Raw genomic sequence first — 576,716 nt, 5'->3', positions numbered from 1 at the left:
TGGAAATACTTCTGAAGATAACCGTGTCCTGCCAGCAATAATGATAATTATACTAGGTAACATAGCATGTCCCCAATTTTCTGAGCTCCCTATTAGATGATCTTACTGAAAGGTCAGAATAAACAATTACTTTATAATCTCAACATGCTATAATGACTTACACTGGTCTGACATCAACAGCTACAATTATTTTCGTAGCAGGAGAGGACTTCGCCTTCTGCGTTTGCCTTCTAGCCTCTCAGAATTATCATTTTAAATACCCAAATGTATGTTTGTGGTTCTGAGTTTCCAGGGCAGATAGCATGACCGAGCTCAAGATTTATCTGTTTGGGATTGTGTGTTGCACTGCTTACTCAGACATGAGCTTAGTGGGGCTTATTTCCTTCTAAGCCTGCCACTTAGGACTGAAGCCTTTCATGTTGCAAAATCTTAAATATTAAAAACCTAGGTCATTATTTGGATCTAAACTAAGCTAGGGAACTTGACTCCTATTTAAATCAATGGGACCAAGGAGCCACCCTGGTTTCAATGGGACCCAGGTTCAATCTTCAAATAGCATCTGGCTATTAAAATACCCAAGCGCTGGTTTTCATTTTGGTCAGAAGTTGCCTCCTTTGGTCAAAGCTGCAAATAGACCTATCTGAACTCTCCTCCACACTTTTCTATGCTTCCCAGTACATCATCTTATAAAACACTTAGGCTAGTAAATGCTGCATAACTTATAAAAACACAATGTAACTATCTTTAATGAAATAAGAACTAAGCCTGGGAGCGGGTTAAAACAGATTGTTTTGCAGCCATGGTTTAATTTCCTTATCAGTACATTGTGGTACAGGAGACATGCAATATATTTGGGGAATCATCTGGAAATATTAATCTGGAAGTGGGAGTGAGAGGCTAATGTGCAACTCCAATAAACCCAATGGCTCATCATTCATCAATTCTGTTATGTACTGAGTTGAATAGGATCCAAAATGCAGCAGTCTGATTGGTCCTAGAAAAATAGGATTCAGAATGCAGCAGTCTGATTGGTCCTAGAACAATGCAGCAGTATGATTGGTCTGCAGGAGCCACCCAATCCAGCTACAGATGGAAGTGAATCCACAACCTGATTGGCCTACAGGAGAATTCTGGAATTAGCCAATCACGTGCAGCTCATTGTGTAAATAATGTATATATAGCAGATACTTTGGAGGAACTTTCATTCCTCCTCACCACTATGAGCTGAATAAAGAGCATGAAATCCACTCTCGACTCCGAGTATATTTCAAATTCTCTATGCAGATTGCCATCAAATACTCTAAAAGTAACAAGTCGAGGGTTTGGGAAATGTGTGCATTGTGTGCTGCATATTGTTATAAGAAAAACTGTTCCCTTTTCCTTATGGGATATTCCAGAGTCCGTATAGAGTCCTTAAGTGGGTTCCCTATTGGTAGGAGAAAATAACAGAGGCCAACCAGAGTACACTGAGAAGCAAAGCGGCTAGTAAGCCTGATCTTTATTCAAGGAACTGTTGCAACAGGGTCCCCAATCACCACAGGCAGGAGGGAGGAGAACCCCGAACAATGGTGCACAAGCCCCTATATAGACTTTTGAAATTGCCCACCCTGTAGCCCAAGACCACATCCCCCCAAAAACATCATACATTCATCACAGAAGGAGGTGGTCTCCAGCAGAAATTCGAGTGTTGCTTCTCTCATGTCTGCCAGGATACCTGATAATGCCTTATTTGGTTGCTCAGCTTAACAGATACTTGCCAGACTGTATTTGAAAAGGGAGGTGTAAGCTCTTACAGTCAAAAGACAATTTGAAAGCTTTTCCCATTTCCTTCCTCCTTGCAGAGAAATATTTGAGGTCAATTTGGGAGAGTCAAAATGGCTTCAGGATTGCTCTCCTATACTATTTCAGACACGCGGTTGTATGTGTTTGCCTTGTACATTTATTTTATATTTGAGACCTTAGAATTCTTATAACAATATAAAATATAAGCATTCTTGGTAGGGATTTATTCAAAATGCATGTTTATGCTTTTTTGAGTAACCTTCAGTTTAAATTCCTTTTCTGTTTCCTGATGCAGAAATGCAGACCTTACAGTATGACCTTCCATCTATTTGATCCTTGCCCTTCTTGGCTTATAGCAGCTTGCTGAGGCGCCATGACTACCAGGAGGTAGCAAACGCCTCATTAAAAGAGGCCATGTCTTGAAAGGTGTGCGAAACTAAAGAAACCTCCCATAATGTATCATCTGGACACAAATACTTGCTTTTGGAGGAAGAGCTCTTCTTTTCTAAGCAGCTGGTGGTGCCTCATATCAGCATATTCCTGGGCGATAGGTTGTGGTGAAAAGTGAACGTAATTTTTTTAAAAGGGTAAACTAATTTTACCAGCTGCCCTGGGCTCCTCTTGGAGGAAGGGTGAGATACAAATGGAAAGAATAACAATAAGAATCACAATGATTCCATTATCTTATTGTTGACTGAATATTATTTCCTTGTACAGTGGTACCTCGGGTTAAGTACTTAATTCGTTCCGGAGGTCCGTACTTAACCTGAAACTGTTCTTAACCTGAAGCACCACTTTAGCTAATGGGGCCTCCTGCTGCCGCCGTGCCGCCGGAGCACGATTTCTGTTCTTATCCTGAAGCAAAGTTCTTAACCTGAAGCACTATTTCTGGGTTAGCAGAGTCTGGAACCTGAAGCGTATGTAACCGGAAGCGTATGTAACCCAAGGTACCACTGTAGATAAATTTGTGTGACCCAATGTGACCCCCAAATCCCACGCCCTCTAATACTATTAGTCACAAGGCTCTCCAATGTGGTGCCCGTGGGGGAACATGCGCTCTCAGACGTCTTTCCTGGCACCCTCAGGGCACCCTCGCCACCCAAACCCATTCACCACTGAAATTAGGCTTGAAAGCTGCAATAGAATAGGTTGTGGAGTATGCTTGGTTGCAGTGTGTGTGTGTGTGTGTGTGTGTGTGTGTGTGTATTTTGCCCATAACGGTTTCTCTGTTTTGCAAATGTGCCCATGGGCTTAAATCCTACTAATTCAAAGCTAAACTAGACAACTGTTAGATTTCCCCATGTCCTTTTCCTTTTCAAATAACTAGGCACAATCCTCCCAATTTGAATGTGGGACACAGCACAGGAATAGGAGACAGTAACAAAATAATGAGTGGAAGAATCATTGACAGTGGGGAATTCTGTCGTAATAGTAAGTGGAGTCAAGAGTGTAGGAAAGGTGGAAAGAGTTGGCTGAGAAGGAGGCTTAGAAGGTTAGATAATTGGAGAAAATTAGACTTTAATCTTAACTCCACTTGCCTGGAAGTTTACCGGATCACGCTGTCATGTCAGAGAGGAGACTTGAAAGGAAAGAACAAGAGGAATCAAAGAGAATGAGGATGGAAATAAGAAGCAGGGAATTAGGATAGCTATTAAAGAAGGCAGTTAGGTATGCTGAGGCTGGATGCCAAAATTATTATTTGTTCTTCTTTCCAAATGCTCTAGTTATTTTCCATTAACTATGCATGTGCACTGGTTTTTAAATCCAAAATTGTGTTCTGGTCCGAGGGGGTTGTAGGTTAGCAGGATTCCTCCCCGTGTGCTGGCTTTGAATTGCACAGCAAAATAAATAAGATGAGGGTTCTACCGCTCTCTGTATATCAGTAAAGGTAAAGGGACCCCTGACCATTAGGTTCAGTCGTGGCCGACTCTGGGGTTGTGGCGCTCATCTTGCTTTATTGGCCGAGGGAGCCGGCGTACAGCTTCCGGATCATGTGGCGAGCATGACTAAGCAGCTTCTGGCGAACCAGAGCAGCGCATGGAAACGCTGTTTACCTTACCGCAGGAGTGGTACCTATTTATCTACTTGCACTTTGACGTGCTTTCGAACTGCTAGGTTGGCAGGAGCAGGGACTGAGCAACGGGAGCTCACCCTGTCGCGGGGATTCGAATCGCCAACCTTCTGATCGGCAAGTCCTAAGCTCTGTGGTTTAACCCACAGCACCACCCCTGTATATCAGTAGGTGGTGGCAACAAACAGCAGGTTATTTTATTGAATAGTAAAGACTCAGTGCTAGTGGATAAGCTGAATGACTTTCCAAATGACCTCTAGGGGCTAAGGCCTAGTAAGGAGACCTTGGGGACATCACAGGGCGGTTTTAACATTTTGCCACAATTCCCCAATGCAAATTGTATCCCTGAAGCTTCTCTTGGTATGGATGGGAGACCCAAAGGTGCTTGTGTTGTTTTCTTCCCCCAAGTTGTTTCTTTAACAGATGTGAAGCTATGGGGGAAGAAGGTGAAACCATGCCTTCTTCTTCTCTTCTCTTTCCAAGTCCTGGTGTGTGCAAGCACACCTTTCCGATGTGCTCTGGGGTAACTCAAGTGTCCTATATTTTATAGTAGGTAGAAGGGGGGGGGGACAGAGAAGCCATGTGCTGCATCCTCTTTTTGCATCTGAAAAGCTAATACAGAAACAGATGCAATCTCTGAGTTGTGTCCTGGCAAACTCTATCCACATCTCTAATCAAGTAAAATTTATAACTTCTGGCAAAGTCCTAAGTTATACATCTCTGAAAAGTAAGCAGCCCTAGCAGGTTAAAATCAAAACCAAGAGTTGGAATAGCCAAAACAAATTTGAATCCTTCTTTTCCTTTTCTCTTCACAGCTGCTTTTTTATGTTAACGGGGCTTCTGAAACGTGGACTGCTGTTAAATGCATCTTTTATCTTCTAACTTTTACATTTATTGGAACCATGCATTCACCTTTGATGATGTTTGGCCAGCTATTGGCTCCACTCTCCTAAGATTTTTCAAAAGTTTAATTAGTGCTTCAGTTATATGTTTTATTTGACTTTTCGTGTCAAGCTTCTGAAAAAATAAAAAAACAGCCATAGAGTGAATAAAAATACTCCTTCACAAATTCTTCCACCTATTAATGGAAGATGTTTTTAAACGTTTCATATAGCAAAATGTAAATACTAGCCATGCTTCGTGGTCCTTTGTTTTCCTTTCTGTGGTTTAATCAGTTTGAACTGCAGTTCTATGAACCTGGAAATAAATCCAACTAAACTTATGGAACTTACTTCTGAATAGACACGAATAGGATTACATTGTGAATTCGACTTGCCCACCCATCTGTATGGGCAACTAGCTGCCATTTAATCTATAATGGTTGAAAAAGAGCAGTCACTTTCCATATAATTCAGTCTGGTCATTTTGTGTACATACTGTTTTCCCCAGACTACAGTGGCAGTCAACATGAGCACCATGTGAAATATTGTCTCCTTGGTTCATTTTCGTCCACTGTTGGCGAATGGCGTCATGTTCCTTAGAGTGCATTAGTAAGCGCATAAGATTCTTCTTTGACATTGAAGGAATCCATTCTACCAGCTCTTGCCAATTTCCCATTTCTTCCTCTACTAACCAGTACAGCAATTTATAATTTGCTTGTAAGTCATTCCTCTTGAACAACTGGGATGGAGTGGGAGTTAACTCTCAGTATACACACATTTGATTGGGTTGCAGATATTTGGGCGTCCTGTTTGTGACTTTTCTGTAATCTATTTTATTACAGGAATTACTAAGGCTGAACACTCCATTTAAAAGTATTTAAGGTAAATGAAACAGCACTCACAATTAAAAAGCATTCAAAATGTGTTTTAATGACCACCAAAATGAAAATGAGCACAGAGACAGCACTGAACAGATGTGTTCAAATAATTAACGTAATATTGAGATTGATGTGGTATCCTTAAGTCATGTGTTAAAGTGTAACCTGCAATCCATGTGATGTGGGCAGATAATGAAGTAGTCCAATAGCCTTAGAAATCTTACAAAACTCATTTGAAGAATGAATTCTTGATTGATTGGCTTCTGCGCTAGAAGTGGTGACCAGACTCAAAGTTATTCTTAAAGAAGTAAATGTACCCCCATTCATACTACCTCCTTTCATTCTAATAAGGGAAAAAGCTTTTCCAGGGTTACATTGTATCACAGGGTCCTTCATTATAAATTACTTTTCTTATTATACAGATTCCAACAAGGCATTATTCAAAAAAACCTGCAGACATGAATAATGTGCATTGTGAAGATTTATACTGAACAACACGCGTGTTTCTGCACAATTCCTTACTGATACAAACTATTTCCATATATTAGAGCTTTTATGTGGATTACACGACAGAAAATATTTATTTAGAGAATAGATCGTATTGTTTCAGTTCAATTATATTGAAACAATGCTTAATAAGTAATATTGACAGATTTCTGAAATCTAGCTAAGGCTAATCAGATTGCTGAAGTGTGGTATAAAATTTGAATGGTGTTTTTTATTTTTAAAAGTTGTGTGTGCAATTAGTTCTCAAATAAATACATTTGGGGGGGGCAGGGGTAGCCACATGCAAATTCTGTAACAGGCTCAGTGGTGTCTCTGGCCAGAAAGTAGATCACAAGTAACAAAACAACTAGCAAATAATATATTATGATTTTGTACTGTGATATTACCCATTACATGGGGACTGGGCTGACTTGTTTCAAAGTGGTTTGTTTTTAAAAATACTATGCATACTATGAATGCTTCCCCCAAAAAAATGTTAACTTACAGCTACTTTCCCTTGAAAAATAAGAGAGGTCTATCAGGTTTGCAGAAGTACAAGAAATGAAACATAAATAAAACTCCAGATCTCAGCGTGCAGAATCTCTTGGGTGGAACTCTGAACAGGTGCTCGCTAGGATAGAGGAGACACTGCAACAGATTGTTTCAGTTCCCATTTGTCTTAATCTACTTGCCATGGTGTTCATACCTAAACGAGTTGTTGGTGTGAAATTGATTTCATCTTGTATAAAATTGTACATGAACAAATACAGGCAGATATTCAGGAAATGTCAGATCCTGGTGGGATTCTAACAGCAGGGTTACGAGGATAAACAGAATCTCGGTATTAACATAAGGCAGATATAGCCTGTTATCAATGGGACTGGGTGCTGCAAAGGCAGCTGCGGAATCGATGTCTATCCTCTATTAATTCACTTCAGAAAATATTTCAGCTATGCCATTAAACTGTTGGAGTAAATTCAGCCGCATGATTTACCTGATTGTTTTCTTGTTTCTTTCAGCAAATATCCTTGGCAGTGTTGCTGTGATGCTGTAGCACAAAACACTACTGCCATTTTTGGTGATGATGACTGCTATGTTCTTTCCAAGACTTGGGTAAGCAATAGTGTATTTATACTTAGATGAAGAAAATGGTATCAGGTGTCTGAAACACCACAGTTCCGTGATGGTAAACTCAAAGGTTCAAAAGAAGAGGTCTTTAAAGGACAGGAGTTTTAAAGAAGAAAGGCTGGAGTAACAGAGTTGTGTTACACATACAGAAAAGGTAATCAAGTCTCTAATCTGATAAAGAACTACTTGGGAGTAAGTCTCCTTGAATTTAATGAGACTTCCTTCTGAGTACAGAACTGAACTGTAACTGAGGGATCGTTGGCCATTTTGAAATATTTCCTAAGTTGCAAAGCAGAATAAATCATATTATAACATTTTTCCATGTAAGGAAGCACAAGAAGCAGCAATGTGTTCGGAGGAGTGCAGAGGAGCATAGATTTCAGTTAAAACATTAAGAAAGGTTTTAGCAAGGAAACAAGCTGCCAGTCTCATTCACTGGAAGGAAAAAGGCAAATTGGACAAGCATTTATTGGGAATGCTTCAGGAAAAGTAATCTAGGTTTAGGATCAAAAGTGGGACTAGATTATTCCTTTAATAGCTGCAATACTGCAGTGCAGTAGTCAACTAATCATTTTCATAGGCTTTGTTTTTATTGAGCTATGTGAATTGCCAAAATCTTTCTTTGTAATTCAGGTTGTTTCCATGCATACAGTTTAGCCTGAAACTATATTTTGTTCCCCCAGTTTATATGATGAAGCTACGTAAATGACATAATTGTGAGCCCGTTACATTACATTGTTTTGTGTGTGGATATCTCTCTCTGACACTGTGAAGCACAAAAGGTTCCCTGGTTTTCCAGGGAACTCCAAGTTGCATGTGGAGGTCCCCAAGCCACCCCTCAAAATAATTCACAAATCGCACGTAATTTTAGTTTAAGGTTTTTGGCACTATTTTGGCCACAACTTTATTAAAACACAAAATCTGTGAGTGGTTGCTTAGACATTGGTTATGACTATCTGTCCCCCCGCCTGGGACAGAAATGACTTTCCAAACTCCATCGGAAGCCAGTGAAGGGAAAACAATGTTGGGGATCAGTTGAGCTGAGCGTCAGTCCCTTACCACTCACCCAACCAGCTCCCCAAGGCTTGCCGGCCCTGGTCCCATTTCAGGGATTGGACGAAATCGTGGCAAGCCCCAGGATTCCTTTAACGGAATTCCCTTCCAGCACCATTGGAGGGGCAGGCACAGCCTATCCTGACCCCTCCACCACCAGTTTTTATAACCAATGCCTAACCGCAACCTTACAAGTTGTGACGAATTGCTAAGTAGTAGGCAAAAGCCAAGTGGCACCAGCCAATCAGCCAAATGCCAAAACTCCTACTAAGCCCCTGCCCCAAGGCAGACGACCCCATGACAGGCAAAGCAAGGTCAACCGGAACACAGGGCGGGCGATCCGATGCACTCTGCGAAAGAGAAAGCAAAAGCAGTGTGCCCCAATAGTTAAAGCCTATGGTCCCATCCACCCAATTTGCTACATGCAATTTGCCCCAGCAACCCGGTCAGCCAATCGTTGCGCCAGGCAATAACTATTAACCTGCCTGGCAACAGAGGGCTGGCCTGGCGACCCACACCGCAACACGTGCTCTCATTTTAGGGAGAACACACTCTATGAAGCAGGTTGCATAAAGGCTAGAGTATGAGTGGGGTGAGGCTTGATATGAAGTTCATAAGACATGATCTGCAGCACATAGACATGCCTCTTGTGTGGTGGTGAAGGCATCAAAATTTGTTGACTTTGCTGCCTCCATTACATCCTTGAGTAGCTGGCAAGCAGAGCTATCCCATGTGGTTGAGAGAAGTGTTGACACGTGTCTCAGTCTGGGACATAGTGCTGGAGACCTGCTGTAACAAGTTTGCCAGGAAATTTGAAGATAAAACAACTCATCTCCATGTTGAGTTGGATGCTTCTGTTACTACAGAGCCAGGTGAGGTTTCCGACACATCTTGCCCTAACTTTTAGATTGGTTTCACTTGATGAGGCCTAAGGAAGTGGATTAGGTGCTTGCAGTGGTTCAGTCCACAGCATGCTCTCCTGACTTTTATAGCTTCTTCAAGCTAGCTTATAGCTTCTTCAAGCTAGCCAAGGGGGAGTGGCCGGATTGGGTCCAGGGAGTGGATAATGAATATTTATAGTTAAAGCTATGGTTTTCCCAGTAGTGATGTATGAAAGTGAGAGCTGGACCATAAAGGTGCCTGATCGCCGAAGAATTAATGCTTTTGAATTATGGTGCTGGAGGAGACTCTTGAGAGTCCCATGGACTGCATGAAGATCAAACCTATCCATTTTGAAGGAAATCAGCCCTGGAAGGTCAGATCCTGAAGTTGAGGCTCCAATACTTTGGCCACCTCTTGAGAAGAGAAGACTCGCTAGAAAAGGCCCTGATGTTGGGAAAGATTAAGGGCACAAGGAGAAGGGGACGACAGAGGACGAGATGGTTGGACAGTGTTCTCAAAGCTACCAACATGAGTTTGACCAAACTGCGGGAAGCAGTGGAAGACAGGAGTGCCTGGTGTGCTCTGCTCCATGGAGTCACGAAGAGTTGGACACGGCTAAACGACTAAACAACAAAGGGATTCTCGGCACTCAGAAGGAAATGGTAGTTCAGCCATTCCTAAAGAAGTCCTTGGACCCTGAGGTACTTGACGGCTACTATCTGGTCACAAAAACCCCCCTCTGAAGGCAGCCCTGTTCAGGGAAGTTTTTAGTGTTTGGTGCTGTATTGTGGGAAATAACAGTTAGGGAAACACCAGTCAAATGGAATAAACTGTTGTGTGACTGCAGCCTGATCCATGCAAAGACAAACATGTAATAATAAATGTGCAGTAAAGCTATCCAACTTCTGCAAACAGCTTTATTGAAAGTGCTCTAATTCTTATATATGTTCTCTGCTTGCTAATAAAGAAGTTATTCTCTTTTACCAGGACAGGTCTCTGTTTGCAGTAGAGCACACTGAGGACACTCTTGATAATTGATCAGATAGCCACTCTCTCTAACTGGGATGAATTTGGTAGAGCAAGCGCAAGGCTGATCTCTTCGGAGTTTCTCTTGATGTGCCAGTTCCAAAATTACCATTCATCTTCATCTGAAAAAGAAGCACCTTCAACAAAATTATGTTGTTAAATTTCTTAATTGAATCTAGATTAAAACTTTCCAAAATCTCGAATCTTTAGGATTAATTCAAGTAAGCTAGCCAGGTTCAACCAGGGTCAATACATATGTCATTATCTCTGAAAAGATACTCATTAACGTTGATTTAGCTCACCAGAGGAAACTCAGCAAGCATCCATTGCAGAATGCTATAATACTTGAGGCTTGGAGCTTGAAGCATGAATTAAGGCTATTAGCCTTTATGCCTCACAATGGGCAAAATCCATTTGCCCTGGAGAACAGTACCGATGCATGAAAGATGGTGATTAGATTCCATAGGGTTCTGGTTTTACAACCTTCTCTGCCCATGTGTGTCTATGGGCATATTGGCAGACCATAAAGCCAGATGCTAGGAGAAATGGGAGGTCAGCATGTATCAACGGATTGTGCCAAGAGAAATTAAAACATATTGATCTCTGCGTTCAAGGCAGTGATTGATGCTTTTAAGCTTCCATTGCATCATCAGAAAATCCTGGGGTTCATAGTTTTTTTTCTTCCTGGCTGGTTGTTGGTGTGGGGCTTTTGTGGGTGGGTGTATGCGCTTCAGAACTGTTATTTTTACCCCTATACAAATGTACAATGATTTAATCAATGAGGCTACAATCCTAAATCAATTTATCTGAGTAACCTCCATAATGTATCCTACTTATTTCTGACTACACATGTATAGTATTACATTGTTAGCTAACCTACCGAAACAAAATTTTCTTTAATACAACCATACAAAATGTATTTTTTTCTCTAGAACCCCTTATTACTGTCATTATATTGTGATAGATATATAATAATGACTTTATGGTCTGGAAATTGACTTATTTGTCTTATAATGGATTTTGCGTGTTCTGCTAAATTCAACTGATTCTAATATGTAATCTCATCATTAGGCAACAGTCTAAATTGCTGTATTAATGAAAAGAGGTCACAAAAGCCAACAGACCAAAATATGTATCTCAGTTAGAATAATACACATTAGAATATGGATATTTATCAATTTTAAGGGGGGGGGGAAGCTTCTAAAATGAGGACTTTGGGTCCAAGGTAATCCCAAAAAAACATAGATCCAACTCAAGATAGAATATTAAGACATTAAACAAAAAATAATTGCTCATTCCTAGAATTAAATCTAGACTAGAAAGTATAGCCTTACACATGAAAGTATTAAAAACAGCATTAGCACATAGTTATATGAATTAATGTATGTAACAAAAAGACCTAGTATTTTTGTACACAGAGACATTGAGTACAAATGACATAAACTGAATCTCAAAGTCAAACTTTATGAGATTTTGGAGATCTCAGGTCATGTCTCCTGTCTCTTTAAGGCTGTAGTCGTATTACCTATTGAACCCAACAGGACTTACTTTTTAATAGTCAGGTATAGAACTGTGCTGTGTCAGTGTATGTGCGTGAATTGCATCAGGACCAGTGTGCTGGGAGAGTACCAAAGAGGCACTTAAAAATGAGGTGGGAAGAAAGGATGGAGAAAGGATTCAATCATCCTTGCACCACACTCTGTTTTTTATTATTAAATTTCCCTTTCATTTAATTTGGCCATCATGTCTGGTCAGCAGCAGCACCCCAAGAGAGTTTTTCCTGTGAGAAAGAAAGGTCTAATCTGTAACAGAGTAAAAGGATATGGTCTTTTTGCAGTCTGTTGGAATGGAAAACATACAAATTCTTTACAATCCATAGTATTGTCCTGTCATTCATGTGCTCTGGTACGCATATGGAAAAAATCTGGATAGGCAAACTAGAGGAAACTTAAAATACACCTTTGCTGAAGCCATTTTTGTAGTAAATACAAAGTCCTAATAGCTTCCTAAATTAGGCACTGAATCTGAATTTTATTAGATGTTCTGCAGCGCATTTAGACAGCTTGCTTGCATTAAAAGCAGGCTCTATGGATTTTTGAAACTGAATATATTAACACCCAGAGGGATTAAAAAATGGGATGCAACCTGTTTAAAATGAACAGGGCACTTAATTCACCATCTGTGGTTCTTGTTGTGCTCTATATTTATCTGTGACCAAATGTGGATATGTCTAAACCTGTACTGGATGGTGAATCCAGAGTGTTGGCATTTCCTAAATGCATTTTTTACACTGTGTATTTTGTCAGAAGCAAAATATTCCCCCTGACAACACATGTGTAATATTTACATCTCTGCAAAAAAAAAGATGCTTCATGAACTATGATTTTATATTGTTTTTGTTTTAATTTGTATGCAACTTTTGATGGGATCTGAAGGCAAAGGATGCAGTTAATCACTGTGCAAATATGTGCCAAATGTGGTTCTAGGGGATTCCAGCTTAAATGAAACAGACTATTTAATGCAATGTCGCAAAATATAGAAGTAGAAATGTTATACTATAGAGCTCTCGTTAGTTTCTAATATCAGATTATTTAAAGTCTCACTACAATGCGCTTTCCAAGATTTTAACAATTAATAAAATCCCACACCTCAGTGTTCAATGAGGCTTACTCCAAGTAACCACAGAGTGGCCACATTACTGGTTTTCCTCAACCTTTCCATCTCTGTTTCTGTGTGATGAGCTGTTTCAAATTCATGTTGAGGAGGATGACTGCAGAACTTGAGAATGGCAGTTATTATGTAAATTATTTGAGCCAGTAGGCGTTTGAGGATTTCCATCGCAGCAGTAATAGGTCTGCACTGGTATAAAGGCAGATTCTGTGCAACAGATAAATGACCCCAGAAGGGAAATGAGAGTGTCATCGTCACTTACCTTTGATCTCCAAATGCTCATGGCCCCCAAAACCAAGGGGAGCCCATCCTGCTTTCCTCTACCTTGTTTATTCTCTTCTTCCTTTCCATCCTTCCTTCAAGTATCAGCCACCATTTTCCTCTATCTCTACGGCCATGTACACACTCTCTTTTACACTGCAACCAGTTCTCTCCCACCACTGATCTGAGGAGCACGCAATGTGAGCCACACACCATCCATATCTATCGCGTTCTTAGGAAATTCTGTGTTTTTATGCATTTCCTCCTAAAACCAGCTTTGAATTGAATTGAGAAAAAGAATGGATCTAGCTATGTTTTAAACTGGTAATGTGTATACAGCATATTCAGATATACATTCTCTCCCCCCCTCCCCCGCCGCCATTCAAAGCTTGACAAGAACCCTGCTATCACTTCTACGGAAACAGCTCTGTTCTAAAAACTATAAAAAGGCTGGTGGAAAGAGATGCACAAAGTTGGGATCCAAGTGGAAGACAGGAGGGGGAGCATTAAGATTGCTAGCCATAGGAGCCAACTCCTAGGGGCTGAGGTCCCTTCAGGCCCCCAATAAAATATTTGTAACCCCCCCCCCCGTTGATGGGCATTGCCATTCAAATGCTGTGTATGCACCGTGTCTTGTGATCAGTTATATAGGATGGGGCTTACCTGGGTCCCTTCAGTATTTTATTCAAGTTAGCACCCCTGCTGCCAGCCTTCACTCACTGCCAGGGCTCCTACGTTTTTAATAGGTGCATGAAGTTCAACAGGTAAAGCAGTGGAGCTGAGTTCCTGCAGTTAGAAGATCTAGAAACCTTTCTACACAAAGGCAGTGGCCCTGCTTAGTGAGGAAAGAGAGGGTGGGGGAAAAATCCCCCACATCCATTCTCAGCAGCGGGTGGTAGCAACATCAAGTAATAACTTGCGCATCAACTTTCACGTGTAGCGGGGCTTTTCAATGGAAGGGGCATTTCAACATTTGGAGCGATGAGCACACACAGCGAGGTTTTAAGACGGGCAGCTGCCTTTGTCAGAGCTCACAGCAGGGGTGCCAACTGGAAATATTGACGGGGGTGGGGGCCGATAAGCCCCGCCCTGCCCCCCTCAAATGTTTCGGGGGGCCCCGAAAAGACCGCACCCCCGAGGGGTGGGCTCCTATAATGGTATACCCACAAAGAAAAGGGTTAGAAAAGAAGCAAACACCCAGTGTGACGGCGTGAAACGGAACGAGTTCGTGGCTTGTGTCCGCAGAGCGAGGTCCAGAGGGGAGTCCCAGACGGCCGGGCTGGGCGCCAAAGCGACGGACGGGCTGCCTTCGACGGGAGAGCAAGGGGGCGCGCAGGGAGAGCGAGGGGGCGGGGTTATGGCTAATTCTAGAGGAGCGCGAAGGAAAAGCTTGGAGAGCGGCAAGCGGGGAAGCAGAAGCGCGCGGAGCGTCTGCAAGCGAGGCGTCCCGAGCGGGAACTCAGGGGAAAGGAGCGCGAGGACAGGCGAAAGAGGCTGGCAACTTGGCGCGCTTGACCGACGGCAACCGTGCTGGAGAAAGAGGCGCCACCCCTCTCGCAGCTCCTCTCTGACTGCCTCCAGAAGGAAAAAGTGAGCGGGAAAGGAGCGCGTCGGAAAGGCGGGAAAGCTGAGAGAGCGCGAGCGGGAAGCGTCGCCATGCACTTCGGAGAAGGTGCCGGCGGTTCCCCCGCCTGGGGAGCGCCGTCGTCCGCCTGGAACGCGAGTGAGGCGGAGGAACCGGGCGGCAGCGCAGAGCCTCCCCGGTCCGGCGGCGGCGGCGCCAACGGGAGCAGCAGCAACCGCTACGGGCGGGACGAGGAGCTGGCCAAGCTGGAGGTGGCCGTGCTGGCCTTGACGTTCGCCTTGGCGGTGCTGGGCAACTCCTTCGTGCTGCTGGCGCTGCACCGGACCCCTCGCCAGAAGGCGTCGCGCATGCACCTCTTCATCCGCCACCTGAGCCTGGCCGACCTGGCGGTGGCTTTCTTCCAGATCCTGCCGCAGCTGTGCTGGGACGTGACGCACCGCTTCCACGGGCCCGACGGGCTGTGCCGCGTGGTGAAGCACCTGCAGGTCTTCGGCATGTTCGCGTCCGCTTACATGCTGGTGGTGATGACGGCCGACCGCTACATCGCCGTGTGCCACCCGCTCAAGACGCTGCAGCAGCCCAGCAAGCGCTCCCGCTGCATGATCGCGGCCGCCTGGGCGCTCAGCTTCGTGCTCAGCCTGCCGCAGTACTTCATCTTCTCGCTGCGCGAGGTGGAGAGCGGCTCGCAGGTCTACGACTGCTGGGCGCAGTTCGTCATGCCCTGGGGGCCGCGCGCCTACATCACCTGGATCACGGGCAGCATCTTCGTGGCGCCCGTCGTCATCCTGGTCACCTGCTACGGCTTCATCTGCTACCACATCTGGAGCAACGTCCGCGACAAGACCCGACGGCGACAGAGGCGGGAGGCGGCTCCTCCGCGAGGGGGCGCCCTGCGCAAGGGGCTGCTCCTCACGCCCTGTGTCAGCAGCATCAAGAACGTCTCCCGCGCCAAGATCCGCACGGTCAAAATGACCTTCGTGATCGTCTCGGCTTACATCGTCTGCTGGGCGCCTTTCTTCACCGTCCAGATGCGCTCCGTCTGGGAAGACCACTCCAACTGGCATGGTAGGTACTACCTGCTGCGCTGAGTCTCTCTCTCTCTCTCTCTCTCTCTCTCTCTCTCTCTCTCTCTCTCTCCCTCCCTCCCCAACCTTGCCCCGGGAGTCTTCCTCCTCTATTAGGAATTCCAGAGTGACTCCGGGTTTCCACTCTACTAGCGCTGCTGCTGGCTTCTTGGCACACAACCTGTTGCTTTCACTAAGCGATCAGAGTTGAATTTTGCTTTGGCAGCAAGCTCTGAACCCGTTTCTCAACTTTGCACCCCAAGCCCTAAGGCCACATATTTCAATTATTTGGAAGTAAGTGTGTGGCATATGTTTCACTGGAGCTCACTCCAGAGCAAGCAGGCAATTTAATTCAGGCATACTTTCTTGGAAAACATGCAGTCTAAAGATGCCTGCTTAAGAGCGTCTCGTCTCTGAATGGAGTTTACTTCTTAAGGCAGTATGCTTAGAATTGCAACTTAATGTTTAGAACACAGTAATGTGCTCTGGTCCATGGGGTCATGAAGAGTCGGACACGACTAAACGACTAAACAACAATGTTAATCTCCCATGTTAGTTTCAGGCTTACTAAGGAGGAAATGGATTTAGGCTAAAGTTGGTCACAACTGGACCTAATGGTCAGGGGTCCCTTTACCTTTACCTATCAAATATTTAAAACTGAAAATTCACCATTGGACTGCGGTGGACAAGGGCACTGATGTTCTGCCAGAAATATTCTTGCATGAACTGAGCTCCTCTGCCTTCTCCTTGCATTTGGGTTATAGATGCTGGTTTGAGTAAAATTCCTATCGGCAGGGCAACCCTGCACATGTTTGCTTCAGCCCAAGACACAACAATGCCTCCCTTCCTCCGTCCCTCACCTAAGCCTTGGTACAAATTTTCATTTGGAAGTGTTTGGTATTCTAGCAACTGAAAGGAGAATAACGGGTTGTTGGAAGGAATATAAGCTTTCTGCATTTCAAAGTCAGGATTGCAGTCTATATTTCAGTATCAACAGGTTGAATTTAACTCGCTCACACGCAATCTCACCCTTTTACGGACAGCACAAGTTATATATTTCTACTCAGAAGTAAGTTAATTTGAGCAAACTCTCATGTAAATGGATGTACGATTCAGCCTCTATCTGTATGAATTTGGTAGCCCCTGGTGGTAGTATATACAAATAGGGGGCATATATACTGAAAGAGCAGCAAAAATACACATTCTCATACAGTAATTGTAAATAAAATTCATAGGTACCTATAATGGGTGTCATTTTAGTAAGCACCCTGAGTCTCTAGGCATGAAAACAAATACATTTATTCTAAAGGCATCTCTGAAGGTCCACCAAAGTAAATTATTACTATTTTTAAAAATCATTCTAAGGTGCTCACTGCAGGTTATGCCCCCCTCCCCCAAGTCACCGTGAGGTAGTTTAGACTTACAGAGAACAATCAGTCTAGTGAGCTTAATGGCTGAGTGATGATTAATTAGATCGTATCATGTGATTATTGAGCTTATTCTGTTGGTAAGACCTGACATAGCTATAACAATTCATTTACTTGTGTCAACTGTTCCACACAGGACTTCCTATCAATCATAGGCTTGAAGAGGTTATTTAAAACATTGGATATGTGATTTGGTCTTACCTGCCTTTATTTTCTTTCGTGCAGCTGTGAGGAGCTGATGACGGTTTGTCTGCTACATTACAAAAAAAAAATGTTTAAAAGAGTCTGAAGTAAACACAAATAACGTCCGGTTCTAGTGGAAAGTACAGAACGTAAAATATTTAGGGGGAAATCTTTCTTGCAATGTAATTTTAAAATCACATAATTATGTAAATAATAATTTGATACATTCATGATCTCTAAGCCCCGCAGCTTTCTCTATTTTTTTTTTAAGGCTCTGTGATAGCTAGAGTTGTTTGCAGTTAATTGGTCTGATGAACAACAGACAACGCAAGCCAAACTTTGCACTTAACTTCACAAGGGACTCAAAATGTATCTGCAGAGTTTTGTTTCCTTTTGCAGAAGTTAAATATCAAAGTATAGCACCAGACAGTTATAATGGATGAATTTGTAATCATACCTCTAGAAGCTGTCTGAAAGGTTCTCCTAAGCCATGTTTGCCATTGCATACATATTGAAAAGAATAATACATAAAATTTAAGCCTTATCCATTAGAACCACGATAAGGCAATTAACTTGTCAGATTGTGTGAGACACTCATGACCAAGAAGAGTTTTTTTTAACAAGCTTGCAAAATGTTTATTTTGAAATGTAGAAAAATGAAAACTCAATAAAAATATTTTTTTAAAAGAAGAGTATTTTTTTTTTTTTACCAACCTCCTATTTTGATATTCGTTTCAGGTTAACAATACATACAAACCTATACTTACATACACAAATAGCTGTTATGGGAACAATACTTTGCTTTCTGCTCATTGGACATTGCAGTGCCCCAATGAGCCATATTAACCTAGGTTTGCCATATTCCAAAAAGTAAAAAACCAGGACACCCCAAAATTGTTGACCTTTTTTTTCAATTGACTTGCCTAAGATGCAGGACAAAGCGACGCCTTTTGGAAATTCCACCTTTGAAATCCCAGTAATGGCAACCCTAGATTAACCAAAATGTCTATTGATCGGTAGTGTGTAAGCAGTAGATAGAATATTTCAGCACAGGTAAGCAAAGCGTGTTTAAATCCAGTGACAGGTATGTGTGACAGATAGATGTGTGTGTGTGTTTATGACTGTTAAATCAGATCACCTGAAATTCAAAACATAAAAGAATACAGATTTCAGATTTCCTTTGGCAATTTTCTTTCCTCACTTCTTGGTTGAGAAGTACCAAGTAGAGCTTTTTAAAAACAACAACACCACCACCCATAATCTGAAGTCCTTTGATTCAGGCTGTTGCAAACAGTTCAATATGGCTTCTGCCATATGTAATATGGGATCCTGAACAGCCTCAGCTCCGTAATTTTATTTTTGTGCAATATCAGGACAATGGGTGAGGGTGATGAGAGGCTGCTGGAGGCAGGGCTTGTCAGAAAACCACTGAAGATGATTTTCTGAGAGGTTTCCATTGCCTGTGCTAATAAAGGTTGATTTGAAATCACAGGAAAGTCAAGTAGCCTACTTGACACCATTTCAACAGAATCAGAGGCAAATGAAATTTTAGTGGCTTCAGGGAGGGAAGAAGCAGCCTGATTATAATGAACAAACTTGCTTCCAGATTAAACGAAGGAAATGTATGCATGCATATCAAATAAGACCACTTGCTTAGTCCTGCTGGCTCCTAAAATAGATCGTTGCCCTTTTAAAACGGCAGTTGCTATGTCCGAACATACTTTATATAGCAAAGTACACCGCAAGGTTGATTTTAATTTTAAACTGTGTTGAGAATTTATACCTCATTTACCTGCAGTGACGCTTAAGGAAACATTTGCATAATCGCAATGTACCAAGACAATACAATAAACAAGAAAAATCTATCATAAAACCAGATCTTATGAAAACCAATAAATTATAAAAGAAAAGACTTGTCATAATATAAAATTAAAATTGCATCACAGATATGCCAAACCATATTAACATTAAGGAGATCAAGCACTAAAATAAGTTACATTTTTTAAATGTAATGCATCTAGGTGGGTTGTAATGAATCAAAGGGGTTGTATTATTTGCATATCTCAAAGCTAGCCAACAGAATGACCTGTAGTTGTAGGACTACAGCTCCTATTAGTTCCAGCCAGTATGTCCAAAGGTCAGGGATGATGGGATATATAGTCAGAGAACCTCTGCAGGGCATCTCATCAGCTACTCCAGGTGTAAATATTATACTGCTGAATTTCTCCTTAATTTGGGGATTTTTGAATTATTGGAATTTTTTTAATAGGAGCCACACTGATTAAATGCTGGAGTGGGTCTACCAGATATATATTCTGAACTTCTGCTGGTGCATAAAGGCGAACCAAGTTTATAAAAAATTATAAGAAGAAAATGCACAGTGAGGAAAGGACGATTGCACATGCACAAAATCTGTTACCGGTATCATGAAATTATCTTTTATCTGAAGGCATAATTCGGTTTGGGAAGATGCAATAGCTGATGGAGTCCTGTGTCTTTAATAGTTGGGTAGAAGAGGAATTTCAGTAGGTAATAGCTTGCTGGGCGTCACCACTGGGGGGGGTGACAAAATGCCAGGTAGCACTCACTGTGGGGCCTGCAGCATGCCCAAGTCACGCGTCTCTCCTCGGAGAAACGCAGTGGCTTAGGGTCTTGCAGGCTGCACGCTGCCCAAACACTCTGTAGGGCGGCTGAGTGGGAGGAGGCAGGCAGACTCCAGAGGCCCCGTGGTGCACCCTGCCCCTATGGGTGGCTTGCCCCGCCCCTGGGTGCAGGCGTCTGTTCTCTTTTACACCTGGCCTCTGTAGGGCAATTGGAGTGGGCTCCATGAAATTGGTAAAATAATAGCAGAGTGAGACTAGGAGGATATCCCTGTTCTTTTCAAAAATGTTGGGACCCACCAGTTAACTGACTCTGCGCCAAGTCCTTACCAAGTTTATATCTGTGTCACAGTGGCAGACACGCTCTTTTGGGGACAGGTGCATGATTAGTTATTTGTAGAAAAAGACAAAATACATCCCTTGAACAAAATTTCTCTTAATGTCCACAGCCTAAGCCTAGAGATGGCATTACAAGGAATTAATGAGCTGTCTGTTCATTCCACTGAACAGTTGTGCAGAATGTTTGAGGTTGTTTGTACCAGAGTATAACTAAAGCAGAATTGAGTTTACAAGTAGCTGTCTGGATTAAGTAGAGACAGAGAATATACCGTACAAACAAGATTTTAAGAGGCATTTAACAAAGCACCAGAGCCTCTGTTCCAGCAAGTAAGTTTTCAGGCTGGTGTGTAATAATGGTTGTGTTAGTAAAAACATTGCCAACCTGTGGGACCGAACTGGTGTTGAGGGTGAACTGGGAACACCTTACTGGTGAAGCAGGCTGGGTTGCCTCTGCAACATCATGAGCCGCCAGCAGCGTTAGATGTAGTTAACCAGCATCTCACGTTTGCATGAGAGAGATGGGGGCATAATACTAATACTTTCCTGGCAGGAGAGATACCATGATCACACACCTTCAATTTTGAAGGGGTTGCATTCTAGATAATTTTACATTCCTTTATTTTAAGCATGTCTAATACTTTTTATTGTTATGCAGTGCCTAGTCTGCTTTAGCAAGCTAATCCTGGGACTTGGCTACATTAGTCAAAAAGCAGTGTTTTGAATGCATTATAAAAATGAACACCAGATGGTGCTGGAGAACAAAACAAATTTTATTTAGGATTTTCTATAGTGCTTTCCCCCCTTAAGTTATAACAATTTTATTTTTTACTTATTTATATCAGTCCCCCCCCCCGTGTGTAGATCCACACCTGGATTTAAATTGCATTGATGGCAAACTGCCTTGTACATTTTTAATTGTAGGGCTGTGTGTGTGTTTTTATATGTTCTATAATCAGGGGGGAAATCCTTTTAACAATAGGAGCTTGTGAAAGGTAACAACAAGAGCATTCTTGTTGTTTAATATTATTTATATAACTCCCTAAATTACACAAACTTCACAGTATCTCAAAAGAGCCTCAGATAGGCATCATGCATGTCAAAAATTAATTATATTTGTAAGAATAATTATTACAATAAATCAGAGCAGCCTAATCCTATAGTATCTATGCAGGATATATCTTATGAAACAGAATAAATGCATAAACAAAGAGCTACAGTTGAGGAACATAATGTGGATTCATCTGCTATGGTGATCATCTTCATATCCAGTCTTATTTAGTGATTTTCTCTGTTAATGAAATGGTTAATCACTGAATCAACTAGTCTTGGTATGGTGTATGAAATATGAAATGGAAGTTTTCTGTTTCATTTGAAGGAATAAAAGAAGGCAATGCATCGGCCTCGTGTCATTATCTACATATAAAAATATTAAGCTTTTTGTAAAAAAAATATATCACAGAAGCAATGGGTTAATGGCACAGATATTTGTTAAGTAATTCTCTGCTTTGTATTGACAGAGTCAGAAGACATTTTAATTACTGTCACTGCCCTTTTGGCCTGCTTGAACAGTTGCTGCAACCCATGGATCTACATGTTCTTTAGTGGGCACCTGCTGCACGACTTCATACGGAGCCTCCTGTGCTGTCAGAAAACTGGACAGAGGCTGAATAAAGAAGATTCCGAGAGCATCAGCAGAAGACATACTACTTTCACCAACAACAGAAGCCCGACAAACAGTTTGGACATGTGCAGAAAATCTCCAGATTTAGCACAGTCCATTAGGTCCATCCCCATTACATCCTGAAGCATATATTTAAAAACTGGCATCCCACTGAGTTCCAGAAGAGCACTTTTAGCACTTTAGCCATTCGTTACCGTGTGACCCATGAACTAACAAGATGAGAGTAACTTTTTTGAAAAAAACAACAACCCAAATATGATAGTTTTGCATCAATGTAAATAAAGTTTGTAAATAAATCTATTAAAAAGTATAGGAATATATGTGTTCAATGAAAAAGAGGGGAAACAGTAATGCGTGTAAATATTTTTCTACAAAGCTGCAGTATTAACTTCACGCTTGTTTGATTGATTGTTTTTTGTTTGTTTGTTCTCAGACTCAATTACGTATAAATTAAATGCAGTGTAACTGTAAATGCAGTTGGTACTTCAAAACAGTCAAAATAATTGCCCAGATCCTCAGCTGGAATGCAGTCCTGGGCACCGTTTACATGTAGCTCTCAGAGAAAAACAAGTGAGCCTGACATATGTAACCTGAGCACAGGACTGCAATGTTGGTGCATTAGGTATAGCTTCATGGTTGGCACCGTTGAATGGTAGCATTTGCAAAACAATGCAAGTGAAGTCCTGAACTGGGAATCTGTAGACAAAATTAATAGTTCTTGGTTGAGGAACATCCTGATACTATACCAATGTAGCCCCACAAAATTAAGGACATTTGACCAAGTGTAGACTAAATCTATGGCTGCCTTTTTACCCAAATCCTGTGGGAAACAATGAGATCTAAGTGAATTGGAATTTTCTAGGTGATACAATCGGATGCACATGGAACCTCCAACTAATACACGCTTTCTCATTTAGTGAAGTGTCAGGGGAAACACTTTGTAGTAATGAGAGGGGGAAAGAGTGGTAATACAGGGTGTGTACTGGGAAACGGTTGCATGTATTGTATCCACTGTGAGCATCAGAATTCCTTCTCTTTCAAGAAGCCTATAGGTGCGCTCTCTCTCTCTCTCTCTCTCTCTCTCTCTCTCTCTCTCTCTCTGTGTGTGTGTGTGTGTGTGTGTAGGATTCAATCCTTGCTTATAATGGGCTTTGGAAATGTTCTTAAAGAACTCAAAATGGCAACAGGGTCCACAAAAAGTTTCAAGTCAACGTTGCTAATGCTGATTTGCTTCTTGCACCCCTGAACAGACTATACACAGATAGTCCATTCAGAGGGCCTGGTAAAAGGCAGGATCATGTGGTTGGCTTGAAGGCACTCATAAAATGGCGGTGCCCTCTGATCTCTTTTTTAGATTTTGGTGTGGAACACAGTTTTATTTATGAAAGCAGCTGAGGCCTGGATGATTGAATTAATATCAGGTGGGGCTGTTCAACTAAGTTTGACTCTGGGTAGACGTGTTGAAATCAATAGACAACATAGTCACATTCATTCATTTCAGTGGCTCTGTTCTGGTTTAGTTGAATGCCATCCTTGGATTTCATAATGATCCTGTAGAAAATGACCATAATCCACCCAGTGTACCATATGTCACAAGCCATCTTTATATCAAGTGATTTTTGTTAATTTGTTGTTTATTGGTTCTCGCCACATCTTCTGTTTGTAAGAGCAGAAAAGCAATATGCCCTGCCTTTGCGACAAAATCACTCTGCTGGCTTATATTTAGTTAGTGGATCACAAAACAAACCCCAGGCTTTTCTCAGCAATACCACTGCCTATGTAATTATCTCACTGTGCATTTCTTTTCATTTAATTTTATTATCTATGGTAGCACCATATGTTGTCTTCCCCAAAATTACTTCTTGTTGGTTTCAAAACATAATATCTCAGCAATGACTTTGTACAAATTTCCAAGCATGCACCATTCTAAGAATGCTTGCTCTGCGGCACAAGGTTGAAAATAATTTACAGAAAGAAAAATAAAATGAAGTTTTCAAGGAACGGTGCAAAAGTCTCTGACTTTTGTGGTATTTTCTCACATTACTAAGCTGCTATGGAATGTAGTCGAGCTGCGTCATTTTTCTAGTGATATACGTGAACACTCAAATGAAAAGGATGTTTTCATTTTATTTCCGTTTCCCTGTCCTGACTTGGAGCATATCAGATTATCACCCTAGCAGAGACTCTCCTACTATGAATTATAGACATATATGCAACAATCAGCAATGCTTTTTCTCTCTTCTAGCTTGATTGAGCTGTTAAACTTTGTTTGGCCTTAATGTACAGCTTCTGACATCCATGCTTGTGTCTTGCTACTTCTGTTGTCCTTTTGCATTGCTTGTAATTTCTTTGAAATAACTAACCAGAGAGGTTTTTGGTTTTTTTTTTAAAAGGTACCTCTGGGACATATATATTAAATTGCCTATATCCCAGATTTGGGTATATTCCAGGATCTTCATTTTATTTGTTTTTTAGAGTATTCCTTCTATATTCAGAGGTTCCATCTATATCTAATTGTTTCTATCTTCTATCTATCTATCTATCTATCTATCTATCTATCTATCTCTATCTATCTATCTATCTATCTATCTATCATCTATCTATCTATCTATCTATCTATCTATCTATCTATCTATATCATCTATTCATATATTCCTTCAAGGAATTACTACTATGACCTCAGCATTTGGATTTATAGTTTTTTTTCTGACTGAATGTCATATTGCCATGTAAAACAGATGGGAGTTAAAATGTAGGAACAAAGAGGGGAGTTTCCATTTTCAGAAGAGTCAGTAATACAATTTGATACCATTGTGGGCTGCAGGGATGTGATGCAACAGCAAGGAAAGGCTGTTTAAAGTAGCCATGAGTGGTATGCAGCAAAATAGCTCCACTAGCACAGGGACCACAGTGGGACTTCCGCTCCCTCTCCTCTCCCCACGTATCCCCCTAAATCTGTTCTGGGAATCCTTTCAGGATTCAAATCCAAGGCAACTTACAAGTAACATTGAAATACATTGAGAAAATTACAGTACTATAAACAATATAAAAACAGAAGAAGTTATCAGTTGGTGGTAGATGGCCCTGTCAGTGTGCATGTGTGTGTGAAAGCCACAGCTGGAAGAGGCGCTGAGGTATTTTCACAGGGTTGTTGTGGGAGAGGCTTCTGTTCTTTCTATCCTGTCCTTTCTTTAATTGTATGCTACCTCAGCAAAGGAGCCGTCTTAGGCACCTGCTTCTCCCATCCTCTGAAGCCATCGTCATTCCAAAAGGTAGGGGGGGCGCATTGCATTCTGGGACAAGAAGGGTGTCTGCCACGGACAATGGCATCCCCCTCCAAAATGCCCTGAAATGATACAGCACTCTGTGGGTGAAAAATGGCAACTCCTAGCTGTTGATCTCTTAAGAGAAGTTCTGCCTTGTTCTATTGGCGGAAGGGAGGAGGAAAAGAAGGAAGATCCATTGTGCAATGCCCCTAAAATTTTAGAATAATTTTGACCCTAGTTTCAGGGAGACCTGAATTTCAGAACACATCTCACTATATTTGAACTGAAACTACTCATTATTTTTAGAAGAAAGGGTGTTCAGATTTATGGCAGCTATCGAGCTTTTCCCAACAGTCGTCAACCTGCCAAACAACTGAGGAGATTGGCAATGTGAAAGCATCTGAGGATTCAAGAGGCACTTAGACAATCATCTTTGTTGTTGTGGACTGGCTTCACATGCACAGTTATGCACACTTTTTTTAAAAAAAAGAAAGCCAGAGACTAATTATTTGTCTCTCAGAAGCTTTTTCTGGCTGGAGAGAGTGGTTTTTATTTTAAAAGGGGGGTTGTTCTTTGAATAAATGAATAAAACCCCTGAAAAGTATTGTGCTGGAGAGACTGTGCTTGAGGTGATTTGAGGTGATAAGTCTGTGGTGAAAGTTCTTTGTTGGCTGTTTTGCAAATACAACTTGTCACTTAAAAATGTGGCCACTGATTTCTGAACGTGATTTGCTGGTTTTACATTTTTTTATTTTATGCAGCTGGAAATGTATATGCTGTGGCTTATATTATTCACTAAACAGATGAAATTTTGATTTACTGTATTGTCTTGGATTCAGAAGAGATAGCACATCATTTAGTCAGGCTAATCCTAAAGGAAGGCTTTAAGTCTAATTTACGAAACACATCTCTTAGTACCTCTTTACTGAAAATAATCAAAACAATTCTGCAGCATTTTAACATATAATTTTATAGTGCTGCAATATATTTTTATGTGTATTCCTAATATTTCATCCCTGTCAGCATTTATGTCAATTCAATCCATTACTGCTTTTCCTATCTTCTACTGAAAATCTGTGTGAGGAGGACTGAGGCTGGAGGCAGAGAGTTTTGCCTTTCTGTGCAGAAAATAATGCTATGACTTTGGTGTCCTCCCTGGAAACCTGATGAGGCAGCAAGATCTGCTACAGATCTTCCATCTTACACTTAGACTGTATATATGTGTAAATAAAACAGCATATCCTAAGACTCCTTTGACCTTTATCCCTGATTGGTGTGTGCTCATCAGTAATGTACAATATTTATCTTTTAAACACATGTAGTTCTCTTAGACTTTCATCATATCGGCTGCCTTTAGAGCAATGTTTCTTATATTGAGAGAAAATATAGGATCCCAGGAAGGCAGAAACTGTTTTTCAGTGGAGGTTCAGCACTAACCAAAGTGCGGGTTTCCCCTAGGCCTAGGATCACCAAAAAGAGGGGAGTTGTGTGACCCTGCTTGCTGCTGGTCCAATCACTTCATGAGGTAATAGGTCACCTTTTTCTAACCTGGTGTCCCTTCAGTATACAGTGGTACCTCAGGTTAAGTACTTAATTCGTTCCGGAGGTCCGTTCTTAACCTGAAACTGTTCTTTAACCTTAAGCACTAATTTAGCTAATGAGGCCTCCTGCTGCCGCCACGCCGCCGGAGCACGATTTCTGTTCTTATCCTGAAGCAAAGTTATTAACCTGAAGCACTATTTCTGGGTTAGCGGAGTCTGTAACCTGAAGTGTATGTAACGTGAAGCATAGGTAACCTGAGGTACCACTGTATTTGGACCATCATCAGCTCCACAGATGTGCCACAGTTGTGGTCCCAAACATCTGGAGGGCACCAGGGTGAGAAAGGCAGCAAACAGCTCGCGCTGGATTATTTGGCTAACTAAATGGCTTTGAATGCTCTTCCACTTAAAGTCCTCTCACAAAACGAAGAAGTAAAATGTGAAGATGGGGAAGGGGAGACCTAACTTTTCTTTACAACCCACAGCTGGTGCTTTTTTTCAGAAGCAGCAATTCTTATCTCAGCAATCCTGAGAATGACAAGTGACTTCAAAAAATGCCTCAGTGGAGACCTTGCAAATAAAACAAAGCCAGAACAACTTAACATAATTTCCGGCAGAGTATTTCTGGTATTTATCTACTGCTCTCTGTTCTTTATCTGTTTTTTTATGTTCTTGTTCCTAATTTTTTTAAACATTTCAATGCTAGCATCATCATCATTTCAATGCTACCATCCTCAAGTGGAGAGGAAAACCTCATATTTGCTGAAATAAATAAATGTTGCTGACAGATTGCTTGTGTGCCTATCATTTGCTGTTTCCTCAGGCAGGTACCGCCAGTCTTTGCCGCAGAGTGGTGCCTTGTTCAAATGCAATGCGCTAATAGCTCTGAATCCAGCATATTATTTTTCTGCAGTGTTTCAACTTTCTCTTTCTGTGTTTCGATCCTGGCAAGCAGCAACTAGTCTGGTTCAGCAGCTAGCAAAACAAATGAGAGCTGCAAGCTGTGTATCTGCTCTTTCCTGCTTTAGGGTGAAGATGTCAGAATCTGACATGATGGAATTCTATAATTCTATCACATCTGGCCCAGTGAGAAGATGGGAGAGCATCTTCTCATTGAGTAGGCTACATTTACAGCATTCCCCCGATCTACCAAGCCTGTAGCACTATTAATAATAATAATAATAATAATAATAATAATAATAATAATAATTTTTTATTTATACCCCGCCCTCCCCAGCCAAGGCTGGGCTCAGAGCGGCTTACAAGCAATAATAAAACAAGATTAATGATTACAACTTAAAAACAAAAATAAAATACAACATTAAAATAATGGAACATTAAAATATTAAAATGTAGCCTCATCGCAGGAGGAGAAGGAAAGGAAAAAGAAAAAGAGCAAGGGAGGGAATCAAATTGGCTCCAAGCCAAAGGCCAAGCGGAACAACTCTGTCTTACAGGCCCTGCGGAAAGAAATCAGATCCTGCAGGGCCCTGGTCTCATGAGGCAGAGCGTTCCACCAGGCCGGAGCCAGAGTTGAAAAGGCCCTGGCTCTGGTTGAGGCCAATCTAACTTCCTTAGGGCCCGGGACCTCTAGGGTGTTGCTATTTATGGACCTTGAGGCTCTCCGTGGGGCATACCAGGAGAGGCGGTCCTGTAGGTACGAGGGTCCTAGGCCGTGAAGGGCTTTAAAGGTCAAAAGCAGCACCTTAAATCTGACCCTGTACTCCACCGGGAGCCAGTGCAGCTTGAAAAGCACTGGGTGAATATGCTCCCATGGCAGAGACCCCGTGAGGAGCCTCGCTGCAGCATTCTGTACCCGCTGGAGTTTCTGGGACAGCTTCAAGGGCAGCCTCGCGTAGAGCGAATTACAGTAGTCAAGCCTGGAGATGACCGTCGCATGAATCACTGTGGCCAGGTCGGGGCGGGAAAGGAAAAGAAAGAAATGAGATTCATCTTGCATGACTTCTTTTTGAGAAACGCATGCTGGGTCTTAATAGTGCTTCGTTTCCAATGAATGTGCAGCCCATAACTTCCTGCTGAAATCCTAGACCTTTTCATACCACAAATGTTCTGGGATTTTTGTCCCACTTTTGTGGCACTGTAGGCCCTACAGGCAGCAATAATGTTGTAGCACTGGAGAAGCCTCACAGAACTAATAAAGCAGAATACATCCACCACTAATGCACTGTTATTGTGTCAAGAACATTTTGCAGAATACTTTCGCAATAAAACACCAGCCTGGAAGGGGCCCTGGTCAGCTCCTTCAGTGCCCCCTTCTGGAATGGAGGGGGGAGAGAGATAGAGCTCCCCTCTTATGGCTGCTTCAGTCGTTGGAGGGGAAAGAGTTTAATGCCACCCAACTCCTTCTCTTATGGCCCTGCCCTGCCCCTTCTGCTCACAGAGAAGAATATGGACTCATTTATATGTGTTGTATTTGCAATATAACACTGTGCCACCAGATGGCATTGTGGAGTCCCGTTTTTCCCTACCGGATTTCCCTGTTTACATTTACAACGCATTTAGCTGGAACGCTTCTTTGATGTTTCTAGATCCAGCTTTGGAGCCATTTCATCCTTGGCAGTTCCTCAATACTGTTGAGGAGCTAAGAATTTGGCTGCATCCCTGGTGCCTAAGAACCCAGAGTGTGGCCTCCACTTGCCACATCAACAGGTACACCACAACCCCCCCTCAGCCCTTTCAGCTGCTGCCTTGGTTTCTCTGCCCTGTTCGCCCACCAACAAAGACTGTGCCAATGTGTCTGCTCCCTGTGACCTGTGGGAGTAGGAGCCAGATGGCCATATATCGTGTTTGATGGTTCCTCACAGTGATACTCTAAATCATAAGTGATCACTTCATGGACCTTTTTAAAGTGTCTATAGTCTTTTGCACTCATTTGTCACAAACCCTTTGTGAGATATATTGCCTCTGCCAAAACTGGCTTTGATAATATGTGACGTCTCATTACGTGACATGGCATTTCACTTATCCACTACTTGACAGATGAGCTCTTTTCTAAACCTTTTACCACAGCAGAGCAATGGAATTAATCTCCATACTGCAGCTTTCTCCTCAGGGTTCCAGGGCATTTCACAACACCTCATGCTCAGAAGCAGCGGTTTTCACATCATAACATCAGCTCGCTCATTTAATTGACTCTCATTATGGAGATATTTATGATTTAGTTAGTAGAAACATTTATATCCGGCCTTTCCACTCGAGTCAGATCCATAAGGTGGCTTTACAGCACTCTGAAAACAATACAATAAAGAAAATCATAAAACACTAGAGCATAAAAAAGAGCAGTAAAAATAAAAAAGCACAGCAAAGGCAGAAGGACAATAGAGGCAACTAAACTACTGAAACTAATCACCCTCTGAAATAACAGGGTGCAACCCTTTGCTTGAGGTACGTTGGCTGAGTGGTCTTGGGAAGCTGTTTAAGTGCTATTCCATCTGTGGAAAAGAGAGTTACACCAGGTCTTGCGCAACAGACCCACTTCTTGAAAAGATCAGACCTTTTGTGATAAGAAAAGTGATGAGAAAATGCACCGGAAAATGTGTGGTAATACTTACCGTACTTTTCCGTGGATAAGACTAGGTTTTTCTCCTTAAAAATAATGTCAAAAATTAGGGGGCATCTTATACTCTGGGCCATTTCCCCCCATTTTCTTAAATCTGAGCCTCCAAAAATAGGGGTCGTCTTATACATGGGGGCGTCTTACAGACGGAAAAATACGGCACTTTAATGCAACGTCATAGTCCATGCAGACAAATCATGATGAATGCTCATTAAATAGCCAGTGCTGTCTAACCTCCATGCAAACAAATTAGGATGAATGTTCAACAAAGAGGTTAGATGCGCTCCTTCTCTCATGGGTGTGAAGCCATTTTGACATATAAGTGATATAGAAGAGGAAGAAGGGATTGTTCTTCCCAACTTCTATCTCTATCTACTAATGAAGCTCACTAGCCTTTAGATTCAAAGTAGTTGTCCCTTTTCCTGAAGGCGGTCTCAAAAATAATCTCAACACTTCACATTCTTTCCAGTTAACATGTAATGTGGGATCATCTTCAGATCCCAGCCCAGATGTTACCTGATTTTAATTTTATATATAAAATGGCACAAGTTTTAACTATGTACGTTATCGCATAACCCAAAGGTACTTTGTGGTTCTCTATAGCCTAATCACCCAGAAATAGATTCCAAAAACTTATTTTTCTTGTTTGCAATGTCATCTGCAGTTGCAAGAAAAAGCGTCCCATATCAGTTAGGCAAAACTATCATGGTCTCTTGCAGTATAAGATGTTAGCTGAAAAGTTGAGAGGTTATGGATGATGAAGCATGAGACAAATCCTGTTGAATTAAATAAAGTAAAAAATACAGAGTACTGTACATAAGAGAGCATCTTGTATTTTTAGAACACACAGAATACCTCAAGGTGTTTGCTATGGAGCCTTTTGAAAACCAGTGAAAGGCAACACCTTACCTGTACGGTATTTTGTATTTCTTTTTTCCCTTTTTTAAATTTTCTTTTCTCTCCTTACAAATGTACTTATAACATACAGCTTACATAAACGTCTCTCCCTCCCCCCTTTTGGACTTCCCTCAACTTCCATTTCAGATTTATTAATCTCATTAGTATATTCTGCTGTTTTCTACAAATATCATATTTTCCCTTTTATTACAATATCTATTCCCTATCCAAAAAGTTGTGAGTGTTTATTTAAATCCTACCATCAGGTCAGTATTCTTTCTTTGTTTCTGCAAATATAATATAAAAAGGTTCCCACTCTTTTTCAAAATCCCTATTGTCGTTTTCCCAAAGTCTGTGTGTCAGCGTCGCCATCTCCGCATAGCTCATCAGTTTTTCTTTGGTATTTTGTATTTCTAACACACCTCTTAAGACTGTGCAGAGATGTTCCAAGATGATAACTTTAGTGTGGTGCAAATTTGCATTATCTTAAGAACTTCATTAGTGATACTAATCCTGAAGTGGCCACAAATTTTCTTTATCCACTGCTGCAATAATGTGGATAGCAGCAAACTGGAAGAAAACTGGCGTTACTGATTTTTGCATATGGGAGGATATGGAACACTGCAAGCTTATCTGAATTAAATATATAAACTGTGCGTGTGTGTACACACACCACACACACACATACGTTTACTTGCCAGCATATGGCTTTTAAGTGGTTACAGGAGGCTGATTAATGAACAACATATAATTGTGTTTGTTGTGTTTTATTTGCAGCATTTCTGAGCAGTAAATGGACAATATCTCTCTTTTCTTTGCTTTATTGTTTTCTCTCTCCCTCCCTTTCCTTTTGCCTGTCCCCCGTCCCCCCCCCTTGGGATTTAGCAGTGCATTAGTTTCTTCTGCATTTGACTGTGTCTATGTAGGTGTTTCTATGAGCGTACATACCATGTAGACAATATTGTTACAGTGGTACCTCGGGTTACGTATGCTTCAGGTTAAATACGCTTCAGGTTACAGACTCCCCTAACCCAGAAATATTACCTCAGGTTAAGAACTTTGCTTCAGGATGAGAACAGAAATCGTGCTCTGATGGCACGGAAGCAACAGGAGGCCCCATTAGCTAAAGTGGTGCTTCAGGTTAAGAACAGTTTCAGGTTAAGAATGGACCTCCGGAACGAATTAAGTACTTAACTCGAGGTACCACTGTATTATTATTATTGGTGGATCAATGTCGGATGTTGTTTCTAAAAAAGAAGAAGAGAAAGAACCCAAACCAGCAGTGGCGTAGCGTGGGGGGTGCAGGGGGGCCCGGCCGCACCGGGCGCAACATCTGGGGGTTAGGGTTAGGGGGCGCAACTCCACGGGTTAGGGGGCGCAAATTACTTGCCTTGCCCCGGGTGCTGACAACCCACGCTACGCCACTGCAAACCAGTAAATAAACAAATAGCACACTTGAATACACACCAGCCTGTCACTTTGTAAAAACAGTACTTATTCTAATTCTTAAAGTTCAACATGGAATAGATTGAAATCCCAAGAGGAATAAGCCCTGGAACTATTCTGCAGAGTGCTCAATCAGAAGCAGCGATTCCTGAGTTACAATGTGCAGGGTCCTGCAGGTAGCAATTAATTAGTCAAGCAGTAACAGTATAAGCACACACCAGGGCTGTGGTGTTCTCCTTTTACTGTGGAAGTATCTGTTCCTCTTCTGAACTTAATGATGTTTAATAAGCTATAATAAACTGTGAGTTAAAACTAGTATAGAATTAATGGCCCATCTTGCTCACCTTTGCTGTCTGAACCGTTGTCAGGTGCAAGGCGACATGTAACTAGGAAAAACCCTACAATCTCTTGAGTTTGGTGCATATGCATACAGTGTTTGTACAGTAACGTAAACATATGCTGTGCAGTGCTTATCGCAAAGTGTTTTCTCGATAAAGTGCTTAATAAAACAAAAACAAAAACCAGAAGGTCTGCATGCTATGGATAATGAAGGAGGGAGTCGTAATCATCCTACATGAACCACCTCTGTTTACCACTAAAATCTCCACACGTTTGAAGACAAAAATCTGATTTAGTGGGCTTGCATGCCTATAAAATCTCAAGCAGAATTTTACTCACGGTGTTTGTGAAAAGTGGGGTTTTTAATGCCAGTAATAGCACTGCTTTGAGCCGCAGGCATGATAAAGCACAGATGTCCCAGGACAACTTTAAAAATCCCTTATTCCATAAACACCAATTTAAACAGTTGGATAAGGAAAGGTTTTTTAAAAAAAACTAGCAGGCATGGATCGTAAACAAATGTCTCCGTAATGAAAGTGTGTATGAATATCGAGCTCGTCCTATAAAAAGAAAGGGACGCAGTGTACATTTTCAAAACTTTCACAAGGGAGAAATCTTGCTAACAATACTCATGGGACATGCCTGGACATGGGAAGTTTTATGCCACATTGAAAAAGAGAGAAAGAGAGAGAGAATATAGTTAGAAACATCTTTTATAAAGATTTTAAAACACACAGCTATCATCAAGCATCACCTTATATAAGCAAAACCATATTCTTGATTTTAGAGAGCAGAAGGGAAGCATTTCTAATCAACCACATTGATTTCAGCATGTCAGGAGTTAAATCCTGGCACTCTTCCTCAGCAACAGGATGGGAATCGATGTGATTCCCACATTGGAAAAAGAAAGGCAATAAGGGGACAGAGGTATCTGAGTAGCATTTGACTCAGCTGAATTAGCGTTGCCATATTTCAAAAAGTAGAATTCCTAACACCCGCAAAGTTGAGCTTCTTTTTAGGAAACCCACCAAAATTGTTAAGCTTTTTTGTGGGAAACCTAACCCCAAAATTGTGGTTTTTAAGTTTTTGAGCTGTTTCCAGTGCTTTTTCCATCGTGTTGCCATGCACCCAGGTTTCCCTTGACATTTTGCCAACTCGGCAAAATTCCCCCCTGACGCCATTTTTACACCTGAAAAACAGGACATGTCAGGAATTTCCCTGACGTATGGCATGCCTAAGCTGCCTGCACATTACAACACATGTAGACTGAACTTGCAATGATCCATGTGTCCTATACCCAACTCCCTCCAAATATGTCCAATTTGCCTTGGCCCACAGCTGAACCCAGTACTCAGTCCTAGATTTTACAATGCTTAAATTATCATTATCATTACTTTATTTATTGATGTGTTTGTCGCCCTCAGCTCTTTTGGGAGCAAGGGCAGGATACAAACTGAATGACTGTATGAATGTAGGGCCAAGCCCAGGTCACAGAAACTCCAACATAGTTTTACTCATGTCAAGTAATAAGGCCACTATTACTTGAAAATGTCAAAACTCAAAGTAGCTTCAGCCCCCATGGCTTGCATTTCTCTCTCTCTCATTTATGAGGTTAGCTGTTTACTGAACGCGAGACCTTCAATTTATCACTTGATCAGCTTTCCCTTCCTTAACTTTCTGCCTCGGTATATTCGTCGTAAAACAGCAACATTGCCTTATAGAGCCTCTTTTCGCAGGCATGCTCCAGAGATGCTGGACAACTTCAGCCTGGCTTTGTGCCCACCCTGCATTCACATGGGACGCTAAACAAGATGAGCAGCTGGTGAAATGGTAAGTTTTGTTTGGACATCTATATTAATGATAATATGGTGCTATACTTTCTGCCATAAATTCTAAGGGTGTGGTTAAGTTTTGGGGGTGGAGCTTATCAAGTGGTGATGCTTTCCTGCACTTATTACTTGCTAAAATGGCCATCATCTGTAATCGTAGTCTGTGATGCATGGCTGCATACACACCATACATTTAAAGCCCAACCCCTCTACAAAATAATAATAATATGGGGACTGTTGTTTACTCCTCACACAGCTATAATTCCCAGCACCCACTACAGTTCCCTGGATTCTTTGGGAGAGTTGCTTTAAATTGACCAATGTGTACACAGCCAAGTGAGCAGAGAAGGCACTGCCTTGAGCAATAGAGTCTCATGGTTAGAGTTGCGTTTCCGAAACATGGGAAGCCACAGTATTTTCCACACTGATTGGTAGCTGGTAGCAAAAGCCTTTAGCCTGGGTACCAGCAGTAAGCCAGAATTCACACCTTGGAAATGTGTGCATAATTGTACACACATCGAAACATGTGTGGATAATTTATAACAACACATACTTCTTCTCCAGAGCGATCTCAGCCCTGAATGGGAAGCCTGGACTTTGAAAGTCATCTAATCTTCCTTGCTGTACTATACTGTATTGTTTTAATTAGTGTTTTTATGGAGCAGTCGAGTAATTTCGTTGTCCCTGAGAGGGGGCAATGACAATAAAGATATTATTATTATATTATTATTATTATCATCACAGCCATCCCCCTCCTCCACTCCATGGTCAGCTATTGTCTCAGCAAGATGCAATATTGTTGAGAGAGCAGTAAAGAAGAATAGAGACGTGAATAATAATAATAATAATAATAATAATAATAATAATAATACTCTATGTGGCTTCAAGGGCTTAAAAGCAATGCAGTAGGGGATTTCAAATGTATAAAAGAAAGGCAAGGTTTTGGGGGTTTTTTTAAGCCAGAAATTTTCCTAAGGGAACAACTCCAAAAAGAAGGGTAAATGTTTTCATAACCTCTTGCAACAGCACCATTATAAGTACATATAATATTTAAAAAATGTGAGAGTGTAGTAACTATCTACTTCCCTAGATAAGGAATGCTTGAACCTGTCAATTTCATATTCTGTCAGTTTCTCATTTCCCCCCCAATCATAGCTTCAATTCTCCACATTTCTGCATAAGCTTGTGATTTATTTCTTTTTCATATAAAAGTTCTCATGAAAATTCGCCATCTTTTTGGTGCATCCCCCCTCCCCACGATATACACATTGTTGTATGCAAACTTGCCTAAATATACACATTACTGCAAATCGTATTGCCACCAACAGTTGTACCCCTTCTACTACAGAAGGCATTTTTTCAGGTTATTTTCACTAATATATTTGTATTTGTATTTGTGCACTTCACAAATGCACATGCCTTTTTGTACACATTATTTAGCTGGGGGAACTGCATTCCAAAATGTGTGAATATGTGAACGCCAAAGGATGGCTGAACTTTGGTTTGCATCAGAAAGTGCATCTATGGGAATCCAGATTGGGAAGGTTTGGAATAGGTAGGTTAATTTTGGGGAGGGTGGTCATTTTGGTCATGGCTATTTTGTCTGAGAGAGTGAGGTTGGTATTCTTCCGTCTCTTCAGGTCTTTGTTGATTTGTCACCACAAAGGGTTGTGGAGGTCTAATTTGTGGAGGAATAAATCTGGCTAACCTGATCCAAAAATAACACACTCACACCCCGCTCACAGACAAAAACAATTCTCACTACAGCCAACCAAAGGCAACCAACCACACCCTAAGCCACACCCAACCTCTTTCACCACCAAGAAAATACAACAAGTGAATAGTGAGAGAACCCATACAAGTAATGCTCACACAGGCCCTCTCACACACTAAGTTATGAACTTAATTCGTGCTGGAGGTCCGTTCTTAACCTGAAACCGTTCTTAACCTGAGGTACCACTTTAGCTAATGCGGCCTCCCGCTGCCGCTGTGCCGCCACCGCACAATTTCTGTTCTCATCCTGAGGCAAAGTTCTTAACCCGAGGTACTACTTCTGGGTTAGCGGAGTCTGTAACACAAAGTGTTTATAACCCGAGGTGTTTGTAACCCGAGGTACCACTGTAGAATAATAAAAGCATAACCACCCGACCCCACCCCACTTGCCACTCCCCCTCCCCTCTTCCCTTCTTTTTCTTCTTCTTCTTCTTCTTCTTCTTCTTCTTCTTCCTCCTCCTCCTCCTCCTCCTCCTCCTCCTATTTGTTTAAACCAATTCATAAACCAAGAATCTATACATTGATCACTAATAATGAAACATATGTTGTAGATATTTTTACACGTTTATTATGCTATTTTTGTGATATACAACTGACTTGAGAAAACATGGTATACTTATTAGTATAATATTATTCTTGTTTATAAAAGAAAAAGAAAGTGCAGTTACAATAAATTCACCTTTAAATGCAAACTAATTCAGTCCCTAGTCATGAGTCAGGATCCATTGCGCCAGGGGTCAGATGCCGTGAATGTGCGAGTTCAATGCCTGCGCACCTTAATGTTAGACTTTACTTATTTTTTTCTTATTTTCCTTTGGTGAATGCTTGCAATTACCTAGAAAACAAAACACTAGCACCGCCTTGTGGATAATATTGTTATAGATGGTTTTGGGGGGGTGGCCCTAAACCCTAGAAATTAATAAATTGTAGGATTTTGATTAATTGGGATAGGGGTGAAAGTATAAAATGCAGATCTGTGCCAGATACAGAATCCCTGGGCTGGTTTATGCAAAGCAGCCTGGCTGACCGAATGAAGAGCAGATCAGTTAACATGACAGGAATCCTTTGGCCTGGGATGACAGATGTTGCCAGCGTAACTGGGTGTGAGGTGACAGGGAATAAAGAACTTTTAGTCAGGTGTTCTGGGAAGAAGAATAAAGAAGAGAGACTGGAATCCATCTTGAGCAGGCTGGCTGCACAGCTGTGGGGGACAAGCCCCTCTTGAAAAGACCATGTTGTAAGATCTGGACTCCCTCCATGCAGACTGAAGGTGTAAGTAGGTGAAGAAACCATATTTCTTAAAGCTACAACAGTCTCCTTTGTGTCTATAGTCTCCAAAGGACCACAGACCCTGAATAAGTGCCTGGAGCGTCATAGACTCTTGCTTGGCAAGGAGTGGGGGAGGCACCCCACTTTTGTAACAATATTATTATGAAACTCCCCCCCCAAAAAAACCCACCCACAACTGTTGAGGCTATTATTAGAAGTACCTTGATTTAGGAAATAAGTCATATTACAGTCAATGGGACCAACTCTAGGAGAACATCTTTAATATGATATATGTTTTTCAGCCAGACACTTTACGAAGAGACTGCTAATATTTCTTCACAAAACCAAGCTCTTCCTTTTTTATGACCAGGGCCAGATGAAACATTAAGCAAAATAAGCACTTAGTTAGGGCATCGGGGGAAGGGGGGCCACCACAGAAATTTTCGATTACCGGATTTACCATGAACCATATGGTGCACCAGTAGTAGAATTTCCCCCCAAATATAAAGTGGAAGTATACAAAAATTAACATTATTTTCCAGGTTTTGTTTCATTCTGAATTTTTTAATTTTTATTTTATGGTTTATTATTGTTTATATTTTGAATTAGATATATATATGGGGGCACCAGAATCTTTTAAGTGCTTTGGATCTCTAAAAGGTCTTAATCCGGCCTTGTTTATGACATTCTGGGTTTTTTTTATAAAATATTTAAAAAGACATATAAAAAGAAAAGGATACATAAAAAAGAAAAAAAGAAAAAGAAAAATACAAAAAACGAATAGATAAAAAAGAATTAAAAACAAATGCATTTTTTGTTACTTTAAATTCATTAGCTTGTTTCCTTGACCTCCTCACACCTCCCCTTTTTGTATTCCCATTTAAATAATCAAATCAGCAAATCCTTACCCTCTTTCGTTTATCTTAACTCTATATCTTAACATATTATAACTCTATATTTTCATCCATTATCAATTAACTTTGTTGCTAATGCCACTTATTTTCAATCCAACATCATTTTAACATTCATTAATTTTACAGTGTTTCTGCAGATAGTCTTTAAATTTCTTCCAATCTTCTTCCACCAACTCTTCTCCCAGGTCTCGGATTCTGCCAGTCATTTCCGCCAATTCTATATAGTCCATCACCTTCATCTGCCACTCTTCCAGGGTGGGTAAATCTTGTGTCTTCCAATACTTTGCAATAAGTATTCTTGCTGCTGTTGTTGCATACATGAAGAAAGTTCTATCCTTCTTTAGCACCAATTGGCCGACTATGCCCAGGAGAAAGACCTCTGGTTTCTTCAGAAAGGTATATTTAAATACCTTTTTCATTTCATTATAGATCATCTCCCAGAAAGCCTTAATCTTTGGGCACGTCCACCAAAGGTGAAAGAATGTACCTTCATTTTCTTTACATTTCCAACATTTGTTATCGGGCAAATGATATATTTTTGCAAGCTTGACTGGTGTCATGTACCACCTGTAAATCATTTTCATAATATTCTCTCTTAATGCCTTGTTTATGACATTCTGTTTGGTCCTAATGAAAGTATGTAATTGTCCTACCGTGCCTTTTTATATGTCGCTATCCAGGTAGATAAGCTGATCTAAACAGGACTGAACAGGACTATATTCCTGAAGCAGCAAGCATGTAGTTTGGGCATACTCTTAGATCTAGCCTTGCCACTTGAGGCTTAAGTGCCATCAGTGGCTCAAAGTAACTTTGGCTGATCTGCCAGTTATGGCTGTTCCTGGACAGGGACAGCCTCCCCACTGGAACGCATGCTCTGGTAACTTCACAATTAGATCACTGTAAAGTGCTCTATATGGGGCTGTTGTCGAATCTGACACAGTGCACTAGGGTTAGGGTTAGGGCAGAACATGGGAGATACGCTGCTCAGCGGAACAGCTTGCAGCAGCCATATAACGCTGGTTTCAAAAGGAATTGCGCCGGCTGCCAATTTGTTGCTGATCCAGGTTTCAAGGGGCAAGTGATAACAAAAGCACCTCTCCTCTGTGTCTCCTTGCCTGAGCTTTGTGATTTGCTGCAAGAATCTTCTCCGTGTCTCCTGTTAGAAGCTACATATTGGGGCAAGGGTGTGTGTTGCTCACCTGTGGCCCTCCAGATGTCGCTCAGTGACATCACCCCTGACCACTGACTATGTTCATGGGGGCTGATGGGAGTTGGAGTCCAGCAACATCTGGAGGGTCACATGCTCCACATGGGTGCATTATGGGGAGATGTGGGAGAGCGTCATGGCTATGGAAAAGCCTCCCCTCTAAGTTCTCCCTGGTATCCACTCTGGACTCGTTTTAGTGATGGATTAAGAGCTTGTTTTTCACTCAACCATCTGCGTTCTGTTAAGCTGCCTGCCAAACATTGTGCTTTGCTTGGGTGGGTGTGCCTGTGTGTGTTTTAAAAAGTGCTGTTTGACATGATTAATTGCTTTAGATGAATTATGCACCCCACCTTGAGATAAAGCTAAATAAAGGGTTATAGATACATTAATAAATAAATGAAGACGACATTGCAATAAAATAAATAGTAAAATATCACCCAGATGAGGAGTGGGGGGTGGTCAGAGGTTGACAATTGCCATGCATTCCCCCCCCTTAATAACTTGTTAGTTAGTTATACTTACATTGTTTTCCTCAAAATGCAAAGCATACTTTCCGCAGCAGCAGATTTTTCTGTTGTCACTAGAGGTCAGTACAACCCAGTTTGTTCTTCCTTTTGCCAAGCAGACTCCTCAAAAGCAGGCAAGGGCAAGAGGTGAATCCCGGGGGCGGGGGACTTCTTATTTACTCGGTACTTCTTTTTTATTTGGTACTTACCCACCACTTTTCACAGCAAGAAAGTCTTCATGGAGCAGCTTACAATAAAATAAATGCAATTTGAAACTATAACAATTCAGCATAGCAAACAATGGCATGAAAAACCCCGGCCATTTGAAAACCAGGACCCGGTAAATGCTGGAACCAAGAGGATTTCACGCCCTCTGGTGGGAAATCGGGGATAACAGCTATGTTGGCAACCTGTTGCTTCTGTATTTAGATGCTTTGTTAAGGTTGTTGTTGGCCTCTATGCTTTTATTCTTGAGAGTCCCATGGACTGCAAGAAGATCAAACCTCTCCATTCTGAAGGAAATCAGCCCTGAGTGCTCACTGGAAGGACAGATCCTGAAGCTGAGGCTCCAGTACTTTGGCCACCTCATGAGAAGAGAAGACTCCCTGGAAAAGACCCTGATGTTGGGAAAGATGGAGGGCACAAGGAGAAGGGGACGACAGAGGACGAGATGGTTGGACAGTGTTCTCAAAGCTACCAACATGAGTTTGACCAAACTGCGGGAGGCAGTGGAAGACAGGAGTGCCTGGCGTGCTCTGGTCCATGGGGTCACAAAGAGTCGGACATGACTAAACGACTAAACAACAACAAATGTTTTTAGCAATGTGTTCTTCAAATTTCTTTTTTGCATCCCTTATTTTCTGCTTGCATTTCTTTTGCCACAGTTGGTGTTATTTTTTGTTCCCCTCATTGCCACAAGACTTCCCTTTTCTGAAGGAAGGCTTCTTGCTTCTAACCTCTTCCTTGACTCCATCGTCATGTCTGCTAAACACTCCCTTCCACTTTTCATTTACTGCTCATATGTATGGTAGATCCTGGCTTTTTGCTGCTCTATATTTCATACTTAACAAGCATGTTTAGACATCCTTAGATCCTCCAGACTTCTGCAGCTGTGCTGTCAAGGACCCATTTAAAGATGACATCGGTTCATTTATTATTTTAGTACTTCTAGATAAGTCAGAGCACCACTTCGTTTAGCCTTGTGCGTATGTTTTATGAAAAGTAACCCTCACAGTGGAGGATTCTCAAATGCCTGGATTTCATCTTTAATATGAGCAATATTCTGTATCAGTGTTCACTCTGTTGCTTGGAGACTGAATGCTCAGTTTTGGGCTAACGTAAGGAGCTTAGAACATCTGATGAGCACATCTCACATCTGCTTGACAAGTATTGCTCATTTTCATTATACTACTTGCACAGCTAAAGCCTAGCTTCTTCAAGAAGGATGTGTGTACTTTTGGAGAAATAAACCAGTTTAAGGAGTTCCAAGAATAAGCAGTTCTCTTTTCATCTTCTAAGAAGCAAACAGTAACCAATACTGACTTTAACATTAAAAGCGACTGTATTATGCAGTAAAGACCGTATCTTGTATTCCAGTGATTCCCAATTGATGGTCCACAGACCCCAGGGGATCCGTATAACCCACCCAGAGGGTCCATGGCACATACCTGTCAACTGTCCAGGACACCCAATTTTGGGGGGCTGTGCTCTCGCACAGGTTATGTGAGTCGTGCGGGAGCCCAGAAGGCACCAATTCCAGTTTTGTACTGGGATGTTGGAGGCTATAGTGACACCATTCACATAACAAAAACTATCACAGAGATATAAACATTTTCAAAAGTAGGGGGAGCGTGGCTTGGCTTTGGAAAAACTGCAGCACTTAGCTAACTAGGAACCACTGATCTATTCTATTTTAATGTGTTGTTGTTGTTTAGCCGTTTAGTCGTGTCCAACTCTTCGTGACCCCTTGGAACAGAGCACACCAGGCACTCCTGTCTTCCACTACCTCCCGCAGTTTGGTCAAACTCATGCTGGTAGCTTCGAGAACACTGTCGAACCATCTCATCCTCTGTCGTCCCCTTCTCCTTGTGCCCTCAATCTTTCCCAACATCAGGGTCTTTTCCAGGGTCTTTGAGGTGGCCACAGTATTGGAGCCTCAGCTTCAGGATCTGTCCTTCCAGTGAGCACTCAGGGCTGATTTCCTTCAGAATGGATAGGTTTGATCTTCTTGCAGTCCATGGGACTCTCAAGAGTCTCCTCCAGCACCATAATTCAAAAGCATCAATTCTTCGGCGATCAGCCTTCTTTATGGTCCAGCTCACACTTCCATACATCACTACTGGGAAAACCATAGCTTTTACTATATGGACCTTTGTTGGCAAGGTGATGTCTCTGCTTTTTAGGATGCTGTCTAGGTTTGTCATTGCCTATTTTAATGTATCTTCCATCAAAACACACAAAACACTGTATAAATCATCATATTTATTCTCCTGCGGAGTTTCAAGTGACTCAGTTATTAGAATCCCAATTGGTTGAAAACAGTGTACTGATTTTATAATGGAAAATAATAATAATAATATAATTATAATAATACTTTAAGGAGAGAATGAAAAATGTGTCTTCTCTGTTGTATCACCCTTGCTTATGGAATGCACTTCTCTCTGACCTGATTAACTTTTTGGCAAAGAGATACATTTTCTTCAGGTGTGAAAAAGTAAGCCATACATCACAGAGAAGAGCCTTCCATACACAAGGGTGCCACAACCACAAAGGCCCTTGTCCACATCACCACATGATGTATCTTCCCCCCACTGCTGCATACTAACTGACATTTGTTCAATCTATCCCAGCTGGAGATGACGCTCGGAAAAGGTTTTTTCCTAGCCCAGCTATACGAGAACCTTTAAGGTGAATAGCATGGGTGTCTGCAACCTTCAACAAAATATAAGGGTTGGAACTATAAACACAAACAAACCAATATTTTATTGTACATAAAACATTTGGAAAAGAGAATATTTAGAAAACAAAATATTCAAACTACTTCTTTCAACATAGTAAGATGAAATATTTGTTGCAAGACAAAGAGGGATATCGTAATTCAGGCAAGGAGGAATATAATAATCCATAATCAAGGCAAATAACAGTCTAAATTGCCACCTGTGTTTTGATCATTTGTGTCAGTGGTAACAGCAACTGGCTTTTAAAAATGGGGGGGGGTCAATTTTATATTTAAATCTGTCTTGCATTCCCCTCTTATAAACATGCTGTGGGTAGGGCTGCATATGATGATATTTCATCCAGTTTTTAAAGCAATTGTTCCCTTTCGAAACTATCTCTCTGCTCCAGCTGTTGCTTCTATTATTAGCTCTTCTGGGTTTTAATATACCATTGAAATCCTGTGTTTTCTAGTCATCGAGCATTTAAGAAAGTGCTCGTGTATCTCATCAATACATAAAAATAGCACTTAATTATAGTACCAACTCATTGCATTGTAATTATTATGCAAACAGTCTCACTCTTTGACATATACTGATAAAGAAAAGCACTCTTTTCTCTCTGCTGATTTTGTTTCAAGGGGAAAGGAGGAAGTTCAGTTTGGTTTTTTTAAATAAAAAATATTCCTAAAATAGTTTGAACCCATCTTTAAAATACATTATGGTTACATAGTACTTATTGGTCCTTTGATTACACACAGTTGGCGGAAGGAAATTTACGGTAAGTGAAATTTCTAAAAATATGCCTTAGACCAGAGTGGGGGACCTGTGGCTCTCTGGCTACTAATGGGATACATCTGCCATCATCTCCTGTCACCATGGCCAGTCAGGAATGATGGAAATTATAGCCCATAAAGACACCACAGTCTCCACTGTGCCTCATTTCCAAAGGAAACACAAACCATGGGTCAGCAGCTGGAACCCCTGGAATTTCGCACTGTTCAGAGAATGGTTGGAGTGTAACAATAGAAACCTTTCCATTTGTTCTGCTCAAGGATATGGGCAGTATTCTCAAAGAGGTGAGACCTGCCACTCATGCACTTATCCTTCTTGGCTTCTACATGCTGTCAGGCGTAGACTGCTTGCTGAGTGGATAATAGGAATGGTGGATATTCTTTTCAAGGAATTTAAAACAGTGGATTTTTTAAAACAAACAAATCATGTTCCACTTTATGGAATGATTTCTAGGCAATCTCAGGAACCGCTGTTACATCACACCCAAGCAGGCCAGAAGGATACTGTGTTTGATAGGACTAAAAGCCTCTGAGAGACTAAGAAGAAACAGCAAGGGGTGGATCTAGACAAAGGGGGAAAACATGCTATAAGTAAGTAAGTTAGAGCAAAAGAAAAAAAATCTCTATGGAAAATTGCGTTTTAAATTTCCTGCTCTCTGGTGCCATCTGGTGTTGCATTTTTATAGCACATCCAAATCGCTGTTTCTTTACTAATGTAGCTGAGTCCAAGGACACACTCATTACTGTCTACTTCCCAGCCTTGGTCATTCAACAGCCTAAGGAATCAATCGTTGAACAACTTGAAATCCATTTGGTCCAGAGAAACCTAAATCTCAGAGGCCACCACGACCACACACTCAAGCACATTGTCCATGAGCATAATGTAACAGTGGTTCCATTCCTTCCTGAAAGGTTGGTTGACTTTGTTTTCAGGTAGGAAAAAGAAGTGGAAAAGCTATGCTGTGGGAAAGTTAACAATATGACAGATGCATCTGTATATGAATAGCTGTTAGATACCTCGATGCACATTGGTACCTTAGTAGCAGAAAGTGTCCTCAGAAATACAGTGGTGCCTCGCAAGACGAAATTAATTCGTTCCACAAGTTTTTTCTTCTTGCGAGTTTTTCGTCTTGCGAAGCACGGTTTCCCATAGGAATGCATTGAAAATCAATTAATGCGTTCCTATGGAGACCGCTTGCCAGGCTGGCGGTGCGGAGAAGGGCTTTTCTCCCCACCGCAAGCCTTCAGGACAGGTACGGGAACAGAGGGGAAGGCGTGCAGCGCTTCTCCTCTGTTCCCGGGGCTTGCGGTGGGAGGAGGGTTTTTCCTCCCCACCGCCAACATTCAGAACAGCATTCTGAATGTTGGCGGTGGGAAGGAAAACCCTCCTCCCACCGCAAGTCTTCAGGACAGCCATCCGAAGGCTGGCGGCGGGAGGAGGTCTCTCCGCCCCACCGCCAGCCTTCGGAGGAGGTCCGAGGACAGTGGGGAAGACGCGCTGCGCTTCCCCGCTGTCCCGGAGATTTCCCTATGGGCTTTCGTCTTGCGAAGGAAGCCCATAGGGAAATTCATTTTGCAAAGCGCCTCCAAAACGGAAAACCCTTTCGTCTAGCGGGTTTCCCGTCTTGCGAGGCGTTCGTCTTGCGGGGCACCACTGTATCAAATCTTGATCCTTGAATTGGAATAATGTTTTTTATTACCTACACCATGCTAGCAAATATATCGTTTACTATATTTTATTTATTTCCAATCATTGGCATCCTGCTTTTCTGCTTCTACAACTAAGAAAGAGACATATTCACAATCAGTAACATATAAAATCAATAAAATGCAGGGCAGGAACAGAAAACAATACTACAGTATACTCAACAGAACTCAGAAGACAAGCACATCGTTATTGAAAGCAATATCTATGTTTATGGAAAGATGTCCACAAATTCCATGGAGTATATGTTTTCAAGCATTTTAATATCCCACTGAAAAGTGAAGAAAGATAAAGATAAATTGCTCCATGATAAATCTGCTTTGTTTTAGAAATCAGCAATTGAGGGCACACTCAGGAAATGTGTTTTCAGCTTCTGGGGGTGCAAACCCTACCGCCTTAGGGTTTATATAGACTACTGTACTGTGCTATATAAACCAGGCTTCGTTTGAGTCAGAGCTTGCCAGGTCCCCCCCACCCCCCAAATCCATCTTCATTTTGAAGGCTTAACCTTAGCAGAAACCCATGCAGCTGAATATGTGTGTAGTGTTCTCCATAAGTAATCGCAGACAGCTGCAACACACACCAGAACCAAGGACGTCACTTCCTGACAAGTATCACTTCAAATGCTTTTTATTTTTCAAATTAAGCATTGCGTGAGAGTACACAGCACACTTGACTCTCTTTTAAAACATATGTGCACATTTGTAAAAATGAGATCAGCTCCATCGGTGTGAGGCTTACTCTGTGCCAAGGGAGTCACGATGAGGCACGAAAGAAAGGTTTCACCTCTTTCAGAGCTAGTAGAAAATGCAATAATAAGAAAGCGGACATAGTGTTCTTTTTTCAGGAATCAAAACGTTAAAGGGTGGGATTAAGAGTGTATTATCTTGACGGAGGATTACAGAAAAAGCACTTAGACAGCTGCTGCCTTTTCTGCAACGAGGAGAGGCAAGCGTCCATAGAGCAACAGTGCTGTTTTACGTATTCTGAGGTAAAATCTTTGAGTTTTCCCTTTCCCTTCAGACCCCTGTTACTTATAAAACTGGTCTAAGGCAGGGTTGAGAAGATGTATGGGACACCAGTTCCCATCAGCCCCCACCAGCATGGTCAGTCTTCCAAGGTGATGGGAGTTGTAGTTCAGTACTATTAGGAGGTCCACATATTCCTAACTCCTTGTCTAAGGCAGCCTGTCCACCTTCATCTACCGATGCCCCGTTCTCATGAGACCCCTGGGCCAAGTCAGTGCTGATATATCAGAGATGGTTTTAGGGTAGCATGACTGGTTCTGCTGCACTGGGCGCCACACTGCACGGGGCGCCACAACAATGCTGTAGAATGGAGCACGAGAGGCGGGGGGAGGACCAAATTTTAGCAGGCACCACTGACTTTTGAGAGCCCAAGTCCAGCACTGGCTAGATGTTGCCGATTACAAGCACAATTTGAACCAAAGTGCCTGAGAGGTTATATACACATTTAGTAACTAAAAAAGTATTGATAACATGTATTCTGTGCAGCACAAACTTATGCATGCTTATTCATTATGTGATGAGACCTATCCCTTGGTAAGTACAGTATGTTTAGGATTGCTGCCTGTTTACTTGGAGGAAACTCACATTATGTTCAATGGGGCTTACTCCCAGGTAAGCGTCCATGGGACTGCAGCTTTAGACTTTGATTTAAAACATACATAAACGTTGCAACCTTTTGGAAACTTACCTGTGAGTACATTCCATTCAGTTCCATAGGATTTATTTCTAAGTAGACATGTGTAGGATTGTTCTGTAATGCTCTTCCATACAAATGCTGTTTAATTTCCTTAAACACTCACAAAGATTATGCAACTCTAATAAGGATTACTTCCTATTCACTGGATTTGCTGAAGGGCGCATGATATTGCAGCTTCTTTCTCATATACACTCTTATATTAATTTCAGTGCTTCATTTACTTGATATAGGCAGGGTTACCATTGGCTCTGCAAATACTGAACAGAGTTAAGATGGAAGTTGACAGTTCAAAAAGGAGATCTGAGCCAAATTTCTGCAGGACCTGAGTTTAAATATTTGGAAGATAAGTGTCACTATAAAACTGTGTGCATTTGCACCAGCCTGTACTAATGTATGAGGGCTGATTATTAACATTTTACATTTTACCAGTTTTCAGGACCCACCATAAATAATTTCAGAGTCTAAGAACCCATGAAAATATATTTGGAATGCGTGCAACATTTTTTCCTATAATATGCATTGAACCGTACATTTTGATTTTATGGCAGGCTAGATATAGGAATCACTCATTGGAGACATTACGAGACAGAAAGATTTACCATTTGATCTAGACTCTTTTCAAGGATGGAATACATAATAAAATATACCCGTCATATATTTTGATAACATAGTGCCTGATAATTTAAAAATAAAATGAAGTAGCCATTGAAGTAGCCCATGGTCAGGGTAATTGTATTTAATTTTCCCCACTGCTTTTTTCTTCTTCAAATGATGCTTCAGACCCTTTATAACCACTGAAATATAATATGTGTGGTCAATATCCATGACTTCCTTTTAGAGACAATATAATATGATAGAGTGGTACCTTGGTTTACAACCATAATCCGTTCCAGAGGTCCGTTTGTAAACCAAAACAGGTTGTAACCCAAGGAGCGCTTCGCCAATGGGGCCTCCAAATTTTTTTTGTTCGTAATCCAAAAAAAGGTTGCAAACCAGGACACGCACTTCCATGTTTGACGTGTTTGTAATCCAAACGTATGCAAACCAAGGTACCACTGTAAATGCTTATTGCTTGTAGCCATAGGCCATTGCAAACATAAATCATGAGAAAATATACTTCCTCTTTAAGATAAGAGCAAACTCTTGAAGCATTCTGGAGTTACACTTAATTTCAGCTTACTCAAATTAATGAATTGCCTTTACAGTCTAATGCCATATGATTCAAAGTACTTGTTCAGATTTTCTTGGCTACATTTTCAAATAGCACCACTTGGTAAAGTATCTACCCATATTCATCAGATAACAACAACAATAAAAATTTAAAAATCACCAGTGCTATTTTTCTAGAAAGAGAGGTGCCGGAACTCACAATGAATGCCTCCCTTGTTCTCTTACAATGGCAATGGCGCCCAGCTGAGAGGTGCTGGAACAAAGCCCTGAAAATCACTATATTCTGTATGGACCACTCATTACACAAAAACGGTTTACTTACAAAACTCTTCAAATGTTATTCTTGTGCTTTTCCATACAGCAGTCAGGAAAAGTTGCATAGGTGGTAAAACATTGTTTGCTTACAGGAAGGTAAAAGTTCCTAAACTACTGGTACACAAAAAGACTAGTTTCAGACTCCATTATTGTCTGAAACAAAAGAGGCTGGTTAAAGCCATGTGGCTGGAGGAAGCAGCTCAGACCTCCTCACATACCGAATTTACATGTGCTTAGTTGCTCATTTCCTCCCAAGATGAGGGCAAGTGATGTGAGCTTGAAAGGGTTAATCTCAATACTATCTGCACCTAAGCTAACTTCTGCTTTTGTGGTTAAGCAGCTAGCAAAAACCGCAATTGCAAGCTGTGAGCTACTTCCTCTTTGCAATTACTTGCGCTCTGCAAACCAGGAGCTGCGCTCTGCACATGCTCTTTGCTGCAGTAACGCAAGAGAGGAGCACACGAACAAGGGAAGGAGGTGGGCTTAGCTAGCCAGATAGCTATATACCATATAAGGAAATAAGCTTAACCTTGCTAGCTGATTGGAGAATTTGAAGAGGTGGGAAGAGATGGGCAGACTCTCAGGTATAAAGATGCTTGTTTATTTGTATCTATGGGCCAGTCTTTTGGGAACGATCCCACTGGCCACCTCTGTGCACAGATTTCAATAAAACTTTTTTCTCCAAAGAAGAATCTTTCCTGGTGCTTTTTGCTCTCTCTCTTCGGCCCTGGGGACGCAGGCAAACGATTCCCTGGCAAGGATAAGGCTTCAGCCTTCATTTTGGTGCGTTGGCCGGGAATCGCCCCACCCCAGGGGGCCGGGGAGGGCCAGGCCCGACCTCGGTGAACAGCCCCGGACCGGCGTTCGCGGCTCCAAGTGCGCACCCCTGCCTGTTCGTGGGGGGAGCCGGCCACACCGCTCCGGAGTGAGACACCTGGTCGAGGGAGAAAAGAGAACGGCCGAAGGAGGGGTCCGCAGCGGAACAGGTAACCCTAAGGGAAAGGGCGTGGTAGGAAGCCTGGACAGCTTCACCTGGCTGTGAGCAGTAGAGTGCCGCCAGAAAAGGGATAAAGGGTCTGGCTGTGAGCAGTAGAGTGCCGCCAGAAAAGGAACAAGGGAACTGGCCGTGGCAATAAGGTGCCGCCCCGCCAGACAGGGACGGGAAAAGGGAAAAGGGGAAACAGAGGTGGCAGTAGAGTGCCGCCAGTAAGGTTGGGGAAAGGGGAAACAGAGGGAAAATTATTTTGGTGTGTTTTGTGTGTTGCATGTTGGAATTATTTTGGTGTGTTTTGTGTGTTGCATGTTGGAATTATATTGAGGTGTGTTTTGTATGTTGCATGTCAGATACTCCAGTGGCTGAATTGTCAAGTGTGGGCCGGGGCTTAGCGTCCCCTTGGCCGAGCGATTGCAGGGCTGTGCATTTCTTAGCAACGCGAGTTCGCCAAGTCACAGTCTGTAGTGGTTGGTGTGTGAAAGGATCTTAAGCCCGGTTAGGAGCGGAGTATCTGAAAAAAAAAAAATGGGGTCTGGGGCAAGCTAACGTAGTCCTCTGAAATGCTTTTTAACCAACTGGAAAGCAGCTACGAAGCATGATGATTGGGTTCAAATTGAGAAGAGAGAGGATGAGGACATTATGTGAGGTTGATTGGCCCACCCAAGGAACTAATTGGCCCTTGGAGGGCAGATTTAATTTGCAACTAATCAACCCACTATATCAAAATATCTTGAACGTCCACCCAGACCAGATCCCTTATATTTCTACCTGGAAAATCAATGTAGAAAAGAATCCACCGTGGCTGAAAGCCTGCCGAGGCGACGCCCCACAAAATACAATGTGTGCAGTCCGACTGGCAGGGAAGTCAGAAAGGCCCCCCCCCCCCGGTGATACCAGAGCCAGAAGGAGAAGAGGGGGAAGTCATTAAACCGCCGCCACCCTATGCTCCACCAACTGCCCCTCTAGTGAATCCCCCAGGCCCAGGGCCCCAGGACCAGGGAGGAGCCGGCCCTCAGCCTGAACCCTCCAAGGTTGATGAATTAGAGAGCGAAGAGGAAGAGGATGATGAGGAGTTTATGAAGGGACTAATTGAGTTAGCAAAGAAAGGAAAAAATGTGGACACATTATCAGACATTGAGATTGCAACAGTATGTACAACCCTATGCGAAAGAAGTGGATGTTAGTTCCCATTTGTTGGCAGCAGCAGGATGTTCCCCAACACAAGGGAAGAAATGGCAGAAGGAATGGATAGAAGCAGCAACCAGGGCGTCCCTCCATAAGTCCCATAAGGCACAGAAAAAGGGTGGGACTGCAATGATGCCTCTACGCAGAGTGTATGACCCACCAGGCCCCCCAAGACAGGGTGGGGAAGCACCACCATGCACTTATACAGTCCAACATGTGCCTTTTTCAAGTGCTGATGTGTGCAATTGGAGAAATTAGAACCCTACCTTTGAGGAGAACCCAGATGATATTGCCATAAAGGCTGCCTTTGTAGCTCAGGCAGCGTCCGATATTCGCCAAAAGAAAAAAAATCCAGAAGCATAAGGGGTTCATCGGCCATGGGCTGGAATAGATGTTGGAAATAGCTCAAACCACTTGCAATCAGAGAGATGAGGAGGCCCAGAGAAAAAAGGAGAAGTATCAAACAAGGAAGTTGATGGCGTTATAGGCTACCACACCCACCCCTCAGGAAAGAGGAAGTGCCCGGGGAGGAGGGCGAAGCCGTCTTGGAAGGAATCAGTGCGCCATCTGCCGACAGGAAGGGCACTGGAAGAGAGAATGCCCTATTCTATTATTAGGAAGAGATTTGTTGGTAAAGTTGCAAGCCCAAATTACTTTTAAAGCCATCGGGAGAAGCCACAATGTCCATTATGTCACTTGGGGAACTGGTTGTGGAGGCACCCCTGAGGGAGTACTGGCGCCTCATGATGGTAAAAGAAGAGGAGGGACCCATCCCCGCCAGTATTCTGGAACAAGTGAACCCCGCAGTATGGGCTGAAGGCAACCCCCCAGGAATGGCAAAGAATGTCCCACCAATAATCGTGAAGCCCAAGCCATTTGTCAATCCTGTTGCAGTAAATAAGTATCCCATCCCACGAAGGGCGACTGAAGGGGTGTAGGTGCATCTAGAGCGACTGCTCCAACATAGGATCTTGAGGCAATGCCAATCACAGTGAAACACCCCTTGGTTACCAGTGAAGAAAGGAAGCAGGCTATTATCCTGATACCAGAGCCAAAGAACTGCAGAGAACTCTGTGGCTTTCTGGGGTCTGCAGGATTTTGTAGGATATGGATATTTAATTACAGCATCATTGCCAAGCCTCTACATGAGTCAACCAGAGGAACTGAGAGAGACCCCTTTGTTTGAGGCACAGAACAACAGCAAGCCTTCGTGGATTTGAAGAGGGCACTACAGCAAGCCCCAGCGCTTGGCATCCCAAACCCTGAGAAACCCTTTACTCTATTCGTGGATGAGGACCAAGGGACGGCGAAAGGGGTTTTGTGCCAAAATTGGGAAGCTGGCAACAGCCAGTGGCATACCTATCTGAGCGCCTGACGCCTACAGAACAAGGCTTACCGCCGTGCATGAGAGCAGTTGTGGCAGTAGCCACCCTACTGAACAAAGCAGACAAATTTACTTTTGGCCAAGACACTGTTTGTGTGACCCCGCATGCAGTCCCAGCTCTGCTTGACATGAAGGGTACCTATTTCCTCTCCCAAGCAAAGAGGAGAAGTGGCCAGAGGAAACCGACTAGCAGACAGAGTGGCCAAGGAAGCAGCCAGGGAACCAGCCCCAGCGTCAGTTATTGGAGCACTGGTCCCTGGAAGGATCTTGAACACCGCTGATAAGCCAATATACACTAAAAAGGAAAGGGACACTGCAGATGCTCAGGAGCTGACATTGTCCGAAGAAGGATGGTACCTTACTCATGATGACAGAATATGGATCCCAGAGTCCCTTTCTCGGCAGATTGCTCAGAGATACCATGAGTCCACCCACATGGGACCAGATGCCACAACCAGACAGCTGAAGCAGTGCTTCTACATAGCCCACCTTTATCAACTGGCAGCCCAGATTTCCAGGAAGTGCCCGCTATGTTAAAAGAATAATCCCAGAACCGGACCCTTGGCTCCCCCGGGGATTCAGCATAGTGGAACTGCACCCATGGAAGACCTTGTTGTGGATTTCACTGAATTGCCCCGCTGTGAACTATACCGCTACCTGTTCGTGGCGATCTGCACGTATACAGGATGGGTTGAAGCCTGGCCTACCAGAACTGAAAGGGCGTCCGAGGTAACCAGGTGCCTGCTTAGGGAGATCATTCCCCGCTATGGACTACCTAGGTCAATAGGATCTGACAATGGACCAGCCTTTGTCCACTCAGTTTTGCAATAACCCCCCATGCTAGTCAAAATGTGCAGTTTGATAATTATGTGCAGTAATTCTCCCGAGATTTTGTCTCTTTCTTAACAGGTGGACCCAGGCCCACTGCTGACCTCACCCCTTGGGTCCACCACACTTAAGTGAAGAAGGCTATTTTAGATTGGACAGTTACACCAAATCCTGATGATCCTCTGAAGCTAACCATCTCCAGAAGAGCGCCAGACAACCGCCCTGCTGGACAAGTGGATGGGAGGGACGCCCGCGGGCAGCGTCCCCAACGTAGAGACTTTTTTCCCAGCAAATTTTAAGGCACCGCCAGGACTTTTGATATTGGGGCCAGCCGTGTGTCAGGCCTCTGCAAGGGTGGATATATATTCCTGTGGGTATATGTTAATATATGTAGAGGGAGAAGCCCCTTTCGGATACAGTATGTTGGGAGGAAATCATGAGAGTATTAAGCATCCACAAGGACAGGTGGGAAAATTGGTTAAGATAATAGGCTCCTCCTTAGAGAGGTGGGACACAACCTCCCAAAAAGCAAGGCAGCTGATAGAGCACGAGTATCAGTGGGCCCTTCAGCAATAAAATAGATATGTCCCAGATAATAATGTCAGCATTTCAGCCACCATTGATCACATGGAAACAATGATAGCCAGGAACCCGCTAAAAACTACAGGAGGTGATCTATGGGGTTGGTTATATTTCTGGCTGCCTCATGGCAGTTGGCTCAGGCATATTGTGGTATTATTAGCAGGGCCGCTATTAATCCTTTTGCTTCTTTGCCTCTGTATACCCTGCTTGGTGCAATGCTTACAAGGTGTGATGCAAAAAAATAAAAATATAATGGCCCTTATTGTTCTCCCCCAGGATTATAAACCCAAGAGACCAGGACGAACCTAGGAGATAGGTTGTCCAAAAGAAGAGGAGGGAATTGAAAGGGTTAATCTCAACACTATCTGCACCTAAGCTAACTTCTGCTTTTGTGGTTAAGCAGCTAGCAAAAACCGCAATTGCAAGCTGTGAGCTACTTCCTCTTTGCAATTACTTGCGCTCTGCAAACCAGGAGCTGCGCTCTGCACATGCTCTTTGCTGCAGTAACGCAAGAGAGGAGCACACGAACAAGGGAAGGAGGTGGGCTTAGCTAGCCAGATAGCTATATACCATATAAGGAAATAAGCTTAACCTTGCTAGCTGATTGGAGAATTTGAAGAGGTGGGAAGAGATGGGCAGACTCTCAGGTATAAAGATGCTTGTTTATTTGTATCTATGGGCCAGTCTTTTGGGAACGATCCCACTGGCCACCTCTGTGCACAGATTTCAATAAAACTTTTTTCTCCAAAGAAGAATCTTTCCTGGTGCTTTTTGCTCTCTCTCTTCGGCCCTGGGGACGCAGGCAAACGATTCCCTGGCAAGGATAAGGCTTCAGCCTTCAAGCTAAGCCAAACAGGACAGCTTACTCTGTGGCATTAACCCCTGCATGCATTAACTAGACATGCATTGTGGCTATGTGAGGCTGGTTACCCTACATAAAACAATTAGGGGACACTAGAAGATATTTTTTAGCATGAGTCATTTACTTGAGAGAGCTGGGAAGACTGGGGTCCAGCTCCTCTTTTCCTGACATGGGGTACAGAAATATTGCATTTGGGCTGTGATCCCTTCCCAAACAGGTGACTGGTGTTAACACTGACCATCTGTTTGTTAGGTTAGGGCCATGCCATCACTGCATGTGTATCTCTGGTATCTTTGGGTTGCAACATTAGTTTTGTACTGTCCATGTTATGTATTGAAGTTCTCACCCTGGCCACCAGGAGTATCGTGTATATAGTTTTCACTCAGGTCCACGTCAGTTACTTTAGGCGGGAAAGCCTCTCCTCTTGCAAAGAGGGGAGGGGTTGTGGGCGGGACCCGATGTATGCCTCATGCAGGGGACGATGCTCCCTGCTCCCCCCACTCACCTGGCTGGCGCACCTCGCCCACAGGTAAGCCCCCAATCGGGTGGCTTGGAGGGGGCAGGGTTTGCAGCTCAACTTGCTGCTGCGCCAGCCATGCGGCCTTATTTTCCACCTTCCTGTCGCGAGTCACCCACCCTCCACTCCCTTAGAGCTCAGGGTTTTGGTTTTTTCTCTTGGCCTTGCTATGGACCTTAGGTTGGTCGCCCAGGTTGTCCAGGGGGCCTGGTAGGAATTTTTCCATTTGGCATTAGGCCTTGTGGTTTTTTCGCCTACCTCGTAACAATCGTCACAACTTTCTTGGTATTGGTGGGTAGGTTAGGCATTGGAATAATGTGTTTGTGGTGTGTGGAAGGGCTAGGTGTGGCCATCGCCTACGCCTTCAATTTTGGGTATTCCGTTAAAGGAATCCGGTGGTCGTGGATCCTGTCCGATGCCTGTGTGGTGGGGGGCCATGGCACGACCCTCAGTGACATCAGGGGAGAGCTTATAGTTGGATTAGCATCAACAGGCTCCACCTACTGGTGAATAAACCCCCTTTTTAGGCTCACCCCTCTTCGAGTGGGTGGAGCCAATTGTCGTGATCCAATGCCTAAGCCAATACCTTTTCACTTGCTGTAATCAATAAAGTTGTGGCCTTTTCTTGCCCATTAACCTTATATTACGTGTCCGTGTATCTTCATTTCACTAAGCGGGAATTGGGTCCTCGAATCATAAACCCTGGGTTGTTGTTGCTACAATGTTGACAGCCGGCTGCCTATAAAAGCAGGTGTTTGCTGTTCAGTTCTGTTCCAGCTTACAAATAAAGAGCTGCTTTGGAGAAATCGCTGCGTCGTCTCCTATGTCTACCCACTATTTAACAGTCCAAATGATAGGATGAGTTCAGAATCTATCCCTCTTATACAATCTTGTTTTTCACCCATGTTGTGATGACTGTGTGAAGTTAAACCAATTTTCTTTTCCTGCATGATATATTTTTATGGGCAAGCCATGTTCGGGGATTAATGCTCCACAGTAAAGTTTTATTCTTTAGCATTAAGCGTGCAAGAGTTCCCGGAGTGTCTATATAATAATAAAGGCAATGGTGAAGAAAGCAGAGGAGAGACGCATCTGAACTTTTGTTCTTTGGTGTCATAATGGACCATGATTCAAGGCATTAGGAAGCAGATTACAGAGTTTTTATTGCTTTCATAATCCCTACTGTAATGACAGTTGAAATGATAGCTGAGAAATACTTAATGCGACTATTGCTAAGATATGTCTATGTCACAGTACCTTCCTATCAAATTATTGTCCTTGTGTCAATAATAGCAGAACTCTAATGACTGCATATATATTTAAGATGGGCTATCATTGCTCTAAAATGCATTTCCCCAAAGATATAGCTGTCATACTTAAAGCAGTTTCCTGTTCACAATTAATGCTCTCCTTCCCACGATCAGCGAGTTTTACTCTTTTTTATGAGCGTGTTTTGTAGCTGAAACTGATTTAATTGGGAAATGAGCTGATGAGTCACACCTCCAGGGGAGCAGTTTCGTATGCATATTCAATATCCTGCAGGTAAAAAAGCTTTTTGATTGCCACCGTTTGTAATATGACGTCTCAGATGTAAACTGTGTGATGTGCCTACCTGGATGCCTCTCTAAAACCGCCAGAGGAATTGTTTTTGAAGAAGAACAGCCCTAAGTGGAGCAGCTCTGAAAAGACTTTATTTACCATTACTACAGGTAGTTTGGCAGGTGGCACTGTGGGTTAAACCACAGAGCCTAGGACTTGCCGATTGGAAGGTTGGCGGTTCGAATCCCCGCGACGGGTTGAGCTCCTGTTGCTCGGTCCCTGCTCCTGCCAACCTAGCAGTTCGAAAGCACGTCAAAGTGCAAGTAGATAAATAGGTACCGCTCTGGTGGGAAGGTAAACGGCGTTTCCATGCGCTGCTCTGGTTCGCCAGAAGCGGCTTAGTCATGCTGGCCACATGACCTGGAAGCTGTATGCCGGCTCCCTCAGCCAGAAAAACAAGATGAGCGCCGCAACCCCAGAGTTGTCCACGACTGGACTTAATGGTCCCTTTACCTTTACCTTAGTTTTGTGGTGTAGGTGCGGTTATCGGAAGGTATGTAGCTTAGTGCTCGGGTAAGGCTCAGCATCTCCAGGTACGACTGGGGATAAATCTGTGACTGAAAAACCTGGAGGCAGCTGCCAATCAGTTCAGACAATACTGAGCTGGATAGACAAGTGATTTGACTTGATGTGAGATAGCTTCCTGTGTAAATACTACCAGTGCTATTTTGCCTCTGAAACTAGGGCTCGGCACAAAGTTACCTAACAAAATTACATGATATTCTTGCAGAGAAACTGGTAACACACGGGCTGCATCACAAAATGCATGTAAGTGCAAGGTTTGATGGATGGCTGTAACTTGGTTCTCATATTGTTTTGGAAATTGCATTTGCCAATTTCCCCTTTAATTGAGACCTGAATCAAATTCCTCCCTAGCTACAGCAGATGCATATAGGAAGAAGACAATCGGGAGGTTTGAATGCGTATATATTCTGTACTACTGTTTGATGTGTTGTTTCTCAAATCAGCTTCTAGGTGATTGGACTCCTTAAGCAATTCCTAATGCAACAAGTGAGGAGCAATTAAAGAACCTTTTAATGAGGGTGAAAGAGGAGACTGCATAATATGGTGTGAAGCTCAACATCAAAAAAACTAAAATCATGGCCACTGGTCCCATCACCTCCTGGCAAAAAGAAGGGGAAGAAATGGAGGCAGTGAGATATTTTACTTTCTTGGGTTTCATGATCACTGCAGATGGTGACAGCAGTCACGAAATTAAAAGACACCTGCTTCTTGGGAGAAAAGCAATGACAAACCTAGACAGCATCTTAAAAAGCAGAGACATCACCTTGCCAACAAAGGTCCGTATAGTTAAAGTTATGGTTTTCCCAGTAGTGATGTATGGAAGTGAGAGCTGGACCATAAAGAAGGCTGGTCGCCAAAGAAGTGATGCTTTTGAATTATGGTGCTGGAGGAGACTCTTGAGAGTCCCATGGACTGCAAGAAGATCAAATCTATCCATTCTTAAGGAAATCAGCCCTGAGTGCTCACTGGAAGGACAGATTGTGAAGCTGAGGCCAGTGGCGTAGCGTGGGGGGTACGGGGGGGGGCGGTCGCACCGGGCGCAACATCTGGGGGTTAGGGTTAGGGTGCGCAAATCCACGGGTTAGGGGGCGCAAATTACTTGCCTTGCCCCGGGTGCTGACAACCCACGCTACGCCACTGGCTGAGGCTCCAGTGCTTTGGCCACCTCATGAGAAGAGAAGACTCCCTGGAAAAGACCCCGATGTTGGGGAAGATTGAGGGCACAAGGAGAAGGGGACGACAGAGGACGAGATGGTTGGACAGTGTTCTCAAAGCTACCAACATGAGTTTGACCAAACTGCAGGAGGCAGTGGAAGACAGGAGTGCCTGGCATGCTCTGGTCCATGGGGTCACGAAGAGTCGGACATGACTAAATGGCTAAACAACAACAAATGCAACTGTGCCCAAAAAGTGGCGTGGAGTAAAGACATCCCTGCCCTGTTCATGTCCTCTGGTGTGTACACAAGCAGAAACAAATTGAAATTATGCTGGTGTGAGCAACTGTGTGTAGTTTACTGAGTTTTTTGTATGCTGCCTTGATTATATGGGGAAAGGCGGGATATAAATATTTTAAATAAATAAGTATGCCTCTTCTTCTCCAGTCCCACTTCAAACTCTTGCTAAGATTGTGCTTCTCCATGAAAACTCTCAAATGCATGTCAGAGGTGAGAAGAAGAGAGGGTTAGTATTTGCATGCTTTCCAGTCCACATGCAGAAGCTTTTAAAAGCCAGAGCACATAAGAAGGATTTTGTCTGATGCCCAAAAGAAAGTAAACATTCAGCCCCTGACAGGCCTCTCTGGGAAGGGCATTCCATAACCAGGGCATTGTAGCAAAACTAAGAAACCAACAAACTACTTCAGTTCAGGCAGAGAAGGAGCATGAGGAAGGTCATCAGCAGATGACCTTAGGTCAGGAATGGGGAATATGTGGACTTCCAGATGTGGCTGGACTGCAGTTCTCACTCGCTAGGGCTGATGGGAGTTGGAGTCCAACAACATCTAGAAGGCCACAGGTGTCCCCTTCCCTCACTTTAGAGCCTTGGCAGGTGGACATTTAACTAATAGGCATTCTCCTAGGTGCTCCCGTACCACCAGTACTACGCAAATAGCACTATATATGTGCTACCACTTAAAACATCTGTGGTATTCACTCTAGAGGCCCACCATCCCTACTGAACAGTTCTGCTCATGAAGTGAATGAGCTGTTAGGTATAGTTAAATTTTAATTGGCATCCAAGTGCTATGAGAGAGGAATGAGAGAGAGAGAGAGAGAGATTACAGCCTATTATCAAATTACTGTCAGTTTTGATATTTCCCTTTCCGAGATAATTACATAAATGTTCTTGATGACAATAGTTGCCAGAGTCGAGAGAGCTTCCGCACAGAGTTTTTGCAGTTTTAATGACAGCTTCACAAAGAACCATCAGGACTCTTGTAATGACTTGTGCAATTGAACACATCTCAGGCAGAGCAATCGGAGCACTTACCAGACCTTGGGATGTCCCCAAAAGAAGAATTACAGCATCTGTGTAAAGATGCAAATGGCGTGAAACAGAAAAATGAAAGGGAATTGAAGACTGAAAAAAATTGGCTCCCTTGAAGTGCCTTATGCTAGATGTAGATGTAGTATTAAACATGGAAGCCATAGAAAGCAAATTTGAGATGAGGGGGCACTGATTTGTGGCAACGGAAATATGAATGTGAAAGAAGGGAAATGGAAGAGTCTTCAGACAAGAGTTTACTTGGACTTGATTATATTGCCATAATGGGCTAAACTTTAGTTCAGAGACAGGCTTTTAAGATTCAGAATAAGATCCAAATGCATAAGAAAAATCAGGCCATGGCTATAATTTGCATAGTGCAGTGATACTGTAGTTACCAATATTTAGACAGTGAAGCAATGATGGCCTCCTACAAAGTCTACACTGCCATGTCAGATTGTTATCAAACCCAAATCAGCGTAATATATTAGGCTTGCTGCCAGAGAGCAGCCACCGAGAACAATTATTTAGATGCCTTCACCATTTGCATGCCCAGGCACAGACCCCTCGTCCCCAGGATCCAGGCCCAGATAAATAAGACACAAACATCATAATTATGGGATTAAGAGAGACCACAACTTGGTTAACTTCAGATGTAGGAAACCTTGGCTTAGGCATTGGGCATAGAGAGCCAGTGTCATGTAGTGGTTAAGAGGGGTGGACTCATAATCTGGTGAACTGGGTTCGATTCCCTGCTCCTCCACATGCAGCTGTTGGGTGACCTTGGGCTAGTCACGCTTCTTTGAAGTCTCTCAGCCCCACTCACCTCCCAGAGTGTTTGTTGTGGGGGAGGAAGGGAAAGGAGAATGTTAGCCGCTTTAAGACTCCTTCGGGTAGTGATAAAGTGGGATATCAAATCCAAATCCTTCTTCTTCATCATCTATCCATCCCTCTCAGGCCCCAGCTGGGGTCTGAGGCTAAGCAGGGGCAGAGAGGAATTATGAGGGACACTGCAAAATGTGTGTTTACGCAACCTGCCCCCCACCCCTGCAGTTCTGGGAGTTTGACCATATACCGAGTGCTCATGGTCAGTGACTCCCCCTATAAACCCCTCTAACAGGGCCCTGCTAATGCCGCCGTGTGAGGGGTGCGTTACACGCTACCCCCCCATTCTGTTGATAGACTAAAGGATTCTGCCCAAGGACTGAATGGCCTGGGTTGCCGTAAGCCTCCTTACCCAGCCCCTGCTCCACCCCCAGGCCACAGCTGATTGACTGATTTGAATCAGGGCCAGGCGGGAGCCCTGCAGCCTCGGAAGCCAACCCAGGGGACAGAACAATGGCCAGCTGGCTATGGCGTGTCTCCGGAGGCCTGGGAAGCCTGTGCCAGGTTGCAAACGCCACCCATCATTGGGACTGGTGAGCGGTCATGGTACACACTTTGGGCACCTCCAGCCTGCCAGTAGACCAGTAGACTCCGCCAGTAGACCTCCTGCAACACTGACCAGATGGAAACTCAGTGGGTTTTATAATGAATACAGAAGAATTTGTGCATCTGATATCTTCAAGGGACACAGGGAATGTGCCAGCCTCCATTTTAACCAATGGCAAAGTCCAGAAAGCAGACTGGAGAATGGGATTTGTGGCATAGTACAAAGCAGGAAATCTGACACAAACACCCCATACTAGCTTGTATCTCTCTCTCTTATGGTACTATCTCTTTCCTAGGGAACTTTCCTGCCTCGCTTCCTGTTCATTATTATATTTCAGTAATACAGGGCTACAGCAGCCATGGACAAACCTGAACAAGCCCGTAGCTTGCCTATGGTGAAATAGCTAGGGGATCTTGAATGTGCTGCACTTCAAATATTGGATGTCTTCAAATGAGTTCTGATGCCTAGTGAGAATGTTTGAGCTCCTGATGGGAAGCAGCTGTTGGTAATAATGAGCCCAGCAATGAGAAGTGTGTTTTAAAAGAAAAGTTGAAAAGAAATTTGTTTGCTTTGTACTTGGTACATTTTTGTTTTTTGCCCAATCTCAAAGTTGTTCAGCAATGCCCTGAGGCATTACCAGAAGAGAACAGCGTAACCATGCAATTCCCTTTGCTCCAATATCTGGCTGTTCAGTGGGAGTGCTACAGAAATCTGTTCTGCAAAATAATGTTTGCTATTCCCAGTGAATTAGAAGTATGAACATTTTTTTTCAGTGTGGTGGGCAGGGGAATTAAACTTGTCATTCACCCAAACAAAGAATTGTCTTTCCTGCCACTTGTAACCTACGGCGAATGCTCAGGTTTTTTCTTCACTCTGGGCTACGTGGGTTTTCTAACTGTTCTCTCAAGTTTCTCCAAGGATATGGGGTATAACAAGGTACTGATAAGGTATAGCTTTTCCTGTAATTAAAAATAATACTACAGTAATATAAAGTTTCAGGTGAAAGTTCACTTGAAACACAGAACATTTTTCTGTCAGTCTTTTCACTTTCCCTTACATTTGTTTTCCATACTTCTAAGTCATTAAGACATCATCTTTATTCATATTTATCTAACTGCTAAGGCTGATTTTCATCTCTTTATAAACTATTTAGTATTCTGACTTCTAAAATAATGGTTTGGCAATTAATCTGTATCTGAATTCAGATACTGCACTGACACACTTTTTGTTTTGTTTTGTTTGATTTATATAGTGCCCTCAGTGTAGAATACAGAAAGCTTTCTTACACTGGTCCATCCAATGGTATTGTCTGTCTGAACCGACAGCTCTTCTTCTTCTCTGGAAAGTTGTCTACACATTTAATTCCTTGATCATATAATACATATGTGTGGTTTGATTAACTTTCTGAAGGTATATGCTCCAGAGACACCATCTTCTCTAGTTGACTGAGGGGGTCCAACATAACGTCCTGACATCATGTGTGTGAGGTCACGAGGAATCAGGGGGCGGAGCCAAACTCCCTCTGAACATTGAGGGGGTGTGGCTAAAACCGCCTTGGCCTCTAGGAGCTGGTGTCTATGATCTGCTCATAGTCCGGATGGAGGGAGGGAGGGAGGAGAGAGAGAGAGAGACACATCCCGCATTCCAGTTTTGGCAGTTGTAGGGTGGGTTGTGTTTGGATACCATGTGTATAGTAGTGACTAGTGGCAACGGACTTGTAGGCACATTCACCTTCCTCAACCTGGCACCCTCCAGATGTTTTGGTCTCCAATTCCCATCAGTCCCAGCCTCTAAGCCAGAGATGGTGTGAGTTGTAGTCCAACAACATCTGTTGAACATGGTTAGTCAAACATTTGAGCAACAGAAGCTGAAAATAACACACACAGGTTAGTTTGAAATCTTTGGAGTAAACTCAGATTTGGCCTATGCTAATGCTAGAGCATCCCCACAATGAATGGGAATAAGTCATATATTATGATAAATAAACAGGTGATATTCCTACCTATGTCTTTAAGCAATGTATTATTCCTGAATTATACTTGGGAGAAAGTGGTCTTTTAGAATTACCCCTTTGCCCATTTTAGAGAGCTTCTAGAAGAGTTTTCGGTTTTATATTTAAATTTATAGTGCCTGGTTCCTTCTGATTACATGTTCTGCAGCTGTTTTCTTGACAGACCCAAACAACAGGAAGCATCTTAACATTATATTCAACTTTTTATTAAGGAGACACACAAAACTTCCTGTTTCTTATATTCAGCCAGCTTTGCAGCTGATAAATACCAAACACAACAGGGAGTTCTCAATAATAATAATTCTGCTTGCATTTAATAATGATGTGTTACATAGTGGAGATTATAGTGGGAGAAAACGATCCCATATTTCCGGGGCAGAGTAGTTTAAAATAAATTGAAGCCATTATTTTATGTCCAATGGCAGGGTGAATTACACAGAATGTGCTCCTCAACAATCCCCCCCCCCCCCGTTTTGTTTTTACTTTAAAGAACGAAGTAATTTAAACGTATGACTGGGCAGGAATTATCAGACTTATTGGGCTATTTATAAACAAGGAATTTTACAGAGCTCTTATCTGTGGACTCTCCTCAGGCCATAGCATTAAGGCTGTTCCCCTATCATCTTTCGTCATTTTTTTTAACCTCACACGTCATATTATCTGGAACAAAAAAGCACCTTTTATGTACGTGCATGCTTTTGTTCCTACATGATTCACCCATGAAAATGGCAGGAAATAACTGTATGCCGCAATACCATCCCAAATGTTGTCACCTGGCATTATCCATAAAAAATGGCGGGGGGGGGGGAATTAAGGCACAAACTCCCACAATATTCAAAGTTAGAAGGGTTGCAAATATTGTTGTTGTTGTTGTTGTTGTTGTTTTCTGAAGTGGGTGCTAAACTTCTGGCAGAGTCTACGAGATTTCCAAAATTGGCCTTTATATCATGTGAATGGTCACATGAAACACAGAAATTATCAGTCAAGGAAATGTCGAGAAAATGGAACAAAATGCCATCTGTTTTCTGAGAACATAAGTAGTGGGGAGGGGACTCAATTCATGGCTGATGTATACCAAGGGCTGGGACAATAACTTGTGTAGGAGGCTCAAAATATGTTAAATAAATAAAAAATATTTTTTCTAAAGTGGAGGATTGGTTAGCTTCGTTGCTAAAAAAAGAACATCAGCCCTTCAACCCCATACTGTTGTTGTTGTTGTTGTTGTTACTATTACTATTATTATTATTAATTTGTGAGTTTTCAAAGAGCATGGTTTATCATTACTGCCCAGTATTTAGAATCAAGCCATCTTAATTACGCAGTCTGACACGGCTGTGACAAATGAAAAGTTTGTGCATTTACTGCATGAACCCATTGCTTGATGTTGGATTTCTACCAGATGTTGCTGACTCCATCGACTTCCATCGACAGCCCCAATCTGTATGGTCAATAGCATACCCTCCAACATTTCTCCAATGGAAATAGGGACGTCCCATTCCATAGTGATAATTCTACTATTTATACCCCACACATCTTACTGGGTTGCCCCAGCCACTCTGGGCAACTTCCAACATATATATAAACATAATAAAACATGAAACATTAGAAAAAACACTTCCCTATACAGGATTGCCTTCGGACGGCTTGGGGGTCGGATAACTCCATGCCCTCCAACATTTCTCCAATAAAAGTAAGGATATCCTAAGCAAAGTGGGGCATTCCGGGATTAAATCAGAAACCGGAATGGCTTATCTAAATCAGGGATGTCCCTGGAAAATAGGGACACTTGCAATAGTCAGATTTGATGGGTGTTGGATTCCAATAACAGGTAGAGAGCCACAGGTCCCACCCAGCCAGCCTTCTATTACTGTTTCTAGTATGTGAAATGCTGGTTGGCATTCTATATATGCATAAGTGGTGCCATCCCATCTAATCCCTTCCAAGTACACTTTTGTCATCCATTGGAATCCCTGGAATCTGCATCAAGCTTTTTTCATCACCTGAAATACAAAAATGCAGAACATATTACCGGAAAATATTAATGTGATGCACTCAGCTTGTCTAAGCCTTTTGGTAGCTAACAACAATATGCTTTTTAATGGAAACACATCATATTAAATGCATTTTTTAAAGAAACAAAGAAAATAGATATTGATGAGACAAATATTATGACTGGCAGAACAGGTATTTTGACAGTGTATGCAATAGCAATGAAAAGCCAATCTAGACTAAAATACCAACAGGGTCATTCTGCACTCTTTAATGCCCCTTTGCCTGCCTTTTCAAAATGTAATGCGACTGGGGAAAGGCTTTCTGAAATTCATTTCCTCAATATGCTCCCAAAGATAAGTTTGCTTTTTATAAAATTCACTGGGCAAGTTCTGTTTCCATAAATTGTCATCCTCCTACACAATAAGAAAAGGTCATGCTCGACTGACTGAACCGTCCATATGAGCAAAAAGGTGCAGTCAGGTTGGAAGGCAATTTCCACCTGCCTCTTCATCTTGTGAGCAGGTTCATACACGACCGCATTGTGGAATGAACAGGAAGTGCAAATGCGAAGCGAAGCCTCTCTCCATGCAAAAGATCAGGGCATTGACTCACTAATGCGAGCTGAGATTGCATATCCTCCAACATTCTCCAATGAAAACAGGGACCAAATCAGAAACCGGGATGGCTTTTGTAAATTCAGGATTGTTCCTGGAAAATAGAAACACTTGGAGGGTCTGAGAATGTCTTTAATGGTGGTTTGCACCATTTTGTGATTGATAGTTCTTGAGAGAGCATGTCACATTGTTGTTTAGTCGTTTAGTCGTGTCGGACTCTTCATGACCCCCATGGACCAGAGCATGCCAGGCACTCCTGTCTTCCACTGCCTCCCGCAGTTTGGTCAAAATCATGCTGGTAGCTTCGACAACACTGTCCAGCCATCTCATCCTCTGCCGTCCCCTTCTCCTTGTGCCCTCTATCTTTCCCAACATCAGGGTCTTTTCCAGGGAGTCTTCTCTTCTTATGAGGTGGCCAAAGTATTGGAGCTTCATGATCTGTTCTTCCAGTGAGCACGTCACATAGAGGAGCACAAATATTTCTTGTATCTCAAACAACAAGGCCTAGTTCAATTGCACCAGCATACTTTCTCTGTTCATATTTGACAATGGGTGGGGTGTATTTTTTGCCAGTGGGCAATGAGGTCTGGTTAGTCATCGTGCGCAATGGCATTGGGCATTGGGTTGCCGATGTGACTGGTTTGGCGGTGAGTTGGCAGAGAGGGGCTGACTTGCATGGTGGGTAAAGCATTGGGTTGGATCCTTATTCTAGGTCTAGGTGGTGGTGAGTCAGGAGACCCACCACCGCCAATCTAAGGAATCAGGCGATCCTGTTAAAGGGATCCAGGGGAGAAGTGTTTCTGTCTGGACACTCAAATGAGGGCTGATGGGCCATAGCACACCCCCAAATGGTGATCTTGCCACAATACGATATACTGTATGTTACAGAGCAATGCTGTCCAACTGGTCTATCACAATCTACCAGTCAATCGTAGGACGTTCCTGGTCAATCCTGGTTTGCCCACAAAAAAAGGCTCAACAACTTTAGGTCTTCCTCCACCCCATAAAGCTGAACAACTGGTCAATGCTCTTCCAAAAAGGCTCAACAACTTTGGTCAATACAAGGGTAGATCACTGCCAAAAAAAATTTAGTGGGAGTAGATCGCAGTCTCTTGGAAGTTGGACATGTCTGTTATAGAGTGATCCTTAACCTTGGTTAACCCTGCCAAATAATCTACCAGCAGATGGGTTGGTTGGTTCAGGATACACACACAATGTCTGCACCAAATCCTGCTGACATCTGTAATCAATAAAGTTCTGGCTTGTTTAAATCCCAAGTGCTTGTCCTGTGTTTATGGCAGCTTCCCCACGTCACTGCCCATGACTTTACCATGCCTGGACGTGCAGTGGGAGATTACAAGCAGAATTAGCAGATCTACTCATGTCATGAGTAATCTCCCGATAAAATTGGCAATGTACATCTAGACATCAGTGCATAGGAATCATTTAAAATACGTGGCATAGGAATTAGCAAATGAGATGCTGTGAACAGGTACCCACATACATCCCAACTCAATTCCAGCTAAAACCTAAACCAATTCAAGTACAAATATTATTGTTTCGGGGAACATGGCTTTCAAGCTCCTCTTAATTATAAACATTGTAAAAAGTCAATCTTGGTACACATCAATACCATGCAATTTATGTAATCTGAACTAAATGGTTTTGAGTTTTGAAAATTAGATTTTGAATGTGCTCCAGAAACTACTTATTATGGACTGCTGCATTAAAAAACACAAACATAAAAATTAGAAATAAATTCAATTAGCGTGCAGCCAGCTTGAAGCCACTCTGAAGAAAACAATAAAAAGAGAGTAAACACAACCTGTCAGGGAACTGCCATCTGAGGAGCAGGAGGTGAAAGGGCTCACAGAGGGTGAGAGAGACCATTCAGCTGAGGAGGGAACCAGCAGGGGGAGAAGTGGAGTTCCAAGGGAAAGTGAGTCGGAGGGAGGGCTCAGAGACACTTCAAGCGAGAACAGTGGGGAGGTTTCAGGACCTCCCATAGGGACACCTACTCCTCGCCGGAAACTGTCACGCCGAGAGTCCAGAAGACGCGTTTCCGTTAAGGAGCTTTTATGCTGGAAGAAGTTCCGTAAACGCCCACTGTCCGATTCTACGAGCGACTGATGGAGCCATGCTTAAGGAGCTCCGTCACAGACAGAGGTTTGTGGACTTAGCCAAACTCTGAGGGACTAGGATTTTACGCACAAGCAGCTCACCATCCCATCACACAACCTTTCAAATTATAACTGTTGTGAAGCACTATATATGTATCTGTTCAAGGAGCCAATAAATAAATAAATAACAATTGTCTTCATAAATTGGTTGCATGGAAACCAAAGCATATCACCAAATGTTGGCGTGCGTGCAAAATTACTTAAGGTATATGGAATATTTAATATACTTTGAGTTTTCTAATTTCCTGTGCGAGCAACTTTCTAGAAACATAAACACCAGGCTTAATTGGAACAGAGGTGTGCCACTACTGGGGATAATATGGATGGAGTATATATTCTTATTAGATATAAGTATATATTCTTATTAGACGCGGTAAATACTGTGATAAGGAGAGATTATTTTTTATTATATACTCCCACTTCTTATGACAACCTTTATAATATAAAGAGATCACCTCGTAGCTCTTCCTTTTAAAAGAGCTGCATCCTTGGCTGATATAGATCAGCACTATTCCAGCTATTTCTGTGAAACTAGTTTCATTTCAGAGGATTAAGCTCTGTTCCAAAACATTGGGAAAGGTGCCTCTGTGTAATTTAGATGGTGGGAGGGACACCTAGGGATAAGTACAAAAGAGCTTCTAGATTTATACATTTCATCCTAGTCTTTCATGGCACATAAACGATACAATTTAATGAAAAGTGATGTTTTATTCCATAAGGTTGTTTGGATGGCAGCTGGGATGATAAAGATTATGTGCTGGAAACTTTCCCATCACCCAAGCTTTAATTTGTACAATATGGGAGCTAATCAGATGTTATTTTCAAAGGTTGATAGCACAAAGCAAAGCAATGATAGGAAGTGTTTTACTGGCACATAGAGCATCTATATAAATATATGTTGGCAAGTCAAACAACCTATCATCTGCATTCATTTTTAGCCCATATTTGCTTACAAAATAATCCCTAATGGGCAGGTTATAGCGCTGTGTTGCCCTTTTGCAACAAATCATTTTAAAGGGCTTTTTGCTGATAGGAAAGTGACAGTGAAATACACTGGGAAGTGTGAGGAGGACAGTGTCGGGAAATTCAAGCCCTTCTCAGGAGAAGCTGGCAGCAGTCCCAGACACCCGGCTTGATTCCCTGTTGACCTCCCTGGCTGCATTCCCCAGCAAGCGCAGGCAAGGTCTCGATTGGCGATTCTTCTCAAACGTGAGAAGAACACACCCCTCTTTCCTGCCCCCCCCCCAAGCAGGGGAAAGAGAGAGACAGAAACGTATTTTCATGCCTTTATTTCTGTCTTTGCAGCATTACAAAAAACATGACTGCTCTCTCCATACTCCAGCAGTGTTGTGACAAACACTTCCTGTACATCCCGGACAGGAATAAACGGAAGAGCTCATATTTCACTCTGAGCTAATTCCGGTGCTTCGCACTGTGAATTGACTGTCCCTCTTTTTCCCACGGACAGTCCCAACATTCCCATCATGTTTACTTTTCAAGCTAGGACTTTGCAGCAGCATTGCTTCATTATCGTAACAGACAGATGATTAACGGGAAGACATAGAAACACAGTACAAATAAATCACAATGGATGCTCATTGTCATATAGCCTCCCCGTAAACAAATGAGAATGTCTCCAGTCTTCAGCATTCAATCTAACCTCTGCATCTAACCTATGCAAGCAAATCTCGACAAGTGCTCAATAAACAGGTCATCTATTTACTGAGCCCCTAGACTGGGAGAAGACTTTTGCTCCAGTATTGCTGCATGGGCAGAATGCTACTGCACTGGTGGAGCACAACTACTTTAAGGGTTCAAAAGCAGACAGAGACCAAGGAATGGAACTTATAAGGAATCTGTACTGTATGGAAGCACCATATAGGATCACCTCGCTCTGTCATCATTTCCATAGAGCCCACAACTGGTGATGTTAAGTTGTTGGGTGAACATATCAGACGACACAGTGATTCTTCAAACAGCTCTTGTTTATTCACAGGCCAGAACTGAACTGAACTGAACTGAAGGGTTCAGCCAGCCTGCTTATATAGAGCTCCACTACAACGCAACAGTAACAACTTTCTGTAACTATCCAATCACTGAATGTCACTTTCAATTCCTTATTTGCATATGTGGACCTGAGTGAAAACTATCTACAGTATACCCCTGCTGGCCTAGGGTGAGAACTTCAGTACATAACAGGTGAAAGGACACTTTATGCAAACAAGAAACAGCTAAGGCTCACAACAAACTGGGTGAGACCCATTGCTAACACTTGTCATCTCAGTACCAGAGGTGGGGAGAGCCAGGGGAACCATAGCCCCAAGTGCATGATTTTCAGGGGGTTGCAAGTCAGGCACCCCCATGCAGGGATCCCTGCCCTGCCTGCTACTGCGAGTCTCTGGGCCCCGGAGCCCGGCCTGGCCTTGCCGCCACACCCCTTGCCAGCTCACAGTAGAGAAGCAGAAGCAGAGGGGGAACGTGCACATTTTAAAAAAAGGAAAATGTTTTGCAGAAGTTAGCATTACCTAGGCTCTGATGAGTTCACAGCTGTGGGCAGTAGTTAATAAGCAATAGGATGCCAGTCATGTCCTCAGATATAAAATAAGTAAGTAAATAAAAGCCCTAGACCCTATTATTATTTTTTACAAAATCCTAGGAGTGCAGGAGAGAGATGCAAGGCAATGCAGTATGGCAATGCAGATCTGAATAATTGTAGGCATCATGCCATGGCCCTGTTCCCAGAAGAGCCTTTTTAAAAGCACCATTTGGAAAGGAGGGGGGAACCCTAAGATTGTCAGTGCAATTTAAAGGTATTTTATTGGTTTGGTTTTGCTGGCTTTTCTACTTGTGGGATGGCTAATCCCATGTATGTGACACAAGAAGACTCTGAACTCAAAACGATTTTTAAAAATGTTTTCTGCATAGTTTCACAAACTAGACATATATAGGCAAACAGAGTAATTTGCATGGGCAATGCAAATGGACAACTTTAATTTTTAACCACTTCTTATCATGAGAAATAACTTCAAGCAACGCCTACCTTATATAAAATATCAATATCTGGGAATAAAGAACATAAGAAGTGTTGGTTTTTGTGTTTATTAAAAGAAAAACATTTATGGTATAATAAAAGAATTCTTTAGATACCTAGATTCAGGTTTGGGGGCAAGTATGCTTTCGTGAGAGAATCCCAGCAGAGATTTTAAAATCACAAAATATGCAGCAAAGTGTGGAAATACAAGCAATTAGACCTTTAACCTATTCTTAGTTGCTTCCAAAGTTCCCCTTTTCCCTTAGCACAGAAAAAGCCTACAGTTGGTAAATAAAAAATGGTTTACTTACAAACTCTTCAAAGGTCAGATTCATGTGCTTTTCCCATACAGCATTCAGAATAACATATGCAGTGAAATGGTAAACGCTTCCACATTATTTGTATAGAAATACAGAGATGGCATTCAGGTTAGCCCTCCTTACTCATAAGGCTCATATGGTGGAATGAGAGAAGGGAAAGCTTGATAACCCTGCTAAGGTGAGGGGGAGTGACCTAGCTAAGCTTGGCAGGACAGCTTAGTCTATGGTGTTAACTCCTTCATGCATCAATTAGAGTTGTGTTGGTTATATGAGGCTCTTTATTCTGCAAGAAGAGCCTGCTGGATCAGGCCAATGGCCCATGTAGTTCAACATCCTGTCCTCACAGTGGCCAACTAGATGCCTGCAGGAAGTCCAAAAGCAGAACTTGAACACAAGAGCACTCTCCCTTCTTGTGTTTTCCAGCAACCAGTATGCATAAGCGTTACTGCCTCTACCCATGGAGGGAGAGCATAGCCATCATGCCTAGTAGTCACTGATAGCCTTCACCTCCATGAATTGTTACTTGGTGAAATGTAGTGTATTTGCTTAAGCCAGAAGACACAAACAGTCATGCTTTCAAATTTCAGATTCCTTCTTGAATTCTAAATAAATGTTTGGAAATGCTAATTGAGGGTATATGTTTTCCCTCCCAACAGCTGTTTTCAATATGCTCTTTTTAGGGCTACAAATTTCACATAGGTTTTTCTATAAATATGCAAACTGCAGCAGACAAATAAAAGATTTAAAAGCATGGTGAGGCAATCAACAACTTTTGCTACTGTTAAGCATACAAGATGCAGTTAATAGCTTTCTTGGCAGCAAAACCGACTGTCTTAGACTTTCAGGGCTGTCTAATTTTATTTCAGTATAGTCACAATATGCTCATCCGAAGTTCAGTCGCCCTTGTATTCGAAAGACGGCTATCTGTTTAATATAATAAAATGTACTCAACGTCTCCCTTACTGTATCTGTTTTCATGGCTAACCAGCTCCTAATGCTCTTTCCAGATACTTGTTCATTTCCTTCCTGCTCTGCTGTCTTTTTGCAGATACATGGCTGGTAACAGACAGTCAATGCTGATAGGGTTCAATAGATCGTGTTTCATTTATGGCGGCATTTCTTGAGACAGATCTCCCATGTTCCTGTTTTCAGTTAACTCTTTTCTTCTTCTTTTTGCATATTCAAAAATTTTTATTTCAAAACCAAAAAAGAAAAAATTACAGGCATCAAATTCAAAATCCATATTTGTTTTCTAACATAAGCCTATTACATAAAGGTAAACGTAAAGGGACCCCTGACCATTAGGTCCAGTTGTGACTGACTCTGGGGTTGCGGCGCTCATCTCACTTTATTGGCCGAGGGAGCCGGCGTACAGCTTCCGGGTCATGTGGCCAGCATGACTAAGCCACTTCTGGCAAACCAGAGCAGCACACGGAAACGCCGTTTACCTTCCCACCGGAGCGGTACCTGTTTATCTACTTGCACTTTGAGGTGCTTTTGAACTGCTAGGTTGGCAGGAGCAGGGACCGAGCAATGGGAGCTCACCCCGTCACGGGGATTCGAACCGCTGACCTTTTGATCAGCAAGTCCTAGGCTCTGTGGCTTAACCCACAGCGCCACCTGCGTCCCAAGCCTATTACATAGATTACCTAAATTAAAATATACATAATTACTCTAGGCTTCCCTTTGCTGTATGTAAATACAACGCAGTTAGGAAATTTATATTATAAATAATATTATAGATTCCCGCATGCCCCCCACTCCCCTTCACCCATGTGCGAACTCAATATTTTACTTCTACCACCTTGTTGTGTTGTTATAATATAATAATTATTCAATTGATTCTATTGTTATTTTCTTACTTACCCCTACATGTTTTTACGCATTATCTATTAATATTTCAGTTCCAGAACCATATTTTTCCATGTATTCCTTCACTCCATCCCACTCTTTGATTATTCTCTGATTTGAGTGGCCTCTAATAATTGCCTTCAATTTTGCCATTTCTACAAACTTGCAGTTTGTTTTGCCATTCTAATAATGATGGGCAGTTAACTCTTTTCTTCTCATGAATATGCTGGAGAATATTCCTTCCCTCACCTTAGATGGGTACCCCAGAATCTGGTCTAGTGTTGGGCATGTGGATATCTTATGAATGATCCCTGCTGCTCTCTATCCTTCACATGCTCTGCTCTCTTAATTTGTTATATGCTTCCCACTCCTGCAGCTGGTGAGAGCTAACATGACCAGTGCTATCCAGGTTTGGCTTCCTTTTAGAGGAGAGATCACTGGATACTTACTTAATAATATTTATTTACAAAGGGTTGTAGCCAGCCAAGTTGCCCCATTCAGTCAAGGACTCGTGCTTTCCTCTTCCATTTCCTTCTCCTCTTCCTGAGCATGCTGTGCCCCCCCCAAAAAAAATCTGCTCCAGAGGGTTTGTGGGGGGTAACCTAGAATAGATTGGGGGCTGCAGGGAAAGGAGAGCATAGGTAAAAGCAAACAGCAAGCTGCCCTCCTTGAATCCAGCAAACCTGCTATCCAACATCACATCAGATCTCCAGGGAGACACTTTTGCATTCTCAAGATAACTTTTTGCTGACAGCTCTCTATCTGTCTCTGCCTTTCTCTAGGTGCTTCGAGACAGTGATCTTACATCAGAAATGGGTCCTGAAGATTATGTTTTTCTGTGTGCATGTTAACTTCCAGACAATGATGGGAATGTATGCAAAACTTTCCAAAGGGCAGCATCCAGGATAGGTGGGTGGGTGTCTTGTACCTTAAGTTGGTGACATTTAAAGCATAATTTGTCAACAGTGGTAATCATGCATTTTAAATGAAGCAGAGGAAAGTTCTTGACTGAGTCCTAAAGTACCTGAAAATACAGGTGTGGGTTTAGTCTATAATATAGTCCGGGCATAGCTGTCTAGACTAGACCTGCTGATATGCTATAAATGGCTAATAGGTAGACTAATCCAGGGGAACAGAGTTCAGTCTACATATTGATTTATTATTTGTGTGAGTAGGCAAGCAGGTATTTCCACCTCCAGGGTGGCATTTTACATCTTAGTGTAATAATAATAATAATAATAATAATAATAATAATAATAATTTATTATTTATACCCCGCCCATCTGGCTGGGCTTCCCCAGCCACTCTGGGCGGCTTCCAACAAAATATTAAAATACAGTAATGCATCAAACATTAAAAGCTTCCCTAAACAGGGCTGCCTTCAGATGTCTTCTAAAAGTCTGGTAGTTGTTGTTCTCTTTGACATCTGGTGGGAGGGCATTCCACAGGGCGGGTGCCACTACCGAGAAGGCCCTCTGCCTGGTTCCCTGTAACTTGGCTTCTTGCAGTGAGGGAAGGTCCTCAGCTCTGGACCTCAGAGTCCGAGTAGAACGATGGGAGTGGAGACACTCCTTCAGATATACTGGACCGAGGCCGTTTCAATCAATGAGGCAGAGAAATATCAATAATCACAATGAGCATTGGCTTATTTTATCCCCAAAAGCAGGTTGCAACCACCACACACCATGTTTTAGAGCACGGGTGTCAAACACAAGGCCCGCGGGCCGAATCCGGCCCGCCAGACCTCGTCATGTGGCCCGTGTAGCCGCCGCCGGCCGCCAGCCTTCACCTTTTATTCTCGCTTTTTTTTTTGACACAAGAAAGCCGCCTCTTCGGCGCATGCGGGCAGCCTACAAGCCAGAGAACGTCTGCCCTCTAGCGGCGCCGGCCGTTCTACACAGGAAACCTCCACTTTACATGCATTCAGGAAACCTCCACTTGTTTTTATATTGAGCGCATGCCATCCTGTGATGTGACAGATCCAACGGCTGCCTGAACCCTTCTCTCCTGTACTGTAAGTCCTACAGATACAACCGGCCCTTTGAGGGTGACCAAACTGCTGGTGTGGCCCCCGATGAATTTGAGTTTGACACCCCTGTTTTAGAGACTTTAAATACATAGAATCATAGATTCCAACAATTGCAATGCAGGAATCTCAACTAAAGCATCCATGCCAGATGACCATCCTATCTCTGCTTAAAAACCTCCAATGAAGGAGAGTCTACCACCTTTTGAGGGAGTCGGTTCCACTGTCAAACAGCTCTTACCGCCAGAAAGTTATTGCTGCCATGCTCTTTACAAGCGCATCTGAATGTAACATAGGATACAATTTGCAAAATGGCAGCATATTACGGTAAGATAACGAAGGCTTTTACATGACTGGCATTTCTGAAAACTAATGGTTCATCACAAAACAACTATTCACAGTGTGCTGAATATAGACAGGCTGTCAGCTATAGAACAGCTTTTAAAATAATAATAATTGCCATTAATAATTACCATTAAGATGCATAAAATGCAAGCATCCTGAAATAATGTTTAAAATGAATCCAACTGTCAGGCTGGTGCACTGGGATTTAAACACATATCTTCTCTCGGCGCTGTTAAAAGTTAAGAAAATTTACAAAACCTCTCCTCCTTAAAGTAAGGCAAACTTTTATGTTGGATTTTTTTAAAAGTAAAGATTGCACTTTTTTCTTGCTTAATCATCATGTTAACAGCCTTAATGACTTTGTAACTTTGTACGGTTTGGCGGTTAGGCATTGGAGCCGTCAGTTGGAGGTGAGGGGAGCTAGTGGCCACTGCCTACCCCTCCTAATTCAAGGGTATTCCGTTAAAGGAATCTGAGGGGTGTGGCCCCGCCCAAAGCCCAGGTGGGGGCTAGTGCCATGGCATGACCCCTAGCAGTGACCCTGGGGGAGTTCCTAGTTGATGTGCATCAACAGGACTCCCCCTACTGGTGGTTAACCCTTACGAGACTTCCTGCAGACAGGCAGGAGTCAGATATAGTCGGTTAATTTCCAATGCCTAAGGCCCTAAGCCAATACCACTCACATTCTGTAACCAATAAAGTTGTGGCCTTTTTAGCCCATTAACCTAAAATACTGGTCTCATGTGTCTTTATTCCTTAAACTCTCGGGAGGGTTTGGGACCTCGCCACGGAAAACCTTTCATCCTTAAAGTAAGGCAAACTTTTATGTTGGATTTTTGAAAAGTAAAGATTGCACTTTTCTCTTGCTTAAGCATCATGTTGCCTTAATGATGAATGCAATTGAAATTTGTGTACATCACAAGGAACGTTATTCTGAATGAGTCTTTTCAACAGAACTACTGTCCACTCGGTATTGCAGATCTAAAGAATTAACAGCCACTTCATCAGCTTTAGCATGTTTGCCCATTATGTTTACATTCCTTTTTACCACGAAGAAAGTCAGTGAAACAGACACTTGCTTGTGTGAAATCAGACCAGGGGCAGGAAATGCATGGAACTGCTCAAGAAACATATAGCAAGGGGTGGGTTTTAATGAAGTTAACGCTCTAAAAGTCTACATGTTTGAGGAGCCTGATGTGCAAGACTAATTTTTTAGTGCAGAATGTGTGCAGTTTGAAGATCGAGCCTGCTTTGTTTGGCCTAATAAACCAAATGCAACCTATTTATTGTTTGGTACAAGCAATAAATACCTTATCTGAAGAGCACAATTGGGGGGAGCGCTACCGAAAGGTAAAAGGGGAGAGGTGAAGTGGCAGCAAGATTGTTGTGGTGCAAAGGGATCACAGGCAAGGATCATAGATCTTGTCTGTGACCCGTGCTATTTTTCCTAGAAAAATAGGTGCTGGAACTCACCTTGTTCTCTTAGAACAGCAATGGTACCCACCTGAGAGGTGCTGGAATTGAGTTCTGTTAAGTTCGGGCTGAAAAAAAAAGTCTAGTCTGTGCGTGTTATGTACTGAAGTTCTCACCCTGGGCCAGCAGGGGGATACTGTAGATAGTTATGCAAATAAGGGATCGAAAGTGACGTTCAGTGATTGGATAGTTTTAGAAAATTGTTACAGTTACGTTGTACTGGAGCTCTATATAAACAGGCTGACTGAACCCTTCACTTGAGTTCTGTTCTGGCCTGTGAATAAACAAGAGCTGTTTGAAGAATCGCTGTGTCGTCTGATATGTTCACCCACAACTTAACAGTGACAATAGGGATAAAGAAATTGATCCAGGTAATATTAAGTGAGGTTTCCCCCCACAATATATATATTAAGCGCTGGTTTGTGGTGGGTAGAATTCTAAGAGAAAAACTATGACCTACTTCAGCTTATTTTAACTTCATTTTGTACTGTTGCAATTTGCCATTTGATATGCGACTCCTGTCTTATGTTCTTCTAAGTACGGGCACTTATATCCTGCAATGAAGCATTTGTGCTGTCAGAGCACAGCAGTGAAAAAAGAAAAGAGAAACGATGTTGAGGGTGTGTAGGGGATAGAAGAAACAATATTTTGGCACTGTAGATTAATAGTATCAAGTGCTTAAGTACAGCCTTTTGAATGTCGTATTAGGCCTGTGAGAGTTGCCATTTAAGCTTTCAATAGTTGCTCTGAAATATGAACAGGGAGCCTTTCACAAGTAGCTTTATGAAAAAGATGATTCAGTTCAATTCGTCTTCCAGTTTTCTTTTGTTGCCTGGCTCCCAATCCGTATGGTTAAGTTGCCTTTAAAAACTTTCTGCCCTGTGACGTCATTACTGATAACTGTGTGGGCCTTCCTTTCTATTGTGGAGCATGTGGGTATTTTTCCATATTACAGGAAGAATTCAAACTTTTCCCCTTGCCCTGACTCGATCTTTTTCTCATCCCTAGCTAAATAGGGAGTTTTCTGGAATCCCCTGTGCATGTTTTTAAAGAAGTAAACCTCACTGTGGAAGGATAGCAGCTTCAGTTAATTTTGTTATACCCTAAAGAAATTTTCCCCAATATAAAGTATTTCTGTACACTAATGTCACCAATAGATACACATTTTGCTGTACTGTATGCATTTTTTACATGTTTTTGTTTAGGCAAGTCTATCCAGACACATAGATGTAGTGGTGTTTTAATCTCTTTTACTGTTAATTTTAATCATTTGTTTGATGTTTTGAAATGGTTTCTATTGATAATTTTAATGTTTCTTGTGAACTACTTAGAGGTTTTACTACACTCATGTAGTATATAAATTCCATGAAATAAATTTATTCAGCTAGAGAACTGCATTGCAAAATTCGGAGTGGTAGGAATTTCAAAGGACAGATATGTTTCGGTTCTCATTTTGTTTTGAAAAGTGTGAATTAGGTAGATTCAGCTTTAAATGCAAACTTACCTAATCAAGTCCCACCCACCCCCATCTGCACTATGAAGTGGTTTTAATATAGGGATAAAATTGTGATAGAGAACACAGAGTACATCAGAAGACTCATTGTCCAAGGCTGTGCACATGTTATGGCTTAAAATGCTGCTAGGACATTCTGTTTTCTCAATTTGGATCAAAACTGGTTTGTGAGAAAGTGACCAAAATGCAGTATATTCTCTGAAATGACAGGATAGATATGGATCTTGGCTATTATCGTACGTACATCACTTCCCAAACCAGCAGTAGGAGCACACTGGATACAGAATAAACAGAAGTGTGTATACAACCTGAGTCAGAAACCTCTTGAGATCAAGGAAACAGTCAGATACACAGGCTTAGTAACAGAACTCTGATATGAAAGGTAAAATCTAATGCTTGACTATGCAATTGAATGCAACAACACACAGCTAAGAGGAAAGATTCGGTACCTTGGTTTCTTACATTAATTACTGTGATGATATATAGTCTTGTCCAGTGATATCTAACAATTGTGTAATTGGCATTTTAATGCCTGAAATACTCTGAAAATGGGGAAGGGAAGTGAGCAGGAACTGGAGAAAACACTACCAAAGGAGTAGAAGTAGAAAACCAGGTATTAAGGGTGGATCCTTCGATCAGCATGCGTTCATAGAATATGCTGCCTCACTAGGTACTTTGCGATATTCGGTGCTTGGAATCAGTGGCGTAGCGTGGGGGGTGCCAGGGGTGCCGGCCGCACCGGGCGCAACATCTGGGGGGGGCGCGAGTCCAGAGGGCCCAGCCGCGTCGTGCCCTCGGCCCGCCCCTATTGTCAGAGCGGCCGGCCAGCCTCCGCCTGCTCCTACCTTGCCCACCCGAGGACTGCGGCAGCGCCCGCCCCCGTGGCCACCTACCCTCGCCTCGCCCATTGGCTTGCCTCCCTCGGCCCCGCCTCTCTCCGATGGCCGCGGGGGGTGTCCTGCTCGGCGCCGGCGCCTTTTTTCAGGAGGTAGGGAGGCTGGACGGGGAGGTGGGGTCGGAAGCGGGCAGAGAAGGAGGGGAGCTCGTAGCCAAAAGGGCTGCGCCAGCCGGCAAAGGGCCGGGGAAAGTTTGGAGAGGAGAAACGCACCGTCATGATTTCCCGGTGGAAGCGGCAGGATTAGGGATGGCGAAGCGTAATTACGCACGAATTTCGCTGGGTGAGAGCTTCGGGGATCGATCGGCGGAAATGGGAATCAATTGGAATATGAGAGAGAGAGAGGGACCATCATTCATAGGCATAGATTTGTAGGGTTAGGGGGCGCAAATCCACGGGTTAGGGGGCGCAAATTACTTGCCTTGCCCCGGGTGCTGACAACCCACGCTACGCCACTGCTTGGAATGAACTGCATTAGTTCAAAAATCTCTGAAAGTAGTTCTCACAATTGCTGAGGAAATAAAAAAATTAAGGTCTTATGTATATAATAAAGATTCATAAATGTACCAAGCAAACACGTACATAGATATATAGGCCACATGTCTGAAGCTGCACAGGACAGCAGCCATGGAGCCATTTTGACTCCCAGGCTGACCAGGTGTTTTCTCTGCAATGTCAAATGGAAGAACCTCCCCATTGTCTTTTCCTTAACAAATCCTGTCTTAAGGGTATGTCTGTGTATGAATAGGGTGAGCCTGTGACCTGGATCAGGAACTAAGTACTTATCATTACAAACGACTGGCCAGGCTCCCCAGGGTATCAATCCAGTAAACATTAACAGGTAACTTGCCAGACATGAGGTAAACAACCCACTCAGATTTCTGCTTTAGCCCGCTCTTGCTGTGATGTAGGTATGATGTATCTAGGGTGGTGGTCTTGAGCTACACCCCTTCTGTGATGTAGGTATGATGTTTCTGGGGGTGGTCTTTGACTCCAAAGTGGACAATTTGAAATGTCTATATAAGGGCGGACACACCTTGGTTCTGGGTCCTCCTCCTTTCCTGTGTGTGAGGGGAGCACCCTGTTGCAACAGTTCAATAAAGATCAGGCTACAAGCTGCTTTGCTTCTCAATATTCTCTGGTTGGCCTCTGTTTTTTCCTCCGACCAATAGAGAACCTACAAAGGACTCTATGACGGCTCTTGTGTCCCCCATAATGGAATAAGGGAAGATTTTCATTTATTACACCGAGAACGCTGAATGTGAATTAACTTTGTTTTGGGGTAGAATGTGTTGGCTGGGAAAAGAATGAAATAGATATGGTCAGGGCTTTTTTTCAGCTGGAACTCAATGGAACTCAGTTCTAGCACCTCTCAGGTGGGCACCATTGCCATTATAAGAAAACAAGGGAGGTGTTCATGGTGAGTTTTGGCACCTCTTTTTCTAGAAAAGTAGCACTGGATCTGGTAAATTTAAAAGGGGAAATCGCTGGATGCCTAGATCCAGGTTGGGGGCAAGTACTCTTTTGTGAGACAGCCCCAGCAGAGATTTAAAAACCACAAAATATGCAGCAAAGCGTGGAAATATATGAGCCTGAGTTCCAAGCTTGATCTCTAGATCAAACCCCTGCATATTCCAAGAACATATATATTATTAAGGTTGGAATATTAAATCATGAAATACTTCTGGGAAGTTTGGTTGGTAAATATTATTCTGCATAATTTACAGTTGCATAAACACAAGCAAGAGGAATTTAATTCAGCCTATCTCCTGTTTGCATAGCCAGTCTCCAAGCACTATGGCCATTAAAATGCAGTTATGGTTAGTTGATTGCCAGTGAAGTGGTACCAAATGCAAATTGGCAATGACAAGCTTTGATTGTTCTTGTTCTAAGAAGTTTGTAAATTTGTCCCAAACCCAAAGCAGTCAAATGCCAGCAGCTAGAAAATTCACAAAAGCTAATGAGTCCAGTGATGAAGTACAATGATCACTGAGTAAATGATCACAATTAGCCATAGTGTTTCCTAATATGCCCCTCAAAAGTTGGACTAAATGTTGTTAAAGGCTCTCACCTGGCTTTCTTTCTTTCTTTCTTTCTTTCTTTCTTTCTTTCTTTCTTTCAGACTACAGTGGTACCTTGGGTTACATACCCTTCAGGTTACATACGCTTCAGGTTACAGACTCCGCTAACCCATAAATAGTGCTTCAGGTTAAGAACTTTGCTTCAGGATGAGAACAGAAATTGTGCTCTGGCGGCGCGGCGGCAGCGGGAGGCCCCATTACCTAAAGTGGTGCTTCAGGTTAAGAACAGTTTCAGGTTAAGTACGGACCTCAGGAACGAATTAAGTACTTAACCTGAGGTACCTCTGTAGTTGCTAGAAAAGCAAAGGAGAAGGCCTGTGCCCCCTTCTCCCAACCAGCTGGGTTTTTTGCATTGCAAATTCAGAAAAAGTGTGAATTTCCAAGGGTGTCTCTGTTTTGGTTTGCATATTGCTTCAGAAAGTGACAGTTAGAAAGCTGCCATTTAAATCAAATTTCTGTCCTGTCCGTATCAAGGGGCCACTCTGTCTGGGTGCCTCAACTTTTCTTCCTGGACAAGATTCAGCCTAGAATATGCAAGTGCATCACTAGCAGCCACTAGCTGGTAGAACTCTGTGGCATTTTAGGGGCAATGATGAAACTGCGGTACTGAATCACCACTGTGCCAGCTCCCAATCTCTGCCCATCCAACTCTCTTGAAGTCAGCACTTGTCTTCTTAATAGCTTGGCTAAAACAGTAACATGGGGGGAAAGGAAAGGTAAATTAGGTTCTCTTCTATCTATCTATCATCTCTATCATCTACCTATCTATCTATCTATTAACAAAACATTTAGACCATTCTTCATTACCAAAGCATCACAGAGTGGTTTTAAAAATATTACATACTGGATTTTTTTGGGGGGTCGGCAGAGGCGTGTAGGCTGTATGTCTGAGTCACTTCTAATTTCTGCATCCAACAAGGATTCAATTGCTGGAATAGTCACGCAAGTTTCTTGGTAATGCCTCTCCTCAATGAATGGATTGTTAAAGTGTTAAATGAATGGATTGTTAAAGTAACAACAGAAGTGGCTCTGTGCCAGAGGGAAAATAGGTGGGGCTGTTAGAAAGACAAAGGCCAAAGTTGAGGTGTGTGAACTAGAAGCAGGCTGGGCAGCTGAGAGACAGAGGCATGCTTGGAATCCAAGACTGTGGTTATGGGAGAAGCAAGACATTATTATAGTGTTAATGCCCCTCCATCGTAGGCTCAGGTTGTATGAATGTGTAAATAAACCATATATATTAAAGACACCACAGTCTCTGCTGTCCCTCACTGCTTGGAGATTGGGGTGGCGTGCAACAATATTATACATAAAAGTGTTTAACATGTGTCAAACAATTATTTGCTAAACGAATACAGTAGATTTAAAAAAAAATAACTTCAATGGAAGGCTGGAGATCTTTTAATAATAATAATAATAAATTTTATTTATATCCCGCCCTCCCCAGCCGAAGCCGGGCTCAGGGCAGCTAACAACAATCAAATAATCAAACAATCAAATAACCCAACATTCTAAAAACATTTCATTATAAAAATTAATTAAAATCAAATTGATGGGAACCGTTAAGCAAAATTCTGTGCAGGTTGCCAGAGGAGGGAGTCAGGCTGCGCCCTGACCAAAGGCCTGGTGGAACAACTCTGTCTTGCAGGCCCTGCGGAAAGATGTCAGGTCCCGCAGAGCCCTAGTCTCTTGTGACAGAGTGTTCCACCAGATTGGAGCCGCAGCCGATAAAGCCCTGGCTCTAGTTGAGGCCAGCCTAACCTCTCTGTGGCCTGGGACCTTCAGGATGTTTTTATTTGCAGACCGTAGGTTCCTCTGTGGGGCATACCAGGAGAGGCGGTCCCGTAGGTAAGATTATGTTCTGTATTTATAGGACACTTTCCTTTGAAATTGGCACATAGTGGCATGACCTACTTTAAGATATGAGACAGGTTTAAAAAAGGCAAAGCAATATTTATTCTTGTTCTTTAGTAAAGAATACTGGGAGGTTTGGGCGAAACAAGGACCTGGAGCAGACTTAACAATTATCTATAATTCAATTTAGACTCTCTGTGACGGGTCTGAATGATATAGAAGAAGAGGCCATATAATAAATATTTTATATATTTTACATTAGCAGCATTAATCCAACAGAAGATATTGAATTGAATAAAACTCAGTACTGACAGAGTCATGCGGAATAGCAAGCTTGCTGGAGAAGGAAAAGATTATGCAGCAACATTTATCACTGACAATTTCAGATCTAACTAAATATTGTCTTGCAGCCATTTTAACAATGTTGTAACCCTGTTCAAGCATTCACCTGATAACATGGTGGCTTATTCTGGGCTGGGGGCCGACATGTGTGCACCACGAGTGCCAACCTGAATAAAATATTGTGGGGGCAGAGATAAGCCCTGCTCCACATAATCTAGGAATATATCCAGAATACCGCAGTCCTCAGTAGCGTCTTGGAGGAGACAGGGAACATGTCCCATGTTGGCAGTGCCGTTTTCCCATAAAAATAGCTCAAAAATGGCATTCTTTGTGATTCCCCCCCCCCCAAAAAAAACTAAACCTCAACAGCTTTGACAGAAAAATACCCAGATTCTTTTTTCACTGTTTGAAATATGGCAACCCTAGCATAATTGATCACATTGACACAGTGCACACACACCATCTGAATGGGAATGCCCATCAATTTTGTGGCGGCCAAAGCCCCCACAGCCCCCATGAATTGGTTTCTATGGTGTGCATGCAGGTTCCTCTTCAGGTAATGGTAAAGGGACCCCTGACCATTAAGTCCAGTCGTGGCCAACTCTGGGGTTGCGGCGCTCATCTCGCTTTCTTGGCCGAGGGAGCCGGCGTACAGCTTCCGGGTCATGTGGCCAGCATGACTAAGCCGCTTCTGGCGAACCAGAGCAGCGCACGGAAACGCCGTTTACCTTCCCGCAGGAGCGGTACCCTACTTGCACTTTGACGGGCTTTCAAACTGCTAGGTTGGCAGGAGCAGGGACCAAGCAACGGGAGCTCACTGTGTTGCGGGGATTCGAACTGCTGACCTTCTGATCGGCAAGTCCTAGGCTCTGTGGTTTAACCCACAGCGCCAGCCGCGTCCCTCTTCAGAGCTTTGCACAAAAGGGTTTCAAGGTGCATTCAGCTGAACGCATCGAGTCGTCTCCCTGCAATGGTGAGTCCTGCATGCAGCTGAATGCGAACAGAACCTCATTTCAGAACTCTGTAGAGAAACTTGTGAGTGTCAAGATATTTGGGTCAGGAGAACACTTGCGCTACTAGTAGAGAAGGGTGATCTGTCGGTTTGGTTTCTCATTCTTACATTCAGTTCTCTTCATTTTCATAGCAGTTGGCTATTTTCCCAAGCAACCTGCCCTCAGGGATCCAAACTAAGAAGCAGGCAGTAGCAGACGATGTGCTAAGCTTGTGGCACGCACCTGACCTCCATCCCATTGCGCCCCTGCTACCAGGAGGTTGGGGGTGGGTGAGAGGCAAGGTGAAGTGGCGACAAATTTGGCACAAATTTTATGCAAATCTATGTCCTCTTTAAATGGGACGCGTGTGGCGCTGTGGGTTAAACCACAGAGCCTAGGACTTGCTGATCAGAAGGTTGGCGGTTCAAATCCCCGCGACGGGGTGAGCTCCTGTTGCTCGGTCCCAGCTCCTGCCAACCTAGCAGTTCGAAAGCATGTCAAAGTGCAAGTAGATAAATAGGTACCGCTCCAGCGGGAAGGTAAACTACGTTTCCGTGTGTTGCTCTGGTTTGCCAGAAGCGGCTCAGTCATGCTGGCCACATGACCCGGAAGCTGTACGCCGACTCCCTCGGCCAATAAAGTGAGATGAGTGCCGCAACCCCAGAGTCGGCCACGACTGGACCTAATGGTCAGGGGTCCCTTTACCTTTTATGTTCTCTTTTGTTCTCCCTCCCCCAACGATGCACTCCCTCTCTTTTGGCGATTAAGAAGCCAATTGTCCCTTTTCTTCTTTACACGCATGCAGCAATCCTTATAAGAAAGCCCACAACTGAAGACAGCAGAATGGTCTGGGATTTAAATTATATGAAAGGGAATTCATAAAATAACAAAATAAATAATAATAAAGCAAGAAAATGACGATGACGAGGATGAGGATAAAAATAATCATTGTTCCAGGACTCAAATGGAACGCCTAGCTTATTGTGATGCTATCATTCTGCTATTTTGGTTTCAATATGCAGCAGAGGAAAAAAAATAGCTGTGCACTTTCTCCCCCCAGAACAGGTTTCATGCTCTATTTCAGCTTTTAATCATAGCCAGCTATGATTTAAAACCAATGGCAGCCAAAGGGCCTTCACTATATTCATAAATCCACATTGATTTACAGCACAAATCTAACCATGCCTTCTCAGAAATAAGCCCTAGTGACTTCTATGGGGCGTACTCCCAGATAAGTGGGGTTAGGATTGCAGCCTTATTTATTTCCTGGCATGGTAAGAGAACGGCTGTTTTTAGGAATTTTAAGATAGTTGGCTAGATATTAATTTTGCTTTGAGTTGCAGTTTTCATTTTTGTAAACCAATCAGTGCTTTAAACAAATGCTTTTCGTAAAAGCGTAGGAATGCTTTAGATAAATTAAGCAAGCCAGGAAGGAGACTCTGGCCGCAATCACATTTAAAGCACTATGATGCCACTTTAAACAGTGAGAACTTCCCCCAAAGAATTCTGGGAGCTGTAGTTTGATGAGAGTTCTGAGTGTTGTTAGGCAATCCCTATTCCCCTAAGATCCCTCATTATTGGGAACTCTGAGAAATGTAGCATAGTGGGACTAGGGGCTCCTAACAACTCTCAGTCCCAGAATTCTTTGAGGGAAGCCATGACTGTTTAAAGGTGTATCAAAGTACTTTTAATATACAGTATGGTGTGGATGTGGCCAAGGATGGGGAAGGAGATGGAGCTAGAACGGAGAAGAGAGAAAAAGCGAACTACAGTGGTACCTCGGGTTAAGAACTTAATTCCTTCTGGAGGTCCGTTCTTAACCTGAAACTGTTCTTAACCTGAGGTACCACTTTAGCTAATGGGGCCTCCCACTGCTGCCGCGCGATTTCTATTCTCATCCTGAAGCAAAGTTCTTAACCCGAGGTACTATTTCTGGGTTAGCGGAGTCTCTAACCTGAAGTGTCTGTAACCTGAAGTGTCTGTAACCCGAGGTACCACTGTATCTTCTTCTGTCTGAATAACCTGGATGGATTGGGAGGTTACTTTTTAGGCAATCTTAGGCAATGGGGTTTTGCCCTGAGTTGTCACAACCCTGGGTTTGTGCATGCGTCTTACCCACATTGAAGTAAGTCAAACATTGAGCAAGCGTCTGCTGTTGTTCTTTTTTTTTAAAAAAAACGGAAGATCCAAGAGCCAGAGGCGGCTATTTGATTGCCTTGCTATGGCTCTAGAATTACACAACAAAGACAGTTCAAAACAGACCAATTTTTTCTCTATCCCATAATTAGCAGATTTCCCCCCTCTCTCTTCCTGCATAGAAGAGCAAATGGAGAGGAAAGCTTTAAAAATAACACTGGGGAATCAATATGGTCTTGTTTACAGCACCAGAAAATATAGAACTGACCGTGCTACCAGTGCTCTTTTCTTACTGCAGTTTGTGGCATCTTTTTGATGACTAAAAATATTTGGCTTGGGCTTCTGGAATCAGAAATGAAAGGCTTAATATCAGAATTCCCTATATTCAACATGTTTCGTAATATGGTTAGTGTCAGGGAACTGCCATCGGAACTAGGGGAGGAGGCAAGGCTCCACAGCGATGCTGGAGAGGGGCCAAGCAGGGAGAGAGGCAGGTCTCCGGCTGGGGAAGAAAATCAGCGCAACACCAGGGATAGAGGGGGGCCGATGGGGGAAGCAGAGAGGAGGCTCCAGGACTCTTCGCAGGAGACCAGCGAGGAGAGCACAGGTCCTCCGCTGCCCACACCCACCCTGCACAGAAGACTTCCGCGCAGGGAAAGTAGGCGGCGACTTGGCGTCAAAGAACTTCTTTGCTGGAAGAGGTTCAAGAAATGCCCACTGACGGATTCTGCCAGCAACTAAACAGTCACGGAGTAGATGGCTGTCCAGAGAGAAACGGTTTAACCAGGCAACCTAGCCCAGAGCGGCGGTAACTTACGCACAAGCAACCCCTAAAGCCATTACAGTTAGTGTTAGCCCATATGTTTTTGGGGAACCCTTTCATACACAATCTAATAATAATAATAATACGGCTTTGCAACAGTATTTATTCTGTGACCCAAAAAACCCCTCTCCTGTGACAGACCTAATGGAGAGGCTGCTTGTAAATTTTGCCATCTGATGAATATATGACTGCAAAATTCAGGCGTGGTAGATGAAAAATGTCCCTCAGCTTATTCACGGCCCTTTCTTTTTTGCAGAGTTGTTTGTATTTATAGAAGAGAACAGACAACATATCCTCAAGCTGCTGCATGCCAGATCTCATAAAACAATTCACAGCGATTCTGTCCTGGCTGCGCTTACAAGGGTAATGCAATACTATAATAAATACAACTCACTGTGCTGCTAGGGAGAATTGTGTCCTTGGAAATTCTTCCATCTTCAAAAATCATGCGCTCAGTGTGCCCCATGGCACTGGAACTCATGGGTTAGAGGCACCCTAGAGGCAGACACTGAACAGAGGTGTTTGTAGGCCATCTGAGGTAAAGGCCTTTTTAAACAGATACAGTACTACTTTTCTAAAAGCAAAGCATCCATGTCTGGCCCTGAGATTCAGAAAATATATAACAGGCATGTGCAACAGGTAGATCGTGATCTACCGATAGATCACTGGATATCTGTGGTAGATCACTGTTAGCTCATTGGGTCTCCCCAAAGAAGCTGAACAACTGTGGCCCCCCTAAAAAAAAGCTCAACGTTTTACTTCCTCCCTGAAAAAACTCAACAGCTTTGACCCAACCCCCCCCAAAACGGGCCTTCCTCCTTCCTAAAGAAAGCGCAACAACTTTGACCTGAAGCCCAAAAAAGGGGGTAGATCACTGCCAGTTTTTAACTCTATGCTTAGATCGCAGTCTCTTGGGAGTTTGCCACCCCTATATATAACATGTGCATGCACCTCTATCATGATGACTCTCCATGCTCCATGCCCAACCCTACCCCAGTTGCCTCCTAGTGTACAGCTTTCCAAACAGTTTGGTGGAGCAGAGGTCCTTACCTGACCTCCTGACAGGTGAGCAGCTGCTGCTTACTGGGAGGGGGAGGGAGATAGCTGCAGGAAGGATAAAAGGTAAAGGGACCCCTGACCATTAGGTCCAGTCGTGACTGACTCTGGGGTTGCGGCGCTCATCTTGCTTTATTGGCCGAGGGAGCCAGCATACAGCTTCCGGGTCATGTGGCCAGCATGACTAAGCCACTTCTGGCGAACCAGAGCAGCGCACAGAAACACCGTTTACCTTCCCACCGGAGCGGTATCTATTTATCTACTTGCACTTTGACATACTTTCGAACTGCTAGGCTGGCAGGAGCAGGGACCGAGCAACGGGAGCTCACCCCATCGCGGGGATTCGAACCGCCGACCTTCTGATTGGCAAGTCCTAGGCTCTGTGGCTTAACCCAGTGCAAATGTACCACCGAGAGTGCTGGATCTGCTCAGCCAGTGAGTGAACTTGCTGCTATCTCACCCCAACCCCACCTGGTAAGCAGCAGTGACTCACCTGTTAGGAGGTCAGGTAAGTACCACTGCCTGACGAGGCTACTGGTCAAAAATGAAAACAGACCATTTCTCCCAAATGCTCCCTCCCAGATCCTTTTCAGATTTTGAAAATTGATCTTATCAGAATTATTGTACAAGGCTACTTGGCCAATCAGGAAAAGGACTGAAAATCTAGCCAATAATAGAAAAGTAGCCAAATAAGGTTTTCAGAACCCTTGCAGGTGCAGGGGAAATGCTGTTCTACAAGTATGTCTGCATTACATAATTCACATTCTGGTTTTCTTGTGTTAGACAGGCTTGCTAGATAAGAAACTGAGCATATACCCAAGCAATCAGGCTGCTTGAGACTGGGTTTTAGGACAGAGAAATATGGAACTGGTTAAATTAAGATGATTTAAGATTGGGAATCCAGCTTATTTCTGTCAAAGATACTATTTCTCTGTATGCCCCTAAACCAACAAACATAAGGAAATGAAAATACAGTGAAATCTTTGTACCTTGATAAAAACAAATGCAATAAAATGTTAATGCATTCAAAACATATTCTTTCACAAGGAATCTTTAAAAACTACTTGATTTACAAGACTTTTTACTACCCTTTAACCAGAAAAACCAGTCAGCTTGTGGCTCAGCGCCCAAGATCTGGCTGTGTTTAGAATAACCGCACAAAGGAAAAAGCTCCCTGATACCAAGATGAGGGATATACTGAAAATACAGATAGATAGACTTTAATTAGAAAATAATGAACTGTAGTGAAGTTGGCGGAAGTCCACAATTGGTGTGTTTCTTTTTTCATTTGATATGTGTTAATTTTTGAAGAATGAATTATATATGTATTTGTGTCTTTCCTCTCCTTTTTGTTTTCTTCTTTTTTTTCTTTTTTAAGGTTTAAATGAATTAATGAAATGTATATATTTATATTCTTTGTTCTTTTTTCCCTTTCGGTGCTTCTATCTTTATTTTTTCCTATTTTTTTTAAAAAAATATTATTATACTTTTGTATTTCTCTATTTTCTTTTAAGTGTGTGTATCTTGATTTGAATGTATATATGTGCAATATAAGCAAATAATTTTTTTAAAAAAATTAATAATATGACAAGATATTTATAACCCTGGAAAAAATAACCCCATGTAGATTGTTTGTTCTCTGTTTTGGCTTTCTTCCAAATCTACTAATCAGTATAAATGCTACAGTGAAAGTTTCCTAGGTAGAATTGTCCCTGACACACCTTAGTAACTTTTGTTTATATAGAAATTGTAACCCTGCCCTATGCACCATTTATCCACAAATTTCTCTTCTATGTTTTGACATAATTTGTTGTTGTTGTTGTTTAGTCGTTTAGTCGTGTCCAGCTCTTTGTGACCCCATGGATCAGAGCATGCCAGGCACTCCTGTCTTCCACGGCCTCCAGCAGTTTGGTCAAACTCATGTTAGTAGCCTCGGAAACACTGTTCAACCATCTCATCTTCTGTTGTCCCCTTTCCCCTGTGCTCTCAATCTTTCCCAACATCAGGGTCTTTTCCAGGGAGTCTTCTCTTCTCATGAGGTGACCAAAGTATTTGGAGCCTCAGCTTCAGGATCTGTCCTTCCAGTGAGCACTCAGGGCTGATTTCCTTCAGAATGGACAGGTTTGATCTTCTTGCAGTCCATGGGACTCTTGAGAGTCTCCTCCAGCACCAGAATTCAAAAGCATAAATTCTTCGGCGATCAGCCTTCTTTATGGTCCAGCTCTTACTTCCATATATCACTACTGGGAAAACCATAGATTTAACTATACGGACCTTTGTTGGCAAGGTGATGTCTCTGCTTTTTAAGATTCTGTCTAGGTTTGTCATCGCTCTTCTCCTTTTGTGACTGCTGTCATCATCTGCAGTGATCATGGAGCCCAAGAAAATAAAATCTCTCACTGCCTCCATTAGTCTCTATATTAAATTGGTAGAACCTTGAGAAGACCATCTATCTTCCATTTTTTTAAATTTACGTTTGTTTTCAAGACTTGTATCCACTGCCCTGCAGTAAAGCTTATAGGGTGGTTTACGAAAACAAGATAAAATAAATAAATGAAATATATAACAATAGTAAAATACATATTAAAGACTGAGAGAACAAAAACTTAAAGGATAGTAGTGCAGCAATAAAACTGCAAGTACATTTGCAGAGGGATGTGGGTGGTGCTGTGGGTTAAACCACAGAGCCTAGGACTCGCCGGTCAGAAGGTTGGTGGTTCGAATCCCCACGATGGGGTGAGCTCCCGTTGCTCGGTCCCTGCTCCTGCCAACCTAGCAGTTTGAAAGCACGTCAAAGTGCAAGTAGAGAAATAGGTACCGCTCCGGCGGGAAGGTAAACGGCGTTTCCGTGTGTTGCTCTGGTTCGCCAGAAGCAGCTTAGTCATGCTGGCCACATGAGCCAGAAGCTGTATGCCGGCTCCCTTGGCCAAGAAAGCGAGATGAGCGCCGCAACCCCAGAGTCGGTCACGACTGGACCTAATGGTCAGGGGTCCCTTTACCTTTACCTTACATTTGCAAAGCTAAGCAGGGTCTAGTATGGTTTCAAGTTGGATGGGAGACCACGTGTTGAGATTCCTCCACTGTAGGGGGTTGGACTAGAGGACCCTTAGGGTCCCTTACAATTCTAGGATCATATAATATTAATGTTGGTGCCCAGTAAAATTCCCTGGAGAGAATTCAACAAAGGAGGTGCTGCCATTGAGATGACTCTGCCTTATTTTCTTACTTTGGATGGTGAATGACTTGGATAAGAGTCAACTACAATTCCCGGAGGTCCCTGTAAAGAGGGATTGGATGTTAAATCACTCTGTGAATTCTAGGTCTGTGAGGATAATAGAGGTCTCCGAACTACTTTCAGCACCCTTAACAAACTATGACTCTAATAATTATTCAGGGGAATTCCATGCTTATAATAATAATACATAATCTTACATAGTCATATTCTGTAACTATGATAATAATTATTCTATGACTGCTCGAAGTCTTATATTACTTTAGATGTATGGTGTGAATATGGCGAAAGCGAGAAAGCACATTGTGTTCTACATATGTTGTCTTTTTTGTATGGAAGAACAGCTTGTTGTAGGAAGCTTGAAACCTGTCCCATTTGTTATGAGCAAGTGCCATATGAAACTCCTGTTTTGATATTTTTAAATATTTCCACCATGTTGCCTCTATGTTGTCTTTTTAGCATTCATATGTCTGCATGCAGCCTTCTGTCTTCTTTCATGGCGAGGTATGGTATGTTTGGGTGGGTGCACAACTGAGACATCAGATAGGTTAAAGCTATTAATATAAGGCACCTTTGCCCCTAATAAATACCTTCAGACTGCTCACCTCTATAGCCTGCAATCCCACCTGGGAGAAAGTCCAACTGAAATAGGTCTTACTTCTGAGTACGTAGGCTTTGCTCTGCTAACTCTTGCCTATTCTATTGAGGTTGAGGGCTTGCCCTCCATCCCAAAGCAGGGATATAAAACTATAAAACCAATAAAGCATAAGCTTTAGAGCCCCTAATCTTGGAGCGACCTCAAAAGGGACTCTGGTCCACATTGCTTTAATTTTTTGCATCTAGTAGACCCAGTTTGACTCATGCACACAACTCAAATTGTCTATTTTTGTGCGTGGATATATTTCAGCGATCCCAAAGTTGGAGAGCCAGTAGTACAGGCACAGATGTTGTAAAGGCGTTTTGAGCTGCCGTGGAACAACCCCACGGAAGGAAATGACAGCAGTCACTCTGACCTCACTGATGCTTGCCATGGGGCCCCCATAACAGCTCCAGCTTCAGGGCCCCCCAAAATGTAGGTCTGCCACCAGGGGTGCCAATTTGACTAAAATATGGGGGGACAGGGCTCAGGCAAGCACTGCCCCACATAATCAATCACATGACACGGCACCCCCCCCCATTTGAATGGCAATGCCCATGATCAGACCCTCCACATTTCCCCAAGATTTCCTGTACTAAAATTGAGACAAACAAATGATGACCTTATGTGCCATCATATAAAGGGCCTTGCTTTACTCTTTACTATGTATGCCATTGCACCACCAAATTTGAAAGATGGGTATCTTTAATTTGAAAGACGTGGGGGAAGGGGAGCCGGCCCATTCAAATATTTTAATGGGGGGGGGAGGCTCTTATCCCCCCCCCAAACTGTCCCGGAGCACCACCTCGTGGTGTTGTCGTCTGTACACCAGGGCGGGAGACCTCCTCGCCTGCTCCTCTGGTTCCCCGCCCCTTTCTCTTCCAGCGCGTTTTCCCCCGCTACGCCAACCCGCGCACGGGAAGAGGGCGCGCGAGAGGCGTCTCTGTTGCCGCAGGATCTTCGGGGCCGAGTCCCCCGCCTGCCTCTGCGTCTGCAGCTCACGGAGCAGGAAGTTCCCGCGTCGTCGGAGGCCAGCTTTATTATCGTCACGTGACTCGGCGCGGGCAGCAGCCGCTCGGGTCGAGTTCGGCAATCCGCGCTGAGGGAAAGAAGAGGAGGAAGAGGGAGAAGCCGGGACCCGCTCGACGCCCCCGCCATGAGGAGCGCTCCCCGGCGACGGCGCGGCGTCCAGCTCGGGGCTCTGTGGCTGCGCGCTGGCCCCTGAACACTGTGCTGAACCCCCGCTTTGCTCCATGCAGCGGCTCCTCCATTGCGGAAGCAGCAGCGCCTCTCCTGCAGGGACAGCGCTGGCCGCGTCGGCGGGAGCAGCAGCAGCAGCGGCGGCCGCCTCAGTCGCGTGATTCCCCCTCCGCCCCTCCGCCGCCGCTCCGCCACCGCCGCCCTGCGCGCCTGCCTGCCTGCCTCCCGGCGCGAGCTGGATGGTGCTTCCCCCGGCCCCGCCGGTGCGGCCGGCGGCAGGAGTACTATGCTGACTCGGGTGAAGTCTGCGGTGGCCAATTTCATGGGAGGCATCATGGCTGGCAGCTCGGATCACGGCAGCGGCGGTGGAGGAGGAGGAGGAGGAGGCGGCGGTAGTGGTGGAGGAGGCATGGACCTGCCGCTGCGCTTCCCTTACGGCAGACCCGAGTTCCTGGCTCTGTCTCCGGACGAGGTCGAGTGCTCCGCCGACCACATCGCCCGGCCTATCCTCATCCTCAACAAGGAGACCAAGCGCCTGCCCTGGACCACGGGATACGCCGAGTGAGTAGCCAGGCACAGACCCACCTTAAGCAGGAGGACGGCCGGCAGGGTCCCGTCCCCCCCTCGGCTGCCGGTGCGCCTTGGAGAGGAGGCGCGCCCACGTCCCCTCTCCAAGGGCGCTGCTGCAGCCGGGAAGGGGGGAGAGTCCGGGGTAGGATCACCTGCCTGAACCTCAGCGTCTGGAGCAAGCCCGCCACACTCTTTTTCCGAACCGGGGTTGGATGGATATAGCCTTAACTTCTCCCATCATCCTGGGAGAACCATACAAGCGTAGAGTTGGAAAGGGACCACTTGGGTCATCTAGCTCAACCCCCTGCAATGCGGGGGTCTTTTCGCCCAACGTGTGGGGCTCGAACCCACGACCCTGAGGGTTAAGAGTCTCATGCTCTACGGGCTGAGCTGTCGCGATTGACTCAGCCCTGGAAATGGGGGGCGTGGAGGCGAGGGGAAAGAGCTATTTCAGGTTTTCTGTTGGGAGGGAATGGTCAGTCACCCTGTGGGTAGATCCTGTCGCAGGTGGACTCATGTAGTGTGGCTGTGTGTATGTCATCTTCCCTGGGAAGCCTCCCCCCTCATTCCTCAATTCAAAATTTACTACTTGTGGTTATGGGAATGTGCTCTGTGCACACCTCCCATGCCCTTGCTCTTCAGGTGTTTGGGTTGGAACCTTGAGAAATGCTGCTTCGGGTTAAGTCCTCTTACGTTATGCGCTGGGTTGGTTCCGTCAAATACTCTCCCACAAGTGATTTGGGGCAGCTTTCACTTCTGCATTGTCTGTTCTGAGTGGGTGCAAAAAGTTATGTTGCTTTTAATCCCTGTTTACTTCAACTTACCTTATACGAAATCCAATCCTCTTGAATCCAGTAGGTTTTACTCCCAAGTGGGTGTGCATAGAGGTACAGCCTGACTCTGTGAATATTTACTTGGAAATAAATTCGGTTGACTTTAATGAGACTTACTCCTGGGTGCAAGCGTACATAATGCTGTAGCCATAAAGTGCTTATCTTTGACCGGGTCATGTGCATCATGCACCATCTGGTTTTGCAACTCCATGTGTCTCTTTGAGATTTTCTCATCTAGGTCTAGTAATTTTGATGGGGTTATTAAAAGGGAAGGGAAATGAAAAGCGGAAAGTTTGCCCTTTGAGTCTCTCTCTCCTCTCCCCCCCTCCCCCATGTGCAGATTTCACCCAAAGACTGTGTAGCATTTTTGTTCTGCCGTAGATCTGTGTACTGCAAGTCTCTGGATTGTTTATTTCTACTGATGCGGAAGGGGTTTAGGAAGTGTTGTGAATGTATGGGGAGAGGTGGGGGCAGAGAGAAAGAGATCTTGCTGTTTTGGTAATGGGAGACTGGCATTTAGCGCACACCCCCTTTTCCAGGCCTGTGCTGCGAAGATGATGGCTGGAGTGTGTGTCATTGATCTGTTCCATTCTCAAAATTTTCCATCCTCCCTGCACACGAATCACTCTCTTGCTGTGGAAGCAGGATTCAGGAAGGTGGAATGAAGGAGACTACAGTAGCTTTTTGTCCATATATCTTGCTCCGGATTCCAAACTTCTTCAGTTTTAAGTGTCACATTTTATTATTCTTGTGCTTATTGTGTGCTTTTAACATCTGTGTGGAAGGCTTACAATGAAGCAGTGATCTCCTAAAATAAAATGTGTGGATTTTGTTTTCAGGGGTGCATATTTTGATAAGATGGGAGGGAGCTGCAGCTTTTGAACTGGTAGCAGAAAGCTTCACCCTCCCCCCAGGAGGTGTTTTTGGGATGGATTATGTTACTGCAGCCCTGGAAAACAAATAAAAGTGAGCATTTACCTGTGATGAAGTTTGTGCAGGCAGATTAGGATGATCTCTGATCCTGACCCAACTCCTTATTAGGTCTAGGCTAGCTACGCTGCGTTGCATTCAGCAATAACCAAATTGAATCTTACTGCTGTGTTTTATTTGTTTCCATTCATAATGCTTATTTATAAATGGAAGGCTCTCTAATGGTTAAGCAAGGGAGCAAACTATAAAAAGATCTGTTGGCCAGTTCAGAAGAAACACATTGTCTAATGAAGTTAGTAGCCAATCTCTCAATATAATGCTGCAGGATTAATGGTTGAAGAACTTTCTGGTCAATTCAGTAGCTACTTGTGGTTCATGACTTCACTTTGTCATGTCACTGTTGTTTCCTTGAAAAGGGCTTAGTGATGGCCAGCAGCCAAAAGAATCATTTTTGGCATAATCCAGAGGTTAAGCAACCACTTAAGTCCTCATCTGAGTGGATACTTAAATATATGATTAAATTTCACTGGAATTTTACTTACAGTTTAACTTAGCACTGCACGATTAAATACGATGAGAGCAGTGATTGCATATCTCCCCTCATTGAGAAGAAATAGATAAATTAGAACTCAGAATAAGTCCCGCCGAGTTCACTGGGACTCGTGTGTGTGTTGGGATATTGCTGCCAGAAATGATAAATCATATATTTGCTATGTTCACCGGTGAACAGTGTTGCTTCACCCCAGTGAAGTTAGGGCTTTAGGTCTCACTTGCACAAATTCAGTGTAATGTGGGTGTCGTACGACTGTTTGCATTGCTATCAAGAGCACAAGGAGTCAGCCAATGTTTATATGTAGTCTGGATTAGGTTAATTTGGACTATGATGACTTTTTTCAGCAGAGCTGGGGAAGCTGTGGCACTCCAAATGTCCCCAGCCATTGGCCATGCTGGTTGGGGTTGATGGGAGATGGACTTCTATCCTCTGGAGGGCTGCAGGTTCCCTCTCTTCATTTTACAGGTTAATGGGAATTATCACAAGTACAGTGGTACCTCTGTTTAAGGACAGTTCTGTTTACAAACGATTCGGTTTACGAACTCCGCAAAACCAGAAGTAGTGTTCCGGTTTGCAAACTTTACCTCGGTCTACAAACGGAAACCGAACGGTGGAAGGGCAACGGCGGCGGGAGGCCTCATTAGGGAAAGCGCGCCTCGGTTTAAGAACGGATTCAGTTTAAGAACGGACTTCAGGAACGGATTAAGTTCGTAAACTGAGGTACCACTGTACTCTTAATATGTCATGTGATTATTTCCTTGCTTTTCATTGCAGGCTCTAGGATGGGGAATAAAGAGACTTATGCTTGTTAACTCGAAAGATAACCACATCGCTTGCAATGAAATTTAGACCTAAGAATTAGCCAGGTACCAGGTGTGTTTTGCAACTGGCACGGGTCCATTTGCGACCACATGGAGACTATGAATGCCAGGTTGGCAACTGGGGAAAGCAAAATGTCGCTTAGAGGAGAATCTGAAATATTTTCCTTGAAGCTTGAATTTGTTTTATTCTGGATTGCTTCATTTGATGTTTTAATGTGTTGTAAACTGCTTTGAGATTTGTTCTTTAAAATGCAAAGCGGTATAGGAATGAGATGATGAATACTAATACTAATAATAATAAGTTCCACTGCAAACAAAAAATGGCGCCTAGACATTCCATTGTGGTGACTGCAACCTAGGCTTAAGGTGCTATTTGGCGATTAGATTATATATCTTGAGTTTCTAATACTGCGTCAAATGGATTGTTGTGTGTATATATATGAAATGCCCTCCAATTTTTAGATACTGTACTTTGCTGAACTGCTCTTCTGTGTACTTTGTTGGGACTTGTAGCTATTACCTTCCATATTCTGTTTGTGATTGAAGTTGGTTTTCCATAGAAAACAAAATCTCACCCCAGGGACTTTTAAAAGACTGGCTCAGAAACCCCACTCTACCACTCTTGGTATGGGTTCTGCAGAAGAATCACAAATTCTTACTGTACATGTTAGTTCATTATACTGAAGACTTTGCCTGGGAGACCAACTTCTCTTGTAGTTGCTTTATCAGCCAGATGAATTGAGTTCTATTAAGCTTTGACAATCTGTCCGCCCCTTTCTGTATCCTGACAAGAGATGGTTATTCCTTACTGCTAGGCATTTGGTTTTATTCCTTGGGAACTTGTAATGATCATCCAGTTTTGTGTGGCAAAACAGAAAAGGCTTTGTTTCAAGTCTGCCCTGGGGGGGGGGGGGAGTCGTTTTAAGTATATGTGAGCATGTATTGTTGAAGTATTAGTAACTTTAAGAAGGTAATATGACCCTGCAGAATTTTTACTAAGGGCTTCCTTGTAACCAGATAATAAATTGGTGTTTTCTTTTTCTTTTGTTCTTTTCCTTCCTTTCTTTTATGTTAGACTGAAAAAAATGTTTATATTTTTACTCTGAATCTTAAGATAAACTGTAATGCCCCTAATGAGTCCCCCCCCCCCCTTTAAGACTGTTAGGCTCATCAGTGAATCCAATTAAAATTGGTGGCACTAACTTGAGAGACCGAATGCTTTTAAGATTATAATAGCTTTAGGACAAAGTGTTGACCTTGCTGAAGTAAATGCAGTTTTTGCTATTTACTTCAGTATCCCAAATTTGCACTGTTACTCTTCTGTGAGCATGGTTTCTACATTATTTTTGGAAAGACAGAAAGCTGGTGCCTAGACAGTACTTCTCTATACCACAGGCCTGCTGTGTGGTGATCTCCAGCCTTTAATGGATGTAGATGTAGCATTGCATAACTGTAAGCCTGTAAAACACAATGCTACTTGGCTGCAAGAATAATTTTGTGAAAATAGTGAGGAACCAGGAGACTTTTTTTCTTTCATTAGGTGCTTTGTGAAGACATGGCTTTTTGTGTTTTCTCATGTAGATGTTGTTGAGTAGATATTACATGGTGTATTATTTATTTACATAGCATATTATTCATTACATAGCATATTATTATTTTATTAAATTTCTATGGCACCCTTCATCTGAGGATCACAGGGTGGCTTACAATATACAACCACCAAAGTAAAATAAATAAATCAAGAATCACTTGGGGGGGGTGTCAGTCATAATTGACACTTTTCCTGGAATAATTCCAACTGTCTTGTCCTTTTTTTGTTTGTACCCTCACTAGAATAAACAGTTGGATTGTGCTACCCCCCCCCCCACAGTCAACTTTGTGATGTCTTGGCATCTTGCATCATTACGCCATGCCTTCCTATGTGCTACATGGAATCTGGCTGGGTTGAATCATATAATCTCATATTCAGGACACAGGAAACTGCTTTCTACTGAGCCAGGCCATTGGTCAATCTAGCTCAGTACAGTGGTACCTCGGGTTAAGTACTTAATTTGTTCCGGAGGTCCGTACTTAACCTGAAACTGTTCATAACCTGAAGCACCACTTTAGCTAATGGGGCCTCCTGCTGCTGCCGCGCCACCAGAGCACGATTTCTGTTCTTATCCTGAAGCAAAGTTGTTAACCTGAAGCACTATTTCTGGGTTAGCGAAGTGTGTAACCTGAAGCGTATGTAACCTGAAGCGTATGTAACCCGAGGTACCACTGTAGTGTTTACAATGACCGGCAGTGGCTCTCTAGGCTTTCAGATAGGGAGTCTTTTCCAGCCCTGCCTGAAGATGCTGGGGATTGAACCGGGGACCTCCTGCATGCAACGCAGATAACTCTACCACTGAGCTACAGCCCTTCCCTATTCATGCAAGATAATCTGACACCATGTGAACGAAAAGCATTGAAACGCATGGAGTATGATGGGAAGCGCTGCAGAAGAATAGTGACAATGGGATTTCAAACAAAAGTACCCATTGCCAAGCAATATTGAGCTTCCTGCGCTTTCCAGATATCATCTCTGTATGCTGAAGAAAGCCTGGAAGTGCAGTTCAGAAGTGGCACATCTGCTAGATGAAACACTCACTGGTGTTTTCTTTTTGTTATAGTTTTCAATAAGGGAGACAAGTGGAAATTTACTAATACTTTACCCTTCCATCATGAAACTTTAAGCAGATCCATTTACACTTAGGAGTCTAAAATCTGTACTTGTTCAACTGTCGTCCCCCGCAAATAATAAAGGTATTTACTCACATTTTAGTACACTAGTCGTTAACCATTTACCATTGATAGATCCTATATCTATCAAAGCTCAAAGTGGTTTCTTGTGATCCTTCACATTATCTAGCCGAACAACTTCCAATCTTTTTAATTTAGTAAAGAGCTGTACATTTCCACTGACTGACTCATAAAGATGATTTTGGCATCAGATAGAAATAAGCAGGCTCAACCCTATATTTTAATTGCTTTGTCTAACTGACAGATTCTGCTCCAGAGCTCTGGATTCCATTTAGGATTTTGTGTTTTTGGTCTCAAAGTCATGTGGTGTAGAAACACCCAAGTTTTATAGTGCATTAGTAGAGTTAAATGTATTAGTAGTCATTTTGATGGTGCTATCAGCAACAGAAAAATAAAGCAAGGAATCTAATCTCTATTGTTTGTATCCAATGTTAGGGTTTTCTGTGGCGATGAAAGTAAAAAGTTGAATAAGAATCATACCTCTCCCTACATGCAAATAGAAGGACTTGTCCAGTGTTTACTTTCATTTTTGAAGAAACCGGGCTTAGCATTATGTTTGAACCAGATACTGTGGCTTTAAGCAAACTGGTTAGTTAAACAAGCTAGTATCATAACTCACAAGTTTTTGGTGTTTTAACAATGCCTTGTTTGGACTGGCCTTCTCTTTATAGAATTTTATCTTGTAGCTATGTGAAATACTTACCTTTGCGGATGTGTTGATCTAGGTAAAGGCAACTATTTGCTTTGTGGTCTTATTATTGTTTAATGTAATAAGATATTCAGATATGCCCCAGAGTGCAGCTTTCCTCTCTCTTTCCCCCCTATAAAGACATAGTCGTTTCTATGAACAGACAGTCCAGCAATTCATTGAGGGGGACGAGGTACGTTGCCATCAACCCTGCTGAGTCACTTTCACACTTTGCACTGCAGTATGTGTTGCTCACACAAGGCTAGATCTTCCATCTGTCACATGGAGGAGGTTATGCAAGTGTGGTTGTTGAACTTGGTCCACTCGGAAAGGTCTTTAATTGAACGTTGTGTGTTTTTTTAAAAAATGCAGAGGATACCAATTTAATGCCACATCACTTAAGGATAGGACAAAAAGTAATCAATATGAATTGTGAGATGATAGCTTTAGCTTTCTTCAAAGTACTGTGTTTTAGGATTGGGCTATAAGAATGCTTAGCCACGTAATACAATATTTATATAAATTATCACTTTACAGGAGGCTATAGCTTGCCAAGAACTTGTTTGCTAAAACATCATAATGCTTAGTAACGGTTCTCCCTGGTTTTGCCAACTAACTTGTTTTGGCTTTAAAGGACACGTAGCTTTTAAGCAGCAGAGGATTTGTAATCTTATTTACAGTGCTCTCAATATTTGAATTTTCATTACCATGGAGAGGAATCAGTGATGTTCCGTGCCTGATGTTTTACACATAAAGCATCAGCTTTGTATTCCTAAGCTAATGTGTTTATTTACAGAATTTCTATGCCATTTTGCAACATAAGAGTTTTCTGGGTGGCTTCAATAAATAAGACAATTTAAATGTAAAATAAATCCTAAAACCAAGATCTACATAAATACAGCAATGGAAAACTCTCAGATGACTTTTGAACACTGGAAGGGCAAGATTTGTGCACACAGAAGCCTATATGGTTTCTGCATTCATAGGCGTTGTAAGTAGGGAGATGCAGAAAATAACAAAAGTGTGAAACTTTACCTCATCCATCTTTAGGAGTCCTCTGACAGTATTAGCAAGCTGTATAAACTGACATTGTTATATTATTGGCAAATTGTCAAAAGCTTTGTTGGAAATCCATACTTTCTCACCAAGAGCTCCTGTGTAAATTTAACATACCTTCTGTATCTGTTAAATGGCAGAAGAAAAGTCACACAATAAATTTTCTGTGGGAGACAAGGGAAGCAGCTGAGACTGAAGGATGGTATCAGTGCTATTAAACTTACTTTTTAAATGATTTGAAGTTGGAATGAGTAATGAAGTGGCCACATTATCAGATGGTCCCTGAATGGATTCAGAAGCAGATTGTCAAGAATGTTGGAATGGTATCTCCAAACCGAGTGAACGAAAGTGCACATTATATTTAATGCGAGTAAGTTCACTGGGACAGAAAGAAAAAAAACCTTCCCATGCTCTGAAGAGGTCTGAACTGGTTGTGAATATGAGAGAGAGAGAGAGAGGGAGAGAGAGAGATTGCTAGCACAGCTGTACAGGTGCAGGCAAATAGGAATTGGCATCCAAAACAATCAACAGTGTTTTGAATGTTGGGATAATTCACTGAAAGTGTCTACCCAGTGTACAATAGGGGTTGTAAAAGAAAGAAAATGACAGGTTAGGGATAAGGAAAGAATCTGTATGGGAATGACTGCATTGGAGCACGAAAGGCTCGAATGTTTGGGGCATTTTGGTTTATGAATTGGCATGTTTTACCAAAATGTATGTGAACAAGTGGTAGATAGCTAAGTAGGAATGCATTGGTTTGAAAAATGGGAGAGCACACGCTTTGACTCTGTTGCCATGATTGGAGCACTTCCCAGTGAGATTTAGACACGCAGTCTGCCATGGGGTGGTCAGCTTATTTGGATAACCCACCCCATAGGCTGATGGATTCCCGAGAGCCTTGGAGAGTTTACAATCAAAGCCCTTGTTCTGTGGGGAGAGGAGTTAGGCAGTTGACACAGCAGCTCCTAAATGCTCACTCCCACTGAACAGAGATTTTTTTGCTTTGCCAGGGAGTTGTGGGCAATGAAACAGGGAGGCGCCTCCAAAGCGAATCTGACTCAACATGAGAGCTCACTTCAGAGCCCATCGTGATGGCAGCAGTGGAGAAACTCAAGTTCACCAATGATGTTCATGCATTATAGTTTATGCGTTGGCATTCATTTACATGAAGTAAATACCGTGCCACCCAGTAGTAAAACTTATTCATGACACCATATCTCTCCAGCTCACAGTAGTTCTTTGAAACTGGTAATCGGCTGCCATATTATATTAACGTATTTGAGTCACAGTCAGAATATTTCATATATTCAAAACTGTGGTATTTCTAAGGTAAAAAGGTAAAGGACCCCTGGATGGTTAAGTCCAGTCAAAGGCAACTATGGGGTTGCAGTGCTCATCTCACTTTCAGGGTCATTTGGCCAGCATGACCAAACTGCTTCTGGCTCAGCATAACACCGCGATGGAAGCCAGGGTGCATGGAAATGCTATTTACCTTCCTGCCACAGTGGTACCTATTTATCTACTTGCACTGGTATTCTTTCAAACTGGCAGGAGCTGGGACAGAGCAACAGGAGCTCACTCTGTTGTGGGGATTCAAACCGCCAACTTTTTGATCAGCAAGCCCAAGAGGCTCAGTGGTTTAGACCACAGCGCAACCCACGTCCCACTTATATTTCTAAGACTGACTGAACTGGGACTCAAAACTGTCTCTTTGCACAGTGGTATGGGCTGAAAACTTCAAAATATTATGCACAGTTGTTTAAAAGATGGGGCCACATTTTACAAATGTGAAATAACCAGTGGAAGAACAATAAAATGTCTAGTTAAAATAATCACTTTATCATTGCAGACTGGAATATGTAAGTGATGGAAGTGGCTGATCTGTGTCATATTCCCTATGTGATATGTCTTATTTTTCAAATGATGGACTGACTGTGATTGATTCTCAGTTAAACAGATGACAACCTTGAGCTAGGTTCAGTATTTTAAGAACTTAAAGGAGAAAAGCCACTTTATGCAGGGACAGTCCCCATATCTATTGGCCTGTTCCTACCTCTTTTTCTTAGTGGTGACACAGACCATTCATAACGTAAGAATATTCTTTACAGCTATGAGCAGGGCAGTAGGGTGGGTGGGGTAAGTGAAGCTACAACAATTAGCTATAGTGTTGTTCATTGTTTCTGCTCAGGCTGCACAGAGAAAGCATTTTGGTTCCTGAAATTCATACTGACTGTGCAGATGACTGATAAAATTCTACAGGATGTGGTATTAGTGTGTGCAAACAGTCAAGATCCAATGATCCCCAGGCATGTACCTCCAGATGGTGGATATGTCATGTGCCGTCCTGACACCCAGGCATCTTCACTTGGTTGCGAGTGGCTGGTAGTTGAGTGCAAAATGCACTTGGCGCCTGACTAGGTACAGTATAGTTTCTCAGGTGAATAGCTATGTGCTAAGGAGTCGGGAAGAAGGGTGCCTCTGAGCACATGTTTAACCCAGTAACCTGTACTCACACTGGAACCAAGCTCACAAGTCCTTTCACAGAAAACAGACCCCTTGTTCTTCCTCCAAGTGTCTTTTTTCCAGCAGCTAATTTGGAAGGAGGAATGGACTTTTTGATTGTTGTTACTGTTGTTGTTACAGTTGAGAGTTAGAAACCCATGGAAATCTACTGCAAAATTATCCAGTAGATCCTGATCTGTCTTGCCTGATTCCCTGCTCTAGAGCAGGGGTGGCCAACTTCCAAGAGACTGCAATCTACTCACAGAGTTAAAAACTGGCAGTGATCTACCCCCTTTTGGGGGGTTCAGGTCAAAGTTGATGAGCATTTTTTAGGAAGGAGGAAGGCCCATTTTTTAGGGGTGCAGGCAAAGTTATTGAGCTTTTTTTAGGGGAGCCAAAGTTGTTGATCATTGTTGAGGGGAGCCAGTGATCTGCCACAGACGTCCAGTGATCTACCGGTAGATCACGATCTACCTGTTGGATATGTCTCAACAATGCAGCCTTTTCTGCATGTCCCACCGTCCCCATTAGAACTACATCAAGAGACTTGCATCTGTTTGTGGGATTTTGGATTGCCTATGATAAAATGCTGTTTGGATGGGATTTATTTCGAAACTCATTGTCGTCTTCGACTTTGAGTCATTGAAAAGGAGCTTGTGAGCAAGTGGACTGAAACAATTTGGACCCCCTTTCACACGTTTGTAACATTATGTCACAGTGAACTTGATCTTAATCTTGACACTGCATTTTCAAAGGAGTTGCAGGTGTTTCATAGCAGTTTAATTCTTCAAGCATTCTTGCAGGTGGAACAGGGGAGTGGCCTCCGTAAATGGCAGTATTAATGGGTGAGTTGTGCTGTGGAATCTGTTCCTGAGCGTGGAATGTTGCCTTCTGATAGTGTAACTCTTGATACTGGATTTGGGCTGGCACCTTACACAAGAACTCGAGAAGGGTACAGTGGTGCCTCTGGTTAAGAACTTAATTCGTTCCGGAGGTCCGTACTTAACCTGAAATTGTTCTTAACCTGAGGTACCACTTTAGCTAATGGGGCCTCCCACTGCCACCGCGCCGCCGCTGCGCGATTTCTGTTCTCATCCTGAAGTAAAGTTCTTAACCCGAGGTACTATTTCTGGGTTAGCGGAGTCTGTAACCTGAAGCATTTGTAACCCGGGGTACTACTGTACTTGTTTCCCAGCCTTCCTCAACTTGGCTGCCTTTAGGTCAGCCCTTCTCAACCTGTGGCTCCCCAGATGTTGTTGAACTACAACTCCCATCACACCTAGCTAGCAAGGCCAGAGTTCAGGAATGATGGGAGTTGTAGACCCACAACATCTGGGGACCCACAGGTTGAGAACCGCTGCTCTAGGTATTGTTGCATTCCCTTTTTTTAAAAAAAAGATATTTATTAAAGTTTTACAAAAAGAAGAAAGTTACAGAATAAAAAGAAAACAAAAAGAAAAAAAATACAAAAATACATAGAAAAAAAATACAAAATACAGAAAAAAATAAATAGAAAATAGTTAAAAACAAGTCAGTCTTTTCATATCTTAAATTTTGTTTGCTTATTTCCCCGACCTCCTCACACCTCCCTTTTTTGTATTCCCGTTCACATGGTTAATTCAGCAAATCCTTACCCTCTTTCTTTTATCTTAATTCTATATCTCAACATATTATAACTTTATATTTTCATCCGTTATCAATCCATTTTTACAAATTCTTATTAACCTTGTTGCTAAGGCCGCTTGATTTCAATCCAACATCATTTTAACATTCATTAATTTTACAATGTTTCTGCAAATAGTCTTTGAATTTCTTCCAATCTTCTTCTACCGACTCTTCTCCCTGGTCCCGGATTCTGCCAGTCATTTCCACCAGTTCCATATAGTCTATCACTTTCATCTGCCATTCTTCCAGGGTGGGTAAATCTTGTGTCTTCCAATACCTTGCGATGAGTATTCTTGCTGCTGTTGTAGCGTACATAAAGAAAGTTCTATCCTTCTTTGGCACCAATTGGCCGACCATGCCCAGGAGAAAGGCCTCTGGTTTCTTCAAGAAGGTATATTTAAATACCTTTTTCATTTCATTATATATCATCTCCCAGAAAGCCTTTATCCTTGGGCACGTCCTCCAAAGGTGAAAGAATGTACCTTCATTTTCTTTACATTTCCAACATTTATTATCGGGCAAATGATAGATTTTTGCAAGCTTGACTGGTGTCATGTACCACCTGTATATCATTTTCATAATATTCTCTCTTAAGGCATTACATGCTGTAAATTTCATACCTGTGGTCCACAACTGTTCCCAGTCAGCAAACATAATGTTATGTCCAACATCTTGTGCCCATTTAATCATAGCAGATTTAACCGTTTCATCCTGAGTATTCCATTTCAACAGCAAGTTATACATTCTTGAAAGTATCTTAGTTTTGGGATCTAACAGTTCTGTTTCCAATTTTGATTTTTCCACCTGGAAGCCATTTTTTTTGTCCAAATTGTAAGCCTCCCTTATTTGATAATAGTGAAGCCAGTCTCGCACTTTATCTTTTAATTTCTCAAAACTCTGCAATTTCAATTTGTCTCCTTCTTGTTCCAAAATCTCCCAATATTTCGGCCATTTGGCCTCCATACTGAGCTTTTTCTGAGCCTTCGCTTCCATTGGTGATAACCACCTTGGGGTTTTGTTTTCAAGTAAATCTTTATATCTTATCCAGACATTAAACAATGCTTTCCTGACATTTATGATTTTTAAATGCTTTGTGTGCTTTAACCTTGTCATACCACAGATATGCATGCCACCCAAAAACGTTATTAAAACCTTCTAAATCCAAAATGTCTGTGTTCTCAAGAAGCAGCCATTCTTTCAGCCAGCAAAATGCTGCTGATTCATAATAGAGTTTAAGGTCTGGCAGGGCAAATCCACCTCTTTCCTTTACATCAGTTAGTATTTTAAATTTTATTCTGGGCTTCTTGCCCTGCCAGACAAATCTAGAAATGTCTCTCTGCCACTTCTTGAAACAGTCCATTTTGTCCAAAATTTGCAATGATTGAAACAAAAATAACATTCTTGGCAATACATTCATCTTTATAACAGCAATTCGACCTAACAAGGAAAGCTTCAAATTTGACCATATTTCTAGATCCTTTTTCACTTCTGACCAACATTTCTCATAATTGTCTTTAAATAAGTTTAAGTTCTTAGCGGTCATATTAACCCCCAGGTATTTTACTTTCCTAACCAATGTTAAACCTGTCTCCTTCTGAAACCTCTCTTTCTCAATCGGTGTTAAGTTTTTCTCAAGAACCTTAGTTTTTAACTTGTTCAGCTTAAATCCTGCCACATGACCAAATTCTTGAATCAATTCTAATACTCTTTTAGTACTAGATTCTGGCTCCTGTAACGTCAGTACTAAGTCATCTGCAAAAGCTTTCAATTTGTACTGTTTAGCTCCGACCTGTATACCTTTAATCAAATGGTCCCTTCTGATCATATTTAGCAAAACCTCCAGGACCGAAATAAAGAGCAATGGGGAAATAGGTATTGTTGCATTCCCAACTCCCATAGTCAGTGGTAATTAATTATGGGAGTTGGGAGTCCAAAATATCTGGAAGGATCCAGATTGTAGAAGGCTTCTTTCAATGTGGTTTTGACCTTCAAGATTTTGAGAGTCACATTATCTTGACAGGCAGCCAGAGAGTGAATATTAGGAGAAAGCTTTTGTTTTGTATAATGAGTAGCTAGAAGAGTTGGCAACTCTCCCTCTCATCCTTCCTTTCTCTGTAGCTGTACTTGAAATTTCTTATTGTGTCTCCCTTGTAAGTAATATACTGCTTATGTGTCCCAGTTGTCATTACAGATTTATGACTGCTTCATATCAATTATTGCTACTTCATGTTATCTTCCTTGCTAAATGGCTGCCTTGTAATATTGTTTGTCAGGGCAAGCGAAATGAGACGTTATCCTCTGAGAATGGCAGCTCCGAAGAAAGAGAGTTTATAAAGTTGTTGTTAACACTTTGATTTGAAATGGCATGAGGAAGAAAGTTGGTTGCAGTCAGTAAGACGTCTGTGCCAGTAAACATAGTCGCAGTACTTCATTGATTATTGCTTTCCACATATCCATAGGATTGTTAGCTAGCAGCAAAATGTCAAAGATGGTACTGATGCAGGTGGATGTCTATATAAGCAGAAAGCCTGGTCTTCATGCAGCACTGCCAGCGGTACCTAGAATAGAGTGAGTGCCTGGAGGTGGTTGGAGGATGGATGGCGGCTAACAGATTGAGGATGAATCCTGACAAGACAGAAGTACTGTTTTGCGGGGACGGGATGGGTGGGTGTGGGGGACTCCCTGGTCCTGAATGGGGCAACTGTGCCCCTGAAGGAGCAGGTACGCAGTCATTTTGGACTCACAGCTGTCCATGGAGGCGCAGGTCAATACTGTGTCCAGGGCAGCTGTTTACCAGCTCCATCTGGTACGCAGGCGGAGACCCTACCTGCCCGCAGACTGTCTTGTCAGAGTGGTGCATGCTCCAGTTATCTCCCACTTGGACTACTGCAACACTCTCTACATGGGACTACCTTTGAAGGTGACCCAGAAACTGCAACTAATCCAGAATGAGGCAGCTAGACTGGTGAATGGGAGTGGCAGCCGAGACCATATGAGACCGGTCCTGAAAGACCTACGTTGGCTCCCAGTACGTTTCCGAGCACAATTCAAAGTGTTGGTGCTGACCTTTAAAGTCTCGGCCCAGTATACCTGAAGGAGCATCTCCACCCCCATCGTTCAGCCCAGACACTGAGGTCCAGTGCCGAGGGCCTTCTGGCAGTTCCCTCCCTGTGAGAAGTGAGGTTACAGAGAACCAGGCAGAGGGCCTTCTTGGTAGTGGCACCAGCCCTGTGGAATGCCCTCCCATTAGATGTCAAGGAAATAAACAACTATCCGACTTTTAGAAGACATCTGAAGGCAGCCCTGTTTAGGGAAGTTTTTAATGTTTGAAGTTTTATTCTGTTTTTAGTGTTCTGTTGAAAGCTGCCCAAAGTGGTTGGGGAACCTAGCCAGATGGGTGGGGTAGAAATAAATAATAATAATAATAATAATAATAATAATAATAATAATAATAATAATAATTATTATTATATTTTGGAAATATGCTAGCCTTATTAGTGGCTGTGAATATTTTTTTTAAAAAATTACTCCAAATGGGGTTATGACTGAGACACTAATTGATTGAAACTAGTGAAGCTGCACAGAAGCTAGAGATGTCTTTTCCCAGAACAGCTCCAGTGACAGCAGGGTTTTTTTTAAATAAAAAGAACCACACACATCAAAACCCAGCTGACATTCCTTATCAAGGTGCCATTGTCACAGAGATTATTAGTGTGATGCTTAGAGTGCCTTCTCTGACTTGCAAAGTAGAATCTCTGCTGCTCAAGAGAGAAACATCACACTTGCTTTTCAATCTTGACAGCTGGGGGAAAAATATCCCAAGGCATTTTTTTGCAGCTCAGAAATGGGTTACTATGGGTCTGAAGGATCAGTCTGCTCCCGGTGTCTACCTATCAGGTCTCCAGGATGTGATGTACCATAACTGTTTTCATGTAAACCAAAGTCATCTTCATGCTTGGCCTAGTTCGTACATCACAGTAAAAAATGGTTAATGGTTTATCTTCAGTGTCTGGGTAGCTTTGCCACACACATACACACACCTGTGTAGGAAACCTTGGCTACAATTTGTGGTTAGTTTGGAGCAAAACAAACTTCAAACCCTAGTTTGGACATAGCAGTAAGTCAGGAATCATGGTTTTTGTCCCTAGTGATGGGGCAGTTTAGAAAATTCTCTCTCTCTCTGTGTATATATATATATATGAGAGACCACGATTGTAGAAAAACCTCAAAGTGCTATCTATATTATACACACGTATATAAAAATATTTTAAAAGTTATAAACAGTTTTAAATATACAGTTCATAATAATCAACACCTATATTACATATAATACAAAAGTTTTAAAACATAAGTTACCTTATCTTCTCCGGTGAAACTAAAGCATAATACACATTTAACAATAGTAGCAGTAGTATAAAAAAAATGTGGGTGGTGGCAGTGGTAAACAAGGTACAAAATGCATATATGCTTTCTTCAGCAAAACTAGCTTCTAATCAGCAAGATGGCAGACCCTCCATCCAGCTCTCACCTAGGTGCTTTCCTTTCCTTTCCTAGTTTCTCATCCTGGGAGATCTCCACTTCCTTACCTCGCTGGTGTCCTTCTGCCATTTTATCAGTGAATTCCAGTGGAGTGCCAATCCCATCGTCAAATGGCCTCCTGGTGTGACCAAATGGGTGACAGGCCCCCTTTGATCTTAACCTGTTGCAAGGTGCTTGGTTTTATCTCTCCCCATCTCAAAACTCACCCTCAGGGCAGTTGGAGTTCAGCTGGCCTATGTCTGTTGCTGCCAATATGTTTCTTCAACTATGGGCAGGAGTAAAGCAGGCAATACTGACTTGCGCATGTTACCGCTGAATTATGAAGGCTCACCTTCTTTGACCAGCCATCTCTATAACCCATTTTCACCTCAGCACAATAGGAAGTTTCCCCTTCACTTGTCTCAGTTTTTGAGACATGTGTAACAAGTCACAGGGGGTCGGTGTGAGCTATTGAGGTGTGAAAAGAAAAGAAAAAGCGTTGACAGAACATCCGGGAATACTTCCAGATTAGAGGACAAATATATTTACTCCTTTTGCAGTATCTGTATTTTGCACATGCCTGCATATTATTATTACTATCATTTTAACATAAGAAACCACACATCTTGTTTAGAGAGCTTTCCCAGACATACAGCCATATGTTTTGCTGCTTTAGTGTTTGAATAAATATTTGAACTGTTTGCCTTTAGTAGCTGTTCGCCTCTCTTTTTTTTTTTTTGCTCTTGCAAAAGCAAAGAAAAATAGGCTGCTTACTTTCATACATGAAGGAAAGCTTCTGTATTCCATACCGTCCAACATTTATCCAACGAAAATAAGGACATCTTTTTTTAAAAAAAATAATAATAATACTCCACCCATCCAACTGGGTTGCCCCAGCCACTCTGGGCAGATTCCAACATATATAAAAACATAAACATTAAACATTAAAAAACCCTTCCCTATACAGGGCTGCCTTCAGATGTCTTCTAAAGGTTGTATAGTTACCGTATTGGCCAGAATATAAACCATACTTTTTTTTCCAAATTCTGACCGTGAAAAGTAAAGTGTGGCTTAAATTCGCGACCTTACAAAAATTGGCTTTTACGTTATCGGTGCTGAAACAGACATGTGGTAAAATGGAATGGGTGTGAGTGCTTACGGAATTTTAAGGGAGTGGCTTATATTTTGGTATTGTCTTTTTTCTCCCCCCTCCCCCCATGAATTTTAAAGGTGCGGCATATATTCGGGTGCGGCTTATATTTGGGCCAATACGGTATATCGGTGGTCGCATAACCTTACCCAACCCCTCCCTCTCTCCCTCATCAAGCACCACAGGACAAACTAACTTGGGCCCATCTTAGATTTGCAGTCTGGACCCCCTGAGCTCCATCACCCTCTTAATCAGAATCCCTCATTACCTTCATTCCTGTAGCTCAGCTACAGTTTTATAAGCGGGAAGACGAATATTTGCTTTGACATCCTGCTTTATGGTTCTCTTGCTTTACAGGAATCAAATCTATACATAGCTCTTGAGGATGGATTTTGGCTGCCTTCCTGTTAAGGTTTATAATTTCTGAAATCTTCATCTAATCCCCCCAAAACTGATAAAAAGTGGAGGAATACAGATTTATATCTGTACACTGATGCAATCAGAGTTAGATCTGCTGGCGGAGGAAATTCTCTGCATTTGAGAGTTAGCAATCATTTCTGAAATCCAGATTAATATCCTTAAAAAAGAAAAAGGCAGCTGAATGTTTATTCGAGCAAGAATGTTGATGGCACAGAGTCATCAAATGTGGTCAAAAGCCCTGATCTGTACCATCATGGAAATTACATTTGGTAAGAAATATATATATGCTGAATCCTATCTTGAAGTTCTACCAACTACGAATCCTTAATGCAGTCAAGGTCACTGGGTGGGTAAGACAATATATTTGTGGATTTTATTTGCATTTGCAGAATTCTGCCGGTTTGCAGCAAGGCTTTAAAAAAATTAAATGAAGTACACATTAATCAACTGAAAGTGAATCTGTTCCATCAGTTCACATAAATCAATCACAATCTGATGAGCAGCTCTCTTTTGAAAGCTCTATTACATGAGCTTTTAAAAAGAAAGAAACCCACCACCCATTTTTCTGCGGCATTTTTTTAAAATTGTAGGAAGGGAAGCATACTATTGAACGAGAAGGCACTGATCACACGTTAAAAATAAACACAGGCAAGCTTAATATTAGATGGAGCAAGCTGGTAGAGTTGGCAGTTCAGGGGAGATGTATGTTACTGTTGAAGTTCCTTCTGGAGTCAATTATTGCTGTTTGGCAATGTAAGCTTTAATGCTGCTTGCAGCATGTTAAATAATAAATTAGAGCAGGGGTGTCAGACACAAGGCCCGCGGGCCAAATCCGGCCCGCCAGACCTCGTCATGTGGCCCGTGTAGCCGCCACCGGCCACCAGCCTTCACCTTTTATTCTCGCTTGTGTTTTTTTTTTACACAATAAAGTTTACATGGTGCGGCTCCCTACTTGCCTCCCCCCGTCACTCTTAAGGACGTGGCTGCTGCTTCAAATGTCCCCGCGTCTCTCAACTTGCGCCTTCGTCGTGGGGGGGGGGGCTGAAGCGAGGCGGGCAGCTTGCTTCTCTCTCCCGCTCACTGCTCAAAAAGAGCAAGCGGAAGGTCAGGTCTCTCGCGCCGCGGAGGGAGAGTCTTTCTCCTCGGAGAAACTTTTTTATTCCAGCCTTAGATCTTCTCCGGGAATGCTGGATCCCGGCGTGCAAACTCGCCCTGCGAGAGGCGTCCTCTTCTCCTCCGCGCTGGATTTCACCAGCCTCTTCCTCTTCATTTCGCCTTCCTCTTCATTTCCCTTCCCTTCCTCTTCATTTCGCCTCCCTCTCCATCTTTGCACGGCCAGCCTTTCCAGGACCGACGATGCCCGTGTTCTTTGGGAATATGGGGTGGCTGGTGTGTGGGGGGGTGAGTGGGAGAGAGAGAGAGGCGCGCGCGCACACACACTCCAAACACCCTTAAAATAAATGTAAAGTGGGGGCGGCGATGATGATGGCCGTGATGGGAGGGGGCTGTGTTCCCTGGCACCCCCTCCACTCCCTGCACCCCACCGCCGCCTTCCTCCTCCTCCTCCTCCTTCTCTTGCAATTTCGCGGCAAGCCAAGCGAGGAAGGCGATCTGGCGCCCGGCTCTCTATCTCAGCTCCACAAGTTGGACTCCGCGCCCTCCCCGTCCGGCACATGTCAGTCCCGCTGGCACATTCCTGGGAGGAGATCGGACTGCGGCTCCTTGCAGCCCTTCCATCACTCGGTCACACAATTGGGCGGGCGGCTCGCTCTCCGCCCTGCCAGCAGCTCCGTCTTGATCTCTCCCTCCCGTCTCGGGGAAGGAAACGAAAAAGCCGGAGATCCAGTTGCAGGCAGCGCGCTCGCGCTCTTTCGCCTTTTGCACTATGCAATGGCACCCCGAGATGGGGGGGGGGAGAGGGGAATTAGCCAAGGAAAATGAGAGTGCACAAGGCATGTTGATGCTTTCCTGTCAGAGCTCTCTCTCTCTCTCTCTCTCTCTCTCTCTCTCTCTCTCTCTCCCACACACACATTTTATTTACAGCCCCATGCCGTGTATGTTTACTCAGAAGCCAGCCTCACTTTCTTCGACAGGAGTTTCAAGTAAATGCACATAGGATTGCAGCAATCATCTCATTAGGGCTCATTATTTGTAACAACTTTGTTTCCTAGTTCTGCTGGATCTCTCAGTGGCCTTTGATACAATCGACCATAACATCCTTCTGGACCGTCTACATTATTACAAAAAACAGTAATAATTGAATGCAGTGACAATAATTTATGATAATAAAGAGTGGACACATAGTCCTACAGATACAACCGGCCCTTTGAGGGTGACCAAACTGCTGATGCGGCCCCCGATGAATTTGAGTTTGACACCCCTGAATTAGAGCAACACTTTGTGGTAACATTTTAGGAACCGAATTGATCACACATTCCAACATGCTAAGAATACTTCCCTTGAAAACAGTTGAGTCATGGGCTGCAACCGTATTAGGCTGATCATATTGAAATAAGACAAAGGGATTTGGGCAGCTGTGGGCAGAGTTGAGTGAGTAACCCTATATATGTTTACCCAGAAATCAATTCCTATTGAAGTAATTGTGGATGGAATTGCAATATGAAGACTGTGTTGTCCTTCCCTTCATTTATTCTCATTTTAAAGAAGATGGAATGAAGCTAAGAAACCTTGCCAAGGGCACACCCAAGATGGAGGCTTAGCCAAGAGCTGAAACACAACCTCATCTTCAGACTTGGCAAGGAATACCAGCCCCTCCAAGTGTCCCTATTTTCCAGGGTCAGTCCTAGATTTACAGAAGCCGTTCAGGTTTCTGATTTCATCCCGGAATGTCCTGCTTTACCTTAGGATGTCCCTATTTTCTTTGGAGAAATGTTGGTGGGTATGCGGGTAGCAATCCAAGGAGCCTTTGCAACTGCACTCCAACAGCCGAGTGAATCTGACCCACAGCCAAGCACTTTGGGGTACCATTATACCTCTGAATCACAGCCTGGTACTTTAGTGTACCGTCTACCCCTCTCATTGTTTCCAGTGATGAGAAAGAGTGAGAGCCACCATTGATGCCAATCTGGTAAGTGCTACTGGTTTTTCAAAGGTTTCAAGGGTTTCCAAAGGTTTAGAGGGTGTTTACAGGCTTTTTAGATGGTGTTCTCCACCATACATGATTCCATGTACAGTAGACCCTCGGGTTACGTTACCTCCGGGTAACATAATCTTCAGGTTGCGAACCTGGCAAACCCAGAAGTGGGTTTGCTGCTCACGCGTCCTCCGGTTACGAAATCTTCAGGATATGGCCGGGCCTCCAGAACGGATCCCGTTCGTATCCAGAGGTACCACTGTATATGCATGGTCCTGGGAACATAACCCCTGGGTAAGTGGGGAGACCCCTGTATTTGTTCCCAAGTTACCACTAAGTTCCTAGAGAGGAATGAAGATTGGATGGGCGGTTTCTGGGTTCCTTTGCCTTCTACTAACGCTGCATCAACTGGCTCATGAAACCAAAAGCCTTGGCTCTTCCCCCTTGCCTTTCTGGCAATCTATCAGAAGTGGAAAAACCACGCCTCATGACAATCCAAGCTGTTATCTCTACAAGGGTTTTGAAATCCTGACTTGTTTGTTTTTAAGGTGCTGCTATGGCGTTTAAATGGTTGTCTTAGCTGTATAAGTTACCTTTTTAAATATCCTACTGCAGTTTTTAGTGGATTAAATAGTGAGGCCACAGTATTTGTGATACTTAGGGCTGGCTGTATGAGGCAGAGTCTAATATTTACAGGGCCTTTCTCTTCCTTTTGGAAAATAAAAAGCTTGCCATGCTTGCAACCTTAAAGGGCATTTGAATGTGATTTCTTTAAGTCTCTCATTTTTAGATGCCTCAAAACAATTTTGCATCCTTATTTCACATGTTAATATTTTTTTTTTGAGCTGCTGATAATGATATTGCAGGCAGATTGGGTTGGGTTGTTGCCCTTTCAAAATTTTGTTTGCCTCTCCTCTGCTGGAGATTGGCAGCTCTGGTTCCTGAAAGAGGATCTACTGCTCTATAATGCAGGAGCAGTTTTTTCTTTCTTTCCATCTGCTTTTATAGGCATCCAGATTTCTTTCCATCTGACGATGGGTGGCAAGCCAGTTCTTTGCATCTACAGAATCGGGAAGTCATTCTTCCCTCACCCTTCTCTGATGATAGCCATAGGATGTGTGTGGACACAGGCAGGGGGAGGTTTTTATATTATTATATATTTTTTAAAAACCCTCATGATTATGACTCAACTGAATTAACATAGGAAATGGGCCTGCAGAAGAGATTGTGCAGTAGGGCATTAGATTAACAAAGTAAAGTCTGAATATAAAGCTCAAACCCTCTGTTCTTATAAAGAATTTTCTTACCACGGCATATATATTTTTCACAGTTCAGTAGTTGCTCATCCCGTTTTTTTTAATCATCCCACGGCTACTGATGGCAAACCGTTTCTCATAAAGCAAAACTGCTACTGGCAATTCACAGAGGAGACGGGAACACAACTTCAAAGCATTTAGCGTAGAGCAGTAAAAATTAATTAATTACATGGAATTATGTAAATTGATTGTAGAAAGTAGCACATATGATTAGAGCTTAACTTCAGTTTAATATTTTTTTGTGCGTGCGTGCTGTAAATTCAAACACATGGCTAGGTGTATAAAGGCAATCTTTACAACTGGGTTTTACACATTTTTTTATTATAAAAAAACTACTCGTTTAGTTGGCAGTTTGAACTTGTTATCTCTGGTTGCAGAAGAACTGTTCTGTGCATTTAGATGTCGTTCCGAGTTCTCAAATTTTCCAACTTGACGAGGTCTAGGCAGTTGCCATATCCATGCTGCTACTGTGGAGAGGACTGTATTGATGTGAGTTTCTTTAACCAAATTGGGGTGGGAGGCTGCCTGAGAATCAAAGGTACATTACCTTGGAGTTTTTGATGGCAGAAAGGCTGGGTATAAATGTAAGAAAATAATAATAATAATAATAATAATAATAATAATAATAATAATAATAATAATAATAATTAATAAAGTTGTGCAAGCTCCAAACACAGTGGCTTAAAGCTGCTAACCTATGCACATTAAGAACAAACACAATTTAACTCCATGTTTCCCATGCCTGGCCAAATCTCATTAGCTCCATAGCATTGTGAGGTCATTAATTTTTATTGTACTATGCTTCATTGACTAGGACAGGGTTTCCCAATCAAAGGTCACCAGCCGTTTTTTGGACTACAATTCCCATCATCCCTGACCACTGGTCCTGCTATCTAGGAATGATGGGAGTTGTAGTTCAGAAACAGCTGGAGACCCAAGTCTGGGAAATCCTAGGCTAGGGAAGAACAAAGCCCAGGGATGGTGGTAGTGTCGCAAGAGTATTAGAGAGGGGTCAGAAGCACTGGAAATAGCAGTGAAGAAATACTACTGTGTCTTTCTGAGAAATTTCTCCAAACATGTTAAAGGGGTAAGCATTTGGCACAGTCCTGTTGTACATATAAGCAGTTATAGGGTCTAAGCCTTTGTAGGTTCATAGGCCTTTGCAGGGTTTCTAGTCATAAATAGCACTTTTCATTGTGGCTGGAAGGCTCTGACAATAGTAGGCTATCTCTCAACACGCTCCTAATAGACACCAACTCAACAATTGTGTTAGTGTAGCCTTAGTCTGTACCAAATTTAAATTTATCTAGGTTTTTACATTTCATTTTAAAAAGGTTGCAGCGTGAATCAGAAAAGCCTTAATCATTTCAGCCTTGCACATAAAAATTGAAAGTATTAAAATTAAGTTGAGTAAAACGTTAGAAGTTTAAGATCCTTTTGAACGGAGATAAGGAATGTACCCTCTTGACATCATTAAAATACTTCCCTCCCCCCGTTTTTCGTACAACTAACCCATTGCCCTCATTTTCAGGGCTCAACTACCTTGCTGTTCGCACAGCTGGGATCACACGCAAGCTTATATTTTCAGAACTGAAAAGAGCTACTGCTGTAGCAATCTGTCCACAGCTGAAAAAAACTGTTAGCTTCAAAAGCACTTAGGTTCTACCAGGTGGATTAGATAATGAAGCATTAAGGTCATTGGCCACACCTGTTTTCTCTGCAGTGTGGCTTTGTGTGTGTTATTCCTTTGACAGACTTGAGGTGAAGGAAGCAGCAAATATATGAATCTTTAAAATGCAAGTGTTTGAAGTGTATGTGTTTAAAAGGATAACCCTCTTCGGTTGCATCTGATGCAAGATGGAGGTAAGAAAGGTGAGATATGTGGATTTGGGAGCCCCAAAGACACACATATGATGGTGATCTATCGTGGAAGCCATTGTTGCTTGCTTTCTATGTTACTTGCATTTGCTTGAACCCTGTGCATGATCAGGTGGCTCTGCAGACCTTGTTGTTGTTTAGTTGTTTAGTCATGTCCGACTCTTCGTGACCCCATGGACCAGAGCACGCCAGGCACTCATGTCTTTCACTGCCTCCCACAGTTTGGTCAAACACATGCTGGTAGCTTCGAGAACACTGTCCAACCATCTTGTCCTCAGTCGTCCCCTTCTCCTTCTCCATCTTTCCCAACAGCAGGGTCTTTTCCAGGGAGTCTTCTCTTCTCATGAGGTGGCCAAGGTATTGGAGCCTCAGCTTCAGGATCTGTCCTTCCAGTGAGCACTCAGGGCTGATTTCCTTCAGAATGGATAGGTTTGATCTTCTTGCAGTCCATGGGACTCTCAAGAGTCTCCTCCAGCACCATAATTCAAAAGCATCAATTCTTCGGCGATCAGCCTTCTTTATGGTCCAGCTAACCCCTCCCTAAACATGGGGAAAGTTAGGGACAAGGTGGGCGGGACTGTGCACTTTGGGACTTTGTGGGGTGGGACTTGAGCACATACCCCCCCCATGCCCTTGTTCATAGATACAGCATCTGTGTAATCTTCAGAAATCTCTGTGTACAGAGTCTCATTCAGCCCACAGTGCTTTGTTTTGGCCACAATACACAGTAAAGGATGATGCAATGGCCAAAGAAGAAAGAAATCAATAAGGGCCTGGAGTCTGCTCCCAACAGTTCACTTTGGTGTGGTCAGGCAAACCATGATTAAGGGAGGATGCTGGGACTACATGCAACACCAAGCCATATTTAAAACAATCCAAGGTTCGAAAGCCCGCACCAAACCAAGGCTTCAGGTTGTAGTTCATTGGCAGTAAATAAATCATAATGAAACTATTAGGCGGGGTCACACTTGATAATAAGCCATGGCTTAATAAGCCATAAATCAATAAACCACCACCTGCCCCTCTTTCAAACATCTAGAAGACAATTTGATTATCTGGTCTAGAATTTATTTGTCTTTGTTTATTTTGTTCCATTTATCCACATTGGTTGAAGTATTGTTAGGTTTTTCTGAGGTCAATCCCGCTTTTTCCTTTCTGCTTTTGTGCATTTTGCAAAGTGCATATAATTAACTGCCTTGCTGGAGAGGCTCCTCTTGAGTTGAGGATTCCCCCCCCCCCATCCCTTTTCTTTAGGGATATGCTGAATTCTGCAGTGAGAGAGAAGATGTAACTTGTCAGCTCTATTTCCTGCCAGAACGGCTTATGTTCACCTACCTTTCAAACTGATGCTAGAGGAGAACAACCAGGCTTCTTCTAAAGTTCAGCTTCTCTTTTGTAGTAAGTCCAGAAGCTTTTAATAATGCTGTGTAAAAATCAGGGCTCAAAATTGACAATTGTTTTGTTCCTGGTGTCAAGTTGAAATTGTGTGCAGGTGATCAAGCAAGGAAACCTTTGTGAACTGGAAAAGTTCTGTGTGTTTTTCTCCCCAGTTTATATCAGTATTACAAATGAATACAGTAGGCATTTGGGCTAATAGCTTTTTGTGAAGCTTTGTGCTAGACTAAAAGACGCGGGTGGCGCTGTGGGTAAAAGCCTCAGCACCTAGGGCTTGCCGATCGAAAGGTCGGCGGTTCGAATCCCCGCGGCGGGGTGCGCTCCCGTTGCTCGGTCCCAGCGCCTGCCAACCTAGCAGTTCGAAAGCACCCCCAGGTGCAAGTAGATAAATAGGGACCGCTTACTGGCGGGAAGGGAAACGGCGTTTCCGTGTGCTGCACTGGCTCGCCAGATGCAGCTTTGTCACGCTGGCCACGTGACCCGGAAGTGTCTCCGGACAGCGCTGGCCCCCGGCCTCTTAAGTGAGATGGGCGCACAACCCCAGAGTCTGTCAAGACTGGCCCGTACGGGCAGGGGTACCTTTACCTTTAAAAGATATTAGCCTTCCTTTGCATTCATCTTGGACTCTTACTGCTTTTGAAGACGATTAACTAGGTGGAATGAAAAGTTGATTGCCTCTCAGTGCATGCATTTCTGGTGTCTTTCCTTAAAAAGGAACTGTTGGCAGGTGACATGGGAGAAGTAGAATGGAGCTTTGGTTTGCCGAATAATGATTCAATTTAGAAATCCCTGTTGTTTCACAGAGGTATTAGTTAACACGGTAATTTAAATATCTCTAGTCCGGCATTAACACCAAACAATTATACAAACAAGTCAAGAGCTTTGCAATAACTTTAATGTCTCAATTTTACTTCCAACAGTGTGCTAGTTCCTTAGAGCAAACTATCCCATCAGTGCACCTGGTTTCTAATCTGAAATGTTCACTGAAACAGAAAACATCCAGCTGAACTGTGTAGAACTTAATTTCCAAGTGAGCATCTTCAGGCCTATAGCCTTTGTATAGATAAGTACAGGAAGGTGGTTGGGGAAGTGATAGTTGAGTTTAGAGCATTCTAAACTTTGAGCAGGAGTCAAAACTTTTATTTAATGGGTACTTTATTAAAACTAATGAACCGTGTTGTTCATTACAAGCTTTTCTTGGGAAAATGTGTGCTTCTGAACGGTCCTGTCATCATGATTACTGTTGCCATCCTGTAAAACTCAGCAGGAAATTCTAGGCATGCTTATTTAACTATCAGGGCTTCTTAATTAGCTGTGAATATGTTTCTCTTTTTAGAAGGCCCAAGCTATTTCGTAATGCTGGAAATAACTGTTCCTTTTCCAGTGATAACTTCCTGTCAAAAAAAACAGTGCCTGAAACACTTGATTAATTGGAAAGGTAAATGATCGCCATGGTCCCATGTCAGAAGTGCTTATGGTACAGAAAATACATTAGGTATGACTCGTACCACCATTCATCATAGAAAGAATTTCAGAATCGCAGTTGCATTGAGAAATATAGGGAGAAGTGCACCCTTCTCAATTTTCTGCAGGAGTGCATGCATATGTATTGAAACGAGCAAAGGCAGGTGCAGGAGCATACAGTCAAGTGAAACTATTTTTTTAAATTATTTGTGACCATCTCTGGCTCACATAGAAGATAAATCTCTTTGATCTGCACTCTTCTTTCCAAGTAGTGTAGGATCCAGTACATATTTTCATGTGCTGAATAGTTCAGTGTTCAAAACTCCCATTTTGCGACAGGGAATTTCATTAGTATGAGCAGTTTCTGAGCTCTGGGTGCAGCGCCTAAGATTTCAGATTAAAACTGCAGAGTGGAAGGAAAGGAGGTCCTTTTTCTGCCTCCCCACTTCCAGCTACTCTCTGAAGACAGGAGAAGAAACCCTCTTAAGAATATTAGGGGGGCGGGCAGGGGAAGGACTAGACCATATGAAAAATGAAGCTGCAGCTCATTCATTTTCAACTTTGTATTCTTATGCAAAAGCATGCCTAGACATTTCATTGTTGCGCCCATAACCTAGGTTTAAGGTGCCATTTAGCTCCTAGAAACTAACACTGGAACATCTGTGCTATATCAACAAAGCCTTTTACTACGACCATATGCTGATTGCTAGATCAGGGTGAATATTTTTAAGATCACTGTCACATGTAGATGCAACAAGACACAGTTAAGAAAAAATAAGGTAAAAAAATAACGGGATATGAACCTGATAAATGAAGTAAGGTGAACGTATAACAATGTGCTCTTGGAAGCCCAGCTAATTTGCTGTCTCTCAACTGGGCAGCTACCCTGTTTTCTAGAGGTGCTTTTCCCCTTACAGAAACACACATTTTTCAACTTTGATAGCAAATTGTGAAACACACCCAAGCATGCAGAGTTAAAATTGACTTAGCAGTTTCTGAAAAATGTGAAGCAATCTGTTATGGTTATCAAATCAGGCCTTCAGTTCTGTCATCTTGAATCAAAGTGTGCATGTTCTGTAAAAGCTTTCAGAAAAGCACTTCAGGACCAGTTCTCCTTTAAAACATTGCAAAACAAATATCCATTACAGTTGCTGATTGTGCTTGCAATATACTTTGTGAGCTTTTAGCAAAACTAAAATAGGAAAACAAATTTTGGAGCTGCTAGCCCTCCCCAGAGAGAAAAATGTTTGTGTACAACACTATTCTGTTTTGAAATTAGAAGCTTAAGTTATTGCTACTGTTCATTTGGAAAATTAACCAGTTAACAAACTGAATCAAGTACAAGGGAATAATCAGAATGCACAGCACTGTAACATGTTGATTTGGGTTGCCCGTTAGCAACACGTCATTCAAGAAAAACTGTAAGTATAAATGACTTTGGACGAATGTTTATCTTACCAGAACAACATGGAAACTTTACTTGTTAAAAGGGTTTAGGTAACTGAGATCAGGGTGCTCTGGAATGGGAAGAAGCTACGCCCATCTCATGGGTGATGTGCTTGCTTTAGTGGTGCAGGATCCATCCACAACAGAGACATTCCATTGCACTGCTAAGCGTAACATGGGAATTGGCTCCTAAATGGCACGCCCATGTTCCACTGCCCCATATTGTAATTCTAAAGCCCTATATTGGGGTTCAAAATTGTGTTTTGATCCTACAAACTGATGTCTGCCTCTCCAGTACACCTAGGAGGTGTGCAGACTCAGGCAGGGAGATATCCGGTTTTCAGCATTGTGATACATCACCAACTAAACATTGCAGTATACTGATAAATCACAATGTCTGAAATAAGGATAGAGCTATGTAGAGGCATGGGCTGGCTTCGTGGTTTTTCCTGCATCGTGATTTTTGCTGACATCTACTCTTGTGATTTGCTGCTCCCTGCATGAGGCCAGGGAGAGCTGAGATGAGCTGGCAGAGTTAACGGGCTGTAGGAATCGAGAGAAGCATTGACTGGCGTAACGTTGTGATTTTTGCATAGTGCACACACTCACACACACTGATTCACAATATATTGCCAGTTCAGAAATTAAGAAACTGATATCACAGAATGGACTTCAAACAGGTTTTGGATTACCGTATTTTTCGCTCTATTGGACGCAGTTTTCCCCCTCCAAAAATTGAGGGGAAATGTGTGTGCGTCCTATGGAGTGAATGCAGGGAGAGCTGCACGGGGCTATGGCTTCTTTAGCTCCACGCAGCCTCTCCCGGCAGGGAGAGATTGCGCGGGGCTAAAGAGGAAGCCAAAGCAGCAAGTGGGATCCATCCCGCTGGCTGCCTTGGCTTGTGTCATAGCCGCGCGCAACCCCTCCGGGAGGGAGAGGTTGTGTGCAGCCTGTACGCTGCTCTTTGGGGCTGGGGGGGGGAAGATTTTTTTTATTGATTTCCCGTCTAAAAACTAGGTGCGCCCTATGGTGCGAAAAATACGGTATATATTGATATATCGCCCAGCCCTAGTGCAGACTGGGGCAATCAGTATATAACAGAGGGGGCAGACGCAGGAAGTGCAGACCTGCTCTTGCTCCTCATATGATTGTAATCAGGTAGTACATGCCAAATATGTATGCGCTGTTTCGATGGTTTTCTCAGTGGCAGGTGGAGGTGGCGAGAGAAGAGAAGAAGGGAAACCTAGGATTCTGTTAGCAGTAAAGGTAAAGGGACCCCTGACTGTTAAGTCCAGTCGCGGACGACTCTGGGGTTGTAGCACTCATCTCACTTTACTGGCTGAGGGAGCCGGTGTTTGTCCACAGACAGCTTCTGGGTCATGTGGCCAAGCATGACTAAGCTGCTTCTGGCAAACCAGAGCAGCGCAAGGAAACACCGTTTGCCTCCCCGCTAGAGCGGTACCTATTTATCTACTTGCACTTTGACGTACTTTTGAACTGCTAGGTTGGCAGGAGCAGGGACTGAGCAATGGGAGCTCACCCCATCATGGGGATTCGAACCGCTGACCTTCTGATCGGCAAGCCCTAGGCTCTGGTTTAGACCACAGCGCCACCCGTGTCCCACTATCAGCAGTAGCCTTTCCCAATTTAAGGACAAAGGAAAACTTTTGCTAACATTTACAGATACTCTCCAGATTAACAGTATGTGATTCATTGGAACATGGTTGAAAAAGAACACTATCTGATTGTTTCAGGTTTGATCCTATGGGCTGATATGGTCAAGATTGAGCCCAGGGCTGCCAATCCAGGACGGCACTGCATCATGTGGTTTTGCTTTGCTATCCTAGGTTATCCTAGGGCATAATGATCTTGTTCAAGATTGGCTCCCAAGGATGGCATCATTGGACATTTGCTAGTGCCCCAAGCCAACCTGAGGGCTGGCTGTCATAACAAAAGTGACCATTCTTACTTTGTAGGGAGTGCCCAAGAAGATTAGATTCAGCATAGGAGAAGTCTTGGCTTCCATGTCCTGTTCCTTTCAGGATAAGGAGGTCCATAGGGTGGTGGCTTACGCAAATTACGCGTTGCTCATGTTGCAGGATGCATGGATTGCTTTTGTTCCAAATGGAAGGAGAGAGAAAAAGGAAAAAGGAAGGGGGGGAAATCTCAAGATGTGGATTTGGTTTTATTTATAAACAAGCTTGCGTAAATTGACACATTCGGCTTGCTTATAAATAAAACCATATCCAGCATCTTGAGATTTTCCTCCTTCCCCCTTTTCTGATTTATTCTGGGTGCTGACTGTTTTCTTACTATTTATATAGATGGGGCTGACTGGCTTATGTGCCACAATGTGGATGTTGTCACTGTGACAGAGCCACTGCCTCTTGTAGCCACATGGTACAGGATTGCAACAACCAGCGAAGCAAGGAAATTTGCACTGTTTCTTTCTGTTACATACAGTTCATTATGGCTGTGCCATCACATCTTGGCATAGCTATAATGCACTGTATTGTGATTGGGAAAGCCCATTGAAAAAGTTTATGGATTTGTTAGCCGCTCTTAATGCACTTGGTTTTGTTTTGTTTTTAATTTGCCTCTAAATCAGTCTTCTGACAATATAACTAGGGCACGATGTATGCTACAGATCCATGAAGCATAAATATCTCAGGGATATAATTATCATGTTGTGGTGGTTTGAAAATGTTAATTGGAAGCTAACATTTGCCTTCCGAGCAGATTCCTTCTAAATATTTTATCATCCTCATGCTAGAACTTGTGGGGAGATTAGTGGCTAAATTGTAATAGCCGCTGTCTAGCATCTATAAATTGATGTAATAAGCATAGTGAAACCTAATTTGCCAAACTGTGTGATATCATTATTAGTAAGTGTAGTTCATCTCATGCTTGTGGGCATATAAAGATGTATATCTGACTGGAGGAAAGGGAAAAGTTATTGAACTTCAGTGACCTTAACAAAATATGCCTAGTCTCAATTCTCCAGTAGGGAGCTTTTGCTGGACCTGGGTGTTTGCCTGCATGCACGTAAATGCCAGCAGTGCTTTAATAGGAACTGGTGGTGTATGTAATAGATAGTTTGCAAAGAATTAACTCTTCTTCATTCCATCAGATTAGTGATCTCATGTTGGATTTATCCTGGATATTTTTGTCATGAAAGGAAAGTAAAACTGGCAGTTCTTCTCTGGCTCAGATTTTTACCTGAGCCAGATAAGTATTTGGGGCCTTGTAAAGTTTGCCTTTCCTTTTGAGAGAAACTTCACTGAGTCTCTGAAGTTCACTTCATTTGGGATGATTTTGATAGGATCCTCTACACGTGCAAGAAGAGCAAGAATCACAGCAAAAAGACATATGTGAGTTTTCTAGAGGATGACTCACAATGTGCTTTGGAGGAGTTACTGTATTTTTTGCCCCATAGGACGCACTTTTCCCCCTCCAAAAATGAAGGGGAAATGTGTGTGCATCCTATGGGGCGAATGCAGGCATTCGCTGAAGCCTGGAGAGCGAGAGGGGTCGGTGCGCACCGACCCCTCTCGCTCTCCAGGCTTCGCGCAGATCTCTGCAAGCCGTGGAAGCCCGCATCAGGCTCCCGTGGCTTGTGGAGAGTTGCCTTCATGCCGAAGGCTGGGCGCGCTGAGCTCAGCGCCCCCAGACTTTGCGCGGCTCTCTGCAAGGCGCGGGAGCCCAACGCTGGGCTCCCACGGCTTGCGGAGAGTTGCCTGTTCTGGGGGCTGGGGTCGGGGGAAGCTCGGGCTTCCCCCGCCCCAGCCCCGCGCCTGGGGGGAAAATAATTTCCCCCCCTTTATTTCCCCCCCAAAAGACTAGGTGCGCCTTATGGGACGGTGCGTCCTATAGGGCGAAAAATACGGTATATTGCTGAGTGAAAAGCCACGTTTTACTGTCTTTGTTTTTTATTATGTCTTTTGTGTTTTGATTTTTTGATATTATTATTATTATTATTATTATTATTATTATTATTATTATTATATATTTTGTGCTTTGTATACTGTAATTTTCTGTTGTGAATCATCCTGAGACTTATGGGTATAGGGCAGTACAGTGATACCTTGGCTTACATACACTTCAGGTTACAGACTCCTCTAACCCAGAAATAGTACCTCGGGTTAAGAACTTTGCTTCAGGATGAGAACAGAAATCACGTGGCAGTGGTGTGGCCGCAGCGGGAGGGCCCATTAGCTAAAGTGGTGCTTCAGGTTAAGAACAGTTTCAGGTTAAGAACGGACCTCCGGAACAAATTAAGTACGTAAACAGAGGTACCACTGTATACAGATTTAATTAATTAATTAATTAATTAATTAATATTATTATTAATATTTTCTTTTCCCTTATTGAGTGTAATGCACATAAGAAGAATCCCGCTGCTGAGAGCACATGTCTGTCTTGTAATAAGACAAAAGCTGCCCAATCTTAATTGCAAAAGCAAAAAATAGATTTCTTTTGCTAAAACTTCTCACCACAACTTCTCACCATTAGAATCGGGTTCCAAGCAAACATGCGTATGTAGGCGAGAACTTCACACAAAGTCTGATTTTGCCGCAGTAGTTTTCTGATAAACGGAAGACATTATTTCGTGCTATATGTATGTTGCAGGGAGAAAGGAACAAATCCTCTGTGGGCATATGTGAACTGGTTCCAGTCACGTGAATAGCTGTGTGCTAATTTAAGTTGACAGCTGTATCAAAATGGATTAGCGCCACCACTGCCAAACTCTCAGAGTTTAAACTTTCCACACATATTAAACGTGAAGGAGAATTTTAAAAGCTTGAAATAATTTTATATAAGCCATTTATCTTGTTTTCCTTGAACCCTGGGAGACCCCAAATATGCAGATTGCCACATTGCTATTATTATTATTAATTATTATTAATCCCCCTCCACCAGCAGGTCCCAAGGTGAGTTATAGCAATTTAATATTCAGCATTCAAAACAGCTAAAACAAATTACAGTCACAGAAATAGGGGGCCCTGAAAGCACATGGCACAAATGTTCCAGGCCAGGGTAAAGATGTGTGCCTTCAGCGCGATGTTATATTATTTTGATTTTTAGGTTGTGGTTGTATATGAACTACTTTGGGAGTAAGTATCATGGAAGTCAATAGAAACTATCACCAATATAGTTTTTTAAAATTAATATTAAATAATATAAGTATGATAAGTCCCAGGGAGCCGGGGAGACGTGGGTCTCTGATTGTGTATTGTAGATTAAGATATAAGGTTGATAGAATATAACATTTTGTGTTTGTGTGGGTGTGTTTCTTTTTTTCTATTCCTCTCTCTTTTCCTTTTTATTATTTTTCTCTCTTTAGATAATAGCTTTGCTTGGTTTCTTTATGGTATTGTATCTTGAAAATGTTTAATAAAATTGATTCAGAATAGAAACTGTCTCCAAGGAGACCTACATTCGATTTTTCTGTAAATATGGGGGGCAGTTTTAGAGAGGGGGGAGAATAAGGTAATAGGGCAGACTGAAGAATGTCTTATCATGTCTGCCTGGAGTAAAGGGGGAGCAGGAAGCTGCCTTTCATCCATGTCCCATCTGAAAGGCCTTACAGTGGTGCCCCGCAAGACGAACGCCTCGCAAGACGGAAAACCCGCTAGACGAAAGGGTTTTCCGTTTTGGAGGCGCTTCGCAAAACGAATTTCCCTATGGGGTTGCTTCGCAAGACGAAAAAATCTTGCGTCCCCCTGCGGGGTTTTTTCGCTTTTTTCGCCCTTTTCCTAAGCCGCTAAGCCGCTTATCAGCTGTTCCACTGATAAGCCGCTTAACAGCTGATCGCGAAAAGCCGCTTGACAGCTGTAGCGCTAATCCGCTAAGCTGTCAATGGGCTTGCTTCGCAAGACGAAAAAACCGCTAGACGAAGAGAATCGCGGAACGGATTCTTTTCGTCTAGCGAGGCACCACTGTATTTGGAAAACGTAAAAGAGAAAATTAATGAAAAAGTTAATGCTTCCTCTCATTTGTCTACTTGCATGTTTGCTGCATGTGCAGCCCCACACTTAAATATTTTGTTTGTTTGTAACATAACAGCCCAGTTTAGCTCGTCTCCACCCACTGGGTGTGAATTGGCACCTCCACATTCTAAGTAGGCACAAAGGTGTCACAATTTGCATGATTTTGATAGCTTGGGAAGAAAGGGTTGACTATCTGAATGACCGAAGCTAAAAGCAAGCATTTGGATGCACCAGGTTTTCTTATGATTAAGGGAGGTAATAAAACAGAACGGTCAGCCTGCCTGTCGCTGACTATTGAGACCCATTTGTCCCAAGGGCCTGCCCTGGGTGTCTGGACTGCATATAGTCTGGGGCCAGAATGCCTAAATCTCTCTTTCCCCTCCTGTGAACTTCACCTTGAGATCAGGTTGAGCAAGCTCCATGTTGTGTCCCACTGGTATCGGAGGTATGTTTGACATGTGGGAGAGAGCCTTTTTTGTAGCTACAGTCAGATGTGTAATGGTTTTTGGGTTCCTTTTTAAAAGACCTGTTTATTCTAGCTATAACTTCTTGAACTGATTTGAGTTTCTTTTGTGTTCTAGATGGGTAGTTGTTTTGGGCACCTTTGGGAGGAAAGCCAGGGTATAGGTTGATGATGGATAAATTTTTAGTTTCTTGCTCCTGGCACCTCACCACTCTCAGATACAGTTTTCATGATGTATTGAGATGGATGGATTATCCCCAGTATATGAGTGTTCCTCTTGTCTCCCTTTTCTTTATTTTACTGTTCTGTTTCATAACGCTTTCTCTCAGGTGTTTGCCACTGGCATTTACAGCACTGCAGAAACCTTTGTTTAAAATCTTGTCCAAAGCAGCTCTGCACAGATAGAGCCCCACCAAGCCAAATGCGGGTTGTTGCTTATCTACTGTGGTCTCCCTATTTCTGTTATCACAGGCAGGCAGCAAAAACAAGAGAGTTCTTCGTCTCTAGTGGGGTGAAATGCGAGGCAAGGGGGAGTATGTTCAGTTTGGCGGCTTATATGCTGTGTAGGCTTGATCTGAAGAAGCCTTTAACAACTTGGTGCCCACAAGACGTTTCAGAAGACAACTCCCAGCATCCCTGACTATTGTGTCTGGGGCTGTTGGGAGTTGTAGTTGAAGGTTGGGGGAAGGCTGATTTTTCAACATAGTCAAGAAAAACCTATCTCATTCAAAGCACGTCTGGAAATGTTGGTGCCACAAGGCCCGTTTTGCATGTTACATTATTGTAAAATAATTTAGCCGTTCTGAGATCTCAAAGTAACATCATCATGGCATTCAGAAACAGCATGACTATTTACTTTTCAGGCACCTCAGGAGATATAGATTGAAATAACTGCCATGGTGTCCAACATATGAATTATGACAGCATGAATGATTGAGATTTTTCCTCTGGCCATATATACTTGGATAACACAATCGAGGACCCATCCCTAGAAAACTTTATAAAAGCTGCAGCAGGCAATGTCTTTATTGGGACCAACCAAAATGTCACAAACAATGAGCCCAGGAAGTTCCTGATTTTGAAAGACTTCACCATGCCACCTTGGAGTTCCCTGGCAAGCCTTGCCCTATTGTATTCTGTGATGCCATTGCATGTCACAATGTGGGCAAAATGTTGGGAACAAGCCTTTTCCATATTGAGTCACATTGGACACAGGAAGGGGATGGATAAGAAATAATCTTGTACTGCAGTTGTAGCTGCCAGTAGCTGTTCTCATCACAGTTGATGGGTGTATGGCAGAAATCCCTGTAAATAAGTAGATTAGATGAATACATGAATAGGAATTTTGGGTTCTGCTAGCCATGGTAGCCAAAATGCAGCCTCAGTTTTCCGAGATAAACAGTCCTTATCTACCATATGTTCAGGATTAAAAGCAGGGAATGGGTTCCACCATTGTGTCCCCATTTAAGCATCCATGAAACAGATGTTGTTGATGGGCAGACTTCTGTGGTAGATGAACCATTAATTTTATCCGACATGGATTTTGTGCCCTGAGCTTCCTGTTCCTTCAGAAGTGTCCCAACAGTGTGATTCCCTCCAAGTCAAGAAATGATTGTGGAGAATTACAGAATCGTAGACTGCATTTTCTGGCTTTATTCCCAGCAGCCCTTGCTCAGGCCAGAGTAGACATCTGGCTTATTCCAAGTGAATTGAATCTGAATGTTGTATTTTTAAAATTTTGTTTGTATTCTTTTTCTGTGTGTATATTATTGAAGGGTGGTGTACAAATTCGTCAGATAAACACAAGCACATGTTTTTTAAAAAACAACTTCTTACGCTGCTTATTTATATTTTGTTTATTTATTAGGGTGATCAATGCGGGTAAAAGTACACACAATGAAGACCAGGCCAGTTGTGAAGTACTTTCAGTCAAGAAGAAAGCAGGAGGAACTAATTCCACACCAAACAAAAACTCCTCTACTAAACGGAGGTCTTCGTTGCCAAATGGGGAAGGACTGCAGCTGAAAGAGAATTCAGTAAGTTGCCGCTTCCTTCTTTAATCTGTCCACAGTGAGATGGTTGCTTCACTTGCAGAATCCTTGTGCAAGTAGTCTAAGCTGCAGTGTTCTCTCAGTAAAACACATGTGTGTAAGCATGGCAGTTGTGGATAGAATGGGCAATAGTTCCCATTCTTTCCAGCTTCTGATGCCGTCTTTTATCACCTCATCTTGTTTTGTACCCCTAAGAACAATTGTGTTGAAAATGTGGTTTGACTTATAAGCTCTAGGTTCAGCCCCTGAAATGCTTCCAATGATTGCTTCAGCTCACAATGGCCACCAACTTGGACGGCTTTAAAAGAGGATCAGACAAATCCAGGGAGGAGAAGACTATCGGCGGGACTTGCTATTGCACTCATTCCTATCTCTGAAGTCCACATCAGCCTCTGGTTCACCCCTGTGAGAACGGGATGTGGGGCTCAGATGAGCCTTTGGCAGAGCTCTTCTTATGTGCCAACCAGGCAACCTTGTCCTGTACTTACAGCTGCTCCAGAGCTATGTTTTGAAACTTAGTATGAAAAATAACAGTTAGGTGATTACAGCTGGTCATGGTGGCTGCTGTTTTCTTTGCAGAGGGTGAAGCTCTGCTTAGAATGCCCAGGTTGTAAGGCTCATTAGCTGGGAGCAGAAGCTGCTGTTCACCTCCATGTAGCATGTATGGAGCAGTGACATTCAAAATTACGTATGGTATCCAACTAAGTTAGACCCATTTAGTTTAATCGACATGCTCATTTAAGTCCATTGGTTTTAGAGCATCTACTCTTCAGGCTGAGCAAGTTGGCTACAGCTCTGCAGCTTCTGCTCCTGGCGCATGACTTGAGGTTCATCAAATAACAAGTGCAGCCAGAGACAGACGCAGTTTCTCCCTTTCCCCAAAAGATGCCAGTTGACCTGGGGCCAACAAGAGGGAGGAGACTCTGAGCTTGTCCCCCCGCCCCCCAAAAAAACTTTTGAGAAATGAAAGTCTCTAGCCCTTGTAGAATTAGAGATAATAAAGCAAAATGTGTGAAATGAATCCGGTCCAGCCTTTCAGTGCTTTTAGAAAATGAGAGTAAAGTCACAGCTGTGATTGCTGAGTGCTGTAGAGAAATTCTAGAATCGCAGGTGTGCCAGGAAAGATGAAAAAAATGGCCTTAACCAGGAAGTCCCTTCTCTAAACAACAAGGACTTGCTGATTCATTTTGAAGCTGATCTTTGTTTTTCTTTGGTAAATAAGTGGCTGTTGCCCAGAGAAAACAACCAAGGAATTCCAGATTTTAGTTTAGGTGTGCCCACCCAAAACCACAGGTTAACTGCAAACACAGGAGTTTGTGTGCTCTTTCTAACTGATTTAATTTCATTCAGAAATGTGATTTCCCCCTCTTTTGAGTATGCAAACATAAAAAGAATTACCACACACGTCCAGCCCATTTTAGTATATCCATATATCAGGGGGACATTGCAGCAGAGGGAGAGCATGGGCTATGTCACCCCTCCAAAATAGCCCAATTTTGTTATACAGTGGCAGGTGGATTGAGGGTGGGAGGACTGAGAGAGGAGTGTACGACAACCCTGAAGTGTAGTCTGGTGTTGCTATACTTTAGACTCTTGGCTTTTTTTTTAAAAGGAAAATGCAGTAAAAAACAACAACTGGCTTTGCATGATTTAGGGGTAGCACTGGTGCAGAGCAGGGCTCTTGTGCCTGAAAGTGCTTTGACAGGCAGAGATTCAACAGGTTAAGTCATTTCTAGTATAGAAATGCAGTTATGGAAAAGTTTTAATTTGCTGACCTCACTGTCAGACATCTTAGTACTTTTGTGTAGCCTCATTTCTTTTAGACCCTTTATCTCACTCGCTAATGAGAACACAATTTTGCCTAGAATACAAATCATATGCAAATCTGTGCCCTCTTCTGCTTTAAACCCAGAAAATCTTGCTCACACACCTGTTTCTATGCGTTGTGGATTTTTTGAAGGAACGTCTTGTCCTCAAATAAGATTCAATAGTCTAACTTAGGTAACTACCTTACAAATGTTATCTGTACCTTTGCTGTTCCATGGTTCATTTCCCAGTTCTCTGGGTGCCTCATTTGAAAACCGGTTAAGAATTTAATATATGTATAGATGATAACATGCTTTGAAATACATAGCCTGAGTTTATTGAGCTTCAGTGTTTCAGAAGAGATTAGCTTTAAAATATGATTGCTGCGAAACGCTTGCTGCTAGAGGGCAGTCTTGTTCCAGAAGCTAGCCCATTTCACTGGGCTGCCTTTTTAAAAGAATCTGAAGCTGGCCTTCTTTGTGTGCCACATTAATGTGGAGTAGCACAGGAGTGAGACATTTCATTCTGCGTTTCTTGCTGAGATATTGTTGCATCTCTCAAAACTTATTAAAGCAAATGGATAAAACCTGAGGGTTGCAAGCACTTAGGAGAAGTCTCCCAGCGTGACATCAACTAGCAGACAGCCTCGCAAAGATGTTTTTTGGGGGGAAATCTAGTAGCTTGGAAATGTACTGGTTTACTCCTTAAAGCAATTTTAAGTACTGTGACGTGCTTTTTTCTTAATTATGACACCCCCCCCCCTGTATTGTTAATTCTCTTCGTTCAGCCAAACTTCAAATTTTGGATTTTACTGTTTTTTTGTTGCTGCTAATAATGCAATGTTTATGCATAGTTATCAAATATCTGATTGATCTTGTTTTGTCTTGGGTTACTCCAATCTTGTTTCATAAAATGAGGCTTGTGTTTTTACTTTTGGTCATAACCTGCTTTGAGGGCCTTGGGTGGAAAAGCAGTGTATGAATCTAATTGTAAAATAAAATTGTGCAATGAATTGTCACAGGCCAGGGGATACTTGGTCAGATGCACGCAGTGAGTGTTTATCCATATATAGAACTATGCTCAGAAAATAAAACCCTGCATGCAGGGTGTGAGTCTTGTTGACCCAGTATGCACTGGGAGTGAGTCTCATTGACCTCATTGGGGTTTAGTTCTAAGTAGACCTGCCAGTTAGCAGGGATGCGGGTGGCGCTGTGGTCTAAACCACTGAGTCTCCTGGGCTTGCCGATCAGAAGGTTGGTGGTTTGATTCCGCACAATGGGGTGAGCTCCTGTCGCTCTGTCCCAGCTCCTGCCAGCCTAGCAGTTCGAAAGCACACCAGTGCAAGTAGATAAATAGATACCACTGTGGTGGGAAGGTAAACGGCATTTCTGTGTGCTCTGGCTTCCATCACGGTGTTCTGTTGCGCCAGTAGTGGTTTAGTCATGCTTGCCACATGACCCAGAAAGCTGTCTATGAACAAATGCTGGCTCCCTTGGCCTGAAAGTGAGTTGAGCGCTGCAACCCCATAGTCGCCTTTGACTAACACAAAGGTGTTGCTTAATTATTTTTTAAAACTACCTGGTATCAGATTTACAGGTTTTCTATCGGCAGAACCACAGTAAAACTGGTTAGTATTGCTCGGTGTCCTGTCTCGGATGAAATACAAAGGGAACTAAATGACTATAAATGACCAGCTTTTAAAACAGAACATGCTTTTCTGCTAACATACATGATTACGTATGTTAAAATATACATGATTATATATGTTAAAATATTATGTATGTTAGGGACGTGGGTGGCGCCGTGGGTTAAACCACAGAGCCTAGGACTTGCCGATCAGAAGGTTGGCGGTTCGAATCTCCACGACGGGGTGAGCTCCCGTTGCTCGGTCCCTGCTCCTGCCAACCTAGCAGTTCAAAAGCACGTCAAAGTGCAAGTAGATAAATAGGTACCGCTTTGGCGGGAAAGTAAACGGCGTTTCCGTGCGCTGCTCTGGTTCGCCAGAAGCGGTTTAGTCATGCTGGCCACATGACCCCTTTATTGGCTGTACGCCAGCTCCCTCGGCCAATAAAGTGAGATGAGCGCCGCAACCCCAGAGTTGGTCACGACTGGACCTGATGGTCAGGGGTCCCTTTACCTTTTATTATGTATGTTAAAATGTAGCTGAAGATTGGGATTTATTTTCCCTTTCACAATAGGGTATTTATAGGCAGCGTGGTGGTAATGAAAACGAGGCTAGCGGTTGCTAGTTATTTTCAACGAATCAAGGCTGAGTATCTAAAACCTGACCCTTTGGTATGCTTTCTGTAGTTGGCGGGTGGAGACATTGCAAATACCTCTCTTTCTCTCTCTCTGAAAATTTCATGATTTGAAATTAGGAAATGCATCTGTTTATCTATGATCGAGCCATCCTTGGGATTGGGAATTGGCATTGGGAAATGTGTTTGTTCATGACTGGAGCCACTCTTGAAACCCCATTCATTTATGGTTTGTTTTTGTTTTTTTAAATAATACTTACACAGGAATCGGACGGCGTATCTTTCCACTACTGGTCGTTATTTGATGGGCACGCTGGATCTGGGGCGGCTGTTGTAGCATCAAAGCTGCTTCAGCATCATATTGCAGAGCAGCTGCAGGAGATTGTGGACATCCTGAAGAACTCGGCCGTCCCTCCCCCGACCTGCCTGGGGGAGGAGCCAGAAAGCATGGCTGCTAACACCCGAACTCTAACCAGAGCAGCCTCCTTACGGGGGAGTGTTGGCGCCCCGGGATCACCCGGCACCCCTCCAACTCGCTTCTTTACGGAGAAGAAGATATCTCACGAGTGCCTCATTATGGGGGCTATTGAGACAGCTTTCAGGGAAATGGTAGGTGTCTCTTCTGCTGTGCTTAGTAGCCTAATGGTAGGATCCTTCTCTGTTGTTTTGGGTACAGCTGGGGGGGAGGGAGAATTGACATGCTGATGTCAGCACATTTAATAAGTTTGTCTGCTAAAGATAAATAAATGCCAGTCTTCTTAATGGTATTATTGGGCTTTTACTGGCAAAATGAATCTCCACTAGAAACCTGCGTAACGGTCCTAATATGAGTAATTGTGGGCACACAGTTTGTGCTGTAAGTGTCACCAGTGAGAGCTTCCAAGTTGCAGTCTAAAAGAGGGCACAGACCATAGGTTTAGAGTTAGGCGACCGTCATGATCCATGTGGCAACTATTGCAGTGGTGCACCCAAGAATCTGTGCCCTGACTCAGTTAACCTAGACCTGTTTTTTTTTTGCTGGGCCTATAGTAGACTTCACCGGAAGAGCCCCAAGTTGATGACAATATAACTAGAGTTTATAACCAGTATTTGATGCATTGCATCATCTTCCCCAGTGCAAATGTAACGCTGACTTCATAAAATCATGATTTGTACTCCAAAACTAGTTTTGTGAACTACTGTTCCTGTGCCTCATCTCTACTTTATAGAGCACTTTCCCCCCTTCCTATGTTAACCATGTTACATTGTGTACCATTGCAAACCATGGTTTCTCCATAAACCATGGTTTGGAGTAGATTTGCAACCCTGTTCCATCTTCCTCTCTTGCTCTCTCCCTCTCCCTCTCTCTGTTTTGTCTTGGAATGTATTTGTGTGAGAAGCTAGAAATTTTATTTTACACATGGAAGCTATGGAAGCTATGACAAAATGTTGCCATGTTCCCATCAGCCAACCATTCCCCTCTCTAGGACACTCCATTCTGTGCCATCTGATTTGTTGTTTCTATCTCCTCTGGCCCTAACAATCAGTTGGCATTCTGTAGCCACTGAGGATTCTCAGTCCTCATAAGACTGTTTTTGGGTGTCTTTCCAATAGGGTGGTTTTTTATTTTATTTTTAAATTTTTATTTCTGAAAACCTTCAGGTTTCCCCAAACCTGCTGTTAAATTCACAGTCACCCCTGAACTTTGGAAATATAGGGAATGAATTGAGGTCTGATTAAACGTGTTAACATTAATTTAGGAAGAATTATGGAGACTAATCAGATTCTGAGATTGCATTTGCAAGTCGCATTGATCACATTGTGTTATGGTGGAGAAAAAAACAGCCCTTTCTTTGTACTTACAGACTTTGCAGAATTTTTCCTCCTTTGTGTCCACTGGCTGCTAATAATTAAATTGTTCTCAGTAACTAAATCATTAAATTGCTTGATAATTACTGTTCTGATTATCTCCATAGGTTACATCTTTTGTGGTTTTCCCTTCTTTGATACTGCTTCAGAGGCCTTAGAGAGACCCTGTTGTTTAAAAATAATTGGGGTTGAAAAATAATTGAGGGCAGAAGCATGAATTAGCAAGATAAAATTAAAAGTTGTTTAAAACATTCATATTGATTGACAATTAAGCATGAAAACCAGAATATTACTGAACTATGTTAAAAAAAAAAAGATATTGGTTTCACCAGATGAATATAAAAAATAAGTTAATACTTGGAAGCCCCTTGGTAAAAATGCTAGCTTTACATTTTAGGTTTTCTTGCATTCACACCTACAGGAATTTGCAAAGCAGGCGCAAAATCTTGAGGATCTGATGCCCTTTTTAAAATGGGCAGTTTCCAGTCCATACAGTTGTATGTGAGAAATCCACAGGTTTGATCCAGAGGTGGCTTGCTTGAGTAGTTTGCAGTTTGTTTCACGGACTATTGACCTGTACACCACTACTATATTCTTCTGCTGCCACCAATTTTGTGGGGAAAAACCCAGGGCCCCCCAGTGAAGTACTGTGTCTCAATCAGGTAGAGTTATCAATGAAGATTAAAGTTTATTTCATACACAAACAAGTTTTAAAATATATTCGAAATGCTGTCACTCTATTCCCTCTCAGTCTTGGCTCGGTCTCTGACTCACTCTGACTCCTCTATCTCCCCCCCCCCCCAAAAAAGAACCAACTGAATTAACTGTCAAAACCTCTGGGCTGAGCCTCAAAATCAGGTAGGCTCCACCCCCGTGCTTTCTTATTGGTCAACCTATTAACCCTTTCTCTCCCCCAATACAAACGTATCCCCAAAGAATGGGCAAACGCCACAAGTAGAAAGGGACTTTCCCACCCATGCAAGTTGGCCCCATGATTGACATTGCCGCCTTCTGCACACATTGATGTGTGCGGTCTTCTGTCACTCTCCTTGCACTCCATGCTCAGAACTGGCATCTTGGAGGTCCCCAAGGGCTGCAGTTGAAGAGGAGGGATGTGGGAAAGCTTGTCTTACGAGCAGAGTTCTACCTGTGTTTCTTTGGGTCCAACCTGCCCTGACCCAACTAATGCGATTCTCTTGGGAAAGCCAGGCTCACACGTGTGTGAATTGGGCTGACACGCATCTCTTCCTTGCTGGATTGTTGACCGTAGTTCCAATCTCAGTCTGAAGCATTTGGTCTCATTGCTTTCCATTGGATGTGTGGTCCTGTGTGCATTTGGATGTGCTCTCATCCATGTTTTTTAGGCAGTTTGTCTTACGATCACATTTTGTTTATGCACAGATAGAGCTGGATTGGGATGCGGGTGGCGCTGTGGGTTAAACCACAGAGTCTAGGACTTGCCAATCAGAAGGTCGGCGGTTTAAATCCCCGCGATGGGGTGAGCTCACGTTGCTCGGTCCCTGCTCCTGCCAACCTAGCAGTTCGAAAGCACGTCAAAGTGCAAGTAGATAAATAGGTACCACTCCAGCGGGAAGGTAAACGGCGTTTCCGTGCGCTGCTCTGGTTCGCCGGAAGCGGCTTAGTCATGCTGGCCACATGACCCGGAAGCTGTACGCTGGCTCCCTCGGCCTGTAAAGCGAGATGAGCGTCGCAACCCCAGAGTCAGCCATGACTGGACTTAATGGTCAGTGGTCCTTTAGAGCTGGATTAGGGCCAGTACATGTAAAAAGCTCCATTATTTAGGGAGCTTCCTGACGACCCAGCACTCTGCCCCTGCTGCACTAATCTCCTACCTCCCATCCATTACACTGTCCCTCAAAGGGTAAACAAAACTTCACTTGGTCTCCTGAGTTCAGAATAAAGCATGCAGGATTTATAGGAACACAGGAAGCTGCCTTTATATACTGAGTCGGGCCATTGCCCATCTAGCTCAGTATTGTCTACCCAGACAGACAGCAGCTCCCCAGGGCTCTCACTCCCAGCCTTCTTGGAGATGTGTCTGTGGGGGGGGGGTTGAACCCGGGACCTTCTGCATCCAGAGCAAATGCTCTTCTACTGAGCTATGGTCCTTGCTTCGCAAATGGATGCTGTGTACTGATTTTAATCAGATTTGGATGTAGGAAGCTGCCTCTTTCTGAATAAGCATTGCCTACACCGACTGGAAGCAGCTCTCTAGGGTTTCAGACAGGGGTCTTTCGTGGCCCTACTTTGTAGGAGATGTCAAGGATTGGAACTGGCACCTCTTAGCATGCGACTGCACTGCCACGCCGAATTTCTTGATTTATTTTGCGTATCAATATGCAGGGGATTTGATCTTCACTAGAACCACCTCTTTATAGAAGTGCAGCAAATCCTATTTGCATCTTATTGTAACACGGGTGAGTTTTGAAGCAATTAGATGTAAATGCACATACAACTAGAAAAAATAATTATTATACTCAGTTTGCGTATTGCCATTTATCAGAGTTAACAACTTTTGATGACTTTAAGCATGCACAGGAACAAAACCGCATGCAGCAGTATTTCCTTGCAGGTCATGTTCAAATGTGTGTGCTTTTATTTATTTATTTTTAAAAGTATTAAAAATAAATTCGGCTAATAATAATAAACCATTTGACTCACCTCCAGAATGCTTCTCCACGCTGAATTCAACAAAATGTACAAAAAAAATATTAAAGCGGTGGGGAGATAAACTTGGTGCCTTTGTGATATGAACAACTCCACTAGCTTATGAGGGCTTTATGCTTTTATACCTCTGTGTTCATCAAACACTATGAATACTGCATAAATAGGTTGTCTGGAGGAGCCTGAAGTGCAGTTCACACTTGAACCAGTAGGTGGCCTCATTGGGCAGTTTACATCTTGCTCCAGCTTGTGCCTGTCACAAAACCATCACAGAAATTCGTAGAGCAAATGGGATTGAGCCCTCAGTGCTGAACTGCACAGAATCTTATTTGTGACAGATGCTATTAGCATCACAATCCATATACCCTGCTTCAGCCCACTTGGGGACTGCTTGCTTCCAAGTCCTGCCGAGCAGTCCTCTTAACTTTCGCACGTGCAAAATAACTTTCATATTGCTGTACTTAACCTGGTGCCTACTGGATCTGAAAGCATGATTGTGGGGCTTGGTTGTCAATATGAATTGTGTGTCTTATCGCTAGTTGTCATGGCTACTGTTTGTTACGGTGCGTTGCCCTCAATACATTTATTTTCCATAAGGGGAGTGGGGATGCCCTTCTGGGGCAAGACATGACCTGAAAGGGGAATATGTAGCTAAGGGCCAGGGGACAAACCACTAGCCAGTCTTTCCTCCTGTGAGAAGACTAGTCTTATAATTAATAACGTTAAATGGCAGGTGACTAATGGCAATTGCTAAACAAATTGGCTGTTTTTAATATGTGGAAAGCAAAGCTGTTGGTTTGTTTGTGCGCATTATGATCCAGTCTTGTGAATGCTCCAGGGATGTAGTCCACATTATAATGACAAACGGCCGACTTCAGGCCCTCCCTCCCAGGGTATGGAAAAACGAAATGAATAGATTCTACTGTATTTTGGGGGGGCTTGCAAAAAGGACTGCAAGTGCAATCTTCTTTGTGATGAAATGTATTTGTCTCCCGTTTGGCAATGTGCTATGTGTACACAACTCGACTCTTTTGGCAGCAGTCCAGTATTGATACTCCTGCTAATGTTATGCATTCTGTTCCCTCAGCTATCTTAACAAGATTTTTGTAAACACCCCCTATTTTGGGGGACTCAAAATTAAGAAAATACACTCAGCACTACCCGTGTATAAGACGACCCCAATTTTTAAACATTCTTTTCACGTAAAAAAACCCTAGTCTCATATACGGAAAAGTACGGTACGTTATACAAGTTTGTTAATGGGCAACATAGGTTCGCAACCTGGTGCCCTTCAGACACGGACTGTAATTCCAGTTATCTCTCACTGTTGGTCATTCTGACAGGAGACGATGGATATAATATATAATAACTTACGTCGCTTTGAGAACACCATGTTGGATGCTCTGCTCGGAAGTAGCTCAGAGCTGGTATTGACTTTTTAGCAAAATGAGAGGATAAAATTCAGAAGTGATTCCCTGCACGTGGCAGATTCTATTTTAAAGTGCCCCCTCACAGTTAAAAAAACCCCCAAGCAACTCCCTTCAGCGGTGGGAGTGGGGGTGGGGAATCAAGTATAAAAGGGACAAAGTTTGTAAACTCCTTCTGAAGTTTGGCTAGTCTGCTTTCCAGGAGGTTTTTTTTGCATAAGTAACATTTTAAAAAGTGATCCTCCGCCTGCAGCCTAAAATGGTACAGTCCATTTTGCCACTTCATTCCCAACCCTTTCTGCAGTGTGTGTAATGGTTGAAAACCATTTAAATGCACCTCTGGTTATGAAAGCTTAAGTTATGTTTTCCATTTGTATTATGTGTGACCATTTGTTGGTCAGCATTTGACCAATTGAGTTTGAAATTTTGTGTTTCAGGGTTTTTTTTATTAAAAAAAAATTCATTTATATGGCATTTGAATGTGTACATGCGTGTGTGTGTGTGTTTTGAGCTGCCCAGAGGGCTCCTCCTGTTATGGCGGAGCTATCTATATAAACGGAGTGAATAAGATAATAACAGCAAATCGTTGCCCTTGTGGTGAGGTGTGCCTTTCAGAAGTCCACCCATTGTGCAGTTAAATTTTTATTTCATACTTCATGGGGAATTATCGTTGTTTCTAAACTCAGGGTAGGAATGACTGGCTTTGGGGGCCAAACTAGATAGAAGGTGAATTTTAACTGTGTTGAAATACAGTTTTTATGATATAAACAGCAAGGTACTGTGGATAATTTGTCTGAAATGTAAAGAACAGCTGCTGAGAGATTCTTTTGGTTGGCAACATAGCAGGGTGAGAGGGTGCTCAGGCTCCCAACCAATGCCTTTTGTTATGTAAGCATTAATTGTGTTGCCTCCAGGCTGCCTCTTAATTGTGGATGACCCAACATCCACAGAGTACTTCATGCTCTAAAGACAATACCGTGGAAGTGGTTGGTATGTTGTGCAGAGATCTGAATATTTTAGTGACTTTCTTGAAGCAGTTGCTGGCTTAAATGTGGGGATGGTGGGAACTGTAGTCCAAAAACAGCCAGAGACCCAAGTTTAGGAAACCCTGTTCTAGAGTGTGAGAACGTGACTTGGCTTGAATGTGTGTGTTTCTTTCTCTTTCTTTTAGTATACCTTCCTATGTATAAGGTTGCAATCCTAAACTCACTTATCCGGGTGTAAGCCCCATTGAATTTATAGGACTTACTCCTGAGTTGGCATGCTTAGGCTTGCCGCTTTACCAAGTTTCAAAATGGTTCTTCTTGCTATTGGTTTTCCTGCTGTGGTTTCTTACTTGCCTAAAACAAATGTGTGTGGTTATACACATGGCTCCAGAATGAGGTAGTAGAATGGACCATACCACTTCCGTCTACAGGAAGAGGGAATTGCATTCTTAGATGTTTCCTAGTGTAGAAGTTGTAATAACAGAGCTGGGCTGTGTCCATGAGGCAAACTGAGGCAGCCGCCTCAGGCGGTGAAATCTAAGGGTTGCCTCTTTGTGTGCCCCCTCCATGCTGCCGTTGGAGGAGAAGTGAGGAGAAGCAGCCGCTTCCAGTGAGATCTCACAGGGTTCTTTCAAGATCTTGCCAGAACCCAGAAGCCCTGTGACCCCAATAAGTGAGACTTCAACAGGGGCAGCGGGGGTAGGCAGATGGCACATGTGGGTGGCCATCTTCCATTTTGCCTCAGGTGGCAAAACTGGACGGGCAGTCTCTAATAGTAGTAGTAGTAGTAGTAGTAGTAGTAGTAGTAGTAGTAATAATAATAATAATAATAATAATAATAATAATAATAATATAATCGTCCTCACTAGCGGAAGTCTATTACATCAAGGAGTGGGTTGGGAACTTAGGGTACTGATCTGCTATCTTTTTCCTTGCAAGGAATTATTTTTAACATGCCACTGAAAAATGACATCCCTGACCTGCACTCTGAATTAATGCAGCCCACTCCCCTGCTTCCATTCTGCTACACATGCAGACTGGGCTTTCCTTTTGTTCTGTCCATGAGGTAATTGCTGCTTAGCTCTGTATCTTTCTTGTACTCCTCCGCCTTTTCCCTGTCAGCTTCTCACTGCCTTCCTCAGTCTCTGGTCTCCTCTGCTATGTATCAAACATTTGTCATAACTTCATTGATTTTTCTGAAGTGCCTGAAATAGAAAACCCAGCATTGTCTGCTTTTCAGTATAACTGTGCTTCAGACGGCATTACCGCTCACTGGGAAAAGAAAGACAGTATGTGGTTCTATGTGTTAAATTCTGACAGGTTCTCTCTTTTATTCCTCAGGACTTGCAGATAGAGCGAGAAAGGGCTGTGTACAATATATCTGGCGGCTGTACGGCCCTCATTGTGGTGTGTTTGCTAGGAAAGCTCTATGTGGCAAACGCTGGCGATAGCAGGTAGGCACAATTCTTCACGTTTCTTGGTAAGTTAAGAACATGTAAGAAAAGAACGACAGGCCTATCTAGCCTGGCATCCTGTTCTCACAGTGGTCAACCAGATACCTATGGGAACACAGCAAGCAGCTCCTGAGCAGAACTGAGCTCTTCTCTCAGTAAGCAGCAGCTACCAACCTGCTGGAAGCTAGCATTATGACTCAGTCCTGTCTGGTGAATGTTAAAATATCTAACCCATCATCTGTCAAGTGCATTGGTGTCCAAACTATCAAAGTGCATTGGTGTCAGGAGTCCTGGAATACAGCAAATCTAGATGAGATTTTTCCTGCTGCAAGGGTGGAGAACAGGAAAGTTTTTCTCAAATGGAAAGCAAGTGTCCTGTTGTACAATCCAGGATACATTCCAAAAAACGAGGTGGCTTCTTTTGAACCTGATGAAGAGCTAATATGACCCTTTTTTATTCACACATTAGATGGTCATAGCTCATTCTTGGCTTTTGACATATAAAGGCAACTGGTTTATACGGTCACAATCTATACCTGAATCTTATCCAAAGTGTCTTACTGTGTCTTCTTGGCAAACGTCTCCTTTCCTGAGATGGGTGAAGGAGAGTACTTTCCAGTGTGTTCTTTTTCAAAGGGGTTGATATCAAGGTCAAAGCATGGATTTTCTGTCATTCGGAAATTGCATAAATTGCATAAAGAATTGCATAAAGAAATGCAGGCACCAACCTCAGGAATGTTCTCTCAGCCTTTCTTCCCCTACTGCAGCATTGCTGTTTACTGTTCTGTTAATGTTTCAGCAGTGCCTTACAGTGCTAGGTACAATGCACTGTACAGTGGTACCTCTGTTAAGAACTTAATTCGTTCCGGAGGTCCGTTCTTAACCTGAAAGTGTTCTTAACCTGAGGTACCACTTTAGCTAATGGGGCCTCCTGCTGCTGCTGCGCCACCGCTGCACGATTTCTGTTCTCATCCTGAGGTAAAGTTCTTAACCTGAGGTACTACTTCTGGGTTAGCGGAGTCTGTAACCTGAAGCGTCTGTAACCCGAGGTACCACTGTAATGCATGTGCATTATAAGCTCTAGACTAAACTCTTGCTGTTACAGTAAAGAATTTACAGCTCTGCTGTAATAGCTGTTACGCATCTGTAGCCAGAAATTTGTCATTTTGGATCAATACACAATTCTGCCCTTCTCACCTTTTTCTAATTAGCCACTTCTCCTTTGAATATTTTACTTGTCTGCCTCCTTGCACCATTATTTCCTCTTGCCGCAGCCTCGCATATTGGCCCAGTATGTGGATCTTTTCCTTCAATAGGCAGAATGTTTTTTGAGAATTCTGTGATGTCACAGCAGCTCACACGGTGATTGGAGAGGGGGCTTTCAGATCCACAGAACAATGGAGCAGGATCATGGAGGAATGCAGCTCTAGTACTTTTCACACAGCAGGAGCTATGATATGGTATCACTGCTTTTGCTTGGGCACTCTGTGTAACTTCCAAAACAAGGATGCTTGCTTGGTGAATGGATGTGTTTTAAGTGCCAGGGAAGATTGGCATCCGGGAATTCAGATGACACACAGCAAACACCGTCACTTCTTTACCTCCCACCATTGCAATGTATTCTAGGAGAATTTTGTTTGTAGAGTAAGCATAAAGGATCCCTTCACACCCCTAGACAACTGGGTAGCTGATTTGCAAGCTGCTCATGCTTGAATTCAGAACAAATTGATTTTCAGCATTGCTTACATTGCTTGACAGGTATGCCCTAGCCCAGCAAACTGTTTGCTGGCTTGCATACTCATTTGCTTATCTGGGCTTGTCTCTGTCCACTGCATCTTTTGAGGTATTGAAAGGGGGGGGGAATAAAAATAACTGGAGGCTACTATGATTAGACACTGGCTTCATTCCATCCCTCCTACCAATTCTGCCCTTGCTTTGCACCTGCCAACACTAAACTGTCCACTCTTCTGGTTTAGCACTCCAGTGAAGAAACAAAAGAATAATAATCTCCCATGAAGGTTTTCCCTAACAAACAGATGAAACAAAAAAGTTGTCCTTACTTATGACTGGTTCATACAAATAAACTCTGTTTATTTTAATATATGGTTATGCTATTGGACATGTAAATAAGCAGAGAAGCGCTCTCTCTCTCTCTCTCTCTCTCTCTCTGTGTGTGTGTGTGTGTGTGTGTGTGTGTGTATGTAGAGGAATTGGCCCCATCTATGGGGACTCCTATATCCATATTTCATGTGTGCACCTGCTCTTTCTCCAAGTTACCACAATTTAAGGAGATGCCTTCCATCATTCCCCTATGTGGTCATTTGGGTTCATGTGAGATCTTCTTCACGCAGCTGTGTGGTGCCGCCACACCTGGGGGCTGCCTGCTTGGACTTGACCCATGAGAGGGCCTTTTCATGCAAGGTTGTGGAATGCCCTCTCTGGCGATGTGTATCTGTCTCTCTTCTTATTGATGAGGGAATTAAAAAATGGCTGAAAGTGCTGGTTGAAAGAATGTCTGTCTGTCTGTCTGTCTATCTATATGTCTACCTATCTATCTATCTATCTATCTACTATTATAGATGTGTTTGCCATCCTGGCGTCCTTGAGAATTAAGGATAGGCTATAAATAGAATTATTATTATTATTATTATTAATAATAATAATAATAATAATAATAATAATGTAATCCAAGTGGAGAAAATAAACACAGATTCTTTGTTTGAACGGTGCCTCAGCCTCCATACTACTACATATCACAAGTAAGTAAGCCAGTGGTTTTTAAACCATTACTAGAAAACAGCAATGTAATTGTTTGTTTGTTTAAGGCAGTGGTTTTCAACCAGTGTGCCATGGCGGGCAGCACTGGCCTCTGTCCCTCTTTCCTTCCCTCCCTCCTCGGATGTCCTCTTGCGTCTCTGCCTCCCCAAGGCTTGCACAGCTGTTTATTACAGCAGCCCTGGCTATAAGCGCCGCAGGCTCTGGGTGGCTCTGGGAGGCACCTCTCTTTGGGGGCGGGGGCGGGGGCGGGGGGCAGCTCAGAGACCGGGGTGGCAGCAGCTGCTGCCCAGACGACTCCCAAGGAATAGGAGAGAGAAGGCTGAGGGAACACTCCACAATGGAGGGTGTTTGAAAAAAGGTGAGAGGCTGGTGGCTCTGCAGGCAAGTAGTAACTGGGTTCCTGAGCCCCGCACAGGTGCCGCAGAAAGAATGTAGTTGGTTAAAGGAGCTGTGGGCTCAAAAAGGTTGAAAACCTCTGATTTAAGAGATTTTATAAACATCTAAGTAAAATGATTATCGCCAATATACAGATAAAACCAGCAGACTTTTAAATAGCAAAATTATATGCCTGGATACGCTTGCTAAAATAAAATAAAAGTTTTTAGCTTATTTTCAGCTACTCCTTTATGTTCAATCAGTGGATGTAGCCCAGGCATGATTCTGTGTGCATGTTTAGCTGCCATTGTAAGCAAATGGCTGGGGGAGAGGGAATTTTTCTTTTAGCCTTCATTTTCCTCCGACTGCTTTGGTTGCTTTCTGACCCATATAATCAAAATCTACTTATATCGACATAATGTGGTCCCCTTGCCTTATTCTGTCCATCTGCTCAGTCGCCCACTTTCTTCTTCTTCTTTTGCAATTGACACATATTGGATTCTTCTTCAGAGATGCCAGGTGCTTCTGGCTCACCTGCATGTTCAACTGCCTGTTGACAAAATGAGCACAACCTCCCTGTGGCTCGGAATTCATAACACACTGTCAAACAGAGTTTTCCAAATGGTTTCTCTTTGTCACTTCTTGCCAGATTTTAGTATACCTTATAAAAATGTGCAGTTCAGTCTTCTGTTTCAAATCGTTTCTGGCTGAAAAGGTGTGCAATAGAATCAGGGCACGCTGTGAATACTCTTTTAACAGGGGGAGGAAAATTTCCTGTTGTTTTGATCATAGGAATACCAATAGGCCTAACTTTTGTCTTCCTTAAATTCATCAGTTCAGCTCAGTAGTCTTTTTTCTTTTTAAAGTTGTGAACCATAGCAAAAACAACAAAAAGGTGATGGGGGGGAACCATGGTTAGCACCAGTGTTATATTAGAGATGTGAGGATCCCATTAAGACTCAAATAATAAATGGATCAGCGATTATGAGTCAAATTTGTGAGCATCCCCACTGCAAAGAAGATTTAAATTTCAAAAAGTATACTGTTTGTTCCAGGATTTGAAACATATGAGGGTATATGGCTTGGCGGAACAATGGTTAGTCAGTGCAGATGCGGTGGTTTAAACTAAGAGGTAAGGCTGACAAAGAAATGAAAGGGAAAGTGCACATTTCTGAGACCGGCCCCTGATTTGCAGAGAGCTCTGGACCACATCCAAGTCAGCAATTTGAACATGGGTGGGACAGTCATAAGGTTTGAAATGCTGGAATTTATTTGGAATTTATTACTTGTATCCTGGTTTCTCATCCATTAACATTTTATTGCCATCATATCCCTATGATTGTCTCCACAAGCACAAAGTGGTATAAAAGCTCTTTTAAAAACAGCAACTGGAACTCAGGGCCGTCGTTACCTGGGGGTGCAAGCGGTGTGGGGCACCTGGGCACCAAATTCTGGGGGGCGCCAGGTGCCCGTCGCTGAAGCCGCTTAAGCTCTTAACCTGTTACGAAATAAATAATTTTGATCAAGCTAGAAAAACAAAATACATATATACCTAGGTATTACCAAAATGTATACCTACTGTTTCACTAAAGGACTTTCGACTTTGTGCACTCATTTACCAAAGACGTGCCGTGCCAGTGGCGGTGCCTGTCATTCACAACGGCGGCGCTTGTCAGACTTGGGGTCGCTGGGCTGATCTTTGCACTCCGTCAGCGCATATGCTAAAGACTCCCCTGCTGGAACTTGTACTTTCAGGTTTCCCTGCAGTAACTTTCTTGATGGGACTTGAGTATGAATCACACATCTTGTTTTCTTCTTAATGTAGACCAAGGATGTACCATATCACTCTATTTAATTGTTTGAAACAACATGTGTCTTTTTGTAATGTATTGTGCTAAAAATACTAACAAGACATTTAATCTGAAAGATGTATCTTTGGGCTGAAAGATGTTTTGTTCAAGATGGAGCACCTTATGTAGGGATATTTAATCACTGAGAGCCCTTTGGTTAATGCTGATGTTCTCATCTCACCAACATAAGTCAGCCTGCCTCATCTAGCAGTGGTACTACAGAATCTGACTGCATATTTGTAAAATACATGAATGTCAATACAGAGTATGACAGATTTGAGTCGCCTTGGCTATTAGAATCCAGTAGTTTTCATATCTAGATATTTCCTTCAAAAACATATTTAAGGGTTTTGAAGTGCACAGTTCTGTCAGTTCAATCCTGCCTTGAAATGAAATGATCAAATTTCTGCATTAATTTAGGACATAACGCTTCTAGTGGCCAGTTTGGTTGATTTAATCATTCTGCCAGACTCTAAATATATAAATGTTAATGAACGAAGAATGTTTTTGCAAATGCATTACCAGGTCTGGATCCCACCTCTGAAGGCCACAGAAAATTTATGAAGCCGGGTAGTGTTTCGTTAACGCTCTTAACTGCCCGATCTCTCAGTAGATTGTACTTTTCATTGAGTGCATTTTAAAGTAATTGTCAAAGTGCCTCTAAAGTGTGTTTGTGTGTGTGTTGAATTGATAGTCCGTGAATCAAAAAACATTTCTACAGAAAGGGTTTGTCGTCGTCAGCAGTAGAAGTGCTGCTGGCAGAGTCTGGATGAGACTGGACAGGCATCTGCTGAGACTGATTAGAGGCCAATTCAAATGTCATAACAACGACATAGCAGCTGCTGAATAGCACATAGCCACATGAGTCTGCCACATGGCCCACGCAGAGCCTTTAACAGGGTCTGTCCAGTGATCAAAGCTCTTAGTTGATGGTTATCTCCTCCTAATTCTAAATTTATTTAAGGCTTATTGAATTTCAGGTTTAACAGTTGCAGTAACAGCAACAAACTCCAGTCATCCCTCCTTCCCCTGCCCACAACTAAACATCAGCTTAACCCATGACGTTCAGTTTACTTGGAACTGCCAGGCAAAGAACCTCAAGTGTAACTGGTACACATGCAGTGATAGCCATAAACGTGGGCACAAAGGTGAAAGGCTTCTGGGACAACCTGTTGACCCAAGTTTGTGGAGTCCTGTCTTCAGGAGAACCAGAAGCATGCCCTTCAGCTTCAGCCTGAGAGATCAATACTTTATATCCAAATAATATGCTCTTTGAAGCCAGCATTCAACCTGACTCTGAATCCACACATGTACATTATCTGCCTACCAACCAACTGCATCATTCAAATCCCGCAAGCATTATGCATGAAACCACTCCTAAAAGTCCTACTTTACTTAATTCTTCTCTTTCCTTTTGCCTGTTTGTCCATCCTGTGGTCACTTCATGCCATTTTCACTTGACTGATACAGCTAGGATTTGCTCTTGTCTGCCTACGCACAGTATCAAAACTCTTACTATTTCTATCATAGACTCATGCAACATCCTCCTTGTTGCTCTCCCTGTCACTAAGCTTTCCATCTCCAGTGTTGCTGGCCATCATACATTTGGCATTTTCCCTACTTATCTCCTCCCCTCAGTGTGTGTGTATGATGTATAAAATATAATTTAAAAACAATTCAACATTACCTTTTTTATATGGCTGACTTCACTGGCTTCCTTGTCCTTCCTATTCAGCTTCACTTTAAGCTTACCATATTTTTAAAGTGTCTACAGAACTTCTTTATCTCTTGCTTTCTCTTTTCCCTTCTTTTTCTACGTTATGTTCCCTTCCCATTAAGAAATCCTCCTTGTGTTCCTCCTTGCTTGCTTTTCCCTACTGCAGAAATGCCCTTAGACTTGACATCTCACTCTCTTGGTCCATTAGTACATTTCAAGTGCCTCTTCAAAACACCTTATTTCCACTTTTCAACCAGCATTTTCTGGGTGATGTTCTTTTGCCTTCCTCCATCATGCCTTTGATCAGATTGTAAGCCTGAGGACATAGTCCATTTCACTTTTCATTTTTGTACTATGCCTAATGGTCTTAGGTGTTGCTGTTGTCGTGCTTGATAAAACAAATAGTTGTATTTCTGAGTATGGCTATTTTAAAAAATCTATATATTCCATTTTCTAAAATTCTATCTTCAGTTTTACTCTGGGCACAATCAATCAACCAGTTATACCCTTTGGATAACTCCTGTTTGTCTTACTGGGAGCCATTTAGAAGAAAGTCTTGATGGATATTCCTATGGTTAGCTTACAGTTTCAAGTTGGGTGGCATTTTCTGAAGCTTCATCACTGGGCTACCTTGTCCAAACAGGCCGCTCTCACTTCTTGGAACTGGCTTGTTCACAGGCAGTAATTGCATTCAGATAGATGGGCACAACAGCAACATATTTAATCACAAGTTGTACCTATGTTTTCCAGGAAAGAACCAAGAAAGATCTGGAGCTATGATATTTTTATTACAGAGCAAGAAGGTTTCATGGTGAATGGAAGGAGGTGATGGAAATGTAGTAGGGTAGTTCATGTATTTTGCTTAATGAGAGTGCCTGAGTTATAATAAATGGTTTAAAAACAAAAACACACAACACACATTTTTGCGTGTGATTATACAGCCTTCTCGAACCCTAGCGCCCACCATATATTTTGGATTACAGCTCCCATCAACATTGGCTGGTGCTGATGGGACTTATAGTCCAGAACACCTGCTAAGCACTAGGTTGGTGATGTGCAATCCAATATAATAATTAATTTCATTGAAAATTTAGGATCATTTTTAAAAATCCAGTATCTATAAAATATAAAATGTAGGCTGAGAAAAAATTAGGTTGACTCTCAAGGTATGGCAGGCATATCTACTCTCTTGTCCTTACAGTCTGTAAGCTCTTTGGTTCTTTTTTTTCTTTCTAAAATGATAAAACAGCTTTTCCCTCCAGGCTTTTAAAAAGAAAAATACCCTGGCCTGGATCCAAAGAACTGTGCAGTTTGTTCAGTGTGACTAGGAGGTATTTGAACATATGTTTTTCAAAACACCATGCCCACCCCAAATTCTGTATGGCAAACATCTGCTGAAATTAAGGGGCATTTTAAAATCAGTTTGAAGGCATGGCAAGGGGCGGAGGTGGTCTGCCATTGAAAGTAGAAAGTAAAAGCAAACAATCCTGTTGGGTATTAAAGCGCTCATTGGATCCAGCCACTAAGTGTCATTTTCAGAGATTTTGTTTGCCCTTCTTGACAGTGAAATACAGCTTTAGGTGCATTATGATTTCGTGCAAGTCTTGCGCATTTTAAATATTTGTGGAACATTTGAATCCAAGTGAAATACATTAGTACTCTACCTTTGCTTTAAACCATTATTTCAATGATTGTGCTTGCAGAGAAAAATTGAAAGTATAGAAAAGGGTGCATTGGACTTTTGTTGTGTTACTCAGTGTAGTATCACTCCTCCTGCTCTTCTGGTCATCTTGAGTCCATTTCGAAATTGATTTTATGGGTCCAAGAAGTAAAAACAAACAAACTGAAACAACCTTTGGGTATCCAGTCACACCTTTGTAAATAGAACCATTTCCCACTCACTCTTGAAAATAAACCTTTCTTTGGTCATTCCAGGTTACTTCCACAGTATTAACTTCTCCCAGATCCCAGCGCCCTACTTCTGTTTTGTTGTACTTTGTGTGATCATTTTCTTATGCATGAGAACTGCATAAGCATTTCTAGGCTCCTTATAGATAAAAGGTCTTCACTCAAGAGTAGACACACGGAAATTAATGACCATGACCCACTTAGGTCATTACTTACTTAGGACTCGTTATTGATTTCGATGGGTCTCTTCCCGTGTGTGTGTGTGTGTGTGTGTGTGTGTGTTAGTCAGTTGCTCTAGACTCTAGAGAACAAGAGACGAAACAGTCCTGTATAAATTGCTGGTGAGACGATTCCTCTGCTTCGCATACAACCATAATGCAATATTTCAAATGAATGAAAGACTTGATCTTACATCTGATCCACCTATTGTTGAATCAGATTGTTAGTTCAGACATAATGAGAACAAACCTAGGGAAGCCTTAAGTTTGTCCTCTCTCACCCTCCACCAGTGGGGCTGCGAATAGGAGATAAAATGCTCTCATTATAGATTAACTGCAGCTTGTTGTATCAGCTGAACCTAGATAAGCTGCTGTTCATCTTAACTATCATTAGTGGGGGGGGGGACGACTTAACATCAAACCATAATTAATTACACTTGCTTGTTTTCCTTATCTACTTAAAATCAACCACAGTTTAGTCACAGTTTAGCATGTTATCAAACTCTAAACTAAAACAGAAACAGAACCAACTGATAGGGGTTATATAGTAGGGTTGCTGTAGTTCAGAAAGTGAAAATCTGGCCACAAAAGTTGTCGCCCTACGCCCAGTTTTCCCCAGACATTTTGGCAGATTTTCGGAAATTCTGCCTGGATGCTATTTGCAAAAAAGACGAATCCTGGTTATGTCTGGGAAATTCCGGACGTATGGCAGCCCTAGGTTATAATCCAAAACTTGCTGAGAAAGGCAATGCTAAAGGTAAAGGGGCCCCTGACCGTTAGGTCCAGTCGCAGACGACTCTGGGGTTGCTGCGCTCATCTCACTTTACTGGCCAAGGGAGCCGGCATTTGTCCGCAGACAGCTTCTGGGTCATGTGGCCAGCATGACTAAGCCTCTTCTGGCGAACCAGAGCAGCACACGGAAACGGTGTTTACCTTCCCGCCGGAGCAGTACCTATTTATCTACTTGCACTTTGACGTGCTTTCAAACTGCTCAGTTGGCAGGAGCAGGGACCGAGCAACGGGAGCTCACCCTGTTGCGGGGGTTCGAACCGCCGACCTTCTGATCGGCAAGCCCAAGAGGCTCAGTGGTTTAGACCACAGCCCCACCCACGTCCTCCTCTCCTTCATAGCCCCTCCCTTTTCTTGCCATTTTCTGCTTTCCCTTTCTCTGAGCAAATATAGCAATGAGGCCAGACTACCCAAAGAGGTAAAACTTGTAAACATAAAGAAGAATGAACTTCCAACTATTAGGATTCAACAAACATCCTGACTGCACTATTGGGGCAGTTACCTTTCAAGGTCATATAAGATCAAATTATAGCTTTTTGTCTGATGTCTCCTTCATAAGGTTTTAGAGTGACAGTTATATCATGGAAATAACAGGAAAATGCCCATTGCTGGAGAGGATTTTCTTTTCCCATTGGTGTTTGCAGGTAGGCTTTTCTGAGATGAGAGGGAGAGAGACAGTTCAGTTATCAATCATCCCATTTCCTGTCTCCCTTGGCAGGTACCTAGTTAAATTTTTGTTTAGACAGGATTTCCTTTGCCATCTCCATTTGCTGCTAGAATGGTTATGTTCTGACATGACATACAACTGGAAAGCAACTTATATGAGTCATCTGAAGCCAGACGGTTTACAGACACCACAGAGACCACAGCATACAGTGGTTTGTCCTCTAATCTGTGCTATAAGGTCCCCTAGGCAAATAGGCTTTTCTTAATGTTTGGATTAAATACAATGGAAAAGTAGTGTGTCTGGTAATTTTAGTAATACACTGTTGGGTCTAGGCTTTTTATAATACGGACCCAAAGGGACTGCTCTCCTTCACTCCCTCACTGTGTGTGTTTTGTTTTTTTATATATATTGCAGGGCAATAATAATCAGAAATGGAGAAGTCGTTCCAATGTCTTCAGAATTCACTCCAGAAACAGAACGTCAACGTCTTCAGTATCTGGTAAGGGGCTAAAGATTTGGATTAGTGGGTGGTGGTGTACATTGAGCTATCACCTTCTCAGCCCTTATCTGAAATGAAACTCGTACTGCCCTTCTGGAACTATATTGTTATCCCACACTTCAGCCAAAAAAGGCTGAAGAAATGTGGGTGAAAATACCCTGCTGCCAGGCTTACAGGCTTACATCCAAAAGGAAAAGGAATTGGGATGGAGGAGGAAGGAAAAGCAAACTCGGTCACGATTTCTTAGTGACAGAGTTCTTGTAATGACTAGCCGTAATGGAAAGATTTTCAAGAAGAGGAGGAACTAAAAGTTACTGGTCTTTTAGCAAAGCTGATGGAGAGATGTGCTGCCCCATTCCCATCAGGCTGTAGGAAAGGGGATCTGCACTACATTTTGAGTTGGCAAGTAGGTATTAGGGCTGGTTGATAACTGATTTTCAATATTGCAATATATCACCAGCTGAACATCGTGATACATCGATATATCATGATACCTGAAATAAGGAAGGAACTACGCAGAGGCAAGCAGGACAATGTCCTGGCAATTGCTACTGCTTAAGGGTCTAAAACTGATAAATGATGGTCACTTTCAACAGCAGGCGAGCCAAAATGTATCCGAATGAGACTTCTGGTTTTGGGCTTGGCTTCCAAATGCTGGTATTCAGGACAGTCCAAAGTACGGTGATGAGTCATAGTGAATACAAATAATCTGAGACTGCCAGCAGGTCTGCTAGGAGGCAGATGCAGCAGTGGCAGAAACAGTTTGCCATGACCATGGTACGTTTCAGAAGTAGTGGGGACAACCTGCAAGGCCTTGTGGTGGTGATAGAGAGTGACGGCAGTAGCAGCAGTGGCCTGTGAGGACTCATGGCAGTCTGGCAGTCCCAGATAATTTGTATTTGACTCATCACCATACTTTGCATTGTCCTGATTACCACTATTTGGTAGCCAAGCCCCAAACCAAAAGTCCTGTTGTGATGCATTTTGGCTTGCCTGCTGGTGAAACCAAGTGTGTGATTATTGATAATGTTGTCATTTATCCGTTTTAGTCCCCTATGTACTAGCAGTTGCCAGGACATTGTCCTGTTCGCCTCTGTATAGTTCACATCCTTATTTCTGACATTGTGGTAGATTGCATTGTTTAGCTGGTGATATTGTTAGGTTTACCTGGTGACAACGTTGCAATGTTTAGCTGGTGAGTTATTGTGATGTTGGAAACCAGATACCGCCTAGCCCTTACACACATTGTCATTGGTGATATATTGCCAGCTCAAATATTATGAAACAATTATCACAATGTGAACTTTTAACCCATTTTGTATGATATATTGATATATCGCCCAGCCCTACTTGGTATCAATAATAGTGATACATTTAGGCTTGCTCTGAGAAAGTGTACTTTGGATCTTTCAGAACTGACAGCTCTCCAGAATTGGCAGATATTGGAAGGGTAACACGGCAATGGTCATCCTTGCCCTTTCAGCGGCTGTTGTGGGTATAAGAAAACACACACCCTAAAATCCCTTTTGTCAGGCTGTGGCATCTGGCCTGTGCCTTAAATTCCACCAGTGCAACTGGCACTTCAGCCAGATGCTCCAAACCAGCCTGTTTCTCCCCATCTCTGAAACTTGACTTTAAAACCAGCGTGTCGTCATTAGTGTCCTCTCCCACTGTGACCAGAAGCTGATGGGGACAAGCTTGTATAGGCCAGATGGCCTTTCCTTTCTCAGAAATGCTCGCTCTGAGTAGAACAATGCTTCGCTGGCTATAAATGCCGAAAGAAATGTGTGTGGTTGTAGTGATTGCGGGGAGGCGACTATATTCTTCTGTGCCCTGATTTTATTGCTGTTTACATTGCCAGAGTCTGAAACATTTCAGAGGGAAGAGCTACTTTTGGAGTCTCGTTTTTCACAGTGATGAATACAAAGCATCTGCAATAAATATTTATGCTGCCTGCATTTGCAAAAAAACCCCCCAACGTGTTTGTCTTTTAAATTAGCAGGGATCTGTAGCATCTTGAGAGTGGGGTTTCATTTGAAGAAAGCAGAGATAAAACATTGCCTGAGAGGGTCTTTCCCCCCTTCAGCCTCTTTTGATATTCATTCTGGTTAGATCTGAAAATAGCAGCTGGCTTGAAAAATATTTATGCTACTTCCCTTAACTCTTTTCTTTACCTTTGTTTACTGCATCTCCATATGTAGCAAATGCGCTTGGGTTATGGCTATCACGTTCAAAGGAAGTAGGTGGGAGATACCAGAAGTGTGAAACCACATTAGAGAGATCCTTTCAAATGCACTGGAAGTAACATGTAGAAGATAATTTTAGGACCATTGGTATTTCTGACCAGTTCTCACCTACTGCTGTTAGGTTTATGACTACTCTTGGTTTGTGGTCAGGGGTCTCAAGTACTCCTGCAATCGATGATTTCAAAAACAAATGTCAATACTTCTCCCAAGAGTATTCTCTACCACTTTTTAGATTTAGCATTTTTCACTCACGCACTTCTCCTTGCGGTTGTCTAAAATTGTTACAGCTTAATATTGACAGAACATTCTGCAAGGAAGAAATACATTTCAGAAGTCCTATCCTTACATTTGATTCTCTCCTCTCTCCATCCCTCCCCTTCCCTTCATATTTAATCTGATTTTGTGTTTTATAAGGAATTATTTGGGGTAAAAATCTGCTGCCCGAAATAAACAGAACTGCTTCTTTTCTTTGGCATCCTGTTAAAGCAAGGTGCATGTGACTTGTTTCATCATTTAATATTTCTTGCTAATCACCTTGAGGAAAGGCAGAGTATAAATATTTTAATAAATAAAAGTGATTTTGTGCCTATCAGTTTGTTAAAAAAAATTGCTACAGGGAAGTGCCTGAGTATGTTCCCTTCTCCTCTTCCATTTAGCAGTTCCTGAAGAAAGCACATAAGATGTTATTTGCAAATTATATATAAAAGCACTAAGCCTGCCCACAAATTGAAATAACTGTTTAGTTATTACAAGAAAAAGAGAATATTGTATTACTTAGGGTCTTGTCAACAAGCAAGAGGAATCTCAAATAAGCCATTGAACCTATATGGCTTGCATAAAAAAAGTTAGACCATAAATTTCTACTATTATACCAATCCCAGTTTTAGAAGTTGCTTTCTGTGTTCTAAGCTCTGAGCCATCTATGACTTTTTTCCTACAGTTCTTCCATCATGGATTTGCATATTGACTCTTGTTTCAAGGAGGTCTTGTGGTTTTTCCTCTTCCTTTTTTAAAAATTAAATTTGTTTCCCTGTTGGAAACCTTACCTAGCTTCCTCCAAATTTATTATGAGCTCCTATTGCAAACACTTGATAAATTAGCAAATTTTTTTTTTTTAAAAAAATTGATTTGATTCAAGTATCAAAACAAATGAAAGTTAACTGTCTCCATCCCCCCCACATATACCTACACACACAAGCAAACCTTTTTCCCAATAGTTGAGGGGTTTCAGCAGGATTGATTTTAAAAGAATACAGTTGTACCTTTGTTCTCAAATGGAATCAGGTCCGTTTGACTTCTGAAAACGAAGGCACAGCTTCCGATTGGCTGCAGGAGCCTCCTGCACTCAAATTGGAAGCCGTGTCGGACATTCAGTTTCCAAAGAAAGTTTGCAAACCGGAACACTCATTTCCAGGTTTGTGGCGTTCGGGAGCCAAAACGTTCGAGTCAGAAGGCGGTCGAAAACCAAGGTACAACTGTACTACAAAATAGCTCTTTAGGTTTGCTTTAAGCACAGCTTAAGCACAGTTTTTAAAGATCAGGAAATTTTTTAACTGCCTTGGTTGGCTTAGATGAAACTGGAACCATTCATGGAAATCTGAGGGTATCAAAACTCCTGATGACAACGCTGAACTAAGCAGGGTAATTTTGTTCTCTTTGCTTTATGCAAGCATGTACTGTCCATTTTTTCAGCGAATGTACTGATACCCTGACGAGTATGCAAATAGCTAGCATGCTTCCTTTAATTTGCTCATTTGTTTCTGCCGAGGACACTCAGGTTAAGCCAAGCTCAAACATCATGTGGGTGTTGTTCTGTATTTAGCGATACAGCAGTAAACCAGATGTTAATACCCACGTTTTATTCTGAATGGCACCACATCTCAGAATCCCCATGTAAAGCAGGTACTACATAAACAGGTGGGGGGTATACAGGAAAGTTTATATAAAAAACCACCTCAGTATCCAGAAGCCTGAGCTGTACATGCTGTGTTCCAGCCTAAACAGACCCATGTGCAGAACTGATGGCTGACCCCGTTTAATTTGATGAACTTTGATTGGACTGAATCCAGACATCCTTGTTCCCCTCCCTCCCAACAGTTGGTCAATAGGACCTAGAAAAGCCAACGGTGCTGACAGTACAAAAGGCTAGAGCATTGTGCATGGTAGTAGCAGTGATTTATTATATGGTTAAAAACCAGCATGCTGTATTAAATACAACAAACAAAGCAAATACCAATAGGGATGAAACAAAGTAAAATAGAATGGTAGGCAAGCAAAACTGAAGATGTAGCATTAAAAGAGAAACAGGAAGTCTGTGTAGACCCAGTAGGCGAGAACCACTGGCGTATCTTGTAGGCTGTTGTGCAAAATCCTGCAAGTGGACAATTCCAAGTTAGAACCTCTGGGCATTCCTTCAAATAACGGGGCAATTACCTTTATATCTTGGTAGCAGGGGCAGCGTAAGAGAACATGGCCTATGATCTCTACCTCTCCATCATTACAGGGGCAGAGCCTTTTGTCTAAAGAGATTTTTCTGTAGCGCCCATCTAAAATGGCAGTAGTGCATGCAGAACTCAAGGGCCAAAACTGGTGCCAAAGGTGATGGAAGAGCCACATTGCAATGCCTACCCTCAACCAAGTACAGTACCAGGTTTTATAGGCAAGTTGTCCTGAACTGCAAATAATTGGCAGAAGCACAAGTGGTGTAAGTTGAGGACAGAAGAGGTGACAAAATGTTTTTGCAGTAGTTCAGAGGTTTGAGGGTAGGGAGGGGGAGACTTATTATCCAGTGGAAGTTATTTAAGATTTTATAATAGTGGGCTTCTGAGATTTTTTTCATCATTTGTTTACAGTTACCACCTCTCCTTGAAAACAGAGAATAACAATGCAAGAGCTCCAATAATGATTGTCCTCTTTCATCTCCCCCTTTTTAATCTTGTAGGCATATATGCAGCCACACTTGCTGGGAAATGAGTTTACACACTTTGAGTTTCCAAGGAGGGTCCAGAGGAAGGAAGTTGGGAAAAGAATGCTCTACAGAGACTTCAATATGACTGGCTGGTAAGAACGCCTCCTGTTTTTCAGAGGGCAGCATCCACACAGCAGTTTGTTCCATTTCCCATGCATTTCCCTAACACAGGCATAGGCAAACTCGGCCCTCTGGATGTTTTGGGACTACAACTCCCATGATCCCTAGCTAACAGGACCAGTGGGCAGGGATGATGGGAATTGTAGTCTCAAAACATCTGGAGGGCCAAGGTTGCCTATGCCTAGTTAATTTCTGCATTATATTTGGGCTTTCATGCAGAAAGCCACTTCTGGAAAACTAATGGAACATAGTGCATGCTCAGCACTCATTTCCATGTTATTTGATTCCAGAAATAATCTGTTTGCAACCATCTTAACTTGGAAAAATGTGTGAGTAAAAGTGATGGAATTTGGAGCAGTGTACTGGTGTATAGTTCTTTGCTGCTGTTTTCCTGGGGGAATTGTGGAAGAACCGAAGCGCACACATATTTGGAAGGGGTGGGCAGGTAGCGACATTGTCCAATGGCATTTGTTGCTGTGTCACAGCACGTTCCATGATTTGAATGAAATTTAGTGTGACATGTTAGCAATATTGTTCAAAAAGCTGCAGTTCCCTAATGCTGCATCCCATGAGAAAATTTCAGGGGGGAAAAGACAAAACTGAAAAACTATTTTCCATATTGTACAATTTCAGATCTATGCTAGATGGGACCAATTTGAGGTGATGTTGGTTTCTTTGTAAACTTTCTCTTCTCCTGGGCTCTGGAACTTTTTCAGAGCAGTTGGCTGGCCAGCCTGTATAGATTTGCTGAAGGTGGTACTTAATGCCCAGGACTTGTATCATCCATTTAGTCATTGGGTTGGTTCAAGGCTGCTACTCTTAACTCTCTTCAAGCATCCCCTATCACTGTAGCTGGTGACTTTGTCAGGAATTAAACTTACTAGAGTACATAAATGGGAGATTAATGTTTATTAATGCTCTCACTTGTGGGGTGCCTCAGGGTTCTGTCCTCTCCCCCATGCTTTTCAACATTTACATGCAGCCGCTGGGAGAGATCATCAGGAGGTTTGGGCTGGGTGTTCATCAGTATGCGGATGATACCCAGCTCTACCTCTCTTTTAAATCAGAACCAGTGAAGGCGGTGAAGGTCCTGTGTGAGTGTCTGGAGGCGGTTGGAGGATGGATGGCGGCTAACAGATTGAGGTTGAATCCTTACAAGACAGAAGTACTGTTTTTGGGGGACAGGAGGCGGGCAGGTGTGGAGGATTCCCTGGTCCTGAATGGGGTAACTGTGCCCCTGAAGGACCAGGTGCGCAGCCTGGGAGTCATTTTGGACTCACAGCTGTCCATGGAGGCACAGGTCAAATCTGTGTCCAGGGCAGCTGTTTACCAGCTCCATCTGGTATGTAGGCTGAGACCCTATCTGCCTGTGGACTGTCTCGCCAGTGGTGCATGCTCTGGTTATCTCCCGCTTGGACTACTGCAATGCACTCTACGTGGGGCTACCTTTGAAGATGACTCGGAAACTACAACTAATCCAGAATGCGGCAGCTAGACTGGTGACTGTGGGCGGCCGCCGAGACCATATAACACTGGTCTTGAAAGACCTACATTGGCTCCCAGTACATTTCCGAGCACAATTCAAAGTGTTGGTGCTGACCTTTAAAGCCCTAAACGGCCTCGGTCCAGTATACCTGAAGGAGCGTCTCCACCCCCATCATTCTGCCCGGACGCTGAGGTCCAGCACCGAGGGCCTTCTGGCGGTTCCCTCATTGCGAGAAGCAAAGCTACAGGGAACCAGGCAGAGGGCCTTCTCGGTAGTGGCGCCCGCCCTGTGGAACGCCCTTCCAGCAGATGTCAAAGCGATAAACAACTACCTGACATTCAGAAGACATCTTAAGGCAGCCTTGTTCAGGGAAGTTTTTAACGTGTGATATTTTACTGTAGTTTTGGTTTCTATGGAAGCCGCCCAGAGTGGCTGGGGAGGCCCAGCCAGATGGGCGGGGTATAAATAATAAATTATTATTAATTATTACTATTATTATTATTATTATCCTCAGTGTCTACTTACTTGTGACACCTACTGTGGCTGGCATTGTAGTTGCGGAACACAGTTTCTTGCAGGACAAGAACCTGAGGTACCTCAGACTGAAATTTGCCATCTGGTCATATTTAATTACATTTTAAAGTCCAAGTATAATTTATGTCCTTGGGATTGAAAGCGGAAATAGGACATTCAGACAAAAGCCTGAATTACAGTTCTCGTGTGACTGTATTAAGTACTTTGAATGTTTCCCATGCCTTTTTTCTGTGGGCCAGCTTAAACCTTTTCAACCAGCAACATAGGAGCAGCCCGAAATGTTGAGGAGTAGACTCAAATCCTCAAAAGACTGTGCCACTTCAGCATGAAGATTCTCTCCCACATCAAATATTACTTGAACGTGGAAAGCTATAGATGGTTCTCCCTGAAGTTCTAGCTTTTTATGTTGAAGTGTAGTCCAAGCATACAATTCTCACAAGTAGAACGTACTTTTGTGCTCTTTCTGAACCTTTTGGTCGTGTTAATGTGGTTGTTTTTTTAAAGGAAACCAGACTTGTTTACAGGTTGCCCCATGAATATTTCCTTTTATATACTCACGTCATTTTCACATGGAACAGCAACAGGCTGCTACCAGTTGTGGCTGATGAAGCAGCTGCCGCAGCCGCTGGAGGATGATTAGAGAAGGAGAAAGTACTTTGAGCAACTTCTGTGGCTTGTGCACAGCTTTCATTTTCTGTACTCAGAGAATATTTTGTTGTGATACATACAGTCAAACCTCGGATCCCAAGCGCCTCTGTTTTGGAGTGTTTCAGCCCTCGAATGCTGAAAACCTGGAAGTGAACGCTCCGGTTTCCGAACGTTTTTCAGAAGCCAAACGTCTGACGCAGCTTCAACTTGAGTGCAGGAAACTCCTGCAACTAATCGGAAGCCCGCCTCAGTTGTGAAACATTTCGGAAGCCGAACAGGCTTCTGTAACGGATTACGTCCTACAACCAAGGTTTGCCTGTACTTGTTTTGTCTCAACTAGCCACCTGACTGCTCTTTAGGCCTTATAATATGGCTTATAAGTCTCACCCTCTTTTTTTTTTTTACTGAAATAAAATAAATGCCATGATCCCTAAGGGATCATCTTTGGAACGCAGAAATCTTCTGTGTCGTGTTCAGCTGCAGGCAAAGGGTTAATAGCCAAAGCCATGATACAGGTTGCCATATGTCCTCTTTTTCCAGGACACATCCTCTTTACATACACAATGGGTATGTAAAATGAGAGTCGTCATAGTGATCTATAGTTAAAAGTAGAAGTCTATAGTTAAAAGTAGAAGTCCTCTTTTTTTGCTCTCCAGAATATGGCGACCCTAAGTTGGTAGGAGTCAGGTGGATTAGCCTATGCCATTCATTTGTCCCCAGTGGCTTTGCTGCTTTGTTTCTGTAAGCTTTCCTTGCAGTTAGCGGGCAATGTCCATTGGGTATCTATTTATTTTGGTGTATCTCTCCCCCTCTCCTCCCTTGCATGCGTGCGTGCGTGCGCGCACACACACACTCATTCTGAGGCTGCAGTCCTAAGGGCAGGGGACCCTGCAATGTTTTCTGCTTTCATGGAATGATGCCTGTCAAATTGGCATTGTCCTTCCTGATAGAGCAGGTATTCAGGTCTCTTGAGTATTTGATTTTAACAAGCAGCTGCATTCTAATCTTGCTTCTTGTTTCTTTCTTTCTTTTATGCGCCTTTTCTAATTTCGTCTGGGGTTGACCTTTTTTGCTTTTCTCTTGCAACTAGCACCAAAGCTAGTCTGTTTTAATTCCAGTTGGCAAACAAACAAACAAAAAACATGGTCCCAGAGGAAGCCCGCTAAACACAGCAGCTCATGTGTGCTTTGCGTTGTGTAACTTGCATGTTGCGTTCAGCAAATGTTGTAGCTGTGGGCGCTTCTCTTCTTCTTTATTGCTCTGCTCTGTGGCACTTGACAGCCCAGCCAGGCAGTCTGGCAGAGCAGGGGATAAGTAGATTGAGAAATGCCACAGAATAGTTTATGAAGCCAACACCAGATCTGCACTGCCTCCTCCCCTCCTCTTTAATATAAATTGATTTATTGAATCAAGTGCAGAAGCCCTGGTTCCAAAACCTTAGGCGTTATCCTCCAGAGAGCCGCCTAATAAAAGAGGCCCAACTGACAGTCCTCATTAACTTTGCCACAGATCCCAAGGCAGTATTTAAAGTGGCAATGTCCCTTTCCCAGACCGGGATTTATCTGCCAGCCAATGCCGACGGGCCTAATTAGCTTGCTCTTATTAGTCTTATTCAGATAAGTGGTCTTCTCTAACAGTCTGACTCCAGGGTACAAAGAGCAATCCGCAGCCTGCCTGCCTTATGCTTCCACCTGCTCAGTTACACCTTGCTTTCTAATTCGTATAATTCTCATGAGCTCCCATGGAAAATGGTGTCTGTGTGTTTAGCTGGATTTTTTGTTTTGCTTTGTTTTTCCTAGTGAAACATTTCAACTTCCAGCAGTGATCATGATTTTGAGAAAGGGAACATATCTCAAGTGCGCAATTAAACAAGCCCTTTCCCCCCTCTAGTATGTGATCTATATTTCATCCAAGTAGCTTTTGTGGGTTTTTTTTATAAAATATAATGGTTATGGAGACAGCAGTCCTGTTTTAGGGAGCGGGGTGGTTAAAGAAAGATGACTGCTGTGTTAATCTGCAGCTACTGACAACAGAAGGAGACAGAAGATAGAAGCGGAATTAGATTTAGCAAAAGCCCTTTGCAAGGGTACTTTTGGGTTCCTGGCGTCATGCGCCCCAGAGAAACATAGCTCCCTGTATTCTGTTTGTAACACGTTTCTGGAATGATAAATGGCTGTTCACAACATGCATGTTCTGCATCTTTTCAAGATTTGCAGCTCTGGCTGCAGGAACAGCAGGGGAGGAGATCTGACCTGCTGTGTACAGCACATCTCCTGGCAATGACAAATGACTCTTCTTTCCCTAAGTGCACACATGCCAGAGGAACAGAGCCAGTGCTGTTGGAGCAGGGCCAGCTGGAGACAACAAACAAACCAGAGAAGCCCCATAGTCACCCCCTAACTGTGAGGGAAAGAATAGCAGAGCAAGATGTGTTTTGGTAGTCTGCTTCTTGTGATTTTTTTGCACTGCCTTATCAGTTTTGTTGTAATTTCCCAAGATATGTTTAGTGTGTCATTTCCCTCCACATTAACACAGGACGACCTTGGAAATAAGTACTTTTAATTGGTACCTGAATATTCCTAATTGATATTTATTTAATCTCGCAGCAATCTGGAGGCCAGTGTGGTGTCCTTACTAGAACATGCAAAAGGGCAACCAAAATGATAAAGCAACTCCTGGTTAGCCATTGTGAGAATAGGATGCTGGACTAGATGTTTCACTGCCCAAATCTAGCAGGCTCTTCTTATGTTCTTCTCTCTGTGTGCTTGCTTGAGAAAGTCAGGTCCATATTCCCATTCAGCTATGAAGCCAGCTGGGTGGTCTCGACCACTTTCAGCTTCACCTATCTCATTAAAGTAATGCATGATCTTGTGCAACTTATGCAATTTTCTATTTTCCTCTTCCTATAAATTGTTGTCACCCCTCCTCTTTCGTTACTGGAACCTTGCAAACATTTTAATGTTGCACCTATCTATCTACCTACACAAGTAATACAAACAGAAGCTAAAGTTTTGATCTCACAGTTGAGGTCTGCAGAATTCTGGTTGATCTTTTTACTTGTTAAGCTGAACAAGTGCGTTTTTGTGTGTGTGTGTGTGTGTGAGTGAGTGAGCGCACGCGCGCAAGTGAAAGAGAGAGAGAGAGAGAGAGAGCACACTTAGCTGCAGTTGCACAAATCCAGGCTTAAACAAGAAACCCAAAATCAACCCACAATCCTCCAATAAGGAAGTGCATGTGCAAATAATATTTGGTCCAGGACAATGACTAATAAAACTGAAATGGAAGTGTCACACAAGAATTTCAGCCCGGGTTCACTCTAGATTCCATTTCTTATGCTCTAACTAATATATATAATAATGCCTCTGTGTGAAATTCTTTTATCTGGAAGTTGTGTCTCTTGTACAGAGCTAGCCCATGCGATCGCATCACATGGACTTGAGAGGTGTGTTCTGGCCATCATTCTCTGTGACATTGCTAAGGATTTTGCACAATACACTCAGCTGTGTTGGCACATGGTAATAATAGACTAACCCTTGGATAGTTTGCATCGTTGGAACACTGCTGCCTTGGCCTGCTTGTTAAGTGTTACTGTCTTTGACAGCAACACAGCTGAAGCAAGAGTGAAGAAAATAGCTATTCCCAAATTGTGCATGTTGCTTAATGGGCTTGTCCTTAGCTTTGATTTCTCTTACTCTGCATATACAGCTAACTGAAGAATCCTGCCTAGCCAGGCTTTGAAATTCCAGAACCGAAGCCCCCTTTTTAACATAGAAAGTGTGTGTGTGTTTTATTGAATTTCAGTAAATACTATTATAAAATTACCCCCCCAACAAACAGTAACAAATTACCCTCCTCTTGAATTCTTATGAACTGGGATTAAGTCTCACAGTTCAAGAAAAGGGCACCAATGACATATCTGTGCAGCAAAATAAAAAAGAGATTGTTCCTGAAAGGATGTCTTGCTTCACATTTCCTGGAAAAGTGGCACACTCCAGCCTTAATCTTCTGATGCTAAATGAACCCCGTTTTAAAAGCATTTGCAAGGATGTAAAATACTGAAAATACTGATTTGCGCCGTCTTCCTGTAGGGATTTCTTTCTTTCTTTTTGGTACTGGATACTTCTAGTACCTGCAGTTTTACTTCATACTGTGTTCAGACTTCACTTGTTTTCTTATCACCACCTTCTTAGAATGCATTGCGTTGTACGAAAGCAACCAGAGTTCCTTCACGTCCACTCTTACCAAGCTCCAGTTGGATTTAGCTCCTTCATCCTTGTGGGTCTGTTCCTGGCCTTTCCACAAGATGCTTTGCAGCTTCCGTGGCCTCGTTTCCCTCCTGTGGTTTCTTTATTTCTTCAAGGGAAGAAATTGCATTTGGAATCTGAAGCAGTGCATAAGCAAGAGACTTGTGCTGCTTAAGGACTTTGGAGGAGAGCAAAGTGTGAGAGCAGACCTTTTAGAATGCATCACTGTTTGCAGCCCTGAGAAAAAGTTAAGAGGCAAGTCTCTACTTATTCCCCACTGCCATTTACTAAAAAGAGGTGGTTCACGCCTCCTCCAGCTGCCTACTAGAACTTCCCCTCTTGCTTATGTTTGCATAAATACAGATTACCCATGGGCATAGAGTTACTAGCACACCCTTCTGAATATGTATGAATCAATACATAGCAAACTTGAATGAACTTCAAGAACTTTTGTTTCCGTATAACATAGTCCCCTAGGCAACCTACAGTAGTTCAGGTAAAAGTGCCACACTGATCCCGCAGACTGCTCGGGTTGCCTTGGCACTCCAGGTATCTGTGTGTGATGAAGCAGGAAGTACAGCGGCTGGAGGGCAGGTGGCAGAAATTCCAACCTGAACCTGAATGAGCACAGGTGAGAGAGCATTATTGCACCTATCAAGTGGTGGTGTTGGCATTGCACCTGCATTTAGCTGTCTGGCAGAGGTCTTATGGGTGGTGAATGGCCAGGAGAGCAGTGCTCTGATTCCGTCAGCAGCCTGATGGGACAATTTTGCTAGTAGTAGAATAATAATAATAATAATAATAAGAAGAAGAAGAAGAAGAAGAAGAATAGTTTTATTATTTGTACCCGACCCATTTGGCTGGGTTGTCCCAGCCACTCTGGGCAGCTTCAAACAAATATAAAAGCGTAATAAAACATCAAGCATGAAAAGCTTCCCTATACAGGGCTGCCTTCAGATGTCTTCTAAAAGTTGTATAGTTATTTAACTCCTTGACATCTGATGGGAGGGCGTCCACAGAGTGGGTGCCACTACCGAGAAGGCCCTTCAGATAAATCCTTGAGATTTAGACAGAATTCTGTGTCACAGATGAAGCAGATGGTAGTTGTGGTAGAAGGGTCAGCGGCCTGGGAAGAGGGCTTTCTCTGTGGTAGCTCCAAAATTGTGGAACTCCCTCCCCATAGAAGTGTATCAGGCATTATCGTTACTCAACTTTTGGCACGTGCTAAAGACATACCTCTTCACCTGGTCTTGTGACAACTGAAAAGTATTTTTATATGACCTTCCTGAAGTTGCATCTTATTTCAGTGGTTGTTTGGTATTGATGTTTGGTTTTGTTTCAGTTTGTATTGTTTTTGATATAGTAGCCTGCCTGGGAAAGTTATGGTGGGCAAGAAATCTAACAAATTAAGTAAACCCATTGAAATTAACTTTATCATACAGTGATTACATTGAATGTACTCAGTGTATGACCTTGTCAAATATCATCTATAATCCTATAAGACTTGATGGGACCTAGCTTGTAAGAATGTTAGGCAAGTTCATAGAGAATTGGGACTTTCAATGGGCTGTTGGTCATTAGGCAAACAATAAAAGGAAGAATTTATTCTCAGGAAGAGGAGATGGATGTCTCCTTTGTGACCTGCTTGTCAGGATTACCAGCTTCCCAGTGATACCCAGCTGAGCACTATTGGAAGCGGACTATTGTGCTAGCTCGTTCCCTTCAGCCTGGTCTAGCAAGGCAGTTCTAATTTGGGACAGTAAATCATTATGCTACATCCTACTCCCTACCTGATGCTGTTCAAATATTTGCCATGTCCTAAGCAGGATTGTCTGGAAATCCCTGTATTTCCTGTGTATCCATAATAGAGGTAAAATCCTGACACTGGCCTTTAAGCTATACATTTGGAACAGGCCCCAGCAATTCCAGCCATGCCCTTTTTGAGTATGTTCACACTATGTCGTTGTTTAGTTTTGTTGTTTGTTGTCCTTAAAAGGCAGCTTTAAATTGATAACAAGATATGAAGAAAATAGGATTCCCAGTCAATGGCACATTCAGGCATTTAAAAGAAGGTGTGTGTGGCTTAAACTGGGGCGTAGGAACATGCACCTGCAAGCTCACCCCCACCTGCGTTCTCGTATGTTCCAGGTATGACCGCCCCACCCCAGGCCATCCTAAAAGGCCTGAAAAGAGCTTGGAAATTGATTTGGCTGAACCTTACGACAGCGTTCCCAATTTCAGGGAAGCTTTCAAAGCTGTTAAACTGAATGTACCCACATGCCTTCTTCAGACCCTCCTTCTCAGTGCAGAAAGTTGGAGGATCGGACATTTCCGCACCTCAGTTTAAGCCTGTGTGCGTTGTTGGAACACCAGAATAGGGCAAAAGATACATTACCTGTTGAGTGTAACAACTGAGTGACATTTGTGTTGTTCTTGCTCCAGGTTAAGAGATGGTGTCTGTGAAAGCATGGGTGTGGGAAAAAAGCGTGGGGAGGTAAATGCCCATCACTGAATTAAAAACCTTGTAAGGACAGTTTGTCAAAAGGGGAGAAAAACTACAACATAGTCTGTGTTAGGTTTCTGTGGAGTTAGAATGGGACAAGGCCAATTGGTGCTGCTGCTGTGCCACTCCCAGGTGTTTTTTTGTGTGGAGGGGGTATCAAGCTACTGCTATGTGTGTTGTTGTTTTTCTGGCCTTCCTTTTGTAAATGTTGAATGCTATTTTCGTTTTCAATTTGTATCCAACTGCCAGCCTGCACACACGCTTACCCTTTAATGAGCGCTCCTGTCGAGTGCAAGAGGCCTTCACAAATGCCATGCGGGTGGCGAGATGGAAGGAAGCAGCAGCAACTTTCGAAAGTACAGCCTTTAGAATATACGATCCTGCATTTGCTTTTAAAAGCCATTCTGACGTGATCTGGTGCCGGGAGAATGGCCTACTCAAGGCCATATTGCAACCTCACCTTTACTACAGTTTCCGTCATGCTTTGACGGCCGTTGATTTCTCTCAAAGGCAGTGGAGCTGCTACTTAGCTGCGATTTTATTGTTTGGTGCTGTTGGATTAAACGGATCTCTCCAGAGTTGTCATGCTGGCATGCTTTGAAAAGGAGCTTCCTCTATTCTCTCTTTCTCTCTGTCTGGGTTTGTGGGATGACAGCAGTGGCACAGAATATTTAACACACTGTGCTCTGCCTATAAGTGACATGGACAGCATAAACATAGTTTTATTGCTTTGCTGTCAAGCAAAATTGCCCAGATGGGTGTGCACTGTAAAATAAGAATGGGGCGTATCGTGTGGTGGGGGAGGGAGACTGGGCAGGTGTATCAAACAATTTTTCACAGCTTATTTTTGAGTCCCTTTCAACAATTGCTAGCCTGTCAACTAGAAAAAGAGCTGCTTCCTCTTCTTTGACAGGTCCAGTTTTGTCCATATCCCAGAACAATAAACCATTAGCCAAGGTTAAAAAGCAGGACTCCTCCCCAAGTTTAATATTCAATGGCCAGGTCCATGAAAATCCTGTTTTTCAGAATCTTCATGCTCAAATCTATTTGCAATGGCACATAATCTTAGTCATTAGCTGTAGACTTCTGTGCTTTCCTGTCTCTCACTAACAGAACCCTAAATGCTCATCCCTCAGTGTCCAGAGAAACAATAGTGGTTGTGGGACTCCCTCAGGAGATGGTGGTCTCTCCTTCCTTGGAGGTTTTGAAGCAGAGGTTGGATGGCCATCTGTCATGGATGCTTTAGCTGAGATTCCTGCATTGCAGGCGGTTGGACCAGATGATCCTCAGGGTCCCTTCCAACTCTACAATTCTGTGATTCTATGAAATACAAGCAGAGCAGACCTGCCTATTTCATTTCTCTCAGGGTGGCTTCTTACCACCCTGGGTAAGGACACTCCCCATGTGGAAAGTAATTGTGCACAAAACAATAGTATGCAGTAAACTTTCCCTGTATATAGTGGACCCTTGGGTCATTTACAGCTTCTCAGGGCACATGCAGCAGGTATAAGCACCCATATAGGCCAACCAACCTACAAGTGTCTGGCGTGCTAATTCCAACAATGAGCTTCATTCCATATTGACTCACCAGTAATTATTTGGAAGGTGTAGGGGATCCTGGCACTGAGAATTTCTGGCAAGTTTGAATGTCATAGTCAAGGTCAGATGAGCATTAAATAACCTGATGAAAGCTGTATCAAACTTCAAGCTTTCTTTTATGTATTTAGCTTCTGATGGATTTTCTTAAAAGAGCTGGTTTATGCCATCCTTTATCTACAAACCCTGCTGTTCTCACAGCTCCCAATTAACAATGAGATTCCATTCTTAAATGGATTTGTGTTGTTGTTTGGTGGACACTGTGGCCCACACTTCTAGTAATTGGGATGTTTTCCCAACTTACTTTCTCATCCGTTATTAAAATGAAAAGGTAGGGCTTGTTGATAAAATTACATTATGTTCTTTGCTTAACTTTTTCTTTTGCAAAAATGGTACCACCCAGCAGGTGTAGTATGAAGAGAGAAAGAGAGAGAGAAATCAGGAATGCATTGTAAAGTTGGAGCCTAGACAAACTTGTGGAGAAAAAGCAAAAACAAACAAACAGTCACCTAGTGTCAGGGCATTGGGTCAATAATTGAGTGCAATCTTTATAAAATGCTGTTTATCTTTCCACAGGGCATACAAAACCATTGAAGAGGATGACTTGAAGTTTCCTCTTATATACGGAGAAGGCAAGAAGGTAGGCACCAGTGTTTTGCCATTTCAAAGGAATACGGTGCCTTATAACTGTTTACCACTCAATTTAGCCTCAAGCAGTCCAACGTTTTCCACTTGCTATCTCTTTATTTTATCGTTCTGACAGCTTGAAAGAATATTGTGCCTGCCGTAAATCAGTTCCTGCTGTCTGTAAGGGGGAAAATGCAGTCTATTGGGGGTGTGTGAAAGCAGTTTAATAACATTTACGGATGAATTTTCTTTTTTCACCCACTTACACTTAATTATTTTGTTTTCTTTCAATCAATCGGGACTGAGAGAGGCTTTTTGAAAATAAAATATTTATTTATTTGATTTGCAGACAGCTCACTGCAGCTTGACTACTACATTAAAAGTGAACCAATAAAAGCTGGGAAAAGACAAAAGACGTAATGTTTGTTTAGTTAGTTTTGAGCACAATCTTAGTGTATTGGGATCAAGCAAGACTGAACTCTATTGGTGCATGAATTTATTTTGTGTATGTGTTCTTAGCTGCATTCACTGCTCAGTTCAAGCTTAGGAATAAAATTCTCTTTCAGGAGAGGGGTATGTGTGGAAAGACTGAGAATGCTCCTGAAAGAGATGCATAATTAAAAACAGCAAGGTTATTTGCACTGATCCCAGCATGCCTGAGAGATACAACTCTAGGATCAATAAAAGGGCACTGAAGTCTTAGATTATTGGCAATGGTGTGCTCACACTGTTTCTAAGCAACTCTTTCCCAATGGCTTTATTGCTTATTTGATTTTTGTTTTAATAGCCTATCTTCAGAATTAATCTAGCTATGCAGGACTCATATCTGTACGATTTGATGGGCTGGTTTGTTTTCAGAAGTATTTATACACCTGGTACTTCTAAATTTATTTTTCTCCCTATTTTTGTGTTTGGGCTTAGTGGGTTTACTTCGCAGTGTATTTTAGAGCCAGAATTGAGTGTGTCCAGTATTGCAGTAAACCAGTACCATCAGTAAAATGAGGTATCTGCACCATAAGCTGTCTCAAGAATCCTACTCTTTTGCTAAGGGATCTTGAAAATACCCCAGGGCTGATGCAAAGGTGCCAGGAAGGAGGGAGGTTGGTAGAGGACATTTGATTGTTCTGTGGTGGCCTTCCCCAACCTTCTGCCCTCTAGACTACAACTCCCATTAGCCCCATCCAACACGTCTAGTGGTCAGTGATGGTTATAGTTGTAGTCAACTTCTGGGAGCAGCAGGCTGTCCCAAGAGTTTTCTTGCTAGGTATTTGTTGTTGTGTTCATTGTTTTGTAAAGAACTGTTGCCTCTATTTTAGGCCAAAAACCTCCCCAGTCTTTGCCAAAGTTTTTTGTATAATGAAAGAAGGGTACAGGTTATGCCCTGTAGGTGAGTTTATATGATTTGCCATTTACTTGAATGTGTGCAATTACTGTAGGTCTCAGGTGACCAGTCTTGGGCAACATTCCCTCAACTTGCTTGGTAATATAGGCTTTGACTCATGACAGGATATGGGCTCTTGATATGTAACCACAGATTTCAGGGTCTGGAATGCAGGCTGTCTTGGATGGGGTTGCCCTCACCTTGAAGACACTGGCTTGCAGCTTGAGACCACTCCTTGATCCAGCATTGCTTCTGTACGATTGGATGGCAGTGGTGACTAGCACACCTTTGTACTGGTGGCTGTGGTGATGAGAACAGCTTTCTACCTGCTTTGGCTCACATGCCAGTTGCCTTTTTGTGGTGGGCATACTCCCCAGCCAACACAAGATTAGACTCAAGGGGGTTGTCTTCCTTGGGTGTAGGCTTTCCAACATGGGACAGGAACCCTGAATATGCCATGTATGTGTACGATAGCAACCCCCCACCCAACAAATGCTGATCGTGTGTTTGTTGGGGAGGATATGCAGCACATAAATAATCTAGGTGGGGTGTGACTTCTTCATATGTTCCTACTTGCCCCTTCATGCTTTCAAGCAAACATGTGAAGTGAGCTTTTGAGTAGGATTTATTGGTGCAGTTGCTGGTAACAGCTTTCACATAGACACCTGCCTCCCAGAACAGCCCTGTAACTGGTTTCTTTCTCCGTTTCCAGGCTCGTGTCATGGCAACTATTGGGGTTACGAGAGGACTTGGAGACCATGACTTGAAGGTGCATGACTCAAACATCTACATCAAACCTTTTTTGTCCTCGTCGCCAGAGGTAAAACGTGCACACCTTTTTTATGGGAACAGGACAAGGGACCTAAACTATGGCTTTAAAAATCTTTGCAACACGTCTTGACCTGCTTGTGAAATATTTAGGTGTCCACATGAAAAATGGCTGCAATGAGCACCTTAAATAGGGAACATGGTCGTGGCTTAAGGAAAAGATGGTCAAAACTCATTCCGTGTCTAAGTGTACCATTCTGTGCATGTTTACTCAAAATTAAGTCCCTTTGTTCAGTGGGGCTCACTCCCAAGTAAGCGAGTTTAGGATTGCAGCCAACTATGGCTAGAGGATGTAAGTTAAATTTATAGCTGTCTAGAGGGATTTAGAAAGCCCATAAAACACATTTGACAAACATTAGTATAAAAGTTATAGAACCATAAAGTGGACATTTGGCACTCTGTACTAGAAATACAGGGCAGGAAACATAGAGGAGCTGTTTGGTGGGCGTCTTATTTTTTAAAAGCGAACCCTAAAGGGGGGAGGGGGTTAATTGGTGAGTACAGCAGATAATAAAGCTGAGTACCAGACTTTAAAAGTTACATATAAATCATTTGGATTGTATTTCTATGTTTGTCAGTGAGTTAGATGAGAAGGAAAAATGCAATTAAGAGAGGATTTATTTTATTTAAGTAGCTCTGTTGATCAGTTGTAAAGTAGCCGAGGATTGCTTATGTTGACTGTTTCTTTTGAATTCCATAGTGAAAAATGGGTCATATCAGGAGTGTTGCATGTTGTGCTTTGAACTTGGTAAAGCTTTCAAAACACATTTTGTGTCATTTAGGACATCTTCACATAAAACTCTTAAGCCCAGAATAACTCCCAAGGTAACTGTTTTCCCTGCTTCAGGCCATCACTTTCATAAAATATATGACCATTTCTTAGGGAAGGAGACCCAGAAGAACGACAAGGATTTCAAGGATGAGAATGAGAACATTTTGTGGCTAGTTGAATCTGAAGTGATAGGAACATTTTCTACCTGGGTGTAGATTAAAGGAGAGTGTATCAAGATGGTGCTGCTCTTGTTCCTAGCTGGGTGCTGTACCATAAAGCAAAAAACGAAGAGAGTGCTCAAGACAGGTAGCTATCTCGAATCACCCTCACATACACTATAGGAAAATAGTGATGGAACACATAGAGCAGTGGTTGGGAACAACCTAATTTGGCCCATGAGGCCATTTCCTCCCCCCCCCCCGGATACCCCACATGCTCCACAACTGACATGTTGGGGGGGGGTAGGTATTCTTGATTCTTCCTTGGTAGCCAGGGCTCAGCTGATTGACAAGGACAACAAGCCCCTTTGAAGTTGTCCATTTGTGGGAGTAGCTTGGACTCAGGTACCAATCTGCAGTGAAAAGAAAATGTCCATTTTTGCAGGTGTAATGAATCCCTTTGCAGGCATGCTCTCAGATCCAATCAGCTGAAAGTGTGACTTCAGAGGGCTTACATTCAGCATCGGCCAGCTGATGGGCACCGAGAGCAAACTTATTTCTCAAATGTGCCACATTTATTCCATCATTAGCTGTCTTAGCTCTCCATCCAGCCCACCCAACCCACACATCATATTTAATTAGGAAGAAATGACTTGGTTGGATATTGCCACTGTGACTGGCACTTCTGAAAAGCAGTGGGATTACAATCACTAAATATGGAAGCTGGCTCTGCCATTCTGGGGTTGGGGAATGTTTATCTGGTTCTTGCCTTTCAACTTGCTGTTTAATTGTTGGCTTTTTTCCCTCTGAAAATTAATACATATTTAAATCAAGCAAACAAGAAAAGGTTAAGTGTTGACATACAGCCTCTGTGTAATTTTGTGTTCATTGTATAGATTTAACCATATTTTTAAAGGCTACATTGCTATAAACAAGGAGAAGCCACTATATATTCTGTTGTTTGTTCTGATACTTTAATAGGAAGGAGGTCTAGACCTTTGTTGTATGAAAGAGATGCATTGCATTTATCTTCTTGCTTTTAGCTAATGAGAAGTGGGGGAATGAGCATGGATACCTCGTGCTGCCTTATAGGTCTCTGGTGGTGTAACACTTCGTTGGTGTCTAGAGGGTGTGAGTTATGTTCCTCTCCAGTGGACTTGACAACTTTTGGGTTTTATTTTTGACACTTTGAATGAGGAATGAGCAATTGTATGTATAGCTCATCAGCTTCTAATTCCTTAATCGTACCTTCCACCTTAGTAAATTATATATCTCATTTTTTAAAATCCAAGTTTCTCCATTAGTTGAAGGGAATATTGAATGTTTGCACTGGGATCTAACTGCATTAAGAAGTCTAAGTACTCCATATACATTTCCTAATCCTGGATTTCAAAGATTAGCACAACACAAAGAGAGGATAAATGATTCTCTTCCAGCAATGCCAAGTGTGTTTCCCAACACAACTGTAGAGCACTGACCCTGCCAGCCGTAAGGATAAATCAGCATTCCCAGCCAGGTGTGCTGTTTCCAAATCCTAGTCCAGATAATAACTTCCTTTTGTCAGTTGTCACAAGGTCACTTCACTTCTCTGAAAATACAGCTACTGCTGGAGTAATTAAAGTGCTCCGTTAGTAATTCAGAAGGACTCCTGAAGGTTTTGTTTTCGGACTTCAAGGAGCCAGGTGGTTTGACAATGGGGAGTATGAAGCAGGCAGCTAGAAGACCTGTATCTCTCACAGAAGACACACTTGGAAATACATAAAATGACCTTTATCCTTCTGCTGGTTTAATAAAATCTGTCAGTGCAGCCAAGGAATATATGTTGGATGCCATACTTAGCAGGCTGTAAGTGAACATTTATTTTGTACAGTTTTTTTTATCAGCATGCAAGGACTATGAGAAATACTCAGGTATGTGAGTTTTCTGTTAGTTCCATATCTGATAAAACATTTGAGAATATCCTGAACGTCACATACATAGATCAGCTTCAGGTTGGTTTGTCAGACTAGGGCATGTCACCTTCTCTCAATTGTCATGCAGCTGAACCGTACATGTTTCCCCAGTGTTTTGCCTTTGTAGAGGTGGGAGCTTAGTGAAAAGCTGCTGCTGCAGACTAAAACGGACTGGAATTGTCTGTAATGGTATTCCTGCCTGACATGTTTGCAGGCTGAATGCTGCATTAGCACATCCTGCCTTGAACCTTCCAAAGCTTCCAGATCAGCTAGGTCTGTTTTAAAATAAATAAGATGCCGAGTGATTTCCTGGACTACTTGATGAGGCTCAAAGTATTGACTTAGATGTGACTGTAAAGCGAGAGAAAGCAGTGCTCGGGCAAAATGCTGATGCAACTCACTGGAGTCCCCTTCAGAAAGTGGAGTGGTCTGTTCTAAGTAGGTAAAAATCTCCACTTAAATGTGTAGGACTGTACATGTGGCCACATTTGATCTTAAGTGTCAGGGAAACAAGTAGATTTTTTGGGTAGCAGAAACATACAACATTCATTAGAAGGACACCCACAAAAACAAACCCTTGTTTCTCCTTCACCCAATGGGTTTGTTTTTGTTTTTCAGGTGAGGGTATATGATCTTCTTCAGTATGAGCATGGACCTGATGATGTGTTGATCTTGGCAACAGATGGACTCTGGGATGTACTATTAAATGAAGAAGTGGCAGAAGCAGTCACTAATTTCCTGCCAAACTGTGACCCTGATGACCCCCACAGGTCTGTAATCTCCCTTTATATTTCCTTAGCAAGGTGCTTTTCAGATTCAGACTACTTGCCAGGAATGTGTTTTGTTGCCTTTGCAGTGCTTCCACTGATCAATATTAGAAGCTTCAGCAGGAACAAATGCACGTTCTGAAAAGCTTTATTCCAATTAGGTCCTAAGGAGAATGAGTTGCTTGAAAACTACTTCAGCAGTTTTGTAAAGTTGCCTTGACAGTTGCATTCCAAATTTGCTACATTAGTGAATAAAGCATTCAGTAATGCACTGCTAGAGATATTAATCTCCAAGTTCCTGAAATGCTTTCTCATTTATCTGTTACTAAGAAGGGGCACCCTCCCTTTTATTCCAGTTACGTATAGTGCGTTTTCCTGTTGCCACTGCTTGCTTTCCTTATGTTTATCATTGATTTTCATGAATTAATGCTTATTTGGCAGTTAGACTGATGAGTGGGAGTGGCTGCCGGGACCAGTACATTGGCTCCCAGTACGTTTCCGAGCACAATTCAGAGTGTTGGTACTGACCTTTAATGACCTAAACAGCCATGGCTCTATATCTTTCTATTAAGACCCATGGCACAAAGAGAAAGGTCTCGATGAGATCCTGATGCAATTTGGCTTTCTCCATGGCTGATTGCATGTGTTAGAGAAAGAGAAAGAGATCTGATCAAGGGTCTCAGTCATCAATCATTTTATTTGTATGCCACCTTTCCATAGTTAAAACCATGCTCAAGGCAGCTTACAACATGAAAAAATGTGCGTAATTACAAACATAACAAAAGTAGTCATAAACAATAAATAAAACTTTCCACATACATCTAAAAAGATATAAAAATAAAGATACTAAAAGTATCAACCACAACCCCTCTCCCAACTTATTTCTTAAGAACTTAGAAAACCATCTTCCATCACCGTCAGGCCACTGGTTCCTTTTGCTCACTGTTGTATACACTGGCAGCAGTTTTCCAGGGAGCCTTTGTATATCCACCCTGGACATGTTTACCTCAAGAACCTAGGACCATCTGCACATGTAAAGGATGTGCTCTACTACTGAGCTATGCCCCTTCCTCAAATGTTCTTAAAAAAATTCTAAAGCTTGATAAAGTAGTTATAATCTCTGATATGGATAGGACTTTGGAAGAAGGAATGGTTAAGCCTCTTAATCACTCAGGTTTACTGTTTTAGACTGCTGCAAGTTCTACCACTGTGCACAAATCTAATGTTGGCTGTTCCTAGCTACTGTGCTTGACATGACATGTGCACTGTTATTCTTTTCTATCCAACTAAATGTGGATTCACACTGCCAGGTTCTTCCACATGATCAGGTATCCTTCCTGCACCATTGTAAAACAATCTGTATTGCAGCCTCCCCCAACTTAGTGCCTTCCACATGTTCTGGAATATAACTCCTCCTTGAACATTAGCCATGCTGGTTGAGGCTGATGATGTGGCCTCCAGGTGTTCTGGACAACTGGGTTGGAAAAAGACAGCCATACAAGCAGAGGGGCTGGCAGGCTTTTCGGTTTTGACTGGTCTGTAAAATAGAAACACAAATCCTGCACTTCAAATCTTATACTTTTGAGAGGATATATGGAATGCTTTCCTTGCCCAGCAAGTAATAAACCTTTACTATTATACGACATCTATAATCTGTGACTGTTTCTTCTTCATGCAGGTACACATTAGCAGCTCAGGATTTGGTAATGCGAGCCAGAGGAGTGCTGAAAGACAGAGGCTGGAGGATATCCAATGACAGACTGGGCTCAGGAGATGACATTTCTGTCTTCGTCATTCCTTTGATACATGGAAACAGAATCTTGTAAAACAAACACAAATGCTGGTAATAGGAAAGGTGTTGTTTTTTTACAGTAAGAACCTCTGGAAAAGGCAGGCTATCAAGAAAAGAGATCAAGTTTAACTTAAAAATTATGTTCTAAGCTTGGTTAGACTGGGATATTTCTACATGAAACATAGAGGCTGAATTGCAATGATTTAAAGGCATCTCCTAGAAACTGCAGCTTCCCTGTGGGGTTTTGTTTTGTGTGTGCGTGCATATCAGGACCAGGACTTTAATGCTGCTAGTATATTAGTGATTTATTTTTAATGTCCCTCCTGGTGAGGACCCTAGTGTAACCTGATAGAATATTTTTCTTTCCCAGTTTAATGTAGCCAGAAATAACCCATGAGATGCAAATTGGGAAAGCCATTAAAATTGGTAATGTAGCCCATTTTTCCCATTATTAATTGACTGGCTAACTTTGCTTTTGAGCAAATTTAAGCTATAAGTTACTAAGGTGAACAAAACCTAACACGGCAGTTAATTATTTTTTGTTCAAATCTTGTTAATGTTTCAGTGGATAATTTCAAAAAGATGAATTTTATTTATGTCAATAAATCAAGCTTTTCCTCTTGTACACCATCATAAACATTTTGGAACCTTACCCTTTATATGTTTAGATGGTGAAGCCAACCTTTTCTCTCAACAAGGTCTAATCTATACCTCCTGTTAGCACACTTGCCTAAGAGAATAGGGAAAGCTGTTTGGCTGGAAAATGTGTTCCTTGTTAAGATTTTTGTATTTATAACTATGATGTAGCAGACTGGGAGAATTCTTGATTTAGAAAGATTTCCCCAGAAATCACCATTTCTTTGGCACCACACGTTTTCATTCATTGAATGCTTCTGTCTCCTCTAATTTATATCCTGTTGAAAGGATCGTTATATACGTACTGTTTAATTTATTGTACTTGGTAATTTGTCTTCTGATTTCTCTCTTATTAACTATGTAAGGCTGGTATGTTTCAGAAGTCTCCTCCAGAACAGTAGCTTTTCATCTTTTTTCCTGCTATGCCCTTTCAGCATCAATTTCGTTTATTGCTTCTCTGATATTGCAAGGGCCAGTACACATTGCTAGTAGACATTGCTTGACATTGTTAATCCGAAAGGTGGAGGGAGGAGCCATTGCAGAGTGATAAGACTCATCAGCTTGTTTGACATTCTGTACCTAGGCTTTCGAATATTAACATAGCAACAGAATAGAAACTTAAGGATTTACATTTACCTGTACAACCACACATTTTATGTATTCTAGGATGAGAATGAGTCATCCCAATTATCATCATTCGTATTGTTACAGGTGACTCAAAATTTAGTTCTCAGGTATTATCTCCCTGGCCAAGAACTAAAGAAACATATCCTTGTGGTTTTTTAAAAAACAGTTTTAGGTAGCTGAGAGCAAATGAGCGGACAGTGATTGTGGGCAGTTGATGAGCCATCTCAGAAATGTTAGGGGGTTTTTTGAAGAGAAGCTACCAACATAGCAAGAGTATGGTACCACATGTTCCCATAAGTCTTTTCTGTGTTTATATCCCCCACAAAAACACTCTTAATAGAATTAGCCTGGACATAATTATTTGCTTAAACAATATATTGTACATATCTGTTGGAGTAGGCATTTTATTAATGCTACTATAGTCAACTCTGCATTCCACCCTTGCACCAGATGTTAAGTTGTTTCAATATGCTGCTGCAGCAGCAAATAAGTTTCAAAGTGTTAATTCTGACATGAAGTAAATCTTGCAATAATGTTTTTCTGATACCATAAAATCTAAAATTTCATGAAAAGTAGATTTTCATAATGCGGTGTGTTTTCACAAATCAGCAATACTTCTCAAATTTATTCTCAATAAAGTACCTCGTTTTTCCAATCATATATGTTCAGATTAGCAGGTCACATTTTGCCTAAAAAACTGATAGTGTAGCCCTTCCACACAGCCTCCCTGTTTTTTCAGTTCAGGCAATATCATTTTTCTGGGTCATCAGGTCATCATTTGTTTTCAATCTCATGATGACAGACATTCTTTGGCAGCAAACATTTCATTTGTGCAATATTACCATTAATGTAACAACACTTTCTAACACAATATATACACCCTGGGTAAGATTTACAGGCATTACTGTCTTCATTCTGTTTGTATACTTTTGCACAGAACTTGAACAAATTTCGCATTTCCAGTGCCATATGTGAAAAGAACGTATTTAGTGGCAAACAATCCCATTGGAACAACCAAAATAAAAGGACTTTTGCCAGTGCAGGAAAACTTTAAACTGGATTTTCATTTTGACTCATAAGAACACACTACATATGATAGTAACCTAGGTTGCAGCTCCAGAAAACATCTGTACATCAAACTGGTTCAGAATGACCAGTAGTTCTTAGTGCATCCAATTCTTCCTAGAATAGTATCTAGACTGCTACATTTTATCATGTCATGAAAAAATATTTTTGAAATTTAAATGAAACATTAATTTTCAGTGTTGCACTCTACGATACTTCATCCAGATTTGGTGATACAATTTCAAATGCTGCTTAATTTGAATAGTATGAGATAGATAGATAGATATCTCAGTAGTAACATCATTAAGAGTGAACCTGGAAATGCCCACTTTGTTTTTCAAAGAGGCAGCAGTGAAAGGCTTAAAGTAGCAACAAAAACAAACTCTTGCTATTGTTCAGACGTACTTTTAGGACTGAATCAATAACTCAAATTGCACCATCCCTTTCAATTCCCAGAGGGACCAAAGCTAAACTCTGGATTGTTAAATAAAATTTGTGTTTAATTCAAACTAAACAAACTCTTTTGAATTAATTTAGAAATTAAGCCAACTTAATCTGAACTTTTACTTGCCCCCATCTCTATAAGATACTCAGAAATGGTTTTCACCAACTTAGAGCTGTATAGAACATCTAGATGAATATATTTTATGAGAGCCAGTAGACAGGATTCAGACAGAAGTGAGTGGCAACCCCTACCCCCCTTAAAAGCCTCCTCCCACTACTGGAAACCCTCCAGACTGACATCCTATAAATTTTAAGGCTACTTTTGGAACTGTTGCTTTGCTCCTGTGGGTAAGCAAAAGTGTTTTCTGCTCATGCATTCAGTGAGGGATGGATCTTGCCCCATGCGCTTTATTATTGGGCTGCAGCATAGAACATTTGCCAAGCCTAGCTGAGAGCTATGCAAACTGGACAGCAAAATTCCATTCACACTTCAGTAACTGATTTCCAGGTGTGTAGTAATACTGTTTTTTGTTTTTAAAAAGAAATTGCAATATGGAATTCAGTATTGTCTAGAATTAATTCACTTTGCTGCTGCTGCTGCATCAACAGTTTAATAACCCAAGACAAGGTTGAAAATCGTGCTTAAAAGTAAACCAGTTACATATATCTTAAAGGTGAAAGGTTACTGGAAATGAAGGTTATAGCTTGGGAAAGTGAAGGGTTGGAAAATTGTCACTGGGCCACCATCTATTTCAACAGTGTTGGTAACAGTGTCGGAAATTATTAGAATAACTTGCCTAAAGAAAATGGGGAAAACTCAGACTTTCATACCAACTATCTCACCTAGGCCAGAACTGGAAGAGCTTTTAGGCAAATAAAAATTGAGATAAGAGAGGAAATTCACTTGTCTTATGGAGCTGCTACAGCCACATGATCAATGTTTGCTATCTGATTGTAAATATTCAATGATAACATTGTCCAAATTTGCAAATCAGCACTACAGAAATTGCCCGAGACACATTTTATTACATCGCTTAGCTTATCTACTCTTTCCTTCTCCCGATTTTAAAACATTCTAGAACAACCTCCTGATTCTGTCTGCCCTTTCCAGTTCATACAGTACAAGGGAAATTCCCCTTTACAGTAAATATCTGACAGCTGTAACTCAAAATGTCTAACTTCTTCCTAATCAGAATTTACCAAAATTATTCTATTTTTATCAAATAATCAAAGAGTTGTTTTTCAGTACTTGCCCAATGTCCATAAAGAGAGTTGCATTGTCAGTTTTAAAACTAGCAGTCCGGGATACCTGTTCTATAAGAACGTTCTTCAAGGTACTTCGCTAAGTGAGATGTTGAAATAAAACATTTTGTAGGTTGTTGCTTGAACTTTACAGGTACTTGTCTTTCATACAGCACAATCCTACTAAATTTATTTTAGTCCTTTGCCCTTTGCTTAATGCACTCTTGCAGTTTTGTTTCTTATGTTGTGAGTTATGTGAAAATTGCACACTTGTAATTTTTCTTTCCTGTCATATGAAGATGACATAGACAGTGGCCAAATACCTCTTCAATCATTCTGCCAAATTCTACCTACATTATACTTGAAGGAGGCTTCTCCCTGTCAACCTCCACTTTACTTTGATGTTCCATTGTATTTCAGTTTAATTTTGCCATTTTCTTCCTTTATTGGCACAGTGACTGTAAGCGAGGAATGTACTATATTCTGGGCTCAGCATTCCAAACAATGAAGAGAGTCTTCTGGATAAAAATTGTTTGGATCAATGTACTTAAGCGTGGTGACTGTGAAATGTCAAAACTTTTTTGTAACCCGAGAACAAAAATGTTTAGTAAAGGGATATATTTTATGTGTTTTGAAACTTTTAAGTGCAATGAAATAAGGAAGCTGGAAAATGTATGCACAACAAAGTTTTAAAATGATATTGTAAAAAATAAATAAATATAAAAACTTATTTTGGGTAGTATTGCTGTGAGTTTCTTTTCTGGGGCATATAGCTGGTGAATGCTGTCAGTGAAAATATGATATAGTCTACAATTCCCCATCCTTCAGCTTTCTTTTGAGCTGTCTCAGCCAAACTATAGTTGCATAGGTACATACTGCACCTTCTTTTTAAATTTTTCCATTTGTTAAGTTCTTTGGCAGTGCATGTTCAAGCACTCAGCTATCAATTCTGTTTGCTGAAGAACAAAATGGGAATAAGCAGAGAAGAAAATTGATGTAAGTAAAATCACCTAACTGAATTCCAGAGCAAATGCCCAGTTGGTTATTATAGATTTTTGTATGGTTTGGGTCAGTGGAGTGCTGCTTGTAAAATTCCAAAGAAGCACATAATAAGTGAACAGCTGTTGTTTCTACATATGGACAAAATTACTTTAAAAAAGTTTGTACTCTGTTACTGTCAAGTAATATGTCAACTAGCACTTTATAGTTTTTATAGTATTTTAATTGCTTTTCAGTAATTAGACAGAAGTTAGAAGATAAATGCTTGCTTAATAATAAAACTTGGAGAAAGCTGCAATGCATGTTTCTTAAGTTTGGCTGGTGACTGAAACTCCATAATGCACAGCTAGCTACGAATTCTGTTCTGCAAGTATATTATAAATACTGGCAGATATCAGGGAGAGCTTTAAAGGGATTCTGTGTTTCTAAATAATTGAAACGATACTAAAAATGGTTTAGACACATCAAACAATACCAAGAAGCTTAAAAACTTTAGTTTTGTATAATGCTGAGACAACGAAGGGAAGTGGGAATATTTTAGCTCCATGTGCAAGGCTTAAAGCTGATGAGGAAGGGGTGGCTTAGCTACAAGGGAGAGGGGTGAGAGAAAAAGATAACAGCAAAGGGTTAGTCAGTGCTCTCCTTTCCAGTGTGTATTGTAACAGGGGCTTCAGCAGGGCCCTCATAACTTTCACTCAGATAAACAGTGATTTGCCTGTGCAGTGAAGTGAGCAGATGGATTGTATAATAAAGGGAAAGCTCTGCTAAGCCTGGTTGATGGTCCAAGCTGGAGGGGGGGGATGACTAACTATAGCCCATGGAAGACTCAAGGTGATATGTATAATGTATGATGGAGGTTCTCCGTATCAGAGGCTTTGCTGGGGCCAGATAGAAATTTCCAAAGGTTAGATTTACCCTTGCTACCTATTCATAAACATTCTGTTTCAGAAGAATCCACCATTGATTACAGAATCACATTGCAGGTTGTCTGAGTTTATTTTAAAAGCAGTTTCTTGAGCAAGGCAACCATAGTTCTTTCTCTTTCTTTTAAAAATAATATTATAACCCACAGAGCCCTGTTTCCTATGAAGGCATTGGTTGAATATATAGGATAAATATTTCTCTTTCATATTGTTGTTCATACTTGCAAATATCCATGTAAGTTGGCAAATATTTCATAATAGGCACTACCTGTTTGTTTTGAGAATTAGTTCCTAATATGTGGCACAGTTCTTTGAATTCAACATATACATATATTTTGAGAGGGCATTGTTGATGCTGGCATATGTTTAGAATAGATTTATGAGGTACCCAGACTGAGAATGGACTAGAATGTTTCCCCATTATTTTAATTTTACAGGATCAAAATTATTTAACATTGCTCTGGAAAACAAGCTGAAAATTAACATTTGCTGAAGAAGTAAATTCCTAAAGTGTATGCGGCAATAAAAAATATGGTATGTAAAATGCATTACTCCCCAGCCTTTTCTAGCAATTGTGCTATCAGCATAAGCATTTCAGCTTGCCAGACAAAATGACACCCCGCCCTGCAGTCTTCCCCTGGGGTGTTGTTCTCTTGACCCCTGCCCCCACCCAACTTAGAGGAGGGAAAGCCCAGTTGTTCTATCATAAAGGTAAAGGCCCCTGGACGGTTAAGTCCAGTCAAAGGCGACTATGGGATTGCAGTGCTCATCTTGCTTTCAGGCCAAGGAGCCAGCGTTTGTCCACAGACAGCTTTCCAGGTCATGTGGCCAGCATGACTAAACCGCTTCTGGCGCAATGGAACACCGTGACGGAAACCAGAGCACATGGAAATGCTGTTTACCTTCCTGCCGCAGCGGTACCTATTTATCTACTTGCACTGGGTACACTTTCGAACTGCTAAGTTGGCAGGAGCTGGGTCAGAGCAATGGGAGCTCACGCTGTTGTGGGAATTCGAGCTGCCAACCTTCTGAGCAGCTATCTTAAGTTGTATAGGCTTCTGCTAGCAGGACTTGTTACTTGATTCCAGACCTAAGGCCTTAATGAGATAGACCTCTGGGTTGTAGTTAACACTGCACAGCAGAATTCCATTTGTGCACCAGGGTCTCCCCTTCCTCTCTTCCCATGTGCCCCAAAATCTGCTCCAGAGGACCCTTCAACCCTCTGGTGCAGATGTTGAGGATGCATGGGGAACCATATGGAGAAGGGGAAAGTCAATTCATGCAAGTGGAAAGTCTCTTGCTTGAGCAGAACAGCAGAGTTGTATACAACCCATTGCTTCTCAACTGTTTCAAATGGGAGCCATTTATAAACTTAGCCTTCCAGGGACCACCTATAAACTAACTTCACTTTTCAAGTTCTACTTTCACCCTCCATAACAAAGTATAAGAATATTATACCAGTAGTCAGCACCAAGCAAGCATACACTTCGTTTTAACCTCAATATAGGAACATATAGGCAGAATACATTTGAATAGAATTGAAGTATGACAAAGGAAGAAACAAGTGAGCCTATCTCATAAAAAGGCATCATGACCTTAATGGTTTGTTGTTGGCCTGGAGAAAGGCAGCTTGGGAAGGGGGGGGGCAGTCACTGCTACCCTTCCAGGAAAAATTGGCATTGCAGTTTATGGAACAGAGGTCTATTGTTCTCATTTTCTCTGCTCACTTCCTCAAAACATCCAAGTAAAAATGAAATTGTCCAACCTTTTTCAGTTATCAGGTGGGGCCATGGCAGCACATAACATGATTCTATCCCATCATATGTTGTGCTGGTTTAGATGCTATGAGGAAGAGACACATGGAATGGCAGCAGCTATTTGGCTCTAGCTAAATCCTAATATGGTTACTCTTCCAGACCTTTTCAATATATTTCTAATTTTACTGTGTGACCAGAAAATGAAGAGCCACAACTTTCTAAAGCATAATACTGCTTTTTATACTTGGTCCATGAATTTCTTAGTAACTATCACCATTTAAAAGACATTTTAAGGATGTTCCTTTGTTGCTCACATTAAGTTTGAAATAGAAACCTGCGTGTGCATTTTCCTATTGCAAAATAGGCAGCAATTTTAAAGCGAGAAAAATGGCATGAGTGGCACCACCATTCTATTTCAAAATAATTTCTAATAATAATTAAGGGTAATTACATATTAGCAAAGCAATGACTTGTTTCAAAATCAGTGGCACAGTTGATTTTTTTTGGAGAGCTCAATTGCCCAGGCCTGCCTTATCCCTTTGTCCCCCACTATCTTGTTCAATAATCATTCTTCTTCATGCAAATGTAGATGGAGTGAACAGGGAAAGGTTAAAATGGAAGCAGGCTATCTTTCATCAACATTGTAATTTTACTGCTTGGCTTGGTGCCAAATACTCGCTGCAGTCACTAGCTGCCATTCCAACGTGAGTGAAAGGATCTTTAATAAGAGTGTAAATAAAAGCCAGGCTGAGAAATGAGTTTTCCATCCCAGCAATCACTGGCCTAACCTCTGCCGTAAATAGTCTTTCAGAGCAGCACAGATGGAATACCTGCACCTGGGGATCAAGGCAATCTCTGAGCAGTGCAATTTAAGCAGCTGGGTACAATCGAAACATGAATTAGCTGGGATAGGCTGAAGAATTCCATTTTATATATATTATGTAGAAACAAATAGTTCACTATAAATTTCCCTTTCACAATGGAGTTGCTTTTTTAAAGCCATTTCTCTCTTGGAAGGGGCAGATGACTACAGCTGTTGAATTAATTAAGCCATGAGAATTTCTCATAAGATGGTATAACAATAGGTATTTAATTTATGATTATTGATTCAATAGTGTGAAAGTGATTTATCTGATCACAGCAGAGGTAGCAACGGCACCACAAGAACGATAGGTCATTCTAGGTTTATGTGTCTGAGTGGCTTTATTGATTCTGAACTACTGAGTCAGATGTATTTGGCAACTGAACCCTCAATACTTTTTAAAAGCCCTTTATACCACCATTGGTAACAATTTATTGTACTGATCAAGTGTTGCTCTGTAGTGGAGTGACAGCAAACGTATGTCAGAACTAGTAACGTTTTGTTGTTGTTGCTCAGTAGATCAGTCTTTTAAAAAACAAAATCATGTGCTATTAAAGCCCCATGACATTTTACTGCTTGTTAAAAGGAGACAGCATTACGCAATCTGTGCTAGGATCTATATTATATTGGAATATAGCTAAAGATATAGCTGAACCGTTTTGGCACATGACAAAATCTCAAGCTGCATGACTTGGTACCAATGTGAACAGTGGGCATTATGCTAGGTGATTTAATGAGTATTAAAGTGGCATGCCTACATATAAGAGTGATAGAAATAAATAGGCATACAAAGATGACCATATGGATCAGCACAACAACCACGTTCATTGTACCAGTTTAAAAATGGCAAGTTACATTACACTTACATTTTTAATGTAAATGATATCTCTTTCAATTAAGTTGCTATTTAGTAGTGGTGCATCAATGCACAATCACATTCTCTTCCTTAATCTTCTTAGATTTTAGTCTAGTCTAAAGAATGGTTTACTTTTATTTGTATACAGGCTTTTTATTTTTATGCACATGCATAACATTTAAGACTACTGATACAGGAACAAATGAATTCCTTTCCTATGGCCTCTATGCATACACAGGAAGAATGAGTGTAACAGCATATGAAATCATCACTTTCCATTCTTTTATCTTCTATACAACTATGTCACGGCACAACTCATGGAATAACCTTCCATAAACACCAATGTGTTACAGACTATAGTTCATAAACTAATATTTGCCTCCTATCGAATTGCAGCCAAAAGGCATTGCAATCTGCAATCTACTTGGATGAAGATGTGTTCTACAAAAGGCAAACAATGACTGCACCAATCTCTCTTAGAAGAGGAGTTGGATAATAAATATATCTTCCCTTCCCTTAATATATAAACATTAAAAACAATTCAGCTCTAGCCATGGGTAACAAGTTTTATATAATTATTAGTTGTGCCAAACATTTATAAGCAATCGTTGTATATTAAAAGGTGTCTCCAGAAAAATTAAATAGATCTTTGGTGAACCCAGTACTGCACATCTGCACCCACATAAGCAACTTGAGCAGAAGGGTGTTTCTGCCAAGGAGCCAAATCTAGTTAGGATACCAAGAATGAGCACTTGTAAGAGTTTCTTAAGTGGCACAAGTGTCATGCCTCCATGGCAGAGGTTTTCAATCTTTTTGAGTCCATGGCTTTCTTGACCAACTACATTATTTCTACAGCACCCTTGTGCGAATCAGGAGTCCAGTTATGTCACCCCTTGCCTGCAGAGCTGGTAGCCTCTCACCATTTTTCAAACACCCTCCCCTCAGCCTCATCTCCTCTCCCCTCTCCTTAGGAGTCGTCTGGGCAGCCACAGGCCCTGTTCTCTGAACTGCCCCACCCCCACCCCAGAGAGGTGCCTCCTCACACTGCCCACAGGGGCCTGGGAAGCACCCCCTGGCCAGCCCCAGAGGCACCATTCGCCTGGAGAGCTTGTAGCCAGGGCTGCTGCAACAAACAGCCGTGCAAGCCTTTAGGAGGCAGAGACGTACGGGGGGAATAGAAGGAGGGAAGGAAAGAGGGAGAGGCCAGTGTGTGCGTGTGGCATGGTGAGGGTGCTGTTTACATGCATGTCCCTAACCCCATCCACTTTTGAGCATTCACATATTCAGGCATTAAGATTTTACAACTCCCAACAGTAAATTAAGGAAACCCTACAAATTAACCCACATTGTCTCAGGAGCTATTAATACAGAAATGGGAAACTTGTAGTACGCCTGTTGTTGGGCTCAAATTTACACCAGGCCCAGCCAGCATGAACAAGTCAGGGATGATGGGAATTATAGTCTATCATCTGGAGGGCCTTAGATAATTCATATTTGCATCAATGTATCATAGTATCTAGGGAACTCCTCCTAGTCACCCTAGCTTGAGATTAGATGGGCGACCAGGGGGAGGACCTTTCCTGTTCTGGCACTCCCTTCTCCAGGTATTTGGCAATTCCACACCATATAGTCAACACATATGCAATACACGACTTTCCCCAAAAAATCCTGGAAGCTAGTTTAAGGGTGCTGAGAATTTTTAGCTCTGTGAGGGTGAACTACAGGTCCCGGATTCTTTGGGGGAAATCATACACTTCAAATGTATGGCATGATCCCACCCATTATTTGCCTGCCATAACCACAGCTAGCCTTCAGGGACTTGGCCAAGACTAGCTCTTTCTACCAGGTATTGGAAAAGTAGATTTACTTCACTGTTCTCTGTGGTTGTGGTTATTTTAAATCTTGTATTATATATAATTTATTATTATAGTTTTATTTTGCAGTAAGCACTTTCTTAACAAGATACAGGAAGGTGAAGTATACAAAATCAAATAATTGCATCCAACTTTTTAGCCCCACTGACAATTTTGAAGAAATGCCAACAAAACACCTGAAAGAGACACCCCAGAACACTGATGAATATTCAAATATTCAAGCATTATTTCGCCGTTCATGAGATGGAATAATGTGATGAATGTATTATGCAGCATTTCTGAATGGTTTGGCTTCATGGTAAACTCTGTGATGAAAGGCAGGCGGGATATGATATACTTTAATAAATGGGTAGACTCACTATACTAGTTAAATCTATGTCTATAACTCAGTATTTTCCCCAAGTACTAAAAACTTTGCTCTCAAGCCATGCAGATTTCATAAATTCTAAGTTACTAAAACCATCTGGAATAATGTAGGGAAATGTAACATTTAACAGCACCTTCAGCACCAATTATGTTCTTAACTACACCTACATGTAATAGCTGCTCACTTTAAACCAGTCCTGTGCAAGAGTTCTACTAGCCCATCCCACTTTCCTAAAATGCCCTCTAAAATAATAAGCCTGAAGGGAATGGAAGGCAATTTTAGTACAACAGCTTGAATATAGGTTTAGTTAGTAGAAAACTATTTTGTTCATGGAAGTGGTTCCCAGCTTAGTAGTGAGAAAAGTGAACCCAAGTCCTGTAGGGCTGTTTTTAAGGTCAGTCTGTGTCTTCCTTTTTCAAAATATTTCTCATACCCTGAACAGAGTGGCACGGAAAGAAGTAGCTTCTGCAAGAGTTCACAGAACAGGACTAATACATTATCTCATCCTTCTCAGTTCTTTGGATTTAAGCCCTTATTTCTGCTTCAAGAAGATCAATGTAATACTGAATTCAGCCCCAGGCATTAATGCCTTATCTACTGATACCAATGAAATACAACTGCAAATACCCGAAAAGGTTATTTATAGGCAAAACTCACGAGAAAGAAAAGCTCCCAGTCAATTAATTTAATGAATTTTAAATTGTGTCTAGTTCCATGCAGTTATGTTGCTTTTGTGCATATACCTTTAAAAAGCAGCGGCAGCTGTATAACTGCTAGGATTAAATTATAGAACTGTGCTGTCTTGCTAGTGGTAGGGGTCATATTGGAATGATGGGCACTAGTCTGAAAAACAGAAGAGCAACTGATGACTTAGCTATGGGAAAGATATCTACTTAAGAGCAAAACATAAATTGCTCCAATTGTTCAATGCTTTGTAAATTGCAGAACTAATTATATTCTTCCCAGCCCTGGAACTAGGGAGGGGAAGAGAATTGTACTCAGTATATATCTAACTATGTATGCACACATACAGAGAAGAGTTACTTGCAACCCACAAACTGCTTTTACAGTGAATTCTACCCAATTTTTTGTATACTACACTAATGGAATAAATCTTGTTGAGAAGCGCTGAGCATTTTGCCAAATTCACTAGCAGCTGAAATGAAAACATCACTCCTAAAGCTATGTAAAGTTCATGAAGGGTTGCACTCAGAGCAATTAATGGACACAACCAACTTGGGCCAGAAATTCCAGTGGGCCTGCTCTGAGTAGAACTTAGTTGGATACAACCTAAGTTCTCTCTTATTTGGTGTAGGAATCTGCAGTAAAGACCCACATCCAATTATGTGCTTCAAACTGCATTACAAAGACAGTTTGAACTTGGATGAGTAAATGTTCATCATAGTTCCCTGTTGTGTGCAAAAATCTGATTGGTTTTCTAACTGATGATGCTGAAACTCTTAAAATTTAAAAAGCAATTTCATCCTGACCTCACGTTATGATTTACAAGGAATTTTTTGCACATTTTCAAAAATCCTATATTCACTCCCCATTCTTATGGGATACTGATTCCAACAATACTACTGAGAGGATGAATATAGTCAGAATTTTTTTCCTGAGGTTTCATAAAATTATTCAATGTAGAAATGTTTGTGTTCGATGAATCATTTAAAAAATTAATCATAAAGTTTCCTTGTGTATCCTGAAAGTACTTTTTTAAGTGTTCTAGATCCAAGTTTAAGCTACATCTTTTAGATAAAGTGAAAAATAACATGTTTGCCACAAAGACTACATTTTCCCATTACTGCTCTAACTTGTGTCCTCAATTTATTTTTTCATCATATCTTCTTTAAACAGGCCACCCTACCTTACAGCTTTCTAAGTTTCAGGTGTTTTTTTAAACAAAGAAACTCACTGGAGCTCAGCATACAGCACCAAAGATATTAAATAAAGATAAATGTGTTTTATTATATAAGCTTTTCAAATTAACGTATTCCTATCTTTTCATGATTTAGCCATACAAAGTTTGAAAAAAATAAGAAATCCAACACCTAACTAATAAAGCATACAACACAGAGAGGATGTTGCTCACAATACTAAGTACTGAACAACGAACCTTTACAAGTAAAGAACCTATTGTTTTCCAATCTATAGCTCAGTATATTCATTTCAGCAAGGGCAAGCACTAGTTTAATTAAGGAGCTTTTATATAGTGATCATACTAGTTTGTGTTTCATACTAGTATTAAAAAGCCTTTAAGATATTTTACGCACAGTTCTTTCGCCAATTATTTTTAATTTTGTCATCTAATAATAGTGGAATTTGGGTAAATTGAGTTATATCCAACATGAATCATACTCAAAAGTAGGTCCTCCTAAATCAATGGGCTGAAGTCCATTTATTTTAATGAATCTACTCTGAGCAGGACTAATGCTGGATGTCACTATTTCACTTTACTTTTTATCCTAAGGTTTTAAAACATGGAGATATTAGAATCCATGAAATATTAGGTGCTTCTAAACTTAATTTAATATTAGTTAAACTGGAGGGAAAACAAACTAGTTAGACAGCTATGCACTTACCTGGTAATGTCCCATTATAAATGGGACTCTTGAGTAGACATGTGTAGATTTGCACTGTTAATTCTAAAGCTGAAGACTATAGCATCTGTCATTAGGAAGGCATGTGACGTTATGTATTATTCTTACAAAATATTAGGTATTGATATCATTGTCTTATTTAATGTAACTACTGTTTTTTAGTATTTTTATATGCAGTGCAGAATAAATGCACAGTCGTTAAAATTTATGAAAACCTCATAAATGGTGTTTTATTGATGTCATTTCCATAACCAGAATTCAAACAGTAATTGCCACTCATTATATCCCAAACTCATCAGCCCAGCAACACAATCTAAACATATGTCCTTGCTGGTGTAATACAAGTATCAAAATTTCACTGTAAATATGTAAGTGCCTATCTAAAGATTTAAAGAGATTTGTCGTATGAGATGCTGTCTATTCAGCACATGCAAGATGTACAATAAATTTTAACTTTCCACGGATATGTAAATAGATAACAACAGACAGGCATTTTCTTTAGACAAACTAATAATCTGAATAGAACAGTATCTGTCAGGATGCCACTAAGGAATACAACATGCAAAACTGACGTATATACTGTGCATTTCAAAATTCAGACATTTCCTGAGGAAATAAAAAACTGGAAAATGCAACATTTCTGTTGTGTGAAGCCAAGCTCTGCAAAGCCATATACTGAGAGGCATTAAACACACACAGAGAAACGGCAAAGGCAAGCTTGGTTCTGTTGCCACCCCTCCTTCCGTATGCAAGTAATCCCTGGGAAAACAAAGGGGATTCCCATTGTCATTGTCTTCATCTGCAGCTGATCATCACCAGCACTAGCAAGGCAGTAGCTTGCGCAGTTATCTCCACAGCGGGCAATGTCACAACCCGACCAACAGCACAAACTACTACCTCAGCCAGGGCCATGGTGCTCCCGACCCCATCCTGGAAGGAGAGAAGAAAGGCGGGCATGTTCCACCCACAATAAAATGAAGAGCGCAGAGAGAGAGGAAGGAAGGAAGGAGCCATGGCAAAAGGGTCCGGGCTCTTTCTGACGGTCCTCTTGTCTCCTTTATCTGCAGCAGACATCAGCCAGACTCCCTTCTTTGCGAAGGGCAGGAGGAAACCCCGCCCAGAGCGCGCATTACAACGCCGCCGCCACCCCCCACCTACCCCGCCGCCGCCGCCACCCGCTCTGCCCTTTTCCTTGCATGACCTGAAACTGACGCGAGGGAGTCTAGTTTATTAGGTACATTACAGGCCACAGCTGGTGCAGTCCCCAGGAGCTTAATTGTCAATCGACGCGAGAAGGAAAAGCGAAGGCGCGGGAGGGGAGGAGGGACAAGGGGGAACAAAACTGAGGAGAAAATTCGCGCTCCCATATTCCCTGACACTCACTCGCCTTCGCCTCAGCTTTAGGGTATCGTTCCGCGGCGGAGAGAGAAGCAGGGACCGGTGCCCTCCCCCTCCCCTCTCAAAATTCGAACATGACCGTTGCAAGCTCTCTCTCTCTCCCCCCCCTCCCCACCAACCGCCCGAGCGCGCGCGCCGGCCCCCCGAGGGAATAAAAGGCGGTGAGGCGCTTGACGAGGCGCCATTCCTGGCGGCTGAGGGCACACGATGGCGCTTGCCGCCTCACGCGGATAGGCGAAGGCAGGAGAGAAGAAAGGAAGAACACGGTTTTTTCGGTCCATTCCTTTAAGGGCAGCAGTTAAATTCTGCTCCTCTGACGGCGGCGAAAGCATCTTCCTCTCCGCGCCGCCTTCCCCACCCCCCGCGCTGTATCGCAGAGAAAGACGCCGCCGCCGCGCTCCCGCCCTTTCCGAGGCTCCGCCGATTTCCCTTTCTCCGGAAGGATGAGAAAAGCCCCCCCACTTCCCTCCGCCTATTGCTCGCCTCCCTCTTGGCGCGCCCGGCCACCCAAACCATAGAGATGGGGAAAAGGGGGGGGGGAGCCCGAGTACTCACGCTCTGTCCACGTGACTCGTAGGCCTGGCCCGTCACAGAGCCTTCCAGCGCCATCTTGAACAAGAACAGACCGGCAACGGAGCGGGGTTGCGGGGGGTGGGCTGGGAGGTCGGTGCTCTCGACCTTCTCTGCTGCGGCCCCCGAGGAAAAGACGGCGCCGGTCAATTAATCCCCTCGGGCAAACAGGAACTCGCTTTAAAGCCCTTGCCTCAAGGAATGCTGGGAAATGGGATGTATTTCCCCCCTCCCGTTTCTTCGCGTGAGGAGGAAGAGCAAATCTCGGCGCGAAAATATAGAGGGGTGTGGGCACCTGACGACCAGTCTCGCGCTCCGAGCGAAGACTGCTGGGAAATGTAGTCCAGGACAAGCTAGGCCTAGCCGGGGAATCGAGTAAAATTTGCGTTCGCCAGGCGTTAAGTTGCCTATCGAGCTGCAAAGGGGCACAACAGATAAAAGGCGAAAAATACTGTTTCATACGGCTGAAATCCTAAAAACAAGGCACGCTAACCATAACGGGACTTTGAATAATCATGCAGCACCATACTGTAATTTAACCCACTGTAATATATACAATCTGTTAATCACCTGCAGTGTCATGGACAAAGGTCGTCGTCGTTTTGAAATGCATTTAAACTCGTGTTTTGCTGTAAATAATTTCTAGGCGTTCTAAGCAGGCGACATGCAAAACGATAAGAAGTTAAAATGTATCACCCATATTCAAATGGTATGTGGAAAGATTTTAAAGGGAAACTAGTGTCTACATGTCTACTCAGGGGTAAGCCTCATTGAACTGACTAGGATTTATAACGTAAGATAAGCATTGGCTTACAGCCTATATCACAAAAAAAAGTTGTAGGTGATCTTACCACCTCATTACTACCACCATTAATGCAGATAGGTAAAGGTAAAGGGACCCCTGACCATTAGTTCCAGTCGTGGCCGACTCGGGTTGCGGCGCTCATCTCGCTTTATTGGCCAAGGGAGCTGGCGTACATGTGGCCAGTATGACTAAGCCGCTTCAGGCAAACCAGAGCAACGCACGGAAACGCCGTTTACCTTCCCGCCGGAGCGGTACCTATTTATCTATGTGCACTTTGACGTGCTTTCGAACTGCTAGGTTGGCAGGAGCAGGGACCGAGCAATGGGAGCTCACCCCATCGTGGGGATTCGAACCGCCGACCTTCTGATCGGCAAGTCCTAGGCTCCGTGGTTTAACCCACAGTGCCACCCTTGTCCCATTAATACAGATAGAGGCCAATTAATCAAAACTTAAGCAGTGCACATGATATGCAAAAAAAAGCAAAAGAAATGAAATAAAACTTAAAAACTAAATTATTTATCTGGCTAGACTTGCTGAAATAAAGTTTTTAGCAGGCACCTACAACAATATAGTGGGAACAACAATGCTTGGTGCTGTAACCGAAAGCCTCCCCAGAAGAGCTTAACACTAGCCCACGTGGCACAATGTGTTTCCACCAAAAGCTGAAGTAAGGCTTTAAAGCATTAGCAGCTAGCACCAAGATCCAAAAGTTGTTTTACTATATTTTCTGCTGTCCATGCATGCTTCAGTAGCTGTCTTTAAAGTTACAGGCAGAAAAGTGAACTTATACTCAAAGCGCATAAATGACAAAACCAAGATCTATACAAGGAGTGTGCAGATTATATACAAGGTTTACTGATATGGTAAGAGGCTGTGGATCGACAGAATCCCAAGCTTTCCTGTTTTGAACAGGAAGTAGAGCTGGTGGGAAACTCCCAATGGGAGGGGAAAATTATTACAAAAGCAGCCTTAAGTGGCTAAATTAAAAAGCAGGAAATTCATTCCTCCAAGGATGCATGAACTGACACTTCCTCTACCTCGGTTTCTCCCTCTCACATCTGACAGACTGCTCTGCTAAACATTCTAAAGGCCAACATTTTCACACATTTAGATTAAACATCATAAATTCAGGGCAGATTGTGTGGTAAACTGAAATCAATCTGAAACATATCTATACACTATATGGGGGACTTACCCATGTAAGTAAGTAGAGTTAGCCTTCCATTACTATGAGAAAATGATAAGAGAAAATACCAATTGTAATAACCAATTCAAAGCAAATTTTCTATTTATGCCTGACATTTTCTAAACAAAAGAACATACAGACTGGTTGAAAACTATAAAAAAGTTAAATTACCACTAAATCAAGATATCATTAATTCAAATCATTGCCTCATATTGCTTCCTGGAGCAGGTAAGCATCAGAAAGACTTGTTCTATAACACAGAAAGAAAATGTCAAGCTATCTGGCTGGCAAATAAGTGTCATAAGTTGAGAGCACATTGCAGAGTTTATGGTATGAGCTCACTGGGCGATTCTGGTAAAATACAAGATGGCATGTCCTGGAGGTAGTAGGAATAGTGTCTCTTCCCCAATCTTTGTATCAAGCTTGCAACATATACAGCACATGATCCACTGTAACAGTCAAGATGACTTCAAAAGGAAACAGAGCTTGGCATATCTTCCTTCTCAGAGGGTAGCAACCTTTAACTCAATGGCTGCAATCCTGGGCACACATAATTGAAAGTAAGCACTAATGGTGGATAGGATAGGATTCAGCTAAATATGTTTCGGCTTGTAAGTGCAGACTTTACCATGTTCATTTGTACTACATTCAGAACACTTAAGATATATATTTAAAACAATTTAATGCAACCTTACTGAAATAAAAACTGAAACTTTTAAAATCCATACAAGTATGCTTTTTGGCTGTTCCATGACAAAAGGTGCAAGTCTACAAAGCACCACAGAACAGTAACCATGGAGGCTTCTGAGGTAAGAGCACAGAAAGGGCTCCATTATAGTAGTTAATGGCATGCGCCTTATCTGTGACACTATTTATGTGGCAGGTGACCAGACATGCTTGTAAAGTGTGTCACCTCCATAGTAACTTACTATTTTGCTGAGGTTCTTACAGCAGAGAATGGACAATAGAATCAGTGGCGTAGCGTGGGGGGTGCAATGGGGGCCGGCCGCACCGGCCGCAACATCTGGGGGTTAGGGTTAGGGGGCGCAAATCCACGGGGTAGGGGGCGCAAATTACTTGCCTTGCCCTGGGTGCTGACAACCCACGCTACGCCACTGAATAGAATAAAACTTTCAATCCAACATATTCCAGTATTATCAAGATTAGGGTCTGACTAAAATTTAAGTGGTGTGGCCTAGGGATAAGATTTCTTTGCAACAATGAAGAGGTTTTACAGGAAATACCCATTCCATGGCACTTCATAGTAAAGGGAAACAAACAATTTTACTTCATGACAGTTTACTATATCTCTAAACTATCTTCAAAAATACACTTCTCGGTTTGTATCACACACATATTATACTCAAAGAGTAGAACAGTTATTCTTCAGGTTGAAAAGACGTTACAAAACAAAGCACTTAAAATTATTGAAACAATGACAAGAAATACAAGTAAAATATTGCTGATACTTAAAAATCATTTTGCTTTAGTCATAATTCAACAATAGTGACCAATGCTGTTTGGGGCGAAACTGAAAAAAATATACATTTCAACTAAAAGGGTTTTTTAAAAAGCAGAGCTACAAAAAAGGGCTGACAGTAAAACAATTATTTAGTGAAATGAGGTATGGTAGTGTTTTGAGTGCTACACAGCAATTTTCTGCTTATGCAGATTCATTTATTTCAACATGGCAGCTCACAGATTTTTGCCACTATCTTTATTCATACGTCCTGTTAGCAGAATTGTTATTCATTGGCCACAGATAAGATACATTCAAATATGCCAAAAGAGAAAAGGAAAAAAATCATCTGCATGATCAGATATGAATGAACATATCTGCCAACAAAGAAGGCAAATATTAAGTAAAAATGCAAGCATACAACTTAGTATTCATAATAAATACATTTTCAAGCTTTTAACATTATTGATGTTTAAAAAAGAATTTAAACAATAAATGCAACTTTTTTTTTTACAGAACTGTACGATTTATTATACACACAAGTACATTTTCCCTTTGTTTACAAAGGCTGGTTACAGATAATGTGGAATGTTACAGTACCTTCTTGCATAAAATTTTAGTACAATTTTGTACTTGAAAAAACGGTGCAAAACACCTGCCTAATAAATCTAAATGAATTAGGTTTCTTTTTTTCCCTTAATTACATCATTAACACATACACAACAAGCTGTACATAAGCCCACTTTTCAATCACCACTTCAAGTTACTGTAGCAAGTACTGTACTTTAAAATGGATTCCAGTCAGTGAGTCAAAGGCTTGCATTGCTATTCACCCAGAAACATTTGAGATGCAAGCTTGAAGTGATATGAATCACAGAATTCTGGTTAGTACAGTTTAAAGGCGGTCAACACTGCTTGCCAAGTACTGGTCATGAGATTTCATCAAAGATGTCTCACATTAGAACAAACATTCGTTTGATGGATGCATTTTTCTTGAAAAGCAAAAATTTGGTCAGGACTCTCCATTCTGTACCTTGGATGCTGGTGGATGCATAAAGTCCTTAAAGGGAACTAAAGCTTCTTTGAGAGCAGAACAGACCTCTGAAGATGAGCAGGTGATACATTCTACTAAAGTTGGATACAAAGCAATAACCTGTGCCCATGTGTTAGCATCAACTGTAAAAAAATAAAAATAAGTAATTTTATAGTGTATTCTTTAAAGAGTATTTTTCACCTCAAGTCCCCCACCCTGAGGAAAAGAGGAGAAAGATACACATCATCCACAGAATAACAAAAAGATAAATGCAGATGCCCTCTCATACCTGCCCAGTTAATATACGTAACAGGAAAAACAGTATGTTTAGCCAAAGACCACTGCAGCTTAGATTCAATTAATTTTCTCAGTGTCTTAATTCCTTTGCTAAATTGCCGTTTATTCAAGAGTAGGCCTAGGATTGTAACCTTAAGTTGTGATTCTTCCACCTAAATGACAGAATCTGTGTACACTTCCTATGAAACAAGCTCGCACAGTTTGAAGCATTAGCCAGTCCATACTTGATTGTGGACTCTGGAAGGCTAAAACAACCAGACTGAATTGACTATTACCATATTTTTCGCTCTATAAAATGCACCCGACCATAACACGCACATAGTTTTTAGAGGAGGAAAACAAGAAAAAAAATATTCTAAACGAAACAGTGGATGTATGATTTTTGTGGTTCATGCTGTGGCCATAGACACGTGATCTGACGGTGAGTTTGGGGTAGCCCAATGCAAAAATCCTGAGGATCCATGTGGATCCATGCTTTGTAACCACGTTTTTGCACTACTGCGGCCCCAGGCAACAATGGGTGCGTGATTTTTTTGGTGCAAGCTGTAGCGATGGACATGCTATGTGATCTGATGGTGAATTTGGGGTGACCCAGTGCAAAAATCCTGAGGACCCATGTGGATCTGTGCTTTGTAACCACGTTTTAAGTTGGGAGGGAAGGAAAACAAGGGACAAGGGACACGCGTGGGGTGGGTGGAGAAGGATGCTGTTAATAATGCGGAAGAGGGGTATAAGAGGAGAAGGCTCCTCCCTCTCCCGCTTTGCTCCTTTAAAGGCTCTGCTTCTCTCCCTCCTCCCCGGCTCGCTGAAAAAAACAGCTCCCTCCTCCCCAGCTCGCTGAAAAACTTTGCTACTATTTAGCCAGCTGAGTGGGGAGGAGAGAGGGACAGAGAGCCTGCTTGCGAAAAACTTTGCTGCTATTTAGTGAGCTGTTCTCTCCCTCCTCCCCGGCTCGCTGAAAAAAACAGCTCCGGACTCGTGTAAGCGGCTCCTCTCCTCTCCCGCTTTGCTCCTTTAAAGCAAGCAGGCTCTCTGTCTCTCTCTCCTTCCCACTCAGCGGCTCTTCTCCCACTTTGCTGTTTCAAAGCAAGCCACGGAGGAGGGAAGGAAGGGGAACCATGGATCCTCTGCTCACGACTGCAGCAGATCCCCCCCGCCATCCGTAGGCATTCGCTCCATAACACGCACAGACATTTCCCCTTACTTTCTAGGAGGAAAAAAGTGAGTGTTATGGTGCAAAAAATACGGTACATCCCTAGACCCATCATTTTACTGTGGTATCCAAGAGGTTTAAAAACTAGGACTTGCTTAGAGATACATTTGTTAGAAAATGTACAGGCAAATCTAACCATGAGTCAACATATAAAGAACTATGCATTGTATTATTTAAGACTGTTCAACAAGTAGAGGTGCACCTGCCTTGCCCCATGACAGTGAGTGCCCGGGGCGTGCTGCTTTTGCTGTGGCTGGGCCTCTTTATTTAAAATTTGTGGGTGCCTGGGCACCCAGAGCCCCACATAGCTGGCGACTATGGTATAGTACTATAAGGGGTCATCTCACTGAGGAATGTATGAAAATACATATTTTACACACACAGTTTTTATTTTACTTACCATTTTCTGGTTGAGTTTTTTTAAGAGAATCTATGAGGGTACTGACAGCTTTTAAAACAAATATTATTTCTGTGACTTGTTGCCTATAAAAGGGAATAACAAAATCAGATGTGAATTTAAGTTCGAGGACAATTTGATTAACTTGAGCTTATGCAAAATAAATTTCTGCAATGATTTCTAACAAAATCTAAAACTGAACTTTTAAAACTATTATCTTTTCACTGTGACATCTCAATTTAGGATGGATTATATCTAGTTTCATTTTCAGAATGAAGTACGAGAGTATTATAAATATCAATAGAGACGTCATCAAGTGAATGTTGACAGGACTCCAACCCAATGGATCCCCTGAAGAATAAGGAGCAGATATCAAATGCTCAGGCGAACTGAAGTTTGCAGAAGTACAAGCAATTGGGGGGCGGGGACTAAGGTGGCACCCCTTGTAAAAAGAAAAGAAAAGCTCTGAGTATTATCAGCAGCTACAAAATGCTGAGTGTCTGCTGGTCAAAACAAAACAAAACAAAACAAAACAGGAACTGAATTGGGGGAATAACCTAGAAGGCATCACTAGATAGCTTGAAGCCTGAACAGGAACACCCCACATTGCAACTGATTTGCAATTTCCACTTGTTTCTAGTATACATCATTTTTAGGAATTTAAAAATACTATGGCAGGGATACAAATAATTTTGCAGTGTGCAATCCCCAGGCACATCATTTGGAAATTAAGGGATATTTCAAAAGCAGCTTCAATTACGGCAGGTATTGGGAACCTTTGTCCCTCCAGATGTTGCTGAACAACGCCCATCAGCTCCAGCAAAGCATGGCCAATGGGCCAGGGATGGTGGAAGCTGTACCTCAACAACATCAGCATTGGGGCATGGAAGTCTCCCATTCAAACAGAAGATCAAATCTTAGCTGATGAGCAGGGAGTTCAGTCATGCTTGGTCACTATCTCCCAAACTGGTGAATTTTGACAGGTGGGAGTGATATCACCCACTTGCCAAATATGGTCCATGGGCGTAGGGGGAGATAAACAATTGGAACACTAGGCTGAAAAGGTTCCCTATCCCTAAACTACATTTTGCGTGCTAAAATTCACGCTCCATTTTTGAATGCTTCTTAAAGAGTTGCTGTGGCCAAATTCACGGTGATTAGTCAAAAATATTTAACTGATCATCAGTATCTACCAAATCAACCAAGATTCTATTATATTTTTGTTATGGTCATTATATGTAGTAAACTAGAAGACATAGCTATTATTATTTTCAGGTGACCAAGATATACAGATATACAAGCCTTTCAGCTACCAATGCTTTTGTAACAACATTCTTTTAGATACTGGTAAGGCACATGAGAACCCCAACACAAAAAGGCCTTAAGGAGGACAGCAACATACAAACCTTAGTAAGCAGAAATAAGCAGCTCCCTTAAAACAAACACACACACACACACACACACACACACACACACACACACAGTACATACCGTGGAAGGGGGCACTTGCCACTTAGCCTTTCATCTTCTATGTAGCGATACAGCACATCTTGCGATCGTTTTAAGAGAACCGAAAGTGCCATTCGTGAAATGTAGCCTTCTTGAGGAGTTGTCACTTTATTACTGAATGAAAACTGAAGCAATGTTTCAAAACACATCTTTGAAAATTCCTCTCTCATACGAATATCAATTTCGGCTTCTGTCAAAAACAAACAAAAAACTATTTAAATGTACTTATTGAAATATATTATTCTAAATGAATGTTGGACTAACAGAGCGTATGGGAAAGGATAATGATTACAAAAGCAAATTGTATCTGAGATAACATACATATAAATATATACATTAAAAGTACAAATAAACTGGACAATTTTAATCACGTTTAGAAATAAGTCTCTTGTGCACTATTCAGCTGTGCTAAAGAATAAAACAACACTAATCTAAAGGGTGTTATCTGTGCCTAATTATTCATCTAGTGCACATGCTATTTAATATTTTCAGGCCAAATGTTTAATGTATAAGGAATCCTTCCATATACGACTTTATTGTTTGGTTAACATACCTGTAAATGAAGATGACTGCGAATGTATAGAGCCTTTATTGAGCATAGTCATAATCTGACCAACAAATTCCTTGGGAATAAAGTTAGCATAAGGCAGTATCTCTGTGCTGATGAGCTGCACCACCTATAACAGATGAGAACATATAAATGTTATGTTGAAAAGTCATTCACCAGAAGTTCATTAATACCCAGGAGATTTGGACACCGTTGCAGAAATAAATAATGTCAACAAACATATCTAAACATATATATAAAGAACCTCTGCCTTTTTAGCATGAGATCTGTACACACATGGCCCATGTCTAGGGTGAAGAACAGGAGCAAGCTTTGGGCTCTTACACACTCCTTGCACTATCGACAGAACCCTGAATGTGAACCCAAAGGTGCATTAATCCTTACTTGAATAGGTTCCTGGTATATTAACTAAATAACATAACCTAGTTTTGATTAATTAAACATTTTGCTAGCAAATACTTTGAGTCACTTGACAGGAAATATGCACTCACCTCAACATCAATGCTTTCATTTCTCTGAAACTCTTGAATAGAAAGATTATCTGGAGGGGAACTGAAAGGAAATGGAGAATAGCCTTAACATATGGGATTGAGAGACCAATTTGTTTGTGTGTGTGCGCGCACACACAATTGCTTTATATGTTTTATTGTGTTGTGAAAACGTTTTGAGATGCTTCACAAGAAACAATTAATATATGAAATTCACAATATTATATGAGGAACCACGGGACGAAGCTTTTCAGACCCTTGACCATACTAAATATCCCAGTGTGCAAATCCTTTATGAGCAATTTGAGTATATTTAAATAGTTTACAATCCTTATATATTTCAACTTGCAAATTGTATTTAATTTTCTTATTTTGCAAATGAGGAACTGAGGCTGATACTCATATCCAGTAAGCCACACAGCAGCGGGATTTGAAAGAGTAGATCATGCACTGAACCACACAGTCAAAAGACATTTACTGCAGACACTTTCTTTTTATACCTTCCTGTTTCATTTCATGCTTAATCAACTTAGTATATTAAACTGGACAGTTGAAGGCAGATTATTCTTGCACTTACTATAAATGAAATAATACATCCCTATCTTTTCAGCTTTCAAGTGAGACAATGACACACGGCAGAAGACAACACTGTTGAATGCTATTATGTCTTTTTGCATCTCAAAACAAGGAATAATTATTCTGACTTTTCAGAGAGCCTCTCACTGTTTTTCAAAATGTCAAGTACAGAATTTGACAAGCACAGAATTTTTCTTTATCACAATTTAGGTAACTATTGCAAACTATCTGGTATATTGAAAGGGCTAATTAAACTACTGTGTGCCTGCAGAGACAGAAGGCAAGACCATCTCCCAAACATTATGTTATGTTTCTACTGCATAAACACTGTGCTGGCCATAGTTTAATATTTAAATTCGTTTTCTGTGAAACAGAAAATGAGCAGTGGGATATTGATATAAAAATAGTGGGAATAATAATAATAATAATAATAATAATAATAATAATAATAATATGATGTAATGGTGATACTAAGCTGCCAGGCTTCTGTCAGCAAAATAGAGAGAGAGAAAGAATTCTCAGCAATTCCTTCTCTCTGCACTGCAGACCTCCACCCCAATTATTACAGACAGCTGGGTGACCCTCTGGAGCCAGTTTGGAAGCAGAAAGAGGGCTGGAGACTGAAGAGGGGGAAGAGGAGTAGCTGAAAACTGTTTTTCTTCCTTTTCTGCTGACACTAGTCTAACTGTCAGCTGATCACATCTTTCCCACTGCATGGGGAGTTTTAAGAAATTGTGACTCAGCATATGCTTGGCTCAACAAGGCTTAATAGTCAGACTTCTTGGGCACGAATGTTCACTATAGTGTAAGAGCCAAAAACTTTAGAAACATTAGGTTTCACTTATTGGTACAGTACTGCTATTTCATCCTTATTTGTTGGACCAGTTCAGCCTATATTCACCAGCTAAAGACTACAAAGTTTTTAGTACACATGCCCATCTAGCTTTTGAGAACCTTTAGTGCAGAGCTTTCCAAACTTTTCATGTTGGTGACACACTTTTTAGACATGCATAATTTCATGACACAGTAATTCAGTTTTACTATCAAACCAGAGGTTAAACTAATCCCTTTCCAGCCCTGGGAGGAAGAAGAAGAATTTGGATTTGATATCCCGCTTTATCACTACCCTAAGGAGTCTCAAAGTGGCTAACAATCTCCTTTCCCTTCCTCCCCCACAACAAACACTCTGTGAGGTGAGTGGGCCTGAGAGACTTCAGAGAAGTGTGACTAGCCCAAGGTCACCCAGCAGCTGCATGTGGAGGAGCAGGGAATCAAACCCAGTTCACCAGATTAAGAGTCCACTGCTCTTAACCACTACAACACTCTGGCAGGAAGCATTCGCACGACACGCCAGCACACTAATGTGTTGCAGCACAGGGTTTGGAAAGCTCTGCTTTAGTGACACAGAATGGGGAAAAAACAATAAGCCTCAAAGTTTTCATAAGGTAATATAATTTAGGAAACTACATAATGGTGTTAATTCTCATAATTTGCATCTGTGTCGACTTAGTGCTTTCCTAGTCAAGGAACCATTCCAAAGTTTGAGGAAGAATCAAGTGTTCTAAGACAGATGTGTTTAAGAGCCAATTTCATAAATAATAAAATCAGATGTGTTCTTCACTCTGTCTTTAATCCCACACAAACAAGAAGTTGCACTTTACCTTTTAGTAAATAAAAAGTTTTCAAAAGTGTTGGCTAACTCTGGCCACATGCTGTCAAATTTTCCAGAGGAAGCATGCTGCCTTGCAACTGGTAGGCCAATGGAGAGAACTTTCAGGAGAGAAGAAACTGCCAGCTTCCAGGTGCTTTCTGAAGGACAAGCATACTTCAAACTAAGTGGCATTCTCAATGTCTGCAAAAATAAGTATGCTTACGTAAGTCAAACAGTAAGGTGTACAAGAAAGAAATGTGCATTTTTTATTTTTTGTACTTGTAACACAAAGAAAGAAGCTCACTTAAAGTACAGATCAAATACAGAAATAGAGAAAGAATGTGCCTGCAGGCAAGGAGGACAGAAAGAAAAAGAAGCAAAAGTGGCCACCTGGGTTTCCCCATGCAAACATTACAGGACCGGAAGGGAAGACGGGAGTGTCATGACAGTGAACAATAATAATGGAAATAGACAAATTTTGGGAATTTTATAATACTAAAATGCCTTTTACTGTCTAGTTCCAAATACTCCAGTCTTACATTTGATAGAAACCCATTTTCAAAATGAATATAAATGCTAATCCACACAGGCCATTTCATTTGGTTTGCACATGTGGAAATTTCAAATACTATTCTTGGGGTAAAAAATTTTCACTGTGCTTTCCTACTAAAAGAAATGCACATATATCAAGAAGTCACAGCCAATTCCTTTCCCTCAGTTTGTGTGTGCCATGACTGCTTTGTCATTAGGCAGGAGCAAAAACTGACTGGGAGCCATCTAATCCCCAAGAGTTTCTTCTCCTGCTTTCATGTTCCCGGTGCAGCAAGAGCCCAACCTGATGATGCCAGCAGGAAATCCATGGTTATCATCGTTATTTATATATGTATAAATGTCTGTGTGTGAATATATATACACAGAATCATGAAGAAAACAAATGTCACATAAACCCAGCAATGTGTTTCTAAATGTGATAGAGGTTAGTCATTACATGCCAGCCAACTGCAGATTTTATTCAATTACACTAGTACTAGGACACCCTAGTCCTCTTGCTTCCGATTACCATAGTCTAGTCTCCAACAGTGGCATTGTTTTCCAGTGTGCAAGGGACTAAAACAAAGAATCCAAGCACCAACTATATGGGTAACTGTCAAAGTTGACCCAAATTTCTGCAGAACATATTTATGGACAGTAATTGTTGTAACACAAAATGGTTATTGCTAAAATCAAAACAGAATCACTCTTAGTGCTCCAGAGCCATTCCACAAGCTAACCTCAGAGCAGAAGAACTATAATTAAAGAATTATCTTAAAATTTATATATGAATATTTACCTTGATAATATTTTGAAGAACTCTCTCATTTACAACAGCTTTGTGACAAGCTGTCTTTTGGTACAGGTCTACTACAACTTCTAAAGACCTCTCAGCAAATGGTACATAATTCAATGCTACCCACTCTGCCTAGAAAAGTAAGATTGGGACATCAGTGCATGTAGAGAAACAAGACTATTTGAAAAAAACAAATCCTGTAATGGACCTATTTTGATGCCATGCAAAAAATTTTGAAAATTCCACAAGGAAAATTATTTGATCCATGAAAAACTTACAAAAAGAAATCTTCCAAGCCCTCACACATACAGAATTGAGAATAGGGGTGCACAATTGAAATTTAAAAGTAATTTTTAAGCAAGTGAAATGTTGCAATTTATGCAGCAAGAAGACTAAGCACAATCTTTAAAGAATTTGAACTCACCGGTGCAAACAGTTGTATCTATTGTGATTCCATTGTGTTGCATGATAAACAGAATAAGGGAAAATTAATACACATACACACAGTATCTATTAAAATTCTGATGACTCATTCTTCTGTTGAGTATGATTAGTATTGTAATGCATTCAAGGCAATGGTATCACAAAACAGAAGAATGAAAAGAGAGCCTAACAGGAAAATTTAGAATGCAAAACTGAGTGCAGGTTGATTAAAGCAACTTTGTTAGGCTAATATAGATATATTTTGCTAGTTTTCACTACAAATGTATAGTTTTCTTTTCTAATAGAATGCAGTCTCAAAATGGAAAGGTAACAAGAAAAAAAAGGAAAGAACTTGAAATGAAAAACCAGCAAACATTTATTAAATTAGTTGATAACACAAATGTCCAAATGCAGGAAAACGATGGCATTTAAATAACTCATGCAAAGCTGATCATATCTGGAAGCCAGTGACCTCAAAAACAGACTGCTAAAATTCAACACACCTCACCTGATTGTATTTTGCATTTGCAATGTGCTTTGTTTCTAGCTGTCCATATTGCGGTGGTTTACAGGAAAATTCAACAAATGCCAGCAACTGATCAAAGATAGCAGGATACATTATTTGCATGCTTTCTGAACCCACACATATGGCCTATAAGAAGCAAAACGGAAGCATTAATATTTCTAGAAACATAAAGCACGCAATAATGCAACTCAGGGCCATTCAATAAAGCTCCGTTTAAAAAGATTCAGGGCAGATAAAAGAAATTACCTCCCTCACAAAGCACCTGGTTGAACTATGGAATTCGCTATCACAAGATGTAGTTAGAATGACAAACTTGTATGGCTTTAAAAGAATCAGATTCATGGAGAAGTGTATCAAAGGCTGATAGCCAGAATTGCTATGTCCTACCTCCACCATCAGAGGCAGTATTTATCTGAATACCGATTCCTGGGACTCACAAGTGGGGAGAGTTCTGCTGCACTTAGGTCCTGCTTGCGAACTTCCCAGAGGCATCTGGTTGTCTACTGGGAGAATAGGATGCTAGGCTAGATGGTGGGACTTTGGTCTGATCCAGCAGACCTCTTATTATATTCTTATCAACAGTACAGTGGTACCTTGGGTTAAGAACTTAATTCGTTCTGGAGGTCCGTTCTTAACCTGAAACTGTTCTTAACCTGAGGTACCACTTTAGCTAATGGGGCCTCCTGCTGCTGCTGCACCATTGCTGCACGATTTCTGTTCTCATCCTGAAGCAAAGTTCTTAACCCAAGGTACTATTTCTGGGTTAGCGGAGTCTGTAACCTGAAGTGTATGTAACCTGAAGCATATGTAACCCGAGGTACCACTGTATATGGCATAAGCACACAAACAAGAGGGTTCTGGCCATATATTGTATGGAATGATAGAAATGGAAGGGACCTTAAAGGCCATCAAGCCCAACCTCTGTTTGTTGCGACGATGATTAAGTTTGATTTTGGTTACGAAGTATCTCTCTTCCCGGCCACAACACACATACACACTGTCAACAATTTGAAAGCATGTGTTACAAGAATCTGAGACGCTGTGGGCATTTAGTTTCCGAAGCATGAAGAAAGGGTCAACAAACTACTAGCTAGCACACACAAAACATACATTGGATGCATTCCAGTCTGTGGAACTGTGACAACAGCGTTCAGAAGGGGTGTTCTGTAATATTATAACAGAAAATACGCATCAATTGCTGGGGTTAACTTGGTAACTGCTCTGCCAGGGTGGATTTGATTTAAATCACGAGTCAGTAAGACTTGATGTAAATCACTAGTCAGTAAGACTTGATTTAAATCATGTTTTTTGCAGAAAGACTCATTCTTGCTGGTATAATCTTAATATCTACAACCAGATGAAGGTTTCATTTTTGGAATAATAAATTTTCAGAGTAGTTTTTACAGTTATATCAAAAATTACTGATTTGGTTATACTATTAGAAATACATAGACAGATAATTATGAAATTATTGTGAGGTTCAGTAAGTTAACTGTTTATATTTGGACAACTTTTCTGCTGTACTTTATTGGAAGGAGAAAAATAATGATTTCCTTAATAAAAATTTAAACAGTTTATTTAACTAAAACAATAACATTATAGCATATGTATCCATGTTTGCTTACTGATATAGTTAAACGGTTTGGTTTTGTTTTTTAAAAAAATTAGATTGAATTTTGGAACACATGAAAAGCTTAAAACAAATCCTTATTTCCTAATGAATAGCCTTTGGACTATAATGTAACTTAAACAGAAAACTATCCTTAGAAATATTTTTCCTCCAAAGGTATTTTATTTTAAAAATCTGATTTAAATAAAAAAAATCCGATTTAAATTTTTTAAAATCCAATTTTTTTATTATTACTTTTTAAAAAAATCATTGTTATCCACCCTGTGCTCAGCATTTATTCCACAATAGAACATTTAAAAATAAGATCAAATAAGAACTCTCAGTACAATCTTATCCTTAAATTATACTAAACAGATGGGAACTCAACTAAAATTCCACTCTGCGTAAAATACAATCTTATATAATGTTATGGTTGTGATGGTGGTACACAATGCCAGTGCATGTGACAAAAAGAAGTGGATTTCAGGGTGTTGCAGGTGCAGAGCAGAGCTTAGTCTGAATCCTATGCTTTGTTAGATCTTCACTGTCCTTGACAATGGCATAACATGATGTCATCAAAAGAAGTGGATTAAATTCACACACACTCCAACGTCTCCCTTTTCCACAGGTTAGACACCAATTCAATACTTATAATGTATGTTTCTCACAGTGTTATGTAGTCCACAAGTAAGACTTATAGTAGTGTGTGACCAGTGGGAAATAAACTATTCCTATGAGGGGTTGCCATCTTTTTTCACCCTGGGCGTCTCAAAATGTTCACATTGCACAGCAACATAACTGGTTCAGCAGTGATGGAAACTCGCTTCTCCTGTTTCTCAGTGCACTACTTTCTCCTCAATATTACCAACCAGCTCATGATATTTATTAAAGGTAATAGTAAAGGGACCCCTGACCATTAGGTCCAGTTGTGGCCGACTCTGGGGTTGCAGTGCTCATCTTACTTTATTGGCCGAGGGAGCCGACGTACAGCTTCTGGGTCATGTGGCCAGCATGACTAAGCCGCTTCTGGAGAACCAGAGCAGCGCACGGAAACGCCGTTTACCTTCCCGCCGGCGTGGTACCTATTTATCTACTTGCACTTTGAGGTGCTTTTGAACTGCTAGGTTGGCAGGAGCAGGGACTGAGCAATGGGAGCTCACTCCGTCATGGGGATTCGGACCACCAGCCTTCTGATCAGCAAGTCCTAGGCTCTGTGGTTTAACCCACAGTGCCACCTGCGTCCCCCCATGATATTTATTACTGCGAGCTTATTCCTATAAGTAGGCAATTTTCTTTGTCTCTGTGTCCTCTATATTTATTACTTGAAATAACTTTCCAACCCCCTCACACCGCAATGCAAACATAAATACGATGTGTTCTATGCACATTGAGTGGAATAAGTGGCACCACAGTGAGGCTACAGAATGGTTGCTGCATTTAGCATGATACTCCTTCCTTCTTCATATGAGTATGGCTAATTTTTTATCAAAAGGCTGCTGGTGGCTCTGTCTTGGCTTCCAAGGGATTCTGTGTGTAAAGGGAGCCTTAAAGCTTATGGTTGACAGTATCAGCTGCTGACTCTTAACCCATAAGCCACCTGTGCCTCTCACAAAATCAACATTTTCTTTAAAATATCATACACAATTATTCTTGGTTCACTGCAATTCTGTATGAACGTCTGATTCAACAACTTTATGAAGATGACCTAACTGCAAATATAATCTGCTGAAGTCACGTTTGAACAGGAAGAAACCTACAGCAAGCAGAAAAGACAGGCCTGGAAGAGGCTCTCAAGGAGCAAAAGTACCTTATAAAACTATTAGCGTTGCCAATTCTATCTACCAATATTTAACCTATTCGCATTATAGATGGCAATATGAAGTTGAGTGTCTGCCTTTCAGAAAGAATTTAAAAACTACATTATTACCTTTTGTAAGACATCTAAAGCTGTTAGAACCGCTTCTTGCAAACTTGTTAGAACTGCCTCCGTGTATGATGGCAGGATGAAAGGGGATGCATCTGAACTGATTGGAACAGAAACTGCACCATGTAGAATAACACCCAATTTTTGGAGATCGTCCATACTGAAACCTGTTTTGATGTGCTGGTAAAGGGCTGGGAATATCTGTATTAAAGCTGTTAGAAAAGGCTGGCTGGGGATAAAAGTCATTTTATCGCAAGAAACTGGAGGCTTTGTGCTTTCTGAGCCAATCCTAAACCAGCTGTTCCAGGCAGCCCACCAAAGATTCAAGTCTTCAATTTCATCTGTTATTACAGGAGGTTCCGCAACATTATACCTTCCAATCCTTTCTCCTATAGAATCAGTTCTCATAAAAGATCTTCCAAGGCCAGTGGCAGTCACTGTTCCTATGAGCACAGGCACAGGCATATTAATAGCAGGTGGTGTGTCAGGTTTTTCAGTTTCTCTAACAGGGGACACAATTTGTAAGATTTCCTGAAAGCTTTTCAAAGCAGCCAGAGAAACTTCATTGTTTTTGCTGAGTGCAGCTGACTGGATGTGATCAAGGAGGACATCCCAAGCTTGAGAAAAATCTCCTGTTGGGGAAAAAGAAGTTTCAGAAAGTGGTCCATTTCATTATCATGCCCTCCCTTCTCCTTTTTAAAAGTGACGTTTAGTAAGTGGCATAATAATGACGATACTTCGTAAGAAAAAAGCTCAGCAGGAGAAATCAGAGGATAGGTGTGCTATATAACCAAGAACACACTGTTACAAGGCAGCATTTATGCCTGCCAAAGATCTGTGGTTACAGAATATGCAGTATATTATTTGCACTTATTAGTTGCTTTTCTTTTTTTTACAAAATGTAACTCAAAGTGACTTACAAAAATAGCACATTCGAAAAAACTAAAACAGAGTAAAAGCTAAAAATGCATTCATATTTATAAAAAGGCAGGACTAGCATACCCCACCCTCTAGAGGAGGCCGGATAAGGCCAGGCAGCAGAGGGTGTGTTGTGACCTGTTCTGAGATTATTTTATGAAGCATGGCGGGATGCAAATCTTAATAAATAAAATAAATCAACCTATAACTGTGGGATCTTCCCCTGCCCAAATAAAAATATTCACTGGCCATAAACATGCAAAGAAGACATTATACCTAAGGACTGTAGCAGGTATCTCCTTGTGTTAAATATTCTAGCTACTCCAGCCAACGTTAACACCCATGTTTCAGCCCACTGTTTCTCTGCTGTATCTCTTGAATGGTGAATGAGGATATTGCCACCACCAGACTCAATCTTCTCTTTATCAGCCGTTGTAGACGACTCCCTTACTCGATCCAGCAAATGAAACAGAACCTATAAAACAAAGCATTCCAGAACTTAATAGTCTAGCCGTGTCTTGTAACTGAAGCTTACAAAATAATAAACAAAAATGTGGGCAAGTTATTTTCTTCCTCAGGCGAAGTATGTGAAAGATTCCAGTTTACTTAACTTTACCAACACCAACATTTTAAGCCTATAGATGCTTGCTCAGAAGTATTAGTACATTTCAACACCATGTTCACCTGGAAGTTCACAACCACACTTAAAATAGTCTGCACTGACAAGCACGCCACTATGTTTCTCAAAAAGTATTTGCCGCAACATGCCTGCAATGGGAGTTCATAAAGGTGTGTTCCAGTATCAGTGACTTTGTAGAAAATGTGGAAGCACATTTTTCAAAAACTGCACAGCTTCCATCTTAGCTAAGATGCACATGAAGCAGAATGTCATGAATGTTGAGATAAGAGAGACAGAAAGGAAAAATAGATTATGTATGAGAAGGAAGTTGTGCATCTATAAGGCAAATTATTAAGAAGCCCATGTTGCAGTTTAAAGTAGGTTATATGTCTGGAAAGGCTAAAGCCCACTGAATTACTTGGCAAAAGCTGGCAGAAAGTCAAACAAATGGATTGGGCACTAAGGACCAATAGAGAATAGGGCAATTTCCTCTTGCAGTAAATTATACGTTGTAGCCAAGATAATTGAAACTGAAAAAAAAGAATATCAAACACACATAAATACAACTAGGATAAGACACAGTTGTGATATTACTGTTTTAAGATGTGTGGTTTTCGTATTGTACCTTCCAAATAACTGTGTGCCACGTTGAGTGCTGAAGTAAAGTTCCATGAGCACCAATTGTAGAGAATAAGGTCTGCCCAGCACTCTTTCTCACGGCAGGCCGTGGATCTACACAGAGCTCCCCTAGTTTGGCATACAGACATAGCCAAAGGCAGTCAAAGGGTGGCGCTGGGTGAAAAGGACGGTTCAGTGCTATTCCTTTTTCTTCTGCTTGCTTCTGTAGCAATGCTTCCTCTTTGTTCAGATCTTTTTCAATAATTTCACCTCTTTGGAAGAAATAGTCTGAAATGTTCCACTGCAAAAACAAAGAATGCATCTTCATAAATTATGTTTACAGAGCACAGAGAAGGGTGGCAGCTATCCTGTTGAACTAATTACCCTAAAAATTGTGCCAAGCTCCATGCTAGTACTAGTTTTGCTGGCTAGGTTTCACATTTTTATGCAGGAAGGTTTTGAGAAGTGTTGCTGGAGTGCTAAATTGAGTTCCCTTTTAAATGCGTTTTTATGGTAGCTGGTTTTAAATACTACTTTAAACAGCAAAGTTGTCTTAATTCTTTGATGCTGCTTTGGGTTTCATTTTTTAAAAATAAAGGAACAAGTGTAAATGAATGAATGAATAAATCCTGCAGCAAGGGGTTACATCTAAGAACATATTCTGGTTGACCGGTGAATTATAATCCTAAACAAGAAATAAATAAAAGACCAGGCTACAATTTCAATCCTGCTGCACACTTAACGATAAACCATATTTTATTTGGGACAAAATAATACTCAAAGTATGTCATGCTGATGCTCCTCTTACTCATTTCTGGCAAAAAGGTGTTAGAACAGTTGTGCTCATTATTAATTTATACAGGACAGAACCTGTTACTTGAAATACTTTAGTTTTCCAAAGAAAGACTTATCTTTCATCTCAATGGACTCAGCTTTTCCTACCGGGTGCCTGATTCTAACTAATAAGCACAACCCAGAGAAAGCAGAACTGGCTTAAATTACACCAAAAATCAATGGAACTTGACACTTATTTCTCCTGAAAGCTGTGTCCAATCAGTTCCAAAAATCTCAACACCATAGAATATGTTTTCTGGAACTTGCACACCAATTCCTTCAATTTTGTATCAATGAATCAGGAATTGCTTTTCTCAATATCTGAAACATAAAAACCTTGGAGCTGCCATTTGTTAAGGAGTTGTAGCTCTGTCGGCGTAAACTACAATTCCCAGGATTCTTTTTTGGGGGCGGGAATGCACTTTAAATGTATGGTGTGTGTATGCAGTCCAAGTCTTACAGAGCAGTCCTTTGCACATTTACTTAAAAGTCAATCTCTCTGTTAAATTATGCAAAATAATGCTAAACATTAGAAAGTAAAGGTTCACAGCTAGGGATTAAACTAAACACTCACCAAGAGACCAATTGATGTTAAGCTAATGTTGAGTTCTTGATTGTGAAGCCCAAAGCTTCCAGCAACATCTACAACAATCTGTAGGCAAGTACATGGCATCGTTGGCAAGAAGTCAGTCACAACCAACTGTAGGCACTGGAAGGCAGTCCTTATTAGAGACTCTCTATTAACAAAGCAAAACAAAAATTTCTAGGTTTATCAAATGGTCATAAAATATCATACTACCAAACAGATGATTGCCCAATTGATACATTCAACTAGATACATGGTAGCTCTGCATCAGTCAAACTCTTTGTGCTTAGCTGCTTACTCTACAGACCTGTCCATTTTTAACATGCTCAAGGAAGCCAATCCCCTCCACCAAATTATGGGACATGGGTGGCACTGTGGTCTAAACCACTGAACCTCTTGGGTTTGCAGATCGGAAGGTCAACAGTTTGAATCCCCATGATGGGGTGACCTCCAATTGCTCTGCCCCAGCTTCTGCCAACCTAGCAGTTCGAAAGCACACCAGTGCAAGTAGATAAATAAATACTGCTGCGGTGGGAAGGTAAATGGCATTTCTGTGTGCTCTGGCTTCCGTCACGGTGTTCTGTTGTGCCAGAAGTGGTTTAGTCATTCTGGCCACATGACCGGAAAGCTGTCAGTGGACAAACACCGGCTCACTCAGCTTGAAGCAAGATGAGCGCCACACTGGACCTAACGGTCCAGGGGTCCTTTACCTTTTAGTTGTATGGAACTGGCAAGTCTACACATTAATGGCTTGTCACATGTAATACCACCATTCTCTTCGACTTTCAAATGACCATCATGCAATGTATTGTATGTGTGGAATAGATCATTCACTTTACAGAAGCAAGAACAAACCACAATGCACTAAATACATTTAAGGTTTATATTTGAGAGTATTAGCTAAAAGGTTATAAAGTTTGGGTGAAAATAAGCAGCTTTTCTTTTCATATAAACACTAGGTGCAAAAAGATGAAGCTTAGAGGACATCAGAATATTTAATTTTTTTAGTTATGTGCTAGAGCCACAAAAGAACTTGTTACCCTAGGAATGAGGTTACTATATTTTGCACAATAATTTGGTGCAATAATTATTAAAAAATAAGACTATGGAGCAGTACCACAAAGTGACCTAAAAAACGGAAGCAGCAATGAAGATTAGCAATAGTAAATGTTTGCATCTTGGCTTCAAGAAACTCACCCCTGATCACTTCTGATTGCTCCCATGACTCCAAGTACCAAGGGCCACCCAGGCCCTAGACTGTCACCCTGGCTTTGCAAAATCTGTAGCACACATTCCAGTTGCTTGAGCCTAATATCAGGGTGATTGATGTTTGACAGTTCTTTCAGTGGATTTAGAAGCAGCAACTGAAGTCTCTAGAAATAAAAGGCAAGTAGAGACTGAACTTTAGTTACTAAAGCATCTTGAAGCTAAACAGCATCATACACAGAAGTGACAAGCTCAGTGGGGAGGCAGGGACCTATTGGACACCAGTGGCAGCTGCGGAGGGACAGAAAGCGAAACACTGAAATTCTACATCAGGTGGTCTCCAGCCTAAATTTAGCCTAGGCAGTACTGCCAGCTGCCTCAACTCAAAAGATCCTGGCAAGCAGCTACTTTTCTAGCGTATCATCACTAGAAGTATAGCTGCAGTCAGATCTGTGCCAAAAGGGTTAGAAGAGAGGAGAAGAGAGTGGGAAAATATAATTGCCTAGTAGCCACCAGCTGTCTGTGTCTCCTGCTGCTTACTCAAATACAGTGAAAAGTCCACACAAGATGCCTGGGTTATTGCCTCATCATTGCTCGACCCAATTCCCCTAATACCCCACAACCTCCATTCTGCAATAAAGCCTCCTGTTTACTGTAGTGCTGAATCTTGTAAAAAATAGTGAGCAGAACAAAGAAACAGAAACAGAAGCAACCCTACAACCTCTAGGTTGGGAGCCAACATACCGTTCTGGTATCCACCTAGCTAGGTACGAAGCTACTGTAACATAATACTGGGGTTCCAGTTCTACACTGACTAACTTAGGAGTAAGCCCCTTAGGTCCGAATCAGCGCACATAGGACAGCACTGCTATTTAACCCAACAAACAGCCACCTGCTGGCTGGAAGAGCAGCCTTGACTCCTACAAGTCAGCTATGTAGGATGGGAAATTCCAGAAGCACAGACATTCCAGCTATATATTCATTACGTAGCTAACAATGCACAAAACTGTGGAAAGTAACTTCTGATTCTTATTGACAATTAATATAAATTACACGATGACTGCTTGCTATGGAGCATAACTTCCAGAAGATTTTTTATTTCCCGGAGCATTATTTCACCTGGTTCTGAGAGAGTGAAGGATCATGGTTAAATGTCAGCCCAGCCTTGATGAGAGACGTTAAAGCTTCTGCTCCCCATTCCCTCATCCGTGAGTTTGGATGTTGGCAAACCTAAATATACAATATAGCTTCCTTTATTCAAGCCGGAATGCACATTAATAAACATTCAACATTAATAATAGGTTTTCAATCTATGAATTCTTTTAAAATACTGATAACCATAAGCTGATCTGGTACATATATACAACAATTGCTGTGTTATTATATTAATAGTAATTTCTGCGGCCCTTTCAGCATGCATGGTGCTTTGTCATTCTTATCTCATGTGGCTTCTGAAAATAGGAAATACAAGATACATATTTCTTATTTGACTAATAATTAATTCTAGGTTTAGATGTTTTGTATCTTAATAAATTCTCTATCCAATTCCAATGATATATGTGATTGCAGATTTACCAACTGTGCAAGCTGGCCCTAAGCTACAAATGAGTCATTCTATGTATATCAAAATCTCTCTTTGCAGCTCAATCTTTTTCCTTATGAGCTTTTACAATATGATCTATTGCCATCAAACAGCAAAATGAAAAGATTCACTCATTAGCACAAAGTCAAACAGTAAACAAGGAAGACAAACTTGCAAGAAAAACTTACCTTCTGCATAAAAAGAGAGAGGAAGCAGTAGGGAAGAAGTAAAAAAATATGAAACCAAGACAGCGAGCAATAATCTTTAATATATCATCACTGAGCTTTACACCATAAACAGTTTTAATACAGAGATACAGTGTTTCCAAAGTGGGTCCTGTGTGATTAGAATGGTGCTGTAATATTGTAAAATAGATGTTGAGAACTGATCTATTTCTCCAAGGGGGAAAAGCCTTATTGTTTGTCAAGCCTCTAAAACAAAACCACTTTTATGATGCCTATCAATCCTAAAAATGTGAAAAAGTTCATTTGCTAATCCTGTGTGAAAAAGAGATATACACTGCATGTTAAAAAGAGATACTGCAGAAATTTCCCCAAATCCATACATGCATTTCCCTCCTTGCTACAGAGCCACGGCTGGGGGGGGGGGAAGGGGTGTCCCAGGAATGTGGGACTCCATGTCTCTTTATCTGGTCACCTGGGCTCCCCCCTAGGTCATGCATTCACCCCAGGCCACATCTCTTCCTGGTTCTATTTCCATGCCCTCCTTCTGCTTGACTGACTGCTATGAAAATAAATCTTGATTGCCTGGATAGCAGCAGGAGTGTAGGTGTGTGTGGGTGTACGCACACACTCTTTATCTGACTTTCATGGGGCTGGAATGTAGTCTAGTGTATAAAGGTAAGAGTCACATCTTGTGCTCCACCCACTTTTGCCTCTGGCCCTGCCCTCCATTCATAGAGTTAAACCTCGGTTGTCAAATGTAATCCATTCTGGAAGACTGTTAGATGTCCGAAATGTCCGACAACTGAGGATTCAAAGGGTGGTCGGCAAAGTCAATGGAGAAAAAAAAGGGGGGGGGGCTTGTAAGCTGTTCGGCTTCCAAAAAACATTCAAAAACAAGAGCATTTACTTCTGGGTTTTCAGCGTTCAGGAGCCGAAGCATTCAAAAACGGAGCCGTTCGGGAACCGAGGTTTGACTGTATGTGGTTCTCCAGAATAACGCCCATGTGAGAATGCAGTCTTTGGGCTGAAAAACCCCATTGTGGAGAATCACCACCTGTCAGATCATCTTGGATTTATATTTTTTTCAACCATTAGAATATAAAACCTAACATTCTATAAAACACCCTTATTACTTATCAAGGAAAAGGAAAGCTCCACAAATAAACTTAAAAGAAAGGGTGTTGGTCAGTCCTATAGAACAGGGATGTCCAACAGGTCGATTGCGATCTACTGGTAGATCCCTGCGAGGTTTTGGTAGATCTCTGGCTCCTTTTCCTTAGTGTCGCTAAAACTGACTCCAGCCCTGCCCCGCCCTCCATTGTTGTTTGATCTCTGGAAGGGAAGATGGAGCTTTCTTAATCCATAGTGATCTTTTTATGAGTGACTTGACCCCTTTGTCCCAATAAAGTTTTTTAACCCCCTCAAAACTGGTTTTTCCCCTCCCTAAGAAAAGCTCAACAACTTTGAGCTGAACTCCCCAGAGAATTGCCAGTTTTTACTGTAATTCTGAAAGTAGATCGCAGTCTCTTGAGAGTTGGCCACCCCTGCTATGGAATTTAAATCCAAAACTGCATTTTCCAGTAGGATCCAGTTTGAAATTAAGATATGAGAATTTTGTGAGTTTTTTCATTCAATTCAGTATAAATGGTAGTACAAGTCCTTCCATTTTAGCCAGTGAAACTCATTGTGTTTCTATTTTATATATACATTTGTTAACTATAACCAAACTTTTACTGACAACTTAAAAAGACAACATTTTACACAGACTGCAAATGTCTATGCATTTTTCTGTTACGGTAATCCTGGCATTTTAGCCAGCCATGTAATAACTAGAACAGACAACTACTTTATCCTAATTGTATAAAGAGCAATATTCCTATGTATCATCAGGATGCTTCCTTCACTAATTTGCAATTATGAAACAGCTTCTGACAAGTGATTCCCATAAGTGTTTCTATAGGATGGGATTACACATATGTGCACTTAAATCCATATATGACAAACCATTCATAAGCAGTTAAGTAAGACTAATATTTGACTTATGAACAGACATGTGCATAATATCTTCCCAGGTGATGACTATACTAGCACAAGTGACTTATTTGAAATCACTATGGTATGCATGAGAACATTGCAACTATCATGTGGATCCTTTCCAACCTAATCAACATCCTACCAGGAGGTAAAGTACTCAGGCACACACACAGCCTTGTACCAAAAGTCCTTAGACAGCTCAATATTAGATATATCAAAGGAAGTGAACAATAGAGTCCTCTTTGATAGAGGTAAATGAATTCCGCCCCTCTGCTTCCAAGCTTCCAGCATTCTTTGCATGCACATTCTCTTTACAGTAAATGATATCATGGGAAACTCCTAAGCCTAGAACTAGAATGGAACATAACTGGTTACCAGGAAGAGTAGCTCCAGTCTCTACTGACGTCAAGGATACAATAAGAGGTGCCTTTTCATTTGAGATTATTAAAATCAGTTTGACAGCACCATCCCACTTACCTAGAATTAAGTCCAACTGAACACACTGGTACTACATCTGAGTAAACATACACAGGATTGCACTGTAAGTATTATGTTCCTCTGTCTACATTTTGTAATATTTTCTTAGATACTACACCTTTATTTCTGCCTTTGCAGATGTATGCCTTTAAGTATGATATGTCAACTTGCCTGGGCTCTGCTTTTCAACATCATCAAAACAGTTTGATTTAATAAGAAGCTATAGAACCCACACTTAAATAGTGTTGAGGGGAAAACAATGCAAATTCTATAAGAAACAAAAAATAATCTAGAAACAGATTAGAAAATAAGATGACATTAAAAACCAATGTAGAATAATTGGCTTTCAAAAAAAAACCCTTATGTTTTTAATTTTTAATACCACAGAGGAAAAATATAAAGGTTCACCTAAAGGTTATAAAAATATTGTTTACCTCTAGGAGATGGCCAGTCAGTGGTCTCCATAAAATTTCAATCCTATGCATGTTAACTAGTCCTGTTTCGAGCAACTTAGCAACAGCAAACAGTGATGGCTCCTAAGCATAAACAGAATTTAAAACAGTCACTTGACTTAAAAACCTATTGCATTATATTTTTCCATTTAAAGTATTTATACTCTGCATTTCTACTTCTTTAAAACAGCTCATTTTCTGAGTTAGTTCCTAATGCTAATCTTTCTATTTGCTGTTTCGCCACATTTTAATATGGTACATTTAAACTTTAAATAAACAATTGCATTACTGTACCTTCCTGTGAAGCTCACATATCATGTTGTTATAATGCCCTAAATTCAGTAGTAGAATCATTAGCACAATTCATTCTATATGATGCTGACTTAACAAATAATATATTGCACTGCAAGAAACTCCAAAGCTAGGAGTTATTTAATTTATAAAGCATGTCCGAAAAGCAGAATAAAATATACCATACCTTATTATTTCCATAGGCCATGTCCATCGCTTCCAGCGACAAGGAGCAAAGTGCATTTATTAAATGATGTAATGAAACATCATCTAGGTACCTGTGGGAAGAATCAATTATTAAAACTATTGCCAAAAGGGATTAGAAACAAACATTGTGATCTAAAAGTCAGTTCTCTTACTGTGAGCTTTCAAATAGCCTGGAAAGTATGTTCGAGATAACTGGTAAGTCAGTCATAACAGCTGTAGTTAGAACCTGAAAGGGTACAATTAAATTATGTAAGCAAATGCATAACATAAAAATACAATGTGCTTTATTCAGCTACACAGTAAACAAATTCTTACGGTGCTGGGTCCTTCCACAGCTCTTCCAGGCTTCAAAGCACCTCCAACACCAGGCTTTAAACCAAGAATCCATACAAGATGCTGAAATGAAAAACACATTTTTAAACTTAAGTGCTTGGATAAAGGTCCAAGTTAAACATTAAACAAGAGTTTAAAACAACCTAAGGGTTTATGTGAATGAACAGAATGTGCCGCACACTTCACTACATTTCTGCAGTGCTTCTCTTTTGCATTTTGCCGTGCTGCACATGAAACAAGCCAAAGTTTGACTTGTTGTATTGTCCAAATTCAGGCCTGTGCTTTGTTTGAAAAGAAACAAACCACAATTCCAGGTCTGGGAACGTAAGAGGAGCATGCACCAACACACTTCTCATTTACATTAAACAATTTTTTTTTTGTTTTAAACTATGGGTTAGTGTGACATTCAAACTAGGCCATAAAAAATACTTTTCAAGGTTTGCACTTCTTTGACCAAGGACAGATCCACATCATACATTTCAAGCATATCCTATACACATTTAAAGCACATTACTCCCCCCCAAGGAATCCTGAGGGATAAAGTTTGTTAAGGGTGCTGGCAATTGTAGCTCTGTGAGGATGAGAGTACAGTTCTCAGGATTCTTTGGAGGAAGTCGTGTGCTTTAAATGTGTGTGGGGTGTGCTTTAAATGTCTGGTGTGGATCTGCCCAAAGTGTATTACATGCTAATATTCCAACTTTAAAAATTCTACTTGAATCCTCCAGCTGTTCTGTGGATGGTTTTTTTCCAGCTCGACTATGGTACTTGGCTACCTTCATTACAGTTGTGGGTACATTTCATTTAGTCACAGAAAGGTAAGGGAAGCAAAAAGCTCATTAGCTGCAGTGCTGACCATGTTCATGTAAAGCTACAAAAATCGCCATGCTTTAATTACAAAAGGTTTGAAAAACACAATTGTGTGGGGCTGACCTGCTTCATGGAAAGAGTTTCACTCAAAGAGAATATCCACCCAAGAAGTTAAAACAAAATGCAAGTCAAGAAAGGTAAATCAAGCATTACCCATTACTCACCTGGAGAGTAGCTAACACAAGTTGCCAGGATGTACCAAGGACAGCTCCATGACAATGAGCCAAGCTAAGTAATGTCCTCATGCACTGTATATTCTTAGAAGTAAGCTAGGAGAGCATTTAAACAGTTAGAATTTTCGAAGTAGAGAAAATAATAGCATTTGTGAAAAAAATGGTAATAGCAAACACAATGATGGAAACCCTGCAATCCGTTCTTTTATTTCCCCCCTCTGTCTAGACCTACATGTATGTGATGAATTTACATTGGAGTTAAATTACAGCAGCTAAATGACACTGGAAGAACCTAGCCATTTTAATTCATTCAAACCTCTTAATCCTTCTATTTCTATTTCAACATGCAAATCATTATGATAGCCAGTTCGTCCTGCTATTTTCTACTTGTCAAGTGAAAATGGGGCAGAAAAAGAAGATTCTCCTTTCCAACTGGAAACATGCAGTTCAGGATACAAAAGAATGTGTTGAAGTAAAACCTGCATATACTCAGTGAAATTCTTGGCATCCTTTATTTATTTATTTATTTATTTATTTATTTATTTGAGGTTTTACTTCAAGTTTTAAAATTTACTAGACAGGTGACTGATATTGTGAAATAGAAACAGCTATTGTTTGAAGAAAAAAAATTTGCACAGCCTTTCCTCAGCATGGTCCCATTGACTTCAATGGATGCAGAACTCCGGGTTATAAGCAAACATTTGCCACTCAATAGACACAGAGAATGCATATTGTACATTGCATTTGTTGCCCTGTTATTGTGAATTTTAGTACAAGGCTGGTCTTTTGAAACTTTGGGTCTGTCGAAAAGAGCTTTTATTCTGGCTGGTAGATTCATCTACATACACAGGATATCAAAGAAAAATATTGTTAACTTTAAGGAATTATTTCTAGAAATCTGAAACATCCTTCCAGTGCAGAAATTATGTTTATATTTGCAACTAGTAAATTAAAACAACCTCAATCTTAACCTAGCACCACAAACTCACTGTGTATCTCCTATAAGCTCATGAATGTTTTACTATATCTACCTGTATTATCCCATTAATAGTAAAACATGGTCTTTCAATATTTTAGGAATGAAACAGCAATCTCCTTCTCAATTTGGTCATATTGAGAGTAGCAGCAGGGCTAAGTTAGACAGCTAAAACTTAAGGATAGTATGGAACTGCAGTTTCTTTTCTCCTTAACCGTTGTTAGATATTCAGACCACAGAATTCACAGTAACAAATGGAGGTATATGGAATGATAGCAAGAGGGGACACAAAACAAAACATGAAAAAGGCAAGACTCATCCAAGAAAGAATCAGTGAACATTATAGCAATATAGAATGACCACCCACTTCACCAGCAGTATAATAGAAAAGGGAAGGTTAAGATCCAAAGCAGCAGGATGGATTCTAATGTAAGGGAGCACAGGAACAGCAATCCAGCCATAATGAATGGGTATTCTTCAAGTTAGGACAAATTATTTTGCTACCGAAATCCCGGTAAGCAAGGCAAGAGAAAGCAACAAGAGGCAAGTTACTTACCTCGGGAAACTCTTAAAAGGACTAATAGAGAGTAGCAGAAATTGTATACTGTAAAAGAGGCGGGAACGTACTCTATCCAGTCAGCTTAGAAAGGAAACCAAGGCTCCTAACCTAGCACTGGTTTCATAGAAGAAGTATATGTCTGATGGAAGAACAGGCAGGAAGGGGCCAGAACAATAATCTACAGTGACAATGAAAGTCCCAAGACTGGGCACTCTGGCTTGTCTCATCCAAAATGGCCACCTTGCTGCTGGGAGGGTACCTGAAGAGATGGGTGTGTAGCTGGGCTCCCCCTTCTCTGCATGCAGGAAACAGGGGGGAGAGGAAGGGAAGGAAGCTGGTGCAAATTTTGCTTCTGCTGGGTGGCTGTTCCTCATAGTAGATTGGTGAAAAAGGAAAACTAAGGGGGAAAACATGGATGAAGCGGCTTGACAGACAAATGGTACAAAGAGGAAGAGCAGACAACAGACACACAGGAAATGTCTAAGTTCATAAGCCATGCCCATAATCTATCTATAAGCACCAATTCCAACATTAGGTCATATTCTAGCATAGCCATGCAACAAAACAGTGCTACGAAGACAGGAGCTGGCTGGGTTCCCCAAGCATCCCCGTACTTGTCCCTGCATAAGTGAGTGGCTGACATTCAAGGAGGAGAATGCACTTTAAAAAGACCCTGAAAGTGACTGAGGTGGGGACCTGGGAATGTTTCAGTTTCTAATCTGGGGATATATATAAACTGAAATGTGAATACAAATTAACTGAAGTATTCACCCAAACCTATATAAATGCTTTGTGTAATTATTATATTGCTGAAAATAGGATGAATGTAAGTCCATGGCAAACAAGCCAAGATTCCAAATGCTGATTCACATCTTTTTTGTTCGTAAAAGAACGTCTGCTTCAAAACGCATGAAAAGCACTGAATGCAAGATTTCTTATTTGGACATATGGTTTGGAAAGCTGCCATGTACAACTCCCTGACTGGTATATTTAGACCACGTTCTATGCCACCATTCATACGTTATGATGTATGCATACTTGCAACGCAAGTACAATCCAATGTGTGTTTAAGGGGATAAGTATGTTTAAGGTTTGCATGCTTAGGATGACATGCAGCTTGCTTGTGCACATGAGACTTCCCATTCCTGTCCTTTTCCCTGCAGGCCCTGCTCCCCTACTTCTGCTTTGAATGGAGGACCCTCCAGAGTACATGTGGGAGGGAGAGAAAGGGGAAATCCCTTTGCATCTGCGAGTGCAGATCTTGTCCATAATCTTTTTGTTGCTACAGTCAACCTTTATCCCGAAAGCTGTTATGATATAAGATAGTCTGTTTTTCAATGTTTTATTGTGTTTTTACATATGCTGTAAGCCACCCACAGTGGATGGGGAAACCCAGCTGATGGGCAGACTACAAATAATAGAATTGTTGTTGTTGTTAAATGATATATGTTAAGTGGCTCCATCTTTGCACATAAATTAAGTTATCAACCACTGGAATTCTGCTAGATACTTTTTGTAATCTGGGTGCTTTTCTAAAAGCTGCAAAATTAGATGCTAATATTTTAAACAACATAAACTGAATTGCTAACATTCTTAAATTTTGGTGACCTAAACTGGACACAGAGGAGGCCCTTTCAGTTAAGTGAAATCAGTGGGACATTTCATTGACACACAAAGGTAATTAGGTATGCGGCATGCATCTAAAATATTCCTGCTAAGTCCCTCAAATCCAATTCCGCATTACTGTCTTCGACTACATGCTCACTCCAATATATCTGCTGGACTATGGGGCAGACGCGTCACTGGACTTTTGAGATAAAAGTGAAAGTCTAGTAAAATTAAACCATCAAATAAGAAAATGATATTTACAAATTATATTTTACCATTACTGTTCCCTGTGGTTGGAGAGCAAGCGGTTGTCCTACTGCTACAACTTGCTGGTGAGACTCACTTGATGGACTAATCATCTGAACATTCTGCCCCTGGATGGAATATGCTAAAAAGCAAAAGAAGAATTCTAAGATTTCTATTATAAGATACAGACTTCACCTTCCCAAGACAGAAATTTTGGGCAATTCCCACCTCTCATACTACTGTACTCAGAAAGGTTCCCAAACCCTCTGGAAGAGAGTGGGTCCTGCTGCTGTGAATTTCTGGGAAAGGCTGGTAAAAATTGCCTGTCCCCAGCAGAAGCATCCCTTGACTCTCCTCAGAAGAGTCTCTCCTCAGAACTCTCCTCAGAAGTTGCCTTCGCCTGTGGGAATAAAGCCTGCATCTAAGCCTCTGAAAAGGATAATGAAGTTTGAAAATACACACACATAGAAGTAAATTTACTTATTTAAGTTACCAACCCCAAACTATTTTTAGGATTGGTAACAGAAGTAACATTTGATACATTATATTTATTTCTAAAAGGGCAAATAGTTAATCCCTTTAAAAATCACAAGAGGTAAAGTAAAAAATAAAAAGTTTTCAGTAATTCCACCACACATCACTGATTTTCATACAGGAAAAGAACACCAATGTATATTAAAAAAAAACCCAAGAAAATCTATTAGAAAAAATTAAGTGAATATAGTTGCTCTTAAGGCTATTTTAAAAGCCATTTCTTTTTAAAAATGGGTTATAGTCACACGGTCTGTGGCAGATATGAAGATTATGCTGTACTTAAAGTGCTTAATACAATTTCCATTACATTTAAAGCTATAAATATTATTTTCAGTCTATAACAGAAATCAAGTTGCAAGGCTTTAAAGGGGGTGAAGAACAGATGACTCATGTGGGCTGTTAATGTGGTTCTGCCTCTGAAAGAAAAAAAAATACTACTCTTTCAGGATCAGGATATATCTCAAGTGGCTGTAGATAGGGAAGACCAGATTATTTCACATTAGACTATGGTTCACCTCAAACACTTCCATAGCATCATATACCATTCTGCCAAGCACTTGTTTATCAAATATGTGTCTGGAAAAGCAAAAATATTCAACCATGTTATGGCTGTTTGCTTATAATTGTGTATGCTCTTGTTTACAAGAAGAAAAGTAAGACCAAATAATATCCTTACATTTACCAGAAAGTGCAGCAGTAGTAGTGTTCAGCACAGTTAGGGCATAATGAGGAGGCAGGGAGCCTTTGCAAATGGCAGTAATGAAGGCATCTCTTGATGTTACGAGACCAAGTTTTCCACACAATGCAGCCATAGTCAATTCTGCTTTTAAAATATTTTCTGTGGCAGCTTCATCAGTGCTGAAATAGTACAAATAAGTAAAAGGCATGATTGACACATATAAGAAGAAGCTGAAAAGGGAACACTCATGCTTACACATTTACTATGAGGAAAAAATTCTATGGAAATATTCAAAAAGGATCAGCAGCCATGTTGGCCCCTGGGGTGTGTGTGGGTAGAATCAAAAATTCATAGCAGGTTACTAGGACTAACCAAAATGTCACAAAACACTGACAAAAAAATTACTATAAAGATGCAGGAGACATTTAACTGATCAAGTTTTTAAAATAACACCAGTTTTATAATACCGTATAACACCAGTTTTATAACACTGTATTCTTAAAATCTACACATTTCAGAAATGCAGAAAAAAAGGATTTTTTTCTAAACCATATTGATTTGTAAATGGACTGGGGATTAACACTTTTAATGTATAACAATATTTTTAACTGATTCATTTGCTATTTATCTGTATTTTAAATCCCCGTTATTAGTCAGTTTGACTGATTAGCAAACTGTTTGTTGTAAAAACATGAAGAATAAATAAATAAAGCTGTCTTTTAAGAGAAAACAAATCATTTCCACACAGCTGTGCCATGCATGCTTATAACTGAAGCACTGTAAAGCTAAGTAAATAATAAAATATTACTGCAGAGAGAAAAAAAGGTCTATATAATATTCTTAACACCCAATAAATCTATTACTGAGTCACATCCAATCTTTTATACTTTCCCCCCTCAATGTATAATTATGTCTTCTTTAGTCCTTGGGAACTCTGCTACCTCGGTACTCAGTGCAGTTGAGGTTCTAGGTTTCAAACTTGTTTCAAACCCAAGGTAAGAACAGAAAGCTCTGAAGAATGAAGCGTAATTCTAAACTGACTGAATACCTTGCATCTAGAAGTAAAGACAGTGCAGCAAGTAGACCACACCAGCACGCGTTCACCATTTCTTCCCAAACTGCTCTGCTGACTTGGGAGAGGAGGATGAGAGTAATTTTAAAACAACATTTAGTAACATTAATACAGTATAGCAGACTCACTTTCTGATGCATTTTTCTTTTAGTATATATACATCCCATTGCAGTCTACTAGACATTACCAGTAAGTTGGTACAAGACAGGCTGTAAGGCAGACCGGGTTCACTTGGACTATCTTTCCACTCTACAGTTTCAGAGTCAAATATGGCTGCCATGAATAACAGCAACAGCCTGGCTGGGAGGTGTGACAAATTATCTAATGAGGACTATAGCTTTGTCTGTCAAGGCAAGTTTTCAAGAGAAAATCCAAGATCCCAAAAAACTATTTTAGGCACCTTAGTTCAGTGGTTTTTTTAGAAAAAGCAGACATATATACATGTTCTTAGAAATTATATTAATGCAAGGCAACTACAAAAATGGGGATGAGTAAGAACCAAAACAAGCATTCCTTTTGAAAAACTAGGAAGAGGGGCAATAAAAAGAAAGAAGTAATTTACATTCAGTTAAAAAGTGAAGGTGAGGAGGAAGTAGAGCTCAGCTACACAAAGAAATGCCTACACCAGGTCCTATACATCTGTAAGCAGCTTTATATTACTTTCCTTTTATTAACCTTAACCAATACCAATCATTATCACATACCTGTTTCTTTGTCAGTTTGGTCGGATGCTGAATTAAAATCTTGCAGGTCTGAGGACTGTGTCGGTGAAGACTGTGTATCAGCTGTTGTTACTTGACTCTCCATTTCAACCTGTCCCAATTCTTCCTCAATCATGTTAGTGATGCCACGGACAAGATCCAGTAAAGAATGGAATGCTACTGACATGGCATAGCCTTCAGGAATTGTGGGTGGCTCAACTTTGTCCAACATCTCTAGGCTAAGATTGGGGGGGGGGCGTTAAATAAACATAAGCAAAAGGAATAATATGCCCTTGGCACCCATTGCTTAGCTAACAAAATACTCTGTTGCAAATATCACAATTTGCAAAGCAAACCAAATATAAGATTAACATTAGAACTGAAATATTGCTGTAAAACTGAGGTTTCTTACACTGATACTAGTATATTCTGTGCAATCATAGTTAATTGCTCCAAACATCAATGCTCAAAGGAGAGCTAGCTCCCTAAACCTTTCAAATATTTCCCCGATGTATTCACTTACATTGCAATCCTATGTATGTTTACTTGGAAGTTACTGCCAGAGGGCTGGTTTGCACATAATACTAAACCATGTTTTAGCACTACGTAAATAAGCTTCACTGAAAATGGAACAGGCTCTCAAACTTCCTCCTCCTCCACCCACACAGTTGGGAAGCCAAGATTCCTTTCTATTTTAAAGATGATTGGCTTAGCATTATATGTAAACCAAGAATCCTGGTTTAAATTAAGCAATGATAAGTTGCTAAACAAGCCAGTTTTGTGGTTTGAAGTCTTCCTCCGCCCCTCACGTACTTGGAATAATTGTGCTTTGTCCACATAGCGCTAAAGCATTGTTTACCACTGTATGTGCATGAGCCAATTGTGTCCAATAAGGCTTGCTTCTTACTCTTGCTGTTCTGGCTTCTGTGATAGCTGCGCAGCCTGCACTCACTCCATAAGACGCACACACATTTCCCCTTATTTTTTAGAAGGGAAAAAGTGAGTCTTATAGAGCAAAAAATACGGTATTTATACAGATTTTTAAAAAAATCTACCTTACAAATATAAATTATTCAACACTACAACATATATCTGTGCTGGTAATTCTATAGAGTCATCGGAGGTACTTTTTAACAGTTATGTTTGTCTTCTGCTGTCATAACTAAAGAAACACACTATAATTATAAACCATCCCAAGACTTGAACAGCAACCCAAATAAATAGAGCCTAATAAGAAACCAGAGGAAATATGTACTGAAAGGAGGTTAGGGCACCACAGAAAAGTAATTTCTAATCCATCTGGAGAAGAAACAGATCTGAGGCACAATCATGAAAGAAACCAATACACAGAGACACGATCAGAACGACTCCAAGTGCCCACCAGGGTAGCACTTGCCTGATGCTACCCAGGGCTGTTTCCAGAACAGATCTTCTCCATATTCCTGCTCAGTTACAACTACTTAGGATGTGGCAAATTCATGGTTTTAAAGATCAACACTTTACTTACTAGGTTGCTTTAGCACTGCCCTGTGTTGACACGCTGAGGATGGGTATCCAGGTTCCTCTGTATTCAAAAGCAGGCAAGACTGTCACACTTCCACCCATTCCTAACATTCCGGGATTGGTCTGTGCTGAGGCTGTACCACCAGGCACACTTCCTCCTATACAGTGAATCAAGTGGGGGAATTAACTGCACTTCAATATTAATTTAATTAGTTAAGCGCAAAATACCGTATATACTCAAGTATAAGCCAACCCAAATATAAGCTGAAGCACCTAATTTTACCACAAAAAACTGGGGAAACTTATTGACTCAATTACAGAAAGGTAGCCGTGTTGGTCTGCCATACTCAAAACAAACAAACAAACAAATTTCTTTCCAGTAGCACCTTAAAGACCAACTAAGTTAGTTCTTGGTATGAGCTTTCGTGTGCATGCACACTTCTTCAGATACACTGAAGTGTATCTGAAGAAGTGTGCATGCACACGAAAGCTCATACCAAGAACTAACTTAGTTGGTCTTTAAGGTGCTACTGGAAAGAAATTTGTTTGTTTGTTTGTTATTGACTCAAGTATAAGTCGGTTCACCACACCACAAACCTGGTGGTGGCGGCAGCGGAGGAGGAAGAACAAGCAGCCTGAAAGGGCTGCCATGGGGCTGCTTGTTCCTCCACTGCCAGCGGCAAAGGAGGAAGGAGCAGTCCAAAAGGACCCTCACTCGAGTATAAGCCGAGGGTGGCTTTTTCAGCATAAAAAATGTGCTGAAAAATTGGGCTTATACCCGAGTATATACGGGAACCCTTTTTCTTAATATCATTAAGACAACATTCCTATAAGCAAAGGTTATTCAAACAATGTTTTATCCATCTGTTTTGAATGCCCCCTCCTGGCCAACCATTCCCAGTGCATCTTGCATTTCATTAAAGAGGTCTTACCAACACCAGTGGAGCTACACTGAAAAGCTAAAGTCACTCAGAACTCAGAAACTTAAAATATTAGCAAATTAACCCACTCAAAAGTTATGAGATGCAGCATATGCATTAAGATTTTGAGGTATTTGCTGAAACAGGCGCTGGCAGGGTTAGCCCAGGGCATTTTGCCACTAGAGGGAAAATGAGAAATGCTGCCTCCACACCTCCACCTGTTGAGGAAGAAAAGGTAGCTATCCAGAACCTGCTGCATGGGTGTCCTGGCCCTGGGTGCTGGTATGGTGGTTTAAAAAATATGACAGCTTTAACTGTTTGATATGATATGCCTTCCATTCAGAGTTACAGAGTAAGGTTCTATGCAAGTTCTTCTAAAAGGCTTTATTTTACCATTTGCAAGAATGATCAAGTTATCATTCTCATGAATACAACTCAAAGTACTAATTGAGCTAAATGAATAAAATGTTTATTGAAACCAGTACTCCTAAGAGGGAATGATTGATAAATGGCTCAAAATAGTCCTAGGGTCTAGTTTACCTGTCTGGTTTGTTGCAGCTGATGCATTCCCTGTATTTGGTACGAGAAACAGTGACTGAATAAATGATCCCAGAGCATTCACGATGTCACGGAATACCTTAGTTGAATGCTGCTTCATATCGTAAGACTGACAGAAGGACCTGTTACACAATTCGGACAGAGTAAAAATGCAGTTATTTAGAAAATGCTTTTGTGACTTCATCAGTGACTCTGCATTATGAAACACTCTTTCTTATACTGATTGGAAAAAGTATGTGGTAGCCACAGAAAGGCTTCATGTTCTACAGGACAACATTTAAATTCTAGAATTTAAAACAAATTTAAGGATATTAAAATCAGTGACTCACTATTTGTATACATGCACACCTAACACAATACCTGTGCACTGTTATTTCAATTATCCAAATATTTTATCGAAAGCATTACTTTAATTGGTATATGGTATATCAGCTAATATACTTCCACTACCTTAATAACTGAGGTTGCACACAAAGTCTGTGTATCGATTCTACAGCAACAGCTCTTAGCCACTGAGGTTTGTCTGCATCCAGAAACTTCACAAGCAATGATAGAAAGATCTCACATTCAGTTACCTAAACAAAAATACTTTTATTAGTTAAAAGAAAATTCTGAACAAGGCATCCTTAACACGGAATTTCTGCTAATAAGGCAGGGCCCCTCCCTGCAAATGTTTGCACTTGCAATTTTGGGAGAAGGGCTATTTGGCACAGTCCCATAGCAAGGAAGCTAATAACACTTGGGGGGCCTAGAGAAAGGGGAGAATGGGGTAAAATGGAAAGGAATAGTTTGCTGTTCCAGTTACACATTCTTAGGCTTAGCTACAGGCTCAGTGGGAACAAGAGGGTGGTGGCAAAGGAACAAGCTGAGCTTTGAGAGGCTATATGAAGGAAAGAAGAGGTGGAATAAATAATTTTCTGTAGCCTAACAATTTCTGAACAGCTAAAGATTGAGGGGAAGCATTATCCTTAGGTTATTCTGTTATCAAGGCGTTACAGTATTGCCACAGTCCTCTTTAGGCATATGTGTCTGCAGTTTCACCTCCCTCAAGTCAAACAGAGGACTATTGGTGTGACTATTTCTTAGCATAACCAGGGATTATTTGTATGCTGACAGCTAAGAGAAAAGATGGTGAAGAAACCTGTTCTACATTGAGCTCCCTTAAAATTCAGGGGGGGAAACCACATTTTGCATGGTATTTAAGACTTATCCTGTGCATAATAGTGATATTAAAACCGTCCTCTTACCAGTAAACTATAAAACTGTTTGATCAAAACGGAAACTACTCTCAAAAGGCGCATGCAGATCGGGAAATATGGTTTTTCCACTGGTGCTGGTGAAGATGAAGTACTGGAACCTTGTCTAAATTTTATATTTGGTGAGAAGAGCTTTATCACTAGTGGACAGACCCTTTCTTTAAGGAGGAAGCTGAATTCTTGATGCTGGAAAATAAAAGGACACTGTTAGAAGGCTAACTAATTTTTTTAAATATATATATATATATATATATATATATATATATATATATATATATACACACACACACACACACACACACACACACACACAGTATAAAAATCATTAAAGTTTAGGCACATAGGTTTATACTAGGGACCTCACCAACCTTCCACAGTAACCCCTTTGATACTAAAGGTGGGGAAGCAAAATTGATGGACTTGATTCATTGATGAACTTTTAATGTCTGATGGTCATTCACACTCCAGCACTGCCCATTGCCCCCTTGCCCTTTAGATAATCCCCCCATGGGTAGTACTGCTCATTCTGTTGCTCTAAAGTTAACCAAAACACAATCTAAGTATTAGGTTAAGAGGCACCAATCATACAGATGCCAAAGATATGTTAACAAAAATGGCTGAGTCTTTCCTATTTCAGAAACAAAGGCCTGGATCTTAACTGAGCTTCTGCTGGCAGGAGCATCCCAAGCTGAGTTTTGCTCACATGAAGCTCCTGTCAGTGAATGAGGCAGTATGGTAGGCATAGGCAAACTCAGCCCTCCAGATGTTTTCAGACTACAATTCCCATCACCCATGACCACTGGTCCTGTTAGCTAGGGATCATGGGAGTTGTAGTCCCAAAACCTGCAGTAGGGATCATGGGAGTTGTAGCCCCTATGCCTGCAGTAGGGCAACTTTCACTAATTCCCCCTCCCTCCAGTAGTCCCTCGTGCTTCCAAAAAATCAACTCTGGAAGGTTGGAAGAGCTATGGAACAGCGTAAGAAGCAGCGCAGGAGGATGGGGGGAAATTAGCAAAAATGGCCTCTTCCCTCACTTTCCAGGAGTGGATCCCACACGCAGATATTGGTCCCATCTGTGAAAAGGAGCCCTTCCCTTCACAGGTGTCTAGTTAGGACCCCCAACCACAATATATACAGTTTCTAAAGTCTTTGTAGCTGAAATTCCCCTCCCCTTTCTAAAAACAAAAGCACTCACTTGTAAAAATACTTGCGGGAAATCATTGAGGACTGACTCAAGCAGTTCCAGACCAAATGTCCGGGTCATTTCTGTCATGCCTACAAGCCAGTAAGGTGCATCAGCATTAACCAGCTGACAAAGATCCTAAAAAAAACCAACAACACTCTTGTACTTTTATTCTCAGGAATCAGCCTGGAAACCCCCCCCCCCCCAATTTTCACCCAGTCTCTACTTCGCCATGTAATTCACCACATGGAATTTTTAGACATACCGTCAAACCATACTCTGGTATTAACACGTCTGAGTTTCAGTTACTCCTTCCTCGTTCACATACACAATCCTCTATATCCCTTCCTGGTTTGAGGCAAGGTACTATTTTGCCTAAAGAAGCCTACTATAGTTTGTGATTGCCTTGCAAATTGAATCTAGAAACAGGGTCTGTTCTTCATTTTTATCCTGTTTTTCAGAGAAGGGTAAATCATAGTTCAGATGATGATGAACTGTAGTTTGCCTTAAATCTGGAAAGGAGGCAAGTGCTGAATGCAAGCCCATGTTTTGCCAGTCTCCATGATTTTGCATTGCATTAGAACCAGCATTACATCAGAATCAGCCCATTGTTAAGAAATTGCATTTGCCTTTCCAGTATTTAATTTCATTATTCTGTCCAGCAAATTAAATCCACCAGTTAGATAGTACTGTTTCTTTTTAAGTTTCTGAAAACATTGAGACTATCCTGACTTTTATCCAAACTTTTAGCTTCTCAAATTGCTCCCTTTTACCATCTCTGTAGCTCCTCTGTATATTGAGCTCTATAGCTTCTAGAGATGAGAAGAATTATGTCCAGCATGCTATGCTTTTCCTCCATAATATTAAGAATGCTCTGTGTATGTTAACCTTTTCTCTCTCTTCATATTATCATATTATCTCTCAAAACAACAGCAAGTAAATGACTACTGACTGATCTCAGAAGCTTAACTTTGTACGTAAATTAGACTGTATACAATAAAAAGAACGACAAGAATTCAAGTAAGTTCCAATACCTGAAAAAGCATATATGCATCTTTAGCACATGGTTTCAAGGTGCTGACAGATCTTCTGTTACTGTTTCCTTGAATTCCTATCGGTTGCTCTATAATATCTGTACAAAACACAGATCCAGTTCAGAAACACAATGTTAAGAAAAAATGCATGGCTGTTCAATTTTATATATATATTAACTAAGGCTGATGCAGCAACTTGGGGGTTTTAGCAGATGCTTGTGGTCGATACCAACCTTCCCCCAAAAGGTTGCTCTTTCTCTCTCCCCTCTTGCTACTGCCGGGTAGAACAGAGTTGCATTTAGTTACTTTTCCAGTTTCAGAGATGTGACAAGTACCATTCAGAAGGCATGTAGTAGAGGACTGGCAATCAAGAAGCACATTTCTCTAACTAAACACAAGGTAAAAAGCATGACTTGCAGTTACTGAACAACCTGCCAATTCAAAGCCTACATCAGACAGCTTCATTAAAAAACACACATGATGTAACACTTGAACAAATTGGTATCCATGCTTCAAAAGCCACCTTTCCTTTATTGATTACACTTTCCACATTAATAGAGTGCTGAATTTTGACCTGGACTGAAATCTCCACTCATCTCAGCGTACTCTATGCAGGATTGCTGTGATGATAAAATGGGATAATCTTTGACCTGGCCCTCCAAATTCCTCAGATGAAGCCAGTGGTGGAGCTTCATGCTCCGGCACCGGGGGGGTGGAGAGCAGGTGGGGGCGGGGCTGGTGCGCATTCTGGGGGTGTGGCGCCCAGCGCGGGCGGGGGAGGCAGCCGCGATGGCACCCCACCGGGATTGCGCTGCCAGGGGCAGTGCGCTTCCCCTTCACTCCTCTTCCTCCGCCAGTGGATGAAGCGCTATACACTAATCTATTTACTTTTAGAATCAGGGTACTACTATATTGGGCTCCACCTACTTATAGCAAACAGACTTTTGCTATAAGTACAAAATGTTATGTAATATTTTAATTGCAATACAAACACATACCCACCTTTATAGTGTTCATCCTCAGCAACGACTCTTTCAAAAACAACAGTAACTACTTGCCGTACGGTGGCTGCCGCAGTATTATTTGTGATATTGTCTTTTGTGAAGTGCAACCGAAAGCAAAGGACAATTGCCTAAAAAAAATTAAACAGTACTCATTACACAACCCAAATAAGAATCAAAGCTAAGGTAGAGAAATTATAAGTTTCTAAAACATGAAGTTGAATTTAAAGATGTTTAAGTTTCCGCCATCCTAAAATGCATCTATCTTGGAAACTGGCTCCTCCTTTATGTTTCATCAAAAGCCTCTTCACATGTGAAAAGAAAAATAATAATGTACAAGTCACACGATTGCTTCAACACTTTCATGTCAAGAATGCCTCAAGGATGCCCCTCTGATTGTCACCCATGTGCCAAGTACAAACAGCAATAATACAAAGAGACACTCTCTCACAACTGTGCAGCTCTCTTTTACTGAAAACTTGATCCAAACTATGCATAATCCGATCACCATAGCTGACGTAACTTTTAATGGATGAGATTAAGTAGTTGCAGCATGATTTTGATAAGCTTGTAGTTTAACTCAACATTTTATTTTGCCAGCTTTAAAACATTTTACATTACCCAGAAACCTAATTTATAATCTAATTTAAGTGTAAAATGATATTGAAAACTTTTTTGGCAAAAGCTCAGATGAAGAACAAATATATTTGGGTCCTTTTCTTCCATGATGCCCACCTGAAGGATTACTCTCCTATTTGCCAGAAAAGGCAACTTGCCAATTGGAAAAGGGAAATCTTGGATTTCCCCCTGATTTTACTAATTCATCCACACTAATGAAACACCTAAATGATCCTTTTCCTAATATTGCTATTTGTGAATGCTATTATTAAGGAAACATAGGAGACCATGGATCACTCTCATTCTTTTCCTGAGAAGAATTTCAAAGCTAAGGTATTACTTGAACAGGCCTGTAGGGATTGTGTAAATAAGCCACACCGGTGTGCCATTTTTCTGAATATTTCCTTTGGTGTACAATGAAAGACAGCCTGTGAAACTTACTTAAGATTCATCGTGGAATTTTCAAGATCAGCTCATATTTATTGGTTAACATATAATGAAATACCACAATTTGATTTATACAGTGCCTACCTTAGAAAGTGCTTCATCATGGACAACTGTGTTGGTTGTTAATAATACAAGGACCGTCTGAAGAAGCTTGAGTTCTTCAAGGCTATTTTCCATCAGTTGCCAAAGCATATTGATAACATTTCCAGCAGCAACCTTGGGAACAAAAATTGAGATGGGCTATTCGATGCCAAGATACTATGTGGGGGGAAATGACTATAGAAGTGTCAATCATTAATTCCATCGTACTTAATAAATATTGAATATGCTTTTTCACCCTGTAAAGATCTGCAGGGGATCGCCTCAAGCAATATGTTCTCTTCTTTGACTGACCTTTTAAGATGGCCCCAATCCACCTCTACTGGAAGCAGGGCTGCAACTCACTCTGCCTACCCAAGAAAGAGGTGGGGAAGGGAAAAGCTGCTACCACCTGGGAATAACAAAGCACTTTTGAAACTACTGAGCTTAAATAGCCCAGAGGCAGCAGTCATAGAAGAGAGGGAGACTGGCTTGCAGAGGAAAAAGCAAAGGCACATAATCTCTTAACCCTTCTTCCCCTGACAGCGGGGAGGGTCAGGGAACCCTGCTAATAGGCTTTCCTTCCAGCTCAGCTCCTTAAGGAGAGAATACCATGAGACTGGTTCACTGTGTGTGACCCTAGAGGGTCCCAAGGAGGACAACCTGACCTGTCACTCCTCAAACTTAATAGCCTGGAGAAAGGAATACTAGGGTGTCATGGAGCTTAGAAGCTGGGGAGAATCAGCAAGTGTGATGGGACCAGCAGCAGTATTGGGTGAGGACTCAGCACTGTGCAAGACAAGATGAGGTCACTGAGAAGAGAATTTTATTTGTGTGGGAATTTCATTCCCTGGGTGAGTGTTAAGTTGTACCAGTAGCCAAAGCCTCAATAAAGCTAGAGCAGCTGACCGTTTTGCATTATAATCCTAAAGTGTAAGGCTTGGTGTAATTCTCCTGGGTGACTTGCATACACCTCCCCTTCCCCTCAGTTTTCAAGTTGTGCTACACCAACATCAATGTTAACACTAGTCAGAGAGACCTTAAACTGTAGTTTGTGTACCAGCTTCTAACCATGACTCAAAATTGTGCCGTAGGTATATTTATATGTTTATGCTGCCTTTACGCTAGCATAGTTCAGCACACATGACTCATCCCCTACCAACTCCACTTTATCCTCACAACAAGCCTGTAGAGTAGGTGAGAGTTGGCAAATGGTTCAAAAATATTCAGTGAGCTTCAGGGCTGAGTGAGTCTCCTCTAACCTCAACAATCAACATACTACACACCATACTAACTCTCATAATGCTAAATACCACATTTCATCTGAAAATAAAACTGAAGGGGAATGCTCCTGTAAGAAGCCAACCCTAATAATCCCTCTGGGGTAGTGTTACATCTACACTGATCCTAAAGGCTATGCCTACTCAGTTATCTTATTAGGATACTCTAATTTTTTTAATGATTCTTCAGCTATGTAAATTAGGCAACACTTCCATACCATTACTTGACTACCCCAAGTCTTACCTCTGAAACAACTTCATGAGACATGAGCCTTTGTATAGCTGCTAGACATAGTTGGGTGATCTTTGGTTCTTTTGTTCCACAACCCATTAGAAAAGGCTGAACCACTTCAGAGCTGTTCTCTTTCAAGGCTTTCAGATGGAGAAAAAATAAATATATACAATATCACAAGACCGCAGCTTTGATTAATAAAGAAACCATCTGTTGAAGATTAATATAATTAAAGTGATATTTCATGGAAAATATATATAAAAGAGATGGAAAGAGTTACAAATTTGGAACTTTTACTTTAATTTTATATCCACAGTAAGAACCTTTTGGAGCAGCTGCCTGAATCGTCTTCCAGCTGCCTGTTTGCATAGCATTTACTCCTTGCATTCACTTTGCTTTCCAAGCCTCTGAATTACCCCATTCTCATACACCATATGCAATATTCTACTGACTCTCCCATGTGCCCATTTTGTCATGGGCAAGATAGCTCTGTGATCCAACACATCCTTATGTTCATTGCACAAGAATACAAGAGTCTGAACAGAGTACTATGGAACAGAAGACTGATTATTTGATGTCTCCTTTCCTTCAAAGTACAAGTCTTAATTGCAGCCGACTTGTTTTAACATACTTGCTCTATGTGAACACACTGCTTGCACAGTATAGTAATATTTAATTTAACTGAAAGGTAGCCTAGTTTACAAAATCGTACATGTGCCAGGTTCTCAAAGATACCCATAGTGAGTCTATAGGAATTATAGTTTTAAATTATACATTGATATTAAACTCTAGCTGGAATTTTATCCTTTGACAGTGAGTACAATATACAACTCTCAAAACTATAGCTACTGCAGAAGTATATACACTTCTGATTCCAAACATGGAAATTTTAAACCAGATTTTTGTCTTACAACTAAGCAGTATTCAGTATTTTGTCTTATACCTAACTGGGGATGGGGTGGGGAGAGAGAGAGACTAGCTGAAGAAACTACCGGTAATTAAAACAAGCACTTCTTAGGCAAATAAGCAGGATTCAGCACTCAAAATTCACTTAAGTATACACACAGTGGGTATACCCTGACAGAAGTTTACCAAAGTTCTGAGCTGGTAAAGAATGGTATCCATAAATTATGTTGTATGAAATGCATCTCTTTTCTAGAATCTTATTAGGTACTATAGGGTGATAGTCTATTTCTTGCACAAGCACAAGGAAGTTTGATCCAGCAGGAAACATCTGCTCATGGTGGAGAAGGGGAAGTGGCTTTTGCCTATTTCCTCTCCCAAATATGTTCTGAGGGTCCCTCAATCCTCCAGAACAGTTTGGGGGAGGGTGTTAGGTTCATCAGGAAAATCAGTCCAAATTACCTCCTCCCCTTGATGAGCAGATGCATCTGCTGGTGCAACAGAGCAAAGTACACTAACAGAAAATAGCCCATAACACTGAGAATTCTATTAGGAATATCCAGTATACTGAGCTACAGAAACAATCCAAAGGGGCATCAGTTATATAACCCCTCAACCCAGTTCTGTATTATCAGTGACACTACAGCAGATTAATTAGAAACAGTAACAGAGATTCTGTACTGATGACCTTCGTGGTCCCTTCCAACTCTACAATTCTACGATACAAAATACCATTTCAAATCAGAATGCAATTACTTGAAACTTGAAAAGCCTAGAGAGAGTGAAAGGCCTCAAACTGTGTATGGTTTGTTTGTTTTTTAAAAGAGAAATCTTGATTTGGTTTTCTAGGAAAATGTAAGCAGTGAAGGCATCTATATTAATGCACAGATGTATCGTGTCTTAGAAGATTATTCACAGGTTTATCAAGGCAGCCATTAAACCTAAAAGCGTTAGGTAAAGGTAAAGGGACCCCTGACCATTAGGTCCAGTTGTGGCCGACACTGGGGTTGTGGCACTCATCTCGCTTTATTGGCTGAGGGAGCCAGCGTACAGCTTCCGGGTCATGTGGCCAGCATGACTAAGCCGCTTCTGGCGAACCAGAGCAGCACACAGAAACACTGTTTACCTTCCCGCCGGAGCAGTACCTATTTATCTACTTGCACTTTGATGTGCTTTTGAACTGCTAGGTTGGCAGGAGCAGGGACCGAGCAACGGGAGCTCACCCCGTCATGGGGATTCGAACCGCCGACCTTCTGATCGGCAAGTCCTAGGCTCTGTGGTTTAACCCACAGCGCCTTGTAAATAATGTTGAGTTTAAAGAGGAATTGTACAATGTAAATTAAAGTACTAGGATATAGATAAAAAGTACTAGTAAGCATTTCCAAGTGCTACTGTATTAGTGTTCTAGGCATATAATCTTTGAAGTCTAAAAAGGTAAAGGTACCCCTGCCCGTACGGGCCAGTCTTGACAGACTCTAGGGTTGTGCGCTCATCTCACTCTAGAGGCCGGGAGCCAGCGCTGTCCGCAGACACTTCCGGGTCACATGGCCAGTGTGACAAGCTGCATCTGGCGAGCCAGCGCAGCACACGGAACGCCGTTTACCTTCCCACTGGTAAGCGGTCCCTATTTATCTACTTGCACCCGGGGGTGCTTTCGAACTGCTAGGTTGGCAGGCGCTGGGACCGAACGACGGGAGCGCACCCCGCCGCGGGGATTCGAACCGCCGACCATGCGATCGGCAAGTCCTAGGCGCTGAGGTTTTACCCACAGCGCCACCCGTGTCCCCTTTGAAGTCTAGTTAGCTAATTATTCTCCCTAATTAGGGCAAAGGACCATAGTTCAGTAGTAGAGCATCTGCTCTGCAATTCAGAAGGTTTCAAAACAATCCCTGGCATTTCCAGGTAGGACTGGAAATGTCCCTTGTCTGAAACCCCAAAGAGCTGTCAGTGTGGTAGGCAATGGTCTGACTCAGTACAAATTGGTTTCTGAGGTTCTATTATGTCATAAAAATTTATACTGGGTGTGGGTGGAATTCCACTGTTGCTGTTTTCTAGGTTGCTTATGTATTTTAAGACTAATCCCGAGTTTTGTTACTAGTTGTAAGTCTTGTCCATAATGATATTTGTGAGGCTGCAACTGTCTTCCATACACTAAATCACTGTATGCTATCTAGTTCTTTGAACAGATATGATGAGATGCTTCTGTCTCTTAGTGCAAGTTTGTTTGGATTATAGCTGACATTACCTGTCATAGCTTTCCCACTTATGTCAGCATTCATGATAGCAATGAAAACAAAAGAAAAATAAATTAAATAGAAGTGTTAAAGTGAAAAAATAGGGCAAGAACTATTCTAAAGTATATTCTTATGCAACATGAGTGGATTTTAAGTAATACTAGAGTAATTATTCAAAATCAACTAATCTAAACAATAAAAACTAATTGTGGCATCATTTTTGTTGCAACAGACCACCTGCCCCTGCCCTTCTGTACTCATGTACTCTCAAGTACACAGAAGCAACTATAAATATTTTCTCTGGTGACACTAATGCTTAAGACTTGCTAGTGCAACATTTAAAAGAATAATAACCAACAAGAGAAATATTTTTCTAATCTTAATTAGTTATTTAAGATACTGGTTGTGGACCAGTGAACAGGAAGAAATGGAATAGAAAAATAAAGCATTTTTCAAAGTCTATTGGTTCATAACAGTAATATGAGTGAATATAAAACTAATCAGATTGGGTAACTGGAATGAATATGGTAACAGGTAAATCTCAAAGGAAAGATTGCGTTTAATAGGGTTCACTTCCAGGAAAGTGAGTTAGGTGTCCTTGGTGATATCATACATTTTCCTCCATAAAATCTAAATAATTCAAAGTTCATATAATACTACCACAATATTGGAGCAAGGTACACATGAGAACACAGTTAAATTTTTAAAATGGGCAAATTATTGGGAGGTGGGAGAGGAAAGTTGGTGAACACTTTCCTGTTCTGGCAACTTCTTGCTGAACTGGGCAAATGGGGCTCATATATGGTAAACTCTTTTTACAGGTTTTTTTTTAATCTCCTAAGGCAATTCTTTATATTTTTGCATTATGGCCTGTCTAATTCTGACTGTTGTTGACTGGGGTGGGTGGCTGACAGGCACTTGGGAACCCCAGCACAAGGGGATTTCTGCAGGCATTACCAAGATCGCTGCACAGGGCTTCCAATCAGCAGCATACTTTCCAGAATGACAGAATAGAGAGGTGTACTTGAAAGTGATTGTGAAAGTGATGCACAAGCCTCCTATTTGTGCATTGGCAACCACATCTCCACCTGCCCCATACATGACGTCACCTGCCCCATGTAAAGCATCAGATGTGGGGCAGGTGGTGAAAAAAGTCTTGTGGACCAAATTTCATGGAATGCCAAGTTTGACCAGCAGGCCAGACATTTCCTAGCCCTTGTTTAAGAAGTGGGCATGGGGTATCCAGATAAGCTCCAATTTAAGTACTAGTTGGAAGATCTTCAGAGCTACTTAGCTTTAGGAAGGGAAGTACACAATTTATTTGAATTTTGTATACTTTCAAATCACTGCCACTATTGCCACCAATACAAAATTATCTCTGACTCCTACAGACACTCTTTCCAGTTGTCTTCACTTCCAGTTTGCAAAACATCATAAGAAGCAGTTTCAAAATCTGTGAGATTTGGGGATATTTTACTCTCTCTATAGTTACAAGCAATATATTAAATTGTATTTGGTTACCCTAAAATTCTACATTAAAAACATAGATTCATTCAGTAATTAATATAACTAAAGAAAAAGGCTGAAACTGGCAATATTTCATTTACTGTCCATTAAATTTCACAGAATGAGTTGTGGGAGGAATGTTTTGGAGAGGTCCTCTCTATCACTTTTACTTCTCCAAACACATCCATGCAGCAACACATCCTTTTCTCCATATCACCAGCAATTTTGCTTCTTTGTTCTGCTGTTCAACTGGAAGGAGACATCAATTTTCATTTGGATGACCCATAAGATAGTTTGGAATTGGGGTGGGGGAAGAGCAGACATGTGCATATTGGCTTAGTCTGCAGAAGCCATTTTCCTGCAGCATCTCTCTCATGAAACAGGGCACATACATCTATAAAATGTTTGTCAAACTATAAGTTTTGAGTACTTCAGTAACAGCTAATACAGTAACATAATACATTATTGTTGTTGTTGTTTGTATAATGCAAATAGCAGTAAAAAACATAGAACACAATAAGGAACAGGGGGTATACAACCCAAAATAATCTATGGGCCACGACAAATTATATACCCTCAACCCCAGAAGACTGTCCTCTACAGGATGGTATTGAATTGCATCCAGTCCTGTGCTTTGTTTGGCACAAGACACTGTACACTATGTTAACTTACACCAATAATAGCTAAAACACACAAAAAAGCAGGGTGGGCATCCTGTATTAAGATTGGTGTCACTCCTAATCATACAACCATACCTCCAGGAGTGTGTTTCTACATATTCTGGCAAATAGCATACTCAGGGTCACCATGACACCCATGGGGCTGCCCCAACGTAGCTCAAAATTTGTAGCAGGGCACACTCTTTATTTGTCATCCTTGGTTGAGAAGGGAGAAGATAAACTGGGGTGGGGGTGTTCCTGTTGTGTTTTAGAATTACAGAATTCTAAAACTGCAGGAGTGGAGGACTTATTAAAATGGCCAACTCCTGGAGACTAATGGATTCGAATGGTTTTCTGGAGGGCTCTAGGGAGCTTTCCAATTGGCAAGGCTGGCTCTTCTGCCAAACACGGAAGGTGACATGGGAGTCTGAACACCCTTTCCCAACGTGCAAAGTAAGCAGAGCTCTGTGTTATGCTCTGGAGTGAGAACTATTAAGCGAATGAGCAGGTGGGGGGAAATCACAGCAAATGTGCTCAGGTCAGACTATTCAGTAGATCTCAAGGTGGCAAAGTAAGCTTACTTCTCCTCTGTGCCCCAGTTTTGTCATCCAGTGCAGTTGTTCTGGGTGGCTAAAGCCTATTACCTGTGGGCCTAGGCACATGGTAGAGCCTGGGACTGTTTGCAAGGCATTATGAGGATAATTTCACTTGCATCCACTGGAACTTGGACTCCAGGTTTTAGAGCAGGCAATTCTGGAGCACTTATTTGTTGGATGTTGTTGGACAGGTTTCAGTTGTTGCAGCCTGAGGGCGTGGACAGAGCATTTGGTAAGGTTTGTGCAACAACTGTTGGATCCTTGCCCCTCTTCATTTACAAAATTGGGCAGGGAGGGGTCAGCTGGTTGAGCTAGGAAGGTAATTAATGCTTTCTTACAAGAGGGAATGGATGCATTTGCATGGCATGCCACTGGCTTCACATTGTGGAGTGACACAACCCTCTATACCCAGTTCAAATCAAATGCTAAGCTAGGAATCATAGTTTGCTGCTCCCAGTCACACGAGGGGTGCAGATAATGAGGTGGAATCCTAAAGAACGTAAACAGGTGCTTGCTGTGTAAACTTTCCCTGAACTTGAGTACCTGGAAATCAGTGAGGATTCAAACAGGAGCTTCAGACACCAAAGACTATCCCAGAATTTTGATAACTGTATATATTTCACCTGCTTTGATGAAAAATTGGACTAGCACACTGTCATAACTTTTATTGAAAACCCATAGACTATTATTATCTTCATGTTCTAAAAGCACTAAAGATATTCAACACCAAATCACACACAAAGCTTTGATTTAAAGAGACTCAAATTAAATTTTCTGATTAGGATTTTTGGTGTTTGCAAATATTTACCTGACAAGACATCACTGTTTCGTGCAGCTATCGTTTTTACTTTTATTATTCCTGACTCAGCAGCCTGTAAAGAAAAGACAAGAGATTATTAATATATTAGTTTTTTCTTAGAAGCATTTTATCCTATTCTTCAGCTGAAATGGCTCCCACAGCAGCTTACTAAAATCAGTAGTAAGTCATCGCTGACCTCAGGCTTACAATCTAAAAGCCACTTCTCAGACTGTACTATATGAAAGCAATTCTTCATTTAACAGAAGTGAAATTAAAGTTGTTATGCCTGCAAAATCTTGTGGCAGAAATGCTTCCCATGAAAGCATATTTCAATGGCCCAGAATGTGATGTATTAACAACCGTGTCTCATTACAACTCCCGTCTCCGCATTAAGATCTTCACATCGTTATCTCTTTATTATTTGCAAATTTTCTCACTTTTTAAGGTCCCCTATGATATACCCAAGTGCGTTCAATAAACGCCTAGTTAAAAAAACACAGTTCTGAGGTGTTGGCATGGAAGTTGCTTAAAGGATAAACATAACAAATACACAATTTCTGTCTAAGAACATCCCGTGGCAACCCAAACTATTTTTTCTGATCTCATTCATGTTTCACACACAATATCCAAGGCATTCAGAGAGGTAGAAATGAATATGAATCTTGTGTCTACACAGATAGCGTGCATGCACCAATCAGCACAGTCTATATTTTCTTATACACAGATTAGATGCCAACTAAACCTAATACACAACTCTCTTGGCTAACTCAGCAGAAAATCCAACAAGGGTACTGTAACTAAAAAGATGTTAAAACATTCTTGACTCAGCTGAAAAGTTAACTAGAATGCCACAATGTTCTACTTTATGTATTCCCTAACAAAGTTCTGCTACAAAAAAAAGTTAAATGAAACCAGGGTTGCAAGATTTTATAGCTCAATTCCAATCAAAAGTAAGTCCCACTGAGTTTAATAGAAGTTGTGACCAGTTAAGTGTGTATAGAACTGCATTGTTAGCAAATTAATAAAGTACTTAATCGCTCTGTTTTACCAAAGAGAAAAAAGATACCTGAGAATTTTGTGTATTTAACATTAAATAGTAAGTTTTCATGACATTCTATGTAGTCCAATTTTAAAACCATATATTCTTATAAACATTTTCAAATACAACCTTGTGAGAAACTTATAGAAGCTAACATGTCTAATATAATAAACAACTTGTTCAAATTTCTTTCTGTTTCAAGGGCTTCTGTAAATGACTATGTTAAAGAATCCCGTTTAAAAAACCCTAATGCCTTGCAAACCATCACATGATCAAGCATATTGCCTTATTTGAATGCCAAAGTGCTGTGTGAACTGAAATAATTGATTTTATTTAATTATTTTCGTAACATCATTTGCTAGATGTTTAAAACAGCTCCATAAAAAGTAATAATCAGAAAAGGGGGGAAACAAACAAACATGAATATTAAAGGAACCGAGGGGGGGGGGAAGGTGAGAGAATAAAATATACAACTAGCTTTGAATTATTGACATATATATTTACATATGTTTTAGGGAAGCTTTTAATGTTTGACAGACTATTGTATTTTAATATTTTGTTGGAAGCTGCCCAGAGTGGCTGGGGAAACCCAGCCAGATGGGCCGGGTATAAATAATAAATTATTATTATTATTATTATTATTATTATTATTATTATTATTATTTTACAATGCAGCTCTTTCAATAAGTGAAGTTAGTACATTTTAAGGACTAGCGTACAGCTGAAAAATTCAAAGTCCTTTTAAGTATTCCTATTAGCTTGTTAAATATTTTACCACACCAATGCCTGTGCTCCTAGATAGCAGATAACTTTGCCTCAGCAGTAACCTGAACCTTCTGTAAAACTGCAATCCTAGTTCGGAATCTTGAAACTGCTGACTCAGCTAGAAAGGTAGCGCTACTCAAAATTGTCAGCTTATGCTGACGGACTCTAAATGAAAGCAGGAGCAGAGTTGTGGAGGACTAACAGTCAGCCGTATCAAGTAATTGCTAAAGCTACCTTGCTGAGGACAATGAAATAAACGGCCTAAAACCATTTTTTAAAAGAGTGTCACTTTCTTTACTAGTTTCTCACAGGAAAAATGTCTCCAAATATCTTTGGTATAGAATCCAAGGATGATAGTAGAACCTTGTTCCTATTTTATGGAGAGTTACAGGGGCAAAAGAATAAGCCACACAAAGTAGGTTTTACTGTAAATACAAAAGAGTAACCACCATAGTATTACTCAAGATACAGATATAGCCTGGCTTTGTCCAGCACATGTATTAGTGGTACATGGCACAAAGACTCCATTAACCACAGGCCCTGGCTTCACTGTCTGTCTGCAAGATCACGCTGAACATATGATTGTACTTTTAAATATATCCCTTCTAATCGTAAAGTTTTTATTGTCATGCTTGAACATAGATTGACAATGGAAGTTAAATGTATATAAACTGAAATTCAACACAAACGGGTGTTCCATTTATAGTCTATCCCTATAATTTTATTAATGTTGCATTATTACAATTCGTAGCCCAGACCATTAAACATTAAATCTGAGCTCCAAAAATCTACTCTGGAGGGTGAACCTGGATCATCTGGCATTAAGTCCCAATGCATTCAGTGAGAGTGCAATGGACTCCACTGTTAGTAGATATAAGGCATTACAAGCTACATAAAATGAAGCATTATAGTTATACACCTGCCAAATTATGTGCTGTTCGGATGATAGTGAAAATACTAAAACAAAAAAATTCTGCTTTGTTTTCATGTACAGGATTCACTACTGGGTTTAAAAAAAAAAGGTAAATGTTCCTTGTGCAATGAGTACCATGCAGTTCAATGCTAGTTTAGAAACCAGACGTGTAGTACTGGCTAACAAAGAACAAAGCTTACTTTATATCCTGCCTCCCCCAAACGTTTGTCCTCTCAAATTCTTTAAATTGTGAATATATCCTACAAAAAAGGAAATAATAATAGGGGGGTCTAACTGTAGCATTTTAAAATAGTGTATTTACCAAACAGTCCACTTTCCGTTAGCCCTGATATTCTAAAATATTGCATCTTGCATACTGTAGAGTTGTAACATTTTATGGAAACTAGAGGAAACTTCTGTAGAAGCTTAGAACTGTGATTCTCAAATTTTGTTCTTAAAACTTTGAAGACTTACTACTCAAAGCTGCCTTAAGGAAAGTCAAAGATTCCATCAAATCAAGCAATCATTTCTCTCCTACTCACATCCTTCAGTGCTATCTATGATGCTACCTACTACTACTTGGATGATGGACTCAAGGGCACCCTGATCAAATTTGCAGATGACACCAAACTGGGAGGGGTGGCTAACACCCCAGAGGACAGGATCACACTTCAAAACGACCTTGACAGATTAGAGAACTGGGCCAAAACAAACAAGATGAATTTTAACAGGGAGAAATGTAAAGTATTGCACTTGGGCAAAAAAAATGAGAGGCACAAATATAAGATGGGTGACACCTGGCTTGAGAGCACTACATGTGAAAAGGATCTAGGAGTCTTGGTTGACCACAAACTAGACATGAGCCAACAGTGTGACGCGGCAGCTAAAAAAGCCAATGCAATTCTGGGCTGCATTAATAGGAGTATAGCATCTAGATCAAGAGAAGTAATAGTGCTCTGGTCAGACCTCACCTGGAGTACTGTGTCCAGTTCTGGGCACCACAGTTCAAGAAGGACACTGACAAACTGGAACGTGTCCAGAGGAGGGCAACCAAAATGGTCAAAGGCCTGAAAACGATGCCTTATGAGGAACGGCTAAGGGAGCTGGGCATGTTTAGCCTGGAGAAGAGGAAGTTAAGGGGTGATATGATAGCCATGTTCAAATATATAAAAGGATGTCACATAGAGGAGGGAGAAAGGTTGTTTTCTGCTGCTCCAGAGAAGCGGACACGGAGCAATGGATCCCAACTACAAGAAAGAAGACTCCACCTAAACATTAGAAAGAACTTCCTGACAGTAAGAGCTGTTCGACAGTGGAATTTGCTGCCAAGGAGTGTGGTAGAGTCTCCTTCTTTGGAGGTCTTTAAGCAGAGGCTTGACAACCATATGTCAGGAGTGCTCTGATGGTGTTTCCTGCTTGGCAGGGGGTTGGACTCGATGGCCCTTGTGGTCTCTTCCAACTCTATGATTCTATGATACTACCAACTACTTACTTTGCCACCAACTTGGCAAATCTACAAACCTGATGCATGACTACGTGGTGAGTTACACCCAAATGTTTTGGATTTTTTTTGCATGGAAGGCTTTGACTGAAGCTCAAATAGCCCCCCCCCCCAGATCTTCTTCTTCTTTTTCTTCTTGTTATTATTGTTGTTGTTGTTGTTATCACCACCACCATCATCCCCACCCATCTGGAAACTCTGGGTGGCTTTCCAACACACATCAAAACATAATAAAACACCAAACATTAAAAACTTCCTGATACAAGGCTGCTTCAGATGTCTTCTAAATGTTGTGTAGTTCTTTATCTTTTTGACATCTGATGGGAGGGCATTCCACAGGGAGGGCGCTGCTACCGAGAAGGCCCTCTGCCTGGTTCCCTGTAACCTCTCTTCTTGCAGTGAGGGAACCACCAGAAGGCCCTTCAGTGTCCGGGCTGAACAATGCAGGTGGAGATGCTCCTTCAGGTATACAATACTATTACCCCCCCCCCCGGTCAAAAAACCCTTTCATGGGAATATACTTTAATTGGCATCTTAGTTTGTGTCCTATAGGTTGAAGCTATGGATTTTAAGTACACCCTAGAACACTTTTGGTATCAATGAGGTCCGCACTATACAACAGAACACCCTTTGCTCCACATTTTAATCTAGGCACAGTACAACAAATCTATAACAAAGTACAACAAAACATTAGAACCTCAGGTTAGCACATTAAAGAGGTTGTTTTATATCAAATTAACATATTTGTTTACTTTCTCCATATCCGCCTTATGGAACACAATGCTAGCAACATGCAATTCTCTTTCAATTCATTAAAAACATCAGTACAGTCTTAGCTTATTGATTTCAACAATCAAGAGCTCCTGAATTTTTACAGGGGCAAATATCGTTCTACAGAGATGGGAACCTCAGGCTTGGGGGGCAACTGCAGCCCTGTAGATGTCTCTGTATGGTCCTTCCCCAAGCCATGCTCCTTACCAGCCCTCCTTGAATGCTTATGACTGGCTAGAATGTGGTCTGACAATACTCTGGTGGTAGTATCACCTGGATGGACAATAACAGCACCACCCTCTGGAAACAACCATCAAAGTAGGACCAGAACCACCGCAAAGCAGTGCCACCTAACCCTAACTCATATTACTGTATATTATTATCAGTTATGATTCTCATCTTCGGCATTGAGTATTTCACTCTGCAAAAAACAAACTTTGCTTGATTTACTTAGTTTTAAGATATTAAACAGGGCATGCTTCTCAGAGCCCAAGTTCTTAAAATTCTGAAGTCCTTACCAAAGTTTGAAGACTCACATACGCAAACCATCAACAACAACCCCTCGCAAGTGGGACAAGACAGCAATATGATACGCACATGGGAGCTGTTCCAAGTGCCACTTTCAAATTTAATATACAACGGAAACCTGCTTACCTATCGGTGGCAAAACAGGAACAGCTTGCAAACTCGTTTGGGTAATGCAATCCTTGTTGATTACCCAAACAGTTGCTACCACCAGTCAGTGCCTTGAAACCTACTATATTCAAAGCCACCTGTCTCCAAACAAGGGCCTCCAAGTTATCCTAACAGATGATAAGAAGGCTTTTGCCTATCTTTTGAGCGGTATCGATTGCCTCCCCCAGCAAAAAAAAGGGCACCATTGCTAAGCCTAGGAAATGTACACTTAAAAAGTTCGCCCACTAGAGAGACTGAAGTCTGGGAAGAGGGAGGTGCAACCGGGAACTGCTTGTTACAAGAAAGTGCTGCAAGCGGACCGTGGTGGCCAAGCGACGCAGACGTTTGCAGTGTAGACGCAGCCGCCCGACTCGGTTCCACTCCGGGATTTCAGTTCTCAACCGGGGTGGGTAGAGAGGAAAGGCCTCAGCGAGACCCCACGTACCTCTTCCTAAAGCAGGCCGGGAAAAGGCCAACACGACACAAGAAATACACACAAACACTGACACGCCCCCCCCCGACAGTCCACTTTCTCTCCCCCCCAAAAACCCTCCTCACCTCCTTGACGGGAGGAAATTTCTTCCGGCACTCCAGGCTCAGGGCCCGCAGGTCGCCCTGCATGTTTTCCAGCAGCTTCTTCACGGCCTCGGGGCTGCTCGTCCCGGCCATGGCTCCTCCGCCGTGTGGGGAAGGCAGCGACGCGAAGCCGGCAAGGGACAGGCCCGGCCGAGCCAGCGTCGCCGTCTGAATGTGGCGGCGCCCGGAGGCCGTCAAGTCCCGGGCGGAGCCACGGGCAAAAGCAGCAGCACCACCAGCAGCAGCCGCCTCAGCCTCCAAGGCCGGCCCGCCGCGTCCACGTCCGCTCCCGCTCCCACAATGCCGGGCGCCGCCGCTGCCGCCGCCGCACGTCAGCCCCGCTTCCGTGCGACAGAGGCCTCGCAAAGAAGGGGCGGCGCGAAGGAGGGGAGGAGGGCCCGTAGGGCGGCGCGGCCCGAGGACGACGGGGCTGAGGCGGGTCTGTCAGGGGCGGAAGATGGGGGGCAAAGACGGGGCGCGACCCTGTCTTGGGTTGGACGCAGTCACGGGGCAGAAGAGAGAGGCCGTCGGTTCCTCAGAGCATGTGCAGTTCTTGCTTCTTCCCCCATGCAAGGTGGCATGGAGGGGATTCCAGCTCCTCTTTCTTGAAATCGCCGGCACTTATTTCCTTGCGTCACCAGCCCTGTTCAGGGAAGTTTTTAGTGTGGGATGTTGTCTTGTGTTCTTACTATTTTTTTTTGTTGGGATCCACCCGGAGTGGCTGGGTCAACCCAGTCAGATGGGCGGCATATAAGTAATAAATTATTCTTATTATTCTTATTATCAGCAGCCCCGACTCGGCTTTTTTTTTTTAAAAGATCCCTGCCACTGCCTCTCAGATTTGCCATATCAAAGAGATATGGGATTATCCATGTTGTTTACTGCCAGCTCAATGCCATAGACATCGTTACCCCGCCGTAAAACCTAGTGAGTTCAGTAGGTCTTGCGCAAGGGGGAATCGATACAGGTTCGCAATCTTAATAAGCATTTTGAGCCATCGACATCACCCGTGGCTGGCAAATGCTCCTTAATCAAACAATGGAAATTGTGTAGCAGGTTGCACTGCATTTTTCCTTAAAAAACAAAACAAAAAGGTATCTGTTTAAGATTTGTGTTGTATCCCACCCCCTACAGTGTTAATTGTCTTTTTTTTACGGTTAGGGTAGTAACACCCTTCTGTTACTGATAATAGCTTCAGATTCCAACACCACTGCCAGTAAAGGAAAACTTGCTTCCATTATGGATTGAGTGGGTTACAGCTGATCAGCCCTGTTGCTTTGGCCCAGAGGACCTTTGCAGGAACTGTTGCCTGGCAATTGGCAGGTGCCAGCAGGAGAAGCTTGCCTCAATCAAGGGTTGAATGAGATCCAGTTGCTCAGTCTTCTCCTTTACATCGGAGAACACCAATGAAGGCCAAGCTTGAATGCAGGAAAAGCCACCTGCGTAACCCTGTAGTGGCATTTCTTAAGCAACATTTTTATTGTGAGAATTGTTTTTTGTAATCTGCTTAGAGAGCATCCCAGGGTTATGAAGTGAGATAAAGCATTATAAATACTATTCCTGGGTGTGTGTTTTTGTTTGTTTTGCTTAAGCATGAGGTGCATTTACTGATATTAGTATCCATGCTTCCAGTTCTTGCTTCTTTAAAGGGGAAGTTGGCAGCTGTCCCTCATTTTAAGATACACATTCCTTATGCCAAGATACTACAGTTCTACAATGTGTACTTAGTGGAACAGATTATAACATTGCCAAAGTTGCGTAATCTAGAAAGAGCCTATGATCTCTTCATGAGAAATCGGCAGCAGACCTAGGTGAGCAATTTGCCATCATTCCTAAGGCTCCTTTTTATTATGCACCCTCATTTACTTTCAGCTTGTGACAAGAGTGATGCATCCCACATTATGTGTTTAGCTGCACAGTTTAAAGTGTGCTCTAAACATAGTCTAATTGTCATGAGCACATATTTGAAAATGTGTGGTAGAGAAGTACAGTCAGCAGAGAGCTAGGTTTTCCTACATTTTCCTGGCAAGTGTACATTAGTGTCAAGAGAAAATATACCGCTGTGTTAAGGTGTGGAAAACACCAGGGGGTGTGGAGGGGAGTAAAGGATTTTCTTTATCCACCTCCTCACCAGTATGAACAGAGCTGACAAACCAGGAGCTGGGCCAGAGGATTGTGGACTCTGCCAAAACATCTCCTCCTTTCAGCACTAGACTAGAGTCATCGCTATAAGTGGAGGAAGTGCTACTGACTCTTCTTCAGTTCTTGTTCTATTCAAATATGGCTCTTGTTAAATTAATAGTTCAATAATACTGGCATGGTGATGAACTTCAGGGGGGGGGGAATTAAGAGCCACCATATCATTGTGACACTACTGTAAGACATGTACATGATTAAGATTACATTTATGCACATGATTGATCAAAGCATTTGCCTTTAGCATGGCTACTCACATGCTCAAAATACGTAGCCTCTAAAATATTTTAATTGCAATATCCTGCCACATTGCCTTAATTGTACCTTGCAATCCAATCCTAAATGTATGCTGAGGTAAGAATACACTCAAGTACTTCAGTAATAAGGAAATACAGAATATAGCTAGAATATTGACTTACATCACCCCTTGCCTGCAGAACTGGCTGCTTCTCACCATTTTCCAAACATCCTTGTGGAGTGTGCCCTCAGCCTTCTCTCCTTGGGTGTCCTCCGGGCAGCTGCTGCTGCCGCCTCTGGTCTCTGAGCTGTCCCACCTCCCGCTCAAGTGAGGTGCCTCCTCACACTGCCCCACAGGGGCCTGGAAAGAGGATACCCTCAGCCTTAGTGGCGCAGTGGAGACTGGCCAAAGGTGAACATGAGGCCAGCGTCTTCCCTTGGGAGGCAGCAGTGGCGGCAGCAGCAGCAGGCACTCAGCTCCTGGGCAGGCCTTGCACACAGCAAGCACATGAAAGACCAGAACAGCACCTGCCTGCCCACCCTCCCGCTTGTCTGTTCATTTCCCAACAGCAAGGGCCGGTGGGCTGGGCTCCCTCACCAGCTTGCTTGCTTACTCTGAGGCCGCCTCAGCTCCTAGCAACCAGCACCCACTGGCCAGCCCCAGAGGCACCATTCGCCTGGGGAGCTTGTAGCCAGGGCTGATGCAACAAACAGCTGTACAAGCCTTGGGGTATATGCAAGAGGGCATCTGTGGAGGGAGGGAAGGAAAGAGCGAGAGAGGCCAGTGTTGCCCGTGGCAGCCCTGATCATCATTCAAGGCACCCCAGGGTGCCAAGGCACACTGGTTGAAAACCACTGCTTTAAGCTATTGTAAAGTGTCCTGAGATAATTTGATAAAGTGTAGTACAAAAATATTTGAAACACCACCAGGTATTCACTGTATTAAAATTAGCATTGTTTGAGATCCCAAGGGATCAAAAAGCTTCAGTCTCAAGTAAGATCCACCACTGTATCTACACATTAGCCCACCAAATGATCAACCAGTATCATCCAGATTACAGCATGCCATGGACTGAGAATAGGAATGGGAAAATAGTGCACTGCAAGGGTACATGGCATACACAGAAAACTGGTCCAGAAAATTCAAAAATTAAGCTAGTCCTAAAACACTTTAACCAGTGGTGGTGAACCTGTAGTCCTCAAACTGTTGATGGATGTCTGCTCCCAGCCAGCATGGCCAGGAATGATGAAAGCCAGTCCAGAAATGTCTGTAGGACCACAGCTTCCCCACCCCTTACTTAAACCAAGTTCTAATACTATCTGTGTATGTTATTTGCTCTATTCCTGTAAGCATCCCAAGAACTCCAGATACCTCAGTTGTGCTTCATACAGATGGCTATAATACAGATGTAAAACATTTGAGACACTTGGCTTATTAGGAATTTCAAATTGTTTTCTTTATACTAAAGCAAACTAGTACTTCATCATTTATCTCATGATCAACCCAACAGTTTGTTTCTCTCATTTCTAGTTTCCAGTAGTACAGAAAATTGCTTTGAAATATTTTCACCCTCTTCCATCACAAGTGGAAGGCAACACCATTTTATTTCATTGGATTAATCCAGCAATAATTTTAAACAATGCCTATGTACCATTACTAATTCACCTGTAAGAACGCATGGATGGACTCCGCAAAGTTTCATGGAATTTGTTAAGTCAAAGGAGTCACCTCCCGTATTCCTGTATCACATGGGCAAATCAGCATCCTGCTTTCTTGATCATTTAGGCTCGTGCAAAGGGCTGAAGTCAGGCAGCAGCATGTTGCATATACTTCTCCACACAGTGTATAGTTATGGCATTCATTCCCACAAGAAGCAGTGATGCCTACCAATTTAGATGGCTTTAAAAGATTAGATAAATTCATGGCAAATACAGCTATCAATGGCTACTAGCTATGATGGCTATGTTCTACGTTCACTGTTGGAAACAGTATGCCTTTGAACACTAGTTGCGAGGAATCACAAGGAGGGAGAGTGCTGTTGTGCTCAGGTCCTGCTTTGGCGCCTCCCATAGGCATCTGGTTGGCCGCTGTGGGAAAAGCATGTCGGACTAGATGAGCTAATAGCCTGACCTAGCAAGACCTTATGTTCATGATCATACCAAATACATGAGCCCTCCAAGAACCGGGTCTGAGAAGAGACAGAGGAGCAGGTGATAAGTGAGTTTGATGAGATGAATAGAGGGGAAATGTCACTAAGCAAAGTGTAAGGTATTACCATCCAAGAGTAAAGCAGCTATTAGAAGTTTGTGGTACATGCCAAAGGGGATAAGGCTCAAGATAGTTCTTAGTTCCTTACTTCTACTACCTCATTTTAGAGGTCAAATGCAGCCAAAATTATGATTTAGAATCTGAACAGCTCTGTAAATTTTGGGTCAATCCAACTCATACATCTATATGGTCAGGATATTATCACCTAGGATATGATAAAATGATTAAAGTGTCATCTGCTTTCATGCACTATGCCCCAAGACTCTCGCTGATTTATCTACAATAGACCGAACCACAGCAGAAGATTTTGGCTACCCCCCCCCCAAAATCATACCCATTCTATTGGCAGCCCACAAGTTACCCATACAGTATGCTCCATTTCAAGCTTAATTTTGATGCAAAGTGTTTTCACAAGTCTCTCTGGTTCTTTTCAGTTCAGTTCCTGTATTGATCATAGGCCATAGCAGGGATAAAAAAATAATATAGATGAAATGGTTAATAACACATTATTGCTACAGGCAAAAAGGTAAGTGAATGAAAATTAGATGTTACTACAGTGATCATAGCAGCACAATTGTTTTCAAAAATTACAAGTCAAATAAGACAGCATGGGTGTTGCTGCATCTTATCCTACTAGCTCCACTCTAAATTGGGGAGCCTGATATGTCTTTTGGACCGCAGTATTGTTCAGGGGTGTGAAAGTACTAATAAACCCGAAAATACTATTATATTATGCCCAACAAATACAGTGTGTGGTTTTTATACACAATATAAAATATACCTCTCATTGAATCTGGGTAGAAGACACTCATCCTCCTCAAGGTTTTGTTACAAATAGATCTTAGAAACATTCAGTTTACTGTACAGCTGTAGAATCTACAGAACAAAAAACTGTATGCAACATTTTAGGACCACACGCCTATTTAATCTAAACACTCCCCAATTCAAAGCAAACAATCGTGATTTAAGTTTTAAAGACTCCTGTGTCCCACCCACATGTAGAGTCCACATGTCAGCTGGCTGTGTGTACTGTCCCTAATAATAAAAAAATCAAGCCTGTCAAAAGGAAAACACAATCACACTCTCTAAAAAATTACAGTAATAAATATTTATGTCACAAACAATAAAAAATAGACCAGTTATGCAGATAAATAAGGAATATATTCAAGTGGAATTAACTAAAAGTAAGACATATGCGACTTTTTGTATTTTTATTTAACCACTGTAAAAGTTTAAATTTACTCAAAAGGTTATAGTACAGCCCCTTTAAGGCTGAGCAACCATAACATGCTGGATTGATTTTTTTAAAAAAATGTTTATTATATTGGATGGAAGTAGCGAATGTTTGAATAACTTAGGTACTTGGAAAACTAGTTAGTAGTAAAATGTTCTACTTTAGTCTTTATTATAGAAATTTTCCACCCCACATCACTGGCTGTGCTTCTGTCATGGGGACTATTCAGATATTCAGCCCTTCCATGCATTCTGAAGAGTTCAGGAAAAACACTGCCCACATGGTTTTTCAGAATGTTTGTCAACTCTTTGAATTTCTAGTCCTTCAAGATGGCGGGACTTGGTAGTTATAGGTATTTTTTATCTAGTTCCCTGCAGTAGGAACTAGATATTTATATCATCAGTGTCCTTTTTACAACCCATGGTAATATAATATATTTGACAACATGTGGTGATCCATTACCAAAAACTTCCTAGTAAAAGAAAAATGAAAAGACTAAATAAGGCCTTGAATAGCTTTATTGAAATTTTTATAAATAAAACATGCGCATTTCAAATGTAAACCCAAGTGAACTCAAGTGCAGACAATTTTTTAACCTCTGTCATGCAGGAGGCTAAGCTTACATTTAAAAAAACAGAAAGCAGCTTTAAAATACCAGGATGAAACACCAGCTTTTAATATCAAAGTATAAAGCAAAGCCATGTCCACAAACCTAATTTTTTTATCCTGGTCAAATGCAATTTTAAACTTTTAAATGCTAACATAAATAAATAATTTACCAAAATGTGCACTCACAGAGTGAACTTTATTTACAATACACAATTTATAACTTATTGTATTTGATTAGTTCAAGTGAAGATCATACTTTTTGCTTTTAACAATGGTGGGACTTCAGGTAGTAGATATGTGAAGTGGGCCTCCACAATTAGGGAGTTCCTGTCAAAGGCAGTATTGTATATGAATCAACAATACATTCTTCCAACTATATCAAAGGGAAAGCAGCAAATTAAAAAAAAAATGTTTCAAACTGTTACACTTATTTTTGGCATCCCAGACTTCTTGAACACAGTTAATTAAAATCCAATTCAAGGTATGTATGCTTTATCTACTTACTGTACAGGTTCTGACTCTTGAACATGCAAATGCCAAATCTTCTATAATAAAGTTACCTTTTTTGAGATAAGATGTAAGGCTATGGTGAATTCCACCAAGAACGCACATGAAAATTAACAGACCTACCTTTAAACCAGTTGCCCATTAACAATTTGAAGGCAAGTTATATGGAAAAGTCATCTAAGCTTGATGCACAGTCGTTACTATGAATACAGTATACTATTAAAAATCGGACCCTATTACACGGCATGTAGTTTGCAAAATTGCCAAACTACCAAAAATGGGGTGGGGTGGGGACTTTTACAGCACAATTAAAATTTTTGGACTGACACCAGATTAAAATTACGCACATCTTATAAGCAAGGTAACAGGAATTATGTTTACAAAGTAGATCCAACAAGCAATGAGGGATACTTACATTTAATTGAAAAATTCAATTCCTTAATGCAGCATGAAATCCAGAACCTGTTCCACAGCAGCAGTAAGATGAACATAATATTCTGGAAGTTTACTTATACCACAAAAGGTTAAAACACCTTTTCCAAGTTATTTTCTATCATGATTAAGTTGCTTTTTAATCAACGTTTATTTCAGGGATAAACTTGAAAATTTGGTGTTGCAAGAATACTGCTGCACTTATTAATTAGTCACATATACTAGGCAAATTGAAGTTTGTTACATGTATATGGACACACCTATCCAAAAATAAAGGCTTGGCAGTAATATTCTTGTGGTGTTACACAAAAACCAAATCCACAAATTGTTGATAATAACTCGCATCCGAAACAAAAAATCCATAATTCATCCAAACTGCAGCAGAAATTGTAAAGGGGTTTATTTGTGATTTCCTATACGTATATAGCTTGTGAATACAAGATTGTAAAGGTAATAGGAGACAAATTCTGTTAACGTTTTCATTGTGTTTCACTTCAAGTACTGCACAAGTTAAAATGTAATAAGGATTTACATTCTGTCATCTGAAATTTCCCATCTCAGATTTTATTTTTAATTTGGTGGGTAATTTCAATGCTTTAGTAGGTATCTCCCACAAGAAAGTTTTTCTCTGTATGGCTTCTAGATCTTCCATTAGTTAGTGTGCATACAATTTTCATTCTCTATATCATTGTCATTCTCATTACTGTCTTCATCACTCTCTAATGGGATGCCTGTGGCGGCAGAAGCACCTTGTTTAGTTTCCCGGTCAAGAGGAAAAAAGCCAGTTCCACTTATTGTGTCCTGTCTCTGGTAGAAGAGCACATATGCTGCTTTGGACTGCAAAATAAGGAACAACCAAGTTTTAGTATTATCTCCATTTTCTTTTCATATGTTGAAAAACATGGGCCCAGAAAGCCAACAATGGTATTCACTGAAAGGATTCTGTATTTGTACTGTTTTTCACTACGGAACCCAAATCTGTATTGGTATTTATGAACTGACATCATTAAACCTTTCCGCAACTGCTTTCTATTGAATAATGTAGTACTCATTTGGTAAGCCTTTCTAGATTTCCAAAGCTGTTCTTCAAGCCAAAGTACTAAGTACGTAACATTTTGGCATACTGCTATTTCAAATTATACTGTAAATCGGGGTGGGCAGACTTCAGGTTTGTGGGAGCTCTTTTGCTTTTTTTTTAATATAACCAACTGTAGGCAACTTTTACTCAGAGTAGATTCATTGAAATGAGTTATGTCATGCCATTATTTGATAGGCCTACTGTGAGTAAAAATTTGTTGGATTCAACTCTCAGATTAAAAAAAATAACCCTGGGACCAGAAATTTGTTCTGAGTTTAGAACAGAACTGAGCTCACAGTTCTTCCACACAAAAACCCGACTTCTGGTAATTCCCATTTCAGAAATGTAATGTGGGTGGGGTGGGGAAGTATTTTGTCATTGCCATTATTATGTTGAGAGTCAGAAACCCTTGCTCAGAAATCCACCAGGAGATCCGTATTTAACTCCTGATAATCCCTGTTGTAAATCATTTTCTTACTAAAATATATATGCAAGTCCATGTTACGTGTTGTTTCTAGGAAAATAAAATATACTTGCCACTATTTGTTCCTCAGATGCAGTGGACACGCTACTGTCATCAAAGTAGTACCATTTCCCATCATCTTTATTTTTTGCAAAAGCAGTGTCTATGGATAGGACAAGAATATTTTCCCTTAAAGTGCTAATAACAGGCCACAATAAAAAAATGTATTATCTTATGAACAAACTAAATTACTTACAATGCCCTCCACCCATTCCTCCATAGTGGTTTGAAACTGCAATCAAATTATAGCGGCAAGGCCCAGCATTTGGATTAATAAGGAATTCCGACATATCCAAATCACTGTTTCAAAGAAAATATCTCATTAATTCTGGATTTATATTCAAGAACTGGTTGCAGGTTTTACATCTGATTTCAACACAACTGAGACAAAGCACTCACTCCAAACCTTTTGCAAAGCAACAAATGTAGGTCTTTTAACTGGTACGTATTCATCAAGGCATTTTCATACACACTTATATTTACTGGGTGCCCTTGCTAAAGAAGAAATGGGAGAAGCCAGCCTATTCAGTGATTAGAGTGTCAGACCAGGACTAGAAAGAACAGCTAAATTAGGCATAGGCAAACTCTGGCCCTCCAGATGTTTTGGAACTACAATTCCCATCGTAGCTAACAGGACCAGTGGTCAGGGATGATGGGAATTGTAGTCTCAAAACATCTGGAGGGCAGAGTTTGTCTATGACTGAGCTAAATCCATGAAGCTCACTTGAACCTATCTCAACAGGATGTTGTGAATATAAAATTGGCATCTGGAAGAGCAATGTATTCTACCTTGAGTTCCATGGAAGATAGAAATGTACTAAATAGCTAAAATCAAGCAATCCTCAAATAATAACAGCTCATTCATGTAGAAAGCTTTTAAAGGGGCATTTTTACTCTAGGCAACACTATCAATAAGAACTTTCTTCCAAGCCTTACTAAAGTAACAACTGAAAATGTATTTAAGATTAGAATAATAGGACTGTACATTAATATCTGAGGAATTGTTTGGACAGAAACTAATTAGCAGGGTAGCCCACCGCTAGGAAAACACAGGGGTCATTTTTAATTTGGAGCAGTGAAGAGCAGGTTGTGCAACATCAATGAAAGCTATGTAACAGCACTGAAAATGTATTAGTTCTAGTAACCTTGAGCGTAAGCAAGGCAAATGCAACTTATGCTAAGCAAATTATTCTTTTAGGGCACCTGGAAAATGCTTTGTTGTGTTCACAGTGAGTTAAGCCTGCATAATCAATAAATTAAATAAATAAATCAAAACAAAACAGAAAAAACTAAACTATTTAATTGTTGTTAAATATGGTTTTCTTACGTTATAGGGAAGTCAACCAAAGTATCCAACTTATCTCTCATGTATCTGCTGTAAGAAAAACGTTTTAAATGCACTACCAGTACTGGTGGCAGCGACCACAAGTCTAGTTTTTTGGTAGCTTGCTGATGTTCTTTACAATTTGGGCAATACCTACAAGAAAAACACATTTCAAGTCAAAGCTTTGCGTCACAGTGAAATTAAAACATCATGTCATTAATGCTTCTCCATGACTGAGTAAAGCTCATCTTGACAAATACGAAGATATTCTTTAGATCGTGGCCTGGGAACCTGTGGCACTCCAGATTCCATCCTGACAGAGGCTGGTGGGGTTTGGGAGTCCAAGGACACATGTTCCACATACCGGCTTTAGGGCCTATACTTAATAAGCTAAACACCTACATATTTAAATTCATGATCCTAATTAACAGTGTGATCTGGAGAGATCCCCTGCTTCTGTTTCTTCTGAAGCCTATGCGAATGGAATGCTTTACCACTCCTAATAAAAGGTAAAGGGACCCCTGACCATTAGGTCCAGTCATGGCCGACTCTGGGGTTGCACCGCTCATCTCGCTTTATTGGCCTAGGGAGCCAGCGTACAGCTTCCAGGTTATGTGGCCAGCATGACTAAGCCGCTTCTGGCGAACCACAGCAGCACACGGAAATGCCGTTTACCTTCCCGCCGGAGCGGTACCTATTTATCTACTTGCACTTTGATGTGCTTTTGAACTGCTAGGTTGGCAGGAGCAGGGACCGAACAACGGGAGCTCACCCCGTTGCGGGGATTCGAACCGCCCACCTTCTGATCGGCAAGTCCTAGGCTCTGTGGTTTAACCCACAGCGCCACCCGCGTCCCTACCACTCCTAATAGGGTTACATAAAAGGTGATGAGTAAATGAATGACTAATCCTAGCTCTTCAGACTTAAGTTATTTCTGGCCTTCATATTCGCTCTGCTCAACCTTCGCCAGCTGGTGCCTTCCAGATGTTTCGAAATACAACTCCTGTAAATCCCTGTAAATATGATGGGAGTCGTCCAAAACATATGAAAGGCATCAAGCTAGCGAAGGTTCCTCTAGCTCTTAAGCATATCTATACGGTCCAAGTGCTAAAAAACACACGGGGTAAGTTGCATTTATGACTGGAGTCTTTATGGATTTGGGGCACATACGTCCCTTTAGATATTTTCAGTTTTTTTCTTAAGAAACAGGAGACTTAGGCTCGTGTGCTTCTTGCCTCACTTCTCTCGCTAATGGAAGAAATATGTGGACCCATCTCTCCTAGCAAGAATTTTTTCAAAGTGTTAATTCTAACATGCAATATAGCAAGCTTTCACTCGGCTTTGGAACACGTTTTAAAAAGAAAAGCCTGACCAGCTTTTCAGATACCTTTTAACTGAGTAACTTTTTAAAGAAATGTAACTGATATTATAGTTTGAAGTCTTGTTACAGAAGAATATTTTACTCCAATTTATCCTAAATAGAACCCAATAAAGCAGACATGTATGTACAAAATATTTTTTAGAAAATGTGATCCCATTGAGATCTGAACATGAATTTTTGCCGGTAGCTCTTAGAAATATTAAATAACAAATACATTTTTTTGAAAATTTTAATCATATTTTTAATCCCTTTTTATAATGTTAAATTTTGTCACTTAAACTTAAATTTTAAAGTAAGTGCATCATGTGACATATCATATTAAAGCCCATGAAGAGATTGGTGTTTTCAGTTTTGACGTATCTCAATTCTAGGCTGAGCTTTTAAGGTTTTTCTGTAGTCTGGCAAGGCCAAAATTGTCAATTTCTAGAAATTTCAAACCCTCATAACTCACAAACGGGATGAGATTTTTTTAAAAATAAAAATTTAGATTTAAACTGAGTTTTGATCAGTCAAAAAGTGTACAAAATATTAAGAAAATTGAATGACACAAGATAAAAAAGTTGAATCACTTGATATGGAATGACCCTGGTAGGGGACCCCATACTTGAGGCTTAGCCCTCTTTAGAGCAGGACTTGAAACTGAAGCTGGGGTAAAATTTGAGCCTCTTGCATTGTCAGGGATACAATCTGATGAGTGCTGTGCAATTTCCCCCCTCTAACCCCTTTCCTTCTACCCATTCACACTCATTAAGCAATTGCTCTTACCATGGGTCTTCAGCACCTAGCTTTTCCTTTGTTGTGAACAATTCAATGCAATCTTTTAATTTCACAAAGGGCTTTTTGGGAGGTCTATATTCCACGCTCTCATGTTTTTCAAAATCCTAAAGAGAAGTATTTCTTGCGTTAAGAGAACAAATAAAACAAAACTCATTTTAGTGATGTTGTCTTACTATAAAACAAGGTCTACAAGCTCCCAAATCTGGAAAAGCTAACCCAAATGGAAAACAAACTTTCCCTATATTGGACTATGCTAAATTATTTCGAAAGAATTTACCGTTCCCTAGGCCTGCTGTCCTTTTGCCGTTTTGGAATTTGTCTGATGGGGGGGGAGCATTTAGGACAACCCCCAAAATTGAATGACAGGAGGTGGTGGCGCAAAGTGATTTCTGCTGGTTTGGGTGAGAGGGAGCTTACTATGCTGGTACAGAAGGTGAAAGTAAAAAAGAGGGAAGAATCTTCTCTGCTACCAGCTCAATAAGCTCCGTTCCCTGAAACCCTTTTGAGTTCTCAAGTTGTGGCCCCTGAGTTGAATGCCCCCAATTACCCACCTCTGAACAGGGTACCCGTCTCTGAGTTAGGGATGGCCATTTTAGCCTACTCCTTAATTCAACCAGAATATTATTATTTTGTACAAAAAATCACATACCTCAGCGGCATTTTCATCGAAGAATCGCTTTTTATATTCGGGGTCCCAATCCAAAGCCAAGAAAGATCTTTCTAAACAGAAGAGTAGAAACCTCCTTTAAAAATGCTGCATTTATTTTAATAAATAATAATTATAATAATAATAATAGTCCTATAAGTACCAACCCAAACATATTAAGTGGCTTACATGAGTTTAAAAAAAAAGTTACTTCATGAATATTTTTGTTCTGCATTTGTTTTAATCACATACGCAATTTTGTTTTTTATCCTTTTAGAACATTGCCCTGGGCTTTGTACCCGCTAGATACAATGTAGGTACTTAGTAGTACATAGTCATCTCTAGAATACTGTCTAAAAGGGCCAAGACTTGCTAACCATTTGCCAAGTTTGTATACACACCCATCTGATATACTATATCCAGTTTAGGTATCAATTGCAACCAAACTAAGACACAGTAGCCAAACCTCAGCTAACCATGTTTTGGGAATCTCTAGATTAGAGCTAATGTAATGTGTTAACGTTGTGATATAACAAGTTATATCCAAGACTGTCTTTGAAGAAAGCTCAGAAACTGCTTTTATTCTGTAATGTTTCTATCTTTTAAAATGGTTTTTAAATTTTTTTCTAGTGTATGCTGCTCTTGGAATTTAACTGAAGGGTGGGACATAAATAATAATTGAAAAAAATGGTGTAAACCAACACAGGCAGCCTGAAAACTCGTGTATCTTTTGGGAATGGGCTTAAAATAAGTTCTCGGGGGGGGGGGGAAGCCTCCTTGTGCCTTTTGATACCACTGACCATAGTATCCTTCTAGGCCAGGGGTTGTCAACCTGGTCCCTACCGCCCACCAGTGGGCATTTCAGGATTCTAGGTGGGCAGTAGGGGGTTCTACGGCACAAGCTGAATCCCCCTTCCATCGAGCACTGGTGGGTGGTAAGGAAATTTTACCATCAAGAAAGATGCATTAGTGGGCAGTAGGTATAAAAAGGTTGACCCCTGTTCTAGGCTGTCTTCCCAGAGTAGGACTTGGAGGCACAGTCTTAGGGTGATGGTGGTCCTTGCTGGAGCCATTGGAAGACTACTGCTTCAACCCATAGAACAAGTTATTTGGACCACCTACAAGCACATGAACCTGCCCATGACTCAAAATCAAGTGTGGGAGGCCTGATCTCACACCTTTCACTGTGCTCAAACAGCTTGGCAAGCACCTGATACAGGGCTTTTTCAGTAGCGGCCCCATACTTCTGAAGTTCCCTTACTCAAGAACCATGCTTGGCCCTATCCCTTGCGGGCTTTCTGTGGTCCCTAAAGACTTCCTTATTCCACCAAGCTTTTTATTTTATTTTACTGCTGGTTCTCTATTTTCAATTTTATCTCCATTTTATTATATGACGGTTTGATTTTTTTTAATCGTAATCAGCATTCAGGAGCTTGCCCCAAAACAAAGGATAAAAATAAACAGCAAAGCAACAAAATACACACAACATTTTAACAGGAAATGTTAACAACAGAATGGAGTAGAATCAAAGCTACCCCACTATATAAAAAACCAACAACTTACCATCTAGCCTAAGTTGCCTGTCATCAAATCTAATATGCCTGGTGTCATCCTTAACATAATTGATGTCAGTATTGCCTAAACTATTAAACTGGAATGTGAACAATCGCTTTTTGTGCCCTATAAGTTGATCCTTGCAGGAGTCCTCTGTGCATAATCCATTCTCGGAATCATTGTCCCCTCCAACAGAGTCTTCTGACTGGCTGTTCTCATTTTCAGAAGGAAGTTCCTGATCCTGGCTGGATTCATCATCTTGTTCGTCAGTTTCCATTTCACCTGGGATGGAGGATATAGCGGCACCGCCTGTCATTTACACAGAACGTTACACATCTCACATTGTTGTGAATTTAGTGAACAGGAGGCATTCTAATGCAGAACCATGGACAGGACTGCGCAAGACTCCCTGGTCTACAGGGAAACTCTAATTGGCATATGCCAGAGTTGTGGGAAAAAACATAAAATTGCTAAGCACAATTTGGCTCTGCCACTCCTCACAAAAAGGGCTATTAAAATCGCTACAGAAAAAGTTGGGCATCATTTAATATCCTGTACTTCGCTCTTGCTTGAAGCTGCTACAGTCTCACTCCCACTCCAGAGCAGACTGAACACTCGCCCATTGTTCTTGGTGAAGGATGCTCCCCCTCCTGGGGGGGTATGTGTTGCAGGCAGGCCACGCGCATCATAGGGGAGTCCTGGCCACATCATGCCCCCGGCTGACTAATCCGGTCAGCCGGAGGGGGCGTGGCTTACCATATTTAAGCAGCCACACAGCCAGGGGTTCTCCCTCTTGGTTCCTGCTACAGCGGATCTCCTGCCCTTCCACCCTTTTTTCATACGTACGACATCTTCGCCTTGCTATGGACCTTGGTCGGTCGCCTGCTGAGGGGGCCTGGTAGGAATTTTTCCACTTGGCAAACTGGCACCAGCCATGTGGTTTTCACCTACCTCGTAGCAATCGTCACAACTTTGTAGGGTTTGGCAGTAAGGCATTGGTAAAACCTGGTTTATGGGAGGGGAGGTTGTGGCCAACACCTGCCCCTCCTCTTTAAGGGTATTCTGTTAAAGGGCTACAGGGCTGTGCATCTCATCCAAAGCCCGGGTATAGACTAGGGCCATGACACGACCCCATCAGGGACCCTGGGGAAGCTCTCAGTTGATGTACATCAACAGGGCTCCCCTTACTGGTGGTTGACCCTTACCGGACTGCCTGCATGGAGGGCAGAAGTCAGATATAGTCGGTTCATTTCCAATGCCTAAGCCAATGCCACTCACATTCTGCATTCTGTAGCCAATAAAGTGGTGGCTTTAATTAGCCCATTAACCTAAAATACTGGTGTCCATGTGGCTTTAATTAGCCCATTAACCTAAAATACTGGTGTCCATGTGGGGGAGGGCTCAGGGCCTTGACACGCAAGAAATGTGGGCCCACCACAAGTGTTTTGTCTGTTTCTGTAATGTGGTCCCTGAGATCCAAAAGCGCTAGAGATTTAATGGGAGGTTTACAACAATCAAGGCAGGTTTCAGAGCACCTTTCAAAACTGAACCAAAGCTTTAGGCAGCTATTGATAATTCAGGTCTTACTTGGGGATCCTTCTTCATGAATTCCATTTGGGCCATTACCATTGATACCATTGTCCTTGCAGCACTGCAAGGATGCTTCGGTGTCTTCTGTTTCAGTAGAAGTTTTCACATATCGGCTGGAACACATCAATTGTTACACAATTTTTTAAAAAATATATCTTTTAAAAAAATGTTTCAGCATTTTCCCAAGTAACAAACAGCGAAACATTGTCAGACAAAACAAAACAAGGTGATGCACAATATAACTTTCCTCCTATCCTCAATGGGAGCAGTGCTCCTCTTTCATGAAGCTGTGTAAGAGAATAACTGCTACTACTGCAGAAACACAAGAGTTTACTATATACCAAGCTATCCTTCTGAAACATTTTACATTTATTCTAACTCGTTAGTGTATTTGCAAGGAAAAAAATTAAATGGATCAGGCACAATTGTGACACTAATGGTTGTGCAACTATGGCCAAAGTCCAGGGCTACAAAGCCCAGGACTCCACCCAAAACAATCCAAACAGCTTACATATAGATGCCCCTTTTATTGTTTTTACTTTTAAAATATATCATTGTCTACAACAAAATTATGCTTATTCCAAAGTAAATGTGTTTAGCAGAGAAGCACTAGAAGCAACCTCCTTAAGCCATCATGGAGATTGGATTAAAGTGAATCTGCATACGCTCAGATTATTTACTTCTTTACTGTTTTTTGTTATCCCTCCCTGCACCCTCTAATGTATCAGGAGTGTAATGAATGGTAAGCAGGGAGGATCAAAGGTTTTTTTCAATTGTGATCATCCCTGCTAACATTAGCTTTGTTCTGGCATCCAGGTGACCTAACACAGCCCTGCGTTTCCTTTATGGGGTCTAGGTTAGCAATGTCCAAATATGTGACATACATTCTTAGTGCAATTAGGAGTGCATTCCCAGCATTTCTCTTGTGTGCTTACCACATTCTCAAAAGCAGAAGATTATACAGCTTATCTTCAGTATTGTTTCTAGGCACTGCTATAAGGAAAGGCTGACCAAAATGTGTGGAACCACTGTGGTGGCTGTAACCGCTGTGCCGAAACTTCTCCCTTAAACAAACTGGAATTACAATTTGCTCCGTATCTTCAGTTCTGTTGATGCCAATTTCAAATCTAAGGCAGAATATAGACCCACACAATTAAACATAGTGACATAAATCACACAATTTTGCCAAGCAGTCATTTAGTAGACAAAACCACATGAAATTCACGACAAACTGAATACTGTTTAGATTAAGTTCATTTTCTACTTACACATAAATGTCATCACGCTCCATAATACTACTCAGATTTTCATCCATTGCAAATATCCTATGGAACCTATGATTGTATATATCAGTAACTATCATCTAAAAAAATATAAAAAAATACGTATCACTTGAATTTGCTTAGAAAGTCAGACAACATTAAACATGATCTACAATTGTCTATGGAGCATCATACCTTATCTGCAGCCACCCCAGACAAAGTTGACAATGCTGTGCAGAGATCCTGTATATTTCCAATTTTTGGAACTACTACTTTATACTAAAAAATAAAATACAAACAGTGTCATTAATAAGAAAGCGGAAAGGCAACTTAAGATAACTTCCAGCTTTATACATTGATGTGACTATAAGATTGGCTATGAGAAGGAAGAAGTGCCCTAAGAAACGTATCTAGCTGAGATTTGCCAGTATAAATAAAGCTGTTGTTTATGTATATATCTAAATTTCAAAGCGTCTAATTCCACACATGGAAAGGGAAAGAATTTTGATTAGAACCAAATGGTTCAAACTAGTGAGGAAATTTCATAGGATCTCATGAACAATCGGTTACTGGGCAACCACAGATTAAACAGGCAAACCTATATTTAGCCAAACTAAGAGGCATCCATGCCAAATGCCAAGTGCTGATTTTTACTTTCTTTTTAATATTCGAATTTTGGAAGATTATTGGTTAAGCCAAACTCAGTTTTCTACTGTGGAAAACCAGAGATTCTAAAATAATTTCCACCTTTCCAGTGACCTAGCACTTGGTGCAACTAAGGTCGCCATATAGCAAGAAATGATAGTTGATCTGCTATAAATCACCACATTATTTCCCCTTAAAAATACATTTTCATAGCCTATGAGCTCAGTTGACTTTGACATACTGAGGTAAGGGTCACCCAGAAGCCTAGGACACCAATCTCTGATAGCTTGTGTGCATGTTGCAGGGGACAACTGTAATGCTGCATTTCGGATGCAAGGAGCAGGCCATGTCCCATCTCAAAGCTCTCATCTTCCAACCTGCATTTTCTTTCTTGCCTTCCAAACACATCCAGCTCCTTTCCAGCCTGTAGTAAAGCATTACCATCTTTCTTCGTTGTAGATTTCACTTATAAACAAGTGCTATCATCTACTAGATCATCTGATGATTCCCCACACGCCCTTTTTTATTGCTTGTGTTTATGCATCCAGCCTCATTGTGTGTCTATTTATAAATTCTGCCTCCTTGAGAAATTATATGTCAAACAAGTCAATTTAATGAACAAAAGCAGATATTCATCAATGTAGAAAATAAACACACACGCACTTAGCTTGCACTATTTATAATGGTTGTATCTGGTGACTATGGCAGCAGAATTTTTTAACGTAGGCAAGCGATGCAGGTTTGAGATACACACACACTGAACAACTACGATCAGTGTTCGAAACTCCTATTGCTCTAGGCGTATTTTGCAACAGGGAATTTCATTAGAACAAGCCATTTCTGAGCTCTGGGCCTAAGATTTCAGATTAAAACTGCAAAGTGGAAGGAAAGGAGGACCTCTTTCTGCCTCCCCACTCCCAGCTCCTCTCTGAAGACTGGAGAAAAGACCCTCTTAAGAATATTAGGGGGTGGGCAGGAGAAAGACTAGACCATGTGAAAAATGAACATAATATTTTCAGCTCTGTATTATTGTCATAAAGAAAAGTGTGTCTAGATGTTCCATTGTTGCGCCCATAACCTAGGTTTAAGGTGCCATGTAGCTCCTAGCTTTCATATCTCAGTTTCTAACATGGACTACGATCAACACAAGAATTGATTGGGCCCTAACAATAATCAAAAGGGGCCTGACTAAGAACACCTGCTACATTTCTTCTGTTCTTTTTCATAATATAAGCAGACATATCAATTTCCTTTATCAGTTGCAAGATTTTTTTTGCTGTAATGTGCAACTGTAATTAGTACATAACTTCAAAACAGAAATCCAATGACACAAAATGCCAGGGATTAGAGAATAACGTTAGAACAATTTAAACACTAAAAGCAAGGAAACGAAATTTTGGTCAAACGTTGCTTTCAAGGGCTTCATGAACTCTCCTGCTATTCAAGATAGTACAGGCAGAGTACACATGTCTACCATGAGGAACATGGAACTGTTCCATAAGGCAGGTATATTTAATTCACCTGAAAGAAGCAAATTACAATTTATTCCCTAGTAGACCATGAAACATGGGTAAATACTATACTTCTCACCTGCATAGGTTTGGCAAGCGGATCCATTCTAACTAAATAAACTTCCAAAGTGCGTTCTTTTTTCATGGGTAGTGGAAGAGTCAAGTAACAAAAGGGGTCAAATGTTACAGAGATCTTAGCACATTCTGGACAAACTAGGGTTGATTTAAAAAGTCCGTGGAATATATCTACAATGATGGAATCGTTTCTCTTCAAATGGTTCTCCCAAGCTTCTTCAGCAACCACCTAAATAAAAGCAAATGTTTGAAATAATGTATTTTTCCGCCCCATGAACTGTTTTATAACACTTGAATGTATTGAACAGAGCATGGGTGTGTAATGATTAACACCAACCGACAGGGACGACATGAATTAGAAGGGCCAAGTTATTTCAAGCAAAGGGTATTAGAAAACACCATGAAAGGCAAGAATGGTAGGGCTTCCTCAAGTTAGCAGAAAGCTGGGATATGGCATTTACCACCTCCCAATTATCTGGAGTTTTTATTATGAGAAACGTCCAAATGTTTTTCATACAGAAAAGTCTCAAGGAAATAAAATAGCTGCAGAGTAACCCAGACTTAGATTGTGTCTCTCTTCTATATTAAAGCCACTCTAATACTACTAAGAATGTAAGAGATACTGCTATCTTATCTAGCATTCCATTCTCACAGTAGCCAACCAGATACCCTTGGAAAGCTCCCCCCGCCCCCAAACAGGACACGAGACTAGCGAAACAATACCACTGATTCATGATTCACAAGCAACTGGTATTCAGAAGAATACTGCCCTTGGTTCTGGAGGTTCTATAGTCATCATGACCATAGCACTTTGGTCTACTTGCTTTTTTATTTGTCTCTAAGTCGCTCTGGGAGCGGGGCACAAATGCTTTAAGTAAGCAATTTCCTGTATAGGAATGTCAAGGTATTAAAAGGAAAGTCTTCAAGTATCAGTGGAAACTAGAGCCTTGGCTAAGATTTATATTACAGGAATAAAAATACCAAATATTTTAAATGGAATTAGCCCTTTCGAAATACAGTGGTACCTCGGGTTACAAACGCTTCGGGTTACAAACGCTTCGGGTTACAAACTCCACTAACCCAGAAGTAGTACCTCGGGTTGAGAACTTTGCCTAAGGATGAGAATGGAAATCGCGCACCAGCGGCGCAGCAGCAGGCCCCATTAGGGAAAGCATGCCTCAGGTTAAGAACGGTTTCGGGTTAAGAATGGACCTCTGGAACGAATTAAGTTTGTAAACAGAGGTACCACTGTAACTTAATGCCCCCCTAAGCAGCCTGCCACTAACCTATAGGTTTCAATTTCTACTCTCTTGGTTAAATTCATCTACAGTCATACCTTGGTTTTTGAACAGCTTAGTTCACGAACTACTCGGAACTCAAACGTCGCAAACCCAGAAGTAGACGTTCCAGTTTGTGAACTTTGCCTCAGAAGCCAAACATCCGGCGCGGCTTTTTTGCACTTTGGTTTCCGAATGTTTTGGAAGTCGGACAGACTTCCGGAACACGTTCTGTTCTAAAACCAAGGTACAACTGTACTGGCAAGCACTCCTTTGTGGAGTTCACAGCTTGCTTGTTCTTTAACAAGCTCACTCAAAGCTTAACTTATGTCCAGCTGGTTCGCTTTTGTCTATCAACAAAGTAAAAGTCACAACTGTGAAAAGCGGCAACTGCCTTTTTTGAAAAATCAATAGTATACACATTCTGCTTCAGTTTCATTAGTTCATTTTAATTACCTTTGAGAGTTTAAGTAATTGTCTGAGTTTGGTGACAGCAATATAGTACAGTGGTACCTCGGGTTAAGTACTCAATTCGTTCCGGAGGTCCGTTCTTAACCTGAAACTGTTCTTAACCTGAAGCACCACTTTAGCTAATGGGGTCTCCTGCTGCTGCCGCGCCGCCAGAGCACGATTTCTGTTCTCATCCTGAAGCAAAGTTCTTAACCTGAGGTACTATTTCTGGGTTAGCGGAGTCTTTAATCTGAAGCATATGTAACCCGAAGCGTATGTAACCTGAGGTACCACTGTATGCCTCTTTGAGTTCTATTCCAAATTTCAGCTGCTTATGGATGACAATATATTTTTATATACTTTTGGATTAATATTCTAAATATATTGCAATGAAATCAACATTTACCTTATCAGGCCTACCATCAGCATCTTTTAATTGAATATAAGGCTTTTTCCTAATACGATTCAAGTCTTCATGTAGGCCGTCAAGAAGAAAGGCTAGAAGTTCTTGGCAATCTTGTTGCTGATATCCAGAAAACTGTGGTGCGAATCGTCCTACCTGTGTCTAGGGATAACACCACAAGATTACTATGCTGGTGCCACTTGACATGACGTAACTGAGCTTTAAGAACAGATGGTAAAAATATATTCTCTCTCGCCTAGTTTCTTAAAATACACTATTGAAGTAGTGTGCAGTAGGACTTGGGGGCAAGGAAAGGGGATTGCTGTTGACTATAGGAATTATTTCCCCCCTGAGATTAAGAGTCTCATCTCTACCATCTGAGCTACAGATAGAACAGAAATTATTATGGCTAGATATAAGTGTCTAGAGAAAGACACGAGAGCAACAACAGAATTAAAACATTTTAAATGTATTTCAGTGTCCATTGATTCATTTAAAAAATAATAATAAAGAAAACATTCAATTAATACATTTCCACTTTTTAACAGTCTCACTCTATTGCAAAGTCATATACCATCTATAAACACAAATCTGAACATACCAGGACCTACTTCTTACCTTAAACGCTCTTGGAGTGACATAACTGTATTTTCCTGACCACATCTGTTTAATGAGTTCTGCATAAGATTTTGCAATTTCACCCCGCATTCCTAAAGGATTGTCAAAATTCAGCTCTTCTTGATACTTATCATTGAGGAAGTATTCTGTGAGTGGAGGGGTGTTGCTCAGACACTGTAAACAAATGTAAATGAAATACTATGTATACAAGACAGGCCTAGCCATTTAATTCCAACCTCGGTTTTTATGGTTTCCCATCAAGTCCCCATTTCTTTTTCACACTCGTCACATAGCACTACAAAAGTATTATGTAAGCTTAACGAGGCGACTGGTTTTCCAAAGCCTATAGTTTATCATTGCTCATATAACTAAATAAATTTAGCAGGATTCCAGCTATGTTTTTGTCTGCCAATAGCCATTCTGTATAAAAGGGTTTAAAGAATGCACAACAATAGAATTGGAAACATGGCATTTACCTATATAAATTCAACTATGGGTTTCTGATATTATTCTACCAGCAACTCTTTTTTATCATTTAAAAACCCTTTCCAACCTAATAAGCACACTGAAACGTCTACCTGAATTGCCGAGTTCATGAAACATGTATTTCCCAAGTTACTTAGGCCACAGAGGCCAGGCTGTTCATTGTGCCTTCCTGGCTCTGAGTAGTCATAATTCTTATAAGCAGTGTATGAGGGGAGGCAATAATTTGAGTTTTTCACACTGGAAGAAAACAGAACAGTTCACAATGTAATTGCATTATCTGTAGCTACAATGTATATGTATAATTGTACATTTACACAGTAAAATACAAATAAATGGCTGTCTAGATTAAGTAAGTACTGTATGTATAGCTGAAGAATGTCAATTCTGTACTTGAAACTCAGTTAGAAAAGGCCCTTAAGCTCTTCCACCACTTAACCTCTGGGGGGGGGGAGACACATCACAATCCTTATACCTTGGTTCCCGAACGGGTTAGTTGTCAAACAAATCAGCTCCTGAATGCCACAAAAGCGGAAGTAAGTGTTCTGGTTTGCGAAAGTTTTTGGGAAGCTGAACATCCAATGCAACTTCTGCTTGAGTGCAGAAACCTTGGTTTTCAAGCGGTTTTGGGAGTTGAACAGACTCCTGGAATGGATTAAGTTCGGGAACCAAGGTACTACTATACAGGCTGCTACCTTTGCTCTCTTTCTACCCTTGAACAACAAGAACAGATCCACAGCTCACTTAGTTATTCATTTTTCAAACAAATTTAACACATTCAGACTTTAGGCATGAACAGCAACAATATAGAGCATATTTCTTTTACATTTTGCTACCGTTAGAAATAAACAAGAAAAAATGGAATAGCAAAATTATATTTCAGTTACAGGTAGAAGTTGAGATATCCAAGGCCACCACTGGCCCAATGCAATGAGGATCTATTTTTGGATTCGCCACTAGGACAGAATGAGCCAGCAGACTGCGGAAGGCAGCCTGGAGTGACAAAGAATGTGTACAATGCCTTTTAGTAATGCATTTTAACTCGCATTATTATAGCCTTCTTTGCTTGCATAGAACAGACCCCTAACAGGAAACATACTTGCTAATTGAAGGGTAATGTACTTAAGGAGGTCTAAAATAAGCATACTTAAGAGAAATGAAAGGGCAAAAATATCACAATGAAGCACCAGCTTGTTCAGGAACTACCACGATTTTGTTTGCATACATGTCTATCAATTCAGCTATGTTTCACTGATGTGCCGATGATACTAATGTAACATATGCACATTGAATTCCAACCATGTAGCCTGTAGGATGAATATGCAAGATGTGGATCCGAAAATAACAGGGGTGTCCTTGCACAGGTGGAAAGTATATATGTATGTGCTAGAGCACACACAAGATGCAGAACAGTCTTCAAATGAATAAATTAACTCTGCTGCTATATTATTATTTTATTATCTATCCAAAGCTGAAACAGTCTAATCCCACCTCAATATATGCCATCTTAGAGGCTTTCTGGGTCCAGTCTGAAAGGGGCGAAACTAGAAGAGGGCTTTTAGTTTTATTTGTTTTAATCTATATATTAGAATATCACTTTGTAACAGTTTCATTCAGCACACTGTCTTTCCTAGGAAAGCACTTTAGCTAACACCAACCATCACAAAGAAACAAAACTTGGTAAAGTGCTTATCCATTGATCCATGTGTAGTCCATTATGTTTAAGTGAACTTACCACATGCAATGGTCAGTTCATAGGTACCATTAGCATATCACAATGATGTTATAATACATATATGGGCAAGTTTAAACATGAGGTGGCATGCATGAAATCCCTACATGCATTACCCTTAGCTGCCTTACCCATATTTCAGCCTGGAGAATCTGAATTTCAATGAGATACGTTACAGAATCACGTGACCAGGCTTAAGGAAGAATACTTGCCAAGTCACTAAGATGCTCAAACAGCGTAACAGTGAAAGGTTACACCAGTTTTAAGTTATGTCCATAATCTTGAGTGCAAAGCACTGCAGATGCATTCCTGCGAAATCAAGCTAATGGAAGTGGTCCTGATTTCTTCCCAATACATAAGCAGAAATCAAACTAATGTAAGGGAAGATATGTTTTAACGCTGATAGCAATTGTAACACAATAGAATGTAAATGTTTGTAAAACCTATCACTTCTGTACAACCATGGATGGAAAAAAATATTCTGCTAGAGAAGCAGGGGCGGGGGCGGGCTCTTGTTCAAGTCCCTGGAAATAGCAGCTACTTTCCCCAATTCCTTTCTACGTTATGGGTGGAATTCAACATTTCACTCTTCCAATTGTTCCAGTTGTGCAATCCATTTCAGCTGTTCTGTTCTGGGGATTCTCCTGACCCCCTTAAGCCCATTTCAGGGGGTACCCAGGGCAACAGAAGCCCCAATATGCATGCAGAAGTTCTGGCCTCGGCTTCCACAGATGGGCCTGGTTAGGTGAATCCCACCCTTTGAGTTTTACACAACATTAGTCATTCTTAGAGAAGACCCACCAAAACTAATGGGCATGACTAATTTAAGTCTATTCATTTCAATACGTTGATTCTGAGTAGGACTTAGTGGGATACAACCCAGTGTTAAGAAATATGAGAATGGACAATAAAGTTTAGGCAGATGCTCTTCTTTCTTTTCACAGATCACCTCTGCCCCAAATGCCTCATATTACTATGAAGTTCTCCTATCAATTACATTATCCTGTGAGATCCATGTTAAAGATTGTAGGTAATGATTAAATGTACCCATGACTCAGGAAAGTTATAAGCAATAGATAGAATTTGGAAGCGTGCAAGCTTGTGATAACTGAGTTGCTCAAACAAAATAGATTTACAACGGTGTCAGAAGGTTATAGATTCTTTGCCAATAAAAGAATGGATAGACAAATGAGCTGTAGCCTCTGTCAATGAATGATGTTGCATGCATTGCAGTTTTCTTCCCCTTTTATGTGGATTTGTGAAAATGAATATTTATAGGATATAATTTTATTGAATACGTTAGGCTACAAAATAAATTTATAAATGCAGGAGCTGTCTGCCTACTTTAATAATTAGCTAACATATTTTAACAAACATATTTCTTCACTTTTGATTTCTGAAGTTATTTATTTATTTATGTATTTGGAGGCATGATCTTAAATGAGCAGACACTTGAAAGAAAATATTTTTAAAAAATATGTGCACTCCAACTCCTGGCCAGGAAAATCAATGTCCTATGGGCAAGAGATATCAGTGATATTTTAAATATTTAGCTGGTCCACAGGTACAGAAGACAGTGCTCTAAAATAAGAGATTAATTTACTAGGGTAAGAAGTAATGACATAAAAGTTCACCCCCTTTCAAAAGATGTCATGCAGTATGTATTTGGGAGTCAATATTAGAAATAAGTAACATTTTAAATGTAGAGTCAAACTACATATAACCTAATGTTAACCAGCTTTTTTTTAATGGGAAACACGATTTCTATTCCCAGGCTTACAATTAAATGCACAGATTGATCTTAGTACAATGCATTCAAGTATGTTCAAGACTAGAGTTTAATGTAGTAGGATAATCACAATTTCCTGACAGTGCAATTCTAGACATTCTTACTCAGAAGTAAAACCCAGTGCATTCAGTGGTTCTTACTCCCAAATAACTTAGTACAGGAATCTAGCCTAAATAATATTTCCCATTTTTTGAAAAGGGACAAATCCAGGGGGGGGAAAATCAACACTTGCTTTACTAATGGGCTACTCAGAGGATTAATGTGGGAGTGTTTTCATCCAAAACAGGACTGGTCAGCGGTCCACCACTTATTCAAGCAAATATAAAAAGTGGCTTCTAAAGTCAGAAGATTTTCAACATACCGTATTTTTCGCCCTATAGGACGCACCGTCCCATAAGGCGCACCTAGTTTTTTTGGGGGGAAATAAAGGAAAAAAAATATTTCCCCCCCAGCCCCCAGAACAGGCAACTCTCCGCAAGCCGTGGGAGCCCAGCGCCAGGCTCCCGCACTTTGCGGAGAGCTGCACGAAGTCTGGGCGCGCTGAGCTCAGCGTGCCCAGGCTTCAGCGTGCAGGCAACTCTCCACAAGCCATGGGAGCCCGGCGCGGGCTCCCACGGCTTGCAGAGAGCTGCGCGAAGCCTGGAGAGCGAGAGGGGTCAGTGCGCACCGACCCCTCTCGCTCTCCAGGCTTCAGCGAAAGCCTGCATTCGCCCCATAGGACGCACACACATCTCCCTTTCATTTTTGGAGGGGGAAAAGTGCGTCCTATAGGGAGAAAAATATGGTAACATTAGGAACTCAAGACCAAAAAAAGAAAAAAAAGGAAAAAAAAAGAAATTCAAGGGTACTTCTGAGTTTACATGCAAATGCTTAAGAAGTTAAACCAGTTCCCCCCCTGCTCTGCTATAAGCCATGCTGGCAAGAGCTGATGGGAGTTGGATTCTAACACCATCTAGAGAGCCACAGGCTAGTCACGCTTGCTTTATAGACATATCCTACTCCAAGATCACTTGATATAGGGTGGATTAGAAATATTTTAAGAAACAAGTAAATAAAACATTTATACCTGCCTTCCTGCAATGAGCCCAAGGTAGCTAGCAACGTAAGTTTTCCCCAGCCCTTGTTTAAGCTAAAATGTTGAGTTACAGGAACATGTAAGGTATTTCCCTAAGGCTAGGCAAATAGGCCCTGAGATTTAGAAATTAAACCTTACATATGCTGAATTTAAAAAGCACATCCTATAACCTTTCCTTCTAAAAGTGCATTTTCATCTTTGAACTTCAAAAATATAAAAAGTACCTGCCTGCCAGTTGCTGGACAGTTCCATGAAATGGAAGTGTAGCTGCCCTTTTTAATACAAGCCCAGGGCACTTCTGTTGAGTCTGAAAATTTTTAGTTTCCACTTTAAAATGAGATTTAAAGCAGGCGGCCACTGTCCCATGGCTTCAGAGATTATGATATGCTTTTTCATTTAACATAGGCTATCAGTATTCTAATAAAAGGATAAGATAATTTTAGGCTGTGGTTAGGTTTTTTTATACACACCAAAAAGAAAACTTTTCTGTACTTACTATATACACACAAACAAACTACAATAGACTGCAGTTAAATACATGTATTTCTTTAACTGAGAGAGTTGGGGCTACTCACAATTAGCGGAAGCCACTTCACCCCTTACGAAAACTCCCTTCTCATAAATGCAGTATTTAACTGGAAGATATTGTATAAAATATTTAGAAATTATATTGCTTTTAAATACTTAAACATTTTCACATTCGATTCATAGCCACAAACTGAGATTTTTAGACTGAAAGGAAAAGCTGAATTTGTAACTTCCGTTATTTTTCCAGTATTTCTACGAGAAAGCTTCTATGTGAACTATTTAATAGACACTTTCCTATTTGTAGTGGATTGCAGAAAATGCATCTGCAGGATGTGTGTTTTGAATTAAGAGGGCTGGTTTGATGAGTTAACCCAAGTTTTAAAAAACAGGTTTAGCATATTAAATATTTGTTAGGGAAACATATAGAATTATGTCTTTATAACAAAATGGATCCAGAATGTAATTTGCTGAGGTTTTACTTGCTGTAACATATAATCCCAAAACCTCCCGCGGTCACAAAAATCTCTACATTCAGGTAGGTAGCCGTGTTGGTCTGATGCAGTCGAAATAAATTTAAAAAATTAAAAATTGTCCAGTAGCGCCTTAGAAGGTGCTACTTGACAATTTAAATTTTTTTTTATTACAAAAATCTCTGAACTTGAAAGTTGAAAAGTTGAAAGTTGAAAAGCCTGAAGTTGAAAAGCCTGAGCAATGTTATGTGACTTTTGTTCCATGCATGCCATTTTTGCTGAAGTCTTTTCTTAATGTAATGGTTTCAAATCAGAATGTGGTGCTGTATAGTATCAGGGTGATTATGCAGTATCAGGGTTCTGAAGAAAAAGTAAAGCAGAAACGATCTTCTTCTGTTAGTTTCTCTCTGAACACCTTGGGGTACTGGTGACCTTTAAGACTTGGCATCACTGCAGTTCCACAGCAATACAGTCCATCCAAGTTATTTATCTAGAATTAAAACAGTTTTGCCTTGAAATTATACTTGGATGATTAATATTAAAAGTTCTTAAGATGTGTCGCTTACTTTCTGTTGTTGATGTTGTTATAATTATTTGATAGAGATGGAGAGATCTTTGGTAAAGTTGAAAAATTGGATGCACCTGGGGACCTTTAAAAATATGAAAATGTTAAATTAGATAAAAATGCTGAGACTGCAAAATTAATAATGAAAAAAAAGGAAAAGCTAACAGATGAACAATGTATGTAAATAAGTATGAAAAATAAGGTTTTCATGATCAGAGCAACAAACAGCCAAGGAAAGTTGTCCAACCTCAAAACTTTTTAAAAAACATTTCACTTGTAACTCTTCACAGTTATCTCAAAAACAAAAACACAAAAACAGGAATTAAAACAGCCAAAGCCACAATTAACATTTGGCAAAGTTATACTTTTACCAAAAATCACAAGTTAATTGCGTCACAAATGAAATGCATCTTCTCCCTAATGGCAAGAGTCACTATTTTATGACGCTTTTAATAATTTTAAAGATTAGTTGTGAAAGTGCAACAGTACATTAACAATAAGCACTCTGAAAGCAAGTTTAACAGCACCTTAAAGCACCAGTTCAATTCACTATTTTAAGCCAACTTATGACCATCACTACACTAAAAAAGCATTGTCAAAACAGTATTTCATATTCAGCTATCTATATAAGAAATGCTGAAGTCTTGATTTGTTATTTTATTCGGAAAAAACACTATGAAAATTTATACTACAAAGCTGCATTTTAGTACTATTAACCAAGGAAGCCAAGCCAAAAGTGCACCAATTTCAAATAAACTCCAATGATGGTTGGGAAAAATCTAAACATATAACATCATTTCATGCAACAAAGTCAGACAGAAGACTACAGGTTCACAAAAGGATGGTTATACATACCTCAACATTCCAACTCTATGATTCACCCTTTTTAAAAGTAAAATGCTACAATCTGGTCCATCAAAATAGTATAACCCAAACAGAGCACAACAGCTCCTTTGGAACATAACATTATCAACTAACCTAATATGCTACCTAGTTAAAATAATTATGTCTGGCCTATGTCAATGCACAGTTTTCCCTCCATGATCCACAATGAAAACACACCAAGCATGACATCAACACTGATAATTAGAACAAAGGCCACCTTCAATGAGAAGATTTAAACTTTATACATATTAGTATCCAGTATTCAAAATGTTATCAATCATTTTGAACTAAGTAAAAATACTACCATATCGTGGAAACACCCATTCTGAAAGGTTAAAGATAAATAGCACCAACTTATCAAAGTGCCTCTATCAATAAAGTATAATCACTCATCAAGAGAGTTTAGAATGTTACATCCAGGGAACAGCCACATTCTGATCCTTGCTTTAAACACTCATAAAAAGGCTCTTCTGTTCTAAGTTTGTTTTTAGCCAGTAACGTCTATCACCACTAACCACTCCCTTGAAGAGTGAAATCAGGTGGTTGAAGGCCTATCATTTGAAAGCAAAATGGGATGAAAATAAGATGGTAACTCCATACTTGGGGAACTCTCTAGGTACACAAGAGTATCAAAGTTTGTAAATAAAATAAAAAACCCATCTGAGTTTACAGAATCCTGATAGTTAAGCATAGAAAGGACTCAGCTATAACGATTTAAGTGTGTTTTGAGAGCAATATACAATGTGACACTAGATGGCAATGGTGAGCCTTATGGAAAATTCAATGAAATTTCAAAACCGCTTAAAAAAAGAAGAAGCATTTTCAGAACGGTTTTTATATGTGTATAGATTCCACCAAAGGAAGGGTGTATTGAAAATAAAGGTAGGCAGACTGTGAGAATGTATCGAGCAGTTTTAAGCTATGGAATGCTCTTGTTCACTGAAAAATAAGAAGGAAAAAAAAGGAAAATCTGCATATATTCCCATCCTCAACTGCCTAACTAAACAGCTAGCAAATTCTTAGGTTTGGGGCTGGCAGCCCTCCGACACTACCTAGCACTCCAGGGAAAGACGGGAAGAGAAAAGGAGTCCTTAATCCTTTAATCACTTCTAAAGTTGCCTACCTTTCTTCACCCAACCTTACAAAGAGGCCTAAACATGCCTCCATTCCAGACTTAATGAAGTTCTGAGCAAGACTATTCCCTCTCAGAGGTTTTGGGAACAGCGTAACATTGTCCTACTAGTTCCCTCCATCATGCCTACAATTAAGGAAGCAAATCAGGACCACTCCAAAATAAAACAGTAGTTTCTGCATATGTTTGCAGAAGTATGCAAGTTTATTATTGGAATAAATTTTTAATAAATTTTCACGGAAAGGCACACTTGAGCCATTAGAGTTCTGAGGAGGCCACGGCTGGATGGAATACTCAGTGGTGGAATATAAACTGCAACATTTTGTAGCAGTCCTCGTCTGAAGCCTCTATAATGTTGTAGCCTTGACAAGAAGTCTCATCTGTATTTCTTAAAGATAATAATTGCATTTGGGGGAAGAGGGTCACACATAGATAGTAAATGTAAGACTGACATCTGGCAAATCACACCTACAAAAGATTACCCCTGAAATTCATTGGGTGCATTTTTTTTTGGCCACCTATTTTAAGCTGGCAAGTGAAAGTTTGTGTGCATCACGACTTAATGCCGAGTACTTATTTTACAAGGGGTTACAAAAATGAATTGGTATAGCAGCGTTCTGTGAACTTCTGTTAAAGCCACATGAACGGCTATAACAAACCACACCACAATGAAACTGGTCTTACACAACAGGAGGAACCAACTTACACATAGGATTTAGTTTAACTAATTCAGGTGGGTTAACTAAATCAGAGGAGTGGACATATAAGCACTTTCTCTACCTTAACACACTTATCAAGAGTGCTTAAATGGTTTCATTGGCTTCAGAATCCCAATCCAGAACAGACAAAGAGACTTTCTGTTGGTCATCAGGCAATGGCATTTCCCTCTTGCCTTTGCCCACCCTCAAGCCCTAGAAGCCTTCATAAGAGAGGAAGAAGTGTGAGGGGAGAGAGACTTTCTGTTCTTCATCATCAATGGCGTTTTACAAGTTGTGTGTCCTTGTTTCTCAGTTTGATCCTTCTACATGGTTTTGTATGTTTTGTGGTATTTTATGCATTGTGGTTTGCTGTCATTTTTATTGCTTCTAGATTGGTAATTCTTTATTGTGGTTGATAAGTGTAAACTGTTTAATTATTATTTGCTAATGTTTAATTTTACTGTTTACAATTAGATTCTGATGGATAGTTGAATGTTGCTTTATTTGGTATATGTTGTTTATTTTAAAGTTATTGTGACTTTTTATATTGGATCAGATTGTTACTGATTGATGTTTCATTACGTTTTTGTATGTGTCAGAGGCCATATGTGTTGGGCGGGGTATCTATTATTATTATTGTTTAATGTGAAAGTACAATCCTTCAATATCTTGGTATGGAGTGGGATTTTATTTTTCCATGTTCCAATCAATTCCATCTTCAAAGTCAACTTAGCAGCTATGTTTCAAATATATTCCTAATCTTCACAATACTTCGACATAAGAAGCAATAATCCCTTCCGAGTGTAAAGAAAAGGTAAGGTAATGAGCAGTACAAAGCTTTGGAGAAAAACAAGCATAGTAATGATGTGCTGTGGTCCCCTAAATAATAATTACACACCATAAAATGAACTGACAATAATAGAGAAGCATATATTAAAATTATGTGCATGCCGGGGAGTGGGGAGTGAGCAAGCGAGGTAATACAGAAATTATAACCCACTTACAATAATTTATCAGATTAGTTCATCAACTTTGAATTAACATTCTAATCACAAATCATGAGGAGGATACAAAGGGGTGTTTTGTATGGGATCAAGCAACCTTTTTGAACAGCTGATACCCATGCTGACTCAATCTGCTTCTAAAATGTCATGCAGTTTGAAAAGTAGTTTGCAATGCTCAAATGTCCCCAGCTTGCACATGGGGTTATTTTAATCAGAAATGTGTGGTTATTCGGGGATGGTTAAACAACCGTACCTCAGCATGGAAATATTCTACATTGTTTTAGCTGAGAATAGCTAAACTCACACAATTAGTTTGGCAGCTCTTGGATCTTTGAGGCGACCCACAAAACTGTACATGGTCAAGGTAACCCACAGTTTTACAGTGTCAGCTATCGCAAAATCAGAAGAAGGAATCTTTTATTCACTTCCATTGTTGGTGCATCCGGTCTAGGAGTTAGGATTCATTCCAAGGGGTTTATTCCAGAGTTATTAAAATATCTGCCGATAGCTTTCTTCACATTAAAAATAGCAGACAGGGCCTCCTCAATTCAGACTGAGACAAAGCTGCCTTAAAGAAATGTGTTTTGTCTTTTTTTTTTTACTATTTTTTGTATAGAAGAACCACACTACTATTACCCTACTACTGAATGCACTATATTAAGAATTTGCTGGTCAAATACATCTCTATGACCTCCAATCCATCTAGGGGCACTACGTTCGCAGAAGCAAGATTCCTTGTCTGTATATTAAAACAAAGAAGAAACTGAGGACAAAATTAGGTATACAGACATGGAAGCTTGCTTCTGCAAGATTTAAATATATTAAAGTCAATTAAAGGATCCCAATATAAAGAATCGTAGGCACGCCTGAATGGGTCTTATGGCATACACAGCATATTCCGCTAACAAGAGAATGTACCACAAACATTAAGAGACACATAAGATGAATAATACTTGGGTGACTTTATGACTTTCTTTCATAAAAGAAGTGTCATTGTATACAGAGGATTTTGGATCACACCCCATGTCAAAATTGAATCATCTCATCTTAGTCTACCAAGCTAATTTGCTCACATTTAGTCACCAGATGCTAGAACTTAAGAGAAACCATGCCAACAGGAGAAATTGTCAGTTAGAATCTGTTGTCCTTAGCAATTGCTAAATGCACAAAAAGGAAAGCAAACACAGCATGCCGTAGAATGAAGTGCACTAAAGTGTTCTGGCCTATAATAAACTTCAGTATTTTTTACAGTCCTGCTAAATGAGACATAACCAAATACTGGTAAGGTTTCATAACGAACGATTCCTTCATGACACTCTCAGCCAATTTTTACATTAAATCCAACACGAGGAGACACCGTTCCAGGGTGGGTGAGTGTGGTGGTCTTGAGCACAGCTTTTAGCTTTGACATAGAATTACAAAAAGGAGTAACATTTACAAGCCACGTGCTACATGCACATGCCTGGTTAAAGACTGTGAGGAACATGCCGTCCTGGGACTACCCATGAAATATAATTAAATAGTGCGGTAAGCAGTTTGAAAAATATAGAGATTGGTATGGAGTCGTTCCTGACGTGAGGAAAGAGTTTCTAACAGCCTTCCATGTGGAAGGTTGGAAAATGAAAATTGGATCCAAGAGTTACTGACTTCAACAGTCCAAATATTCAAGATTAGGAGAAGCTAATTTGAATATTGTTAATTATCACAGAAACATAGGAATCTGCCTTAAACTGAGTCAAGACAATGGTCCACATAGCGGATCATTGCGTGGACTGATTAGATCTGGTTCCCAGACAGATCCTTTCCTAGCTATATGTGGAAATGTCAGAGATTGAACCTAGGATATTCTATGTGCAAAGAAGAATATGTTCTACCCCAAGCTACCTATCCCATTCTCAGAAGAGTTAGCTAAATGGCCCAGGAGCAAAGTGTTTAAGAAAAGTATTTGGCTACATGAGACTGCTTAGATATAAAGATATGAGTACATCTGGCATACCCATTGTCAGAAAAAATAATGACCAACTAAACCAGTTGTGTTTGAACTCCTATTGATTTCAAAGAGATTGGAGGATTCTTGACTTTGTTGTCAATATAACAACAATTAACAGTAAAACTAAAATTTGCAGAGAGTAATATGGTATATGTATTATAAATCACATTCAAGAGTGTATGCAGCCTCCATGACTTCATGAAAATGTTTAATTTAATAAAGTAAATATTCATGTGACTAAAAACTTTTAATCAGGATACTTTTGAAAATAAAAACTTTTAATTCTTGTTTTGCTTTGATTAATTGCTGCTTAAAGATATTTCTGAAGAAGTTTTTCATTTCACAATTAATATTATTCTTTGAGAGTCCTCTGTTTATCTGTTTTCTAATAGCAATGGAGGACCTCAATGTAAACCAAAGTGACTATGGAATCTCATACTGGGTGGAATAAAGTGTAAATAATTTATTACAAGCCATTACTTCTACTACTAGTCAAATATCTAAACCTTCAATTATGAGCTAAACAAAATGTAAAAGTAACAAACAATTCCATGCCTATAACGTAAAAAGAATAGCAAAACAAGAATATATGAACACCCAAGCACTTGGCATGTATTAAGATGAATTATCAACATGGAAAGAGAGCTAAAATGGCTTTCATCTGTGATGTGACTTATTGAAGTATCTGAAGAATGCAGACAAAAGTTGATTTAATATGTTTAAGTCTAGCATCTAGGTAAGGAACTGCCTGTAACAAAGCAGCAGCACAATGAAATAATAGCACTTAAAAAACTAACATGTTGAAGCAAGGCCCAATAGCTTCTCTTTGATGTGCTGACATATTATTTATTATTATTTAATACATTCATATCCCACCTTTTCCCACAATGGAATTCAAGTCAATGTGCATGGAACTCCTGTTTGACCAAACCCAGATTCAAACCTGCTAACCTTCAGTAGGATGGCTCAATAATGTGCCTTAAGGGCCAGATTCAACTAATGAGTCCTACTAGTGGAAGCTAGCACAAGGACTTCGGCCAGCACAACTGGGCTTTTTGCCTCTCTCCCTACCCCACAAATATGTGTCTGTCAGGGGAAATCCCACAACAGCACACTGGGGATGTAAGATCGATCCATCTTGCAAGCCAAAAGGCTTGCGCTGATGGCATGACCTCAGTGCTACATGGAATTCCTCCCTCCAACTTTTTGACTGTGTCTTGGTGGATAACCAGATAATGTCTGCATTTTCTAGCAAAGGGGTGGGAAACTGTGGTCCCTTTCAAGGTGTGTTGTACTCCAGTTTTCAGCATTCCAGAGCATTCGCGGTGCTGGTTGGGGTCAATGGGAGTCCAACACCATCTGGAAGGCCATCTGTTCTAGGGTGCAATTTCCCTTAGATTAGAATGTGTATACTGCACAGTGAAGGTACACATCATGCCCAGATGAACACTGTCTTAAAGGTGAAGTTAAAGTCTGAGTATACAAATGAATAATTCAGCACACGGCATAGTAGCGGCCTACTGTAACTTTCTCCAAATGTATTTCAATACCAAAACCAAATATATAACATTCGATATAAAGAGTCAAGTTTTGAAGGATTTTTGAAAGTGTAAATATTAAACAGTAAATTCTTACAGATATTAAAAATTATTTTGTAGAGGTACTTCACCTGTAGCTATAACCATTCAAAGCAGTCTGATTGCTTTCTATTACTTAGGGAAAGTATTTATGCATCCAAAGTTTGTTTGGCGGCATATTCTGCTGAATTTGGAAACTTGCTCAATTTTAGCAATTATTCCCACACATCTTCATGCTTATACAACTGCTATCTATTAATCTGTATCTAGATACAGTATGCAGAATCAGCTTCTGCATTTCAGTTTATATTTACAGCATTTCTATAGAAAAGGAAACTGTTCCACTCTCTCTCTTCTCCCACGCCTCCTTCAACATCTTTTGAATTTTCTTCTCATTTTGCCTTCAGCAGGATCACATGGCAATATAGGTAGGTTTTGAAGTATTTCATTAGGAAACTGGGTGTTTGTTCTTTTTGCTACATTTGCCCTTATGAAAATTATTTGAAGCTGATATATGAAATATTTAAAAGCATATTTTAGTACTCTACTAAGATGTACTGTTTGGAGCAAAAGGGCTTATTGTTTCTCTTTTCTAAACAATGTATTTTAGAACACTAAAGATTTTAGAACATTAACATTCTATTTAAATAATAAGTAAATAATGAAACGAAACTCAAAATATACAAGTAGATACTCAACTTCAAGAAATGCCCTTCCATTCATACTGTGGAGTGAAATCTGGGCTTTTAAAGCCACATATTTATTTAGACCTATCAGATGTACAAAATGGACCTGTTTCTAACATACCATTTTAAAAAATAAATAACGTCAAGTGGTGATGGTGGCCAGTTCCAGGCACCCTTGGGGGAAATTGGTAATAACCCATTTAGGAATATGCTTCCCAAAGTGACCTTCCCCAGCCTCCTCCTTAACTATATTCTGTATATTGTAATTTAATATGTTATGGCTTTTTCTGTACATTGCTTTGTACGCCCATGGACATAGAATGTGACCAAGAAATACAATAAGTCTCAGGATTGGTCTTATTCAATCCTATTATTGTAATACAATGAAGACAGAAGACAGAAGACGGAAGACAATCAATAATCATAGTATTTTTTTTAAAAAAAAGGTCATAAGGACAATAACATAAGTAATGATTAGTAGTTTTGGTATCTTTCCCATAGAAAAGAATCTATTCATATTTAGCCCAGATTCCTAATATTGCAATAATGACTTAACCACAGGTCTACAGAAATACATGCTCTTTAATAACATCTGAACAGTTACCAGCCACATAAACCTGTAGAATGGAATTCTTGTTCTTCCAAGGAAAGGCATATATTACTAACATGAATGTACTGTTTCCAAAACCATGTTGAAAATATTTTGGGATATAGAAGCAAATCCAATAAGCCATGTTGTGGGAAGCACTGATTTGTTTTAATCACTTACTTTGGAGCTGAAGGACCCCTTGGCCATGTTCCATCTTCATTTTTTTGTTCTATCACTAATACCTATATTGAATAAAATTTAAAGAGAAAAACTAACTTCATTACAGTTTAGGAAAATAAGAGTACAGTTTAAGACTATCAACTGGACATTAATCCACTTAGAAATGATATAACATCCATTACAGAAACAGTATACATCTCAAGATTTTCCTGAGATTATCTATCGCTCATTTAAAATCAGAACAAAAAACCTTCTCCTTGTGCACACATAGAGACATACACCAACACACACCTTGCTTGCACCTTGAAGAGGTGGGAAATATGCATCCCAAAACTGAATGTCTGTACTACTGATAGGGCTAATCAAACTTATATCTACAGATGAAAGTCAATTTTGTGTGAGCAAACTTTCACTCACACAAACTTTTCCTTCCTCTCAATTGGCTTCAAATCTCTGCCAACTCTCCAGAGCAAATTTTGGGGATGTGCAGGAGGCTGCAGAGAGGAAGTAGAAGCCCAGTTATGAAAGCAGAAGTCCCTTCTTCTAGGAACTGGGCACAGCTGGTTATCACTCCCTACTCTTGCAGAAACAGCAAATGGATTCATGCCTTAAAACTGACAGTGCTATGTTTCGAAGTGGATATTTACTCACTTCCCCTGCTGCATTTCCCCCAACACTCCTTTATTATAAGCAGATACAACGAAGTTTCAAAAATGCAAAACACAAATACTATCAAACAAAAAGCTCTGTTCTTTCTAAATGTGTCTTATCTGCAGCCTTCAACAGAATTGAGTGAGAATTTCTGAGAAACTTTGGAAATAGTGCGAATTCCACCACCCCCCGGACTACATTAGTATATAGCAAACCACTGTCTAACAGTGATACCGATACATGTTTTGAAATATTTTATTTGGACAGATACCAGAATAGGTTGTATTCTATCATCTGCTTTTTAATCTGCATATAAAAACCTTTCCAATAAGAATTACACAAAGTCTTTTTTGGGTTATTGATAGATTATAATGACCAAGTGAGAATGAAAAGATAAAGATTTTAAACCACTAATTACTACAGTATGCTGATGACATGGTTCAAGGGACCACCAACCAAACTTAGTTATCCAAAATACAATGCCGCAGCCTAGAGAAAACCCTATAGGTTTTATATATCCTGGGTTGCATCTAATGTTAGTCATACTCAGAGCAGACCCAATGAAATTAATGGACATGACTAACTTAGGGTCATTAATTTCAGTGGATCTACTATAGCTATAACCCCTAAAGTCCCATTGAGACCAGGACTACATATTTTATATATCTATAGGCCTAGGCAGTGCATTTCTGGTAATTAAATATAGCAGGTGGCCACTGCAGATGGAAGCCAAGCTTTATTAATTTTAAACTTTTAACATATTTAATGCATGATTTTGCTATGCCTGGTTACAACCCAAAATTATACAGGTTAAATTCTTTTCACATACAGCATTATCGTCGAGCCTCTTGTTAGGCAGCTCTGTAGAATATTCTTTCATCACACATAATGGACCAGGGGGGGTAGAAGGAATCATTTCTTCCACATTTATTATAGAATAGAATAGGAATGTAGATGCTGAAAAGGCCTTTGATAAGCTGGAATGGCCTTTTCTATTTGAGACCCTTATATTGTTTAATTTTGGAATCAAGTACAGAAGCTGGGTCTTAAACAAAGTAATAAGCTTAAATTTGCTTAAGTGATATATCATTATCCATTTTGAAATTAACTAAAAGCACAAGGAAATGTGTTCTCTGACTATTATTTGATTTAGCTTTGGAACCACTGACTTAAAAATAAAAGAAGGTGAAAGATAAAAGGCATGAAATTAAACAATGATAAAACATAACTATACATCAATTGACAAATCTAATTCAGTCTTTGTCAGAAGTAGAAAAGCTGATAGCAGATTATAGACCATTAATTGGATATAAAGTCAATTAAGATAAAATAGAAAGATTAGGTATTAATATAAACAAAATCTGAAAGGGGGCAAAAGAAAGATTTGCATATAGCTGGAAAAAGGCCTACATATCATCTCAGGGTCAAAGTAACTAACAAACAATATGAATTATATAAAAATAATTGTCATTTCATATAATGACTGGACCAATCTTTAAAAAAGATATTTTCTGAGAAAATATCCACTGTGAAAATGGCAGTGTTGCCAAAAATCTATTTCCTGTTTCAAACCCTCATAATTAAGAATATAAAATACACACATACAAAATTTGAATATAAATCAGAAGATATACTGTTCAAAAAGAGGATAAAGGTAACAGACATAAATAACACAAGCAATATTTTACAGGTAGATGACTATATATTTTCTTTGGGCATTCTGGCCCTTATATGAATACAAGACTACATTAATATATTTTTTAGTTTAATAAAATCTTACTTCTGGTCGGTATATGTAACACTGTATCTATTTTTAGCCACCCAATATTAGAAGCTGAGGCTGTAATCTCACAAGCTGAATTTAAAATCACCATTACATAAAATACTATTAGGAGATAGCACTTATAGAAGTACAGCCGTTAGAAACAACTTCTTACTATCTTCTTGGTTAAAGATATGGGATCCTAACAAATGTCTATTAACCTTAACAACATCCTCTTTGGAGTCCCACTTGCCTTCTTGCCACAGCATGTGAATCTGGAGAAGGCTGTGGGGAAGGCACATTAGGAGATACCATGGTGGGCTGGACATTCGCCCTGACAGACTGAATGGTATCAAGCATATTGGTATTTTTGGCAGCCTCTTTCAACTGTCTCATCACAAGAGGAGTAAATGTGACACTTTCTTCCTGATGCACAACCACATTTTAGCCAGGGTGGCAGCAGTAGGAGCAGTATTGAACTGCAAGCTAGAAACCATTGAATCTCTATGCCGAGACTGATGTAGAACACTTGCTTGATCAGAGGTGGAAGAATGAGGGAAGCTTACTTGTGGCTTGGTAGCAGTGGGTTGCTGTGTAACCAACAGGCCAGAGGAGCAACAAACCCTTATGCAATATAGTATTAGAATAGGCCATGGAGTGCCCTTGAAAACTCCCCAAAACTAATCCCTCGAAGATAAAAAGGAGTGAAAGAAGGAACTGGTGGGCTGGCCCAAACCCTTCATCCATTCCAGACAGCTGCTCATCTTGTCTAGAGTCCAAACAGTGCTGCTACTATCCTATATAATGAGCATGGCACTTCTCCAACATCACTATAGATGGTCTCTCTTCTGCCTGCCACTGATGCCACAGGACATATGCCACCACTTGGAATGTGGCTGCCTGCTGCCAATGTGGGTTTTGCAGGGATCTCGGTGACTACAACCAATACAGAATGCGGCAACTAGACTGGTGACTGGGAGTGGCCGCCAAGTCATACACTGGCTCCCGGTATGTTTCTGAGCACAATTCAAAGTGTTGGTGCTGACCTTTAAAGCCCTAAACGGCCTTGGCACAGTGTATCTGAAGGAAGAAGTGTCTCCACCCCCATCTTTCAGCCCGGACACTGAGGTCCAGTGCCAATGGCTTTCTGGCGGTTCCCTCACTGCGAGGTTACAGGGAACCAGGCAAAGGGCCTTCTCGGTAGTGGAGCCCACCCTGTGAAACGCCCTCCCTTCAGATGTCAAGGAAATAAACAACTATCTGACTTTTAGAATACATCTGATGGTAACCCTGTATAGGAAAAAATTTTATGTCTATGTTTTACTATTTTTTATGTGCTGTAAGCTACCCAGAGGGGCTGGGGAAACCCAGCCAGATGAGCGGGGTATTATTATTATTAATAATTATTATTATCTCATGTCCAGTGCTGCAGGGCCAATCAGGTTGTGCTGTGCTGCTGCAGTCCCTACAGCATCAAAAAAAAATTTACGGGTGCCTGTTTTCACACCATATCTGTCCTCCTTCAGGCCTGCCATGCCCCACACTCTAGATACTCTGCCCACCCTCCTGGCCTCAGCTGCTCTTTTCTCTTATCTTTCTGACACACTGCTGCTTAATTAGTCCAGTAAACTGAGACCTGATCTTAAAACAGGCAACAAGCAGCAACTCTGGAGGTTTTTAAAGAGGCAGCAAGCGTTGGCTCTGGAAAAACTGTGTAGGGTCAGACCAATCGATTTCAAAGGGAAATAATTTAGAAGTTGATCAGGCCAAGGTTTACGGCCTGATCAAAATTCTATAATTTACAATTTAATTATTTTATAATTAATTGGTATGTTATAGATCAATAGGGGAGGAATAAAGGAAGAACTAATTCAATATCAAGGGGGCAATTAGCTATGAATCTATTAGCAGGGGAATCCAACACATGCAGACACTGAGGGGAAGACAACGTCTCAGGGAAAGACTGACACAAACATAGGTGGGGGAAATCCCAGGCAAAAAGGTAGCTCCAAAATAATAGGCTAAAATGGAAAAAAGATAACTTTACCCAAACTCTGTAACACAGAATTAGGCATGCATCCACTCACTGCACCCAGATCTTCTCAAAGCATACAGAGAACCAGTAAAATTAGGTCTCTTTCAAGTAAGGCAGGAAAAGCAAACTTCTGCTCCAAGTATGGGCCAACTCAAAGATGCTCATGGAGTGATAACTTTTTCCTGCCTTCAAACGACTGGACGATGGCAACACACTTGGTGTCTTAGTGCCCAGTCAGGCAAATGTGGATTTAAAGGTGGAGTTTATGTGCAGTGGAATTGGGTTTTTACGATTGTTCATATAAAAAACTTATTTTGAAATGACATTTAAGAGTAGTTTTGCCATCTAGTATGGAAAGAATTACAAGTCATAAATCTTCATGTAGGCCGATAACCATTTTCCCAGCCTCAGCAGACATGGTTAATTAAGTGTAAAGCTGAAATAAACTTTAACCAAACTTTAAGAATAAGATGTCCTCAATAAGGAATTTTACCATGAATGTATGCCAGAAGAGTAGAAAATATCCAGAATTTCAGGTTCCTACATATAGCCTACCTGCCCCTGGTACAAGCCAGCATCCTGTATGGTACTGTCTGGTTTATTCAAAGGTTCAAATGTGTTACTCATGTATTTGTTCCACAACCTGGTCTCTTTTTCATCTGGAATATTGAAGATTTTCCTTATCTCCTTTTCAATTGTGTCTATATTGACAGAAATGGGGGGAAAATGTTTTTTTAGAACCCATGGTATCAGAATTACTTGGTTGCACAAGTTGTAAATATCCATGTTACAACACACCACATACAAAAAGCAAATGGCAAGATTATTCAGATACATGCAGATACAGTATGAATTGAGGATATAAATTGGGTTTAGCCACTCATCCTACTCAATGACTTAAAAGAAGTGACCACATGCATTTCAAAAAGATTAGTAAGCTTCTTTGGCCTGACATTCATTTACGCTGAGGAATCTGAACTTTGCCAGTTTTCTCAGACTATGGTCAGGTAAAAATCTTTATTATATACATTTACACTTATTCTATTCAAATCATAACATTAGGGAGAACTTTGTACTGGAGCTTTTTTTACACACAAATACGATTATTAATACTGTGAATGTGTCATAAAACATGTTCTACAAAACCCCACAAGATCCAAAGACACATTTAAAAGAAGGTTTTAAAAGCAGTAATTCATGTTATAAACAGCTATGGGCATACCGATTGTGTCAGCTTTACTAAATCTTCTTGTTACTACATTGTTCATATTTCCGTTTTCACACAATTTTAATTCGGTCAAATATACTTCTACTTTGCAGTGCTTGACAAACATACCCTGTTCAACTACCTGGAATACAAACAGATCAAGAATGGTTATTTGAATAGAATATATTAATCCCTAAATGCATAAAGCAAAATTCTGAACACTTCCAAATAATCAGTTCTTATTTTAGAGTTTGATGTTTTATAACACTTTGATAATTTTTATGATTTTAAAAACCATGGAAGCTGGATCATAATCTTTTTTGTTTTACATTTAAAAAATGTTTATAATTAACAAGATAGCCCCTACTAATTCTATATAACATTACCAATATTCCAAAATATATATATGGTACAATGAATAAAATATATATAATACCAGCAAGAGTTACAGCATTGGTTAACTGATTTTCTAAGCAAGTGATATGGTAATTTTCACTTTTATCTAGGAAAATGATTTTCTAATTTGTTCCTTGCCATATATTACTAACGAATGACAAAACTTGCAAATTGAAGTAAGCAGAATATTCACAATCACCTCGTATATACTTCCATCTGATCTTCTATGCTGTAGCTGCATAAGTCAGCCATGTAGACTGTCCTGAAAATAGCCATCAGCCTGATATGTGATACATCAGACAAATATGGTGAAGAAGGAGGTACCAAATAACTGCTAGAAGTAATATGCTATAGCAACAGAGTTAATGAACACTCACTAAAGGGAAGTATTAGTATATTAATAAACATTTTCCAGGTATTTTGTAGTTTGACTTGGATATTTAGGGGAAACTGAATCTATAGAACTTGCTTATGCCAAATTATTTGTATGTACTGCTGCAGCAGCTGAGCTTTAAGTGCAACAGAAGAGTGATACCACCTTGTGTTACTATAAAACACAGCTCTTCTTGTTGCTAAGGTTACAGTCAGGGATATGTGAATGCCACTATTTCAAAGAAGCACCGAAAAGCTGTAAAACGATGTTTACATCAAATTTCGGCATGTTAGAATTTGGGCTATCATTTTTTAAAAGTACATTTCAAATTTTTGATTTTTTAATTTTAAAGATTTAACATATTCAACAAGTTCTCAGAGCAGCTTACAAAAAGTGTTTTATGTTGTATGCAGAGTTAAGCATGTTTATTGGGGCTGGTAGAAGCTGATTTCCTCCACAAGGAGTACCCTTAGCCCCTTAAAAATGTTCCCCTTAGGGTCAGGAGACCCTGCTGTATGGGGTGGGCTGTGGTCAGGGTGGGCTAAGGACTTCCAAGGAAATTGAGTAGGGGCAACGTCCTCAAGCAGGAAGGTACCGTATTTTTTGCTCTAGAAGACTCACTTTTCCCCTCCTAAAAAATAAGGGAAAATGTGTGTGCGCCTTATGGAGCGAATGCAGGCTGCGCAGCTATTCCAGAAGCCAGAACAGCAAGAGGGATTGCTGCTTTCACTGTGTAGCGATCCCTCTTGCTGTTCTGGCTTCTGAGATTCAGAATATTTTTTTCTTGTTTTCCTCCTCCAAAAACTAGGTGCGTCTCCTGGTCTGGTGCATCTTATAGAGCGAAAAATACGGTACCTCTGTTCAAGTTTGGTACCTCTGTTCAATTTGTAGCTTCACATTATATGTAAGACAAAGAAAGTCCCATGCTCTGCTCCCAGTTCAAAACTTTGTTGAGTTCCAGGGATTATGTAGCAGGGCCTCTTTGTCCTTCCTTCTAAATGCAGAATTATTAGTTCTAAGTCTGGAGGAAAGAGCAGAACACCTCTAGAATGCAGCCCTGTGTTACGCAGAGTTGCATTTCAGAAGCTGCATGCAGGATTGCTTCCACTACTGTTTTAAATCTGAAACTGAATCAAAACGGCTCTGTGCACATGAAGAAGGATACACAAGGTCCATCCTTCCAGTTTACGGCTGCAATACCATGTATGCTTAACATTCCAGTGGGAAGTCCCACTGAACCTACTTCCGAGTTAACATGCATAGTTTGGGCTGCAAGTCTGTATCTAAGCTGAATGCAGCTTAGATAATGAAGGGCTACATATAAAAACGAACTACTAGTGCAAATGCAAAACTGTGGAAACACAGGCTAATGGCTGCTGGTTGTCACGGATCTCTCCCTGCTTCTGAAAGTGGAAAGAAAGATGTGCATAGAAGCAAAGAGAGGGAGGTTGTGATGGCATGCAATGAGATGGAACATCCAGGAAGGGTATCAGGTAAACAGATGTCGGTGGCATTTTATATACAAGCTGGATCTACCTTTGCTATGCTATTCCTAAACTGATGATTCATGATGGAGTGTGTTAAAATAACAATATTGTAAATTGTACCAACAATTCAAGCCAGCATATGCTCTTAATTTTTAGTTTTCATTGCAACCAAAACCTCTCTATGCAGCCAAGCAACTTACAACGCCCCCCCATCAGCTGAGGTTTTGCTTATGGATAAGCCAATTTCTATTACTTGGCATTTTTCTAATTTGGTCCCTTATTTTCAGTAGAATGGTTCAACACCTTTGTAAACAAGCAGTTTAGCAATTTTAAATGAAAAGTAAGCAGATTTTTTGGCTCAACTATACAGCCACCAAGGTTCCTTTGGAACAATGTTTTATTTCAACAAAACTATCCGTCTATACTCTGCCAGAACAACCTGATATCTATGGGGCTTAGAAATATGAATATGAAATTGCGGTCCTCTTCCTTTCACTACTTATTATCATAGGCAAGATATTGGAGTAATGTTAAACTGCAATACACAGGTTTTCCAGTAACCTTAAAACTGGATGTTAAAACAGAATGCTTAGACATCAACACAGATAATATTTCTTGAAAACAAAAATGTAGATATAATATTTTAGGTTATTATTTCAGCCACAGTGAAGCCACACATTTTCAAATGTTAGCCCACAATAAATCCCAAATATCCAATAAATGGATACAATATATGGTTTCTTCACAGGAGGAGTGAACACTACAAAAGATCTTAACTGGACAAAGAAAGTTAATTTTCTCAGACAGCAACATGCAAGTAAGTCTTTCTGCAAAATACAATTAATAATAATAATAATAATAATAATAATAATGCCCTGCCCATCAGCTTTGTAAGCTAAGAAGATCTGTAGACAAAGGCAAATGGAAATAATTTTCATTTCTTCAACTCCTCCCAAAATATAAATCAATGAAGCTATTGTATCTTTATCCACCGCTAAAACTGGAGTACATGAGTTACCTATGATAAATACCAGTTTCAGTCGTGAGCCAGCAAATCAGAAAATGGTTAAAGTGGTTTTGCACACTGTGGTTTGTGTATAATTGGACATGATATCAAAATGGACAAGCCATAGTTACAGCCATTACTCTCCTTGCAGTGCTACTGAACCACGGAGAAATGTGTGAAGCTGATTGCTAAGAGGACAAGAAACAAACAGACAAGCCACCCTGAAAAGCTGTCTGCCTGTCTGGAAACTCAAACTATGATTTAACATGATACCTGAACGGAACTTATACCCAGTGCTTTTTTTCAGGGGGTACTCAAGGGTTTTCAATACCAGCACCTCTTTTTGTTGTTGTTAAAAAGTGTGGCACTTACTGTAACAACTTCATGGTGAGTACCGGCACCTATATTTTTTTTTGGGGGGGGGGGGAGCACTGCCTATATTCTCCATAGAAAACTGAAGAGGTCTAGGAATGTGATACCTGGGTTAACCAGACTATTTCATAGGATTAATGCTGAGCCTCAGTAGTTGACTACAAAAATAAAACACTGGCTTTAAGTACAGTAGTGGTTGATGAGACGGCATGAGTGTTGCTCTTGCAGCATCTCAAAACAGCAGGTCACTGGCACTTATTGAGAAGGAAAGAGGAGCTCAGCACTGTGTGACGGAACATACTGGATGGTCTTGCCATGATGTCAATGTCAAGTTCCCCATGCCTCACACTTCCATGGGTAGGCAAACTAAGGCCTGGGGGCCGGGTGCAGCCCAATCACCTTCTCAATCCGGCCTGTGGACGGTCTCGGAATCAGCGTGTTTTTACATAAGTAGAATGTGTGCTATTATTTAAAATGCATCTCTGGGTTATTTGTGGGGCATAGGAATTCATTTCCTTCCTCCCAAAATATAGTCCGGCCCCCCACAAGGTCTGAGGGACAGTAGACCGGCCCCCTGCTGAAAAGGTTTGCTGACCCCTGCAAACCTCGGTTCTCGAATGGCTCCATTTTCGAATGTTTCGGTTCCCAAATGCTGAAAACCTGGAAGTAAGTGCTCCGGTTTTTGAACGTTTTTCGGAACCCGAATGTCCAACATGGCTTCCACTGTGCAAAAACCTAGCTGTCAGTCAACTGGAAGCCATGCCTTGGTTGTCAAACATTTCAGAAGTTGAACGGTCTTTCGGAATGGATTACGTTCCACAACTGATGTTTGACTGTGTATAGATGACAAGTGCCATCTCTATTCTTTTAGGGGTTTTTTTTAAAAAAAGACTTTCCTCTTTCAGTGCTCTTCCAAATGGAGAGTGTTATCCTAACCTTGTAACTGTACTGGATGTGAAATTGATTTGATGTATGCAACTGTTGTTTTACATGCACTTTGATGTTTTTTAAATTTTCTTATATCAGCAATTGTTTTCACTGTTTTTAATTGTACTGCAAATTGCTTTAATAACCTCATAGGAAGTGATTCATACATGAAACTGATAAATAACTAATAATAACATACTACCTACTCTCCTTTTTTCCAAAATACATATTACATAAGCAATGGGCATTCTGTGTAGAAAAATGTGAGTACTATTCTGTAAACTGATACAGACATGAACAGACATAGGAAGGCTGTTGCAAGGAACACTGCCTAGAAAGGGAGTCTTCTACTGAATGTATCATAAGAGAGTGCACATGACAAGGAAGAAAGTGGAACGATACAGGAAAGTGAATGGTATGTCCAAGTTCCAGCAGAGTCTAATAATTCTCATTTTTAAAAATGCATCGCCTGTAAATATTTCAGTACACAATGTATTTTTGCTATTAGCACAAAATGCTTCATACAGTTGTGTGTCCAAAATCTAAGTACAAAGTTAAGGTATATGATTAGAACAGACTTAAGCAGAATGCAAGATTAAGCAGTTAACAGTGCTGCAGTTGAAACAGTTATCACTATAAAACTGAAACAATGTTTACCTAATTTAATGCTTATCTACATGGTTTGGGTTAGAACTTGCCTTGCTATGCCAAAGCAAGGACAAATTTCTACCCTACTCACAGAACTGTCAGGAGAAGTTAACAGTAATATTTTATCATTAACCAGGCCAGAAGTAACTAGGGCTGTACTAGGTTGGTGAAATAATAAATAAGATGATAAGAGTTGTCTCATCAATGTTTTGTTCTCATGCTTAAAAAAATGAATGTATCATTAATACTGAGTAAGAAATGAAGCCATTAATACTGATTAATGTCAGGACTCAATACTAGTTAACTTGCAAAAACCATGACATGATATGGACATATTCAAATTACTCCTACGCATTTAACTGGTAGCACTGTAAGCGGAGCATTTCAAGTGAAAGTATAGATATTTCAGTATTCAATGTAAGAAGTACCTTGCGTGCAATTGGTTCCTGGCCGTCCATAAGAGTATACCAGCTAACCAGCTTGTTCCAGCCTTCAGTTGGTAAAAGAATGTAGTCCAGCTCATCAATGAGATGTTCCTTGAGAGACTGACAGTCCCCATCTATGAGGAAATGTTTACATATTTAGGGATGACAACATTTAGATGTCACAGTTGCTCTTTCTAAATTGTTCTTATTAAAAGATTTTCTTGGGTAACGAAAGTATTTAACACACTCTCTAATACAAAGGGATTGAAGATCACAAGTGATCAGGTTTGAGACAACTGAAATGTATTTATAAACCAACAACATATTCCCTGATGGAATAAAGGGTGATTGCCAATATCAAACAAGAGAAATCCCCTCAGGCAATATAGTTTCCCCTCTTCTACTCTTCCATGCTCTTCCCTAGCAGATTTGGGGAGCACATGAGGGGTTGTGGGAAGAAGGGGAAATCTGTGTCACAAATAATATTGATTCCACTAGTGGACAGACATTGTTGGATATCATCCAATCTGAACTACTGTATTTGAAAATGTTAACTTGTAAGAAGAAATTCCCAGATATTCTGGAACCTAAGAATGAAAGGGTGAGATAACAGCAATAATATGCAATATTTATAATTCATAGATACATCAGGTTCCTGCTTTTTTTTTTAATACTCAATAATGATTACCTTTGAGAAGTCCAGAATTGTCAATAGGACCAGGATAAACATTCTGATCTCCCATCTGATATTTGTCCCAGCTGTCAAATCCAACATACTTTTTCCACTGTTTGAACCAGCGGCTATCCACTAAATACCTTAAAAAGGAGGAAAATATACATATGAAAGATCAAAGTCTTAACCAATGATGCAATTGACTGGCTTTTTATTGTATTTATATTTTGAATAGTACTTTGGAGAATTTTCCAAAATATGACAGAACACACCTGCAGAGCTGCTTCCAGCATGAAGATTAAGACTGCTTTGACTAAATATGTATTATTACAAGAAAGAATGCAATCAACCATTCAGAAACTGCATTTACACAAATCTACTGAGACATACCGGTACATCTTAAGAGACTATTAATTGAGTTTCTTTCCAACAAGTAATCTGATGAGTCTTGTTTAAAAAAAAAAACCCTCAGAAAGAGATATTCACATTCATGTTCCTTACCATAATTAAATTTATTATCAGTAAATGCCAGAATATTAAAATAAACATGAAATCAAACCAGAAGAAATGATTTGCCACTTTCATCCCTAACTTTTAAAATATGCCTATCTATAGCAGATAACTGGGGCTTGTTCTTAACAGTGTTAATAGCAAATGCCTGCTTAGCAATCTTGTTTTAAACACCCTCTACATCATATCAGAAAGCACAGATGAACAGTATTGCATAATACAGGCTTCCTTAACCTCGGCCCGCCAGATGTTTTGAGACTACAATTCCCATCATCCCTGACCACTGGTCCTGCTAGCTAGGGATCATGGGCGTTGTAGGCCAAAAACATCTGGAGGGCCGAGGTTGAGGAAGCCTGGCATAATACCTCCTCTAAGTAATCAACACCATATTTTTAATTGTAGTTCATGAGCACCCACTGTGGACAACCATCAGACAAATAATTCCCAAGAGAACAGAACTATGCAATCAAAGTGAAGACCAGAAAATTGTAATAAGAAAAGGACTGTAGACTGCATGCAAATATGCATAGGATTGCACTGTAAACTGTATTTTATAAAGAGTGCCAGCCTTTATAGAATACATTGTATACTCAACATTCCTACGGATGGAAGAGAGACTCTACCCATTCTCATGAAGTGTAACAAATACTTAATCTCATCAGATCACAAACATGTGAGCATAAATGATTCAGATACAGCCAAAGCTTTGGTTGAAATAGTCAAAGAAACATTTTCATCCTAGACTTCAAGCTGCTAACTAAACAATTTAACCCACTATAAAAACCTATTGACTACAATCCTTCACTGTTTTGAAACACAACACAGTTCAGTTCATTTTGCTCTGTGAAACTCATAGTTTACATTTTAGATGCTTATTTTTAAAAATAATTAAACCAGTCTGATCAAAAGGCAGCATTAAGTAGTGCTTATTCCTTTGTTGAAGCATTCTTCTCAAATGTATATTAATGTCCTTGGGGAAAAACTGCTTTATGAAGTGGGGGGGGGGGAGCTGTTCATCAAACTTATCTGTAATCGCTGGGATATTATTCTAGCACAGGAGTGGATTCTAACTGCTGTGTGTTCCAGTACATATTGATAGCAACAATCAACAACCAAATTTGTGTGATAAGGAAAAAGAAAGCATAGACCATTTATTTCTCCACTTCACATCTGTGCTTGAACATGATTCAGAAAGTACACATTACTTTAATATCAGTTGACTATACCTCAAATTCATTGCAAGGATACTGATATCACTTCTGTACTTCTTGCTATTATGAATGTGCATTCTCTATAGCTTTCATAAGCCTTTCAGTGAAGACAGAAGCGGCAACTCTTTGAAATTTTTAACTATTACAGCTGGGTTCGTAGACAAAGAAAGCAGAGAAACTGACCAGCATATTCTCTCTGCCAATATGTTTACATTTACAGCATACTCCATCTCATGGTCATGGGGTAGATAGTAACCATTAAGCTGCCTTAGGTGGAGTCAGACCAGTAGTCCATCTAACACCCAATAACATCAATTCTGACTGGCAATGGCTTTGCAAGGTCACTGGCATGGGTTTCCTCTATCACCTGTGGCCTGACTATTTAAACGCAAATGTCCAGGATTAAACTTCTGCATGCATCTTTCTAATCAAGCAACAATACGTTCTAATGGTGTTCTATTAAGTATAGATCCCCTTGTTTTTATACACTCTTCAAATTTCGGGAGAACCTTTAAAAAACATGCAGAGGACAAGACCTACTTATGACACTGAAAATGCAATTACAGAGAGCATCTTGGGTAAATTAAATAAAAGAAAATCCAGTAAGAGCTAAGTAAGTTTTAAGAAGCTATTAAATGCCTTTCAACTAGCTAACAGGAAAAATAAAACCAAACACATGAAAGTCACACTCAGTCACCTGGGTTCTTTATCATGTGAAATGGCAGGGTAAAAATCTTGGTAACAGCTAACTACATCCCTGAACTACTGGAATTAATTTCTGAATGCATATTTGGCTGAGGATTCTTTACACGTTGACCAGTGTTATCACTCTAAGCACACACACAAAAAAACAACAACCCTGAAGTGAATCTACCTTTTGTCCTTTGTTTTAAAAATTAGGGATTAATTTTGTGCTTTGGGAAATGGGCTCCAAGAACGAACCACTTAAGGACTATACCATAAGAAATCAATGGTCCACCCTGGCTCAGTATTCTGTACAATGACTGGCAGCTGTTGTCCAGCCCTATTAGGATTCATCGGCTGAAGTTGCCAGGGACTGAGCTATGGACCATGAATGCCCAGCTGCTATGACACACAGCAATAGATACAAAGATTGTATCCTGTGTAAATACTCTACGTGTTAATATCTGTAGCATGCAGTTTGAACTAAAAATACGAAATGAATGGATTTTTATCTTCTTCCCATTATAAATCATATCTAAGTAATTTTTGCAGAAATTCTTCTGGTTTTCTTGTCTTCTGCACCTGATGTTTGGTGCATAGTCCTATACACTTAAAGAATGTTTCCAGACAGAGAAAAGCAACTACCATAATCTTCTGCTATTCTAGGAAACACTATATGAACATCAAAGATGATATAGGAGACTACTTATGCACAGCCTTGAAGATCGTGCCTAGAGGTGTGATTGGCTAGTAGTAAACACATCTAGATCAGAAGCAAACATTACACACTAAACTAGTGTCCAGGGACATGGGTGGCGCTGTGGTCTAAACCACTGAGCCTAGGGCTTGCCGATCAGAAGGTTGGAGTTTCGAATCTCCGCGACGGGGTGAACTCCCGTTGCTCGGTCCCAGCTCCTGCCAACCTAGCAGTTCGAAAGCATGTCAAAGTGCAAGTAGATAAATAGGTACCACTCCGGTGGGAAGGTAAACGGCGTTTCTGTGCGCTGCTCTGGTTTCGCCAGAAGCGGCTTAGTCATGCTGTACGTCGGCTCCCTCGGCCAGTAAAGCGAGATGAGTGCCGCAACCCCAGAGTCGTTTGCGACTGGACTTAACTGTCAGGGGTCCTTTATCTTTTTAAACTAGTGTCCAACTAGTGGGAGGGTACTTACAAGTTCAAAAAACTATCTCTCTCCCTCCACGTTCCTGAACTTAAATGCTAATGTTTCAAAAGGCAGGCGGAAGGACTTTCATTACATATTCACTGCCACAGCTCATAACTGGAAGGCTGGAGCTCAGTCTAGATAACTGGGCCTACTGCACCTTGGCTCGCCCCCCCCCCCCCGTAGCAGCCAGGGCAGCAGTGGGGGTGGGGGTTGGGGAGCAGGATACTCTCCACATTCTAACTAGGTTTGTAATCCAAGACACCACAACACAAGCAAGGAGCAGGAACAGCCAGTAGAATCAGATCCACTTTGTCTTTCTCCTTTACTCTTCCTTAACCATACTGTACTAAGCATGGCACACTCACTCTCAAACCCTCCATATGCACAAACATGCATGCATATATAATTAATCGCAGCAAGCTAATACATGAATAGAGATCATGCTCCTGTCAATGGGCATTTCCCAAACATTATGGTATACTGGGTGAACAAGCCCCATCACTACAATTAAGCTCTTTGTAAATATAACCCTAGGGACGCGGGTGGCGCTGTGGGTAAAAGCCTCAGCGCCTAGGGCTTGCCGATCGAAAGGTCGGCGGTTCGAATCCCCGCGGCAGGGTGCGCTCCCGTTGTTCGGTCCCAGCGCCTGCCAACCTAGCAGTTCGAAAGCACTCCCGGGTGCAAGTAGATAAATAGGGACCGCTTACTAGCGGGAAGGTAAACGGCGTTTCCGTGTGCGGCTCTGGCTCGCCAGAGCAGCGGTGTCACGCTGGCCACGTGACCCGGAAGTGTCTTCGGACAGCGCTGGCCCCTGGCCTCTTGAGTGAGATGGGTGCACAACCCTAGAGTCTGTCAAGACTGGCCCGTACGGGCAGGGGTACCTTTAAATATAACCCTGCCACGATGATGGAAACAACATAAAGGTACTTGCAGGATTCTTACATTAACCGAAGCATGTTACTATTAACTAGGTCCATCGTTATGAAGCTCATTGCAGTCTTAGATCTATCTATCTATCTATCTATCAGATGTAATGTGGCAGGTTTAGAGTTTTCAAAAATATTTGAGAAAATATCTTTAGTACATAGGAAGGTGCCTTATACTGAATCAGACCATTGGTCCATGGAGCTCATAAATGTCTATACCTGAGGTCACCAATGGGGTCACCTTGAAGGTGCAGAGTGCTACCCTGCTGCCCACAAAGCCTCCGAACTCCTCCCTCCCCTGCATTCCTCACAGCTGCTTTGGTTATGAGGCAGAAATGGTGATTGTCTCCCCTCCCACTTCCAAAGTGCATAGTACCAAAGGAGAAAGTCAGAAATCAACACACTTTACCACTTCTTTTAGCCAGTGTTCGAAACTACCATTGTTCCAGGCGCACTTTTCACTAGCGCAAACAGTTTCTGAGCTCTGGGTGCAGTACTGCGCCTATGATTTCAGATTAAAACTGCAGAGTAGAGGGAAAGGAGGACCTTTTCCTGCCTCCCCACTTCCAGCTACTCTCTGAAGACTAGAGAAGAGACCCTCTCAAGAATATCAGGGGGATGGGCAGGGGAACGACTAGACCATGTGAAAAATGAACATAATATTTTAGCTGCAGTTCATTCGTATTCGTTATTAAAAAAAAGACGCCTAGACATTCCGTTGTTGCGCGCATAACCTGGGTTTAAGGTGCCATTTAGCTCCTAGCTTTCATATCTCTGTTTCTAAAACTGCTTTCAGCTCTATGTACTTTTCAAGGCTCAGCTCAGCACCTGAGCTGCTCATCCTAGCCTTGAAAAGCACATACAGATCAACACCTGAGGAGCTGGACAGAAAAGGAGCAATCTGAGAGAATGGGAGGGAGATAGTGGTGAGCACTGTTGCTCACTGAGCACTCTCAAAATTCCAAATATGTTCATGGGACCAAAAAGGTTGGCAATCTCCTTGCCTATGCTGACCGGCAGGAGCTGTCCATAGTTTCGGACAGGTGACTTTCCCTTGGAGATGCTTGGGACTAGAACTGGGAACTGCTGCATGCAAAGCATGTACACTATCTCTGAACTATAGTTCTTCTCTGTGACGAAGTATGTTGTCATACAAATGTTTGAAAAACGGAATCAGATGTTGGAATCTTCATGCTTAGAATAGGAGAAACTGTGTATAGCTTCTCAAATTACAGCAAACCTCTGAAGTTCAATTCATCTTAAAACAACACAAACATTACTCATTACTACACTTGCTTACAACTTTCATCGTCAACTCTCTGAGTTTAAGACTATACCTTCTCATAATACTCCAGTATATAATATATCACAATAATTTAGTGTGAGATTTTATCTGGTAGTACAACCTTAAGCATGTTTATTCTGAAGTAAATCCCACTGAGTTCAATGGGACCAGAATTCTACAAATACAGTTGTTAGGTTGCTTGTGGCAGCCATCAATTCATTATGAAGAAGACAACTAGTGTACCCCACCATAGAAGCTTTTAGTAAGCCATCAGCAATACAATGAAGCAGAGAGTGAGTCTTTCAAAATGGTGCCAGGCCATCAGGTTCAGTTGTATGGAGTGGCAGAAAGAAGTTGGTACAAATACTCATATCACCCACCATTCTTCTTCAGGGAGTGGGTATCAAAGGAATGCCTGTGCAGCAGGATAGAAGAAAGGTGAGTCACACTTCCTGTAGCATGATCGTCTACCTATGCCTAGTTAAAATATGTGAATCCCTAAACAGGACTTACTACCTGTCTTAATTTCATGCCGTCATACTTATGGGGCCAGTTTTAGTAGCTAATTAGGGCTGCTGCTATACTATATGCACACCTAGGAAAAAAAGCCCAAATGAAAAGAGTGGGACATATTTCTGAGTAAGCGTGCACAAATTTGTGTTAAACAATGAAAGGCAGATGAGAACTAGTGTAGTGCAGCATTTAATCCCTTCTCTCAGCCATAAAGTTCTCTGGTGGCCTTGAACCTCTTGTTATCACTCAGTCTACAGTCTACACTATCTTTCAGGGTTGCTGAGAGGATAAAATGGGGTGTCTGTGTACGGTGCACTGAGCTCTTGAGGGAAAAGGGGGGAGGCAGATGTGACAATGGACACACTTATTCACCTAGTTGTAGGGTAGTTCATAATTTGTAAAGAATATGCTGCATCTTCATCTCTAGTCCCAACTTCAAAAGAACTCTTCAAAATTATATAGTATGGTTGCTACAGAAATGTGTAACTAAGGTCTCACAGAATTTAATAAGTCTTACTTCTGAGTAAACATGTTTAGAATTGTACTGTAAAATTTATTCAGTGACCTGAAAATGCTTTACATATACTCTGTCAGCAATTCTCACATCAGCTCTTTAAGGTAGGCCAGCACAGTTGTGATTCTGCAGGATCATTACTGAGAGAGTAGCAGCTTGTGGCTGAGATGAGATAATGTAATTCAAGTCAAGTTCAGACATCATGCTTCCACTCCAACTAACTATGCTTCCCCAGCTTGGGAAGTTACTTTCTGGTTTATTAAATCAGATTACTGTGATTTGGAAACTATAGTTTAATGCTGCCTATAACCCTGGCTTGCAAATCACAATAAACCTGTGTTGTGTGTAGGCAGGACTTAATTTCCAGCTCAGACATAATGGGAAACTGATTTGGCAAGCCAGGAAGTCTCCTCTAAAGCAGAGTGAAAAAAGAGGAAGAGGGAGCAGGGGGAGTGATCAAGCTTGTTCCCAGTAGCAACAATACATTTGAACTGGGCCTTAACATGTAGGAAACTTCAGACTTCAGGGTGCAATGACAGACAGAAAACAAATGAGAAACAGGTTAGGTGTTTAACTGCTACACACCTGCATTTGACAGACTCAAGCCCACTTGCTTCTTCTATGGTAATAGAAATTATAGTTGAACAAACCCAATGAATTGGTATAATTAACCCTGCAATCCTAAAACCTATCAGTAGGGAGTAATAAAGCAACCCTAACCCCGATCACTGGAAGGGGTTAGGATGTGATACTGGTGTCACTCCACGCGATTCCATAACCATGGAAGTTGCTGCTGTACTCTCTGAAAGAACAGGAGCAAGGGAGTAGTGGCAGAGTTGGGCTGGACAAAGGCCCACTGGATTCCAGTTACTGATCATAGGCCTGTTTGCTGTAATAGCAAGGAGCTGGCACAGTAAAATCAACATTTTCGCTTACATACACCCCCCGCCTTGCGCTTTGGCCAGCAAGAGAAGCTCCACTGCACCATTCAGCCCTGGCATTTCTGACTAGCAGTTAGGATCGCTCTCTAAGCCCCATTTAAGACAGTGGTACTTATTTCTGAGTAAACATGCATCGGACTGTACTTTAACAAGTTTCAAACAACTTACGAAAAATCAGTCTGACTGACACACCTGACAGCCTCCATGCAGTCACCCTTGTGCTTGCTGCCTAAATAGGATTCACAAGGTGCAGCTGTTTGTATGAACTGTCACTGCGTGATACATGTTACTGCCATGACACAAGTAGTCACAACAGCCCATTTATGAAATCTTCACATATCCAGGCCATAATCCCACTGGCAGTTCTGCATGCTCCAAGATAACACAGTGGCTGCTGGATGCACAAAGTTATCCTCAATCTCCAAAATCCAAGAATTTCCCCATGGCCCAGGATTAACTTCTCTTTTAATAGAGGGGCGGGGGGGAACATGTGTGCATAATTGATCTGTTTAGTCACATCTTACTTCACAAATACCAAAACGTTCTTCAAGATTCAGCACAATTAAGCCAGAAGGTGGCAAGATCCATTTCCCAGGTATTTCAGCTAGTACTGCACCAGAAGAAAAAACATAAAACAATGACACGGTTTGCAGATAAATACAATCTACGGGGAGGGTGGAGAGGAAAAGAAAGGAGTGTTGTGGAAGAAACCAGGCGAGGTGAAACCCTAAAGGAAATCCAGAAGTGACAAGCAACAGTCAGGCAGAAAAGACAAGGCCTTGCAACATGTAAGCTTTCTGGGGGAAAGCCTATGCTGTGGATGAGAACCCTTAACCCAGGAAACAGTCACACTCGATCACTGGTTGCCTTCAATACACAGAAAAAATAGGGTGTGTGTGTGGTTTTTTGTGTGTGGTAGTTTTCCGGCCGATTGAAACAATAGGAGAAAACACCTGGGAGAAGAAGTGCCTGCAATTGAAAGCCGGCTGGACCGGCTCGCCTCTTCCTCTCGCAGGTGAGAGAGGGAAGCAGCACCTTGGCACAAACCTTGCCTATCCAGAACCTGTCATGGCAAAGATGCGCGGAGGGGCGGGTGGACGGCTGTGAGCGCCTGGCCCCGCCTTGGCGCCACCTGCGAGGCAAGGTGAGCCCCTTCCTCGATGGGGATGCCGCTCCCAGCGCATTTTGGGGGGTGGTGATGGTGGGGGGGGGGCGGAGAGGAAGGGCGGCGGGCTGCTGCCGCCTCCCACCCCCCCAAGAAAAAGAGGTGGGCGAGGCAGGCAGGATCCGCCCGCACCTGTCACTCAGAAGGGCCCCTCACCAGCCTCTCCCCCTCCTCGGCCTCCCCCTCCCCCATCCCTTCCCTGCCCCTCACCAGGTGTCGCCCTTGCGGAGCGCCGTCTTGAGCAGCGCCGCGATGTCCGAGCGCTGGGTCTCCAGGTCCGCCGCGCCTCCCTCCGCCATGTCTCCCAGCCCCGCGGCGCCGGCGGCGGCAGCAGCTGCGAAAGTGACGGCGGCGGGAGAGGCGGCGGCGGCGGCGGTGACAGGAGCGGCGGCGGCGGAGGCAGCGGCGGCGGCGGCAGGAGCGGGCCGCGCTGCATGCTGGGAGTGACGCCGCGCGGCGACCGGGGAAACGCCCTCCACGACCCCCTCCCACTTCGGCAACCCCATCGGCAGAAGCAGCGCGGGGGGAGAGAGGAGAGAAAGAGACGCAGGGAAAGAGCGGGGGAAGGTTGCGGAGAGGGAAAGGACGGCGCCTCCGGGACGCGAGCGCCACCAGGCGGGCGGGAGGCCTGCGGCAGCGGAGGGCATGCGAAGAGGAGCAGGGCTGTGTGGGATGAGTCTTCGCCAATCGGGCGGCTCGGACTACAACTCCCATCAGCCCCAAGCCTCCGGGCTGATGGGAGTTGTAGTCTCCAGGAATGTGTCGTGCGAGGGGTCGGGGGGGGGGGGGAAAGGCTGGCCTAAAGCTGCTGATGGATGTGATGCTGCCGAGGCCGCTGCGGTGGGATCTTAGCGTAATATGCGGGGTATTCCTGCAGCCCCCGCCAGCAGCAAGAGGCATATCTTGCCGTAGAATCACAGGATTGTAGAATGGGAAGGGATCCCCAAGGGTCATCTAGTCCAACCACATTGGAATGCAGGAATCTCAGTGTTGCCTGCAGAATCGGGCGCTGTTCATTCTGAACTTAAGGTAGCTTCATACGGTGATATCTGCGTGGCATGTGCGTTTTAATAAAACGTAGACGCGGGTGGCGCTGTGGGTTAAACCACAGAGCCTAGGACTTGCTGATCAGAAGGTCGGCGGTTTGAATCCCTATGACGGGGTGAGCTCCCGTTGCTTGGTTCCTGCTCCTTCCATCCTAGCAGCTCGAAAGCACCTCAAAGTGCAAGTAGATAAATAGGTACCACTCCGGCAGGAAGGTAAACAGTGTTTCCGTGCGCTGCTCTGGTTCGCCAGAAGCGGCTTGGTCATGCTGGCCACATGACCCGGAAGCTGTACGCCGGCTCCCTCAGCCAGTAAAGCGAGATGAGCGCCGCAACCCCAGAGTAGGCCAAGACTGGACCTAATGGTCAGGGGTCCCTTTACCTTTACTTTTTAGCTGTGGTGGGGTTGGGAGTGGCGGTAAGTAAATTAAATTAGAGGTGGTTAGGGAAGTTCATATTGACGAACTTGACGTCAAATGGGATGAGTAATGCCTTTAATTGAAACCATTTGCAAGGCGTTTGCGTTAAACTGTTTGTTTCTGTAAGCCTCCAATAAAATCTCTAACATAAAAAATATAACTGAGTGCCATTGCCCATTTCTATGTGAGAAGTTACACATTCCTCTGTCCTTTAACGACAGTTAATAGCAGGCATTTATTTTATTTTCATGTATACATGCTGTTTTCAAGCTTATATACAGGCACACATACATATTCAGGGCTTCTAGGGAAAAGGGCAGTTGGATTTCAGTACAACCCTATAGATAAGCAAGTCATATTGTTTTCATTGGGGCTTGCTCCCAGGTAAGTGTGGCTTGAAACACCAATCACTTTTATTTGTATACCCTCTACTCAAAAGTGGTTCGCAAAAGTGTAAATGCATAAAACTCTACCCACAGTACTTCTATATAAAATAGTGTTCAAAATAATTTCATAATAGCTTGGTTTTTTTAAAAAAACAACAACAGGAAAATCAAAAACCCCAAAGTATTTAACAACACCTTCTGAGATGGCACCAACAGCAGAGAAGGACCATTCCTCAGTCCAGGTGCACAGAAATGCAAAGAAGCAGCTTCTAACCTAGAGGATGAATTGCAAAATCTCCCTCCTCCCACATGGTGCATATAAGGCCAACCAAATGTTATCCAGAATCATTTGTAGGATGCCTAAACAGAATGTCCATGCCATTTACACTTGTACAGTTGCTGCAGGCCAAATTCTAAGTGGGATGACTGCGCGTGTTTGGGAAGATACGTTTACTGTACTGTATACAGTTTCAGCCTAATTCTATCCATGCAGATGTAAGTATCACTGGGACGCGGGTGGCGCTCTGGGTTAAACCACAGAGCCTCTTGGGCTTGCCGATCGGAAGGTCGGCGGTTTGAATCCCCACAACGGGGTGAGCTCCCATTGCTCGGTCCCAGCTCCTGCCAACCTAGCAGTTTGAAAGCATGAAGTTCAAGTAGATAAATAGGTACCGCTCTGGCAGGAAGGTAAACAGCGTTTCCGTGCGCTGCTCTGGTTCACCAGAAGTGGCTTAGTCATGCTGGTCCACATGACCTGGAAGCTCTACGCCGGCTCCCTCGGCCAATAAAGCGAGGTGAGCACCGCAACCCCGAGTCGTCCGCAACTGGACCTAATGGTCAGGGGTCCCTTTAACTTTACCTTTAAGTCCCACTAGTCAATAGGACTTGTTCCTAAGTGCACATAAGATTACAGTGTAAGAAGAGCACAGGCCTCTTAGAAATGCTAGAAACCTCTTCAGAAACTATTGTCCTTTCTTTTGGATAATCCAGCTGGACCAAATCTGTTTCCTTCTCCACCTTTCCTGGCTTCTTGAGATAGATTGCTGTGCGCCAAGCAGTACCTCAAGGAGATGCCAGTTTCGTACCCAGCTTCCTGTTCCCGACACTTTCTTCCCTGCCCTATCATGCTCTAAGCTTGGAGGATAATTGAAAACCGCAGGACTGGAATAACTGCAAGCACAAACGACTAGCAATAATGTGGCCTGGCTTCAGCTAGGTATTTGAGTAATCATAGGCAAACCCCACTCCACTACTGATCAGTCACAGCTCAGTTTTCTCATTCTGTTTATAGCTGTTGGTGCATAATCGTTTTGCATTAGTTGCACAATCTGTTCTCCAGATACACCTAGTAAAATACAAATATATGAAATCAATAGCACACTTATATTCTGCTTTTCTTCCATTGTGGAATTTAAGGCACAGCACATGAGATGCCCACAAGGTCTCTGTACAGATACTGACCATATGGAGCTGCTTAGGTTCAGCAAAGTGACCTGCACTATGTGACCAAGGACCCATGCCCTGAGATACAAAGCACAAAATGTTTTGATTGGGAGTGCATTTTGCAGGAACTGAACCAGGGTCTGTGTTCCTTCGAGGGAAATGATGCATGGCAGAGTTTGCAGTTGAAATATGATTTATTTGCACATATTTGCACCAGAGAAGGAAAACTCTAATCCTAAACCTCTGCTGCCTTGTGGGATATCTTCAGAAGAAGAAAAGGCTAAGGTGTAAACCCTACACAAATGGAATCCCTAAGATGGTTGGGTAGAGTCTAGAACACCTCCTTCCTCCAATTCCTACAGCCAAGCTGGTGCCAAATGTATTGATCAGCTTCCCTTTGGTCCACATCAGCCAGTTTTGTCGTCTGGCCAACCCAGGTTTAAGCCCCACTGAGATCACTTCGGAACTGCAGCAAAAGCAACGTGGGAGGCAGCAGTTACAAGCAGCTGCTGTGATTCTCCAGTGGCTTGACTTCACCTCTGGACACGCATTCCACTGTCTCCTGAGACAGACAGATGCCAGCAACACTTTACACCAGAAGCTTTCAATGGAGAGGGATTTCACAGCATCTACATCTCAGGAGGAGCCCGTTCTTCACAGCAGGCCAGCCTTGGATTCCCTCTCTCCCAGCCTGCCTTCAGCCGGTTCTCCAAGATGCTTCTTGGCTTCACAGCTGCTCCCCAATCTCAGCATTTCAGAAGGACACATTTTTCCTGTGTAAGAGACCAGGATTTTTCTCATATTTGGATTCTCCATGTTGTTGTTCTGCATATACCCTTCATCTCCTAATGCCCCCCTTCCGTTCTCCCTGCTACCTGTAGTTGCAGATATGATTTTCTGGGTTATTTGATCCATAAGTGTTTTCCTGCCCTTATCTCTTAAGGCTCCTCGATCTTCTCCTGTGCAATGGCAAACATGGAGATGATTCATGGGTGTGCTGCTGTGGCTGCGCTCACACCTTTCCCCTTGTGCAGCCAGCTACCACTGCACAATATCGCTTCCAGGCAGCTTGTCAGGAGCTTGGCCTACTCTCGATTAGGACCCAGGTAGAGACACATGCCCGACTGGCATGTTCCTTCCCTCCTGGTCGATCGTTCTGGAGCTTCAAAAGCTTACTTCTGCCCGAACATCACAGCGACTGATGCCAACAGACGTCGGCACAATTAGGGATCCGCAGAGTCTTCGCAGCTTGCGTAACAGTCCTCAGCAACTCAGCATTTTGGCTAGTCTACTTTATTTACATATAAACACACATGGAGCACTGCAGCATGGCTCCCTCTCTCTCTCTAGCATCAGACAGCAAAGAGAAAAAGAACAAAGGACAATAGTCCCACTTCACGGAACACAGTAACACAAACACCCTGTCTCCGTCACTTCCCACTCTGTGGAGTCAAAACATACACCATCATGTGAAAGACAACAATTCCATCACTACAATCACGGAGCAGGAATTCTAACAATGTTTACCTCAAGCCAGACTGGCCAGACCTGCAAAGAGGAGGTGGCACCAGCCATGGCTGATTTCCCCACATTTTAGTTTAAGAAGTAGAAAACCTTCAAGTTTAGAGCAACAGTTTAAAGTAGCATTTTGTTTCAAGGTTTTCTACCTGCTGTGCTAAAGCATCGTGGCCACAAGCACTCTTCAAGACCATATCACCCAGAATAACTCTTCCTCACAGCAAGGGGAGAGAAGAGAAGAGATCTGGTACAGCAACAAAAATGATTTTAAACTGGAAATGAAGGAAGAGGGATGGCAGCAAATTCCTCCTGGCCAGTTCCTCACTGGGCCTGTGTGGGGCCCTCCAAAGCACGGGGCTTAGGATAAGAACCCCAATTCACCAGGCCATCGGCAGAACTGTACTTAAAAGGTAAAGGGACCCCTGACCATTAGGTCCAGTCGTGACCGACTCTGGGGTTGCGGTGCTCATCTCGCTTTATTGGCCGAGGGAGCCGGCGTACAGCTTCCGGGTCATGTGGCCAGCATGACTAAGCCGCTTCTGGCGAACCAGAGCAGCGCACGGAAACGCCGTTTACCTTCCCGCCAGAGAGGTACCTATTTATCTGCTTGCACTTTGATGTGCTTCCGAACTGCTGGGTTGGCAGGAGCAGGGACCAAGCAACAGGAGCTCATCCCATCGTGGGGATTAAAACCGCCGACCTTCTGATCAGCAAGTCCTAGGCTCTGTGGTTTAACCCACAGCGCCACCCGCATCCCTGTACTTACTTTGCAGAAATTAGGATTGCATGAGCTGCTGTACTGATGTTCTCATCTGGCAAATGCTGAAGGGTCAGTACCTGCTTCTCACCTATTCTGTGTTTGGCAGGAGGAATCTGCAGGCATCTCTAGTGAGCCCCATCTCAGTTGCCATATGGGAAAGACCTTAGTGCAGGTGGCCCTGATGAGTTCCTCTTTCAAAGCACAGGCTGCTAGGGATTTGCTTTAAGCCAGGAATCAGACCCTGGTTTCCTAACCTCATAAGAAAGTTGAGATGAAACTGCAGCCTCTCAGTTTGGACATGGCAACAAAGTGTGGTTTAAACCAGGGGTGAGGAATATTTTTGGTGCCATTTGCCAAATCTGCCAAGTGGGCAGGGCTTCTGACTTATCAATTATGTGATGCCACATAGCATAATTGTTAGGTGGACAGCTTTGTTTATATCAGAAACCACTAATGCTTTTTCTGCAAAAGGAAAATATCACTTAGCTTGGGAAAAGAAAGGAAATTTGGTTGCAGGTCATTGTTAGCCTTATGAAAAGCAAACACAAGAAAGGAATGGAGTGGCCACATGGTCTTCCTTAGAAGCAAACAACTTCCTTTATTCTTCTACTCTTTTTCTGTAGTCTATAAAGAACGAGTGACTAACTGCGTGGGCTATATCAGATAACAATTGGGTCTAATTAGTGTGAGTATTAAGATATTCTTCCTTAATAGATGCCAGACAAAAGCTATTATAGATGCTATATTCATAGACTGCACTATTAGAATAGAAAATATTGATTTTCATTTTTGCCATATAGCAGAAGGGAATGGAAAAGCTGATGTCAGAGCTGTCCCCCTCTTTTATCTGTGTGTGATCTTATCTTCCCAAACACCAATTGTAATTAAATTTTGTAGAATATGTTCATTCACGTTGCCTCTGAAACGTAAGGGAAAGGATGAATTCAGATATTCACTGAAATCAGCCCTGCTGGTTTGGATTGCTGGTTTGGAGGGGTCTTTAGTGCTCTTCTGGGAAATTTGTGTGTTCAGGAGAGCTGTTTTTGATCAGAGTTCAACAGGTATTAGAGTCTGTTACATCTGTACCTTAAAGTGATAAGTTAAATGTACGTAAAATGCTGCATTTGAATGCATTGTATTTGGAATGTTGTAAAGAGAAGTTTACCATAAAAGAGGTTCCACTCTGGATGAAAACAGAAAGCTGGTGTGTCCCCCCCCCCCATTTCAGTGAAGTAAACTACTGAATTCAGTGGAGACATTATTCCTAAAATAAGTGGAGTTAGGATTATAGCCTTAATGACTCAAATATGCTTAAAACTGAGTTGCAAATGTGCTATAGAAATGCTCAGTTTGCAAATCAAGTGGATTTTGACAGTTCCTGATTTTCAAATAGAATTTTTGCCTGTTAGGTATACACACTAGTATATGGAATGAGGCTGCGTATATGTAACTTCAGAGAACACTGTCTTCTGAAGCCTGGTTCTCATAAATAGCACATGAGGAGTGAAATCTCTTTCCGGACTGCAGTGTCGGCTCTCATGGTTGAATGTCAGAGGCCAGGTCAAAGGATTCTGGCAGACTCCTTTCTCTTTCTCTCTCTTTGCTAACATTTCTAACTCTATGGATGAATTTGCTGCTTCCTTGCTCGGAAGGCCATTTCAACCCAGTGACGCCCCAAGTTCAGTCTTGAAGTGGTAGCAGTCCAAGGTTTTTCTCTTTTATAAGAAAGAGAAAGGTTTTTCTCTTTTATAAGAAATAATATTTAGGTAATAGACTGGTATGCCAAACTGGTATGCTGGGGGAAAGTGGCCCTTCAATAAGCAGCCTCAATCACCATTGGGTCTTTTCCTTTTCTCCCAGCTCTAGTGATGCACTCGTGTTGATTTATCTTTTATTTGTTGATGATGGATTAACAGTGGAACCAGAAATGTTTCTCAGCGTTTTCTGATCGCATTTGTGAAACCTGAATTACTAACTATGCCAATAAGGAAAGCATCTTGATAACTAAAAGCAGAGTAATTTTGAGATGAGTAGGATGGTTAAGGTGGGACCTGCAATGTCGAACTGTTTTATTTTGTATGCAAGGCATAATGGGCACAACTCTAGGCTCTGTTCCATGGAGCCTAAATTGCTGTTTTATCTTTTGTTTTGATCAATTTTTTCCAAATGGGGCCCTCATTATCATAACAACAACAACAACAACAAATTTATTATTTATACCCCACCCATCTGGCTGGGTTTCCCCAGCCACTCTGGGTGGCTTTCAACCACATATTAAAAACACAATGCAGCATCAAACATTAAAAAATTCCCTAAACAGGACCGCCTTCAGGTGTCTTTTAAAATTAAGATAGTTGCTTATTTCCTTTACGTCTGATGGGAGGGCGTTCCACAGGGCGGGCGCCACTACTGAGAAGGCCCTCTGCCTGGTTCCCTGTAACTTTGCTTCTCACAGTGAGGGAACCACCAGAAGGCCCTCGACGCTGGACCTCAGTGTCCAGGCTGAACGATGGGGGTGGAGACGCTCCACTATCAGAACCCCTTCTATGTCTTCTCTCATCCTCTATAGTAAAGTATGTCTGTAGTAGAATAAAATATATAGGACTCCCCGCACAGGAAAAAAAAAGAGAGAATCTTCCCATCTGCTTAGTTATATAATTCCTATTTACTGATGATATGATAAAAGTCTTGCAGCAATATTCTTACATGACCTAAGGAAAGGCAAATGCCGCCATGCCAGTGGATAACCACTTGGGGGCAGCAACGGTCCAACTATTGTAAACTGCAACTACAGATAAGGCAAATAAAAGTTGGGCAGGGTTTTTTTGTTGTTGTTTATTGTTCATTACTGTAACATGATAGGGATTGAACTGCAGGAGAGGTATAGGGCAATGTTCCTTAGTCAGCTTCTCACTTAGTGTGCATTCCGTATGGGATACATAACAAATTTACTGAGGTTTTGCCCAGGCAGATGGTCACCAGTTATGTTGTTATATGGAGAAGTGTTTGATTTACTGTGCAATATGTTTAATTAAAGCCGAAGATGGATCAGTAAACAATGATAATGAAGCAACTGAAGTTAGATTAAGATAAACACTTAATATTCCCCCATTAGGCCATTTTTTTTACTTGTTTCCCCACCTTGTTCCATTTCTCTCTACCTAGCTTGCTTGTCACTATACATATTCGTCTTGCTAGTCATTGTTAATATTTATTTCATTTCATTTGAATATTTAAATCCTGCACTTTCATATAAAATATCACAAGGTGGTATGCAGCCTAAACCCACCGTCAGTAAAAACCAATGTGTTTCCAATGCTGAACCACGTCCACACGGCGTTATCTCAAATACATCTGCATCCTTAGTCAAGCTATCAATGCTTTTGCTTGGGGTAAAGACACCAATGGCCCCCCCCCCATGTTTACAAAAGCAGAAACGAATCTGACACTCATGAAGCTGTGCTGATGGGAAAAGCTAGGGGTGCAAGCGAACTGTGAAATTCACCTGACGGCAAAAAAACTTCACTTAACTCAAAGGAGATAATTATGAACACGCCCTGGCAAAGCTCATATCTCCAAGGAAACATGATTCGCACTGTGCCATTATTGATGATTAACTTCAGATGGATTGAGTCCTGTGATGGTTCAAGAATACTGTCTGATGAAAAATAAACAAGCAATGGCAGAAGAGTCACAGGTCTGCCTTCGCTTCTGCTGCTGCTCCCCCTCCCCCGGTCCCCAAAAACCGCAATGTTTGGGGGAGAGGGTTTGATCAAGGCCAAATTTCCCCAGGGTTGCCAGAACAGAGGTTAAAGGGAAAAAGAGGTGTTTGGGGGCTGTGATGCCTATAACAATATTAGATGAATAACCTCTATTGTGTAGGTTATGAAGTCTGAAAATGTGTAACATAGTTTGTGAGATATTATGCCTGCATAAATAGTTATGTTTTAATATAAGATCACTTTAAATGTGTGTTTTTTTTGGGGGGGGGAGAACCTCTTTGGCATTTGGACCAGAGAAACATAAGCCCTTGCAATTCTTAACTTTCTGAGTTCATTTCCAGGCGCACAGAGGCAAACGTTTGCATTTTTTTGAGCTTTCTACTTGTTATAGGGAACTTCACAAATGATGTACTAACACATGTTTAGATTCCACTTGGACATCAACATATCATCAGAATGATCTCCCAAATATGTCCATACCTAGATATAATATGGGAGATACCCACTACAAACAAACTGGTTTTATTATTAATTGCCTCCACCAAGAAAACTCTACCAAGGATTTGTATTTGCATTCTTTCCTTCCTCCAAGATGCACACTTAAGTAGGATCGTGGCAGAGGGAGAGGTACATTTTTGCATAAGGCCACTTAGGGAAGTTTTTTTTACTTGAAAAAGATTTGAACTCAGATCTTCCCAGCTATGTGTCCATGTCCTGTCATCCGGACACTGGCTCTTACTCTAGCCACTTCTCAGATTTAAAATTCCTGAAAACGGAAGTGAGCCACACTCGTTAAAATAGTTTAAGCAATTCTGTGTGGAGCTCTTTGAAAATACTTTCCGTGTAAATTACAATCCTAGCTGTAATCTTATAACAAAGATGTTGTGAAGGTTACTTTAAAAAATGTATGGGAAGTGATTCAAACATACTGAACTAAAGGGAAATATCATTACTATTTTCTGTTTCATCTGCTGCTTCTGATTTTCTGTCTAAAGAATTAAGGCCTGCTTTAATAGTGTGGTATTCATTTTGCTTGCATATTTGTTTTGTTAGGGTTTCCCTCCTCTCTCTGTTTAATGTGTTATTTTCATGTTTACATTTTTTTTTGTTAATGACTTTTCATTGTTTACATTTCCAATGTACTGATGGGTTCTATACTCTTGGCCCATTACTTTTCATTTTTTCTGGCCCATCTGTTGTAGCCAGATGGCATTGGGTTGCCTTTATGTAGCTGGAATAAGCCCAGAAGTGGATGGAAAGTTAATCTGAAGACTTTGTTAAAAACATAAACAGAAAATATTTCCTGTTCTGAGAACTTAACTATGTGGACTCTAGAATTCAAATCTAGGCAGTTTCTAGGTTTTTCTTTTTTTATGCCCCATGTCTTCTGTCAGTTGCCAGCTGCCCAACTGGGTTTTTTTTTTAAAAAAATACTCCTCCAGAACAAATTACCATGCTGTACCGAGATATAACATTTGTTTGAAACAGCAGCGTAACGGTGTATAATTCCAGATATTAAGGTTAAACCAATATACTGTAGTATTCCTAATACACTTGCAAATGTTAAGTCTTCTCCAAATAGTTAATGCAAACATTTAAACTGCTGACTCCATCAGTAAGGCTATCCTTGCAGGTATCTTGATAGTGAAGTAATGGCTCAATTCATCATTAATCTGCAAGTCTGCATGGTACCTGCATCTGTAACAAATTTGGTTTGTTCAACAGCTTTTTGAAATGCAACCCTCTAATGTATCCAACTTAGTTTATTACGGCATTTGATCAATGCAACTAACTTGGCATAAACCCAACTTTTCCAATTTAAGTGGATTGTGGATTGGATTGGCACAAACCCAACTTTTCCAATTTAAGGGGATTGTATTGTCCGCATCATCTATGAATATTCTTACACTGATACAACATAACAATCCCATGCAGTCTCTTTAACTGTGTTTTTATAAAAAGCAAACCAACATTTCCCCCCCTTTAGATTAAGCACACCGCAGTCCAAACCCCCAGATCTGCTGGGATGGTGAGGTTAGGATCCAGAAGACCTTGGGTTGTCCTAGCTGAGCCAGGGTTAGGTAAAGGTAAAGGGTAAAAGGGACCCCTGACCATTAGGTCCAGTCATGGCCGACTCTGGGGTTGCGGCGCTCATCTCGCTTTATTGGCCGAGGGAGCCGGCGTACAGCTTCCAGGTCATGTGGCCAGCATGACTTAGCCGCTTCTGGCGAACCAAAGCAGCGCATGGAAACGGCCTTTACCTTCCCACTGGAGCTGTACCTATTTATCTACTTGCACTTTCACGTGCTTTCAAACTGCTAGGTGGGCAGGAGCAGGGACTGAGCAACGGAAGCTCATGTCGCGGGGATTCGAACCGCCGACCTTGTGATCGGCAAGCCCTAGGCTCTGTGGTTTAACGCACAGCACTACCTGCATCCCAAGCCAGGGTTACACTCACATAAATTCTCCATCCTGGCTCACCAGAGACTATGCTGGCAGGAAATGCCTACCTCAGCTGAGCCAGGGCTATGCCCCAGCACAACCACACAGAAGGAGCATTTCAGGGAGTGATAGGGCATTGAAAAAACGAGTTACACTGGTTCTAAATCTCCTTCAGTTCACAGAAACCAGCAAAGGTTACACTGCCCATCTGTGCTCACCATTAAAAACTATCATAGCTTTTTGAGCAGGCAACAAGTTCTGCATGTCATATACAGTCCTAGGAACATGAGTGGCCCGTGAATGAATGTACAAGGAGGTGGCAGCAGCCGAGTAGAGATTCTGAATCCCTGATCTGGCCTATACCTAATAATAATAATAATAATAATAATAATAATAATAATAATAAATTTTATTTATACCCCGCCCTCCCCAGCCAAGACCGGGCTCAGGGCGGCTAACAACCAATAATAAAAACAAGTTGATTAAAATACAATTTAACAAACAAGAATAAAATACAACATTAAAACATTAGGATGCAGCCTCTTCACAGGAGGAGAAAGGAAAAAGAAAGAGGGGGAGGGAATCAAACTGATTCTAAGCCAAAGGCCAGGCGGAACAACTCTGTCTTACAGGCCCTGCGGAAAGAAATCAGATCCCGCAGGGCCCTGGTCTCATGAGGCAGAGCGTTCCACCAGGCCGGAGCCAGTGTTGAGAAGGCCCTGGCTCTGGTTGAGGCTAATCTAACTTCCTTAGGGCCCAGGACCTCTAGGGTGTTGCTATTTACGGACCTTATGGTCCTCCGTAGGGCATACCAGAAGAGGCGGTCCCGTAGGTACAAGGGTCCTAGGCCATGAAGGGCTTTAAAGGTCAAAACCAGCACCTTAAATCTAGATGTGTATGCATTCTAATTCATAATGCATACTGAATTCCATTTGGAGTGGGTGTTTGCAGACTTTGTTGGCATCCATCTGTCTCAGGAGACAAGGAAGGAGTGCGCCTTGAGGGGTGAAGTCAAACCATTGGAGATTTACAGGTCCTGCTGTAACTTTAGAGACTGATAAGGGAGAGACACGTTTTGCTGTAGTTGGGGCAGATGAAGGCATCCAGTTGTTCTGCTGCAGATGCACCATGGTGCTTCTTCTCTCTCTGCTCCTCCCAGCAGTTCGCAGATTACGGGTCAATAAACCTATGTTGTTTATTAGGGCAATTTGTGAGCTGCAGTTGGCAAGCTTGGCTGCAAGGTTAGCTTTCTTCTTTGGTGTTATAAATATTATAAATCAGAAAAATTAATTGATTTCCCCCCTTGTTTATGTGTAAAAGTAATTGGCGTGTCTCTAGTATGGTGTAATTATTATCACCAGCACCAATGTGTTGGAGTTTTTGATTTTTCTATTTATCAGTTCATCTTTTTCCGGAATACCATCTCCACATCATTAACATATTTTTATATGCTGTCAATATTCATTCATGGGTTGTTTACTTTTTGGTCTGGTGTGTAGAAAATGCCAAGAACCACATGCAGAAGGGATTAGACCTTGACATTCATAGGATAGCTTTCAAAATTATTTTTGTCTCCACTCTTTTTGCCCCTTCCACTACAACTTTCTCCCTGTGTGACCTTGAAACACCTTAACAGGCAGCACCTTTTCTTTCTGTGGAACCTTAAAAAAATATTATTCCATCTCCAGTTCTACTATGCTTGTTCTCTATGAAAGATTTCTACGTTTGTTGGCTTAAAAACTGTTGGTTCAAGGAACAAATGTAAGTATAAAAGGAGAATTCTAAGATCCAAATTTGGGGGAAGTACGCTTTGGTGAGAAAATCCTGTCAGCAATTTAAAATTGATTTAAAATCACAAAATATGCAGCAAAGTAAAACATGGACATATAGGCTGTTAGACCTTTAAAATATGTCCTTGTGAGCTGCAAAACTTCCCTCTTCCTCTAGCGTAGGAATAAAAAAACACCTTTGGTCAGTTAAAAAGGGTTTACTTAAAACTCTTCAAAGGTCAGATTCATGTGCTTCTGAAAGTTGCACAGGCAGTAAAACTTGGCCTTTTACAGTGGTGAAAATTCCTAAATTACTGGTACAGTAATAATAATATTAATATTAATAATAATAATATATTTATACCCCGCCCATCTGACTGGGTTTCCCAGGAACACAATAATGCCTTGTGAAAACTATGCAGCTAAGCTGGAACAAGCAGCTTAGCCTGGAAGGTGAACTGTAGGCTTGATTGCTCATTTCTTCCCAAGGTGAGGGGCAGTGACCTAGCTAAGCCTGGCAGGACAGCTTACTCTGTGGCATTAACCCCTTCATGCATTAATTAGACTTAAGCATGTTGGTTACATGAGTCTGGCTATCCCACAAAAACATGCTGTATAAAATAAATACACAACTTGAGCAGTGTGTATACTGCAATGGGCTCCTCTAGGGTTGAAGAGTGGGGGGTAGAAATTTATTGATACATTTTGTGTGCCATACGTATCTGTCTAACAATACAAGTTATTTGCTGTTTGTGTACCAACTCACTGTGTGAATGAGTCTCTGCCACATGGTTTGTTGTCATGTCACTATGTGTGTTTTAGAAAGGAAAAAAAGCCACTGGCCCAGTTACCCCAGCACTAGTGATGCTTTATTGCTTTACATCATCTATAGATTTTGTTACATGGTTAATTAAATAACCTGAAGACTCTCACACAGAATATTGTTTAGTTGCAGTGTTTTTCTACTTGAAAGTCTTGTGCCATTTTGGAAGATAACTTTCTTTTGTGGTGTTGGGGATACATAGTTGCGTATTTAAGCAACCAGTCACCTGGTTTGAGTAAACTTGAGTCCCCTTTTGCCAATAAGGAAAATAATTCAGAACTATTTCAGAATGCAAATGCCTATTGTTTTTCCTGAAAGGGTGAAAGTTGCCCCTTTGCTAATTCTCTTGACACACCCAGCTTGGAGTATTTAAAGATGATCACCTACCTGTTAATATTTTTAATCAAATTATGCTTTAGGATGAGGGTACTAGACAACATCCTTGCTGAAACTAATTTCAAATCCCACCCCTTCATCCTGGGGTGGGGATTGCAATTACTGTTTTTGGGTTCAGTGGAAAGTGATAGCATCAGACTGTACATCCATTTGTAATTATCATTATTGTGCTCCTCAGGTACTCTCAGAGCATCATCAAACATGAACACCAGTAATAATGTTTATAACAGCATTTTAAGGCAGCAGGTAATGCTTCCTTATGAATACATATGAGCTCATAAATATGTATTATTCCGATTTATATTCTGGGCTGAAACATAGAGGGTTAAGAGCAAAAACATGCTCTACTTTTTCTCTTATTTACTATATTCATGGTCACTAAAGATATTAAATGCTGTGATCCTCCCCAAACCTTTAGGATATGAAATAATAAAGATCTGAACAAGTACCGTATTTTTCGCTCTATAGGACGCACTTTTTCCCCTTCAAAAATGAAGGGGAAATGTGTGTGCGTCCTATGGAGCGAAGACGCCATAGCCCTGCGACCCTCTCCTGGCTGGAGAGGTAAAGCGGGGCTATGGCAGGAGCCTCCATAGGCGCGAGTTACCTCTTCACCTGGGAGAGGGTCGCGGGGAGCTGCTTTAGCCCCCCGCTAAAGCAGCCCCCCGCGACCCTCTCCCAGGTGACGCACGCCTATGGCAGGAGCCTCCATAGGCGCGCGTCACCTCTCCAGCTGGGAGAGGGTCGCGGGGGGCTAAAGCAGCCCCCCGCGACCCTCTCCCAGGTGACGCGCGCCTATGGCAGGAGCCTCCATAGGCGCGCGTTACCTCTTCACCTGAGAGAGGGTCGCGGGGGGCTTCTTTAGCCCCACGCACGCTCTCCCGGCTGGAGAGGTGACGTGCACCTATGGCAGGAGCCTCCATAGGTGCGCGTCACCTCTCCAGCCGGGAGAGCGCGTGCGGGGCTAAAGCAGCCCCCCGCGACCCTCTCCCAGGTGACGCGCGCCTATGGCAGGAGCCTCCATAGGCGCGCGTCACCTCTCCAGCCGGGAGAGCGCGTGCGGGGCTAAAGCAGCCCCCCGCGACCCTCTCCCAGGTGACGCGCGCCTATGGCAGGAGCCTCCATAGGCGCGCGTCACCTCTCCAGCCGGGAGAGCGCGCGCGGGGCTAAAGAAGCCATAGCCCGGGACCCTCTCCCAGCTGGAGAAGTGACGCGTGACTATGGCAGCAGCCCCTCTGCTGCGCCTTTCCGCTGCTCCCTGACCTGCTCTTTGGGGCTGGTGGTGGGCTTCCCCCCGCCAGCCCCAAAGAGCAGGTCGAAAGGAACCTGAAGCCTGGAGAGCGAGAGGGGTCGGTGCGCACCGACCCCTCTCGCTCTCCAGGCTTCCAAGGTAGCCGCCTGAACGCACCTTAAACGCACCTTGTTTTAGAGCGGGAAAACAAGAGGGGGGAAATTCTCCCACTCTCTGCGCAGCGCCTCCTGCCGCTTCGCTGAAGGGGCGCTGGGCAGAGAGCGGAAGAATTTTTTTCCCTTGTTCTCCCCCCTCTAAAACAAGGTGCGTCCTATTGTCCGGTGCGTCCTATGGTGCGAAAAATACGGTAAGTAAACCGATAATGCAGAAACTGGATTGCATCAATAAATAAATGCACAAATTGTTTCATAGGAGAACACTAAGTGTCTCTTTCTATAGGAAACTAATCTGCATCATTTCATGTTTGGGCATAATTAGTTGTGCCAGGACGTTGATGGAGATCCACATTCAATTGCACATTTGACGGGGCTTCCATTAAAAAGCTGTGCAGTGCAGATAGATGTGGATTCATATATGTATCCGATTTATGACTTTGTGTTCTGATCCAGAAAGTTGTATCTGCTTATGTGAATGGGTCTTCTTAACTGGATTGGGCTCAAAACTTTTGAGCAATTCTTTGTTTGAGAACTCCATTCTAATGGGATGGAGTTACCTGGCTCCTTATGATCTGACAACTTTTTAATAAAAAAAAAAAGAACCCACCAGGATTTGTGAAGCCTGTGTCTAAAATGACACTTTACAGATTACAAAAATGGTATCTGGAGAGATAATAAATGGTACCATGAATCTCCACAGTGAAAACTAATCCTTCTTGCTGATGAGTTATCATGTCTTCTTACACAATTTCTTCCTGCTGAAAGAGTCTTAAGAAACACTCATTTCCTTTCTGCTAACCATTTTAATTGCTTTGTCTAAGTCCTTGCAAGCGTAGGATCACTTTTTTCTCCCTTTGTTTGCTTAATTATAGAATGGAAGTGCTGCCAAAGTAATTTATAATTAAATACACGGCAACGATGGCTTCTTTTAAGAATTCCCTTGTGGGGAAGAATTGAGGAGCTAAAAGTTAAATTTAAATTGACAGTGTACAAATGTTTTTATAACAACTTAAGATGTTGAATTTAAAATTTGAGATTTATGAACCACATTTAAGTACATTCATGGCATCACAGGATCTCATTCACATTTGCTTATTGAAGACTGACTTTGGGGCTGATTCTGCGAGATACTAAAGACGGAGACGCAGCAGCTCATGTAATTAAGGCTGCCATCCTAACCCCACTTACTTGGGAGTAAGAGCCATTTAATTCAGTTAGACTTACTTTTGAGTAGATGCATATAGCACTGTGCTGCAGGAATTCAGCTTGAGAATAAGTCACAATTGCATCTCTACTAGAGCTGGACCTGTTTTCAGAGTTACTGCTAATGTAACTTCTAGGAGAGGCAAATCCCCAACTGTAGTTCTAGCCTATTGGCACTAAAGAAACAACTACTACCTTATGCTACGGTTGCCATATTTCAAAAAGTAAAATTCCTGGCACCCGCAAAGAAACCCACCCCAATTGTTAAAGTTTTCTTTGGTGAAACCTACCCCCAAAATAGTTATTTTAAGCTTTTTTTTTTTTTTTGAGGTGTTTCTGATGCTTGTTCAGCAAAAAAAGCTTAACTATAGAAAATACATTTTGGAGGTTTAAATCAATAGAGTGGTACCTCGGGTTACATACGCTTCAGGTTACATATGCTTCAGGTTGCAGACTCTGCCGGCCCAGAAATATTACCTCGGGTTAAGAACTTTGCTTCAGGATGAGAACAGAAAAATCGCGCAGCAGCGGTGCAGCGGCAAGCCCCATTAGGTAAAGTGGTGCTTCAGGTTAAGAACAGTTTCAGGTTAAGAACAGACCTCCAGAACGAATTAAGTTCTTAACCCAAAGAACCGCTGTAATTAAATACTAGACCTTATTCTAATTGCCACTGCTAAAAAATTTCCAATTTCTGCTGGTACCTGACATATTGCAAGCCTACCTTATGCCAGTGTTGTCTGATAATAGTGATAGGGGATGGGTGTTACTGAGGAGCTCAGATCTGCTGTCAATTTAAGTTTGCTCCTAGCCTTTTTTTGCTTCTGAACCCTCCCACATTGCCTGGGAACAGTATTCAAAGCCAAAAGCTGATGAGCACAGCGTAAGAAAGCTACAGCTGGTAATTTGCGGTTAATATTTCAAGGCGGTATGCAACATAGGAAAATAAAACAAATAAAAGTATCCATAGAAAAACATCATTAAAAACACTGATAAATACTGATTGGTTAAAAAAGAAAATCCATATTACGAAGGCCTGTCTAAACAGGATAGTTTTCAAAAGACATCTGAAGGGAGGGAGGGTTGGCTCCTACGGAACCTCTATTGGTAGGGAGTTTCACAGGGCAGGATCTGTCCCTAGTGAAGGCCAACCAAACTTCAGGGGTGTGGAGAACCACCAGGAACTATAAGGAATCAGACAGTCCTTATTGGTCAGTTAGAAACTCTCCCCAAGTTTGTAAAAGGAACTTGGGAACTCTGGAACACACAAATGCTTTTTCCTCTAACCCATTTAAGTCATCCTAATTTGGTCACCTCTTGTGGTGCTGACGAAGGAAGCAGCATTACCAAGACACATGAGCGCTCATTAGCATAATTTAATATTAGACTTACTCAGCAGAAACTGAAGTCGGTACTCTATTTGCATACGGCACACCTTCGCACTCCTAACTTGCGGCAGAACAATTGGATCCGACCGCTGGGAAGGATGTGGAGGAACTCTAGTTGACCAGGCAGATCCATCTGGCAAGCTGAAGTGTCTCCACAAAGAAGCATTTTCAGTGTTCTCCTCCATGCAGTGTTCATGGCATTTGAACTGACTGCTTAGAAAAGCAACAATGAGGGTGTGTCAAACATAGTCAATATAAAATGCAATCTGTACTTAAAATTACTGTGAACAAGCGAATTTATATTTTACTTTAGGAAAGAATGGGTTTTTATTTTAGTGCTGGAAAGGCCTTGCAGGTGAATTCTAATATGCTTTTTCTGAAATGGCAGCTCTGTGTTTTAGTGTTTTGAGAGAATATATCATATCCTCTTCATTCTATTTGTTCTAGCATTGCACTTCCATTTTTCTTATGAAAATGATTAAGGTGAGAATTGTGTCTACCATGACTATCTATTTTTGTTCCCCTTTGAAGAAATACATCAAGACTCAAAGTATAGAATGCACTGGGATGAAAAAAATATTAATTCAAATCTAGTGGCAGAAGCAGACTAGTACTCTTATTTACTCCACACACACACACACACACACACACACACCGCCAGCAACCTGTTATTTCCTTTTCTGATTGAGGTGAAATTTACAGAGTAGCTCAGATGTGGATAGTTATAATAAGAAGTTGCCACACCAATTGTGTTATGTTCTACAAAAAGTTGAACTAAGAAAGCACCAGTCTCTCTCTTTCTTTGAAAAGTAGAAACCTAAGACTAGGAGAAAGACCAAAGAGAAAATGGGAAGAAACTTTTAAAATTATTTTATTTTGCAAGAACTTTGGAATATCAGTCATATTGCATTTAACAGTGCTAAGTCCAGATCTGCAGACAAATGCTATTCACTTCTGTTTTGTGAGCTGTTGGTTCATATTGCTTTCAATGTATTTGTATAATTTGTTCCTGCTCATTCTGTTTTTTTCCAGAATTAGTGAGTGCTGCTTTGTAGTGGTTGAGAGAATGAGCTATGATGTGGAAATATCCCTGGGTTTGGTTTTCCGCTCAACTATTAAACAAATGAGTGGATTGAGTTACAATCTCTCATCAGTATCGCTTCTTCTGAACATGGGAATAATACCGTCCCACCAAACATGGTTGTTGTGGAGGTAACTAAGATAAGATAAAGTATGTGAATTGGTTTGACCACTTAGGAAATAAGGCAATTTGTGTTTACACGTACCTCGGGTTAAGAACTTAATTTGTTCTGGAGGTCCGTTCCTAACCTGAAACTGTTCTTAACCTGAGGTATACCACTTTAGCTAATGGGGCCTCCCGCTGCTGCCACACAATTTCTGTTCTCATCCTGAAGCAAAGTTCTTAACCCGAGGTAGTATTTCTGGGTTAGTGGAGTCTGTAACCTGAAGCGTATGTAACCCAAGGTACCACTGTACCTGCTTTTTCTGCTTTTTGTTTGATTTCTCTTTTGGTTTGACTGCCACACTTTTACTGCTTTGCAGGACTCTGGACACCAGAGAAGGGCTGGGTGCCAGACCACTTTACCACTGAAAACGTGTTTAAACGAGACTATGCAATTTCCTCCCGACAGTTCTTAAAATATGTCTTTTCCACAAGCAGATTCAACAGTAGCACTGCTACTCCGGCTAAAATCCTCCAGCCGGCAATTCATTAAGCCTGCTCCCAGTTTAGCTTCTGAAGCTGCTTTCCAATCTCAGGGCTGCCACAACCTTATTGCTGTGAAGTTTTAAAATCCTGGGCTGCTCATTAAATTCACTCTGTGCACCAACTCTCGCCAAAGGGGCTGGCTAGTACAGTGGAACCTCGACTTACGTACGGCTCTACTTACGTATGATTCCAGTTACGACCTTCAGTAGGTGCTTCGACTTATTAACTTTCCTCTAGAACAGAGGCCTTGCTGGCAGACCGGAGCTCGCCCGGCCGGCTGCGGAGCAGCGCTGGGGCCTCCGCCACTGGGGAGAAGAAGAAGAAGAAGAGTTTGGATTTGATATCCCGCCTTTCACTCCCTTTAAGGAGTCTCAAAGCAGCTAACATTCTCCTTTCCCTTCCTCCCCACAACAAACACTCTGTGAGGTGAGTGGGGCTGAGAGACTTCAAAGAAGTGTGACTGGCCCAAGGTCACTCAGCAGCTGCATGTGGAGGAGCAGAGACGCGAACCCGGTTCCCCAGATTACGAGACTACTGCTCTTAACCACTACACCACACTGGCTCTCAGTGTGAGAGAGCCCCCATCCCACCCCCGAAGCTGTGGAAGAGGTGCCGCCTGCAAGAGGCACAGCAGGGCGCACTGCAGCCCCAAACCCCATTGAGGAACTAACCTGAGGAAGTCCAGAGAAGAACCTGGCCTGGCAAGAAAAAAAAGTGACCCTGGCCGTAATGAACCAGTTCTTTACTGACCCTTGCCCCACCCCCAGCTTGTAGCCAGGTAAGCCCACCCACCCTCAGTGCACGTAAGAAAAAAAATGTTAATTTTTTTCATCTACAATACTGTCTTATTTATTTTATAGTACAGTACATTGATTATTAGAGACGCGGGTGGCGCTGTGGGTTAAACCACAGAGCCCATTGCTCGGTCCCAGCTCCTGCCAACCGAGCAGTTTGAAAGCACGTCAAAGTGCAAGGAGATAAATAAGTACCGCTCCGGCGGGAAGGTAAACAGCGTTTCCGTGAGCTGCTCTGGTTCGCCAGAAGCGGCTTAGTCATGCTGGCCACATGACAGGGAAGCTGTACGCCGGCTCCCTCGGCCAATAAAGCGAGATGAGCGCCGCAACCCCAGAGTCGGCCACGACTGGACCTAATGGTCAGGGGTCCCTTTACCTTTACATTGATTATTGCCTTCATTTTATGGATCTATGGTCTCGTTAGACAGTAAAATCTGTGTTAAATTGCTGTTTTAGTTGGTGCTTTTCATCGTCTAGAACGGATCAATTCACTTTTCCATTACTTTCTATGGAAAAGTGCGCCTCTACGTTTCTAATTATGACTGGACCTCTGAAACGGATTATGGTTGTAAGTAGAGGTTCCACTGTACAGATGAACTATGGTAGGGATTTGGAGCCCCATGTGGTAGGGATTCGGCAACCTAGTCTCCAAACTATTGAGCAGACAAAACACTTGTATTTTTCTGGCATTCTGTGATGCCACATTTCTCTATGGTAAGGACTCGCCGAATACATGCCCTTTCAATACTTTAAGTCAAGAGTTATTTATTAATTAAAGTATTTATAATCTGCACTTTTATATAGCAAGGAGGTATACAACATGCAAGATTATAATACAGTGGTACTTCAGGTTACAGACGCTTCAGGTTACAGACTCCGCTAACCCAGAAATAGTAATAATAATAATAATAATAATAATAATTTATTATTTATACCCCACCCATCTGGCTGGACCTCCCCAGCCACTCTGGGCAGCTTCCATAGAAACCAAAACTACAGTAAAATATCACACGTTAAAAACTTCCCTGAACAGGGCTGCCTTAAGATGTCTTCTGAATGTCAGGTAGTTGTTTATCGCTTTGACATCTGCTGGAAGGGCATTCCACAGGGCGGGCGCCACTACCGAGAATGCCCTCTGCCTGGTTCCCTGTAGCTTTGCTTCTCGCAATGAGGGAACCGCCAGAAGGCCCTCGGCGCTGGACCTCAGCATCCGGGCAGAATGATGGGGGTGGAGACGCTCCTTCAGGTATACTGGGCCGAGGCCATTTAGGGCTTTAAAGGTCAGCACCAACACTTTGAATTGTGCTCGGAAACGTACTGGGAGCCAATGTAGGTCTTTCAAGACCGGTGTTATATGGTCTCAGCGGCCGCCCCCAGTCACCAGTCTAGCTGCCGCATTCTGGATTAGTTGTAGTTTCCGAGTCACCTCAAAGGTAGCCCCACGTAGAGTGCATTGCAGTAGTCCAAGCGGGAGATAACCAGAGCATGTACCACTCTGGCGAGACAGTCCGCAGGCAGATAGGGTCTCAGGCTAAGTAGTTCCTCAGGTTAAGAACAGTTTCAGGTTCAGAACAGACCTCCAGAATGAATTAAGTTCTTAACCCGAGGTACCACTGTAAAAGCATCAGTAAAGACATCATTAAAAATGTAAATGAAGCAACTAGAACCTATGAACATCTGAGGTCTTTCTTTGTGTGCCCCCTCCACGAGAGGTCTGGAGGGTGGCAGCACAAGAATGGGCCTTTTCTGCAGTGGCTCCCTGTTTGTGGAATGCTCTGCCCAGGAAGAGGAGAGAAGAGTTTTGGACTTGATATTCTGCCTTCCACTCCTCCTTAAGGAGTCTCAAAGTGGCTAACAATCTCCTTTCCCTTCCTCCCCCACAACAAACACTCTGTGAGGTGAGTGGGGCTGAGAGACTTCAAAGAAGTGTGACTAGCCCAAGGTCACCCAGCAGCTGCATGTGAAGGAGCGGGGAAGCGAACCCGGTTCACCAGATTACGAGTCCACCGCTCTTAACCACTACATCAAACTGGAAACAGGTCTAGCTCTAGTAAAGATGCCATTGTGACTTATTCTCAAGCTGAACTCTTGCAGCACCGTACTATATACATCTACTCAAACGTAAGTCTAATTGAATTATCTCAATCCAGCAAGGCTACTCTTATTTTCTTAGGGGTGAGGTGTATAAACTATGTATGGCATGGTAAAAAGTGGATAGATAAGTTTTTTTCTCCTCACTAATAACTAGAACTCAGGGCAATAAAAGAAACTAGATGTGGGAAGATTTAGGACAGATTAAAGTACTTCTTCAAACAGTGGTGCATAGTTCACTTCTGGAATTTACTCCCACAAGAGGCAGTGATTGGCCAGCTTGGATGGATTTAAAAGATGGTTAGGCAAATTCATGAAGGATACTAGCCACAATGGCTACTTCTACACCCAATGTGTCAGAAGCAGTATTGCAAGTGGGGAGTGTGTGCTGTTGCACGGGGCTTCCTATAGGCTTCTGGATGGCTGCTGTGACAACCACACTGGGCTCAGCGGTGACAACTTGAATAAAATATTGGGGCCAGGGGGAGGAAATCTATCACATAGTGTGGCACACGTACACTATTTGTATGCCAATGTCCATTAACTTTGGGGGAGCCGGGCCCCTCAAATATTTTATTGGTGGGGCCGATGGGACCTATGGCTTGACTAGCTGGCCCAGGGCGTTCTGGCACCTGAGGGAGGCCCCCAAATGGCACAGGCCTCCCCGCCAGGGAAGATCTACATCAGGATCAAGGAGGGAAGGAAGACTGGTATCAGTATCTGCTCCTTGGGTGGAATATCCCACCACTCGAGGCCATTGCTTCAGCCTGCCTCATGGGTGGGCCGGCCCTTCGGGGTTCCTCTTATGTTGCTGTATCTTACCTAGTGTTATCCATTAATATTGCAGCCCGACATTTGGGCTTGCTTAAGTTCCCCGCCCATTTCCAAAACAAGCCTTTAAGTCTTTGCGAGGTGGCGGGTTTGAACCGCGACTGGCCTCGATCATCTGCCCAGTGAATGTACATTTACAAATGCTCATAAATCCAGCATTGCCTGAGCTCTGTGAGTGTAGCTTTCTCCCGACTGAAGTGCAGAGTGTTTGAGGGCTGGGACATCTGCAGGGAAACCAAAATGCTTGTTTACAAAGCTATTGTACTAGCAACCTTACTGTACGCTTGCGAAGCATGGACCACTTATAAACGCCATCTCCAATTCCTCGAAAGATTCCATCAATGGTGTCTCTGGAAAAATTTACACATCACTTGGGAAGACAGGCAAACTAATGCTAGTGTACTGGAAGAAGCAAAGATCACCAGTGTCAAAGCTATGATTATTCAACATCAACTTGGACTGGTCATGGTGTTCAGATGCCTGATTATAGTCTTCCAAAGCAACTACAGTGGTACCTCAGGTTAAGTACTTAATTCATTCCGGAGGTCCGTTCTTAACCTGAAACTGTTCTTAACCTGAAGCACCACTTTAGCTAATGGGGCCTCCCGCTGCCGGAGCACGATTTCTGTTCTCATCCTGAAGCAAAGTTCTTAACCTGAAGCACTATTTCTGGGTTAGCAGAGTCTGTAACCTGAAGCGTATGTAACCTGAAGCATATGTAACCCGAGGTACCACTTTATTCTGAACTTAAAAATGGAAAGCGTAATGCTGGTGGTCAACAAAAGAGGTTTAAAGACTCTCTCAAGGCAAATCTAAAAAAATGTAGTATAAACACTGACAACTGGGAAACACTGGCCTGCGAGGGCTCCAACCAAAGGTGTCATGGGCTTTGAAGAGGCTTGAACTCAGGATGAAAGGGAGAAACGTGCTGAGAGGAAGAAGGCACGCTTGGCAAACCCTCACCGTGATCAACTCCCGCCCAGAAAGCTATGTCCCCACTGTGGAAGAAATTGCGGATCCAGAATTGGCCTCCACAGTCACTCAGGGACTCACTGTTAAAACTGTGTTCATGGAAGACAATCTTACTCGAGTGATCGCCAAAGAAGAAGACAAACGCTGGAGGGAGACAGAGGCCAGCATATGGAGGCGGCTGCCTTTTTCCCGCCTCTGCCAGCAGGCGCTCTCTCCCCAGCCCGAAGAAAGGAGTGGAGTGAAGCGAGCGGGAGAAGAGGAAGAAGGGGAGCCAGCCTGAGCCTGGCGCCGCACTCTTTTCCCGCTCTCCGCTCGGCCAGCCGCTCGCTTTCGGGTTTCTGCCGCCTTCCTGGATGGGATTTCAGCTCCCCGGGAAGGATCCCCACCCGTCCACTCGCGCCTCCCGGGAGAGGCGGGAAAAGCAACTCCCCCGGGGAGGGAGGCGTCGGCACCGCAGCCCCGCACCGCGCGGAGGAAGCGCGCCAGGAGGAGGACCGGCCTCTCCCTCGACGTAGCGGCTCCGCGTTACTCGGCGTTTGCCTTTTCTCCTCGCCTCCCTTCACAGCCCGCCCCGGCGCCTCAAGAGGACGCGCCTGCCCGGGATCGTAGCAGCGCTCCCGGGCTTGGGGCAGATGCGGGAGGCTGCTCTTGCGACGGGCACGGGGCGGGCTGGGCGGCTGCCTGCGTGAGGGACCCTCGGCGGAGAGAAGAGGTCCTGGAACGGGGACGTGCGGACGAGCCCGGGGCGCCCGACCTCTCGCCCGTCTGGGGACCTTGCACCCCGCAGGAGCAAGGCGTGGGGTGGAGAAACAGTGTTCCCCCCTCACCCAAAGGACGCGCCATCTGCCGCCTCATCGGGACGTGGGCGCTTTCTCCCCGCTGCCTGCCTGCTTGCCCGCCCCAGCCACGCAGATGGTTCCGCGCGCTTTCAGGGGAGAAGGAGAGCGAGGTGCCGTCGAATAGCCCGCCTGAAGCAGCAGCAGCAGCGAGCTAAGCCAGCGACCTGGAGAACTACGAGCAGACTGGCTGCGCTGAAGGAAGAATTTCCTCCGCCCGCTTTATTCCCCGGGAAAGGGAGCAGAATGGAGGGAGGCAAAGTGGCCGAAAGTGGCCCCGCGTGCTGAAAGCAAAGCAAACTAACCACAAATGGAATAACAGAGCGCGGGGAGATCTCTCTGCAATAGTCCGGATTTGTTGCTCTTGCTTTTCTTTTTCTTAAAAAAAAAAAACCCTCTCTTGAGTGGATCGGGGCGTCGCTGAGCAGCCAAAGGGCGGAGGGGCTGCGGGACTAACTTGCTTTTTCGGAGGGGCGAAAGAAAAAGAGAGAAGGTTGAAAGCGGCGTTTTTCTCTTTCGCGCAACCCCCCCCCCCTTAACGTTTTGTACGGTTGTGGTTTGGAAACCGTGCAAAGCAGATCTATAGCACAACCCCCAAATTCCGCCCCCGTTGGCCTTCTGGTTTGTTTGGAACTCGCCTCCGAATCCTATTTAGACACATAAAAGTAGCCCGCTCTCTTTTGAACCAGCGCTGTCTCCTCTCTCTCCCGCCCCCATGCCACTGGATGCTGCAGGCGAATTTGGGATTTGTAAGCGATGCAAGTCCGATAAAGCTGGAGTTTCCCTCCGGGACCTGAAGGAGGATCGCTAGGTGGTTCCTTAAGGAAGCGGGTCTGCAGGTAGGTGAGGAAAGGCGCCGCCGCCGCCGCCGCCGCCAGGGCTTCCTTTTCCGCATGGGCTGGGCTCAGCCGCTCCTGCTCCCTGCTTAGAGGGCAGACGTGAGATCTCTAAAAGTGGATTAGTTACACGCCTTTTAACGCCCAGTAACCAGAACCACCCGCCTCTACTTTCACTAGTGTGGTTAAGAGGGGATATTCGTGGTTTTTTATGTCGGTCAGTTCACGCTAATGGGTGATGTAGGAACTGCACTTGGCGAGGTTATTCTGGATTGCTTAATCTGGAATAATAATAAAAAGGCTCTGTGTATGTGCCCTGGGGCTGTGTGGGCATTTGGCATGAGCTGGGAGATGTGGAACCTGGGTCCCCTTCCTCGTCTTAACACAGTAAATCTCTCAACCTGAGAAGCTGTCTTTTTACATCTGGACAGAGTTTTGGGTAGGTGGTGTGGTGGGCAGAAGAGAGAAGTTGTGGAGAAATGTGACCTCAATATTTGGGTGCATACCTAACCCTGGTTAGTTTATACCTTTGTAGCATTCTTGAACTGTGCTCTGTGGAATCCAGGGTGGATGTTTGGCGAACACCCATTGCAAGGTGATGGATGAAAAGGGGACTGTACCTTTACTAAGACCTTGTTGAGTCGGAAATCTTGTGATGGTGGCTGTTCTAGATTAGTTAACACAAAGAGTACAAGGGGGTGGTTTTGTGCACAATATACCAGTATGTATGTTCTTGAAAAGACTCCCACCCCTCCCCACTCTCTTAAACTGAAGAGAGATTCCAAAAAACCCAGTGGTGGTAAACTGTCTACCTCAATTCCAGTTGATTCCTGCTTGGTTTCTAAGGAGATTTAAAAATATCTTATTTGAAGAAGTGTACTGGGCTTTGGGATACCTGCTTTTCTAGAACTCCAGGTAGATCTAGCTATGGTGTGATGAGTGGGGTCTGAAAGAAGGGGACCCACCCCCAGTAGTGAGGTGCAGAAATAAGAATTGTTTCCCCGAAATAAAAATAAGCGACATTCTCTTCAAATAAGATGGCATATTGGTGTGAAATGGCACTACATTTGTGTTTAACTAACCCATATGGACTGCAGCGTGGATCAATGAGATGTGTCAAGTCTTCTCTTTGAAATCCTCACACTGTCTGTTCCTTATTATTTTAATCCTCACCCTGCATCCCCCCCCCCCAATATCTGCAGGAGGAGATGTGGGGGCCATCTGTGAGAGACTATTGATTTCTCTGCCTAACTCCTTTCATAAAGAGCAAGGCTGGTAACTTCCAGAGCCTCATATATCCTGAGATTTTTTATTCTGTTTGGAGACTAGTCGCTTTATTGAATGACTGGAGGGAGAGGTTAAAGAGTAGAGGAATTGTTTTATGAATCTCTGGGAAAAAGAGGCTTTATAAACCCTGAGGTTTGATTTCATTTATTCCTGTGTAAATACTTTCCAAGTTGTGCCTTATGCCTTTTTTGGGGGGGGGTCCATCTGTTTTGCTTCCTTCCATTTATTAGACGTATATTAGATTAATGTGGATTTCCATTTTGACCAGGTTAGCACCTACTATTCAACAGTGAGACTTTCTCAATGCCCCTCCCTCCTTTTCCAAACACCTTTGCAAAAGCAGGAATTTTGAAATACCTGCTTTGTTTCTCGTACAGCTGTGGATCTGACTGTTGGGAGCAAAAGAGGCAACTGTTTTGAGTACTGTAAATATATGTAGTTATCCTGTTAATCGTTTTGCTCTGTTTTGTACATCCTTTTCAGCAGTTTACACCTGTCTGGAGAACTTTTTAAGTTTGTTGTTTTAACTGTAGAGAACACGATTCATAAGTTCTATGATAATATTAGTAATCATTTTTTCTGTCTCCTGTAGAAATACTGTAATATTATTATTATTTTACAAAAACCAGACAAAGCACTTCAAGGTGTTAAGGTATATTTGCAGCGTAGGGTTCATTTAAAGTACCTGGTTTATCAGTTGGCCTTAGGCACAGACATTTAAGTTGCCATCAGATTTACAACTTACTTTGTTAATCAATATAAACTAAAGCAAGAAGTTATATTAGCGTATAATTATATTTGCAGTCTCTTCAACATACTTACTTTGAACTAAGGCTCACCAGTATCAGTGTAGCATATTCCCATGTAAATATATTTAGAGAGCTGAGCTGCCAAATATTTTTAGAGCATCAAAGCAAATGAATAACCTGCTTCCAAGATGACATACCACAGTCATTAGGAAACCATCTTTGACATATTTTTGTATAATGAGGGTTCCACAATTTGCAGCAGATTTTCTTTTTAATATAGCCATCAAGTGATTTTGTAATTGGTGGAGTACTAGAGAGACAATGTTAAGTCTTTACTGCAAATACAATAATTTTTGGAGTTTTTACCCATGCAGGTCTTGATTTCTAAAGCTAACATTTTTGGCATTGTATGAGTTAACTCTTTCTGTACCAAAACACGGTTGCATCTTGTCCTAACAATCTTAAGATAGGATTGTTATTACTGATAGAGTAGCAGTATTATATATATGGCTGTGGGAGCAGCATGAACGGTATGGTGTCTATCTGCTAATATGTGCCTGAGAATATCTTGATTCCACTCACAGGGCACAATCCACCAAGAAATTATTTTGCTCCAGCCCCAATTAAATGAATAGGTAATGCAAAAAAATTTTTGAAAGGGATTTCTTGGTATACTGTGTATATAATGTTTTTTATCAGAGACTAGATGCATCGTTTTTGCCTGCCTTTTGTGAGGGTTTTTCAGCATTGCACTGGGGCAGACAGAATGTAGCGGCTATGTGGAATGGAAAACCACGTGTGCGGGTAAGATAACTGCATTAGAAAACCACTTGTAAAGAAAGGCAATATTATGATAGAAGATTCATAGGACCTCATAAAGATTTATGTTCAAGGAGATAGCCTGCCCCATTGCTCTGAAACTGCAGAGCACTATTTAATAATCAAAATATTTGATAATTTTATTATAAGAACATTTGAAGCTTTCTATATGGCATCAAAGCACTGGTCTACCTAGCTAAGCATGTTTATAACCTAACAGACAGCAGATGGCTTATTCTAATTGGCAGCAGATTTTTCAAGGCTACATGCAGAAAGAGTTCATGGAATCACTGGAGTTGGTGGGAAAATCGCTCTTCTAGGGATGAACTTCCATCAGATTAGGATAGCACCTCTGAATGCTAAACTGAGAAAAGACTCCGCTAAATGTTCAGTTGCATGCATACAGATAGGAGACTATCTCAATGCCATGCAATATTTAATGCTATGGATTTGCCTAGATATAGAGAAGCATAGCAGTCAACTGGAGATCATATTGTACTGGGCAGATAACTGTGATTTATTCATATCTGGTAGTAAATAATAAAGACCTGTAGCTTAAAGTAGCTCTTTGACTTAGAACAGAGGGCATTATGCTATAATGTCATCCAGAAACACATTCATTTTTCTTGCAAATTACAGTATTTTTTTAAAAAAGGACTTGCATTCCAATCCTATGCATTTTTACTTAGAATTCCGAATAAATTACTCCTTGGTAAGTGTGCATAGGATTGAAACCTTAATGAATGAAACATGTGCCCATTTTAATTTGAGCAGTATTTTATTGAAATGTTTAAGGGTGCAATCCTGTAACCTCTTAGCTGGGAGTAAACCCCATTGACCTTAACAGGACTTATTTCTCAGTAGGTAGGGTTGCGTTGAGAGCTACATGTTTATTTATTATATATCTATCTATCTAAATAGAGAATTGTGTTTATTAATGATATTCAAATTGTTAACTATCAGAAACATTTTTTTAAAAATAAAAAATACATAGTCTAGTAGTGTAGAAACTGTAATGTTTATTATTTTTTACAATCCCAGGATTATGTGATCTACATGTGATATATGCATGGCGTCAATATGAACATACAGAGTAACCAGAGCAAAAGCAAAAAAAGAGAGAAAATAAATGAAAGACTGCATGAATGTATGAAGGGTGATTCAAGATTCCGAAAAGCTGCTAGAGTTGTCTTCCCTGGTTTGAGTACCACTTTAGAATACAAAGCCGTATTGTATGGACAACAGTAACCTTAGAACGGGTTATTTTCTTTCTCAAACTGGCATTGCTCTGACAGTACAGTATAAATTTATTAGTTCCTTATGAGCTAAACACAAATTGTGCAATGAATAAAATTCCATAATTAAAACACTATGACAGATAATTGGGATTAACACACACTCTCTCTCTCTCTTAATATTTATTGTGCTTCAACCCAAAGCCCACTTACTAAAGATTAAGAAGCATTGTACTTCAGAGGACTTCCTTGGAGCAAATACACACAGTATTTTTCACTGACCATTCGGTTTTTAAAATAGTGCAAGGACATCACAAATATTAAAAGTCTTAGGAAAAGAATGACTATTTTGTTCCCTGTAAAGTAAAATATCCAGAATGATCAAGGCAGTAAACAGCCTTGATCAAGTCAAACACAATGCCTAAGCATACAACTTCATATTAAGGCATAATGGTCAACAAATGAGATAATGGGTTATGCCAGCATATAGCATGGTACAGGAAATTTATTCGTGTTCTCGAAATTAAAGCAATATATGTTCCAAAAATATGTAAGTTATGCTAGCAACCAGACATCTCTCGTGCACGAACGTATTTTCAAAGACAGTATCTTTATAGTAAAAGTGTTATCAGCTGAAAGTCTGGTGACTGATGACATCACTAATATCATAGCTTCTATCCATCATGGTTGATTCAGTCAACCTCTGGTTCCCTCCTACTGCAGACAGACCATACAGAGACTTGTGCTCTAATTCTGCAGAAGTCGCTATCCAGCTTCTGATAAACCTTGTATTACCAGTTGCCTATCAAAAGGAAGCACAAAATAATCATGTCAACCTCAAGTGCTCATCTAAGACTGTAGTGCAAAGCTTTTCACTCCCACAGGAATACGATACAGTTGGGTTTTGTGCTGCTTCTTTCGTACAATGTATTTGGAAACACACTTTGCAGACAGTGAGATAAAATAATAAGATACTACTTTGTTGCAGCTGTGAGGATGGTACTCATTATACGTGCCTAAAATGGAGATACTTTGTCAAGAAAGGATTGCAGTCCTGAATTCCTTGCAACTGTAGTGTGATATATGCGGAAGAAATATAATGCAGCCTATGCGGGAGTAGGGGGAATCTATAAATTGGTTTCTGTGGTCCTTACATAATGAGAAACTCTTAGACATCAGAGCCGTCACTGTTCATATGCGGCAAGACTTTAAGCAGGAGCCTATTTTTTTATAAATGTTGGAAAACAATTACAAAATTAGTTATGTATATATTTGAAGAATGGGACAATTTGGTATTCCCAGGTTATCAGAATTTATACACTCTTAAGCATCTATAGTTTATTTTCAATGTTATTGTTAACCCCTTTAAAACTTTTGTATGTTGTGTACTGCTAACACTTATTGAGGTGGCTTGCCTAGCATGAAAAAAATTATCAACACAGATAACAGTTTCTACCAAAATAAAGGAGGTGCACGGCCATCAGCACGTCCATACTTAAAAATCCACAAAATCCACGAGGTACCAGTTGGACAGCAGACGTTTTTACATAGGTTGCCCAAGACTCAACAATGCTGGTACCAGGAAAATGGATATGTGGAGGGAGTTCCATAAATGAGGTGACACAAAAAAGTTGTGCCCACTCATGTTGCTTCAGAAAGGAGAACACACAGAACTGACTCTCCAGTGAAGATCTGAACAAATGGGCAGGCTTGTTTTATTTTGGTAAATGCAGTTTACTTTCAAAGTATAGTGTTACACAGTATAGCCAAACCTACTGGGCAATAGTATAATGTACGCTATTAAATCTTCTGAGAGCTAAGGAGAGACTGTCCATTACTGAGGTAGTATTGGGAAGTGTCTACTGTACTATGAAGTAAAAAGCAATTGGTTACATTTACTTTTGCTGAGAAATTCATATAATCATAGAATTGCTTCTGAAGATGTTTTGGAGCACTGTTTTTTTTTTAAAAAAAACAGAACCCCTTTAGGATTGTGTTTCATTGTGTACATTTTTAAATTAATTAAGCACATGCTTATTCCCCCTTCTCTTTAAGAGTTGTTTCAAACGGGGAAGTAGTACCACATGCTCTTCCTGGACAGTACCATTTCAGATTATAAATTGAAAACTGCATTATTGAATTCTCCCGCTTGTTATTTTTCAACTCCTCCAAAACGAGTGTCTTGAAAGGAAAGCTAGTATCTTGATTTTAGTCAAGCTTTTCCTCTAACATGCTGTACTTCAGCATGCAGGGAGAGTTTAAAAACAATAATAGATGCAACCTTCAGATATATGATATGCACAGGAATGGTTGCACCTTCTACTGTCTTGTGTACAGTTTCTTTGTTAAAATGATAAGCTAAGGCTATATTCCTAGGGGGTAAGAAAGAGGGAAAGGCTATTGCCTTTATGGCTTGTTTGTGAGATTCCCAGAAGCTTCTGGTTGGCCACTGTGGGAAAAACTATGTAGGCTTTTAGTCTGATCCAACATAGCGCTTTTTACATCATTGTGTGGATAGGCTGCCTTCTAAAGTATTGTGTTTAAAGAAATGTTCCCTTGGTAGTGATTGATTTATGATGGCTATTTCACACATCCAGTGGTCAGTGCCCATATGTGAACTCAGCCACAGTAATAATGTTTTATATATCAATAAATTTGCACACCAGTACTGATAAGAGTGTAATACTTGGTATTAGCGTTCCCCAAACTTGGGTCTCTAGCTGTTTTTGGACTACAACTCCCATCATCCTTAACTAGCAGGACCAGTGGCCAGGGGTTATGGAAACTGTAGTCCAAAAACTGCTGGAGACCCAAGTTTGGCAAACATTGCTTTAGAGCCTTTCCCATCAGTAATGGGTTAGAAAATATTGGAAGGATAGTGTGCTCTGTGCCAGGCAACAATTGCCGTTATGCGGAGTATACCATTTTGTAGGACCCTTTTGTAATGACTGGAAGTGCATTATTTAGCTTCCTACTGCTTAATTTGAGCTAGGTCTTCCCATAGGGGCCTGGTTTCAATGTGTGGGGTTGGTTTGTATCCGATGAAGAAGAGAATATATCTGAACATGTGTAGAATGTGCTTCAGCCTATTTGTTCTTGGATTAGGAGGCAAACTTTCAGACATTGCTGAGAGGCAAGAGTGTAGAGACAATGATGCTTCATTATTATTTTTTATAAAAACAAATGTGTATGTGGTACAGTGGAACAACACTATACTGTACAAGAGGAAAAAATACATTGAGAAAAAACTTCTAAAAATTTACAAATGCCATGGGAATTGTATTACAAATGGCATGGGAAATGATGTTACAAGTATTATCCAGTACAGTGGTACCTCGGGTTAAGAACTTAATACGTTCTGGAGGTCCGTTCTTAACCTGAAACTGTTCTTAACCTGAAGCACCACTTTAGCTAATGGGGCCTCCTGCTGCTGCATGATTTCTGTTCTCATCCTGAAGCAAAGTTCTTAACCTGAGGTACTATTTCTGGGTTAGCGGAGTCTGTAACCTGAAGCGTATGTAACCTGAGGTAGCACTGTAGTTCCCTTTGACAGCCACCTAGGTATATACTTACAGACCCTATTGAGGCATGAGACTGAACACGTGTGAGCTTAAACTGGGAAGGGATTGAGGGTTGTACATGTAAGACCGCCCAGTATCTCAGTGCGTGCTGACTCAACGTCAGATCTTTAATGTAAGCTGCATTCCTTACTGTGCAAATGCATTCAGCCAAATGCATATAGAAGCCTTTTACAGACTTTCATGCTTAGAATGTAAAGGTCTGACATGGAGCCATTGTGCATAGGGAAAGTTGAGGGCAGGTCTTGTGTGCGTATCCCTGACCCCCTCCCAAATTTAAGACCTTAAATGTTCGTTCAAACATTGCAGTGGATTCTAGTTGTGGAAAAGAGTCCATCTTCTCCAGAATAAAATTAATTAGGCTGTTGGCATTGTTTGGAAAGTGCAGTATTTCCATGATACAAAGTTTGTTTTTTAAAAGAAGGAAGTAAATATAACAGCGAAATGTTTTTGAGATGTTCATGACTTGTCCTTTGCAGCTATTATGCACAGGGTTCTGCTAAATAAGAAATACATTGAAATTCTGCATAAACATTATCCAGATTCTGTACTGAGATTCTGTACTGAGTTTCTCAGGCTCGATACATGTTATGCACTTTTGCTCCTATATTTAACTTTGCAGAACTTAATCATTTATTTATAACCTTTCCTCCAAAAAAGCTGAATTGGCATACATGATTATTATCCTCCAGCCCTGCAGTGTAGATTAACTAAGAAATAGTGACTGGCCCCCAAACCACTCAGTGAGCTTCCTGGCTGAGTAGGGACCCAAGTCTCCACAGTCCTAGTGTGACACTCTAACCATTATACCACACTATCTTATTCTGCTCCTGCTGCTCATGGGGAAGGGGAAAGAAGAATAGCCCCACCTTCCAACCTCTTGAAATCATCTACTGATGCTCCCCCCAGAAATGGGAGTTTTCACTAACCATTGCCTGTCTTTGCAGCCAGGTGATCAATTTGATTTTTTTTGCAATTTTCTGTGCTTGCATGGGGTAAAATAAACACACATTTCAGCTACATTCTTACAAAGAATATGAATAAAAAATATTGAGACTTTCTGGTATTTGGTTGAAAAGCTGGAAAAATTGCAGAAAAGGTCTCAGCTCTGGCCGAGAGTGCTTTGCAATTTGATCGTTTGAACTACTTTAGACTAAACACTTTTATATAAGTGATATGTGTTTTCTCCTTCTGGTGACATGCGTCCTCCCTTATTAAATGCTGCTGTATCTCTTCTTCTGAACTATTTGCTCTTTATTCATCGCTGTGTGGACTTGTCTCATCACCATCAGCGTCTCTGTGAGCTTTCTGAACATCAAAGTTGTTTTGCAGTTAGCGCTATCACGTAACTGTTTTCCTTTCCCCTTATGCCAACTTTTTATGTTATGTCAGCGCATAAATAAATGTAAGTCATTTGCATTTCAAAGTTACCTCAGTGCAGAAGGCAGTTGTAAGAAATGCCCCTTTTCACATAGAACATTGGCAGGTTGTATTTCTGACCGTTAAACTTGGACTAGCTACAGTGGGCTGCTGAAATGGAATCATCTTACCTATTTTTCCTTGAACAGGATAGGTAAGAATCATCTTACCTATCCTTGAACAGGAGCCGATTTAGAAGACTATCAGAGATGGGAAATAGGACATACCTTTACTTCCTGTAATGGAAATAACTTGTATCCCTGCAACTCAAATTAACAATTTTTAAGTTCTGGTGATTTCAATATGGAAGAGTTAAGCATGTGCTAACCTTTTGTTCAAAACAACAAGACTTGGACATATTTAACTGGAGGGTTTCTGCACACCTTTTACCTCTCCTTCTTTAATAAAACATTTTTTTAATTGAAAAAAACCCCACGTTTTGTTTTAAAAAAGCAGTTTATCTTAAAATGTCAGCATGTGTTTGTCTTGTACTGTTGCAGCTGAATCAATGTACTCTAGTCGGTTTCTTTAAAATGTCCAGGGAGAAGTTGTTCCAATAATATACTGGAAGTGAGTTATGAAACAGGAGAGAGGATTGGAAGGCGGGGAAATACTTGCTTTGCAGTTTCGGCATCTGAATGTATTTAAGCTCATTATCCATCAGTTAGGATTCCAGTGCATTGTATTTAATATTCTGTAACTTTAATGCTAAACATGTTACCCAGATTATATCGAAACAATGGGGTCAACTTCCATATGCTGCCTTTAGAATATGTATATGTATCTGTACAGATAGATAGCTTGGTACCTATTAATCATTAGCTCTCCTCCTTTTTTGGCTTTTTCTCTTTGTAAAATCATGGTTTTCAAATCTCCTTCAATTTTAGCTCCTGAGGGGATGAAAGAAGCAGAAAATGTACTCAGATGGCCTAAATCTGTCAAGGCGAAGGGATTTTGGAGTCTGTAGCCGTATTCCTGACTCTCCATAAATGTCTCCATATGAATTCTGTATGGTTAAAGCTGTATCAACTTTGGACAGGCTGAGAAGAGAGATGAAGAACCATTCTTTTGCGTTTTTGGTACTAGCAGGCTTCGTAGCAGTAATACATGCTGGTGCTGCTCTACAAATACTAGGCATTGTGAAAACTGTGTGTAGCAGGCTATACTTGCCACCATTTCATCTAAGCTTGAAATGACTACTTTTCATTTTTACTTACTTTAATGGTCTGAAATAATTTGTGTTTGAATGGATAAACTAGCTATTAAAATATTACTTGAGGCAGCAGTTTTCTTGTGTTTCAGCAGCACAGGAATGATTGCGCGCGCGCGCGCGCGCGCGCGCGCACACACACACACACATATATATATATATATAGTAACGTAATGTAACATGAAATACTTTTAGTCTTGAAAGTTCTTATGACTGTGCAAAGTAAGTTAAGCCCACCAGCATTTTACGAGGAGATAGCGTGGAGCAGGAATTAAATGGAAGCCTGGAATTGCAGTGCATAGAGGTTTGGGGATTGGACGTTCCAGTTGCCACTCACCTATGAAGCCTATGGGGTGGTCTTGACAGTTCTCAGTATATCTTAGTTCAGTCTACCCTCAGAGGAATTGCTATAAGGGGGGGAGTGAAATATTGTAAAGAAACAATATTTGTTGTACATCCCGCCTGCCCTCCCCATGGCTGCTTAGCAAAAGAGCTCCCCGCTCACCCAGGAACTTTTGTTCCTGGAGGCCTTTGTGTGCTTTTAAGGTGTGTGGTTCGTTTCATCTTCCTCAGCTTAGTATGGTACTCCTGAAACAGTGATTTTCAGGAGCACAAGTTAATTCAAACACCTGCCTGGGTGGCACTAAGGTTGTTTCTGGCTATCCTAATGGGACTGAAGGAATGGAGGCATTGTGGAATTATCCAGCATATTCCATGTATAGTGTGATGGGAATGGGCTGGAGGCGTGTTCATTTGCTGCCCTTGTGTGGGGCCGGCATGTGGGTGTTGCCACCAACACATTCCCTAATTAGGGAGCTATAAGGACTCCAACACTGTACTATTTGTATGCCATTTTTGTAGTTTCTGGTCTCCATTTCCAGTCTTGAAGTATGCATTGGATATGACAGCTTTTCTGCTGCCACAGCAGTGGTATATCTCTAGTCCTGGTGTAATGTGAATATAGGGTTTTTCTGTGTGTTGTAGGACTATTTCATTTATTTTGGTAACTTCTCTTTGTGTGGAATTCGTTGGTAAAGAGTACAAAGAACATAGGAAATAAGATGAAAAAAAAATTTCTTTTTTTAATTTCAGGAAGTCTAAAGATGGTTTGTGTTTTGGTACAAACTGTATGTTTGTTGTGACATCATTCACATTCTTAAGCCAGTAGAACATCAGTATGTACAGTAAATAATTAGATGCAAAATGCTTAGTGAGTATTTAATAATACAGTTTTCTAATTTTCTGATTAATGATGAAACATATAAAAACATTCATTATGTTTGTAGGAATTCAAGCAGCCACTTTGTGAATAATGACTTGATTAACTTCCTACTTTAGAAATGGCACAAAATGAAAGGAAAGTAATCTCAGTGAATAGATTTTACCATTCTACAATATATAACCAAACTATTTCTGGAAGACAGAATTAAAGTCTGTTGCACAGTGTGAGAATTATATAACACACTGCATTATTATTCCCTTCCATGTGCTTAGTCGTATCTGGTCCAAGATGTCCATGAGGTTAACATGCAAATCCTTATATATCCAGTTGCAACCAAAAGTGAAAAAAAATGGAGAGGGTACTTTTATAAGTTGGGCAGGTAGACCCTCCCTAAGCCTCATAAATCAGGCATCCCCAAATTCGGCCCTTCAGATGTTTTGGGACTACAATTCCCATCATCCCTGACCACTGGTCCTGTTAGCTAGGGATGATGGGAGTTGTAGTCCCAAAACATCTGGAGGGCTGAGTTTGGGGATGCCTGCCACAAATTAATGAATGTCAGGATCTAGCTAATATTTGGAGTATTGGAGGGAAGATTCCAGGTCGGGGAAAATTCAGGCTAAGCTTACTTTCCATCTGGGAAAGAGGCTTTAACATCACAAAAGGTCTTGATGACCCTCATAAAAGAGGAGTCCTTGGACCTGGGTGGACTGGGATTGTCAAGGTGGCAGGGAGAGGGCAGGCTGTGCTCACTGGAAAAAATGAGTCTGGGGATAGTCGAGGGATGAGGAGCAGCTGCTTGGAGGAGGAGTTCCTGGAAACAAGAAAGGGAGAACAAAGGCCAGAACCATCTATTGCTGAAGGAGGCTGCACCGAGAGACCAGGAACCATGGCTGGCTGTTGCTTTGGCCCCAAGTTTGCTGAGAGGGGTAATGAGAGACACTGTCGAGGTATAATGTTCTGCACCCAGCTTCTTTGGGTGTATATTGATGTAAAATAAACCATATATCTTAGAATGCTACATCCTCTGTTGTGCCCTGAATTCACAATGGAAACATGATGCTGAATGAGAGCCTGGAACCTTGCTACTGCTTAGCAGAGGTTTGGGTGATGCATAGCAGTATAATTAAAGAACAGCAAGGGTGTGGGGAAAATTTGCTAGTAGTAGGTAGCACAGAAGAAGTAGCAAATTATTTATAGCCATCAAGAGTACAGGAAAATCTGTGCAATAAATGGTTAACACAGTATGAGTCTTCAGCCATGTATATACTTATCTGGATGACAACACATGTTTTGTTTTCTATACCTGGACCTCACATTTTCCGTGCAAGAGAATCTGCCTTAAGGCTTTTGCTTTATAATAGCTACTAAGTGAAATAAAAAGAGGAGGATACAGAACCTCTCAAGGATGGCTCTCTTACTCTTCTCCATCAACTTAAACCATCTGTTTTCGGATAATTATGTGCTCCATGCAAGTAAGTTTACATACAAGAGAAACTTTAGTTTTGAGAGGAGAAGTTGGAAGAGAAGAAATGGCCCCCTTGCAAACAGTACTGGGCTACAAAATCTTAGATCCATGAATTGATTTCATGACTTCTCAAAGAAAGGAGTGTGAACGTCCATTGTCTGAACTTGAATGTTCTACAAAGAATACTTCTGAAAAATAAATCAAATACTATAGTTTGTGTCCTGCTGCTTTGATTGCCTGGTATTCATCACTATTTCATTTTCAGCTCTGTTCTCAAAGCACTTCCACCATTTTCAGTCCAATTTACATCAAGGGGACTTCTACTAGTTTGCGTGCTTTTGAGGACCAAGTTGGCTGTGTCTGCTCAGATCTTGGCTTTAATTACAGGTAGGATCCATTTGAAGATCCATTTGAAGTGAGGTCCCTCACCCCATCCTAATAAAATTGTTACATGTGTAAAAGGCCTTGTGAGGCTTGTGATATACTTAATATAAAATAGAATATTTTAGAAAGGATAATGATTTTGTGAAAAAGAAGCTGTCAAATAGAGAATCAAATCTATGTATCTCAGATAACCCACGTGACATGTTCTAGGAGGCAGGTAGGTTTTAGGCTCATGGTGCAGTGGTATCTTGAGATCACAGGTCATCCTTTTCTGCAATATTGTTTCTAAAGAGAGAACCCAGATTTGTGGGTTCTTAAAGTTTTATTCCCATTTTGTTTCATTTCAACATAGGTTCTTCAACTACCTAGGAAAAATTTCGTTGGAAGATATATTGCAGGTGATACCTCTAATCTCATTAGGTACTTGTAGAATGCCTTTCACAGCATGAATCTTCTGCCGCATCTTTACTTCTCATCGGGCTTCTGTTGGGGTTTCTTTTCTGTTGAAACGTGGTGCCATTGCTGTCCAATTTTCTGTTATATATAGGGTGCTCCTAGGGAACAGCTGTTTGACTGACTGCAGCGGTTCTTTCCCCTCATCCTCCTGTGTCATTATTAAGATCCTCAGATGACTTCCTTTCGGATCATGGAGCAGGTGCAGCATTGTTACTGAAAAGACACGCTCTATAAATTAAACTGTAAATTGGATTGATCTTCTGTTAAAAATTGAGGTCATTAAAATGTTACTGGGATTTAAAGATCCACAGTATCCCCCCTTGTTGCTGCTCCATAGTCCTCAAACACAAGTTGTAGTCTTGTACCATGACTGTCCTATGGAGTATAATGATTATTGAAGCATTGATGACAGCATAATAATAATAAATTTTATTTATACCCCACCCACCCCGGTCAAGACTGGGCTTGGGGCAGCTAACACCAAATATAAAATACAGTAAAAACATTTTTTTAAAAAGTTGATTAAAATATAGGTTAGAATACAGTTTAAAATACAGCTTAAAATGCAGCCTCGTTTTAGTGGTAGCCCATAGACCATAAGGGGAGAAAATGTCAAATATTCACCAGGGCCAACTATCCATGCCGGTCCTACATGGGCCAGCAAAAAGAACTGAGGGAAATTTTATATACAAAATCCCATATAAGGGGTTTCATCAAAAATAAATAAATGAGAGGGAGGTCAGACTGAGTCCAGCCCAAAGGCCAGGTGGAACAGCTCTGTCTTGCAGGCCCTGCGGAAAGATGTCAAATCCCGCAGGGCCCTGATCTCCTGTGGTAGGGCATTCCACCAGGCTGGGGCCCTGGTCCTGGTTGAGGCCAATCTAACCTCCTTGGGGCTCGGGACTTCCAAAGTGTTGTTATTTATGGACCTTAAGGTCCTCTGCGGGGCATACCAGGAGAGGCGGTCCCATAGGTACGAGGGTCCTAGGCCATATAGGGTTTTAAAGGTCAAAACCAGCACCTTGAACCTGACCCTGTACTCCACCGGGAGCCAGTGCAGCTGGTAAAGCACTGGATGAATGTGATCCCACAGCAAGGACCCTGTAGGGAGCCTCGCCATGGCATTCTGCACCCGCTGGAGTTTCTGGGTGAGCTTCAAGGGCATTGCTTGCATAGGAGTCCCAAAGCCTAGCTATGTTGTGAATTTACTGCAGGAAGGTCCTTAGCAGCCAACCTGCATTGTCTGTGCTGAAACGCAGCTAGCACTGGAATTGGTTTATGCATGGGTCAAATTGTACTGTGAAGTGTGGGAAATGGTTTTGGATAACACCTAAAGAGTTGTATGGTATAGTAGTTAAGGGAATGAAATGAAGCAGGAAACTGGATAGGGAGGATACTTCTGGGACCTCTGCTGTTGCTTGAGTCTCAAGTGCCCTCAGTGGCATAGAGTACAGTGGTATATCAGGTTAAGTACTTAATTCGTTCTGGAGGTCTGTTCTTAACCTGAAACTGTTCTTAACCTGAAGCACCACTTTAGCTAATGGGGCCTCCCGCTGCCACCGCGCCGCCGGAGCATAATTTCTGTTCTTATCCTGAAGCAAAGTTCTTAACCCGAGATATTATTTCTGGGTTAGCAGAGTCTGTAACCTGAAGCGTATGTAACCTGAAGGGTATTTAACCCGAGGTACCACTGTACCTTCTATCAGCTTCAACCTTGTGGCCCAAGGAGAGCCTAATTACTGTTGTCCATGCTCTGGTAACCTGTAGGTTAGATTGCTATACTTAGGGCTGCCTATGAAGACAGTTTGGAAACTTCAGCAGAATTAAGTGGCCAGTTGCTCACTGGGGCAAGATTGTTTGAGCATCTAACACCAATCCTGCCCTGACTGCACTGGCTGCCAGTTAGTTTCGAGGCCCAATTCAAAGTGTTGGTTTTCACCTATGAAACTTTAAATGGCTCAGGACTGCAATACTTCAAGGAATGCCTGTCCCCATTTGAACTGACTCTGCAATCATCTTCTGAAGCTCTTCTTTATCTATTAGCTTTTAAACGTGCTTGTGGTAGGGGCTTATTTGTTTTTTGTTATGTATTTTGTGTCCTATTTTTATGTTGTAAACCACCCTTTGATCTTCTGATGAAGGGCAGTATACAGATTTAATTCATAATAATAATAATAGTAATAATAACGATCTTTCTTTTTACATTGCTGAAATTCCAGCACATGGCCTCTATGGCCTATCAGCCTTATTTCAGCACCATCACTAGCGGACAGCTCTTGCTCCTTGTATTAACAAGGCCATGAATAAGCATTGCCTGCTTGCAAAGCTTCAGAATGTTGACATGGTATCATCAGTCCTGTTCCTTTCTTTCAATCTTGAGCATGGATAGCTGTGGAGTCTTATCCTACCTGTGCTGGTTTGATGGAAAACTAAAGTAGTTGCTTGGAATAGATTCCTGCTTTTAAAGATTTTCAAAAGCACAGCACAACAGAAAACAAAGGAAGGAGCTGTGTGCATTTTACACACTGGAGGCTCTGAGCTCACTAGAGGCTCTGAGCTACTTGGTGCTGGCCAGCTGACAAATTTAAATACTGTTTGTGAGTCCTGCCCAATTCCTTTACTCTGTGATTGTAGTTTCAAACTCACTATTCTTTGGAATGTATCTCTGGTGAAAGGCACAATCAAGATTTCCCTCTGATGTTCTGCCCTTTGTTAGTCAACTCATGCTTGTACAGCCCAACATCTTTCTGTGCTTGGCCAATAGCAGAAGGTAAGGTATCCCTGCTTAAAATTGCGTGGAGGCGGACCTCTATGTTTGACCTGTATTTGGATATCACATTTGTGGATAATTCACCAGGTTGGTATTTTTAACCCCCCTTCACCTGTGTACTTTCTGCCTTGCACAAAAGGTAAACCATGTATCAGAGTTGCTTGTTTTTGTTCTGTTGTGTTTTGTATGCAGTGGTAACTGTTGTAAAAATCTTGTGACTGTTGTACAATTCTGTGCGGCTGCTTCTCTTAAATGTGAAAATGAACTTGACGATAGAGGAAAAACAGTCCTTCAGCGGGAAAATGGGAAGCATGTATAAGTCAGGGGATTTAAACTCAGTATCCATATTAAATTAACTTTTAGAAATGTTTAGGTGGAAGGATAAGCCAACACTGGGGCATCATGAGAAAGCTGCAGTGTTGGAAAATTCATAGGGAAAATGCTGAGAGAAATCCATTTGGGTGGCCTGCACTAACACCAACTGGGAAAAGTTGTAGAAAATGCGACTTTTAAATGAGAAGAGCAAATACATAGCTCAGTGTATTTTATATAGCAAATTATATTTTGTATATTAAGTTATCTTGCTTGTAACAGGGTAGATAAGAAGAAGCAATTATATTTTGTTTGTAGGAGGTTATTAACATTTCACAGCCAGTAGTTGATTAACTGTTGAAAGACATCTCAGAACATAGAATTTCAAGACACTGTTGTGGAGAAATGAAGGCAGTGCTGACCACAGTGGTAGAAAACTGTTGGCTACATTGTGATGTTTTAGATGCTCGTTATAAAGATATTTCTTACATTTCTGTTATTCTTGGATTTGCTTATGTGAACTTATGGACGCAGCTCCACAAGGTAGGAAAAATGATGGGTGAGAAAAAGCTATACGAAAAGAAGTGAGAAAAATGACCGAAAGGAAGGCTCTTTAGTTAAAGTAAAAAAGGATATTCTGGGGTCCAAGCTATAAGTCAAGTCTTAATATATTTTATGCAACTAATTCTGTAGGAGAGTTGAAGAGATACTAGCAGGAATTTCACTTTGATCATATCCATCCAATCCTTATGCAGTGTCATGATAACAGTATTACTGTGTTTGTGCTTATTTCAGATTAAGAATGTCATTTCTTTCCTGCTAATTTCCTCGTATTAATTATCAACATTATATTTTATAAAGATTATGCTGCAGAAACCATAGGTGTTCTAATAATCTAAACATTTTCCTACCTTGGTCCTGTTTAACTCAATGGGACTTACCTGAGTAGAGAAAGACTGTAAACCTGCTGAGATTATCATTTTTTTTAAGCTGAAGCATTTTCAAGGCTTCACTAGTTTCAGTCCAGTTTGCTTTTGTCTTTTTCTTGAGGTACCTCATGCAAAGAGGTGACAGTCACCTTCAGGAACCTGAAACTGAGAATATAAACCCCTTCTAGGAGCCTCCGGCATATTTCAGTAATTGAAAACTTTTTAAAACCAATCAACTCCTTCTCTCATACACTTAGTAGTGTTAACAGCAGCATGATTCAAGGACTATGCAGTCTTCGCCTTCATTATTTTTTTGGAAAAATCATTGTAGTTTCATATATTTCTCTGTTCGGAAGAAAGTTTAACATAAATCAGTGATGTGCTTGGGAATCTGATTACAGTACTAGATACTTGTGGCATCTGCAGTAAGTGCTTGGCACCCAAACCCTTGTTGTCTGGTATCTGAGAAAAGTGCCTTACTCCTGGTATATTGATAAGGGCATGCCCCGGGGTACTCCATTGCATGTGCTGCCTTTGAAACATTTATCACCTTCTTGGGAGTGGGCACTCATGCACAGGTCGGGTTCGCATTTGGTGACTCATTATTTGGATGATATTCTAATGACTGGCAACTTATCACTGCATCCTTCCAATCTCTAGCATTGGAATTAGGTGTCCCACTGGATACAGAGAAGACCAAAGGCCGTGCTACACAATTACTTTACTTTGGCATTGAACTGGATGTGGAGACTCAGCCCTCCAGGCTCCCAGAGCACAAGCTAGTAGCCCTTAGAGATCTTGTATCACAATTCTGCAAAAAAGAAGGCTACCCTGTGCCAGGTGCAATCCTGTTTCTGTCTTTTATTCTGCCTGCTTTATTTAACATATAATTTACTAAATGTTATTTCAGCCTTGGAGAATATTATATCAGCTTCTTTAATTCCTCTGTATGTCAATATCCTTTGGCTTTCAGCATACCTACTGCTAATTATATATTCCCATTTGCATTGTTTACTGGGGCAAGAACAGCTTAGGGCACACATAAAACACTCCTATTGTCATCATGAATTATCACTGCTCTTTGCTTTTGTTTGCTCTCCTGCAGATATATATGTTTAATTTCAGTTCTGTGTGTGTGAGAAAAAACACTCTTAGTAAAGTTCTATGCTGTGTTCAAACTAAGTGAGTGCCAGAATGTGATGGCTATATAGAAGGGGAAAAAACCTTATTCTGTGGCTGTATCTGTGTTGTGGCTCATAGTAATTGAGACGTTCTCTTGTGGACTGGTAACTGGTTAAAGAATAGGAAGCAGAGGGTGGAAATAAGTGAACAATTCTCAATGAATACAGTTTGATTTCCAGTTATTGTTAATGTTTTCATATATATAGCATCAGAGCAGTGCCGTGCATTGGTGCTGACCTGACTTGTTAGCTGCACTGCCACCCTACCAACTGATACTGGTTTATACTCTTCTGAATTAGTTTAGAAAAGCCGCACCAAACTATTTTAATAAAAGAAGGACAAATCTCTTCCAACTCTATGTACAATTCTTGGTCAGTGGAGGAGTGGAGCATATAGGCACGGGTGAATTAATCCTGGAGGCACACTCGAAAGGAACTTTGGGAAGTGTGGGAAAAACATTTTTAGTGGCTAGCCCAAATGGGAAGTAACCTTCCACTAACTTCCAGTCTTGACTCTGCCTCTAGGTGGTTAGCAGAGTAGGCACAAATCTAGAGAGGGCAAATTCCTTTTCTTCTTCTGATTACTTAGTATAATGATTTGTTAATCATGTGCTTCTAATTTTTGTTTTAAACAACAACAACAACCCAAGTCCCTATTTGCCCCATAATCTCTCATTTCACAAGAGTATGGACAGCAATTACAGAAGCTTTTATGTTCACATAAAACTCCTCCTGAGACACTCTCAATGTGCACTCTCTACTTCTTGGCAACAGAAAGAAGCAAGCCTTCCAAAAGACTGACTTCCACTATGTACACTTAAGCCACCAAAGCGAGAGAAGGATGAATATAGACTTTCAGCCAACTGACTTTCCAGCTTTGTCAGGGATTCTCAAATTAAACCCCCATGCTGAAACCTAAACAGAATTAATGTCCTTCGCCAAATATATCCGGCCTTACCTTTTGTAGCAAAGTTTCCTTCACCCACCCATTTCCTCCTTTAAAAAAAAAAAGTTGTAAGATTCTGAAACTTGAATCTTTTACCAAACTATGGATCCGTCTACACTCCCGTTTGTCACATGATTTCAAGTCATGGGTTCCAGAGGGGTTTGCTGCCTTCTTTCCCCTCGTCTTTTGCAAGTGGCAGCAGGAGGAATAGAAGATGTGGGCAGGTAAGGAAAGAAGAGGATGGGAGCTTTCCCCTTTTGTTCTCCATCACCCTAACATACCAGTTAACATTGAACAGATCAGTTCACTCTGCAGAAATGTAAGGAAGTACCGGTATATTGTTGTTACCTTTCGGTTCAGGGACATGGAATAGAAATAAAAGGTCCAGCTTTTCTCCTCTCTTCTCTCTGCCATCCTGCCACTTCCTCTTCTGCTGCAGTTTGCAGGGGTTAAAAGAAGGAGGTTTGTTTGGTGCTGAGCAAGAAGTGTTTTTGAAGTCGCTAGGGATCACTTTTCAGATTGCCTTAGAATAATCATTCAAGTGGGGATGTGTGGCTTGCATAATTCCCAATTTTGATTTGAAAAGAGCTTAGGAATGTTTACCTGTCTTCAAAAAATATCATTGCAAATAGAAAAGTAGCACACACCAGGGAGAAGTATTTTAGGAAGGTTGCAGACTTCTGGAAAGCTGCAAGCCTTTTGAGTCTCTAACATCTTGTGCATGCATATGTACCATGGCAGGGGGAGACCTAGAGGTAGGCGTGTTGTACATGTGCCAGGAGAAATTCAAGCCTGGTCACTGTCTCTTCTTGGGCGTCCCTCCCAGGGAAATGGCCAAAAAGCAGGGCAAGCAGGCCTTGCAAAAGTGTTTGCAAGGTTGCTGTATAAGCAACTTTACTCTCTCTGTGTGTATTTAGTCAATGAATTCTTAAATCAAACGTCTGACCAGCTCCAAGTTTGAATCAATAGTGTCACAGCTGAGCAAAAACACTGTTCAGTTAAATTAGTAGTCTTTGAGAATCAATGAGTGAAAGGGGAAGGCCAACCAATGAAGCTCAAATTCCACAATGTGTTGTTTTGTTTGCTTGTTATGATGCTCCCAGCCTTGAAGGCTTTCTATTCTTCATTAACTTTGAATAATTTCATTTCATGTCAAGCAGCTTTTCAGCTCTGCATCATCACCGTAATCAGTATTTATTGTTTTGTGGAACAAGTTGCTGCCGTTTACCATTTGTCATGTTTCCGCCTTGCTGGCTCACTCCAGTCTCTAGGCTTCAGTCTCAAATAATTAACACTGGCCTAAAGGGATTCCTGCTAAATCCACCAATTTGTATGTATGCTGAGTGATTGTTTTTCAGAGAAAGTCCTGTGTTCAATTAGTATTACACAAACAGCAATCTTTCAGAATTGTACATATTCTTTGTTTCTGCCTTTTCAAATAAAGAAACCATTTACCTAATCTCCCTACTCTCAAGACGTCATACACTTGCCACATTTCCTCTCAATAGCTGAAAGGTAGCCAAGTCTGTTTGAACAAAAACAAAATCTCACAGGCCAGGATTCAAAGAACCGCATAACTAATGCTGCCTGCCCAGCAGGGATTTGGGACTGTATTGCTGGAATAACAGCTCTCCCCCTTGCTTTTTATATTAAGAGGCGTGTCAACAGCAGTTGTAATATGCTACGGGGAGCACTTTGGGTGGCTTCGAGACCGAAATTGCTGACCCCACTGGGCCATGCAAACAACTGCTATCTGTTTACATCCCACAATCAAAGAATCCTCTGGTACCTTAAAGATAAATTACTGTATTTTTTGCTCTATAAGACTCACTTTTTCCCTCCTAAAAAGTAAGGGTAAATGTGTGTGCATCTTATGGAGCCGATGCAGGCTGCGCAGCTATCCCAGAAGCCAGAACAGCAAGAGGGATTCAGGCTTTCACTGCGCAGTGATCCCTCTTGCTGTTCGGGCTTCTGAGATTCAGAATATTTTTTTTCTTGTTTTCCTCCTCCAAAAACTAGGTGCGTCTTGTGGTCTGGTGCGTCTTATAGAGCGAAAAATACGGTAATTTATTGTCACTCAAGTTTCATAACCATGCCTTGATTCTGAAATAAATGTAGAATTCTGGCTAAGTGCTTACGTAACTGATATGCAAATACAGCTCCTGACTTTGTAAGTTACATGAAGTCCAAACCACATGCTGTTTGGAAATGTGTTAGCATTTAACCAATGGCCCATTTAGATGATGAAAAGCTACCCAGTAGAAATGACTGCAGTAAACAATAGGAAAGGAAGACATAACCCTTTCTCTGCCTCTCATGCTAGATCAGGGGTCAGCAACCTTTTTCAGCCGTGGGCTGGTCCACCGTCCCTCAGACCTTGTGGGGGGCTGGACTATATTTTGGGGAAAAAAATTGAACGAATTCCTATGCCCCACAAATAACCCAGAGATGCATTTTAAATCAAAGCACACATTCTACTCATGTAAAAACACGCTGCTTCCCGTACCGTCTGTGGGCCAGATTGAGAAGGCAGTTGGGCCGCATCTGGCCCCTGGGCCGTAGGTTGCCTACCCCTGCGCTAGATAGAATTGAAGTTGATAATGCTTTTGTTGCAGGAAGATAAGCCTTATAGTTACCCAATTTGCTGAGCTGTTGTACTAATCAGTGCTGTAGAAGATGTCAGAAACAGGAGTTCAGAACTACACCCCCCCCCTTTCACAAATATCAAGCATATTGTGATCTGGGTCAAAAAAATTTTAAATTTGGCACAGCTTGTAAGCTGTGTCCATTCTTCCAAGTTTCCTCTTCCATTTACTCAAAATTTATCATCCGTCTGCATTGATGAGAAGGGGGAGGCAGATAATAAATGATTTTAGGCTTTCATTTGGTTCTGAAGCTGAGTTGAGTGTCATGCTTTAATGTCACACAGGTGAGGAAATCTGGAGAGGCATGAGGAGGTGGCAGTTGAGAAGGGGAAGGCTTCATTCGGAAGAAGACACAAAGATCTTCTCTATCAGTAGTACTAATTCTGCCTAATAATTCATGGCTAATTTTATGTCCCTATCAGAACACTTAGATAGGAATTTCAGGCGTTAGTGAGTTTGGGCATTTTAGTGCAATGCATTCATTCTTAAGAATGAATTATGAGAAGAGAAGACTCCATAGAAAAGACCCTGATGTTGGGAAAGATGGAGGGCAAAAGGAGAAGGGGACGACAGAGGACAAGATGGTTGGACAGTGTTCTCGAAGCTACCAGCATGAGTTTGACCAAACTGCGGGAGGCAGTGGAAGACAGGAGTGCCTGGCGTGCTCTGGTCTATGGGGTCGTGAAGAGTTGGACACGACTAAACGAATAAACAAGAACAACAAATTCATTCTTATTGGCAATATTTGGAGTGTCTAGCATCTTATTCACAGGCAGCTGCTAGTTATTTTGGAGGCATTTGTAAGTCTATTTTTGTCTTTGTTTTTCTTAGCAATAGGAGAGACTGTACCCAAATAATTTAAGGATTTCTTTGATCAAAGCTGGAAATGTGTTCTATTAGCATTCATTTTTAGATTACTCCTTTTCAGTACCTTTAGATCACAGTCCACTGAAATGCAGTTTTTTCTTTTAAAAAAACCACGGGCAATAATTCTTTTTCTGACTAGCTGTTGTAATAGGTGTAACAAAAGCTTTGATAGCATATTCTTCCAACAGTACTGCCTATTTTACATTTTTGCAGTGATGTACTACCACACTTAAAGCATTACAATATTTTTTCTCTCCAAATTATAACTCAAATTCTTTTCTCAAAAAGATGACTATTTCAATTAAGCTCATATTTCAGTTAAGCTCTTGTATCTTCAGGCTTTCTCCCCCTGTATTGGTTTAAATACTCTTCTTCCACCCCAGTTTTGAATTTTTGACATGCTGGCTGTAACCTGAAGATTCTTGGGCTTTTGACTTCTAGGTAGTTTTGAGATTAGCTGGCTTGCACAAGCAGGAAAAATGAGTATAGAGTGTTTAAAGATTTTGACAGGTATAAAAGGTCACCTATTTGTTTATTGGCTTGAGCAACACTGAGAGCTGATGATGAGGTGTCTCTTGTGTATGAACCTAGCTGCTGTTGCAGACACTGTTAAACTTGAGGCACCTTCAGAATTTTTAGCATTTAAAAAATATTTACTGCAAATAAAAATAGGACTCAACAAGAGTTTCTGAAAATATTTGAAATATTTACATTTGTAATATTTCAAAACATATGTATAGTTTTTGTAAAAATAGTTAACATTTGTACAGTATAGTTTTACTTTTTTTGATTAAAGCCCAAATAGGAATAGATTTGGAATCTTAAGATGGGATTCTTGTTTCTTAGGGATCCTTTGTGTGATTTGTATTTTTGTATCTAGGTAAGTGCGTACGAAAACCTGTTCCCATAGAAAAAATATATTTTAAGTTCTAGTGAAGTGAATTAGATGTATACAACACCATAAGGACGGCAGAGTGGAGCGTGTGAGAATGTCAGAAACTTGCCTACTGTACAAAAGGGGAAATGTACATTAATCGATCTTGCGGCTGCTTTTGCCTGTGGCCCTGCTCACCTCCACAAGTATGTGGTGTCCAGAAGGACATATGGCCACTGGGCTGATGTAGGACTTTGCAGGTCACAACCAGCACACTATCCCTTGGTCAGTAGTCCAATAACCAGCACAGGACTTGGTCAATAGCAGGCATAGGCAAACTCGGCCCTCCAGATGTTTTGGGACTACAATTCCCATCATTCCTGACCACTGGTCCTGTTAGCTAGGGATGATGGGAGTTGTAGTCCCAAAACATCCGGAGGGCCGAGTTTGCCTATGCCTGGTCAATAGTCTCACCACAGCTTGTTCTATACTCCTGGTGCCTTATAGCACAGAAAGTTTGTCTTCTTTTTCCACCATTCAGCACCGGCCAACTGTGAAGGAAGCCTAATGAAAGGAATTGGGGGAGGAATTCCTCAGATGCTCCCTAGTAATGACTCTCATCTGTTCACTTCTCTGAGCCTAGGAAGGCATCAGTTCTCTCTAAGCTTAGTGGATTCCCCTAAATTTGTGAAGAGTTATGAATAAGAGCTAACTTTGCAGCATTTTCTGATTTTGTAGTTAATGTATCTTTAGAATGTTTTCCTTTCTCTTCTTTAGCTGTGTTCCATCTTTCCTACGTTCACTCTCCGGTTTCAGCAACACACAGGTAGCATTATGATGTTACTGTGACATATGACAGTATTCCTACGCATATATTCCTTCCATGTAGGAAGAGTTGTGTGCATCGCTTGTATAGACTCATGGGCCAGTGTGTGTTTTGGAAAGAACGTTGGACTTGAACTGGAGGTATTTGGCTTCAGATCCTCACTTAGTTGTGTTTGTATGCAAATCGTTGCTTGTAGCCTAACCTGCCTCACAAGCAGATGGAGTTGGTTTTTATTGGAGATTGTAAGCTGGGGAAATAATTCCATATTCCCTGTTGCAATATATTGTGCTTTGAGTACTGGGAAAATATGATATCTACGAAGACGAATTGGCTTCTTGAAGGGCATTTGAAAACCATACAACGAAGGAACAAAATGGCTCATTTGTTCTTCCACAAACAAATTCAGTCTGTCTGTGACTAAACAAGAAATCAGTGATGTAAGGGTTTACAGTTGCTCCTGTATGCAGACTGGCAGCAATGAATTGTCTCTATAATAATAAGTTGTTGTAGTCTACATAGCTGCAATTGCTTGGAATAAGGACTACAGAATATATTAAGTTCTGATGGAATGAGTACCATACATCTACAAATCCACTTATTCGTTCACCAGAGATGTGCACCTAGAAATACTGGACACCCCCACAGTACATAATATTCTCCCTTGTTTTTGCTTGCACAGAGCTTTAGGAAAAGGAGGAAGAGGTATGAACCTTGTTATGTGCTGAAGTTCTCACCCTGGGCCAGCAGGGGGATACTGTAGATAGTTTTCAATCAGGTCCACATATGCAAATAAGGGACTGAAAGTGACGTTCAGTGATTGGATATTTACAGAAAGTGGTTACTGTTGTATTGTAGTGGAGCTCTATATAAGCAGGCTGGTTGAACCCTTCAGTTCAGTTCAGTTCTGGCTTGTGAATAAACAAGAGCTGTTTGAAGAATCGCTGTGTCGTCTGATATGTTCACCCACAGCTTAACCTCTCATGCTCTTTCTCACCTCCTTACTTCAGCATGTAACTCATTTATCCCCTTTTTTCTTTCTTTCTTTTTTTGTATTTTCAAAACTGCGGGCTTCCAGCCAGGATTTGTTATTTTTATTAATTGAATCACTGTACAACTGCTTGTTATTCAAGGGCTTTATATATATATTATCCTGATCACCACCACCCCAATCCATGTGCGCTTGCCAGAGGATTTGGGGAAGGGTTTGGGATGTAGGTGATGCTGTGGTCTAAACCACTGACCCTCTTGGGCTTGCCGATCAGGTTGGCAGTTTGAATCCCCACGACGGGGTGAGCTCCCATTGCTCGTTCCCAGCTCCTCCCAACCTAGCAGTTTGAAAGCATGCCAAAAAGTGCAAGTAGATAAATAGGTACCGCTCCGGCAGGAAGGTAAACAGCGTTTCCGTGCGCTGCTCTGGTTCGCCAGAAGCGGCTTAGTCATGCTGGCCACATGACCCAGAAAAACTGTCTGCGGACAAACGTCGGCTCCCTCGGCCTGTAAAGCAAGATGAGTGCCGCAACCCCAGAGTCGTCTGCGGCTGGACTTAACTGTCAGGGATCCTTTACCTTTGGGAATGGAAACAAGCACGAATAGAGTCTGGCTAGTAAGCCAAGCCAATATTTGTGAATCGTCGTTTGCCACCCAATTAAAAATAAATTAATCAGCAACTTTCACCAACCACTGGTCACTCAAAGAGCAATTGTAAAATTGCATACATTTGAATAAACTAATAAATTAAACAAGATCTTCGTTTTCCAGTGGGAGTAGTGGCAAGTTTTGACAAGAGAGCTGTACCTTTGTTAGAAAAAAGGACAGCCCGTTTAAAAACAACAGGGAACTTGGACTGACGACACTTGCTATTTTCCATGAGATTGCGCTTGGGCATTCCTCCGGACATCATTGCCAAGAAGCCTCTGTCAGTCAAAATGGAAAGGACTAAAGACTCCCTGGACAGTGTGCTAAGTGTGCACACAGCAGAATGCTTAATGTGGCATGCTTTGGCTGTCAAACAGCAATTTTACAATTCATTTGGAACCATCACTTTAGCCCCTGTGGCTATGATACCCAGGGGTCCCAGGCTTTCGTAAGGCCCATAGAAATGTAAAGGGGACATCTCGCTGCAAAAGTACAAAGCCTGCAGAGAGGAAATGAAAAGGGTGGTTTTGAAGCAAAGCAGATAATACTGGATCCAAATATAGTCTTTCTGGAATGTTGTTTCTCTGAAGAAGTGCTGAGCCATGTCCATAGAGACTTGCAAATGACAAGTTATCAATTTATTTAATTAAACACAACCTTTCATGTTAAACGCCTTTGATGGGTCAATACTCCAGTTTCAGCCATCTTTATAGCTTCTCCCTTGAATTGGATAAGTCATTTTAAATCAGGCATGGATTTAAAAATAATTTAAAGCAGGACTCTCTGAAAGATAGAAGCAATATCTTATGATTATAATTCTAAAGTCAACTTACTGAAGTTTATTCTGGGTGACTTGAATGCGTTGATTTCAGTTTTTTCGTACATATAATAGTTTTGACTAAGCAGCAGCTCACATGCAAATGTGAATGCTTCAGTATAATTTAAAGAAATGGGTTGGGTGGGTGGTGTTTCAAAAATACAACCCCCCCCAAAGACTCAATACATTACTTTAAAAAAATAGATATGTTCAGTGGAGAAAATGAAGATGAAGTTAAAGTCAGCATTGTGTGAAATAAAATCACAAGGAGAAAATTAAAAGGAAACATCCTGAACTATATAAGTTTAGGAGAAGAACCATTAGGAAAATTGGCATTGCACTGATGTTTTTCGTTGACTGTGGACTTTTATAAATTAAATTATCTGGCTCGGTGTTGATTTCTGAAGTAAAAGAATCTCCTCCTGATTAATGTGTATGTTAATTGCCTTTGAAAAAAAAGTTTTTAACAGCACAATTAGGAAAATCTGATTGTCAGATTGTGAGCTAATGTACCCCAATGCATCCCTATAGAAGTAAATGAAGCAGTTACTAGTTATGTTTGTTTAACAGGAACCTACGCAGGGCAATATCCAGCTAAGTCATACTCGCAGCAGACCCATTGAAATCAAATGACTTACGTGAGAATTGGTTATCACACACAGTTTAAAATACAGAACAGCAAATTAACATCTTTATACTTTGGCTATGAAAGATTTCCCAGAAATGTAAATTGCACTGGACAAAGTCAACATAACTGAGGAGGCACACAGAAATTCTGCTTTAAGAATGCAGGAGCAATTCCATGGTTTTGTAATGAGGCTATTACTTCAGTTCTGAGGTGAGCTCTTTCGGAAACAACACTTGTGCAGGTTTTCAATACGTGGTCTAGCTTGCACTGAGAAGATAAATATATAACTGGAAGATGGTGGTGCCCTGATGGACGGATGCTGTTCCTCCCACAGTTTCCTGAGCAGTTTTGCAGCTCTCTCTCCCCCCTTAAATGCTTGATAAATAAAATAAACCAAAGACAAAGCATAAATATGGCTTCGTAAAAATTTTAGAAGTGGGGATCTCATCTGAAGCATGGGAAGACTGATGACGGCACTGAGTTTGATTGACAGATAGTATTTCTTGTCATACGGACTGAGTCTCAAGTGACTTCTTTTTAAGTACTGTACCTGCTTCTACCAGGCTAAGGTTATGCTTTGTAAGTTTAGTTTATCTCTTCTGTGTCCTGCCGAGGTCTTCTAGAACAGTGCTGAACAACATACGCATGGTTTACTTTGAAGCAAGTTGAATAAAAATTCATTATTTTAAATCAAAAGACTAACACATTTGTCTACTCACAGTATTAACACATGGTGAGCAGGTGGAGTCCCACAAGGCTGTTCAGAGAAAGGAATTTACAAGGAGTGCAGCTTTATTTTTCAGATTACTTCTATCTCCTTGGATGTCATACTAAACCATGGGGAACCTCAGACCTGGGAGCCGAATGGGGCCATCTCAGACTCTCTATTTGGCCCTTGGGACTCTCTCCAACCACACCCCCTATTGATCCTTAATTGCATGCTGCTTGAATGGAGCCTTTTTTGTTTTTCATCAGAATGTGTCCAAAATAATAATAATAATAATAATAATAATAATAATAATAATAATAATGCCCTGTTCTCCCCGGCCAGAGCCAGGCTCAGGGTGGCTAACAACAGTAAAATTACAGTAAAAACATAATGGGGGGGGACCCAATTTAAAATACAGGTTAAAATGCAGCCTCATCAAAACCATAAGGGGAGGCAAACATAATCATCAGACTGAGTCTGAACCGAAGGCCAGGCGGAACAGCTGTGTCTTGCAGGCCCTGCAGAAAGATGTCAAGTCCCACAGGGCCCTAGTCTCTTGTGACAGAGCGTTCCACCAAGTCGGGGCCAGTACTGAAAAGGCCCTGGCTCTAGTTGCGACCAATGTGACCTGGGACCTCCAAAATGTTGTCATTTGTGGACCTTAAGGTCCTCCGCGGGCCATACCAGGAGAGGCGGTCCCATAAGTACGTGGGTCTTAGGCCACTTGAATAATGTCCCTCGGTTCCCAGGATGAAGAATATTGAGGGCTGTGTTTAGAAACTAGCCTACTGTGCAAAGCTAACATTTACATTAATTGCTCCATCCACTTTGCCCCTGGCCATATCCACCTTCAGAAGCTTGTGGCCTTCTGAAGGTTGAAGAGGACATTGCACAGATTGCGCTGCTGCCATTGTCATTTTAGTTTAACCATAGTCAAGAGCATAAGAAGTCCCTGGTGGGTCAGTCCAGTGGCCCATAAAGTCCAGCATCCTATCCTATCATAGTGGTTGACCATATGCCTGCACTTAGCTAGCCCTCTCACTCATTTCTTACTTAATGTAAGTGTTAGGGGCAATAGGTCTGTTATGGAATGCCCTTCCTTCTAAAGCTTCTTTCATTCTGATGCCAGCTCGAAACACACTCATTTACTTGGGAATTTATAGGAGAGGGTTGGCTCTACTTCTGCTGAATGACAAAGCTTGTCTGTAGCTCTTATAGATCAGGGAAACTTTTGCCTCCCTGGATGCTGCAACATCAGCTCCAACAAGCATGGCAAGTGGGCAGGATGATGTGAGTTGTAATAATAATAATAATAATAATAATAATTATTATTTATTAATTATTATTATTATTATTATTATTATTATTATTATTATTATTATAATACCCTGCCCATCTGGATAGATTTCCACAGCCTCTCTTGGCAGCTCCCAACAGAATATTAAAAACACGGTAAAGCATCAAACATTAAAAACTTCTCTAAACAGGGCTGGCTTCAGATGTCTTCAAAAAGTCAAATAGTTGTTTATTTCCTTGACATCTGATGGGAGGGCGTTCCACAGGGCAGGTGCCACCACCGGGAAAGCCCTTTGCCTGTAGTTCAGCAACATCTGGGGAGCCAACAGTTCCCTGCACTTGGTATGGATATTTAGCCATTTATTGTGTTTTTACACCTGATGATGTGGTATGGTGGCATTGAATTAAGGTATTTATTGTTTTAAGTGGGTTATTTTACTGTGTTTGTACTCCCACCTTGGGATAAATTTCCAATGAAGTAAATCTGTATGTGAATCGGCATGTGAATCTGCATACAGGCAGGTAAAGCTTCTGACCCAAGTTGTGCAAGTTTGCTTGTTTGCATTCTCATGCGTTCTCTTCTAATTTCAGAACAATACTGCAAGCATAGCCCCTCCCACCGTTAGTTACCATCAAAATGAAGTGTGGTTTGTACAGTCTCTATGATAGACCCTTCATTTTAGTATTGCAGCTAAAAGCTTTAAAACAAGCTGGCCAGCAGGTGTCAGGTGTGGTTAAATGCTTCGGGCAAAGATTGTGCTCATATACTATATGTCATACCTCAACTTAAATCCTGCTGGCCAGTAGTTAGAGAGAGATCCGTACATGCAGGGAAAGGGCATATTCAGTCTGAAGTCTGCTGTGTTGGCTTCATGAGCAGAATGGTGTGCATTTCATTTTTTAAAAATGGTTTCATTCACATTTTTGTCTTACAACCATCATTTGGGACATGAATTGTTTTTGTTTCTAAGTTTCACATTGCTTGGCGATAGTTTTGCACAGCTGAGTACAAAACTGAAAATAGGCAAGATAGCAACAGGAATTGCAGTATTTCACGGTGAACATTAATGGATGAGTCACTTCATTAAGTGGCAATTTTGTCTTAAGTCATTGTGCCCTAAAAAGAGAGAGAGACAGAGCTAAGAAAAATTATAGTCATTTGCGGATTTCCTAAACATTAATATTCTATCCCTGCATCATTGCTGCTGTTAATTGATCACCCTTTATCAGATTTCTCACTCAAGAAAGGAAAGCTTATGAAGTTAAATCTGTATTGGTAGAGAACATAGAAAAGCTTCGAACACAGTATGTTTTTGAGTATTTCGATGTTTGGGGTGTTTTGTACTTGATAAAAGCAGTATCACAATTGTCATATTCAACCAAATCCTGTTCCTACATGCATGGAATTATCATTTTTAAAATGAATTATTTTGTACTATTTTTGATAGGTTATTTTGCAGTATTCTTGTTAATTTTTTTTTGATAACAAATTCTTGTTAATTTCTTGTTAACTTTTTCTTTTTTTGAATGGCCCATTTCGATTCCGTTGTCATGAGATCATTTTGGAATGGTGAATGTTTTATTTATGTAAATGCTCCCTCACCTGGCAAGATCTGGTAATTTCCACATCAGCGTGTACTTAGTTCTAGAATATTACAGTGGTACCTCGGTTTACGAACTTAATCCGTTCTGGAAGTCCGTTCTTAAACCAAAGCCATTCTTAAACCGAGGCACGCATTCCCTAATGAGGCCTCCTGCCTCCGGTGCCCTTCCATCGTTCGGCTTCCATTCGTAGACCAAGGTAAAGCTAATTGGAACACTACTTCCGGTTTTGCAGAGTTCTTATACCGAAGAGTTCGTAAACACTGCTGTTCTTGAACCGAAGTACCACTGTATAATGAGTGAGTGGTGAGCCACCATGGCTTTTTGCTCCTTAGCGCCTCCCTAAGGATATGTTCCTGCCCAGATTGAAACATAGGATGGGAAAAAAGAATTAAAAACATAGAACGGTTCCTTTGGGAATTTGACACTGAGAGCAGCTGAGGTGTCATCATGGAGACGTATGAAATTCAAAATTAGAGGGTCTCTTCCCCCCTGCTGTGTTCAGTTTATGTATGTTGCAGTGATAATTCAGGTAGGTCCAGATGAGCAAAAATTAGACTGCCCTTGACTAGGGCTGGGTGAAATCAGCTTTTCAACATCGCGGTATATCACCACCCAAACATCGCGGTTTGGTGATATACCGCGATGTTGAAAAAACAAGCTGCGTTGGCCTCAGCCTGCAAGGTGCCAGGTGAAATTGTCGCAGCTCTCACCCCGGGAGCTGAGGCGGTTTCACCCCAGCACCTAGAGGCTTGTTTGTATAGCTGAGCTGCAGCGCAGGAAGGCTCCCGATTCGCAGCTGAGCCATCACCGGTGCTCCTCCCCCACTTGCGCAGGAGCCAGTGCCAGGCTGGGGGATCCTTTAACTGCTTAGCTGAGGGGAGCGGCAACCACACACTCCTCAGTCGAGCAGCTTAAAGATGCAGAGGGAGGAACAAGCTGTATTGGTGCCTCGCCGGTGCAGCTGTTTTCTCCCTCTGAGCAGTATGAGGGCAGAGTGGGATGGCAGATCCCCTCAGTGATGTATCGCTGGTGAAACCAGCACCGCTCCTGAGTCCCTCTGCTACCCTTGACATACATCAGATGTGATGCTCTAGCCAGGTTCACCTCATGAAAAAGTGCTATGGCCCATCAGCCTCTGTGTGGGCCTCTCAACAGCGATACCCCTTCCCGAACCCCTCTGTGGGGTGCCCAGTTGCTAAAGATCCAAACCCAATGTCTTACCTGCCACCTAAGCCTGCCTTCCCCAGCCACCTCGCCACCACACCACTCTCATCTGCAACCAATACCTGAGGGCTAAGCGCTGGCACACCACCAACCCTTAAAGTAAACCCTGAAACCACAGCTGCTGGATGCATCCGACTGTACCTGGAAATCCTGCCACTTGACCTGCCAAGACACACAGTTGTCTCTTGTGCATTGCAGATTTTGGCTGAGATATTTACTGAGACCTTTTACAGGTGCCATATCACATTCCGATGGGTATACTGTTGCTCACAGGTACCATGTTGGGAACCCCTGGTTCATAACTAAGGCTGCATTGAGACTCCTTAGGTTGCAGCTGTGATCCAGATTATTATATATATAGAGAGGGGGGGGGAGTCAACTGACAGTAGTGAGAGTCCTTAACTGGTTTCAGTGTTCTATTAGTATTTCCATACATTATTCCAACATTTCTGGTAAATGTTACTTATAAATAAAGCACATTGTCACAATATAATTCTTGAAATATTAAACAGTTGACAGCAGTGAGAATTGTTAATGCATCAAAGATGCGATGCTGTCAAAAATATGCAAAAATACCGTCAAGAATAAATAATATAGTGGAGGAGGAATCCATTAGAATTGCTGTCTCCAAAATACTTATTTATAGTTGCAATCTATGCAGCTGATATGCATTACAAGCCAGTAGAGGCTTTTGAAAACAACTGCTGTGTTGCAATGCTCTACAGTATATAAGTAAGAAGAAGAAAGCTTTTGCGAAGCATTTGATTTCTCCATCCTTATATTAACCTCATATGGGTGCATGTGATTTTGTATGAGAGATTGAGACTTTAATCCTGTATACGCTTAACTGGGAGCAAGCACCATTGGCATAACATTATTATTATTATCTTACTTTCGAGTAGACATGCCTAGGATTGTATGGCTAATGAATGTGCATTTAATGAAGGCTTCATTTATTTGCTTGCATGCTATCTGCTAAATTCCACTTTATCATTCTCTGGTTATTCCTGTCATACTGCTATTTCAGACATGGTGACAAAAAAAGCTATTCATTTTCAAAAGGTCAGTTTCTCTTGTGCTACCAATGACAAGCAGATAATTCCAGTAAGATATCTTTTAGTGTTTGTGACTGGAAGAAAAAGAATGATGCCAGCTATATAATGTGGTTGCAGCACAGGAGGCAACAAATAGATAAACCATTTTTCACAATCTGGTGTGTGTGTGTGTTGTGGATGTGTTTGGTGTATTAAAAAGTAGTGTGTTTCTCAACACGTTTGAGCCATTTTGAGTAGAAACTTACTCTAGAGAAAATACACAACGAAGTAGAAACTTTAGAGAAAAATGCACAACATGAACACGCACTTGCAAGCTCATTTTGAATGGTCTTGAATAAACACTTGGATGTTTGTTTATACATTTATACACAAAAAGCTCTCATGTATTAATATACAGCGCATGTATATATACATTATATGGACTCTAATAGGTTGCATGTCTCCTAGCCCGGAATCTGTTAAAGCCCTCATCTGATAATCAGTTTTATACATCTTTCTGTTGCATTTGATGCATTACTTATGATTTGTCTCCTGAAACTTCCTGCATTCTTCTTTCCATTTCTGCATCTGCCGAAATAATGCCAGATGCAGTATGACTTGCTATAATTAGCAATTGCTTGCTGTAAACAGTTTTAATGCAAATCTACATAATTTAGGTAATACATAATTTTTATTTTCTCATCCGCACGAGGCAGATTCTTAGTGTCAGTGGGCTGACGGATGTTTTGTGTTAAGGTTCTTATCAAGAAATGAAGTACTCACCTTAATGAGCTCTTCCCTGCTGAAATAAATACATTTGATACTTGAAAGCAGGAGGAACTACTATGAAAATAACCGGGAGACATCTGCAGTCTTTGGCTTGTGTTATTAACTCGTTGCGAAATTTGTAAGGGAGGGGAATAGACTGTGCTAATCTTCTGGGAAAACTTTTTGATAGACAGAGGTAAATAACAGGGGAAGAGTTCCCTGTAAAGGAGATTTGGTGCTCTGTACTGTTGAATCTGTGTAAACCTCGTCTACGCATACATTCCTTGAAGACTCATGCTGTCACTGCCAGTGTGACAAAACTGGCATTAGTCTGAAAATAATGACAACTGTTAAGAGACTATTCTCCAGGGAACAATGGTTTTCAATGAACTCACCAGCAGGCATCCATCAAAAGTGTGTGAGTAATAATTCTGCTGCTGTAATTGTTACAATGGAATCATTGTCCCTTAGAAGTATGGTAAGAATTCAATACGTACAGTATTTTCAGTATTATTGTATTTCATCCTATATATACTTTAAATTTTATCCGTTAAAATTCCCACCCCACACAATTTCTTACGTTTTTTTTATCAATGGGTGTGTGTGTGTGGGTGTGTGTGTGTGTGTGTGTTACTGTGATGTCACTTGCCATACATGTCCTGTATTCCTAGACATATTTCACCAATCTTAATCCACAGAGATGAAAATAGCTGTAATAACCTCTAAAGTATATTCAATACCAGATCTTAAATTGTGGATAGATAAAAGACTGTTTTCTCCACGTGCCCAGTATTTGCAAGAGAATGCAGTGCTGATGTACCGTGAAACGTGTTTAGATGACAAATTTCTGGATATGATGCAGTCCAGTTTACAATATGAATGTGTTACTTTGCTTGTGGTCTTGGTTAAGAATATGTAAAGTCTATAAGGGGAAATTATATGCTTTGATCCTATTGAATCATTTAGAATTCTTGTTGGCTGCTGGTAATATGAAAAATAGACTCTATTTTTCTGCCCAACTGCTTTTACCAGGCTATGCTTTTCAGAGACCAATTCATACACTGAGAGCTCTTTGTGTACTTGTAAAACTGTAATGTATTATGTAGTAAATGTGTTTGCAAACATATGTCATATACGAGTATTTGGGCTTAACATGCGTCTTCACCTTAAGTCTTTCTGTAGGTTAGTATGATGTAATACTTGAAAGCAGCTAATTACTGCATTTCTTTCATTTCTTTGTCTCCTTCCCCTTTTTTCCTTTTTTGAATTTCCTCATTTTCTTATGCTTCCCAGCTTCCCTTTTGCTATTTCTTAGTTTGTGTGGTTTTAAATTTATAATATTTCTATCCTGCCTTCTCATTTCAATGAAGCTGAGAAGGACTCTCTTACTCTTTGCACCCACAGCCAATAAAAAGACCATAAAAGCACAAGATATAACACTTAAAACTGACAAGCCAAAAGTCATATAAAGCAACAATCAATAGGGAGCAAAAAGGCAATTAAAAGGGTCTCAAGCATTAAGCCATCTAAGGCCCAAGAGAATGGGACAGGCTATGCTTGATGTGTCAAAGAGAATGAGAAGGCACCAAACACACACCTACAGGGAGTGAGTTTTGACCTTGCCACTAGGAAGGCCCCCTTCTCCAGTAGCCACATACCTAACCTCCAAAATCAGCGGTCACCCGCAGAAGGGCCATCAAATTAGGTCTCATATGGCAGGCAGGTCCTTTAAATACTCTTACCAACAAAGTAAGAGCAAAAAATAGCTTCGGTCAGCTGTAAGGGAAGCAGTCAGTCTCAAGCAAATTTTTCCCTCAAGAAGCTTCAGAAGAAATTTCACCCAAGAAAGGTAATCGCTCAAAACGTATTGAGAACGAATTCACTCTGGCAGCTAGCTTTTCCTCTTTGTTTCTGACTACCCTATATCACAAAATCAGCAGCACAAGGTGTTGTTATATGGTACAGTGGTACCTCTGGTTACGTAATTAATTCGTTCCGGAGGTCCGTTCTTAACCTGAAACTGTTCTTAAGCTGAAGCACCACTTTAGCTAATAGGGCCTCCCGCTGCCACTGCGCCGCCGGAGCTTCTCCCACACAAAACACAGAACGCAGTTTAAGTAGCTGAGGTTTATTTCTCAATAACAGGCGTACAGCAGTCCAAGCTTCCACAACTCATCTTTGGTCGTCAGAGTCAGTTGACTCGACTGGCTTCTGACCCCTCCCAAGGCCAGATGTACGCCACATCCTTCCCTACCTTCTGCTGGCCTGCCTCTGCTCTAATTGCTTTGCTCCGCCTCCTACTTCTTGGTGACTCAGGTGCAGCCAGTTCCTCTTCCTCTCTGCTGAGCGTGTCCCTGACACCTTTGACTGGACTTAACTGACCAGGGGTCCTTTACCTAGTCCATTTTGCAACCCTTTGTTAGGGGATTTTGTCTCTTCTCTCTCTCCCAGCCCACTTTACCTACTGCTTTTGTGTTTCCTGCTTTTACTGTATATTTTTTCACCAAAGGGAAGACGATGGACTTTCTTACAGCACCACAAAACTACTGCATAGAATTGAATATCCTGGGTGGCCACAACATATGGGTGGAGGAAGTGAATAACGGCTTTGGGTCCTATCCCGTATGTCAGTTCTGCTAGCTTAGCAGGCTTCCGCTTGTGGAATGGTGCTTTCTACTGCTCTCTTCTGCAGCAGATTTTGAGGGTGTGCCAGGAGAGGAGGGAAAGGAGAAGTCTCATTGCAGTGTAAAATACAACCCTTTGTGGCTAGACTACATTGCATGCAGTGATGGTGGGTGGAGAGAATGGAAAGTTCAGAGTAGGAATTCTTGGCTGGTACTGAAGAAAAGACCTTTTGGAGTCACTAGTTTATGTAACAAGCATTTGCGAAAACATAATTTGGTGAGCAGCAGGTTCCTGCAAGATGCTTTAATCTTCATAGAGAGGGCAGCTACCTCCTGAACTTCAGAGCTTCAAAGGCTATGAAGAAAAAAGTCGAAAAAGAATAATCCTAAATATTAGGGTGAATTAACTTTTTGAGACCACAAGGCCAAATACCACCCTTGGTATCATCAGTATTATTGAATTAACTTCAGCGTTAACTGCCCTGGGTCTGTGCATGGTTTATGATAGCAAATTTAAGCTCGCACCAAGCTTGCTGTCTAAAGTCCTAATTATTTTCCTGGGTTTGTTTAGTTAACACAGTTTCAGAAAGTAGTTTTTAACCTGAAGGTTTAAAATGATGATCTTCTAAAAATTCATTATTTCACTATGAAATCTAGTGAGTTCCCCTATCACTTTGGAGATGTTGGGTTTTGGGGAAATTCCTGCTATTTTCTCTTTTGTGCTTAGGTATTTAAGAAATATAAAGCATTTTGGTTTGTATAGAAATACCTTTTTAACAAACATTTATCTTAAATACCCTTTAGTAGCCTGACCAGTTTTTTTGGTTTTTTTACTCCCATTTTTCATGGTCTGTCCTGTAACTCAGATATGTGCTCCCCTGGCTGCTTTGATCTGCAGAACTAGCACTGTTTCAGCTGCCACTCAATACTCATCTTGCATTTGTAAGAGATTGATCTTTCAGCGCGGCAACACATATACTTGGAAACTCCCTGCCTATTGAAATCGAACAGGCACCTTCACTATATTCTTTCTCATACCTGTTTAAAACTTTTTTGCTTAGCCAAGCCTATCCAGACATGTACAAGTTATAGTTGTTTTATTCCATTTGCAGCTTATTGTCGATTTTAATTAGCTTTGAAAGTTTTTAAGTGCTGTTTTTCATTGTCTTTTGTGATAATTGTAATTTTTTTGTTCCATTTTAAAAACAACAACAACAACTACCCTGCTTTGACATTTTTTTACAATCAAATAGAATATAAATTTTGTTAAATAAGTACATTTGTCGTTCAGTCCCAACGGACTAACACAGAGGAGGTGGTAAAATTATTACCAGGAGCCGGAGTCAGGTGTAGGTCAGCAATAAAAAACAATGGTGTCAGTGAAGTTAACTCTTTATTCAAAGAAACGAAAACAGTGCAGGCCTAGTGATCACAGCAAGTCTTCCCAGTAGGTCTTGTCCCAATGAGGCAGATGTGAGGACTGAAGGTCCCCTGTCTTCCCACCACTCTCTAAGCCTAGCAGCCTAAGGCTCTGTCATCTTCTCTCTCTTTGCCTGCCCTCCTCATTTCTCTGCCTGTTCTGGGAGACTAGGGCAGGGGAGAGGAGCTGGTCGCAGCAGGAGGGAGTGATTCCCTGGCTTCTTCAGCAGCCTGCCTCATCTCTATCTCCCGGTCCTGCTCCTCTCCTGCCTCTTAAGCCTGGACTGCTCTAGGCCTCAGCCTCTTCCTGCTTACCTAACCTTGTTACCTCTTCAGCTTCCGACATCTCCCCCTCCCAGTCTGTTCCTTCTTCTCCCTCTGACCATTCATTGTCATCCCACCACCAATCCCCTGGCTCTGAGCTTTCTTCCTCTGGTGGTTCTCTTGGGGTTGTGTGTTCCCCAGCTAGTGCCTCCCACCAGTCTTCTGAATCTGGTCAGTCCATGACATCTGTGGAAGAAGAGCCTTGGTCTCTCTCTACTTCTTGTATGCCAGAATAGACACAAGAGATGGCATCAATTCATATTATTACATAATAAGGAAAGAGAAAATGAAGGGGAGACTTAAATATGTTGCTCATGAATCCGATATATTCATGATATTAACTGGTATGTCCCTTGAGAAATGTGTGCCCTACGCTGAGATAGAGTTTACGCTAGACATCTTCCTGATAGATTGTTCTGTTTGATATTTGCAATTTCTGGTATGTTAGAAGGGTTGATGTGTAGGAAACTGAGATGTTCTATATATCTTGATGAAAGCTAAAATGCTGAAGTGGATGACTTGAATTAATGTTCTTTCTTTGCACTACATCTAAAACAAATGACAAGAAACAGGGCACATTAGAGGTTAAGAAATGTATTTTAGCATAAACTTTCATGGACCAGAATCCTTTTTCTTGGATGTGTAAAATGACAGGTATGTATTTACATGGAGAGAGAAGTAAAAAGTTGTTAGCCAACTAAAATTAAAAAAAGATTATTCGTTGCTGCCCAGCTGTGATGAATAAAAATTAAATAAAGTGAAATGCTTGTAAGCTGCGAGGAGATTGTCATTAATTTACTCAGTCGCATGCAGATAGCATTATACACTAATTATAGTAATACTAATATTAATGTAATGTTGCTTTGACCTTGCATCACACAATGTAGTATGCACATGATTTGCATAATATTTCTGCATCTTAATTAAATATTAATCTACAGAATTATATGCTGCTGGAGTGGTTAGTTAAAAGAATAACAGAAACAGTCTGAGTTCCGTATTTTAACAGTGCAGCCATTTTCTCAGGGTAGATTTTCACATGCGCATGAGCCATATTATGGCTTCCATAACACACTTAAAGGAGCATGAACCAGTGTGTCAATATATAGATAAGAATTTTATAGGCCATCTATCTCTGTGGCTTTGTACTTGTAAAACCATAGTTTTAAACTCATGTCTGACCTGACATCACTGTGAAGTAATATGTGGTTTTTATATCCACATCTTCCATGGAGATGGATGCAAAGACAGTGCATTCTGCAGGCTGTCACCTTTTCATCTCAGGTCTGTGTCACTACATTATGAGGAGGCATGAAAATGCTTGTATCATCTGTTGCTTCAAGTTCCTTTGTGTGTGGGATTATTTAGTCATTTCAGGGTAAAAGACTTAACATTTTTTTCCATGCTAAAATACTAACAATACCTTTTCCATGTATCCATAAGTCATACACTGATGCAAAGATGAGTGATGGAGGTGGGACCAATGATAGAAAGCATTTAACATGTCTAAGAAGTTGGGAAATAGCATCACACCCACAGAGACAGCACCCAAAGGCACAACACAGCTGTGTACTCTATATACCGTATTTTTCGCTCCATAAGACACACTTTTTTCCTCCTAAAAAGTAAGGGGAGATGTCTGTGCGTCTTATGGAGCGAATGTGTGGTCGATCGCTGGCTCCCTTTCTGGCCCTGCCCCCTTGCCCAGGCCTCCATTGTTGAATATTCTGCAGGCTGTTTGTTTCCCCAGCGACATGTGACTGGCTGATTAGATTATCTGTCTGGAAATTGTAGAAACGGCTCCCTTTCCTTTCCTAAAGAAGCTGCAGAACTGTGAGTTGAACCCCATAAAAACAGAATTTTTTTCCTTTGCAAAAGAAGCTGCACAACTTTGAGCTGATCCTCAAAACAAAATGGGGCTTTCCCCCGTTCCTCCTCTAAAAACTAGGTGCATCTTATGGTCAGGTGTGTCTTATGGAGCTGCCCTGCAGCATTTCTGAAAGGGCATATAAAATGGTCCTGTTCAGTCCCCTTGGGTATCAAATACGTGAAGGGGCTTCCATGAACCTTCTTGGCCCCTAGAGTTTGGTGCACACACCAGCCAAACTCTCAACAGAGACATGACCAGCATCAATCTGTATATGCACATGGATGCACATTTGTAAGGCTTCTGCCACTGAGCCACGCCCCTGGCCAATGTGCAGTCTGAGTCGGCCTGAAAGAGCCCTATATTTGTACACGCATAGACCCCAAATGAGAAGCGTGAAAGACATTCTGGTGTAATTATTTGAATTTGTGTTGATAGTGTTGAAAATACATTTTATTGCTACCTGGTGTGTTTTGCTATTTATAGCTTGCTGTTAATGAGGATCTGGAAGTTGTCGTTTAATCAGATTTCGCCTTCAGATCTATGCACACAGTTTCCCTGAAGTGACAGTGTACCAATGGCCAGAACAACAAACCTTTACATTGATTTAACTTCAGTGGGACTGCACACACGCCCAAGATTAAGCAGTCACATATAGATGTATTTGGCTCTGAGGCTCATGTTGCTTAGCTCCGATAAAGGGGTGCAGTTTTACGAAAGCAAATCAGTGCTTTTGAGTGGTGTCATGCACAGCTCTTTAGACCTGCTGCGCCTCCCGTCTCTTATCTTACATAGTGGCAAGAAGTGATAACTGGCCTGTTTTAAACGAGGATAATCTAGAAGGCAGGGGGTTCCAAAGCCATTTAGTGGAGTCCTTTCTGCAGAGCAGGAATATAATTAGTTTCCAAAATCAGCTATTTCTATATTAAAAAACATTGTTTTCCTGCTTAAAAATGGTGTCAGACTGTGATTTTGAGCAAATGCCAGTCATTTTCAGCTCGTTCCTATATCTGCATAAGAGCTATAGAACAAAAGATGTGCATAGCGAGTCCCCACTGTTGCGCTCTCTGTCTCTTGCTCACTCACTGATTGGTCAGAGGTTTATTTAAAGTTGAAACTGCACAGATGGGTAACAGTTTGAAAGCACAGATGGAATTCAGGAAACAGCTAGTTCGTTGGCAGAACAGCTCTATCTAATGGAAAAGAGCTGATAAGAAGAATGCAGAAACAGATACCGCTAGAGACAAAATATTGACAGCCAACTGGTTACCACAAAATATACTTCTCTTGCAAACATTTTAAATTTTTTTTGTAAGTAGCCTTGCACCTAAATTTCATGGTGGCAAATACTTTAATTTTTTTCAGCTCCTAAGACTTTGGACCTAGCAAATAAGAAAAGTGACAATTCTTTAAAATACAGTAAGCCAGCAGATTATGTGTGGGTTACATTCTGGGGATCTCACCTAAGTCAAAATCATGTATAGCAAAAACCTGTTGGGTTCCATAGCAGGTGGGACTGCCAAAGCCATTTTTCCTGGAATCCTGCCCCCTTCCTGCCCTCCTTTTAATTTTTTTGTAATGCATGTGAAGCTGAATGTGCACAAGTTAAACATGGGTAAGCTGAAGACTTGCTTACTTATTTACATGGTGACAGCAGTCACGAAATTAAAAGATGCCTGCTTCTTGGGAGAAGAGCGATGACAAACCTAGACAGCATCTTAAAAAGCAGAGACATCACTTTGCCAACAAAGGTCTATATAGTTAAAGCTATGGTTTCCCCAGTAGTGATGTGAGAGCTGGACCATAAAGAAGATGGATCGCTGAAGAATTGATGCGTTTGAATGATGGTGCTGGAGGAGACTCTTGAGAGTCCCATGGACTGCAAGAAGATCAAACCTATCCATTCTTAAGGAAATCAGCCCTGAGCGCTCACTGGAAGGACAGATCCTGAAGCTGAAGCTCCAATACTTTGGCCACCTCATGAGAAGAGAAGACTCCCTGGAAAAGACCCTGATGCTGGGAAAGATGGAGGGCACAAGGAGAAGGGGATGACAGAGGACGAGATGGTTGGACAGTGTTCTCGAAGCTACCAGCATGAGTTTGACCAAACTGTGGGAGGCAGTGGAAGACAGGAGTGCCTGGCGTGCTCTGGTCCATTGGGTCACGAAGAGTCGGTTGCTGTCTAGGTTTACAATTCCATATGCTCTCCCTATTTGTAAAAAAAAGCATATTCAATTTTATGGAAAATTTCAGAAGCACCTACAGTGTTTTCTCCATAGTGTTTCTCAAAGACACTGGTTTCTACTCATTTTATCCGCACATTCAGAAACATTTATGTTCTGACTTGCAATGGTATCCAGTATCTCTCTTTGCGTGGTTCAAATGCTGTAGTACCCCTGAAATTTCATCCCTGAGATATTTTGTGAACTAAGCCAAGACACAAAGTATTTCTCAGCTTTTTACCTAACGCACAGAAAAGCTTTTTGACCTGTCTTGCTATGTTCTTATAGAACAAAATTGTTAAGAAAATAATAATCCGCATTAATTCTCTCAGAGTTAAGAAGCAAGGTCGTGTCTTAATTTGTATTGGCTAGGCAAAGATCTGGAAACTGGCTGGAACAGCTAACTCTGTTAAAACAAAGTTTATTCCAGCTTACACCATAAAAATCCATTATGATAAAAGGAGGCCTGCATGGATGCCTTCTAGAAATGTTGATACAGTGGGGAGGGGTATACAATGCAGAATGCATGAGGGATCAGCACCAGTACTTAGCTTAGTGTATTCTGAAAAGCCTTAGCTTAAGGACTTGGACATGGCTATTCCTGCTTTTGCATTTCTTCAGTAGTATCTAAAGTGAAGTTTTACATATCTCTCCCATGGGCATATTTTGTCCCCATGTCAGAGCACATGCACATTCCTTTGGGCTGCCATTTTGTATTATGAAAGCAGTACAAAGCTAGTGAGAGTCAGTGGCTCTATACGAGCGTGATAAAACTATGATTTATCATCATGGAAAGAAGGCTAGGAAGAACCTTGGGCTCCTTGTTTCCCCCTCACCTACTCCTAACTGCATGTTAAGGACGTCAGAAGCTTTCGCTTCTGTTTTCAGTAACCCTAAACTGTGGTTTATCTTAAGTGTGGTCAATTGGAACATGTTACATTCAGGACCCAAGGTCAAAGTCATGACCACAGAATCCAGTAGTGATCAACAGGGTTGGAGGCTACTTTATCACCAGCTAAGACTGCAAGAAGATCAAACCTATTCATTTTTAAGGAAAATCAGCCCTGGGTGCTCACTGGAAGGACAGATCCTGAAGCGGAGGCTCCAATACTTTGGCCACCTCATGAGAAGAGAAGACTCCCTGGAAAAGACCCTGATGTTGGGAAAGATGGAGGGCACAAGGAAAAGGGGACAACAGAGGACGAGATGGTTGGACAGTGTTCTCAAAGCTACCAGCATGAGTTTGACCAAACAAAGGCAGTGGAAGACAGGCGTATCTGGCATGCTCTGGTCCAGGGGGTCACGAAGAGTCGGACACGACTAAACAACTAAACAACAACAAGCAGCCAGACCAAGTTGGAGCATGCTGCTGGACATCAGGAGACAACAGACTCTGAGGCAGACAGGAGTCTTCAGGGTTGCCCCTTACATTTTTTCAGTTCTCCATAAGGCAGCAGAGTCTGGGGAGAGGTGTTCTGAGGGCAGAGGCTTAAGTTTGGGTTGCCTTTGTGCAACAAAAACAGGAACTCCTAAAAAGACCCCCCCCCAACCTTTTACTTTTGTAGGACTCTGGAACTTTTACCAGTACTTTTAATATACAGCTGTTTGGAATTAGGGTAGTTAAGTGGCTATAACGGGCTTCAGCTGATTGATATCATGAAGCATAACAGGTAACACACCTGAATATTAAATTGATGTTCTCTGCATAAGTCAACTTTTGAAAACATTTTATACGTGTGTATAGTGTTTTCATAAAATTTGGCATAATTACACTTAACATTGGTGAGTTCATGGTTCCATTAGAAAGCTTTAATTTAAGAGTTCATGTTTAAAAGATGCAGATTTTATTTTCCGTAATTTGTTTTGAATGTGGGGAAATAGGGTTTGCTTTATGGTGGATTGCTTTAAGGTGTGGACTTCTGAGAGTAAGCAAAACAAGGAGACAAAAATCATGTTACAGAGCAGTTCTCAGTACAGGAATTTGACAGAACCTATGGCTACTTAAGTGCTAATGGACTGATTGGCTCTGTTTGAACACAGCAATAAACTTTGGTTTATCGTAACAGTAACAAACCTGGGCTTCCTTCTCCTCTGATTTTCCTTTTCTGATCTGATGAAAAAGCCCATAGGGCAAGGTATCAAAAGGCAGGTCAGGAGTTGCAGGACTTTGGAGATCAAAGGCAAAAAACAACAACAATGGTGGGGTAGACAAGAAAGAGGTCTATTGATCCAAAGTGTTTTGGATCCTAATGGTTTTTTTCCAGGGAAATCTAAAACACACACACACAAAATATTAAAACTTGATCTCTCACAATAAACAATGTACGTAAACATTGTTACAGACTAAAAAGGAGAGCAATTTGGATTATGGATTATCAAGGCTGCTAGATTGTATTGCATGCCAAATTGTTCTTAGAATTGTTCATAGAACCGTCTTTGTTCCCTTTGACTGTCACACCTGGTGACACTTCCCTTAGTCAAGTGTCTGTAGGTAGTAATATTATGTAGCATATTGCTACACACAAATTTCAATTTCAGTTCTAATACAGCATTATCAAAGGGTGGAAAGTGGCAAGGCCGCTGGTGGAGGGGGGAGCCTGGTTTGGAGAATCTCATTCATTGACAGTTTACATGTCAATAAGAGAATACGGTGTTTCCTCTTGCATTGAGACACACAAAGGAATTATTGAGCATGAAATTATTCTTTTAACTATTTGGAGCTTCAAGAAGATTATCTGTTTTGTGACGACAATGGGGAATTAGTAAAATTATTACTCAAGTACATGCAGCATATAATAAAGATCAGATGCTGTGGTAGAATATTTAATTAACTTTTTGGTATGAATAAAGACAGTAGACACAGGAGAATTTGTGCTCTAAGGTCAGGTTCAATAAAATATCTATCTTTAGCACTGTGCAACCCCTGGAAAATTGATTTTTCTGTCTGTCTGTTTCCAAACCACCCAGCCAAGGTTTGTGCCATCTTCTGTGGCATGGAACTCACTGTGTGTGTGTTTTACTGAATCCTTACCAACATATTGTGCTTATCAAAGATTTTACAAGATGACTTTCTTCTTGGTCTTATTCTCAAGGAACAACAAATAGGCATGTGTAGCTTTTTAAAAAAACCAAAAACTGTAGCAATAGCATTTCAGCTAATTCTGAGATTATGATGCATTGTAAAGCATAGTGAGGATTACTGATGTCTTTATACATGGAATATCCATACAAAATTAGTATTTGTGTACAATTCAGTAGAGTGATACATAATATAATCAATATAGTAATGCATTAGTTAGCCTTCGGATAATTTACCCAGTTTACTTTTAACTGAATTTTCTGGCTCTGTTGTATTAAATATGGAGATGAGAGAGTTTTGCCATTTTCAATGCATTCATGATGATGTCCAAACCATTATTGCAGCCTGAACCATGCAGTTGTACAGTTTCTAATCAGATGGGTCATTTCAGTGTGGGCTACTGACATAACCAAACTAACCATCATCTAAATAACTGTGTTCTTGCTTGGGTCTGCCTGTGGCACCCAGTATCCCCTTGGCTGCCTAGGACCCCCTTCCCACTTTATATGCCATGGCAGCCATGATTTTTGCCTAGTGAATCACTTCCCCAGCCAGTACCTACTCGTCTGCACAGCCTTTCTGTCAGACGCTTAAAATAAATATGTAAAGTTAAGCCACACGCAGTCTTAATTAGTATTTCTGTAATGTTTACATGAATGAACCCTGTACAGTGGCACAGTTGAGTTGTAATGGTAATGAGAGCAAGGCTGCATGAGTCCTGCTCTCACATGCTTCCTCCTTTCAAACGCCTTTTTAAGGGCAGGGGAGAGTATTGTTCCACTTTTGACCAAACCACAGAGTCCTATTATACCTAAACTAATAACAAAACAAAACCACACTCACCCACCCATTCTGCTTTATACTAACTGTGGTTTGTTCAAACAAACCAGCATCAGTCCAAAGTTTCATATCCTTGTTTTGCAGACTATGTTTCTTGTCAGGGGCTGGACTGAGGAGCATTGGTGGGGGCCACCGCCCCCTTTGCCTGACGCTTCCTGAGAACACGAGGACAGTATAGATTTAGAACAGTGGTTTGCAGAAGGCCATAGGCCAGGGGCTGCAGAGGGGGAAAGCTGGGAAATATTGGGAGAGGAACAGCAGGAGGAAGAAACACCAGGGGAAAGACAGCTGACAGACTCAGTGCCTTAGGAAAGCATTCCTGACCCCCCCCCCTTTCCCAGGACTAGACGGGCGTTGAGAGTAGTAGAACAGAGAGCTCAGAGGCAGGAAGCTCAGATTGGCCAGCGCAGGACTGACAGATTAGGGAAGATGAAGGGTGAGGGGAGACATTACTTGGAGCAACGCCATCATTGCATAGCTACTACATCCCTTTACTCTCTGTGAATACTGAATAAATCACATGGTAAGAACTCTTCTTGTTTATCTGCTTCTTAGCTGCCACCAGGGGAGGGATCAGATTCCCTGAAGCCTGACAGTTTTGGAGGCATTGTTAACTATAGTTGACATAGTCAACTAGTCTATAGGCATCAAGTCCAGTATTTCCAAACTACAAAGCATGGTTCAGATGATTGGGTTTGTGGTGCTTGAAGCAGGCCATAGGATCACATGTGAGGTGGGCTGATTTCCACAGTCTTTTTCTATGTGAATCAAGAGCACTGCATTTGTAGGTGGGTGCAACTGGGTCACAGGTGCTTACGGTGATCTTTTGCCTGGATAGCCTCTGGACTAGCTTCTGTTAGGTTAGTGCTCATATAGCACAAAAAGAAGTAAGGTGATGTAGATATAGCTGTAGGAAACTGGAATCAATCTTGTGATTTATTTGACATAATAGGATTTCATAAATTTGCTTTCAGAATAAAGCTACCAAAGGAGCTAGGTTACCTGAAATTAAACATCAAGGGGCAAGTATTCCAACTGTATTATGTCACATGGCCATAGCTGTCAACTTACAGATTTGAAAATAAGGGACCAGCAGCCTCAAAAATAAGGGATCAGCAGCCAAAATAAGGGATTTTCCCAGCACAGGTATATTCAACTTCTGAGCCCCTCCGAGCCAAAGGCAGAAAGCCCAGCCAGCAGCCAAACGAAGCCTCAAGCCTCAAGGAAAACCACAGTCACCTCTCCACAGGGAAGCGCCAAGCAAAGGCGAGTCCCCAGGCAACGCAGCCGATTTGATCGGCACAAGGCATGCAAGCTCCACCCCCCTGCCATTCTTAGACTCCTTATTGGGTGAGCAACACAGCCAAGCAACACAGTTGGAGCCTCCCTCCTCCCTGGCTGGCAGGGAGGGAGGGAGAGGAGCTGCTTCCTTTGAAACCCAGGAAATTTGAGGGACATCATCAATAAGGGACAGCAGCGGCACATGGCGCTGGGATAAGGGACTGTCCTGCCAAATAAGGGACGCTTGACAGCTATGCACATGGCATACCACAATTTTCCCTTGCACACCCGCAAACAACATTTTATTCTTTTTTTACGTGGCAAGGAGAAAACACAATGGTGGCAGAAGCAGCAGCTTAGTGAACAGAACCACCATACAAAATGCACCTTTTCTGTAGGGAGCAGGTGCTTTCTGGGGTGAGCTTTCATTAACTTGTTCATATGAGAAGGCCTTAACCCCTCTCAAACGTGGGAGGAAAGCCCTATTGAAAACGAGATATTTTGGTTAATGTAAAATGGTTTGCATAGCTACAGGAAGGGCTACTCTTGAATCCCGACGGCAAGAAACACAAAAGTAACTATTAGCTTTAAATGCAGAAAGAAAGAAAGAAAGAAAGAAAGAAAGAAAGAAAGAAAGAAAGAAAGAACAGGTTTCAAGCATCCATTTGGAGAGCAAATGAAGTGGACAGATTTTTAGAAGCTCTGTGTGTAACTAGCCATTCATGCTTTTATTCATTATTGAGAACAGTAGGAGCTCTTGGCTTCTGAGTGCCTTTATATCTGGCTAGTGGTCAGCTCCTTGAAAGCACAACTCTTTATCACTCGTTTTTGTCTCGATCACGTCTGTGTCTTTAGTAGCTATTTTAAATAGCCTAAGAATTAAACTCCAGCTGAGGGAAGAAGAAGAGCATTTTTATTATACAATAATTACCATTTTCTTTTACTAACCTCCTGAAATAATATTTTTTAAAATCCCCCATAGATGTTGGATTTTAGAGCAAATACTTGGGAATATTTGCTGGATAAAATGCATACATAATGAATTATTATTATTAATTGGCTTATTTGTTTTAAAACTTCGGTATACTGCTTAATATAAATCTCTAAACATTGTTTTTTTTTTAGAATTACTACCAACCTCCCCTCCCCTTCATGGACCTGCTGTTTAGCCTTATTCTCAGTCAACCTCCCCCCAAAATCTTGTGCATTTACATAGACTATGTAATAAAATGTTTTCTGTTGTGAAAGATAGGATATCTGTGACCTTCTGGATGTTTTTGGACCCGAGATCCCATCAACCCCAACCTTCATAGTCAGAGATAATGGGAGTTGCAGTCCAACAATATCTGGAAAGTCACAGCTTGCTTGGCCCTGATTTAGTGCATTTATATTGCATCCTTTTGGGATGCGGGTAGCGCTGTGGGTTAAACTACAGAGCCTAGGACTTGCCGATCAGAAGGTCGGCGGTTCAAATCCCTGCGATGGGGTGAGCGCCAGTTGCTCAGTCCCAGCTCCTGCCCACCTAGCAGTTCAAAAGCACGTCAAAGTGCAAGTAGGTAAATAGGTACCACTCCAGCAGGAAGGTAAACGGCGTTTCCGTGCGCTGCTCTGGTTCGCCAGAAGCGGCTTAGTCATGCTGGCCATATGACCCGGAAGCTGTACGCCAGCTCCCTCGGCCAATAAAACGAGATGAGCACTGCAGTCCCAGAGTCGGTCACGACTGGACCTAATGGTCAGGGGTCCCTTTACTTTTACTTTTTTTATTGCATCCTTCAGCAAGTTCCTAGGTTGGCTTACAAAAAGTTACTATCACTTTAAAACAGAAACATTAAGACATCACAGCATAAAAGAGTAGTATAAAAGATGTCAGCAGTAACAAACCAAAGCAGCATATAAAAGTAATTTGCAGAAGGTCAAGAAAAATGGGAAATTAAAAGTATTCAGCTGGCAGTGAAATGATAACATGGTAGGAACCAATCAAGCTTTCCTGGTGAGAGCATTCAGATTTGAGGCATTGCCAACAACTATCCCTCTCCCTGTAGCCACTGCTATATCCAGGTAGAGGCAGCTGAAGAAGAGACCCCCATTAAGTGTTTAATGTATCACTAGCACACATGTGCTTCTTTGGGGTTTCAGGCCAAAGCCAGAACTTTGGATTGAACCTGGAAATGAACAGAGAGCCAGTGCAGGTGGCAAATCACGGGCATGATACAAACACAATCCCAAGTCAGAGATAGCATGCCTAGTTAAACACATTCTCAGCTGTTTTTGAACCATATCCAAATAATCTTCAAAACAGTGCCACAAATAATGTGTGAGAGCAGTCTAATCTGGTGGTTCCAGGACATGGGTCAATGAGGACAGGCTATCTGCTACATGATGAGTACATCACTTTGGGATGTCTCATGGGAAGTAAAAATGATGAAATAAACATTAAGCCTTTCTGAATAACCAGTCAGTTTTCCAACATTTTCTTGGTAATGGAGACAGTATCATCATCAGTGTGTGTGCTGGTGGTGGGGAAACCCCATTGACAAAACACAGACACATACACACCAGCTGTTTCCCCTGCTTCTCTTATGTTTCCCTTCATAAAAGATGGTAGCGGTTCTGATAATAACAGTGAAAAAACCCCAAAGCCCCCAACAAAATCTCTTCTCTTCATAGAAAGTAGTGACTTACAGTGTTATCAGAAGGAGAGGTGGCTCAGAAACCATTGGTAGCACTTGATGAGTATTGGTCATTGGAGGAGATTGGTTTAGCTGCAGATTTTTATAGGTGCAAAGCTTAAACAAGGCCTTTACATATTTGATAGATGGGAATCTGTGGCAATAGTTTCTAAAGCCCTTAAGCCTGAGACATCAACCTAATTTGTTGATTTTATTTTCCGATCCGTTACAAAGCGAAATACTTGAAAGATTTTCACAAATTACTTTTGCATGTGTGTATGCAATTAGGTGTACTGCCGTTTTAGTGCCTAAGGTTTAAAAAACAAAACAAAACCCCCCCCACATTCAAAAGCAGGCACTTAAATTACAATTTTGTTACGACGCACATCACAGAAAGCATAATTTGCTAAATAAAGTCACAGCACATCCGCTAAACGGGGGCTAACACGGTCAGGATGACTTGTTTTGCAATCTGAAAGACTACATAATATTGTAAAAGTGTGCGCTGCTCTCAGCTTGTCATGCCATGCACGGCTCTGTTTGTTGCTTTTAATTAGAGTGCCTGGCATGCACATGACAAGTAGAGACGAATGACAATTAGTAGGGGCTGGTTTAGCGGGGGTTGTTCCCCATGTAACCATGACACTCTCAGCACAGAATAAACCTTCCTCTGTTCTAGTGCTGATCTGCCATTGAACATGCTGTCAGTTGTGACAAATTGATGGGAATTTTTCGAAGCTCACAAATTTCCTTTGGATTAGTCAGATGAGAACACCAAGCTTAGCTTCATTTCTGATTCAAGACCCAAGTTCTCAACAGGAAAAGGTCATCACGTTCCCCTACTGAGTTACCCAGCCTCCCTTATGAGTAGCTTTCTGGCAACGTATATGAGCAAGATACTTAATTTCATGCTTCAAAAGGCACTCTCAAGTTAAACCAACTTCCTCTTGAACTCTGAGAAAATCAGGTGAGATTTGTGAACTTGTTTGGATATACAGAAACACGTATTATAAAACGTATTATAAAGGGTTTCCACCAGTCTTGGGACAGGCTGTTTCGAAAAACAATACCAAAAGTCAATCAGCTTTCTCTGTTTGAGATCAACGCAGCACAATATGGAAGATGTCTAGAGAAAGCAATATATAAAATATATTATGACCTTGTAAATTAAATATGAAATCATCTTCATTTAGTGCGCACTTCATTATATATTAGTGGCTTCATCCAGAGTCTTGTATGCATTCCTATTGGTTTACTGTGTATATGAGCATCCTTGTGTATGTCAACAGAGGGAGCCAACCTGCGCAGTGAAAGGATGGATGCACCTGTATAGATATTGGGTCCTCTGCTCCCATTCAGAGTCCTATATACCTGAGCATATAGGGTTGATGTAATATTTGTTATGGATGTGGGAAGTCTCTGAATATTACTGTGCTGATTTCATCATAGTCACTAGTGTGTTTCAAGGGGTTTTTCAGCAGGTGGCGCTGTGGTTTAAACCACTGAACCTCTTGGGCATGCCGATCAGAGTGAGCTCCCGTTGCTCTGTCCCCAGCTCCTGCCAACCTAGCAGTTCGAAAGCACATCAGTGCAAGTAGATAAATAGGTACCACTGCAACGGGAAGGTAAACGACATTTCCGTGTGCTCTGGCTTCCATCACAGTGTTCTGTTGCACCAGAAGCGGTTTAGTCATGCTGGCCACATGACCCGGAAAGCTGTCTGTGGACAAATGCCGTCTCCCTTGGCCTGAAAGCAAGATGAGCGCCGCAACCCCATAGTCGCCTTTGACTGGACTTAGCCATCCAAGGGTCCTCTACCTTTACCTTCAAGGAGTGCAATCTAGGATTCCACAAGCAGTGGCTGCAATTTGAGGTGTGGGCTGGAGAGTTTGTAGAAAGTGTGGCCTTCTTCCATGCTTTCCACTTAATACAAATGACAAAATGTTTGGGGAGCACTTTATGAAGTTTAATAATAACCTGCTAGTAAAAGGTCAATCGGTTTTGAAAAGTGGGGCAGCTGGGTGGGGATCCTTGCCCCGTTATGTTTCTCTTATTTGCTGTAAGGCTGTGCTGGAAGAGAGAACTAGTGGAACCAAAAGCATGGATGCATGAAATGAGAACATTGGCCCTAGAGAACCGGCCAAGCTGGAATCATTCTCATGCTGATTTTGGCCTGGATGGCACTTCTTGAGTGAATTTGCTTTCAAAGTGGAGCCAGCCAGGCCAGAACTGATTTCAACTTGGATGGCTTCTCTTTCCATACCTTGCCAGCTTGGAGCGCTGGAGAAGTGGCAGGCAAGGGCTCGTTTGGCAGGTGTTCCATCCACCTGCTTATTGGTGGTGCTGGTGGGGAGGCCTTGCCAAGTCAGAATGTTGCCAGCAGGGCTTTCTCCATTGCTGTGTGACCCGGCAGTCATTTGGCCGTGCTGAATGTTCTCATGTGTGCAGTGTCCCATTGTGAATCAAATAGAGGCTTGCAGTTGTATTTTATTTATACCCCTATGAATGCTTTGTTAAGTTGGTATTTCCCCAGTGGATTCAGTCGGTGCCTGTACAAAATGTAAATATTAATTTGAAGGTTGGGAATCTCTCTGCCTGTCTATCTCTCTGCTCAAAACTAAAAGCGAAACCAGAAAAAGCATTTGAAGCTAGCTTGGGTAGTATTTGGAACTAGACAGGGGAAACACGGAAAAAAAGGAGACAAGTTGAAACTACACTCGTAAGTGGCTGAAGGCAAATCATTTCGGAGTGCAGGAATCTCTTTCCAGGGATCCAGTGTGCAGGTTTAGCTGATATTGGATGTAGTTTTCTTCTGCTATACTGTGCATGGATGTTTGCAAGTAAATATAATATTACAAAGCGACCATAAGTCTCCAGTACTCTTTCATCTAAAGGAAATCAAAGCATAGAGCTCTGCTTTAGGAAAATCTCACCCTCTATGGAAGTGAAGAGTGTGTTTATACAGTGGTACCTCAGGTTAAGTACTTAATTCATTCTGGAGGTCTGTACTTAACCTGAAACTGTTCTTAACCTGAAGACCACTTTAGCTAATGGGGCCTCCCACTGCCGCCGCACTGCCGGAGCCCAATTTCTTTTCTCACCCTGAAGCAAAGTTCTTAACCTGAAGCACTATTTCTGGGTTAGCGGAGTCTGTAACCTGAAGCGTATGTAACCTGAAACGTATGTAACCTGAGGTACCACTGTAGTCATAAAAAGCCCATCAGTCTGATGGGTGATCTATGTGGAGGTAAGGCCTATATATTGCAACAACCCTAATTTGTTTTGTCACCTCTCAGCTGTGTCCCACATTGCACCACAGCCTGATCAGAGGGGGCTGAACCACAGTCAGTGAAGGGAAGGTGTTACCATCCACTTACTTGTGAGAAAGTGGTACGTTGGGATGGGGTCTACATCTGTTTCCTGACCCCTTGTGACTCCTGTGTCTCTTGGAGCAAGTTATATCCCTACTTTGCATTCCACTTGTTTTGTTCCATAGAATATCATGGGGACTCTTGAGAATGAATTCTGCCCCTGTCTGCATAAACTGTCTTGTCCTCACCCCTATCACACGTCCTAGCTAGATGTTATATTACGGAATGACAGAAACTTGGCAACTGGCATTTATATGTGTGGATATTTAGATAGCTATTTGTCCTAAAATAAAGAAGTAGCTCATTATCTTTGCTTAACGTGCTATGGTTTACAGAAGACTGCATTCTTATTCTAATGATGATGAGTCAATGAGTAAATGTCAAATTGCAGTTGTTTTGCTTGGGAAATTACTTTTCTCCTTACTCTTAGTAATGACGCTCTATAGGAAATTAAAAGATATACTTTTGATTATCATAATTTCTGCCTTGCCATATGGTTATTAAAATATTGTTACAGAAGGATATTCATTCGACACTGGAACAATTATCTCCTCCTGTGCTCTTAGGAAATCAATATATTGCATGATAAGCAGATAGCGATGTATTGATTTCTGTTAAGTATCTAGAAAGGTTGCTACATCATAAATCACAACAAGGTATGGATTTATCTCACATTTGCGCACAAAGCACAACCTTGACTAATTTACTATGCTACTATTTTCACAGCTGCTGATAGCATTTAATGCCCTGAAACTGATGGGTAAAATTTGCAGAAGGGGGTAAGAAGTTTAACTTGCCCGATAGCAACTTTGAAAAAACTTAGCCTTTCCATTGTGAACCTGCATAACTCTCACTGCTGGGTCATGAAAGCTGCATGGGTAAAGCATTCATTTCTTGCATTGTAATGAAGTTTCAGAATCAAGACTATGCAGTTCATTTGTTAATGGGGCAAATTTTCACTGCACTGAAAGGAAGAAGCGCTGCAGAAAGCACACTATTTTGTTCAAAGGTGTAGTAAGGATTTATGTGTGGGTGAGGGCTTTTTTTTCCTTGTGAGAAGCTGCTTTAAAAATATTTTCCCCAAGGCCAGCGCCTAAATCTATATTCACCTTTTACTCTGGCCTTCCTTGGCAGAATTCCTACTGACTTAAGGAAGATTGCTACAGGGAAAACTGACTGAGAAAATCTCTGATTCAGAACACATTTAAGTTAAAGGAATGGTTTCCATTGACTTCAAAAAGATTTGGATCAAGCCCAGAGCAAGCAAGGATTTCAGTTGAAATTATAATTGTAGTGTATTGCTAGACTATTTGAGTCTAAAGATTATTTTAGAGGGGATATGATCAGTCGGTGATGACTTCCAAATTAATTATCCGTATGATGAAATATCTGATGATGAATAAAAGGCTTCTTGGCTTTCCTTGAGATTACATTGGAATGAAGTTCAGGGGGAAACCTGTAGAATCTTTCTGCATCTTAAATTGTCAAACGAGCAAATATTGGAAAACTATGCCCCTACATACCATTTCATTCATGACACAAAACCATACATTATTATTGCAGGTAAGGTATTATGCATGATTTATTGCTGGCAAACATACCTTTTTCTGATAAAGTACTTATATGCAGTTTCTTAATGGTTAGGGGTTGTGGAACATTAAGCACCAAATAAGGCCTAGAATGAGCCATTCTACCTACTGCAACACATCAGTAAAGTCACTTATCATACTTTTGTCATCGGGAAGGAAAACAGTGTGTCATGATAAGCCTTTAACTTTGTGCTATAGGCAAGGTAGTAACCTTAAGGACTGTCAGAGCCCGTATATGCCAGCCCAATCAATGGGACCATCCGGAAGAATGCTGTTAATTGTACCTCATGCTACAAAGGTCTGACTGGCTTCAGCTAGAAGTTGGGCACTGGTCCCATGCTGCAGAACACCGTTATAGCAGAGATTTGGTAGATTTGACTTTCAGGCAAAATTTTCTTGAGTGGCTTGTCATTTCAGTGACAGTTTTTTTTAATGGTTTTTTTTAATGTTTTCATATTGCTGGGCAGCACTGTGAGAGGGCATAATAATAATAATAATAATAATAATAATAATAATAATAATAATATTAAAACCAGAATATTAAAACCACAATAAAAGATCAAACATTAAAAACTTCCCTAAACAGGGCTGCTTTCAGATGTCTTCTAAAAGTCAGATACATAGTTGTTTATTTCCTTGACATCTGATGGGAGGGTGTTCCACAGGGCGGGCACTACTACTGAGAAGGCCCTCAGCCTGGTTCCCTGTCACCTCACTTCTCTCAGTGAGGGAACCGCCAGAAGGCCCTTGGAGCTGGACCTCAGTGTCTGGGCTGAACGATGGGGTGGAGACGCTCCTTCAGGTATAGCATATAAATACTTTCATAAATAATAAAAATTGACATTTGGAGTATGCAGTATTGCACTCTTACATGAGAAAGACGTCTGTGAAACCTCTGTGTAATCTTTGTTCTGCGGCAAACTCAAGTTTTCTTCCCACAGGAACTGCAGCAAACGTTCAGCACTGAAAGCTACATGAATTACCAGATTAAGGAAGGGTAAAACAAACTATTTGTACGTTATGAGAGATAAAACCCCTTTGAAGTAGCTGGCTGGTGCCATTTCTATTCAGTTCCTATAAAAGAAGCAAAAGGTGAGATGTGTGGAAGCCGCAGCAGCAGCAACAATGTCTGCAACATCATGAGCTTATGCCCTTCTGCTTTTTACATAGGGCAAACTGGTCAGTCTCTAAGCAACAAATAAATAAACTGGGCTGACGTCAGAAATGGCAAAATATGGAAACCAGCGAGAGAACGTTTCCCCATAATGGAATACTGTGTAACTGACCTTCAGCTGTCTACATTTGAACAGAGGAACTGCAAAGGGAGATTCCAGCATGAAACTGCGGAATTGCAGTTAATCAGGAAATTCAGTTCAATCACCTGCGGCTGTCTTTTAAAATAAAAAATCTTGCAACACATGTTAATTAGCTAACCAATGCCACATGTTCTTGTTACCAAGAAGGGTGCTTCCAGACAGGCATGCCCAGATAGTCCTGTGTAATTGTTTTTCCACCAAAAGCTACTAGTGCAACAGCAACTGACTTCTCACACTGTCAGGGACTATGTTCAGATGAATCTGTCAGTTTTAGTTTATCTCAGTTTCTCAGCCAACCTTAAGTTTGCTACATTTTTACACACACACACACACACACACACACACACACACACACCTCCTCGTAAGAATTTGTAAGCATTTTAGGGAGCATGCAATTTCCTCAATATGTTTTCAAAACTATTTTTCATTAATATATGTATTCCTATGTATATTCCCCCCCATGTACACATTTTTGTACAATAGACTTTATACACACACACTCATTTGTGTGTGTGAAAAAATGAAAATGGTATTAAAAAATTATAAGTAGACATAATAATAATGTATGTAAAATGAGCATATATATGTGAGGTGTTTGGAGAAATTGTTGTAATTGTTATACAATGGTGCCTACAGCTCAAGTTTATTATATGCAGCATTGTTTTGTGTACTAATAAATAATTCTCTATGCAATTTTCATTGCTTTTTGAGCTCCTGTGATTTTGTCCAGCATTTTTTGTGGGATTTTGAGCTGTGACTGAGGTGAATTCCAAACTAGGGCAGGTCCAAGACGTTTTGATACCTGATACAGAAAATTCAAATGGCACTTGACCTCATGTTGAAAAAAACCCCACCAAAACAAATCAACCTCCTATTTTATGACTTTCAGTGGTGATTAAAACCTGGCACCTAAGGCAGTTCCATAAAACTTTGGCTTTGTAATATTTAGCACTAATTATTGCAGTACACTGAATGGAATTACTCATGAAAAGTGCCACAGAGTTTTGATCCTGTAATACTTTGCAGAAAGTAGACCAATCTTACCTCTATAACCAAAGGAGTTTTCATGTTGAATGGGGAAACAAAAAAGAAAATGTGAAGTGCCTTTGTAGTGTTTTGGGCTTCTTGGTTTGCCATAGCAGGATGTACCCGAGGCAGCTCTTGGGTACTATCGTTCAGTTATAAGTTTTGTATTGCCAGAAGCAATTGCAGTATGGCTTCTTCTTCTTGTTATGCACCTTCTGTGTGGCCTCCCAGTCATAATGATTAATACTGACATTGAAGGCGAGATACTTCTGAGGCAGACAGAGTGGACTTGTTGGTTCGTTGAAGACTAGAGAGATAGCTTAAATCCAGTCTATGGAGGGCTATCACTTCAGGCACTGTGAGTGACTGAGCCCCCCAGAACAGTGCGCACATTGTGTGGAATAAGACAAGCTGAGGGCATATTGAAGAATTTAACCCTGTGCAACAGTTGTACAGCCAGACAATGTCTTGGAGAACTTCACGAAATTTAATTATCACTCTTTGATCTAGATCGGAATATTAAGTCCACATGACAGATAGAATTATAGACCCAATGCATTTCTTTAGTGATACACTCGCCAAAGGCACTTATTCCTTCGACTCAATTTACGATACCTCACCGATGTAGGCAGCAACCTCAAAATGTATCTGTACATTAAACTTCAGATTAGTTCTATCCGTTGTTGTTGTTCCTTTTTTCATTCACATGAATGGCACTGATCAGATAAATTCTGAATTAGTGGATGCAACATGGCCCATTTGCATTTTCCTCCAACTAACTACTGTAATTATATATAAATATTTTATATAGAGAGTAAGAGTGCATTTTTTTATAGGCTGCTTTTAAAGTCCTTTTCATAAAAGCTAGCAGTTAATGAAGAGAAATTAGCCTCTTCATCTTCTTGACGTGAGTCACGCTTCATTATCTGAAAACAGCAACAAAACGGTGTCATTTTAATAAAAACATTCATTACTCCCAAGATTCGTTTTTGGGGGTTTTTTTGCCAAAGATCTGAACAGTGTTGCTAGGTGCTTCATCAGGAATTTTATTTTGAAGATGTGCTTCATCGATGCATGTCTAATTTGGGTATATTATGATCATAAGCACAGAACATTGTAACCAGGGCTTTTTTTCAGCTGGAGCTCAGCTCTGACACCTCTCAGGTGGGCGCTATTGCCATGATAAGAGAACAAGGCAGAAGTTCATGGTGAGCTCTGACACCTCTTTTTCTAGAAAAATTGCACTGATTGCAACCCCTTCATGCATAGAAAGGGCAGTGAGACTGTGCAGTAGGCCCTCTGCCTCAACATCATATAACCTCCCAGCCCTGTTCCAAATTTCCATGTTTTGAGCTTGATCATCTGAATAAGGGAAGCTTTCTTATGTAGACTTCCATGTGACCTGGAACCCTGCATGAACTGAAACTCTACATGCTTCCATGATTAAGTGTCCATGCTCAATGGACACTCCATTGCTTCATCAGGACTAAGGGAAAATAAATAATGAACCCACTCCTAACACACCTATATTTTCTCCCTATAGTTGCCTGTGCTCTCCTGTGCTGTGCTTTTTAAATATCTCGCTCTCTCTTTAAAAATACTTTTATCATTTAAAAGCTCTCAAATGGTGTGTTCTGAATGTTTTGTTTTTTAAAATCTAACCATACATTTCCAAATGCTCTGCTTTATGACTTATGAGATATGGTTATGGGAAGTTTTAGCTGAATTTGTAAAACTCTGTTAAGGGGGGCGGGTATTTATCAATCTGGTGAGTTGTTCCATGGACCCCCAATTTTTCGTAGGCTCTGAAGAAGGGGAAGGTCTTCCTGGATTAAAAGATGTGCTCATTTATGGAATTGATGGCCCTCATTGTGGAACCTGTCAAATGTTCCATTTTGAAACCATCCCATAGCTGTAAACCTTTTGATTCTTATTGAAAACTTGGTCCTGTTGGAACTTACCTTCAAGTAAAGATGCACAGGTTTGGCTGTACTGTAGAGATGAAAACAGAAATGTCTTATGCCTAATTATCTTCATATTTTCCATGTTAACAGATGGATGGTTTGGGCCTAGGCCTGTGTCATATAATGCAGCCCTTCTTTAATGTAATTATTCAGTCAGAAAAAATAAAAGACTAAATACAAGGGTTTAATTTAACATACTAGAGAAGATTACTCTGAAATTAAATCTAGTAGGCACAAAAAGCTAAATAGAACTAATTAATCCTGTTCTATTTATTGTTCCATTTCATAAAGCAGTACTTGACAAACAATGATAAATGTGTATGCAGTGTTAGCAAAGCACAAAAGGAAATAAAAGTCCTATTAGCATTGAAATGATTTAGATAACTTGCCATGTCAGGTTTTGTTCTCAGTTTTCTAGAGTGTTCTTGCAGTTGATGGCTGTGTTAATCCAGCAAAGGGCACTGTCCTCCACAATCTGTTAAGAGTGTCATCTCCATTCATATCAGTATTTGTTGACTGAAACTCAAATACTGAAACCTATATTTTTAAATAATTTTAGGAGATTTCCACTAAAAAATTAGGAAGTCCAGTGAGCCACTCAATGAATGTTCATTATAAATTATTTCCCATGTGAGAGCAATTTTCCAAAATTAAATCACAGAGATCCAGAGTCAATGAACTGAATGCTCACACATCCTCTCAATATCAGGGGTTCTCAGTGGAGGTCCTTTTTAAATTTTTATTTTTATTAAACACACAGTACATACAAATCCCATATGCCTCCCAGGCTCACCTCAACTCACCTTATCACGAAGAGATCACCAGGTTCAGCACATAAGTTATAGGTTTAGAGAAGTTATAAAACTCAAGATGGGACAGGATCTGGTTGTTTTACCAGAACAGACCCAGGCATCAAAACACATCGTAGAAAGGTAATACAAAGAAATAGCAATAACAATAATAGATGTCAGGAACTCTTCTTGCCTGTTTGCTTGACCTCTGGTCTGGTAAGGTAAAAGATAAAGGACCCCTGGATGGTTAAGTCCAGTCAAAGGCGACTATGGGTTGCGCTTATCTCGCTCTTCAGGCTGAGGGAACCAGTGTTTGTCCACAAACAGCTTTCCAGGTCATTTGGCCGGCATGACTAAACCAATTCTGCTGCAACGGGACACTGTGACAAGTGCCAGAGCACACAGAAACACATGGGATATACAAAGTAAAACTTAGAGCATGTAGACTGTGGGCTCTGTATCATAAGGCAGGAGATACCATGTTCAAATAAATGCTGGATCTGTTACTATTAAATTCCCTATGAGGGAGAAAGCACATGCCTGATTTCTGATGTGCAATTCCAGAATTTAAACAGAACAGGCCCCAGTATCCAGCAGGACTGGCCTGTGGCATCAGATATATCAGGGGTGTCCAACTTCCAAGAGACTGCGATCTACTCCCACTATGAATAAACTGGCAGTGATCCACCCATTGGATTGACCAGAGTTGTTCGCGATTGACCAGTTGGACAGGACAGTATTAGGTGACTAGAGGTATGTGGTTGTCCTCCTGTTCAGCCTGAAAGGGGATTGAAGCGTTTCCTCTTGAACAAGTGAAAAAGCCCCTGTGCACCTTTCTTCTTTGCTTCCTTGGATGCCACAAAAACTTACCTTGGGGCAGGTGGAGGCATTAATTCCTGGCACCATTCCTGGGGTCTGTGCGTCAGCGTGGTTAGGATAGCTACAACCGGTAAGATAAGTTGGATGCACCATCCCGTCTCCACTCGGAACTGACAAGGCCATCTATTACGCCTTCATGGACTGATAAAGGAGAAGGCTTTGTTTATTCAGCTGGTTTGTGTTATACAGCTCAAGCTAATGGATTTTAGCTAATGGATCCTCAAAGAAAGAATTTGGGAAGTTTGGGGCCTAGTTGGGGTGACTACACAGTCAGGTTTGGGTAACCTGTCCCTTCACTTCCAGTCCCCAGCAGAAAGGTGGCACTCCATCCATCCTGCACTCTAACAGACAATACTGTATAGTTATACTAGAGTTCAAATGAAATACATTAAAGCAGGGGTCAGCAACCTTTTTCAGCCATGTGATGGGCCGGACTATTATTTTTTTTGAGGGGGGGAAATGAACGAATTCCTATGCCCCACAAATAACCCAGAGATCCATTTTAAATAAAAGCACACCTTCTACTCATGTAGACTGATTCCCGGACTGTCCACGGGCCAGATTTAGAAGGCGATTGGGCTGGATCCGGTCCCCGGGCCTTAGTTTGCCTACCCATGCATTAAAGAGCTGAATCTTGACAATGAAATTTCCTCTTCAGAATAGCCAGTATTCAGCAAACGTAAGCAAAGAATTAATGATTTCTAGTAATGGATTATATTGACTGCAGATGAGTAAAGACTGTAATCTCCCAACTGTTTCCAGACGTGGGATTAATTTTTAACACCAGTATGTGACAGGGATATTTTACTATTTTGTTGTGTTGAATTATTTCTCTCCACCTTACTTCTTAAATGAGAAAGAGCTGATCTAGATGTTTGTTAATCTTCCACCCAGCCAAACTGTAGTGATTTGCTTCCATCACATTCTGCACAATGGTGCAGAAGCAAAAAATGTGGTGTTGCTTTCTTATGTAATGAATTTCTTCGTTCCTAGCAGCCGCCGCCCTTGATTTGGACCTTGGCCATGAAAACCCACTATGTCACTACATCATATGGTGTTTGCACACACATTATGACAGAGAGTTGGAAACTCATTATGAGTAGGCAGATGGGGTGTCTGCCAACTCATAAACACCACCGTAATCAAAAATAAAACTATGATGATATCACTGTTGTGAACCATTTGTGGGTCATCGTTCGCCATTTGAAGACCAGTGACATTGCAGCATTTTCTGAAACCCCATCCTTAATAATAATTGTTAATAATAGTCATTGTTGTTAATGATCATATAATGAATTCAAATACCGGTAATCTGCAGGGATTGTGCCCTCCCCATCAACTGTGCATTTCAATGTATTCACAACTAGGATGCACAATTGCACTGTGGTTAATGCTCCATCCTCAACTTCTCTGCTCAACAAAAATAAATCATAAAAAGACAAGGTGGTAGCCAGTGGGAAACTGTTGCCCAGAATCGGTTATACAAAGCTATTAAGATGTTGGTGTGCATTTGTTCATTGCTTCATTAATGAATGTTTTTAGTGCAAGGCAAATAATTCTACCCCCAATATGGCTTACTTTACTGATGAGCAAACAAATTTATACTTAACAAAATAATATTTGGCAGCGTATTGTAGGTTCGTGTTCAGCATTCACTTAGCAATTATACTGTAGCTAACACAGTGTATGTTAGGCAATGCATTTCTCACATAGCACAGATTGAATGTAGGTACTGTTTGCTCACAGGGTTGTAGCTGAAAACTTAATTATGCATGGATTTGCAGAAAGGTGGGAGTTATTAACTGAAAATACAGCATAGATACCTCGGTCCAGGCTTTCCTCAGCCACCTGCAGAGTGATTGGTAAAACAAAACACAGAGGAATTTGTGGGAATGTTCAGGGAGGCAGGAGAGTATATATTGTTTATTAATATCCTTCCTAACTTGTGCTACCAAGTTCTATAACTTAGCAGAGTTTTAAACATTCCCCTTTAAACGTATAGCGGTTAGCTTGTTAAGCTTCTAAATATAGGATTCCTGGTAATCCCCTTTACTCCCAACTTAAAAAGAATAGACATGACACAATATTGTGTAAAAAGTATAAAAGAAGTTTACTGACACATTCCGTTCACAGATGGATCCCTGAAGGCAGACTTAGGTTACAAAATATATACACGTGGAATCTATCCCATAAGGAGATAGTTCCTTTGTGCTCTATTGGCTGGAAGCCAACACAGCATCTCTAGCTAAAGAGATGTCAGAGAGAGAGAGAGAGAGAGAGAGAGAGAGAGCGCTATGTCCCAGGTGCTTTTGCCACCTGGGCAGGTAAGGTCATGTCCACCTCTAGTCACATGCAGAGGAAGTTTATCCCAGCCCAGGAGGAAACAGGAAGTTTTCTACTGGCAGGTGCAAACACCCCCTTTCATGTCCACTTTAGGAATGTTGTACTTGACTGCTATCTGTGTTTCACACCTCACAGAATTATAGGAATGGAACAGGATTGTGTATTTTTTGTTTCCTGAGTGATTGTTTATTTGTCTTCTGGCCTCTTAAGAAAGAGGTAGGCAAGGTGCATTTATTGGGCAGAATCCAGTAAACAAATGCTTCCCCTTATTGAATGTAGCTTCATTCTGCCACTGTGTGGTGTTTTGTTCTGTGCAGAAATGTTTTCCAGAGAAGGGGATTTGGCTGTGCTGAACAGGAAACATTTCTGTTGCAAGGAAATTGAATGCCATTGGCAAACTTGGAAAATGTGGCAGCTCTTTGAACTTAATATACAGATTCTCAGATAGGAGTTCTGTAATATGCCCGGAGATGAAGGAACAGGGGAAGGACCCGTCACACACTGAGCTGTTTTTGGACAGAACCATTTGCTTAAGAATTAAGTGGAGAGCAGCTGCCGTCAGAGTAAACCAGGTGCTGCCATTCTGAGAATGCATTGGTGAGTACCAGCTCTGCTTCCTTTATTACATTAATGAAGATAAAGACAAGTGGCAGGCCAGTCCTGAAAGCCGCTCTGTCTTCTCTACTTGTTCTAACCACAGTGCGCTCTCTCTCTCTCTCTCTCTCTCTCTCTCTCTCTCTCTCTCTTTCTCTGTCTTGCACCTCCTAAGCTAAGCTCCTGCCCTCAGGTGCAGTGGAGGATGCTGTTCTGTCATTAGAGTTGGCATAAGATTTAGCTGCCAGCCTGGGACTCAGCTAGACTGGTAAAGAAAAAGCGGTTTATATGCGTTGTATATGCGATACAACATTGTGCCATCAGATGGTGATGTAGAGTCCCATTTTTCTCTACCCATTTTCCCTGTTTAAATTTACAGTGCTTAAGTGCTTCTTTGATGTGTCTAGATCAGGCATAGGCAAACTCCAGCCCTCCAGATGTTTTGAGACTACAATTTCCATCATCCCTGACCACTGGTCCTTTTAGCTAGGGGTGATGGGAGTTGTAGTTCGAAAACATCTGGAGGGCCGGAGTTTGCCTATGCCTGGTCTAGATCCAGCCCGGGTTAGTTTCAATGTATAGAACAGGCAGGAGTGGGCACTCTCTCTTGTCTTTTGTCTTCATCAACAAAATGTCAATCCCTACATTTAGTTATGTATGTAGCTGCAGAGTTGCTCAAGAAGCCCAGTGGCCTTGGAATGCTTACTTTTGCTGAACTGAGAGTCAAACAAGAAAGAGAAGAAAATGGCAAAATGAGATATTTGTTTATTTAATAACAAACAGGCTTTAGCTTACAATCTAAAATATATACAGCAAAACACAGTAAGTAAATAAATAAAGCCAGCAATAAACAATGAATCAAGCTGACCAAAATTACTATAAAAACACAACTTAAACCAGCAGCAACATAACACAAGGGGCAAGATTTGATGCAAGAGAGCAAGATTGAAAGGAACGGTTTATCACATCGCTTTCCTCCCACGTTTGAACAGCCCCCAAAAACAAACAAAAGAAAAATCCGAACACATAACACAGTTGAAGACCCCTATTTGGGTCTTCTGCTCTATGTTGCTACTGTGACGGTTGTTAAGAACCTAAGAAGAGTTCTGCTGGGTCAAACCAAGGCCTATCTAGCGCAAAAATCTTTTCTCACCTGTCGTGAGATTCCTTTGTAAAAAAAAATAAAAAATGATTCTGTAAAGTAATCCTGGGCGTGCTTTTTTGGCCTCAACTTGGCAGGTGAGATTGTGGTCGTCGAACCTGTAATTCACATCTGGGTGTTTTGACAGCTGCGTAGATCTGCATCACTTTAATATTTGGGAATTTTTATATGTTAGCCATGTTCCGCCTCCAAGAGTGGCTATATGAGTATAGCCACAAACTTGCATTAATCAGCACCTTTGACAGGCTTCAGCATAGTGATTTACATTTGCCTGAGTGTATGCATCCGGAAAAATTAATTGGTTGCATGGATGTTGCAGTCTGTCTCAAGCATATATTTTTTTAGGCACGCAGCTGTCTCTTTGATAGCATCTTGGTACTGTAAGTGCTAGTAAAAGTAACGGGTAATAACTGATGCCATTACCAGGCAGTTAATTTGTAAAAGGCTGTGAATTAACAGTTTTTGCTATTTATGTGGCACACTAATTTTTTTCTCCTGCAAAAGAAAATCTGCACTGATGAATAATTTAAATCCCAGTTTCCCTGCAAGTCTATAATCACGAGCCCTACGGAGGCTAGAGTACATTCTGCTGTGAGTATTGTGCAAAAGATTAGTAGTTCCTTGGTGGCACGGCTGCAGTAGCAATGTGAATTGCACTTTTAATTTGTCTTCCCATCTGACAGGGCATCTAATTATACTTTCTAAAATCTGTTCTAAATTATACTTTTTAAGTCCTTAGTTGAAGGATATTTACATAAAAAAGGTAAAGCTTAAATAAATTGTTTTAAGTCATATCAGCAAATCATTTAAATGAGATTGCCTTTTCTTCTGTGTGTGTAGCTGAACGCTTATTCTATTTCCAGCATGTTCAGTTCCAGTCAGTCAAACCCCGCAGCTAAAACACGTTCAGGCTCCTTTCTTGTTTTTGTTTTTGTTTTAACAGTGCACTTAGATAGGCTTTACGTTGTACAAGAGAGATATGCAAACTCTCTTAAATTGTTGGTTATATCAGGGCTGAAAGGCATTTTATCCAGACAATCTCCTGCAAAACCCAAACATTTTGTTTCCAGAATAGCATAAATTGACTTTTAATTAACAAAATTTATGCTATAAAAAAGAGCAAAACACACATTTTGAGGGAAATAGTAATAATAATAATAATAATAATAATAATAATAATAATAATAATAAATAATAATAATAATAATAATATTTGCTTTCTCTTCCTCTGGAAGTGTGTCTTCCCTGCTACATTTTGGTAAAGTATTATAGAATGTAATAGCGTTAATAGTGCATCATTACCATTCCACAAGATAATACACAGTACTCAATTTTCTCTCTCTCTATTATTGTGTATGTGGCTCGGAAAGAATTCATAAAATTTATTACAGAAAAGTAGATTGAGTCTTGGGGACAGGGTGATCTTGCTGAATAATACTGCACTGCCAAAAAATGACAGAAGCAAGTAGCCGCCTTCCTTGTTGTTGAGAAAATGAAATTGTATTGTTGTAGTAGCACAAACAGGGACTACTGCCTTAGGATGCATTTGTGATTCGAAAGATTTTTTTGCCTAATTAAAGGCAAGATAGAGATAATTGCCAGCAGGCTGCTATGTAGTGTTGATTAGTATCCTGTGAACTGTGGCTTGTGGAGGGCGCTGGGGGTTGTTGGTTGGCCTCTGCTGCCATCATAGGGAGAGCTATACTTCTCAGAGTTCCCTAGGAAGAGGAAGGAACTGTAAACCCACTTTGAGGGGTACAGCTCGGGGGGTGGGATGGGGGCGTCGTTGCAACTCCCGGCACCTTGGTGGACTGCACTGCCCAGGATTCGGGGGTGTGTGTGTGTGTGTGGAACCATGAATGTTTGAAATGGTACAATATTGTGTGAGTCAGGTGTGCATCTCTGAGGTGTGTATCTAGACCCTCCAAGTATCTCTTATTTTCCAGGGACAGTCCCAGATTTACAGAAGCCATCCCAGTTCCGGATCTGATCCTGCAATGTCCCACTTTTCCTTAGGACGTCCCTATTTTCATCAGAGAAATACTGGAGGGTGTGGAGTTAATGCAACCGCCAGGCAAGAAGATAAGTAACTATACAACCTTTAGAAGACATCTGAAGGCAGCCCTGTATAGGGAAGTTTTTTAAAAAAAATAATAATGTTTTTTATATATTCTGGAAGCAGCCCAGAATGACTGGGGCAACCCAGTAAGATGGGTGGGGTACAAATAATAAAATTATTATTATTATTACTATTATTATTTTTATTATTCTCCTCCCAACCTGGCAGTTCGAAAGCACGCCAGAAAGTGCAAGTAGATAAATAGGTACCGCTCCAGCGGGAAGGTAAACGGTGTTTCCGTGCACTGCTCTGGTTTTGGTGTTCTGTTGCGCCTGAAGCGGCTTAGTCATGCTGGCCACATGACCCAGAAAAACTGTCTGTGGACAAACGCCAGCTCTCTTGGCCTGTAAAGCGAGATGAGCGCCGCAACCCCAGAGTCGTCTGCAACTAGACTTAACTGTCAGGGGTCCTTTACCTTATTAGTATTAGTATTGTGTTGAAGTAGAACTGTCCCTCATATAAATATGCAATACTCCCCCCCCCTGCCTGTGCTGGCTCCAAAATCCTGAGGGTTGATCCTGAGGGGGGGTGGCGGCAGTGGTGACTAAGGCAGAGCACCTTTGTGGGTCTGAGACCCACAGAGATGAGAGATGCAAACTGAAAATTATTGTGCCTGATCTGATCAAAGTGGAAATGCTAGCACTTTTAGGGGAGTGGGCCCTCTGCTCGTCTTGGGTCTGTAGCAAATGGTCAACCTTGCTACCCTCTGGCACTATATCCCTGCATTCTTTGTGTCATCCAGGGACAAAATGGTCCATAGCACTTGTAAAGCTTAGCTACTTAGTTTGGACTGAAGTTTTATGTGTGCATGTCTCACCCGCCACCACCATGTGTATTGACTGGCAAAGTGTTTTGCACTGGGAATCAAGTGAAACTCTACAACTGTTGCACTGAAGTTTTTTTAAAATAATCATCATCATCATCATCATCATCATCATCATCTCGATGAACTGTTGATGCAGAGTGCAAAATGCAGAAGACACATCTGATTAGTTTCAGATGAATGCATGATCACTGTCATGTTGGGGAAAACTGTTCATCTGAGTTGACTCCTCACATGCATTCACATCCATGGGCCTTGAGAATCGCTTCTGACACACAGGGCGGGTAGTCAAATGCTCAGTACTAGGAATGGAGGAGTAATCTGGGGAGTTGGAATTCCAGAGTGGATTCACCTGTTCCTCACCTCCCTGTGTGGATGGATTAGATGAGGGGTCGGCAAGGTTTACCTCGCCTGGGCCGGTTCACTGCAGCGGAGATCCCTCCGTGGGCCAGAGTGCGCGCGCACATGAGTGCGTGCAGCCGTGATTTCCGGTGTCTGTGTCTGCGCAGACACGATTTCTGGCATCTGAGCATGCACAGACACCATTTCCGGCACCGCGGAAGCGAGTCCCCATGCCGCGCTGCGCTAAGTGGGCGGCTCAGTTCGGGGGCAGCTCGTGGGTTGGTTAAACGACACTCGTGGGCTGCTTGTGGCCCACAGGCCTTAGGTTGCTTACCCCTGGGTTAGATGTAGATCAGCTTTGAAATCTTCAATCGTGACAGATTCTGAGACGGTTCAAAGGCAGACTTCCTTTCCTTCCTAGATCGCAGTCATTCCATACCAAAAAAACCCCACAAAAAAACATGCAAGGTGTAAAAGAGGATGAACTCCCAGGACTTGAAGCCACATCGCAAGCAGTTCCTTACCCACTCAGACACAAAACCAGGGAGGAAACAGTGACCAGCCCCTAGCCCTCACACCCAATCATATATGCCAGAATCACAGGGGCTGCAGTAGAATCCTAAACCCGTGCAGCAGCTCGGTTATTCATTCAGTTTATATCCAGCCCTTCTCAAAGAAGCCCAGGACAGCAATTCTATCATATATGCAGGAGGTTACAGATTCATAACAGCACACTATAAAAGATCAGAAGGGGCTCCTACAAACAGGCTTCTGTATGGGCCAATTAGCCCTTTAGGTCTATGCTTCCCTCTCTGTATTGCTGTCTCCATCCCCTCTCCCAATGCTGGATACACAGTAATTGCTTGTGTGAGAGAAGAGTGACTGATGCTAGCCTTCCAGGTGCGCCAACAGTCTTCCCCTGGCATAACTGGAGAGTTGTGCTGGGGCGTTGTGCATATCTAGCATGGAAGTTTTGTATTGTGCGTTGTGCCAATGTAGCGGAGTTTCATATCCTATGGCTTCTCAACTAGCATAGATTGGACCCTTAACTTTATAACAGGCAGGTGACTAAGTTTCTTAGTTCTTAGATAATACTGATATTTTGAATTATTACTATTATTTAATTGAACTTCCTGTTTGTGGTTATATCAGATAAACATGCAGTTGTTTTGAACACTAAGAACATTTATAGGGATGGCATATTGGAAGTACTGCTTAAAAAAAACCCAAAAACAACAAAAACCCCTATACTTGGATTTTCTTGGCACACTTTCTTGAGCAACTATTTGTGGGTGATAGCTTTCAAACTGTGCCTCCCCACCCCTGCAATGGTATTAAAAATTAAACACAACTCTCTTGGTGTATAAAATTTTGCTCAGCCTTGATTGATCTCTTAAATCTGCATGCTTGCTTTGAGCATTGCTGGTCCATTTTTTATTCATCAAAGTGTAACACAATTTGTAAAAATAGGAGAAATTTCCATACAATTTAGCAGGCGTCCTTTGAAAAGGAAATGGCTATAATTTTTGACAGTGGTTAGAGGTGATCTTTCGCAGCTTAACATGCTTTGGATAAAAGAGACCTGCTACTCTAAGAACTATACAGCTATATAACCACTCTGAAACGTTTCACACGGAAGCAAACCTTGGTTTGTCTCTCACTCAGTGTATATTTAACAAGGAGCCTCAGTCAATCCTCTCTCTGCTGCCCTGACCACATAATGTGCAGCGTAGAAACTTGCATTGATAAGGAGACCTATGTAATATATGTGTTAGCAACAAATGTTCATAAATTTATAATTGAAAATTCATATTTCAAAGTTCTTAAAGGGATGTATATATATAAAAAATAAAGGATGAAGTGGCTTTATGGAAGCTCCTTATGCATAAAGTATGTTGTCAGGGTTCAGCTCTGCTCAGACCTTGAAGCGGAGGTCTCCTCAGATGAGGAGTAGGAGAAGCAGGACCCTCTAGCAAATGTCCAAACCGTCAAGAAGTCCGAGAAAACATCAGATCTGGACATCCATGCCCCAGAACTGGAAGGCCCCTTGCCAGCAGCCTGGGTTCCATTATATTCCCATTGGACCGCAGGAACAGAGGAGCTGGCGAACAAGGAAGACACTTAAGAGCTGCCGCCGAAGTGCCTGGCTAGCTGCGTTTGAGATATTCCCAAGGGGTGGGAAGTACATGGAAACCCATGCTTGAATCAGTGTCTGACCTGGGGGAAATGGACAGATGCAATTCTACAAAAAACAAACAAACAAACAAAAACTTTTCACAAAAGAACTACCGTATTTTTCACCCTATAGGACGCACTTTTCCCCCTCCAAAAATGAAGGGGAAATGTGTGTGCGTCCTATGGGGCGAATGCAGGCTTTCGCTGAAGCCTGGAGAGGGAGAGGGATCAGTGCGCACCGACCCCTCTCGCTCTCCAGGCTTCAGGAGAGCCCCACCGCCAGCCCCGCAAGCTCGGGGGACAGCAGGGAGGCGCAGCGCGCCATCCCGCTGTCTCCCGACGTGGTTTGGAGGCTGGTGGCGAAGAGAAGCGTGCTTCTCCCCGCCTCCAGCCCCGCAAGCTCGGGGGACAGCGGGGAGGTGCAGCGCGCCCAGGCTTAGCTTTGCGCAGCTCTCCGCAAGCCGTGGGAGCCCGGCGCTGGGCTCCCATGGCTTGCGGAGAGCTGCATGTTCTGGGGGCTGGGGTCGGGGGAAGCTCGGGCTTCCCCCGCCCCAGCCCCGCGCCTGGGCGGGAAATATTTCCCCCCCTTTATTTCCCCCCCCCAAAAAAATTTAGGTGCGTCCTATGGGCTGGTGCGTCCCATTGGGCGAAAAATACGGTACATCCTGCATTCAATTGCAAAAAATAAAGTTTTGTTGGTTTTTTTTCCACCGCAACATGGGATGGAGTTCTTTGATAAACTCTTAAACTTCCAACCATATTAGCAGCAAGTGAATCAGAATCAACGCTTATTTCAGAAAGGTCTCCTTTCAATCTTGTTGCAAGGTGCAGCAGTGCCAGCTTTTGATCAATGTATTCCAGAGGTGTGAAAATGCTCTGGGAGATACCATGGTTGTGGCTTTTTAAAAACATCACAGTAGTTGGTTAAGCTCTCCACTATTAGTGTTTCATTCCAAATAGACTTTAGCATTTCTAAATGTGGGGGGTGGGGGGAGATAACATACCGCTAGTCACTTTGAATGGCAACACAGCTTTTAATGGGTAAGAGAAGGTATTAAATCCTTTTCTCATATTCAGTAATTGCTACCTTTGTATAAGAATTCTCAGGTGCAAAGTACTGTGGAGGTTGAGGTAATGACTTGTGCTACCAATGTATTGGCTGTTCAGAACAAAGTTTGATAATTCAAATAAGAAACTGTATAAAATCTTCTTGACTACCACTATTTCAATTCTTCCTAAGTCTGGTTCAGCTTTTGTTTATAATATAGCAATCAATATTTTAGCCCATGGCAAGCACTAATATAGTTGCATGAAAAGTTGGCATATATCAGAATTTGCTAGGTTCCAAGATCAATAGAATACAGAGTTTTGCACCGCATACAATACCAGTGCTAGCAACTCATGAAACTGTAGCTTTTTTTTTTTTGAGCTATTACTTCATGAAAAATCACATTTATTTTTTACTGTACCTTCTGTTAATGTAGCATTGGGCGTAAAATAGCACATATTACCTGAAACAATATAGTATTTGAATCATTCATAGTATAGTTACAATGGACCCTAGAGTTGGCACTGAACTCTGGAATTACCTATTCCAACCACTGGATTAAAGAGTGTGGATCATTTCCCCCCCGCCAAGACCTATTTCAGAATTAGTATGAAATGCCCCACCTATTTAATGGCCCACAAGAGAGACCTGACTTCCCTTTACATACACAGGCATCCTTCACGTGACACAGTAAATTGAATTATGGATTACTGGGAATGTGCTGGCTCCCAGAGCCGAGAACAAACCTTGGCTAAGCTCTTTTACAAAGAAGAGTGAGAATAACCATGATACCCAATTAAGTCATGCGCAGGGTATCCCAATTTAAATTAATTGATATAAATCAATTTATTTCTGTGGGTCTACTCCTGAGTATGATTTAATTGGCTATCACTTTCATGCAGTTACAGAAAGGTAGCCGTGTTGGTCTGCCATAGTCAAAACAAAAAAATAAAAAACAAAAAAATTAAAAAAATTTTAATTTTTTAAAAATTTTACTGGAAGGAAAATTTTTTTTTGTTTTGACTTTCATGCAGGTTACTAATCTAATCTAGGGTTTTTTTCAGACTGATTGCAAAAAAGTTGAATCTGTGACAAAATGTTTGTACATGAAGTGTTTCTGTTCAGGGTTCCAGTGATCCAGCCAACCATGTCCTTTTCCAGGATATTCCATTTCCTGCAGTTTTCTGTTTTGCCCCCATCAGGCAGTTAGCATTTTGTGGCCACTGTGCGTTTGTTAAAGAAATGTATAGTTCCACAATTCTTTGGTTTTCTAAATACAGTAACACCTTTCCTTACAAACAAAAAACTCCAAGGCAATACTATATCAATTGCAAAAGCACGATACCCTTCCAGTGCATTCATATCAAACATTACTGTAAGTCTAAAAATGGAATTGCCATTGAAACCGAGACTGCAATAAGTGAAAATATTAGTGGCGTGTCTACACAAATAGTAATCCAAGAACTAGTATTCTTTCCCCTTTTTAAAAATATATAATTTTTATTAAATTTTCTATTTTACAATTTAGAATACTCATTTGAACATCCTTAAAATATCAGTGACTTCCTTTCTTCTCTTTCCATGGTTCCTTTTGCATATCACAAATCCCTGCATATTTTACAAAAACTAAACCATTCAGTACAGTGGTACTTCTAGTTGCAGACATGATCCATTCCGGGGTGCCGGTCGCACCCTGAAAAGTCTGCAACCAGAGTGGCGCTTCTGCACAAGCGCAGAGCACAATAGAGCGCTTATGTGTATGTGCGAAGCGTGCAGAACGCTTATGCGTATGCGCGAAGCGTGCAGAACACTTCTGTGCACGCATGTGTGGCAAAACGCACGTGTGGCAAAAAAAGTATACACTTCTGGGTTTGCCGCGTTCGCAAGCCAAAAAGACGCAACATGAACCTAACGCAGCATGAGGTATGACTGTACAGTGGTACCTGGGCTTAAGTACTTAATTTGTTCCGGAGGTGCGTTCTTAACCTGAAACTGTACTTAACCTGAAGCACCACTTTAGCTAATGGAGCCTCCCGCTGCTGCCGCGCCGCTGGAGCACGATTTCTGTTCTCATCCTGAAGCAAAGTTCTTAACCTGAGGTAATATTTCTGGGTTAGCAGAGTCTGTAACCTGAAGCGTATGTAACCTGAAGCGTATGTAACCCGAGGTACCACTGTATTCCATTATTACATCCATCGAAACTTATTTACCTTATTTACACTGTTGAATTTATCTTAATGCTGCCAACGTTTTCAAGTGTACACAATTTCCCCCCCATATGTTCAATAAACATTTTCCATTCTTCTCTAAACATGTGTTCTTCTTGTTCTCTTATTCCATATGTTAAGTCTGCAAGCTGCACATATTCTGTCAGTTTAAGTTGCCATTCTTCTTTAGTTGGGACGAGCGAGGTCCCAACTAAAGTAGTATTCTTTTCCCCTCAGTGTGATTACTTACCCATATATCTCTGAAGAAAGGTGCATGGAATTACATGTCTGAAGCATATATTTCCTAAAATTGGAAAGCAAATAATGTTGATGAAACAGCTCCCGTACAGTGAAATGGGAGAAATGTTTGCACTAATGTAGCTGAGATTTTTTGGTGGCCCATTGATTTATTTATTACTGCTTCCATGTGATTTTTACAACTAGCTTGACATGAAAATGGACCACTTTAAAAAGTATTATATCTATTCTATGCAATCATCTGGCAAACAGAACATCATTTTCCCCCGCTTGGCAACCAATATTGCATGATTTTGCCAAATTATTTCAGCTATACTATCTTGTTCTCCAACACATCCTGCAATGGGATATATGCCATCACATTCTACAATAGTCCTGTGTTCACACAAGACAGGGACAAAGTCTCCTGTGTTTATGCAAGAGAATGAACAGAACAAACCTGACCTAAGAATGGCAGCATTCAGAAGCAGTCGGAGAACATTTCAGTCTCCCAGGATGCTACTGCCTACAAAGTTGTTACACTTCAATAAAAAGACATTATAGGGAGACTTCAGTGTGAAGCTGCAATTCACAATTCATTAGCGAATTCTTTTGAATACAGACTCAGTGGGTGTGTGGTTCCTACTAGCGAGAATAGTTGTCCCTTTTTATGTGATAAATCAGCATAGCAAGTAAGGTGGGAGTAAGAAAAATAAGAGAGAGATTCAATGGCAATGGAAGAAAATAATACGGATAAGCAAGCAAACAGATCTGAATGTATGATTCCAGTTAACTCACTTGAGGACATATTCACAGGACATACTGACTTCCTCAGTGAGTTGCAGATAAAAACTGAACGGTTCAACACAAAGTTGGAAATGTTCTGTGTTCAATTTTCATTTTCTACACATTCTGTTATCCTGTGAAAGTGTTTCGAGAAGAGCTTGTGAATACATACTGTACTGTTAATTTGATTGGGCTCTAGCCTAGAAATGTTTATGCCACAAGTCTCCTGAGTTTCTGATATGGCTGCCTCTCCGGAGTTAATAATATTATGTTTTTCCTTCTTCCCCCATTACATTAACATTCTGCTTGGTAAATTGAAATCTTAGTATTGCTTTTTGGAAACCGTGTGTTTCATTCTCGTCTATTGCTTATCTGCATAAATATCTTGGCAATTATAACTTTAAGGTGCTTTGTTGTAAAGCATATTAACTAATTAGAATTCTCATTGAAATGCGCTATGATGCCTTGTATATATGTAAAATGGATACTGCTCTGTATTTTTAAGACAGCTGTAAAGCATTCAGTTGAGCTCACACGCTGCCAAATTACAATTCTTACAGAAAATAAAATAGTTGGCTTAGAGCCCGGACTTTGCCAATTAATTGTATTAAATGAAAAACTGAAAAATAATTCTTGCTAATCCTCATACAGCAGGTACTTGACACAGTCCACATTGTTTGAAACAAAGCAGTACAGAGTCTCCAGTAGCCTTGTGCCTAGTGTCAGAAATCTTAAATTATACGAAACTCACACAATCCAGTTAAAGTAACTTGCAAATTATATTTTTGTTCCACAGAGCATGAGTGTAAAGAGAAACACAACGCTTATTTCAAATGGTTGCTCTTTCATAACCTCTTCAAACATTAGACTGTAAAGATTGGGGAACTCTCCAGAAATAAACATTCTGATGTCTTAAAGAAGCGCAACTTATCAATTTACAGTGTATCCAAGGAGCTCCAAGACAACGTATTTCAGGCAGTATGTTTGCCCTAGGGTTCCTGAACCATATGCCAATTATCCTGTTTTTACTCTATTCCTATAATTGTGCAGTTTTGTTATAGCAGTTTACGTTTCTTTTGTATGGTTGTTGAAGTGTTTTCAAGCGCTCTGAGTTTTCAGTTATAATTATGGTTTTACATGTAGGGGGTAGGATAGATGTACAGTCGTACCTTGGCTCCTGGATGCCTTGAGAGTCAAACGTTTCGGTTCCCAAACGATCGAAAACCGGAAGTGAGTGTTCCGGTTTTCGAAACGTTCTTTTGGAAGCTGAGCATCCAATGGGGCTTCCACGGCTTCCTGCAGCCAATCAGAAGCCGGGTTTTAGAAGTCAAATATTTCGGAAGTCGAATGGACTTCCGGAACGGATTCTGTTCGATTTCCGAGGTACGACTGTACTGTAATGTCTATGGCAGATGTATCCCATGATCCAGGCCAGGGTTCCAGAATGCCCTTGCCTAGGCCTAGATTTTACTACCCCAGGACTTGCAGAGAACACCAGGGTGTATCTAACTGAGCAAGGAGAGTGCAATAAAATTAATATCTCCATTTAACTGGCATAACCTCAGACCTCAGGTTCTTATTTTGCAGAGTCCCAGGCCTCTAAAATCAACAGCCAGATTGCCAGTTGCAGACACAAGTGGAATGTATGCTATAGGCCATAACAACAATAAAGGATTTTGCATGCAGAGTCCCAGCTTCAGTTCTAGGAATCTTAACGAAAAAGTGAGATGAATGAAGAAAATTTAATCAACCATTTGCAAAAGCTTTATGGAAGCAAATGCTATAGCAATGATGAATGAGTGGAAAGACAGAGACCTCTTCAACCTTCAACCTCTTAAGCACAGATATTGAGAGAGAATTTGAAGTGACAAAAGTACTGTACGAGATTGTACATGACTTGGAGTGTTAAGCTCTCAGATAGTTAGCTATTATTATACAAGGGGGGAAATCCTTGATTGACTTGATTATTGAATTGTTGAAGGTTTTTAGTATTTTGTAAAACTATGTACATACAGTGCTTTTCCCCTAGAAAAATAGGTGCTGGTACTCACCATTAAGTTGTTACAGTAAGTGTCACACTTTTTAACAACAACAAAAAGAGGTGCCGGTACTGCATACCCTTGATTACCCCGGGGTGGAGGCGGGAAGCACTGTGCACATCTGTTTGAAAAATTAAATGTTGAGTAAGTGGTCACGGGATTTAAATCCTCTAAACTGGATAGTACGTTCAGTAAAAGTAACTCAACAACAACAACAACAAAAGACCCCTCCGCTTTTGTGTGTGTGTGTACGCACGTGCACACACACACACACACACACACACAGTGTTACCTCGGGTTAAGTACTTAATTCATTCTGGAGGTCCGTTCTTAACCTGAAACTGTACTTAACCTGAAGCACCACTTTAGCTAATGCGGCCTCCTGCTGCTGCCGCGCCGCCGGAGCACAATTTCTGTTCTCATCCTGAAGCAAAGTTCTTAACCTGAGGTAATATTTCTGGGTTAGCAGAGTCTGTAACCTGAAGCGTATGTTACCCAAGATAGCACTGTATATATTTAGGCCTTTTTACATCTAGAATGGATAAACATGAGTTTCCACAACCTGCTGAAATGATAACAGAAGAATAAATAAATGGATTGCAATCTGTTGAGCTGTAGTCATATAAGGAAATGCAGCTTCATTTGAAGCTTTTAAAATAGAGCTTTTCCAACCTGTTTCCCTCCAGGTGTTTTGGTCTACAACTCCAGGCTGTGTTGAACTGAAGAGCAGGGCACTTCTCCAACAGCAGGAGTGGATATGCCTCAAAACTCCGCAGTTACTTCTCAAAGCCCTACTGCTTTCACTACATTTTGTTGTGTTTACGTTTAACACTAAACTATTGTCTGATGCTACTTGCATGAACAGGAAGGAGCCGCCATCGCCAGCATGAAGACATCTACAGAATTTAGTTCCTTTCCCCGCAAAACCTAGCTTGTCATTATACGTATATGAATTAGAGATCTTGGTTTAAAACAAACACTGCTTATTTAAATTGTCCGCTTTATAACATGTGGTTTTAGTAGGCTTGTTTAGAAATCGACAAGAGTTTGTTTTAAATGAGGATAGCATTAAACTAAACTCTGTACAAAAGTTCTCATGGTTGTACGGAAACAGGGGAGAGAAGAGTGTAACAGCTCATGCACGTAGCTCTAAATGATGGTTTGGTGTGTGAAAACCAGGCCACTATATCCACAGTTAAATGCGACTAATTCAGTGAGTTATTTCGTGTTGCAGTTTTTTTATGGGGAACAAGATATCTCTTGGTTTTTTTTTCTTACTTTGTTTTCTCTATTGCTTTTGTTAGTAGCCTGTCTGAAAATTAACGAAGGTGAAAATTGCAATCAATTGTGTTGCAAAGGAGCTGATGTTAATCTGGGAGCATTGTTGATGAATAATGGCACAGCTTTAGAAAGGACACTATTCATTAGAACCACAGTATTTCTAAAAGGTGTTTCAAGAAAACTTACTTTGTCAGAAAAGAAAGAAATATTTTCCAAGGCATTTAGTTTTAAACATATTAACATTCATGGGTTTGTACAAAAATACGGTTTAATAAATCCAAGCCCTTATACATGTGCATACTATTTTCATTGAGTACATATTGTGGAATAATTAAAGTGTTCTGACATGGAGAATATTTTCCCAAGTTCTGCATATTTTGCTTATATACAGGTGATATGCATACTTTAATCTTACATGTCTTTTTTGTGTTATGTATGCCTGTTTCAGTAAAGACTGCCCTTTCACAGCCGTGATGAGTTTACACAGTTAGAATGCATTTATACAATAAGCGGTGCTTCTCTGTCATTCTTCCATGGTTGAGCTTTCCCACAAAGGTCTCACTGTGCGGTTCGATTATCCATTTAAATATGTTCAGCTTATGCTCAAGAACCAGGGGCATTTTACACAATATTTTAAAAGCCCTCCTTTGAGTATCTTTTGTGGGTACAATTGTGTTGTGTGTGTGAAATCAAAATCGAAAGCGTAAACATGCCAGTTTAGCATTTTAAATTTGGGTTCAGGCCTATTTCTGCTCACCTGTGGGATATAATTCTGAAAAAGAAGCAAAGTGAAGCCTACTCTTCATCTCTTCCACCATTTTTCAGCTGTACCTTTCCAATGGCAGTGTAAGGTAAAGGTAAAGGGACCCCTGACCATTAGGTCCAGTCATGACCGACTCTGGGGTTGTGGCGCTCATCTGGCTTTTTTGGCCGAGGGAGCTGGCGTACAGCTTCCAGGTCATGTGGCCAGCATGACTAAGCTGCTTCTGGTGAACCAGAGCAGCGCACGGAAACGCCGTTTACCTTCCCGCCGGAGCGATACCTATTTATCTACTTGCACTTTGACGTGCTTTCGAACTGCTAGGTTGGCAGGAGCAGGGACCGAGCAACGGGAGCTCACTCCGTTGTGGGGATTCGAACCGCCGACCTTGTGATCGGCAAGTCCTAGGCTCTGTGGTTTAACCCACAGCGCCACCCGCGTCCAAAGGCAGTGTAGTGGGAGACAAAAGAAAGTTGGATGTCCCCCACTGCTGCACACCATGAGCTTTCCTGAGCAGCCTGCTGGAGCAACCCATTCTCTGCAGAGACTGGATAGTTTAAACCAGTTTGTTTAAATTCTGGTTTCTGGTGTGCCTCCTGTATTCACCAAGTTCTTATGATTTCTAGATTTAGACCACAAATGGAAAACCTGAAGCCCTCCATGATATATAGGCTAACTCTAGGATATTGTAGAGTCAGAAAATATTCAGAAAAGGGCAAAATGATCAAGGGGATGCAGCGATGAGGAAAGGCTGCAGATTTGGGGACTTTTTAGTTTGGAGGAAAGGTGAACAAGAGGTGAACGTTTTGGAAGTTTATAAAGGGCTCATCCACATTTACCTTTTGCCCTGCACTTTCTAGGCACAGCCCTGTGCTTTAAAGCACCGTGTCCAAGCCTTTTATTTTTATTTTATTGCTTTGGTGCTTCCCTTGTGAAAAGCTGCTCTTTAATGGTGAATTGGAACAAATGGCAATTTGGGTTTTTAGCAGATTGCCAATTCGGCCGTAAAGAGCAGTGATTTTGCGGGAAATGTGCTGCCCCCCCCTTAAAAAAGGAGCACTTGGACACAGCGCTCCCTTTAAAGTGTGTAGAAACACAGCACAAAAGGAAGTCTGGGTGAGCCAAAAATTATGCAAGGCATGAATAAAGTAGATAAAGACCATTTTCGTCTCCCCCCCCCCCATAAGTCTAGAACTTGCAGACATTCAGTGACCCTGAATGCTGGAGGAATCAGGACAGATAAAAGGAAGTAGTTCTTCACACAGTGCATAGTGAAACTATGGAACTCACTGTCACAGGAAGCAGTGATGGCCACCAACTTGGATGGCTTAAAAAGAAGATTGGACAAATTCATGGAGGAGAGGGCTCTCATTAGCTGCTAGCCATGATGGCCATGCTCTGCTTCAGATGCTTCTGAACACCAGTTGCTGCAAACTGCAGGAAGGAAACTACTGTTGTGCTCAGTTACTGTGCTTCTCATAAGGGGCATCTGGTTGGCCACTATGAGAACAGGACTAGGTGGGGCACTGGATTTCATTATGTTCTTATGCGCTCCATAAAAACATCATCTTCTTGGTGGACATTGAGAAATGGTTGGTGTTGTGCCTTGTCTACAGTTTTGCAGCAAAAATATGTGAGTTGCTGGGGTTTTGTTTCCAATTTTTCCCCTGTATGAGTCTACTGCCTTTGCTGCTATTTTGAGATGACGTTATAGCTGTGATTCAGTAGCATATTATCACTGCTGTTTAGTGGCAGAAAGCTTTCTGTCTTTGCACCTATAATTTAACATTCCCTAGATTTGTCAGCCTATAATACAGCAGCGTAAGATGTTGATAGCAGTCAGACTTTCAACTGATACTTTCAAGCATTTTTGCTATGGATGTTGTTCGCAACTCATGTGAAAGACTGGTTGTGTATAATGGAAACTTAGACGAGGAAGGGAGGAATCAAAGTTCATCAGGTACAACAGACAAAGTCCCTTCATTGCGTATACCGTATTTACGCAAATCTAATGCGCCATTGAATCTCATGTGCACCTCAGTTTTCAAAACCTTGAAACCAATTAAGTATTTGCTGGTGCATGTAAATGCCCCATCGTATCTAATGTGCACCCTAATTTGGCAAAAAAGAGTGTGCATTACATTCGAGTAAGTATGGTACTCAGGTGAAGCTATCAAGTGGTAAACTTTGCTGCCTGAAAACAGCACGCTCAGTTGACTGCGTGACTTAAACACATGGTTGCAGAGACACACTTAGGCTTTGTTTTGGCTAGCAGTGAGAGGAGTGCTACTCTGATCGGTTGAGTGGATCTCATGGGTCTCTCTCAAAGAGATTCCCACTCAACTGATCATTGCAGCTTCTCCCCTCGCCCCCACCCTCTCAGCTGTTAGTTTCCATTGCGCAACGCAAGTGAGGAAAGGATACCGTGATTCATTTTTACGCCTTTGTTGCTTTTCTGTAACATTTGTACCAGCCCTCATGTTAACGCTTGTTAGAAAGAATACTATTAATAATTAGGCGGTTCTTGGAAAAGTCATCAGGTCGACATGGTAAGAACATTTTCTCAATTTGCAGTCCTCCCCCTCTGCATGTCTATTCAGAATCCAGAGCCACTGCTTATTAAGTAGCATGTGTATTTAGGATTACAGAATAAACTAAAAGTAGGATGGTGGATGTCAGAGGCTCAGGAGCAGAAGAGCAGGGGAGAGAGCAAATAGAGAGCGGAGGAGAGGAATCAGAGGGGAGCGTAGGGGAATATGACAGTGACCCGAGAGATTCCATGAGCTTCTCCAGCGAATCAGAAGATTCCCAGAAGGGGGCGCCTATGGTAAGGGCAAGGGGGGTCCCAGGGGGGACGCTCCATAAACAAGGGACCAGAGGGGACTCCCAAGGGAGCAGCGGAGGATCAGGACCAGTTCCCCCACCAGAGCATAGTGGGGGGGAAGAGTCACATGAGTCAGGACCAGCCTCTCCTCCAGCGGGGAGAGAAGATGAGTCAGGGATAACCACGCCCCCATCGGGAAGTGGGGAAACGGAGGGAAGGCCAGGTCCAGCTAGCCTCCCCGAAAGAGGGAGCAGTGACACAAGTGTAACGGTCAGAAGGAAAGTGGGAGGCTGCACGCGCGCGCCAAGTTCAAATGCGGAGGAGCGCGGGACAGCAGAAAACCCGGATTGGGAGCCAGGTCCGAAAGCCCGAAGGAGGGAGGGAGAAGAGTCAGGGGACTCAGCGTCAGAGGAGTCTAGGAGGGCTGAGACTCCGACTAGCAGGCGGACCCAGAGAAGGAAGGAACAGAGGAAGAGGTGGAGTAAGGCTAGAATCTTAAACTGGTGTCAGGGGGGAGGAGATTCAGATGGAGCTTCGACGGTCTAAGGTATAGACGTAGCGTTGCGCGCTGCGCGTCTGGAAGTGAAACTGAACTTCAATAAAGACTTTTATACTAGAGAAAGAAGCAGCGTTGGTCTTGTGTGAGCTGGGACCTTGGGCAGCGCTGACAGTAGCGTTTGGGTTTTTCTGCTTATTGCTGTAGCACACAACTATGGATTTTGGGAAGCATCCTGGGAAGCCAGGTACGGTATGTTTGCATAATTAATACAGGAAGCCATCCATGTGGCTTAAAGCCCATCATGTTTTTACTCTGAGAGGCGGTGGTCATGTGGACTGGAAGGGGCAGACATTCCCTGCCTGTTTCTCTGTGCTCTGTTTCTGTGCTCTATAGCCACGGAATCAACCCTGTGTAACTAGCTATCTAGGTGTGCTGTTTCAAGTAGTGTGAGGGGTTCTCGCAAAGTACGGTATATCATAGACGGTATCATTGATGGTCTGTGATACACTTCGTGGGCATCTTTTGTGCCAACTTCTAAACACCTGCTGGAAACTTTTATTTTCTGCCAGTCCTATGCCAGTCCTTCCACAATGGTTTAATGATATTTGTTTTTAACTTGTTTTATGCTTTGCTTGCATGTTTTTTTTTTTTTACATTTTTATTGCTGTAAACTGGTTTGAACTATTTTTACACTGTAGCAGTATATAAACACTTCTTTTTATAAATAAATAAGAAACAGGATACATTTTAGATAATGTTATATATATATAAAGTTGTGTGTGGGTTTTTTTAAGGTGGTAGGATTCTCGTTGCCTGTGATTAATATGTTTTATTTCTTCACTTCTTTGCCTTCTTTGGGTGTAGGAGAAGAGGTTGTGATGAGGTATTAAGAGGCAGTGATAAGCTTTCCCCCTCCTAGGAAGGCTTTCCGTTGATATTGTGTTGGCATAGTTGTGAAGCTCTCAATGCCTTATTTGAGCTGTACCTTGATTAGCATTGAGGTGAAAGTCACTCCCCTTGCTCTTTAGAAATTATTGCTACTATGCAGCCTAACACAAGTAGAGCCATTATTGTGGTATTTACCTATTGGGCTAAAAGACTAGCTTAAGCAAATGACATGTATTTGATCTGACTAACTTCCTGCCTTCCATGCTGGGTGATTGATATAGAAATGCCTGCCAGGTGTCTTAAGCTGAAATCTTAGGCACATTTAACTGGGATAAAGTCCGACTGAATTTCAATGGTGTTTATTTCTCAGTAGACGCAAATGGGACAAAATGTATTTAACTACTTCTATAAAATTGGTGGAAACATGAATTATACTTACTGAACATTTTTCATTTTGTGTATTTTATTTTTTCCCCTCCTAGGATGAATAAAAGATACTTACAGAAAGCCACAAAAGGAAAACTGCTAATAATAATATTTGTTGTAACACTGTGGGGCAGAATAGCATCTGGGGCAAACCACCACAAAGGTAAGAAATTGCACTGTATGGTACTGATGTGGCACCTATCTGCAAACTCCTTGCTTCAAGGTGATAACCGTTTAATGGTATTATTATTATTATTATTATTATTATTATTATTATTATTATTATTTAAATCATGTATTTTTCTTTGTTCATTGGCTCCTGTGGGTTGTTGTTTTTTGTCAATGTGTTGACAAATCAGTGTTAAGTAATGTTTTCTTTAAGTAATGTTGCCTTAGTTTCCTACTGTTGTGTCCTGAAATAATTTTATGTTAACCCTTTTTAATAACTTTCTTTTTTTAATCACCATAATTTTGTTTTTCTTATCTGAAGATGGTAAACTTGAAAAATTGAGCAAGCTTATAATAAAGCTGTTTCTCCCATTAAAAAATGTTCATCAAAGAGTACATAGAAATACTGTAAATGAGTTCATGAAATGAGCCTCATAAAAAACCATCTTGAGTAACACGTGGGCTTCTGTAGCAGTCCAATTATCCATGCCAATGAACTCTGAAGAGACATTGTGTGCGTGCTGAATAGTCGTGTCTCTATTCTCAATAAGACCTCAGAGTGTTCTTCTCTGGTGTCTACAGAAATAGGGCTTCTCCCTTATTGCAGTGTACTCTTTCACTTGTCACTATAGAATTATGCTTACAGTTCTGACAGCTTTTAGCAGCTTGAAAGTAATACCCTTTTTTATTTTTACTTTTATGACTAGGAACCCTTCTCCAGGGAACAATATCCGTTGATTTATGGATTAATAGGAAACAGCTCTCTTGTTATACCTAATCAAAAACACCTTGAGATGCTAGTAATAGTTTTTGCTCTACAATACAGTCCTAAAGTTTATTTCTCATTTTGAGGCGCCTGTGTACATTCTCAGGATTCAAGCTTTGAAAATTTGGCTGTGGTTTAATTAAAGTTATGGAGAATGAAAGGGGAAGGGAAGATTTGGAATTAGTAAGGATTTAGCATCAGTAAGGACCAAAATAAGAAGAAAAAAACCCCATGGAAAATCCATAATCAGATCTCACGTTTCCTCCCCTTTAAAAGCAACTGCTGAAGTGTGCGGATAAATGTGGATAAAGGTTGCAGTGCTGGGAAACATTTTATGTTTTCTTCTACCCACCCCACATCAGTTTCCCTTATCTAATTAACAGCTCTTGGAGCTACTGTTTGACCCACTGAAGAAGACATATATGGCTTCCATATCGTGTCACTGCCTTCTTCCCAGCTCAGCAGATTAGAGGTGAAACCACACCAACCAATTGGAGAGAAGGATTTGATTGCTTGCATGCATACTGTAGACATGCCCTTGACTGGTGCACTTGACTTGTTGAACACATTTCAAAAGGGTTGGCTACCATTGTAGGAAGACCTATAAAGGAATAGGTACGTCTTCAATTTATTTGAAAAGCTGCAGTTGTGATTGAAAGTCAGAAGCCGACCCATGCACAGGTCAGTATGCATTATGTCTGCATGCCATAATGTGACTGGCTCAGCACATAGCAGCATGACTGAAAGTCAGCAATGGCTGACGAAAATCCATAGGTGCCACAGAATCAAACATGTTGTAAGAAAAACTATGAAGAAATTATTCCTGCAATCCTGCATTAAGACTTTAACACAGCCCAAACTATGGATTAAAAAAACCTCTGGCTTCCAGAGGCTTCAAATACTTTCCATGGCAATGGTCAGCAACAGGCACCCAGTTGTCAGTCATGTGGGCCACTTATATTAAATTTTGCTATGTGGTTAAGGAAAGCAAAAGGCCTTATTTTACTTAGAAGGCAGCCTCATGTTGTGATAAATACTATTATAATAGCATTGCTTCATATGCTGCTTTTCTGAGCAAACCATGTTGGACTATACTGTTTTGTTAATAATGCTTGAGAACTTCACAACTGTGCTGAGCGTCTACAGTTTCTTAAAAGTATAAAATATATATTCTCTGTTACGGCTCTAACCGCGTAATATATTATAGGGACTCACAAACTGGAGTTACAGCTGTTTTTTTTGGGGGGGGGGTTGGCCATATTGTTGACTTGATAGCAGTTAATGTACATAGCTGCTATATAGCATCACAGCATCCAGCTGTCTTAACAATGCTTTTATCAACAAGGATATTTAAAGAAAATGCTCGTTTATGCTTACTAGGTGTCCTTTTCTCATTTATGCACTACAGGGGCTGGAATTGGGGTTTATAGTACTGCTGCTGTCTCTGGCCACAGACCCTGCCTCTTGGCACACTGAGCAAAAAAAAGGTCAGGGTAAACTGTGCAGTCCAGTTTTGAACTCAGCAGCACCTGACACAGAGCTGAATTAATCATATTCATACTGAAAAATTGGAACAGTTTTATTATGTTCCCTTGCATGGCTGCTGTTTCATTTCACCCAAAATGTCATTTCATCCAAAGCCCAAACCTAGGGTATTCAAACAGCTGTCATCTCAAATGTGCAATAGTGATCTGCTGTCTGCTCTACATCACAGTGTTCCAATGGTGCCCTGCTGATTTCATCTTCTATATTCTCTCAGATTCTGTTATCTTTGCTCTTCGTATACCTGGCAGATGTTCTGGGGCTAGCCATGTAATTAAGTACCCAAAAGTTTCCTTCTTCCAGATGCCTTATTTTCCTCAGTAGTCATTCCTTAGAAATGCAGAAGCAACCTTCAGCCTTGTCAATGCCTAATACTTGGACTTACCACTTTTTGTTTTTTTCTGAAACTTGTACTGCTAATGGTTCCCTTTTTCAGAATGCCTCAGAAGGAAACGTTTTCTGTTGCTAATTTACGTCTTGGCAATGGGAAGTTTTCAAAAAAATCGGCAAGATTGTCAGTTTCACTGAAGACTTGCTTCTTAGCTCAGTTCATTAGAGTTTGGTGCTGATAACACCAAGGTTACAGGTTTGATCCCTGTTTGGGACAGCTGTATATTCCTGCATTTTGCAGTGGCTCCCTTCCAACTCTTATGATTCTATGATTCTGTTAGGCAGTTTGTGGGAAGGATCTGTCAGGCCTACCAAGGCTTTTTAGATCCATCAGCTGAGGGTGAAGACTCAGTGTTGGATCCCTTCTGGACATAGCTGTCAACCTTCCCTTTTTTTGTGGGAATTTCCCTTATTCCAGTGCCATTTCCCGCTGTTTCCTGCTGCTATCCCAGATTGTTAGATATCCCATAGACTGTGCCCGGGACAGGTGAGGCTGCTGATCCCTTATTTTCGAGGCTGCTCATCCCTTATTTTCGAGGCTGCTGATTCCTTATTTTCAAATCTGAAGGTTGAAAGTTGACAGCTATGCTTCTGGAGATGCAGCAAAAAAGAACACCAGACATTTATGTATGTATGTCAATCAACACATGGCATGTCAAGATTGCCCACCTTGCTTGCTTTTCAGTCTCCTTACCTGCATTTTCTTTACTGGTGCTACTGCTATCTCCTCATTTGGTGTGAGAAAAATCCAGGACGAGGGAGTGCTTCCTCCTGAAGCAGGAAGAGTGCATTTCTCTGAGTGAGTAGATTGCCATGAGACAAAGGTTCTTGAGAGCAGAAACAGTAAGGCCTACAAGGTCTACACAATCACTCAAGCCTGCTAACTGTTAACAGCAAACTGCTAAGTCACTATGACTCATTCTCCCTATAAAAGTAGCCAGCCTCTCTGTGGGCCTCAGTCTGTGTGTCTCAGCCAGTGTGTGTGTGTGTTGTGTTGTTGCAGACAGAGTGGCTCCAGGACTAGTAAATCAGTAACTAAGACTGTGCCTCTTTGAGGCCTCTCAGATAGCCGCAATGAGACTCTGTGTATGCTCTTTAACTATGCTGTTTATGAACAACTTTGTTTCCTCAGGTAAAGGTTTTATTTTGTTTATGAAGAAAACTCTGTGTTGATTACCGTATTTTTCACCCTATAGGACGCACCGGCCCATAGGACGCACCTAGATTTTGGGGGGGGGGAATAAAGGGGGGGAAATCGCCCCCCCAGGCACGGGGATGGGGCGGGGGAAGCCCGAGCTTCCCCAGTCCCCAGAACGGGACCCAGAGCCATGCCAAAGCTGCGTGCAGCTTTGGCATCGCTCTGGAAGCTTGTGGGGCTGGGGGAGGGGGAAGCCCGAGCTTCCCCCTCCCCCAACCCCCAGAACGGGACCAAGAGCCATGCCAAAGCTGCGTGCAGCTTTGGCATCGCTCTGGAAGCTTGTGGGGCTGGGGGAGGGGGAAGCCCTCCGCCAGCCTCCAGACCAGGTTGGGAGACAGCGGAATGGCGCACTGCGCCTCCCCGCTGTCCCCCAAGTTTGCGGGACTGGCGACGGGGAGGAGCAGGCTTCTCCCCCCCGCCAGCCTTCTAACCAAGTCGAGGGACAGCGGGAAAGGCGCGCTGCGCCTCCCACTGTCCCCCGAGTTTGCGGGGCTGGCGGCGGGGAGGAGCAGGCTTCTCCTCCCCCACCAGCCTTCTAACAAAGTCGGGGGACAGCGGGATGGCGGCGTTCCGCCTCCCTGCTGTCCCCCGAGCTTGTGGGGCTGGCGGTGGGGCTCTCCTGAAGCCTGGAGAGCGAGAGGGGTCGGTGCGCACCGACCCCTCTCCCTCTCCAGGCTTCAGCGAAAGCCTGCATTCGCCCCATAGGACGCACACACATTTCCCCTTCATTTTTGGAGGGGAAAAAGTGCGTCCTATAGGGCGAAAAATACGGTAATTTACTGCTGCGCGACTCAGATTGCCTGCTCTCTCCAAGCACAAAATGGAGCAGAGGGGTGGAAACCCATCCCATCTTACTTTGAAAGGTGGGGTGCCACATTTGGTAGTGGGGTGCTTTGTTAACTTTTGTTAGTTGGAGAGGGAGAAGAAAGTGGCTGTGGAAGGAAACAGGCAGGAAAGGCATTTGAATTGCTGGTAGGTCCATTTCTCTTTTCAGCCGAGAAGTCAAAACCACAAAGTGGCTACATAGCACACTAAGTCTTTTGTCTTCCACGTGCTGTTAGCAATGCCTATAGGTGTGCTACTGCTTTTGTTTAAATGGTGCAATTTACGTTTAGGCACCATAGGCAAGACACCACTGTTGGTGGCTATCAGGCTTACTTTAGAGAAGTAACCAGGACCACAGACTCAGCAGATGTGAATGGCCTGTTTGATTGTTGAGTAACAATATAATAATTAGCTCAAATAACAAACAACTGTTATGATGATCGTGAGAATAATGATTATGCATTCTCAGAGCCAAATTATGTTTCTAAAGGCAAACATAATAGTTGCAGGACATAAATCTTTCTAAAGATCATGAATGTCACTAAAACCAACACATTTTTACCTCAGAATTCAAGCATTGGCTCCCTTCTGGCTTCAGTCTAATAAGTATACAGTATTGACATTTAGGTCAGCCAGTATGTTTTCTGGTCCTATGTATGGCTTTCAAGGAAATACACACTTAAGGGTAGCTTGACTGGTGGCAAATGGGAGAGATAAAAAATAACCATAAATTTGCTCCTGACTATCAGCAGCATTTCCCAAAGCGCTGAAGTATTGTCTCAGCACAGCTATATGAGTGACTACAGACTTTTTTTTTTTAAAAAAGCATTGCTTCACAGTTGAAGGTTACAGCAGGCCTACTTTTAAATTACTTCAAGGCTGTGATGCAGAGGAAACAAAGTTGAAGCTTGTGTCATTAGTGTTATAGTATTACAGCTAATCTTATACCTCATATGACCTTTTGGGTCTTGCCCTGTGTGAAGAAATGCATATTCTACCTACCCCACATTGACAGAATATGTATCTCCCACAGTGTGCATGTACATCTCTTTCCTTGCATGAGACCTAGAAATGGAAGAAGAAAGTACAGATGTCTTGCGCTTTCCTTCTTGCTGCTTCCTTTGAATATCTGAAGCAGAAGAAACCGTACAAAGTTTTTCATTTCTACCTCTCACACTCTTGCCCTTTTGCTGTGTATTCTGTTTGCTTTTTCTGGGCCAAGAGAGGCATGAAATAGGTCAGCTTCAGCACTGGATAATAATTGAATATTATAAAAATGGCAGAATGGCACAAAGACTGTTGGACCACATGGCATTTAATTCTTTCAGGGTTTTCCGTTTCTGGCCTATATACTTAACCAAAGGATGTTTTAACAGCCAGAGGCGAAAGCTGCCGAGCTAGAGTTTATTGACACTGCCTTTCTTGGTTTAGCAACACTGTCTCTCTTGGTTTGATCAAAAATGGATCCATCAATTCACAGTTCAAATTGGGCACCAGCCCCCAAAAGGGGTGTGCGTACCTGTGCTTATTCACAGCCATGTTTACTAGTTCCTTGCTAGATTCAGCTAATTTATCTGTGTATGTTATCTCTGCTGCCAGAATATTTTCTATTACCTTTTAATCTCACCTTATGAAATAGATTTCTCCTTCCCACTGGACATTTGTGAATTTGTACTGTTTGTTAAAGAGAAGGATACCTGTGTGGATAAGCAAAATAGGTGCTTACTTAACAGAGAGAATTCACCAAACTTGAGAGGGACCTGCAAGCTTGCGCTAGGATAATCAGATTTTTAAAAATCACCCAAAATTTAAGAGCCTAGGGCTACACATCTTTAAATGTGCCCGTCAGAAGTATCTTTGGTAACGCCTTCTTTCAACAAAGTTGTGTCATGCATGATGACATGCAGAGAGGCGGGAACTAAGAGAGATGAGATTTTGAAGATGGAAGGAGAACTGGTGTTGGGTAAGCTCCCATCTGTGTCAGTCTGAATTAGTTCCACAATAAGGAGCTTTTTCATTCAGGGGGAAAACAAAAACCCTCATTTGTTTTCTAAGAATTCTTTTCTGGCTAATAATGTTATGTGAACTGATGGTGCTGCATGCATCTTCCTGATTGAGGATGTAGAAATGGTAGTTCCTAATACAAGCCATGGTGGACACTGCTTGGAAATTGAAATTCACCACTCCCCAGACTAACCCACCGGGGAGCAAGAAACGTGTGTGTGTGTTTATCTGGGAAACAATAACCACTGAAAAGCCGTATTGGCAATTAAGCAGCGTATAAATAACTAATAAATCATTGGAAACTATAATTATCAAGAGAGCTGACCGAAAAGGTACCAAACAAAAAGCTGCCTTGGTTGGATTTACTGATCATGTAGTTTATAGTAATCGGCAAGAGGAAGATGTTTAACATAGTAAATAAATAATTGTATATAAGCCCCCCCCCCAACTTTCCTAAGATGCAAAATAACTTGCTAGCTATCTAGTTGGCTAGCTGGGGGATAACAAAGAAAGGATAGAGATCCCTGCCCCTTCTCCAGCAAACCAGCATTTCTGTACAGCATAATAGGTCCACCAACCTCCTTGCTTGTATGCACTTCTCTGTTCCCTCTACCTATCATGCAAGTAGGAAAATATGAAGAGTCTTCCCTGCTGGATCAGAGCAAAGACCTATCTAGTTCAGAAGACCCGAGATCAACACTGCGATTCCCAGTAACTGGTATTCAGAGGCATACCTCTTGCAACAGTGAACACAGCCATCACGGCAGCCTTGCGTTTCAGTAAAGCACTGCATTAAAACCATTTGCACATATGCATACAAAGCACCTGCTGTTCATGCCTGGACTGTTGAGCGCCGGCTGCACATGGACAGAATTTCACAGCATCTCATTTTACATTCTGAGCCTGGGAAGAACCTTTGGAGAAAGCGCCTGTCAGGGAACTGCCAGCGGCTCAAAGGGGAGAGATAGAAGGGCAGTTGTGTTACAGGGAGCTTCCGAAAATCTTGTGAAGCAGTTCCTCTTCCGGCAAGGAGGAAAGCCCCACCTCCAGTGGAGAAGAGGTGCAAGGACCAGAGGATGCTAGGAAGAGCCTTAACACCGAGCCTAAGCAAGCCAGAGAGGCGGGGAGCACACCCCTGCCAGCACCCATCCTGTGCAGTAGTCTGAGGCGCAGGGAGGGGCAGAAAAGGCTGGGGGTGACGAGACTTTTATGTTGCGGGAGGTACAAAAACAGACCACTCCCGGATTCTGCTAGCGATTGAGCCAGACATGAACTCATGACGCTCTTCACTGTAAATAGTTTGCACCAAAATAAAGCCTGTGGGAGTCTTGCCTGGTTACTCTTGAGCAACTGCAACAGCACCTGACAGCGCCATTCATAATATATCAGAGCATTTACAAGGTGGGCAAGTTTGTTATCCAAAGCAGCTAATTTCAAACTTTGGGGACATCAGCTGAGGAGGACAAGTCTATATCCTGTATTGTATGGAAGATCTAAGTGCTTTAAGGAACACAGCTTCCATCATAGTACGAGGCACTAGTTGTGTCGCAGTGTGGCAAGTTGTTACACATCAGGATATAACTGTATTTCATGTTAGAAAGAAGTTCCATGTTTTCAGTAGAGTTTTGGGAACCTTTTAAAATAGAGCTCTTGGAGTTAGGATAGAACCTATCCACAAACAAAACCCATGATAGCAGGAGGTTGTTTGGTGCCTTCTACAAGCATATACAAGCGTGTACACACACACACACACACACACACACACACACACACACACACACACACACAGAATTACCTGTCTCCCTGCTCAGGCCACTTTAGTTCTTTGACTTTATTTAGGTATGCTATTGATTCATCAGGCCTATGACTTAAGAGACTCAGTATTTATATGGGATCGATAATACGGAGGGAAGGTGATACCAAGGGAGATCGCTTTAAAAGAGAGGATTTCACAAGACTAGCGGTGTGTCTTGTTAGCCCCCTCCCCCCCCCCCCGAAGGTCTGAGTAGAGCTATTCCCCTGACTATGCTCATCAAACAGCTTTGCCCGAGGCCTGCTGAATGAAGTTGAACTTTAAAAATTAAGACTTTTCCCCCCAGTGAGCAAGCTGAGGTGTAGGATAGCCTATGAAGCTTTTTCAAAACTCCGTTGAGTTAGGCAAGTCTTCTGAAATGTTTGAAATTATGCAGAAACAGCCGAAAAGTAAAATATTAAAAATGAGCACAGTATCTTTAAAGAGGGTTGTTTATACGTTGTAGGAGGTGTATTTAAATATGGAGAGGGAGGGTCATTCTAGTTTAATTGAGGGCTTATAAACACTAATATTTTTCCTGTGCTTTCCAATCACAGGTCTGAGAGGTCTTTTGTCTCACCGTTTCCCGCAGGAAAATGTGCTGTTTACCACTGAATCAGAACAAATGTCAATTGGATTTTCTGCAGATTGACTTGTGTTCCATTTTGGCGGTAAAGAATGGATGAGCCCTGACCACACTTGCTTTACACCATTTCCAAAAATGCAGTTGCAGCTACTTTAAGTGAAATGGTATGGGCCAGAAGAGGGCATCCATACCTTTAAAGATTACAGGAGTGAAAGAGATGACCAGACAAATCATGCAGTTGTACACATGTAACAGATCAACTTAAACTCCATCTGAAACCACAAGTAAGAGGCGAATGGAGTTTATTTACTAATAATTAAATTTCTTGGATCCCAGTAGCTATTACTCAGTGCGCATCCTACAAAAAACATTTAAACAAAGCAAAAATGAAAAGAACAATAAGGAACATGGAAATGTTACATTTCATCTCAGTCATTTGAAATGTTACATTTCATCTCAATCAAGTGTGTCTGCAAGTATTGGATCAGTGCCTGGAGGCAGCAAAGGGCCAATAAACAAAATGGAGGCACTGTTGATAGGTGTTTTCTGTGGCAACCAGTTCTGGATCAGATTGCACTCCTTTAGAAGGAACAGCTAGCGGAGGGAAAGAATATTTCTTTCTACTTAAGTCTAATGGCTCATCATTCCTTTCACTACTTTTTTTTGTTTTTTTGAGGCGGGTGCAGATATGCAGGAAGTGGGCTTCATGCTCACATGTCTCTAGAACTTTGAGGAAGTCTTCGTCCAGATTAAATTCAGCTTATCTGCACTATCATTTGCTACTGAGCTGTTGCCATTATGTTCCTATGACACGGAGCCCATCGAAGCCTAGTTCACTCTAATAGCCTCTGGACAGGACTTGGTTGTAAACATGGAAGAGAAGTGTTATATTTCGCTTTAAATTTAATTTTCTGATCAATATTGAAAGAGTGATTAATATGAGCATATGCAACATGTTCATGATGGTTTAGTGCCTGATGTTAATCTGATGTGATTCTCTGTTTGGCCTATACACTCCCGTGGATGATTCCAACAAATTTAATTGTGGTGTTATATTGTTCATGCAAGGACTGTGTTAACTGAATTTTGACACAGGCTGATGTTAGAAAGTGTTCCTGCTTAATGCTTAAAAATTACCATGTAAACTGAAGTGGTACAGTCCTCCATATGAGGACTGCATCAAGCATTTCTAATTTCCAATAGGCTTGTCTCTCATGTTTTTACTTGAAATGTGTAGTTCAGTTCAGTGTAGATATTAGTTTTTTGTAACACAAAGCTGAGCGATGATCCAGAATGATACACTTCCATCATATTTGTATTCGATGATATTTGCTGTTTACATTTAGGCGATTGAAAACAACAACACATAAAACATATGATCCATACTGCCAATAAAATAATGTGGTTTATCCCATAAAGCCACAGCCTGTCTGCCGGAGTACTAAAGAAAATACAAACTATTTCTGCCAGTTTATTTTCAGCACTCCTTCAAACCTGAAGGTGGCTTCTTCTTGCTGAGCTCAGACTTTGATGGGCATGTGGCCCATCAAAAGAGAGAGAAAACAATGCACATTGTATGTGGTAAGCATTACTTTTATGTCTCAGGGTGAGATTTGCAACTTTCACCATTTGCATTTCATTTGAAATGGAATCAGACTATTGGTCCACCTAACTCACAAATGTCACACTGACTGGCTGTGGCTCTGCACAGTTTCTGCCAACCCTACCTGGAGATGTCTGGGATTAAACTTGGGACCTTTTTCATGGAAAGCAGAGATGTTCTACCACTGAATTATGAGCTCCTACCCCACACCCTGTACCAGCCTCCCCCAACTTACTGCCTATTAGGCATCAGGGAATCCAATCTCCCCCCCATGGTATGTTGCCAGGAAAGCTGGCAAGGAAAGCTCTTAACGTCGTCTTTTATTCAATATTCACAGAGAGGGGCTTAGAAATGCAGCCTCTTGGAGCATTGGCGTTGCTCCAAGTAATCTACACCCCTTCTCTCCTCAATCATCAGCAGCAGCACACACCTTACGGGGGCTGCTTAGGGCCACTTGCCTCTGAGCCCTTTGCGCTCCTACTTTCAATGCTTGCCGGGTTCTGGGAGAAGGGGGGTCTGGAATGCTTTCTAGTGATGATGTGTCAGCCAGCTGCTCCGGCTCTGCTTCCCCCTCCTACTTTCCCATCATTTCCCAACTTTGCCCCCCATCTACCTCTGAGCCGTGACCTTCCGCAAACCACTGCTTATAAACCTATATTGTCTTCCTCTTCTCTGGAAGGTTCAGGAGAGGGAGGCAGTCTCCATCATTCCTCCTCTGTCCAGTCCCTGACACTGCCCTTCCGATGTTTTGGCCTACAATTCACTAGGTTTGGGAAGTCAGCGCCACATGAATTCTGTTGATTTTAAATGTGTGGGTGTATGTTTCTTCTCGCAGAATGATGCCCCATCTTTGGAGCACCTTTCTTTGGCAGATTTGTGAGGTACCTGTATTATTTTCATTGCAGCGATACCTTTATTACTCACCAAAGCTGTCAAATTATTCTCTTCTAATACAGTACCTTTTTGTTTGTTTGTTTTAGTATTTATGGACTACTGATTATTGCTGCTGCTTGTCCTTGTTTTATTTGTGATTATTATTATTATTTTAATGTAATGTTCTCATTTTCTCAGGTATGTAGGTTGGTTGTTTTATAATTTTATGTTGCCTTTGAGACTATTAGTCGAAATTCATAAGTGAAACAAATTCATTTTAAGGTTTCTAGGTGAGGCAAAAAATTAAGATATTCATACTAAAGGAGATTTGAAAATTAAGTATTTTGACAAATGTGTTTTGGAAGAGACTTCCACATTTGCTATAAACGTTGGTGCTATTTTTGAATCCCCAGAGCTCACGTTATTTATACTGCCCAGCAAATTATGATTTGTAACCTCTACCATGAAAGGGAGCCGTAACCCTTAAAAGGAGAAGTGACAGGATTCTGCCAGCAACATTTACTGACCAATACTGAAAGAGTGTGTGAATGAAATTATCTTCGCTAAGCCAAAATGGATAAAGTCAGATGGCTGAAAATGCTGCTGGTCCAAAAATTCTACATGAAGTGCTCCGTCTGGTTGATTGATTTTTTTTCTAAAGTTTGGGTGCCCAGATGAATCTGAGCCAGCTATTTCTATTAATCCAGCGCATTTCCCTCCTTACCACTTAACTGAGATAACCGACCACAAAGTCAAGTTCTGCATATCTTTGGTGCACGTTGGATATCTCAATCTTTTCTGTTGACCGTTAGGGATCTTTCTTCCTGAGAATGCAATTACAATACAGTTATCCTTGATTTTTTGCCAAGGGGGCAAAAGTCTTTGTGTGCAGATGGCAGTAACTGGTGGTTGGCAGCGAAGATGATGAATGAGATTTATTCCTGGCACAGTGCAGCAGGTTTGGCAACATCACCATGGCAAACTATTCATTAGCTGGTTGTTTTTCTTCTTCTAAAGGTTGAAAAGGCACTTTTTTCTGCAGTGTGTTGTCATAAGAACTCTCTTTGCCATCCTCCAGCCACCTGGACTAAGTAGGCTAATTGTGTTGCAGAGGCAGCTCTTCCAGCCTCAACATCTTCGAGTTTAACACATATCAAGACCCATTTTGGGGCTTCTAGAACTGCTTTCCATGAATATACCAGGCGGTATTTGTAGAGGCGTTGGGTGCCTGCAGTTAGAAATATGCATATTTGCTAAATCTTCCCATTGCCACACTTCTAACCCTGTTGGAGCAAAGCAGAGACATCACCTTGCCAACAAAGGTCCATATAGTTAAAGCTATGGTTTTCCCAGTAGTGATGTACGGAAGTGAGAGCTGGACCATAAAGAAGGCTGATCGCCAAAGAATTGATGCTTTTGAATTATGGTGCTGGAGGAGACTCTTGAGAGTCCCATGGAGTGCAAGAAGATCAAACCTATCTATTCTTAAGGAAATCAGCCCTGAGTGCTCACTGGAAGGACAGATCCTGAAGCTGAGACTCCAATACTTTGGCCACCTGATGAGAAGAGAAGACTCCCTGGAAAAGACCCTGATGTTGGGAAAGATGGAGGGCACAGGGAAAAGGGGACGGCAGAGGATGAGATGGTTGGACAGTGTTCTCGAAGCTACCAGCATGAGTTTGACTAAACTACGGGAGGCAGTGGAAGATAGAAGTGCCTGGCGTGCTCTAGTCCATGGGGTCACGAAGAGTCGGACACGACTAAACAACAGCAATGTGATAATTCATATAGCACAAAAGCAATCCCCCATGTTCTCCCATTATGTGGTATTGTTGCCTATTTATTGTTGCAGCACTTAGCCAAAAATGCCTTCCTACTTATGCAGCCCTGTTTGCAAGCTGCAAAAGTGGGGTGGCATTTTCAGGCTTTTGAGGTGAGGGTGGAGGAAGGTAAATGCTTAAAATAGTTATAGTTGGGAGAATGGGGCTTTTGTGGTGGCTGTGGCTTCCCCCCTTCACTTTTTAAAGTTAGTTGCTCTAGTATCAGAAGCAGTGATGGAGCTATAATCAGCAGCCTTGCGGACTGCCATATCCCTGCACGATGCCTCTGATCATAATGTAGCATTATTTTAGTGATATTGGGATGAAGAGAAGATGGTGACCACTGTCTTTTCTTCCCTCAATGCTACTAGAATGACAAAAAAGGTTGGTGAAGCTTTGAAAAGCATCTATGTAAAACAATTTATGATAATAGCTTTTCTTTTAATCTGTAAATTGCCTTTTCTGCCATGTAATTAACAAAATGAAAGTAATTTCCCACAGTTAATAAATTTCTTTTAAAATGTGCTGAATCTTGTATATCATCTATCTATCTATCTATCATCTATCTATCTATCTATCTATCTATCTATCTATCTATCTATCTATCATCTATCTATCTATCATCTATCTATCATCTATCTATCTATCATCTATCATCTATCTATCATCTATCTATCTATCATCTATCTATATCTATCTACAGTGGTACCTCAGGTTACATACGCTTCAGGCTACACACTCCGCTAACCCAGAAATATTACCTCTGGTTAAGAACTTTGCTTCAGGATGAGAACAGAAATCGTGCTCTGGTGGCACGGCGGCAACAGGAGGCCCCATTAGCTAAAGTGGTGCTTCAGGTTAAGAACAGTTTCAGGTTAAGAACTGACCTCCGGAACAAATTAAGTACTTAACCCGAGGTACCACTGTATGTATGTATCTATCTATCTATCTATATCTATCTATCTATCTATCTATCTATCTATCTATCTATCTATCATCTATCTATCTATATCATCATCTATCTATCATCTTATCTATGAGAAATGGAAGCTGTCTTTATATGTGAAATATACTTATGGAGGTGGCTGTTCCATGGAAGCATTGTACAACATCTTGCTGCATGAATCAGAGTTATCACATGAAGATTTACTGTACCATTTGAAGTGACCCCTAGAAGCTGCTTGCTGTGTTGTTGGATTTTCTCCACTCAGTCGTAGAAATCCATATGGTAGACTGCTCACATTTTACATCTATTTTTCATGCATAATGGGGTAGGCACAAAGGCCTGGAATGCTAGAGACTATTTGAAGTGGCTTCTGTACAAGATCCATCAGCTCTAAGGCTTCGTTCCCATTCCTCAACTAGCATTGATTGCTCCCCCTGCCCCAAATATATTCCAAACCCACTTTTTAAATGTTCAGTTTTGTTCTTAGATGGGGGCACAGCTCTGCATACATTAAGTGCAGTTTTGCCAGTACAACCAAGTCTTGAAGCTGGCAAGGCAACAATAGCCACAATCACACCAGAAATGGTAAGAAAGCTTCAGAAGAAGGAGCACAACAAACCACATTTTATGGTGAGCTTTGAAGAACAAAATGATGAAGTGCACCCAGTCATTTTGACAGAACTTCAGAATTTGCTCATGGATGATCCCATTATCCATTAGCTTAAATCTGGATGTGAGAGGAGTGAAAGGATGAGAATGGCATCTTGTCCCTGCAATTGCCTCCAAAGCTAAGCAGGACCCTGCTCCTTCCCAGGTGCAAAGTCAATGGCAAGCACAAATTTTGGCTGACCCCCCTGCTTGTAACATGCCCATAACACATAGAAGGCAATGCACTAGTTCTAGAATCCAGGGTAATTGGTTGGTACTTTGCTTTAAAGAGAATGGGTTGTAGCCCATTCCCATGGAAAGTGGCAGGATGAAAGAAAAACCTTGGACCCATGCTTAGATGAAGTGTAGATAAGCCCAGAATATAGTTGTTCCTAAAATGTAAGCCTCAATCTTCAATGATCAATGAAATTCCCAGAGTGGCTTACGAGAGAGAGAGAGAGAGAGAGAGAGAGAGAGAGAGAGAGAGAGGGAGGCAGCAGCAGCAGCAGCAGCATATATTGTATTGTAAAAGAAATACATGTATTTGACTTTTTTTTTTACATTTACCAACTTATTTTAATTTTTTATCTGGAGTATCTATGTCCACTGGATTTTGTAGTCCACCAGAACCATGGTGAGTGACTAGAACAACCACAAACATTTAAAGATTATGCAGCAAGGCTATAAAAAACTGCATGGTCTTGCTTTTTGGAGTGACACATTGAGACAGAAGTGACACATCGAGATTGCTGAAGTGTAGAGGAAAGATAGCCTACATTTGCTTTCCATGTCAATCAGTATGAACTAAGCAAACATGCATTGTGTTTTGGGGAAAAACCAACCTGCCACAATCTGGTTACAAAATAATAACATGCTGATTCAGGCTGTGAGTTGAAAAAACATTCTAGTCACACTAGTTTTTTTATTATTATTGTACAGTCCATAAAATGTCGGCATTTTTATTTTAAAGTGTGTGTAATAGTGAACTGATGGGAAGCCATATTAAGGCAGATCGAGACGGACACCTGCCTTATCATTAATCAATGTGGAAATTACTGTCATCATAGTGTAACCTTAAGCCTGTGTGGATATCATTATTAACAATTGTGTATGGGTTCTCCAAAATTCATAGAACTCAATATATCATCATCATCAACATCATCATCATTTTATTTTATATACCCCTTCCATGCCAAAATGGCTTCTAAGTGGTTTCATTACTTCTCTGTGTGGGATTTTAGATACCGTATTTTTCGTCCCATAGGACACTCCGTCCCATAGGACGCACCTAGTTTTTTGGGGGGGAAATAAAGAAAAATTTTGTTTCCTTTATTTCCCTCCCCCCCAAAACCAGGTTGGGGAACAGCGGTATGGCGGTGCTGCGCCTCCCAGCTGTCCCCCGAGCTTGTGGGGCTGGCCGATGTCTGCCCGGCGCGAGGGGCGCTCTGCTTCAGGGCGCCCCGCGCGCCGGGCGGCAGACTGCTATCCGCAGCTTGGGGAGCCCTGCAGGAACTCCCGCGGGCTCCCCAGGCTTGCTGATAGCTTCCTGAAGCCTGGAGAGCGAGAGGGGCCGGTGCGCACCGACCCCTCTCGCTCTCCAAGCTTCAGCGAAAGCCTGTATTCGCCCCATAGGACGCACACAGATTTCCCCTTCATTTTTGGAGGGGAAAAAGTGCGTCCTATAGGGCGAAAAATACGGTACTTTGGATGACTAATACGAATTATTATTTAATTATTGTCAGCTAATGATTGTTCTGGAAAAAAACAATGAGAAGAGTTGCAGAACTTGGGTTGTGGTTTGAGCTAAATTAATAATAGGGAATTATTTGGAGTGCAGGGTGGAGAGAAATATATCTAATAGGCCCATATTTTCCATGAAGGCTTGGTTCCTAACTTCCATGAGAAGAGATGGATTCCTGGAACGGGGCTTTCTTAGCTTCCCGCTTAACCTGATGTGCCTCCCCCAGTTCTGTTTGTGAACTTTCCAGAACAGAAAAGGATATGACAAGGAGTTTGAAGCAGAAAGGTGAAATAGGCAAAAGTCACAGAACCCCTTCACTTTCTTGAGTGAGTTGAAATGCTTTCTGGTTTGTGCAAGATGCTGTTGGGTCCACAAATAAGACAGTGGCCTGTGCATTAGTGACTTAATAGGTTTATTTTCATCCTATCAGTTTATCTTTTGAAGTCCAGGACATTTAGAGTATACAATTTTTTTTTGTTTGTGAGTTGTATTGCCCCTCTTCCCTAATTTCCCCTTGGATACTACTTAATGTAGTATCAAATTAAGCAAACTTTTGAACTTCTATGAATTTTATTGCATTGAAATGTAGGCATTTCTTATATGGAAAGTTGTTGTTTTCTTCATTAAAAATTGAATGAAAGTTACATTTCTATTTTGCACTTTATTGGGAAATCTGGTTATTCACTGGTCTAATCTGTTGTTTAGATTATTCACTGATCTAATCTAATCTATTGAAATGCACTTCCGCACCACCATCCTTTGAAATGCATTCATAAATTTAATTGACCATTCTGTTTAATTTGATTACGTTGGCATGAAAACCTAAATACGTCCCATTCATTCTCACTAATGGCTAAAGAATGAGAAATCTGCAGCCTTTAAAGTTTTTGTTTCAGCACTAATTTGTTTTCAAAGTGTTTTACAACAAACTAAATATATTAAATAGCTTGCATTTCAGGTGCCCGTTGGTGCATATAGGTGGTGCTTGATTTCTGCTTAGAAGGTGGAATGTGGCATCTCTAGGGAGCCAGTTGTGCTGTGTAAAAACTATTAAATAGAATTGTGTGGAAGCAAACGAAGTCTTAAGAATCAGTGAGACAACCCAGAATGTAAATAAGAATTTCAGAGAGAAGGGGAAGTAGGGCCAAAGCTCACTAAGGTTTACATGCTTACCAGGGAATAAGCGTCTGAATACAGAATTGTACTATAAGAGTAGAAAGGGACCATTTCTGCTAATTCTTTACTGTCCTGTTTGCTGAGATTTATTGTTTGACAACATAAATTTCTAGGATTGTGAGTTAGTGCACATGAATGAGCATCCAACTTGATGGCTGCTTTTGTTTCTATTTGTGCCTATGAATACATGAAGTTTCCTTATACCTCGGGTTAAGAACTTAATTCTTTCTGGAGGTCCGTTCTTAACCTGAAACTCCACTTTAGCTAAAGGGGCCTCCCACTGCTGCTGCACGATTTCTGTTCTCATCCTGAAGCAAAGTTCTTAACCCGAGGTACTATTTCTGGGTTAGCGGAGTCTGTAACCTGAAGCGTCTGTAACCCCAGGTACCATTGTACTGTTAGTCTGTCTACTCCAGTACTTTGACAGGCAGTCGCTCTGTAAGGCTGAGATAGAGGTGTTTCCAGCCCCACAGCCTATAATCCTTTTAAGTGGAGATGTGGGGAACTGAAGATAGAACCTTTGCTCTACCAATCATGTTCTGTCTATTGAGCTATCAATCTTTCTCTGATTCACAGCCTCTCCCCAAAAGCCAGCAACTTGTGGTCATCACACAGTTTTCTAAAAGTGATAAATTAATGACCAGCCATAGCAATAGAAAGCACTGCATGATCTACGTGTAAAACAAGGCTGAGATTAAGGAGACCTGCTTGTTAGTAACTGAAATATGAAGGCCCATATCCATGACTATTCCTTCCAGTCTCAAGAGTTAAGTTTCATTCTACCTTATTGTAATTCTGCCTTCCAGAAGAATAAGAGTTACCATTTGCCTGAGTTTTCTGCAGCACAGTTTTTGTGATAATTATTAACCACACAGCTTATACAACAGGGTTGCCTTTTTGTGGCAAATGCCAATCCATTGAAAGCTCCAAAGCACTCCATCCATCCGCAGCTCAGTTCATGACTACCAAAGTCCATTTGAAAGCCCATGTTGTGTTTGGTGGTTGTCCTTCAGCTTTTTATTAGCAAGTGTAATGGGGCAGAGTGGTGCGGGAGAAGAAAAATTTGTCGTCATCATCATCATCACCACCATCATTATCATTTAAACAACAATCAATGGCAGGCTGACATTATCAAGAAGAATACAGTGGTACCTCGGGTTACATACGCTTCAGGTTACATACACTTCAGGTTACACACTCCACTAAGCCAGAAATAGTGCTTCAGGTTAAGAACTTTGCTTCAGGATGAGAACAGAAATCAGGCTCCGGCGGCGCAGCGGCAGCAAGAGGCCCCATTAGCTAAAGTGGTGCTTCAGGTTAAGAACAGTTTCAGGTTAAGTACGGACCTCCGGAACGAATTAAGTACTTAACCCGAGGTACCACTGTTTTCCATCCACCCTGTTTTAGATTAATAGTCCAAATTGGTGTCTAGACAAAAGTGATAATTATAATCAGTCTGTTCAAATGAAGAAAGGGCAGTGAGTTCATTTGACCACTGAGTAATGGGTGGTGGATGTTTATCCTTGCAGCCTTGCAATATAAATCTTTTTGCCACCATAATGTCAGGAACTGGGCAGAGGAGGAATGGTGGAGACTGCCTCCACAACCTGACCCTTTCAGGGAGGAGCAAGAGGAAGACAGTATAGATTTACAACAGTGGTTTGCAGGAGGTCACAGCTCATAGGCAAATGAGGGGGAAAGTTGGGAAATAATAGAAATAATAGAAATAGAAATAATAGAATAGAATAGAAATAATAGAAGAGGAGGAGGAAGCGAGGCGACAGCTGACAGTCACGGCGTCATTGGAAAGCTTTCCAGACCCCCCGCCCCGAACCTGGCCAGCCTTGAAAGTAGGAGAGCACAGAGCTCAAAGACAGAGGGCATGTAGCAGCACCCATAGAGGAGGTGATGAGGATGACAAATGAGGAAGTGGGAGAGAAGGGGGGTGGAATTCACTCAGGACAATGCCATTACCCAAGAGGCTGGGTTCTATAGTCTCTCTCTATAAACACTGAATTAAAAAAAGGACAGTAAGAAACCTTCCCTTGTCTTTATACTTTCCTGGGCAACCAGCCAGAAGCCGCTGACAGCATCCTGACACATAAGGGCTCTCAGGATCCACATAGGTTGTCCATCTGTTTGTCCCCACCACAGGTATATAGTTTAAGAGTGCATGGACATCCATGCAAGGGTGTGTGTGTGTATGTGTATCTGGGGCACCTTAAGGCTGCTGTTAGGGATGCTTTTGACAGTAGGGAATTACTATCAGACATGTGCCTGCTTTGGCTGGGGTGTGTGAGAGAACAGGATGCTGGACTAGATGGGTCATTGGCCTGATCCAGCAGGCTCTTCATATGTTCTGGAATAGGCATTTTCAACATTACATTACCAACATCTTTGTGAATCAAACAATACCTTCTTGTTGAGGTGCCATGAAGTATAGTATACTCTAAACATCCGCTTTTGTTGGGTCAATCTCATTTTTAAATTTAAAGAAACCCTGCGTATGGATGCTAAAGGAACTTTCCTTTGATGGAGATTAATGGAACACTCTAACTCTCTGTTTCCCTTCACCTCTAAGTTCCTGAACATTCAATTTACAGCATTCCAATAAACATTTATAAACAGCTATTAATGGGTTTAGTTTTCTGCAAATATCCATTTATTTCCTCCAGCAGCACAGGAGATGCTGAGGCACTCAAAGCTAACAGTCCAAAAATAGACTCTAAAACTGCTCTAGTTGAAGATGCTAGCATTCAGCAGTAGTGGATAAGTGGTACCTAAACTGCAAAACTGCAAATGGCAAAAATTCTCCATCTGATCCTATTAACTGATCTAATGTATAAATCCCACCATCAACCCATGACTTCCCCAAAATGGACTGTGTCTCTATTTTCAGGTCTTGATTACTCAATAAGGTTAATTTATCATGAGCATGTTAATCAAAATGTAACTGACAAGACATTATATGTCAAGTGCGTGTTGCGGAAACAAAATGTTAGTATATTCTATTTTAGAAATGTTGTTAGCTGGACTTCAAATTCAAGTTCTGAGGCTGCCCAAGTCTTTCTAAGCACTTAGGGGCCAAGTCCTAAACTCTGCCAGTCTGTTTGAAGAAATAATGTTGTTTTCAGGTCCTTCCATAATGATAGCCCATCCTCAATATTCTGCATCCATCACACTTCCCAAGAAACTGGCTGTCCTGCTTCCTTATATTGTTTAAAAGAGAGGTTAGCATCTGTTAGTTTGTTTGTTTCACAGAAATACTGGATCCCTGAACTGGAAGCTTTTTCCAGTAAGCTACCAATTCCTTTCAGTTGGTATATCATGGTATTCTGTGTCATTAACATTCACCTTGAAGTGGAGAGAATATTGATACTGTCTGAATATGTTTGATTTTCCACTCTCGGCATTGTTCATCATATTGAGCGTGCATCCCATAAGTCTAATACAGAACAAAATAATACTTGGCATAGCAAAGCATCATCTGCAACAAAATATTTCAAAACTGTTATTGGGAGAACTTTTTTTTTAATCGATGGATAGCAAACAGAGGTTTTGCATCTCTCCAGCAAGAAGCATATTGGCATGTGAAGAATTTGCACTGCCTCCCCCCTCATTTCTCAAAATACGTGGTCACTTGAGTAAAGCAGACACAGAGATGAGAAATTTTCACATGAAAGATGGTAAACATGTAAAAGTAACAGGATTGGTGGGACTGCACCAGAGAGCCTTCTTGGGTAGTGTGATTAGACTCTGCCCAGGGAGGCCTGTCTTATTACAGTGGTACCTTGGTAGTCGAACGGCTTAGTTGTCGAACAGATCGGTTCCCAAATGTCACAAACCCGGAAGTGAGTGATCCGGTTTAAGAACATTCTTTGGAAGCCGAACATCTGGCGCTGCTTCCGCACCTTGGTTTTCGAACCGTTCCTTGTGCCTGTTGATGATGAACTTCCTGTTTCAGAAGCTTTGGGGTTACTTGGTTGACTTCTCACTGCCTTTATTCTGTTTTGGTTTACAGCTTTTAGTTTTTGCGGCCTGCTGTTTTTAATCTCATCTTTTTTGTTGTCCATTATATGTTATTTTACAATGCTTTCGTTATACTTTTTGTGTGTATTGTTAGTTACCTTCAGCAAAATGCATTTGGAAAGCTAGGTTATATTTTAAATAATATTTTAAGAAATTAAATGTTTCTTTACAGGCTGACACACTTATCCCTCCCTCCCTTTGACAAACACATGTGCCGACATTTTCCAGAATGAAATGTTTTCTGTGGTACTTCTTGAAATAACTCCAGTTCTTACACTATCAGGAAATACGTTTGCAGAACATTCATCTGCATTAGAGCTGAAATTTGCAGCTAAGACGGGGCCACCAATAATAAGATGGTATCAGTATGCCTGGGGGAACCCCAAAGTTTACAAAGTACAAAAAATCTGTAATGTGGGGGAAAACCCTAAGGCAGAGCTTTCCAGACTTTTCAAGTTGGTGACATACTTTTTGGACATGCATCATTTCGCAACACGGTAATTCAGTTTTACTAGCAAACCGGAGGTTAAACTAACCCCTTTGCACCCCTAGGAGAAATGCGAGCAGGTTTCACACAACACACCTACACACTGCAGCTGGCACACTAATGTGTCACAACACACAGTTTGGAAAGCTCTGCCCTAAGGGAACACCCTACCACCACACCCACACCAAAAAACACCCCAATCTAATGAAGACTGACAAATGGGCACAGAATGCTGAGTGTCTTGGGGGAGGGGGTTGGAGGTTGGAATGGAGTTGCTTGGAAAAGGGCATGGCTGGCTGTCTAGAACCCTAAGCAGGAGCACTCCATACTGCCAACTTTCTTCACTAGTTTCTGAACGCTATTCTTCTGATCATATTGTCTTCTCTGCCTGCAGCCAGCCACTCGAGGCCAAACATACAATGTTCCTGCCCCCAAATAGCTGTTGTGTTCTGAGCAATAAGGAATTATAAGGTATCTCAGCCTAGGAAGCAAGATAAGCCCTTCCCTTAGCACAGAAGACCTTTCTGACGACACCTACAGTGCAGACGGCTTCTTAAGTTGATGCATTTCTGCTTTTAAAGAAATTGTGCTAAATAAATAAATAAATAAATAAATAAATAAATAAATAAATAAATAAATGTCATCACTGCTGTCAACATCTTGTTTCCACAGCTCATCATGTTAAAACTGGAACTTGTGAAGTGGTGGCTCTCCACCGATGTTGTAATAAGAACAAGATAGAAGAAAGATCGCAGACAGTCAAGTGCTCCTGCTTCCCTGGGCAGGTAGCAGGTACCACTCGAGCAGCTCCTTCTTGCGTTGATGGTGCGGCACATTCTGTGGTTTGTTCTTCCCTCTCGAGTCATGCTCTGCTGAGTTCTTTAAGCAATTGCCTTTCATTTAATCCTGCCAATATTTATAGTGATAAGGAGGATATTGAGAGTTCTTTGGAGGTATATATATATATATATATACCCAAGGTGAACGATAGCTGGAGATTTGAAAGTGAATTACCAAGCCTTGCTGTGAAATGAAACCTCTAGGGACTTGATGTAAAACTCCGAGCACCCATACGGCTGTATCAAGTTCGCTCATTTTAATATCTGCTGCTAAAGCTACATCAGCGTATTTGCTCCATGAGGTGCTGTTTCACATTTCCTTTATATTATTTTCACCACAAAAAAGAAAAAATCAAGGCAAAGAGTGATGCCATCTCTTGTTTTTTTTTTAAGGAAGTCATTTTAACATGAGAGCAGCACAAAGAAATAAATGCTTTCTTTACATTCAGGAGAGAAATTTTTAGATGGTCCATGTGCCTTTGCCTTCTGCATGTCACATGCTCTGCAAGAAGCTTGTGTTTTCATGGTGCTGCGATGTCAGCTATCGCAGAAACAGTAACTATATCATCTTTTGAGAATATATTTCTTCCAGACACATTAGACCTGAATGTTCAAGGGTTAAGGAATATAGGCTGAAAGCAGAGAATATAATGAATCTTTTAACATGAGAGCAGCTCAATGAAACTGGAGAAATGTGAATTATGAAATACATTTAAATAGATGTGAGAGGCTTTTAAGCTGTTCCAAAGCGAGACATGTTGAAAATAAGCCAAACATTTCATGATACCAGGTCAGTTTTCTGCCCCCTTATTGGTTAATGTCATTCTGATTGCTGTTCAAATTCACATATATGCAATTTTCATTTTGATTTTGTTATGCAGATATTTATTTATTGTTAAAAAAATGCAGATCATAGTTGACATTTATGACTTTGCTACTATTGCCCTGACAATATTTCCATGGAATAAGTTAAAAATAGCACCAATATATTAAAAAAAAAGCATGCCTTTCTTCTTCTACTACTTCTCTAGCTTCAATAGTGGAACAAAAATGGTGGTGCCACATGCAGCCATGTCTTGAAGGGGAAGAATGCAAAGTTCTTCCAGATCGAAAAGGATGGAGTTGTTCTTCCGGCAATAAAGTGAAAACAACAAGGGTAAGTACCTTGACACCTGTCTGGCAGCTGTTGCATTACCAGGAAAGAGGACAGAGATCTGCATATAAAATGCATCTGTAACCTGACTTCAACTCAGTCCAAGTCAGTATGTCTCGGGGTCAGGAATGATGGGAGCTGTAGTATTAATAGCTTATGGCGGGCACCATTTTGGCTATGCCTGATATATATGCATTTAGAATTAATGATGAATTTAAATACGAGCACCATATTTGGGAAGACCAGGTGAGACTTGTGCACCTGCTCAGTCAGCTGTCCAGTTGTCAACTTTTGATGGGCAACTTCAACACCCCTTCTCTCACTTCTTACAGTTCTTATGTTACCTGTCTGAAATTAAACCCAGAACTCTGCAAATCCTAAAAGGCATTCTGTTTTAATATCAGCTCAGTTTCCACAGATTAATCCATATCACTAACTTATTTTAGAAAAAGTTTTTTTCAAGAGATTCCTGTTGATCCTCTCCCCTGCCACGTCAGTTCAAATTAAATTGTGAGGGTGGAAGAAGTAAACCATGCATTTCATGTATGTATGGCTAGAACAGGTTACGATAGAAATTCCTTTGTCTCTATTCAATTAATTTATCAATTGCAAATCCATTCAAGGCCTCTTCCGCAATAAATAGCATATAAAACATATAGATCCTCTAGATTTTTAAATAACTTCACCCACAATCAGAAATCCTAATTCAAACCCAGAACAAGTGATTTGGAAATTGCACTAAGAGTCAGCAATATATCAAATATGAATAACCTGTTTTGGCTTGTAAAAAGAAGATAATCTATAGATGTTCATGTATAACATAAGAATAACTCTAGTCAAAGGACCTGTTTGTCCTTGGTTCCATAGTCCCCAAAGAGCTAAAGTTCATAAATATATTTTAAGATCTAGTTGATCTCATGCTTCAAATCTGAAAGAATTTAATAGGGATCTGCATAAAGAATCAATACTGTAGTACAAGAATAGTGCCTTATAGCTTCCTTTTGATTAGAGTCTCTTTTGTTTCACAGATGTTTTGGTGTTGTGCGACAGAATAGCAGTATTCAAAGGCAATGGACATTTAGACTGATTTAAATGCAGATCTGCTTCTGTGAAGGACTTATCAAAAGAAGTAGAAAGGACTAGATCAAAGGCGCCCCAGCCGCCCCAAAAGACATTCCTGTGCTCTGGCACTTGAAAGCATTGCTCAGATTGTACTACTGCTAATACATCTTGCGTATCTGGTTTTCATATGACAGGCAGCACCCAAAATTAAGTTTTGGCCAACATAAGATGCACTCCACCATGTCTTCTAGCCCCATTTTATTTTTGTCCTTATTTTGAGCTATTTTTTTAACGAGAGGGAGAAGAAGGGACAAGTCAGAAAGATGGCATTGACAGTGGCCAGAGATAAGGAAAAGCTGGAGGCAAAGACAGTGGCCGAGCAAGAGAAGCAGGAAAACAGACATACAGTAGATAGTTAAAGAAAAATGAAGAACACCCCAGTCCTGTGTAGAATGTTGCAGTTAAAGGCTGGCCCCTATCTAAAATGTTGGCTCCTGTGCTTTCTAAGCAGCTGCTTTAGAACACAGCAGTTTATAAGAGCATTTACTCGTTAATCATTCCAGTGCTTCTGTTTGGACGTGGGGATGTGCTACCAATTTAAAAAGTGACAACTCACAGGCCAGGTAACAAAGGACAGTTAAACTTAACAATGCACTGTAAATGGTTGCCTCTGTTATATGAAACTGAAACCACACCGGCACTTACAAACCAATATCGCACTTTGGAAAGCATGTCAGATGTTTCAGAAGTGCTAAGCAGCCTAGAGGTCTCATTTTCTGAATGCAATGATAACTCCCCATAATGCTTATTTGCTCTTGGCCACAAGGTTTGCAAAAGTACAAAAAATATATATGTAAGGAAACCCCACACACAAGTTGGGTGAATTGGAGGATCCTCAAAACAGCCTGGTAAGGACTAAGAACGCGCAGTGTCCATGGAATGCTGATTGACAGTTGAAAGGAGGGAATGGAAAACTCTGGAGGAGGAATGGAATTGAGTATGGTATAGAAGGGTACAACTGAGTGGGAGCATTCCACACTGTTCTATTTTGTAGATCTTGGACGATTTCCTAGTTTTCTAGTACTTCAGTCTTCTGCACACATCTAGGGAATACGCTCTATTGAACTCAGTCGACTTTGAATTTTGGCACAACTTGCCAAGGAAGAATTTACATATCAGAATCATCTAGTAAGGCCAACCACTGCAAGCACTTGATTTCTGTGGGAAAATCCCAAGATGGAGGAACAGAGACACATTGCTCAGTGACTAAATCTGTACATTCATTTCTACATACTGCATCTAATGGTTAGTTCCATATAAGATGGGTTTAATGAACGGAACCAATGCAAGATGCCTACTTATATATTGTGAGGACCATGGAGTTCGTAATACATTATACATTTCCAGACAAGAAGCTTTAGATACCATACTACCAAATTATTTCAAAAGTCACTGTAGCCCAGAGAGGGAAATAGCCAAGCTCTTTTCACACGCTAAAGGATGTTACTTATCATTCTTCTGCCCCGTCTCACATATCCTAAAACCTTTTGGATATTGATAGTCAGCCAACAGAAAGAGCCAGGAGATTTGATGGGATACCTGGCCTTTCTCCAATAGCTGAAGGAGATTGGACAATGAAAGTAGAGCTCTGTGCACCTGTGTCCAAAAGGGAACCTGAAGACTACACTGTTTGTCAGAATGGTTCTGAATTGATACATCTTTAAAAAGACCATTACAGAGATGATAATAATTGGTAAGATTAATGTATTCATCAGGTGCTGACAGTTGTTTCTATAGCCCTCACGATCCTGATTTGTTCTGCTAGGACTGCTTCTGTTTAGTTGACTGCCCACTGAGCAGAAAAAAATAAGGATGGATAAGGAGGAACAATAAATACAGAAGGGTTGAAAATGAGTCCCTGGACTTAGGAGTGGAATTTATCTTGAAACCAAGGCTGATATTAGTGTCAATGAAACAGCTATGTCAGATGATGATCTTGTCCTCCTCTGAATTACAACAGATGTATGTGCACTTTAGGCAGCTGCAAAGAAGGGTGGGAGGTGGACAGAGTAGAACTGCTGTTTGTGCCAGTAAAAAATGCCAGAAATACAGTTCTCTTGTTGTCTCCTTCCCTTTGCAACTGCTTGCTTTCTCAACTTCTTCTCAAAAAATAGGTCTGTAGTTCTGATTAAGATAAGATTTGTCACAGTGAATCATTTATCTAGAACTCTAGTATGCAGGGTGTTCATTGCAGTGTTCCTGATAGATCCTGCAGCCCATCTGTGGTCAGCACACTAGAAGAGCAATGAAATATTTCTCACATTCAGGGTGCAATTCTCAGCTCACTTAATCTGGAATAGTAGTTCTTAACTTCAAGGCAGAACATACCAGTAAGAGTAAGTTGAAGAAAAACTAAAGGTTTTATTTGTACAATGTTGTTTAAGACTGCAGTTTAATGTGCATTTATTGGGGGTTGACCTCAATACATTTATTTACACTAGTGGCCAAAATTGCGGAAACCTTTTGGAAAAAGTGTGTTTCCGAGGTTTGGTGGCTCATAGCACCACTTCTTTTTGGAGTAATTGATATATAATGTCATGACATTATATATCAATGGAAAGAAAATTTGATGAAGAATGTAATGCAACAAAGTTTGTTCAATTATTTGTATTCTATAAAAAGTTATAGCCAAATAACAAGAAAAAGGAAGCACAACTTGCTTAGGTTGATATGCAGTAGCTTTCCTTCATTTGAATGTAGCCAATGAGCATGAGAGTTTTTAGAGAGCCAATCAGGTGTTATGAGCCATCAAACTTCGGAAATACACTTTCCCCAAAAGTTTTCCACAATTTTGGCCACTAGTGTATTGTATTGGCATCAGTGGGACTTACTCCCAAGCAGACATGATAGGATTTTGCTGATACAGTGGTGCCTCGCAAGACGAAATTAATCCGTTCTGTGAGGCTCTTCGTATAGCGGTTTTCTCGTCTTGCGAAGCAAGCCCATTGACAGCTTAGCGGATTAGCGCTATTAGCGGTTTAGCGGCTTTTAGCAGCTTTTAGCGGCTTATCAGCTTAGCTGATCAGCTGATAAGCGGCTTAGCTGCTTAGAAAAAGGGGGGGAAGAGGGGGAACCCGCAGGAACTCGCAAGACATTTTCGTCTTGCAAAGCAAGCCCATAGGGAAATTCGTTTTGCGAAGCGCCTCCAAAACGGAAAACCCTTTCGTCTAGCGGGTTTTCTGTCTTGCGAGGCGTTCGTCTTGCGGGGCACCACTGTAGAATGATTTTTTCCCCATTCTTTTTCCCCCCTCTCCTAAAGATGCTCAAGAGTCAGACGCAACTAAGGGTGGAAACAAAATTATATTAAAGCCAAAGATTCAAACAGACAAAGCATGTGCAAGACGAACAGGGATTTGGAGGTAGTCACAGTCGGAACCTGTAGCAGCAATTTGTAGATAATATTCTGTTGCACAAGTGGTGGGTCTGGGGGCAGGACAAAAAACTGTCGAATGTGGGAGTGCAGTACAGCCAGTTTAGAGTTGCTAGCTGGAGCCATAATAAGGCTATAGGAGCTTTCTGGAATGAATAGCTGTTCAATCTGCCAGAGTAGTTCTATGGTTGAGCAGGCAGGATTCCTGCCTAATCCGCAAGGGGATCTAGTTTCTTGGCCGGCCTCAGCCTTCCTGAAAGTCTGCCATGCCACTTGAACCAGCAGCTTGCTAGAACACGAATGGGTTAGGAAAAAGTAATGTATTAAAACTTGATTCATCCAAATCTCATGCTTTAAAAAACCAATTTAATTTTCAAATTACAAAAATACCTAATACATTAAGCAACATTTCATTATCCAATGCTACCTTAAGCACTCATTTAAAACATAACTAATCACTGTACATATACATGTGTCTGAATGATTGATTTTTACCAGGGCTTTTACTTACTTGCTTTTTAAGGTCAGCATATTTCAAAGGGAAAAAATGCATGGAAAGCTTGTCCTTTCCTTCATTTTTTTTAAAAAAATGCAATTCTTTGTCATCACTTGTGCATCAACATCTGCTGATCTGTAGAAATAAACTCTCAGCAAGATATTACTCACAATAACTAGGTTTAATATAAACCCCAATATGAGGAATGTTTCATTTCCCCCAGTGGTCAGTCCAGAATTGTGACATTTTCATTAGTCCTAATAAAGGTATTGATGTATCATGAGTTTCGTAAATGTTTAGAAATGTTTTCGCCTTTCAGTGTAGGATCAGCCCTTCATTCATTTTTGTTTCCCCCCCTATTATATTTTATTAAGTTTTAGCATTTTTAACATATACAGTCAAAATACAAATTTCTCTTTCTTTTTTTCTACTTCCCACTCCTTTTTTCGTGGAGTTGTTGTTTCTCCCCTTCTGCTACACCCTATCTTCTATCTTATCAAATCATCACCACAATACTATGATCTAGTTACTTCTGTTGTTCATAGCTCAAATCCTGCTTGCGAGTTCATCATACTATAACATTTCTTCGAATGGTTCAAAAAAGGCATCTGTCCTTCCATAAAACACCTTCATTTGTTTGCCTTCTCCTTCCTTCCTCTTTCTAATCTAGTGCTTTCATTTCCTGCACATTTAACAGGTGTGTAGAAGAGGGGATTTCACCAGATGTAGCTGGCATGACAAGCTGCAACTGCTGGAATTTCTTCTTCAACACGTCTATTCAACATGCAGGAGCCCCGTACCCTTCTACAACTTTCTGCTCTAATACTTCGGGAAAAACCGATTTGCACTTGAATGCTTACAATCCACCCAAAGAGCAAAACAGCTTCCAGGTGTTTTGGCTCTCCGCATTGCTTCATGGCCCTTATCCTTTCACGATTTATCTGCTCTATATAGCATGCTTGTGATCTGTCACAATCTTTCCTACTTACATCTGTGAGTTAGGGCCACTGAGTGCTATTTATTTAGCACTAAAGCATGTGAATGGCTCTACAAGACCTAGATAAGGCCCAATTATTTCTCCAAAGCGCTTACATAAAACAAGAATTAATCACAGGCCTGGGAATGATCAGAGGGCAAGAAAGCAGGGATTGTGATTAAAGTTGTAGAGCTACTTGTTTATACTCCTGCACACCATGGCAGGTTTTTAATGTCCGATTATTTAACATTATGGTACACTTCAAGTCAAATCTAATTCAGAATGCAAGGCATACATATTTCTTCCTGATAGGCTAGGGATATGCACCGATTCTGATTAAAACATATGAGTTTCCCTTCAGCAATTTGGTTTTCATCTGTTATTTTACCAGAACTATGCGCTTGCAAGATGATAAGAGAATGGAAAAGGCTGACAGTAGTAGGTGAAACAGCAACATGGAATGCTTCATTCAAGGCTATGGAACACGTACCAGTTTTGAATGCACCTTGGCAATATTCTCAAATATCATATTGATGGCTCTTCAACACTATTCCTTGGCAAATCACTGTATAGTACATAGAACCCTTTGTGAAAATTAGTGTCTTCCTACATCACAGTTACACTTTTGGTAACTGATAACCCACACAGTAAAAATTATACTTCAGTTCATTCCAGAAAGGGCATTTTCATTAAGCACAAATTCATCCAGCCTTCCCTTATGAAGTCTGGTATTAGCATCTAATGAACCTAAACATCATAATGTTTTCTTGGAAGGCAAAGGCAAATATTTCTATAGCAGATAATTAAATGGAAATATAGTCATACATCTCCTTACACATATCTTTATTTCCTTCGCAAGTGAACTATTTCACCATTTTAGCATGGGAGGATTGGGAGTCTCAGGAGATTCAGTCTCAGGAGTCTCCTATGGTGTTTTCCTACAGTGATGTCTGCCATTACGTCCCACATGTTGCTTCCTAAAAGTCTAATGGTCCCATTTTAAAGAGTGTAGAAATCTCCACTACTGTCTCTAGGTCAATGGTTCTCAAAGGGTGTGAAGTTCCACACTGATGTGTGGTGGCAAGTGTGGCAGGAAGGTTCAAGGGCAACCAAAATAACTTTTAAATATTTCAGTGTAGTACAGTATCAAAACATTTTTTTTCAAGAATGGGGGGAGAAATGGGGAATCTGGAGCCTAATCTGGTTTATTGTGGAGTGACATTAGTTCTTTTGAGTATTTTTTTTTAGTCACCCCCAAATTTACATAAAAAACAATGGCATCACATATTTCTAACATTTTCTTATAAGCACTGTTACTCTATTTGGAGTTCATCTGAAAGATATCTGTGCACATAGCGGCCACAATCTGGAAAGCTGTATGTGCAGATGAGTCCCTTTGTTAGTTCACGAAGGCCACGTATTGTGAGCATATTCCCTTCCATTTTGGACAATTGGAAAATCCCAGCTGTGGTTGTAGCGCTTGCACACTGGATCTCAGCCATTCTGTTTTTGAAGCATTTATCCCGTGGTCGTGAAATGCAGGTGTTGTATTAAGAGACAAACGAAGAAGTGTATCGCAGAGGCAGAAGTTTCGTTTTGTTGTGCGTGCAAGAGAGAAGGGGGTAGATTCTTGCTTAACTCCATTGATATCTCTAGCCATTATTTACAGGTTAGTTTCAGCTACTTAGAAGTAAATGCAGACTTTCCTTTTTGGTATGCTAAAGCATAAAAGACACCTGAAATTATGTGTCCAGAATAATACAGATTGGGCCCCTCAATGGAACCAAACAAAGCAGCCCAAATGTGCATGAAATATGGGAGCGTGTCAGAGATGGGGATGACCTTGAAGCAAAGTGAGGCAGCAGATGCTTCCTCTGCTACCCTACAGCCCTCAGGTAGGGACAGGTAGATGCTCTCCTGCAACCAGCAACTTATGCGCATGGAACAGATGAGGTGCTATCTTGTCTCTGGGTAGCATAGCGTCTTGGGGCCACCCTGATCTGAGTCCTTATAGATTTATGTATGAAGGTGAATAGTGGGGGGTGGGGCATGATACTAAAATTTAATTAAGCTTTTGTTTGTTATTTACTAATTTAATTGCAAACAATGTAGTGATTGCAGGTAATGTCATCAGTGCAGTTACATTACATTCCACCAACAGCTCATTGTAACTGACAGTGCCCATGTTGACCCTTAAGTAGTTCTCATTCAGTTGCATCCAACATCGCGCAAGTGTATTTCTTTTCATCCAGAGTGGGATTTCCTCTTCCTTCCTGCCCCTGTATACTCCCCACATCTGCAGAGCAGATATTGGGGGTACAAGGGGAGGATAGAGGAAAGAGAAGTCCTATTACAGCTGTGAAAATCTGTTCTGCTAGCAGCTGGTGGGCAGCCACAATTGGGTATCACTCTCTGAGCTCAATGGGTAATACTCCCAGGTAAGTATAGGGTTACTGCTCAAATCCATTTATTTAGGCAGATATTTAACTTTCCAGTTTAAATTTTTTTTGGACTGTTTTATCAACTGCTTCTGTCTGTACTTATTATTGTTGTATTGGGGGTTTTCATTTGATTTTAATATAGTTGTAAGCCACCCTGAACATTGTGTGCACAGTGGAAGGACAGGATATAAATTTTCAGAAATACATTCTATTGCTTTCACTGGGACTTATACATGACTAACGCTTGCTGGGTTGAATCCTGAGTCCTCTGTCCTTGCAGAAAAAGTAACATTCATGTGGCCTTCCCGCCTCTTTTAAATAAACATTGTCTTCAAACAAACTTAGATTTGTTCATTGGTCAGGATTACTACAATTTAATAAATTACTTCCTTGATTTACTTCAATTTAAAGAATGTTGATCTGCCTTAGGATAATTATATTGACAATATATTTCATTAACTTGGAACATTTCTCTTTTATTCTGTAAGAAAGAAGCTATATTTTTCTACAGCATTTAAAGACACTTTATCTTTTCCTTAAAAGCAAAATGCTCTGCCACTAATCCCAGTTTTTGTCTCATACAACTCATTCTAGTGCCTGACATGTGTTTGTTTCTTAGGCAAACGTGTAAAACCCTTCAAGAACAAGGAGATTTCTGCTGTGCCTGGTGACAATTTTTGTTTATTCCACATACACACACACACAATATTCTGGCTCCACGTTTGGGGCAATAGTTGTCATGAATCCTACTATTGGTCGGATTCTCAGGAAGGGCCAGAAGGTTCGTTGAGGAGTAAAGAATCAAAACCTCTCCTGAAAGATGTTACAGCCTTGCTTTGTTACTCACAGAGCAGCAGGTGTGTACAAATACAGGTTTTCATAGTTGTAGCAATATTTAATGTATTGTACTGTTTCTCAAACCCACAGAGTACCATTTAATCACAACATTACCATTAGAAAAATTAAACATTTTTTTTTTGCAAAGTATTATGGGGCTGTTTGTATGGACAATAAGTTTAAAAATAGCATCGTGGACTCGTTATTGACTACAGTAGCCACATCCTTTGTGTATTTGTGTCCTCATGTCTCTGGTCAAACAAGTGTGGCTTTTGCAGAGCTTTAAGTTATCCCCTAGTGAAGCCTTGTTTCCATCAGTGTTCTGTAATAAACCTGTATTGCAGGCACCTAAACACAGGATTACCATCCTAAATGTACAAAAATATAGCACAACATATTCCAATATTTAAATCCCAATAATATTGAAAGCATGATGTTCTTAATCTCCCTGGATTATCCTGGCCTATAAGGATAAAAGCCAAAGCAAAAACATGGTTCTTTAAAAGTGTATTATGGTAAATGCTGCAATTACAGTGATATGTGATAGATTGAAATAAGAAATGTAACTTTTGTAACTTGATTATTTTCCAGGTTTAGGCTTTAACAGTGGTACTTTGGTTCCTGAACGCCCCCATTGTTGTACGTTTCGGTTCTCGAAGGCTGAAAACCCGGAAGTAAATGCTTCCGTTTTTGAACATTTTTTGGAACCCAAATGTGTGAAAGCGGCTTCCGCTGAGTGCAAGAAGCTCTTGCAAGCAATGGGAAGCTGCACCTTGGTTTTCAAACGTTCTGGAACGGATTACGTTCAAGAACCAAGGTACCACTGTACATATTAAATCATTAGACCAACGTAAAATTCCATCCACTGTAGCCAGCAATATAGCATATTCCAAAACGGTGTTTAGCAGTCAACAAAGGCTTTCACAAACAGGTATTGAAAGCTCATCATAATCTCTGCCAGCCTTGTTTCAGAGAGGAGTTCCATAGAGCTCTACAGTAAAGGACTTCTCTCAGGTTGCTACACACTATGTCTCAGCTCATGGTGGCCCCACCAGGAGAATCTCCTGTAATTATCTTAGCAGACAGTCAGTTATATTTGGGAGCAGGTATCCCTTTGTATATCCAGACTTGCAGAGTTGCACAGAGTTTAATATGTAAGCATGTGCACCTTAAATTTGGCTTTATATCAGATTGGCAGCCAGTCTGAGTAGGATTGCCCTAGTTGTTGTTATTATTTATTAATTTTTAATACCTGGCCATTTTCCCGGACTCAAGGCGGCTTACAGATAAAAATAACAACAGTTACCAAACAATAGCCCATGTCTTCCTTACTTGCAAATTTACCTACAAGTCTAGAATTCTGTTTGTCTTTCATCAGATTTATATCCATGCTCATCTGTTATTTGTTCAGGTGTTTTCAAATTTCAAATTTATTGGATATGTGACAGTCGGGTCAATAGAATGTGCATATATATTTACTGGATTTACATATCTTCCCACTTTTACTTCTTGTATATTTTTGACATTTTGGGTTTAAGTGGTTCTAAATCTAGGACAAGCAGCAAGGAGCACAGCCAACTTTGGGTCAATCCGAAAGAGGAGGGAGACATAAAAGCAAAATAAGAAAAGCATGTAATAGCAGACAGGGCACCCAACAACTGACATTGCAGTGTACATTGTTATGAAGCTCTACCTGCAGTTTTTAGCTTATAATGCACTTATGTCTCATAAGGAACTTTGTGTGTCCCAGTCAGTACTAAACACTGAGCCAAAAAACACCTCTGCCTTTTATGTTTTCACAACTTCCCTTTGGTTGCAACCCTTTAACTTGTTCATAACAAGAGTTGAGGTGAGCAGTAAGGTGCCATGTTTGCTGATTACACCGAATAATTTAGGATTCTTAAAGCAAAAAGGGATAGCAACGAGCTCCAAAAGATTCTCTCCAGGCTGAGTAAGGAACATTAAAATGGCAAGTGCAATTAAGTTCCGGCAAGTATAACGTGATGCAAATTAGAAAGCAAATAGGCCAACACTACATTCATGCAGATGGCATCTGTGACAGACTAGAAAGGGATCTTTCCGTTGCAGTAGATGAAAACATCAATCCGGTGCTTGACTGCTGTGATGAAGGCAAACTCCATGTTAAGGAACCTTAGGAAAGAGATGGTTATCTTACAGTTTTTGCCACCTGTTATCAATAATATTCATAGATTAAAAGATCTTTTTGGGGGGTCTCTCTGTTTAAGAGCTTTAATTGGCTCATGCTATTGGTTTACAGTTTTTAAATAATTTGAATGGGCAAGAGGAAAATTCAGTAGTTAACAACAACATTAAAAAGACAACCCTTCTTTCAAAATCAAGTTTTACTTACTGTATTTTTCGCTCTATAAGACGCACCAGACCATAAGACGCACCTAGTTTTTGGAGGAGGAAAACAAGAAAAAAAAAATTCTGAATCCCAGAAGCCAGAACAGTAAGAGGGATCTGGCTTCTGGGATAGCCTCTTGCTGTTCTGGCTTCTGTGATAGTTGCATGAAGCCTCTTCAGGGCAGCGGGATGAAGGCTCCCCCTGCCCTCAAGAGGCTTCACACGGCTAAGCCAGAAGCCAGGACAGCAAGAGGGATCACTGCGCAGTGATCCCTCTTGCTGTCCTGGCTTATGGAATAGCCGCTCGGAGCCTCTTGAGGGCAGCGGGAGGTAGGCTCCTCCAAGAGCCGTGCTCCCTTTAAAGAGCGGGGGGAAAGCCCCCAAGAGCTGCACACAGGCTCCATGCGGCTCTTTAAAGGGAGCGCTGAGCAGAGCCTCCCACCTGCATTTGCTCCATAAGACACACACACATTTCCCCTTACTTTTTAGGAGGGGAAAAGTGCATCTTATAGAGCGAAAAATACGGTATCTCTTTGACGTTAAACGGACTTCCCTTCAAAGTTAAAGGGATTAACCTGCCAGGAAGCTAGGTCAGTTGCATTGAACCACTCTGTTCCTAGTTAATAACAGAGAAGCTTGAGTTGACCCATGTGAAGAAATTGAGGCAGGCAGAGATGGGGGAAAGAAAGGGTTTGAAAAATAAGGTAATGTTATAAGCTGTAATGCTTTAAATGAAGGATTTGCTGAACAAATAATCTTAATTGGGATACAAGAAGGAGAAGTATGAGGAGGTCTGAGAAATTTGTTATTTAAAAGTATGGTTTATGAATTTTATGCCTGTGTTTAATGTTTCTGTTTGTTTTGTTTGTTTGTTTGTTTAAAAAATTGGAAAATTTAATAAATATTCTTTAAAAAAAAAAAAGAAATTGAGGCAGGAATCAGTGAAGATGGAAACGCCACGCCAGGGCTGTTACTGTTTGTGGCAATAAGTAGAAAAGACACAAAACAAGAAGCAGTGAGCGCATAGAGCTGACCTAAATAGTGCTTAAACAGTAGGTTATGGACAACTCCAAATTTGTGAGATCACAGGTGTTTTTGAGTAGATTATTGCAATTATCACATGATAGCCTAGCTATCTGGAACTTCTGTTATAAGACTCTTTTCAGCAAGGCAGTATATTTGTGGGAAACTCTTTGCCCATTCAGCCTTGCGAATTGGATGTCAGCTGCTCATCTGAATCTACCCTAGTCTGTAAGAACTAATAAGCATCAACTGCTAGCATCAAAAGACATAAATGGTTTAGACATTAAATTGCTGCTGGGCCACTTGGAAAGCTACTGAAAGTAAAAATGTTCAGGGCACTCAGTGATAGGCAGCAACATCTACATTTACTTCAGACAGCTAATTGTGTAACATGATTTTACAGAAATATAGAATATTGTTTTTACCCATGAGGATGAAACACTTAGCAATTAGGGTGAAATCAGAAATAAATTCTGAGTTGCAGGACTGCAGTTGATTTGCTTTGTTTTACTTGCAGTTCATATAATGCCAATTGTTTATAATAATCTTGCAGACAACAAGAAAAAAGCACAGTACATTTGTACTGATTTTATAATATTCCTATTCTGGGATTGTTAACTCCAAATATATGTTGGAAATGAATCAAGTTGTTGTTGTTGTTGTTGTTGTTGTTGTTGTTGTTGTTGTTGTTGTTGTTGTTGTTCTTCTTCTTCTTCTTCTTCTTCTTCTTCTTCTTCTTCTTCCTCCTCCTCTTCCTCTTCCTCTTCCTCTTCCTCTTGTTAAAGAAACACCTTATAAATGAGATTCATGGGGAAATGTAATAATTTGGGACTTGTTTTCTGACTTTTAAGCCACTAATGTCTGTCACTGGATAAAGAACTTCATGTTCACCTAGGCTTTTTAAATAACTGATGGAGTCTGTTATTCTCACAATTTTTCAATCTGTGCTTTAACTTGTAAGGGTGGTATGAGGTACTTGAGTGTATTTATTTTGCTTTTGATTTATTTGGTTTTATATCTTCTGTATATTCTAATTGTTTTCTTATTTATTGCAAACCACACTAAGAACTTTATGTTAGGCCACCCGTCAGTCAATCAGTCTTTGTTTCCATCATGTTTTCAAGCTTATTTCTGCAGCCGTGGAAGTATTCATAGCAGGATGTTCCACAATTTGATTTTTTGACATGGAAAGCTTGATAGAAAATATAATGACAATAAAAAACAGGATGATGAATGATGCCCAAACCAATAAGTTGGGTTTTTTCTCAGAATGCACAACTGTGAACTATGTTACCACAATCTCCTTTGCTTACACAAATCACATACTGTTGATGATTTGACGAAAACATACAGCACAGTTTCCAAAATCCTTAAAACAAGTGCCTTCCCATCTGTTCAAAAATGTGTTTTCAGACAAACTCTGCTTTCCACGAAGTGCAGAAATCATAAACTACTTCCATTCCACTTGCCTGGCTGTAGAAGTCTACTGTAATCTAATACAACAGTCACACAGGAGACTTGATATTATTTGTTTCCAGGCCATGCATACATGTGTCACAGACTCAGGAGGGGCATTCCCCATTCCTTCCCATGTAGGAGGGAATATCTCTTCTAATGTGACATTTATAATCGTTTTATAAGTATTTATTGCAAAAAATTATCTATCTATCTATCATCTATCTATCTATCTATCTATCTATCTATCTATCTATCTATCATCTATCTATCTATCTACACACACACAATATTAATTTTATTTATTTATTAGATTTATTTCCTGCTCTTCACCAGAATACCCCAGGAATAGCTCAGTTGGAAGAGCATGCGACTCTTAATCTCAGGGTTGTGGGTTTGAAGCCCACGTTGGGTAAAAGATTCCTGTATTGCAGGGGGTTGGACTAGATGACCCTCTTGGTCCCTTCCAACTCTACGATTCTATGAATAAACAGTTGTTTTTTTTTAAAAAAAACCAGATATAACCGTTACAATTATCAAACAAGTAAAACTATTCAAAATAGAAGAGAACATGAAGAAGAGTAAGAAATAATAAGAAAAAACTGACAAAACTTAAAACTTGTGGGGGTATGGTATAAAGGGGAGGCCACAAGAGTATACTTACTACACAAAAAGGTGTGGGACAGGAGGAGAATGAAATGCCCTTCCATTACCTTTCCTTGGTAAACTCCCTGGTTTTAAGGAATTTTCTCCCTGCTCTACTATGAGAGGGCAATTGTGGTGGCAGGGGTGGGGGAGGCTGCTTAAAAACAGTCTTGGCAAGTTGGGGGGGTGTCCACTGCCCCCACCATTTGTGTGACACGTATATGACCAGTCCCCCTTTATATATGACATAGAGGCACACACATGCTTGAGATACATGTGGCTGCAAGTTTGGCCTTTACCAAAATACATACAAAGGGTTTGATCCAGGGCTGTCCTTCTGTAAGCAGAAAGGCATTTCCTGAGTCAGTGCAACAGCTTTATGTTAGAAACAGAACTAAAACCCAGCAGTGTGCTTCTGTTAGTACAAAGCGGCACATGATTCTGTTGCAGGAGGTCTGCTCCTGCAACAGCCATTGCACGTTCTCAAGAGAGATGGTGTTGCTCCGTGTCTCAAGATGCATGCTCGTACCAAGTTTGTGCTCTGCAAAATCTTCCACTTGCTCTTGCGCAAGTTATCATAACGGAGCCAACACCATATTTCTGGATCCAGCACACTGTTACAAAATAAAATTCTATATGGTAGTACCCTGTGATTTAAAAAGCCCTTTGCAAAAGGGTTCTAGCTCAGTGGTAGAGCCCATGCTTCTCCATGCTTCTCCTTGTTCATTCCCTGCCATCTCTCAATGGAACAGACTCCTATTTGAAACCCTAGAGATCTGTTTCCGGTCAGCATAGTTGAAACTGAGCTAAATGGAGGAATAGCCCGACTTGATATAAGGCAGCATTCGGTCTTTCTGTCCCATGCTCCACCTGTGCTTTGGAATAAATGACATGTGCACACATCTGTAACACATCTCGGCATCACTTCCTTCACTCATTCCACCTTAACTCAGTCTTAGGAATGATTTGAAGAAAACATTTTGGAGTACTTGGCAATCCCTCTTTCTTACTGCCCTGAACAGTTTGGTGTCATCAGTAAACGTGGCCACTTCAACACTCATTTATAAACAAGTAGGAAAGCTCAGGTCCAAATAATGGTCCTTGACAGAAGCTCCTGCATACATCCCTCTGCTGAATGTCTGGGAAATCTTTCTGGAACAGCAGGCTAGATTTTCATCACCTTATAGGGGCAACTTTGGCAGATGGGTGGGGTTGTAGTTCAGTAAAAGCTAGAGGGACACATATTAGCCATTCTTCTAACATCAGAACGGATTCTTCTTCATTCACCCGCTTTCTGTTTCTGAGCAGAAGACACCAATGAAGAAATGAGAAAGGCCCTCTCATTTGCTGCTACATTATAAATACCTCCCAACCCCAGCAAAATCCTGTGTTGAGGATTTTACCTAGTGGTACAGCTTATTATGTTCCTATATGCCTTTGTATCAGAAAGGCACCTGGCCAGTTCGGTTGGCAATAAATATTGCTGCAAACATTCCTGAGATCATGGTCTTTCCAACAAGTGGCTCTTGTCCAGGTTTGTTAATTGTCTTACTTTAAACGTGAGGATCCTATGCCCTTTTAAAATGTGTTTTTTGGGGTGGGGGGTTATTGGGTTGTTGTTTTTATTTTGATTATGTATTTTGTGGTTTTATATTTTGATTTTACTCTGTGAACTGCCCTGAGACCTCCGGGTATAGAGCGGTATATAAATTCAATAGTAAAATAAAGGTAAAGGGACCCCTGACCATTAGGTCCAGTCATGGCTGACTCTCGGGTTGCGGCGTTCATCTCGCTTTATTGGCCGAGGGAGCCGGGGTACAGCTTCCGGGTCATGTGGCCAGCATGACTAAGCCGCTTCTGGCGAACCAGAGCAGCGCATGGAAACACCGTTTACCTTTCTGCTGGAGCGGTACCTATTTATCTACTTGCACTTTGATGTGCTTTCGAACTGCTAGGTTGGCAGGAGCAGGGACCGAGCAACAGGAGCTCATCCCGTCATGGGTATTCAAACTGCCGACCTTCTGATCGGCAAGTCCTAGGCTATGTGGTTTAACCCACAGTGCCACCCAATAGTATGTGCTATTCAATATGTACCTAGCCATGATAACAACATGTCCCTACCAAATATATAGAAAGCAGATTAGGGCTGTGTGTGTGTGTGTGTGTGTGTGTGTGTGTGTGTCCAAGTACAGTACTGGTGAGCAAAAACAGCCAAGCTGAATCTTTCCCTCTACACTGACCTCTCCAGAGTTAGTTCCTCTGTGGGCGATTGCTTCATGTCACAGAGACTCACAGGAGGAAAATTATTGGTGAAGTGCAATTTTGTAATGGAAATTGGAGATGGTAAAGAGTTTAGGTCCTTCCTCCCGTGCTCACTGCACACATGCTATACTTTAAAATCTCTCTTCCCCGCATCCTCCCTGTGCTCAACAACAACCCAATTCTGATGCCCAGGTCTATTTCCGTCATTTCCACTCTGCCTGCCAGTTTGGACCACTTTAGAAGTCGCCACAGTTTTGTAATGCAGTGGTTAATAGGCAGATTTTATCCTTCAGAGGACCTTCTGAGTTATTTCTGTGGTAAGTGATGCCACGCGAGCCGAACATGCGCTCATCGAACTTCATCTGAGGTGTAAAATTCTTTTAGATTTAATTATCCATTGTTGTTTTAATATAGAAGTGGCGAGTTCACATGCAATTACGCTTGGCTCACAGCAGCCATTCACCAATTCAAATTAAAAAGTCTTGAAACAGCAGAGTAATTATACCGTAATTGCACACTGAGCACAGAGAAAATGAAGAGAGCCTAATTCTTTGTATTTATAACATAACAACCTATGTGGAAAAAAAGACATTAGCATAAAGGGAGCCATAACTCACCAAGTATGAACAAATTAATTCAAATAAATATTTAGGGTGTTATATCCTTTTCCATCTGTAGTACTGAGCAACAGCAAAAGTTAATTTTCAGATGTATTAATAATTAATTGAAAAGTTGATTTGAATTGATTGGAACACATTTGGAATGTTACTGTTCTCCTAGGATGTTTAAGATCGGCTTGGTGCCGCTCTCAAATTCTGTTTTTCTATTTTTATATATATAAAAAACCTGGCACAGGACTCTACCTTCCAGCTGCTCCGTTGCAAACCTTACACTCTTTCCAAAAAGGGAAGCTTCCTGTAAATAACATGGATGGATATTAGCTAAAATTTAACTGCATTTTTATGAAATTGACTTCCACATCTGAACAGTAATGTGTAAGTGGATAGATGCCATTAACACTAATGGCTGGAGTGTGCTTCCCTTGTATTGGGATTTATATTCTCAGATAGTGGCAAATTTGGACTATTCCAAGTATTACTCAGAGTAACAGCGTGTGACCTACAAGCATAAAATTAAGAAGGAGAAGGAGAAAGGACAGGTGGAGCAGCAGGAGTGCTGGCAACAGAAAGCTATTAGAGGCTCCAGTGAAACAACAATAGTATTGATAATGGTGATAATAACAATAAGCAAACTAAAATAAAATGCACCCAGTGAAGCATGAATTCGTCTTCTAAATAAACAGGGATGCTATATAGCTATATATATATTTATGATCATGCACCATGCATGGCTACGTTGTGCAGCTGCACATGAATTATTTTGCTGGCACATTCTGAAGATGGAATTGAGAATTATTCTGCCTGCTAGGATACTAACATGCTATGTGAGTTGTATGACACATCCTTAACCGCAAAGCAGAGGAGTCTCTTTTTGAACTGGACTGTTTTATGGGCTTTTGCAGAGTCACCAAAGGATGATAAAAGCCTAAGGATGATGCCAAATTTGACATTTCAAATTTCAGTTTGTTAACCCTGCCCTTGCTAACCTCAAGCTGTTAGGTAAAGAAGGAGAAAATATTCACCCAGTCTTGCAAAGGACCGTGTTACATTTCTTTTGGCTGCATAGAAAGGATGATCCTGTGCAGGCATCATGGTTTGGAAGAGAGTTCAAGCCCCTGTCTGAAGTGCAAATGATAATTGCCTAGCCATAGCTATGGTGAAGCATCAGAACAACACAGAAAACAAAGGTGTTGATTAATTTGTGTCAGTTCAGCCAGTTTCACTGGTAGGGTTAAAAAATAATTAATGCATTGATAATTCTAAACCCCACATCTCAACAGTAGTTTTCAAAGTGTCTCCCAAGGATGAAATGTTGTTGTTGTTTAGTCGTTTAGTTGTGCCCGACTCTTCGTGCCCCATGGACCAGAGCACACCAGGCACTCCTGTCCTCCACTGCCTCCCGCAGATCAACTTATCTCCAGAGTTGATAAAAGACTCGTATGCAGATGCTTTTGCTGAAGGCAAAGGAATGTTTCATCATTAAGGAGCAAGGCCCTTCAAAATCAGATGTATCTCTTGATGAACTGTTACCATGGTCAGTCCAGTGAGTCAGCCCACCAGAGAAAGGAGTGCATTGTTTAATGAAGTTTTAATACAAAAAAGCAACATGATTATTAATTGCATCCACTGATGCAGCAGAAAGACTCCTTAAAGATGTTCTCTTTGATATGACAGTGATCTTGTTTTCTTTCCTCTTCATGTTTTAAATGCAAGTCAGGCATAGGGAAAAAATCCAATTACTGTGAAATTTTCTGTCTTATGCATTCTTTCTATGTGATCCTTTTATTTTTATGTTGGCTCGGATGAAAGTGCTCCAGTGAAGTTTTGAGAGCTCCTTTATGTACAAGGGATTGGAGGATGAATATATCTTGTGTACAGAAATGTCCCATCCCCCGCCTCCAGTGCTGCCGCTTCTGTCTCCCACCAAATTATTGCTGCTTTTTGACTTGAGTTTGAGACAGGAAAGATTGAGAAGTACATTTTGAAAATTGCTCGAATTCTCAACAATAGGCTTGTTTCCAAAGCAGAATTGGTTTAATTCATTCTTCCTGTGGTTGCTGCTGCTGCTAATTTTTAAAAGCGCTCCTGAAAACTTTTCTGAAGTTATGGCTCCAACCAAGAGGTGAAAATCCCCACGAGAACTTTCTTTTTAAAAGTATGCTCAAGTTCTCCCAAAACAAGATCCTTCTCTGGTTTTGGTAGAATCTCAGCAATGGCCTTTAAAGTAGCAACATGAGTTCATTATTTGGGGAGGGGAACAACTTTGCGCAAATGCTGGTCAGGGACTGTTATTTAGGTGTCTATGATGACAGTCCTAATATATTCTTTAAGGAGTATTATGTACTTTTCATTATTTAGCATTATCTGCAAACTAATATTTAGGCTTTCTATGTGTTCTGCTTAAAAAAAAAAGGCTCAAACTTGTTTTACAGCCAGAGTCCTTCAGTTTTAGACAGAAATGTTCCAGCTACTACCATGTTGTAGAGAGCCACTTGGATTGACTATCTCACAAATTGCTTTTAAACTCCTGTAGGATTTACCTTCCTATAGCTTAATACTTTTTCTTTTTCTTTTTTTAAGTCTAGCCCTTTTACTTTTTCACCACTACCATTTAATTCCAACTTGGTTTTTTAGCCATCTTTTACCACACATCCAGGCACCGGATGAATAGAGACTTGTTTCAAACAAATGTGTTATTAAAATTTATCACATTTATTATTTACTACATGTGACAGAATGAAATGCAGTAGTACATGTACATAGGTCATATAACAATATTTGGCTTTATAATTGCTTAAATCTGTCACAGTTACTCTATAAGACTTTGCCTCAAAGGAGAGAGCCCTGGTTTTCACCGTGTGAAAAGCTAATAGTCAATTTCCCCCTTTCGTTCCCCTCCAAAGTTCACTCAGAGAAACTGCTGTGGTCTTCCTGATAGATTTACTTCAGCTGCTCTCTGAAGTCTTCCTTCTGGTCAGATATTTGAAGACCAGGGCTCTTCCACAAAGATGCCATAGTGGCCTTCCCTGGAGTCGTCCTGCAGCCAACTTCCTGCTGCTACCACTTTATCCAGACGTAATCCTCTCTTGGCTGGCTTCTCTCGACTTACACCTCCTCTGATTCCCAGGCTTACCTTCTGCCTCTTCCCAGTCCCTTAACTGACTGACTGACTGACCCCCCCAAACAGTGGACCTGCCCTAATTTTCATCCCTGGGAGAACTCTCCCAGCAAACATCTTGGAAATCTGAATCCTTATAGGCCTATAACTAAGGGCCGATGAATAAGTAGCTACTATCACAACTGATCCTTTTCATTTCTCCTGACCAATGTAAAATATAGATGCTGCTGTTAACTGCCATAAACACCTCTTTTGAAACTAACTGCATAGCCACACCTGGGCAGAGAACTGAAGCACCATATACTGTATTGCAGGGGTGGCCAACTCCCAAGAGACTGCGATCTACTCACAGAGTTAAAAACTGGCAGTGATCTACCCCCTTTGTGGGGGTTCAGGTCAAAGTTGTTGAGCTTTTTTTAGGGAGGGGGGAAAGCCACATTTTTTTTGGGGGGGGTGCAGGAAAAAATGTTTAGCCTTTTTTAGGGGAGCCAAACTTGTTGGGCTTCTTTGGGGGGAGCCAGTGATCTACCACAGAAGTCCAGTGATCTACCGGTAGATCACAATCTACCTGTTGGACGTGCCTGCTGTATTGTATCTCATCCTGACTTCAGTCAGAAGTGAACGGTCCATTTCCCCTCACTATGTAACCTCATGAGAAGAGAAGACTCCCTGGAAAAGACCCTGATGTTGGGAAAGAGGGAGGGCACAAGGAGAAGGGGAACATTCTTTGGAACCCAAACATCTGATGGGGCTTCTGTGGCTTCCGAAGCCATGCTTTGGTTTCCAAACGTTTTGGAATTTGAATGGACTTCTGGAACAGATTCCATTCGACTTCCAAGATATGACTGTACTGTATGTGACTGGGGAATACCAGATCTCACCACAAGAGGCTGCACTTAAATGGAGATCTTGTGACTTTCCCTTGTTGATACAGAACAGTCAGATCTCGGTCTAGCTCAAAGCCACATTTCCCTTTTAACAGTTGAGGTAACTTGTTTTTATCATTCATTTCCATTCCATCTTAAGCTTGGTTACAATAGGATCCAGGCAAGTAGTTCATTTTGTCACACACAAACCTAATTGCAGTTCTATTGCTATGTGCATGTTTAGAAATGCCTTCTCCACAGAGGGGCTTAGTAAATGGATTTGTGCCATTATAAACCTAATGTTCAACATACCTCAATTTGATATTTTCTTCTCTTTATATTCTTTTGTTTTTACAGGTAACTCGATAGCAAAAGACAAATCAGATCACACTCGAGGCTGATAACATTAAATACAGCCAAGTAGGAAGTTTTAATATCCAACTTAACAATCCTTGAGGCCAGGCTTGGGACTGCTGGGGCATACTAATTATTTCAAAGAGAACATTCGCTGTAATCAGCAGCCACTTGAGATCAAAATGGCTGGAAAGTCACACACACAAGATTTCGACGGAATGAACTGTGTACATTTGTAAAAATAGCAAAAACATGAAGGGATATATGGCCGAAGAAGGGATGCTTAAAGGACGCCGAAGAAATAGCAATCCTTTGGATCCTTGCATTGAGACTTGTGGCGTTTCACCTCGATGAAAGCAGTATACTTTGAAATGTACTGATCCATTTCCTCTGGAACTTTCCTGGTCCTCCATGCAAATTATTGGTGGGACTGTGCACTGTTGTAATCAAACCACTGTTCCAGAAATTGTCCTCTGACACAGCACAGTTTTAGACACGTTTAATTTGTATTCTAATTCTGAAGCTCCAAGGCTACATATTTCAACATGTCGAAGTTGCTTTTCTTATAGGAATGGAAATACTATATATCCATCGTTAATCATTATTGTTGGCAAGTAGTAGTTATCTGAATACGTCACCCATATACGAATGTATCATTAGTCAGACATGTTTCCCTATGACTAACCAACTACCGCAATTCCTTTCGGACAAATAAAGGGTGATCGAGACAGAATGTTCAAGCCCTTCCAATAACATGCTATTAAAATAATCAGTTCCGTATAATTTCAAGAAGATGGGTGTTTTTTTGCATACACTTTGGTTTATTATCATTAGGTCCTACAAAGATTATGGTAAAAAATAAATGGCGCTAGTTAGTCCCTTCATGAAAATAGACGGGTGCATGTTAATTTTTCCATTCTGAGGTTCAGTGGTATTCATTCAGATACGTTTTTTAGGTTTTTGGGTTTTGTTGCTTGAAAAAAAATATTACTATCTGGATGCTTAAGTAGATGTCTGTTTCTTGATAGGACAAAATAGGTTTCTTCAAATCTGGAATCCATTGAAGATTTCCTTGGCCACTCCAGGTACATTGAGTTCATTCTGTAGTTATTTTGTTGAACCAGAAGTTCTTTTCTATCTCTTATTTCAGTATCTATTTTTTAATCTTGGTGATCTACTGTTTCATGAAAAATCTTAATGTTTAAATGCCTTAAGCAGCTGTAAACTTTTTTTTCTAAGTTATTACAGAATGTATAATTTTATATTCCATTTAATATATTTACCATGCTATGTGGAAATATGAAGACAGAACGAATGGTTTCTTTTGCATTCCATACTGATGTTGCAAGTTAGTCTTAGAGAAGGCAAAGAGAAGGCAAATTTTTACTCCATTTGTTTTGGGAGGTAATATGAAAACTACACAAACTCAATCCTAACAGAAAGAGTTATGCCCAGAACCTCAAGTTGTTTCAAGTGGTTACTAATATTTGTGGGGAAAGGGAACTCTTTCCCATTGTAACAAATATTTGGCGTGGCTAATTAGAAATAAATTGGGTTCTATGATGAATGAACACCCTGAGGTACTTTTTCCTGTCATGTGATACAAGATTGTTCCACAACAATTTCATTACCTCTGTTGTATTATGGCACTGGATGAAAGAAAACAAATGATAGCTGAAAATCAATCTGAAATGTATAGTATATAATTCTGCTACAGAGTAATCCAAATTTTTGCAGAAGGGGTATTCTTGTTAATTAAATTTTAATTAGGATAAATTGATTGTAGCATCAGTTAGCAGTCTTGATATTTTAACAGGATTAATATTGTATGGATTCGTTTTTTAAAGGTATGTGTAACGGAGAAACACAGAATTCAAAAAATATGATTAATTCCTTTGCTTGGGATAGTAAAAAGTATAAATGTGTAATTTTGTAGCAGTTATGAGTTTGGCTTTAATTTAGCCAAAAAATCTACAACATGCTTCTCAACATTTTCCCCCCTTTGTGTTTATTCTTAAAACCAACACTGAAAATATTGTATTATATACAAGTGTAAGACATGCATATCAATAGGTGAAAAATAAATGGATTTTCGAATATACTGAACTGAGTTTCTGCAGTGGGTTAATGTTGTGATAACTGATAACCGGTGAATAAATTTGTGCTATAAAACGAACATCTCAGAATGCATATGCAGTTGGAAGCTCTTTTATATATATTTAAAAGCCTCTTTAAAAATAGATAAGGGACATTTCAAGATACAGACTCCAGTCTAGGAATTCCTGTTCTCTTCTTTGCCGTCTTCCTTTTATGCCTTGCTGAGCACGTCACCTTGTTTTTCTTTCTGGTTATCATTTCAGCAAACAGAGGTAGTAACTTTGGTGGCGGAGGATAACTATAATGCAATTAACATTAGTGGGCCATGAATGTTCCTTTGGCATCAGAGGCTCCCCTTCAGTTAACACAGTTCCAGTGGCAAGAAAGCGGGGGGGGGGGTAGTCCTTGGGGTTGAATTGGGTGAAGAGAGAGTTGTTCTGTCCAAATAAAATTAACTGATACCTGTTCAACAAGCTAAAAATTGAGCCTGTGCAGCCGCTGAATTCTTTCTAGGATTGGCTCCGGGTTCCTTCACTCTGTGAAGCAATGGCATCCATCACTAGAGGGAGGAGCAAGGGGGAAGACATGAACAATAAATCTCAGATTCCCAACTCTTTTTTTTAAAGAATATGTATCTGGCATTCTTGGAACCAGAAATAAAAGGCAACATGTACAAGTAATGTTCTAAATAAAAAATGGTGATGAATTAGCCTGTACTCTCCTGGTGTCAGGGACTGGGCAGAGGAGAAAGGGTGGAGACCGCCTCCCCAGCCTGACCCTTCCAGAGAAGGAGGAGACAGTTCAGAATTACATCAGGGGTTTGAGGGAGGTCACAGCTCAGAGGAAGATGAGGGGGAAAGCTGGGAAATAATGGGAGAGGAGGGAGAAGAAGCGCCAGAGGGGTGACAGCTGACAGACACAGTGTCTTTAGAAAGCATTCCAGACCTCTCCTCTCCCAGAATCCAGTGGGCATTGAAAGTAGGAGAGCAGAGAGCCCAGAGGCAAAGGGCACTTCTCAGCACCCGTAGTGATGACGCATGAAGAGGAGAGAGGGAGGGGGTGGAGATTCACTCGGGGCAACATCACTACTCGAAGAGGCTGCATTTCTAAGCCTCTCTCTGGGAATATTGAATAAAAGACATTGGTAAGAACTTTCCTTGTCTTATCTGTTCCTGGCAACCTACCGTGGGGGTTGGATCCTCTGACGCCTGACGCCTGGTGTTTTCCTTTGCCCACCACTCCAAAAGGAATTGCAGCGGACATGCAGCTGAGAACATTTATCTTAGCCCTTAGAGAAGAAAATAAAACCTTTGTTTTTTGTGTAAGTGTTGGGAAAGATTGAGGGCACAAGGAGAAGGGGAGGACAGAGGATGAGATGGTTGGACAGTGTTCTCAAAGCTATCAACATGAGTTTGACCAAACTGCGGGAGGCAGTGGAAGACAGGAGTGCCTGGCGTTCTGTGGTCCATGGGGTCACGAACAGTCGGACACGACTAAACAACAACAACAAGGTCCAGGTTTCATTATTTAGCAATATTTTAAGGTCTTAGGAAGCTGCTGTCCACTGAGTTCATCTAGTTCAGTGATGGCCAAACTTGGTACTCATTTTAGCTAACATGGCTAACTCAGCTAACTTGGTACTCATCTTAGCTTGGTACTCATCATCCCTAGCTAACAGGACCAGTGGTCAGGGATGATGGGAATTGTAGTCCCAAAACAGCTGGAGGGCCAAGTTTGGCCATCACTGATCTAGTTGGTCTGCACTAAACTGGCAGTGGCTGTCCCAAGGTTTCAGCTATTTGAATAGGATGCCCACCTTTACAATAGTTCTGCTTCCGGTTTCCTGCTGTGACCTAAGATGAGTATCTATTGTTCTGCTCCTCCATTTGATTTACACCTGAATGATCCCAATGCATCTACAAGTCAAAGACGCAAGGTCTTTTGCAGCCAGTTATTTAGTACCACGGTTGTTACACCTCTGCTCTCCATTGATTCCTGTCACGCCTGCCCAGTACATAACGTAAAAGTCAAAAAGGAGGAGTTTTAGATTTGATATCCCGCTTTATCACTACCCGAAGGAGTCTCAAAGCGGCTAACATTCTCCTTTCCCTTCCTCCCCCACAACAAACACTCTGTGAGGTGAGTGAGGCTGAGAGACTTCAGAGAAGTGTGACTGGCCCAAGGTCACCCAGCAGCTGCATGTGGAGGAGCGGAGACGCGAACCCGGTTCACCAGATTACGAGTCCACCGCTCTTAACCACTACACCACACTGGCTCTCCCACTACAAAAAAGGCAGTTACTGCACTGGCAGCTCTTTGGTTATGCCAACACAGTTGTGACCCAAAGTGCAGGCTTCACCAAGAGTATCATGGTAACAACATTTTGCTTGTTGCACTTCCATAAAGTCACCTGGAGCGATGTGGTCAGCAGAAAGCCTTTCTCCAGTGTGCCTACTCATTAGACCTTAGTTCTGGATCCCATAGGTGGAAGGAATACATCTGCATTGTGGTAAGTTGTTTACATCAGATGGTCTGCTGGCCCTGCCTTGACTTCCAAATAATTTGATATTATTGTTGTTATCTCTCCCTGTTGATTGACTGTTCTATCTTTCATGTCTAGAATCACAGCACATCCACTGCAAGCCAAGATAGTGGCAAATAGGACATGCTTTTGATTTTTCAGTGCAAATGTCATCCTAATCTTTTTGTCGTTGCTGTTTGTTTTCTTGCTGATAGTTAAATCGACTGAGCTGTGCACTGAGAAGATGACACAGCTGAACAATCTGATGGAATTAAATAGTTTCTCATAATTTCTATGCTGTTAAGTGGCACAAAGAGCGTTACCTAATCACTGCTTGTCAGCCTTTGCTGTTTAATTCCCATCCTAGAGATCTTTCATGTTTACTCTTCTGTGCCACTGGAAAATGCTCCCAGATGATATATTTTAAACATTTAAATACTTGATCGTACAAACCTGTCTGCTCCCACTGCACAGTCTGTCAATGTAGAGACTTAGTAAAAATTTCAACTGTGAACTCTGTTTGTGCCACCATCATAAATAAATACCTTATGCTGTAAATAAAAAAACTAGACTTTCTGCCACATCAGTCTCTTCTAATGAGAAACAAGGGATGGTGAGAGTTAATGTTATACTTACATTAGCAGAGTTTAACCCAGATTCAAGTCTTTGCTCAGCTATGAAGCAGTAGACTACATGGCCTTGGGGCATGTCACTATGTTCCTGCCTTACATACCCCACAATGTTACAAAGAAAATATGAAGGAGATGGAACTGTATTATTATTATTATTATTATTATTATTATTATTATTATTATTTATTGATTTTATATATTGCCCTATACCCAGAGGTCTCAGGGCGGTTCACAGAATAAAATCAAAATATAAAACCACAAAATACATAAAATAAAATAAAAACAACCCAATAACCACACATTTCAAAACGATGACATGGGTGACATGCTATCCTTTGGATGAAGAAGGAATACAAGTACCATACACAAATAACTATTTGTTATGACAGGCACAGCCAACACCCACTTGGAGTGGAAGACAAATTTTGCCCCCAAACACTCACTCACTCTCTCTCTCTCTCTCTCTCTCTCTCTCTCTCACACACACACACACACACACACACACACACACACATCCTGATTTATCTACAATGAGGAACCTTCTCTTTCTTGGGATTCAATTTCTCTTCTTGAAAGGAGGGGATACAGGCTTGGTCCACACTCCTGTTCACTCTGCATCCAGTGTGCAGCTGCTGCTAGTTCAGGAGCGGCTACACACATAACATAACCACAATCCACATCTACCCTGTCATTTCTTATGAAATGCTGCGTTTTGATGCTTTTGCCTCCAAGCCAGTTTCAACCAAATTGAGAAAAAGAATGACCTAGCTGTATTTAAGCCAATAAGATGTGCGCAGCCCTAGTTATCCTGGATCTGAGTGACATCTGAAGTGATGCTCTGGAGACTTCTGTAGTTAGTACATAAGGAAATAAGAAGAAGAACATAAGAAGAGCCCATTGGATCAGGACAATGGCCCATCTAGTCAATCAATCAATATTGTTATGATCTCAGATCAGTCATGCCCATCTAGTCCAGTATCATCTTCCCCCTGTGGCCCACCAGAGGCCTGTGTGGGTAACCCACAAAGCAGCATTCAAACACAAGAGCACTCTCTCCTGGCATTCAGAAGTGTCGCTACATTCAACTGCGGAGGGCAGAGCATAGCCATCATGGCTGGTCACCTTTCATAACTTTCTCCATGCCCTTGTCCAATCCTCTTTTAAAGATTGGTGGTCGTCACTGCCTCCTGTGGGAGCGACTTCCACAGTTTAACTACGGTAACTAACAAACGATATGCCACACTATACTGCATTGTTTTGGAAGATTTAATATTGTGCTCAAAACATCTATAGACCATATACAGTGGTACCTCGGGTTAAGAACTTAATTCATTCTGGAGGTCCATTCTTAACCTGAAACTGTTCTTAACCTGAAGTACCGCTTTAGCTAATGGGGCCTCCCACTGCCACCGCGTGATTTATGTTCTCATCCTGAAGCAAAGTTCTTAACCTGAGGTACTATTTCTGGGTTAGCGGAGTCTGTAACCTGAAGCGTCAGTAACCTGAAGCGTCTGTAAGCCGAGGTACCACTGTAGTCAGAGGATTCCCACCCCCTCCCTCCAAAGCTTTGCCACCGTTTTATGGGGAAAGTGAATTCATACATTTTTATGTACCATAATTAACTGTTGTTGTTTCTCAGACATAGTCCCTTGATATCTTTCACATGAAGAGCTCATTAGATTCCTAGTGGGAGAGCATATGGAAATGCAAGATGATGGAAAACGTTGAAGAATGAATATTTGCTGTTACGTTACAAAATACCAAGTGTGAATAAAACAAGGCATACTCCCAAAATAGTATTTTCCCAGGTTGAGGCATCGCTTTGTCTTTTGTGTAATGTAAGCGTTACCTCTGTTCTGCATATTCCTTTATGTATTTCACTTGCTATTCATGGGGCGCTCAAGGTGAGCTATGTTACAAACTATGATTGCACATTATAAGGGTGCTATTTCTGGAATGTATAGAATGTCTGTAGGCTCATCACTGGTTTAGAATGGGTTTCTTTTATTATTTATTTATTTCAGGTATTTATACTGTATATGGTTTAATTTTCAATTTTTATTTTTAGCTCCTGCACTATTATCATAATTATATATGTACCAATTGATACGTTAGAGTCTCCAGTGTGGTGTAGTGGTTAAGAGCGGTAGTCTCGTAATCTGGTGAACCGGGTTCGCGTCTCCGCTCCTCCACATGCAGCTGCTGGGTGACCTTGGGCCAGTCACACTTCTCTGAAGTCTCTCAGCCCCACTCACCTCACAAAGTGTTTGTTGTGGGGAGGAAGGGAAAGGAGAATGTTAGCCGCTTTGAGACTCCTTAAAGGGTAGTGATAAAGCGGGATATCAAATCCAAACCCTTCTTCTCTTCTTATTCTTTGTCTTCTGTTCTTGTTCCCCCAAACTGTCATAAGTATATAGCATCTTCAGTACAGTAATTTACTTTTACATGCAAGAGTTGAATGCATTCAACTCTTTCTTCCAACATGGAACCCAAAACGGTGTGTGCCTGTGGTTTCCAGGTAGTCTCCATTCTGGGCACTAATGAGACCCAGACCTGCAGACCTCAAGCAAGGTGCTGAGGGCATTGGGATAGCTGCCATGCGGATAAATCTGGTATGCAATAACTTACTGAGTGATTGTCAAATCTTTCATATCCCAGAAAGATGATTGGATCTAGCAGTTTCTCAGTATTCCTTCAGAAGTTCAGACCCACCATGAGAGCGCCCTGCCCCCAGGCAGATGCTGTCACTCTGACGTGTACTCTAATTGCCTAACTAGGATCTGCTCTGAGTCCCATGTAGTTATTGCATGTTCTACCCATATGCTTTCAGTTACAGTGCTGCAAGAGAGCCCCAGGCAACTACCTTGTTTGCATTGTGCTTCCTTTGAGCATCACTATTCACGCCTACCAGATTTTTTAAAATAAAAAAAACCCTAAATACCCACCAGATTTGACAATAGAAAAGAGACAGATTTGGGACTAGCCCGAATTTGGGACAGGCACTATTAGGAATACCTGCACTACCCTTGCTTTTGACCCCACAACAAATTAAAAAGATGATGACTGAGGTTGAAGGACTTTCCTAGGCAGCAGATAGAGACTGGAAGACAATGGGAACTGATTCAAACTTTTCACAGAAGCAGAAGAAAACATATGTTGTGAAAAACGTACACGTCCCACTTTGGTTCTCTTCGGGATTCAGCTCTTTGCACTTTCTTTCCAAGTGTCTCCAGTGAAAATATTTGAGCGTGTCCTCACCCCCCCATCTTTACTCTCCATATCACGCAGGCTGTCTGGGTTGGTCTGAAATCTCTTTAAGGGCATTTTAATTCTCTGCAGAAACTCCAGACAGGCTGTGGAGGCTTTGTGTCACAACTTTAAAATTATTTAAATGTACTTTGTCTGTGCACAGACATAAACTCTTGTCAACTCATTCACAATAAAAAGCCATGGTGCCTTAAGCTACTTTTTAAAAACCAGCCACAGGACTGCCAAGGTGACCTTTCCTGCTGTTTCAATTACAGAGTGTTGCCATCATTTAACTATTAGAATGATGGAATGTGTGCACTTTGATATCTGAGTGGCAACATTTCAGGCCAGGGAGATCTCTATGAGTGGGCAGATTATAGATCTAAAGACTCGCATCAAGGAATTAAAGGTAAGCAGCCATAAGTATGATGAAGATCTGGTTATCCAGAAGCTGCCTTCTGAGGCTGGAATCTAAAAATCTTTTTCGAAAGCTGCAGGGAAATCACAATATTTCTAATTGATCTTAATAATCAATACTGGCAATTTTGTTCTTGCTTGCATCTAGCCCAGAGTACAAGGAAACTGCCTTCTGTCTGGCTTTGTGGGAGGAAAATTTCATATGCCCTTCAAAATAAGAAAGTAATGGACCTTTATAAGGCTTCTTTTCATGCAGTTTAAGCTGAAATACATTACAACGTTATATGACATTTGAAACGAGCTTCTATATTTTATTCAATAAGCTTTATAAGCTTCATTACCAAATTCCTCGGCATCATTTGGCTCTACTGTTTTGACCATCAGTCACTACTGAAACAGGTAGGAAAACACCCACTCAGAAATGAACATGCTCCTATCAAATTGAAATGCAAAAGAGCTAAGATTGTCAAGCTGGATCAAATATCTACAAGAGAAAACTCCAGTTAGAGGCCAAAATATACTGTAATTCTTTGAGCACGTATCTCTGGCTAGCTATACTTTTGTGTCTTTTCGAATATAATAAATAAACCCACTGGCATTCATTTCGGCAAATAAAAATGCAGCGGTAATAGATATGTAAATCTAGGCAAGTAAACTGAACGCGTTTCACTCATGAATAATTATATAAAGGGGGGAGGGAAAGGAAAAGGCAGCATGAATATTCAAAGCTGTGCACCAAGTCTGATAACAAGCAAAAATTATTGCTGAGTAACCATTCAAAATAATGTACAGAATTTTGCAGGGATTATAAATTTTCAGTGAATGGTTAGATATCCGGTTAGATATTCCAATGTTTGCTACTGTGACAGCAACGACAACACATCTCACAATATTCATTATTTCACTGTGGGACTTAACAGTTGCTTTACATTCTATTTTTCCTTTCCACACAAACAAAATGTTGCATGTGAGCCCGACAATTACGTGTTTATGCAGTAATGTATGCAACAGTATATGAACCAAGGAAAGAGAAATGCCACATCAAGGAGCAGCAATTGGCTATAGATGACAGAAAACACGTATTTACCATTTTGTGTTCATGTGGTCAAGGGCTTAGGCCAAATCTGGCTCCCAGGTATGAGTTGCTCTATCTTGCCGTATTTCAAAAAGTGAAATTCCAGACAGTTGTTCAAGGTGTTTTGGGGTTTTTTAAAGTTTTGCCCAAAGAAATGAAGTTTTTTTAGCTATTTTTAAGGAGATTCGCCAAAATCTAGACTTCTGACATCAGTTGCCATACGTCTGGATTTTCCCAGACATTTCAGCAATTTCCGCCTGGACACTGCTTCTGACTGCAGTATTTCGGCTATGTCTGGGGAAATTTGAACGTATGGCAACCCGACTCTATGATAAAATGAAGAGGTAAACACATAGTCGCTGTACATACGTACCTTTAGAACACATTGTAGGTATGCATAAACATCACCAACCCCTTATGTGGTACAATAATTATTGACCGGATGGCCACAAGGAGATATAACATACTAGTGAATACACACCATGGTAGGGCAAAGTGGAAGACTGGAACATTATTGTAAGATCACACATTTAAGGGTTCATGTGTACAACTTCCTTTAAGAGAGGAGAAAATGTATACTGGAGTGCGAGTTAAGCTTGACTCTCTGGAGCTTCTTTTTTTGCTGAAACTGAAAAAAAATAAGAGTTTGTGCTGCAAAGAAGGACTAGAGGTTAAGAGAACATTTAGAATCAGAACCGATAGGGAAGAAAGGAGGGAAGAAGGTTAAACTCTTACGTTCTGCGTTATATTTCTGGGGAGGAAAGTGTAACCATATTTCTGGTTCCCAAAAGGCAGGGGACAAAAAAGTAAAATAAAATGTGATGTGCTCAGATCTAGGAAAGTCCAAATGCAGAACCTCAGAGAGGTTGTTCTGAGATCATAAATAAGTGAGGCAATGCTCTCAAACAGTGCTGGATTTACGTATAAGCTAAACAAGCTTCCGGACCGTGCTGGCCCCCGGCCTCTTAAGTGAGATGGGTGCACAACCCTAGAGTCGGACACGACTGGCCCGTACGGGCAGGGGTACCTTTAAACAAGCTATAGCTTAGGGCCCCACTCTCTTGGGGGAGGTCTCAAAAAAATTAAAGGGAAAAAAATTGGATGTACATTTCTAAAATATAAGATAAAAAACAAATACAATGGCTTTAGATACCTATTAGGTCCATAAATTACCATATAGCATATATTCAACACAAAAAGCAGTGACAATTTGTTGTTGACAAAGGACAGCTGGACATATGAGCAAATGAGGCTCTCTTATTTTTCCAGATCGCTACTCTTCCAATGCCCCCAAAAGGGCCCCATTACCTTCAGTAGTTTAGGGCTCATCAAACCTAAATCTGCCCCTGCTCTCAAACTCCAAAAGTCATAGTCTGTGGCTGTAATTGTTCTGAAAACATAGTCATCATCATCATTATTAAGATTTTGGATCCCCCCTTTACCGTGAGGTCCCCGGGTGGGTTACAGAAATATAAATATACAATATGCAGTCAATAGAATAGGATGGCAAAAAGATTCATATATACAACATGAATGCATTCAACTGCAAAAGCCAAATGAATGTCCCATTATGCACTGGGGTATAAAATGATACCATTTCTGGACTAGGGGCTCCAATATAAATTTTCCCACTCTTTGTCCTGTGAAAGGTAAGTGAAAATTGGCATAATGGAGGTAGTGAGCTGCACCTATTGAATCATGGAAAGTTAAGTAGCATAAAGTGGGAAAACAGTGACTGGGCACCCTGATATTCAGCTTTGAGGGATATTCTTCTGAACCACTGCGGCATCTGATCATAGCCTGCATTTTAATCAAGGCTTATATTTTGATCAGATTCCTGTATTCTAAAAATGAGCTTAAATTCACAAATGTTTCTTTTCGAGACAGGAAACCAGCAGGCAAGGTCTTTGTCGCAGGCAAGGTCTTTGTCAGAGGCCCCTTTGGTTTATTGCGGTCATAAAACAGGCTGGGAGCAAAAGGTCACACTGACCATACAAATTATAGAATACAATCAAGGTTGCAAAAATAGTAATAATTATGGTGCCTCCCATTAAACTTGAGCCACATCTTCCTAAGGTTAAAAGGGCAAATAAACAGCAGCTAGACTAGGCAAAGCAGCTCTCTGAAACTGCTTTGAATCTTTGAAGCTTCAGAGAATTTAGAGAACCTAGCTTTTACTAAGTTCCTTTTTACTTAGACAAGATCTTTGCTTCTAAAAATCTATATATGTTATGTTATGAAATATATTGGCTTAAATGTAATTATGCAAAGGATTTAGAAGAAATGTTAAATAGAATCATAGAAGAGTTGGAATAGACCATGAGGGCCATTGGGTCCGGACCCCTGCCAGACAGAGAGACGCCATCAGAGCACTCCTGACATATGGTTGTCGGGCCTCTGCTTAATGACCTCCAAAGAAGGAGATCTTTCATTGATAATGTGTGAGGAGGTGAACCCAAAATATCTGTTTAAGATAAAAATTAGAACCATTAGCCACCATCTGTTTTGGAGTGAATAGGGCAATAGGGCAAAAGATGAAATGTTAGTTAAGGCGCCTAGTCTAGGGCAAAAGGTTATTTGGTAATTAAGGTGCCTGGTCGAGGTAAATGTAAGATATATGACTACTTATTTGCCAATTATAAATAGAAGAATATATAGCTCTTTGTCTCCCATAAAAGGTAATAGGAAATGGGTGTATCTTTTATGATTGGTTCTAGCAAACAGCCAATAGGAATTTTAACCAGGCTGATTGGACAGAGGCAGCCAAAGGAGGAGCAAGGGGGCTGAGCTGAGGGAATATAAGTGCTGGCCATAATGGCAGGAGGCCAGGCCAGAGCTTGGTAACCATATACCACTGTGCCTCTCATTTATTTGTCTGACAAATAAATTATTATTTTAATTTCTCTATTGCTGCGTTGAATATTTCATTCCAGCTAAGCGTTAACCACAAGCAGGGTGATACATTTTATGGTGCCTCTGTGACTCGGATAAGTGGTCTGCTGGAACGCAGCCCCTTCGCCTTACTGGGCAGGGTACAAGAGGGAGGACCACTGACTGCTTACCCAGCGCGCACTGGAACATTTTTTCCAGGGGAACGCAGAAGTCTCGTCTGTCTGATACCCTGCCCACCGACGGCGACGGACCGGGGGGAACCAGAGAAATAAACTGGGAACCAGCTAAGGGTAAGTGCACAAAGGGTTTGGCCCTCCAATTAATTAGGAGGAAGAGAAGTCCTGATCAAACTTCTGCGTCTCAGTAAGGGGAAACTGAGTACGCTACATGGCTGGGTACATCAGATGGTGATCTGATGTAGGGAAAAGGGAAAGGTTGGGAGGTAGAGTGTGGTGAAGTATCCAGCGCATTGTATGTGTGAGAAAGTACAATCTGTAAGTGTGGAGTGGGTACTACTTCGTTTCCCAGTAAGGCGAGTGTGTGAGTGACTGAGTGGATACTTCACAGGCCCATATAATGGGAGTTGGAGGTTCAAAGGGGGGAAATACACCTCTTGAATGTATGTTAAATAATTTTAAGAAAGCCTTCTCAGGGGCATATGGAGTCAAAATGATGCCAGAGCACTTGAGAACGTTATGTGAATTAGAGTGGCCGAAACAAAATACTGAATGGCCATCTCAGGGAACCTTTGATATAAATTTAGTAAGCAAACTTTGGTCTAATATCGCCAAAGAAACGGGAGGGTGCCCAGAACAATTTTCATATATAGATTCTTGGCTGAGCACATTAAATAAAAATCCTCCATGGATAAGGGAATGCAAAGTCCAACGATGCAAATTATTGGCTGTAAAAGCCGAAGCTAGGAAAGGAATCTTGCCAAATAAACTCAAACCCATTTTTGAGGGACCAGAGGAAGAGGTGCTTCCACCTCCACCCTATGCTCCACATCGAAGGGAGCCTAATCCAAATACTCCACCAGTTGTAACCCCAAGGCAAGAAAGTGGAATGAATAATGGGGGTGGAGTCACAGAACTTGATTCCTTGATAGATTATGATAAATATCTTCAGGAGGCCTTGGAGTCCTATAATAAAGCCCAAGCAGAAGTGGTTATTCCACCTGTGAGTCCCAGTAGAACTCCATCTACAGTCTCCTTTAGTGGACCAACTAATTGCCCACCCCAAACCCCTGTACATCCAAATCCTAGAGAACTATTACAGGAGTTACAGGGAGACCTTGATCGGTCAGCAAGCAATACAGCAAGGCGTATAAAGCTGCTAAAAGAACGCCTTGGGACAGATACCATCCCCTATGATTTGAGGCCCCTAGAGCAAAGCGAAGAGAAAGGTCACGTAGTAGCCCCTCTTAGAAGAGTATTTGATGCACTTGAGGAGCCTGTGCTGGTTAACGGGCAACCCGGACCATGGCCACCTCGAACTTCGACCCTCCAGTACATTCCATTCACAACTACGGATCTGATGAATTGGAAAACACACACCCCATCTTTCGCAGAAAAACCTCAGGCTATGATGGACTTGGTGACTTCAATAGTAAATACTCATAGTCCTACTTGGACAGATTGCCGCCAACTCTTGAATACTCTGTTCACCACTGAGGAAAGAAGAGACATAATAATAATAATAATAATAATAATAATTTATTATTTATACCCCGCCCATCTGGCTGGGCCTCCCCAGCCACTCTGGGCGGCTTCCATAATTGAAAAGGCACAGATATATTTGCGTGAGCAGGCCAGAATGGGAAATATTTTTAATATTGACCGTCATCTCCAGGATAACTTTCCTTTGGAAGATCCTAATTGGGATCCAAACAATGCAATTCACCTGGCCAGGCTTACCACCTACCGCCAGACGCTTGTGCAAGGTATCCGCAGGGCATGCCAGAAGCCCACTAATATGTCTAAAGTCTCAGAAGTAGAACAGAAACCTAATGAGAGTCCGGGAGACTTTTTAGAGAGGCTGCAGGAAGCCTATCGTATATGGACTCCTTTTGACCCTGAAGCCCCTGAAAACAGCAGAATGATTACTGCTACATTTGTGGCCCAGTGCGCTTCTGACATTCGTAAGAAAATTCAGAAATCAGAAGGATGGGAAGGGATGCTGATGAGCCAAATTATGGCCATTGCACGCCGAGTTTATCGGAATAGGGATGAGGCTGAGAAACAAGAGAAGAAGAAGTGGCAGAAGGAAAAGATGGTAATGCTGGCCACAGCAATGATGTGTTACCCATAACACTGTTTCGTGTTCGGTGCGCACCCACAAAAAGACTTAAGTTGTCACCTTTTGAGCTCCTGTATGGGAGGCCACCCTCCTTTGTTCAGGATATTCCAGCTGACCTCAAACAAATAGGAGACCATGTGACACAGGGACAAGTGCAATCTCTCTCCCGTGTTTTTTGTCTCTCTCCCGTGTGTTTTTTTGTTGTTGTTTATCTTAACAGGTGGGCCCTCAAGCACACGCCGTGCAGCATTGCCGAGCCGATTCATCAGTTCCAGGCTGGCATAGCCTATGGGTGAAAGAGTGGAAACATGATCCACTTGCACCTAAGTGGCGTGGACCTTACACCATCTTGCTCTATACTCCAATAGCGGTGAAGGTAGCTGAGGTGACCCCCTGGATTCATCACTCCCGTTTGAAGAAGTCCGAAGGCAGTTGGACGTGCAAAGGTGACCCCTCTAATCCTTTAAAACTGACTCTCTCCAAAAAACCCTGTATCTAGCCCTACGGGGAACGGGCTAGGTCACGGGCAACATTAGACGACCGGCCTGCTGCAGCCACAACCTGGAAGCTGGCTGACCTGCGCACGCCTGAAGCTTGAGGAGCGTCTGAACTAGCGATTGTGAACGGGAAGATTCTCTTATACAATTGATTGACTGCCCCCCCCTGTGGAACAATTATCAGAGATATTACTCATTGGGGATCCTTGGGATATATGTTTTGGTCTTGGTGGTTCCCCATTTCTGTCACTGGAGGAATTATATTGGGACTAATATTTTTTTGTTATCACAATAAGGTAATCTTTTGTGGAAGGAATGCATATACTAGACATCAACATGATTTTATTATTAATCCTGATCCCTTGGGAAGGGGAAGGGTCCTTGAATTTGAGCAAATTTGCTAAATATGGATTCCGCCATGACCACAATATGTGGGTAGGCTTAGCTGAGATGTTACAATGTTACAAATAGGACCAATTGTCTTGTTTGCTCTCTTGGGCCAGATGATTCAGAGGGAGGTATGCCCTTATTACCAATACCATTAAATGCCATTGGTATGGTAAGCGAAATGCCACACCAAACAGAAGTACAGAATTTCCCCGGATGGAACTCAACTAAACCAATACGAGTTATACCTGTACAAGGGGAATTCTGTGTACATAAATCATCAGAGGCAGCTGATTCTACCATGATAGGCTCTTCTCATTGCCACTATACTTGGGATTATATTAAGAATAGTCAAACCTGGGCAAACGGTACTACCTATCGAACTCGGAATACCTTGCCCTGTGCACCTCCTTTTATTCATGCATGGAAAATGGTGTGGAACATAACTATGACAGAAAAAGGCAATCTAACATACTGCACTGTGAGCTCTATGCCCCTTTTGATATTTCGCCTTATGCACTCCACGTACCAAAAACCTCAGACCCGATGGTTGTGGTGGATATGTGGAGAATGGGCATACAAGAAACTCCCTTCCAAATGGAGTGGGACTTGTTTCCTGGGATGGGTATTACCACCAATGTGGATTATGCCCACTAGTTCAGCCAAGCGTACACGAAGAAACGCTGATATTTCTCATATAGCAGGAGGAAGTACCCAAAGTTGGAGCGATACTGATGATTGGCCACCAGAGCGCATTATAGCCTATTATGAACCTGCCTCCTGGAATCCTGATGAGCTCATACAAGGGGCTCGAGATCCTATTTATAATCTAAACAGAATAATTTGATTGCAAGCAGTAGTGGAACTTGTAACCAATGCAACGGCCCAGAGTTTGAGACTTATTGCACAACAGTTGGATGAAAGTAGAGCCGCCATTTTGCAGCTGAAAATGGGAATGGATTATGTACTTGCCAGGCAGGGAGGCCTATGTGGAGTCTTGAACTTGACAGGGAATGCCTGTTGCTTTAACATTTCTGATAATGGTGAGGCAATCCGTGTGTTGGCTACAAAGATGGAGAATATAGCACATGTCCCAGTACAAACATGGGAAGGATGGGATATGGGATGGCTCACCAATTGGGGATACTATTGTCTTGCTTGTTTTTCTTGACGGTAGTAGTAATGGTTTTATGTATGGTGCCATGTATCATTTCATGTTTTAGAAGTACAATTAGCAAGATGATTTCAAATGAAACTTTACCTCATATCATGGCCCTATACAGAGCTTTACCTCAGGAATATGATGAAGGTCAAGCTATCAAGGACACTTGGGAAGGTCCTTGAGCTTGAAAGGGGGGAATGCAGCATCTGATCATAGCCTGCATTTTAATCAAGGCTTATATTTTGATCAGATTCCTGTATTCTAAAAATGAGCTTAAATTCACAAATGTTTCTTTTCGAGACAGGAAACCAGCAGGCAAGGTCTTTGTCGCAGGCAAGGTCTTTGTCAGAGGCCCCTTTGGTTTATTGCGGTCATAAAACAGGCTGGGAGCAAAAGGTCACACTGACCATACAAATTATAGAATACAATCAAGGTTGCAAAAATAGTAATAATTATGGTGCCTCCCATTAAACTTGAGCCACATCTTCCTAAGGTTAAAAGGGCAAATAAACAGCAGCTAGACTAGGCAAAGCAGCTCTCTGAAACTGCTTTGAATCTTTGAAGCTTCAGAGAATTTAGAGAACCTAGCTTTTACTAAGTTCCTTTTTACTTAGACAAGATCTTTGCTTCTAAAAATCTATATATGTTATGTTATGAAATATATTGGCTTAAATGTAATTATGCAAAGGATTTAGAAGAAATGTTAAATAGAATCATAGAAGAGTTGGAATAGACCATGAGGGCCATTGGGTCCGGACCCCTGCCAGACAGAGAGACGCCATCAGAGCACTCCTGACATATGGTTGTCGGGCCTCTGCTTAATGACCTCCAAAGAAGGAGATCTTTCATTGATAATGTGTGAGGAGGTGAACCCAAAATATCTGTTTAAGATAAAAATTAGAACCATTAGCCACCATCTGTTTTGGAGTGAATAGGGCAATAGGGCAAAAGATGAAATGTTAGTTAAGGCGCCTAGTCTAGGGCAAAAGGTTATTTGGTAATTAAGGTGCCTGGTCGAGGTAAATGTAAGATATATGACTACTTATTTGCCAATTATAAATAGAAGAATATATAGCTCTTTGTCTCCCATAAAAGGTAATAGGAAATGGGTGTATCTTTTATGATTGGTTCTAGCAAACAGCCAATAGGAATTTTAACCAGGCTGATTGGACAGAGGCAGCCAAAGGAGGAGCAAGGGGGCTGAGCTGAGGGAATATAAGTGCTGGCCATAATGGCAGGAGGCCAGGCCAGAGCTTGGTAACCATATACCACTGTGCCTCTCATTTATTTGTCTGACAAATTATTATTTTAATTTCTCTATTGCTGCGTTGAATATTTCATTCCAGCTAAGCGTTAACCACAAGCAGGGTGCTACACCACCTTAGAGAAATACATCATTTCTCTTTCCTTGGTTCATATACTTTTCATTAATAATTGCTTGGTCAACCCTTTCATCTGTCTTAATTAACACAGTCATGATTTAAATGGAAAGGACACCCCTGGTTTCAGTAGGCTTTTTAAAAAAAATAATAATGCAAATGAGGCTCTCCTTTTTTCCAGATGGCTACTCTTCCAATCCTTTTCAGAGAGAAAACAACAAACACCATCTCTTGATTGCCAGATTGCTTGGTTTAGCAATCTGGATGTAAAAGTTGTGTTATAGAGCTGAGAGAATGGTTTGTTGCTAGACTACATAGCTACACAATATGAAGTGTCTGGTATGCAACTTTCATGCAATTTTTTTTAAAAAAGCATTTATTTAATTGCTTTCATGTGACATATACCATTTTTCTTTTTTCCTAAAGCCAGCTTGTTATAGCTTTTCATAAGAATGCTTAGAGTAGAGGAAATAATCCTGAGGAAATTGTCTTGACAGATCTTCCTTCTCCTGTTGCTCGGAATGTCCACTTTTATTACTGTTTCTTTTTGTACACTTCCCTTTTATGAAGTCTTCCTAATGTTGAGGTAAATCAGAGGTACCTGCCATGCACATCTGGTAAGCCCACGGTGCAAACTCTGACACATATCTAGAGCTGTTATTCTCAGGTGATTTTTAGATGCCCAAGGTATGGATGGGGGAACCAGTCTGTTCTCTGTTGGTATGTACTCCTTCTTATGCCCATTCTGTCCATTTCTTCAAAAAATATACATTTCTAACTTCTTTTCCTTGATATAAGTACACACATTTGAAATGCATACTCAGCTTCCTGAAGGACCCCCTCCTTTGCTACAGACTCCCTCGTGTGTTCCCCTCCCTCCACCCCCCCTTTCTTTTTTTCTTTCTTTTTTCTTCTCTCCCTAATGCCTCATCAAATGAAACGGATTTGTAAAAATGTTACATGGAAGAAAAAAAATACGAGGCATTACACTTACACTGTAAAACAAGAAAACCCTTAATAAAATATTTTTAAAAAGAAAAAAGAAAGAAAGAAAAGGAAGCATATTTGTTGTTCCACTGCCCTCTGTAGTTCAAAAAAAGATACAATCTTTTTACCATGACATTTTACACCTGAGTGGTATATTTCTGTGATTGTACTGTAAGTTGCTTTAATCTGTTTTTAACATTGTGTTTGAATTGCTGCACTCCACCCTAGGACCTTAGGGGGATGGGTGAGATCATCATCATCATCACAGCAATTAATAGTAAGATAATTTTACAACAGGGGTCAGCTAACTTTTTCAGCAGGGGGTGGTCCATTCTTCCTCAGACCTTGTGGAGGGCCAGACTATATTTTGAAGGGGGGAAAAATAATGAATGAATTCCTATGCCCCACAAATAACCCAGAGATGCATTTAAATAAATAAATAAATAACTTAAATAAAAGCACACATTCTACTCATGTAAAAACACCAGACAGTCCCCACAAATCTAGAGATGCATTTTAAATAAAAGGACACATTCTACTCATGTAAAAACATGCTGATTCCCAGACCGTCCATGGGCCAGCTTGAGAAGGTGATTGGGCCGCATCTGGTCCCTGGGTCTTAGGTTGCCTACTCATGTTTTAGAAGCCGAGAATCGCTTCAATACAATTGGGAGGTGGATAACTAAGTTCCCTCCTGCATGTCAGCAGGCGCTGTGCAAAACAGGTCAGTTTTTATCAGAATCTGCAAAAATGTAATTCCTCAAGTATCCCCAGCCCAAACTTGGCATACCCTGAAGCAGGGCTTTTCTTTAACTCACCGGAACTTAGTTCTGGCCCCTCTCAGGTGTGCGCCATTGCCATTCTAAGAGAATGAGGGAGGCATTCATGGTGAGTTTGAGCACCTCTTTTTCTAGAAAAACAGCAGTGCCCTGAAGCATTATAGATTTAAAGGGTTGGAAAAATTAGAGCAGGGATTGCCTTTTTTTTTTGAGCCAGTGAACCCCTCTGGGACTTTGAGAAAGTGTTGTGAGTGCCTGTCACAAAATGGCTGCCATAGGGATGTGGCATAGCACAAAAATGGCTGCCATGGAGGTATGTAAGAGAGGCCAAGCCAGTAGAAACAGGACGTGATTAGGAAGATCAAACAGTTTCTCATGCATAGTGGATTTTTGAGGAGATATTTATGGAAACCTTTTGCAGATGTCATAGGAGGTACTGGCAGGTACACTCATGCCCATAGGCACCATGTTGGTGAACCCAGAGTTAGAAGCTTCTATTACAACCTAGTCACTACTTACTCTCACTACTTGCTTACAGGTGAGGGCAGGTGAACAGGCCTCAGCAGCAACAGCAAAGAGGAGGGGAATCAGAGTCAGGAGGCTGCAGCTATTAGTAGGGGGTCCCCTACTATGGCATAGCCCTTGGCAGCTGCCAGACAACAGCAACTCCTGGTAGCCCCAATAGTAGCAGCAGGAGCAGCAGCATTAAAATAATGTGTGTGATCCAGCTGGAATCAAATCTGATATGACACCATCAGCTGAAATGAGCCTGTACTTCTAGTGGCTGCTGATTTCCACTTTTAAACATAAATAATATAAGACTGCTTGGATTGCAGCCTAGTGAGCATCATAAGTATATATTATTTAATGGGTACCAATTACAAGTAGAAGCATTACCATGGCGGAAATGTATCAGTAAACACCATCATGCCTGTCTGAGTCTTGGCTAGTGTAATGTATTTTTATCCCCAGAAATGAAAAAAGCTAGCAAACTTTACAGCAGACGAGGAATTAAGCCATTTCAAATTGTTTTGACTGTATATTTTGATTCTTTAAGACAGCATTTATGAGCTGCCAGAAAAATTATAAGACACACAATTTGCAGCTCCACTACTCCAGATAACTTTATATAGTCAGTCTGTATGTCTCATTCTCTCCCTCCCCCCCCCTCACACACAACACACAACACGCAAACACTCTCTCTCTCTCTCTCTCTCTCTCTCTCTCTCTCTCCATTGCAGCACACCTTCTGATCTTGGATGTTCAACCTATAAAAAAAACAGGATAAAGGTGTGAGGCAGCTGGCTCCAAAAACATATTTATTCCCTTCAATGACATTGCTATAATTCACTCACCATGGTCATTCCTGTTAATAATTAAAATTAGCCAATTTGAACACAAACTTTTTTTTTGTTCTTTCTTGTGAATTATTGTGTAGCATCTTGTACAACTGAAAAAATAGCATTTGAGAGTGATTTGGATGCATTAAAAGAGCAGTGTCAAATGCTTATTCCCAGAGTTTTTAGCATACGCTGGTGGTCTCTTGAGAGTCATATATTTGTAATTCTGTAGTCACAACCATCTGGGGAAGTTCAGTCTCCCTGGCTTTCCATTAGTAGACACTTGTGGATAGTAACATTACTAAGAACCATGGATATTGTAGCCCCATGAGGATGTTGTAGCCCTGTGCATATTTACATAGAAGTATGCCCCACTGGACTCTGTGAAGCAATATGCAAAGTAAATATGTATAGAATCAGGATAAACAATTTATCTTTTAGCATCTTCTAAGGCACTGCAGTGTATACATTTGCCTACTTTTCCACCTCTTTCAGTTTCAGCACTTTAAAAGATCCTGCTACATAAACTTGTGAAAAAGAAACTGAAAGCACAATCTGTTGGGGCAGAAGGGACATTGCTCAGTGGTAGAGCAACAGCTTTCCATTTCGAAGATTCCATTTCGACATCTCCAGCTAGGGCTGAGAAGAAATCCTGATTGGATCCTGCAAAGCCACGGCCAGACAGTGTAGACAGAGTTGGTCTGGCTGAGCATAAGGCACTTTTCTGTGTTCCTAGCTCTATGCCTGCCAACTCACAAGTGAAGACCACTCAGTCTAATGGGTCTTAGTCCCAAGTATGTGAGCACAGGACTGCAGCCTTGTTTCCCTTGCCTGTTTTTAATCAAGTTGCAAACATATATTACATATTTTACACACAAATTTCCCCGAGTTATCTCCGAGATGATAATAAGCAGGCGACAGTATCTGTGCTATCGTACATTCTTGGTATGCAAGTCACTTCTCTGAAAAATGATAGTATAATCTAACAAAGCACAGAACAATCTATCATCTCCTCTCACTGTATAAAAGAGCACAACAACCTCAGAATACATTAATTGTACAGATCATACCCAAGCCCTGTTTTCTAGGAGAGATGATACTTTCTACATCTACTTGTGTCCTCAACTGTCACACAGATCACAAACCAGCTTTTCTATCTCTGTCTAGCAAAGGATGTGTTCCCCATGTCCTATTTCAATTAGCTTAAGTACCCTGTCTATTCTATGACAGGATGCTTTAAGTCATCCTCATTTCCTTTCCCCCCCACCAGCCATGGCTCTTCCTTTGGCATTTACTCCTAATCATCCATTCTATGGTGTATCTCAGATGATCCTCCGAGCCTTGGTTTTGAGGATTAAGAATGTGGTGGAGCTTTCGCAATCCACCCTCCTGTCTTGCATGCTGATTTCTTCCTCTGTTTCTGGGTTTCTCTAATCATATTCTCCATATTAAGCAACCATGCCAACCTTAACTTACAGGCCACAATTTGCAAACCAACCTTGAAGTCGATGCTAATCACAGATGCTTGGTGCAAACCTCATGGCAAACTGGATAGAGCAAGTTGGAAATGGTAGAGGAACCTCACATGCAAGAGGGGTGTGTGGGAACAAGGTGCTCAGAAGCCATAAGAGGAACATTCCAGATTATCTCAACCATGGAAGATGATGTCTAAACTGGGCACATGTGTTTCACATCTCAGCTACGGTAATTGAAATTGGTTGAAATTGATGAAACCTTCCATTAGGAGAGCTACTGTAGACCAGTAGAGCATATGTGTTGCATCTCCATTTTAAAAGGATCTAGCAGTATCCTGACATCCTGGATAGCTCCTGTCAGAGTAGATAATACAATGGTACCTTGGTTCTCGAACTTAATCCATTCCGGGAGTCCTTTCGACTTCTGAAACCATTCAAAAACCAAGGCACAGTTTCCAGTTGGCTGCAGGAGCTTCCTGCACTCAAGCGGAAGCTGCATTGGAATTTCAGCTTCTGAAAAATGTTTGCAAACTGGAACACTTACTTCTGGGTTTGCGACGTTCGGGAGCTGATTTGTTCGGGAGCCAAGCCATTCAAGTACCAAGGTACCACTGTACTGAGTTAGATGGACACATTACTGTTGTGTCCACATTACTGGACACATTACTGCTTGTATACACATTAATGTTTACCGTCACTCTGGTTCATTCCCACTCTTGGTGTTTAAGCTGAATACATGTGATGTTAGCCACAATCAGCGCCAGATTTATGTATAAGCTAAGCAAGCTATAGCTTAGGGTGTAGGGAAACAAATCAGGTAATGTGCATTGGGTGAAGAGATCCCCACCCCCCTCTGGTGTCTATAGCAATGCAAAAATGCAACTTTAAACACAGCAAAGTGTGACTGCCTCACATCATCATCATCATCATCATCATCATCATCATCCTTGATTTATTAATCACTGTCTAAACCACCATCTTTTCCTGCCAACCTAGCAGTTCGAAAGCACGTCAAAGTGCAAGTAGATAAATACGTACCGCTCCGGCGGGAAGGTAAACGGCGTTTCCGTGCGCTGCTCTGGTTCGCCAGAAGCGGCTTAGTCATGCTGGCCACATGACCTGGAAGCTGTACGCCGGCTCCCTCAGCCAATAAAGCGAGATGAGCGCCGCAACCCCAGAGTCGATCACGACTGGACATAATGGTCAGGGGTCCCTTTACCTTTAAACCACCATCTTAATACAATTAAGCCAGCAATATGTACATAACCCCAGTATAAGGCAGCTTCCTACATTTCTCAATATCTTATTTCTAAGAGTAAATAAAGCTTGCTATCTTGATAACTTCAGGCTATTTTTGATGTCAAATGGGGTGGCAGGGGGAGGAATCTATCCCCACAGGCAAGTATATATGCCTTGAAAACTGTTGTCAAAAAGTGGCCAGTAATGGAAGATGTGGAAATGTGGCTCTAACCTGTGCCTGAAATCATAGGGACTTTGCAAGGACTGGAGCTGTATGAGACAGGAAAGTGATTTTTCAGTGATATAATACTGTTGTATGAGCAACTTTCTGTTGATCCCTTTTTTAAAATCAAGGGAGATATGTGTGAGAAACATAGGAATTAAATCGTGAGACACTCCTAGTGTAGTAGCACTAAATCTTGCAAATGTCTTCCATATCATGGCATTAGACAATTTTACATAGGAAGATTAAACAATTAAGAATTGCCATTCTGGCTTCATCCTTCTTTAAATAGTGGAGATAATTAAAAAGAAGGGCTTAGCTTTTATTTTCACACTGCTAGTTTGCTGTGAGAAAGGTCACAACCTATGTTCTGACTTCAGTGTTTAATGAATTGATATGTCTAATCAGAGGAAAAACAGCTGAATTTCCACTGAGGTGATGGACAGTCTGGTCTAGGCTGCAGCTAAGGTGCAACTACCCATTAGAGATTATAAAGGGTTTTGTGGGGTTTCTTCTTCTTTGTTTTTCTATGGAGGAATCTTTATGGGTCCCTCACTTGCAGTTTGAAATGTTACATCCAAAACACAGATCTAGCACTTCACTGAGGACAAGGCCTAATACTCTGAATGTACAATGTTGTCTTCGGGCATTGCTAGCTATCTGAAGCAGCTTCATGGAACATATTGTAGTATAGCTGATGAGATGACACACATATACAACAATCAACCAGTTCTAGAGATAGTTGTCCTGACCATAAGTGGTAATATTCATTGCTGTGTGGAACTGAGTCATGAAAATATGTGAAAGTTGAAGATGAGAATGAGAAAGCAAATTCACACATCCCTAAATACACTAGAAATTGTCATTGGAATTAAAAAATCTCTGTTGGCTCTGCCTCAGAACTCATGTTTGAGGTGAGATTTGGACAACCATACATTATCCATTAGACCACACATTATGCCTGAAAAAGTCAATGAGTTATTTTTATCAATTCTGTTGACAATACAAGAATATCTCCAGTGTGTAACTTGATGTGGCTCTGAATGGTCAGCTTTTCCATGACTCCGTGATATTATGGCTTCAAAGAACACCCTCTCTCCAATCCTTACTTACTTTCATCATTCCAAATTTTTGCCAAACATTCCAGAGCTTTCCAAAATTCAAAATAAAGCCACTAAACAAAAAGCATATGGCATGATTCAGATTTCCTTAGAATGGAATTTGCAGTACAATCCTATCAATGTTCATGTAAGTTCTACTAGTTTCAATAGGATTTACTGCCAACTAAGAGTGCATATAACGACAGCCTGAGGCTGCAATCATATATGCACCTAACTAGGAAGTAAGGTCCATTGAACTCAATGAGTCTTATGCCCGAGTAAACATGCATGAGATCATGCTTTTAGACTTTCTGAAGCTGAGCATACTGAACTTCTAGAAACAGGGATAATGGCAGATTTACCTTTGCAACACAGAGAAGAAAATGCTAATGGTGTCTGTCTGACCAATGGGATTCAACGGAATTTCTGTCTACGTGGAACATAATAGAAAAGACTCCAAGATTTCAAGGACTATGCATGTGTCATTCATTATTTTGTACATGCTGCTTACTGCTTACTCATTCAGTGATTTTTGTTACAGCTGCTTAGTAAAGCCCTAACGACTGCATACTCCCAGGCAGGGATGACAGAGCATGCCCTGAACTCTCAAATCTGCCATTCCGTACCTGTCTGAGAGCTTCCAGTTCCTGACATATTAATATCCCATTAAAGTAGTTCTCCGAGGGAGTGTAATGTAACAACTATTCAATAAATGTCTATCATTTGTTTGAGGTTATTCCTTTGTGTGTGCCAACACTTTATTTCATCACTTAATTACAAAATCAAGTGCTAAGGATTTTGCTACTTTAATCCATATCAACCATTGCTGGATATATGTGTGAGTAGTGGGGAAGAAAGCCTTACTTGAAGGACAGTGTAAATGTGAAGCAATAAACAGCTGTGAGAGAAAATGGTCCCTACTATGCATTTCCAACTTCACAAATGTAGTCTTTGGCAACTATTCCACAAATTTCCACAAATTGTCTACAAGTCAAATCCAAATTAATGCAGTCCAGGCATTCCGAAAGGCAGCTCAACAACTTTTGGGGTATCTTGGTTTTTACTTTTTGAAATATGGCAGCCCGACTTGTCCACTATATAAATGTCCACTATATAAATGACAGCTTCTTCATGGATCCAAGGGACTGGGGTATGGCTGGATAACAGGGAATGCTTCCTGTTCTCCTGTCACAGAAATTGTTGTTGTTGTTGTTTAGTCGTGTCCGACTCTTCATGACCCCATGGACCAAAGCATGTCAGGCACTCCTGTTTTCCACTGCCTCCCGCAGTTTGGTCAAACTCATGCTGGTAGCTTCGAGAACACTGTCCAACCATCTTGTTCTCTGTCATCCCCTTCTCCTTGTGCCCTCCATCTTTCCCAACATCAGGGTCTTTTCCAGGGAATCTTCTCTTCTCATGAGGTGGCCAAAGTATGATGCCAAAATTAATCCTCCTGAAGAAAGTTAGAAACAAGGGGAAGCTGAGCCCTTGGAAGGTGAAAATGGTATATGGACTGAGGCCCCCAGAACTCAGAGTAGCCATGACTCTGCAGGCTTGTACCAATGGCCAAAGCAATTCGGTTTTCTCACAGCTGTCAAAAGTGTGCCTGTGTGTGAGAGAGAGAGAGAGAAGGGAGAGAGAGGGGGATTCGACATACAATTTACTCTATGGCTGCACCTGTGTAGCTAATTAATTTTGGGAAGTGGATTACAAATTACAGATTTTCTTCTGAAGGAAAAAGACATTACTACTTCAGACAATGATAATAGCATTTTCCAGACTGCTGAATGTATACAACATTCCCAGCGATCGGCTTGTTGTATAAGCACATAAGCAAGGCTTACATTAGACTAATGGCTCTCTTAAAGGGTTTTGCTACATTTTTATCAAAAGGGAGTTTGTGTTAATATAAATATATACCTTCTAGTCTCTGCAGTTTCCAAACAACGATGAGTTTGAGCTGTTTTTCAATAAAACATTTTCTCTGGTCTTCCCTTGTCACACCTCAGTCCTTTCACCTCTTGCCTGTATCCAACCTACGCTGAAATCATCTACCTCTCCCATTCTTCGGACCATTTGAAACACCTCCACAAATTGTAGATCAGCTTTCCATTAGAATCACATGGTTTTGCTGCATACTCTTTTTCTTCCCTTATTTCTTTGTCCCCAGCGTGGTCCCTCCAAACTCTCCCACCCTGCCCAAGAGTCATGTGCTCCCTTTTAGTTACTCTGGGTCATTCCGCTTTACTGGTTATCATGCCTGGAATTTCTTACCAGAAATACTTTTTTGTTCTTTCCTCTCTTCATTCAGATCCCTCTTCAAGACCAGCTTTTTTTGTGTGAAGCCCATGGCTTAAGTCAGAAATGGTGGATGTTATTGGGCTCCAGCTCACATAAGACCCAGTCGGGTGTGGCCAATGTTTTGGAGCTAGAGCACATTGGCATCTAGAGGGCAGGCCTTACCTCCATGGCTTAATTCATTAATGTAAATCTCCAGCTGGAACAAAGCCTAAATAAATACGGTTGTGTGTACTTCTATTAATTATTCCTTTGTTATTCTCTTCTCTCTCATGTTCTCTCTCCTTATTGTTTTGTCCCACTGTCAAAATTTAGATTGTAAGAACTTTAAGATAGGGAGCTGCCTTTTCCGGTTTCCTGCACCTTGATGGTGCTATGTAATAATTAACAATTAAAAAGGCCTGCTAGCTGAAGTTTGCATTTCTTAGCGCAGAAAGTATTGATCTGATTTCTAGAGATCTTTCCTATTCTACTTAATTCAAAAGGGTTCTGGAAGCTTCTCTGTGTGAAAGAAACAAGCAGGAGGTTCCTGATGTTTGGATTATACCTTCAGAGAAGCTGAGTACAGCTGCTTCTCTTATCTCTTCTGTCAAGGTCATGCTGACTAAAAAAAATAGGCCAGAAGGGGCCTGGGTTTCACTTTCTCTTTCCAACTCTTTTCCTTCTTGTGTGGTGTTCAAGGGTGAAGGAAGGCGTCGTGACACCTGGGGCGGGTGTCGCTACGTAGGGCGCATGTGAGGCATCACTACGTACAACGTATGTGCCGTATGTAGTGACGCCGCACATGTGCTGTATAGTGGTTTGCTGCCGGCACTGCTCCAGCCGCAAATGGAGGAACCTGGCACTGTCTGTATGGTGCTGGAGCAGCGCCAGCAGCAAACTGCAAAGTACAGCGCATATGTGGCGTTGCACGCATGTGCTGTACGTACACTGCAGCCGTGAACAGAGGATCCTCCACATGTGGCTGTGGTGGTGCAATGGCTGCTCACGCTGCCGCGAGCCCCCGCCGGGTGACTTCTTGTCACCCCCGCAGACATGGAACCCGGGGCATACTGCCCCTGCCCCCCCGCCCCCGTTGCGACGCCACTGGTTGTGTTTTGTACATACTATGCTTAGTGTTAAGGTTTAGACTTATTAAAAGTTATTGTAAGTTTAAGTTAAGTCTGCTGCAACTGGATTTCTTATGGACAGTGCCAATCCCGAATGTATTGGATTTATGACCATTATGCTCATTTGCCTTCAGTAGCAGTAAAGCTCTGCTGGATGATCAGTATTGAGTAGAATTTCAATGACACTTATATGTGGTTGGAAGTGCCTAGGTAATTGTTAACTACCCATTGTATTCAACAAATAATGTTGTTGTTGTTTAGTCGTTTAGTCGTGTCCGACTCTTCATGGCCCCATGGACCAGAGCACGCCAGGCACTCCTGTCTTCCACTGCCTCCCACAGTTTGGGCAAACTCATGCTGGTAGCTTCGAGAACACTATCCAACCATCTCGTCCAACAATTAATAGTTACCCAAAAATTACTTTCTTATTTAATGGGCCCTAATATTTTAATACATTTTCTTTTCAAAAACAAGGGAATCCCAGAGCCAAAAGGCTGGGTTTAAGATTAGAATTAATCTCATGTTGACTCAAGCACCACAAAGCCAGGAAACGGGAAGCTAATGCTTTAATAGACTTGCTCTTTGATCAGCAGCAATGTTTTGCAACGTTGCAGCTTGTGGTCAGCCTCCATGCACCCTGTGTTGCCCTATGAAGCATCAGAAGCTTCCTGTCTTGCTAGAGTTGACTCAAACCTATTCATTCCTTACATCAGTAGCTGGCAGAATGGGTTAAAGCGTGAGAAGGACACTTCTTCCGCCTCCCTTCACCATCCTTATACCAACTCACCACCAGAGAAGAGGTTTTGATGTGTCACTACATCTGTTCTCTGGTCTGTACTTTCATAATGAACTGATAATGCAGAAATTGTATTGCTTATTGGGTCTATTTGTTGCCCTTTCTCAGCTTCAGGTTTGCTTTTTTATTCAGAGCTCCCAGAGGCACAAAGAGATTTGATATTCTACTATGGTAGCAAGGGCAAGCCTGTCCAGTGCTTTCTATTCTCTAGGGCTTGTTCAAAGTTGATTTTAAAGGGCTCCCAGCCAAAAATTGCTTTACAGTCCAGTAGTTCTCTTTTCTGCCAACAATGTTTTTGCATAAATTATTCTTAATTTCATCCATTTGCTTCATTCCTTGCCCTTTAGGCATTAGCAAGCTCAGCATGTCCATCTTAGTTCAGCTCTAGACATTTACCTCTTCTAGTCTTTTCTCAAAAGCGTTCCCTCCAGCCTCTCATTATTGCTATTAACTGGTCACCTCCATTTTTAATCCCATCTCTCACCTGTGATTATCAATATCTCAGAACTGATTTCTGTTGCACATAGAACATCAGTGGACATCAGTGCATGCTGCCAAATAACAGTAATGGCAGCAGGAGCCAAAGTATTCCACAAATGGGTAGATGGAGGAAAGCAGTTCTTCCAGCAACCATTTTGAGTTCAAGTTTTCTAAGACTTCCTCCACCACGCTAAAGTTCACAAATTCTGTTCAAGTCTCTTGTGACATTTTACATAATTGGCATCCAGTCAGAATAGATGCAGAGAAAGAAAAGTTGGGAGGTTAAAGCATGAATCATCCAGCTGTTATACCAAAAGTACAGATTTCTACCAGTTAAAAGGTAAAGGGACCCCTGACCATTAAGTCCAGTTGCAGATGACTGGGGTTGCGGCTCTCATCTCACTTTACTGGCCGAGGGAGCCGGCATTTGTCCGCAGACAGCTTCCAGTGTGAGAGCCAGTGTGGTGTAGTGGTTAAGAGCGGTAGACTCATAATCTGGTGAACCAGGTTCGCATCTCCGCTCCTCCACATGCAGCTGCTGGGTGACCTTGGGCCAGTCACACTTCTCTGAAGTCTCTCAGCCCCACTCACCTCACAGAGTGTTTGTTGTGGGGGAGGAAAGGAAAGTAGAATGTTAGCCGCTTTGAGACTCCTTCGGGTAGTGATAAAGTGGGATATCAAATCCAAACTCTTCTCTTCTTCTTCTTCCAGGTCATGTGGCCAGCATGACTAAGCCGCTTCTGGCAAACCAGAGCAGCGCATGGAAACACCGTTTACCTTCCCGCTGGAGCGGTACCTATTTATCTACTTGCACTTTGACGTGTTTTCAAACTGCTAGGTGGCAGGAACTGGGACAGAGCAACAGGAGCTCACCCCGTCGCGGGGATTCGAACCACGACCTTGTGATCAGCGAGCCCTAGGCTCTGTGGTTTAGACCACAGTGCCACCTGCGTCCCACCAGTTAGGCAGCATTATTCTTGATTTGTTTGTTTGCTTTAATTTTAAAAAAGAAACAGGTATTCCTAACAGCTTGGGATTCTGGCTGTTAGGCAGTGTCTTTGCTATAAAAAGGGCATTTGCTACATTTCCTAATTTATTATCCCCTGCTAATTTAATTAGCATGCTGGTTAGCCTCATCTCCCTGATCATTAATGAAGATAGATCTAATAGGTCTTAACCACTTCTGATGACTACAATAATTTTAAATATTAAAAGAGAACTATCTTTGTTGCACCTGATAAAATTCTTTCAGTTTAACCCATTTTTTTCTTTCTCTTTGCTTTTTTTACATGCCTTTCTTTCAAGATATATTCATGTTCCAGAAAGCTTGGATTCTATCACTAATTAATATTGTTGCCATTTAATATTGTAGTTGATGCCAGATCTTACAATGTATTTCTGGCCGAGCGGACAGTTGCTGTGACCTTCTCTGGGTACATGCTTTCTTACAAAAAGGTAATTTGTGAATGAGCATATCATGGGCTGTGAAAGATGGGGAAATGCTGTTGATTACACCTTTTCCCACACCTTATATTTTGCTATGTGAGCAATTGTGGCTGTTTCAGAAATGGGATTGCATAAACTAATTCTTCATTCCAATGGTAGATGGTGCCCATTGGGACTGGTAAGGTGGAAGTCAGGGATGGCAGCAGAGCCAATGAAAGGCAAGGCCTGCTAATTCTCATTTTTAAAAAAAATATATTTATTGAAATTTTCAAAAAATAAAAAAGAAAGACAAAAAGGAGAAAAGAGAGAAAAAAAAGAAGAGAAAAAATGTAAAAAAGTTTACATTGCTTACTTTCCATAACCAATTTCCTTGAATTCCCCACACCGGCCCTTCTTGTATTCCAATTCCAATTTTTAGCTCAGCAAATTCTTGTCCCCACACTTTACCTTATTTTCTCTAATTCATTTTAATTAACCAATTTTAACTTATAAACCTCAATCTTTATATATCAATACTTATTCTTAAAAAACTTTTCCTAAATTTGCCCCATCAATTTAATTAACCCATTTTAACTTAAAAACCTCAATCTTTATACGTCAACACTTATTCTTAACAATCTTTTTCTAAGGTCGGCCCCAATTCCCTTCCCCGAAATCCCCATTTTTATGTTAGTGGCAAAACCAACTTAATTAAAACAAAATATATTTATACACCCTTTGGATTCCCAAAGCCCCACCACCCCCTTTCCCGGATTTGAACCCCAACCGAAGTCCATCAGTCCATCTGCAGTCAGCCTGGCGACCTCACATCTGAGGCGCTCAACTCTCTCTCAGTTTCTCTCTGCCGGTTTTTTTGATAGTCCTTTATTTTAAATTCCGAATCTCGAAGAAGCTCTGTTCCAATAAGGTCCATATTTTTTCCAGCCAGACCTCCATATTTAACAATGGAGCCAAAATCTTGTTTCTTACTTCTCATAGGTCCAAATGTCCCAAAGGCTCCAATTTCCACATTAGCCAAGTTTGTATTCCATATGTCTTCAGATCTCCATATAAGGAGATCTCTCCAATTTCCATTCTTCAATTCAAACCAAATTTTCCTCATCCTGTTCTTATTTTCCTCTGTATCCATCTTAACAGGCCTCTGGCTCTCCTTAATTATCTGCAACTTCATAGCTCCTCCTTCTTTTTCCTTCAGATCGTCATGTTCCTCTTTAATAACATTCTCAGATGTCTCAAATTTCTTTTCTTGTTTGGCTGTAAGGATTTTTAGATCAACAACAGCGCTTCCCTGTTCATCTGCAGGAACTTGAATCATATCCCTTCCAGGCTCAGCAACTTTATTTACTGTTCCCTTCAGTATTGTGACATTTATAGTCAAAAGATCCGTCTGTTCCTGCAGTTTTCCCAGGAGAGAGAAGGTCTTCTCCAGTTCAGCCAGTATTTTTCCACTTACAGCCATTTTTGTAATGTCCTGAACCCCCTCTAGAGGGATTCTAGTTTCTTAATGTCTTCCAATTCCCACCCAAAAGCCAAGTTAGCCTTTTCTTGTTTATTTTAACAGTTTGTTACCAAATTGTAGCAAATATAACCAGCAAAGTCAGCAAAAACAAAGTTTCCCTTTTCTTCCAACTTTGACAGCTAGTTTGACAGCTGTCAAAGTCTTTATGCCTCTTCCGCAGGCTCTCTCACCGATCGCTCCCGGGTCTTGGGGGAGGGGTGAATTCCGTTCTCAATGTTAGCTCTTATCCTCCAGCAAAATCACTTAAATTGCCCCAACGTAAAGTTAATTGCTTTTCTCCACAAAGAAGAAAGGTATTCTCACAACCTTAGTAATAAAATCCTTGCTTTACGATGTTTACAAGGCGGGTAGGCGGACTTCCTCTTAGCACCTTGCCCGATCGTGCCTAATTCTCAAAGAAAATTTCCCTTTTAAGTCCAATTACCGTGTTACTCACGGGTCGTTACTTTTAGTCCAAATGTTCAGAGGAAGAAGTTAGCACTCTCCGTCCATGGCATGCGGCTTCACTCAGCAGGGGAAGCAGTCGACTCACAGCACCACGCCGCTCTCCGTCCCCCGTTCCAGAGCCTTTAAAAAGGCTCCTTTGTGGGTCGGGGGGGCGCAAATGGTGCCCGCCGAGTCACCAGGTCCACAGGCGTCAGTGCCTGTGGTTTCTAAGGGTCCCCGCGTCGTCGCCGCGGCAGAACCCGACCCCTGTTGAGCCGATTCCCTCCGGAGCTCGGAGGGAATCCGTCATTAGACGATGGCGCCAACCCGGAAGTGGCCTGCTAATTCTCATTTTGACCCCCATCTTTATCCTCCTCCTTGCTGTGTTCTACAAGGGCGACTCAGAGACTGAGGAAGCTGACAGACAGTGCCATCCTCTGGACTGGTTCTAAGGATGAAGGCAGGCAAGTGGAGGCTGGCTGAGGGAAAACTAAAGTTGGTAGCGGAGTGTCTTGTTTGTGTTATGGAACAGCCTTTGCTGCTTAGCACATCTGGGGGATAAATCCTCCTCATCTGGAATTCCTCCTCACCTCAGCATTTCTGAAGTACTGAGGCTAGACGACCATTCGTGAGGTATCACAAAGGCAGTGCCAGATTCATTGAGGAGGGTTGTTTTTGTTTTTGTTTTGATGCCACAAGGCCTGACTCCATCTACAAAGAAAACAGCGAGAAAAACACAAGGCAAGAAGACACTATTTAAAATGCTGACTGAATCTGCGGAGTAATTGTATCAGAAACAATGAGATTAAGCACTTAGTACAAGGTAACAAAGTATTTTCACAATAAGGTTGGACAGACTAATTTAATCATATGTCACTTTGACATGGACAATAAGAATTGTATCACCCAGAGCCCTTGTGGAGCGTCACCTGCTAGTAAAATGTTATAAGGAATCAATGGAGGACATCTCTTTGTAATTCATAGACATCTTGACTTGTATTAATACATTTTCTTTGATGGATGACTGGTTTTTATATGGACTGTAAGGATTATACAGCGTCACTCAAAAAGATCAATAGCCCTTGCCAGCAGCTTGATGACTCATTAGATTTTTCAGAGTAAAGGCAGGTATATCGGCACCTCAGATAATACTACAAACTTCTAGAGAAGGATTCAAGAAACCTCTTGAAATGATCCTATGAAAAACCATTTCAAAATGTGTTTGGTGATTGTACTGGGCTGCTTTTATGTGCTGGCTGTTTTAGAATTTTGAATGTTTAAAGTTTCAAATTGTGTTTTACCTTCTTTTTGCGTGCTATTTAATTTCATAGTATACATGCTGATTTGTGCACACATTTTCCTTAAAAGTGGTGTAGAAATCGATTTTAGTAATAACAACAGCAATAATAGAGAAACATTAAAAATGAAACTGGTGATGATAATAATATGGTGGTGGTGATAAAAAGCTTTTAATCTGCTAATATGTACAAAAGTGAGGAGGAAATTGGAATTGTGTCTGTTGTATTGGAACATTTGTACGTTCTCCCAAACATGTGTAAACTCAGTACAGTGGTACCTCGGGTTAAGTACTTAATTCATTCCGGAGGTCCGTTCTTAACCTGAAACTGTACTTAACCTGAAGCACCACTTTAGCTAATGGGGCCTCCTGCTGCCGCCACGCCACCGGAGCACGATTTCTGTTCTCATCCTGAAGCAAAGTTCTTAACCTGAGGTAATATTTCTGGATTAGCGGAGTCTGTAACCTGAAGCGTATGTAACCAGAAGCGTATGTAACCCAAGGTACCACTGTACATACCATCTTTACCCTCCTTTTTTGCAAGGTACAACCCTGTATAGGGAGCTCACTTGCTTGCCTAACTAACATCATCACAGGGCTATACTGAAGGTAAATTTAAACTTCTATCATTTTTGTTCTATAGTGAGCCTTTTCATTTCTTAGGCATGTCCTTTTATTCATAATGTTGGTGAAATTATTGACCGAGCTTCAACTTTCAAAATGTATCTTTTCTATTTGACTTGCCTTAATGAAAGAGTTTCTTTTTTTGTTTTGTTTCTTTAAATAAGAAGTTATAGCAGCAGGTTGTTGTCGTTTTGCAGAATCTGGGAATATCTAGCAGAGGAAGGGTTGTCCTTACGACAGGGAAATGTCAGTTATCTGTCCTCTGACCAGAAAAGTGCAGACCATACTAGACCAGTAATGCTCAATTGGGATCACACTCCTGCCAATTTCATACTCAATCAAAAGAAACCAGGTCACATTCAGAAGAATCAGGTGCCGAGGAAACCATAGCGCTGACCCTTCAGTTAATTTTTCTCTTTCAGTCATCTGACCAGAGGTGCACCTGACACGGTAACATTCATTTCGGCTTGTTAGTCGAGTTGAAAAGGTGTTTGTCAGCTATTTCAAATTGCCCACCTTTCAACTATTCAGTCAAACTCCTTTTCTGTGGTTTGGCTCTATATGGTTGGAAGCTTTTCTAACAAAGCTTTCCCAGAAGATTCGTAAAGTAGAATTGCTTAGTTGCTTTTTGAGTGATAAATGTAATGTGGCAGCAATGGAAGGAAGTGGTTTAGCATTTCTTTTCCTGCTGAATATTTGCCTCCTACTAAACCTGTTAGACTGCTGGGATTCCGACGGTTTAGAACGTTTTAATTTGCAGCCCTTTGTAGCATTAAGTGAATTGCTAATACGAATTGTAATATTTGGGTATTTCTGGGGGGGAAATCCTTCTGAAAGCAAGTAAGTAGTCCTCAAAGGAAAAATACAAAACCAAATCCTGTAGTTAGACACTCCAAGCTGATAACGAACCTGAAAGGCCCAGTCAAAAGCCTCCACAGGTATGGTTTACTTCCATTGTAAGAGGCAGTATGCTGTTGAATTCCAGTTGCTAGGAATCACAAATGGGGAAAGGGTTCTTCTTATGTCAACTGATTTTGAAGAGAAAAGCTAGAAAAAGAGAGAGGGGAAATTGCCAGTTAGGAATTCCAAGCTGCCCTCTTCAATATATTGCTAAATAGTTTATTGAATCTAGTTTTCAGTAGAGATGGAGAAGAATTTCAGGAAAAAACATAACTAGCACCAGACAATAGGTCTATGATTTTTGGCAGATCTGGTGGCTAAATGGTGATAAGGCTTGAGTAGACCTGGTCTCCAAGAAATGTGCAGTTCTGTTGCTTTTCACTGAGTAGGCTGTGGAGGGGTATGTGGACTGGTGAGTAGACACATTGCCTGAAGGGAGTCCTGGGGCCAAACAGAGCAGCCTGGGGGCCTTCATTCGGCCCCCAGGCCTGAGGTTTCCTACTCCTACCTTAAAGCCTTCAGGCATAAGGTACTTTGTTTGGTACTTAAATGCCAATAGAGCATTTGGATTCCTTACAGCTCTTTAAAAGGCCTTGTTCCGAATAGCTGCCCACCTCAGTTAGGGAACACATAACGGAGTACAGCGGTACCTCGGGTTACAGACGCTTCAGGTTACAGACTCTGCTAACCCAGAAGTAGTACCTCGGGTTAAGAACTTTACTTCAGGATGAGAACAGAAATTGCGTGCTGGCGCCATGGTGGCAGCAGGAGGCCCCATTAGCTAAAGTGGTACCTCAGGTTAAGAACAGTTTCAGGTTAAGAACGGACCTCCAGAACGAATTAAGTTCTTAACCCGAGGTACCACTGTATTCAGGGATAGATGGTCTTTATACTATTGGTCCCCCCCAAAAAAAACTTACAATGAGATCTAAGCATATTTACTGGGAAGTAAGTGACACTGAGTTCCATGGGGCTTACTCCCCTGTAAATTTGCTTGGGATTTACAGCCTTAGAGGTTTAAATGAGGTTACTTCATAAATGTGTAGTCCTTCTGCAGACATCTGCATGATGTCATGGACCAGGAGACAGCTTCACCTGCTGAACAGCAGCCTGAAGGGGGAGAAGGAGGAATGACTCCTTCTGAAGCTGATCAGCCTTCAAGGTCCGAGAGGAGAAAGTGCTGATGAGAACCAGCTGGCTTCAGCCATCTTAAACAGAGCTTTCAGCAGCAGTCAGATGCTGGAAACATAAGAGCCAACTCCTACGGGCTCTCTTTGCCCCCCCAATACTTAAGGAGGCCTGCTCCCCTAAGTTAATTGCTATTCAAATGGTGCACGTGCACTGTGTCTTGTGATTGATTATGTCGGACAGGGCTTACCGGGGGCCCCAATATATTGTTCAAGTTGGCACCCCTGGCTGGAAACAACGTCTGCATTTCCTGGTCCTACCTTGTTGCTGCCTGCTGTCCATCTGGATCCTTTCCCTTGTGATCATCTGGATTCCCTGACCTCATCTGATTAAACAGATTGCTGCCTGCCTGACCCTTGGAATGGACTTGACTTGGTATGTTGATTCTGCTCTCAGGAAAGTGTTCCTCAGAGACTCCCTAGTCTCTGCTTGCATGGCAATGATATTTGGGCAGGGCTATGACACATGATAACACATGACACATAAGGTACGTGGGTGTCACTGTGGGTTAAACCACAGAGCCTAGGACTTGCTGATCAGAAGGTCAGCGGTTCGAATCCCCGCAATGGGGTGAGCTCCTGTTGCTTGGTCCCTGCTCCTGCCAACCTAGCAGTTGCTCTGGTTCACCAGAAGCGGCTTAGTCATGCTGGCCACATGACCCAGAAGCTGTCTGCGGACAAACGCCGACTCCCTCGGCCTATAGAGAAAGATGAGCGCTGCAACCCCCGAGTCGGTCACGACTGGACCTAATGGTCAGGCGTTCCTTTACCCTTTACCTATGACACATGATGATGTTGGTCCTAAATATTATGTGCCTTCCTTGGTGATATTTAAAGCAAGCAATCTAACCTAATTTGCCTGTTTGCAGCTGAATCCTGCCCTCTACAAGCTCCTCTGTTTTATCTAGGTTTGCCAGTTTTGCCTCTGCAATCAGCTGGACTGATGTACCACCTAAGAACCCCTCTGCCCTTTTCCAGTCTTGTTTCGTTTGCTTTGATTGTTATGCCTCCAGCCTTAAAGCATGCACAGATATTCAAGTTGCTCATGGGACAAAGCCAGAACATGAGGCTCAAGGGCAATCAGAAATGTTATTTATTCATTTAGTAGCTTTATATCCTCAGTAGGAGTTCTCAGCACAGGTAACCATATTTGTGAAATATGCTGGATACATTAAAATAGCATGCATTAAATCAAGTAATTAAGTAATCAGAATTGTGCTGCAGCAGGATTAGGTGATTGGTGCTCTTTCCCTGCTTACCCCCTCCCCCTCTCCCCAATTCCCCAGGGGGCAGTTGGCACTAGTTGGTCCAGTAGTGATGGGATGGAACCGTTCAGTTAGAGCAGATGTTGTCTTAGCCTTCTTATTTCCTATCAAAATTACCTTTTGCACAGTGTAAAATGTTAACTCCTACCTTTGACCATGTGGAGGGAAGATACTAATGAACATCGTTTTGGGTTTGGGAAACCAGGGACCTTTGACGTAAGAGAACCCCATACGTTGAGACCCTTGCTTCCAAGGTGCTTTTCTTGTCCTTTTGATTGGTGCTCTGATTTCACACCCAAATGATAATGCATTTAATAAACTCGGTTGCTGATCTTTTGGACACTCGCTCAATAGGCTGTTAATAATATCAAGCATGATGAAGAGCTTCTGAGCTGCGCCACTTCACCTATATCTCGTAGTCATGGCAAAATCAATGATAAACAGGGCTATTGCTCTCTAGTCTATCTGTATTTTAATGTCCTAAACCAAAATGTGATGACGGTGGGGAATGTTAAGGCCACACTAATGCCATGGTATAAATCTACGTTGCTGAGGGAATGACACCTCAACATCAGAATGCTTACAAAGGATACTTCTGTGTGGAATGTAAATGGTCTGTTTGGAGACTATCTTCAGAAACACTGTAAAATTAATGAATGTTAAAAATGATGTTGGATTGAAAATAAGTGGCATTAGCAACAAAGTTATGAGAATATGCAAAAATGAATTGATAAAGGATGAAAATATAGAGGTACAATATGTTAAGATATAGAGTTAAGATAAACGAAAGAGGGTAAGGATTTGCTGACTTGATTACTTAAATGGGAATACAAAAAGGGGAGGTGTGAGGAGGTCAAGGAAACAAGCTAACGAATTTAAAGTTATAAAAAATGGATTTGTTTTTAATTCTTTTTTATCTGTCTGTTGTTTTTTTGTATCTTGTATTTTTATTTTTATTTTTTCCTTTTTACCAATTTTTGTATGTTTTTGTTTTTTATCTTTTTCTTTTACTATGTTTCTCTTTGTATTTTCTAAACCTATGTTTTTGTAAAATCTCAATAAATATTATATATATATATATATATATATATATATATATATATATATATATATGTAAATGGTCTGTTTGGGTGTGGGAAAAAACCATAGGGAACGTGGGAAAAACCTAGGATTTCACCCCCTGCCCTCCCCAAAGGTTGAAGGATGAGTAGAGCATGAAGTCATCTGAGAAGACAGAACCTGAAGGATTCCTGAGATTCCTGAGGGAAAAAACAATGAAAAGAAGCTGTTTGAATAGGAATGTATGAACACAGGAAACTGTCTTCTAGTGAATCAGTCTATTAGTCCATCTATGTCAGTAGTGTCTGCACTTATTGGCAGTGGTTTCCCAAGGTGCAGTTAGGTCATTTTAGACTCTTGACTCAATTATCTTACTGGGTGGTGTGTGTGTGTGTGTGTGTGTGTGTGTGTGTATAGCCCTAAGATGGTAATGTATATATCATTTCACCTACTTTGAAATGTGGCAAGTGAGGCCCACTGCATTTGGGAGTCCTCCTGCTCATTCAACAGGGTTGGGCCCTTGATTACTGCCCCAAAGTCCTGTCTTGAAGGCACCACTAAGGACAGAAGGGTGTTGCCGAGAGAACGACTTGAGGGAATGGTGGGTGCAGGACGCAGCAATTATTATTATTTTATTTGAAGGAGTCAATAAGAAAATGGCTATGGGGAAAACTAAAAGGCAGAAGCTCCTTTGGGTGGGCATAGCTGAAAGCCTGTTAATCAAGTTGTGAACATTGAGCAGTCTCCCCCAAAACACCACAATAAATAAGCTCATGGTGGGTTGATACCTTTTCAATAGCTTAATAGGCTGTCTATTGCAACATTAATGAACAGAAAAGCCCTAGTGTTGCCACAAGTAAGCTCATCAGATATGTGGGTCCCAGATGCTGGTTTCATTCCGCTGAAATGATGTTGTGGCAGCTCACTCTGTCAGTCGGCTCGTATCCTATATGCGTCAACTCCTACTAGTGTAGGTTGTGTGCGCTAAACGCTAAAACACGTCTCCCCTGCGAATAGACACTAAAAATGGAAACTGTATTAAGATTAAGCCCTGTGCTATTTCCAGTTTAATTTTTATTTTTTTTGGTTAGCATCATTTGCAGCTTTCATTATTTTCACATGACTGCTCACAAGGAGAGAGAAAGACTCACCCGCCATACCCTATCAATTGGGGACACATTTAAAGGGGCCCGTTTTTCATACGGGGATTGCTTGACTCTCCATTTCACTATATAATAGGCAATTAATCTCCCTTAAGCATTTAACTTTCACACAAAGATAATTTACTTTAAGCACAAAGCTCCCCTTTAAGGAAATGAGATTTTAAACTGCTTTGCCACCATAGACCTTGTAGGAGGAAGAAAACCTAATGTCTTTTAGGATTTCCAGACAGGGGGGGAAATGTCTTGCTGAGCAGAGTAGAAACCATCTTCTGCCTGGTTTCTGTGATAGTCCCAGGAGCAAATAGGACATCATTTTTCAAAGAGTGTTTACTATTTTAATACCAAACCACACCTGCCAATCTACTTCTGCCAACTATGGGCACAGAGACCTGATTCACATGACAGAAAACCAATCCTTGGTTTAATAAGACTACAGAGGTTTGTGAGTTTCCCCGAGAGGAGTTTGTAGTGAATTTGCTTTTCCAAGGTTTGCTCATGGTTTACCCGTACATGGGGCAGCAGGTCTATTCAGTGAAAATCAACAGAGGAATAGCACTGCAAATTTCTTGGGGACTGGGTCTACCAAGGGCTCATCACCATTTAGCCACCAGGTTTACCAGAAATCACAGGTCTATTGTTTGATGCTATTTATGTTTGTTTGTAGCATTTTGTTGCCACACTGAAAAAAATTCTGCAAATGCCTACATGAGAGGGTGGAGACATGGACGCTTGTTGATGTGCAGTTGTTGGTATAAACCACAAAAATGATAGTGTTTCAGAAAACTATGGGTGCATAGAGTTCAGAAAACTACTTTGCAATATCAGGATCTCAAACTCTGGTTATTTGGAACACCTTTTTATTTTATTTTTTACCTTTGGCTTATTTGGAACACCATTATTTTTTCTCACATTTTCTCTTGTATGAGGCCTTCCTTCCTTCCTTCCTTCTTTCCTTTTCTCAACCTCTAGCTGCCTGTGCTTTGTGCCTTATTTTGTGGGCACAACAACTATTGCAGACATACAGAACTATCCCTAATCTCTGTGTTAAATTAATAACTTGAGCTTGAGAATCATGTGACAATTAACTTGTGGTCCAAAATATTTTGGCAGTATTTGGGAAATGTGAAACATTTATTCTCATCTTGGAATGCACCCGTTTCAAAAGGCACCCACCAAATTGTAGGCCAGCACTTGAAGTTCATCTGATCTAATTTTCTGTCCCAATGCATGTCTGCAATGCATTCCCATGCTACTGAAAAATGATTAATTCCATCCCATGATTAGTCTTTGTTTTTCTCCATTGCCTTTAATTTGGCTTGCAACATGGAATTGCAGCAAGACAACGGTACCAATAGACATTTGATCTTGGATTTTCTTCTGGATATTGACTGCTTAAAATCCAAAAAACCTAGGATAATATTCCTACTATACAATAATTAGAAACGAGAACTCGCAGGATTACTCTCATTATCCTGACCTTAAGCATTGTTACTAAGATGAATTCCTTTACTATACTATAGGCATCACCCCCAGCATAATATGCTATTTGCACAGAAGTTGCGCTCTGTCCTATTTCATACACTCTTCTGTTAGTGCAGTTGAATCAGGAATACAAAAGTTGCTAGCCCAAAATAATCAGCAATTGGCAGTAATCCAAGCAACCTAGGGCCCAATTTTAATCTGAAGATCAATTGATGTCCTATTTCTAAATAGCACACTACTTCTGAAATTAGCTAAGGAAGTATAAACGCTATGGTTTGTGACAATATTACGATGGAGCAGTGGTACACCCAAGCTAGGTTCTAGAATCGAGACATTAGGTCCATTTGCTATTTACATTGAATGCTTTTTGTCAGTTACTCAGAGGTTGTGTCATAACAATAACAGTATCCTCCAAGTTCAGTGCATTATATTTTCTCTGAAGAGCAACGTTTAAATTGTATAGGAAGAAGAGGCATATTGGGGATGCCATTCAACTGATGTCCACAAACACTCTATGACCCAGTGACTCCAGCCATTGAATATCCAACCTGCTCCAATGTGACTAGGCTTTCTGCTTCTTGGGTTTTGTTAGGCCAGGAGTAGTTCTCCAGATATTATCCAGGAAATCTCGTCCTGATTCTTATTGACTTGTGCTAACATGGAGAGTATGGAACATACTCTCTGCTGAAAAACGAGGCCCCCTCTGTAGTGGTATTTGCCTGGTGTTGAAGATCCACCTGTTTACATGGGCATTCTTCCCTTGAGCTCTCAACCTTTGCTCTCCTATTTTAATTTGTTTTGTTTTAATGGGATTGCTTTATTGTGTTTATCGATTATAGATGTTTATACTTTAATGTGATTGTGTTATTGCACATTTTCATTATGAATGTATACCTGGTTTTCATACTTTGAAAACTGCTTAGAAGACTATTTTGGCATTAAGTGGTATATTATATATGATAGGAATGGGACAGCTATGCTGTTTGAAGAACTTGAGGAACAGAAAATGATGTTTTATACCAGGGTGAAGCGCATGACTTAGAAAGAAATTATAATATGCCAAACAGCAGTTTGCATTCCCCCCTTCCATTCCTGTTCCAGAGTTCTAAGGAAAATCCTATAAGTTGTTTTTTAAATAATCTTGTTTGTACCATAAACAAGGTGAGGTTAAAGATTCCTGACAGACAGTTATCAAACATAAGTGGGTTTCAACCGGTTAAAGACAGCAGAGCTTGGCTAAACTCAAACAGGTTTAGATTAGAGCAGATTGTTATTTTCTACTCAGTAATACACACTGCCTCCATTTTAATCAGAGTGAAGCAGAACACAACAGATTTTCCTTCCCCTCCCCTTAACTGATTATTAAGAATGAGGAAAATCTCAGTGACTGAACTTTGCTCACCTCTATGTTAAAATCTCTCTCATCTGCTCTGCCCCTGTTCTCTTTCAGTTAGATCAACTTCCAAACCTTGAAAGGAAAGGGGAGGAGAGTGAATTCCCTCAGAGTATGGCACATCACACTTAAGCTGAAAAAGTGCTGATTAGGTGCTCTCTATTCTTCCTTCTCTGATATACTTAAAAAGGCACCTTTGCTTCAGCCTATTCCTCTGCCACACAGAATATTCATTTTCCCGCTCATTCTGGTACTCTTTAGTATAAAACGAGGAGCCATTTTAATTTTTAGGTGCCGATTTTCTCATGCCTTTTTGCTGCAGAGTTTTTTCCTCTTCCTGAAATTGTTATGACCCAGTCCCCTTCAGATCATTTGAGGATGCTGTGTTAAAGCACTTGCCAAGCTCTAGTGTATATGTAATTGTTCGGGTCAATTTAGACCAGGGGGGTCCGGCACACTTCCTCTTGCGCAACTCTGGTCTTCCCCCCCGGGACCTTTGACTCCGCAGAGCGTAAAACACAGCGGAAGTAGAAGCTTGGAACGTTCTGTCGTGCGGTAATAACTCAGGCTGACACTTAGCAGTCTCCTTATCTTTAAAGTCTTTATTCCTTAGCAAAACACAACATCTATAAATCTCCTGCCTGGAGACAGAGCGGACATCTCGCTTGCTCTCTCCTTAGAGCAAACACGCACACAGCGTTTCTCTCTCTCTCTCAGAGATACAGAACACTCCCACTTGCGTCAGTGTTCTTTTGCCACGCCTCGAAGAATGTGAGGCGTCATCACTCAGAACTCTTAACCCTGTAAGTTCTGAGCCACTCCTAACAGTAATCGATGTGAAGTATTTTCAAGTCTAAGGTCTGTACATGCCATTTAAGCCCATATCCTCCTCTTATTTAGCTGATAAATAAATCCTCTTCTTTCCAGGGCAAGGATAGCCAATGTGGAGCTGTCCAGATGCTGTGGACTAAAACTCCCATCAGCTCCAACTAGCCTGGTCCAATGGTCAGGAATGGTGAGAACTGGAGTCCATCAACATCTGGAAGATACCACATTGGCTACCCTTGTACTTGGGAGGTGAATTACTTGATTCTGCTAATGTTGTTCAAAGAAGGGATTTGAGATGAAGCAGAATTAAAGAACCAAGACTATGTGAATTGCTTTGAAAGCTGATGGTGAGGAGGAGAACGATAGATGAACTATTACTAATAAGAAATTGCTTTTTGTTTATACAGTGGTACCTCGGGTTACAAACACATCGGGTTACAAACGCCGCTAACCCGGAAGTAGTACCTCGGGTTGAGAACTTTGCCCCAGGATGAGAAAGAAATCATGTGCCAGTGGCGCGGTGGCAGTAGGAGGCCCCATTAGTGAAAGCGCGCCTCAGTTTAAGAAAGGTTTCAGGTTAAGAACAGACCTCCAGAATGAATTAAGTCCATAAACTGAGGTACTACCATACATAAAAGTCAAGAACTTCTGAACCGTCTCTTCAGTAGCTCACCGATACTTATGAGGGGAGGGAAGAAGCCTAAATTTTACATGAGTTCTCAGTGGCCGAACCCTCAAACAGCTGTTTTATTCCTTTCATACATTCTCTGAAATAAACAAAGAATATTTGGTTCTTTTAAACAGAAGGAAAGGTTTTCTTTGGCTGCCTTCCCAGAGGCTACCATAGTGCCACAGTGCAGGCAGTCCTGAGATATAATATAGAAATGTTTCTCATGATTCCTGGCATCTGGGAGGTTGCCATGACCTCATTCCAGCTCTCAAGAAAGAAAAGAGAGAGGAAAGGAGGCCTCTCATGCCTTGGTTGTTGCCAGATAAATCTGAAGGAAGGGAAGGTGGCCGCAGGGAGTATTTGGGGAGCTGGCTTCAGAGGTGGTGTTGGGGTGCTGTGGGTGGTGTAGACAATTTTGCATTCCTCATTGAGCATATTTATTGGAAAAGCAGCATGCAAATTTAATTAATAAATAACTGTGAAGTGCAGGGGAGATTGTTTGGTTTCTATGACCCAGTTATGAATGAAACTGAGTAGAGGTTGTCCCTCATTAGTGCAAAGCATTCAGAGTGTGAATATTGCATGGCAACTATGACAAACAACCACAACTATCCTTACAACAGTCTTTCAAAATTACTCTTATTGGAGAATTGTGGAATAGTGCAAAGCATGTTGGTGGCATGCCCACAGACTTTTTAAATCTAGGCAGGGGTAGAGCTGTTAGAAGACTGAGGCTTAATTTGTGATGGCAAAATATTCAATTCATCATTTAAGTAGCCCTTGGCTTAATAAATTGTACCAAGCTGAACCAATTCGCCTTTAATTTGCAAGGTGAGTTTTAAAATATATTTACTGGAATTTAACTTTGAAATGTATTTGAAACAAGAACCTTGCTCCATTTTTGTACTCAAAATCTACTAACCGCAAAGCTAATAGAACTATGAATATCGACTGCAATTTGAACTGTAAATCACAGATATACAGTGGAGGATAGTGGAACAAGCCAGCTGAATATGCCTGCAATCACTTTCTATGAAAGAAAATTGCTATGAATTTAGAAACTGACTGTCTAGTGAAATGCTATGTTACAGGAAACCACCACTAAAGAAACCTTTTACCTTCAATTAGAATTGTCCAATCCTGAAAAATATTAACTTTGTTCTTTCTCATCAGTAAAACTGCAGCAACTTGTGGAATATAAATACATTTTCTATGTGGAACACATAGTTTGAAAGATTTAGGCGTAGTTCAGGTGACCTGAAGCTTCGTGATCTAATCCTGAAAGAGCTTTAACAACACAAGCTTCTCTTGAAATGAGCTGTGCTTCTGCCAGGAGAATGGCAGGAGGGTTGAAATCATGTAATCAAAAGAATAGTAAACTCTGATTCACACTGTCAGTATAAGGTTGTCTTCAGGCTTGATTACAGAGACCTGTATAGAAATGACAACGTTAAATGTATGCTACAAAATGAACATTTCAGCTAAAATAGCTAATATGACAACAATAGAAACTTAATTACCCTTTATACTTCAGGATGATACATGTATGTCAAATAGATTTCAACAGAAAATCCATAGCTATGTCTCTGAAGTCATTTTTTAAAAAGAATAATTACATAATTGCAGGTATCCGTTTTACTTCAGATAGTAGAAATTGAATCTAAGTTTACATTTATCGCAATGTGAAGAATCTGAGGGAAATGCCAGCTTTGAGTCAAATGTGTGTTTATTTAGTGGGGAGGTCTCTGGGTCTGAACACGCAAATTATTTGGGGCCTAAGTCACTTAGGGCTTTAAAACTAATGTAAAGCAAGGTGGTTGTAGAAAGGAAATGTCTTGGTATGGGTTTCACTTGTGTGACACTTCTCTTGTACTCCCTATGTCATATCTCATTTGCATTTAAGGTATTCATTCCCTATAATGTTTGCATGCCATCTTATACTCTCTCCTTTTTCTTTATTGTATGTGGTGTAGAATGATAATGGCCGTTAGGAATCCCTTGGTCAATCTGAATGCAGCTATTTATATTCTTGGTTCCATTAGCACTTTAAGAGCTCAGAAGATCACGATGTACTCTTCTATAAAGCATCCCACCCTTATTTGACAAATGGCAGAAATGAAACGTTTCAGCTGTGAACTGGTAATCTGAGAGGGTCGGAATGTTGAACAAGTCAACAGAGGCGTAAAAGCAAAAAGCACTGTGTTCTTAAACACGTTTGTGCACAGGTCTCATTTATTTTTATTTTTCTTCTTTGTGTCTCCACCCTTCCAGTAGGTGGTAGGCTTTGGCCTGCTTTGCAAATACCCAGAGGCTTCCGGCATGGCAAGTGCGGTGCTTGATTCCATTCTCTGCCAAAAAATTTGGGGATGGAGGCAAATGGTTTCACTCGTCCTTAGTTACATTTTTTTTGAATTTTTTTTTTAAGCTGCAAAATAAGGGCCATCTCACCAACAGATGGAGAGAGAGAGAAATCCCATGTGTGTCCTGAATTTTATTGCCTTAACTTTCATTAGTTCTACATTCTGACTTGGGTGAAACAAAAATGTCAGTTTCCATTTTCCTCAGTTTGTCTCTTTTTCTTTTTCAACCTGAAGTTCAGTTCTCAACATTTCTGCACCATTTCTCATGAAAATTCATCAGCGTTTTAGTGTGCATTTCTCCTAATTATACCAAGAAAAATTCACAATATAATAATAGTTTATTTATTTATACCCTGTCTTTCCCCCAGAACCTGGACTCAAGATGGCTTGCAAAAATTGAAACCAACATGCATAAAACAAAGAATGCCATAAACATATAAAAAGTAATTAAACTATACTGGAATTAAAGCATTTTTGTACATCATTTTCACTACAACGTGTGTAATATATACATTTTCGTACACATTCTTGGGTTAGAGAACTACATCACAAAGCTTAGAGAAGTCTAAATTTCGAAGGATAGTGTGTTTCACATACTATTCCAGGAAATGTGAATTTGCATTATAATCGTTAGTATCAATGACATAAGCTTTATTCCACCCAAAGGCGTTCATGGCAGCAAACAATACAGAATTATATTCTTTAAAAATTGAGTAGGTTTGTACTAAAATGCAAACCAAACCAGATTCCTCTCTCATCCCTAAAAGTGTACAGCATGTGGGAAGGGTCTGAATAGGGTCTACTAGAATGTTTGATGTTTTATTGTGTTTTTCTGTTGGAAAGCCGCCCAGAGTGTCTGGGGAGGCCCGGCCAGATGGGCAGGGTGTGAGTAAGTAAGTAAGTAAGTAAGTAAGTAAGTAATGTTATATTTTATTACTATAACAAGTATGCAATTGACAAAACAGATGCATGCCATCTTAAGCCATAACTGCATATTAATGTGCATGCCCTATTCTCCTGTTTAATTGTAGGAGATTCACAGTTTGCATGAGGGGAAACATCTAATCAGCCACTGCTGTAGAACCCCTAACATCCCATGCCTATTTGACTCCTGTCTGCTTTTATATTGTCCCCCTGGTAATAAAAACAAAAACAAAAACAAAAATCTTCAGTGGGTGCTGAAATACAATCGAGTTTATCTGCCGTTTTTATATTCTGTTTCTCATGCTATATAATGCTATTGCCTTGCTCCTGCACATTTTTTAAAAAAGAATGCAGTATAATATTTGGGATGGGATCTAGAAAAATCAGAGAAAAATAGCTATATTTGTGGAATAAAAGTGATTGTGAAGAACCATTTACCCAGTGCCACCTTTGTCTCTGCGAGAGCAAATGCTTTTTTTATTTCTTGAAGCTAAAAATGAAACCTAGTTACTACTGCTGTTTCCTTTCTGTGAGGAAATGCTGTGTGACGTTCATTCTGCATTTGGCTTTAAGTTAACAGTGTGTGGTGTATAGCATCCTGGTGGAGGTCATAAATGTCTCCGGATATATTGGCTCTGGTGGGTTATTAAAATGTGTGATGCCCTCAGAATACATTGCTCTGCACACATCACTGGGTTGTCCCTTTAAGTTAGTAAGATCCTGTGACTGAAGCTGCAGAAAAGTATTGAGTTTGTTCTTCAGTATTCAGGGGAATAGTCATCAAATTGTTTCCTTGGATTTCTTTCAGAACTCCTACTAGGTCAGAGGAAAAACCCTTTTGAGGCTATAATGCCAGATTGAGTATCCAGGAAAGGTGATATAAATGTGTTTAAAATAACTGCTACCACCAATTTTGCCCCTCAATAGTGAGGCTGCACTATCAATTGCACCAGAGGAAATAGCCTCCATTCTAAAGTAAAATAGTTGTTTCTTTCCTTGACATCTGATGGGAACGCGTTCTACAGGGAGGCATCACTACCAAGAAGGCCCTCTGCCTGGTTCCCTGTAACCTCACTTCTCGCAGTGAGGGAACCGCCAGAAGGCCCTCGGAGCTGGACCTCAGTGTCCGGGCTGAATGATGGGGGCGGAGATGCTCCTTCATGTATACTATCATGAAACAGAAGGTTGGTTTCAGATAGAGATAAGATGAACCTTAAATCCCAAATGCCATATCTGCTTCATTAAGATTGGAGGGAAGTCTGCCACTCTAATATTTTGGCTCAAAAGCTGTGGGCCAACCTGCCTTCTAAAATGAATTGGGGGTTTGCCATTAAGTAAATTGCTTGGTCCCAGCTCCTGCCAACCTAGCAGTTCAAAAGCATGTCAAAGTGCAAGTAGATAAATAGGTACCGCTCCGTCGGGAAGGTAAACGGCGTTTCTGTGTGCTCCTCTGGTTTCACCAGAAGCGGCTTAGTCATGCTGGCCACATGACCCGGAAAAACTGTCTGCGGACAAACGTCGGCTCCCTCGGCCTGTAAAGTGAGATGAGTGCTGCAACCCCAGAGTCATTCATAACTGGACTTAACTGTCAGGGGTCCTTTACCTTTTTAAATAAATTGTCATGGATGTCAATGGATAGTTTTTCTGTGGCCTTTATTTTTCAGGTTTCTAAAACTTGTTCTCATTTTGGCTCTATTAAAATAATGTACTTTCTGAATTTTGACTTGTGGCCTTGCATTTTTAATATCAAAATAGATTGTGAAGCCTTTTGCAAAATGGAAGTATTAAAATTTATTTTTTTGTATTAAGTTTGGAATGTATGCCAGTCCAGAAGAATACATTTCATTTTCCTCATTCCTGAACAGTGATAACAATACTAAGCCAGTGTATAGCTCCTTAATCAGACTATGTAAGAGAGCCTAAATCTGTTGTCAGACTGAGCATGAAGTGGAAACACTGAATTTCTGTATGATTACTCTGTTTGTTCAACAGGCCAGTCTTCAAACATTACGCCATATTTGGTTACTGCACCAGAATTTCAAATGAGAACATTAAATGTGGGCTGTATCCAACTAATTAATTGCTGGCATGTGCCCCTACACCCTTTCCCAAACCTGCTGTGAAGGGTTGGGGGAAACCTAAGGCAAAAATTTTGGGGGGTGGGGTGGGGATGTTGGGGGCACATAGTGGGAAGGGAGGAGAGAAAGTTCAATTGCACAAGCAGGTCATTCAACAATTTAGTTGGATTCAACCCAATATGTTGTTGCTAGCTTAAAAAGTTGAAAGGGACATGAAATACTGTTCAGCTTAGTTGGAAAGTTTTAAAATGGCTCCCTTTCACATTTTTTTAAAAAAATGTTTAACGTATTTTTCGCCCCATAGGACGCACCGGCCCATAGGACGCACCTAGTTTTTTGGGGGGGAAATAAAGGGGGAAAAAATTATTCCCCCCCCAGGTGCTCTGCGCTAATCCCGAAGCTTGGGGCGTGCGGAGCTCAGCACGCCACAAGCTTCTGGGTGCCGGCAAGGTCTCCGCTAGCCTTGGGAAAGCCGCGCGACTTCGCGCGGCTCTCCCAAGGCTAGCGGAGTGCTGCGCTAATCCCGAAGCTTGGGGCGTGCGGAGCTCAGCACGCCCCAAGCTTCTGGGTGCAGGCAAGCTCTCCGCTAGCCCTGGGAGAGCTGGGTCTCCCACGGGTAGCGGATAGCTTCCTGAAGCCTGGAGAGTGAGAGGGGTCGGTGCGCAACGACCCCCCTTGCTCTCCAGGCTTCAGCGAAAGCCTGCATTCGCCCCATAGGACGCACAATCATTTCCCCTTCATTTTTGGAGGGGAAAAAGTGCGTCCTATAGGGCGAAAAATACGGTATGTTGGGCATCCCTGTTACTGTAACAACCTCAAGGAATACTATTTTGTGTCCAACCAAATGAGAAGCTGAATTGGCTGAAGTTTATAGAATTAGGCACCAGGTCCAACTTGCTTTGCACAAAAGTGTGTGTGATTTTGATAAGGTCCAGAAATGCTTTTCTTTTAGTGCAAAACTCCCCTTTTATTTATTTTACTGTGAATTTTCCTCCAGGCAAACCTCATCCACTTCAAGCTCAGGTTTTGGTGTGGAGAGAAATGTCCTGATGTAGAAATCAATCGCTGAGTTTTTAATGTGGGGTCATTCATTTATTTTTTCTCAGTGGAATGCAAGGTCAAAATTGTCACTATCATTCTTCCTGGTGAGTCTTGGAAACAATATTTTGATTTCTGTTGGAGAAAATATGCATATAGAAACAGCTGGTTAGCATAATGAAAGCCATAGGGAGATCAGCTCCTGGCTCTATAATACTAGGCTGTTGCATGGAGACCCCGTCACCTTGCCTAAACTTTAAAACATCATTTACAAACTATTAATTGGAATGCTAGCATTTTACAGTGTGTTTAGGAAGACAATATACATCTGCAGTCCCTAGAGGGTTAATTAACCAGCCAGTAGCATTCCACGAAACCTTTGTAAAACAAAACTTAACAATCATGATTGAGAGAGACTGAAAATGAACATCAATGTCACTCTCCCAGAGGAGCAAATTATGCCTTTATAAGGCAGAAGTACCCAGGAGAGGTGGAACTGAGATCAGTGTCCAGAGAGCAGGAGTAATATTCTGTCTGCCTGCCCATTAACTAGCAGTCAGGTCAGAAGGTTCCAGCTCTCTGCTTAAGAATTTAATTTATTAGAACAATACATTAGAAGCTGCTTAATTATTACACTGAGCCTTCTTACACCCAATGCACAAGTAAGTTGCTTTTCCTTTCATGCTCCTTTTTCATTCCCAAAATGTCGTGAAAGACCTACAACGGTGTTTCTAGCTCACACATACCCCAGGGCCTCCTCACTTGCCTGTCCATTGCCCCTTAGCCATGCCATAGCCAGTTGGTTGGACTAACGCTGGCAAAAACAACTTCCTGCATACTAATAAAAAGTGGCCAGGCAGTTAGAGAAGGTCAGGGGTTGGGTGGGCATAGAAGGAGGTTTTCCCTTCTCTGGGTGGAAGGGCCAGAGGAGGGGTTGAAGAAATTAGAAAGTGAGCTGAAAAGTTAACGTTTGTTTTCTCACCACCACCACCGCCAAACAAACTGAGAATAGAAAGGAAAAGTGAATGTAAAAGGAGAAAAGTGAATGTAAAAGGAGCTGGGAGGATGTTACTGTTTGACTAGATAGAACATATACTTTTCAAATGCTGGATACTCACAAGGCATTTTTGATTACTTTGATCTACCCACCAGGGATAAATTAGAACACCAATTTGGAAAACCTTTCGGGTTTTATTAATGCCTCTTAAAGAAAGGAATGTAGGAAACCAAGTCAAACCGTTGGTCCATCTAGTCTAGTATAGTGCGGGTGGTGCTGTGGTCTAAACCACTGAGCCTCTTGGGCTTGCTGATCGGAAGGTTGGTAGTTCGAATCCCCATGACGGGGTGAGCTCCTGTTGCTTGGTCCCAGCTCCTGCCAACCTAGCAGTTTGAAAGCACACCAGTGCAAGTAGATAAATAGGTACCGCTGTGGCGGGAAGGTAAACTGCATTTCTGTGTGCTCTGGTTTCTGTCACGGTGTTCCGTTGTGCCAGAAGCGGTTTAGTCATGCTGGCCACATGACCCAGAAAAGTGTGGACAAACACTGGCTCCCTTGGCCAGAAAGCAAGATGAACGCCACAACCCCAGAGGAGTCTTTGACTGGATTTAACTGCCCAAAGGTCCTTTACCTTTTACCTTTACCATCACTAACTGCCAGGATTCCACCCCAGCCCTACTTGGTATTGCCTGGGACCTTCTGAATACCAAACACTATAGCCCTTCCCCTTTTGCCTAGAGCAGTGAGAATTCTATTCTGTTATTCCCATTGTTCCATAAGATGTAATGAAGTCAGTGTGCTTTTTCCCATCCTTTTGCACTTCCTTTACAAATTTATTGAAGGGACCATGGGATAACTTTACAACTGGCTTACTTGCTTTACTTTTCCCCATGGTTGTATTTGTTTGCGTCCTCTTTTTCCTCCAAAACTTTTTCAACACGGGGATAATAATGCTTTAAACAAAGACAGCAACTTTCACAAACATCCATTAATCTTCATTACTTTCCCGTGAGGTAGGGAGACACGTTGGGAGCAGCTACTGTGAAGGAGGAATCTCTCTGCTTGTGTTACTGTTTAATTGACGTGAAGGCTTCTGTCAGAAGCCCCCAATAATCAGTGTTCATTACCAGAACTGTGATCCTGGGGAGAGGGGCTGAATTCTAGAAATCCAGACGGGTGATGAGCTGACGCTGTTCTCAAGAATTCCCTTGTAGAATTGGGCAAATTAAAAGGAAGAAATGTGTCACAGCTCTAAATGGCCAAGAAATAACATTTTAGTTATTTATTTAGGGGGGAGATCATAGTAGATAATAGAATTGTAGAACAGAAAGGGACTACGAGGGTCAACTAGTCCAACCCCACTGCAATACAGGAATCTTTTGCCCAATGTGGCACTTGAACCCACAACCCTGAAATTAAGTCTCATGCTTTATCAACTGAACTATCCCTAAGAATATTTTATTTTCGGTGTTTTATTTTTATACCAGTACAACCAGATCTAAAAATATTAAGGATGTGTCAGTTTCAGCCAGGTTTTCTTTGGCCATCTGTGGGAGGAAGAGGTGATTAAAAACCATCCTAAAATACTGAGGAAGCTGTATGTGTGGGGATTTCTGAATTTCAACTAGCTTGTTATGAAGCACCTTCCTTAATAACACCACAGGGCAGTCAAGGTGAGTGTTTTTCCTTGTTAACATTTTTTTTAAAAAAAATATATGGTTCTCTGCTGCATTCCCAACTGGCCAGGCTTCCTAAAATGTCCACAGGAGGACACTGAAACAGAGAAGCGGCCCGGAAGGAACAAGGGGTAAGTGTCCCTGTAGTATTGCTAATCATCAATATTCTAAAGTGGTATCCATACATTGGACTGGATTTGCTATCAGCACATAATATAGACTAGTCAGTGTCTATGAGAAGTCTCATAAAAGTCACAGGGACTACCGTGAGGCCAGGTCACTCTTGATTATACTCGTGGAGTGTTTGGCACAAGAGCATCAGTAAAGTGATTCTTAGCACTGATTGGTTGAAATGTCCAGCATTGCTCCACCTTCTCTGTGGTTCTTGGCATATCAGGAAGCAGGTAGAGCCTTCCTCTAAGACTGCAGAAAACAGAATACACACTTTAATCAAGGAGCATGTTAAAGAATTCTCAATAACAAGAGACGGAAAAGTGCTGCAGCATATTAGCTCAGTTGGAGGGTCAGGATTAGTGAATTCTCTGTGGCGCTGGTGCTAGAGATTAGTGCAGTAGCTTTTGATACTGAGCGGGAGGGAAGTTTAAGCTCCACGAGTGGTTAAGCCTCTTACAATAAATGAGGAACTGCTTGCTTTAAACTTTGCCGATAACTTAGTAAACGGAGAGATGCTATTGACTGTTTATATAGCCCATGCTGGTTTATAAGTTCCGTTTCACAATAAGACATGAGCAAAGGGAACAACAAATTGCCTTTTGTCTTGAATGCAAATAGTATGATAAAGACCAGATGCAAATTGCATCCCTCTCTGTTATACAGGAAAATAGCATATTTAGATGAACTCTTTAAGTTAATAACTGAACTATCAGTATATGTGAGGGCAAAATCTAAGTACCCTCTCTTACTGATCCATCATTTAAACCAGGGATACTAAACAGAGCAGTGCTATGGTTCACTGTTAAACACTGCACAGATTTAAAAATAAACATACACATTGGCAGGGGAGTTAACTGTGTTTTGACTATAATATATTCTTAAACTGGCATTGCTTTGATCAGGAAGTCAAATGCTATTTTGTGAAGGGTGTGAAGAAAATCCCATGTTTGTTTACTCAGAAATAAATCCCAGTGTGCTCAATGGGCTTACTCTCTTTTAAGTGTGAATAGAGTTGCAGCTGTTGCTGCTTTTAGTTAAGACTGCTCTGTTCTCAAATTCCCACCATCCTTAACGATAAGCTGTGCTGGTCAGGGCTGATGGGAGTTGCAGGTGGAGGACCAGAGGTTTCCTGTCTCTATTCTTTTATCTGTAACTGTTTTCTGATTATTTCTGAAATGTGCACTCTGAATATAACCAGGCTACACATTTCTGCTCAGAGAATTTAGATCAGGCATAGGCAAACTCCGGCCCTCTGGAAGTTTTGGACTACAATTCCCATCATCCCTACCTAACAGGACCAGTGGTAAGGGATGATGGGAATTGTAGTCCCGAACATCTGGAGGGCCGGAGTTTGCCTATGCCTGATCTAGAACCACATTGGTGTGTTTGGGTGTGTTTTTCTATTCTGTGCTAATATTCAAGATGATATTGATTCAAGAATGGCCAAGAAGCAACACAACATCCAAATTCTGTTAGATATTAATTCAAAAACCTAAGGGAGCTTTCTTCAAAGTTTCAATGCCTCTTTGGTTTCTGTGCCATCAACATTTAACCTCTTGCTTAATACCGTTGCACTGTAGACAGAAGCATCGCACCTCTAGCCTTGTATCCCAAGATGGCTTTGCACTAGCTGTACAACACCTGAACCCCACCCCATCACAAACCACACCAACCTCAGTTATAGAATCATAGAATTGTGGAATTGGAAGGGATAATCAAGTCCAACCCCCTACAATGTAGGAATATGTAGCTGTCCCATACACTACCTTGGTTTACAACCATAATCCGTTCCGGAGGTCCGGTTGTAAACCAAAACAGGTTATAACCCAAGGCGCACTTTCGCCAATGGGGCCTCCCCCCCAAATTTGGTTGTAATAATAATAAAAAAATGGGTTGTAATCCAAAAAAAGGGGGGACACAATTCCGGGTTTGACGTGGTTGTAATCCAAAACGGTTGTAATCCAAAGCGGTTGCAAACCAAGGTACCACTGTACAGGTATCAAATCTGCAACCTTGGCATTCTCAGCACCACGCTCTAACCAACTGAGCTATCCAAGTTACTTATAAAATATATAACTTTAAAAGCGGAGCCAAGTATTCCAAAGGATCAGACAATCCAACGAGAATTAATTATAGGACAAATCCTTGCAAGATGAGCAGTTGCAAAGCTAAAGAAATTGATTGATATGGCAAATAAAACTCTTCCAAATGAAAGCGTCTTCAATGAATCAAGAGGGGTTATGAAATTAAAAATGAGAAAGTAAACTTAATAACCAAAAGCTAATTGATGACAAAATAATGCCTCAGTGGTTATGTCAGCAGTTGGCAAATAGTTACCAAATAGCAATTAGGAGACCGAAGTATCAAATATGAATGAGATTTTCAACTAGTGTTATAATAAAATGAATATTCTTGTGAAATTGGGCAAAGCTATTAATTAATCACTGGCTAACAGCTTCATTTTTTAAACTCTCAGGTCGCCCTCCCTTGTCCAAGTCTAAAAGGCACTGAATGTGACATGTATCCATTTGCATTGGTAATTCAGTGTGCTAAAACAACAATCACTGCCAAAATAATCTGTCTCAGATTCAAATCTGTCTCAGTTTTGGAAATAACTCACAGCTGCATTTGAAATATCAAGATAACTAGGAATTTGAAAGGTCACAATGCCTTGACATTAGCTTGCTGACTTCAGAGCTTCATCATCTGCTAGATACATTTTGGGATTCCTCACATCTGACCTCTGTATGTTTGTGTCAGGTGGCGTCAACAGCTTAACCACAACACCACATGCTAAATTTTAGATTGCAACGGTTCTTCCCTAAGCATCTCAATTGTTATCAATAAGCAAAACCTTTCCAGTTTTCCATTAACATCCATTTTAAAACTCAGTCTTACATTTTGAACAAAGGAAGAGTTACTGTTATGTACTGAGCTGAATCCTAGAACAATAGGATCCAGAATGCACAGTCTGATTGGTCCGCAGGAGCCACCCAATCCAGCTCCAGGTGGAAGTGAATCAGCGACCTGATTGACCTGCAGGAGCAGCCAATCAGGCTTCTGGAGGAGGTGAATCCTCAACCTGATTGGCCTACAGGAGCAGCCCGGAATTAGCCAATCACGTGGGGCCCATTGTGTAAATAATGTATATATAGCTAGATGTTTTGGGGAAAGTTTCATTCATTGCTACTATGAGCTAAATAAAAAACATGAAATTCACACTTGACTCTGAGTATATTTCAGTTACAATTGCAGAGTGTATCTAATCTAATTAGTTGGCACATCTACTCTTGGCAACAATATCCAGTGACTTTTCTTCCAGAGCAACTGCAAGGGTGTCACATCAAAGCTGCATCAAAGTTCTTGGGACTCGCCATCTTTCCCAAAGCTGCCTCCGACTCTCCTCTGCTCCCAGGTGTGGCTGGGCAAAAGGGAACTGCCTCAGCAGCTCCTTCACGCGTGAAGTCCAGCAGAGGATGGCAGCACTGCCACTGACTCTCCTGCACTCCACACCCAGGTCAGGCTTGACCAGCGAGTGGAGCTGCTGTAGCCAGACACAAGAAAGCTGCCTTAGCAGCTCCTCCTTGCACCAGAACCAAACTCCAAAGAGGGAGTCTGACATGGGGGCGCCTAGTAGTGCCCCCTCCAAAACATGTGCCTGGGGTGGTGCCCCCCAGCACCCCCAACTACTCCATTGACTCAAAGACCAAATCCCCAATTTGCAATTGAGTAGAGTGGTTCTCAAACGCCTTGGTTCTCAAACTCCGAAAACCCTGTTTTTCAATGATTTTTGGAAGCCAAACTTCCGATGCAGTTGTTGGCTATTGTTTCCAGGGCGCCTGCACCAATCAGAAGCTGCGCCTTTGTTTTTGAACATTTTGGAAGTCAAACGGACTTCTGAAACAGATTAAGTTTGGCGCTTTTGTTTTTGCTATTTATTTTGCGTTTTTGTTTGAGGTTTTTTTGGTTAATTTGTTTTTGTGACTGTGTGGAACCCAATTCAGCTACTGATTGATTGATTGTGTGACTGCGAAAATGGATAAAAGCCCCTCATCCAAACAATGACTATCATCAGTGCAGGGAAGAAAATAATTAAATTTTCATTTTTATCATCTACAATACTGTTTTATTTTTTTAATAGTACAGTACATTTTATGGATCAATGATCTCGTTAGATAGTAAAATTCATGTTAAATTGCTGTTTTAGGGGTTGTTTTTAAAAGTCTGGAACAGATTAATTCATTTGCATTACTTTACATGGGAAAGTGTGCCTTGGTTTTGGAATGTAATTCTCACATGTGATTTAAAGTTAAACACCATGTGAAAGCTAGCAGAGAACATCCTAAGTTAATTATCAACCCATTTAGATGCTAAGAAAGCTCTACTTTGCTTTAGTATAGCCCAATGGAATATTCCATGTTAAACCTTCAGCAATACACATTCAGAAACATACAGTACTTATTTTCCATTTCAATGTCAATTAAACAAGAATACTTAATAGGCATTTCCCTAAGTTGTGGAATACCTTCCACACAAAGAGATGTGTCTGTACAGCTTCCCTTGTATGCTGAAGATGCACCTTTATACCCTGGAATTTGACACTTGTGATATATATCTTTAGCAACAACTCTAGTTGTGATTCTAGATTGTTTTACATTGTTTACAGGGAGGTATTTTCCTTAATTCCAGAAAGTGTGGAAAGACTGGAAAATACAAAAAGGAAAATCTAAAAGGAAGCACACATTAGCCACCTCCTAATGTCAATGTGAGGCAAGAATTGACAGGCACCCGCCTGAGAATTGCTTAACAACTTTGTTGAAAGGATTTCTTTGTATGTGCCCCTTCTTAATTGCTGGCTGAAATACTAGATCAGCACCATGTGAAGAAGCCTTCCCCCAGTGAAATATCTCAGCTTCATATGAGATGGAATAATAGAATAATAGAATTGTAGAGTTGGAAGGGGTCCCGAGGGTCATCTAGTCCAACCCCATGAAATGCAGGAATCTCAGCTAAAGCATCCATGACAGATGGCCATCCAACTTCTGCTTAAAAACCTCCACAGAGGGAGATAAGTTAAAAGATTTGGTGAGGAAGTTCTAGTGATCAAATCATTGAAAATATTTGTGGAAAGCTAGAGTCCTTAATATTTCTATTAACCCAGTTACCTTGTGCACAATATTTTTTAGAGATCATTACTAGATTGCTGCCCTTGGCACATTAGGAAGGCAAGCACAAGCTTTTGTTCTAATTAGCCATCTCCTTCATCTAATTAGTGCTCTCAACAAATTATTGTACAGACTTATAGACCAAGAAATTAATTTTAAACAATTGATCAATAATGGTATTGATTTAATTTCTCAACCTCGCCATCTTCTCTTCAACATAGTCCTCCCAATGCCAAAACTTTGGAAAAGTTTCTCCCAATTAAAAAGTGTAGATTTTAAAATAAGCCTTTTACACATTCATTAAGCACTCATGCCTCCATATATGCAAGAAAGTGATATTCAAATAAACAGAAAAATACCACACACAGAGAGAGAATACAAAGAATAAACCACCACAGAGCCTTCTTTTTACACTGCATATATTTGCATTAAATATAACCCTCTTTCCTAATGCATTTGTGACCTGACAAATAATTACCTGATAACAATTTTTGGAAACCAAGATCTCAGAGCCTGAACACGTTTTCAACATATTCAGTGATATAATTTTATTGTTTTTCGCCTGCTATGTTTTCTTGCGTTTTTCTTGTTGCTGCTGGGAATGGAATGTTTATTAAAAATATTTCTCTTTATGAAGCTACTGATGTACACTGAGAAATGAAACAGAAATCTAGAACTGCAGCAGTTCAAGGGTCCATCTCACACATCGGTTCCTCGGGTAGAGAAACATCCAGCTGAGACTATTTTTTTATCCTGTAACATTAAGAATAAATACAGCAAAACATGGAGAAATTATTGAATAAAAACTGTCAGATAAAAAAAAAAGGACATCCAATGAATAAAAATCATCAGATCACAAAATCAACCTTTCCTGGGTAATCAATATATGCAAACTACCTAAACTGTTACGTTTTAATGGTTTACTACCAGAAATTGAAAACTGTGGGTTCAATAGAGTTCAATAGAACTCTTACAGTTCTATTGAGGCCTAGTACCTCTGAAATATGAATAGGGCTTTATATGCAAATAGCCTTCCCTGTACTGTTTGATGAAATGAGGAGCCCCATTAATAGAATCATAGGATTATAGAGTTGGAAGGGACATCCAGGGTCATCTGGTCCAGTTCCCTGCAATGTAGGAATCTCAGCTAAAGCATCCATGACAGATGGCCACCCAATCTCTGCTTAAAAACCTCCACGAAAGGGCAGTCCACCACCTTCTGTGGGAGTCCGTTCCTCTGTGAAACAGCTTAGCTTCAGAAAGTTCTTTAGTCAGAATCTCCTTTCTTGAATCCACTGGTTCATGCCCTACCTTCCGGAATGGAAGAAAACATCGTCCACATGACAGCCCTATAGGTATTTGAAAATGGCTATCATATCTCCTCTCAGTCTCCTCTTACCAAAGCTAAGCATCCCCAACTCACTCATAAGGCTTGGTTTCCAGACCCTTGATCATCTTGGTCACTCTGCTCTACATATGTTTCAGTTTGTCAATATCCTTAAATTGTGGTGTCCAGAACTGGATACAGTATTCCAGGTGTGGTCTGAGCAAGGCAGAATAGAGAGGTACTATGGCTTCTCTTGATCAGGACACTAGACTTCTGTTGATGCAGCCTAGAATAGCATTAGTTTTCTTCTGCTGCTGCTATATCACACTGTTGACTCATGTTAAACCTGTGGTCACTAAGACCTCTAGATCCTCTTCACATGTACTACTGGCAAGGCACCTTATTTTTGGGCAGCCTGTTTGTCCTGCCTAATTCTAGAACCTTACATTTCTCTCTTTTGAAATTCATATTGGGGTCAGTTCTCCAATCTATTAAGATAATTTTGAATCCTGATTCTGTCTTCTGTGGCTTTAGCTTTCCCTCCCAGTTTGATGCCACCTGCAAATTTGATGACCATCCCCTCATTCCCTCAATTCTTTCATCCAAGTCATTTATAAAGATGTTGACCAACAACATGCCCAGGACAGAACCCTGTGCAGGATGACGAGGAAACATTCGTCCACCAAATATTGGCCTTTAGAGAAGAGAATGAGTAGCCTTGCTTGCATGGGGCTTTGACTTATGCCCACTATATGAGAAACTGGCAACAGGGCAGAACTACTGGTGCTTACTGCTACTTTCACATGGTACATCAGTTCCATTGCTCTAGTAAAGGGTTCCTGCATTCTGTGAACTACTGCCTTTCAATGGTCACATCACAGGATTGGGCTTTGATGAAATTTGTGCAATGAAATACAGGCAACCCAATTTTTTTTGTGCATTCAAAGAATGTGCAGGGCATTTTCAGACCTGGAAGAGGGCATGTCAGGGGAGTAACAGGGTGGGCTTATGCGCACTCCATTGACGCACACGATGACCCGTAGGGGTGCCAACTTGAATAAAATCTTGTGGGGGCCCAGGTAAGCCCCTCCCTGCATAATTGATCACATAACGCAGTGCACACACACCATTTGAATGGGAACGCCCACAAAATTTGCGGGGGCCCAGCTCCCTCAAATATTTTATTGTGGGGGCTGAAGCCCCCATGGCCCCTCAGAGTTGGCTCCTATGATGATCTGGAACACAACCCCTGTGCAAATTGAGGGCTCCCTGTAGTTTTTTGACAAGAGGTAAGGTAGATAAAATCTTAAAGAAGCTTGAATAAATCCATTTGGTCTTATGTTGCTCTTCTTTTAGCACAAAGGGGTGGTGATTTCTGCCAGCTCCCCTCTACATCCAGAAGCCTCGCATATTCCACACACTCCCAAAGGTTTCCCAATCTTCAGGAACATAGAGAGCTCCCTTACACTGAGTCAGACCATTCATCCACCCCCTCAATATTGTCTATACTGACTGGGAGTGATTCTTGTTGGCTATTTGCAGTATGGTAGCACTGCAGAGAGCTTGCTGGGGAGACCATGCATTAAAAAGGGACTCAGAAATAACTTAAACAAGGTTTTAATAACAAAAACTCCATTTACACTAAATACATCAACAACCATGACCCAACCACCAACCCATTCCCCAGGGTAATGGGAAAGCTAGGTGCTGCTCCTTATATACTACACCCAATTGCTGACACAGCTTGATTAGCACAACTCAGCAGCACCTGCTATGTTTCACAGCTGTAAGGCTGGGTCTCATTATTTCCACATCGGGTGGAACAATGATGAACCTTTACATTTAAAGAAACCATTCAACAATTCTCAAAGGTTTTGGGCAGGATTCTTTCCCATCTCAACTTGGAGGTGCCAAGCATTGAACCAGGGACCTTCTGCATGCAAAGCAGGTGGCCTGTCATTGAGCTATGGCCCTTTCCTTTGATTGGGTGTGGGTGCAGGGGACTGCAGAAGGATGAGGTGGGAAAGTCCTGTTCCATGACGGAACTCTTTTATGTTCGTAGCAGTGAAGTTAGGATCCAACCCGTTTATTATTTGTCATTGTCCTTCACTGAATTATCACCAGTGATCAATGTCCTCAGAATACAATACAGTTAGGAACAACTGTGGCTGGATTGAACCAGCTGTACTATAGCATGTCATATTTGCTTTGAATATGTTCACCGTCTTTGTGCAACATGTCCAAAAGTTACCAAGCATCAAGAATTTATGACTTGCATATTGCAAATGACAACAGAGTGTTAAAAATTTACATCTGGCGAGGAAGGGGGGGGAGCAGCAGCATTGTAATAGAAACTCGCGCAAGTCGCTTTCTACAGCTGTTTGTCTTATAGAATTGACAGGCACTGTAGACATTTGTACAACCTTGAGTAATGTGGCTCCCTAATGTGGCATAAGCAATTGAAACTTCAGCAGTGACAGGTTTATAAAGCTACTTTGTTTGCTTTTAAAAGAATTATGGTGATTGTCTCATTTCAGTTAGGTTTATAGGCTGTTATGTTAACATTTCAGAGAAGAAATGTAGCACTAAATATTTCAAATCCACAAAGCCTCCAGTTTCTAAAATGCTCCACTGGTGCGAATCTCTTTTCTTCTCATTGGATTTTTATGCTGGAAGACTGGGCTGAGGACTGGGAATATTCAAAATGGGTTGCCTTACCATGCCCAATACCATTCAGAGCTGTGGCTAGGCGCCTGTATGAATGAATGAATGAATGAAACTTTATTTGCGTCAGCCAATGGCCATAGCAACAAAAGAACATTGCAGTATACACAGAACAAAATAAAAAGTCATTTATATAAAACACAATTTAGAGTCCTGAATTAGCAGTCAAATAGTGGACCTTACAGTGGTACCTTGAGTTACAGATGCTTCGGGTTACGCGTTTTCAGGTTATGGACACACTGAAACCCAGAAGTACTGGAACGGGTTACTTCTGGGTTTCGGCGCTCGTGCATGCGCAGAAACACTAAATCACGCTTTGCGTATGCGCAGAAGCGCCAAATCGCATCACGTGCATGCACAGATGCAGCGCTGTGGGTTGCAAACGTGCATCCCGCACAGGTCACATTCGCAACCCGAGGATCCACTGTATTCTGATTGCCCCAGCTAAAAACCTTGCAACCTTTGCTGTCGTCTGCTCCTCTTGATCTGCCAGGAGAAAAGACACTGTGGCAGTGGTTAGGCAGCCCAGAATAGACAATAAAAGAGGTGTGATAATGTCATTCCTCAGGTCTTTGTAAAGAGTGCAAGCCAGGAGGGCATGCACCACTGATTCGGTGTTGCCATCTCCGCAAGGACGTAAGTGTTTTTCGTATGGAATCTATTGGAATCTGCCCTCACGTACAGTCGAGGCCAATACATTCAATCTTGTGAGGGTAAAAGTGCGTCTGTATTTTGGAATTGCTAGGTTATGTAGATAGGGTGCCAGAGAGTTGAAATGGGAAGGTGGAAAATAGTCATACCTTGGGAAAAATTTCCTTATTGTGGCCAAGTTATTCTGGCTCTCGATATCATTTAGGCAATGACAAATTAGACTGTTTGCTTTACCATAACCCACGGTGAGTAGTTGTTGTGGGGATAAACCACAAGAGTGCAGTTTTTGATAGACAATTTTAGACCAGGCACTCTTGTGACAGTCTTGTAGCACTAGGGATATTGGACCAGGGGGATTTGAGTTTAGGCGAAGCCAGAAATTAAGTGTTCTGTGCCAGATCCGTAATTCTACAGGAGCCTGTATTGTGTTAATAGTAGACTTTTATTTTACTCTCTTACCTTAGTCCTAATATTAATGCTGCTCCACTCACTTATATAGGGAAAGCAAAGTATTTGGTGACAGAAATGTTCTTGCAGCAAATAAGTGATCCTTCTCACTTTCCAAATATGAATCAGGGAGCATAATTTGTAATGTGACCTGCTCTGAAATATGCGGGTATAGGGCAGTATACAAATTTAATAATTAATTAATTAATTGAATTAAAGCAATGTGACGGCAAAAAAGCAAACTGGAAGTATAATTTTTAGAAGTTGAACCCATAACTGCCACGTCAGAAACAAAACTAGGTAGCCTGCAGCCCTACAAATTCTGGGAGAAATTTCTGTGCAGGAAATCTTGCAGTCACCCATATTCTTAACCCCACAGATAAATTATGATGCAGTCAATTACTGCTTATAGGGAACACCTGCTTAATTACATGGTATAGCATACAATAATAAATGTATCAGACTGTTCAAGACATACTATATTAAACCTTTTACTATATGTGTTGGGTTTCACAAATATTTTTTTAAGTGAACAACTTTTTATCATCTGCCTGTTATTAGTTACAATGATTGATGATGCAATCCAATATACACATTTCCCTGGGAGCAAGCTGCATTGAACTCTGTGAGACTTACTTCCAAGCTAGGAGTCGGGAACTTTTGGTCTTCCAGATGTTGCCATTGGCCATGCTTGCTGGGGCTGATGGGAGCTGGAGTCCAGCAAAAGCTCCTCACACCTGTTCTGAACAGGCAGGCATAAGATTCCACTGTTAATCTGAGTAAATATACCTGCTTATATTGTCAACTTTTCATATCGTGTCCATTCAGCTTTACCATTTATGATGCCATGTACTATTTAAATGTTGCAGTGTATACACATTACTTGGTATTCTTGTTCTCCCCCCCCCCGCCACTGTGTTGTGTTCCAACTAGGTACCTGCTATCACGCTATATAACTGTCAGGCATAATTGCATCTACTCTTTCTTAGCCTTCAAGAGAAATCTGTCCCCTCCCTGCTAGAAACAAGATTAAAACCTTGCTACTTGTCTATGGCTTGGGGGAAAAAATCCCTGTCATCCGCAGTGTGACTGACAGATTTGCAAATCAGCAAACTTTCCATCTTGTCATTTAGATTTTTTCAGAAGCAGGTCTGAAATATAGCCAAACCAGGGTGATTATGCCAGGTGTAAGACTTGGAATGTTGAACCCCCCCTCCTTGTCTGCTTTTTGGAAAAGTAAATTATTTTTATATAGTAGAGGAGTGTCCATTGCTTAGTTTGAAGAAAACAAATTAATAAATTTGGGGCAAATTATGTATGTATGTATGTATGGGGGAAAAGCTCAATGATCACCCGCTTGGAACATTAAGTCAAGTGAAGTTCATCCGTCTCTGTTATGTTGCCATTCCCCTCAGTTTATTTCTACAGTGAGAGGTGCTTAAGATACCCTGGAATATGCTCCCCCTTTTGACTTGAAATAGGTCACACTGACTGGCTACAGAGCCCTGCCTTCTGAAATACTAAGTGTAGGGACATGCTATGATAAAACAGTGATGAGAAAAACTAACTCTGTATCTCTTTTTTATTGTCACGACTTCACATATGCTGGCGATAGCCACTACTGGAAAATGCTCCTGGACACCGGGCTAAAATTAAGCCCTATATAAGTATATTTCATCCAGCTCCCAGCATGTTGGGTGGGATTCAACCAAGTTGCTGGTTGAATAGAATGAAGTCTGCTTGTGTGACAGAACTTTCTCCCTTCTTTCTGTGTACCCCCTCCAGCCCTGCTCTGGAAGCATGGGAGAAACCCTAGAACAGGTTTAGAGGGTGAGGGAGAGAAGGCAGAGGGATGTCCTTGTTCTATGCACATAAATCTCACTTACGTTGAATTCTACTCATTGACTGATTACTATGGTATCTGTCAAAATACAGTACAGACAGCATTCTGCACATGGTGCTCTTGATGAAAATAAATTAGGTGGCTCTCCATGGGTCATGGAGTCAAGAAGTTAAGTGTATGGACACCTATTGCACCACAAATGTCATGTTTGAACTGGGCTTCTGTCTGTAGACCCTTGCAACAACAACAATAATTTATTATTTATATGTCACTCATCTGACTGGGTTGCCTTTCTTCATGTAATCTTTCTGTGTGTGACGAATGGGTCTATTCCTGCCCTCACCTGTGAGGATTAATCACCCCTCCCTAACTGTACATGTACACATGTCCCTGTTCCTGACCTGACCTGACAAACAAAGGCCAGGAAATGGGGTGCTGGGGATTTGATGGCATGAAGTGGGCAGCAGTTTAGTCCCATGCCATTCTCCATATGTAGTATGAATGCTGGAGAAGAAGGTACAATAAGGAATTAAATAGAGATACAGTGGTACCTCGGGTTAAGTATTTAATTTGTTCCGGAGGTCTGTTCTTAACCTGAAACTGTTCTTAACCTGAAGCACCACTTTAGCTAATGGGGCCTCCTGCTGCTGCCGTGCCGCCAAAGCACAATTTCTGTTCTCATCCTGAAGCAAAGTTCTTAACCCGAGGTACTATTTCTGGGTTAGGGGAGTCTGTAACCTGAAGCGTATGTAACCTGAAGTGTATGTAACCCGAGGTACCACTGTAATGAATTAGGTCATTTTCACAAGTGATACTTGGGTCAGTTTTGCATTTCCTGCAACTTTAATTTGAGTGTAATATCAACATAGGCTAGAAAATACACCAGGTTTTAAAAGGGCCACCTTTTACTGTCTGTCCTTTCACGAATAACACACTCTAGGCTAAGTCTATAATCCTGTGTACATTCAACCAGGAGTAAGGCCCATTGAACATGCCAGAGAAAGCACATGTAAGACTTGTCCATATAATATGTTTTTAGCGCTGTGTGTGGCAACTCACTGTTACCCTGACTAGCGGGAAAGCACTATTAGGGCTTATTCCCCAATACATGATCATCACTCTGTTTCATTATTTGATGACTCACAGCTGAATGTGTGAAAAAATATTGCACCGAAAAGCATTGTTCTTTGAGCTGACATAACGTGGCACCCCCATCCCAGCTGTTTTGATCTCTTTCACACATTCGCTAGAAAAGCATGCATGTGTGAATCAGCCCCCATGCTTCTTCAACATAAGAAGGAACCCGGAATAGCAGCCATGATTCTTACAGAGCAGATACAGAATGTGGAAAGCAGGAGATCTTTCTTGACGCTCTTGTAGATGTAATTATGACAGTTTGCCAGAGCAAATGTTTTACTCTCTTTCCATTTCTGTCTGTCATCATCACCTTGGGTTTCTGGAGAAGGGTCATAAAACAATGCACGGTGGCGATAAGATATGTAGCAACTTTTTAATATTCCAAATCTATACAGAAGAAAAAGGAAAAGAAGAAGAAGAAAAATCTTTACATTTGCAAGTTCAAACTGTCCATGCATGGACAAATATGAGCCATTCTTTATTGAGGCTCCTATTAGGAGAGCTGATGCCTTTGCATGATTAGGGCTGCTTGCTGAGATAAATGAGTCATACCGGGGACATGTCTTGATGATGAATCACTCATTTTCTTCAAAAGTATAAATGTGAGCTGAACTAATGTACAGCTGAACGTGAGAATGATTCTTGTAATGAAACTTTTATGCAATGTGCCAACTGGCACAAAAGAAAAGAAGCGGATAATAAATTAGGAACATAAAAAACAGCCCCCAATGTCAGACCAGTGGTCTGCTAAACCTGCTATTTTGCCTGTGACAATGGTCAGCGGGTAGCTCACACCAGCACAACCCTTTTAACACATTGTTCTTGGCATGTTCTGGGTTGCACACTGTTAACAGGATGTGTGGTCTTTCTCATCCAATAATAAATGAGATGTTTCTTCAGTGGAGAAGGAAAGCAAGCTAACTGGTAATAAATAAATAAATGACCCCCTGTACTTTCAGGCTGCCAGATACACAGATACAAAACAGATATGTTGTGCATTGTACTTATTTATTTAAAACATTTCTACCCCAACCTAATTTTCAAAGAAACTCAAGGCATCCTATAATCCTAAACATTTTTTTTTAATGCAAAAGATAACTGCCCCCTATTATCACTTGTTATGGGCTGGGAGTCAGAGGTGGGTCTTGGATCATTTGAAGGTCACTGATCTAGTTCATAGGGGCTATTATTATTATGGTCTGTGCAGAGGAACCACAAAATCTGTAGGTCTGAGCTCCTACTCTGCCTCCCCCCGTATATTTAATATTCTTTGTGTGATTGTGCAAAGTCTTCTAATTTTTCTCCCAAATCTAATTATACTGAAAGAGCTAGGATATGACTCACACTGTCTTACATGACAAGAGTACTTGGTTGTTTTATATCCCAGAATTGGAATTTCAGAACTGAGGTTTTGAAATATGAACTTGTTTGGAAATCCAAAACGCCATTAAAGTTGGGCCCCGACTCCTCCGCATTCTACACCGGCTCTTAATCAGGCTTTGCTTATTTGTATACCACCCTTTCATCGATTTGTCTAGCATCCCCAGGACAGTTTTATATTTAAAATGCATGAAGATATATGAAACAACCCACCACTATTAACTAGTCCTTCCTGTTGGCTTGCTCACCTCCACTTCCCATTAAGGTTCTTTTTTAGGGTGAACATGTGTCCTAGAGATTCTCTAGTTTTTCATTCTATGATACTCCAATTTTCTTGATTTCTGCTCTTGCCTTGTTCTCCAGTGCCCACTTAGGAGGCTTCTTTTATAGTTTCTCTTTCAGGACACACTGGGTGAATATGTACAGAACCCTAGATCAATGGCAGAGCACAAGAATTTGCATGTAGATGCTTGCAGGTCCACTCCCTGACATCACTATGTAGGACAAGTAGGGCTGCTTACCCCACAAGTGTCCAAAGAAAAAAGAAAAAAGGGACACCCCATTTTTTTCATTTGAGAGCATGGTGGTAATTTTGGGTGCCATGATATTGCGTGATTTCATGCCAAGATCTTGCACCCCCAAAAGCACTTTTTTTGGGCTGCATTCTTGCTGCAATCCCGGTACATCCTGTCCATTGCCTCCAAATGCTCAGACCCCTACTTCTCCTCCAGTTCTGGCTCCTGCCTTATGAGGGGCACAAAACCACAAAAAGTGCTACTCACTTCCCCTGGAACAGCTGCCTCTTCCACCCACCCCTCGGAGCCTCTTCTTCTTTGGTGATCACTTGTACCCGAGTAAGATTGTCTTCCATAAATATGGTCTTAGCTTTGAGTCCGTAAGTCATTGTGGAGGCCAGTTCTGGATCCACAGTTCCTTCCACAGTGGGGACATAGGTTTTTGGGCAGGAGCTGATCATGGTGAGGGTTTGCCAAGCATGCCTTCCTCTTAGCATGTTTCTCTCTTTCGTCCTGAGTTCGAGCGTCTACAAAGTCCATGACACCTTTGGTAAAGGCTGTTCTCCAGTTGGTGAACTCGCAGGTCAGTGTTTTGCAATTGCCAGTGTTTATTTGCCTTGAGAGAGTCTTTAAACCTCTTTTGTTGATCACGGAATTACACTTTCCATTTTCAAGTTTGGAATAGAGTAGTTGCTTTGGAAGACGATCATCAGGCATCTGCACAACATGAACAGTCCAACAAAGTTGATGTTGAAGAATCATTGTTTCGACACTGATGATCTTTGCTTCTTCCAGTACATTGACATTAGTTCGCCTGTCTTCCCAAGTGATGTGTAAAGATTTTCGGAGACCCTGACAGGCTGGTATTTTATAAGGACAACATGAAAGGAATTACAAAAGAGACCCTAATATGATTAAAAGAGTGCACTTTCCTTCTCCTCGCTTCCCCCCTTTAAAATTCTGTATTTGTCACATTATACTTAATTCTTGGGAGCTTTTAAGAAATGGCCACAGCCGTTATAGATACAGAACATTAGCTGAAGTGATAAAATGGAACTAAATAAGAATTAGCAAATTGCTGTAAAATGGATAAAATTTCTTTAATTAATCTACAAAGTCCTAATTAACCTATCCAGTGGCCCAATTAAGAAACAGGAGATCTTTTGGAAGATATTTTGAAAACGGAAATGAAATTATTTCAGATTGCACCATCGGTTTCCCCCCCTTCCACACTGAGCAATTAGTTTTATTCCCAATTTAACAAGTTAAATGAGAAACATCAGATGTGGAAGGGGAAGAATAATCAAAATATTGTGAAAGCAATTCTGAATATGTGGAAATATGCACAAATGGCTCCACCTGGGTGGGATTTTTTGCTATGAAACGTCTGTGTTGCAAGGAATGAAGGGAGAAAGAAAAACACTTTGCCTGACAGCCTCCTCATTTCCTGAACTAAATTGCAATATGGATATTCTCAGATTTTTAAAGGAATTGCTCACTAGACCTTAATGATGTATCAGAAGGGTAGTGTAATGGAACAACTGTCCTCCACTCCTGACATAAGCTTTCAATAATTAATGGGAGCTAATGGCTGTATTTTAACAAGAGCAGCTTTAGACAGTTTATCAAGTGTTCCTGCATGATGTGCTACCCTGAGGTGAGGAAGGATTGTGGTAATTTCTCTAATGGGCCGAGGGGAACATGTCCATCCAAATGGGAAGACTTTTGTCTCCCCTCTTCCCCCTGAATTTTAGGGGAAGGGCCATAGGTCAGTGGTGGAACACATGGTTTGCAAGCAGAAGGTCTCATGTTCCATCCCTGATACCTCCAGTTAAAAAAGGATCAGGTAGCAAGTGATGCGAAAGGCTCTGAACTTAACTGAGGACCTGGCTACACATTACATTAATGATGTGATTATTGGGTAATAGGTATGTCTATTTGTAGTTATTTCCATGGTGTATCACTGTCGATCATGGCATTCACAATAAGGTTGGCATAACTCTAATATGACAGGAGACCCTTCATGATGAACTCTGGTGATCCTGGGACAAGCCTGATTCCAGTCTCCTCCTCCTCAGGCGGGATCTGGGTGGTGCTGTGGTCTAAACCACTGAGCCTAGAGCTTGCCGATCAGAAGGTCAGTGGTTCGAATCCCTGCGTTTCTGTGCGCTGCTCTGGTTCGCCAAAAGTGGCTTAGTCATGCTGGCCACATGACCCGGAAGCTGTTTGCGGACAAATGCCAGCTCCCTTGGCCTATAGAGCGAGATGAGCGCACAACCCCAGAGTCGTCCGTGACTGGACTTAATGGTCAGGGGTACCTTTACCTTTACCTCCTCAGGCACATCCTGAGTTCACCCACATCTGACTGAAAGATTAACACATGTAAATTTAGTTGCTAAGAAATATTCAACTTTTCAATGGGAGCCATTGGCACAAGGGTAAGGTAGATAGCAGACTGAGATAGCTCATTATCAGAATCTTTCACCCTGTACTTAAGCAAACAGTTTTAGCCATTTCTCACTAGGGTGGCCAAGCTGAGAAATGGGCAGGAACTCTGAGGAAATTGCTTACCTCAAAGCCCCTCCCTTCCCTTATAGGAGACATTACACAAAAATACTATTTATACCCCAGACTTTCCAGTACTCCCCAGGACTCGGCACAATTCTGCTTTGCTTTAATGACAGGTATACCGCCCCCCCCCCCGCCGCTTCTAGTGTGGGTTTATGTTGAGAACTGTTGGGAGACTCGTATTTCCCTCAGAAAGCCACTGTTCACAGAGAAGAGAGACTGTTAAAATGCACTAGGAATTGTACCTCTCTGAGGAAAATAAGGGACCCCTAAGGACTCTTAGCACCAGGGCCAAGGCACCTTTTTTGAGCTATAGTCAGTGTTGCCTTGGTGGAAAGCATTCAAGGGTCATATTCTAGTAGCAGAAAAAGCCAAACACCTTAAACCACAGACGCGTATATCAAGGACCTATTTGGGGGGGGGGCATTGTCTCTTCCCCCACCACTGTGATTGGGAAGAATCAGATGCATTTCAGCGTTCAATCCCACTTACTGTTATAAGAAAAAACTGCTCCTTTATCCCTTTTGGGTATCCAAGAGCCTGTATAGAGTCCTTATGTAGGTTTTCTAATGCTAGGAGAAAATAATAGAGGCCAACCAGAGAATATTGAGAAGCAAAACAGCTAGTAAGCATGATCTTTATTAAATGGTTGCAACATGGTCCCCCCTCCCCCACACAGGGAGGGAGGAGGAACCCAGAACATTGGTGTGCAAGCTCTTATATAGACTTTTGAAATTGCCTACCCTGCAGCTCAAGACCACCCCCCCAAAAAACATCATACACACATCACTGAAATAGGTGGTCCCCAGCAGAAATTTGAGTGTGTTGCTTCTCTGCTGTCTGCCAGGATACCTGATAATGCCTTATCTGATTGCCTTTTCTGGGTTGCCTGGCCATTCCTTTGAGACGGTAAATACTTCCTGAATCTCTTACACATATTGATAGTGTGCTCATCTTAACAGATACTTGCCAGACTGTATTTACAGGGAGGTGTAAGCCCTTATGGTCCAAAGACAATTGGAAAGCTTTTCCCATTTCCTTCCTCCTTGCAGAGAAATATTTGAGGTCAATTTGGGAGAGTCAAAATGGTTTCAGGATTGTTCTCCTGTACTATTTCAGACACGTGGTTTATATACCTATGTATGTGTTTGCCTTGTACATTTATGAACACACACACACACACACACACACACACACACACACAAGACCTTAGAATTCCTATAACGCTGACTCTACCACTTTCAGACTCGGTCAGTATAAACAAATGGATAGATGTCTATCTCCTTATCCTCACATCTTTCATTGCCCAGTTTGCTAGGGGATACCATGTGCCAGTAGACATCCTTTGCCTCTCCAGCACCCTGAAACGCTGCTGTTATCCCTGATTCATATACTTCTTTTGACAATATGCCACACATTTTAATTACAATACAAATTATATGGTACTGCCATGCAGCAGTAAACAAAGAACTAATTTGTGTTCCTTCTACACTTATCATTCATGGACTAATTAGTTTCTCTATGAGGGTCCAAGTGACTCTTATATAAAGCAAAAGCTCCTGAGGATATAAAGGTTAATTTTGAAGTGATTACAAATATTCTGCTAACATTATAATTAATAGTTATACTTAAAACACAGCAGTTGTCTGCAGCTCCAATAAGTCGACTGTTAATTAGCCAACGAAACTGGCATCATTCGGGATGCTTTAACTTTTCACTGTTTAGTCATCGGAATGACAAAGCTGAGTAATGCTTAGTTTTAATCCACCCCAACGATGAAAGGGGAAAGCACTTCAAGCCCCAAACTTGCTGATTCACTGTTTCCCTGTAGCTTCAGTTTGTGTTTATCTTCATCTAGATTTTCCTCAATTTTACACATGGATGTAAGGCAGGGGGAAATTTCTCACAGGGTTTGATTCATATGTCACTGAAACCCAGCCAGCACTAGGCTGCAATGTGGCAGCTGTTTTGCAGGAGCAGAGAGGATTAAATGTAAAGTACAAACATATGGTGATGGTAAAATAGCCAACATAGCGATGCCACAATATTTAGGGCAGAGAAGGAACTTAGTTTCTTGAAAGTAGAGCGTGGAATGAAAGCCAAGATGAGAGTGATGCTTTGGGACAGTGATTTCTAGCAATTGCTGAGTGGTCAGAGTGCTGCTTATGCTCAGGTCCTGCTCGTGTCTCACCTGCAGGTATCTGGTTGGCCACTGTGAGAACAGAGTGCTGGACTAGATTTGCCACTGGCCTGATCCAGCAGGCTCTCTTCTTTTGTTCTTCCATGAAGAAATATTTCTTGAGGCCTGTTGGGGTGTGTGTTCATCTTCATCACCCCAATATCTTGTTCTCTGTAGGTGCACCGTGAAAGCTTCAGCAAAGCTGTTAAGTTCTCCAGACATGAAACAGTTATTGTTTTAAGCAGAGTTAGATAAGTAAACAAATAATTTTATTATTCATACCCCACCCACCTGGCTGGGTTTCCCCAGCCACCCTGGGAAGCTCGCAGCATATATCAGAACATACTAAAACATCAAACATTAAAAACTTCCCGATACAGGGCTGCCTTCAGATGTCTTCTAAAAGTCAGATAGTTGTTTATTTCCTTGACATCTGAACGAAGGGCGTTTCACAGGGCAGGCACCACTACCGAGGGCCCTCTGTCCGGTTCCCTGTAACCTTGCTTCTCACAGAGAAGGAACCGCCAGAAGGCCCTCAGAGCTGGACCTCAGTGTCCAGGCTGAACGATGGGGGTGGAGACGCTCCTTCAGGTATATTGGACTCAGGCTGTTTAGGGCTTTAAAGGTCAGAACCAACACTTTTAATTGTGCTCGGAAACGCACTGGGAGCCAATGAAGATCCTTTAGGACTGGGGTTATATGGTCCTGGCAGCCACTCCCAGTTACCAGTCTAGCTGTCGCATTCTGGATTAGTTGTAGTTTCTGGGTAACCTTCAAAGGTAGCCCTTTGCTTTGATTCATGCACACAAAACACACACTCTGTAGTTACACACTATATACAGGTTACATGAAGGCTTTCCCCCTTCTAGTCCCGGGGGGGGGGGGGCGTTTCTCTACTACAAAGTCACATGCAAGTTCTAAGTCAATTTGCAGAGAGCCTAGCAACATCCTAGAGTTCTCTGAGTCCTGAAGTCTCTGAAGTCTCTGAGTCCTGAAGACTTCTTCTCAGATGAGCTCTTCTCAAAGTGTTCAGGTTACTCTACAGTTCCAAGATGATCCATTCCTTCCTGATAACCACCCATGACCCACAACCAACTCTGTAATCTGAGCCCTTTTATACACAAAGTTCCATGCCCAGTAACACGGAGAAGGAAGTCACCAGATTCAGCCAGATGAATCTCAGGAATAAGTCAGCTAATGGAATGAACCCATTAACTGCATTCTTTAACAAGGCATACACAGAGACAATATTGGGTTTCACTGTAGAGCTGATATGTATTTTTCAGGTAGGGTGTGTTTTGGAGCCTAAACTCCTGACATATTCAGATGCAATGATTTCACCTTTCACATACTCACCTAGGTGTCTTCTTGCAAGTCAAACACCTTGCATTGGATTGACCCTAGTTTAGTTTAGTTGTTTAATTAATGTGATGCTTTCCCACAAAGTACTGAGACCAACGCATCTTACAGTAACATCAGCTAATCATCACGATACAACATCACGTTTGAGAAACCAACTTGCTACAAAATGTAGCAAACACTTTCAAATATGACAAACCCAGCAATTCAAGAAATGCATCATAGCACAAATTCAACATGACAATGAACTGATGCAGATTTAATATACCTCAAATATAAAAGCAGGATCAAAGTTAATGGGACAGGAAAAAGCTGACCCAACACACATTGCTAATGTAGCTTGGTTTAATCTAGTTTAGGATCTTGGCGATGGGCATCTTCTCACTAGGCTAGATGGTTCACAGCTGGCTTCCTCCTCTATCAAAGCCTCCCCAGTGGATCTGCTTCTAGTGCTGGCCTTGCTGCATTAGATTAGTGCTGGCCTTGCTGCATTAGATTAGGAGTCATTTAATATTTAATATTGCCTAGGAACCATGCAGGTGCATGGAGGGAAGTTGTTATGAGGACCACCAGCAAACTGAAACATGTCAGCAGTCATTTTTAAAGTAGTTGGTATGATATTAGTTGCACAGAGTGTAGTAAAGTTTGTTTGTTCTAAACTTTAGTCTCTGTTTCATAAAATTCTGGCATTGTGTCAGAAGCAGGGCAGGCCCTATCATTGGGCAGAGTGAGGCAGCTGCCTAAGTAGCAGCAGCCTGCTCTACAGCCACCAAGCCAGCCTTATGTCTCCTGGTACAGTGGAGGATGCAGTCCTTACACTAGGGACAGTAAGTAAGATTCAGCTGCCAGTCTAATCAACTTCTGTGCATGGACTGGGGGAGAGACACCACCCTGTTCTTTGCCTCAGGCAGCAAAATAATGGACCACCTAAAGTCTCCAGGTGAACTTCAAAACGATGCAGATAATAGGAAGAGATGGAAACAACCATTTGAGGTGTAATGCATACCAAACTGAACAGATAAGAAAGAGGAGAGGTTTTAGTTGGTGCTAGGTGGCAGGTGAAGATGCAAGTGTGTTTAACACTCCTTTTGCTTGATCTCAGCATAGATAGAACATAAAAGAAACAATACATTTAAAAGGCCCAAATTATTCACTAGAATTCAGGTTGAAAGAGAAAGCAAAGGCCTACATGTGAATAATTTTAAGCTCTTACTACAAACTTGTGGAGCTGTAGCCCAGTGATGGGGTTCGTCTGGCTAGCCAGGCCTCCCAGTTTGGCCCACAATGCAGTTTTGGACTGACCACACCTACCTGTCTTTCACCTGATGCCACACACAGGACAGGTAAAGTTGCCACTACAGAGGAAGCCCACTCCCGATTGTTCCTTTGCAGCCCTGGTTTGCTTTTGGTCCTGTTTAAATTTGGCACTGAATGCAAATCCTCCTGTTTCTTGGTGGGATCCATTCCACCTGATATCATGTGATACAAAAACAGAGAAACCCATTAACAACGCTTGCATATCTCTGTGCAGATTTTAAAAGAAAACTTCAAAAATAGGGAATACTGAATGAAAGGCTGGAAAAACCAAGGGAGGCGAGAACTGGCAAATTTGCCTATCCCGAGGCATGGAACATGGGGTTGTGTATGCTGGTATCCTCTCTGCCCAGATGTACCTGCACAATGCTGTTTCAGCAGCCCCTGGCTTTTGCCACTGCCTCCCAGTGCTCTCTGGTTAAGATGACTGAGCCTTCCTCACCCTTCAGCGCCACTTGCTGAAGGCTGCCTCGTGAGCTGATGCTTGCCCTGGATATCTAGTGTTGAACACAGAATTTCTTTTGGCAGGTGCAGCTTTAATCTCCCCTGCACAATGAGCTACATTTGCAGAAGATCATGAATGACACAGCTCCTGGTCACCCTACTCAGGACTGGTTACTGGATAGTGGTTGAAAAAATCCACAAAAAAATCTTGTGTAATCTTCTGCGTTCCACGTTCATGTGCCAACTTAGGAAACTTTTTGGAGAGAGGAGCAGCACTGGGAAATCATCACATTGGCTAAGTAATCACCATTAGGTTGAGTAGAACGGCTTAGCAAGCACCTGCTTGGATTTAGAGCCATATCACAATTCAGCAGACAGCAGAGCAGGTGCATCAATGTCTTGCAGCCGCTTCTCCTGCTAACATCTGTCATGTGTGTATTTTGCTGATATCCTAAATATAGATCCTGCTCATATGAGCCACTTCGTTCTTCCTGTTTATTCTTATTATTGCACTAACGAGAAGATCTGAGCTGCAGATGATCTGCAGTGCAGCAATTGTGTGTGTGTGTGTTTTTAAAAAAGCTTCCAAATCAAGACATAGCTAACTTTGACAAATCCACTCCCTCCTGTTTGTGCACCCCCTGATCTTTTTTGAATGGCCTTAGAACTATAAGAAATGGCCAGAAAGACCTTTGTGGTGGGCTAACGTGAATGATACTGTAACCTTTGTGTGTGAGCATTTCATTCTGATTAAAAACAAATCTGTTTGAAACGCTAATAATTTTCTTAAGGTCAAACAGTAAGCAGAAATTCAAGGCGTAATATTTTAAAGTTCAAGCAAAGTCATATACATTTGTTAACTGAAGAGGGATGCAAAATATCGTTTCCCCGTACCTATTTCTAAAAAGGTTTAAAGCTTATTTATGTTTTCAAGTGAATGAGAACTGCTCAGGAACTGGTAGGTGATTTTATTTTATTTTACACAATTAGGACAGAATAAGATCACCTTCTTAATTCAGTAATGTATGTGATTTTCTCGCTGCTTTTTCATTGGGAAATGTGGTAGGGACTTAGGAAGCTGCCTTATACTGAGCCAGAACATTGGGTCCATTTAGCTCAGTATTGTCTACACTAAGGTTACCAGATGTTCCTGTTTCCCGGGGACAGTCCCCAGATTTACAAATCAGCTCCCATACAAAATCCATTGAAGGTGAAAAGTGTCCCCGGATTCATTGAAAAAAATCTGGTAACCTTAATCTACACTGACTGACAGCAGCTCTCCAGAATCTCTTAGATTAGAGACACTGGAGTCCTTCTGCATGCAAGGAAAATACTTAACCATTAATCTGTGCCCCTTCCCCCCAAAAGTGGTGACCAGTTTGAGCAAAGTTCTGGGGCTCTGGCCATTCTTTTGTTATAATAATTTTAAAGTCTCAAATATAGAATAAATAGTCACAAATGCACAAAAATATAAGAAGCATGTGTCTAAAATAGTATGGGAGAGCAATCCTGAAGCCATTTTTACTCTCCCAGTGACCTCAAATATTCCTCTGCAGGAAGGGAGGCAAATGGGGAAAGCCTTCCCATGGTCTTTCTGCTTGGAAATCCTGCCTTAAGGTTAAGGGTGCATTTGTGTATGAATAGAGTGAGCCTGTGACGTGGATTCAGGAACTAAAGTATTAACCATCACAAAAGAATGGCCAGACTGCCCAGGTAATGCAATCAGTCACCATTATCAGGTTTCCTGGCAGACAGGATTTCTGCTGTAGATCGCCTCCTTCTGTGATGTATGTATGATGTTTTAGGGGGGTGGTCTTGGGCTATAGGGTGGGCAATTTCAAAAGTCTATATAGGGGCTTGTGCACCATTGTTCAGGGTTCTCCTCCCTCCTGCCTGTGGTGATTGGGGACCCTGTTGCAACAGTTCCTTTAATAAAGATCAGGCTTACCAGCTGCTTTGCTTCTCAATATACTCTGGTTGGCCTCTGTTGTTTTCTCCTACCTATAGGGGACCCACTTAAGGACTCTATATGGGCTCTGGAATACCACATAAAGGAAAAGGGAGCAGTTTTTCTTATATCACCTTTTTTTTTTTTGAATGCAAGATTTTCCCCTTCCCCTTCCTTATGCAGGAGCTGGTGAGGAAGAGACAAAAATTCTGCACATGTTCAGAGGTACCATACTATTCACATGCTGCTGTTAAAAACTGCCAAATGGAGCCAGAGGTCAAATGAAGCTTGTGGGAGGAGGAGGGGATATAGAATGCCCATAGGAAGAAAAAAGTGAGAGGAATTCTGTGGCCTTTTCATTTTAACAGCTGCAGTTTCCATCTGGACGCTAGGCAGCAGATAGTTTATAACACCAGAAGTATATTACCACTGCTCTCCAAAGTGAACCAATGACAGTTCTATCACAGCCTTGGAGAGACCTAAGACCCCAGATATTCTTACCCGTGTTTATGTTATAAGTTGTGATTGGGCAAATATTCAAAGTGGAGATGGGAGCAGGGGTGTTTGCGCAAGCCATGCCCCCAAATTTCTTGAGCATTTTGCCTCCCCGTCTCAGTCCCCAACCTCATCTGGCTTCCCAACAGGGCCGGATGTAGGTTTGATGAGGCCCTAAGCTACTGAAGGTAATGGGGCCCTTTATATGTCCAGCTGTCCTTTGTCAACAACAAATTGTCGCGGTTTTTTGCGTTGAATATATGCTATATGGTAATTTATGGACCAAATAGGTATCTAAAGCCATTTGCACATAAAAAATATGTATTTCATCAAAGCAATTGTTGAACTGAAATATTTTATTTGTTTTTTGTGTTATATTTTGGAAATGTACATCCAGTTTTTTTCTCCTTTAATTTTTTTGAGGGCCCCCAAGAGAGTGGAGCCCTAAGCTATAGCTTGATTAGATAATATGTAAATCAGGCACTGCTTCCCAACATGGAGGTTGCTGCCAATAAGCAAGGGGGATGGATGGGTGCAGGAGTGTTAAGTTTCAGGTGTTCCAGAAGGCATTGTTGATTTGTTCTAGAGTCTCGAGTTCCTCATGCATTGGAGGGGGAATGTCTGAACTGGGGAGCCTTCTTTATATATGAAGGCTCTGATTGCGATTCAGAATCCTAATAAGAATTGTGTGAGGGCGTACACCACTATAGGGCTAATGTTTCCTTCACTACTAGGAGAAAGTATTTTATCAACATAAAACATTAAAATTATCAAGGTGCTTTTCTTTAGACGGAGGAGGGCATATCCTGTGAAACCTGTCGAAGTCTCTCACATAGTGAAACAAATAACTGTTCACAAATACAATAGAAAGGTAAAATAAGAAGGCTCCCAAAGGAATACGAGAAGGTTAAAAAGAAGACAAAAACCATACACTTGACAACTATCAGCCTGAATCACAGAAAATGCTCATTTCTGTTCAGATTCTTTGCAGCTGATCAGTGGCGTAGCTTGGGTTGTCAGCACCCGGGGCAAGGCAAGTAATTTGCACCCCCTAACCCATGGATTTGCACCCCCTAACCCGTGGATTTGCGCCCCCTAACCCTAACCCCCAGATGTTGCGCCTGGTGCGGCCGGCCCCCCCTGCACCCCCCACGCTACGCCACTGCAACTGATTATCAGTAGATCACCCAGGCTGTTTCAGTCTTTCCTTCCCTGAAAATATTGCTTGTCAGTTGAGCTAAGAGTAGAACACCTTTATCAAATGGGAGACGACATCCATTATAAAGGCAGGAAGAACTGTTTTTAAACATGCCTCAAACCACAATTCAATTTAACAGGTTAAGAATATGGTAGGAAGGGTACACCCCAAAAACTGTGGCTATCTAGCTATCTTTGTACATCAGCAGGGGAAGAAATGTAAAAACAACTGCTACAGCAGTTTGTAGAATGGATAAATATATTCAGCGGGGGTGAAAAAGAGATGTTTCTGTTTGGAATTTTGTACTAGAGCAAGAATCTCATTTTGAACAGTTCTGGGGTTTGAGTCAAACAGCTTGCAGCCTGCTAAAAGATTCCTCTGTTGATCTGAATTTGCTAGGGAGGAGAGAAAGCAGAGAGCATATGCTAATGGCCGTATGCACTGTGCATTTTACTGCGGTTCATCATAATTCTCAAGAAAGCAAAATATTACACGTGCTAAAAATAATGTGGGCCAGCTGTGCTCCTTCTGGGATAGAAAATATTACTGCTTAATTGGGTAAGCCCTTCTAATATCTTCGCCATAGTGTGCAAAATAAGCTGTTTGCAATTATCATTGGCTCCTCCACTTAACCTAGGATTTTATTTTCTCCCATATTAATTTTTCGCCTTATCTTTCCTGCCCTCTCTGCTTAGTTTCACTGTTGCAAAATTGCCTCCTTTGTATCTTTGCCTCAAGGGAGTAGCTTCATATTGTTTACAAAAACACATGTGGCGTTTTATTATTAGTGATTTTTTTTGTACTCTGTATATCTAAAGGTATTTGGGTTTAACTGTTGAGGCATCGTGTGTTTGAACCTGTAAAAGCTGTAATATTTGCCTTTGGGCTTGTGACTGGTTTTATTCAAGATGCAGAAATTTATAATGCAGTATGGGTTTAGTGAGGTGATTCTGGGAAACAAAAATGTAATATTATACATGTTATGCTTTGCTGCTGAACAGTCCTTATGAGTTAGCTTAATGCTTTGGAAGGTGTGATGTTGCCTGCACAGAAAGAGGGGAGGGAGACAGACAAAACTAGACTCACCCCACCTTCTTTGTAGCTTTGCTGCCGCCACCAAGTGAATATCTTCATTTTTCTCTGGCTACCTAAACGAATCAGCTTCTGGACTTGAAGTATCCCAACCTACTCCCTATACTGGATAGAGTAGTATGGCACTGTAACATGGGGTAAATAACAAGACCATGCCTCTATTTTTCCCAAAGCAAACTTTGGTTTTACTTTAAGTTTCAGTAAGGCAACAAGTTAAATAGTTTCTCAGAAAAATACTTTTGGGGAAAAAACAACAACCAACCCTTTGCAGTTTGAATGGTAACCCATAAAATCAAATAAAATTTAAATAGAGATCCAGCTATGCCAATTACAGGCTGTTTCACTAACCATCAATTTGCATCTCTCATTCCAGCTTCTGCGACCCTTTTGTCTTCTAGCTACTGCTTCAGTATCAATCCATGCTCTCTAGCACATTCTACCTCTCTGAGTATTTCAGCCCCTTTTTCTCTCTTGCAGCTCCTCATTGCAAGTTTTCCAACCAACACTGAACACAAAATGTATGCAAGTCCTATTGCCTCACTGAAAATCTCATTGAAATGAGAAATAAACCAGAGAAATGGTTGGTAAGTTATCAAAGCCTGTGTTTTGGCATCGCATTTACCATCAGTTATTATATAATGGCATATTACTTTTGGTCATCTTCAGTGTTTATTAGATAAAGAACTCTGATTTCTTCTCTCTCCCTCTTTTACTTAATTGGTTGTGTTGCTCTAACACAGGGGTCAGCAAACTTTTTCAGCAGGGGTCTGGTCCACTGTCCCTCAGACCTTGTGGGGGGACGGACTATATTTTATTTTTTTGGGGGGAGGAAAGAATTCCTGTGCCCCACAAATAACCCCGAGATGCATTTTAAAGAAAAGCACACATTCTCCTCATGTGAATACATGCTGATTCCTGGACCATCCGTGGGCCAGATTTAGAAGGCCCCCGGGCCCTAGTTTGCCCACCCATGCTCTAACATATATGGTTGCATCCAAACCACCCTCAAAATAATTGCCTTCCTAGTGCCTCCAACTTCCAACTAGTTTAGCATTCTGTCTCTGGAAGTGGACAGTCAGAGTTTCTGGTTAGAAGGAATAAAAAATATATATAAATTATAATATCATTTATCAACTCCATATGCTTTGAATTACATGAAGTCCTTTTTGGGGGGTTGTTTTGAATGTATTGCCTAACATTCTCTGGGCATAATCCTATACATGTTACTCTGGATTAGGTCCTGCAGTGTTCAATGCACCTTACTCCCAGGAGCTCAGTGTGCATAGGATTGTAGCCTTAGAGTTCTATCAAGCTGAGATATTAACTGTCTCTCTTTACAGTAAGCACCGTTGAGCTCCTGCCCTCCTTTAAATCTTCATTTCCCCCCAGAACTATAAGTCCTAATGGTGTGATAATGTGTTTATTTTCAGTCACTTTCCTACGTATCTTCAAACTGGGTCTGCGTTTTTTCTTTGCTGAAGATACTGAGCTGACATTTTCACTGATACCCTTGGATGGTTAACAACCAATTTAGACCTCTGCAGTGGCAATGTGAAGTGGCAATTTTTGCTTCGGTGTACATCAGTTTGCATTCACTTCTGCTGAATCACAAATACCATTGAGTTGCCCATTCATCCAGTTTTGAGAATTTATTGGGTTTGATAGAGTACTGAAATCTTTCACTTTCAGTTAATATTGTTCTTAAAAATGCCACCGCCAGCACAGCCTTATTAAATATGAAATATTTAAAACATTAACATTTAATATTTTTCTCACTGTTGACTGACTGAAAAACAATTTTGAAAGAGAACATTTTGGTAAAGCACGCAAACATTTGGCATTCAACCAATAACACCTGCTCACATCTTTTGTAAACAAGCTTGGTGAAATTATAATACCATATGTTACCCATGACTGACATAATATGATTAATATAGCACAAGTGCCAGTCCTTCAGCACTGCTTAAGTGTTATGTAGCACTTAGCAACACTTCAATAAACATTAACAGTTTGTCCTCATTTCTCATGGGACTGTTAAAACAAATACCTGAGTTTTTAGTAATAATATAATTGTTATAGTTTTTAAGTATTTTTTTTAAATCACTCTGAAGAAGGGGCACAACGAATCGTCTTTCATTTCAGCTGCAGAGCTTCCTAATCTATATTTGTGTTAAGGGACCTAGAAGCAATAAGAACAAACTGTTAAGGAGTTTCTGCCAATACACTTCACTTTGGCATCTTTTGGGCAAAGTGCCACTTGCAAGTTGCTTACTTGGAACTGTATGCAAACATACTTACTGTCAGTTGCCTCTCCTTTTCCTCTCCTCCATGGTTGCTTCTCAGTGGGTTGCCCAGTGAAGGATGATTGTCATCCCAGGTTTGGGGATGTTTGGGATAAATATCCAAAGAAACATCAATAGTACTGTCAGAAGTTTGCCTCCCTGTGTAGGCTAAACTCATGGTGAGAGAGTGGGACCATGTGCATATTGTAGGGGTATGCATTTCCGACAAATACTGAATTTTAAGCTGAATAATGCTGATTTGGAGAGATTCAAGATGCAAGGTGAAGCAGGTGTTCTCCAAGGCATTCTGAAGCTCTTGGAAGTCCCAAAGAACTTGGGTTCAGATTGTCGGTCTCTTTAAAACCATTACATTTTCCAAGCTAACTGTATAAGGACAGAGTAGAAGGAAGTGGAGAGAGATGGGTTGTTTTCTGACTGAGAGCTCTAGTTTCCAACAAGGAAATAACATTCGTCAAGGAACTTTGTGACCAGGGTTCCTGACTGCGTAGCAATTTATTTGCATGCACATAGACTTCTCTTTTCAGAAGCCTGTGCTAAACATGCAAATCTCAAGGGTGAGGCTAATGGTGTGTGATGTCATCGATAGGGTTGGCAGGCACAGTCTTGCTCTGCTCTCATGTGTGCAGCCTTCCTATGGAAGCAAAACTCTTAATAGAGCTATGGTTAGTGCTGAACAGCAGGAAGCTCAGGACTTGGTCTATGGAGATGTTGTACCAGGAGGCTTTTTGTTGTAAGTGCAGCTGCTCCACCCTTCCTGTTGCACAAGTGGAGCCCCTAAACAGGACTTTGAAATGGGATGCTGTATTATTGGGTCTGAACCTCCATGGGTGGGCCTCAGTTTGGGCTCACTGTTGTCTCTGTTCTTCAGATAGAAGCGCTATTGCAATATCTGTTTGAATTAGTTCCAAACTGCTCTGTGAGACGTCTCACAGCTTGGTTGTCTATATGATCTTGCCAAAAGGTATGGAGAATTTTATCGGTTGGAATTTGTTCAGCAGTAGGGGGCTCAGCAGCATTGCTACAGACATCGTTTTCATAAGGCTATAAGGAAATCAGATGCAGAGTCAGTCCCATTGGTGCTTAAGAACTTTGTTGACTGCGGCAGCGACACGTGTTCTGATAGCAGCAACACTAACAGCAGGTGGCATAGAAAATGTAGGTGGATTCATGTTCTCAAAATGGATAATGCTAAAAGGAGATACTGGAGGTCCATATGGTGTTACCTTCAGCACACATGGCTGTGTAGGCGATGGTTCTGTTGCAGCAGCTGCATGCTATGACTCTTCAAAAGAAATGATCCAAGTGGCTCTAGCTGCTGAAAATTCTGTCTCATTATTGGGCAAGGTCAATTAGCAGCACCAAAATGTGTCTTTCAAAATTTTTGTCTCTAAAATTATTTTTTTACACTGTCTCTGAGGAAGTAACATGGACACTGAGACTAAAATCAGCAACAAAGGACCTCATGTGCTGGAGACTCCTGATCTGGGACATCCAGTGACTGCAATCCCTGAGAGGGCAGCCTCAAAGACCCCCTTCTTTCTCAAGCTCACCCACTATCACTGGCCGCTTCTCTGATGTGAGATGATGGAGAGGCAACAGAGTGTCAGGATCCAGGAAAGAGTGCTTTCCTTTTAATTCTGTTCTACCTAGGAAATGTAGTCTGTTCCTATAAAGCAGTGGTTCTCAACCTGTGGGTCCCCAGATGTTGTTGGACTACAACTCCCATCATCCCTGAGCTCTGGCCCTGATAGCTAGGGGTAATGGGAGTTGTAGTTCAACAACATCTGGGGACCCAAGGTTGAGAAAGGCTGCTATAATGGTTGAGTTAAGACCAAGTTGCCTGATCCCTTGAATGGACTTGTCCATGGTGCTGAAAGACATATGTCTGACATGGATATGTTTCCTTATTCTGGTTTAAAACCTTTGAGTGGCCTGCTGTTGCTATCTGCTTCAGACCACTGTGAGACTTGCTTTCTGGAGAATTTTCCACAGGTTTACACTTGCAAGGAGAGGACCCCCAAAAAGATTGTTGTTGTTGTTTAGTCGTTTAGTCGTGTCCGACTCTTCATGACCCCATGGACCAGAGCACGCCCAAAAAGATAGGAATGTGTTTATGGAGGCTGGTTAAGACCAGCCCTTGAGGGGGGGGGGAATGAACAGGCTTCCCATAGCTATCTGACTGGCCACTGTAAGAACAGGATGTTGCATTAGATGGTCCTTTGGCATGATGCAGCATGCTCTATACATTGTATAAGCTCTTGATTGGCTACTTAGGGCCCTGAGAAATAAAGGAGACTTTGCAAGAAGCACCACTCTAAAATCCAGCATGAATTCAACAACCTGAGTGCATTCCAACCTTTTGTTCAATGGAAACAAATAATAGCATCTATTGCATTTGATGTTGGTGCATTTTGAGCATGGAAAGTGTGCATGGGAGTTGCTCGCAAATCCTTTCTTATATTCCTGGAAACACAAAAAGCCGTTCTTCCATGGAAGCATATTAAACTTCTATATGAGCAGAATGTGAGTATTGTTTTTCAAAAGAAGTCTGCCATCGTTTTTATTTCATCTTTTGTGGAAACCCCAGTACCTGAAGCTCTAATACCTGGATTGAGTTATTTTTCTCCCATTTTTGTTTTCAAAAAATTCAGCACTATTAATTGGAGGTAAGCTGCACTTGCTAAATGTATCCAAAGGGGAAAACATAATAAATGGTTATGTTACAGCCTTGAAAGACTGCAACTATTTCTGGGGTTTGCTTCATTCCTAATAATACACCTAGATTAATATGGCTGGCCTGAAATAAAACAGACTCCCCCCTTCCCACTTTTATCTTGACATAAAACTTAAGTTTTCATTGGAAAGCCTTTAATCTGACTGTCATCTTTTCCCAACAACAACCGTGATCCCATAAAGAACTATATCTTTGCTGGAAATGTCAGCTGCATAGAGAGGTATTGAAAGCCGTGTTTGTTTATTGAAATCCTGATAAACACAGTGTCAGCACTTCAGAGAGTGAAACATTTTCATTCTGAATTTTGTGTCTGAACAAACAGCTTATATTAGATTTGGAAATGATAAATAATGACTGCCATAATAAGTATTCATCCGTACACATTTGATTCCCTAAGGATGATGTTAAGTCATAAAATTGACTCCATCTATTGCCACAGCAAGTCTCTTCTTCACATTGCCTTCCCTTCAGCGTAGCTAAATCTATTGTACTCAGGGCACAATTCAAATGCCATGTCAATCTCTAAAAGAGCGGTGGGAAACCTCAGGCTCTAGGGAACAAATGTGACCCTCTGACCACTAAGGATTGGGTGAATGTTCTCTCTCTCTCTTGGTTTCTCATTTTCCAACCTTAAGTTCAGATCACTACATTTCCATAGCTGTTAGTATTATTATTATTTTTTTAAAAAGTCCTGCAGAAATTTCTTCAGCATTTTAATGCATTTTTTCCTATTACAGAGTGCATATTTAAATGCAATTTTGCTTAATATTTCAAAACAATTTCCTCTACTACAATGGGGAATAGAATAGAATATATAACTATATAATACTTATTTTATTTATGCTTATATAGATATTGAAATACGTGTGCATACATATGCACAACATACATCCATTCACACTCTCACTGATTCCTCATTAGCACGATTTCCAACTTTTAATTAAAAATATTTAGATTTGTACACATACATAGAAGAACACATATAGACACATAATCATAGATTTACAAATACAAATTCAATTTTATCTAAAAGATTATTTATGGCAGCAAACCATCTATTCTTATATCTGTAACACACAGTGTGTGTGTGTGTGTGTGTGTGTGCGTGCGCACATACATACAGATAGATGGATGGATGATGATATAGATAGAGGCTGGGATCCATTTGCTTTCTCTCTAGTAATCTGATAAGGATTCAGCATCTCAGATAACTTTATAATTTATAATTGCTAGCCCACATTTTCTGAAATAATTCAAGTTTCTTTAATGCTTTGTCCCTCACCCCATTTTATCATATACCTAATATCCTTGCAGTAGTCACTATGTACGAAAATCTGTGTTTGATATTTCCATGTACTGTCATTTCCTTGTGTATAATTTAATAGGCACAACAGCGGCTCTTCATTTATCTGTAACTTGAACATTACCCTGAGCAGTTCAGTTATTATTTGCCAAAATAGTTGTTTCTTTTTACATCCTTGCCACATATGAAAAAGCTGCCATTATCATTATGAGCTATCTAGCACTTTTGATCTCCCACTTTACTCATCATTTTGTTTTTCCATTGAGTCCCATACTGTTGAGTCACCATTTTGATAAAATTTTATTCATACCTCATTGCTACTGAGAAATCTGAATCTTTTTGGAACAAAAATCCCCAGATTTCACATGAAATTTCGGTATTCATGTCTTTGTTTCATTTCAACACATACCTATGTACTATATTTCTATGTGTTTTAATGATAAAATTAGTACATCTAAAATTAGGACATCTTAGATGTACTAATTTAAGATTAGTACATCTTAAATTTTTCTAAAATTGTTTCAAACCCTGTCTTTTCTTTCCAGATTTCATGACTTCTGATCACTCTACTCAGAAAAGCCTGTAAATAATAATAATAATAATAATAATAATAATAACAACAACAACAACAACAACAACAACAACAACAACAACAACAACTTTTATTTGTTTCCCGCCCTCCCTGGCCGAAACCGGGCTCAGGGCAGCTAACATCAAATGTATAACATTGGTATAAAATCAAACAATAATTAAATTACCTCCTAAAAACAAGTCAGGATCAAATTAAAATCTAATTAGATGGCTTTCCGCAGGATTAGGGTTGGGAACAGTAAATGCTCATCAGGCATATTGGTAACTGAGTGGGGTTATCTTCATTTATCTTACGTGTGTTCATATGTTTATATACCTTCCCAATCTTGAACGGTTTCTAATTTAGGTTTCTTGCATATCTGGAAGATACTCGGGTGCCCATCCAAATTAAGCATCTTCAATTAAAGATGCCAATGGGAAGGCCCAAGCAGTGGTCTCATCTGGTGTAAGGTGGATTCTTCTTTCTGTGTTCCAAATGTATCAGAAAAAAACACATTTAAACTGATTGTGAATGTGGCGGGCTTAAGTAGAGTCCTTGAGATAATCCATACCCATGCCATCTTTCCCACTGAGGACTGATATGTCAGCAAGTGGGCTCCATCCCTTGACTCACCCCTGCACAAGCCAAGGCACAAGTAAAGAGCACTTTAATTCCCACCCATCACAGTGTAAACAACAATAAATACAACAACAATAAAGTCTTTGCTTTGGGAACTTGAGCAGTTCAGTACTGTTCCCCAACACCTTGAGCTGTTTGTGCCCATAAGCAGCAGAGGCGCAAACTTGTTGTTGTTGTTTAGTCGTTTAGTCGTGTCTGACTCTTCGTGACCGCATGGACCAGAGCATGCCAGGCACTCCTGTCTTCCACTGCCTCCCGCAGTTTGGTCAAACTCATGCTGGTAGCTTCGAGAACACTGTCCAACCATCTTGTCCTCTGTCGTCCCCTTCTCCTTGTGCCTTCCATCTTTCCCAACATCAGGGTCTTTTCCAGGGAGTCTTCTCTTCTCATGAGGTGCCCAAAGTATTGGAGCCTCAGCTTCAGGATCTGTCCTTCCAGTGAGCACTCAGGGATGATTTCCTTAAGAATGGAGAGGTTTGATCTTCTTGCAGTCCATGGGACTCTCAAGAGTGTCCTCCAACACCATAATTCAAAAGAGGCAGTGATCCCCTTCATGGATCACTGCCTTGCCGTGGCAAAGGGGCTTGAATAACTCGGAGAAGCTATGAGCTATGCCGTGCAGGGCCACCTAAGATGGACAGGTCATAGTGGAGAGTTTTGACCAAACGTGATCCACCTGGAGCAGGAACCGGCAAGCCACTCCAGTATCCCTGCCAAGAAAACTCCATGGACAAAGACAAGAGGCGCAAACTATGGGGGTGCTACTCTTCCTGTTCATACTGCAGGAAGGAAAGTTTAAGAGTCCTATGTCTTGGTCTCAGTTTCGGAGAACATTGCTGAGGTGCATCGTCACCATCACCTTCACCACCTGTGTGTACATGCTGTGAGAGAAGTTATTATTTGTTGCAAAAAGAGGTATACTGGGTCCACATGGGAAGTTCATAGAGGCTAGATTTGGTCCCCGGTTGCCAGTAGTACCTAGTCCAGGACACAATTCCAAATCAATTCTGAAGAGAAGAAATGGCTGTCTCTCCAAAGATGTCAGATTTGTCTATATTTTGCTGTTCTACTTTGTCCTTTTCAGATTTGAATATACGTGGGGAGTTAAGTTGATTTAGGCTTTGTATCAAAGAATTCTAGTTCGGTTTGCATGGAATTTCAGAAAGAAAAAGGAAGACCAAGTAAATAAAATGGAGAGCCCAAGTGATTTGCCAGTATTCATTGTGACCTCTTAAGTGCTTTGTTTTTGTGAGCATGTGGGTGTTTTATGTAGAATTATTTGTTGACCTCCAACAGAATGAAGCACCAGATGCTTTTAGCTCAGTATCTTTTTTGTTAACCTGGAATCAGCAGATCTGAGGTTCCATTGTGCCATTTTTTCAAGCATCTGCCATTTTTTCTTTGAAAGCACATTTTCCCAGTAAGGATGGGGCTTTTGTAGTAACAAAACAATTTTGAGCAAAATCCTTTGGAAGACTCTCTTTTGGTTGACAGCATTGACTACCTAAAAATAGAATCATACAGAATAAGAAAATGAAAGACCTTTTACCGATGAGGGAAATTACAATTGACAATGTAAGTTAAATAAAATTAGGCTTTACTCAGCTTGCATTGTAAATTAAACCTAATCGATGAGGCTGGCAATTCCAATCAAGATTTTCTGTTAACCTTGTATAATACTTATTTAATCAGAAAATGGTTTTAGTGTGTTATTATTGTTAAGCTATGAAAAGGGACTGAGCCCCATTTCAATGCCTCAGTTGATAGTTTTGATGAGTTTCACAAATTGCCTTTGCTTCAGTGTGACTTAGAGTATTGTCATGTTTACTCTCCCTGGCATATTTGACTTGACGGTTGATCCAAGGGTGACCATGATGTTATGTACAACTGCACTATATTGAATATTGTTAATGGTGGCGTGCTTATTGGTTATGTTCCTCTTTAATTGTTTTTATGACTTTTGTCATAAGCCACTGAGAGCCCATTTCAGCAATGAATAGTAGCATGTGCATTTAAACAAACAAACAAACAAACAAATTCTGCTATAAGTGGTCTTCTAGTTATGTCCACTTGATAGTTAGCTCTAGGATTTCCTGCACTTGGAAGTCTGCAATAGTTAAAGACGGAATATACACCAGGGCAATTGTAAGAACAAGTATGAAAGAGGCCTCCCAGCATTCTCACAGGCCCATATAAGATCAGCGAAAACAGTTGAGCCGATGAGCATTTACTGTTCCCAACCCTAACCCTGCGGGAAACCATCTAATTAGACTTTAATTTGATTCTGACCTGTTTTTAGGAAGTAATTTAATTATTATTTGATTTTATACCAATGTTATATACAGTGGTACCTCGGGTTACAAACGCTTCAGGTTACAGACACTTCAGGTTACAGACTCCACTAACCCAGAAATAGTACCTCGGGTTAAGAACTTTGCTACAGGATGAGAACAGAAATCGCGCGGCGTCGGCGGTGTGGTGGCAGGCCCCATTATCTAAAGTGGTACCTCAGGTTAAGAACAGTTTCAGGTTAAGAACGGACCTCCAGCATGAATTAAGTTCTTAACCCGAGGTACCATTGTATTTGATGCTAGCCGCCCTGAGCCCGACTTCAGCTGGGGAGGGTGGGATATAAATAAAGGTTTATTATTATTTATTAGAAGATGCGCTTTGTGGAGGCAGTGTCATGGCAAACTGCATGCTGTCCCTTTAACTTGCATCCTGGTTGGGAACCAGACAGGACAGCCTGGAAGTGGGGAGGTGATGCAGTGATGTAGCAGAAGCCAGGAGGTAAAAAGGTGGTTGGCTGAGCAGCTCAGCTAGTCCTGAAACAAAAGAGAAAGTTGCATAGTTTCCCTTCTGCTCTGAATGACCATCACTTGGGGCTGCTCTTGCTTCAGTTCAGGGAGTGGAATTTACTTCCAGTACCAGAGCAAAAGAATCCCTCTGTGGTGTCTTTTGAACTGCAATGCCACTGTGCTGATTTTGGGAGCCTTGGCTGATTGTGTTATAGGCAGCATGAGCAGGGGAACACAAAAACAGTCTCTAGGCAATTTTATAACACTGCAGTCTAGCACTTCTGCTAATACTCCCAAGTAGGTGTGTTTAGGATTGCAGCCTAAGTCCCTGAATAGTTTTGTTTAGGTTCCCTATATATATATAATTAGACTTTATATATTACTTGGTATCTTTCTTAGATTAACATGATCCATGAATAAGGGGATATAGGTACTTACATCTGAATATTTGTTATGGCATGCCATTTTGATGCTGTCCTGCAAGAAATTGATTATGGCGTTGTGGTCTAAACCACTGAGCCTCTTGGGCTTGCTGATCAGAAGGTCGGTGGTTCGAATCCCCACAACAGGGTGAGCTCCTGTTGCTCGGTTCCAGCTCTTGCCACCCTAGCAGTTCAAAAGCAAAAAGTGCAAGTAGATAAATAGGTACCACTCCGGCGGTAAGGTATACGCCATTTCTGTGTGCTGTTCTGGTCTCGGTGTTCAGTTGTGCCAGAAGCAGCTTAGTCATGCTGGCCACATGACCCAGAAAAACTGTCTGCGGACAAACACCGGCTCCCTCGGCCTGTAAAGCGAGATGAGTGCCGCAACCCCAGAGTCATCTGCAACTGGACTTAACTGTCAGGGATCCTTTACCTTTACCTTTTTAATTTAGTAGGGCAATTCTGGCTTCATTTATTCAGGATTAAGCCCACAAAATTCAGTGTGTACATAAATGTGCATAGGAGTGTGCATAGAATTAGACTTGCTGAATGGAGCTTTCGTGGGTGGTGATGTTCATGGGTAAACCAGCACAGGGATAAAGCAATAAATTCCTCCTCCTCCAACATCACAGTCACAGTTTGAATCATCTCCTGCTCCCTGTGGTTGCTATTTACACTTACAAGTAGAAGACCACAGCCCTTTTCGTGTATATCCACATTTGCTTTGCCCCTTAGATGTCAAACCTGTGCCAAGGTGCTTTAGAGCACCAGATCACCTTGACTTTCTCTCCAGATAATGTTCTCACTTCTAACATCTGTAGACTGCTTTTGAATTATTCAGTACCGCAGCACTATCCAATGAAGTGTTCTCTAGATGTTGTGGGCTGCAACTCCTATTACCCATGACTTTTGGGCATGCTAACCACATCGTCTGATGGGCAGGCAGCTCTGTAGTAATGCAACAAATAATGTATTCCCTTTGCATCTCCCTACTTGCTATGCTGGATTTTTATTTTTGGCACTACTTTTAATTATTTTTTAAAACTTGTATTTATTGATCTTTCTGGCCTAGGTGAATCTCCATTTGGGATAAAGGCAGGATATATAAATGAAGGAAATAAATAAATAAATAAATAAATAAATAGGTGTCATTGTGCCCTACAGTCTTTAAAATTAGTTTAAATACAGTTGTTCCTACTGCTCTTGTCCTTTGATTATACTCAGTTGTCTTTGTACATTTATTCCGCTTGTTTACAAAGTGCTTTCAGGTGGAAAATAATTGACCCACAGTGTGTCATGCATAGCTGTCTTGGGCTTCTTTAATGCTGTATGAAAGTACCCTTTGAGTTATATAACTGTGGTTAAAAAATCTCCAATTCAATGAGATCCCATCCCGTACGCTTTTGGATAAATTGCAAACACAACACAATATAAAACAAATTGGGCTCGCTATCCAATTCCATCTGTGTTGCAGGTTGAAAATGCTAGAAATCTGAAAAAGAAAAAGTATGGGAATCATTTAAATATAGCAAGTAACAAAGCTGCCTGAAGACAAAGTTTGCCTGAGGCAAATTACATTTCCATAACATGCTAATAGGACTTAGGGAGTGTGGGGGAAAAGGTGAGTGATTTTTCTAGCACTTTTGAGGAACTAGCTCACACAAGCCAACTATTTTGCTATCAAGATATGACACTGGGGGAAAAAAAGCTTGAAAGAAGTGGAAAAAAGAAGTATAATGTCAGAAATATTTGTAGATTGTGGTGGCCCAAGAAACCCATTCTTAATGATCAGTCAATCTTCGTATGCGATCCATGCTCTGGTAACTTCCTGATTGGATTTAAATAATATATTATACATGGCGCCACCCATGAAGATGACTTGGGAGCTTTTATTAGTTCAGAACTCAGTGGCTAGATTTCTGACCATGTTAACTAGGTAGAGCCACATTACAAATTCTGAAATAATTACATTGGCTGTCTAATTGCTTCCAAGCCCAGTTCAATGAGTTTCTGTTTATCTTTTAAACCGTTAAATGCCTTGGGACTCAAGTACCAGAAGGAATGCCTTCCCCATACCTTGGCATTAGGATCTTCAGGGGAGACAACTTCTCTGAGTACCATTAGTGGGAGAATTTCATTATGTATGAAGGAGAAGGCCTTTATGTGGCAGGGTCCCATTACCAGAATGCCCTCCCCAGGGAACTTTGACTGGCATTGACATTACAATCTTTTTAGTTCCAGGTCAAGACAGTTGCTGAGATGACTTACAGGCTCCTTAAATATAGCTGTTCAAACATGCAATCCTTTCCTCTGTCAGGTAGATTTTCAATTTCATTGTTCTGTATGGGACAATGACAATAAAGATGATATCATATATCGTATATTGTGAATCAGCATTTCCAAGGTACATTCTTACTAGTACGCAGATATTTAAATACTGATCAAGATAAAAACATTTTCCCCAACACACATGTTGGCTCTATATCTTCCTCACATTTTAACCTAATAACTGTGGTTACATAGCTTTGTAGCACAGGTCTCAGATTGCTGGCTGAAGGACATGTTTTTGAACCGCCAAAAGTATTGTGTCACCTGAGGGTAGAGCAAGTGGTCACTGTTGTAGACTTTTGAAATCTAAAAGGGTACATTTGCTGTAGTATTTAAGCCTAACCTTGAATGTCCTGGAAACAAATCATGTCAGTTCAAGTAAACTCATAAGATTTGCTGTGAGGGTAATGTTGGGGGTGGAATCTATGCTTGAAATTGATAAGTGAGAGACCTTGGGCTAAATTTAGTTGAACTAAGGTTAAATGGTATTGATCAAACATTATGGCTGGAGAGAATGATTCTGAAAAGCTTTCATATAATTAGTATGATATAAACTCACTGAGCAGGAGGAAATGTTAGTCCCATGAAAATGAAGGTATCAGAAGCAATGTGAACATCCTTGCCAATTGCTATGCAGATCTTCAATGATTTGTCTTTGGGTGACTTTGCTCATCACTGTGAAAGGATTCCTGAGGCTGACGCAGGAGTGTTAGACTAACCCTGTTAATTCTAATTTGTATCATGCCTATAAAACATGCGGACAGCATTACATAAATATTTTTGCTGCTCTCCTTATTATAGAAGTCAGACCTTCATCTGAGCATTTGCTAGAAGCTTTGGCGTAATTCAGCATTATCATTGTTGTTGCTTTTGGCGAAGTGCAGCTAGAGAATATTCCAGTTTGGTGACAAATCTGTTCAGAATTCCAACAAGTGGGCAAATTTCTTTTAAAGCAAATCAATGTATTTCAGACCATTGATGGCCCTTCATCAGAGAACCTGCACATATCTATTTGTATGTTTATGCATACATACTCACTGTGTGATCCCTGACTGACTGGGAACATTATTCCAAGGAAGAAAAACACCTAGTGCGGGCAAAAATTGTGCTAAAGCAGCATTCATTTTGGGAATATCTGTATGCTTAAAGATGTATGTTTATACATACATCTGTTTACATGGCACCTTACAATTGCAAGATGGGGCTGCATGGCCACAGCCTGCTCAAGCTACTGTTAGACAAAGTGGGTTATCAGGACTGAAATAGCCTTGGTTGAGAGAACTGGGCGATGGTCTTCCTGAGGGAGATAGTAGGCATATAGTCCCCCTTGGCAGTATTTGGTACTATTGATCATGACATCCTAAAGCGGATAAAGTATGGGAGGTAGTGGTACACCATGGGGTGACCCTGTTCCTGATTCTCTGGAATGGCCATCTAGGGATTGGGAGAAGGGCCTTATACCTGTGGCAGAGTATCTTCTTTGCATCCATATGGTGCCAGGTTCAGTTCTTCAGCTCCAAAGTGATGGAGCATGACCCTCTTTTCTCTGATGCATATGACCCAAAAGCTCTGTGCAAATTAGAGCAAAGAGGACACAACTGATGAATGTAGGAGGAGGAGGATTGCACCAGCTGGTCATTTGGACCTTCTGAACAGAACTTGTGTGCATACAAGTTGTATGCATGTGGGATGTACGCACAAATTAGGGTCCATAAATGGAAGTCAGAGGTGGGGTGTGCCATCACAATCCTGCTTACATTGATTGTAATCTATTTGAAGTTGCTTGCATAAGATTGATAGTCATGTCACCATGCCCCATTTGGGTGGGTGGGGGAGGAGATATTTCTTTGTTTTGAAAACAGTGTTTTTTCTAAGCCCCATTTCTATTTCCCATTTTATGGACATGATAATCCCTTAAATAGGTCATCCTTTCCTCCATAAAGTAGAGAACCAGTCAATTATCAATGATGCTTTAGAATGTGCAATATTATTACTATTTATTTGTTTTATTGATGAGTTGCTTCCTAGGAGGTATCTCAAAAATGATTTACAATACATATTTTAATGGCAATCCAGTTTTCATATACAGTCATAGCTCGGGTTACAGACGCTTCAGGTTGTGCGTTTTTGGGCTGTGCACCGCGCCAAACCCGGAAGTACCAGAATGCGTTACTTCTGGGTTTCGGCGCTCGTGCATGTGCAGAAGTGCTAAATTGTGCTTTGCACATGCGCAGAAGTGTTGAATCACGACACGCGTGTGCGCAGACATGGCGCTGCAGGTTGCGAACACTTTGGGTTGCGAACACGCCTCCCACACGGATCATGTTTGCAACCCGAGCGTCCACTGTACAGATCAATCTCATTTTTTATGCAAAATTTAGAAGGGTACATGAACGAAGAACTTCATGTGGATAATTAAAGATAGCAGTGATCATCTCTTCTGGAGTGGAGATATGGGACTACACTAAGTTTTGTCCAATCCCTTAATACAGGCATCCCCAAACTCAGCCCTCCAGATGGTTTGGGACTACAACTCACATCATCCCTAGCTAACAGGACCAGTGGTCAGGGATGATGGGAATTGTAGTCCCAAAACATCTGGAGGGCCGAGTTTGGGGATGCCTGACTTAATAGATTAACTGTCTGGGCCTATGTGCACACAAGTCTACAATGGACTGGGGTATATACACAGATACTGAATAGATCAAGACCAATCCTTTATCAAAAATAAGTGTTGGTCGATATTAACTTTTCTTCACATTTCTCTTCCGGTCTCAAGCAAGCAATAACCATGCAAACTCTGCAAAAATATCTCAAGGTGCTTCAACGTAGTGTGGGTTTTCTTGATTGGCACACAAAAAGTAATGCTTTCCAGAAAGAAAAGTTATCCAGTTTAGAATCAAAATACAATTTAAAGAGTTTGTCAGCCCTGGAAGAATTTACTCTGCTCAGTCCCACGGAGTTTATGGTAGGTAATGGTTATTTATTGCTTTAAATTTTGACAGTTCATATCTAGTGCAAACCAGGATGGCACTAACAAGCAAATTGTTTCCATTTCAAAAAAGCAATTGTCATAATTGCTACTGACTTCAGAGACATTTCTTAGAAAAATCAGCAATGATTACCTGGCAACATTCTTTTAACTACGCTTATTTTACAAGAACATATCCTCACTAGTTTACATTTCTGCCTACATGTCAATGGAGAAGTTTATGGAAGGTCCTAAGTCCATGATGAAGTTGTTTTAGCAGTGCAGACACACCAGTATTTGTAGCCCCAGATATGATGAACCTCCTGACCTAAAATGATTTTTATAAGAGACTGAGGCAGGCAAAATAATTCTGCATTATGGTTCTAATCTGGGTATGGCCTCATCGTCCACCCTGGGGGTGCACTTGAGGTATCTGTGGGTCGCATGTCTTTCTAATCTCTTCTGGTTAGAGAAACCTTATTGTGGGACTATGCCAAATGTAGAGTCTCTCCCCATATAAACCGATCTGGACTCTGTGTTACCCGTCTGAGGCCCCTCTTTGTGTGCCTCCTCCATGTGAGGTCCAGAGGGTTGTGACATGAGAACGGGCCATTGCTTCAGTGGCTCCCTATTTGTGGAGTGCTCTCCCCAGGGAGGTTCACCTGGTGCCAGGTGAAAATGTTCCTCTTCAACCAGGCCTTTGACAGATTACTATCCTACAGCCTTTTAAATGTGTTTGTGAGGGGTAGGGGCTATTTGTTTTTTAAAAACACTATTTTTGTGTGCTGTTACCTTGTGTTTTTATGCCGTGAACCATCCTGAGATCTTGTGATGAAGGACGGCATGTAAATCTAATAAATAAAAGGAATGAAATTAAGGTTCTGAAGTTTACGCAATGCATGCCAAACTGGCTGCTCTTTCAAAGCTGGCAAGGCACATCAGATTCATTCAAGGTTGCCTGTGTACATGCGCCCCAAAAGAAAGAATTGTTGTTGTTGTTGTTGTTGTTGTTGTTGTTGTTTACTCATTTAGTCTTAGTTTAGACCCTACTCCAGGCTTCCTCAACCTCGGCCCTCCAGATGTTTTGAGACTACAATTCCCATCATCCCTGACCACTGGTCCTGCTAGCTAGGGATCATGGGAGTTGTAGGCCAAAAACATCTGGAGGGCCGAGGTTGAGGAAGCCTGCCCTACTCTGTCTTATGGGCTGAGAATAGTTCACAGAAGCTTTTCTAATAGTTTTTGTTCCCAAGGCAAGCATGATCTAAGCGAATTGTTTCTAGGGAATAAAAGAGGTGAAATAAAATTCAAATGGCATTGTCAACATATATATATTTTTAAAAGAATCACTCTATAAACAATTAGTCCAAGAATCCAAAAGTACTTCTAGCAAGCGGGCAGCTACTAAGTGCTTATTGGTTAAAGAAGTGCAACCAACTGGAAGGCCTACATTCTAATTTAGCATGTGTATATCAATCCTTAGTCAGCAAAATTCTTACACATTTCAGATTTATACCTTCTCATGCTCTTCATACAATGCTGGTGAAAACATGTGCAGGGTCTGTTCATAGAGCTGAACACCACACATGGAGAAAATGATTTTATTCTATTAAATTATTGCCTTTTTTGTGTTTTCCCAAAAAATTATCAGTAAGACAATTACAGAGTTTTGCCTAATTAAGCATTCTATTACCGAACTACTATTATGAATTATTCTGGCTCCGTAGATAGCAAAGAGTTGTGGAAGCAGTTCCAGCTGTGTTGGCTAGGCTTGATGGGACACAGGGGTCACATACAAATATTTCTTCTGAATTAAATTAGCATAATTTAGAGCCAGATTCTTTTCATAAATATGTCAGTGCATAAGTTGCAGGTTTTCAACTTTCACTTGAAATTTAATGTCTTCATGAATATTCTTCAGGGGAGATTTATTCACGACAATTGTTTTTTGCAAATCGATACAGAATTATGTAGTCCACAGCGAATGTCTTTCAAATTAAGCAAGTATTTTCAGGTTAGGGGGAATAATCAAATATTTTGCTGTCACATCAAGGCACCCCTGGATACACATGTAGCCACAGAGCCCATTTCTGGTGCCCACAGGATCACTTTCCCCATCTGATATTCAGATTGAAAGCAGCTTTATATTGTTGCCAAAAGAACAGGTTATGGTGTGGGTGGTGCCCATGGCAGTTTCTCCAGATGACAAATGTGCCCACAGCCCCCTAAAGGTTGATGCCCCTTGATAGTATGGCCATGGCATTTTAATCTCATATTTCGGAAGGGTAATTAACATAATGATGCCTAGGCGAAAATGCTCATAGTTCTGGTCAAAAAGTCAGGGACCAGATCAGATCAGCAAAAACTATGTTACACTCAGAACAAGGAACCAATACAGGATCTGGAGCCCAAAGTCTAAAGGTATGGAACCAAAACCAAGCTTCTCTCAAAGACTTATAAAACTAGTGCTGGATCACAAACTCAAAAATCCAGTAAGATGTATGGCCGAATTCATTAGCTCATTCAGAAGTCAAATCTGTTGAAGATCTATGACTGCCAGATCAAAGCATGGAGATTAAGAACAGAAGCCAGATTCTAAATAGCAAGCAATTGAGTCATCAGTAATTGTAATTCTTCTTGTAGGGACATTAAGTATTGTAGGGACATTAAGTAATCCCAGCCCAGTGGAAGGTATCGATTCCAGTGAGGAAGGATGCCTTGCTACATATTTGGTTAGTCCTCTCTCCTAATGCTTTAGAAACTCTTTACAAAGTCAGCTAGACAAAAGGGAGTCCTTTGTCACACATCACCCAATTAACTTACAAATTCATTATCACCATAAAATATAGCAGTGGTGGTCATTAGCTTACATGGCCATTAAACCCAATTAGATAAATTTATCAGAGAGTCTGTCACTATGTAGGTGCCATTCACACACTTGCCCAGAAGCAAAGGCAGCCACTTCAGCACGGTGCAATTCCAGAATGTAGGAGTGTGCATGTGAATGACATGCCCATGGAAGTAGAGCCAATCATATCAAGTACCACTTCCATGTGCAAGGCCCATTTGATCCTGCTCTCATGGCTATGTTGTCCACGGGGATGCTTCTGCAACATGGGATCCCACCGCACTGAATGAAGGCCACTTGTCTCATCAAGTCATCTCCATTTTCTCTGTTCCTCAGTCTGCTCAATGTCCATGTCATTGTCCGCTTGTGCTCATTGTCCAGTTCTTCTTCTTGTCTCCTGGCAAACCACCTTCCCATTTTATTTGTCTTCTCTTTTTTTTTTAATATTGTCATATTTTTTGTTCCCTTCCTACATTGGACCTCCTGAACATCTTCTATCTTTCTGGTTGTTCTCTGGTACAATTTTGACAAATGAACCTGCACTTTCTGGGTTCTGGAGGTGGGTGGGTGGGTGGGTGAAACATGGATGAGGCATGACCCTATAACCCTTCTGTAGACAAAGGAACACACGTGAGAGAAACAGGCGCCTTCCCCAGACACCACACAATTCAACATATCTACCACTATACCCCCTGGGACCCGGGTGGCGCTGTGGGTTAAACCACAGAGCCTAGGACTTGCCGATCAGAAGGTTGCCGGTTCGAATCCCTGCAACGGGGTGAGATCCTGTTGCTTGGTCCCTGCTCCTGCCAACCTAGAAGTTCGAAAGCACGTCAAAGTGCAAGTAGATACCACTCTGGTGGGAAGGTAAACAGCGTTTCTGTGTGCTGCTCTGGTTTGCCAGAAGCGGCTTAGTCATGCAGGCCACATGACCTGGAAACTGTACGCTGGCTCCCTCGGCCAATAAAGCAACCCCAGAGTTGGCCACGACTGGACCTAATGGTCAGGGGTCCCTTTACCTTTACCACTATACCCAGAGGGGTTCTTTCCATGAATTCAAATGAACAGGTGTAGGTTAGGTGCATAGGTTAGGGGAGTGGTTCCCAATTAGAGTTCTGGGCCCCTGGGGCACCATCCCCTGCCAGGACTCACTTATCTTGTTAATTGCGCAGTGAAAGCCACACAAATGATCCACAGAGCACCCAGCCTCTGCTCATGACCAGGGCCTTCTTGCTGGTAGCAGAAAAACCTGTGGAAGTGTTTCTGGATAGCAAGTGAGCTGGGATTGGGCACAGACCTCTGACATAGTTTTTTAGGGCTGGGGGGGGGAGCGCAAATGGCTTGCTCCACGAGGTGGATTCACATGCTTATCATTAAAAAATAAATGTCAGGGATTCCTTCCCCTTGCTCTCTACTTTTTAACTGAAAAGAACTTCTAGCTGCTTTAAACAATTATCAAGTTTAGAGGACTCTCCCACTCCTGCAGCCAATCAGAACCACGGAACCCGCACTGGACATACAGGTTCCAAAGAATGTTCACAAACTGGAACACTCACTTCTGGGGTTGTGGCATTCGGGAGCCAAAACGTTCAACTCACAAGGCATTTGACTTCTGAGCTACGACTGTGCTGTATTTAACTAATTAATCTCTTTAAACCAGGGGTGAAACTTGGGCACAGGAGGACTAAATAATAATAATAAATTACTACTAGTAGTAGTACTAATACTAATACCACTGTTACTAACATTATAAAATTCCAGCTGTTTTCTACTCAGATTCTTCACCTGTAAATTAGTCCAAGCTTAGTGTACTGGGGTGGAGATCAACCTTAATGATTCTGAAAAGTGAGGTGTGAAGGTGTTCTAAAATGGTCATCAAATGAAATTTGACATAAAAGATGCTTTGATAGTCAATGCATAAAATCTGACGTATCACAGCAAGTAGCATGTGAAACACCTGTACTTCTTGAATGCTTTCCATTTTTTTTGGTCCCATTCTTGTTCACTTAGCACATCAAGGACACAGAGGCAAGAGAAGAAGCTGAAGGAATTATTAATGCTGCAAAATGTATCAAACCAATTCTCAACAGAGTTTGCTCTTTATGTTCATTTAGGGTAGAGAGATGATTGAAAGTAACCTTTGAGTGTTTTAATCACATAATGCCTTGTGTTTCCAGAACAATTTAGAGAGACGAGAGAGAGAGAAAGACAGTTTATTAAAAACCTGTTGTGGTCTTATATTTTTAAGTCAATGGGATGTAAGAAACTGTTTCTGGGAACATGAACTGCATAAAGATACCAGGCTTAAGAACATGCTTCTAATTCCTATTTCAACCATCTTGATTTTTTTTACCTGTGCTCCATCTGTCTTCTTTCTTGTTTTAAGATTAGGGTAAATGATACTGTTGTTCACTGTAGCAACTGGAATCTCCTCTCCCCTGCTAACATTTCTGATGCAGGATTTCACTGTAATTCTTCTTTCTGTTTTCCTCACAGGCTTAGGCACTTCAGAGAATATCCCAATGGGCCTCCCCGCTGAGGGAAAAACCTGAAAAGGTGTGTTTGTACTGCAGTTAAAATTATTCTTGATAAAAACAGCAGTCTTCAAATTTGACACAGTAAGGATCTGACACACATCATCTTCTGAAAATGTTAGCTGTGAAAATAAGGTGTGTGAGGATGTATGTGTGTGTTTAACAAACAAAAGGAGTGCTATACCTGATTGGAATTAAATGGAGTGAGGAAATGAGACAGTCTTTTTGGGAGTAAATAGTCGTTGCTTTGAAAGTGTGGCTGATTCTTTCAAAAATGAAGGCTGTCTTCAAAATGTCATCCACCATTTTCATAGGTTTATAGTTTTCCATAATTTCTAGAACCATAGGGTAAATAAATAACCTGGGAAGTTGGCTGTGGAGATATAACCTTTCTTGTCATGGGTCACTGTGTCACTGATACCTGTATTAACACAGTCTTCTATAAATGGTTCAACGATCTCTGGGTGCTGCCTTTGAGCAATTAACTACCACTACTGGGACATGGGTGGCGCTGTGGGTTAAACCACAGAGCCTAGGGCTTGCCGATCAGAAGGTTGGTGGTTCGAATCCCCACGACAGGGTGAGCTCCCATTGCTCAGTCCCTGCTCCTGCCAACCTAGCAGTTCGAAAGCACATCAAAGTGCAAGTAGATAAATAGGTACCACTCCGGCAGGAAGGTAAACAGCGTTTCCGTGCTCTGCTCTGGTTTGCCAGAAGCGGCTTAGTCATGCTGGCCACATGACCCGGAAGCTGTACGCCGGCTCCCTCGGCCAATAAAGTGAGATGAGCACCACAACCTCAGAGTCATCCGTGACTGGACCTAATGGTCAGGGGTCCCTTTACCTTTACCTTTACACATATGCAGGTGAGCTCATGATAAAGTATGATCCGATCCTGCTTGTGCGCTTCCTCCAGGCATCCAGTTGGCCACTGTAAAAATAGAATGCTGGAATAATGGGCTATTGGCCGGACCCAGCAGACTCTACTTATACAGTGGTACCTCGGGTTACAGACGCTTCAGGTTACAGACGCTTCAGGTTACAGACTCCACTAACCCAGAAATAGTACCTTGGGTTAAGAACTTTGCTTCAGGATGAGAACAGAAATCGCATGGCAGCGGCGCGGTGGCAGCAGGAGGCCCCATTAGCTAAAGTGGCACCTCAGGTTAAGAACAGTTTCAGGTTAAGAACGGACCTCCAGAGCGAATTAAGTTCTTAACCCGAGGTACCACTGTATTCTTATGTTCTTATCCATAAATGACTTTTGGTCTACTCTTGTCTGTTAGGGAATAAAATATAAACTTTTTCTTTTCTCTGGCAACTTTTACTTTTGTAAAATTGATTTCAGAGGGCATCAATGGGTCGTGGCTACTGATATGTTTTAAAGCCATACGCAGTTACACCGAAGCCCCTGTGAAGCATAACACGGCGCGGCACTGTTTATGTACCTGACACAATAAAAGGCACCCACTGTGCAACACGCCATGAATCCAAGTATAACGCAGCTCTTATAAAGAATATGAAGTGACAGTATGGGGCATAACTTACTTCAGCACTTCAGTACTGTCTCCTGCGCGTCCTCTTTTTGCAAGCTAATCTTGTCAACGGCCTAATAGTTTGGTGAATTGGAAAATATTCACATTTTATTTACTGTATCTGTCCCATGAGCTGGGAACCTTTTTCAGGCCACATACCCTCCTGGACCACCCCAGATCGCCCCCTCTGCTTAACAGCTGCTGAGCGGAGAGGGTGATGCTCTGCAAACAGTTTTTCTGGAAGAAAACCACTAGCAGAGCATTGTGTGCACATTGCAGAATTGTCTGTGCAATAGTTGTCTCAGACCCTCCAAGTGTCCCTATTTTCCAGAGACAGTCCTGGAATTACAGAAGCCATACCGGTTTCGGATTTGATTCCATAATGCCCTGCTTTTCCTTAGGACATTTTCCTATTTTCAT

At 41.4% G+C, this 576,716-nt stretch overlaps 7 protein-coding genes across 25 annotated transcripts; 3 read left to right on the top strand and 4 right to left on the bottom strand.

Annotated features, from left to right (window-relative positions):
* The first annotated feature begins 14,488 nt into the window (after positions 1 to 14,488).
* AVPR1A (arginine vasopressin receptor 1A) lies at positions 14,489 to 22,408 on the top strand. Its single transcript, XM_053406224.1, has 2 exons — positions 14,489 to 15,768; positions 21,834 to 22,408. Exons 1-2 carry the CDS (start codon positions 14,775 to 14,777, stop codon positions 22,118 to 22,120), a joined length of 1,281 nt encoding a protein of 426 aa, XP_053262199.1. The 5' UTR covers positions 14,489 to 14,774; the 3' UTR covers positions 22,121 to 22,408.
* A 71,534-nt stretch (positions 22,409 to 93,942) lies between these two features.
* Positions 93,943 to 327,764, top strand: PPM1H (protein phosphatase, Mg2+/Mn2+ dependent 1H). 3 transcript variants are annotated; one of them, XR_008332445.1, is made up of 11 exons: positions 93,943 to 94,754; positions 131,597 to 131,765; positions 136,109 to 136,453; positions 144,132 to 144,244; positions 154,961 to 155,045; positions 160,233 to 160,351; positions 171,967 to 172,030; positions 174,111 to 174,218; positions 177,727 to 177,878; positions 179,554 to 180,980; positions 327,694 to 327,764. XR_008332445.1 is itself a non-coding variant. In XM_053405891.1 (10 exons), exons 1-10 carry the CDS (start codon positions 94,480 to 94,482, stop codon positions 179,699 to 179,701), a joined length of 1,578 nt encoding a protein of 525 aa, XP_053261866.1. In that variant the 5' UTR covers positions 93,943 to 94,479; the 3' UTR covers positions 179,702 to 181,421. The 3 variants fall into 3 exon arrangements, 2 of the variants coding, with proteins under 2 accessions (XP_053261866.1, XP_053261867.1); XM_053405891.1 differs by lacking the exon at positions 327,694 to 327,764 and having other exon boundaries at positions 179,554 to 181,421; XM_053405892.1 differs by lacking the exons at positions 93,943 to 94,754; positions 327,694 to 327,764 and adding an exon at positions 130,945 to 131,036 and having other exon boundaries at positions 179,554 to 181,421.
* Positions 111,103 to 196,622, bottom strand: LOC128422191 (uncharacterized). 3 transcript variants are annotated; one of them, XM_053405894.1, is made up of 2 exons: positions 195,873 to 196,620; positions 111,103 to 111,399 (listed from the first exon to the last, which is right to left on the bottom strand). In XM_053405894.1, the coding sequence occupies exons 1-2, from the start codon at positions 196,345 to 196,347 to the stop codon at positions 111,368 to 111,370; spliced, it is 507 nt and encodes a 168-aa protein (XP_053261869.1). In that variant the 5' UTR covers positions 196,348 to 196,620; the 3' UTR covers positions 111,103 to 111,367. The 3 variants fall into 3 exon arrangements, 2 of the variants coding, with proteins under 2 accessions (XP_053261869.1, XP_053261868.1); XM_053405893.1 differs by lacking the exon at positions 111,103 to 111,399 and adding an exon at positions 179,149 to 179,412 and having other exon boundaries at positions 195,873 to 196,618; XR_008332446.1 differs by lacking the exon at positions 111,103 to 111,399 and adding an exon at positions 182,630 to 184,637 and having other exon boundaries at positions 195,873 to 196,622.
* On the bottom strand, positions 199,161 to 254,008 carry MON2 (MON2 homolog, regulator of endosome-to-Golgi trafficking). 5 transcript variants are annotated; one of them, XM_053405877.1, is made up of 36 exons: positions 253,665 to 254,008; positions 247,452 to 247,515; positions 240,758 to 240,885; positions 239,240 to 239,371; positions 238,092 to 238,221; positions 237,090 to 237,187; positions 236,068 to 236,193; positions 234,864 to 235,058; positions 234,067 to 234,191; positions 233,599 to 233,738; positions 232,143 to 232,296; positions 230,639 to 230,874; positions 229,911 to 229,992; positions 228,860 to 229,041; positions 227,679 to 227,791; positions 224,252 to 224,356; positions 223,203 to 223,283; positions 223,040 to 223,113; positions 222,868 to 222,958; positions 222,372 to 222,473; positions 218,779 to 218,889; positions 217,651 to 217,826; positions 216,442 to 216,604; positions 215,041 to 215,334; positions 214,073 to 214,271; positions 212,882 to 213,510; positions 210,456 to 210,509; positions 209,328 to 209,471; positions 208,821 to 208,838; positions 208,400 to 208,528; positions 207,080 to 207,270; positions 204,846 to 204,906; positions 204,340 to 204,463; positions 203,769 to 203,976; positions 202,281 to 202,363; positions 199,161 to 200,513 (listed from the first exon to the last, which is right to left on the bottom strand). In XM_053405877.1, exons 1-36 carry the CDS (start codon positions 253,773 to 253,775, stop codon positions 200,350 to 200,352), a joined length of 5,217 nt encoding a protein of 1,738 aa, XP_053261852.1. In that variant the 5' UTR covers positions 253,776 to 254,008; the 3' UTR covers positions 199,161 to 200,349. The 5 variants fall into 5 exon arrangements, with proteins under 5 accessions (XP_053261852.1, XP_053261854.1, XP_053261855.1 ...); XM_053405879.1 differs by having other exon boundaries at positions 228,866 to 229,041; XM_053405880.1 differs by lacking the exon at positions 208,821 to 208,838 and having other exon boundaries at positions 253,665 to 254,007.
* On the bottom strand, positions 260,119 to 313,089 carry USP15 (ubiquitin specific peptidase 15). 7 transcript variants are annotated; one of them, XM_053405883.1, is made up of 22 exons: positions 312,748 to 313,068; positions 303,641 to 303,768; positions 302,956 to 303,086; positions 297,334 to 297,460; positions 296,667 to 296,812; positions 291,664 to 291,725; positions 282,924 to 283,007; positions 276,859 to 277,003; positions 276,281 to 276,454; positions 275,666 to 275,824; positions 273,537 to 273,761; positions 271,497 to 271,580; positions 271,308 to 271,402; positions 270,975 to 271,166; positions 270,037 to 270,152; positions 268,459 to 268,758; positions 266,899 to 266,969; positions 266,238 to 266,353; positions 264,095 to 264,244; positions 262,964 to 263,067; positions 262,782 to 262,870; positions 260,119 to 262,003 (listed from the first exon to the last, which is right to left on the bottom strand). In XM_053405883.1, the coding sequence occupies exons 1-22, from the start codon at positions 313,041 to 313,043 to the stop codon at positions 261,818 to 261,820; spliced, it is 3,180 nt and encodes a 1,059-aa protein (XP_053261858.1). In that variant the 5' UTR covers positions 313,044 to 313,068; the 3' UTR covers positions 260,119 to 261,817. The 7 variants fall into 7 exon arrangements, with proteins under 7 accessions (XP_053261858.1, XP_053261859.1, XP_053261860.1 ...); XM_053405884.1 differs by having other exon boundaries at positions 268,459 to 268,731; positions 312,748 to 312,982; XM_053405885.1 differs by lacking the exon at positions 282,924 to 283,007 and having other exon boundaries at positions 312,748 to 313,063.
* Positions 327,765 to 330,310: 2,546 nt separating the features above from the next.
* On the bottom strand, positions 330,311 to 353,176 carry LOC128422486 (uncharacterized). Its single transcript, XM_053406568.1, has 5 exons — positions 353,119 to 353,176; positions 339,870 to 340,009; positions 339,226 to 339,453; positions 337,785 to 338,443; positions 330,311 to 331,466 (listed from the first exon to the last, which is right to left on the bottom strand). The coding sequence occupies exons 1-5, from the start codon at positions 353,174 to 353,176 to the stop codon at positions 331,232 to 331,234; spliced, it is 1,320 nt and encodes a 439-aa protein (XP_053262543.1). The 3' UTR covers positions 330,311 to 331,231.
* Positions 338,409 to 472,693, top strand: TAFA2 (TAFA chemokine like family member 2). Of its 5 annotated transcripts, none has more exons than XR_008332620.1 (6): positions 338,409 to 339,345; positions 424,106 to 424,212; positions 447,316 to 447,468; positions 448,514 to 448,638; positions 457,660 to 457,897; positions 470,591 to 472,693. XR_008332620.1 is itself a non-coding variant. In XM_053407498.1 (5 exons), exons 2-5 carry the CDS (start codon positions 424,107 to 424,109, stop codon positions 470,600 to 470,602), a joined length of 396 nt encoding a protein of 131 aa, XP_053263473.1. In that variant the 5' UTR covers positions 338,409 to 339,345; position 424,106; the 3' UTR covers positions 470,603 to 472,693. The 5 variants fall into 5 exon arrangements, 3 of the variants coding, with proteins under 3 accessions (XP_053263473.1, XP_053263471.1, XP_053263472.1); XR_008332621.1 differs by lacking the exon at positions 470,591 to 472,693 and adding an exon at positions 458,469 to 458,551; XM_053407498.1 differs by lacking the exon at positions 457,660 to 457,897.
* The last annotated feature ends 104,023 nt before the right edge of the window (positions 472,694 to 576,716 follow it).

The sequence above is a fragment of the Podarcis raffonei genome, chromosome 10 (genome assembly GCF_027172205.1).
Source record: "Podarcis raffonei isolate rPodRaf1 chromosome 10, rPodRaf1.pri, whole genome shotgun sequence".
Lineage (NCBI taxonomy): Eukaryota > Metazoa > Chordata > Lepidosauria > Squamata > Lacertidae > Podarcis > Podarcis raffonei.
The sequence above is the reverse complement of the archived record's forward strand: the minus strand, read 5'-3'. Positions and strand labels throughout refer to the sequence as shown.

Excerpts from the sequence above, each read along its gene's own strand:
- AVPR1A (XM_053406224.1), top strand. The coding sequence starts at position 14,775 with ATGCACTTCGGAGAAGGTGCCGGCGGTTCCCCCGCCTGGGGAGCGCCG. Across the intron at positions 15,769-21,833 it reads AGACCACTCCAACTGGCATG|AGTCAGAAGACATTTTAATT; the intron begins GTAGGTACTACC and ends TTGTATTGACAG.
- PPM1H (XM_053405891.1), top strand. The coding sequence starts at position 94,480 with ATGCTGACTCGGGTGAAGTCTGCGGTGGCCAATTTCATGGGAGGCATC. Across the intron at positions 131,766-136,108 it reads TGCAGCTGAAAGAGAATTCA|GAATCGGACGGCGTATCTTT; the intron begins GTAAGTTGCCGC and ends ATACTTACACAG. Across the intron at positions 136,454-144,131 it reads AGACAGCTTTCAGGGAAATG|GACTTGCAGATAGAGCGAGA; the intron begins GTAGGTGTCTCT and ends TTTATTCCTCAG.
- LOC128422191 (XM_053405893.1), bottom strand. The coding sequence starts at position 196,347 with ATGAAACAGTATTTTTCGCCTTTTATCTGTTGTGCCCCTTTGCAGCTC. Across the intron at positions 179,413-195,872 it reads ACGAGTCACGTGGACAGAGC|ACCAGTCAAAACCGAAAAGC; the intron begins GTGAGTACTCGG and ends TCTATTTTACAG.
- MON2 (XM_053405877.1), bottom strand. The coding sequence starts at position 253,775 with ATGGCCGGGACGAGCAGCCCCGAGGCCGTGAAGAAGCTGCTGGAAAAC. Across the intron at positions 229,042-229,910 it reads TCTTTACTTCTAGATGCAAG|CACTGATGAAGCTGCCACAG; the intron begins GTATTCAGTCAG and ends GTACTATTTCAG. Across the intron at positions 200,514-202,280 it reads AAAAACTCAACCAGAAAATG|TTGATGCTAACACATGGGCA; the intron begins GTAAGTAAAATA and ends ATTTTTTTACAG.
- USP15 (XM_053405883.1), bottom strand. The coding sequence starts at position 313,043 with ATGGGGTTGCCGAAGTGGGAGGGGGTCGTGGAGGGCGTTTCCCCGGTC. Across the intron at positions 291,726-296,666 it reads CTGGCTTGTACCAGGGGCAG|GTATTAGTGATAGAACAAAA; the intron begins GTAGGCTATATG and ends TATTCAATATAG. Across the intron at positions 262,871-262,963 it reads AGGAATGGGTGGAGGGCATT|ACACTGCTTTTGCAAAAAAT; the intron begins GTAAGTAATTTA and ends TCCTATCCATAG.
- LOC128422486 (XM_053406568.1), bottom strand. The coding sequence starts at position 353,176 with ATGCGGCAGAAGATTCATGCTGTGAAAGGCATTCTACAAGTACCTAAT. Across the intron at positions 339,454-339,869 it reads AGTTCAAGAATGCTACAAAG|AGATCTCACGTCTGCCCTCT; the intron begins GTATAAACTAAC and ends ATCCACTTTTAG. Across the intron at positions 331,467-337,784 it reads CTTCTTTGGCGATCACTCGA|CAGTCAGTTCAAATGCCATG; the intron begins GTAAGATTGTCT and ends TGCTTTTCTAAG.
- TAFA2 (XM_053407496.1), top strand. The coding sequence starts at position 424,107 with ATGAATAAAAGATACTTACAGAAAGCCACAAAAGGAAAACTGCTAATA. Across the intron at positions 424,213-447,315 it reads TGGGGCAAACCACCACAAAG|CTCATCATGTTAAAACTGGA; the intron begins GTAAGAAATTGC and ends TTGTTTCCACAG. Across the intron at positions 447,469-448,513 it reads AGCTCCTTCTTGCGTTGATG|CTTCAATAGTGGAACAAAAA; the intron begins GTGCGGCACATT and ends CTACTTCTCTAG.